This window comes from Macaca fascicularis, chromosome 18 (assembly GCF_037993035.2).
Source record: "Macaca fascicularis isolate 582-1 chromosome 18, T2T-MFA8v1.1".
NCBI lineage: Eukaryota > Metazoa > Chordata > Mammalia > Primates > Cercopithecidae > Macaca > Macaca fascicularis.
The window spans coordinates 23,171,676-23,748,391 of NC_088392.1; the positions used below are offsets into that span (position 1 = coordinate 23,171,676).

A 576,716-nucleotide genomic window follows, 5' to 3' on the forward strand; every position below is an offset into this window, starting at 1 on the left:
ACAGGCACATGCCACCATGCCCAACTCTACAAAATTTTTTTGTAGAGACAGGGTCTCGCTATGTTGCCCAGTCTGCTCTTGAACTCCTGACCTCAAGCGATCCTCCTGCCTGAGCCTCCAAAAGTGCTGGGACTATAGGCATTAGCCACTGTGCCCAGTCACAGGTTGTCTTTTATTTTTGTTCCACAGAGGACTAGGGCTCCTTGGAGAGGGCTGAAGAGGAGAGGAAGGAGGGGTGAAGCTCTGGGTCCTATCAAATGTGAACCCAGGTTTCATGGAGGCTGAAGTTTATACAATTGAGGAAGAGGAAAGTTCTTTAAGAAAAAAAAAAAATTACAAAATTTGGCCAGGTGTGGTGATTCATGCCTGTAATCCCAGCACTTTGGGAGGCCAAGTTGGGTGGATCACCTGAGGTCAGGAGTTCGAGACCAGCCTGGCCAACATGGCAAAACCCCGTCTCTACTAAAATAAATTAGCCAGGCATGGCGGCATGCACCTGTAGTCCCAGATGCTTGGGAGACTGGGGCAGGAGAATCGCTTCAACCCAGGAGGCAGAGGTTGCAGTGAGCCGAGATCATGCTACTGCACTCCACCCTAGGCAACAGAGTGAGACTCTGTCTCAAAAAAAAAAAAAAAATTATGAAATTAATAATGTAAAATTAGGCATAAGGTTTTGGAGAGTCTCTGAAGTTTAAGTGTCACTAGGTTTATGGTAAACCTGACACAGGGGCCATCCATTGTGCCAATCATGTCAGCTGATCCAGTCTCTCCTGCTTTACACATGATTCTCCTGTTTTGAGGTGTTAGAGTTAAAGAAAACAACAACCGAAAGCTGAATATAAAAATGTTTACAAACTATCATTATGCATATCACTGTCACTCAGCACAGCTGAGGACCAGATAGGTTAGCCCACACAATCACCTGCCAGCGTTTGATTGCCTACATCTTTGAGAAATTAAGTATTTTAGGTGAGTCACAGGAAAGATGCTTGTGTAGGCCTTCAGTGCTGGGACTCAGAGAAGCACAGCAATCCTGTGCTTTGACTCACAAGATGGAATGTGAGCAATTCTTGATCAGGTGCCCCACAGATGTCATGGATTGTTTAGATTTGAATACAAGTGGATTTTTAAACTGCTATCCAATGAAGCATACCTTAAAAAGCCAAGATTTTCTTCTGCATTGTTTCAGAACTGTTAGGAACTGGATTAGGAAATATGATTTGAAGGAGAGAAAATATGAATCACTTAATCATCAAAATTCCCACCTTTTACTCATTCATTTGTGATAAAAATATTGAAGATTGTGATTAAATGCCTATATGTTTTGTGTAAGGAGAGCTCATCATCATATTTTGTGAATTAATTTATCAGATTAGCTACCTTGGCTCTAAAAGGTAAGCAATGCTCTTAGTCAGTTCTAAATGTAAAGAAAATGTGAAGAGGATAGGTTGGGCAAGGCATCAAGTGGTGGGAAGAGAAGTCTAGGGATCCAGAGAACAAGAAAGACTCCAAATGGAATAGCCTGGAAAAGATGTTTCATTGTTGCCAAGCTTACCCCAGGCCAATTGCAGTTGGATAAAAGTAAGTGTAACTGAGAAAGATAATCCAAATTCAAATCTTTTTGTTGCTGTTTTTTAAAAAATGCATCCTAAAAAACTGCATTACTTTTTTCTTTGAAAAAGTAGGCTAGGCATGGTGGCTCATGCCTATAATCCCAGCACTTTGGGAGGCCAAGGCGAGCAGATCATCTGAGATCAGGAGCTGAAGACCAGCCTGGCCAGTATGGTGAAATCCCATCTCTACTAAAAATACAAAAAATAGCCGGGCATGGTGGTGTGCGCCTGCAGTCCCAGCTCCTCAGGAGGCTGAGGCAGGAGAACCACTTGAACCTGGGAGGTGGAGGTTGCAGTGAGCTAAGATTGCACCACTGCACTCCAGCCTGAGCAACAAGAGTGAAACTCCATCTCAAAAAAAAAAAAAAAAAAAAAAGAAAGAAAGAAAAGAAAAGAAAAAGAAAAAGTAATGCATGCCTACACTAAGGTACACTACAGTAATATTTTAGAATCAGAGGAAAAGCTTCCAGAAAGTGGAAAGCTGGTTACATACAAAGGATTGGGAATCAGAATAATATCAAGCATCTGACAGCAACACTGGAAATCTAGAATATATTGAAAGAAAGCCTTCAAAATTCTAAGAAAAAAAAATGCATTCCAACCTAGAATGCTATACCCAGCCAAACTATGAATGCAGACAAAACACATTTTTAAATACACATGATTTGCAGGCCCCGTGGGTTGCTTCTCCAACAGCTATTCCCCCAATCCCTTCTTTCCTATTGTCTGAGACCTGTTCTCACAATAGAAGATGTGAATGATATATATTCATTTTCTGAGACTTCCGTGTAAGTAGGATATGACCCAGTTTCTGACAAATGAAATTAGCCAGCTGCTGTAGCCACCTGTGACCTAAAGAGGACACATCATCATTGCTGTGATGAAGGCACAGCAAGGGTATGAAAAGTGCCTGGGTCCTGATGACATCATTGAGCTGCTAACCATTCAGAGAGTTAGAGATGAGATAATAATAGTAATAAAAATTCTATTTGTATTCCAGAATACTATTATTTATAGTTGAAGGCATCCTAGCTGATACCGTAGGCCTCAAAAAAGTTCTCTCTCGTGTTCTCTTTTTCAGATGTGCTCCACCAGAACTAACAAGTACAACAAAAAACGAATTCTCAGGATCATGACAGTGATCATTCCATCCTAGAGAAAGAGGACACAGTCCACAGCCAGAAATGTCTCATGGGGAAAAAAATGCAAACAGCTGAATTTTGTGTCTGGCCATACTGAGAGGCACTTTATGGTTATGTGAGAAATTTTGGAACTGAATTAGTGATAGGCACATGGAAGACAAAGTACATGAGGGGAAAAGGCAATTACTAACTCAACACAAATCCAAGAAACTTTATGAGAAAGGAAGTGCAATGATACTATACCACATGGCTTAACTGCAAACATTATTTCCATAGTCATAATAAGGTGTCCACTGAAAATTGATTTAGCTATAAGTTGCAATCTAATTATGATTTGAAATTGGAGTAGGAGCAAGAGTTTGTATGGGAGGGTGTCAGGAGTGGGATTCGTAAGCCAGTTAAATCTGCCTCACTGAGAGGAATTCAATAGATAATGTCTAAAATGGGAAAACATCAAGACATGGCCAAAAGAGCTTGTTATTAGTAATATGAAAGTGAATGAGCCTGGACAACATGGTGAAACCCCGCCTCTACTAAAAAATATAAAAATTAGCCGGGCGTGGTGGTGGTGGCCTGTAATCCCATCTACTTGGGACGCTGAGGCAGGAGAATTGCTTGAACCTGGGAGGCGGAAGTTGCAGTGGGCAGAGATCGTGCCACTACGCTCCTGCTTGGGCAACACACACGGAGACTCCACCTGTGGAGGGCGGGGAAAGAAAATAAATGTGCCAGGCGCCGTGGCTTACGCCAGTAATCTCAGCACTTTGGGAGGCCGAGGCAGATGGATCACAGGTCAGGAGTATGATACCAGCCTGGCTAAGATGGTAAAACCCCGTCTCTACTAAAAATACAAAAATTAGCCGGGCGCGGTGGCGGGTGCCTGTAGTCCCAGTTACTCCGGAGGCTGAGGCAGGAGAATCGCTTGAACCTGGGAGGTGGAGGTTGCAGTGAGACGAGATCACGCCACTGCACTGCAGCCTGGGCGAAAGAGCGAGACTTCGTATCAAAAAAAAAAAAAAAAAAAAAAAGAAAAAGAAAAAGAAAAAAGAAAAGAAAAGAAAAGAAAGTGAACGTGAGAACCAACTAAAAGTTTAAAACGAGTGTCTCTGGAGAGTATCATTTGAGCCTGAGAAAAGAGGGCAATGACAGGACTGTTGTCTTCCCTTAGAAACTCTGAAGTACTATTTGAGTTTAAAATATATATATGTGTGTGTGTATGCGTATTTTTTGCCAAAAAAATTAAATTAAGAAAACATCCAGAAATATGGTAAAAAACAAAGGTTCTACAGTTTAAAAAAGCAGGGAAAAATACAATAAAATAAAATAGTTTCAACTATACAAACATATATGTGAAAATTAGTCTCCCATCATAAAGATGAGGACCATTATTAACTCCTTGTGTATCTTTTCAGTCTATATATACACATATGTGTGTGTAACATATGACATATATTAACATATGTTACACATACATAGAATATATAACACATACATATTACATTATATGCATATAATATACATTATATTATATGCATACAATATACATTATATTGTATGTATAATATACATTATAATATATACATACATTAAACATTATATTATTTATTACATTATATTATGTATGTTACACAAATGGAAACCTATAAACATTGTACACATGAATTTTATTTATGTATACAGAAATAAACTAGAGTTCCTTAATTTTTTAAAAAATGGCAGATTAGTATTTTATTGTATGGAAGTAACCTCTGTGAATGGACACTGAGGCCACTGTTGGTCTTTTGCAGAAAAGGCATGCAGGCATGAATATATGTGTACATTTACCTTTGTATAAATGTTCAAGTATATCTCTAAGATAAATTCCTAGACATAAATTCTTGGGACACATGGCCTGTATCTTAAAATTTTGATATAGTTCTGAATTTCCTTTCAAAGAAGTTGCATAATTTGTACCCCTACCTACAGTATGTGAGTGCCTGTTTCCTCCTAAACATTGCCAGTGTTTGCAACACCAGACTTAAAAAAAAAAAAAAAAAAAAAACTTTGCCAATGTGATAAGCAAAAATTTGTTTCTCGTTGTTTTACTTTGCATTTAATTTGCTTTTCTTTAACTGGGAGGGACAGTCACTCATGCTCACTGGAAATTTAGGAAAACACAGAAGGCTATGTTCATACGCACGGTACACTCCTGTGATTTTATGGAAGAATTTGAATACCCTTCTTTTTATCACTCCAGTGATAGCAACAAAGGCTTACTCATATCCTAGTTCTAACAAGACAAAAATTGTTTGTATGCTGAGGCACACTGTTTCTAGAATGAAATACAGACGAACAAATTACAGCCTGCAAAATAACAGGAACCAGATAGAAATATGACCTTCAGAAGCCCTTAACATAGTGGTGGGTTGTGATAAATGAGATATTTCTGGAAACCGATTTGGTAAATGCATAAACATCCAAGAATAACAAGTGATTAAAGAAATCATCAGCAGGAGAAAACACTATACAACTATTGAGAATTATGACTATGCCAACCATTCATTCATTCTATAAGAATTGATAAGCACCTGGAATGCTCTATTTAATGCTCTATGCCAAAAGAGATCAAAAAGAATAAGACTCAGGCTGGGTGCGGTGGCTCACACCTGTAATCCCAGCACTTTGGGAGGCCGAGACTGAGGCGGGCAGATCATGAGGTCAGGAGATCCAAACCAGCCTGGCTAACATGGTGAAACACCCTCTCTACTAAATATACACAGAAGATTAGCTGGGCGTGGTGGCGGGCGCCTGTAGTCCCAGCTACTCAGGAGGCTGAGGCAGAGAATGGTGTGAACCCGGGAGGCGGAGCTTGCAGTGAGCCGAGATGGCACCACTGCACTCCAGCCTGGGCGACACAGCGAGACTCCGTCTCAAAAGAAGAAGACTCAGTTTTATGTCTAATGGGCTCACGGTGCAGTGAGGAACGAGATAGGTAAACAGTGAAAATACAATGGGAAGCTTTCCCTAGAAGTCAGGGGCAAAATGCTGTGGAAACAGCAAGAGCCAACTAAATGTTGGAAATTTTCGTTAGTTCGGGGGAGACTAGGGCAAAGCTTTCCCAGAGGAAGCCACTTGGGAACTGAGATGTGAAGGATGACAGGATCAGGCAGATGAGGTAGGGCATTTCAAACAGAAGGCGTAGCAAGTGCTCTTCAGAATCTAGTAAATTTCAGCTAGAAGCAGCGGCTCAGGCCTGTAATCCCAACACTTTGGGAGGCCGCGGAGGTCAGATCACTTCAGGTCAGGAGTTCAAGACCAGACTGGCCAACATGGTGAAACCCCATCTCTACAAAAAAATACAAAAACTAGCTGGGCGTGGTGGTGCGTGCCTGTAATCCCAGCTACTACTTGGGAGGCTGAGGCAGGAGAATCACTTGAGCCTGGGAGGTGGAGGTTGCAGTGAGCTGAGATCGTGCCACTGCACTCCAGCCTGGGCGACAGAGTGAGATTGTCTCAAGAAAAAAAAAAAAAAAAATCTGTTTAAACTTCTATTCACAGCAGCCTGGAGTTAGCCACATTTAGGGTACAGGTCAGGAAGGATGAGGAATAAAGTCCAAAAGGTAAATGTGTTTTCATGACACAATGGAAAATGATGAGAATAGAGCCTAAGATAATACATACAAACTTCCTACAGTTACATGAACACATGGCTACATATACAAACAACAATCGCAAGTTATTTTGGAAAATTATTCATGAACTGTCTGTATTAATTATACTCATTAAGTTTAACTGATTTACATTATCAACATCAAGTCAATGTAATGTTTATTACATTTCCATAAAGAAAGACAGTAAGTAGTTTATTAAAATCTCTTCCTTGTAGAAAAGAACGGTAGACAATCCTACACATTTGCATGCTTATGAATACGAAAGAAAGGGAAGTGAATTTTAATAACATGATAAGTCCTCCTCTAACATTTTATGCATGTTAAGTCTGGGTGATTGCCAAAATAATTGAGACACATTTAGTTACTTGATGTTTAATATTTCTTTTGCAATCTAATTTCTTATTTTAAAATGTTAGTCAGAAAAAAAGAAGTCACTAAGTAGTAAAGGAAATGGAAAGCCCAGTCACTCAGAAGGAATGTTGGAAAACTCATTGTGCCAGAGAAAATAGAATATATCATCTGTATCTGTTGTTTTAAAAGCCATTTCGAAGGATATGGGGCAGATATTTGAAAATTCTAATGTCACTTATTGCTAGGACAGATTCACATAAGAGGTATCTTAACAGATTTAAAATTCTGGAGCTGGTCTGGATAATGACTGTGAAGAACTTTTAACTGAGTTAATCTTGACTGCCAAGCATGGGTTACAATAGCACCTAGTGCAGCATGAATCTTTCCATTGGCATTAAATGCTTAAGCTTAAATGACCACTGGGCTTAGCAAAGACTGAATACAAGCAGTAACACCTCCCTTTAAACGTATCTTTTTATCACTTATCTTGTAAAAAAAAAAAAAATTCCAGGAAATAAATTTTCAGTAAAACTGAGCTAGCTCTCTTGGCAACCTCCCTGGCTTTCCTATCCACATCATGCAAATGTACATAAGACTGCTGCCAAGAAAAGGAGGGAAAAAAGAAACAGGAAATTATGAACTATGAAAGTTGAAAATCATTGTTACCCTCTTTTAGAAATGGCTATTTCTAGGCGCCATGGCTGCAGTGAGCAATGGTCACCACTGCACTCTGGCCTGGGTGCCAGAGGGAGACCCTGTCTCAAAAAAAAAAAAAATAAAAAATAAAAAATAAAAAGAAATGGCTGTTTCTGTTACATTTCATGATTTCCCCCAGCAGCTTGTTGGTTACTAAATGAGAGTGACTTCTAAATAAAACCAGCGTGTTTATTCAATCCCATCTGAGAACGCTGAGAAAGGGTTGCTGAAGCTGGTGGAATCAGGGCTCTGCCAGGACAAAGAAGTCACCTCTCAGTGACTCATGTAAGATGCATTTTAAAATTGTTGCATGTGAGACACTTCCAATGATTGCCCTGACAAGGCACCCCAAAATTTGGCATGGTTCTTTCAGAAGGGATCAGGTCGGTTTCCGGGTGAGCTAATTCCTTCATCAGCAACACCAGCTGATGCGCTCTGAGAACCTCCTTCATAAGACACCGAAGACTTACATAGGGGAAATGTTCTAGGATAAGGTTGTGGAGTTGTGTGGGTGTTTTGTTTTGTTTTGTTTTGTTTTTTTGACACAGTGTCTTGCCCTGTCACCCAGGCTTGAGTGCAGTGGTACAATCACAGCTCACTGCAGCCTTGACTTCCTGGGCTCAAAGGATCCTCCCACCCCAGCCTCCTGAGTAGCTGGGACTACAGGTGCGGGCCATCACCTAATTTTATTGCTAATTTTATTTTGTATTTTTCGTAGAGAAGGGATTTCACCATGTTTTCCAAGCTGGTTTCGAACTCCTAGGCTCAAGCAATCCACTGGTCTTAGCCTCGCAAAGTGCTGGGATTATAGGCCTGAGGCACTGCGCCTAGGATAAGATTTTAACATGCCTCCATCTAGTAGGTTCCATGCAAGATGGATTTTCAAAGGATTTGTCTCATCAAAGATGAAACTCTACTTTCTTGCAAGTCTTTTTTCAAATGCAACTTTTCGAGAAGCCTACCCTGACCATATTATTTAAAACTGTGACTCATCCTCCCACTCCTAATCTCTTAATCCTGCTCTATTATTATTATTATTATTCGCTCTGTCGCCCAGGCTGGAGTGCAGTGGGGCAATGTTGGTTCACTGCAACCTCCGCCTCCAGGGTTCAAGCAATTATCTGCCTCAGCCTCCTGAGTAGCTGGGATTACAGGCGCCCACGACCATGCCTGGCTAATGTTTTGTATTTTGAGTAGAGACGGGGTTTCACCATCTTGGCCAGGCTGATCTTGAACTCCTGACCTCGTGATCCACCTGCCTTGGCCTCCCAAAGTGCTGGGATTACAGGCGTGAGCCACCGTGCCTGGTCTATTATTTTTTAATGTATAAATCTTAAACATACAGGTCAATGAATTCTTGCATATGTGTCTACTCATATAATTACCATTCAGATCAAGAAATACAACTTTTTACAGCATTCCAAAAGGCAGCTCCTTCAGGGACCTTCTCCCAGTCCAGCCTGTTCTATTTTTTCAAAGCATTTGCCACCTTTTAAGATGGTGGCACAGTGGCTCACGCCTGTAATCCCAGCACTTTGGGAGTCTGAGGTGGGTGAATCACAAGGTCACGAGTTCACAACCAGCCTGACCAACATGGTGAAACCCCCGTCTCTACTAAAAAATACAAAAATTAGTCTGGTCTGGTGGCCATGCCTGTAACCCCAGCTACTCGGGAGGTTGAGGCAGGAGAATTGCTTGAACCCAGGAGGCAGAGGTTGCAGTGAGCTGAGATCACACCACTGCACTCCAGCCTGGGCAACAGAGCGATACTCCATCTAAAAAAAAAAGATACTTGACTGGCTCGTTGATGTACCCAAGCAACTAGAAAAGTGCCTGACACATAGTAAGCACTCAATAAATATTTGTTGAATGAAAGAATATAATTTTATTTCGAGACAGAGACTCACTCTGTTGCCCAGGCTGGAGTGCAGTGGCACAAGCTTAGCTCACTGCCTGCCACTTCAGTCTCCCAGGTTCAATCGATTCTCCTGCTTCAGCCTCCTGAGTAGCTGAGACCACAGGCGCCCGCCATCAAGCTTGGTTAATTTTTGTATTTTTAGTCCAGGCGGTGGCTCATGCCTGTAATCCCAGCACCTTGGGAGACCAAGGCAGGTGGGCCACTTGAATTGGGGAGTTTGAGACCAGCCTGGGCAACATAGTGAAACCCTGTCTCTATAAATAAATAAACAAGTAAATAAATGGAGACATCAGAATGATACCGATCAGACCTAGGTACAGGTGTGGATTGGATGCGTCCTTGTGTAGTCTCTTCTATGTAACATTTTCTTGGACAGGTTGAGCACTTGGTAGTGGATCTGCAAGGAGGGGGTGTCCCCTTTAATCTGGAATCGCTTCTTGATTCCTTAGGTTTGCTGGCATGTATCCAGATAGGGGCAGAGTCTTCCTAAAGGGCTTCCCTCCTTTGGAGTCTGCTGTTCCTTGCATGCCATAACCCAGTCTTGAGAACCTGACCTACCTTCCATTGCTCCCCTCTCCCAGTCAGTTGCAGGTTGTGGCCACTTTGTGCCGTATCTCTCCTCTGTGGTGTCCCTTGAATTTCCCCCTTTTCAGTTCCCCGGGCAACCCCTCCGTATGTGGTTGTCCCAGCCTCCCAAGTGATTCTCCCATCTTTAGTCTTATCCTCTCTAGACTGTCTCCCTATTATTTTTGCTAAAACACAGCCTTGATCATGTTCATGGTCTGGTCCTAAACTGTCAGTGGTTTGCAGGTGCTACCAAAAAACACGTCTAAATGTCTTAGATCAACCAGTGTCACCAACAGGCCCCATGTTCTCTTGCATCGGCACCTTTGTTCTGTTGTTAGCTTCAGAAAAGAAGTGCTGGAAGAGACTATCTGGTCCAATCTCATTTTACAAATGAGGAAACTGAGGCCTGGAGAGATTGAGTGATTGACCAGCAACTAGTCAGAGAACAAGTTTGGCTCATGAAAAGGAAGCCCAGAGCAGCCTCGGGGTTGGTATCAGACAAGATCCAGCCAGTCGGCTACCCGTTGAATACCCTCTCCACACAACTCTGATCCCTAAAATTGTGGATCTTTGAGTTCCATCAAGCACGGCCTGCTGTAGGAAGCCTCTGTGATGATCCAGTTGGGAGTCTGGACTCTCGGGCACAGATGTGAGCCTCTAGGTGACTGGGAATCTGTCTAGGAGTCCTGGTTCCTCTACTGCATTTTAAGCAAACTCTGATCTTTGACTTTCCTCAATTCTTATCTCAACGACTCCGTCCATAGTCGGGGAGCCGTAAAAGTCTACTCAAGAAGGAGGGTAATGTCTATACTGCCGGGGAGGCGCGATTCACCCGCTCAGACACCAGTCAGCGACGAGACACTGAGTCCAAAATTTCCACCTACGTTGCGTGGTTCACGTGCCGCACCTTAACTCCTTTTGACTCCAACCCCAAAACACTTGAGAGCGTTTGGACTCGGCAGAAAGCCTGCTGGCTGCAATCACAGGATACGTTTCTGGAAGTCTTGAGGTGCGGCCTCTTTCTTCACCCTCCACGCGGCGAACCTTGACGCGCACTCGATGACCGGTCCCCAAACGTGACTTGGCATCAAGAGGACACAGCTCTCCTTACCGAGGGAGCTCAGGTCCCGGGCGCGCTGCGGCCCCGCCAGCTTTCCAGGCTGGCTCAGTCCTCGACCCAGGGTGACGGCCAAGTCAGCCAAGGGCGGCGGGAAAGTGACGCTGGGCTGGAGAGGCGGGGTGGCGAGTGCGGCCCCCGGGGAGCCGAGAGCGGCTGCAGCAGCCAGGTCTCAAGCTGGGCCAGGCAAGGGGGTCGCGGGCTGGACTCGGAAGACTGACGCGGGTGCCCACCTGACTCCAGGACTCACGGAGGGCGTGGGGCAGGAGCTGGACCTGGGCCGCCTCGGGCCGCCTCGGGCCGCCCCGGGGCTTGCAGTCCAGCCCCTCTCCGCCCTGGGGAGGGAAACAGGGAGGGGAGAAGGCCGAGCCCGCCTCCAGCCCCAGCCCCAGCCCCAGCCGGGCTCGGCGGCTGCGGCTGCTGGAGGGTGACGAGAGGCACCTCCCCGAGCGGAGAAACCAGTTTGGCCGGTCCCGCGGAGCGGAGAGAAAAGGGCGGCTGCAGAGGAAGGGTGCACGGACGCGGGGCGGGGAAAGGCGGAGGAGCCACTGGTGAGCCACGAGAGCCGGAGGTGCCGCCGCCAACTGGACACGCTTCCCGGGGCCCCCGGCCAGCCCCCGTGCGCCATGCAGCGCTAGCGCGGCGGCCAGGGCTGGGGCCGAGCGGGCGGTGTCTGCAGCCAGGTGCGCAGCGAGCGCTCGGAGCGGCGGGCACCCGGCGGATGCCCCAGCCGGGGCCCAGCGAGCGCCAGGTAAGGAGGGGAGCGGCGCCGGGGGCCCCCGGACCTCCTCAAGCCCACTGGCCCGGCGGTGTCCTGCAGGTCCCCTGGCCGTTCCCGCCGCACTTTGGAGATAAGGGATGCGGCGGCAGCAGCTGTCCGCGCCCTAGTACTCCCGAGCCCGCACAGGTGGGTGGAGGTTCTGGGAGCCCCCGTGGCCTCGGGGACTGCGAGACACGGCCAGCTGGGCGGGCAGCGCTGCGGAGAGTTCCGTGGGGTTTCACTTGCCTAGAGGAGGGAACTCTCGGGGTGTTTGGGTTCTTCGATCGGTAGCTACACACACGTCCGGGGGTTCAGCCAGGTAGGGCTTGCGGCTCCTTGGGGGATGCCGCTGGCTTCTGTGCGGTGGCTACCGCCCCTCTGGGAGTCCCCAGTGACCAGGTTCTGCTGGGGCGCTCTGTGGGAGCAGATGCCAATGAGTCCGAAAAGGACTTGCGGACCAAACGTACCTGACCGCAGCCCACCTGCCGGAGGGATGGAGGGGTGAGATCGCTCTCCTCCTCAGCTCCTGCGGCAGGGCAGGGTACGCGCAGACAGCTTCCGTGCGCTTTATTGTGGGATGGGGAGGGGAGGTGATGGGGAAAACCGACACTGTTTTTCCGGTGACTCTCGGGTCGCGTCCGCCAGCCCAGCTGAGATGGCTGCAGGCATCTCCTTCCCTCAGCAGTTTGGTGCCCGGCGCTGTCACCTCGCTGTGTGCACGCAGAGGGACTACTTGTTGGAGGGGCGCGGGGAGATGTTGCAGAGAATGGCCCAGTGCTTTCACACCCCCCGCCCCCACTTCTCCAACTTCTTCCTTCTCCCCAAAGTGAAAGAAAAGTCCTGAAGTGTCCGCCCAACTTTTCCAAGGGAGGCGTGTGCCTGTGTTCCCTGCCGGGGTTGGGCGGGGTGGGGGGAGGCTCGGAGCGCAGATCCGTGACAGCCCTACGGGTGAGACTGAGGTGCAGTAAGGATGCAAAATGGGAGAGAGGGATTGACACGCAAAAGTAAGGGAGACTTGGGCCGCCTTTCTGCCGGGTGAGTCCCCGCTCAACCCTACCCGACCCCCTTGGCCTGCACACGCTGCCCCTGGGGGGCTGCAAGCCCTTCCTGGGTAGCTCCCCACACCGCCGAGTCCCTCTGCCGGAAACTGGCCTCCCTGTTGGCGTGGGAAAATATTCGCTCTCATCTTCCTGGTTCTATTGCCTTCAAAATTTTTCCCCTACCCATGGGAAATTAAAAAGAAAACACTAGTGGGATGTTTGGAGATCACCCAGCACACGATAGGTTATCGATGAAGGTTAACTGCTTTCAGGAAAAAAACTAAAAATACGACGCGTGATAAAGCCTCTAGGGATAGTGAATATGAGCCCGTAAAAATGGGGGACACAACAGCGGATGTGAAGGAGAAACGCTAATTTTCATCGGCTAAGGAATACTTTTGTGTTAGACCTAAGAAGCCATTCATTAATTCTGGGCCTATTGTTGAAGGCTTTATTAAACCCTATTATAAATGCATAGACTGTGCACAAGATGACTAATGCTTGTTAGCTGATTACTTTCTGGGGGAGAATTCCCGCCTGCCTGCAGTTAACTCCTCTGAATCCTCTTAATGATTTCCATTATGTAGTGGAGCTTTCCTTGCTATAATTTTGGGAAAGAACATTAACCGCCTTGTGCATTTGTCATTTTCCAGTGGCTGTATTTTAGTAACTTTTAGTGATTCTTTGTGTGGGTTATAAAGGGCCGAGCAAGACTCGTGTGGTTATTACTGTCCAACACAGATGCCACCTGTGTGAGGTCAGCTCTGGCTCCTTTCAAGGTTTCCTTATGGATTTTAAGGAACATACACAGCTGTGTGCACTTGTTAGTACATCCTAGTGATAGAACTGGGAGAGGTTTCGTTTTTTTTTTGTTTAATAGAGGTTTTAAAATAATAATGTGGTAAAGCAAATGGCTTAGCAAAAAGAAGTCTTCGGTAGTAAGGCAAGTTCAGGACTGATTTTATGTTTAATCTGATTTTCAGTCTAGGGGATCTTAGTGCTAATGGAGTCACTACCAGATCTGGCTATAGAATGTTCCTTTCCTTTACTTCTGTCCACTCCTCTTTCCTCTTTCTTTTCCTTCCTTTTGAAGCAAGGAGAAGTGGAAAACATACGAATTTAGATGCCCACAGATTTCAGTTCTTTTAATTGCTAATTGTATAACCTTAAATGAATTCTTAAGTTTTCTGAACCTCTGTTGAGGGCAGAAGATACTATCAATCTCTTTGGATTGTTGAAGGAATTAAATCAGAGAACATATGAATATTCTTTATACATAGTGTTTGAATGTTGGTTTCTTACTTTCTTTATTAGACTGATATCTAAAAATACTATTATTGCCAGTATCTGGTATATTTTTAATATTTTATTGCTTTACGAATTAAAATTCCAATTTAGTTTTTATTAAGCAACATTCTCAGAATGCAGGTAATTCTTATAACTCTAGAGAGATTTTTACGAGTTACCTTTGCTCTTCGGCGTCGGTCACTGAAAAAGAAACCGATGCACTCATGAATGCAGAGGAACTTGCTTTTTAGGTACCAGAACAAGTTGTTTTTTAAAATTTTTTTATAAATCAAGTAAATAGAGACAGAGCCTTGTTATGTTGCCCAGGCTGAACTAAAACTCCTGGCCTCAAGTAATCCTCCTGCCTTGGCCTCCGAAAGTGCTGGGAAGTGCTGGGATTAGAGGCATGAGCCACTGTGCTTGGCCCTAGAACAATTTATGTCCCAAATCTCTCTAAAAAAGAGATGCCTTTTAAATTGCTTAAGCACTTAATTTTAGAGTTTGTTTCTATACTTGCTTCTAGTTTAGTCTCCCGGAAAGTTTTTCTTTGTGGTGTCTTCAGGTATCTTGTGAGTTTTCAGGTCTGTTGACATTTCGTTAGATTAACTGTATTCATGCCTGTAGGCTTTTTCTTACTTTTAAGTAAAAATTAATTTGCTATCAGAAGTTAACATAAAAAGAAGATAGGTTGTCTTTTCATTTCGTTAACCAAGTTACTCCTGAATCCCCATTCCTGTGCTCAGCTAAAAGTAATACCTAGTCTAAGATCTTTTGAGGTCCTCTGTCACTGAAGACCTGGTATTGTGGAGGAAGATTCTGAAAGCATATATATGTGCATGTATGTATATAGATATGTGCATGTATATATACGTGTGTATGTGTACATATCAGTCTTGTTTCTCATTTTCTTTTCTTTTCTTTCTTTTTTTTTTTTTTGAGACAGAATCTTGCTCTGTCACCCAGACTGGAGTGCAGTGGCGTGATCTCACTGCAACTTCCTCTTCGCTGGTTCAAGCAATTCTCGTGTCTCAGCCTCCCGAGTAACTGGGATCACAGGCGTGTGCCACCATGCCCAGCTAATTTTTGTATTTTTAGTAGAGACGGGTTTCACCATGTTGGCCAGGCTGGTCTCAAACTCCTGGCCTCAAGCAATTCACCAAAGTGGCCTCCCAAAGTGCTGGGATTATAGGCATGAGCCACTGCACCATGCCTCATTTTCTTAAAAAACAGATAACTTTTATCATCTGAATCTTAAGGCCATATTAGTACTTTCCCTGATACTTATAAATGCATTGCACTTTTAAATAAATTGCTGCCCAACCCTTCCACAATGAGAAATACGTTTCATAACTGGTCCCTGCAAGCAGTCCAGAGGCAGCAGTGAAACAGAGGTTGCCAGGCTTGGAGGCCTTTGACCTGGATTGAAACGCAGGCCTCATAGCTTCCTAGGTGCATAACCTAGGGCAAGTTACTTTGCCTCTCTAGGCTTCAGTTTCCTAATCTGTAAATGGGATAATAATAGTACCGCCTCACAAGGCTGTGATGAGTTCCAAATGAGATAGCTGAGGTAGAGGACTTAGCACACAGCTCAGTAAAAGGTAGTCATTAATACATTGTTGTGTTGTTGCTATGACTTTGTAAATATCACTCACCCAGTCATTGCCTTTCTCCTGGGCTATGTAGGAAACAGGAATCATTCTACAAGTTAGTATTTACTTTGCAAACATCAGTGCCCATTTGCACCAGGCACTGGAAAGACAGAGTTCCCCAGAGCAGGGGCAAGGTTCTAATCTCCGATCTACACTATTGTTCTTAAGCCCAGGTGGCTCAGAGGACCAGAGTGCTCGTTTGCCTCTTAACCTTGCAGGAGAACTTGTGAGGGGGCCTGGTTGCTGTCTCACCTGGGTGCTACCTCCTCCGGCACGGTAGAAGCCCGAGGAATGCTCCTGAGCCCCCTTTACCCCTCACTTCAGTTGTCTCTTCTCTCCCTCATCCTCCACGCTCCTGTTTTCCTATTTTTAATTTTTGTTTATTTATTTACTTTAGACAGGGTCTTGCTCTGTCATCCAGGCTGGAGGGGAGAGGCACGAACATGGCTTACTGCAGCCTTGACCTCTTGGGTTCAGGTGATTCTCCCACTTCAGCCTCTCAAGTGGCTGGGACCGCAGGTGTGTGCCACAGTGTGCAGCTATTTTTTTTTTTTTTTTTTTTTTTTTTTGTAGAGACAGGGTCTCACCATGTTGCCCAGGCTTCTCTTGAACTCTTAGGCTCAAGCAGTTCTCCCGCCTGGGCCTCCCAATATGCTGGGATTACAGGTGTGAACCACCATGCCTGACCCACACTCCTGTTTTTTTTTGTTTTGTTTTTTAATTACTATTCTGTTTAAAACTTGACAGTTTCTGAACCCTGTGGCTTCTTGAAAGGTTCATTGCTCTCTGTGGTTTTCTTAGTTGTGGATCCTGGGTAGGCATTGCTAATGACAGAGAACCTTGGTATACCTCTCTGCTTCATGAAAGTCTATGGGGTTCACAGAGGGCCTGAGTTGGGTTTCTTCTTTGGTGAGAAAGCAGATCAGAGGCCTGGCGCAGTGGCTCACCCCTGTAATCCCAACACTTTGGGAGGCTGAGGTGGGCGGATCATGAGGTCAGGAGTTCGAGACCAGCCTGGCCAACATAGTGAAACCTCGTCTCTATTAAAAATACAAAAATTAGCTGGGTGTGGTGGCATGTGCCTGTAGTCCCAGCTACTCGGGAGGCTGAGGCAGGAGAATTACTTGAGCCTAGGAGGCAGAGGTTGTAGTGAACTGAGACCTTGCCATTGTATTCCAGCCTGGGCGACAGAGCGAGACTCCATCTCAAAAAAAAAAGAAGGAAGGAAGGAAGGCAAGCAAACAAGCAAGCAGATCGGGTGTTTGCTCTCTTTCTGCTAGGGACCTTGTCCCTCTTTGCATGGAGGGATGGTTTCCTTAGGTCCCCGGGGGACAGCCCAGACCACTTCTGCTGGGAAGATCTGTGTTCCTTTTTTTTTTTTTTTTTTTTTTTTTTTTTTTTTTGAGACGGAGTCTCGTTCTGTAGCCCAGGCTGGAGTGCAGTGGCCGGATCTCAGCTCACTGCAAGCTCCGCCTCCCGGGTTCACGCCATTCTCCGGCCTCAGCCTCCCGAGTAGCTGGGACTACAGGCGCTGCCACCTCGCCCGGCTATTTTTTGTATTTCTTAGTAGAGACGGGGTTTCACCGTGTTAGCCAGGATGGTCTCGATCTCCTGACCTCGTGATCCGCCCATCTCGGCCTCCCAAAGTGCTGGGATTACAGGCTTGAGCCACCATGCCCGGCCGATCTGTGTTCTTTATCAGTCTTTCAATCTAGTATATTTGCATTTAATAGGTGACAAATGGGCCTGGAAGCTGTGGTGGGGATGGAGTGGGAAACCAGCTGTCAGTCTGACATTGACTCCTGGAGAGGAGGGTCACCTGTGTTCCCGGGCAGCCTTTCAGTGGCGAAGGCCACCATCCCCCCAGCGTGACTGGGAAGCCTGGCACTTCTGCATTGAGTACTGTGGAGCCTGACCTTTGGCTAGTAGCTTGGTCTTTATCGACAGGGCTGTCGTTTATGGCTTTGTTACTTTGCTGCCGAGTGTCTTTCGTTCCACCGGAGTTGCGGTTTGTTTGATTTAGTGCAAGTAGTGTTTGAAAACAGTTTTCTAACCTTTGTTAAAATTGAGTTGCACTAGAAAATCCTCTTTGGAAACCCTCAGGCACCAAATACTGTCCTTCACTTAGTATCAGAATGTCTCTTCTTGCTGTTTAGGGAAGCTTCCATGGATTGGATGCACTATTTATTTTATAGAGTGTGGTGTGATTTGTGTACAAATCCTTATTTTCTCTTCCTGGAACTTAGTGAATTACTGACATGATCCTCTGAGATTTCTGTGCATGATCTGTAAATCCAGGAGGAACACTTAACATTTTCTATAAGAACATGGCTCACACCGGTAATCCCAGCACTTTGAGAGGACAAAGCGGGCAGATCATGAGGTCAAGAGATCGAGACCATCCTGGCCAACATGGTGAAACCCCGTCTCTACTAAAAATACAAAAATTAGCTGGGCGTGGTGACGCACGCTTGTAGTCCCAGCTACTCCAGAGGCTGAGGCAGGAGAACCGCTTGAATCCGGGAGGCAGAGGTTGCAGTGAGCTGAGATTGCACCACTGCATTCCACCCTGGCGACTGAGTGAGACTCTGTCTCAAACACAAACAAACAAACAACAACAACAACAACAACATAGGTAACCCTTTGACTTGGGTGGTTTAAATATTCACTCACCGGGGAGATGGGTAGGTTTTGTATATTTCATGCTGGGAAATAATGCTCCTATCTTTATATTGAAAAATTAAAGTGTGAGTCCTCTAAGTCAGGCACTAGTAGCTGCTGTATCAACTTCCAGATGCTATAACAACTTCCAGTTTTTTTGTTTGTTTGTTTTTAATTTAGAGGCAGGGTCTCAAGATATTACCCAGGCTGGTCTCCAACTCCTAAGCTCAAGTGATTCTCTCACCTTAGTCTCCCGAGTAGTTGGGAATACAGGCATGTGCCACTGCACCCAGCAACCTCCAGAACTTTTGTTACAATAAGGACTCTTAGGTGTGTGAAGTTCATCAGACTACAAAGATTGTAAGAATTAAAAGAAAATCTGTGCCCTGATTTGTACCAGTACAACTTTGAGAGGAGGAGAGGTTCCTCGTGATCTTGTCTTCTTAGTGTAGAAGTATATTTCATGGGAATTTTTTTTTTTTTTTTTGAGATGGGGTCTCACTCTGTCCTCCAGGCTGGAATGCAGTGGTGCGATCTCGGCTCTCTGCAACCTCTGCCTCCTGGGTTCAAGTGATTCTCCTGCCTCAGCCTCCCGAGTAGCTGGGATTACAGGCATGGCCACCAGACTGGGCTAATTTTTGTATTTTTAGCAGAGATAGGGTTTCACCTTGTTGGCCAGGCTGATCTTGAACTCCTGACCTCAAGTGATCTGCCCACCTTGGCCTCCCAAAGTGTTGGGATTACAGGTGTGAGCTACTGTGCCTGATCTTTTTTTTTTTAATGTAAAATATGCATAACATAACATTTACCATTTTGATCCTTTTTAAGTGCACAATTCGGTGGCATTGGGTACATTCACACTGTTGTACAACCATCACCACCATCCACCTTCAGAACTTTTCATCATCTCAAATAGAAACACTGTCCACGAAAGAGTAACTACCCCTTTCTTCCTATTTCCTGGTCCCTATAACCTCTATTCTGCTTGCTCCATGAATTTGACTATTCTACAGTACCTCAGGTTAAGTAGAATCACACAATATTTGCCCTTTTATGACTAGCTTATTTCACTAGTGGAATGTCCTTAAGGTTCATCTATGTTGTAGCATGAGTCAGAATTTCCTTCCTTTTTAGGGCTGAATAATATTCCATTGTATGCACATACCACATTTTGTTTACTCATTCATCTGTGATGGATATTTGGGTAGTTTTCACTATTGTAATTTTTTCAATTAAAAAATTTTTTTTAGGACAAGGTCTCACTCTGTTGCCCAGGCTGGAGTGCAGTGCTGTGATCATAGCTTACTGCAGCTTTGAACTCCTGGGCTCAAGCCATCCTCCCGCCTCAGCCTCTCAAATGTCTGGGACTACAGGCACTCACCACCACAGCCAGCTAATTTAAAAAAAAAAAAAAAGTGTGTGTGTGTGTGTGTGTGTGTGTGTGTGTGTGTAGAGATGGGGGTCTTGATATGTTGCCCCAGGCTGAACTCCAGGGCTCAAGCTATCCTCCTGCCTTTGCCTCCTAGTATTGATATGACAGGTGTGAGTCACCACACCTGGCCCACCTCTGGCTATTGTGACTAATGCTGCCATGGACCTGGGCATACATGTATCTATTTGTTCATGTCAGTTTTTGAGCCCCCTTTACTCAGTTTGGTAAAATGTATCCTTCGTAAATGAGATGGGCAGGGCCACATATTATAGTATTTATTACCATGCTTTCCTCCAGAGTAGCATGGAAATAAGAATGCAGGGAATGTGGGAGCGGGGTGGTGTTGAAGACACCTGAAGGCAGCACATGCCTCTCCTTTTCACCTGCAGCTGCTCTCACTGAGCTGGCAGTCATATGCCATTCTTTCTTTCTTTTCTTTTTTTTTTTTTGAGACGGAGTTTCGCTCTGTCGCACAGGCGGAGTGCAATGGCGCAATCTCAGCTCACTGCAACCTCTACCTCCCAGGTTCAAGTGATTCTTCTGCCTCAGCCCCCCAAGTAGCTGGGATTACAGGCACGCACCACATGCCTGTCATATGCCATTCTATCATCCAACTGGCCTGTGCTATGGGTGACTCTTTCCTCTGTGTCAGGGTGGGTGTAAAAGCCCCGGGGTTGTAGCCCCACCATCTGGCCATCTCTGCTAACCACAGCCACCTTCCAGAGATGACATTCCATAGAATTGACTTTTTTTTTTTTAATTTTAATAATGTCAAGTTGTTTTTCCCCTTAGGGTAGAATCCATGGCAAGGCAAAAGGTCAGTTACAGACTATAGCATGGCAGAGTTATCCAATGTTCCACCTCTATAACAATGTGCTTCTAGGTGTCCTGGTATAAAAGCCAGACGCCTTTATGTAATAATTAGATGTCAATCTGTTAAAGACACCTTAATCTGTAGTTTCTAGAGAACAATAGACTCTCATATGAGTTTATACTCATACTGTGCCCTGAAAATTAGTCAAATAAAGATTTGCATGTTTAAAAAGCAGGTTTTTAAAGTAAAACAAAACACACAAAAACTCATCAAAGCTTGAAGCCAACCAAAAATACTATCCCTAGGTGTCCACCCACTTTCCTGTTTAATGCCAACTCGCTGCAGAGGCCCTAGGGTAAGAGTGCTTGGCTTATCTAGCTGTTCCTCCAATGAGTGAGTGGGGAAGGGAAGGAGAAGAAGGAGGTAAGGGCAGAGAGGAAGGGGAGCCAGGTCTTGCAGAGCTTGCCAGGCTGTGTAAGGACTTTGGCTTTGATTTCTTGGAAGATGGCGGCTCAGTGCAGGGCATTGCTCCTTGGAGTGGCGTGATCTGTGTGAAGACCCGCCCGGGCAGAAGGCTCCCAATCCAGGAGTTCAAGCAGGAGACAAAGCCAGGCAAGTGAGGGTGGAAGCTTTTGCCAGGGGGGTAGTGTCCACCAGGATGGTGGCTGTGGAGCTGAAATGTCAGATTCTTGAGAAAGACAGAGAAGAAAGGACACAGAGAGAAGGGGATCGGACACAGGCATATGTGCAACTTTTATTTTGATAGATCGAAGTGCCAACAGGACTTCCGGAGAGATTGGATGTGGGGTGTGAGAGAGAGAGGAGCCAAAGATAACCTTCTCGGCAGAACCTGGGTCGCAAAAGGAAATCTGAGTTTCAAATGCTGGAAATTCGCTGGGCTGTGTTCAGATCACTTGCAACTAGGTTATAAAGAGGCTCCTCAGAAACATACATATAAGGCTTTGGTTCAGAGAACTTTGTGTTTACCATCAGCCTGTCTTCCTAGTTTGGAGGAAAGGGCATTGTTAGAAAAGAGAGTCGGTTTTCAGGAAGCAGAGGACTTGACTTCATTGACAGGAGAGTGGCCTGTAACCCACAGGCTGTCCTGCCAGGGCGGCTGTCGCAGATATTGCCACTCACAAGCCCCTAGTCCCCTTCCCTATCCTGTTCGTCTTTTGCCTAATTGGGAGGTTAAGCTCTTTCCAGCCACTCCCCATCTCCATACACATGGATTTTTTGTTTTAAACAACTATATTGAGATCTAATTCATGTACCATACAATTCAGCCTTTTAAAATATACAATTCAGTGGTTCTTAGTATATTTACAGAGCTGTGCACCCATTGCCACAATCTGTGTTAGAACCTTTTCATCACCCCCTAAGAGAAATCATGTACCTTTGAGCTGTGCCTCGTTTATCTCCTTGTCCCTGCAGCCCTGGCAGCCTCTCATCTACCTTCTGCTTCTACGGGTTTGCCAATTCTGGACATTTTGTGTAAATGGAATCGTATGATATGTGGTCTTTTGTGATCATCTTTTTACACTTAGCATAATGTTTTTAGTGTATATTATGGTCGGGTACGGTGGCTCACACCTGTAATCCCAGCACTTTGGGAGGCTGAGGTGGGCAGATCGCACAAGCTCAGGAGTTCGAGACCAGCCTGGGCAACATAGTGAGACCCTGTCGCAATTTTTTTAAATTGTAAAAAAAAAAAAAAATTAATAAAAAATTTCATCCATATTGTATTGTTTGTCAATACTTAATTTCTTTATATTGTCAAACACACTAGCTACTTTTGCACATGATACATTCTTGAAAAAATGCACAGGCAATGGAAATGTGTGCTAGTTGCAAACAGACTGACATGTTATAAAAGGAACGTTTTGTGCCCAGAGAGCTACAAATATGTGTGTGTGGATGTAAGTGTGCATTTGCTCACCTTCACAACTGATTACAGAGTGCACAGTGACTCTAAACACAAGGGGCCTTCTGGTGGCCTAGTGATTTTCTTTCATTCAGTGATTCAACATTTGCTTATTAAATACCCACTACATTGCCAGGTACTGCCAGTAAATACAGTCAGGAACAAAGCAGACGTGCCCTTCCCCTCAGGGAGCTTACAGGGTTGTTGAGAGTTCGATGAGAGATAGAGACTAAACAAAATACTGAACAAAAGAGACATGAAACAATTTGATATTAGAATTATAATCTGTGATAAGGGCCTTAAAGAAAAATAAGATATTTCTAAGAGAATAATGAGGACCTACTTTAAAATGGCCTAGGAGGAACCCAGGCATCCACTGACAAATGAATGAATAAACAGAATTGATGTATCCATGTGATTAGGATATCTCTCAGCCTTAAAAATGAAGGAAATTTTTGCTGAGCACAGAAGCTTATGCCTGTAATCTCAGCGTTTTGGGAGGCCAAGTCTGGGGGACAACTTGAGACCAGAAGTTCGAGACCTAGCTTAGCCAACATGGTGAACCCCTGTCTCTACTAAAAATACAAAAATTAGCCAGGCGTAGTGGTGGACACCTGTAATCCCAGCTACTCGGGAGGCTATGACACAAGAATCACTTGAACCCAGGAGCGGAGGTTACGGTGAGCCAAAATCGTACCACCGCACTCCACCAGGGACAGCAGAGTGAAACTCGGCCTCAAAAAAAAAAAAAAAAAAAAAGAAAAGAAAAAGAAAAAAGGAAGGAAATTTTAATACATGCTACATGGATGAACTCTGAAGACATTATGCTAAATGAAATAAGTGAGACACAAAAGGACAAACAAATATTTTGCGATTCCACTTATACGAAGTGCCCAGAATTGTCAAGTTCATAGAGACAGAAAATTGAGCAGCGGTTGCCAGCGGCTGGGGCCAGGGGATAATGGGGAGTTAGTGTTTAATGGACCCTGAGTTTCACTTTGGGAAGATGAAAAATTTCTAGGGATGGGTGGTGGTGGTAATTGCAGAATCATGTGGATGCACTTAATATCACTTAGAAGGCGTTAAAGGCCGGGTGTGGTGGCTCATGCCTGTAATCCCAGCACTTTGGGAGGCTGAGGTGGACAAATTGCCTAAGGTCAGGAGTTCAACACCAGCCTGGCCAACATGGTGAAACCCCGTTTCTACTAAAAAATACAAAAATTAGCCAGGTGTGGTGGTGCATGCCTGTAATCCCAGCTACTTGGGAGACTGAGGCAGGAGAATTGCTTGAACCCAGGAGGCGGAAGTTGCACTTCAGCCTACGCAACAGAGCAAGACTCTGTCTCAAAAAAATAAAATAAATAAAATAAAAGTAGTTAAAATGGTAAATTTTATGCTTTGTCTATTCTAGCATAATTTTAAAAATGGCCCAGGGAGTGGGGCCTCTTGAAGGAGGTTATACTTAAGTTGAGACCTAGAGGATAAGAAGGGACCAGTCAGGGGAAGAGTGGTCCAGTCAATGGGAACAGCATGTACAAAGGCCCTGGGGTGGGTGAGAGCTTAGTACTGTGCTCTAGGAATTGTGAGAGGCCAGAATACCGGGGGTGACAGCTCGGGCTGCCATTGTATGAGGGAGGCAGGCACCAAACTGCAGAGAACCTGATAGGAAGTCACTAACATATTTTTAAGCAGTGGAGTGATGTGATTTGATTCCTGGTTTTGGCTGATAATCCAGAGACTATAATATGGGGAATGGGTTGTTTGTGGGGGTGGGAGGGGGGGAGTAGGGCAGGATATGAGGCCAGAAGCAAGGAGAGGAAATTTGGGAGGCTGCTGCAGTGTCCATGAGAGAGGGGGTGGGGGCTTGGGCCCGATAATGGGAGTGGGGATGAGAAGTGGAAGGTAGGAGCTGCACTTCACAAGGGGAATCCTGGTCTTCGTGATGGGCTGGATTTGAAGACGTAGAAGAGAACTGTCGATAATTCTCAGATTTCTAACATAAGTGACAAAAGGTGATGGTGTCACTGAGGGAAGGAGTAGTTTTAGAAGATGAACGTAGCTTCGATCATGTTTAGTTTGAGTTGCTGGGACACCTGGGTGTGGTCGGAGGTCAAGCATTGGTGATTCAGAAGTCTGGGCTGGAGACACAATTTTGGGAATTGCAGCATAGGATTGAGTTTAAGGAGCTGCTTGTGGATGCTGGAAGCGCTTCAGAAGCCAGTGCTTCCTATCGTTGGTATCAGCCTTTTAGTTTGGACTAATTTTTGTAAAGTAATCAACTATGTTTTGGCCTCAAAGTATGTACATGTGAGCAAAAAAAAAAAAAAAAAAAAAAAAAAAAAAAAAAAAAAGCATTTGTGCAAAGTCACAAGCCCTGCTTTATGGACAAAGATGACAGGGTGGAGGGCTGATGCAGGGCTGCCTAGTGGACGAGACCACCATACATGGCTCAAAACGTTCTCATATGTGGGAAAGGGGCTCTTTGTATGGTACAGGAACTTGCTAAAGCCAGGGAATTTCTTGTAGAAAACTGGCTTTTAAAATTGGCTGGTGTGGCCTGACTTAAAAACCAAATCACTCTTTTCACGTGTGTAGGGTGGTATAACAAAGTAGTGCTGCTTTTGTGCTTAATGTACTGTATTTCCACATGTTGTATCGACCCACTTAGGCCCATGGTGTATTAATTTCCTGGTCTCTTTTTGCAAACAAAGGAATTATAACTTGCCTGAAGTCTCAGAACTAGTAATTGACAAAACCAGAAATTGCAGTCGTGTTTCCAGACTCACAAGGCGAAGGTTCTCTCCAAGAACTCACAGGGGAAGGTTGGAAAATCGATCCAAATGACTCAGAGATAGAGTTGCCAAATTTAACAAATAAAAATACAGGACACAGTTCAGTTTGAATCTCAGACAAACGGTCAGTAATTTTTTTTAGTATAACTATGTCCTATGCAATGTTTGAGGCTGACTTATACTGAAAATGATGCGTTCTTTATGTTAATGTCCAACATAACTCTGTGTCCTATATTTCATCTGGTAACCCACCCAGAAATGAACTCTTGGAACACAAAATCATTTGTAATTTGTGGACTTCCTGTATATTCAAGCTCCTTATAGAAACTCCTGGATCTGCCAAGCATTTTGTTGCATTTGGGGGTGGGAGTGGGAGGAGGACTGATTTTCCTATTCTCCTTAAAGGGCTGTGTTGTGATATTTTTTCCATCTTCAATAACTATGATTTGCAATAAACAGCAGCCCGGTTTTGGGAAACAAGCCCAGGAGATGTCAGCTCTGGTGAGTCACTGAATGGTTGGCTGACCTCAGCTAATAATAGCAATTCTTTACATTTTTAAAGCACTTCATAGTTTTAAAATCTCCTCATTTGGGAGTTGGCAGGACAGGAATTATCCCCATGGAACAGATGAGAAACACAAGGGAAGCAGGGTTTGGGGGAGTGGGTGGTGCCAGGAACTGGGTTAGGTACTCTTTTCCTAACTTCTAGTTCAGTGATGAGCAGTTAATTTTCTTTTCTTTTTTCTCCTTCCTTCCTTCCTTCCTTCCTTCCTTCCTTCCTTCCTTCCTTCCTTCCTTCCTTCCTTTCTTCTTTTCTCTGTCTCTGTCTCTGTCTCTGTCTCTGTCTCTCTCTCTCTCTCTCCCTTTTTCTTTCTTTTTAAGATAGCGTCTCACTCTGTCACCCAGGTTGGAGTGCAGTGGAGCAATCTTGGCTCACTACGACCTCTGCCTCCCGGGTTCAAGCGATTCTCATGCCCCAGCCTCCCAAGTAGCTGGGATTACAGATGTGCAACACCACATCTGGCTAATTGTTTGTATTTTTAGTAGAGATGGGGTTTCACCTATTGGCCAAGCTGATCTCGAACTCCTGGCCTCATGTGATCCTCCCGTCTTGGCCTCCCAAAATGTTGAGAGCCACCACGCACGGCCGGTTAATTTTCTAAGATCCAATTTTTTTGTGCTTCAAATGATGGACCTGATGTTTTATAGGATACCCTCTCATTGTAATTCATGCCTCTCTGTGACCTCATTTGTCATAAGCTTCCAATTTTAAGATTTACAGGTTGTAAATAATTTCAAGCATTGTAGGTCCAGATGACAATAAAATATATGTGTTTCTGGTAGCAGGGATATATAATAGGTTTTATTTTGTTCATTCCCTACTCACTTTGTCTTGTTTTAGAGATGGATCTCACTCTGTCGCCCAGGCTGGAGTGCAGTGTCTAATTATGGCTCACTGCAGCCTCAGACGCCTAGGCTCCAGGGATCCTCCCGCTTCTGCCTCCCAAGTATCTGGGACTAATATTCACTTTTATCCAGTACTGTTATGTCTACACAATGGATACTATATAGGTCCCTTTAGAAGATCTGCAAAATTTCAAATGAGGCTTATTTATTTCAAAGATATTTTTTCTCCATTTTGATAGATGTTAAACCTCCAGAAAAAATACTGACATTCAAAAAGGTACCTAACCCCTAAGGTTTGACAAACTTTAGAGCAATTTTAAAGGAATAGACTTTTTAAAAATTAAAAATCAGTAAATATCAGCAATCAATGGACTCTAAAAGCCGGCTTTGAAAAAGAAGCTCATGGCAAAGAAGCTAAAATTGCAAGAGGAAATGGTATAGCGGGGCCAACGCTCCCCACCCGCAGTGTTCTACATGGAGCTCCACCCGCAGTGTTCTACATGGAGCTCCACCCGCAGTGTTCTACATGGAGCGCCACCCGCAGTGTTCTAGATGGAGCTTCACCCACAGTGTTCTAGATGGAGCTCCACTGCAGTGTTCTAGATGGAGCTCCACCCACAGTGTTCTAGATGGAGGTCCACCCACAGTGTTCTAGATGGAGCTCCACCCACAGTGTTCTAGATGGAGCTCCACTGCAGTGTTCTAGATGGAGCTCCACCCACAGTGTTCTAGATGGAGGTCCACCCACAGTGTTCTAGATGGAGCTCCACCCACAGTGTTCTAGATGGAGCTCCACCCACAGTGTTCTAGATGGAGCTCCACCCACAGTGTTCTAGATGGAGCTCCACTGCAGTGTTCTAGATGGAGCTCCACCCACAGTGTTCTAGATGGAGCTCCACTGCAGTGTTCTAGATGGAGCTCCACCCACAGTGTTCTAGATGGAGCTCCACCCACAGTGTTATAGATGGAGCTCCACCCACAGTGTTCTAGATGGAGGTCCACTGCAGTGTTCTAGATGGAGCTCCACTGCAGTGTTCTAGATGGAGCTCCACCCACAGTGTTCTAGATGGAGCTCCACTGCAGTGTTCTAGATGGAGCTCCACCCACAGTGTTCTAGATGGAGCTCCACTGCAGTGTTCTAGATGGAGCTGCACCCACAGTGTTCTAGATGGAGCTCCACCCACAGTGTTATAGATGGAGCTCCACCCACAGTGTTCTAGATGGAGCTCCACTGCAGTGTTCTAGATGGAGCTCCACTGCAGTGTTCTAGATGGAGCTCCACCCACAGTGTTCTAGATGGAGCTGCACCCGCAGTGTTCTAGATGGAGGTCCACCCACAGTGTTCTAGATGGCGCTCCACCCACAGTGTTCTAGATGGAGCTCCACTGCAGTGTTCTAGATGGAGCTCCACTGCAGTGTTCTAGATGGAGCTCCACCCACAGTGTTCTAGATGGAGCTCCACTGCAGTGTTCTAGATGGAGCTCCACCCACAGTGTTCTAGATGGAGCTCCACTGCAGTGTTCTAGATGGAGCTGCACCCACAGTGTTCTAGATGGAGCTCCACCCACAGTGTTATAGATGGAGCTCCACCCACAGTGTTCTAGATGGAGCTCCACTGCAGTGTTCTAGATGGAGCTCCACCCACAGTGTTCTAGATGGAGCTCCACCCACAGTGTTCTAGATGGAGCTGCACCCGCAGTGTTCTAGATGGAGGTCCACCCACAGTGTTCTAGATGGCGCTCCACCCACAGTGTTCTAGATGGAGCTCCACTGCAGTGTTCTAGATGGAGCTCCACTGCAGTGTTCTAGATGGAACTCTTAGGCCCACTTTTTATCAGATGAAGTTGTCGTCTTTTAGATTTTTTTGTGTGAGTCATAAGGAAATCAGTAAGCATAAAACGGCTTTAATTGCACTTGGCAGAGGACTAAGGGTATATAAAGATTGGTGACCATTGTGAGAACTAAAGTACATTTTATTTGCTTGTAAAATTTTGTTTACCATGATATCTTAGGCATTATACAATGATTTCCGGTCCAGAATACCCTTAGAATTTAATATGAATATTACAAAGTTTCTTGTCTTCAAAATTTTATATTTGAATACTTATTTTAATATCGCTTAAATATATTTCTAACATAACATCCTGTCTGGCAGTCTTTGTAAACTCTCAAATTTGTCCAAGTTCTAAGTTGTTAGGGGTCATTTTTCTGTTCCAAGTTGATACTGTTCTCCATATCTGCTATATTTCAATACCCCTTACTAGGCATTTAAAAAGATAATAATATCTCTTTCAAGCAAATCTTAATTTTTAAAAACACCCTTTAACATTTTTTTGCGTTTCTAGTTTCCATGAACCAGTAGAGGAACACATTGTGTTATTGAAATAAAGGGGCTTCGCTGGGCATAGTGGCTCACACCTGTAATCCCAGCACTTTGGGAGGCCGAGGTGGGTGGATCACTTGAGGTCAGGAGTTTGAGACCAGCCTGGCCAACATGGTGAAACCCTGTCTCCAATAAAAATACAAAAATTAGCCAGGTGTGGTGGCACGTGCCTATAATTCCAGCTACTCAGGAGGCTGAGGCAGGAGAATCTCTTGAACCCGGGATTCAAGAGGTTGCAGTGAGCCGAGATTGCACCGCTGCATTCCAGCCTGGGCAACAGAGCAAGACTCCATCTCAAAAAAAAAGAAAAAAAGAAATAAAAAGGCTTAGATTAGAAGATACCCAGCAACATTCTCAGCTTGAATGTCCTGTTTATGTTAAATTTAGTGGATTCTCCCCTCCTCTGCCCTGGACCAATTGGTCTCCACTTAAAAGGTGATCCTGGGATTTTTGTTTAATTTCTTTGCTTGTTTCTCTGACTGTTACAGGCACATTTTTAGACTAGCTCTGAGCATCGTATAGTTGCAAATATTCCAGGAGGTGCTACCTCCTCCTGGAAGATTTTCTGATTCCTTCGCTTTCCCACACCAAGGTGAGGGACCTCTCCTTTGTTCTGGTGGTTCCCTGTCCATTCTCATCCTAGCATGGGTGGTACCATCTCAGAGGTGGTAGCTGGCTTTTATCTCAGATGTGGCTTGATCAGTGGTGGTTGCCTAGACACTGGTTCTCAAAATATGGTCCTGGACCAGCCATATCAGCACAACTGGGGGTTACACTCTAGACTCGCTGACTCAGAAGCTCTAGGGTTAAGACCCAGCAGTCAGTGTCCTAACAAAACTTCCCGGTGATTCTCGTGCCTACTCCAGATTGAGAATCCCTGGCTAAGAGGTGTTTGATGAGCAGGATTCTGAGGTCATGTCCAGCCACAGCAGGAAAAGGTGTGTTAGGATTCCTTAGTCCTGTCACCTTGAGCAGGTGAGAAGCAGGACAGATGTGGGCCCAGGGGTGTAGCATCCCTGAGTTATATTGTCATTGCTGGTCTACTTGTCTGTGTTTACATTAGTGGCCACCTCGGTGAGACTAGCACCTTGGCAAGACTCATGTTGTAGCTCAGCCCCCAGCGCAGTTCTTAAATTGTAGCAGCTGTTCTATAATTACATATTAAATAGTGAACTCAGAAACATGCCTTTCCACACTGAGAGGCACTAGCATTAGCTGCCATTATTAGAGGCACGTTTTATGAGAGAGAAGGCCATTGAACAACATCGAACCAATAATTGTTGGCTATTTTTATAGTGACTCTACAATAAAAAGAATCCACCGTAGCCTAATTAAGTGAATTTTATGACTTTTACTCCTTCCTAAGTTGCCAGAGGAGAATAATCAAGTTCTTTCTTAGACTTCATAACTTAGTAAAATAGTCACAAACACAAATAGATACTTACAGCCGGGCACAGTGGTTCACGCCTGTAATCCCAACACTTTGGGAGGCTGAGGCCAGTGGATCACTTGAGGTCAGGAGTTTGAGACCAGACGGGCCAACATGGTGAAACACCATCTCTACTAAAAATACAAAAATTAGCTAGGCGTGGTGGCATGTGCCTGAAATCCCAGCTACTCAGGAGGCTGAGGCAGGAGAATCAGTTGAACCCAGGAGGTGGAGCTTGCAGTGAGCTGAGATCGCACCACTGCACTCCAGCCTGGGCAACAGAGCAAGACTCCATCTCAAGAAACAAAACAAACAACAACAAAAATAGATATTTAAAGATTTTTGCACTAACTTTTGGTACTTATTGCCATATTTTGGAAACGTAACAAAAATACCAGGAATTTTTTTAAGCATCTACTTGGGAAAAAATGGACTCTTGTGGCATTTTAGTTTGGGTTAGAGATATTTTTACAAATGGTACTTGGAAATAAACGCCATCCCGTAACTCTGAGCTATGAAATATTTACATACAGGGGAAAAACCAGCTAACAGCTGTATCCACTCATTGTTCTATTTTGGGTTTATGTTGTTGTCAAAAGACAAAGGATAGAGTTTTCAAGATCTTGTGTATTTTGGGGTTAGTATAACTCCAATTGTTTCCCAATTCGATGAGGCAGCATCCACCTTAATACTAGGTCTGGTTTTTTTAAGTCAATTTTAGGTGCTTGTCAACAAAGCCGGAACATGAGAAAGTTGAAATGATTTGTGAAGCTCTTATCCTGGCCTGCCTGTGAACTTTTTGAGACAGAAGACAGGCAGCAGTTTATTAAAGACTTTGTAAAAGTATGCTTAACTTAGTCAACCAGATGTGACTTTTGCTCCCTGGGGAACATTTTAAGTTGCCACAATTCAGGATGCTACAACTGTCTAGTGGTCAAGGCAAGGGATACTTCTAAATATCCTACAATATGCAGGTCAGCCTCCACAACAAAGAAGTATCTTACCCAAAATGTCACTAGGGTTGAGGTTGAGGAATTCTACCCTAAACCATGGGTAGGAGTCCTCTTAAAACACTATGGTCCCACAGGACTTAGTCATAGGCACGTTTCATACTCTCCTGCATGCCCCTAAACACAGCACCTTGAGCACTGAACTCTGACATCAGTTGAGAAGATGATACCCCTCTAGCTGGTGCTTAAGCCTTCTGGCTTAAGCCTGGACTCGATCTCTGACCCCTTTCTCTTCCAGACTGCATCCCGCCTTCATTTCCAATCCATCTCCAAGGCCTGTTGCTTCTACCTCTGGAAGACCTTGACTCCACCCAATAACCTCTATCTTGGCTGCCATCCACGAGGTTCAAGCTGTCATCCTCCCTCTCCTGGACCATTCCAGTAGCCTTCTCACATGAGGGCTACGTTTCTACCCCGCCCCTTCCAAACCAGAGTACCCACTCAGATCCTGCCAACCCTTTCAGTAGCTCATGCTGTGGTTTTAACAACAGCCACCTTCTCTCCACAGCTCACCATGCCCAGCCTGCCCCGACCCTGGCTTCCCCCTGCAAATTCCATTCTTTTTCTACTTCAGTTTCTGAAGCATGATGAGTCCCTTCCTGTCCCAGGAACTTCAGATTTGCTGCTTTCTCGCTTGAAAAGCTCTTCCTCTGAACGGCTCCTTATCTTTTGCCTTTTGGCTAAAGTGTCATTTCTTCAGCGTAGTCTCTGCCCACCCCAGTTAAAGTTAAAGTAGGAGTCCCTCCTGAGTTATGCCCTCTGCTCCTCTTTCTTTCTTGAGTAGCAAGGATGTAGAGAACAGGGGAAGCCCAGAAATACTGTTGAAATGACAACAGTTCTGTCACCATGTGCCCTTCAATGTATGGTAGAGGAGACAGCTTTTGTGTTTTCTTCAATGCTTAATTTCCTTTTTTAGTTTTACTTTTATTATTTGTTTTAAGACGGGGTCTTGCTCTGCCACCCAGGCTGGAGTTCAGTGGCGCGATCTCAGCTCACTGCAACCTCCGCCTCCCAGTTCAAGCAATTTTCCTGCCTCAGCCACCTGAGTAGCTGGGATTACAGGCGCACGCCACCACGCCTGGCTAATTTTTGTATTTTTAGTAGAGATGGTGTTTCACCATGTTGGCCAGGCTGATCTTGAACTCCTGACCTCAAGTGATCCACCTGCTTTGGCCTCCAAAATTGTTGGGATTGCAGGCATAAGCCACCATGCCTGGCCCTCAGTTTCCTTTTATATTGTCTCTTCTTGTGAATATCAGGAGTCTTGCTTCACTTAAGGCAGCATCTACCAGGCATATTTGATATTTTTAAAGTTCTTATTCCCCCGCAGTCTTTCTGTATTATTAAAGGAAATAAATACATAAAAAAGACTTGTTTGTTAAACCATATGTGTCCACCCTGTTGTGTGCCTGTCATCAGTTTCAGAGGACCACAGTAAGCACGTTAGCACTTTTGTTAAACATAAAGATACGTAAATATTATCTTATCCATGCCTGCGTTCCATCAGATGCCCTCTTTCCCCTGTAATCTTTACAGTTTCTATTTTGTAGTCTCTCTATAGAGCGTTCTTAACCTGGACAGTGTGTTCTCTGTCACCTATCATACTTCTAGGAATGTCCCTGCCTCCCATCAGCCAGTGCATCTTTAGAAAAGACAAACTAGGCTGGGCACGGTGGCTCACGCCTGTAATCCCAGCACTTTGGGAGGCTAAGCTGGCAGGTCACCTGAGCTCAGGAGTTTGAGACCAGCCAGGCCAACATGGTGAAACCCCGTCTCTACTAAATATAAAAAAATTAGCTGGGCATGGTGGTGGGTGCCTCTAATCCCAGCTACTTGGGAGGTTGAGCCACGAGAATTGCTTGAACCCAGGAGGCGAGTTTGCAGTGAGCCAAGATTGTGCCATTGCACTTTAGCCTGGGCAACAAGAGTGAGACTCTGTCTCAAAAAAAAAAAAAAAAAAGACAAACTAGAATTAATCTGAGCCAGGTATCATTTAGACAGTAAATCTGTTTTCCTAAAAGAATCATATTATAGTCAAGGCTCAAACAAATAGATTTCACATTATCTGGAGCCTTTCTAAAAATGTATAAACCAGAGGTGACTGAAGAATTTTCTGTCTGTGTGTATGTGCGCCATTCATTCTTGACTTTTTGATAAATGAGATTCTCAAGTTCACCTGGGAAGCATCAAAAACATTGATGCCTGAGTTCTCCTTGCCAGAGAGTCTTATTAGCCAATCTGGGATAAACCTGGCTGATTCTCTCATGCATAGTCAAGACAGAGAACAGCTTGGAAAGTAGACACCCTATAAAGAGTAGACTCTTAATAGGATGCCTACACGCATAAAAAATTTACTTGGGTTTATGGAAATGTCTAGATATAAACCTGTGGGGAAAATGATGGAAATAAATGAATAGTGTAACTTAAGGATGCTGGATTGGCGTCTGCAATGCAGCAGCTGTGGGTGGCCTTGATTAGTTTTACTTAATTTCATAGCTCATATATGTGTAGTTATTTGCTACTGGCAAACCATTGCTTCATCTTATTTTCGCAAATTCTATAGACAGCAGGTTATCTTTGCATCTTCTGCCTTTCTGCTCCATTCTCCAATTAAATGGATTTCACTGCAGCAGCTTTCTGGCCTATGGCAGAGGCCTCCCATGTGCTTCCCAGGCTGGGTTAGGTATGGTTTTGCTAAGCCTCCACTGCAACCTGAGCATATTGTCTTCTCCTGGCATTTACTGTATTTTAAATATTATTATTACTGTTTTTTAGAGATGGGTTCTCGCTCTGTTGCCCAGGTTGGAGTGCAGTGGCTTGATTATACACAGCTCACTGCAGCTTTAAATTTCTGGGCTCAGGCCATCCTCCAGCTTCAGCCTCCTGAGTGGCTAGGACTACAGATGTGTGCCACCATGCTTGGCTAATTAAAAAAGAAAAAATATTGTACAGACAGGGGGTCTCCTTATGTTGTTCAGGCTGGTCTCAAACTCCTGGCATCAACATCAAGTTATCCTCCCATCTTGGCCTCCTAAAGTGCTGGAGTTACTGGTGCGAGCCACTGCACCTGCCTATGTTTCCCATATTGAACTGTAACAGTTTGTGTTAGGATTTAAGTTATGGTGAGAGATCACCATATCTTCTTCATCCCTAGAGTCCACAACCTAGTAGGCATTCAATAACTGATTAATTAATGAATATATTAATTTCCACTTTACAGATGGAGACACTGAGGCACAGGGAGACTAAATACAAGTTCAGCACTCTCACCTCCCCTAATCTTTCTGAGCTCTGGATTCCTCTTGTAAAAATAAAGAATTTTGGAGATTTTTTTCTAATAACCTATATAGCTCAAAAACAGGTGGTTCTGTTTTATAATTTTAACAACTCTGCAGTGTTGCCAAAACTCAACAAAGCGCTCTCCAGATGGAGTGAAATAGTCTCAAGAATAAAGATAATGATCAAAGTAACTCACCTACTGGCAAGAATGGAATTCACATTACACTTCAACCTAGATCAGGAACTCAGTCCCATCTTCTGAGGATTAAAAATCACCTCAGGAGACTTTAAAAAAGTAGAAGTTCCTGTGTTTTATCCCTTCCCTTTCTGGAGTTTCCCAAGTGATTTTGAAGAAGGCCAATCAGCATTTAAGCTTCCTTTTTTGGTGTTCTTGGAGATTACTCATATCTGACCAGCAGTGGTTATGTGAACGGTCTTCATGTCTGATTTTAACATTTTAAACAGTGGACTGACCCAAACACAACTCTGTTTGAGCAGCCGGCCACTGACCAGGCCACATATATCATACATACCTTGCTGAGACAAGGAAATTGTCTTCTGTAGAAATTCTGACAGAACCAGAGACGTGGCTGTCGAGGCTGGACTCTTGACCAGTTAGAAATCATTTTCCTAATCAGTTATGTCAGGAGGAGGGGTGGGCACATGCTGGAAAAACAAAAGAGAGAAAGGTGAAACCACAGTTTGCTTCTACTGGGGTGAAACTGTCCACAGAAAAAATAAAGGTTTTTTACATATCGTGTACAATATCACCTCCATCAGGCAACCTCTTGGTTGAAGCCAATTAAGAGATTTTGAAGGTTGCAAAATGTAAGGATTGAACAAGTGTATTTCTTAGAGTTTAAATGAAATCCCTCCAGCGTTTAGAAGTGGCAAACTATATGGACTCCTGATTGCTAAGTAATTATGACTTCCTTTCCCTCCATCTTTCGAGAAGCTTGTTTTCATTTCCGGTTCGCCCACTCTCCACACCCCCACACCTGCCTGCCTGAATTGGAAGCCAGCCCACCATAGTTTTAATTGTGAAATTCCCGGAGCTGTTAATATATGTAAACATACAACAGGATGTTTCCCACAGCTGTGCATAGTGACTTGGGAGACAGGCCAGAAGACCTCTGTTTTCAAACTGGGTGAATTCTATAAAGTCTTCAGTTAGGTTTAGAGGTAATTATACATTTATGCATTTTTATTTTAAAAGGACTTTAAACAAATTTCACAAGTTGGATATTTTTGAATCCTTTCAAGGGTTTACTCAAGTAAGCAAAAGATTAAAAACGAATGTTTACCTTTTTCTAGCTTCAGATTTTAAACATTTCTCTACATTTATTGACATCTTCCAAAACAATTTTACATAGATAGACAAATTTGTGAAATTTGAGATTCATAATAAATCTGTTATGAGAATTAGAAACATGGGCTTCAAGGCCAGTTGGTTTATTCACCATCTAAGCTCTAGCATTTATTTATATGCTGTGGTGATTTATGACAGGTTTAGCCAAAAGAGACTGTTTAATATTATAAGTGTTAATTTACCTATGTTATTTTTTTTCATTTTTTGTTTTTTTTTGAGATGGAGTTTTGCTCTTATTGCCCAGGCTGGAGTGCAGTGGGCAATCTCGGCTCACTGCTACCTCTGCCTTTGGGTTTTCAAGCACTTCTCCTGCCTCAGCCTCCCAAGTCCCTGCGATTACAGGCGTCCGCCACCACACCCAGCTAATTTTTTTGTATTTTTGGTAGAGACGGGGTTTCACCGTGTTGGTCAGGCTGATCTCGAACTGCTGACCTCAGGATCCACCCCCTCGGCCTCCCAAAGTGCTGGGATTACAGGTGTGAGCCTCTGCGCCCTGCCCTGTATTTTCTTTCATTACAAAAGTTAAGAATGGATAATTATACCAAAAATAAAGTAGAAATACCATGTTCGGTGTTGCTAACATTAAAAAGTGAACATTAGGCTATACCTGACACCAACTTTGGATTTCAAAGGTTAATTTTACATTTTCTTTTTGCCCCTTCTGGGAGGCTTTCAGCTCTGTCTGTGAGTGCTCCTAATTATCTGCCTCTCTCGATGCTGGTTTGAGTGAAGTCATTTCTCTCTGCTGCTGGACTTCTTTTTTTTTTTTTTTTTTTTTTTGTCCGAGAGAGGGTGTCACTCTGTCACCCAGCTGGAGTGCAGTGGTGCAGCAACGGTTCACTGTAACCTCGACCTCCCAGGCTCAAGCGATCCTCTCACTTCTGCCTCCAGAGCAGCTGGGACCACAAGCACATGCCTAGCTAATTTTTGTATTTTTTGTAGAGATGGGGTTTTGCTATGTTGCCTGGGCTGGTCTCAAACTCCTGGGCTCAAACAATCTGCCCACCTCGGCCTCCCAAAGTTCTGGAATTACGGGCGTGAGCCATTACACCCAGCCCTGCTAGACTTCTTATGCTTGGTCCATAAGAGCCTTCTCAAGTTACTTTTGGCCAAATTTGGAACCTTTCTAAAATATCTCAGGATTCTTGTTAAGTGTAATTTGTGATTTCTTCTGTTTCTGGGAAATCCCCTCCCTTGAGCAGGGGTTAGACCTAGTGATGCCCTTCTAGTGAATAAAATATGGCCACGGTTATGGGATGTCACTTCTGAGGCTGGGGCACAGAAACACCCCACTTTCCTCTTGCTGCTGCTCTCTCACCCTCTCACTTGCTGTAAGAGAAGCCAGCTGCCCCATGGAGAGACATCCATGGCAAGGAACTGAAGCTAGCCTCTGGCCAACAGCCCATGAGTACAGAATCCTGCCAGTAACCCTGTGAGTGAGCTTGGAGGTGGATCTCCCCAGGCAGACCTTTAGATGACTGCAGCCCTGGCACACACCTTGACTGCAGCCTTGCAAGGAGATCCTGAGCCATACCCAGGTTCTTGATCCATTGAAACCGAGATGATAAATACTTGTGGTTCAAACTGCTAAATTTCAGGGTATTTTGTTAGGCAGCAACAGATAACTAAGGTAAGGGCAAAGATTTACAGTACAATTAAAGTTGCCGCTTGCATGTGGGGAGCTCACTACCTGGTAAATGCTTCTGTTGTCAACCGTCACTGAAAAGTCAAGATGTGATACCATCATGTTTGTTATTTCCTGATAAAGGGCTCCCACAGTTTCCAAGCTTCGGTTTTGTTCCACCTATTATTTTGTTTTTTCATTTAATTTTTGGAATAAGTAATACATGCAAATGGTGCAACCTTCAAAAGGTACAAAAGGGTATTAAGTGTCAGTCTTGGCCAGGTGACGTGGCTTACGCCCGTAATCCCAGAACTTTGGGAGGCTAAGGTAGGAGGATCGCTTGAGCCCAGGAGTTCATACCAGCTTGGCCAACATGGCAAAACCCCATCTCTACAAAAACTACAAAAAATTAGCTAGGCATGGTGGCACAGGCCTGTAATCCCAGCTACTTGAGAAGCCGAGGTGGGAGGATTGCTTGAGCCTGGGAGGCGGAGGTTGCAGTGAGCCGAGATCCCAGTGCACTCCAGCTTGGGCAACAGAGTGAGACCCTGTCTCAAAAAAAAAAAAAAAAAAAAAGTGTCAGTCTTCCTGCCTCCTTTTATCCCAGTTACCTAGTTCTCCTACCCAAAGGCACTGGCCATCACCAGTTTATTGGTTATCTTTTTAGAAATCATCTTTGTGTTTACAAATATATACATTCATATATCTTTTTTCTCCTGAAACAAATGACAGTGGAATTTGACTTTCAATGGCCTGTCTCAGGAAGATGGTAGACATGTGACAGATTGAAATCTTACATAGTTTCTGCATTGGATTCCAGCATTTGGATTCCAACTCTCAATAGATTAGAACTTAGTCTGGCTGGGCACTGTGGCTCACACCTGTAATTCCAGCACTTTGGGATGCTGAGATGGGCAGATTGCTTGAACCCAAAAGTTCAAGACTAGCCTGGGAAACATAGCGAAATCCCATCTCTACAAAAAATGTAAAACTCAGCTGGGTGTGGTGGCACATGCCTATAATCCCAGCTACATGGGAGGCTGAGGTGGGAGGAATCACTTGAGCCCAGGAGGTCGAGGCTCCAGTGAGCTGTGATCACACCACTGCACTCCAGCCTGGGCAACAGTGAGACCCTATTAAAAAAAAAAAAATTGCCTGAGAAAACAGATGGAAAGGAAGATAACAGATTGCATGACGATCGGCCTGGAGTAGGACTTAGAGAAGCCATCTGGAGTATTGAAGACATCCACATGAACAGCTTTTGAGGAAGCTTCCACAATGGAGTATCTTGTTGACCTTTGAGGGAAGAGGGGGTGAAAATAACATATTAGAAAACGTCCCAGACAATTGTTCCAGCCTTTTCTCCCATGTTTTCTAGCCAACTTCTCCCAAAGAAGGCTTCATATTTTGAAAAACAATTGCTTTTTTTTTTTTTTTTTGGTGACTTGGTTCCAGTCACTTACAAGGATCTAAGGTGACTCTGAGTTAGACAGGAAATGAGTCCTGAGAACAGATGTGAGGGGGAAAGAAAGGGCTTGCTGTTTTCAGTCCCCTCCTTTCTCTCACCAGAGCAGGCAGATCTGGGGGACTGTGGCTGGTTGTGTGGGTGGACTCCCAGGCTCCAGAACAAGTCACTCTCTCCCTGCCTGGCCCTGAGACCTCGTCACTTATCTTAACCTCTTCATGTCTCTGTTTCCTTCCTGCAAGGTGAAGGTCATTAAACGAGATAATTAAAATGACTTTCAAGAGTGGTGGAAGCCTGACTCAGGTGAATCACATGAATACGAGGTGGTACTATAACAGTCATTGCCTTTAAAATTGTAGCGGCATGCCCAGCACGACACAGTGGAGGCAAAGGCTCATTGGACAGAACTCGGCTGAACACCAATGTTAGTTTTGTTTCTTTAATGTGTAGTATCGGTTCCAAATGGAATTGAATCATCAAGTACGCTTACCTGGTTTGTTATGCCAAGTAACAAGATTGGCCAATCCTTCTTATTTATTGTTCAGAAACTATGGAAGAAAGCAGCCAACAAATGATGATGGTTTTTCAGTGACTCATGCCTCCTTTGATTAGAATCCAATGTAGCCTACTCCTTATCCTGGCATCATTACTAGACATTGCCTTTTATTTTGACTAAAGGAGCACACGAATGGATAGATTTTAAAGAAATGCCTAGGCTGGGCGCAGTGGCTCACGCCTGTAATCCCAGCACTTTGGCAGGCCAAGGAGGGCGATCACCTGAGGTCGGGAGTTCGAGACCAGCCTGACAGACATGGAGAAACCCGATCTCTACGAAAAATACAAAATTACCAGGGCATGGTGGCGCATGTCTGTAATCCCAGCTACTCAGGAGGCTGAAGCAGGAGAATCACTTGAACTCAGGAGGCAGAGGTTGCAGTGAGCCGAGACTGCCCACTGCACTCCAGCCTGGGCAACAAGAGCAAAACTCCATCTCAAAAAAAAAATTTTTTTTAAGCCTAGTTGTTTCACTGCTCCCTGACAGAATCTCTTGCTCTAGGTAGAACAACCAATTTCTTATTTTAGGCTACTCATCTGTGACCTTGATAATATGGAGTTAGAATTCCTTCCTCCTTTCTATTTCTTTCCCCCTCCCTGTCTCCTTCTTTCTTTCCTCCCTTCTCCTTTCCTCCCTCTCTTCCTGCTTCTCTCCTTCCTTCTCCCCTTCCCTCCATTTCCCCTCTCTCCTTCCTCCTTCCCTCCTCCTTTCTTTTTCTTTCTTTCCTCTCTCTCCCCTTCCTTCCTTCTCTTTCTCTTTTCTTTTTTTGAGACAGGGTCTCCCTCTGTCACCCAGGCTGGAGTGCAGTGGCATGATCATTGCTCACTGCAGCCTTGACCCCTGGGCTCAAGCAATCCTCCCTATTCAGCTTTCCAAGTAGCTGGGACTACAGGCACATGCCACCACACCCAATTAATTTTTGTACTTTTTGTAGAGACGGGGTTTCACCGTGTTGCCCAAGCTGGTCTCAAACTCTCCAGGCTCAAGCAGTCCACCCCTCGTGGCCTCCCAAATTGTTGGGATTACAGGCATGAGCCATCACACTTGACCTCTCTGTCTCTCCTTCCTTCTCTTTCTCGTCTCCTCTGTGCCAGGTACTGCCCTGGGTGTTCATCATACAGCAAAGAGAAAAGAGACAAGATCCCTGCCCCTGTGGAGGTGGCATTCTTGTGTGGAGAAGAGAATAAACACACTAATATGTGGTATTAACATTTATCACATGTTGATGATATGTGCAAGGAAAAATAAATAAGCGTGAAGGGCAAAAGAGGTGAGGGCTTACTATTTTGTCCAGGTGACTCAGGGAGCCTCATTAATAAGATGACCTTCCACTTAGTCAACAAACATCTATAAGATAGTTACTGTGTATTGTACTCTATTCTAGGTGCTGGGGATGTAGCTAAACAAAATAAGCTAAAATCCCTTCTCTCTGGGAGTATACATTCTGGTCAGAAGAGATTATTAATAAATAAATTTTATTTTATTTATTATTGAGATGGAGTCTTAGTCTGTCGCCCAGGCTGGAGTGCAGTGGCACAATCTCAGCTCACTGCAACCTCCGCCTCCCAGGTTCAAGCAATTCTCCCGCCCCAGCCTCTCAAGTAGCTGGGACTACAGGCACGCACCATCATTCCCAGCTAATTTTTGTATTTTTGTACAGATGGAGCTTTGCCATGTTGGCCAGGCTGGTCTCAAACTCCTGACCTCAGGTGATGCACCTGCCTTGGCCTCCCAAAGTGCTGGAATTATAGGCATGAGCCACTGCGCCCAGCCTAATAAATTTTAAAGTCTGATAGCAGATGAGAAGTGTTATGGACAACAGTGTAAAGAAGGGGGACCGGAAAGGCTGGGGTTTTAATATGGTGGTGATTGATTGGGCTCCTAAAAAGGTGACATTAGAGCTAGGACAGTAAGGTGAGGAGCTATTGGGGAAGAGTGTTCCAGGTACAGGAGCAGGTACTGTGTGGCCCCAAGCTCCAGGACCAGGGAGACACCAGGGTGGCTGTAGGTGAGAGGAAAAGAGGGCAGATAGATTTTGGGTTTTACTCTGAGAGAAGTGAGAACCCATTGCAGGGTTTCGAGCCAAGGAGTAACTCCATCTGATTACCTTTGGAAAGAATCAGCCTGCCCCCCGTGTTGCAGTTAGACCGAAGGGCGTGCTTTCTGGGGCTACCTCTAATCCAGGTGAGGGAGAGCAGAGCTTCAGCCAAGCAGGTTGCAGGGAGGTAGGGAGAGGTTTTAGGTTCTGAAAACATTTGGAAGGCAGAGCCTAGGGCTTGCAGATGGATAGGGAGCAGGGTAGGAGGGAAGATGAGACTCCAGCATGACTCTAGGTGTTTGGCATGAGCACCTGCGAGATGGGGTTGCCTTTTACTTACTGCTGGGAGGAAGCCTGGGGGATAATGGAGTTATGAGGGAAATTGAGGGGTTCAGTCTTAGGTTTGAGTAGACACTTGAAGTTTGAAATTTAGCTTCCTTTGGCAATATGGAAACATTTGGGGGCACCACCCTCTTCTTGAACAAAATGCCAATAAGTGCGTATAGAATGTCGGGGCCAAATAAGAACCTTTGCAGAGTTCAGCTGCCTGCAGCAGTTACTAAGGCTAGAAATTGGCACTTTGAAAAAAGTGTTTTTCCTCCCAGACCCCCTGCCCGGATGAAGTGAGTTGTGAAATGCTGCCTCTGCCTCCGAAAGTTCTGCCATAAATCCCATCCTTTCTGCCTGCACCACCTTATTAGCCTCTGCCTTTAGCCCCTGTCGCCAGAGGACAGTAGGGACTTTCTGCGATCTTGTCTTGGCACAGATTAACACCATCTCTTCCTGGAGTCCTTGGTCAGGGTTATCATTTCTTTTTTTTTTTTTTTTTTTTTTTTTAGACAGAGTCTCGCTCTGTCACCCAGGCTGGAGTGCAATGGTGTGATCTTGGCTCACTGCATCCTCTGCCTCCTGGGTTCAAGAGATTTTCCTGCTTCAGCCTCCTCCTGAGTAGCTGGAATTACAGGTGTGCACCACCACACCCAGCTAATTTTGGTATTTTTAGTAGAGATTTGTTAGTAGAGCCTTGGCCTCCCATAGTGCTGGAATTCCAGGCGTGAGCCACCGCGCCAAGCCTAGGGTTATCATTTCTAAAATGCAAATCTGATTAGAACAGTTTCTGCTGTAGAGGCCCCAGGCTCTTTGCACAGACAGTTCCTGCACTTCTGCTCCCCACCTCCTTACCTCTGCAGATGCTTCAACTTCAGGGACCAACTCACTTGTTCCAGAATAGCTTCCTAGGCCCCCTTCCCTGCTCTATGTCCTCATTGTCCCTGTTTCTTCTCCATCACAGTGGACATGCTACTGTGGTCTGAATTCTTAGGGTTTACCTTACTCCAGACTTTAAGCTTCACAGGGACAGGAGCCACGTTCCTCACCAGCAGCTAACTGAATACCTGTCACAGCGTCAGGAGGTGGTGTTTACTCAATGCACGGGGGAACTCGAATGGCCTCTCCCTGCTTAGCACACAAATTCCAAACACCTCTAGCACCCAAGGCCTTCCCAGCCTTGCCTCAGTCTGCTTTCCAGTCTCCTCTTTCAACTCTCTTCCTCCTCCTCCCCTGTCTACCGGCGCTTTAGTAACTCTAAACTAATCCTGCGTGCCTTCAGTGCTGCAGAATATTTGCCCCCAGGGATTTCTTTCCAGAAATGCCTTTCTTCTCTCACTTTCTATTTCCCAACCAGATAGTGGCCCGGCTTGGGATTTGACCTTCAAGGCCAACTCAACAACCTTCCTCTCTCTCTCCATCCCTGACCATCAAGTATAATGACTGCTTTCTCTTCCACTTCTCCCGCTAGCAATACTCATGGTGAATGTCATGGTAAGGTGTTTATTTGCCACTATTCATGCATAGACTACACACTTATGAGGATGTGGTGTATATTTTATGTGTTACTTTAGATACTTTGTAACTTTATATACATATATACTTGAAGTACTGTATATACTTTGTATATATAATGCATAATTTGTTTATTGGATTGATGGGTGGGTAATAGAGGAACAATGGAATTTTACATTTTAGAAGGCTTGTTCCTTTAATTATCTTAGCTCTTTTATAAAGCACTGATATGTAACAAAATTACAGGTTTGAACTCAGAAAGCTTGCAAAGTTTTTGCTTTTGTTTTGTTTTTAGGATAACTTTAGGGAGATTTCTAAGTATTGTGTAGGTTCAGTTAACCAATATAATATGTTTTTTAGGAGTATAAACATTATAGAGATGTCTGCCAAATAGTCAGTATGTTGATTGTAGCTTTAATTGTGAAAACTGAGGTGGGAACAGCTAAAGGCAGAGCTAACTGGTTTCCTCCCAGGTATTTATCATGAGTTGTGTGCCTTAGGCTGTGTTCCCTGTTGAATGTGGTTTTTCAGGTTGTTCCAACAGCACTGCTAAGTGTGCCCTTTGACATCACTAGAGAACTAATTTATATTGATGGTGCCACTCATATCTTTGGAAACTGGATGTGTTCTGATCAGCTCATTGATTTCTAACCTGTAGGACTACAGTAAAATTTAGACCTGAGTCACCACGCAGAGCCTCCTGCTGCTGTGTGTGACCTGAGTGAATCAAAATATGCCTGGACAGCTCATTATTTAACAGAGAGAAAACTCTGCCTTTGGCTTTTGAAGAGCAGATGCCCAAACGTAACTTGTCAGCCTGATTTTTTGGAAGCTTGAGCAAGGGAAACCTGGTAATCTCAGACCATTTAAAAAGTGAATTGAAGGATCAGGAAGTAAGGGAATTGCCTAACAATAGGAGATGCCCCACACCCAGTGCTGAGAGAGGTAGACTATATACGCTTCATAAAACTGTCTGAATGCATGATGGACTACTCCCATATCCTCTAAAGGAGGTAGTCTGACTCCTACAGAAACAGCTCCATTTTGATTTTAGGAGGTGGTTGTGATATAAGACTTACCATCTTAATTCTGCCATCAGTTGCAATCAGCATTAATTGCAGATCTCTTCCTGACAAAAATTCAAGTCCAGGCATGGCGCAGTGGCTTGCATCTGTAATTCCAGCACTCTGGGAGGCCGAGGTGAGCAGATCACTTGAACGGGAGTTCGAGACCAGCCTGGCCAACATGGTGAAACCCCGTCTCTACTAAAAATACAAAAATTAGCTAGGTGTGGTGGCATGTGCCTGTAATCCCAGCTATCAGGAGGCTGAAGCAGGAGAATCGCTTGAACCTGGGAGGCAGAGGTTGCAGTGAGCCGAGATCATGCCACTGCACTCCAGCCTGGGCGACAGAGCAAGACTCCATTACAGAACAAAACAAACAAAATTCACATCCATGTTCCTAGCAGAATGGTGACTTTAACTCGTATCTGACTGTCCCTTTGCTGTTCTGTCCTTAACACTGGGGCATGTTGACACGTTTTCACCTACAGGTATGTTGCCATGAACTTGCGATCTGCCTCAGGAGGCGAGCCCCAGTGTACCTGACCCTACGTGTGGTTTGCCCCCCAGGGGTAGCCTCCCCACTGGCTGGCTTGCTGTGCATCTCAAGGTCCCTGTCTCAGACTCTCCTTCTCTTCTATCCCATTTCTACCCATCTGGAGCTCCTGCCTCAACAATTTGGCTCCAGGGGTATTCTGTTCTGAGGGTGGGCTGGCTGGAGGCAGGAGAAAGAAGCCTTGTGTCTCACAGAGTGAGGACAATCCCAAACTGGGTGGAGGCATCACACATAGTGACTAAATTCTGTGGTGCCATTGCATATAGAACACAGGCCTGTCAAGGCAAGTGGCATTTTGTGGACTGCTCTGGACAGATCTAAACAAATTTTGAGACATCTAACTGAAATGTGAAATCTTGGACTACAGTTCCCATTGGCAGCTCGGGTGGGTGGGCACCTAGGGAGGCTTGCTAGGCTGAGGCACTTCTGCCTGAGTGCAAGAAAAAGCAGTTCTCATTAGCCGGGCATGGTGGCACGCACTTGTAGTCCCAGCTAGTCAGGAGGCCGAGGCGGGAGAATTGCTTGAACCTGGGAGGCAGAGGTTGCAGTGAGCTGAGATCGCACCACTGCACTCCAGCCTGAATGACAAAATGAGACCCTGTCTCAAAAAAGAAAAAAAAAAACAAAAGCAGTTCAGCAGTTCTCAGCATGAGCGTTTTATGAGCAGGGTGCTGGGCTAGCTGGGTTTTAATCTGGGCTCGACTTCACACTTGTGAGACCACGGACAAGTTTCTTGACCTCAGTGTCTTCATTTACACAAGGGGAATAACAAGACCTATGTTATTGGATCCTTGTACATTTAAATGCATTTGTGTGTGTTAAACGCTTGCTATGGTACTTGACACATAGCATTGGCTCAATAAATGCTAGCTGGTGCTATCATTAATACATTATGAAATCAGAATTACAAATAAAGGTTCTTCGATCAGATCTACTATTTGCTGTGCATTTGGGATGCCCTGGGCTCAGTGCTCCTGAATGAGCTTACTTTCCCCACACCCATCTCAATTATCTACTCTGGAGTGATCTTTGGCTGTTTCTTGCCATTTGAGATAGTCCGATGGCATTTATGACATTTTAAAAATCAACTTAGAGGAAAGTGTGTGTGTTTTCATGAATTAAGGCTGAAACCAGTTGCCTGCTGGCTTAATGAAGTACTAGCAGTTTCTTGCTTTACCCCAGCACCTCCAAGGAGCCTTGCACTGAATTTCTTGCTGGTGGGTCTTGGTTTTAACTAAACGAGGAATTGGTGAATGAATGATCTTCCATTCATAGTGGGTTTGGAGTGGGAAGGTCCATGGGCATACCTAGAAAGGCTCTAGAGGAACTAGCTTTATTTGAACCCAAGGAAGGGGTTTAAGAGCAGAGCAGGGAGAAGGGAGCCAGTCAGATCTGGCAGGGCAGGCCCAGGAGGAGATACGGCTCTGAGGATGGAGGAGATGTGAGGCAGGCAGAATGCATGGCTCTGGGGAATGGCGGCCAAGCCTTCCTGGCCATCAGAGGTTTTGAGCAATGCATACACTTGGTTCTGCTTTCTTTCTGAGCTGCTCCTCCCCTTAATATGCCTGGGTCAGACTACGGTTGAGCAAGGAAGCTGTCTTGTCTGAGTGTGCTTCCCAAAGCCACCTGTCCCTCACCATCAAGATCGGGATACTCAGCCACCCACCTTACTCAATGGGAAGCTGCCCACCTGATCCTTCACGGGAAGTGGGAGGTGGGCTTTTTTTATCCAGGCTGGTCAAGTCCTTGCAGAGCAGCTGGGAAAACAAGAACATCTCTGAATTTTTATTTGTAAAAATTATCATCTACCTCTGGCTTCTTGGGCTTTTTAACTGGTTACAGTGTTTGCTGCTATGGTCAGCCCAAGGGTTAAGCCTTTCTCTTGGGTGTGTGTTTCATTTTACGGCATAAGTCATTTCCTCCTTGCATCAATTTCCACTTCTATCCTTGGCATAGGGATTTGTTACCAGCTTGGCTTGCAACTATCTCTTGCGTTTTATTTTTAGAACTTAGAGTAAGGATTAGCTATGTAATATTTTGAATCCTTCATACTGACTTTAGTAAAATACACAATAGAGAAAGGTTTAAAAGCTTTGTTTTTTTGTTTTTGTTTTTTTGTTTTGCACATAAACAGTAAAAATGGCCTTTTAGAATTCTAATCTGGACTATATTTTCCTCTCTCAATTCCCTTGACTGGTTATTTTTAGGATTTATGGATAGCTTTGGAGAATAGGTATGATTCTAGGATTCTTCCTAGCGGCTTAAGAAAATTCTTTTTTCTTTTTTTTTCTTTTCTTTTTTTTTTTTTTTGAGACAGGGTCTCACTCTGTTGCCCAGACTGGAGTGCAGTGGCATGATCTTTGCTCACTGCAACCTCCGCCTCCTGGACTCAAGCGATTTCCCCGCCTCAGCATCCCCAGTAGCTGGGACTACAGGCACATACCACCACACCTGGCTAATTTTTGTATTTTTTAGTAGAGACGGGGTTTCACTATATTGGCAAGGCTGGTCTTGAACTCCTCACTGCAGGTGATCCGCTTGCCTCAGCCTCCCAAAATGCCAGGATTACAGGCATGAGCCACTGCTCCCAGCCAGAATTCCTTATATCTCATTACAAAAGTGACATCTAGGATATTTGTAGATTGTACATAATGTATAATCGTTAACTGTCTAGCTTTATACCCTATAGATTTTTTAAAAATCAATTTAGAGCTCTGTGTGTATATATTTGTATGTGTGTGTGTTTTCATGAATGAAGACCCAAACCAGTTGGTTGCTGGCTTCAGGCAGTAGAACCGAAATGCCTGGCAAGTCTTAGATCTAATCCCGCTTATACTTCATTTCCTGGACCAGTGCTGGCTTAGGGAACTTTCCGGGATGATGAAAGTGTTCTGCCTTTTTTTTTTTTTTTTTTTTTTTTTTTAGATGGAGTTTCGCTGTCGTTGCCCAGGCTGGAGTGCAATGGCACGATCTTGGTTCACTGCAACCTCTGCCTCCTGGGTTCAAGCGATTCTCCTGCCTCAGACTCCTGAGTAGCTGAGATTACAGGCGCACACCACCACGCCTAGTTAACGTTTTGTATTTTTAGTAGAAACAGGGTTTCACCATGTTAGCCAGACTGGTCTCAAACTCTTGACCTCAGGTGTTCCACCCGCCTCGCCCTCCCAAAGTGCTGGCATTACAGGCGTGAGCCACCGAGCCCAGCCCGAAAGTGTTCTGTCTCTAGCCACTAGTCACGGGTGGCTTGTTGAACACTTGAAATAAGGCTAGTGCGACTGCTGATCTGGCTTCTAATTTTAGCTAATAGCCACACATGGCTCGTGGCCACTGTACTGGATGGCACAGTGGCCTTGGGTTGTTCTTACCTGAGCAGCAGAAGGCTTTCTGAGGAACTGGAGCTTGGATTGTGTGAGATGGTCCGAGAATTAGAGGGGCCTGTACCACTGCCCCCTTCCCCACATGCTTAGACTGCGACTCTACTGTACCTATGCCTTCTCCCGGAGGCGATGAGCTCACCTTAGTTCTTAGAGCTTCAATTCTTGAATGCTGCAAGCCTGCCTGAGGTTGGCTTCCTGTTACCCTGTGGATAAACTCTAGGCTCCTAATGCCCTTTTTGATAGATCTCACCTCTCTCTTCCTTACTCATTACTTTCCCCATCACTCTCTGACTGCCCATGACATGGAAAGATTTGCAATTTCAAGAACAGGCTGTTCTTACCTCTAGACCTATGCAAATCGGACACTCTCCACCGGAAATGCTCTATCCCTTTCGTGCACCTGTCTGACTCCTACATGTCCTCTAGGTCTCAGGTTATATCTCAATTTCTGCACCACCTCCTCTGGGAAAGGTTTCCTTGACCTCTCCTAGGACAGATGGGTGCCTTTACCTACTATGTGTACTGAGTGGATTCCCATCACAGCACACTTGATTGAAACTGCTTATTTACCTACGAGTCCCTCTTCCTGCCCTAGAGCTTCTTAAAGGGTGGTCCCTCTACTGGCAGCACTGGCATCACCTGGGAACTTGATGGAAGTGAAGAGTCTTAGACCCCAGCCCAGTCCTCCTGAATCAGAAGTCCTGAGCATAGGGACTAGCAATTTGTCCTCAACAAGCCCACCAGAGGATTTTTCATATGTGCTAAAGTTTGAAAGCCATTGGGCTGAACTCTTAGCCCCATGAAGGTAGGATCCGTGATTTTTGGTTTGCCACTGTCCCTAGCTTTTAGCACACTGCCTGGCTAGATACTTGAGAAACACAGCCAGAGAAGAAATCCCAGTTATTCTTTTGGCAACTTGTCTGATCAGGAATTTTTTTAGTTGAAATCAGTTTAAATCTCTTCTCCTTTCTCCAAAGGAGATAAAGAACAACGGAGCACTTTAAAAAAAATTATTGTCATCCAGGTTCGGTGGCTCCCACCTGTGGATCACCTGAGGTCAGGAGTTCAAGACCAGCCTGGCCAATATGGTGAAACCACGTCTTTACTAAAAATGCAAAAGATGAGCCAGGTGTGGTGGCAGGCACCTGTAATCCCGGCTACTGGAGAGGCTGAGGCAAGAGAATCACTTGAACCCGGGAGGCAGAGGTTGCAGTGAGCCGAGGTAGCACCATTGCACTCCAGCCTGGGCAACAAGAGCAAAACTCTGTCTCAAAAAAAAAAAAAGAAAAAAGAAAAAAAAAAAGGAAGAAAGAAAGAAAAGAAAAAAATATATTGTGGTAAAATATACACAACATAGAATCTACCATCTTAACTTTTCTTTTTCCTTTTTTCTTTTTTCTTTTTTTTGAGATAGAGTCTTCCTTTGTCGCCCGAGCTGGAGTGCAATGGCGTGATCTCAGCTCACTGCAACCTCCACCTCTGAGGTTCGAGCCATTCTCCTGCCTCAGCGTCTTGCGTAGTACCTGCCACCACGCCCGGCTAATTTTTGTATTTTTAGTAGAGACGGGGTTTCACCATGTTGGCCAGGCTGGTCTCAAACTCCTGCCCTCAGATGATTCAGTCAGCTTCCCAAAGTGCTGGGATTACAAGTGTGAGCCACTGTGCTCGGTCTTAACCCTTTTTTTTTTTTTTTTTTTTGAGATGGAATCTTGCTCTGTCACCCAGGCTAGAGTGCAGTGGCGCGATCTTGGCTCACTGCAACCTCCACCTCCCAGGTTCAAGCGATTTTCCTGCCTTAGCCTCCTAAGTAGCTGGGACTACAGGTGCCCACCATTACGCCTGGCTAATTTTTTGTATTTTCAGTAGAGATGGGGTTTCACCATATTGACCAGGCTGGTCTCGAACTCCTGACCTTGTTATCTGCCTGCCTTGGCCTTCCAAAGTGCTGGGATTACAAGCACGAGCCACTGCACCTGACCCAACCATTTTTAATTGTACACTTCAGTGTCTTTCAGGGCATTCACATGGTTGTGCAACCATCACCACTATCCACCTCCAGAACTTCTTCATCTTCTCCAACTGAAGCTCTGCACTCATAAAACAACTCCCAACCCTTGGCAACCATCATCCTACTTTATGTCTCTGAATTTGCCTACTCTGCATTCCTCACATAAGTGGAATCATACAGTATGTGTCCTTCTGTGACTGGTTTATTTTACTTAGCATAATGTCTTTAAGGTTTATCCATGTCATAGGATGCATGTGCCAGGATTCCCTTTTTAAGGCCAAATGATAGTTCCTTGTCTCTATGCCACATTTTGTGTATCCAGTTATCAGATAGCATTTGGATTGTTTCTACGTCTTTGCTTTTGTGAATATCGCTGTTGTGAACATGGGTCTACTGTATAAATATCTGCTCAGATTCCTGCCTTCAATTCTTTTGGGTATATACCCAGAATGGGATTGCTAGATCCAATGGTAATTCTATATTTATTTTTTGAGGAACCGTTATGCTATTTTCCATAGTGGCTGCACCATTTTATATTGCCACTGGCAGTGCAAAAGTGTTTCAACTCCTCCACAGCCTCACCAACACTTATTTTCTGTTTTTTGACAACTGAAAGTGAAAAGTTAATCCAAGAATAGTGTCAGGCCAGGCATGGTGGCTCACACCTGTAGTCCTAGCACTTTGGGAGGCCAAGGCAGGTAGATCACTTGAAGCCAGGAGTTTGAGACCAGACTGCCTAACATAGTGAAACCCCATCTCTACTAAAAATATAAAAATTAGCCAGGTGTGGTGGCGGGAGCCTGTAATCCCAGCTACTGGGAAGGCTGAGGCAGGAGAATCACTTGAACCCAGGAGGGGGAGGTTGCAGTGAGCTGAAATTGCACCACCGCACTGCAGCCTGGGCTGCAGAACAAGACAAGGAAGGAAGGAAGGAAGGAAGGAAGGAAGGAAGGAAGGAAGGAAGGAAGGAAGGAGGGAGGGAGGGAGGGAGGGAGGGAGGGAGGGAGGGAGGGAGGGAGGGAAGGAAGGAAGGAAGGAAGGAAGGAAGGAAGGAAGGAAGGAAGGAAGGAAGGAAGGAAGGAAGGAAGGAAGGAAGGAAGGACTCCCTGGATCAGGTGGCTGCACAGTCATGGCGGAGGTGACCAAAGCCACATGTCTCTAGTTCGTCGGGAAAGGTGATTGGGACAAAAATGCAAAAGACTGCTAAAGCAAGAGTGACCACGCCTGTTCTGGATCCCTATTTATTAAAGTATTATAATAAGTGGAAAGCCTCCTTTGTTCATGATGGCCTTTGGCAGTGCACAGCTGGGGATATCATGCTTCTCAGAGCTTTACCCGTCCCATGAATGAAGCATGTGAAACATGAACTGGCCAAGAATGTTTTCAAAGTTGGAAAAGTCATAGATCCAGTGACAGGAAAGCCCTGTGCAGGAACTACCTACCTGGAGAGTCTGTTGAGTTCGGAAACTACGCAGCTAAGCAAAAATCTGGAAGAACTCAGTATCTCTTTAGCACAGTGAAGGAGGAGTGGAAGGAGGAGTTAAAGGGAGAGACTGATGTGTTTGTATTATGGAAAAAGAAATTTTTCAAAGCTTCATCACAAACAACAACAACTACAACAAGAGAAGAATTGTGTCAGAGGAAGAGAAAGTTTTCCAAACTTTCTTAAATTTATTTACTTGGTCATTAAAACCCATACATTGAGCACTTATTGTGTGATAATGAGAGGTGACAACATGCTAGCAGCCCTCGCTCTCAGCACCTCCTCCAAGCAGTGGGACATTTACTATCGCCGAGTGGTGGGCACCAACGGACCCCTTTCGCTTGCTGTTCTGTCCTATTTTTCCTTAGAATTTCGGGGGCTAAATACCAGGCACCTGTCGGCCAGTTAAAAGTGACTAGCGCAGCCGCTGGGCTAAAGACACCGGTATCAGGCTTTCTGGGAAAGGGCTCTCAAACAACCCCTGACTCTTTGGAGTTGGGAGCATTGATTTGCCTAGAACCAGCTTCCGCTTTTCCTGTACTTCTGGGCTGAGCCGAGGGTTGACAGAGAGGAAAGCCATGCAGCTCCGGGGTCCTGACAACAAGTTGGTTGACCCCGCGGCCATGAGCAGAACTGTCAAAGGCATGTCACCCAAGTGAGACTCGCCCATCTCTCCTACCTATCCTGACCCTTGCACCCCTGGGTCCTAATGCCTGCCAGACAAACTTCCTCTCCTCTCTCTTCTCTGAGGCTAGTCCTGCTTCTAAAAATCACTCCCTGTCTCTGGTGCTTTTCTATTTTCTCCTATAAGAACAACTTCTAGTATAAACTCCAGGACTCTGTTACCTTCTTGAGGCACCTGGGCTCACCAATCAGAAAGACATAATTTTTGCCCAAAGCCCCGTTGTAGGGGGGACTACCTGGAATTTTAGGATCCCTTCTCAGACAAGCAGGCCTAACAAAAGCTATTCCTGAAGCTAGGATATGGGGAGCCTCAGAAATTATATCCTTCCTATTCATATAAGTGAGGACAAAAGGTGCCACTCTTCCAACCCTGGAGATCCCTTCCCTCCCTCAGGTTATGGCCTCCACTTGATTTTGGGGGCACAACATCTTCATAGGACAGGGGTAAAGTCCCAGTACTAACAGGAGAATGCTTAGGACTCTAACAGGTTTTTGAGAATGCGTCGGCAAAGGCCACTAAATCTGATTTTTCTCAGTCCTCTTTGTGGTCTAGGAGGACAGGCAAGGTGCAGGTTTTCGAGAATGTGTCAGTAAGAGCCACTAAATCCGATCTTCCTCGGTCCTCCATGTGGTCTGCTGCTGCGTCCGTGAGCACAACTCTTCCTATCAGCAGGGTCCAGGGACCGTTGTGGGTTCTTGGGCAGGAGTTGTTTCTGCTGCTGTGTCAGTGAGCGCAACTATTCTGATCAGCAGGGTCCAGGGATCCTTGCGGGTTCTTGGGCAGGGGGAGAAACAAAACAAACCAAAACCACGGGCGGTTTTGTCTTTCAGATGGGAAACACTCAGGCGTCAACAGGCTCACCCTTGAAATGCATCCTAAGCCATTGGGACCAATTTGACCTGTAAACCCTGAAAAAGAGGTGGCTCATTTTTTTTCTACACTGTGGCTTGGCCCCAATATTCTCTCTGATGGGGAAAAATGGCCACCTGAGGGAAGTACAAATTACAATACTATCCTGCAGCTTGACCTTTTCTGTAAGAGGGAAGGCAAATGGAGTGAAATACCTTATGTCCAAACTTTCTTTTTATTGAGGGAGAATACACAACCTTGCAAAGCTTACAATTTACATCCCACAGGAGGACCTCTCAGCTTACCCCCATATCCTAGCCTCCCTATAGCTCCCCTTCCTATAAATGATAATCTTCCTCTAATCTCCCCTGCCCAGAAGGAAATAAGCAAAGAAATATCCAAAGGACCACAAAACCCCCAGGGCTATTGGTTACGTCCCCTTCAAGCTGTAGAGGGAGGGGAATTTGGCCCAGCCCGGGTACATGTCCCCTTCTCCCTCTCTGATTTAAAGCAGATCAAGGCAGACCTTGGGAAGTTTTCAGATGATCCCCTGATAGGTACATAGATGTCCTACAGGTCTAGGGCCAACCTTCGACCTCGCTTGGAGAGGTGTCATGCTACTGTTAGATCAAACCCTGGCCTTTAATGAAAAGAATGCGGTTTTAGCTGCAGCCTGAGAGTTTGGAGATACCTGTTATCTTAGTCAAGTAAATGATAGAATGACAGCTGAAGAAAGGGATAAATTTCCTACCGGTCAGCAAGCCATCCCCAGTATGGATCCCCACTGGGACCTCAACTCAGATCATGGGAACTGGAGTCGTAAACATCTGCTGACCTGTGTTCTAGAAGGACTAAGAAGAATTAGGAAAAAAGCCATGAATTATTCAATGATGTCCACCATAACTCAGGGAAAGGAAGAAAATCCTTCTGCCTTCCTCGAGCCGCTATGGGAGGCCTTAAGAAAATATACTCCCCTGTCACCTGAATCACTTGAGGGTCACTTGATTCTAAAAGATAAATTTATTACCCAATCAGCTGCAGATATCAGGGGAAAGCTCCGAAAGCAAGCCCTGGGCCCTGAACAAAATTTGGAGGCATTATTAAACCTGGCAACATTGGTGTTCCATAATAGGGACCAAGAGGAACAGGCCCAAAAGGAAAAGCAAGATCAGAGAAAGGCCACAGCCTTAGTCATGGCCCTCAGACAAACAAACCTTGGTGGTTCAGAGAGGACAGAAAATGGAGCAGGCCAATCACCCGGTAGGCTTTGTTATCAGCATGGTTTACTAGGACACTTTAAAAAAGATTGTCCAATGAGAAACAAGCTGCCCCCTCGTCCCTGTCCACTATGCCGAGGCAATCACTGGAAGGTGCACTGCCCCAGAGGATAAGGGTTCTCTGGGTCAGAAGCCCCCAACCAGATGCTCCAACAACAGGACTAAGGGTGCCCGGGGCAAGCGCCAGCTCATGTCACCACCCTCACTGAGCCCCGGGTATGTTTAACCATTGAGGGCCAGGAAATTGACTTCCTCCTGGACACTGGCATGGCCTTCTCAGTATTAATCTCCTGTCCTGGATGACTGTCCTCAAGGTCCATTACTATCCGAGGAATCCTGGGACAGCTTCTAACCAGGTGTTTCTCCCACCTACTCAGCTGTAATTGGGAGACTTTGCTCTTTCACATGCCTTTCTTGTTATACCTGAAAACCCCACACCCTTGTTAGGAAGGGATATATTAGCCAAGGCTGAAGCTATTATCTACATGAATATAGGGAACAAGTTACCCATTTGTTGTCCCCTGCTTGAGGAGGGAATCAACCCTAAAGTCTGGGCATTGGAAGGACAATTTGAAAGGGCACCCAGTCCAAATCAGGTTAAAAGATCCCAACACTTTTCCTTATCAAAGGCAATATCCCTTAAGGCCTGAAGCTCATAAAGGATTACAGGATATTGTTAAACATTTAAAAGCTCAAGGCTTAGTAAGGAAATGCAGCAATCCCTGCAACACCCCAATTTTAGGAGTACAAAAACCAAATGGTCAGTGGAGACTAGTGCAAGATCTTAGACGCATCAGTGAGGCAGTAATTCCTCTATATCCAGTTGTACCCAACCCCTATACCTTGCTTTCTCAAATACCAGAGGAAGCAGAACGGTTCACTGTTCTGGACCTCAAGGATGCCTTTTTCTGTATTCCCCTGAACTCTGACTCCCAGTTTCTCTTTGCCTTTGAGGATCCCACAGACCACACGTCCCAACTTAGGTGGACAGTCTTGCTCCAAGGGTTTCGGGATAGCCCTCATCTGTTTGGTCAGGCACTGGCCCAAGATCTAGGCCACTCTCAAGTCCAAGCGCTCTGGTTCTTCAGTATGTGGATGATTTACTTTTGGCTACCAGTTCAGAAGCCTCATGCCAGCAGGCTACTCTAGATCTCTTGACCTTTCTAGCTAATCAAGGGTACAAGGTGTCTAGGTCAAAGGCCCAGCTTTGCCTACGGCAGGTCAAATATCTAGGCCTAATCTTAGCCGGAGGGACCAGGGCCCTCAGCAAGGAATGAATACAGCCTATACTGGCTTATCCTTGCCCTAAGACATTAAAACAGTTGCAGGGGTTCCTTGGAATTTTGCCGACTATGGATCCCTGGCGAGATAGCTTGGCCCCTCTATACTCTAATCAAGGAAACCCAGAGGGCAAATATTCATCTGGTAGAATGGGGACCAGAGGCAGAAACAGCCTTCAAAACCTTAAAGCAGGCCCTAGTACAAGCTCCAGCTTTAAACCTTCCCACAGGACAAAACTTCTTTTTATGTGTCACAGAGAGAGCAGGGATAGCTCTTGGAGTCCCTACTCAGACTCGTGGGAGAACCCCACAACTAGTGGCATACCTAAGTAAGGAAACTGATGTAGTAGCAAAAGGCTGGCCTCACTGTTTAAGGGTAGTTGCAGCACTAGCTGTCTTAGTGTCAGAGGCTATCAAGATAACACAAGGAAAGGATCTCACTGTCTGGACTACTCATGATGTAAATGGCATACTAGGTGCCAAAGGAAGTTTATGGCTATTAGATAACCAGGCGCTACTCCTTGAGGGACCGGTGCTTCAAATACACACGTGCGTGGCCCTCAACCCTGCCACTTTTCTCCCAGAGGATGGGGAACCAATCAAGCATGACTGCCAACAAATTATAGTCCAGACTTATGCTGCCCGAGATCGTCTCTTAGAAGTCCCCTTAGCTAATCCTGACCTTAACCTATATACCAATGGAAGCTCATTTGTGGAGAATGGGATACGAAGGGCAGGTTATGCCATAGTTAGTGATGTAACCGTATTTGAAAGTAAGCCTTTTCCCCCAGGACCAGTGCCCAGTTAGCAGAACTAGTGGCACTTACCTGAGCCTTAAAACTGGGAAAGGGAAAAAGAATAAATGTGTATACAGATAGCAAGTATGCTTATCTTTTTTTTTTTTTTTTTTTTTGAGACGGAGTCTCGCTCTGTCACCTAGGCTGGAGTGCAGTGGCCGGATCTCAGCTCACTGCAAGCTCCGCCTCCCGGGTTCACGCCATTCTCCTGCCTCAGCCTCCCGAGTAGCTGGGACTACAGGCGCCTGCCACCTCGCCCGGCTAAGTTTTTGTATTTTTAGTAGAGACGGGGTTTCACTGTGTTAGCCAGGATGGTCTCAATCTCCTGACCTCGTGATCCGCCCGTCTCGGCCTCCCAAAGTGCTGGGATTACAGGCTTGAGCCACCGTGCCCGGCCGCAAGTATGCTTATCTAATCCTACATGCCCATGCTGCAGTGTGGAAAGAAAGGGAGTTCCTAACCTCGAGGAACCCCCATTAAATACCACAAGGAAATCATGGAGTTACTGCATGCAGTGCAAAAACCGAAGAAGATGTCAGTCTTACACTGCCAGAGCCATCAAAAAGGGGAAGGAGAAGGGAGAACAGCAGCATACGCAGCTGGCAGTGGCAGCAGAAAGGAAAGAGAGAAAGAGAAAGGTTGGGGGGGGGAAGAGACAGAGAGAAAAAGAGGGTGTCAGAGAGAAAGAGAGAAAGAGACAATGAAGAAGTCAAAAAAGAGAGATAGAAATAGTAAAGAAAAAATGGTGTGCCCTATTCCTTTAAAAGCCCCCAGAGTAAATTTCTAAATGTCTACCCAGCCAAGGCATATTCTTCTTATGAGGAACATCAACCTATATCTGCCTGCCTCCCCACTAACTGGACGGGCACCTGCACCTTCTTCTGTCGAAGTCCCAACATTAACATTGTCCCAGGAAATCAGACCTTATCAATACCCCTCAAAGCTCAAGTCTGTCAATGCAGAGCCATACAACGAATACCCCTACTTACAGGGTTAGTAATGGCTACTGCTATAGGAATCAGAATAGCCGGTTTATCTACTTCATATTCCTACTACCACACACTCTCAAAGGATTTCTCAGACAGTTTGCACTCCATCCAAGGCTTCATTTTATTTTATTTTATTGTTTTTTGAGACAGAGTCTCACTCTGTCGCTCAGGCTGGAGGGCGGTGGTGCAATCTCGGCTCACTGCAACCTCTGCCTCCTGGGTTCAAGCGATTCTCCTGCCTCAGCCTCCTGGAGTAGCTGGGACTACAGGCGCGCACCACCATGCCTGGCTAATTTTTGTATTTTTAGTAGAGACGGGGTTTCACCATGTTGGTCAGGCTGCTCTCCAGCCCCTGACCTCATGATCCACCTACCTCGGCTTCCCAAGGTGTTGGAATTATAGGCGTGAGCCACCGCACCCAACCAACTCCATCTTAAATAAAAAAATAAAAAGTATCTTCCTTATTACCTTGGTGAACAAAGAGGAGGATATAGTATAGCCACATTTCCTTGTCAGAAGCTTCATGAAGATGAGAAGAGGTTGCAGGAGGTTCGGGTTAAGTGCCAGAAGGTGCATTACTCTTAGACTGGATCTTGTGGAAGCCACTAACTGCTCTTTCCCTTAAAAGAAACCATGTTCAGTTTGGTGAAGGTGGAAGAGCAAGGCGAAGGTGGAGATGGGCTGGCCACAGAGGGGGTTCCTCAGGCATCTCTGGGGCTGCAGACTCTGTTCCCAGCTGGCAGGGCCTTAGGGTCAGGCCCTTTCCCTCTGCTGGATCTAGGACAGGTAGAAGCAGAAGCTATTCAAGTATCTCATCCACCCAGGCATTATTCTAGAGTGATTGTGTTTATGCAATGTTAATCCTGAGACTTTGTTAATCATGATATTACTGTACTGAATTCATCTTTGGCTTTCTACCGGGAATTAAAATCACTATGTGGGAGGATAATTTTTAGTCATTTCCCCCCCCCGATCTTTGTATATTGGAGAGATTTGGAGAGATTGGCCAACTTGGAATATCCAGGTACTGCAATACCAACCTCCTTCTTGCTGGTGTGTAGAGGGTTTGGAGTGATAGCTTCTTTCTAGTGCCTTTGAACTTGGGTGCTAGTGACAAAGTGAGTGGACCTCCTAGCAGCTCTCCTACATGATGGGAATGGTAGGAGAGTGGTAGCAACTGCCAGTCAGAGACAATTAAGCTGCAGTTGGCAGTTGGCTTGCACGGGGCAGGACTAGGAGTTTCCTGACAGTGATGGTGGCCTGTTCTGAGTCATCCAAATAACTTTTTTTTTTTTTTTTTTTTAAGACTGAGTCTCACTCTGTTGCCCAGGCTGGAGTGCAGTGGTGCAATCTTTGCTCACCGCAAGCTCCGCTTCCCGGGTTCACACCATTCTCCTGCCTCAGCCTCCCGAGTAGAGTAGCTGGGACTACAGGCTCCCGCCACCATGCCCGGCTAATTTTTTTTTGTATTTTTAGTAGAGATGGGGTTTCATTGTGTTAGTCAGGATGGTCTCCATCTCCTGACCTCATGATCCGCCTGCCTCGGCCTCCCAAAGTGCTGGGATTACAGCCGTGAGCCACCACGCCCAGCCCTTCCTGGTTTCTTTGATAACCACTTACCATGAGTTACCAGATTATCTGTCAGGGGTTAAAGGTTCACAAGGTGATTTTTGAAAAATTTTCAGTGAATATTTACTTAGTTGCTACTATTGGAGCTACCACCTTAGATTGAAATTTTTCCTAGGGAAGGTCCCTGGAGTCATAAATATCTTGCCTAGAGGTTGATAAATTTACTGCAGTAATTTACCCCAGTTAAGGAAAGCTAGACTTTAAGGACCTAGGGTGGTAGATGAAGACGTCTGTCTTGGAAAACAGAGAAAGAAAGGGAAGTAAGCCATGGTGGGATCTATGGATTTCTTTTTTTTTTTTTTTTTTTTTTTTTTTGAGATGGAGTCTCACTCTGTCACACAGGCTGGAGTGCAGTGGCGCCATCTCAGCTCACTGCAACCTCCACCTCCCAGGTTCAAGTGATTCTCCTGCCTCAGTCTCCCGAGTAGCTGGGACTACAGGGGCACGCCACCACGCCTGGCTAATTTTTGTATTTTTAGTAGAGATGGGGTTTCACCATGTTGGCCAGGATGGTCTTAATCTCTTGACCTCATGATTCTCCCGCCTTAGCCTCCCAAAGTGCTGGGATTACAGGCGTGAGCCACCATGACCAGCCTATGGATTTCTTTAAAAAGTTTTCCAGGAAAATGATTTATACACAGACATAAGACATAAATATTTCTCTACTTGCAAACAGTTGCCTGAGAAGTGACTTCTAGTGATTATAGGAGATATTGCTAAGTGGAAAAAGCAAAGTGCAAAAGAACATATATATTCTACTTTTGTAAAAGAAAAAAGGAAACATATGGAAAAATATAACTATCTTCTTTTTTTTTTTTTTTTTTTTTTGAGATGGAGTTTTGCTCTTGTTGCCCAGGCTGGAGTGCAATGGCACAATCTTGGCTCACCACAGCCTCTGCCTCCTGAGTTCAAGCGATTCTCCTGCCTCAACCTCCCAAGTAGCTGGGATTACAGGCATGCGCCACCATACCCAGCTAATTTTTTTTTTTTTTTTTATAGTAGAGACAGGGTTTCTCCATGTTGGTCAGGCTGGTCTTGAACTCCTGACCTCAGGTGATCCACCCACCTCAGCCTCCCAAAGTGCTGGGATTACAGGAGTGAGTGAGCCACCGCGCCTGGCCTATCTTTTTATCTTTATAAAACACACAGAAAGGATAAACGGAAAACAGTAAAGTCGATCACCAACAAAGGGTGGCTGGGAACAAGGAGAAGGGATTATGTGAGGAAGGTTACTTTTCTAAGACACCCTTTTGCATAGTTTTGGCTTTGGGGAGCCTATGTCCTACATATTCAAACATAAATTTAAATCAAGGATGGGGCCAGACTCGCTGGCTCATGCCTATAATCTCAGCTCTTCGGGAGACTGAGGTGGGAGGATCGTTTGAGCTGAGGACCAAATGCTCCTCCCACTCAAGACCAGCCTGAGCTACATAGTGAGACCCCCATCCCTATTCTTTTAAGTTATATTTAAATATTAGTATATATATATATAATAGGGATAGGAGAAACTCTAAAACTGAGAGCAACATGAAATGAAGAAACCCAACTGTTTTTCAAATGAATTCCATAACCACAGTGAAGAGGGGAAAAACAGAAATAATCCAGGGAGCTATGAGCACAGTATTCTATGATATATGCTCCATCTTGTCACAGTATTCTATGATATATGCTCCATCTTGTCTAAAGTTGGCTGATGAGGGACACTTGCAAAGAAATGTTAAACTCTTACGGTATACTTTATGTAGTGATACTGGCAAAGCAACTCTGAAACAGCTTTAGGTGTATTTTAGCACTGAGCAAATGAGTTATTGTTTTGGAGAGCCAGGGTTCTCACTGAGAAAGAAGGAACATATAGATACGAAATGGGAGATGGGGGAAAAGAACATTGTGGGAATCAATTGGAATTGGAGGAATAGGTATGAACTGATTTCTGAAATGCATGCATGTATAAGCATTCCCATGTAGCATGCGTGTGTGCATAAGTGTATATGTATGTGTGTGTGTGTATATATTTTTTTACTTAGCTTGTCCTCCAAAGGACCAAGAAGCAAAGCCACCCCACTAGTAACAAGCACATCAAGTGCCAAGATCTTGGTCTCTATTATCATTTCCCATTCAAAGGAACCAGGGCTACCGGAAGAAATGGCTGATTACAGGCTGGGGCAGGAGAGGTACAACTTGAGCCTGGAACATCTTGTTATTGTCACACGGTATGGACATGCTGAAAGAATGACGGGAGCCTGTCACAAGGACACAGGTGCTAGCTTGAAAGTGCTTTTATTGGCCAAACCAGGGACCATGTGGACACCAAAATAATTATGGACAGTAAGGAATTATATGCCACTGGAAAAAAAATAGGAATTTACACATCCATATTAATTACTAACTGATAAGCGGAAAGTAGGGAGGCTATGCTTACAGCGGCATGCCCAGGCTGACTAATGTGCGTGGAGGGAATGGGTGCTGTGAAATCGTCCTTTCATGGCCATTGTAGTAGAGACTGGATCAGGGGAGTACCGTCCATGAATGTCACGTTTAGGAGGAAATTGTGATAAGGAGCAGGACATTTGCGATGTCTTAAAAGTGTCTCCCCACAAATTACAAGTTCAAAAAATATATACAGTGGAGAAATCAAACAACACGTTGACCACATGACCAAAGTATAAAATCAAAATGCAATCACTGACAAGGGGCGGAGACCTCATGTGCCTCCAGATGTCACATCTGAAAGGACACAGCATCACCTATGTGATGTTCCAGCAAGAACAGAGACCTTGAATTCAATCCCAAAGAAATGATCGAGAAAGCCCAAAGGTGGGAGGTTCTGTTTAAAAAGAGAGAGAGAGAGAGAGAGAGAAGGAATACCATAATCTTTTAATGTCAGTGTTGTAAATGACAAATACAAGTTGTGGAGGCTGGGCGCAGTGGCTCACGCCTGTAATCTCAGTATTTTGGGAGGCCTGTGGGGAAAAGAAAGAGAGATCAGACTGTTACTGTGTCTACATAGAAAGAAGTAGACATAAGAGACTCCATTTTGTTCTGTATTTGAGGTGCTGTTAATCTGTGACCCTACCCCCAACCCCAAGGTGGGATGTGCTAGCGGCAATGCTGCTCTTTATGCATTAAAAAGGTTTATGGAGATGTTTACATATGGATATCAAGGCACAGCACTTTTCCTTAAACTTATGTCACAGAGATCTTTATTCATACGTCTTTCTGCCGACCTTCTCCCTACTATGATCCTATTATCCTGCCACTTCCCTTTTCTAAGATGGTAAAGATAATGATCAATAAATACTGAGGGAACTCGAAGACTGGTGCCAGCGCATGTCCTCTGTGTGCTGAGCGCCAGTCCCCTGGGCCCACGTTTTCTTTCTCTATACTTTGTCTCTGTGTCTCATTTCTTTTCTCAAGTCTCTAGTTCCACCTAACGAGAAACGCCCACAGGTCTGGAGGGGCAGGCCACCCCTTCAGAGGCCAAGGTGGTCAGATTGCCTGCGGTCAGGAGTTAGAGACCAGCCTGGCCAACATGGTAAAACCCTGTCTCTACTAAAAATACAAAAATTAGTTGGGCATGGTGGCAGCCACCTGTAATCCCAGCTACTTGGGAGGCTGAGGCACAAGAATAGCTTGAACCCGGGAGGTGGAGGTTGCAGTGAGCCAAGATCGTGCCACTGCACTCCAGCCTGGGAGATAGAGCTAAACTCAGTCTCAAATATATATATATATATATATATATATATATATATATATGTTGTGGAAATGTTTCAGATTAAAGGGCATGGCTACTTAAAGTAACACCTGATTCTAGACTGCATCCTGTGCTGGAGGAAAAATAATATTATAACTGACATCATTGGGTCAATGACAAAATCAGACTATTAGATAACTGTGAATGTTATTGTTCATGTTAAATTGTCTAAAGTTGATAATTCTACAGTGGTTATGTAAGAGAATGTGAGAGACTATCCCTGAAGTATTTAGGGGTAAAGGGGGATAATGAACTACGTAACTTAAGCTCAAATGGTTCAGCAGGGAGCCTGGTGTCTGGGCGCACGCAAGCCCTCCTCATCTGTCTGTCCCTGGCAGAGCTGCGCTGTTAATTATGTTATGGCTGGGGACTGAATGGAATTGGAATCGCACTGTTGTGACTGTGTAGAGAACAGGAGAGAATATGGGATTCTCTGTTTTCAAGACCTGGAAACAATTAGAATATTGATCACCTCTAACTGTTTTTTAAACAGTTAAAAGTTAAAAGCTCCCTTTGGGAGTTTGCCTATGTAAACTTCGGTGAGGCCAGGCAGCTGACCAGAAAGGGAGACCAGCCTGGGATTCACCAATAATGACTACATCAGTCAGTCAACACACATAATCCAGAATTAACTTAATTAAGCAGTCAGTGTGAAACTGTCAAAACCGCAGGACATTTTATCAAGGGTTTTAATTTTTTTTTTTATTTTTACAAATGGAATGCTTCATGAATTCTTTTGTCATCCTTGCACAAAGGCCATGCTAATCTTGTCTACGTTATTTCAATGTTAGTATATGTGCTGCCGAAGCAAGCACATATCAAGGATTTTTTTTTATCTTGGTAGAGAAAAAATTAAAAGATTCAGCGTCTGTTATAATCTTTCCCTTCCCAAATGTTGATGTTGTTATATAATGCATGAATTTTACCATTTATGTACGATGCTAGCATTAGAACCATTTAATAAGGCAGTTCTGATGGGAGTGTAACATGAATATATGAATACGTTCAGCTCTGGGTTCTCCAATGCACAATTACACATTGTTGGTAAACAACCTGAGACTGTTTTAGGCTGGCTGGTGTAATGTGTCTCTTACTGGCAAGATATACACTGGATATTGTGGCAGAGGTGTCAGATATAAAGACAATTTCTATTTCTCAAAAAAACAAACACCATAAACAAAAACACTTTATCACTCTGAAAAATCCCACATTTACTCACTATGCAAAGATACCAACTCTAAGATGCTTTGTTCATATTATATTCGAAATTCCAGAGTTTGGGGTTTGTGACATGTTTCAGGAGATCTGAAAGAGGCAGTAATGGATACACCCCAGGCTGCTTTGCTCTGAGCAGCTGGTAGAGTAAAATATTTAATGTCTCTCTCACTACTAGGGTGACATTTTCCTGTGGCCTGAGCACAGTAGGTTACGAGTTAGGTATTTCCCTTGCTATTAATGATTCAACACACGAAAGTAAATTTGAGCCCCGGCGTGGGCTGTAGTAACTTCTCAGCTGTCCCTGAAGTGTCAATTTGGTGATGTGTTTCTTCTCCTAGTATTTAGTTCTCTCACATAAGAATAACAACAGCTAATAGTTACTAAGACTTCCTTTGGATCAAGCCCTATTCCAGACCTTTCCATATATTGAATCATTTTATCCTCACAGCAGCTGTAAAAGGCAGCTGCTATTGTTTTTATTCATTTTACAGATGATAAACTGAAGAACAGCAATATTACTTCATAACCTTTTTTTTTTTTTTTTTTTTTTGAGACAGAGTCTCACTCTGTCACCCAGGCTGGAGTGCAGTGGTGCGATCTTGGCATACTGCAACCTCCCCCTCCAGGGTTCAAGCAATTCTCCTGCCTCAGCCTCCTGAGTAGCTGGGATTACAGGCATGTGCCACCATGCCTGGCTAAGTTTTGCATTTTTAGTGGAGACAGGGTTTTACCATGTTGGCCAGGCTGGTCTCAAACTCTTGACTTCAAGTGATCCACCTGCCTCAGGTTCCCGAAGTGCTAGGATTACAGGCGTGAGCCACTGTGCCAGGCCGAAACTGATTCTTAAAAGAAAAAAAATTGTAATGCACAAAAAAAACAAGTAAATGCTAAATATTCCTGTTTAACCAAAGAGCAAATATGCCTCCTCAAGTCCAGTGCAAATGCAGTGGCCCCAACTCATAAAACATGGTTTTCTATAACATTTTCATTTGATTAAATATTCAGGAGTATTTCTTTTTTTTTTTTTTTTTTTGAGACAGAGTCTTGTTCTGTCTGTAGCCCAGGGTGATGTGTAGTGGTGTGATCTTGGCTCACTGAAACCTCCGCCTCCCAGGTTCAAGCAATTCTCCTACCTCAGCCTCCCGAGTGTAGCTGGGACTATAGGAGTGCGCCACTACAACCAGCTAATTTTTGTATTTTTAGTAGAGATGGGGTTTCACCATGTTGACCAAGCTGGTCATGAACTCCTGACCTTAGGTGATCCATCTGCTTCAGCCTCCCACAGCACTGGGATTACAGGCATGAGCCACTGTGCCCGGCCTATATTTCATTTTTTAAAATAATCTCCTTCTAGGCCGGGTGCGGTGGCTCAAGCCTGTAATCCCAGCACTTTGGGAGGCCGAGGCGGGCGGATCACAAGGTCAGGAGATCGAGACCACAGTGAAACCCCGTCTCTACTAAAAATACAAAAAATTAGCCGGGCGCGGTGGCGGGCGCCTGTAGTCCCAGCTACTCGGGAGGCTGAGGCAGGAGAATGGCGTGAACCCAGGAGGCGGAGCTTGCAGTGAGCCGAGATCGCGCCACTGCACTCCAGCCTGGGCAACAGCGTGAGACTCCGTCTCAAAAAAAATAAATAAATAAATAAAAATAAATAAAATAATCTCCTTCTAACTGTCTATGAAAAAATTATTTAATATCTGAGTTTTCAAGATGGAGCCAATGGCTGCACAAAGCATGTGTTCCCTTCAGAGCCTGTGTTAGTGATTAGTACACATGTGCCTTACACAATGGTGACCTAATGTTAATACACTGGTTTATTTGAAGGAGAGTTTTTGTTGTTGTTGTTATTGGTGTTGTTTTGATTTAGAAAGATTTCAAATGTATGTAGAAATAGGAAAATGAACCCCCTTGTTCATGGCAAAGGCCAATGTTGTTTTTATCTATAGATCTGTCCACTTCCTCTCTCTTCATATTATTTCCAAGCAAGTTCAACCGATGCATCTTTCCATTCAACCTGGTTTTGAAATTTGGTTTGTTTCACTTGTTCATACAGGTGAAAAATCAAGGTGGTTTGCTGAGTATACTTTGAGGAAAGCAAAAATGTGTATCAAAGTAGTTATATTACTGGCTATCTCTTCCCTTTTGACACAAGAGTGATCTTTTTTTGTTGTCGTTTAATCGGGGTTTTTTAAGCACTCCACTTATCTTGAAGTTATTGTCATCTAGAAAATATAGAATGTCTTAAATAATTACAGTTCTGTGAAACCTTACCCTGGGGGCAGGAGACAGTGTGATTGAGGGGAAAGGATGCAGGATTTGGATTCAGATGCTAAGATCTGGTTCTGGTTCCTCTACATCTTATCATTTCTGAGAATCTGGATACAGCCTTGAACTCCAAGCTCGATTCTACATTTGATAGTTCTTTATGAAAGGTCTACTGTGTGTTACATGCTGTTTTGGACAATGGAGCTATTGCAGAGAATAAAATGAAAATAATCTACTTTTCAACGATGTTTTATAGATAATATGTTATTTGCAAGCTGTGAAGTGCAATTATAAAGGTTTTTATTGTTTTCCTACTCTGTTTTTCACTTGAAAACTTAAGTTCCCTGATGTTTCAGGTTTACAATAGTTAATAATAAACTAAGTTTTATTGAAGGAGGAAATATTATGAATTATATCTATGTGTCTTACTGAATTTCTGATGAAACGCATCACTGGAATGCCTCACTAAGTGGATATCTGGGGCCACATACTGTGCCCACTGCTAAGGGCTTTACATGGGATCACGATTAAGCTTCACGAGGACCCTGTAAGGTAACCATTATCTTCATGTTATAAATGGAGAAGTGGGAGCTTAGTAAGAATATTTTTCCCAAGCTTCTGCAGGTGGTAGGCCTTAGAGCTGGGATTTCATCCCCTGTCTGTCTATCCTCAGACAGGAGCCTTTAACCATCTCTTGATTCTGCCCCACTTGAGAAATAAGAGGAATAGGCAATGGTCTTGCACCTTTAGATTTTCATTATTATTATTATTATTTGAGACAGGGTCTCACTCTGTTGCCCAGGGTGGAGTGTAATGGTGCAATCATGGCTCACTGCAACCTCTGCCTCCTGGGGTCAAACAATCCTCCCACCTCAGCCTCCCAAGTAGCTGGGACCACAGGTGTGCGCCATAACTCTGAGCTAATTTTTGTATTTTTTTGTAGAGATGGGGTTTCACCATGTTGCCCAGGCTGTTCTTGAACTCCTGAGTTCAAGCAATCTGCCCACCTCGGCCCTCCAAAGTGCTGGGATTATTGGCATGAGCCACCATGCCTTGCCTGCACCTTTGGATTTTTACTATGTTAGAAAGAAAAACAACCACAGTACAAGCCATAATGCAAAGAATGGTTCAGGCAATAAGTTGTTAAAGCACAAATGATAAAGCCATTACATTGGGATTTGAGGACCTGGAAAAGGAATGAAGGTGCCTAGCTGCCCTTGTGAGTGTACTTGTGAGGTGGGCAGAAGGTGGCTGGAGCTAGGGTGGGGCCTGCAACGGGCAGGGCCAGAGCAGATAGAGCCTCTCCAAGTTCTAACGCGTGTATGAAAATCTAGTAATTTCCATAATGAAGCACAACAGAAATGTCTATCAAATAGATTTTGAAGATAATTTGAAAGCCTTGCAGATCCCCATTTGACTTATGGAAGCCGTTTCTTGAGAGTCCTTGATTCTGATTTCAGAATATGGTGAGTGTAATTGTATTTTGTGTTTGGTCCAGACAGCAAACTAAATTCCCTTTTTTATTTATTTTTTTTATTTTTTTGAGACAGTATCTTGGCTCACTGAAACCTCTGCCTCCTTGGATCAAGTGATACTCCTCCCTCAGCCACCCAAGTAATTGGGACTACAGCTACACCACCGTGCCCTGCTAGTTTTTACATTTTTTTGTAGAGCTGTGGTTTCACCATACTGCCCAGCCTGGTCTTCTAAGCTCATGTGATCCTCCTGCTTTGGCCTCCCAAAGTGCTGGGTTACAGGTGTGAGCCACAGGCACAACCCAAAATTCCTTATTGATAGCCTAAATTACTAATGTTTAAACCATAACGTGCATTGATAATATTTATTTTCTTATTCTATTTTATTTTTTGAGATAGTTTTGCTCTCACACCCAGGCTGAAGTGCGGTGGCACAATCTCTCCTCACTGCAACCTCTACCTCCTGGGCTCAAGCGATTCTTGTGCCTCGGACTCCCAAGTAGCTGGGATTACAGCAGGTGTGCGCCACCACGCCCGGCTAAACTTTTTGTATTTTTAGTAGAGACAGGGTTTCACCATGTTGGCCAGCCTGGTCTCGAAGTCCAGTCTCAAGTGTTCCACCCACCTTGGCCTCCCAAAGTGCTCGGATTACAGGCGTGAGCCACCGTGCCCAAGCCAAACATTGATAATATTTAAATACTCATGTGACACATGCACAAAGTTAGTTGTCGTGGTTAGTGCAACATTGTTTCTGTGCGTGAGGTTTGAGCTTTGGAAAACTAAGACACAAATTCACTGTAGACAGATCTCTTAAGATGAAGGAGGAAAAGAGTAGGTTGGACTTTGAGGATGGATGGGGCCATAGCCAGAACGAGCCTAGGAACAGACATGCGAGGCAGGCCTAGCTGAGGAGCACTTGGAGGTGACCTGTTTTGTGGCCCAAACACCAGCTTTTGATCTTGAGTGTAGCCCAGGTTTTCATTGATGAATACTGCAAAAGAACCTATGTCACAACACTGAAATATTTGAAAGGATGGCATCATATAAATCCAGAGCACAGTCTATTCACAGTGCTTTTAAAACATCTTTGAAAATATGTTAATTAGCCCCAGATATCTAATAGTAAAGTTCAAATCCATGTGACATTTAAAGGCTTTTCAGTAATTTTCTTTGAGTTGTGCAGTGTGCAGGTACTCCTGATTTATTTCTGACTGCCAATTTAGGGACTATTTAAACCCCTAGTTTATTCTGTCTTTCTTTCTTTCTTTTCTTTTTTTTCTGTTTTTCTTTTTTTTTTTTTTTTTTTTTTTTTTTTTGAGATGGAGTCTCATTTGTGCTGCCCAGGCTGGAGTGCAGTGGCATGATCTTGGCTCACCATAACCTTCACCTCCCAGGTTCAAGGGATTTTCGTACTTCAGCCTCCCAAGTAGCTGGGATTACAGGCTCACGCCACCACGCCCGGCAAATTTTTGTATTTTTAGTAGAGATGGGGATTCACTGTGTTGGCCAGGCTGGTCTCAAACTCCTGACCTCAAGTGATCCTCCCAACTTGGCCTCCCAAAGTGCTAAGATTACAGGTGTGAGCCACTGCCCCTGGCCCTAAACCCCTAGTTTATCCTTAATGTTCTTCTCTCTATTCTTACACTAATTCCATTTTCTTTCCTTTCTTTTTAAAAAGAGCTCTGGGAAGTCAGGAGGATCAATGTGTTAAAATATCGAGTTCAGACCAGTTAGATTTGCTATTGTTGGGAATTTATCCCTGGCATTGATTTATTGATGGACAGCCGAGGGTTTGCTCACAAGAGTAGAGGTGGGGTAGGAAGGAGATGAGTTTGCTGGAAGGGAGAGAATCCCCTAGACAATTCAGCCAGAGCTTGCTTTGTCCCCAGACCTACAGGGGACAATGACAGTGAGCTCTGTTTCCTAAATAATGGATCAATCTTCCTGACTCAACTCAGAGTTCTATAGGGAGTCTTCACCCAAATCAGGTTAATTTGGGGGTAAGTTTTCAGGTTAATAACATGTTGAATATATAAGAGCTTATAATAGCATTAATTGAGTAAGATAAAAGTCGTAAATAGTAGTTTGATAACAATAAAGTTAAAGAGGATTGTTTTCTTTATCACTGGAGTCCAGTTGCATTCAAGAAAGTCATTTTCTCTTTATAGGAGATGCAGGTTGATTGACGTCTAGGTCTATGGAGAAGGGGGAATGTGGAAAAGCAAAAAATACGCAAACATTTTGGTTGGCTTTACATTGTATTTTATGTCAGAATCATGTATATATATTCTCTGTACTACTTGCCTCTGTGGGGCAGGGACTGGAGATGGGGTGAGCATTACTCAATCAAACCCAAGCCCTCATCACCATGTGCTACCGCACCCATGAAAGTACACAGAGATTTTAAAGGGGAAGCAAACATTGGTTGGGAGGAGAAAATATCACAGCAGAAAAACGTTCTAGAATACATTAGCATTTTTCCTGGGGTCATGCGTTTTTTAAGAGGTGGAACAGAAAACTCCAAAACATTTCAAAGATATTTTAATACATGTTGGATACTTTTACAGGTGTACCTTTTCTCTTAAATGCAAATCAAAATAGATGTTTGCACAAGGCCTGCATGAGTCATCCCTAGTTCAGTAGCCTGGCCTTATTTGCATTAAACACCAGTTGCAGTTCCTTCTGGTTATTCTCTGCAAATAACTCTTAAACCTGGGTAAGCTGCAAAATTAAATCAAATTAAATTAAACTTTAAAACAGCATGCTTAACCTTTGGGTAATTAGAAGAGAGAAAAGAAAACATGGTCATTTAGGTCTTATTTATATAACTTGTTATGAAAGGTAACCACAGTTTTTCCTTTTGTGCACCTAGTCGTTGGCAAAGGTGGATTCAGAATTTAAAGACATCAAGTAACAAATTTGCAGTACCTGACTGTGAAGCCTCTGTTTGTTGGAATTAAGGAATTTGAAAAGCCCTCTGCAATGTTAAAGCTACACATTAAAGCCATATATTAGTTAGCTGGGGCTGCTGTAACAAGGTACCACACACAGAGCAGCTTAAAGAACAGAAGTTTATCGTATCACAAATCTCGAAGCCAGAAGTTCAAGATGAAGGTTTTGAAGGGCCATCTTCCCTGTGAGGGTGCTGGGGAAGGATCTGTTTCAGGATTCTCTCCTAGTTTCTGGACATTCCTTGGCTTGTGGCAGCATGTCTCCAAGGGATTTTATTCCTGTTACCCCTCGTATGTCCTTGGGCAAAGAACTTAACCTCTCAGTTAGGTTTCTTTTTCTTTTTTTTTTTTTTTTTTTGGATTTCTAAAAATCTTTATTGAGGATTAATATTAGAAACTTGCAATACAGTCTAACTGATTTTTGACTTTGTTTCTGGGCTATTAATGATTTTATATAAGACACTATTTGTAATTTCAGAACAAATAATATGGTCACATTTCTTGTTCCTAATAAATTGGTACTACTTGGGATCAATGGATGATTGAAAAGCAACGGCAACAAAAGCCAAAATAGACAAATGGGATCTAATTAAACTAAAGAGCTTCTGCACAGCAAAAGAAACTACCATCAGAGTGAACAGGCAACCTACAGAATGGGAGAAAATTTTTGCAATCTACTCAGTTAGGTTTCTTTATCTGTAGAATGGGGATAATAATTCGATCCTCAACAAACAAACTAAGCTAATGCGAATACATAGTGCAGAGCCTGATGCATAGAACACATAGTTAGCTCTCTGTAAACGCACGCACCGTCATCCTAGGAAAACTTCCTGGGAAGTTTCAGAAGCCTTACATCAGAAGTCTTACCATGGGTCCTTAAACTGATAGATTTGTAGGAGAAGCTTGGACACACTCCTTTTATTTGACCTGTTCAAACTCCGAAAGCCAGAACAGATAGAATTGCTGACTGTTGGTAGGAAGCTCTGTAGGTATTTCAAGCCAAATGCAAATATTTCCAAGGGACCTATAAAATATTAACCATATGTTTGTAGTAGAATCTTGGTCAAAAACTTAGGATGTGAACTCTGCTGCCTTGGAAGAATTTGTAATCTAAGTTGAGAACTCTAACCTCACTTGAAATACAGCACAAGAGACAGTGATTAAATATCTCAGACCCAGAATTTGTAAAGGTGTTAACCTTCAGATGGAATGAGAGGTAAGACTCTGTTGACCAGTCTTAGATGTTCAGGAAACCATGGTAGTATCTAGAAAAGATACCAAGTAAGTGCCCTAATCATACTTAATATGCCAGTCACCTTAGTGTCTGTTTAAGCTTTGGAACGTGTTTACATATAAATATTTGGAAATTTCAGACATTTACATATGAAAAGGTGCCATGTGGGAATTTTAAGAGCATCTGTTAGCATTTTCAGCTAAGCCACAGCTTTGGATGCAGATCACTAGGGACAGCCACTGACTTTTCTTTCTTTTTTTTTGAGACGGAGTTTTGCTCTTGTCACCCAGACTGGAGTGCAGTGGTGCGATCTCAGCTCACTGCAACCTCCGCCTTCCAGGTTCAAGCAATTCTCCTGCCTCAGCCTCCCATGTAGCTAGGATTACAGGTGCCTGTCACCATGCCCAGCTAATTTTTGTATTTTTAGTAGAGATAGGGTTTCACCATGTTTGGCCAGGCTGGTCTTGAACTCCTGACCTGAGGTGATCCACCCATCTCGGCCTCCCAAAGTGCTGGGATTACAGGTGTAAGCCACTGCACCCGGCCAGGGCCACTGACTGTCTTTGTCAGTGTCTTTGTCACTGGCCCCTCTCCAGCTGTCTTTGTCACTGGCCCCTCTCCAGGGCACTCAAGGTCCATTGTCCTTAGTGCTAAGCAATGGTTGGGGATCTTTGCTGAGGATCAGAAAGGGCTCTTGGAGGAAAAGGTGGACCCAGACTACATGTCGTGCAGCTCACCATCCTTAGGAGGGAGATGGAATCTTCGGTTTACTAACGTACCGGAAAGATATAATACAAGGGACAAAATGTGGCAAGTTTCATCTCTTCTGCCTTGACATGTAAACCATCCCTTCTGAGCTCATTTCCGTGCACCATGGACACTGGGTTCCATGAACCCACTTCCATGCTACCATTTTTGTTTTAGTAATCATTGACAAAGAGACAGAATGATATTAAGACAGTATCGGTGGCCGGGCATGGTAGTGCCTCACACCTATAATCCCAGCACTTTGGGAGGTCAAGGCAGGTGCAACACTTGAGGTCAGGAGTTTGAGACCAGGCTAGACAATACAGTTAAACCCTGTCTCTACTAAAAATACAAAAATTAACTGAGCGTGGTGACGTGCACCTGTAATCCCAGCTACTCAGGAGGCTGAGGCAGGAGAGAATTGCCTGAACCAGGGAGGCGGAGGTTGCAGTGAGCAGAGATCGCACCACTGCACTCCAGCCTGGGTGACAGAGTGAGACTCTGTCTCAAAAAAAAAAAAAAAGTAAGCATCAGTGGGCATAATCCTAATCGCCTGATCCAACTTTTCACCCCCTTTGAACAGCACTGGGACAAATCATAAGAGAGCTGGGGACAAACAGACCTGGTAGAAACCTCAATATGTGACCCTAGAGAAGTAAGTCACCTAACCTCTCTAAGCCCACAAAATGAGGATAAGCCCTTCCTTTTGTGTGTGCTGTAAAAATTGCACAAAATGTACCCAGTATATGAGCAATTGCTCAGCAGTGTTTGGATATAGGGGGTGGATAGCTATTATTAATTGCTGATTATTTTGGAAGGAAAAACACACAGAGAATTATGTATCTTTCAGTGCAGATGTTAGCTCTAAAAACAAACGTATTATTTACAAAGCTGCAGTTATAATAGAACACAATTCTGATTTCTGCCTCACCCCCACGGTTAATACTGTAAAACATTTCCTATGTTTGATCTCATAGTGTTATTACAAATAGCTGTTATTTTTAAGAGCTACACTAAAACATAAAAATTTGTAGGTCAGGTGTCATGGCTCATGCATATAATCCCAACACCTTGGGAGGCTGAGGTGGGAGGATTGCTTGAGGCCAGGAATTTGGGATCAGCCCGGGCAATGCAGTGAAACCTCGTCTTTACAAAAATTTTCCCAAAATATTAGCCAGTTGTGGTGTCATGTGCCTGTGGTCCCAGCTACTTGGGGAGACTGAGGTGGGAGGATCGCTGACGCCCAGGAGGTTGAGGCTGCAGTGAGCCATGATCACGCCACTGAGCTCCAGCCTGGGTGACAGTGCAAGGCCCTGCGTCAGAAAAAAAAAAAAAAATTGTAAAACCATGAGATCTTGTTGGACACTCATGTGGTTTCCATTTCTGCTTTTTATAACCAATGATGCCAATCAAAAAATTTGTGGCCAGGTGCGGTGGCTCAGCCCTGTAATCCCAGCATTTTGGGAGGCTGAGGCGGGCAGATCACCTGAGGTCAGGAGTTTAAGACCAGCCTTGTCAACATGGAGAAACACTGTCTCTACTATAAATACAAAAACTAGTCAAGCATGGTGGTGCATGCCTGTAATCCCAACTACTTGGGAGGCTGAGGCAGGAGAATTGCTTGAGCCTGGGAGGCAGAGGTTGCAGTGAGCCGAGATCTCCCCACTGCACTACAGCCTGGGTGACAGAGCAAGACTCTGTCTCAAAAAAAAAAAAAGTTTGAGTAAGAGTCCTTTTATTGAAGTGTTCCTGTTGGAATGAGGTGATTGCTTCAAATATATCTTTAGTGTTTTGGGTACATAAAGCGTTGCCATCAGTAATGTATATATTAATTTCAAGGTCAGTAGCAAGGTGGGTGAGGATTCATTCATCTCCACTGCTGACACTGAAAATATTGAATAGTAGCTGGGCATGGTGGCTCATGCCTGTAATCCCAGCACTTTGGGAGGCTGAGGCGGGCAGATCACAAGGTCAGGAGATCGAGACCATCCTGGCTAACATGGTGAAACCCCATCTCTACTAAAAATACAAAAAATTAGCCGGGTGTGGTGGCGGGTGCCTGTAGTCCCAGCTACTTGGGAGGCTGAGGCAGGAGAATGGCGTGAACCTGGGAGGCGGAGCTTGCAGTGAGCCAAGATCGTGCCACTGCACTCCAGCCTGGGCGACAGAGCAAGACTCTTTCTCAAAAAAAAAAAAAAAAGAAAAGAAAAAGAAAATATTGAATAGCGTCAACTGAATAGGCATAAAATGGTGTCTATGTTTTCATCAACTTGCCATTCTTTGATTACTAGTAAGAGTAATCTTTTATTGTATCATTTTATGTGTTTATTATTTCTATTTACTTATCTGCCTCTTCTACTGCCTTTTCATTCAAACAAGCCATTCCTAGTGAGTCTGGATGGGTAATATAAGTTGTCTCGCTGTAGATCAAAAGTTTCAAAGTTTATATTTTGTTCCAGAAAGCTATGATGATTCGTATGTCTTTCGGGAGTGCAATCCTTGTATTAATAGCTTGGTGACTCTTCTAACATTAAAATGAATTCAGCTTGACAGACTTATTTTACCCTGGAGGGTTTGCTTCCAAGTAGCTGTCAATTATAAAGCTCCTATGACTTTGTTTTATTCAAATGTGAATATAACTTTAAAGCCTAATTATAGAGTCAATAGTAATGGGGTAAAAATGAGACCATTGTCCCTAACAAGTAAGGATGACGCTTGAATATAAAAATAACAAGGCTTTTATCCTGGTAACTTTCATTATTTACTATAAAAAGTACATTGTGGATTGAGGCGGAGTCTCCAAAATAAACATCTGGGGAACTACAGCATTCTTATCCTATGGGAACCAGCCCAGTCTTTTATTTACTTTTTTTCCCTTCATTTTCTAGACAAAAGAATGGCAGCCCCACCCTGCCTTCATTTTAAGCACATTTTTCTAGCTGCCACCACCCCAATTCAGGCCGGTATTTCTTTTTTCTATTTTTTATATATTTATTTATTTATTTATTTTGGTACAGAGTCTCACTCTGTCGCCCAGGCTGGAGTGCAGTGGCGTGATCTTGGCTCACTGCAACCTCCGCCTCCCGGGTTCAAGCGATTCTCCTGCCTCAGCCTCCCAAGTAGCTGGGACTACAGGTGCACACCACCATGCCCAGCTAATTTTTGTATTTTAAGTACAGATGGGGTTTCACCATGTTGGCTAGGCTGGTGTCAAACTCCTGACCTCAGGCAATCAGCCCGCCTTGGCCTCTCAAAGTGTTAGGATTGCAGGCGTGAGCCACCACGTTTGGCCCAGACCTGTGTTTCTTCTTGCTGTGGTTAGATTCACGCACTGAGTGTTGCTGCTGAGTGTGATGGTGGAGGTAATAAGGTGGAACCACTTGGTGTTCCCGGTGAAGAAACTGTGACAAGGAGATGCTGTTTCGAGGGTGACTTTTGAACAGTCTCCCTCCTAGGATCTTACCTTCCCTGCTACTCACACTCTTCCTCCTGTCAGATGAGCGCTGTGCAGATCAGATTTCTTTCTTTTGCCTTCCACGGGCCCTCTCACTCCCTAGAATAAAGCCTTGTCAAGGCTGCATGGGCCACCTTACTTTTGAAGGTGACTCCAAAACGACCTTTCCCCAGCTCTGCTCTTTCCCCCACATCTCCCAGCTGTACTGGTGCTGGGCCTTTCCATTGCATTTTCCTGCCTCTGAGTTTTTTCTTTTGGTTCCTTAGTATCTCTCTCCCACCCACCCCAAGTTCTTGCTCACGTCTGTGACTCCCAGGTTGCCCAGCTCAAAAACCGCCTAGGAAATAATGATTGATCTCACTTCACTCTTCGGTGGCATACACTGGGAAGCATTTTACATTTTAGAATTCATTAGCGTGGGATAGATCTGCCTGTGGGCCTCAAAGGTTGATTGATTTTGCTTGTCAAATTCTTCCTTTGCTTAGGGTTTTCTTGTGATTAATGATGTTGTTAGCAGGCGTGGGGAAGGGAGGGAAGCAGGTGATGTTGGGAGTGGGAGCAGACTCTGATGCTTCCTGGGCAGAGCCTGTATTCCAGTCTGAATCCACGATTTGCGTTCACTGTACCACAGAGAGCGCAGAGCTGGGATGTGTGTGGAGAGCGCCTGAATAGCTAGGAGTTAAATCACCTTGGGCAAGCTTTGAAACCACCCCAGTTTTTTCATTAGTAAGAAGGTAATGACATTGCCTGGCGACTCGCCTCAGCATAATTCCATGACAATTGCATGAGACAATGTGTATGAAAAATCCTTTGTCCTGGAAGGGGCTACCTTATATGGATTAGAAGAAATACAATATTACTAGGAAATGCTGGGAGCCCATGGCAATGTTGGACTAAGAAATCCTTTGAACCTTAGCCAGGGGAATGAAAAATCTGCTCATCTCTGAAAGGCCAAGGTGTTGAAATTTCCCCTGTATCTTTTCTAATGACCGCCATTGAAATTGTGCAGAATGAAACAAGAGCCAGGCTTTTTTTTTTTTTTTTTTTTTTAAATAGAGACGGGGTCTTGTTCTGTCACCTGCCCTGAAGTTCGGTGGCATGATCCTAACTCACTGCAGCCTTGAGCTCCTGGGCTCAAGCGATCTTTCTGCCTCAGCCTCCCAAATAGCTGGGACTAGAGGTGCCCAGCTAGTTCTTTAAATTATTATTTGTAGAGATGGGGTCTTGCCATATTGCCCAGACTCCTCTTGAACTCCTGGCCTCAAATTATCCTCCTGCCTCAGCTTCCCAAAGTGCTGGGATTGCAGGTGTGAGCCGCCGCACCCAGGCAGCCAATCTTCCTTTGTGAGAAAGGGCTCTGGGGTGGACTTTCTGAGGAATAGGGGGTGAAGCTGTGGACCCAGGGCAGTCTTTTCTATCATGTGTAAAGATCCTGGCTGAATTGTCCCCACTACATTGATACTGTTGATCCCTTAGTTTTATGTTATTTATCCCAGGCTTCTAGATTTTTTTTCGGTCCTGCCTTGGGAGGAAAAAAAATGTAATCCTGTTCCTGCTGGGAACTGTAATTATGCTGTTTCTATAATAGTATAAAGTTTAAATTTAATGTAGATCTTAGATACATTTTATTACTATTGCTTCATGAGATTCTTTATCTAATTACAACTGTCATCAAGTTTGTCATTTTACTTTCAAGAATACTGAGCATTGGCCGGGTGCAGTGGCTCATGCCTGTAATCCCAGCACTTTGGGAGGCCAAGGTGGGTAGATCACTTGAGGTCAGGAGTTCGAGACCCGCCTGGCCAACAAGGTAAAACCCGTTTCTACTAAAAATACAAAAATCAGCCAGGTGTGGTGGCATGCACTTGTAGTCCCAGCTACTGGAAAGTCTGAAGCAAGAGAATCATTTGAACTCGGGAGGCAGAGGTTGCAGTGAGCTGAGATCACAACACTGGACTCCAGCCTGGGCCACAGAGTGAGACTTTGTCTCAAAGAAGTAAATAAAAGAATACTGGGCAGATTCCAAACAGGGTCTGGACTAACTAGGATAATAGAGAAGATTTCTGCTGCCTTTTAGATGGGAGCTCTATGGAATACCTTGGGAATAATAGTGGCCACATTGAGTGCCTGACCCTAGAATTATTACTTGTGACTAATGGTATGTGTATTGGTTATCGATTGCTGTGTAACAAGCTACTCCAAAACTTAGCAACTTAAACCAACATGCATTTATTATCTCATGGTTTCCATGAATCAAGTGTCTGAGCACAGCTTAACTGGGTTCTCCATATCAGGATTTCTCACAAGGCTACAATTAAGGTGTCAGCCCGGCCAGATGTCTCATCTGAAGGCAGGACTGAGGAAGGATCTGCTTCCAAGTTCATATAGTGATTGCAAAATTCACTGCATTCCTTAAGGGACTGAGGACTCCAGTCCCTGCTGGCTGTTGGTCAGTGCTCACTTCGTGTCTTGCCGTGTGAGCCTCTCCATAGGGCAGCTGCTTCACCAAAGCCAGGAAGGGGAAAGAGTTGACTGGCAAGAAGGGAGTCATGGTTTTTTATAACATAATCATGGAAGTGACATCCCATTACCTGCACCATATTCTATTGGTTAGAAGCAAGGTTCAAGGCTGGGGGCAGTGGATCATGCCTGTAATCCCAGCACTTTGGGAGGCCAAGGTGGGTAGATCACAAGGTCAGGAGTTAAAGACCAGCCTGACCCACATGGTGAAACCCTGTCTCTACTAAAAATACAAAAAATTAGCCCAGCATGGTGGCGCACTCCTGTAATCCCAGCTACTCGGGAGGCTGAGGCAGGAGAATTGCTTGAACCCAGGAGACGGAGGTTGCAGTGAGCCGAGATCACACCACTGCACTCCAGCCTGGGCAACAGAGCGAGACTCCATCTCAAAAACAAAAAAGAAGCAAGGTTCAGGAACTCAGGCTTATTTAAAAAAAAAAAAGAAGAAGAAGAAGAAGAAAGAAGGAAAAGGGGCTGGATACGGTAGCTCATGCCTGTAATCCCAGTACTTCGTGAGGCCAAGGAGGGAGGATTGCTTGACCTCAGGAGTTCAAGACCATCCTGAGCAAACTAGCAAGACCTCATCTCTACTAAAAACCAAAAAAATTAGCTGGGTGTGATGGTGCACACCTATAGTCTCAGCTACTTAGGAGGCTGGGATGGGAGGATCACTTGAGCCCAGGAGATTGAGGCTGCAGTGAGCTTGATCACACCAGTGTACTCCAGCCTGGGTGACAGAGCAAGAGCTTGTATCAATGACAACACCAACACCAAAAAAAAAAAAAAAAAAAAGGAAGAAAAAAGAAGCAAAGCACCTCATGTGTATGCCACAGTCACAAGGAATTAAAGATGTGAACACCAGAAGGTGGGATCACCAGGGGCCATCTTAGAGTAGTAATTTATATTTAGTATGGAACATATAGTAAGAAACACATATAGCATAGAACATATAGAAATATAATTCATACTTATAAATTATGATATGTTAAATATTTTACAGCATTGTCTTTAATAATAATAATAAACAAAATGAGGAAAAACACATTTCAGAAATAGTCTTTCTTCTTGTGAACTTTAAAAGCCATTAAAAAAAAAATGATGAAGGACCAGGCATGGTGGCTAACACCTGTAATCCTAGCATTTTAGGAGGCTGAGACAGGATAATTGCTCGAACACAGGAGGCGAAGCTAAGATCGCACCATTGAACTCCAGCCTGGGCAACAAGAGCAAAACTCTGTCTCAAAAAAAAAAAAAAAAAAAAAAAGAAGAAACCTATCATAGCCAGTAGTATGTCAGTAATGAGTAAGGGTGTATTCTAATAAAACTTTATTTAAAAAACAGTTAGTGGGCCGAATTTGGCCCATAGGCTATAATTTGCCAATTCTTATCTAGACTATAGTCTGGTCTAGTCAAGCCTCCTAAGGACAGAAGCAAACGAGCCTCCTATATGACAGACTCTGGTAGGGGCTAGTGATGAACAAGAAAGATCGGTCCTCACCTGTGATATCTTTAGTACCCTACCAGAAGGCTGGTTTAGTTTTCTGTACATGGTAAAATCTTGGGCAATGGTTTTTGGATGGCCTCAAATGACTCAGACTCCTAAAAAGTTCCATCTTGTATGACTTCTGAACTTAGCTGTTGCTGTTCTCTCCCATCATTGCCCTCCATCTTTCATCCTTAGTCCAGTGACTTTGTGAATCTGTTACCATGTGGTAGGTGTGACCTGTGTAAAGACGGTAAAGAACTTCGGTGTCAGACAACTCTCTGAGCCCTTGAGGACTTTATTAAAAGTTGATTTGCTCTTTCCCCAGATCTTTCAGTGTCAACTGTGTAGGCACTGAGTATTCACAGACCAGTCTGTTCTTGTAGAGCTTATGGTCTGGTGGGAGAGGCAGATAAATAAAAGCAAATACATATTTACAAATCATGGCAAGTGCTAGGAAGGAAACAGAAATGTAAGTGCTCAAGGGGGCCAGTGGTAGCAGGAAGAGGAGGGCAGAATCCTGTTCAATACCATGAGTGGAAGAGGACACTGAAGTGGAGACCTAACGAATGAGAAATCGGCCGGGCGTGGTGGCCCATGCCTGTAATCTCAGCACTTTGGGAGGCCAAGGTGAGCAGATCACCTGAGGTCAGAAGTTTGAGACCAGCCTGACCAACAAGGAGAAACCCTGTCTCTACTAAAAATACAAAATTAACCAGGCATGTTATCCCAGCCTGTTATCCCAGCTACTTGGGAGGCTGAGGCAGGAGAATCGCTTGAACCTGGGAGGCGGAGGTTGTGCTGAGCCTAGACTACACCATTGCACTCCAGCCTGGGCAAAAAGAGAGAAACTCTGTCTCAAATAAAATAAAATAAAAAGTAAAATAAGAGTGAGAAATAGCAGTCATACAAAGAACTGGGAGAAGAGCATTCCAGGTACTAGGAAGAGCATATGCAGAGGCTCTGGGGCAGGAAATGCTTTGTTTGCTTGAGGAGCTGAAAGCAGGGCCGTGGGGCTCAGCAATCGTGAGCAAGAAGGAGGGTATAGAAGTGTGGAGAGCCCTTAGAGTCGTGAAAAGAGTTTGGACTTAATTTAAAGTGATGGGAATCCATAGTGGATTAGTGTTAATCCACTTGGGCTGCCATAACAAAATGCCATGTACTGGTTGACTTAAACAACAGTCGTTTATTTTCTCACAGTTCTGCAGACTGGAAGTCCAAGATGGAGGTGCCAGCAGGGTTGGTTTCTGGTGAGGCCTCTCTTTGGCTTGTAGTTGGCTGCCATCCTGCTGTGTTCTCACATGGCCCTTCCTCTGTGTGCATGGAGAAGGAGAGATCATGTGTCTATTTCTCCTCTTCTAAAGACACCAGTCCATGGCCGGGTGCAGCACTTTGGGAGGCTGAGGCAGGCAGATCACTTGAGGTCAGGAGTTCAAGACCAGCCTGGCCAACATGGTGAAACCCCGTCTCTACTAAAAATACAAAAATTGCCGTGGTGGTAGGCACCTGTAATCCCAGCTACTCGAGAGACTGAGGCAGGAGAATCACTTGAACCCGGAAGGTGGAGGTTGCAGTGAGCCGAGATCGCGCCACTGCACTCCAGCCTGGGCAACAGAGTGAAACTCCACCTCCAATAAACAAATAAAATAAAATAAAATAAAGCTATAAAACAGCAAAGCCAGTCATTTTTGCCTCAAATACTCCTCCAATTCATCCCCTCCTCTCCATCTCCATGGCCACCATCACCTCTCCCTGGAAATGCTACCAGATCCCTCTAACTAGATTTTGTTGCCCAGGCTGGAGTGCAGTGGCGTAATCTTGGCTCACTGTAACCTCCACCCTCCCGGGTTCAAGCAATTCTCCTGCCTCAGCCTCCCAAGTAGCTGGACTTACAGGCATGTGCCACCACGCCTGGCTAATTTTTTTGTATTATTAGTAGAGATGGGGTTTCACCATGTTGGCAGGCTGGTCTCGAACTCTTGACCTCAGGTGATCCACCTGCCTCAGCCTTCCAAAGTGCTGGGATTACAGGCGTGAGCCACTGCACCCTGCCTGTTTTCCTAGCTTTAATAGTTGACTTATCTGTATTCCTCAAAACTCGCAGTCAGTCAGTGGCTCTGTTCCCTGTGCCTAGCGTAGTACTCTGCATCTTGCAGGTGTTTCCTGGGTGCTGAGTAGATGCACACCTGTCTGCAGTGTCCTGGAGTGGCAGTGAGAGACATTATCAAGTTTCCAAATCCATACCGGACACAGCACCTGACCTTAGGAATCATTATTTAGACCTGGGAAAAAATTCTTTATGTCATTTAGGGCTTCAAACAAGTGATTTCTCCCTGTTTTTCTCTTTGGTACACTAAAATGACAGCCAAATTCCTCCCATGTGTGTGTGTTTCACACACATGCACACTGTAGAGAAATCAAGTTGAGGACATTTCTTCACTCTCAGTGTAGAGCTCCCTGCCCCTGCTTTCTCACTGAGCCTGTGCAGATTGTGTGGGTGGCGAGTTGGTTGTGCAAGGCCTTGCTTGCTTTGAGTCACGGACATGTGGGTTGTCAAATCCATTCCTTTGTGCTTGCTTCCTCTCTCAACCTCACAGGGCTGGAGACAGTGTTAATATCCAGATGCCTGGCAGTTTGGAAGCAATGATGAAAAGGATAACTTACAAAATGTTTGTATAAAATGCACTTAATGCCACAGAACCCTACACTTGAAAATGGCTAAAAGGAAGCTGAGATGGGAGGATCGCTTGGGGCCAAGAGTTTGAGACCAGCCTGAGGAACACAGGGAGAGCGTATCTCTTTAAAAAAAAAAAAAGCCAGGCATGGTGGCTCGTGCTTCTAGTCTTAGTTACTCAGGAGGCTGGGGAGCAGGGTAGGAGGATTGCTGGAGCCCACAGATTTGAGAGTGTAGTGAACTAGGATCATGCCACTGCACTGCAGCCTGGGTGGCAGAGTGAAACCGTGTCTGAGAAAACAAACAATGGTTTGTGTCATCTGAGATGCAAAAAAATAAGAGAGAGAGAGAGAGAAAGAAAATCGACCAACCAACAAAAAGTTTAAACTCTCCAATAGTACACCTTTAAGAAATTTGAAAAAAAAAAAACATAGGGTGAAACAAGGCCTGGCATGGTGGCTCATGCTCGTAATCCCAGCACTTTGGGAGGCTTAGGCAGGTAGATTACTTGAGCCCAGAAGTTTGAGACCAGCCTAGGCAACATGGCAAAACCCTGCCTCTTCTAAAAATACAAAAATCAGCTGGATGTTGCAGCTTGTACCTGTAGTCCCAACTACTCAGGAGGCTGGGGGGCAGAATTGCTTGAGCCCAGGAGGCTGCAATGAGAAAAACAAAACAAAATGGCAAAAATGGTAAATTTTGTTACGTATAATTTGCAACAATAAAAAATGTTTCCATATGATACTTTCAGAGTCACATTGTTATATACATATAACTATATATATCAATATATTGTTATATATATAACAATATATATATAGATATATATATCAATGTATATATATACACATTGTTTTATATATATATCTCAAGGCTGTAGTAACCAAAACATAATATGGGCAAAAAAACAGACACATAAACCAATGGAACAGACTAGAGAACCCAGAAATAAATCTCCACATGCAGAAGAATGAAACTGGGCTCCTGTCTCTCACCATACACAAAAGTCAACTCAAGATGGATTAAAGACTTAAAGGGGCCGGGCGCAGTGGCTCAAGCCTGTAATCCCAGCACTTTGGGAGGCCGAGGCGGGTGGATCACGAGGTCAGGAGATCGAGACTATCCTGGCTAACATGGTGAAACCCCGTCTCTACTAAAAATACAAAAAACTAGCTGGGCATGGTGGTGGGCGCCTGTAGTCTCAGCTACTTGGGAGGCTGAGGCGGGAGAATGGCGTGAACCCGGGAGGCGGAGCTTGCAGTGAGCCGAGATCACGCCACTGCACTCCAGCCTGGGAGACACAGCGAGACTCCATCTCAAAAAAAAAAAAAAAAAAAAAAAAAAAAATAATAATAATAATAATAATAAAAGACTTAAAGGGGACCAGGTGTGGTGGCTCACACCTATAATCCTAGCCCTTTGGGAGCCCAAGCCTGGAGGATCATTTGACCCAGGAATTCAAGATCAGTCTGGACAATGCAGTGAGACCCCATCTCTACCAAAAAAAAAAAAAAAAAATGGCATGATGGCATGTGCTTGTAGTCCCAGCTACTTGGGATGCAGAGGTAGGAAGATTCCTTGAGCCCAAGAGTTCAATGTTGCAATGAGCTATGATCGTCCTACTACACTGTAGCCTGGGTGACAGAGTGAAAACCTATCTCTCTCTTAAAAAAAAAAAAAACTAATAAAACTTTATACTAGAAGGAAACATAGGGAAAATGTTTAGGACATTGGTCTAGGCAAAGATTTTATGGCTAAGGCCTCAAAAGCACAGGCAACAACAACAACAAAAATAGACAAATAGGACTATATTAAACTAAAAAGCTTCTACTCAGCAAGAGAAGCAATCAACAGAGTGCAATGTTTCCTGTTGAATAGGAGAAAATATTTGCAAACTATTCATCCAACTAAGGGCTAGTATCCAGAATATACAAGGAACTCAAACAACTCAAAAACAAATAATCCCTGCAGCCATAAAAAAGAATGAGATCGTGGTCTTTTCATGGACATGGATGAAGCTGGAAGCCATCTTTCTCAGCAAACTAACACGGGAACAGAAAACCAAACACTGCATGTTCTCACTCATAAGCAGGAGTTGAACAATGAGAACACATGAACACAGGGAGGGGAACATCACCCACTGGGGCTTGTCGGGGGCAGGGGGATGGGGCAAGGAGTGGGAGCGCTTTAGGACAAATACCTAATGCATGCAGGGCTTAAAACCTAGCTGACGAGTTGATGGGTGCAGCAAATCACCATGGCACATGTATACCTATGTAACAAACCTGCGTGTTCTGCACATGTATCCTAGAACTTAAAGTAAAAGAAAAGAAAAGAAAAGAAAGACTTAGTAGGGAAATTTAGATTTAACATGGCGATGCCGATTTAGTGGAAAAGATGACTTTTTAAAAATTTAGCTCCATTTAATAAAAAATAATTTTAAAATAGTATAAACCATGAAAGTATATGTACTGCCAGGAAAGTATACATATAACCAGGAAAGCATAAGCATAACCAATGAAATTGTAAGTACTGCCAGGAAAGCTTGTGCTTGCTACTGAAAAGCTAAGGCCAGAGGTAAAGACTATGGATTTGGGGAGTAAATATTCTTTGAAGGCGGAAGAGAATGGCCTGAGGTGCTGAGGACCGGGAGTGCTAGGAACTCTGCCTCTGTGACTATAGGGCTCTTTAGAACTGTGCCACCGTACAGCATCATGCAATAGAATCTAAGTTATTCTTTGTAATGAATGCCAACAATATTTTAAAATAATAATAATACCATTAAAAAGTGAGCAAAGGACATGAATAGACATTTTTCAAAAGGAAACATACAAATCACCAAGAAGTATATGAAAAATTAATGGTTAATGTTTATTGAGTACTTATTGTAGGCTATGCACTGAGTTGAGCATTTTGCATGCATCATCTCACTTAAAATCATGTATGTCCCAGCCTGGCCAACACGGTGAAACCCTGTCTCTACTAAAAATACAAAAATTAGCCAGGCGTGGTGGTACACACCTGTAATCCCAGCTACTCAGGAGGCTGAGGCAGGAGAATTGCTTGAACCTGGGAGGCAGAGGTTGCAGTGAGCCAAGATTGCACCACTGCACTCTAGCCTGGGCGACAGAGCAATACTCTGTCTCAAAAGATAATAATAATAAAATAATGTATGTCAATTGTTGAGATTTTGGAAAATGAACAAGTGTGTGTGTGAATAACTGGGTGTATGCTATACATATGGCTTAATAACTTACCTATTAAGGTCATTAATGCAATGTCATCAAATACTCTTCTGATCATCTAAATTGTTGCACATTATCCTAGAATATCAGATGCCACAATTTATTTATATAGTCGACAATTGTAACCCAGCTTGCTTTTGGCTTTTACTGTTTTACATAATACTTGGCAAAAATCCTCATATAAATATTTGAAAATTTCGTAAGTGTGCATTTGTGAATGTAAAAATTATTTTAGAGGTCTAAGATTTGGTGCAAAACGTGCAATCAGCTACATAGTTCTACTTGAGGCAATTTTCGTTCAAAATATATCATAAACCATAATACAAAAATAGAGCGTAGACCTCTCCTTGTGAAGCAGTTGTTTTTGCCTTTTTTTTTTTTTTTGAGATGGAGTCCTGCTCTTTTGCCCAGGCTGGAGTGCAGTGGTGCTAGCTCGGCTCACTGCAAGCTCCGCCTCCCGGATTCACGCCATTCTCCTGCCTCAGCCTCCCGAGCAGCTGGGACTACAGGAGACCGCTGCCACACCCGGCTAATTTTTTGTATTTTTCATAGATATGGGGTTTCACTGTGTTAGCCAGGATGGTCTCGATCTCCTGACCTACCCACCTCGGCCTCCCAAAGTGCTGGGATTACAGGCGTGAGCCACAGTGCGTGGCTGCCTTAAATTTTTAATAATTATTGTGCAAGTTATTTAGCATTCCAGTGTTTTGATTTTTCTCCTCTGCTGGGTAGGAATAACAATAAGACTGTTATTCACCATGGTGGTGTGGGAAGTTTCAATGAGCCCATGTCTATAAAGTGCTTAGTACAAGGCTTGGCATGCAGTTAACACAAAATAAATGTGAGCTGCTGTCATTAACACTACTGACTACACGGCACCGTGATGCTTATGTAAATGTCAGGCTGTGTGTCTGTAACCTGAGGTATTTGTGTAAATATTTTCCTAAAATAAATATAACTAAGGTTGTTCTTCGCACTTGTTTGGAGTCATCTTATGCGGTAGATGCTCAAGCACAAATTGCAGATACAGAGTGGGCAGCGGTAGTTGGGAAGATAGAAAAGCTAGGGAGTGTTCCTGGGAAGTCAGTAAACTTGGAAGATCTAAGGTTATATTAAAAATGTTGTGTCAGAACAAAGGCTCGGAATGTTAGTGTTAGCAGAAACCAGATATCTTAGAGCAGTGGTTTGTCAACTTTGCCAGCAATCCACAGGAAGAAATTCAACTCCATTAACACCCACAATGCAAATAAACGTGTGAATGTGTACAACTGTGTTATCAAGCAGTACTTATTCTTATTATATGTGCTATAATCAGATATTTTATAGTCTGTTTCATTTTAGTTTAATGTTGATTGTTACCCACTAAATTTATTTCATTGGGTAGAGACCCCCTAATTTTAAATATTGCCTTACTATATATATATATATATATATATATATATATATATATATATATACCCTTGTTTAAAAATAAAAGGTTTGCAGTTACATATTTTTTTAAAATCTTACCCAAGCATTTAATCAGTACTGAATGGTTTTGTTCTTATTTGCATGTTAAGTTGAATTTGGGGGTACTATTCCAGAATATTTACATGTCAGTAAGACAATGTTCTGTAAAAGGGGCATTGTAACGGGATACAGGCAGGATTCAACCAAAAACTGGGCAAGAGTCATAATCCACTCTGATTTCTCTTTCCTTTTAAGCAGGTAGTTCCAATTTGCCGGCAGAATGAGTACAGAAAGAGACTCAGAAACGACATTTGATGAGGATTCTCAGCCTAATGACGAAGTGGTTCCCTATAGTGATGATGAAACAGAAGATGAACTTGATGACCAGGGGTCTACTGTTGAACCAGAACAAAACCGAGTCAACAGGGAAGCGGAGGAGAACCAGGAGCCATTCAGAAAAGGTAACCACATGAAGTCCCGGTGACTAGGTTGCTTATAAATCCTCATGTGGGTCGTGGCCACACGTGCCAAAGATGATCGGTCCATTTTGTGTGGTCTAGGAGGGAATCTTCTCTGATGTCTTCTTAGGATGCGACTGACAGAATGGTGGATGGGCTTGGACAAGTACCCATTGTGCTTAATATGAAGGGCTGGGAGAGCATATCTGACAAGTTCTGCAGAGAAAATACATTAAGGTCTTTGTTAGTGTGTATATTTGTTTGTTTGTTTGTTTGTTTGTTTTGTGTGTGTGTGTTTGTTTTTTGAGACAGGGTCTCACTGTGTCTCCCCAGCTGGAGTCCAGTGGTATGAACTTGGCTCACTGCAGCCTCGACCTCCTGGACTCAAGCGATCCTCCTACCTCAGCCTCCTGAGTAGCTGGACTACAGGCATGCACCACTATGTCCAGCTAATTTTTGTATTTGTGCGTGTGTTTGTGTGTGTAGATGGTATTTCACTATGTTGCCCAGGCTGGTCTCAAACTCCTGAGCTCAAGGGATCCGCCCACCTCAATCTCTCAAACTCCTGGAATTACAGGCATGAGAGCTAGGATGCCTAGCCAGTGTATATATTCTTAAAACGGAGTTATGTGTACAAGAATCTGCATGTTACTGCACCCAGAAATTTTTAAAGGATACATATCAATCAATCTTTAGATGTTTACTATTGGTATTGTTAAACTGGCGGTATGAGTTATATAAATAACCACCCTTGTGTGTGTGTGTGTGTATGTATGTATGGTCTGCCCCGGGTCAGGCCAGCATCAGAAGCAGGGTCTAGACCAAGGCCAGCAAACTTTTTCTGTAAAGGGCCAGCAAGTAAACATTTTAGGCTTTGTGGACCACGTGGTCTCTGCCAATGTTGTGCGTAAGTAGCCATAGACAGTACGTCACTGAGGGCAGTAGAACTTGGCTTGCTTTTACCATAACACCTTTTCCTTTGTGGCTTTTCTATTTCATCTGCTACTGGTTCTCCCACCCTGGCAAACAGATGTGTGTTTCTCTTGTAGCTCTTCTCCATGAGCAAGCTGAGACTTTTCTCTCTGGACCCCAGGTTTGATATCAGGCTGAAAATATTTCTTCCACGGTGTTCCCTAAAATTCTAACTGAACAACCTTAGCATCACATTCACAGAAATCATTATCATAGTGTTCCGGTTTCAGCCCTCCAGACACGCCTCCCTGCAGCCTTAGTCAGAGAAGCCTCAGATTTTAGCTGGTTTTCCCGAGGTCTCTGTTCCTGCCATTCTGCCCTTGCACGTTTTCTAGAAGCCTGTTTTTCCCCCATGCCAACCCCCACCCCAGTTTCTCTTTCTTGAGTTCTGCTACCTGGATGAGCTATTTTTTTCTAATAATTTTCACCTGTAGAAAATGTGACATGCCATGAAATCCCATTTCTGCATTGATTCTTCCTGTTTCTGTTCTCCCTGTGGGGAGATTCTCAGTGTGGGGAGTGCATGTACCCTTGGGAGCCCCATCTCACCTAAATTTGGGGAGGCCATTGACTCCTGTATGTCGTTTGTCCCCTACCTCTCCATAGTAAACATTTAGATGCATTACCTCTTACAGTGGGTTTCTGGATTTAATTTCAAGCTGTTGAGGATTGAGCTTAAGTGCCTTCTGCCCTGAAGCAGAAGGTACTAAAATCATGATATTTGACCAGAATTAAAATGGAATTCCGCCGGGCACAGTGGCTCACGCCTGCCATCCCAGCACTTTGGTAGGCTAAGGTGGGTGGATCACCTGAGATTAGGAGTTCGAGACCAGCCAGACCAACATGGGGAAACCCCATCTCTACTAAAAATACAAAAATTAGCCAGGTGTGGTGGCATGTACCTGTAGTCCCAGCTACTTGGGACTACAGGAGAATCACTAGAACCCAGGAGGCGGAGGTTGCAGTGAGCCGAGATGGCACCATTGCACTCCAGCCTGGGCAACAAGAGTGAAACTCCATCTCAAAAAAAAAAAAAGAAAGAAAGAAAGAAAATGGAATTCCCACCCACCTGAACAGGAAGGTGGCCTCTGTCATAACAGGTCCAGACTGGATATTGGTGAACTAGCTAAAGCTGAAGCAGCCGGACAAGTTACAAGGAAGTTCTAGTTGATTGCCCAAACAGTGAATAAAATATGCTTCTTCCTCATTCCTTTCCCCCACAACTGCACTGCTTAGTCTCCTATCACAATTTTGGAATCTCTACCAAATGTAGATATCTGATGGGGTGGCAGGAGAATTGGCTCCATGGGGTCAAGGGTCAACTTCGCTCTTGGTGCTTGGTGGCACGCCATCAGACGTGTAGTCTGGGACACAGCAAAGGGACCGGGATTGGGTGCCTGCAGAAATGTCAGAGAAGCATGTAGTGGGTGGAAACTCTCATCCCCTGTTTTTTACCAACTCTGCCTGCCCATTCTGGTGGTTAGGGTCCTTTCCTGATGGTTCAGTTTGCAGGTCATATGTTTTGTAGATTTCTACTCTCGGCATATGGGCATTAAAAGAGCTCAGTCTTGGCCGGGCACAGTGACTCATGCCTGTAATCCCAGCACTTTGGGAGGCCGAGGCAGTTGGGTCACTTGAGGTCAGGAGTTCGAGACCAGCCTGGCCAACATAGTGAAACCCTATCTCTACTAAAAATACAAAAATTAGCCCAGCATGGTGGCGCACACCTATAATCCCAGCTACTCGGGAGGCTGAGGCAGGAGAATCGCTTAAACCTGGAAAGTGGAGGTTGCAGTGAACTGAGATCTCACCACTACACTCTATCCTGGGTGACAAAGCGAGACTCCATCTCAAAAAAAAAAAAAAAAAAAAAAATTCTCAGTTTTGAATCTTAGTCGTGTTTTCCAAGGATGGTTTATATTCCTAGGGGATGTGGGTGGTTCTCACTTCTCAAAACCCATATCAAATGACTTTGCCTGTGACTTTTTACAAAAATTCTTATTCTAGTACCTCTCTGTGCCCTTCCCAAGCACACAGATGATGTTCAGTAAATGCCAGACCTCTTTCCTCCCATTTCCCGTCTGCCCTGCCTCCCTCACAGCCAGTCTGCTCTCCCTCTTTCCTCCCTTCCTCTCTTTGCCCTCTTCATCCCTCTTTCCTCCTCTTTCCTTTCCTGCCATATTCTCATTTGGACAATTTCCCAATTAAGTTCAGTGTAACCCTGACTTCTCTTTCTTTTTTTAATCATCATCTGTCTTTCTTGACATTTCACATCCTGAATAATTTCCTGCAGAGGATCAGTTCTTTAAGACATCAGAATATGAGTCACCCGGCGAGGTACCACCAGGCTGAGTATCACCAGGGACCAGCACCCGTTCCAGCAAAGCACTGCCTAAGCGGCCTGAACCGCGCTCGTTTCTTTAATGAGGATTGTAGCACAGAAAGTTGCTTTCTTTTTTCTTAAAGAAAGGAAATCCCCTAGCCCAACTAAGCTTTCCTGTTAAACAAGTGTTTTGAGAGACCCATTCGGAGTACTTTTCAGTAAAAGGACCTTTATTGTGTTTTGTGAGAAAGAAGGACAGGCACAAACATGCTGTTAGAATGTGCCATGGAGAAAGATAAGCCCACAGGTTCGAGTGGAGTAACTTTACCCTTTGTCTAAAGATGGAGCAAAGATTCTCAGAAATGAGCAGCAATGTTTTCAGTGCTATGGGATGAGCTCCTTCGTTTCCTGATGAACACACTTCTCAGCATGTGTTCTAGGAAACACTAGTTTTTGTATTTTTGGAGTTTTGTTGTTTGTTTGTTTTTGTTTTTGTTTTGAGACGGAGTCTCTCTCTGTCACCCAGACTGGAGTGCAGTGGCGCTATCTCGGCTCACTGCAACCTCTCCCTCCCGGGTTTAAACGATTCTCCTGCCTCAGCCTCTAGGGTAGCTGGGATTACAGGCGTGTGCCACCATGCCTGGCTAATTTTTTGTATTTTTGGTAGAGACAGGGTTTCACCATTTTGGCCAGGATGGTCTCGATCTCCTGACCTTGTGATCCGCCAGCCTCAGCCTCCCAAAGTGCTGGGATTACAGGCGTGAGTCACCGCACCCAGCCTTAAAGTGATATCTTCATAAAATAATCTGAAATTAAGAATGTGGGGTCTTTAGAGCATCTATGAATTAATATTTAGTTGGAACCAACACACAGATAAAGACGGCTCATTGAAACATATCAATCATAGGATATCCTAGGGAATCTGTGAAAAGTGCTGAGGGAGCTGTTCCACTTAATAAGATGCATTTTCCATTTTTGGCACATACCACATTTGGTAGTCTACTCTGGCTACTTAATTTCCTTCTTTCTCTGATTGGTTGTAAATTGCCATCCACCTCCATAGCCTAAGGACACGAGTAATTGAAGCTTGTAAAGCCGCGGGGTGAGGGGTGTTCCTGCACTGAGTGATTACTGATGGGGAAGGGTGGTGATACTGTGCCATCTCATTTTATTCTATTTATTTATTTATTTATTTATTTATATGATAGAGTCTCGCTCTTGTTGCCCAGGCTGGAGTGAAGTGGTGCAATCTCAGCTCACTGCAAACTCCGTCTCCCGGGTTCAAGCGATTCTCCTGCCTCAGCCTCCCAAGTAGCTGGGATTACCAGCGCCCACCATCATGCCCAGCTAATTTTTGTATTTTTAGTAGGGACGGAGTTTTGCCATGTTGGCCAGGCTGGTCTTGAACTCCTGACCTAAGGTGATCCGCCCACCTTGGCCTCCCAAAGTGCTGGGATTACAGGCGTGAACCACTGTGCCCAGTCTATTCTATTTATTTTTAAGATCTTGGGCAACATGCTCATTTTAGAGAATTTGCTTTCGAGTCATGTAATTTATGATTGAACCTTGGGTACGAATCTCTTGCTCATGGAAACCTAACTCAGCTGTTGGTTTTCTTCCTGCTACTTTGCAGCCCAAGTTCAGAAGTAGATTTTTAATGACAGAAGTCACCATAGGAAGACACTCTCCCTTGCACTAACTGGAGGTTCTCAGTCCTGCCTGTACATCAGAACCTCTTGTGGAATTTTTACAAACTCTCTAGGTGCCTGCACCCAGTCCCTGCAGATATAGAGTGGTTCTGGGATGAGACAAGGGGAAGAATCTATCACTGAAAATGAATTCAGTGGCCTGAATATTTCCTCCCTTTCTGTTGTCTCTTTACTTTGTTGATTGTTTCCTTTGCTTTACAGAAGGTTTTTAACTTGTGATCTCATTAGTCCGTTTTTGCCTTTGTTGCCTTGCTTGTGAAGTATTACTCAACAAATCTTTGCCCTGTTTAGTGTCCTGGAGAGCTTCCCCAGTGTGTGTGTGTGTTTTTTGTTTTTTGGGGTTTTTTTTGAGACCAAGTCTTGCTCGGTCACCAGGCTGGAGTGCAGTGGCACGATCTTGGCTCACTGCAACCTCTAATTCCTGGGTTCCAGCGATTCCCTTGCCTCAGCCTCCCAAGTAGCTGGGACTACAGGCATGCGCCACCATGCCCGGCTAACTTTTTGTATTTAGTAGAGACAGGGCTTTACCATGTTGGCCAGGATGGTCTTAATCTCTTGACCTCGTGATCCACCCACCCTGGCTTCCCAAAGTGCTGGAATTACAGGCATGAGCCACCACGCCTGGCCTTCCCCAGGGTTTTCTTGTAGTCGTTTCATAGTTTGGTCTTAGATTTAATTCTTTAATCCATCCATTTTGATTCAATTTTTGCATATGGCAAGATATGGGGTCTACTTTCATTCATCTACATATAAATATGCAGTTTTTCCCTGCATCTTTTACTGAAGAGACTGCCTTTCCCCAGTGTATGTTCTTGGCACCTTTGCTGAAAATAAGTTCACTGAGGATGATGAATTTATCTCTGAGTTCTCTATTCTGTTCCATTGATCTATGTGTCTGTTTTTATGCCAATACCATGTTGTTTTGGTTATTATAGCTCTGTTGTATAATTTGAAGTCAGGTAATGTGATTCCTCCAGTTCTGTTCTTTTGGCTTAGATTAGCTGTGGCTATTCTGGGTCTTTTGTGGTTCCCATACAAATTTTAGGATTGTTTTTTCTATTTCTGTGAAGACTGCCATGGGTATTTTCATAAAGATTGCATTGAATCTGTAGATTGCTTTGGGTAGTATGAACATTTTAACAATATTCCAATCCATGAGCATGGACTATCACTCCATTTTTCTGGTGTCCTCTTTAGTTTCTAGCATCATTGCAATCAATTTATAGTTTTCATTGCAGAGATCTTTTACTTCTTTGGTAAACTTAATTCTTAGGTATTTTATTCATAGCTATTGTAAATTGGATTAATTTCTTGATTTCTTTTTCAGATTGTTTTTCATTGGCAAATAGAAAGGCTACTGATTTCTGTATGTTGATTTTGTATTTTGCAACATTACAGAATTTGTTTATCAGTTCTAATAGTTTTTTGGTGGAGTCTTTAGGCTTTTCCAAATATGAGCTCATATCACCTACAAACAAGGATAATTTGACTTATTCCTTTCCAATTTGGATGCCCTTTATTTCTTTCTCTTGTCTGATGGCTCTAGCTAGCACTTCTGTTGAAAGTGGGCATCCTTCACATGTTCCAGATCTAGGAGGAAAGGCCTTTAGTTTTTCCCCATTCAGTTTGATACTTGCTATGGGTCTGTCATATATGGCTTTTATTATATTGAGGTATGTTCCTTCTATACCCAGTTTTTTGAGGATGTTTATCATGAAGGGATGTTGAATTGTATCAATTATTTTTCAGCATCTATTGAAATGATCATATGGTTTTTGCCCTTCATTCTGTTGACATGACATACCACATTAATTCATTTGTGTATGTTGAACCATCTTTGCATTTCTGGGATAAATCCCACTTCGTCATGATGAATGATCTTTTTAATGTGTTGTTGAATTTGATTTTCTAGTATTTTGTTGAGGATTTTTGCATCAATATTCATCAATGATATTGGCCTGTAGGTTTTTTTGGTTTTGTTTGTTTGTTTGTTTTTGTTTTTTGATGTGTCTTTGTCTGGTTTTGGCATCAGGGTAATACTGGCCTTGTAGAATGAGTTTGGAAGTATTTCCTCCTCCTGTATCTTTTACAATAGATCGAGTGGGATTGGTATTAGTTCTTCTTTAAATGATTGGTAGTATTCAGTAGTGAAGCCATTGGGTCCTGGGCTTTTCTTTGCTGAGAGACTTTTTATTACAGCTTTGATCTTGTTACTTGTTATTTGTCTGTTTGGGTTTTGGATTTCTTCATGATTCAATCTTGGTAGGTTTTATCTATCTAGGAATTAATCCCTTTTGTTCTACATTTTCCAATTTATTGGCAAATAGTTGCTCATAGTAGCCACTATGGATCTTTGAATTTCCGTGGTAACAGTTGTAATGTGTCCTTTTTCAGCTCTGATTTCATTTATTTGGGTCTCTCTTTTTTTGCTTTTTTTTTATTTTATTTTTATTTTTGGTAGTCCAGCTAAAGGTTTGTCAATTTTGCTTATCTTTTCAAGAAACTAACTTCTTGATCAGGCACAGTGGCTCACACCTGTAATCCCAGCACTTTGGGAGGCTGAGGTAGGTGGATCACTTGAGGGCAGGAGTTTGAGACCAGCCTGGCCAACAGGGTGGAACCCTGACTCTACTAAAACTACAAAAATTAGCCAGGCGTGGTAGCACTTGCCTATAGTCCTGGCTGCTCCTAGCTACTCAGGAAGCTGAGGCACAAGAATCGCTTGAACCTGGGAGGCGGATGTTGCAGTGAGCCGAGATCACGCCACTGCACTCCAACCTGGGCAACAGTGAGACTGTCTCCAAAAAAAAAAACAAACCAAAACAAACAAAACAATTTTTGTTTCATTGATCTTTTGTATTGTTTTCTTTGCTTCAATGTCATTTGTCTCTGCTTTGATTTTTATTGTTTCTTTTCTTCTAGTAACTTTGGGTTTGGTTTGCTCTTGCTTTTCTAGTTCTTTTTTTTTTTTTTTTTTTGAGACAGAGTCTCGCTCTGTTGCCCAGGTTGGAGTGCAGTGGTGCGATCTCGGCTCACTGCAAGCTCTGCCTCCTGGGTCACACCATTCTCCCGCCTCAGCCTCCCAAGTAGCTGGGACTACAGGTGCCCGCCACCATGCCCAGCTAATTTTTTTTTATTTTTTAGTTGAGACGGTGTTTCACTGTGTTAGCCAGGATGGTCTCAATCTCCTGACCTCGTGATCCGCCCGCCTTGGCCTCCCAAATTGCTGGGATTACAGGCATGAGCCACTGCACCCAGCTCTAGTTCTTTCAGATGCATCATTAGGTTGTTTGAAGTTTTTTTTATTTTTTGATGTAGGCACTTATAGCTATAAACTTCCCTCATAGTTCTGCTTTCATTGTGTCCCACAGGTTTTGGTGTATCATGTTTCCATTATCATTTGTTTGAAGAAATTTTTCAGTTTCCTGTTTAATTTCTTCATTGACCCACTGGTCATTTAGGAACATGTTTAATTTCCATGTTTTTGTATAGTTTCCAAAATTCCTCTTATTATTGATTTCCAGTTTTATTCCATTGTGGTCAGTCAGAGATGTTTGATATTATTTCAATTTATTTGAATGTTTTAAGACTTGTTAAGTCTTATATATGACTTGTTAAGTCATATATGTGACTTTATATATGTTCTGTCTTTGAGAATGATCCATGTGCTGAGGAAAAGAATGTGTATTCTACAGCTGTTGTATGAAATATTTTATAAATATCTATTTGGTCTATAGTGCAGATTAAGTCTGATGTTTCTTTGTTGATTTTCTGTCTGGAAGATCTGTCCAATGCTGAAAGTGTAGTGTTGATGTCTCTGGCTGTTATTTTACTGGGGTCTAAAACTCTCTTTAGCTCTAGTAATATTTGCTTTACATATCTGGGTGCTCCAGTGTAAGGTGGATAAATATTTACAATTATTATATCCTCTTGCTGAATTGACCTCTCTATCAATATATAGTGACTTTCTTTGACTCTTCTTACAGTTTTGTCTATATATTTTGTCTGATGTAAATATAGGTATCCTGTTCTTTTTTGCTTTCCATTGGCATGGAATATCTTCTTCCATCCCTTCATTTTCAGTCTAGGTGGAGTATCTGTTGTAGGCAACAGATAATTGGGTCTTTTAAAAAAAAAAAAATTCTATTCAGCCACTCTATGTCTTTTGATTGAGAGTTTAGTCCATTTACATTCAATGTTATATTGATAAGTAAGGACTTACTCTTGCCATTTTGCTATGTTTTCTGGTGGCTTTGTGGTCTTCTCTTCCTTCTTTCCTCCCTTCCTTTCTGCCTTTTAGTGAAGGTGGTTTTCTCTTGTGGTATGCTTTAATTTCCTGCTTTTTATTTTGTATGTATCCATTGTATGTTTTTTGAGTTGAGGTTACCATGAGGTTTGTAAAAACTGTCTAATAACTCATTATTTTAAGCTAAAAGAAAACTAATAAAAACTCTACACTTTAACTTCCTCCCTCTGCTTTTTAACTTTTTATTATTTCTCTTTATATCTTATTGTGCTATGTCTTGAAAAGTTGTTCTAGTTACTATTTTTTATCAGTTCATCTTTTAGTCTTTCTACTGAAGAGTATTTTACATATCACAGTCACAGTGTTACACTATTCTGGGTTTTTCTGTATACTTAACTGTTACCAGTGAGTTTTGTGCCTTCAGGTGATTTCTTATTGCTCACTAACATCCTTTTTCTTTCTGATTAATGTACTCTCTTTAGCATTTCTTGTAGGACAGATCTAGTGTTGATGAAATCCCTCAGCTTTTATTTGTCTGGAAAGGTCTTCATTTCTCCTTTATGCTTGAAATATATTTTCTAGGGTAAGAGTTTTTTCCTTCAGCACTTTAAATATGTCATGCCACTGTCTCCTGGCCTATAAAGTTTCCACTGAAAAGTCTGCTGCCAGACGTATTGGAGTGCCAGTGTATTTTATTTGTTTCTTTTCTTTTGCTGCTTTTAGGATCCTTCCTTTTATCCTTGACTTTTAGAAATTTGATTACTAAATGCCTGAGGTAGTCTTCTTTGGGTTAATCTGCTTGGTGTTCTACAACCTTCTAGTTTTTGGATATTGATATCTTCCTCTAGGTTTGGGAAGTTTTCTGTTATTACCCCCTTGAATAAACTTTCTACCCCTTTCTCTTTCTCCACCTCCACTTTAAGGCCAATAACTCTTAGATTTGCTTTTTAAAGTCTATTTTCTAGATCTTGTAGGTGTACTTCATTCTTTTTTTCTTTTGTCTCCTCTGACCATATTTTCCAATAGCTTGTCTTCCATCTCACTAACTCTTTGTTCCACTTAATCAATCCTGCTATTAAAAGACTCTGATGCATTCTTCAGTATGTCAGTTGCATTTTTCAGCTCCAGAATTTCAGCTTGACTCTTTTTAATTATTTCAATCTCTGTTACATTTATCTGATAGAATTCTAATTTTTTTGGTGTTGTCTTGAATATCTTTGAGTTTCCTCTTTGTTGAGTTTATCTGATAGAATTCTGAATGTCTTCTCTGTACTATCTTGAATTTCTTTGAGTTTCCTCAAAATGGCAATTTTGAATTTTCTGTCTGGAGGGTCATGAAGTTTTGTTTCTGCAGGCTTGACCCCTAGTGCCTTATTTAGTTTGTTTGGTAAAGTCATGTTTTCGATGCTTGTGGATGTTCATCAGTCTGGGCATTGAAGAGTTAGATATTTACTGTAGCCTTCACAGTCTGGGTTTGTTTATACACATTCTTCTTGGGAAAGATTTCCGGGTATTCAAAAGAACTTGGATATTATGATCAAACCCATATCTGCCTTAGGGGGCATCTCAAGCTCAGTAACACTGCATTTCTTGCAGACTATCTGGAAGAATTATCTGGATCATCAAGCCCAGACTCTTGTTCTTGTTGCTTACTTTCTCCCAAACAGAATCAATCTCAATCTCTCTCTCTCTTTTTCACTATCTCTCTCTCCCCCTTCCCCCTCTCTCCCCTCTTCCCTCTCCCCCTCTCCCTCTCTCTGTCCCTCTGTGCTGGGCCACCCAGAGCTAGGGGTGTGGTGATACAAGCACCACTGTGGCCATCACCACTGAAAATGTACTGAGTCAGACCTCAAGCCGGCACCGCATTGGGTCTCACCATGGCCCACTCTAACCGTGATCTGGCTACTGCCTATGTTCACTCAATGCCCTGGGGCTCTGCAATAAGCAGGTCTTGAAACCAGTCAGGCTAGCTTTAAGCCAGTGTGTTCCCCCAGGCTGTAGCCAGATCCAGAGATGCCATCTGGGAGCCATGGATTGGAGTCCAAAATCTTAGAAATCTACCTGGTGTCCTATCTATTCTACTGTGGCTGAGCTGGCCTCAAACCATTAGCCAGTCCTTCCCACTCTTCCTTCTCCTTTCCATAGGCTCAGGGGCCTCTCCCCATTTCACCACCAACACAGGCCCATGAGGAGGGCTGCCAGGTTACTGCTGATGTTCAATAAAGGCCTACAGCCTCTTCAGTCAGCTTGTGGTAAATGCTTTCAGTCACCCTTCAGGGCAGTGAGCTCCCTTCTGGCAAAAAGCAAGTCCAGAGGTGTCATCCAAGAACCTAAGGCCTAGACTCAGGGACCCCAAGAGCCTGTTTGTTGCTTTACCTCACTGTGACCAAGGTGGTACCTAAAGTGCAACACAGGCTGGGCGCAGTGACTCATGCCTGTAATCCCAGCATTTGGGGAGGCCAAGGCAGGCAGACCACTTGAGGCCAGGAGCTCAAGACCAGCCTGGCCGATATGGTGAAACCCTGTCTGTACTAAAAATAAAAAAAATTAAAAAAAAAAATAGGCTGGGTGTGGTGGCTCACACCTGTAATCCCAACACTTTGGGAGGCCAAGGTGGTTGGATCACGAGGTCAGGAGTTTGAGACTAGCCTGATCAACATGGTGAAACCCCATCTCTACAAAAAATACAAAAACTAGCCGGACACAGCTGGGCACGGTGGTGCATGTAATCCCGGGACTTTGGGAGGCCGAGATGGGTGGATCACTTGAGGTCAGGAGTTTGAGACCGGCCTAACCAACATGGTGAAACCCTGTCTCTACTAAAAATACAAAATTAGCCAAGCATGGTAGCGCATGCCTGTAATCCCAGCTACTCGGGAGGCTGAGGCAGGAGAATCACTTGAACCCGGGAGGCAGAGGTTGCAGTAAGCCAAGATCGCACCACTGTACTCCAGCCTAGGCAACAAGAGTGTAACTCCGTCTCAAAAAAAACAAAAATTAGCCAGGGATGGTGGCATGCACCTGTAATCCCAGCTACTCAGGAGGCTGAGGCAGGAGAATTGCTTGAACCTGGGAGGCAGAGGTTGCAGTGAGCTGAGATTGCACCACTGCACTCCAGCCTGGGTAAAAGAGCAAGATTCTGTCTCAAAAATTAAATTAAATTAAATTAAATTTTTTAAAAATTAGCTGGGCATGGTAGTGCACACCTGTAATCCCAGCTACTCAGGAGGCTGAGGCATGAGAATTGTTTGAGCCCGGGAGGTAGAGGTTGCAGTGAGCTGAGATCACACCATTGCACTCCAGCCTGGGCAACATAGCGGGACTCCATCTCTGAAAATAAATAAATAAATAAAGTAAGTGCAAGACAAAGTACCCTTTACTTTTCCCTCTGCTTTTCTCGAGCAGAAGGAATCTCTCACCATGGCCACCACAGCTGGGAATGTACTGGGTCACACCTAAAGCCAGGACGTCTCAGCCTCAATTAAGGCCCGCAGCCTCGGATATTAACTGGGTATTGCTACTGATTATTCAGGGCTCAGAGGCTCTTTCATCAGCAGGTGATGGACTGCCAGAGCCGGGTCCTTGCCCTGCAAGGCAGCAGGCTCCCTTCTGACCCAGGATGTGTCTAGAAATGTTGTCTGGGAGCTAGGGCCTGAAATAGCCTCATGACTCTGCCTGGTGCCCTATCCTACTGTGACTGAGCTGGTATCCAACATGTAAGACAAGGTTCTCTTTACTCTTCCCTCTCATCAACTCAAGCAGAAGGAAGGAGTCTCTTTTGGAGCAGTGAGGTTGGCAGGGAGCGGCCGCCTAAGCGTTCCGCCGGCTGCTCTGGCTGGTGTCTCAGTAGGTCATGTGCCTGCTAAGTCAACTGCTCCAAGTCCAGCTCAGCGCTAGGACTTGCCTAAGAGTTGTCGTTCATGTTGGCCTACACTGCCTTTCGAGTTTATTTAGAGCCCCAGAGAACTTTGGCCCTCGGTGACGAGGCTTGCGAGAATTCAAGTTCTGACCAAGGTACGGGAGATTTCCCTCTGGCTAGGGCTGGTCTAAATGCTCCCTCTATGGTCTGGCAACAGCTGAGTTCAGCCTGGTTTTGCTTTCTACTGTCTGTAATAGGGCAGCACGGAGTTTAATGCAAAGCCTGGTGCTGGGGTTGGGGGAGGGATGGCATTGGCAATTCAAGACTATCTTTCCTACCCTCTTCAGTCCTTTTTCAACAATATAAAGTTAAAACCAGGTGCTGTGAGTGCCTGATGTTTTGGTTCTTTTAAAGGTGCTTTTTTATTTGTAGAGAGTTGTTAAATTTGAACTTCCTATGGGAGTTACAATTCGTGCAAGCTTCTATTTGGCCATCTTGCTCCTCTCCATATTCGCTATATATATAAGCCAATAGAGGGAAGGAGTGGAATCACAAACATTGCTTTAAAACAGTAATACATGTAAATGAATCCAATTAGAAAAGGGTCCAGAATGGGCCGGGCACGGTGGCTCAAGCCTGTAATCCCAGCACTTTGGGAGGCCGAGACGGGCGGATCACAAGGTCAGGAGATCGAGACTATCCTGGCTAATATGGTGAAACCCCGTCTCTACTAAAAAATACAAAAAAACTAGCCGGGCGAGGTGGCGGGCGCCTGTAGTCCCAGCTACTCGGGAGGCTGAGGCAGGAGAATGGCGTGAACCCGGGAGGCGGAGCTTGCAGTGAGCTGAGATCCAGCCACTGCACCCCAGCCTGGGTGACAGAGCGAGACTCCATCTCAAAAAAAAAAAAAAAAAAAAGAAAGAAAAGGGTCCAGAATGAAAATGAAGTTTTCCTTCCTGCCTCTTCTGTCCTTCAGTCATGCAGTTTCCTTTCCAAAAAAATACTGCTGGACTGGGCACGGTGGCTCACACCTGTAATCCTGGCACTCTGGGAGGACAAGTCAGGAGGATAGCTTGAGGGCAGCAGTTCAAGTTCAGCCTGGTCTGCAAAGCAAGACCTCATATTTACAAAAATTTTTAAAAATTAGGTGCACTTTTGTCTCAGCTACTCCAGAAGTTGAGGTGGGAGGATCGCTTGAGCCCAGGAGTTCAGAGGCTGCAGTGAGCTGTGAGCATGCCACTTGCCACTGCACTCCAGCCCAGGTGCCACAATGAGACTTTGTCTTTTAAAAAAATAACAAAAAGAAACTACGGCTACCAGTTTCTCAAAATATATCCTTCCAGAGAGATACACATGCTTGCATGCACAAAGAATGCTTACAAACTTGTTTCCTTATGTGCCCATACACATATGCAGAAACATACTTGTGCGTATGTGTGTACACATATGCATTCATATTGTGTATGAATTCTGTGCATCACATAGCTGAAAGCACAAGATGGCAGATACCCTTATGCTTTTGCCTCTTAACAGTGTAATTTGGAGGTCATTCCTATCATATTTATGGGGTCACCTCATCGTTTTTTTGCGCACCGCATAGGCTTTTATTGTAATCATGTTTAACTGGCTACTCCTAGTAAGCATTTATGTTGTTTCTAGTCTTTCTCATAAATAGGGCTGCATTGAAAAGCCCTGCAGTAGGTACGTGGGGGATATTTCCTAGAAATGCGATTGTTCGCTCAGTGCATATGTGCGTGTTAAATTTTCAGATCTGGCCAAATTGCTCTCCATAAAGGTTACCTCGGAGCGTCTGTGTCTCTGCTCTCTTTTCAACCTAGAATGTCATCCCAATCATTACCATGTGCCAATATTTTGCTATTACAGGGTAAAAACTACTATCTCTGTGAAGAATTGCATTTCTCTTTTAGGAACTTGAATATCTTCTCACAGGTTTAAGAGTCATTTGAGGCCAGGTGCAGTGGCTCATGTCCTTTATCCCAGCACTTTGGGAGGCCGAGGTGGGCAGATCACCTGAGGTTAGGAGTTCAAGAGCAGTCTGGCCAACATGATGAAACCCGGTCGCTACTAAAAATGCAGAAATTAGCCAGGCGTGATGGCGGGCACCTGTAATCCCAGCTACTCGGGAGACTGAGGCAGGAGAATCTCTTCAACCCGGGAGTCAGAGGTTGCAGTGAGCTGAGGTTGCATCATTGCACTCCAGCCTCAGCGAGAGCAGCATTTGAATTTCCCTTTGTATGAACTGTCTTTTCATGTCCTTTACCCATTCTCTCTTCAATTATTTCTATTGTTTTTTTTCTTCTTCCTTTGATGTTAGACTTTTTATCTTCTTGTTTTCCTTGTTTGCTGCAGTGTGTACCAACCAGCACAGCTTCTTGGTTGTTGGTAGGTCTGTAAGCAAGCATTTGGTGCCAGCACAGAGAGGATGAGGGGAGGGCTGCACTCATCTGCTCTTCCAGATGGAAGTGATCAAAGGACGTGGTGATCATGGGAACACTGTGGAGAGCACGTAGCCACATTTAAATATATTGACAACACATCCATTTAGTAGACTCGGGCTGACTTTGAGCCACATGTCACGTGGCAGCTGTTAAAATCATCTCTACATGTACATGGATGGTTTTGATGACACACCCTTGTTAGCTTTGTAGCTTTTAGCTAAAGGGCCATATGGTGAAGGTGCATTTTTTGCTGGTACATTTCTTATTTCTTCTCTTTTCTTTGTCAATATATCCATTCTAGAAAATGAGATGAGCCAGGCACAGTGTGGTGCATGCCTGTAATCCCAGCTGCTCTGAAGGCTGAGGCAGGAGGATCACTTGAGCCCAGGAATTTGAGACCAGCATAGGCACTGGGCAACATAGTGAGACTCCATCTCTTAAACAAAAAAAAAAAAGGAGAAGAAGAAAAGAACAGAAAAAGAAAAAGTGGCCAGGCATGGTGGCTCAAGCCTGTAATCTCAGCACTTTGGAAGGCCGAGGCAGGTGGACCACCTGAGGTCAGGAGTTTGAGACCAGCCTGATCAATATGGTGAAACCCCAGCTCTACTAAAAATACAAAAATTAGCCAGGCATGGTGGTGTGCGCCTGTTGTCCCAGCTACTGGGAAGGCTGAGATAGGAGAATTGCTTGAACCTGGGAGACAGAGGCTGCAGTGAGCTGAGATCGCGCCACTGCACTCCACCCTGGACGACAGAGCAAGACTCCTTCTCAAAAAAAAAAAAGAAAAGAACAAAGAAAAAGAAAGGACAAAAAAGAAAATGGGGCAAGATGCCTATTTTTTCTGTAAATTATCTTTGTAGTCCAAGTGTCCAGTAAAGTTATCTGTTCCAAGCAGACACTTAAAATAAATGTTTGCTCAAAAAGGTCAATTCCTCTGCGTGCTGTTTTGTTGCCCTTCCAAAAGGCATGTGCGTCAGTGCAGCACTTCTTGACTCATGTTAACAGGTGTTCTGTGATTTTTTTAAAAGTGCCTGGGATTATATTAATTTTAGAAAAGCTATTTTAAATATTAAAGCATTTTGAAACATTTAACTTATAAAATACAATCAGTTTATTTGCTACAGGGCTTTCTCACAGCCTTTAATGTACCAGCAAATCCATTGAACTTCCAAGAGAGGGTTGCAAGGTGCTGTCTTCTGCAAGTGTGTTTGTCCACAGAACTCTGTTTTCATACTTTCATGGTATCTCATTGAAATACAGCTCAAGCAATTAGCCTAAACTCATAGATGAACCGAGTAGACATCAATTTCTTTGTCCCCTGATTTGTCTGAATTAGGCCAAACAGGGATCTTTAACTGGAAATAGGGTTATTGATTGCTTGACTGCAGTCAGATTTCTAAAATTGAGTAAAAGCGTGTTTGTGGTTCGATTGCAGACGAAGACATACTGGTTACTTTCTCCAGGCTCCCCACGGTATTGGCAGAAGCGTAAAATTAAGAGATCAAGGTCATTTCTGGTAACCCCTCACTGCTCCTACTCGAGGTCAGATGCCAGCCTCTCTGTCTGAATCATCCCAACCAAAATTGGCCAGGGATGAGGGTATAGTGCTGGGACCAGTCAGAGCCACCACCAGCTGATGGCTTAATTATGAAGCCAATTTACAGAGCCACAAGGGGGATGGACCAGAAGCAGGGTGGGAAAGCTGTTTCTGTCCAGCTCCTTGACAGGGCAGTTTCTTCACAGTGTTCTAGAACCCTGGTGGCTGGGATGTGTCACAAGTCATCTGTGAGCTAAAGTAAACCGTGAAAAGTGCATGCATTTGCAAATTACCACCAAATAGAATGGATTCAAGAGTACCTTATATAAGATCTTGTCTACCTACTTTGAGATCTCCTTTTTGAGTGGAAGGCGCTGTTCTGATTGCATACATGATTACAGTGCTTATGAGTGGCTTTATATTTCCATTTTTATTTTCCCTTTTGATAAGATTGCACTTGAGCTACAAAGATACCAGGAACATTTTCATTTGTAATAACACAACTGTTATGATTACCCGATGAAAGGCAGCCAAAATGATGCGAGAAAAATGTTCAATAGTGATATTGTGGCTTTAAAAAAGCAATCAGGTTAACTATTTGCATTCCTCAATAGTCTACACTTGTTACTTTCTTTTTTTTTTTTTTTTTTTTTTGAGACAGAGTCTCGCTCTGTCACCCAGGCTGGAGTGCAGCGGCACTATCTCGGCTCACTGCAACCTCTGCCTCCCAGGTTCAAGAGATTCTCCTGCCTCAGCCTTCCAAGTAGCTGGGATTATAGGCATACACCACCACACCCCACTAATTTTTTGTGTTTTTAGTAGAGGTGGGGTTTCACTGTGTTGGCCAGGCTGGTTTTGAATGCCTGACCCCAAGTGATCCACCCTCCTCGGCCTCCCAAAGTGCTAGGATTACAGGCGTGAGCCACCGTGCTTGGCCTACACTTGTTACTCTTGCCATATAGTCTGTATTTCCTTTGGAGTAAGAGTCTAGAAAATACATCATTTTGCTGGGCACAGTGGCTCACGCCTGTAATCCCTGGCTCATGCCTGTAATCCCAGCACTTTGGGAGGCCAAGGCGGGCGGATCACCAGGTTAGAAGTTCGAGACCAGACTGGCCAATATGGTGAAACCCCGTCTCCACTAAAAATACAAAAATTAGCCAGGTGTGGTGGCAGGCACCTGTAATCCCAGCTACTCAGGAGGCTGAGGCAGAAGAATCGCTTGAACCCGGGAGGCAGAGGTTGCGGTGAGCCGAGATCACACACTGCACTCCAGTCTGGGTGACAGAGTGAGACTGTCTCAAAGGAAAAAAAAAAAAAAAGGATAATACATTATTTTAAAAGTGAAATATAATATTTTCAAACGTATATATTTTTATTATTATAGTTGTTAAGACTGATATTTTTGTAATTTTTTACTTTCAAGTGTCTTTGAATATATTCCTATCTCCACAAATAGTTGTGCCACATCCATCATTCATTTCTCCTCTCTGCCAATTTGGTGGGGATTCGTCAAAACCTAGTTCACTCCATTATGTGCGTCACTCAAGGGAGCTTCATCCAGCATGCATGTTCATGAAGAACTTGATGCCAAAGAGGTGCTTCCTCGTTTTCTTTCTTTTCTTTTTTTTTTTGAAATGGAGTCTTGCTCTGTTGCCCAGGCTAGAGTGCAGTGGTGCAATCTGAGCTCACTGCAACCTCCACCTCTCAGGTTCAAACAATTCTCCTGTCTCAGCCTCCTGAGGAGATGGGATTACAGGTGCCCACCACTGCACCCGGCTAATTTTTGTATTTTTAGTAGAGACAGGGTTTCATCATCTTGGCCAGGCTGGTCTTGAACTCCTGACCTCGTGATCCACCCGCCTTGGCCTCCCAAAGTGCTGGGATTACAGGCGTGAGCCACTGTGCCCGGCCTGCTTCCTCATTTTCTTCCTGATTTATAGTATGCTTGCCTCAGCTTTCATAGCAGCGGCATGCTTATTCCTTCCTCTAGGCATCAAGGTATCAGCAGGATTGATTTCTTCTGAGAGCTACAAGGGAGAGGTCTGTTCTAGCCCTCTCTCCTTGTCTTGCAGATGGCCATTTTCTCCCTGTGACTTCACATTGTCTTCCGTCTATCTCTGTGTCCAAATTTCCCTTTTTGTAAAGGTATCAGTCATGTTGAATTAGGGTCCTCTCTAATGACTTCACTTTCATTTGATTACATCTGCAGTGAGCAGTTTCCTCAAATAAGGTCACATTCTGAGGGATGGAGATTTAGGACTTCAACATTTGAATCTGGGGAAGACACAATTCAACTCATAACAACATGTTAATTTGGTACTTATGAACTTCTCTCCCTTTTTTATAAAGAATGTACATGGCAAGTCAAAGCAAATGATCGCAAGTACCATGGACAACCTCACTTTATGAACACAAAGTTCTTTTGTATTAAGAAGAGTAAATATGCGGTGAGTTGTTAACTTTCTGAATTGTTTTTATTAAAATGCAGTTTCTTCCAGTAGCTGGCATGCTTACTACCTTCTTGCTACACCTGCCTTCTATGTAACCACCTGCCTGGGCCTATTGATAATCATTATTATTTCTATAGAATGTCATTTTTATTGATGTTTATCTTTGGGGTGCGTAGAGGGTGACTTGAAACAAAACAGAATTATGTAGATTGAAATTGTCTCTCTTTTTTAAATTTTAAGCTCTCTAAAAATGTTTTATGAAAGAATATACAATGACAGCACAGAAGCCTCCTGTTCAAAAGTAATGGGTTTCAAAGGAATCTCTTAAGAACTTATCTTCCCCTTCTCTGCCTGGAATGGATTTAGAGATTTTAAACATATTTTCGACTCAGAAATACTTATTACCTTTGGAATGTGATAAAGAATGCTTAAAGATTAAACGTGAATTGCAAAAATTAGCCTGGCGCGGTGGCATGTGCCCATGGTCTCAGCTACTCGGGAGGCTGAGGCAGGAGAATCGCTTGAGCCCAGGAAGCAGAGATTTCAGTGAACTGAGATTGTGCCATTGCATTCCTGCCTAGGTGACAGGAGTGAGACCCTGTCTCAATAATAATAATAATAAATATTAACTGTGGGCTTAAATGTTGTAAGATGTGTGTTTTAGTTCCAAGGGCTTCCATAACAGAGTACCACAACTGGATGGCTTAAAACAACAGAAGTTCACTCTCTCCCGATGCAGGGATCAGAAGTCTGAAATCTCGGTGTTGGTAGGGTTGGCTCCTTCTGGAGCCTCTGCAGGAGAATCTGTTCCCTGCCTCTCCCCTGGCTTCTGGTGGCCACTGGCAATCCTTGGAGTTCCTTGGCTTTCAGATGAAGTCAATGCAATCTCTGCTTCCATCTTCAAGGGGCACTCTTCCTGTGTGTGTCTGTGTGGCAGCTTTCCTCTTATGGGGACCCCAGTCCGAATAAGCACCTCATTAAATTAGAGCCTGTCGGCCGGGCGTGGTGGCTCAAGCCTGTAATCCCAGCACTTTGGGAGGCCGAGGCGGGTGGATCACGAGGTCAGGAGATCGAGACTATCCTGGCTAACATGGTGAAACCCCGTCTCTACTAAAAATACAAAAAACTAGCTGGGCGTGGTGGCGGGCGCCTGTAGTCTCAGCTACTTGGGAGGCTGAGGCGGGAGAATGGCGTGAACCGGGGAGGCGGAGCTTGCAGTGAGCCGAGATCACGCCACTGCACTCCAGCCTGGGAGACACAGCGAGACTCCGTCTCAAAAAAAAAAAAAAAAAAAAATTAGAGCCTGTCCTAATCACGTCTGACTTCATCTTGATTATCTCTGCGAAGATCTTATTTCCAAATAAGATCCCACTCGTAGGTATTAGCGTTAAGACCTGAACGTATCTTTTGCAGGACACAATGCAACCCACTACAGTACCTTTTGCTCTTTCTTACGTAGTAGGTCTTCTGTCTCCTCACTTAAATAAAAGCGTCACTTTTCCTGGCTTTTGCCATGTCGTTGTCTACCTTTACCCTGTTTTCTAACAGTCTCCAATGGGTCAAGGAATCTGACAGCGTGATTTATTTGGTCACAGTCTGATGTATGTTTCTTCTTACTGCCTCTGTCATAAGACTCCAAGTAGTCATTTTGAGGCTTGGCTGCTTGGCTAGAATTAAAAGCTTAAACGAAATCTCAGCATCTTTCTTTTCTTTTCTTTTCTTTTTTTCTTTTCTTTTTTTATAAGGCAGAGTTTCACTCTGTCGCACAGGCTGGAGTGCAGTGGGACGATCTGCAACCTCTGCCTCTCGGGTTCAAGTGATTCTCCTGCCTCAGCCTCCCAAGTATCTGGGACTACAGGTGTGCACCACCACGCCTGGCTAATTTTTGTATTTTTAGTACAGATGGGGTTTCACCATGTTGGCCAGGTTGGTATCAAACTCCTAGGCTCAAGTGATCCACCCACCTCGGTCTCCCAAAGTGCTGGGATTATAGGCATGAGCCACCGCACCCAGCCAAAATCCTCAATATCTTTCTGATAGATTATGTTCCTTTGTCACTGTAAGCTGTGGGACTTAGTGATTTTTGCAGATGTGTATACATTGTGATAAATACAGCATCATTTAGAATGACTCTTATTTTTTCCAACAGAATAATGCAATTAAAACATACAAGTACAACGCACTTACCTTTATACCAATGAATCTGTTTGAGCAATTTAAGAGATCAGCCAATATATATTTCCTGGTTCTTCTTATCTTACAGGTAATGCCTTTTGCTATCTTAAATCTGTTTGAATTATAGTGACTCAATAACATTTAAGCTGTAGACACATATAATGCGAATAATCTTGAAAGTGTTTTATATTAGCATCAGGGTTCTGTATATAAAGGAACAGTGCCTCATACACAGAACCAGCTCAATCAGTGCCATATGAACAGGGAAAGGGAGCAAATGGAAATATTATTCTAATTCTGTATTATTAAAAATTTCATGTTATACTGATATTGGTGTTAAAACTGCTATCCCTGAAGTGAATAAAACTAAAATCCAGCCAGGCGCAGTGGCCTACGCCTGTAATCCCCGCACTTTGGGAGGCCGAGGCGAGCAGATCACCTCAGGTGAGGAGTTTGAGGCCAGCCTGGCCAACATGGTGAAACCCCATGTCTACAAAAATACAAAAATTAGCAGGACATGATGGCAGATGCCTGTAATCCCAGCTACTTGGAAGGCTGAGGTGGGAGAATCACTTGAAACTGGGAGGCGGTGGTTGCAGTGAGCCGAGATCATGCCATTGCATTCCAGCCTGGGCCACAGAGCAAGACTCTGTCTCAAAAAAAAAAGAAAAAACAAAAGGCTGGGCGTGGTGGCTCACTCCTGCAATCTCAACACTTTGGGAGGCTGAAGAGGGTGGATCACCTGAAGTCAGTAGCTCGAGACCAGCCTGGCTAACATGGTGAAACCCTGTTTCTACTAAAAATACAAAAAATTAGCCAGGCATGATGGTGCGCGCCTGTAATCCCAGCTACTCAGGAGGCTGAGGCAAGAGAAGCGCTTGAACCCAGGAGGCAGAGGTTGCAGTGAGCTGAGATCCCACCATCGCACTCCAGCTTGGACAGCAAGAGCTAAACTCCATCTCAAAAAATAAAATAAAATAAAATCCTTACTTTGTAAAATTATTTGCACCTTAACGTTAAACCTATTTTTGTGCTTGTCTTTTATTATTGTATTTACATGCTGAATTTCCCCCAAAAAAGATCGTTGATTTTTTATTAAAATTTTGGTCATAAATTTCAGTAAGTTATTTTTGTGAACTGTTTTTACATTTTAAAAGGCCTACTTAAATTTTTTTTTTCCTAATTGTGGCAAAGGATCCAGTTATCCGGAGAGCATGAGTTTAACTGTAATCGAGGGAACTCCACACACACTAGTTAGTGCCAGAATCAACCTTTAGTATCTGCTGTGCAGATTACAAAGCTCAAGCCCAGAATATACACCTGGTTTCACCAGATTCTTTTTTTTTTTTTTTTTTTTTTTCACTCTTGTTGCCGAGGCTGGAGTGCGGTGGCACCATCTTGGCTCACTGCAACCTCCTCCTCCTTCTCCTGGGTTCAAGCGATTCTCCTGCCTCAGCCCCCCGAGTAGCTGGGATCACAGTTGCCCGCCGCCATGTCCAGCTAATTTTTGTATTTTTAGTAGAGACAGGGTTTCACTATGTTAACCAGGCTAGTCTCAGACTCCTGACTTCAGTTAATCCACCCGCCTCAGCCTCCCCAAGTGCTGGGATTACAGGCATGAGCCACTGTGCCTGGTACTTTACCAGATTCTTTACAGCAAGCGTTGGATTTGGAAAACTTACACCTGCTGGGATTGACCCTCTAAGGTTTTATGAAAATGGGGTAGAATGTGTGTCTAGGTGGGGATGGAGGATGCGTGGAGAGGAGGGAAAAAGAAGAGGCGATACTAAGGAGAAATGGATACGCAATGATTTAGGAAACTGAAAGACCTGCAAGTCAGATAGTAAAGGATGGCCCTGTTATCAAAGGAGATGCTTAGACAGCTGTGTGTAGAGGTTAGCACTGCAAACTCTAAGGTGCAGCTCTATAGGAAGTAGGCCATTTTTCCTTACTTCCTTCTAGCAGGGGAGAGGAGTTTCACATATTCACCATGATATGGGAAGAAGGATCTTTCTGTCTTCCAACTGTACCCCAGTTATCTTCTCTTTTTTTTTTGAAATGGACTTTCGCTTTTGTTGTCAAGCCTGGAGTGCAATGGTGTGATCTCAGCTCACCACAACCACCGCCTCCCAGGTTCAAGCTATTCTTCTGTCTCAGCTTCCTGAGTAGCTGGGATTACCGGCATGTGCCACCACACCTGGCTAATTTTGTATTTTTAGTAGAGACGGGGTTTCTCTATGTTGGTCAGGCTGGTCTCAAACTTCCAAGCTCAGGTGATCTGCCCACCTCGGCCTCCCAAAATGTTGGAATTACAGGCGTGAACCACCACATCTGGCCCAGTTATCTTCTCTTAAGGTCAGCAATCCAAATTAGGGTAACAGTAATAGCCGTAGGTAGCTTCTTAACTTGTGTTGTCACTACACTTAATTCTTCTAGTCTAGAAGGTCAGGCCTGGCGTGACCTCCATTTTGCAGAGAAGAGCTGAGGCCTAGTAAGCTAAAGTAACTTGCTCAAAGTCCCATAAGCCATAAATGGTAGCGCTGACTAAGCCTTGGATCTAGGAGTTGACTTCAAAGCCTGTCATTTTAACCACTACCTTATATAGCCCACTGATCAGGAGGACGGTTAGGAAATAACTTTATTAAACTTGTGTCCCAATCTTTATCCAAACTTAGAGGCTATCTTGATGGAGGTAGGGCTTCTTGCAAGGCCATCTCACTTTCTTGGATAGGCCAATAGTGGTGATCATGAAGGAAGCACTTTCTTCTAATGCCCTCAGAGATACTCTCCCTAATCCCTCACTTTCAGAGGCAGCTAGTACCTCCTGCCATCTTTGCCTCTAACATGGGATCCTCAGAAACCACTGGCTGAGAAACCTGCAGTGGAGAACCTGCTATGCATGCATTCCTTACAAGTTAAGATGGCTTTGGCCAGGCACGGTGGCTCACACCTGTAATGCCAGCACTTTGGGAGACTGAGGCAGGAAGATTGCCTGAGGTCAGGAGTTCGAGACCAACCTGGCCAACATGGTGAAAACCCATCTCTACTAAAAATACAAAAAAATTAGCCAGGTGTGGTGGCACACACCTGTAATCCCAGCTGCTCAGGAGGCTGAGGCAGGAGAATCACTTGAACCCGGGAGGTGGAGGTTTCAGTGAGCCAAAATTGTGCCACTACACTCCAGCCTGGGTGACAGAGGGAGACTCCATCTCAAAAAAAAAAGTTAAGACGAGACTTTTCCTTTGCCACTCCTACCCCCTCACCCCCAGTTAAATATGATTTTCACAAAAAATTTAGAGCAACTCTCTTTTAGGTATCATGATACAAAACTTCCTTGGTGTCCAGTTAAGGTCGCAATGAGATGATTTCAGGAGCCACTGCCCTCTAGGCTCTGTTCCAGGTGTCCAGAAGCTAGAGAGAACCACTAGAAGGAGGTTGTCCAGATGCTTAAAGAGCCTTTCCTACACACTCTGCAGGATGTAGACTTATGTGATGACAGAGATGAGACTTGGAATTAGCAAGCTTAGAATTAGCAATAAGTTACCTGTAAGCTTGATATGCCTTCATGGACACACACATAAGCCCTTTTATTCTTTTAGGCAATTCCTCAAATCTCTACCCTGGCTTGGTACACCACACTAGTGCCCCTGCTTCTGGTGCTGGGCGTCACCGCAATCAAAGACCTGGTGGACGATGTGGTGAGGATTTCTCATACAACCTTCTACTCGTTGCTTTGAATTGACTTTAAGTTCTCATGCCTTCCTTCTGTATTGAGATGTTTAAAACAGCATTTCCCCATCTTCCTTCTCAAGGCTCGCCATAAAATGGATAAGGAAATCAACAATAGGACGTGTGAAGTCATTAAGGATGGCAGGTACTGTGTCTTCTTTAATTAGTAACTGAGTTTCAAGGATGTAATGCACAATTCTGCCTAGAAACATATTCAGAGATAATTATTACAATGTAGAAGGCTATTAGTACATTAACTTTTTTTTTTTTTCGAGACAGAGTCTCGCTCTGTCGCTCAGGCTGGAGTGCAGCAGCGCGATCTTGGTTCACTGCAAACTCCACCTTCCAGGTTCAAGCAATTTTCCTGCCTCAGCCTCCCGAGTAGATGGAATTACAGGCGTGCACCACCACACTCAGCTAATTTTTGTACTTTTAGTAGAGACGGGGTTTCACCACGTTGGCCAGGCTGGTCTCAAACTCCTGACCTCAAGTTATCTGCCCTCCTCGATCTCCCAAAGTGTTGGGATTACAGGCATGAGCCACCACACCTGGCCTTAAATTATCTTTTTAATGAGTATGTACCCCTGTTATAATATATCTAATAAGGATAGTGATAAAAATAGATAAAAAGATGACTACTTTGGGTACTAAATTCCATAGGAAATATTCATTAACATTTTTAACATATCAACACTTTTAAAAGTTTTAAACTATAATATTGTTTTAAAGATTTTCACATATACAAACGATATACCCAGTGGACATAATGAACCTACTATAATAATAAAATTAATTTATTTGGAGGCAGACATCTAATCACTATATGTTTATCTGCCATTCATTTATGGCCAAAAATGACCTGGAGATTTAAAACACATTTTTAATATATGTTTATGCCCCAGTTCCCCTAATGTCACAAGAATTTGGTATACAATTCTTAACTCCAGGATTAAAAAAAAAATTTGGCTTATCTTTCAATAAACGAAATTGTAGATGTTTTACATTTCAATATTTCTGAAATTTTAAAATAGAAGTAAGTCTATTTATGTAAGTCTGAAATGACAAATGGATAGGCCTGCACCTTCTTGGCAGGGCTATTAGAAGGCAATTCTGAATACTGAAATATTGGAGGCAATTCTGTTAGAATTGTGACCCCACTGCAAGGGCTGCTCAAGCCATGGCCCTTCCAGACATGCACCCTAGACTTCCAATTCAAGGCAACCCAGAGCTCGTCTTTACCAGTGTAGTAGCTATGGTACAGGCTAAACATATGGGCTGGCCAGGCACGGTGGCTCACACCTGTAATCTCAGTACTTTGGGAGGCCAAGGCAGGAGGATCACTTGAGGCCAGGACTTCGAGGCCAGCCTGGCCAACTTAGTGAGACTCCTGTCTTAACAACAACAACAACCTCTTCTGCTAGGCTCATTGGGACACTTATTCTGTTTTACTGAATGAAGTGTTTCCTAATCCTAGAATTGTAAACAAAGCCAATTAAGATCTTTAAATTGTTGATTTTGTCTTTTGACACTTGAAAGGTAACTTTGGAACATAATTTTTTTATTTGCAAGGGAAAAAAAGCCACCTAAACATATTTATAGCTTGGTATAGTCTATATTTGAATTATACAGGGTGGAAGTACGGCTGTAAGTCAGGTTATTTTCCTCAGTGTTGACACATTAAAAAGTCTTGGAATTAGGCCTTAGTTACTATTTTTAGCACTTGAATTTGCAGTTCTGCCTGGAGGCTCTTGCTCAAAAAACAACTCATTACTGATCGCTGAGTTGGTGCTTTCGTTACAGTTGACTACATTAAATTAACAAACACTTATGGAGCACTTTCTGCATGTTGGAGGCAGGACAGTATCCTTGAGAAACTTACAGGTCAAGACAGAAGATGAGACACCTACACACATCATTCTAATAAAATCCATATCAGAATAAAAAACGATAAAAACAAAATGCTCTGACAGTTCAGGGAAGGCAAAAGTCACTTTAGCAAGGGAATGTGGGGAAAGATGTCAAGACTGAGCAAAGCCCTGAAGATGATGTGCTAGGGAGGCTGAAGGAGTTGTGTAAACACAAGTTGTGCTGACAATACAAAGCTCCATTAGACAACTGACCGTAATCCAATTTGTGTATAGCCTCGGGGCCTTAAAGGGAATGCAGTGTCTTTGCCAGTTAAGCCTTTACAATTAAGAAGTTAACAGGCCAGGTGAGGTGGCTCATGCCTCTAATCCCAGCACTTTGGGAGGCCCAGCTGTGTTGATCACCTGAGGTCAGGAGTTCGAGACCAGCCTGGCCAACATGGTAAAAACCCATCTCTGCTAAAAATACAAAAATTAGTCGGGCGTGGTGGCACGTGCCTGTAGTCGCAGCGACTCGGGAGCCTGAGGCAGGAGAATCTCTTGAACCCCAGAAGGCAGAAGCTGCAGTGAGCTGAGATCGTGCCACTGGTTGCAGTGAGCTGAGATCGTGCCACTGCACTCCAGCCTGGGCAACAGAGCGAGACTCTGTTTCAATAAAAAATAATAATGATAATTAATAAATAAATAATAAAGATAATTTAAACAGTAGAGAGTAGGCAAGCTCTGAAGCCCCCACGAAGACTCTGGCAGGCCCACGTGGGTGCCATAACGTAGGTGCTCCTGTCCCGGGACCAGCACGGAGCAAGTGATGGGTCACTGAGAAGGAACACAGCAGGGAGGCGAGTTGGACATAAGCAAAAACAAAAGGCGGTGGCAAGTATTTCCCTGCCACACACATAAGTGGCCCCCATAAACTCTTCCTTACATGACGTAGAGGGAAAGAGCATATCAAAGTCATCATCATTGCTTCCTTCAGAGGTCAATACGATTTTCATGCCCACTTAATATGTTTACGTCATGAAAAAGCAAAATTTTATCATTTTCTCTGTGACTTACACATTTTCCAGAATCTGTAACATCCAGAAAGAATAGTAATTCCCTTGCCTGTAACTTAAAATTTCAATAAGTCCTCATTATTTTTAATCCTTAGGTTCAAAGTTGCCAAATGGAAAGACATTCAAGTTGGAGACGTCATTCGTCTGAAAAAAAATGATTTTGTTCCAGTAAGTGACCAACTTCTGCTTCTCTCGTTCCTTGTTCTCCCCCAGCCCCTGCGCTCGGCTTCTCCCTCAGGGTCTCGGTGTTATCGGTGTGTTTTCTTTTGGACAGGCTGACATTCTCCTGCTGTCTAGCTCTGAGCCTAACAGCCTCTGCTATGTGGAAACAGCAGAACTGGATGGGTAAGTGTGTCTCAATGGGCCTCATTTAAAGCTGGCCTTTGAAGGCACATTCATTCCATTGAAATCGGAGCATTCTGGACCAGAGGGATTGGTATCTGGCGTTGCCTCTGCCACCTGCTGCCTGTCCCTACCGATCTCACCTTTGCCCCTCTGTGAAGCAGAGCTCTACCCACCTGCCTGTCACCACCTCTCAGGGAAGGTAAAAGGATCAGACAGGCGCATATCTGTCTGAGCCCTTTATCAACTGCTGAGCAGTGTCCAGACAGATATGAATAATACTGAGGTTATTATCTGTGTCAGAGAATGGAACAGATTTTTAAAGTCTTTACCAATAGGCAATTTATTTACTTATTTTTGAGACAGAGTCTCCCTCTGTTGCGCAGGTTGGAGTGTAGTGGAGCTATCTCAGCTCACTGCAACCTCCACACCCGCTGGGTTCAAACAATTCTCCTGCCTCAGCCTCTTGAGTAACTGAGATTACAGGCGCCAGCCCCCACACCCAGCTAATTTTTGTATTTTTAGTAGAGATGGGGTTTCACCATGTTAGCCAGGCTGGTCTAGAACTCCTGATCTCAAGTGATCTGCCTGTCTCAGCCTGCCAAAGTGCTGGGATTACAGGCGTGAGCCACTGCACCTGGCCTCAATAGGCAATTCTGAATTCTTCTTGTGTTGGTTTTGGTTACTATGCTATCATTTAAAAGAGAATAAAGTTCTGTTTTTGACCAGTTTTCTGACCAGTTTTCAAGGCATTTATTGAGTGCTCACGAGGTTGCAGGCACTTTACATATTAGCTCATTTAATCCTCTAAATGACCATGTGAGATGAATATTACTGGTCTGTATTACCCATGAGGAATCAGAGGCCCAGGGAGGTGCAGCAGCCTGTCCAAGGTCACACAGTGAGTGGTAGAGTCAGGACATTGCTCCCTCTGCTCCTCGTGCCTCATGCTCCAGATATGCATACACTGCTTTACAGAGAGCCGAAATCATGAGACTGAAAACTAGGGCTGGCCAGGTGCGGTGGCTCACGCCTGTAATCCCAGCACTTTGGGAGGCTGAGGCGGGCAGATCACGAGGTCAGGAGATCGAGACCATCCTGGCTAACACACTGAAACCCCGTCTCTACTAAAAATACAAAAAATTAGCCAGGCATGGTGGCGGGCGCCTGTACTCCCAGCTACTCTGGAGGCTGAGGCAGGAGAATGGCGTGAACCCGGGAGGCGGAGCTTGCAGTGAGCCGAGATCGCGCCACTGCACTCCAGCCCGGGCGACAGAGAGAGACTCCGTCTCAATTAAAAAAACAAAAAACAAAAAACTAGGGCTGTCTTTGCTTCATAGATCAGTCAATTGACTGTTGGAAATCTATCACCCCTTTTTTTTTTTTTTTGAGAAAAACTTAAAACCAATTAACCACTTCTTAATTGTAAAGGCTAATTGGTTAAAAACCAATTAACCACTTCTTAATTGTAAAGACTTAACTGACAAAGACACTGCATTCCCTTTAAGGCCTTGAGGCTATACCCAAATTGGAGTCTGGGCAGTTGCCTGATGGAGTTTTGTGTTGTCAGGTCGGTCTCAAACTCCTGACCTCAAGTGGTCTTCCTGCCTCTGCCTCCCAAAGTGCTGGGATTACAGGCATGAGCCACCGCGCCCAACTGACTGTTTATTCTGAACTATAAAACTGCTATTATTTCCGTGAGAGATTCTAAAGCTTTACAAAGACATAAGATCCTAATATGCCCTGTCAGAACAGAATGGTGAGGTTGAGAATGAACTTACCTAGTCCATGGAAATTCCTGAGTGTTCCTGAATCCTATATAAAGCCATCAGTCATGAGAAGGCAGCCTCACCCTGTCCCCAGCCTGCCCTTGTGCTCACCCACGACCTTACCTTGCACTATGGTGGGGCAATTGGGAGTAAAGCTACCACCTCCTTTTCCAAATGAAATTGTCTTTCAAAAACATGTGATCCAGTTATTCACTCTGGAAAAGAATTTGACAGAGGCGAAACAGAATTTCTGTAACAAATACGTGTTATAGAATCATCTTAATATGATTAAATATTAGACGCTACCTTTTCAAATAGCCCTTTGGTAGTCCCCGCTGGTGGTAAAGGTCAAGTCAGTGAGAAGGATGTTTGTGGGCACCTCTGTGCTAACCTTCACAACAACAGTGAAGGGAACCAACATTTCCCAAGGTCGGAAATGTTCTCTAGTTCAGGGCATAACTTTATCCAAGCCTGAAATTCCAAGGTGAACAGAGTTTGAAAATAGAAACAGCTAATTATTTAGCCTTCATATCCAGATACAGCTAATGTAACTTTGGATAATTAACATCCATTTCGAACTCGAAAATTTGTTCATTTAATTCTTTCATTTTTCCCCCTTCCTTTAGAGAAACCAATTTAAAATTTAAGATGTCACTTGAAATCACAGACCAGTACCTCCAAAGAGAAGATACATTGGCAACATTTGATGGTTTGTACAAAACATGTCTTACTTTGCTTTAAATTTTAGTTGCTTGGTTCAATTCCTATTGATTAACACCAGAAAGAGTTTTGTATGTGATTAATTATGTGAATCTTGTATTTTTAAAAGGTCTTGTTGAATGCGAAGAACCCAATAACCGACTAGATAAGTTTACGGGAACACTATTTTGGAGAAACACAAGTTTTCCTTTGGATGCTGATAAAATTTTGTTACGTGGCTGTGTAATTAGGAACACCGATTTCTGCCATGGCTTAGTCATTTTTGCAGGTACTTTCAGAGTTTCTTGGGAAATTAATCAGCTATGATCTTTAAAGACTTAAAGGAGGGGATTGCTTTTCTGTCCTTTCTCCATCAAGCTATTCCTTTTTTTTTTTTTTTTTTTTGGAGACAGAGTCTGACTCTGTAGCCCAGGCTGGAGTGCAGTAGTGCGATCTCAGCTCACTGCAACCTCTGCCTCCTGGGTTCAAGTGATTCTCCTGTCTCAGCCTCCAGAGTAGCTGGGATTATAGGCATGTGCTACCATGCCCGGCTAATTTTTGTATTTTTAGTAGAGACAGGGTTTGCCATGTTGGCCAGGCTGGCCTCGAACCCCTGACCTCAGGTGATCTGTCCACCTCAGCCTCTAAAAGTGCTGGGATTACAGGCGTAAACCACCATGCCTGGCCAAGACGAGTAATTTAATTGGTGAGCCAGTGAATTGATTTTTTTTCCCAATTGATAATTACATTGAATTTTCTATTTTCAGGTGCTGACACTAAAATAATGAAGAATAGTGGGAAAACCAGATTTAAAAGAACTAAAATTGATTACTTGATGAACTACATGGTTTACACGGTATTTATTTTTCATCTCAGTAGATCTCTCATCTAGATTGCTGTCTTTTGCGCTAATATTATTATATGTTTTTCTAATACAAAGAAATCTTACCTCTTTAGGTGGAACAGAAAAATTCTTGGGCACTCCAAGCTTCAAATGCAGGAAGAAGGGATTTTTCTCAAAAACACCTCACTTTTTCTCAGAAATGCCACACTTTTAACAGGAGAATCCCCTTGGGAAGGGAAATTTCAGTTGTAGGGTGCCCTGAGTGCTTTGATGACGGGAACTGGAAAACCCGGAAGCCCTAGATAAATTAGTGAAGCTGGGCTCCTGAAATCAATGTAGGGTTGGTTTCATTGCTGTTACTTTCCCATAGAGGCAGTTCTCTTAGAAGCAAACCTCCCCTGGCCCCCCCACCCCGCAACATCTACTGTATAACTCCAAATACAAGGCAAGGCTTAAAATAAAGTATGTCGAGGACCCCCAAGATCACTCCCAGGTTTGATGATTCACTGGAAGGACTCATAGGCCCCAACACATCATTGTATTCACAGCTGTGACTCATTACAACAAAAGGACACAGAGCAAGATCAGCCAGAGGCTCATGGAGCAAAGTGCAAAGGAAACCAGGCGCAAGCTTCCAAAAGTCTGCCATCCCGCCCGCACTCCCCACCAAGCCACACACACAATAGGCACTTAATTCTCCCAGCAGCAATTAATGACACCACAAGTGAAATGTTGTCTATACCAAGGAAGCCCATGAGAGACTCGGTGTCAAGGGTTTTTAACAAAAAAACTCTAGACTCCCCAAAAGAATACAGATGGTCAGCATAAACCATGCTGTTTGCACAGTTAGGCATCATGAGTTATTCCTTTTTTTTTTTTTTTTTTTTTTTTGAGATGGAGTTTCGCCCATCTGCCCAGGCTAGAGTGCAATGGCATGATCTTGGTTCACTACACTCTCCGCCTCCCAGGTTCAAGGGACTCTCCTGCCTCAGCCTCCCAAGTAGCTGGGATTACAGGCAGCCGCCACCCCACCTGGCTAATTTTTGTATTTTTGGTAGAGATGGGGTTTCACCATGTTGGCCAGGCTGGTCTCGAACCCCTGACCTCAAGTGATCTGCCCACCTCGGCCTCCCAAAGTGCTGGGATTACGAGCATGAGCCACTGCACCCAGCCCATGAGCTATTCTCATCAGAGAATAAAAAATAACCGGGAAATCCTCCAAACATCTAAGTTACCAGATACCAGCCCAGGGCAAACCCTGCAAGCAGGCTTCGGAGGAAGCAGTCTCAGACCTGCTATGTTCGCTCTTTTCTGCCCATGTGGTGACCCCAAATATTAAGCACTCCTTCTATTTCCCAACGAAAATTTTTTCAAGTATTTAGTTCAATTTGAATGCATACTTCTAATACTTACTCTTTGATTGCATATACATATTTAAAATCAGATAAAAATAATAATTTAAGAAACCTTTTCCCCTGCTTTCTCGTTTCATGAGAATTGTATTTGAACTTTTCACAGTCATCGCTGGTGTCATGGTTGTGGTTATGAGTGCGGCACTCTCAAAAGCCTGTTGGCACTCTGCTATTTCCATGACAAAGTTGTGAGATACAGCACTTTTGGAGTCTTTGTTCAGAAATTTAAATTTGTCTCTGGAATTTTATTCCCACTTGCGAATCTCTGAGTACCACTAGCAGAGTTGACTTTTTATTCCTTCCATAAATATATGCTCATAACTTCTACAACATAATACTTATCATATTGCTTCTTAAGTGATCTTATTTTACAATGTTATGCAATACTTGTGACATTACACCTTAAGGAATAATGGCCCAAATATAGGTGAAATTTTGTTACCCTGAAAAAAAAATTCTGGTTGGGCAAGGGCCACCTGTAATCCCAGCAATTTGGGAGACTGAGGCAGGCAAATCACTTGAGGCCAGGAGTTCCAGACCAGCCTGACCAACATGGTGAAACTCATCTCTACTAAAAAGACAAAAATTAGCCAGGCATGGTGGCGCATGCCTGTAATCCCAGCCACTCAGGAGGCTGAGGCATGAGAATTGTTTGAACCAGGGAGGCGGAGGTTGTAGTGAGCCACAGTGGCACCACTGCACTCCAGCCTGGGCGATACAGTGAGACTGTCTTTAAAAAAATCTGTTGAATATTTTCTATAAGCATTCCAGTTTTCCAATTCAGCCTTGTTGGAAGTTGTTTCATGCTAAGTAAGATATCTTCCCCAAACAGTATGTTATTGTTCAAAGTAAACATAATTGAGAGAATGCCCTATAATATAAGACTCTTCAAGGATTTGAATATAAGACACCACCTTCTCTTTTGAAAGATAATTTTGGGAACAAAACCTCACCTTCTGTGGGAGATGTAGGATACATCAGTCAATCGTAGCAATTAAATAGACTTTCAAAGCGTTATGTTGGCGCTGTTTTTATTTGACATACATTATTTTTACAGACTACTAAATTCTCAAACGTATGAAGTATTGAGTAAAGTTAATTAGCATCTAGGAAATGCAAGAGGTTGGAAATCCATCTTCAGAATGCATTTAAATGTTTTCTGTCTTCTAGATCTTTGTTGTTCTTAGTCTGCTTTCTGCTGGTCTTGCCATCGGCCATGCTTATTGGGAAGCACAGGTGGGCAATTACTCTTGGTACCTCTATGATGGAGAAGACTTTACACCCTCCTACCGTGGATTCCTCAATTTCTGGGGCTATATCATTGTTCTCAATACCATGGTACCCATCTCTCTGTATGTCAGGTAAGGCTGTCCTCTCTGGCATTTTGCTTTAATGGAAGAATGTTGTACCTTCTCCCAACGTAGTGCCTTCATTTCTAACAATCATTGTTTCAAAGGTCACAAAGAACAGGTAAGAAAATCTCATTCATTTCAGAACTGAGGGTAAGAGAGGAAAAGGAAATTAACATTTGAGTATCCACTCTGTGCCAGGCACCTTTTATCTCATCCTGTTTGCAGATGAGGCTAGGGAATTTCGAAGATCGATTGATACTCCTGTAGTCATTGTCTTATTAGTGAGGTTCCCTTCACACCGGGTACCAAAGCCCAGACTTCAGAAAGAACCTGGGAGGAGGCGAAGATTTAGCATGTGATGGAAAAACTTAGTTTTCCCTTTCGAAAGTGGTCCTCACCTCTTATCTGAGCCTTCCTTATTATCATCTGCCACACCTAAGGTGGAGAACTTGTGCTTTCTGGCCACTACCTCCTGGTAGGAAAGAAATTTCCTGTCCTTCATCAACCTCTCAAAATGTTCTCTTTTCATCTCAAATCTCAATCACAACAACAAAGTCAGGGGCATATATCTCTGATAAGTGGTAAGCAGCTGATTTGGTGATATTTCTTAATTTTTCACTTTTACTTTTTTTTTTTGAGATGGAGTTTCACTCTTGTTGCCCAGGCAGGAGTGCAATGGCATGATCTTGGCTCACTGCAACTTCCGCCTCCCGGGTTCAAGCGATTCTCCTGCCTCAGCCTCCTGAGTAGCTGGGATCACAGGTGCCCGCCACCACGCCTGGCTACTTTTTTGTATTTTTAGTAGAGATGGGTTTCACCAAGTTGGCCAGGCTGGTCTTGAACTCCTGACCTCAGGTGACCTGCCCACCTCGCCTCCCAAAGTGCTGGGATTACAGGCGTGAGTCACCACGCCCGGGATTTTTCTCTTTTTAATAGGAAAGTTCACTGCCCTTGGCCAAACTGACTTTGAGAGCTTTTTGGGAGGGTTAGTGCTTTGGAATAAACCCAGCAGCAAGAGTTCATTCTTAGTTCTGATAAAGAATAGCCCAGAGACATAGGGATCACATACACACCTATAATTAGAGGCATTTATTTTATTTTAGTGTCATTATATGTGCATTTGCTTTACTTTTAATTTGATTACATGTAGTTACTGTTGTTCTTCTAACATGAAGGAAAGCCCTGGGGCAGCCATCCGTTCCACGGCTACTTTGAGAAAAACTGAGATGAGTGTTACCTTTGTCAAGGGAACTGTTACACAGATAATTTTGCCTAAAACTATCAATGTGTATTATAAAAGAAACTGTATACATAATTTTGTATAAAGGTATGTCACATGACAAATATGATTTATTTTCTTGGAGATAAAGGTCCTTTGAAAACATGCTGGAGCAAGTTCTTCCAGATAGTATCTCTGCTTTGACTTCAACCCTCATTCAGAATAAACCCACCCCACAAGGCCCCAAGTGTGATCTGGTGCTCAGCCTTCCACTCTGCCCGTACCTTTTGCATCTCAGCCCACCTCCCTGTGCTTCTGCCACTCTGGCCCCTTGATACTCTTCCTGCCACAGGGCCTTTGTACCTGCTCTTTTCTCTGCCAGGAGCATCCTTATGTAGGTATCTATCTGCTCCCCCTTTCACTAAAAAGGCTTCTACTCAGACAACACCTTATTACCATGGCCTTTCCTGATTCATTCTGTTTCTGACCACTTCTCCTTCATGGAGATCTTCATATCTCCTTACCTTGCTTTGCTTTGATTTTTGTTTGTTTGTTGTTTGTTTTGTTTTGAGACAGAGTCTTGCTCTGTTTCCCAGGCTGGAATGCAGTAGCACGATCTCAGCTCACTGCAACCTCCGCCTGCCGGGTTCAAGTGATTCCGCTACCTCAGCCTCCCTAGTAGGTGGGATTACAAGCACATGCTACCATGCCTGGCTACTTTTTGTGTTTTTAGTAGAGATGGGGTTTCACCATGTTGGTCAGGCTGGTCTTGAACTCCTGACCTCATGATCTGCCCCCCTCAACCTCCCAAAGTGTTGGGATTACAGGCATGAGCCACCATACCTGGCCTCTGCTTTGATTTTCCGCAGAGAACTTCTGTCTCTGATACAGCCTCTCTTTATTAGTTTATATATTTGTCTGTCTCTACTAGAAAGTAACCTCCTTAAGAGAACGGACTTTGTTTTGTTTACAGACACGTCCCCTGCACCTAGAATGGTATCTGGTACATAGTAGGCACTTAAGAAATATTTATGGAAGGGAAAGAAGTGGGGAGAGCATTATTTTTCCATCTGTTTAACTTGTTATGGACTTCCTTTGCCCACCTAACAATTGCGGGCTATGTAAACAGCTTCCTTATAACTGAGATAGGTAATGTCCCTTACAGTTTTAAAATTCACATGATCCTTTTATAATATCTTATTTTGGATATTCTATAACCTTATCATAATTTAGGGATCACGATTTGGGGTATTTGCCAAAAGCCTTTTGCCCTATTTGAGAGCGCAGAGGAGTCTGTACCCTAGGATATTCTCACTCCCTCTGCCCTACCACTGAGGGCAAAGGTGAACGCGACCATTCCAGTGCCCCTGGGTGCTATGGGGAATGGGGGAGAAGAGTCAGTCTTGCTGTGTCCACTGCTCTGTCTGCAGTGTTGCTGTGTCATCCATTCTGCTGGGCTGTGGATTCTGAACATGGGTGCCTTGGCTAAATGTGCCCAGGAGTGAGTGGCAAATCTCACTGAGCAATTTTGAATGGAAATTACTTGTCTAAAATCAGCTTGACCCTGACGCCTGAGAATGATGCATGTGGTTAGGAGAAACCACAGGCTGAGTGCATGGCTTGTCTCCTTGGAGAGGGCTTAGTTTGGGCTGATGTAACAAAAGATCTTTGAAATTTATTGCTCACAGTTCTGGAGGCTGGGAAGTCTCAAATCAAAGCATCGGCAGATTCAGGGTCTGGCAATGGCTCACTTTCTGCTTTATAGGCACAGCCGGTGCCTTCCAGCTACATCCTCACATGGCAGAAGGGGCAAGCAAGCTCCTTTGAGCCCCTTATTAAGGGCACTATTCCCATTCGTAAGGGTGGAGCCCTCGTGACCTAATGACCTTCGAAAGGCCCCACCTCAATACTGTTGAATTGGGGACTGGGTTTCAACATATGAATTTGGAGGGGGATTCTAACATTCAGACCATAGCAGTAAATAAGCAGCTTGCTCTTGTCTGTACAATGAGAATAAAATCTCTACTACTTGCCACTCATATCTGAGCTCCCTACGGAAAATACTCTTCTGTCTTCCTAGCGTGGAAGTGATTCGTCTTGGACAGAGTCACTTCATCAACTGGGACCTGCAAATGTACTATGCTGAGAAGGACACACCTGCAAAAGCTAGAACCACCACACTCAATGAACAGCTCGGGCAGATCCATTATATCTTCTCTGATAAGACGGGGACACTCACACAAAATATCATGACCTTTAAAAAGTGCTGTATCAACGGGCAGATATACGGTGAGTGGAAGCCGTAACTCATTTTCTGGGGGAGTGGGGCTGCCTGCCGTGTGCAGGGCACTACCTGGACCAGAGCCTGTCTCCTGGCATTGCTGGTGCCCTCCCAATGCGGAGTCCTGCTGCTGGGACCATTCTCCAGCTGAGCACCAGAGGAGCACCATGGACAGCACTGGGGACACATGCGTGGGAGAGGACAGCGGCCAGAAGTGGGATCACGGCCAGGGCAGTGGCTCATGCTTGTAATCCCAGCACTTTGGGAGGGTGAAGCAGACAGATCCCATGAGGTCAGGGATTCAAGACTAGCCTTGCCAACGTGGCAAAACCCCATCTCTACTAATAATACAAAAATTAACCAGGTATGGTGGTGGCGCACACCTATAATCCCAGCTACTTAGGAGGCTGAGGCAGGAGAATTGCTTGAACCCGGGAGGCAGAGGTTGCAGTGAGCTGAGATCGCACCGCTGCACTCCAGCCTGGCGACAGAGCGAGACTCTGTCTAAAAAAAAAGAAAAAAATTAGAAGTCTCATTACTATATGATCCAGCAATTCCACTTCAGGTTATATACTCAAAAATACTGAAACAGGGGCTCAAAGAGGTATTTGTACACCTGTGTTCATAACAGCATTATTCACAATAGCCAAAAGATAGAAGCAACCCAAACGTTGATCAGTGGATGAATGGATAAACAAAATGTGGATACACACAATGGAATATTATTCAGTCTAAGAAAGGAAGGAAAATTTGACACATGCTACAACACAGATGAACCTGAACTCATTTATGCCAGAGGTTAAATTTTTTTGAATTTTTGCAATCAGAACTTGGTGATGACCTTGAGCAGTAGGATATAAATAACTCCCACATGCTTAGTGTTCCAATAATGGAACACTAGGCATAAATGAGTTAAGGACATTATGCTAAGTGAAGTAAGCCAGTCACAAAAGGACAAATATTGTATAATTCTACTTATATGAAGTACTTAGTATAATCAAATTTATACAGACAAAGTAGAATGATGGTTACCAGGGGCCGGGGTCAGGGGAATTGGGAGTTACTGTTTAATGGGTACAGAGTTTCAATCTGGCAAGATGAAATAGCTGCACGACATTGTGAATATACTTGATGCCACTGAACCGTATGCTTAAAAGTGGTTAAAATGGGCTGGGTGCAGTGTCTCATGCCTATAATGATAAGACTTCGAGGCCTAGAATTCTAGACCAGCTTGGGTAACAAAGCAAAAATTTTTAAAAAATTAGCAGAGTTTGGTACACATGCCTATAGTTCCAGTCACCTGGGAGGCTGAGGCAGGAAGATCCCTTAAGCCTGCGAGTTGAAGGCTACAGTGAGTACACCACTGCACTCCAGCCTGGGTGACAGAGCGAAATTCCGTCTCAAAAACAAACAAACAAACAAAGAAAAACACACGCCTCTACAAAAAACAATAATAAAATGATAATAATGCAAAAATTAGCCAGGCATGGTGGTATGTGCTTGTAGTTCCAGTTACTTGAGAGGCTGAGGTAGGATCACCTGAGCCCGGGGACATCAAGGTTATTGTGAGCTGGGTTTACACCACTGCACTCCAGCCTGGGTGACAGAGTGAAACCCTGACTCAAAAAATCAAACCAAAAATTGGTTAAGATGGTAAATTTTATTATGTGTATTTCACTACAGTTGTTTTGTTTTCTTTGTTGTTTTTGTTTTTAAGACAGTGTCTCACTGTCACCCAGGCTGGAGTGCAGTGGCGCGATCTCAGCTCACTGCAACCCCTCCACCTCCCAGGTTCACATGATTCTCCTCCCTCAGCTTCCTGGGTAGCTGGGATTACAGGCGCACACCACCGCCCCTGGCTAATTTTTTTTTTTTTTTTTTTTTTTTCAGTAGAGATGGGGTTTCACCATGTTGACCAGGCTGGTATCGAACCCCTGACCTCAAGTGAACCACCTGCCTAAGCCTCCCAAAGTGCTGGAGTTACAGGCATGAGCCACCACACCTGGCCTACAATTGTTTTTTTTGTTTGTTTTTGTTTTTGGTTTTTTGAGACAGAGTCTCGCTTTGTCACCCAGGCCGGAGTGCAGTGGCGCAATCTTGGCTCACTGAAACCTCTGCCTTCCGGGTTCAAGTGATTATCCTGCCTCAGCCTCCTGAGTAGCTGGGACTACAGGTGTGTACTACCATTTCCAGCTAATTTTTGTGTTTTTAATAGAGATGGAGTTTCACCATGCTAGCCAGGCTGATCTTGAACTCCTGACCCCAGGTGATCCACCCATCTTAGCCTCCCAAAGTGCTGGGATTACAGGCGTGAGCCACCACACCCAGCCAATAGTTTTAAAAGTTGATTTCGGTTCTAATTTTCTGAAACATTTAGAAATTTAATTTTCTGTAAATTTACAAATAATATTAAGGTTAATACTAGATTCAAATAGAGTGTTCTCTATTTTAAATAGACTTAAAAACACAATTGTTTAAAATGATATAGGGATATGTATATATACTTCCTACTTGTAGGAAACTGTACACCGTGAGTGCCTTTTCTCATAAGGAGTATCAGTGAAGATGGTGGGGCACTGCGGGGCTGAGGACGTGGCTCACATGTGTGGATCCTTCTGACTTAGGGGAGGTAAAGCATTTTAAAGGATATGACCCAGGCCCCTAGGAGAAAGTAGTAGGGAGGGACAGGCACCAGTATTTGAATAACTAGACCAGGGGTCACCTAATGTTTTCTGTAAAGAGCCAGATAATAAAAATGTTAGCCCGTCCAGGCCATATATGGTCTTACCTCCACCACTACATAAGCAAAGCCATGTAAGGAGGGGCCTCTGGACACAGGCGGGGAATCAATTTGTTTTGTCCTGTTTGTTTCTCAGGGGACCATCGGGATGCCTCTCAACACAACCATAACAAAATAGAGGTAAGGCCTTTAAGCTGAAGAATTGTTTGGGATGCTAGGGATGTCAGGGTCCCAGCAGGGCCATGCTTCCTTTGAAGGTCTAGGGAAGACTCTTTTCGTTGCCTCTTCCCTGCTCCTGGTGGTTGTCCACAGTCCTTGGTGTTCCTTGGCTTGGAGACTTGGAAACACAACTCTGTATCTCTGCTTTTGTTGTCACATGGTGTCCCCTTGTGTGTCTGTGTGTCTCTGTGTCCACACTTCCCCTTCTAATAAGGATACCAATCATTGGATTAGGACCCACCCTAATTGAGTGTCACCTCATTTTATCTTGATTACATCTGTAAAGACCCTGTTTCTAAATAAGGTCACATTCATAGGTACCAGAGGTTAGAACTTCAGCATATCTTTTGGGGGAACAGAGTCTAGTCCACCACAAAGTACCTTTTTGACTGGTCCTGGTGGCTCATGCCTGTAATCCCAGTACTTCGGGAGGCTGAGATGGGCAGATCAATTGAGTCAAGGAGTGTGAAACCAGAGAAACCCCATCTCTACAAAAAAAAATACAAAAATTAGCCAGGTATGGTGGTGCACGCCCATAGGCCCATCTACTCAGAAGGATTGCTTGAGCCCAGGAGGCGGAGGTTGCAGAGAACTGAGATCAAGCCACTGCAGTCCAGCCTGGGTGACAGAGTGAGACCCATATATGGTCATATATGTTTCCAAAAAAAAAAAAAAGGTATCTTTTTATTGAAGACAGTTGTGAGCCTCTTGACATTTAAGAATGTGCTAAAATCCTAAGGTGGTTTTTGCATAATTGAAACCTTGCCTTTCAAGGAAAGTTCATGTCATGTGTTAAGTGAAAAATATTTTATAAAATTATATTTTGTTTTTCTCCATTTCTTTCAGCAAGTTGATTTTAGCTGGAATACATATGCTGATGGGAAGCTTGCATTTTATGACCACTATCTTATTGAGCAAATCCAGTCAGGGAAAGAGCCAGAAGTACGACAGTTCTTCTTCTTGCTCGCAGTTTGCCACACGGTCATGGTGGATAGGATTGACGGTGAGTGTTTCTCTGGCATCTCAGGCATTAGAGACCAGGTTTTTTGTTTCCGGGTAACTCCTGCTTATGACTCAAATGCATGTCAAGTAGTACAAATCTGTCGCATATTCGAATGCAGTGAATGTTTTTCAGCACTTACCACTAGAGGGTTTATGGAAGAGCAAAGTAGGAAACAAGCTTCTTGTCCCTGAAAATTTACATCTTATTCATAGTTATGGCTCCAGGTGTATTTTTTTCACTTTCCAAATGAAATCTTATTGAAATGATTGATACTTGAATTATGATAGAAGAATCTAACTTTTCTTAGCACATTTATTACTGAGCATTTACTGAGTGTGAAAAGTCAAGCCTTATCTATATCAGAAATGGACTCTGAACTTGACTAATCTTTTCTACCAAATAATTTTAGATATATGCTCTTATTTACTAGATTCTGTTATAGTTTGGGTTTGAAATAATATCAGCCTCAGCCTGGATCTCTTCTGGGTGCCTTTTCCATTTAAAGGAGCATAATTAATGTGAATTTCATGGGAACAAGCAGAATGACTTGTAAGTTCCTTTGCAGAATCCTTCAATGCAGTTTGTGCCAGCTTTGTCACAGCAAGTTTGTCCTATATCAAGGAAAGCTAGTCATTTTATCACAAATAGACATAATGATAAGTTATATAGACACACGTGCACTTTATAGAAAGAGCAAAAGGAGTTCCTTTGGTGTTTCTGTAATGAAGCATAGTCTGCCTTCACTTCATTCATTCACTTCATCCACTTCACTACATCTTCCACTTTTTACTTCAGTCAGTGCAGCATACATAAGTCTCTCTTCTCAACCTTGATGTTTCATATGTAGCAGGTATGAAATTTCTAGAGAAGGAATATGCATAAAAACTAAATGTGTAGGCCAACGCATGGTGGCTCACACCTGTAATCCCAGCATTTGAAAGGTCGAGGTGAGTGGATTGCTTGAGCTCAGGAGTTCAAGACCAGCCCGAGCAACATGGCAAAACCCCATCTCACCAAAAAATACCAAAAATTAGCCAGGCGTGATAGCACATGTCTGTAGTGCCAGCTGCTCAGGTGGGGATCGCTTGAACCCAGGAGGTCAAGGCTGCAGTGAGCCATAGTCTCACCATTACACTCCAGCCTGGGTGATGGAGTGAGACCCTATCTCAAAAAAACAAAAAGCAAAACAAAACAAAAAACACCTAAATGTATAGAAGCTGTATGTGATACTTTTCAGCAAGTTGCAAAGAAACCCATTTTCCAAAGATGAATCTAATATTGCAATGAAGCAAGGTAACAGAGTTCAGATTAGGGTGGATACATGGAAGCGTTTATCAGCAGACAATGTGGGGAAAGATAGAAAGGGATGATACCAGGTCATGAATCATGGAAGCAGAGGTCAAAGTCTATTTGACTCGCCAAGCCAATTTTACTCAGTCTGTAAGCATAAAGTATGACGTTACAAAGTCACCTGGTTCTCTTTGGTTTTGACTCATTAGTACAATTGTTGTACTCTTCTCTGAGTACATGATAGTATTTTAAGGGCTAACTGGTCAACTTAGGCCAATGTAAATTCATCCTGTAGTCCCTATTCTATTTTTCCCCAGTGGGATATTATGGGAAGAGCCCTGGACTACGTGCTAGAGATGAGTGAGTCCAGTTTGGGTCCCTGTCTGAGAACCACCTTCCTTGGTGTTGTAGTAAGAAGGTTGGATGTACAAAGTTCCTTCCAGCAGGGCTGGGTGTGGTGGCTCACACCTGTAATCCCAGCACTTTCGGAGACCGAGGCGGGCAGATCACGAGGTCAGGAGTTGGAGACCAGCATGGCCAACATGGTGAAAACCCGTTTCTACTAAAAATACAAAAAATTAGCCAAGCATGGTGGCATGTGCCTGTAATCCCAGCTACTTAGGAGCCTGAATAGGAGAATTGCTTGAACTTGGCAGGCGGAGGTTGCAGTGAGCCGAGATCATGCCACTACACTCCAGCCTGGGCAACAGTGCAAGACTCGGTCTCAAAAAAAAACAAGAACACAAAGTCCCTCCAGCCTAACCTATTGCACCTCTTTGTCCACTGTCAGGTGAGGTCAAGGGTTGTACAGAATAGAGACATGTTACGTTTCTAGTGCAGGAGCTTAGAGAAATTGATTTTGGCTTTTAACCATAAAGTACCAGGAAAGGATCCCTTGAAAGGACCTTGAGGACTACGCCTCCAATTTTTTTTTTTCTTTGAGACAGTCTTGCTCTTGTCACCCAGGCTGGAGTTCAATGGCACGATCTCAGCTCACTGCAACCTCCACCTCCCGGGTTCATGCATAATTCTCATGCCTCAGCCACCTGAGTAGCTGGGACTAGAGGTGCCCACAACCACACCCAGCTGATTTTTGTATTTTTAGTAGAGATGGGGTTTCCCATGTTGGCCAGGCTGGTCTCCAATTCCTGACTTCAAGTGATCTGCCCACCTTGACCTCCCAAAGTGCTGGGATTACAGGCGTGAGCCACCGTGCCCGGCCACATGCATTAGTTTTCTGCTACTCTGTAGTGAATTAGTGTAACTCAGCTACTGAAAACACCCGTTCATTAGCTTACGGTTCTGTAGGGCAGAATTCTTAGCACGGCATGACTGGGTTCTCCGCTCAGCATCTGACTAAAATCAAGTTTGGGCCATGTTCTCATCTGGAGCTCAGTGTCTTCCACATTCAGTGTGGTTGCAGCAGGATTCAGTTCGCTATGCTTGTAGAATTGAAGTCCCCATTTCTTTATTGGCTGTCAGCTGGCTTGCTTTCCCCTCCTAGAGACTGTCCTCATTCCCTGCCAGCTGGTCCACTCCATCTGCAAAGCCAGCAGTGGAGAATCTCCCTTAAATTGAGCCTTTTTCAAACTGCTCCAAGTCTCCCCACAAGAAGAGGTCTGTGCTAAGCTCATCTAATTAAGTCAGGAACACCTGGATAATCTATTTTTAAGGTCAGCTGATTAGGATCGTACATCTGCAAATTCCCTTCACAGCAGTACCTAGATTAGTGCTTGATTGTCTGACTGGGAGAAAGTGAATGTACATCCCTAGGATGGGAACCTTAAGGCCATTGCAGACTCCCGCCTGCACAGAGGTCATGTGTGAGCAGAGTGTGGAAGACTTGGAAGCCTTCACTTCACCTGGAGGTTTTGAATCAATGATCAGAGAGCTTGTCTCAGGAGTTTTGCGCATCACATTGGGTGCGAGAGTCTGAAGCAGGCAGGCACTGGAGATTGGCACAGAGGCTGAAGGTTTGTATTAGCATGGGGTCTTTGGGAAGGATGACAAAGCCATGAATGTGGGAGACACTTGGCAAATCATTTAAAGGGGGTGAGAGGATTGAGGACAAAAAGACATCTGAGAGGTAGGGTTTTATTGTTTATTTGTTTTTGTTTTTGTTTTGAGACCAAATTTCACTCTTATTGCCCAGGCTGGAGTGCAATGGCATGATCTTGGCTCACTGCAACCTCCGCCTCCTGGGTTCAGTCGATTCTCCTGCCTCAGTCTCCGACTAGCTGGGATTACAGGCACGCTCCACCACGCCCAGCTAATTTTGCATGTTTAATAGAGACGGGGTTTCTCCATATTGGTTAGGCTGGTCTTGAATTCCCGACCTCAAGTAATCCTCCAGCCTTGGCCTCCCAAAAGTGCTGGGATTACGGGGTGTGAGCCACTGTGCCCGGATTTTTTTTTTTAAGACTGAATTTCACTCTTGTTGCCCAGGCTGGAGTGCAGTGCCACAATCTCAGCTCACTGCAACCTCCGCCTCCCAGGTTCAAGCGATTCTTCTGCCTCAGTCTCCTGAGTAGCTGGGATTACAGGTGCCCACCACCAAACCCCGGCTAACTTTTTGTATTTTCAGTAGAGATGGAATTTCCCCATGTTGCCCAGGCTGGTCTATCCACCTGCTTTGGCCTCCCAAAACACTGGGATTACAGGTGTGTGCCACCATGCCCGGCCAGGTAGTTTGTTGTCACTTAATTAGAGTGAGCCGGGTGCGGTGGCTCACACCGGTAATCCCAGCACTTTGGGAGGCTGAGGCAGGCGGATCACCTGAGGTCAGGAGTGCAAGACCAGCCTGGCCAATATGGTGAAACTCCATCTCTACTAAACATACAAAAATTAGCTGGGCATGGTGGCGGGCACTTGTAGTCCCAGGTACTCGGGAGGCTGAGACAGGAGACTTGCTTTAACCTGGGAGTCGGAGGTTGCAGTGAGCCAAGATCGTGCCACAGCACTCCAGCCTGGGTGACAAAGCAAGACTCCGTCTCAAAAAAATAGTAGAGGGAATCAGCTGAGGCAGTCATGAAGGAGGGAAGAAAGGTGCATTTAGCTTTCTCCTGCCACCATTACCCTGAGGCTAGGGAATCAGGATAATGAGAACTGAGAGGTAGGATTTGTGGTTGGAGCATCTTTCTTTGATTACATCAATTTCACGAGTCACAAATTGTGTGTGAAACACAAAGAAGGTCTTTCTAGTTGCCTCTAAATGTGCCATAAATAAAGAGTTTGCCATAAAGAGTTTTCTTAGGAAGGTGGCTTTGTTTTGTTTTAGTTTGTTTTTACACCTTCAACTTTTATTTTAGGTTCAGGATATACATGTGCATGTTTGTTACATGGGTATATTGCATGATCCTGAAGTTTGGAGTACAATTGATCCCATCATCCAGGTAGTGAACACAGAACTTAATAGTTTTTTTCTTTTCTTTTTTCTTTTTTTTTTGAGATGGAGTCTCGAACTATCGCCCGGGCTGGAGTGCAATGGTGCAATCTCGGTTCACTGCAACCTCTGCCTCCTGAGTTCACACTATTCTCCTGCCTCAACCTCCTGAGTAGCTGGGATTACAGGTGCACACCACCACACCTGGCTAAGTTTTCATATTTTTAGTAGAGACGGGGTTTCATTATGTTGGCCAGGCTGGTCTCAAACTCCTGACCTCATGATCCACCGGCCTCGGCCTCCCAAAGTGCTGGGATTACAGGCGTGAGCCACCGCGCCTGGCCCTGATAATAAGTTTTTCAACCCTTGTTGCCCTCCCTCGCTCCTCTCTCTTGAAGTCCCCACTATCTATTTTTGCAATCTTTATGTCCATGAGTACCCAATGTTAAGTGAGAACATGTGTTAGGTATGTGGTCTTCTGTTCCTGAGTTAATTTGCTTAGGATAATGGCCTAATCTCTATTGTGACAAAGGACATGATTTTGTTCTTTTTTATGGCTGCATAGTTTTTTAGTCCAAGTGTCTTCCAGCAGTCACAAGGTTGGAATTTGGACCAAGTCTCTGACATTCTTCCCATCCCTGTTAGTCTACAATTCTGTGACTCCATTATCGGAAGGTAATGGAAAACATTTCTTTTTTCTTTAATGATAAAAAGATTAAGGTGTTTGCTCTAGATATGATTGTCTTACTTGTGGGAACCTTACCACCTTTTATTATTTTGTTTCTTTTTTCTACTGGAAATGCATTTGCTGTCACTTATGCCATATATCGCTGTGCCAGCTTAAATTGCTGAAGGGAAAGGCTTTGTTCTCACCACTGCTGATTTGTCTCTGGTTGAATACTTTGCCCTCTGGCACTTGTATGTGTTTGCTACGTGGCCGGATTTAGGAAGTGCATTTATAGCTTCTAGTGAATGACTTTCTGGGTGAACTAATATAGAGACATCCTAAAGTGTCATCTTTAATTATTAATTAGGAAGTGATTAATACTGACTTAAAGAGTGAATCTTCTGAGCCAATTGTGAAGGAAGGAGGTGTGTTTAGCTCTCTCTGCCACCATTACCCCAGAGCACTGACGATTCCAAGTGAGACTAGGGGATAAACAGCTGCTCATGCATCTGTGGCCTTCATCCTGGTCAAAGTATTCTGGAAAACTAAATGCTCTTTCTGTCCAAAGTCATCTGGCCATGGAAATGCTTTTCCTTCTATTTTGAGACAAAATAACTAGAGTAGAAAAATAGAAGATCTTGGGTAGGCAGAGTATTTTTTAAACTTTTTACTGAAGTACAACATGCGTATACAGAGATACGTACATATCGTAAGTATATAACTCAATGAATTTTCACAAACTAATACTCTTGTAATGAGCACTCAGATTTAAAAAAAAAAAAAAAACCTTGTCAATCCCCCTAGAATTCCCTTTACATTCCTTTCCAGTTATTAACTCTCCAAGAAAAGTACTTTCCTGACTACGAATAACACAGATTAGCTTTGTCAGTTTTTGGCTTATATAAGTGGAATCATGTAGCATATGTACTCTTTTGTGTATCTGACTGTGAGATTTATTCCTATTCTTTTTTTTTTTTTTTTTTTTTTTTGAGACAGAGTCTTGCTCTGTCGCCCAGGCTGGAGCGCAGTGGCCGGATCTCAGCTCACTGCAAGCTCCGCCTCCCGGGTTTACGCCATTCTCCTGCCTCAGCCTCCCGAGTAGCTGGGACTACAGGCGCCCGCCACCTCGCCCGGCTAGTTTTTTTTTTTGTATTTTTTAGTAGAGATGGGGTTTCACTGTGTTAGCCAGGATGGTCTCGATCTCCTGACCTCGTGATCCGCCCGTCTCGGCCTCCCAAAGTGCTGGGATTACAGGCTTGAGCCACCGCGCCCGGCCGATTTATTCCTATTCTTATTGGTTTTTTCCTTTTTCCTAAAAGAGACTGCATCTAGCTCTGTCTGCCAGGCTGGAGTGCAGTGGAATGATCAAAGATCACTATAACCTCACACTCCTGGGCTCAAGTGATCCTCCTGCCTCAGCCTCCTGAATAGTTGGGATTACAGGCATGTGCCACTGAACCTAGCTTATTCTTATTGTTGAAATGTAGTTGTGAATAGAAGACAATTTCCCATTATTTAACTTTTAAACATTAAGATATCGGATAGTGATCAAACTAAGGTTGGTTGGTTGGTTGGTCGGTTGGTTGGTTGGTTGGTTGGTTGGTTTCAACTTTTCTTTTCTTTTCTTTCTTTTTTTTTTTTTTTCTGAGATGGAGTCTTGCTCTGTCACCAGGTTGGAGCGCAGTGGTGCGATCTCGACTCACTGCAACCTCCGCCTCCTGGGTTCAAGTGATTCTCCTGCCTCAGCCTCCCGAGTAGCTGGGACTATAGGCACGCGTCACCATGCCTGGCTAACTTTCTGTATTTTTAGTACAGACAGGGTTTCACCATGTGAGCCAGGATGGTCTCGATCTCCTGACCTCAGCCTCCCAAAGTGCTGGGATTACAGGTGTGAGCCAACACACCTAGCCTGTGTTTTTTTGTTTTGTGTTTTGTTTTGTTTTGTTTTGTTTTTTTATAAGGAGAATATGGCTATGGTAAAGAAAAAAATAGCCTGGGCAACGTGGTGAGATCCCATCTCTACAAAAAAATACCAACATTAGCTGGGCGTGGTGATATGCGCCAATAGTCCCAGCTACTTGGGAAGCTGAGGTAGGAGGATCACTTGCGCCAGGGGTGGTCGAGGCTTCAGTGAGCTGAGATTGTGCCACTGCACTACAGCCTTGGTGCCAGAGTAAGACCCTGTCTCAAAAAAACAAAAGAAAGAAAGAAAACATACTCTTTCAGAGGGAGGATAAACTGGTACAACCTTCTTGGAAAACAAATTAATAATGTATACCAATGAGTTTTAAAATTGTCGGTGTTCTGTGGCTCAGTATTTTCCTAATAGGAATCTGCTCTTAGAAAATAAGCCAGGGGCCGGGGCAGTGGCTCACGCCTGTAATCCCAACACTTCAGGGACCGAGGCAGGCGAATCACTTGAGTCCAGGAGTTTGAGAAAAGCCTGAGCAACATGGTGAAACCCTGTCTTTATAAAAAAATACAAAAAATTATCTAGGTGTGGTGGCATGTACCTGTAATCCCAGCTACTTGGGAGGATGAGGTAGGAGGATCACTGAGCCTGGGGAGATTGAGGCTGCAGTGAGCCATGATCGTGCCACTGCACTGCAGCCTGGGCAACAGGGTGAGACCCTGTTTCAGAAAAACAAGAAAGAAAGAGAATAAGAGAAAGACATGCGCCTGTAGTCCTAGCTACTCATTAGGCTGAGGCAGAAGGATCACTTGGGCCCCGGAGATCGGGACCAGCCTGGACAACATAGGGAGACCTCTGTCTCTAAAAGGAAAAAAGAAACAGAAAAGTCTTTGCACACATACAAAAGGGTTATTAAAATGTTATTTTTTGAGAGTAAAAACTTTGGAAATAAACTAAGTGTCTGTAATGGGAAAATGATAACATGTTTACATCTGTTCAAATGTTTATAAATAATTTTAAAAGGGATGGCAATATACTCAGATACAGCATTAAAATAATCAAGATGTAAATGTATATTCAGCTTGATAGAAACAATTTCAGATACAGACATTTTAAAAGGCGCTGGAAGGAATGATAAAGTGTCGACACCTGTTGTTTTTCCTGTGGGTAGTGGGATTATGGGAATTTTCCCCCATTCTTCGCCAATGTTTCACTTTTAGTTTGTATTACTGATTATAAGTCAAGATAAAACAAAGAAGTTTCCATCTTGGCATAACCCTTCAGAGTCAATGACTTGTTTTCCTGGGGATGCTTTGGGCTTTGCAGCCCAACTGACCCCCACAGGAGCCTCAGCGGAGGCCTCAACAACGAGCTCTGCATTTGGTTTTACAGCTTTTCTGGGATTTCTCTCGCTTCCTTGTTAGGTCAGCTCAACTACCAGGCAGCCTCTCCAGATGAAGGTGCCCTGGTAAACGCTGCCAGGAACTTCGGCTTTGCCTTCCTCGCCAGGACCCAGAACACCATCACCATCAGTGAGCTGGGCACTGAAAGGACTTATAATGTTCTTGCCATTTTGGACTTCAACAGTGACCGGAAGCGAATGTCTATCATTGGTAAGTCCCCCTCAGAGTCTGTCTATGAATCGCTCATTTAGATATTGCTTGTGCCCATTGTATTGAATGGCACCAGGATAAAGCAGCCAGCAAACAAGCTACTTGGCTCCTGGGAGATTTCTGCAGATTTTTTGAAACTAGTATTGTTTTCTTCATTCTTCACTGTGTTCCCTACTCAAAGGGACAGCCGCAGTATCTCTGAATCTTGCAAATGCTGCTGATATTCTTTTTTAATCTCTCTCTTTTTTTTTTTTTTTTTTTGAGATGGAGTCTTGCTCTGTCACCCAGGAGTGCAGTGGTGTGATCTCAGGTCACTGAAACCTCCGCCTCCCGGGTTCAAGCGATTCTCCTGCCTCAGCCTCCTGAGTAGCTGGGATTACAGCTGCTGACATTCTTTAACCATGTGGGCTGCCAGATGCTGAATCTGGGGTGGCAGGTGGAACGCTTCTGAAGTAGCAGATGGACATTTGTAGCAGTCTTTTATTTTAAACAACACAAGCTCTTTTATTTTTTGAGCACCTCTGAGTGCTGTCTTCTGTACTTGATGGCAGGGAAGGGAGGGCTCAGCAGGAAAAGATTTCTGAGAAAATCAAGGCTATGCTTATGAATCAAAATCATGCCTGCAATGCAGGCACATAGCAGACCACCAAGTGAAGATGAAAATCACTTCCTACCACTGAACTGCTTTAAATTTGAAGTTTGAAATAATCTCAAACTTACAGAAAAGTTGCAAGAATGGTTTAAAGAACTCTCATACTCTTCCGTATCCAGCAATTGTTAACATTTGCCATATATATATAATTTCATTATATATATATCTATATATACACATACATATATATGTACACACACATACATACAGATTATTGTTTTCTGAGCCATTTGAGAATAAATTGCACTAGAAGGAGCAAGATTACATAATAAAAAAAGAAAATAAAAATATAAAAAAGAGACTAAATTGCAGGCCTAATGTCCTTTCCCCTAAATACTATATTGTATACCATAGTAGGTATTTCCTAAGAATAGGAACACTCACTTATATATACAGTCCAATGATCAGAACCAGAAAATTTAACACAATACAATATTATCTAATCAATAGACTTTTTCAGATTTTACTAGGGAAGTTCATTCTTTGTTTTTCTCATCCAGGATCCAATCCAAGATCACAGGTTACGTTAGGTGATCATGACTCTGAGTCAAGGATGGTTCAATCTGTTTTTGATCTTTCATCCATTGACATTTTTAAAAACCACACACTGGTTATTTTATAGGCTATTCCCCAACTTGGGTTTGTCTGATATTCCCTCATGATTAAAGCTAGGTTACACATTGTTGGCAGGAAGAGTCCGTAAGTGATGCTGTGCTCTTCTTTAAGTGTCACATCAGAAGGTGTATATATATATACACACACACACACATATATATTTATGTGTATATATGTGTGTATATATACATATATGTATATATGTGTGTATATATACATATATGTGTATATGTGTGTATATACACATGTGTGTATATGTGTGTATATACATATATGTGTATATATGTATATATGTGTGTATATATGTGTGTATATATATTATATATATATATATATATATATATATATATTTTTTTTTTTTTTTTTTTTTTGAGACTGAGTTTCACTCTTGTTGCCCAGGCTGGAGTGCAATGGTATGATCTCAGCTCACCACAACCTCCACCTCCCAGGTTCAAGCAATTCTCCTGCCTCAGCCTCCTGAGTAGCTGGGATTACAGGCATGCACCACTTCCGGCTAATTTTGTATTTTTTAGTAGAAACAAGGTTTCTCCATGGTGGTCAGGCTAGTCTCCAACTCCTGACCTCAGGTGATCGGCCCACCTTGGCCTCCCAGAGTGCTGGGATTACAGGCATGAGCCACCCTGCCTGGCCAGAAGGTATATATTATTGGTTTGTCTCATTATTGGAGATGTTAACTTTGATCACTTGGTTAAGGTGGTGTCTACAAGCCTTCTCCACTATGACTGAATTTTTAACCAATAAAAATATATAGGTTTAACTGTCTATTACACTCTCCTTAGGCACACTTACTGAATGCTTTCTGTGTCCCTCACACAGATCTAGACTGATTATCATGCTTGCCATCTACCTTGACTTAAAATCTAGTTAGCAATGAGGGATGTATTACAATTATTGCATTAATCAAAAAAACAAAAAAATAAAAAGATCACAAGGAGGGGTGTTGTGGTCCAAGTATTAAAGGCAGTAAGTGTTGTGAGTTCATAGGTAAGAAACTTCCTGTTGGTTGGATGGAGAAAAATTCTATGAAAGAAAGTAACTAGCACATGGCATAGCATATGGTAGGGAATCAGTAAATATTTGTTGGAAGAATAACTAAGGTTATGAAAAACAGAGCTGACTGTGAAGGAATATTTTTATATTTATTTCACTATTATATTCAATGTAGATAATGACTTACCAGTTTTGTTGAAGGCAACACTTTTCTAGAGGAACTGATGGTTTTAAGCTAATAGTGAATTATGAGATAGTAACACTTCAAATTAACTTTGTAAATGTAGTTTTATATTAAGAAATCAAACTTAGCTGGGTGCTGTAGCTCACATCTGTAATCCCAGCACTGTGGGAGGCTGAGGCAGGAGGATTACTTGAGCCCAAGAGTTCAAGACCAGCCTGGATAACATAGTGAGGCCTCCATATCTATAAAAATAAAAATTAGCCAGGCATGGTGGCATGCACCTGTAGTCCCAGCTACTCGGGAGGCTGAGATGGGAGGATTGCAAACCTGGGAGGTCAAGGCTACAGTGAGCCAATATTACACTGCTGCACTCCTCCCTGGGCGACAGAGCAAGACCCTGTCTCAAAAAATATATATTAAAAAAATCAAACTTTGTTGTGTTTATTTCCTTCTTTTACTGCCAGTAAGAACCCCAGAAGGCAATATCAGGCTTTACTGTAAAGGTGCTGACACAGTTATTTATGAACGGTTACATCGAATGAATCCTACTAAGCAAGAAACACAGGATGCCCTGGATGTAAGTTCCACTTTTATTCTTTCTGCAAGGGATTCTGATCTTACTCTCTGACGCTGTCTGTTAAGTTTGCATGAAAGCTGTATGTTAACTATTGACCCTCCCTTTGCTTTGGAATAGTTGGGGTGGAAAGAGCAGCAAAGTAGAAATATAGCCATCTGGGTTCCAGTTCTGCCCCTACCGCTGACTTTCTGGGATATCACCGTGGTGCCTTCTCCCAGCATGTGGGTCTTCAGGGTCTATAGGACTGAGGCAGGAGAATGACTTAGCTCTCTTCCAGTGACCTTGAGCAAGCTACACAACCATACTAGGTTGTAGTCTTACTATGTATGTGGCCCCCAAGAACTCCACTAACTTCAAGGTGTAGTGTGAAGGAAGGAAAGCATTCATATGTGGCAGGATGACAGAGCAATGTGTTGGATCATTGACTTTTGATAGCTTTGTTGGTAAAATCACTTTGATCTTAATTACTTCCAAGTCCTTAGGAAGCTGTCTATATGTTTAGTCCCGTGATGTTGCCACTACTCAGAATATCTCTGGATCTTGCACTGTTGTTTGGTACAACAATGGCAGGGAGGCATGGAGGAGATCAGGCAGACCTGGTGTCCCTGCCTCTTTACTAGCTTGTGTCTTTGGAAAAAATGGTAGATATATCATATGAATCATTAATTCCCCCTGTGAAAGAGGGAAGGGATAATTCCTATCTTGGAGGACCATTGCAAGAGAAAGCATCTTCCATACTGGCTAGCACCTAGGAGGTACTTAATAAAGGTTGGAGATTTTTCCCCTTTGCTTTAAGGATCGATTGAGTTTTAGAACCACCCAAACATCCTTCAGAGAAGAGCCTGATTAATATATTGTCTCCTAGATAGAGTCACATTTTAAGATTATATACTGATGTTGATGCACTTAAAACTGATGAGATCTTATGAGGATATGAACGATGACAATCTAATCAAATAAATGCAGAACCTTCCAAAGAATCTTGAAAGCAAATACTCAACCAGTTGAACCACTTCTGCCATCTTGGCTAGACAAGATGTGACTATAGGCCAGGCGTGGTGTCTCACGCCTATAATCCCAGCACTTTGGGAGGCCAAGGTGGGTGTATCAACTGAGGGTAGGAGTTCAAGACCAGCCTGACCAAACATGGTGAAACCCCGTCTCCACTAAATACAAAAAATTAGCCAGGTGTGGTGGCGGGCACCTGTAATCCCAGCTACTTGGGAGGCTGAGGCAGGAGAATCGCTTGAACCTGGGAGGCAGAGGGTACAGTGAGCCGAGATCGTACCATTGCACTCCAGCCTGGGTGACAAGAGCAAAGCTTGGTCTCAAAAAATAAAAAATTTAATTTAATTAAAAAAAAAAGATGTGACTATAAAGTAATGAGATATTTACTGGTTCTTGTTGAAACTGCTTAAAATGTTTAAATCGGGCTGGGCACAGTAGCTTGCACCTGCAATCCCAGCACTTTGGGAGGGTGAGGCGGGCGGATCACAAGGTCAACAAATCGAGACCATCCTGGCCAACATGGTGAAACCTCATCTCTACTAAAAATACAAAAATTAGCTGGGCGCAGTGGCGCGTGCCTGTAGTCCCAGCTACTCAGGAAGCTGAGGCAGGAGTATGGCGTGAATCCAGGAGCCAGAGGTTGCAGTGAGCCGAGATTGCACCACTGCACTCAAGCCTGGGCAACAGAGCAAGACTCCATCTCAAAAAAAAGAAAAGAAAAAAAAAAAAAAGAAAATGTTCAAATCGTTCACCATTGAAAAATTGCCAGATACTCTTTACCATTAAAAGGTTTGACCTCAGCTTTAATAATGGCTTCTGTATTTTAGAATTGGTTTGAGGGAATCATGCTTGGTGGAGAGTTCATAGGTGATTGGACTCGTATCACAGTTTGTTGGAACAAGTTATAAAGTTGTCAGGTTCATGCTTACGTCATTACACTACAAGGCAGCTCCCTTAGCCTGATATTTTCCTAGTCATTAAGAGAAAAAGAGAAAATCTTTAAGAGAAAAATCATTAAGAGAAAAAGAGAAAGGTAATAGAAGACTTAGAAGAAAGACAAACTTTTCCCTTTGGAAACTAGAAGTACAGTCCTGGACCCTACAGAAGTTTAGAAAAGCAAAGTCTATTATAAAGTGACGTTTAGGCCGGGCGCAGTGGCTCATGCCTATAATCCCAGCATGCTGGAAGGCTGAGTTGGGCAAATCACATAAGCTCATGAGTTCAAGACCAGCATGATGAAACCCTGTCTTTACAAAAAAAGTACAAAAGTTACCAGGCGTTGTGGTGCACACCTGTAGTCCCAGCTACTTGGGAGGCTGAGGTGAGAGGATGACTTCAGCCTGCAAGGCAGAGGTTGCAGTGAGCCAGGATTGCATCACTGCATCCCAGCCTGGATGATAAACCCAAACCTTGTCTCAAAAAAAAAAAAAGAAGTGACATTTAATCCCCTCTCTAAAATGTATTTGTACAGAATCCGTCATCTTTAATGGTCTCTTTTTAAATTCTGTTAGTATATTACTTCAAAGTAAAATTTCATACTTGATCCTGAATTACATAAAATTAACTATTCTTTGCATTGGTGGATTTATTTTTTTAAATAAAACAGATCTTTGCAAACGAAACTCTTAGAACCCTATGCCTTTGCTACAAGGAAATTGAAGAAAAAGAATTTGCACAATGGAATAAAAAGTTTATGGCTGCCAGTGTGGCCTCCACCAACCGGGACGAAGCTCTGGATAAAGTATATGAGGAGATTGAAAAAGACTTAATTGTGAGTTTTAGCCTTAATAACTTTTTCTTTGATATTCTAAGCAGAATTGAAATTTTTATTAAGTTTTATTGAATATTTGATCTCATGCTTAAGAGATAATTGCAACTTCAACATTTGACACTGGCACAATGGAAGAAGGTAATTTCTTTTGTTCACCAAAATAGGAGCAGAACAGAAGTTGCCATTATGAGAAACCAAAAGACAAAATACATTAGGAGAGATTCTAATTCAATTCTATAATTTGTATATCACTTATTAAAATTCATTATAATTTTTAAACAATAACGAATCTGCATCTAATACTTATTATATTGGGGGAATTACTGAAACAATTCATATTCTGCAAAATCTTGAAATAAGAAAAATATATTGTTTCTAAAAGTTTTCCAAATTTAATACATAGTTTTCATAGAGTTTAGATCAGTGGAAAATATTCAACAAATAGCTAGTGTTGCAACTGGTTAATGTCAGTGTAAAGGCTGAGGCGGGTGGATCACGAGGTCAGGAGTTTGAGGGCCTGACCAATATGATGAAACCCCTCTCTACTAAAAATACAAAGATTAGCCGGGCGTGGTGGCGGGTGCCCACAAATATACAAGGAAAGTATTTTTAACATCCTTGATTTTGTACTTGCATTTTTATCTTGCTAAATTAAATAGTTCATCCTTTAGGGAAAATGTTTTTAGCTGTGTTGGTTTGCAGTAATTGAGAAACATGGCAGCCTTCCCTGTCAACACTGGCCATTGGCACCAGGAGAGCAGCAACCAGGAAGTATAATTTGCCCTTCTTTTTACAGGTTGGCAACCTGTAATTACAGAAAACTTTTGGTTTATTTGCTAATCCCCCCCCCCCTTTTTTTTAAATATACATTCTAGCTCCTGGGAGCTACAGCTATTGAAGACAAGCTACAGGATGGAGTTCCAGAAACCATTTCAAAACTTGCAAAAGCTGACATTAAGATCTGGGTGCTTACTGGAGACAAAAAGGGTAATTCATTGTGCAGGGAAGCATATCTGTTAATTCACAAATATTTATAGCTGCCGTTTCCTTTGCCCAAGATGACCTCCTCAGACTTTTCATCCTGTACAAACACTGTTTCTTTGGGCGGAAGATGCTTTTTCTGAGAAACTCTCCTCTGTTTTTCCAGCACACCCTTCTGCATCCTTTCCTGGTCCCCCTCAGCAGCAGTTTCTTCCTCATAATTTAGCTCCTGGCCATGTCTTGATGATTATAATTGGTCTTATCTCTCCAGCCAGACATGGGCTCCCGTCCTGAAAGGGCCATCCCTCTTATCCCTCTATCCTTCCAGTGCTTTGACATTTGGTGGGTACAGAGTAGAACAATACAAAGTGGTGAACAATAACTTCGGTTTTCTTGCCAATTTTATTGCTTGGCAATAAAATTGTATACCTAAGGAAAGAACGATTTTAATTTTTTAACTTTAGAACTCAACAAGCACTTGTTTGGTATTGACACTTTACTTTGCAAGCCTTCCACAAGAAATCAAATAACGTCTCTTGCTCTGAAATCGTCAATGGGTTATACACTCTGCAAAATTACAGGAGGCACAGCCCTGACCTTAAATAAATGCCAAATTGGGTGGTAATTTAAAAGGAAGAAAAAAATCTTCACGTAAGGGTTGGTGGAAATTATTATGCTTCCCTCTGCCCCCCTCCCCCTGCCAATAACAGAGTAATTAAACCATGAACTGAAAGTGTTTAGTAATTTAGTGAACATTGGTTTATTAAATAACCAGTTTATATGTTTGATAATATAGCACATTTTATTTATTGAAAACATTTCAAATTAGACTTTGACTTTCACTTGTTTTCTTATAGAGAACAGCATTTTTTTTCTGCATGTGATTCCTATAGATCGCTATAGAAAAACAGCATATTTGTGTGAATCTGGTTATGTTCATGAACTAAAAATTATCATTACTAGGTAAAATCAATTATTCAGTTCAACAGTAAGAATGAGCCTGGCAAACATGACGAAATCCTGTCTCTAGAAAAAATACAAAAGTATTTTCTATTGGTAGCTTGGTAGCGAGTTGTGTAGTCCCAGCTACTTGGGGGCTGGGGACAGTGCTGAGATGGGAAGATCACTTGAGCCCTAGAGGTTGAGGCTGCAGTGAGCAGATACCATGTCACTGCACTCCAGTCTAGGCAATGGGAGTGAGATGCTGTCTCAAAAACACAAAATAAACACAGCAGGAATGACATTGACTTAATTTTATTCTATTGTAGAAACTGCTGAAAATATAGGATTTGCTTGTGAACTTCTGACTGAAGACACCACCATCTGCTATGGGGAAGATATTAAGTGAGTAAAAGCCTGCAGTATGAAATTACATAAGAGCTCATCTTTTCAAATGCAAGGCTGTCTGTAGAAGATAGCAGATATGGAGAACTAGGGGCTACGATATGTCACTTGGGGCAGTTTCCTCAAGTTTAAATGAAGCAAGACAACAACAGGCAGTTCCAAGTAATCAAGGTTCAGCCTAAATTTGAGCAGATTTTACTTTTAGGGAAACTTGGGGCCCTTCAGAGGCCACTTTTCTCCATTCCTTCTTAGCTCAGGCCAGGTGCAGTGGCTCATGCCTGTAATCCCAGCCCTTTGGGAGGCTGAGGTGGGTGGATCACCTGAGGTCAGGAGTTCTAGACCAGCCTGGCCAACATGGTGAAACCCCACCTCTACTAAAACTACAAAAATCAGCTGGGTATGGTGGCTGGCAAGTGTAATCTCAGCTACTCGGGAGGCTGAGGCAGGAGGATCACTTGAACCCAGGCAGCAGAGGTTGCAGTGAGCCAAGATCACGCCACTGCACTCCAGCCTGGGTGACAACAGCGAAACTCTCTCATTAAAAAAAAAAGTCTTCTCTGTTCACCTACTGGAAAAGGAAGTGAGCCTGTCATATCCCTAGCGAATTAATATGAATTATAGTCCTGTTTTGCTTTTTCTAGGAACTTTTACTTTTGAAAGGGAAATAGAAGAAAGGAAAAAAAAGCTTTTGCCCGGAAGGAAATGTGTGGGTGGGTTACATCATGTAGGTCCTCTGTAATCTAGTCTAGGTGGGGCAGGCCTGATAATTCAAATGTCAGCATATGCTGAAACATTTGTTAGCTTTAAATCAGAGTCGCAGCAGACCTGGAAATGTATGATGAAAAAGCCATGTCTTGTTCTGAAGCTATAATACGCTGCACACAGTTACTGCGTTTACTGATGGCCTGACAGTTCCTCAGCTTTTTCCCTACAACACCTCTCTCAGGCCAGCATGAGGTCAGATTAAGCTGTTAACATACACACTTGCGAGGTGTGATAAAGTGATGAGGGAATTGATGGTCAATATTCGTCTGATTTCTCATGACGGTGATAAAGTGCTTTCTAGTTGTTCTAGTATATTAGGTGTTCCGTTAAATTAGACAAAATCAGTAGCCTTATGATCTAACTCAGTTCCATTTAGAACTGATTTAGTTTGTGTGCCTGAGTAGAGGCACATTAACCATGCCCCTTAGTGTTTTTAGGTTTTAAAAAAGTAGCAACAGGCTAGGCACGGTGGCTCATGCCTGTAATCCCAGCACACTGGGAGGCTGAGGCGGGTGGATCACGAGGTCAGGAGTTTGAGGGCCTGACCAATATGATGAAACCCCTCTCTACTAAAAATACAAAGATTAGCCGGGCGTGGTGGCGGGTGCCTGTCATCCCAGCTACTCGGGAGACTGAGGCAGGAGAATCGCTTGAACCCGGGAGGCACAGGTTGCAGTGAGCCAAGATCGTGCCACTGCACTCCAGCCCTCCTGGGTGACAGAGCGAGACTCTATCTCAAAAAAAAAAAAAAAAGGTAGCAACAGACAAATAAATGCTTAATGAGTTTACTTTTAGTTCTGGGTTTCAAGTAATTCGGTTAATTACTATATGCAATGATTCTCAATGGGGAGTGACTCTGCCTTCCAGGGACTCTTTTTGACACTGTCCAGAGACACTTGTTTGTTTCAACTGCGGAGGAGAAGTACTCCTGGCTTCTAATGGGTAGAGGCCAGGGATGCTGCTGAACATCCTCCAGTGCAAGGGATGGCCACATAAAATAAAGGATTATTAGGCCCAGGACATCAAGAGTGCCAAGGCTGAGAAACCTTCTTTGGAAGGAGAAGAACAATGGCTTTTTGCGTGTAATAGTAAGAGTCCTGAGCCAGGAGTTACAAGATAACTGAGTCCTCATTCCATTCTTCCTATCAACTCGCAGCAGGCAAATCACATCACCTTCCTCTGGCTTGATTTCCTTATTTGTAACATGAAGAGATTGGACAAGATATTTAAGGTCCCTTCCACTCCAAAGTTTCATGACTCATTTTTCTATCATATGAAAGTGTTATATGTGGCCTTGTCACATATATCATTTTAACATAAACATTCAATTTGTTGATATAAAGCACTGAGAATTTCTCACAGATATAATTTTGTTTATATGAAAATAAGTTTCTTCCTAACAAACAATAGCCAGTATTCTAATTCAGATCAAGATTGCCTTTCCTTTTTTTTTTTTTTTTAATGAAAAAGACTCTTTCTGCCACCCAGGTTGGGGTGCAGTGGTGCAATCTTGTCTCTTTGCAAACTCCACCTCCTGGGTTCAAGTGATCCTCATGCCTCAGCCTCCCAAGTAGCTGGGATTACAGGCACCACCACCATGCCTGGCTAATTTTTGTATTTTTAGTAGAGACAGAGTTTCACTATGTTGGCCAGCCTGGCTTGGAACTCCTGACCTCAGATGATCTGCCCGCCTCAGCCTCCCAAAGTGCTGGGATTACAGGTGTAAGCCACAGTGCCTGGCCTAAGATTGCCTTTCTTCTGTTGCTGTGTATACATTTTCAACTGTATCTTCCTTTAGCTGTCTTTGAAAAATGGTGAATTACCAACAACATGGTGCCCCCCCATGGTGGACGAATCAAGACTTAGTAAAATTACATGTCACTCAGTTAAAAAAAAAAAAAAAGGCTGGCTGGACACGGTGGCTCATGCCTGTAATCCCAGCACTGTGGGGGGCTGAGGCGGGCGGATTGTGAGGTCAAGAGATTGAGACCATCCTGGCCAATATGGTGAAACCCTGTCTCTACTAAAAATGCAAAAATTAGCCAGGCGTGGTGGCACACACCTGTAGTCCCAGCTACTTGGGTGGCTGAGGCAGGAGAATTGCTTGAACCTGGGAAGCGGATGTTGCAGTGAGCTGAGATCACACCACTGCACTCCAGCCTGGTGACAGAGCGAGACTCTGTCTAAAAAAAAAAAATAATGGGTAAAGCACTTTGAGTAGACATTTTTCCAAAAAGGACATACAAATGGCTGATAAACATGTGAAAGGATGCTCATCATCACTATTAGGGGAAGAGAAATCAAAACCAAAGCAAGATAATACCTCACACCGTTTAGGATGGATACTATCAAAAACAAAACACAATAGAAAATAAGCATTGTTGAAGGAACCTTTGTGTGTTGTTGATGAAATATATAAAATGGTGCAGCCACTATGCAAAACAGTATGGTGATGCTTCAAAAAATTTTAAAAAGGATTACCATATAATTCAACAATCCCACTTCTGGGTATATCCACAAAATAATTGAAAGCAGGATCTCAAAGAGATACATGCACACCCATGTTCATAGCAACACTGTTCACAGTAGCCAAGAGGTGGACACAACCCAGGTGCCCATCATTGTGTGAATGAATAAACAGAATGTGGTGCCTCCACATAATGGAATATATTCAACTTTAAAAAAGAAGGAAATTATGACATGTTATATAGATGAACCTTGAAGACATTATGCTAAGTGAAATAAACCAGTCACAAAAAGACAAATACTGTTTGATTTCGCATATATGAGGTATCTAGAGTGCTCAAATTCATTCAAACAGAAAGTAAACTGGAAGTTACCAGGGACTGGAGGGTGAGTGAGATGAGGTGTTATTGTGTAATAGGTATAGAGTTTCAGTTTTTTAAGATGAAAAAGTTCTAGAGATTGGTTGGATAACAATGTGACTATAGTTAATACTACTAAGCTGTACACTTAAAAATGGCCAAAGCCTGGGATATGGCGAAACCCTATTGCTACAAAAAATACAAAAATTAGCCAGGCATGATAGCGTGTGCCTATAGTCCCAGCAATTCAGAAGGCTGAGGCAGGAGAATCACTTGAGCCTGGGAGGTCAAGGCTGCAGTGACCCATGATCATGCCACTGCCCTCCAGCCTGGGTGACAGAGTGAGACCCTCTCTCAAAAAAATTATAATGAAAATAAAATAAACAAAAATAGTTAAGATGGTAAACTTTGGTTTTTTGTCACTTTTTTTTTAAGTCAAAATTATCTCAGAATCAAGGGCCTATTAAAACACTTAAATTTGCTTTCCCCTAGTTCTCTTCTCCATGCAAGGATGGAAAACCAGAGGAATAGAGGTGGAGTCTATGCAAAGTTTGCACCTCCTGTGCAGGAACGTTTTTTTCCACCCGGTGGAAACCGTGCGTTAATCATCACTGGTTCTTGGTTGGTATGTATCATTAGTGTATCTGTGCCTTTAACTCAGAAGAAAGAAGTTCTTTTGGGGCCACTTTTAGATGCTTTCACATGTTAACTGCCAACCTAAAAGTCTCTTAGCCTATACATGAAAGTGCGATTTTTCCAAGTTTAAGACTTAATAGTATATGATATATGAAAGGATGTATACCAAAGAGGTCAAAGTGGTTATCTTGGTTTATTAATTAATGGGTATTTTTCATTTTCTTCTTCTTTTTTTTTTTTTTTTTTTGTTGAGACGGAGTCTCGCTCTGTCACCCGGGCTGGAGTGCAGTGGCCGGATCTCAGCTCACTGCAAGCTCCGCCTCCCGGGTTTACACCATTCTCCTGCCTCAGCCTCCCGTGTAGCTGGGACTACAGGCGCCCGCCACCTCGCCCGGCTAATTTTTTGTATTTTTAGTAGAGACGGGGTTTCACCGTGTTAGCCAGGATGGTCTCGATCTCCTGACCTCGTGATCCGCCCGTCTCGGCCTCCCAAAGTGCTAGGATTACAGGCTTGAGCCACCGCGCCCGGCCTCATTTTCTTCTTTATAGATTGTTGGATTTTCTAAATTTTTGTTGCATATATATTTTATAAGCTGGATGTGGTAGCATGCGCCTGTAGTCCTAGCTACTCTGGAGGCTGAAACAGGAGGGTGGTTTGAGCTTAGGTGTTCAAGGCTGCAGCATGCAATGATCACACTTGTGAATGAATAGCCACTGCACTTCAACCCAGGCTACACAGCAAGACACCATCTCCATTAAAAAAAAATATATATATAGCCAAGCACGGTGGCTCACGCCTGTACTCCCAGCACTTTGGGAGGCCAAGGTGGGCAGATCACAAGGTCAGGAGATGGAGACCATCCTGGCCAACATGGTGAAGCCCTGTCTCTACTAAAATACAAAAAAAAAAAAAAAAAAAAAAATTAGCCAGGCGTGGTGGCGCACACCTGTAGTCCCAGCTACTCGGGAGGCTGAGGCAGGGAAATCGCTTGAACCTGGGAGGTGGAGGTTACAGTGAGCCAAGATCGTGCCACTGCATTCCAGCCTGGCAACAGAGACTCTGTCTCAAAAAAATACATATATATATATATGTGTGTGTGTGTGTGTGTGTATATATGTATACACATACATATACATATTTTGATTATAAAATCAAATTTGTTTGTCAAATACAATCAGTGATATAACCCAAAAATTATCCTTCACATAATTTAAATCTTGGGAATGGTACTCCTGGGGTAAAACTAAAATGAATGTAACCTTTTCCCTCTCTGATTTCACAGAATGAAATTCTTCTCGAGAAAAAGACCAAGAGAAGTAAGATTCTGAAGCTGAAGTTCCCAAGAACGGAAGAAGAAAGACGGATGCGGACCCAAAGTAAAAGGAGGCTAGAAGCTAAGAAAGAGCAGCAGCAGAAAAACTTTGTGGACCTGGCCTGCGAGTGCAGCGCAGTCATCTGCTGCCGCGTCACCCCCAAGCAGAAGGCCATGGTGGTGGACCTGGTGAAGAGGTACAAGAAAGCCATTACGCTGGCCATCGGAGATGGGGCCAATGATGTGAACATGATCAAAAGTGAGTCATGCACCGACAGCCAGTGGGGCCCAACGTGCTGGAGAGGAAAAATGGCTGGAATGTGTAGGGGGTGGTTTTTTTTTGGTAGATTTTACAGCTTTAGTTTTCATAGAACAGATGTTTCATAAAGCAACTTAACCATGACAACGCCTGTGACCCTACCCCCAGAAAGCCCATAGCCCATCAGGAGGAAAGAGTATCGCTAACAGGGCTCCTGAAGGATGCTAAGAGGAAGATAAGGTCTATGGAGGGGGGAATTTATCCTTATATTTTTCTTCTTTTACATAGATGTGGTGTATTTTTTCCCCTCTATCCCATATTTCGGGTTTATTAAAAGCCCTGATATTGGCTGGGCACAGTGGCTCACGCCTATAATCCCAGCACTTTGGGAGGCCAAAGTGGGCGGATCACAAGGTCAGGAGTTCGAGACCAGCCTGACAAGATGGTGAAACCCCATCTCTACTAAAAATACAAAAATTAGCCAGGTGTGGTGGTGCACACTTGTAATCCCAGCTACTCGGGAGGCTGAGGCAGGAGAATCACTCAAACCCAGGAGGCGGAGGTTACAGTGAGCTGAGATTGCGCCACTGCACTCCAGCCTGGGCGACAGAGACTCCATTTCAAAAAAACAAAACAAAACAAAACCCTGATATTTAATAAGTTTTGTAAGACATAAATTGTTGAGCTCTGGTGCTTGCTTTGACAATGTCATTCTCCTTCACCTAAGCATTTCTTTCTGGGACTTTCTTCCTACCTTTGGTAAATCTGTGGGAACTTCATCATTGGGTCACCTGGAGTGAGTTTAGAGTTTTAGCATTGAAGAAAAGCTTCCGTGTTTTCTCACCATCCTCCTGACCTCCCTAGAAGGCTGCCTTTTGCTGGATGCTAGAAGTTAAGTTCACACAAGTAAAAGATTGAGTCCTGCCTTGCAGAAATACAGTTGTGCTGGTATTAAAGCCTGCAGAACCACACCCGCGGCCCTCATCTCTATGTCTGAATCCTGTTCCTTTTTCCTCCCTCTGTTACTATAAGGGAGTATCTTGTAATAAAAATACTTAAACTAATGACCTGGATATTCATCCTCATCCTATTGCCAAAATCTGGTGTCACCTCGGGCTTATGCTCAGGTTTCAGTTTTCTCATCGGAAAAGAAAATAATCCCCAATGTCACCTCCAGCTCTGTCGTATTATCACTGAGCTGAAGTATTACCTGACTATACATAGGTAATTGCATGCTCCTGTGGTGCTTAAATGCATTATATATAACTAGACTTTTCAGTCTATTTTGTGGCTCATGAGTCTGTCTCTTTCTTTTCTTAGTCTCCTCCTCCTCCTCGATGTATACTAAGAATATTCCAACTTTATCTTCCTCAACAGGAGTCAGCTGTATGATGTATGTCATCTTGCCTTCTTTACCAGTGCGTATGTCTGTCGTCACTAGCAGTTTAATTCATCCACACGGGGTTTTTTTTTTTTTTTTTTTTTGCATGTGCTTGCCCTACCATGCAAATGGTATTGCTTGCTTGGAATTAGATCTATCTCTTTCCTCCATAGCCAGCCAGCTCTAGTTTATTTTCCATTACGTACCTTTAACATAACTAGCTGTGCCAAAAGGACAAGTCAAACATGATTTTTATTCAGTTATAAAGTAGTCTTCTAGATAATGGAAGGGGACGGGTTTGCTTTGGAGATTTATCAACTGATTATGTGACTTAGGCTTGAAACATTTTGTTCCTCTGAGTTCAGCAATGAGAGGGATTGCACAAAGTCAACATAGATAATCTTAGAGGGGCTTGTTTTCCTCAAGTTGTTTTAAAATTTTTATTAAGCACTGTTATATGCCAGGTGCATTTAGAAAAAAAAGAAAAAATTAAAAAGGTCTCCCTCTGTGACCCAGGCTGGAGTACAGTGGCACAACCTTGGCTCACTGCAACCTCTACCTCCTGGCCTCAAGCAATCCTCCCATCTCAGCCTCCCAAGTAGCTGGGACTACAGGCATGAGCCACCAGGCCTAGCTAATTTTTATGTTTTTTGTAGAGTGGGGAATTTGCCATGTTGCTCAGGCTGGTCTCGAACTCCTGGGCTCAATCTGCCTGCCTCAGTCTCCCAAAGTGCTGGGATTACAGGCATGAGCCTCCGCACCTTGTCCCAGGTACTTTTATATGTAAGTTGTAGAGCATCCCTTTGGGATAATAATATAGGAAACTTTGGGGGTCTCCTTAGACTAACTAATACAAGTAGTATTAGTGCCTTTATGTACTTTGTAAAAGCTGTCATTTCTTCCAACTGCATCAAGAACAATATACAGAAAGATTAGCCAAGTATGGTGGCATGCACAGGTAGTCCCAGCTACTTGGGAGGCTGAGACAGGAGGATCACTTGAGCCTGGGAGGTTGAGACTACAGCGAGCCATGTTTGCGCCACTGCACTCCAGCCTGGGTGACACAGCAAGACCCTTTCCCCAACAACAACAAAAAAGCACACACACACAAAAGCACACACACACACACACACACACACACACACAGAGAAATTGTTGGTCATAAAGTAGTCGAGTGAAATTCAAGTGTCAAAAAATAATCTGAGCATTTGCTAACATTCATGTTTAGCAGTATAGTCTGGAAGAAGTGAAGGAATCATGACCCACCATGTTTTTGCCCCTAGCAAGGATCCAAGGACTATCACAGACTGCCTTCTCCCTCTATCCTACCTGAAGATATCTCATACCAGCTGGGTGGATGTTGTCTTTTCTTGGTCTTAGACCCTGAGAATATACATGAAGCAGGAGAGAGATAAAGGCAAGGTGGGACATGGTGGCTCACGCCTGTAATCCCAGCACTTTGGGAGGCCAAGGCAGGCAGATCACTTTAGGTTGGGAGTTCGAGACCAGCCTGGCCAACATGACGAAACCCCGTCTCCACTAAAAATACAAAAATTAGCCAGGCATGGTGGCGGGCACCTGTAATCCCAGCTACTTGGGAGTCTGAGGCAGGAGAATCACTGGAACCTGGGAGGCAGAGGTTGCACTGAGCCAAGATCGCGCCACTGCACTCCAGCCTGGGCGACAGAGCAAGACTCCATCTCACAAAAAAAAAAAACAAAAAACAAACAAACAAACAAAAAACACACACAAAAAACGGCAAGAGGGATTATTGCTGCAGTGAGGAAATAATCCTTTTGTTAAGGAATGATAAAGGAGTGCCTACCAGTGAATCACCTAACACCCCATTTGAGATTTCAGGAAACTCTAAGTGCCTATACTTAAATATTACAAAAAAGACCAATGTCACCTTGTAGTGTATCTGTTCAGTGCTTTTGGTTGCCCTGGGAACTATGACAGTGTTCATTTCACATTTGTCCTTCGTCTCCTCAGTGGGAAAGTTGAGGACTGGGGCAGGACCAGGGCCTGGGACAGGGGTTCCTCTTCCTCAGCCGCATCAGCCAAGAGAATCTCAGCATTTTCCTCGGTGGCTTGTTCGGGAAAGAAAAGGCCATGGTTTGGCAGGAAAGCACAGTTTGGCAACCATGCTGGTCATAGGAAATATTTGTGTGTTTTCAAAGAGATCGTAAATATTATATGAGATGCAATTTGTTCTGTTTTTTTAGAACTGCAAAGTGTTACTGAAAACGTAGGTTTGGAAACATCATCACAGTTGTGTTTTGAATTGCCAGACCTTGTGTTCTATAACTAGGGCAGGATTTGTGAAGCTTCTTTTTAGTTAGAAACGCCTCAGCTTTGCAGCCACTGTTCAGGGTCTGAGTAACAATAGGTTGTGTTCTCCAACATATCTTTTCTAAATGATCTTGTCTATCTTCACATACTTTTAAGACCCAGACAAAACTAATCATTCTCTAATTTGAAAGTGTTATTTATGACTATTGGAAGGATTTTATACATTCTGCAAACCTTCCCCCTGTAAAGAAAAAAAAAAATGTCTTAAGGTCCTGGAGGGCCATGAATAAGATTTTGAAAGTTTAATAGTTTCTTAGTTAAAACTCTTTTGATTACAAGTATTGGAGAACAACCAAAGCTAGCTTAAGAAAAAAGTAAATTTGGGGGGGTGGGAGGCGAGGGGAGGGAACCTAGAGGATGGGTCAATAGGTATAGCAAACCACCATGGAACACGTATACCCAAGTAACAAACCTGCACATTCTGCACAGGTATCCTGGAACTTAAAAGAAAAAAAAGAAAAAAGTAAATTTATTTAAAAAGATACAAAGACACCTCCTGTTGTCCAAGAAGCAGCTAGGCCTCAGGAAGATACTGGAACAAGGACATAGATTTGCACCAGGAACCCGGTGTCTATCTCTCTCTCTCCCCCTCTGTCTCCCTTTCCTTCTTCTTCCCCTCCTTCCCTCTCTCCCCTCCCTCCCTTCTCCCCACCCTTCTCTCCCCTCATTCTCTCTCCCCATTTTCTCCCTCCATTCTCTCCCTTCTCCCCACAACTCTCCCCTCCTAGTTTTTTTCTCTGCCCCTTAGAAATCTTCAGGAAGAAATATATCTATTTTGGCCAGGCACAGTGGTTCATGCATGTAATACCCCAGCATTTGGGGAGGCCAAGGTGGGTGGATCACCTGAGTTCAGGAGTTCAAGACCTGCCTGGACAACATGATGAAACCCTGTCTCTACAAAAATTAGCTGGGTGTGGTGGCACACACCTGTAATCCTAGCTACTCGGGAGGCTGAGGCACGAGTATTGCTTGAACCCAGGAGGCAGAGGTTGCAGCGAGGCGAGACTGCACCATTGCACTGCAGCCTGGATGACAGAGCAAGATTTCATCTAAAAAAAAAAAAAAGAGAGAGAGAGAGAGAAAGAAATATAACTATTTTTTTTTTTTTTTTTTTTGAGACGGAGTCTCGCTCTGTCGCCCGGGCTGGAGTGCAGTGGCCGGATCTCAGCTCACTGCAAGCTCCGCCTCCCGGGTTTACGCCATTCTCCTGCCTCAGCCTCCCGAATAGCTGGGACTACAGGCGCCCGCCACCTCGCCCGGCTAATTTTTTGTATTTTTAGTAGAGACGGGGTTTCACCGTGTTAGCCAGGATGGTCTCGATCTCCTGACCTCGTGATCCACCCGCCTCGGCCTCCCAGAGTGCTGGGATTACAGGCTTGAGCCACCGCGCCCGGCCATAAATATAACTATTTTTTACCTCAAGAATTTAGACCTTAAAATTCTAGACACAAAATAACTGACTTCTAATTCCAGAATATCAAGAGAGAGACTGGCTCAACTTGGGTTATCTGTCAGTCAGGGTTTAGCATGGGAAACAGACCTCAGTTGGTATTTAAGCAAGAAATGATTAAGACAGGGGACTAGGTACTTTCAAAAGCTCTGGATGGTCTACAGAAGCAGGTTCTAGGCTGGGTCACTGACCAGAAGAGCTTCTACCCTTCTGGTAAGTGGTAAGAGGTTCCTCTAAAGAGCTTCTAATTAAGAAGCCTGTCAACATTCAGGTAGCTGGAAAGTAGATATGAGCTCTGCTGCAGAAATGCCAAAAGAGGAAGGGATGCTGGGCTCCGATTCACTTCTGCTTCCAAGTCATAAGTGGATCTAAACAGTGGAACCTAATTCACAAAGAGCCTAGCTGCAAGGGAGTCTGGGAAATGTAGGGTTTTTATTTCCTTTCCCATCTCTCTAATTAGAGAGATGGTGGAATCAAGTTGGGGGAGCCGATTTGTAGTACCTACCACAAATTATGTATCTGCCCATGACTGATACAGCTGCTGCCAGAGAGGCAAGGACACAGTGTACACATGGGTGCCTGGGGCTCACCCTGTGGGTGGAAGGGATGGCTGTGATCTGGGCAGATAATCCAAATGGAATTCACCACCCACATGAGATCCTTTCCCAAATATTTATGGAGGCCCTACTATGTGCTCTGTTTAGCAACTTGTAACTGACTTTGAGTTGAGTTCAAGAGCTGGGGGCGAGGGATGGTGAGCAAGAGCTTCTGTATTATTGTTCCATCAATGTCTGTCTTTGTTTTTTGTTTGCTATGAAACCTTTTTATCATCTGATGTTTTGCCTCACAATCGGCTTATGATTCACAGTGTTTTCTCCCTCTGCCCTATAGCTGCCCACATTGGCGTTGGAATAAGTGGACAAGAAGGAATGCAAGCTGTCATGTCGAGTGACTATTCCTTTGCTCAGTTCCGCTATCTGCAGAGGCTACTGCTGGTGCATGGCCGGTGGTCTTACATAAGGATGTGCAAGTTCCTACGATACTTCTTTTACAAAAACTTTGCCTTTACTTTGGTTCATTTCTGGTACTCCTTCTTCAATGGCTACTCTGCACAGGTAATGTAATGTTGTTGTTATTATTGTCATTTACTAAGTAGAGCTCTTAAATGAATAAAATTCTCGTTCTGAAAAACCAAATTGTTTCTTCTATATTTGTAGTTTTGGGGCTGTGTCTCCTTACAGTTGGGGCATAATTAAGAATGATCATGACTTCTCTAAATGTTTCTGGTGCTGTAAAAACATTTTGCCTTAGAAAGGAAGGGGTTTGGCCGGGCACAGTGGCTCATGCCTATAATCCCAGCACTTTGGGAGGCTGTGGCAGGTAGATATCCTGAGGTCAGGAGTTCGAGATCAGTCTGGCCAACACGGTGAAACCCGGTCTCTACTAAAAATACAAAAATTAGCCGGGTGTGATGGCAGGCACCTGTAATCCCAGCTACTCGGGAGGCTAAGGCAGGAGAATCACTTGAGCCCGGGAGGCAGAGGTTGCGGGTGAGCCAAGATTGTGCCATTGCACTCCAGCCTGGGCAAGACTTTGTCTTTTTTTAAAAAAAAAAAAAAAAAAGAAAGGAGGGGATTTGCTTGTATGCTTTTGTCTTTATCTTTGGTTATTTTTTCATGTTACCTTGCCATTAATAGTAGTGATAACAGGGCTGGGTGCAGTGGCTCATGCTTATAATCCCAGCACTTTGGAAGGCCGAGGTGGGCGGATCACCTGAGGTCAAGAGTTGGAGACCAACCTGGCCAACATGGTAAAACCCCGTCTCAACAAAATATATAAAAATTAGCCAGACATGGTGGCGTGTGTTTGTAATCCCACCTACTTGGGAGGCTGAGGCAGAAGAATTGCTTGAACCTGGGAAGCAGAGGTTACAGTGGGCCAAGATTGTGCCACTGTACTCCAGCCTGGGCGGCAGAGTGAGACCTGTGTCAGGAAAAAAAAAAAAAAAAAAAAGAATAGTGATAACAGGCCAGGCGCATAGACTTTTGCCTATAATCCCAACACTTTGGGAGGCTGAGAAGGGGAAATCGCTTAAGGCCGGGAGTTCGAGGCCAGCCTAGGCAACATAGCAAGACCCCATCTCTATTAAAACAAACAAACAAAATGTTAAATAAAGGAAGTAGAGGAGTATGTGCTAACTAGGCTGGCATGTGTCTTTGTTGGTGACGTGGAGCCTCTGTCCTCCCCTCACAGACTGCATACGAGGACTGGTTCATCACTCTCTACAACGTGCTATACTCCAGCCTGCCCGTGCTCCTCATGGGACTGCTCGACCAGGTAGGAGCCTCGCACGAGCAGGGACACTTCAGGACAGATGAGCACGCGTTAGAGAAGTCCCAAGCAAATGTTTCAATGCATTCTTCTGGTTTACTTCTTTCTGATCAAACCCTATTATAATTCTGTTGTCAGGCATCAAGGGTCAAGGCTATGCTTCTTGTTTTGTAGTAAGGAAAGAGGATTTCTCTGTAGTCCCTGCTACTCAGTAGGCTGATGCAGGAGTATGATTTGAGCCCAGGTGTTCAAGTCTAGCCTGGGCAACAAAGTGAGACCCCATCTCTAAGGCAAAAAAAAAAAAAAAAAAAAAAAGACAGAAAGAGAGAAAAGAGGATTTCTGTGACTGGGGTTGAATTCATTGGCACATATATTTGTTATGTTCCTTTTAGACAGTAAGACCTTACTATGAAGATACCTGAAGGCATGGTGGATCATACCTGTAATCCCAGCAGTTTAGGAGGCTGAGGCAGGCAAATTGCTTGAGGTTAGGAGTTTGAGACCAGTCCTGGCAACATAGGGAGACCCCATCTCTACAGAAAAACTTAAAAATTAGTAGGCATGGTAGTGCATACCTGTGAAGTCCCAGCTACTTGGGAAGATGAGGTGGGAGGATCACTTGAGCCTGGAAGGTTGAAGCTGCAGTGAGTTATGTTTGTGCCACTGCGCTCCAGGCTGGGCAACAAACTGTCTCAAAAAAAAAAAAAGAAAGAAAGAAAGAAAGAAAGGAAGAAAGGAAGAAAGGAAGGAAGAAAGGAAGAAAGAAAAGCAAAAAAGAAAAGAAAAAAAAGCACCTAAGAGTCCAATATGTCTCTACAATAATAATTTACTCATTTTAAAGTAAGTTTAAATCCTTTCCAAAATTTATGTAGCCAGTGTATATTTTTATCTAATACCAATTCTTAAAAAGAAGTACTATAAAGACTAAAAAATAATAATTTATAATTAACTCATCAACTTGCATGAGAAAATTTTTCCCCAAAGGATTTGCAACAATATATATTCACTCAGGAGGTAAAAATAGCCTCAGGAGGTAAAAATTCACTCAGGAAAAAAAATATTTTTTGACATTACTAATTTGTTTTCTTTTCATAAGTAGCAAAGTAATAAACTTATACCTAGCCCATTTCTAAATTAAATATTAAGTAATGGTGGTCTAAACAATGAGGTGGAGCTCTGCACACCACAAATATTGCAGGATTGATCGATTATCTTGTTTAGTTTGTGCCTTCCTAAAATTTAACAGCAGGCTGCAACTTTTTGTGAGATATTCATTATAATGTATCTCTGACTGCTTTGACCTGATGAATCAAATATCATCATTTTGTTTTCTCCTTAAGGATGTGAGTGACAAACTGAGCCTCCGATTCCCTGGGTTATACATAGTGGGACAAAGAGACTTACTATTCAACTATAAGAGATTCTTCGTAAGCTTGTTGCATGGGGTCCTAACATCGATGATCCTCTTCTTCATACCTCTTGGAGCTTATCTGCAAACCGTAGGGCAGGATGGAGAGGCACCTTCTGACTACCAGTCTTTTGCTGTCACCATTGCCTCTGCTCTTGTAATAACAGTCAATTTCCAGGTACGTGGCTTGCATTGGCCGTATTCAGTGTCTATTGGTACCTATCTATATTTCTGTATATAGGGTGGCGTGCACATCCAACTGACTCCCACTGCACCTGTGCCACTTACAAAATATAAATGCTATTTTCATCTCTTATACCAAGCACATTTTCTATTTCTTGCCTGAGTCAAGGATGGTTTAGTTTCTGGTCCAGTATTCAAGTCACATCATGCCTAACGTGCTGAATTCTGTTTTCAGGATTGTTAGATCCTTTATTTCTTGCTAACTCCCCAAAATGAATGCTGTTTTTCTCTGGTTTCTCAACAGATTGGCTTGGATACTTCTTATTGGACTTTTGTGAATGCTTTTTCAATTTTTGGAAGCATTGCACTTTATTTTGGCATCATGTTTGACTTTCATAGTGCTGGAATACATGTTCTCTTTCCATCTATATTTCAATTTACAGGTTGGTATTTTCAAAATTCCAAAAATAAATGTACAGACAAATGTCAGTAGTTTAGATTTTGACATAACTTCTGGTAAGTAATAAAATATACAAGGTGGAATGGCCAGGCGCAGTGGCTCACACCTATAATTCCAGCACTTTGGGAGGCCGAGTCAGGTGGATTGCTTGAGCCCAGCAGTTCAAGACCAGCCTGGACAACATGGCAAAACCCTATCTCTACAAAAAATACAAAAAAAATTAGCCATGCATGGTGGCACATGCCTGTAGTTCTAGCTTCTGGAGAGGCTGAAATGGGAGGATTGCTTGACCTGGACGTTGCAGCTACAGTGAGTGGTGATCGCACTGCTGTACTCCAGCCCAGCTGACAGAGCGGGACCCAGTCTCAAAAAGAAAAAAACAAAGCAAAACAAAACAAATATATACAAAGTATTAAGTATTGCTAGTGAAAAATTAATGTTCTGTCTGGAAATTAAGTGGTGATGGTGTGTTAAAAGTGCGTAACATGATGGGAGGAAAACAAATTAAAATAGCTTTACAATAGCGCTGTACATGGTTGAATTAGATAACTTAAGATTTAAAAGGCTAAATAAAAGCCTGTTCTTTCTTTCTCATAAAACCTAATATTGGGGCGACATGTGGTGGCTCATGCCTATAATCCCAGCACTTTGGGAGGCCAACACAGCAGGATCTCTTGAATCCAGGAGTTCAAGACAAGCCTAAGCAACATAAGGAGAACTCGTTTCTACCCCCCCCCAAAAAAAAAATTGAAAAAAAATTAATGGGCATGGTGGTACACACTACACACTGGTGATTCCAGCTCCTCAGGAGGCTGAGGTGGGAAGGATTGCTTGAGCCTGGGAGATCGAGGCTACAGTGAGCCATGATTATGCCACCCCAGCCTGGGTGACAGAGTGAGACCCTTTCTTAAAAAAAAAAATCCCCAAAACCTAGTATTGGTAGGTTTTTGGAAAAGTGAGTATACAAGTATTGCTGGTAACACTGAAATATATTTTAAGTTTTCCAAACATCTGAAAATGCATAAGGGATTATAAAACTTTTTACACATTTTGGCCAGGTATTTCTACTTGGGGAAAGTATCCTAAGATAATAAAACACACGAAGTTTTGGCAAAGCTAATTTGTACAGATGGCTCCACCATAACATTTCTAATTGTAAACAAGAGGAAAAAATGGAAATAACCCAAGACCTAAGAATATTATTAAATTAGCTAATCATACCATGAAATACCAGTATGATGAAATTCTAGAATTCAAAAGTGGTCAACATTATTAGAAATATGTGCGCAGGCCAGGCACAGTGGCTCACCCCTATAGTCCCAGCAGTTTGGGAGGCTGAGACAGGAAGATCACTTGAGCCTAGGTGTTCAAGACCAGCCTGGCAACATAGCGAGACCCTGTCTCTTAAAAAAAATAATAATAAAGTAATAAAAAAGAGACAAATAAGAAATATGTGTGCAGAGCAATAAGTAAATTGATAGAAAACAAAATAGTTACGTGACCAATGATTACAATTGCATAAAATATACAACAAAATGACAAATGCTAGAATGAATTTGAAGTGATAAAAATATCATAAATATTATAAATATAAAATATTAATAAAAATTATGAACTGGAATTCATGAGCTTCTTATTTTGAATAGAGAGCTTGGACTCACAATGAAAAACAATCCCCATAAACTAGTTTCCCTGGCCGGGCGTGGTGGCTCATGCCTGTAAACCCAGCACTTTGGGAGGCTAAAGTGGGCAGATCACGAAGTCAGGAGATCGAGACCATCCTGGCTAATATGGTGAAACCCCATCTCTACTAATAAATAGAAAAAATTAGCCAGGTGTGTTGGTGGGCACCTATAGTCCCAGCTACTCGAGAGGCTGAGGCAGGAGAATGGCGTGAACCCAGGAGGTGGAGCTTGCAGTGAGCCGAGACCGTGCCACTGCACTCCAGCCTGAGCGACAGAGTGAGACTCAGTCTCAAAAAAAAAAAAAAAACTAGTTTCCCTGTACAAGATTTAGATTTTTATGACCAGTTGTTGGGTTGTAAAAGTCCGTTGCTGTGGTAACCCTTTCCTTCTTGGGATTCAGCTCAGCTTTTTGTGATTTCCTTTACTAACTCTGTGTTTTAAAATACTAGTAACCCAGTTACTTAGCATATTCCCATAGGGAGTTTTTTAATCCCATACACACTTAGCAGGGTAAAAACCACATTTAAAATAAATAAAGACCATTGTTTTTTTTTTGTTTTTTTTTTTTTTTTTCTGGAGACGGAGTCTCGCTCTGTCGCCCAGGCTGGAGTGCAGTGGCCGGATCTCAGCTCACTGCAAGCTCCGCCTCCCGGGTCTACGCCATTCTCCTGCCTCAGCCTCCCGAGTAGCTGGGACTACAGGCGCCCGCCACCTCGCCCGGCTAGTTTTTTGTATTTTTTAGTAGAGACGGGGTTTCACTGTGTTAGCCAGGATGGTCTCGATCTCCTGACCTCGTGATCCGCCCGTCTCGGCCTCCCAAAGTGCTGGGATTACAGGCTTGAGCCACCGCGCCCGGCCAAGACCATTGTTTTTACAAACTGAGAGTGTAAGTACAGAAAACATGATGAGAAACATGGCTCTAAAAGATGGTCATTTGATTTTGAAAATTGGGTCATGTCTGTGATTATGTGATTGTATTATTGAATTGAATTATTACTTCATCTGACATAAAAATTCAGAAAACAAACTGCAGTGGAAAAGCACGGCTCCAGTCAGGCAGAAGGAGGTTTTAATTCAGGCATTGCCATGGTTGGTTTTGTTAGCTTGGGCAAACTTTTTAACTTCTCCATAACACAATTTACTTATGTGACACAGGGATAATACCCATCTCTCAGAACTGATTCAATGACATGATCTGTATAAAACACCAGGTACTGGCAGTACTAGCATTTTTTTTTTTTTTTTTTGAGATGGAGTCTCGCTTTGTCACCCAGGCTGGAGTACAGTGGCACAATCTTGGCTCACTACAACCTCCACCTCCCGGTTTCAAGCCTCCAGAGTAGATGGGACTACAGGCACCTGCCTTCATCCTGGCTAATTTTTGTATTTTTGTAGAGACAGGGTTTCACCATGTTGACCAGGCTGGTCTTGAACTCCTGACCTCAGGTGATCTGCCCACCTCGGCCTCCCAAAGTGCTGGGATTACAGGCGTGAGTTACCACGCCCAGCCTGGTAGTGCTATAGCTTTTATTATTTGGAGTTTCAAACCAGAACTAAAATTGAAAAGCGCTTTTTTTTTTTTTGAGATGGAGCCCAGGCTGGAGTGCATTGGCACGATCTTGGCTCACTGCAATCTCCACCTCCCAGGTTCAAGTGATTCTCATGCCTCAGCCTCCCAAATAGCTGGGATTACAGGCATGCATCACCACGCCCGGCTAATTTTGTATTTTTAGTAGAGACGGTTTCACCATGGTAGCCAGGCTGGTCTCGAACTTCCCACCTCAGGTGATCCACCCACCTCGGCCTCCCAAAGTACTGGGATTACAGGTGTGAGCCACCACGCCCGGCTGAAAAGTGCTTTTTTAAATCCTTAAATTCAGAAGGCCAGGTGTCGTGGCTTATGCCTGTAATCCCAGCACTTTGGGAGGCCAATGTGGGCGAATCACTTGAGTTCAGGAGTTTGAGACCAGCCTGGGCAACATGGTGAAACCCCATCTCCACAAAAAATACAATAGTTAGCCAAGTGTGGTGGTGCACACCTATAGTCCCAGCTATTTAGGACACTGAGGTAGGAGGTCACTTGAGCCCAGCAAGTTGAGGCTGCAGTGAGCCATGATAACACCACTGTACTCCAGCCTGGGTAACAGAGTGAGACCCTATCTCAGAAAAAAAGTCAGAAGTCTTGATCACCTAACTTTGCATTTTTAATCAATGCAATGTCAACAAATGTGCTTTTTTTCCTTATTTGCTCACTTATGTACATTTGCCTTGTTTCAAATAATTTACCTTCCCAATTTTGCTTTGCTTAGTCTGATTTTAAAATGTCTTTTCTTTGAGTCATAATGGATATTTTGGGGAGTCCAATCTGGTGGTAAAACTTTACCATAAATGATCTATTTATAGATTATGAAATATTAACTATTTTTTTTTTTTTTTTTTGAGACAGAGTTTTGCTTTTGCTTTGTCACCCAGGCTGGAGTGCAGTGGCATGATCTCGGCTCACTGCAACCTCCGCCTTCCAGGTTCAAGCAATTCTCCTGCCTCCTGAGTAGCTGGGACTACAGGTGAATGCCACCACACCCAGCTGATTTTTTGTATTTTAGTAGAGACGGGGTTTCACCATGTTGCCCAGGCTGGTCTCGAACTCCTGAGCTCTGGCAATCCACCCACCTTGGCCTCCCAAAGTGCTAGGATTACAGGCATGAGCCACCGCACCTCGTGAAATATTAACTATGTTCTTAGGAAAAAGGGACCACAGTGATTCATTTGCCATGTTCTTTACAGGCACAGCTTCAAACGCTCTGAGACAGCCATACATTTGGTTAACTATAATCCTGACCGTTGCCGTGTGCTTACTGCCCGTCGTTGCCATCAGATTCCTGTCAATGACCATTTGGCCATCAGAAAGTGATAAGGTATATCGAATATAGTCCTCTCCCAAATCTGTCCCTCACAGAAACCAAAGCGTTTCCCAACAGCACCTTTCCTGCAAAATTCTAAGCTCATGGGAAGTTTTGTAAGAATGATTTTTCATGATTGTTTCTCTTTCTTTAACTCTATCTCACAAATAAGTCTTTTGGAATTGGGAATTTAGTGTACTTTCTTTTTAATACAAAGATTACCAAACATAAACAAAAAAGGGAGACTAGAATAATGAGCCCCGTATATCTATCCCCTCAGTTTAACAATTACTGTGTTAACATTTTGTCATACAAATCAGATTGGGTTTTTTTCTTTATTTAAATAAAAATGTACCTTCTGTAGCAGGACCCTTTGAGCTACAAGGAACCGAAATCTGTGACTCAAAATATCTCTACAGTAGTGCGTCATCATTAATCATTAGCAGACTTCAGGCCCAGCGGATTGAGCAACTTAATGTCAAAAAAGGATTGGGCAGGTTCTTGCCATCTCTCCTCCCAGAAACCTTCATTATTAGCTTCATATGGATGCTGGAAGATGGCCAGAGCAGTTCTGGGCATCACATCCTGACATATCAGTGTCGGGGAGAGATAAGATACTATTCTGTAGCTCCTTAGGGGCCATGGAACTTCTCACCCAAGGGCCCCAGTACAGTGCCTTCAGGTCTTATGTGCCAAAATTAGGTCACTTGCCCATTCTGGACTAGTTTAGCAAGGGAAATCAACCTGCCCACCGCCCATGAGAAATGTGGCTGTCGGGGGTTGGGGGGGGTGATCTGAATACAATCAATTTCCACTAGAAAGAAGGAGAGAGCAGAGGCTAGTGAGGCAACCTTCAGTATCCCTCCGGTCTCCCTTTTGCAGTTCCAACAGTACACAGTAACAACCCGGAAAGGCCCTACTGAGTTTTCTCTTTGGCTGTACCCATCTGGTCTGAACTAGAAAAGGGTACTAGCTTCCGGGGAGTGGGAATCTCGGCTTTGCATTTTCTAGCTGTGTGACCTTGGCAAAGTTAGATAACCTTCCCTCAGCTTCTATATATATCTCCAGGTAGGTAGGTAGGTAGAACGATCGATCAATGTATGTATAACTATAGAGAGATGGATATAGATCTATATCATCATATCTATATGTCAATATATCTCTCCATAGATAAACAGATATAGCCAAGCATTGTGACTCACACCTGTAATCCCAGAACTTTTGGAGGCAGAGGCAGGTAGATCACTTGAGGTCAGGAGTTCAGGAGGACAGGACCAGCCTGGCCAACATGGTGAAAATACATACTAAATATACAACATAATAAAAATACAAAAATTAGGTGTGGCAGCGCGTGTAACCTCAGCTACTCAGGAGGCTGAGGCAGGAGGATCGCTTGAACCTGGGAGGCAGAGGTTGCAGTGAGCCAAGATCGCACCATTGCACTGCAGCCTGGGTGACAGAGCGAGACTCCATCTCAAAAAAAAAAAAAAAAAAAAGATATAGACACACACATACACACACACACTATAAAGTGGGGACAGAGCTGCCTGCATCAAAATGGGGCAGGCGTCTGGCCAGGCCTCCTCCCTGGAGTGGACCTTATCTTCATCCCTCCCCATCTCTCCCTCTTGCAGATCCAGAAGCATCGCAAGCGGTTGAAGGCGGAGGAGCAGTGGCAGCGGCGGCAGCAGGTGTTCCGCCGGGGCGTGTCATCGCGGCGCTCGGCCTACGCCTTCTCGCACCAGCGGGGCTACGCGGACCTCATCTCCTCCGGGCGCAGCATCCGCAAGAAGCGCTCGCCACTTGATGCCATCGTGGCCGATGGCACCGCGGAGTACAGGCGCACCGGGGACAGCTGATCCCTCACCCCCAGGCCGGGACGCGGCCACAGAGCACGTCTATTTTTTTATGAAAGATTCTCAGGACTTCGTGTGTGTGTGTGTGTGTGTGTGTGTGAATTGCATTCGTCACAAAGATATTGAAGACAATAAATAACCTTGGCCGGGCGCGGTGGCTCACGCCTGTAATCCCAGCACTTTGGGAGGCCGAGACGGGCGGATCACGAGGTCAGGAGATCGAGACCATCCTGGCTAACACGGTGAAACCCCGTCTCTACTAAAAAATACAAAAAACTAGCCGGGCGAGGTGGCGGGCGCCTATAGTCCCAGCTACTCGGGAGGCTGAGGCAGGAGAATGGCGTGAACCCGGGAGGCGGAGCTTGCAGTGAGCTGAGATCCGGCCACTGCACTCCAGCCTGGGCGACAGAGCGAGACTCCGTCTCAAAAAAAAAAAAAATAAATAAAATAAAAATAAAATAAAGACAATAAATAACCTTTATAACAAACTCCTTGGGTTGAACTATTAAATAGCAGAGCCAAGAAATAGGACTTTTAAAAGTTCTATTATTGGGCTGGGCGTGGTGGCTCATGTCTGTAATCCCAGCACTTTGGGAGGCTGAGGAGGGGAGATTACCTGAGGCCCGGAGTTCGAGACCAGTCCAGCCAACATGGTGAAACCCTGTCCCTACCATAAATTAAAAATGAGCCGGGCTTGGTGGTGGGCACCTGTAATCCCACCTGTTTGAGAGGCTGAAGCAGGAGAATCGCTTGAACCTGGGAGATGGAGGTTACAGTGAGCCAAGACTGTGCCACTGCACTCTAGCCTGGGTAACAGAGCAAAACTATGTCTTAAGAAAAATTTAAAAATAGGCCGGGCACGGTGGCTCATGCCTGTCATCCTAGCACTTTGGGAGGCCAAGGCGGGTGGATTACTTGAGGTCAGGAGTTCCAGACCAGCCTGGCCAACACAGTGAAACCCCGTCTCTACTAAAAATATAAAAATTAGCTGGAAATTGCTTGAACCTGGGAGGTGGAGCTTCCAGTGAGCCAAGATCGTGGCACTGCACTCCAGCCTGGGCAACAGAGTGAGACTCCATCTCCAAAAAAATTTTTTTTAATAATAATAAAAGTCCTATTATTCAACTGGTTATGTACACTATGGTTGAAAGGGAACGTTCTAATCCGGTCTCAATCCAGGGCAATAGAATTATAAAGCATGTTGTATTTCAGTTCAAATGGTATTGTATTATAAAATTAGTTACATTTTCCTTTGTGATCTTCAGCATAATTTCCCGGAGGCTCCTTTTTACCCTCCCTAGGCCACCTTAACATATTTTTAAATTTATAGTAGTAACGACAAATGACATCAGTGTTCATCATCTGAAAGCTAAGTGGTTCAATCACTTTTTCAAAGTTGATAGTAGATTGCATGGTTTCATGTTCTCCTCATATTGGTTTAATAATTCTATTTAATCAAGGAAAATAACTTCAGATTCCATAAAGTTTCAGTTTATTTTTGGTTTACTACTGGGTGAGACAGCACATTACATACTTTTACTATCAAATATTATTTTAGCAGCTTCCCATAGTACCAAATGATTTAATTCCCTACTCTCATTTTTTAAAGCATCTAAATATTTCTGGGCTTAAAAAAAAAAGGGTTTTTAAAAACCGAGGATATCAGTAATAAATTGCAGAATATTTTGTAAAGCTTTCTTTTGGAAAGCAAACTTTTGTGCCTGCCTATATGTAAAATATTTTATAAGGGACTTGAACAGAGACCTCACTCTTTTTCACTTGTCTTACGTCTTGAGAGAAAAGGCTATTGGCAGCCACATTCCTAAGACTGGGGAATGGTGTGTCCTTTTAAATTTGAAGATAACTTTAGGTAATTACGGAAACTCCTCAAAGAGGTAAAAGTAATTTTTTTCCAGACATTTTTCTCATTCTGTGTCTTTCACACACTAGTTTCCATAGTTCAATAATTCTGTTTTTTACCATCGGGCTGTGAATGTTCACAATATCAGTCCCGTTGAATTCCTATGAGGTAATCACAATGTGTATATAGTTCATTTTCTAGGTTTGATAAAAGAATGTATGGCTTTTTATTCTGTGGAAGTAAAATGCTGAACGTTTACAACTTTTCCTTGTAAATAAAAAATTGTTAAGTTTTTTTTTTTTTTTTACAGAAAAGTTAGCTTGTGTAATTCTGTTAGTTTCAGATTTCTCTCCTGTTTTCGCAAATTGTGAGAAAGATTGACAATGCAAATGTGTCAAAGACATACTGTTGGGTGCAATACTAACAATTTTAAAATGCAAATTTCTTTGGATAAATTATTTCTATATTCTGTAAATCTGAGATTTAATGTATATTTTGTTAAAAAAATGATTTAGTAAAATCTTTGAAAAGTATAATCTTCTAAAGTATTTAAATTGGCTTTTGTTGTTGTTGTTATTTTTAAGAATAGGGTATGTGACAGAAGAATCTAGTCCCACAAGGTTTCTAGAGGAATGCAGGGGTCCTTTAGTGGTGAGAAAGTCAGGGACAGGGAAACTAAGTGTTAGGGAAGAAGTGATGGAGAAAAGGTGATCAGGACTAGGCACTGTGGCTCACGCCTGTAATCTCAGTACTTTGGAAGGCTGAGGCAGGAGAATCACTTGAGGCCAGGAGTTTGAGACCAGCCTGGGCAACATAGCAAGACTCCGTCTTTTTAAAAAAAAAAAAAAAAAAACTGGGTGTAGTGGCATGTGCCTGTAGTCCCTGTTGCTTGGGCGGCTGAGGTGGGAGGATAACTTGAGCCCAGGAGTTTGAGGCTGCAGTGAGCTTTGCTCATGCCACTGTACTGAAGCCTGGGTGACAGAGCAAGACTCTGTCTCTAAAAGAATTAAAAAGTTGGTCAGACTTTAGAGACAGAGGGGTAAAGATTTAGGGTTAGGGAGGTCAGCCGGGCATGGTGGCTCATGCCTGTAATCCCAGCACTTTAGGAGGCTGAAGTGGGTGGGTCACTTGAGGCCAGGAGTTCGAGACCAGTCTGGCCAACATGGCAAAACTCTGGCTCTACTAAAAATACAAAAACTTAGCCGGGTGAGGTGGTGCACATCTGTAGTCCCAGCTACTCTGGGGGCTGAGGCAGGAGAATTGCTGGAACCCAGGAAGCGGAGGTTGCAGTGAGCCATGATTATGCCACTGTTCTCCAGCCTGGGCAATGGAGTGAGACTCTCTCAAAAAAAAAAAAAAAAAAAAAAGGATTAACTCTGGGTTTTTCCAACTGACTTCAACTCTTTAGCCAGAATGAAAGGAAAGGTAACCCTCAACCAAAAGTAAGGGCTGGGGCTGGGCATGGTGGCTCACGCATGTAATCCCAGCACTTTGGAAGGCCAAGGTGGGTAGGTCACCTGAGGTTAGGAATTCGAGACCAGCACGGCCAACATGGCGAAACCCCATCTCTTCTAAGAATAAAAAAATCAGCCAGGCATGGTGGTGCATGCCTGTAATCCCAGCTACTTGGGAAGCTGAGGCAGAAGAATCACTTGAACCTGGGAGATGAAGGTTGCAGTGGGCTGAGATTGTGACACTGCACTCTAGCCTGGGTGACAAAGCAAGACTCTATCTCAAAAAACAAAACAAAAAAAGTAAGGGCTGGGAAGTGAGCAGAGAGTCCTAGAAATACATGATGCATCGTTGGCAGAAAAATGAGCAAAGAGGAGTGAGTAAGGAAGTGGATGGGAGACCTGGGGTTTGAGGCTGCGGGAGTCTGACCAGGCTGTGGGACAGACAGCTCTTGGATGCAAGGGAAGCCATGACCCCACTAAGAAGGTTCTCTCTGCGTCAGAGATGGGAGACTCTTTGGGAGGCATAATTAGCAGCAGGTGATAGAAAAATATCAGTCTTGGGGTGCTTGGGGTTGGAGGAGATGGGCAAATTACTAGCCTCTGCAATATAAATGGCAGGAAAATCAAGTAAACCTGGGAGATCATCCCTAAAAAAATAAAAGTCACTTTTTCCTGCAATATACTTCTGTATTTAAGTTGTTTGAGGGATAAATGTTTTCAATCAAAGAGCACCACCTAAAGGTTCTTACTCATGTTCAGCACCAGAAACTGCTCAGTAACAACATCTGATGGGAATAAAATGATTCTTGAGAGACTTCAAAGTGATAGCAAAATGTACCCTAATGGAATCGAAATATATTTTAACAATTGCTGCCTTCATGTGATGTGAATGAAACTTAGGAAAACCGTCAGCTCCTAAGAGTCCTGCTAGAAAGTTAGGGCTGCACTATAACTTCTGGGGCATTTATAAAAATGAAAAGGCCTGTCAAAACACTGAAAACAATACAACGTAGATCTCAGGACAAAGTGGAGGTTGGGGCCCTTAAAAATAACCACTGTACTTTAGCCGGGCGAGGTGGCGGGCGCCTGTAGTCCCAGCTACTCGGGAGGCTGAGGCAGGAGAATGGCGTGAACCCGGGGGAGTGGAGCTTGCAGTGAGCCGAGATCGCGCCACTGCACTCCAGCCTGGGGCACAGAGCAAGACTCCGCGTCAAAAAAAAAAAAAAAAAAAAAAAAAAAAAAAAAACCACTGTAATGCAATCATTTTCTTTCTGCTAAAAAATACAGTAAAGGCCGGGCGCGGTGGTTCACGCCTGTAATCCCAGCACTTTGGGAGGCCCGGGCGGGCGGATCACCTGAGGCCAGGAGTTCGAGACCAGCCTGACCAACATGGAGAAACCCATCTCTACTAAAAATAAAAATTAGCAGGGCATGGTGGTGCATGCCTGTAATCCCAGCTACTTGGGAGGCTGAGGCACGAGCATCACTTGAACCCAGGAGGCAGAGTTTGAAGTGAGCCGAGATCACGCCATTGTACTCCAGGCTGGGCAACAAGAGTGACACTCCATCTCAGAGAAAAAAACAAACAAAAAGAAACAGCAAAAATGATTTTCTTGATTAGATATTTCTCCAAAGAAGAGATATAGCCGGGCACAGTGGGTAGCTCACGCCTGTAATCCCAACACTTTGGGAGGCCAAGGCAGATCACCTGAGGTCCAGGGTTTGAGACCAGCCTGACCAATATGATGTAACACTGTCTCTACTAAAAATACAAAAATTAGCTGGGAATGGTGGCATGTGCCTGTAATCCCAGCTACTCGGGAGGCTGAGACAGGAGAATTGCTTGAACCTGGAAAGTGGAGGCTGCAGTGAGCCGAGATCAAGCCACTGCACTCCAGCCTAGAAAACAAGAGAGAAACTCCACCTCAAAAAAAAAAAAAAAAAAAAAAAAGAGATATAAATGGTCAATAAGCATATGAAAATATGCTCAACATCATTAGTCATCAGGGAAAGTCATCAAAATTGAGGCTGGGTGCGGTGGCTTATGCCTGTAATCCCAGCACTATGGGAGGCTGAGGTAGGCGGATCACCTGAGGCCAGGAGTTGGAGACCAGCCTGGCCAACATGGTGAAATCCCATCTCTAGTAAAAATACAAAAATGAGCCAGGGGTGGTGGCATGTACCTGTAATCCCAGCTACCTGGGAGGCTGAGGCAGGAGAATCGTTTGAACCCAGGAGGCAGAGGTTGTGGTGAGCCGAGATTGCATCACCGCACTCCAGCCTGGGTGACAAAGTAAGACTCTGTGTCAAAGAAAAAAAAACAAAAAGAAAAAAAAAACACATCATACTAGAAAGGGTTGATTCTCCCTACAATAATTTAAAAATGGCATATATTCCTCATAAAAATGCCAACAGTTTCCTGTAATAGGCTGATTCAAAAGTTCATATGGAAAAATTAATGTCAGAAAACTGTAAGCAATGAGGTGAGACTACTCCTACCAGATATTACGCCATATTGTAATTTGAAAAACAGTTTCAGTGGTATGGTTCTGATGCATGATGACACAGACATTCCACGGAACAGAATAGAAAATCCAGAAATAGACACAAACACGTGAACATTTACTATATAAAGTGGCATCAAAGGTGGGTGGGGGAAAGATGGGCTTTTAAATAGATGGTGTTGAGACAAGAGGGAAACAAATTAGATATCATGCACTGTAGTAGAATAGACTCCAAATAATAAAGAGATTTAAATGTAAAACAAAAAAAAACTCATAAAAGTACTTGAAGAAAGGCCGGGCGCGGTGGCTCAAGCCTGTAATCCCAGCACTTTGGGAGGCCGAGGCGGGCGGATCACAAGGTCAGGAGATCGAGACCACAGTGAAACCCCGTCTCTACTAAAAATACAAAAAATTAGCCGGGTGCGGTGGCGGGCGCCTGTAGTCCCAGCTACTCAGGAGGCTGAGGCAGGAGAATGGCGGGAACCCGGGAGGCGGAGCTTGCAGTGAGCGGAGATCGCGCCACTGCACTCCAGCCTGGGCAACAGCGTGAGACTCCGCCTCAAAAAAAAAAAAAAAAAAAAAAAAAAAAAGTACTTGAAGAAAATCACGAGGAAATTCAAATACCGGAGTGGGGAAAGACTTTCTAATTAAGACTAAAAATCTAAAGCCTCAAAGGAAAGGCTAATAATTTCAAATACGTCAATATTTTTAAAACCCCCATTATGGCAAAAAAAAAGAAAAAGAAAAAAGGTATAAGCAAAGACAAATGGCAAAATGGAGAAAAAGTGTGCAAGTCTTAGTTCAGGCTGCTGTGACAAAATACCACAAACTATATGGTTTATATAAGCAACAGAAATTTTTTCTCACAGTTCTGGCAGAAGCTAGAAGTCTTAGGTCAAGGGATTGACAGATTTGGTGCCTGCTGAGAAAATGCTTTCTGGTTCGCAAATAGTGCCTTCTGACTCTGTCTCTACATGGTGGAAGGGGCCAACAAGCTCCTTCAGGACTATTTTATAAAGACATAATCCCTCCTGGTTTAATCACCTCTGAACGTCTCCACCTCCTAATATCACCTTGGAGATTAGCATTTCAGCATATGAATTTTAAGGGGGCACAAACCTTCAGACCTTCAGATAGCAGTCAAGGTTGTGGGGGAAAAAAAAAAGTCCGAGAAAAAGAAATACAAATGGGGCGGGGTACGGTGGCTCATCCCTGTAATCCCAGCACTTTGGGAGGTCCAGGTGGGCGTATTACTTGAGGCCAGGAGTTCCAGACCAGCCAGGCTAACATGGTGAAAACCCGTCTCCATTAAAAATACAAAAATTAACTGGGTGTGCAACTGTAGTCCCAGCTACTAGGGAGGCTGAGGCAGGAGAATAACTTGAACCTGGGAGGTGGAGGTTGCAGTGAATTGAGATTGCACCACTGCACTCCAGCTTGGGCAATAGAGCTAGACTCTGTCTCAAAAAAAAAGAAATACAAATGGCTCTTAAACACATGAAACGATCTTTAAACTTACCCGAAATAAAGCAGTGCAAATCAAAATGATTTTGACAAGCCATCTTCACCTATTAATTTGGCAAAAACAAGAAAGTTTGGTAATGCACTGTTAAGGCTGTGGCAAAACAAGCCTTCTAATTTATTACTGAAAAGTATATAAATTGAAACTCTAGGAAAGGCAATTTAGCCATAACCATTAATTTTTTTTTTTTTTTTTTTTTTTTTGAGACAGAGTTTAGCTCTGTCACCTAGGCTGGAGTGCAGTGGTGCAATCTCAGCTCACTGCAACCTCCGCCTCCCAGGTTCAAGCTATTCTCCTGCCTCAGCCTCCCGAGTAGCTGGGACTACAGGCACGTGCCACCACTCCCAGCTAATTTTTTGTATTTTTTTTTTAGTAGAGATGGGGTTTCACCATGTTAGCCAGGATGGTCTCGATCTCCTGACCTTGTGATCCGCCCGCCTCAGATTGCCAAAGTGTTGGGATTACAGGTGTGAGCCACCACGCTCAGTCCTTGCCATTAAAATTTTAAGTGTATATTCCCTTTGACTTGGCAATCACACTTCTCAAATTCATCTTGCAGATATATTTGCCCACAACGGAAATGACATGTACAGTGATTGTATAATCAAAATATTGGCAGGCAGTAAGCTAGCAATCCATCAGTTTAACTACAGTTAAATGAAATAAGTTCCATCCCAATAACAGGATACAATGAAACTATAATGGGAGCTAAGGGAGAAGAATAAAAGATCTCCATTCATTGTGGAGTGTGAAGAGTCAGGTACAGAACTGTGTATGTGGCGACAACCTTTCATATAAAAAAGAAAAAAGAGGAGGCGATTAAATTGATGTGTAGAGTCAATGCAATTCCAGTTGAAATCCCATGAGATTTTTTTTTGGTAAAAATTGATAATTTGATTCTAAAATTCATCTGGAAATGCAAAGGACCTAAAATAGCCAAAATAACTCTGCAGAAGAAAAACAAGTTGGAGGAAGAACACGACTTGATTTTGAAAGTTGTTACTGGCATGGGCTGAAGAACCACTTGTTAAGTACTATGCTGACTGCCTGGGGGACAGGATCGTTGGGACCTCAAGCCTCAGAGTCATCCGATTTACCCATGCCACAAAGCTGCACATATACCCTTTAATCTATAATACAAGTCAAAATTTTAAAAATAAAATAAATGTGAAATTAGGGCCAAAAAAGAGGAAACTGTTATAAAGCTACAGCAATCAAAACAGCATAGTATTGGCTTAAAGAGAGCAGGTAGATCAATGGAACCTAATAGAGTCCATAAATAAATCCATACATCAGTGGACAACTGATACTGAACAAGGTTACAAAAGCGATGAGGTGGAGAAAGGATGGCCTTCTCAATAAATGGTGCCGGGACATTTGATATTCACATGCGAAGAAATGAACTCGGATTCCTACCTGGAACCGTACTTTGTCCTCACAAAAGATCTGAACAGACACTTCAACACAGAAGATATAGGTAAGGCAAAAAAGCACATGAGAAGATGCTCAACATCATTAGTCACTAGGGAAATACATTAGAAAACTTTTTGGGGTGATGGATTTGTTCCCTATCCCCAATTGTGGTGATGGTTTCACAGGTATACATATAAGTTAAAACATATCAAATTGCACATTTTAAATGTGTGCACTTTGTCATATATTTTTTTTTCCTTTTGAGATAGGGTCTCACTCTGTTGCCCAGGCTGGAGTGCAGGGGCACCATCTTGGCTCACTGCAACCTCCAACTCCTGGGTTCAAGAGATTCTCCTGCTTCAGCCTCCTGAGTAGCTGGGATTACAGGCATGCATCACCATGCCCAGCTAATTTTTGTATTTTCAGTAGAGACGGGGTTTTACCGTGTTGGCCAGGCTGGTCTTGAACTCCTGATCTCAGGTGATCCGCCTGCCTCAGTCTCCCAAAGTGCTGGTATTACAGGCATGAGCCACAGTGCTCAGGCTGTTGTATATTATTTATGCCTAAAACAAAACAAAACCAAAAAAAAGCTGTTTTAAGGAAAGGAAGGAAGGAATAAAGGAGGTAGATTGAGAGGAATATAGTCATATTTTCAACAAGAATCTCTAGATATAAAAGAGACTAGTAGGGCGTGCATGGCGGCTCATGCCTGTAATCCCAGCACTTTGGGAGGCTGAGGCGGGTGGATCACGAGGTCAGGAGTTCGAGACCAGTCTGGCCAACATGGTGAAACCCTGTCTCTACCAAAAATACAAAAATTAGCTGGGTGTGGTAGTGGATGCCTGCAATCCCAGCTACTCGGGAGGCTGAGGCAGAGAATCGCTTGAACCCAGGAGGCGGAGGTTTGCAGTGAGCTCAGATCATACCCCTGCACTCCAGCCTGGGTGACAGAGTGAGACTCCGTCTCAAAAAAAAAAAGACTAGTGAAAGTTGTTATGAGGAGTGAGACCTTTAAATATTGAATTATCTTTTCATAGTTTTAAAATTAAAAATACTGAACCATATGGACACATTTTCTATTTCAAAAATTAAACAATAAAAAATAGAAATGATTTTTAGGCCAGAAGGAGTAATTTGAGTTAATATTTTTCCTGCTTAAGTCACAAAGCCTCCCAAACTGAGACTCACCCAAGCCCACAAGCTTCTCCCTAGAGCAGCAACCACAGCTCTTCACATTGTCCTCTTGGGGGACTGCCAGTGCCCAGAGATGGGGACTTCCTGTTGCTACAGACAGAGTGGTGTGTTTTGTTAGGCCATTTATATGCACACACATATTCTTTGCCCTCAGAAGAGTCTGGGTAACAACTTAAAGTCGTGTCAAAATAGTGGAAAGGACCAGTGGAATTTGAAAGACTGTTTTCAGAGTCAAAGACCAGTATGGATTTACCACCATATTGTCCAATTAATTATCAGCTAAGATGACCTTAGCAATAAGATGCATAGAAAGAAATAACTCTCACAATTTTAAAATTATCAGGAATTTTGCTTCAAAACGTGAATCAAATAGAATGTATTTGTATTAACAAATAATTTGTATTAATCAAATAGTAATGTGTTAATAAATATGAGGAAGGAAAATTTTAATATGGAGAGAAATTTAAACTTCCTGATCTAGGATGGTGGTTAAAAATCCAAGGTGCTGGCCTAGCACGGTGGCTCATGCCTGTAATCCCAGCATTTTGGGAGGCTGAGATGGGTGGATCATTTGAGGTCAGGAGTTGGAGACCAGCCTGATCAACATGGTGAAACCCCATCTCTACTAAAAGTACAAAAATATTAGCCAGGCATGGTGGCGCATGCCTGTAGTCCCAGCTACAGGGAAGGCTGAGGCAGGAGAATCGCTTGAACCCAGGAGGCGGAGGTTGCAGTGAGCCAAGGTCACATCACTGCACTCCAGCCTGGGCGACAAAGCAAGACTCCGTTTAAAAAAAAAAAAATTCCAAAATCCAAGGTGCTCTGGCCAAGTTTAAAATATAGATTGTCTCACTCCAGATAACCTGTTTATGACTTCCAGTTGGAAAGATGTCAATATTCCTTTGGCCCCTGATGCCGAGACTGTTGCAATTATTCTGGAAGGCTGTTGTAAGCCCTGAAATGTCTCCTTGTTTCTTTTCCATGAGAGGATTAAAGATATTGGATCTGGCTTGTAGAGTGAACGTGCGAGGGTTTTTTGTCTAGCATTTCTCATCAGGAATCAATTCTCCCAGTTGATAAGAATCAACCTTTAGAATAGAGGTTGATTTGCCCACTGGGAGTCATCTTGCAGTTTCATTATAAAATGGTTCTGCTGAGCCAAGCTGCATAATGAATAAACCAATCTATGGAAATGCTATCGGAGGTTTTCTGTTACCATCCATTTGGGGGTTCCCACCTACCTTCGGCTTCCTTATTTAAATTTTGTGTGAAAAACATAAAAACTTTGTGCTCATCGAAGAGTTTAATAAAAATAACACAAAGGACTGTTTCTAAAGGAGCTTTGAAAGTTCTAGAAAATTTACATCAAGATTTTATCACTGCAAACATCTTGAGTAAATAGAAACTCAAAAGGGCTCTTTTATATTTACTGAATTTGTCCAAGAATGAGCTATTTTATAGGATTTTGTGGCTTGGGGTGAAAATATTTTTATGACCTAACAGCAAAAAACAAAACAAAACAAAACAAAAACCCAAACCTGATTAACTAAAATATCATCAGCTGAGCTTCTGAGACCCCCAGAGACCCCTTAAGACTCTCAATTCCAGCTGGGCACGGTGGCTAACGCCTGTAATCCCAGCACTTTGGGGGGCCAAGGCAAGTGGATCACTTGAGGTCAGGAGTTCGAGACCAGCCTGGCCAACATGGAAAAACCCCGTCTCTACTAAAAATACAAAAATTAGCCGAGCATGGTGGCAGACACCTGTAATCCCAGCTACTCGGGAGGCTGAGGCAGGAGAATTGCTTGAACCTGGGAGGTGGAGGTTGCAGTGAGCCGAGATCATGCCATTGCACTCCAGCCTGGGGGACAGAGTGAGACTTCGTTTCAAAAAAAAAAAAAAAAAAAGTCTGAATTTCTATAAACTGATACAAGATCGTTCTTCAAGCTAACCAAGAGGACTTCATTGCTTTTAGAGGACACAATTAATTCTGCTTTGAAAGTTTCCCCACCTCTATAGAGAAAATGTTCTTCTCTATTTGACTCTGTCTTCACCTTTCTTAACAGCTATCCCAAATCCCACATCATACCCAGATCAATTCCGTGAAGCAGCTAGCCTGGGCTAAAGTTAATTGTACCTTTAAAAAGCAATAGGGCTGGGCGCAGTGGCTCACGCCTGTAATCCCAAGACTTTGGGAGGTTAAGGTGCGCGCATCCCTTGAGCCCAGGAGTTCGAGACCAACCTGGGCAACAGGGCAAAACTCCCCAAACCCTGTCTCTACAAAAAAAAAAAAAAAAAAAAAAAAGAAAGAAAGAAAAAATCAGCCAGGTGTGATGGTGTGTGCGTGTAGTCCCAGCTACTTTTGAGGCTGAGGTGGGAGGATCACCCCTGTCTCAAAAGAATTAAAAAAAAAAAATAGCTGGGCCTGGTGGCTCACACTTGTAATCCCAGCACTTTGGGAGGCCGAGGTGGGTGGATCAGCTGAGGTCAAGTGTTTGAGACCAGCCTGACCAACATGGAGAAACCCCGTCTCCACTAAAAATACAAAATTAGCCAGCATGGTGGTGCATGCCTGTAATCCCAGCTACTCCGGAGGCTGAGGTAGGAGAATCACTTGAACCTGGGAGGCAGAGGTTGCGGTGAGCCGAGATTGCTCCATTGCACTCCAGCCTGGGCAACAAGAGCAAAATTCTGTCTCAAAAAAAAAAAAAAAAGAAGAAGAAAAATAAAAATAAGAAGCAGTGGCAAGCCAGAGCATACACAGCCTGGTAAGCCTGTAAGAATGTTGAGGTGAACCCTGAGAGCAAAAGTAAGTCCATGGAAAAGGTTGCTAGATAGAGAATGAAATGACTGTTCATTTCATTCAATAAGTGTTCGCCCTGGCTGGAGTGTGGAGATTAGATTGGAGAGGTGTGGGGGATCCAGAAGATAGGTGGAGAGGCTAGCCAGAGGGAGGATGCGACTTGCATTGCACTAGAGGGAAAGGATGGATGCCAAAGCACAAGAGTGTAGGTGTCAAGGGAGGGCTGTCAGACAGCACCCATTTAATAGCTTGAAACAAAAGACTGGTAATTTGCTGAGATCTGGGGCTGTGGGAAGGCCCTACGGTTTATTATCACTTTACAATTGAAACATCTGTGGCTTAGAAAGGTTAAGAAACTTGACCAGGCTCACCAAGCCAGAAAATGAGTTCTGTGATCTATGGAATGCATCTCTCTGGCTTCATTCAGAGCTCTAACTGTACAGGAGTTACCATTGTTCACCCTCCTTAAAGAGTGAGCATCCAGGGGGACTTTAAAATAATTGTAATTTTTTTAGTGAGAGACAAAGTGCTTACAAGGAAGCAGCTTGCAATAACGAAGCAGCCTGGGAATCACTGAAGCAAATCTCAGTGCTTAAACTTAACTACAGGAAAAGGAAAGTTAAGTTTTCGGTTCCTCAAATTAATAGTTTCATCGTAATGATAATTCCCACTTTTAGTTTGCCATTTACAAGCCAATTTTATTTTTTATTGCATCTATCATCTATCTATAATTTATTTATTAATTAGAGACAGGGTTTCTCTCTGTAGTCCCAGGCTGGAGTGCAGTGGTGTGATCACAGTTCACTGCAGCCTCGACATCCCTGGCTCAAGCGATCCTCCCACCTCAGCCTCCTAAGTAGTTAGGACCACAATCCCATGCCAATCAGCCCAGCTAATTTTTGTAATTTTTGTAGAGGGGTGGGGCGAGGGGAAGCTCACCATGTTGCCCAGGCTGGTCTCGAACTCCTGGCCTCAAGCGACCCTCCACCTCCGCCTCGGCCTCCCAAAGTGCTGGGACTACAGGCGTGAGTCACCGCCCTCGATCTCATGTAAAATATTACTGAGATTTTCCAACTGTTTCATTGATTTGTTAATTAAGTGCACTCGGCTTGGACCCCCTCCCCGATTCCCGGTCTTGGGACAGGGAACGGAGCCCTAGGGGCGCTCGCAGAGATGTTTGCCTGTTCTCTTTCCGAAGCCTGTTTTGAGGAGCAAAAAACAGAATGTCCAGGAAGGCTCTTTGAAGATGTCTGTGAGTTTGCCTGAGGACAGCTCCTGGAAGGCAGTGTCCCCGCGACTAGGGCGAGCCTCGGACTCCCCACCATCCCAGACTCCCCAACACCCAAAGGCGCGGCGCCGCGAGCAGGACCAAGTAAGAAATACAGCACAACGCGCCTGAAACGCGGAAGTGGCCCGGAGACAACATGGCGGCGCAGGCGTCAAGTACCCTAACCTCGAGCCGGCGGCCAGGTACGGTGGCCTGTGGGGGACGCCACATTAAAAGAACAGAGACGCTCATCCTGCGCCTGGAAGAGCGAAGTGGGGGCCGGTGAAGCGACCTTGAGCGCAAATATGAGTGGGCGCGGAGACCTAACAGCAAGGACCGCAGCGGGAGGCCGCCCCTTGCTGGCCAGAATCGGAATGAAGAGACACGAACAATGCTGTTCATTCTGGCCGTCCCGAGTAGCTGGGACTATAGGCGTGCGCCCACCATGCCAGGCTAATTTAAAAAAAAAATTTGTGGAGACGGGGGTCGCACTATGTTGCCCAGGCTGCTCTTGAACTCCTGGCCTCATGTGATCCTCCCACCGTGGCCTCCCAAAGGCCTAAGCCACCGCACCTGGCCATTCAACTATTATTTTAGGCCACACACTTCTGGATAATAGAGCATGTATTAGTCTACTATTGCCACAATAAAGAGGTGTAACAAAATGCCTCCCAAACTCAGAGGCCTAACCCAACAATCGTTTATTCTCTCTCATGCATCTGCAGGTCACTGATGTGGGCTGAGTTCAGCTGGACGTGTCCTCAAGCTGAAGACTGGTCCCTGTCTTCTCCATGTCTCTCACCTTCCTTGGACCATCAGGGCGTGTTCTTCTCATGGTGATTGTTCACAGAAAAAGCGGTCTTGATCCAGACCCCAAGAGAGGGCTCCTGAATTATACGGGCAGGAAGGAATTCAAGACAAGTTGCAGGGTGCAGTGAGAGTTTATTGAAAGCTCCTCCATTAGAGTAGGGTATCCTCAGGAAGCAAGCAAAGGAATGCCCCATCTTTGTTTTAACTTTTTCTTTCCTTCTTTTTTTTTTTTTTTTTTTTGAGAGGGACTCTTGCTCTTTTGCCCAGGCTGGAGTGCAGTGGTGCAATCTCGGTTTGCAACCTCTGCCTCCTGGGTTCAAATGATTCTCCTGCCTCAGCCTCCTGAGTAGCTGGGATTACAGGCGCCTGCCACCATGCCCGGCGAATTTTTGTAGTTTTAGTAGAGACAGGGCTTCGCCATGTTGGCCAGGCTGGTCTCAAACTCCTGACCCCAGGTGATCCACCCGCCTCGGCCTCCCAAACTGCTGGGCCACTGCGCCCCACCTGTTTTAACTTTTTCTTATATAGGGGTTTTGTCTATGTAAAGGCTGTACCTATGTGCATGTGGGCTGACAGCATGACAAAATTTATTATTTTGTTGATGTAAAGAAAACTGTCTTTGACATTTTAGTGTGTAAGTAAGCATAACTATAATTATCTTGAAAGCATATATTGCGAGTATTGGGACATCTGGTCGTTCTGTTGTTACAGGATTGTGTCCTTGCAGGTATCTTTAGGCTGTTTTCTCGACTGTAAACATCTTATGACCATGGGTCATGACTGGCAAGGAATGTGCCTTAGTCTCAAGATGGAGCTGAACTGAAAATGGTGTCACTCTGGCCTTCCCAGGCCCCAGCTTCCCTAATAATGGCAGAAGCAAAAACACAAGTTCAACTGCACAAACACATTGTAAACCTTTGCTTGCATCAGACCTGCCAATATCCTATGGCCAAAGTAAATGCACATGGCTAAGCCCAGCAGAAATGAAGCAGGGAAGTATATTCCTTCTGTATGGGAGAGGGGAGTGTGAAAAGAAAATATTTTGGACCCCGAAAATATTTTCCTTTTTATGAAGGAAAACTCAAGCTGGAAACTGCTTAAGGCAAACCTGCCTCTCATTCTATTCGAAGTTATCCCTCTGCTCACTGAGATATATGCACATCTTACTTGCCTGCTTTGGAAACGGTAATCAGAAACTCAAAAGAATGCAACCGTTTGTGTCTCACTTATCTGTGACCTGGAATACCCCTCCGTGCTTCGAGTCTTCCTGCCTTTGCTTCAAATTGTCCTGCCTTTCCAGACCTAACCAATGTAATTCTTCTATTGATTGATGTCTCATGTCTCCCTAAAATGTATAAAAGCAAGCTGTGCCCCACCACCTTGGGCACATGTCATCAGGACTTCCTGAGGCTGTGTCATGGATGCACCCTTAACCTTGGCAAAATAAACTTTCTAAATTAACTGAGACCTGTCTCTGATTTTCTGGGTTCACAGGAGCATGTCTGATTACTTTATATAATAATCTAACACAAAGCACATGGTTAGACCACTGAATTAATTCCATAGGTATGAGCTCACTGTCACACTTCCTTTACTAAAAATGTGTCCCAGGGTGAGAGATGCTGTATACCGTAAAGACACATGCAGCATTCTGTAAGTCCATAGATGTGGGTGCTGCAGGCAGAGAAGGCACGTCCCTATGTGGACAGAGTCTATACCTGGGAGGCATATTGCTGCCTCCTCCAAGAGTCTGATGTAATTTACTTGCCGTCAAGTGGCCAGCTGGTCCCCCTAAAGAATCGTGTCCTGGCTGGATGCGGTGGCTCACGCCTATAATCCCAGCACTTTGGGAGGCCGAGGCGGGAGGATCACAAGGTCAGGAGTTAGAGACCAGCCTGGCCAATATGGTGAAACCCCGTCTCTACTAAAAGTATAAAAATTAGCCAGGTGTGGTGGCGGCCGCCTGTAGTCCCAGCTACTCGGGAGGCTGAGACAGGAGAATTGATTGAACCAGGGAGGCAGAGGTTGCAGTGAGCCAAGATTGCACCACTGCACTCCAGCCTGGGCAACAGAGTGAGACTCTGTCTCAAAAAAAGAAAAAAGAAAAAAAAAAGAATCGTGGCCTATCAGGTTCTCAAACTTGGCTTCTGCTGTTGGCAGGCTGGGCACCTAACAGTGACAGTGGCCAGCCAGATCAGCCAGGATGAAGGGCAGTTCATGAGGCTGAACACATGCATACCCTCTATCCTGTTACTATAGCCACTTCGCATATGGGCTCTTTGAGCAAGAACTGAGATGTTTTGGGAGGAAAAGTCCAACATCCACAGATGACAGAGACTTCCTCCACACCGAATGCCTTCTGATGGATGTTTGCAGAGGACAAGAAATCTTCACATTCAGTGCCCATTCAAAAAGGTCTATCCACATCCCCACCAGACCTCCTGTACCTAATTTTTAATCTTGTTCTTTCTTAGTCCCTGATCAACTGGCCAACCCTCGAGCCAGTGTCCAACTGGCCAACCCTCGAGCCAGTGTCCATCAGTCCTTTTTTTTTTTTTTGAGATGGAGTTTTGCTCTTGCTGTGTAGGCTGGAGTGCAATGGTGCAATCTTGGCTCACTGCAACCTCCACCTTCCAGGTTCAAGCGATTCTTGTGCCTCAGCCTCCTGAGTAGCTGGGATTACAGGTATGTCCCACTGTGCCTAGCTAATTTTTGTATTATTAGTAGAGGCGGGGTTTCTCCTTGTTGGTCAGGCTGGTCTCGAACTTCCAACCTCAGGTGATCCACTCGCCTAGGCCTCCCAAAGTGCTGGGATTACAGGCGTGAGCCACCATTCCCGGCCTGGTCCTTCAGGCCATCCCTACTTAGCTGAGAAGTGGAAAACCAGGCACAGTGCTCAGAGTTCCACCATCTGAGATGACTTCCCTTCACCACTGTCTGTTTTTTTTTGAGATGGAGTCTCCCTCTTGTCGCCCAGGCTGGAGTGCAGTGGTGTGATCTTGGCTCACTACAACCTCTGCCTCCCATGTTCAAGTGATTCTCCTGCCTCAGCCTCCTGAGTAGCTGGGATTACAGGCACCTGCCACCATGCCCAACTAATTTTTGTACTTTTAGTAGAGATGGGGTTTCACCATGTTGGCCAGGCTGGTCTCGAACTCCTGACCTCAGGTGATCCGCCCGCCTCAGCCTCCCAAAATGCTGGGGTTACAGGTGTGAGCCACCTCGCCCAGCTTCACCACTGTCTTTTTAGGGCTTCTTCCAAGTGAGGCTAGAGTAGACTGGTTGTTCATGTCTGGCACGTGCCAGAATATTATGCAGATGTCAACACTAGGCCCATTTTTCCATCCTGCACTAACTGGACGTAGAGAAATCCTATGAGTTTATAGGTGTGGGCTGAGGCAGAGGTGGGAATTTAAATGACCCTCTTGTACAGCCTGCTTGTACAGTTCTACATACACTTTTTATTTCACAACGGAATGTTGCTGTGTAAATTCAATTTTTATTTTTTTGTTTTTTAGACAGAATTTCACTTTGTCACCAAGGCTGGAATACAGTGGCCTGGTCTTGGCTTACTGGAACTTCCACCTCCCGGGTTCAAGCAACTCTCCTGCCTCAGCTTCCTGAGTAGCTAGATTATAGGAGCATGCCACCACACCCAGCTAATTTTTGTATTTTTAATAGAGACGGGATGTTGCCATGTTGCCCAGGCTGGTCTTGAACTCCTGGCCTCAAGTGATCTGCCTGCCTCAGCCACCCAAAGTGCTGGGACTACAGATGTGAGCCACCATGCCCGGCCAGTAAATTCAGTTTTAATGTTCAGATGAAACTAAATTCATGAAGGGCAGTTCAGATGAATCTCTTGGTGCCACCTGGCAGGAGCGGCAGCCCTCAAGTGAGGATGCAGCCAGCCTGCAATGAGGAGCTAGGGGAATAAGGACCCCAACCTCACATCCCACTTCTGTTCTTCCACAAGTGTTCCCCATTGGCTGCAGCTGATCAGGAGTCAGAGAACGAGGGAGCCCATCAATGTGGTTCACATGAGTCAGCCTCTGGGGCAGAGCAGGATGAAGTGGAGAAATTCATCTGGACAGGCTACGGTGGGCAGCCTCTAAGATAGTACCCAGTGAGCTGCACCCCTGGTATTCACCTCCAGGGCTGGTCTGTGTAACCAGTAGAATATGGCAGAGACAATGACATTTCACCTAACAAGCCAGGTTAGAAAAGGCACTGAAACCTCAGTTTTGGTCACTGCAGTGGGGAGCTTTTCATGGCCCATGACTCCCACCTGCTGGCATCCATGCCCATGTGTAATACCCTTCCTTCGAGTGTATGCTGGACCAAGTGACTTGATCCTAATTAATCAAATATGGCAAAAGTATTGGGATATATCCCTTGTGAGATCAGGCAACTAAAGGTTCTAAATTCCATCTTGGTTGCTGGCTTTAGCCAAGCAAGAGGCCTGTGTGGAAAGAATTGAGGGAGACCTTTGGCCAACACCCACCTGAGTGCGTGTGGAAGGGGATCCACCCCAGGTGAGACTTAAGAATCTCAAGTTAAGCTGACTGTAGCCTTTGGAGAGACTCAGCTCCGAGTCCTCAGCTAAACCGTGCCCAGATTCCTAGTCCACAGAAATGTGAGATAACAAATGCCATTTGATGCTTTGGGGTAATTTATTATAAAACAAAGGTAACTAATATTCTCTCTCTCTCTGATCACCTGCTTTAGGTGAAGTCAGCGGCTGTGTCATTAGCAGCTCTACGGGGAGCCCACCTGGCAAGGAACTGAGGTTTTCTGACCACAGCTTGTGACTGAGCCTGGAGGCAGATCCCACCCACCCAAGCCTTCAGATGACTGCAGACCCTGCCCTCAGCATGATTCATGAGAGACCTGAGCCAGGATCTCCAGCTAACCCACTACCTTATTCCTGACCATCAGACACTGTGCAAGGTAGGGCCTGGCGTGGTGGCTCAGGCCTGTAATCCGAGCATTTTGGGAGGCCGAGGTGGACAGATCACTTGAGGTCTGGAGTTCGAGACCAGCCCTGCCAACATGGTGAAACCTCGTGTCTACTCAAAATACAAAAATTAGCCAGGTGTAGTGGTACACACCTGTAATCCCAGCTTCTCGGGAGGCTGAGACAGGAGAATCTCTTGAATCTGGTAGGTGGAGGTTGCAGTGAGCTGAGATTGCACCACTGTACACTCCAGCCTGGGTGACAGAACTGAGACTGTCTCAAAAGAAACTGCTAAGGTAATAAATGTTTGGGGTTTTAAGCTGCTAAGGTGTGGGATAATTTGCTTTGCAGCAATTGATACTAATTCATGAGCCAACAGAAAACATTCAGCAAAGAGGAAAAGAGAGAAGTTCATAAAATTAGGTGAAATATTCCTTAGGAATAGTATTTGGTACTTTTTTTTTTTTTCTGAGACGGAGTCTCACTCTGTTACCCAGACTGGAGTGCAGTGGCACGATCTCGGCTCACTGCAACCTCTGCCTCCCGAGTTCAAGTGATTGTCTTGTCTCAGCCTCCTGAGTAACTGGGATTACTGGCGCGTGCCACCACGCCTGGCTAATTTTTGTATTTTCAGTAGACACGGGGTTTCACCACGTTGGCCAGACTGGTCTGAAACTCCTGACCTCAAGTGATCCACCCACCTTGGCCTCCCAAAGTGCTGGGGTTGATTACAGGTGTGAGCCACTGCGCCTGGACCTGGTTCATATTCTTGATAGGCCCTGAACCTATATATGGAGTTATTTTTTTGAGGACCTTTCATAAAAAAAGGGTTTTCTTTTGCTTCAGGGACAAACTCTGGTAGTCCACTAAATAGAGAATGAAGGGCCGGGCACTTTGGGATGCTGAGGCAGGAGGATCACTTGATCCTAGAAGTTGGAAACCAGCCTGGGCAACACAGAGAGACCCCTCCCCTCCTCCATCTCCACAAAAATAAAAAATAAAAATAAAAATAAACGAGCCAGGCATGGTGGCGTGCACCTATAGTCCCAGCTACTTGGGAGGCTGAAGTGGGAGGCTCGCTCGAGCCCAGGAGTTCGAGGCTGCAGTGAGCTATGACAGCACCACTGCACTCCAGCCTGAGCAACAGAGAAGACCCAGTCTCCAAAAAAAAAAAAAAAAAAAAAAAAACCACCAAAAAAAAAAAAGTTGAAAATGATGACAGATCCTTTATTAGCACCTCTTACATGCCCGGGCAGTGAACTTACATCATCTTTCACAAACAGAGAAACTGAACCTCATTCAGATTAGGTAATTTATCTGAAGACACAGATAAACCCCTCCCAGCGCCTGAGTCTCCGCGCAATCGGGATGCTTCGCAGCGGGGCAGGGGCAGGGCCCGGAGCCACCGCCATGGCAGCCTGGGGGAACGACGGATTCGGGGAAGCTCAGCCTGGCCCTTCAAGTCCCGGGCCCAGCAAGGGCCAGGACCCTCCCTCCCTCCCTGCAATCGGTCCCCAAACTCGCTGAATGAAGCTCATTCAGATTAGATAATTTATCTGAAGACACACGGTTAGTAAAAGGCAGAACCCAGGTTTGTATTCCGAAGCCCTTTTGTTCTTTTCCACCACATTATTATGGACTCCCTAACAGTAATCCTTGTAATTTTTAAATGAACATACACCATAGTTCCTGTCCTGAACACCGAGAGACGTTGGTTCACGGAGGTGAGAAAGTTAACGCATCCCGCTGCGTCCCCTCCACCGCCGCGCACCCAGTCTCGCAGCTGGCATGGTGTTTGCTGGTGACATGAACTCAACCAGCCTCCAGCATCTGGGGATCGGGGTGACATCCTTTGGTCTGGTTTGCAAGAGGACCCGCACGCCTCCAGCTGGGACAGAATTGAAAGGTTCAGAAAGGAAAGCTGGGGAGGTGGGGAAGGAAGAGTGCAAAAGTGACGCTGTGCCACGGTCTCCAGGGCCAAGCAGCCCCGGGCCAGGCTGTGCACTCCGACCTGCGCAAACGCGTGGGGCGGTGCGTCTCCGGATCCGGAAGTTGCCTCTGCCCTCACCAAATATGGCGGCCCCGGCGCCGCTCGCCCGCCTCTCGTAACCAATGGAACCGCGGCGGTCGGTTGATTCACGCAGGCGGTCTCTGCTCTGCGCTCTCTGATGCAACGCCGGAGTCGCGGAAGCCGTTGGTGCACGTCGGCGTGGCAAGACGTTGGCGGTATTGCAGTCTATGTCCTTGGAGGTGACCAGGGCCACTGCAGGCATGGTGCTAGGTGGGTGAGACTCGTGTGGCGCGGTGTTCCCTGCCTGGGGCAGGAACTCTGCTCCATCCGGGTTCCGGCGCTTTCCTTAGTGCGTACTAGAGTGGGCGCCCCGCGAATGTTTGGGGACCGATTACAGGGAGGAAGGGAGGGTCCTGGCCCTCGCTGGGCCCGGGACTTGAAGGGCCAGGCCGGGCTTCACCGAGTCCGTCGTTCTCCCGGGCTGCAATGGCGATGGCTCCGGGCCCTGCCCCTGCGCCGCTGAGAAACATCCCGATTACGCTGAGACTCAGGCGCTGGGAGGGGTTCAGACACAGGGTAGCCCCTACTCCCGCAGATCTTCAAAGTGATCGTCAGGAAGAGGCTTTAGGATTCCAGTTGTTTTCTCCCAGCCTCATTTTTTTATTGAGGTTTCCGGGGAGACCATACTGTGCAGTAGAAAAAAAAAGAGAGAGACCTGTATGGATGTCACTGTTCAGACCTACTAGTTGTGAGGCCTGAAATTTTCCAACCTCAGAGCTTCTGTTTCCTTTGAAGATCAGAGGGAGCTGGTGTTTATTTGCCATCTCTACAAAAACTGGCACTGGGATATCTGATTTGTATGTGTTATTTTATTTCATCTTCAGTACAGCCTTTCAAGATGGGGATTGTTTTTCTTATTTTATAGATAAAGAAATAAGCTCAGAAAGGCTAAGTAAATTCTCCAGAATCACCCTTCCTTTTAAGGTACAAAATCGAAGATTCCAGCATATGTCTGACCAACTTCAAAGCCCTTGTTTTATTTTTGGGTGCCCAGTTGGATAGAATAAATATCACAAAGTGAAATGATCAGAGTTCATTTTGAAAACCTGGATTGTTAACTAATGTTTTTAATGAGATGGATGTTATTGAAATGGAGTGGGGAAATAATTAGGATATTAATTTCTTATGGACCTCAGTAATTTTTACTAATCGATGCTTGTTCTGTTTACAAAGGTAAGGAATGAATAAAGTAGTAAGGTGACTAATAGTTAATGGTCAGACCACAACTTACCCTCATTTTGTCAAACAACAGAGCTGTACGTCTCTGACCGAGAGGGAAGCGATGCCACGGGAGATGGAACCAAGGAGAAACCATTTAAAACTGGTCTAAAGGTAGAGTCTCTTCTCATTAGGAAAATGAGACTGCATTTATTAATGACTTATGTCAATTATCATGTGACTTGTCAAGAATTTAATTTCAAACCCTGAGTTCCAAAGAGAATTTTCAGAAAAGGGAAAGTAAGGAATGCGGACAGATATGTGACTTTAAGATTGTTAGATGATGGAAGTCTAAACTTACTTTAACATTTTAAAAAAAAGGTATCTTCTTTTTTACCACATGGCATTGCTTCTTGGAATCTTTCTCTGCAATGAGTCAGATTGCTGGATTTTCAATTCTTGTAAAGATAAAAGTTCTTTCCTCAATCACAGTGAGCTCATGACCAGGGGGCTCCTGAGAGGACTTTTGGTGAATTTACCACAATTCAGAGTATGATCCTGAGATTTGACTCCAAGACCTGGTTTATACCAGCACACCAAGAATGGATTCTTGGAGCTGACTCATGACTTGGAGCTTGAAGCTAGAATGCCAATTTATTAACGTGCAATTATTTCTCAGGATCTAGAATCCTTGAATGAGTTTAGCTCATTCTCAAAGAGGTTTGTCAAGAACTTGGACTCAGGCCAGGTGCAGTGGCTCACGCCTATAATCTCAACAGTTTGGGAGGCTGGGGTAGATGGATCGCTTCAGCCCAAGAGTTTGAGACCAGCTTGGGCAACTTGGTGAAATCCTGTCTCTAAAAGAAACATAAAAATTAGCGTGGCATGGTGGTGCGTGCCTGTGGTCCCAGCTACTCCAGAGACTGAGGTGGGAGGATTGCTTTAGCCTGGAAGGTGGAGGTTGCAGTGAGCCATGATTGTGCCACTGCACTCTAGCCTGAGACCCTGTCTCAAAAGTAAAAAAAAAAAAAAAAAGGGGGGGGGGCTTGGACTCACAACGTGGGTGTTAGGTAGTTGATTGTATCAGGGTAAAGTGTGGCCTAAGACAACCTTCTTAAAATAGACCATGGACTTAGCTGTGAACTCATATGCTAGAATCCATTGGCTACAACTGCCACATAAGGAAGATGGTTAAAAGTTTCTTGGGTCTGGGCTTTGGTGCCTCAGGTCTGTAATCCCAGCACTTTGGGAGGCTGAGACTGGAGGATTGCTTGAGCCCAGAAGTTTGAGAACAGCCTGAGCAACGTGATAAGACCCTCATCTCTACAAAAAATTTAACTTCTTAAAACTTTTTAAATAAATTTAATTTAAAAAATAAAGATAGGATATTAACGCTCCCAAAGTGCTGGGATTATAGGAGTGAGCCATCACACCCTGCCAACTACAAAAATTTAAAAAAAAAAAGATTAGCCAGGCATGGTGGTATGCACCTGTGGCCCCAGCTACTCGGGAGACTGAGATGAGGGTACTATTTCAGCCCAGGAGGTTGAGGCTGCAGTGAGCTGTGATTGTGTCACTGCTTTGCACCCTGGACAGCAACAACAAAAAAGTTCCTTCCTTGAAGTATGTTAGGAAAAGCGGTGCCTTGACCCTCCTTTTTCTGTGCCTCCCTTTTGTTAACTGTGTTACAACATTTATAGTTACTGTCAAGTCCTCCTAACCTGGGAGCATTCTCCTCTCTCCTCTTGTAGATCATACCATATGGTTATATCTTTGGTGTGTCATACATGGGTACTTGTTTTTAATTTTTTTTTTTTTTTTTCTGAGACAGGATCTTACTTTGTTGCCCAGGCTGGATTGCAGTAGCACCATCATGGCTCACTGCAGCTTCAACCCTGGGCTTAAGGGATCCTCCCACCTCAGCCTTCCAAGTAGCCCAGACCACAGGGGCATGTTACCACACCCAGTTAATTTGTTTCTTATTTGTAGATATGAGGTCTACAAATGTTGCCCAGGCTGGTCTTAAACTCCTGGGCTTAAGCAGTCCTGCTGCCTTGGCCTCCCAAAGTGCTGGGGCTACAGGTGTGAGCCACCACTTCTGGCTGGGTTTTACTTTTTAACCACTCTTAAGGGGAAATCTTTAATTTCTGGATTGTTGGTTGCCTCATTTTGCAGCTCCCAAAAACTAGCAACACTGTTTAGATGAACGTTTGCAGAATGTCACTCTTAACAAAAGCGTAGCATTCTGATTTGGGAACTGATAGTTTGGCTCTTTCTTTCAGTGATACAAAAGGAGGGATCAGTACAGACTGTCGGGTAGTAAGTGAATTCTGAAGGACTTAGATGTATTCATGGGACCTTCTCTCCTGGTTTTGCATTTTAATCAATGGCTTTTTTTTTTTTGAGACAGACTTTCGTTCTTCTTGCCCAGGCTGGAGTGCAGTGGCATGATCTCGGCTCACTGCAACCTCTGCCTTCTGGATTCAAGCAGTTCTCCCTGCCTCAGCCTCCTGAGTAGCTGGGATTACAGGCACCCGCCACCATGCCTGGCTAATTTTTTTTTAATATTATTATTATTTGTAGTAGAGATGGTGTTTCACCATGTTGGCCAGGCTGGTCTTGAACTCTTGACCTCAGGTGATCCACTCACCTTGCCTCCTAAAGGCTGGGATTACAGGCGTGTGCCACTGCGCCCAGCCCCTACATGTATTCTTTTTTTTTTTTTTTTTTTTTTTTTTTTTTGAGACGGAGTCTCGCTCTGCCGCCCAGGCTGGAGTGCAGTGGCCGGATCTCAGCTCACTGCAAGCTCCGCCTCCCGGGTTTACGCCATTCTCCTGCCTCAGCCTCCCGAGTAGCTGGGACTACAGGCGCCCGCCACCTCGCCCGGCTAGTTTTTTGTATTTTTAAGTAGAGACGGGGTTTCACCATGTTAGCCAGGATGGTCTCGATCTCCCGACCTCGTGATCCGCCCGTCTCGGCCTCCCAAAGTGCTGGGATTACAGGCTTGAGCCACCGCGCCCGGCCTACATGTATTCTTACAATGTCTAGTTGTTAAAAGGATGGACTATTGAATGTTTTCTTTTTTTTTCTTTTTTTTTTTTCTTTTTTTGAGAAAGAGTCTCGCACTGTCACCCAGGCTGGAGTGCAGTGGTGCAATCTCAGTCCACTGCAACCTCTGCCTCCCAGGTTCAAGAGATTCTTTTGCCTCAGCCACCCGAGTGACTGGGACCACAGGCGTGTGCCATCACGCCTGGCCAGTTTTTGTATTTTTAGTAGAGACGGAGTTTCATCATATTGGCCAGGCTGGTCTCGAACTCCTGACCTCATGATCCGCCCACCTCAACCTCCCAAAGTGCTAGGATTACAGGCGTGAGCCACCACACCCAGCCCTTGAATGTTTTCAAAAGATCCAGATTCCCTCTTTCTCTGCAGCAGTCATAGAACTGAGAAAAAGTCCGTTTTTACAGGCTGCAGATCTTGCAACAAGAGAGTAATTCATTGCATTTCTTGTTTGGTTTAATAACTTGGAAGAGATTTCGAAAGATTATTTGAGGCTTTAAAGTATTCATCTTTTATATACTTTCAACTGTGTTTTAAAAACCACAAACGATAAACTATCAAATGATATGTAACACAGCAATGCCTGATATGTTCCATTGTTGCAAAGAGGTATTCTACAGTGTGGGAATTTTTCAGATTAAATGAGTTTAGCTTTTTGGGGTTTTTTTTTTTTTTTTTTTTCTTTGAGACGGAGTCTCACTCTGTCGCCCAGGCTGGAGTGCAGTGGTGCGATCTCGGCTCACTGCAAGCTTCACCTCACGCCATTCTCCTGCCTCAGCCTCCCAAGTAGCTGGGACTACAGGCGCCCGCCACCACGCCTGGCTAATTTTTTGTATTTTTAGTAGAGACGGGGTTTCACTGTGTTGGCCAGGATGGTCTCAATCTCCTGATCTTGTGATCCTCCTGCCTCGGCCTCCCAAAGTGCTGGGACTACAGGCGCCTGCCACCACGCCTGGCTAATTTTTTGTATTTTTAGTAGAGACGGGGTTTCACTGTGCTAGCCAGGATGGTCTCGATCTCCTGATCTTGTGATCCTCCTGCCTCGGCCTCCCAAAGTGCTGGGATTACAGGCGTGAGCCACCGCACCCAGCCCCTTTTTGTGTTCTTAACCATTGTTTTGTTGAAAGTTTCAAAAATGTCTGACACTTCTCTGATTTCTCACAGAGGACTACGTTTTAGATGTCACCTGCAGTTGGCTTTTGCTGTCAGGTGTCTCTTCTGTTGTCTGTATATCTGTGCTGGTTGCTACAGCCACTTAAGATCTGTTGCTTGTAGTCTGCTTGTCCTGGAGAACTGTATAGTGTATGCCCGAACTTGCTGGAATTGTTTGTGAGAGGACCTCAGAGCTTGAGCTTTAGCCAGTGTGCTGCTTTTGTTTTTTCTTTTCTTGAGATGGAGTCTTGCTTTGTTGCCCAGGCTGGAGCGCAGTGGCGCGATCTCGGCTCACTGCAAGCTCTGCCTCCTGGGTTCACACCATTCTCCTGCCTCAGCCTCCTGAGTAGCTGAGACTACAGGTGCCTACCACCACACCCAGCTAATTTTGTATATTTTTTTTAGTAGAGACGGGGTTTCACCATGTTAGCCAGGATGGGGTCAATCTCCTGACCTCACCCACCTCGGCCTCCCAAAGTGCTGGGATTACAGGCGTGAGCCACCATGCCCAGCCAACCAGTGTGCTGCTTAAATGTTCAACCAGTCACTCCGCCGACATCAGCTTTTGGTTGTTGGGGTCTTTATGCTTAGATTGTTCAAGTTGCCTTATACTTGAGGTGTTATTTTGATTTTAAGTGTTGTACGATGTTCAAGAACTGTCTTTTTTCCTCCTCCCTACCCAAGGCTTTGATGACAGTAGGAAAAGAACCATTTCCTACCATTTACGTAGATTCACAAAAAGAAAATGAGAGGTGGAATGTTATTTCTAAATCACAGTTGAAGAACATTAAAAAGATGTGGCATAGGGAACAAATGAAGAGTGAATCCCGGGAAAAGAAAGAGGTGAGTCCTGAACTTGCCACAGTGAACGTTGTTAAAGTTAGAACTCTGGAAACAATGTTAACCAACTGCTTCATCTTTAAAATTAGGCAGAAGATAGTTTACGAAGAGAAAAGAACCTGGAAGAAGCAAAGAAGATTACCATTAAAAACGATCCAGCTCTCCCAGAGCCAAAATGTGTAAGTTTGTTTATCTTTTCAAATACCGTGGACTTGGCTACATCAGATCATTATTTCTGTGTGTGAGGGGCATGCCATGTGGTTTGTTCCTTTACATTTTGTTTTTACTTTCCTTTTATTTTTTATTTCTTAATTTTAAATTTTAATTTATTTATTTTGAGACAGAATCTCGGTCTGTTGCTCAGGCTGGAGTACAGTGGTGCAGTTTCTGCTTACTACAACCTCTGCCTCCTGGGCTCAAGCGAGCCTCCCAAGTAGCGGGGACCACAGGCATGCACCACCACACCTGGCTAACTTTTATTTATTTTTAATTTTTGTAGAAACAGGCTCCCATATTGCCCAGGCTGGTTTCAAACTCCTGGGCTCAAGGGATCCTCTCACCTCAGCCTCCCAAAGTGCTGGGAATTCAGGCATGAGCCACCATGCCTGGCCTACTTTCCTTTCAGAAGGGACATAGAAAAATAATGTTTTAGAGTTATGAGGCTAGTTCTTTAGGGATTCATTTTATTACACAGTCAAGTAAATGCATGTTGAATGAATTCTGTCCCAATTGAATGCCAGCAGATGGGGGACCCACGCCTGACTGCGCTTCATGATGTTGGTCAAGTGATTTAACCCTCTCTAGTGTCGGTTTGCTTATAAAACGAAGAGGTTGAAATCCATGAGTTTCATGTTTATTTAAATAGAGTAAAAGTTTGTGAATTGTGAAATTAGATTCACTCTTCTTCCTTCTGTTCTTTCTGGAACCCAAATAGATTGCTGGACTATGAATGAAAATGGTTTGATTTCCAGTAGTTCTTACTTTATTTTATTATTTATTTATTTATTTATGAGACAGAGTTTCGCTGTTGTCACCCGGGCTAGAGTGCAGTGGGGAGATGTCAGCTCACTGCAACCTCCACCTCCCAGATTCAAGTGATCGTCCTGTCTCAGACTCCTAGGTAGCTGGGATTACAGGTGCCCGCCACCATGCCTGACTAATTTTTATATTTTTAGTAGAGATGGGGTTTCACCATGTTGGCCAGACTGGTCTCAAACTGCTGACCTCAGGTGATCTGCCCACCTCAGCCTCCCAAAGTGCTGGGATTACAGGCTTGAGCCACCACGCCCAGCCAGATTTCCAGTAGTTCTTACTGCTGATGAATTTTTCTATTATTTTCTTATTGATGGAGCTGGGGTTTTTTGGCTACATTCACCAGCCCCTTCCTCTACTCATCTCCTTTCTCCTTCATCCCCCAAACAAAAGTTAGCCTTTTTAGATACCAGGTTCTGGAAGGTATCGAAGAACTGTGGGGTCACGAAAAGGCTCCGTGTGGACTGGGATTGTTGCTATTGTGGGACGCAAGTGCTCCACTTATGACAAATGAATTCATTTATTAATTAATTTCATCTAGCAATACCTGAAATTCTTCTGGGTGTTTCTCATTACCAGTTTTACCCTAAGAAAGAAGACTTGAAGTGTTTTTTTGTTTTAAACCACTCCAGTACAGTGAAATGTGTTTGGTTCTGACCTGCAGTAGAGGGGCTGTCTCCAGTTTTGAACCATTTGTGATTTTTAACACTTTACTACCGTCTGTCTAATATTAGTGAAAAAGTTGGTGTGTATAAATGACATTATTGAACAAATGTTATTTATTTCAATTTGACAGGTGAAGATTAGTGCATTAGAAGGATATAGAGGCCAAAGAGTAAAGGTGTTTGGCTGGGTCCACAGGCTGCGTAGGCAAGGTAAATGGCAAAGCTTTTCCTTCTTTCTAATTTTTAAATATCTCTGGTCTTAGATGAAGAAAAACACAGATTTGCAGGGTTTTTTTTCTGCCTTTTTTTTTTTGAGACACAGTCTCACTTTGTTGCACAGGCTGGAGTGCAGTTGTGCTATCTTGGCTCACTGCAACGTCCGCCTCTCAGGTTCAAACAATTCTCCTGCCTCAGCCTCCTGAGTAGCTGAGATTACAGGTTACCTGCCACCACACCTGGCTGATTTTTGTAATTTTAGTAGAGACAGTGTTTCACCATGTTGGCCAGTCTTGTCTGGAACTCCTGGCCTCATGTGATCCATCGTCTTGGCCTCCCAAAGTGCTGAAATTACAGGTATGAGCGCTTATGCCCGGCCCTCTTTTTTTTTTTTTTTTGGTATGCTGGCTAGAACTCCCCCCAGCCATCCTGCTGCCTCAGCCTGAGCAGCTGCGCTTACAGGCACATAGCACCTCACCTGGCTTTAAAGGATAGAGTGATTTATATCTTAAATTTGTTCTTGTTTAAAATGACTATTGAAAGTATAAAAATTTTTAAATGCTATTTTAACAGTTAGCAATTACAGTGATGAAGACATGTCCAGTAAATATTTGTCAAGTATTTGTCAAACTGGGAGGATCGCTTGAGCCCAGGAGGCAGAGGTTGCAGTGAGCAGAAACTGCACCGCTGCACTCCAGCCTGAGCAACAGAGCGAGAAAGGAGATGAGTAGAGGAAGGGGCTGGTGAATGTAACCAAAAAACCCCAGCTCCATCACTAAGGAAATAATAGAAAAATTCATCAGCAATAAGAACTACTGGAAATCTGGCTGGGCGTGGTGGCTCAAGCCTGTAATCCCAGCACTTTGGGAGGCTGAGGTGGGCAGATCACCTGAGGTCAGGAGTTTGAGACCAGTTTTAATTATTTAGCAAAAACCAAGGGGTGTTACCATAGGAAGTTTACATCTGAGTCTGAAACTTGGCCATAGTTTTGACTCTTATTAACAGTGTATTTGCATTCTCGCTTGGCTCTGACATTTTGTTTCCTCTTTCCCTTTTTATTATTATAATATATAAACATTATTACTTTTACTATTTATTATGAGGGATTAGCAAATCTTTCATTAAAAAGTGGGATGGGGCCGGGCATGGTGGCTCAAGCCTGTAATCCCAGCACTTTGGGAGGCCGAGATGGGCGGATCACGAGGTCAGGAGATCGAGACCATCCTGGCTAACACGGTGAAACCCCGTCTCTACTAAAAATACAAAAAAAACTAGCTGGGCGAGGTGGCGGGCGCCTGTAGTCCCAGCTACTCGGGAGGCTGAGGCAGGAGAATGGCGTAAACCTGGGAGGCAGAGCTTGAAGTGAGCTGAGATCCGGCCACTGCACTCCAGCCTGGGCGACAGAGCGAGACTCCGTCTCAAAAAAAAAAAAAAAAAAAAAAAAAAAGGTGGGATGGGCCAGGTGCGGTGACTCACGCCTATAATCCCACTACTTTGGGAGGCCAAGGTGGGTGGATTGCCTGAGGTCAGGAGCTCAAAACCAGCCTGGCCAACATGGTGAAACCTTGTCTCTACTAAAAATACAAAAATTAGCCGGGTGTGGTTGTGGGCACCTGTAATCCCAGCTACTCGAGAGGCTGAGGCAGGAGAAGCAGTTGAACCTGGGAGGCGGAGGTTGCAGTGAGCTGAGATCATGCCATTGTACTCCAGCCTGGGCAACAAAAGCGAAACTCCCTCTGAAAAAAAAAGTGGTCAGGAGGGGACAAAAAATACAAATGAAATGTTTTAAGTAGATTTCAGTAATGGACCTTTGAGACATAAATAAGAAAAAGTGATTTTGTTCAAGAACATTTATGCATCACCCACTGAGTGCACAGTACTACACCAGACATTGCAGGGGATTCAAGGGTGGATAAGGCGTAATGCCTTAACTCATGTTGCCTTCTGTCTTGCTTTCCCCTGGTTGTATGGATCTTGGGGATCATGTAGGATTTGAAAGTCTAAAACACTGAAAATAAAATATTTTACAAACACTGAGTAGTAGTATTACCAGTGGTTACTTCACGGGTAGGGAGCCATGTGGGAGGTCTGAACTTCAGTGTTTAACCTTGGAGTTTCCTTTAGATAAGATTAAGTCATGGCTGGGTGCAATGGCTCATACCTGTAATCTCAGCACTTTGGGAGCCTGAGGTAGGAGGACTGCTTGAGCCCAGGAGTTTGAGACCAGTCTGGGCAACACAGTGAGACCTCTGTCACTACAAAATAATTAGCCAGGTGTGGTGGCATGTGCCTGTAGTCGCCAGCTATCTGGGAGGATAAGGTGAGAGGTTTGCTGGAGCCCAGGAGGCTGCTGTGAGCTGTGATTGTGCCGCTGCACTCTAGCCTGAGTGACAAAGTGAGACCCTATCTTTAAAATTATTTTTATATATATATATATAATTTGGTGCTTTGAGAACAGTCTGCCTAAATTATTATTTCTCATTTTTAGGAAAGAATTTAATGTTTCTGGTGTTGCGAGATGGTACAGGTTATCTTCAGTGTGTCTTGGCGGATGAGTTGGTAAATATTTTCTCTTACTTATGCCTGAAAATTAGATGTTTTCAGTAGATTCCTCTATTGTTCTGGGAATTCTAGAATCTATACATTTATTTAAAATTTTTATTTTGTTGACAATGAATGTCAATAAATCAAAACATCACATTGTATACTATAAACATGCAATTTTTATTTGTTTATTATACCTTAATAAGGCTAGGGGAAGAAAACTTTTATGGAAAATTTCCAGCACATTAAAAAATAGAACCATATAAAAAAATCCTCAAATGCTCATCACCCAGCTTCTGTAACTACCAGTATATGGCTAATCCTGGTAAGATATTGCCTCTCAGACATCATATCATTTAAATACACATGCTTATGCATCTCTAAGAAAAATAATGTGGCTGGACATGGTGGCTCACACCTGTAATCTCAACACTTCGGGAGGCTGAAGTGGGCAGATTGCTTGAACCCAGGAATTTGAGACCAGCCTGGCAGCATGGTGAAATCCTGTCTCTACAAAAGATACAAAAATTAGTCAGGTGTGGTGGTGCATATCTGTAGTCTCAGCTACTCAGGAGGCTGAGGTGGGAGGATGGCTTGAGCCAGGGAGGCAGAGGTTGCAGTGAGCCAAGACGATGCCACCACCCTCCAGCCTAGGCAATAGAGTGAAACCTTGTCTCAAAAAAAAAAAAAAAAAGAAAGAAGGACAGATAATATAGTCACCTACTATTATCACACCCTCCACCAAATTAATACAACTACTAAATATGATCTAATATCCAGATTCTTACCAGTTCATACTGCCTTTTTATAGTTGGTTGATTGGAATGAGCATTCTAACAAGATTAACATGCTGCATTTAGTAATATGACTTTGACATTTTCTTTATAACTCTGCTGCTCCCTTTGCATGCTCTTTTCTGCTCTCACCCACCCACTGATACAGATTTGTTGGGAAAACCCTGGTGGATTGTCCTGTGGAACTTCTCACATTCTGGATTTGGTTGTTTGCATCCTTGTGGTGTTCTTTAGCATGTTCTTCTAGTCTCTGTATTTTTTATAAATTGGAAGTTGCAGGTTAAGTCTGATTAGGTTCAGTTTTTTGGCACAACTACTTGGGCAAAGCTACGTTCTTTTAGTTGCATCACGTCAAGAGGCACGTAAGGTGTGGTTATGTTTTTTTTTTTTTTTTTCTTTTTTGAGACAGATTCTTGCTCTGTCACCTATGCTGGAGTGCAGTGGCGTGATCTCAGCTTGGTGCAACCTCTGCCTCACAGATTCAAGTGATTCTCTTGCCTCAGCTTCCCGAGTAGCTGGGACTACAGGCATATGCCACTACACCCAGCTATTTTTTTTGTTTTTAGTAGAGACAGGTTTTTGCCATATTGGCCAGGCTGGTCTTGAACTCCTGACCTCAGGTGATCTACCCGCCTCAGCCTCCCAAAGTGCTGTGATTACAGGTGTGAGCCACCATGCCTGGCTGGTTGTCTTTTTTATGACTAGTGGGTTCAGGTGTTGGCAGCCTGACTTCTTCCTTTCAGAGTCCCCTATCAATTTTTTCCTAATGACTTTAGTAAGAAGTGATTATAGTGTAGGTGGGCTCTGTATGGTTTTTGTTTGTTTGTTTGTTGTTTTGAGACACAGGGTTTCTCAAAAAGAGTGCAGTGGCATCATCATGGCTCATTGCAGCCTCGACTTCCCAGGACCAAGCAATTCTCCCATCTCAGCCTCCCAAGTAGTTAGGACTATAGGCAAGAACCACCACACCCAGCTAATTTTTATTTCTCTCTCCCTTTGTTGTCCAGGCTGGTTTTGAACTCCTGGGCTCCAGTGAGCCTCCCACCTCAGCCTCCCAAAGTGTTGGGATTACAGGCATGAGCCACTGTGCCCAACCTGTATGTTACTTTAATAGTCTAGATTTTTATAAATAAATAAACTGTCCAGATATTTTTAAGTGATGTGGGTCAGTGTTGTTTATTCATATGTATGTAAAGTGTGTATTTACATGTATATGTTTATATTTACATGTATTTGTGTATGTATAGATAAACCTCTGTCTTCCACAAAAATAGCTATATTTTAATATTAATAATATGTGGCCATCTCACTCTTTATTTTACTAGTATTTGATCAGATAACTTGTTTGTAAATAATCCCTTTGATTTTCTATATGGTAGAATTTTTAAATCAATGTGAATAACTAAAGTTGAGCTTTGACCTTTTTATAGTGTCAGTGCTACAATGGAGTATTGTTGTCCACAGAGAGCAGTGTTGCAGTGTATGGAATGCTAAATCTTACCCCAAAGGGCAAGCAGGTGAGTGGATTGAGTTTTGCACTGGGTGAACGAATAGTTTATTTATTGGTTTGTTTTCCAGTGTCTTGGTTTGTACATTTGGCATATGTATTAGGGTTCTTCAGAGGGACAGAGCTGGTGGGATAGATGTATATATGAAAGGGAGTTTTTAAGGAGAATTCACTCAGAAGATCACAAGATGAAGTCCCACGATAGACCATCTGCAAGCTATGGAGCAAGGAAGCCAGTAGTGGCTGAGTCCAAGTTCAAAAGCCTCAAAAGTAGGGAAGTGGACAGGGCAGCCTTCAGTCTGTGGCCGAAGGCCCAAGAGCCCCTGGCAAAGTACTAGTGTAAGTCCAAGAGTCCACAAGCTGGAGAACTTGGAGTCTGATGTTCGATGACAGGAAGCATCCAGCATGGGAGAAAGATGAAGGCCGGAAGACCTGGCAGGTCTGCACTTCCACCTTCTTCCTCCTGCTCTTTCTAGCGAGGCTGGTAGCCGTTTGGGTGATGCCCATCCACACTGTGGGTGGATCTGCTCAGGAGGCTGAGGCAGGAGAATCACTTGAACCCAGGAGGCAGAGGTTGCTGTGAGCCAAGATTGTGCCACTGCACTGCAACCTGGGCGACAGAGCGAGACTCCATCTCAAAAAAGATATTTGTGTGTATGTGAGTGTGTATCCAGAAAGAATATTCATAAAAATATCAATATAAAACTAAAGTAAGAGAATTATGAGGTTCTTAAAAATCTCAGCTTACCAAAACTTTGACATAAATTAAAATCCTCAATACTGTTAATTTTTTATTTCCTTTTCCTTCTTTCTCTGGACCCCACTTTTTAAAAATGCAGGCTCCAGGTGGCCATGAGCTGAGTTGTGACTTCTGGGAGCTAATTGGGTTGGCCCCTGCTGGAGGAGCTGACAACCTGATCAATGAGGAGTCCGACGTTGACGTCCAGCTCAACAACAGACACATGATGATCCGAGGAGAAAACATGTCCAAAATCCTAAAAGCGCGATCCATGATCACCAGGTGCTTTAGAGATCACTTCTTTGATAGGGGGTACCATGAAGTAAGTATGTGTTCGTCAGCTTTTGCAAACAATACATTTTTTGCCATTTTGAAACTTGAATAGTGGTGCTCACGATAGACATTGATTTACTCCTTCTTTGCATTTGAACAGATTACTCCTCCATCATTAGTTCAAACACAAGTAGAAGGTGGTGCCACACTCTTCAAGCTTAACTATTTTGGAGAAGAGGCATTTTTGACTCAATCCTCTCAGTTGTACTTGGAGACCTGCCTCCCAGCCCTGGGAGATGTTTTTTGTATTGCGCAGTCATACCGGGCAGAGCAGTCCAGAACACGAAGGCACCTGGCTGAGTATGAAATTGCCTTTTTGTTTTTATTTCTTTTTAGTTAATATCTTTAGAGAAGAAATCTTAGTGTAGGTAAATTATGTCTGTTTAAAAAAAAAACAAAAAACTGATACATTAAGTGGTTAAGGGAAGAACATGTAACAAAGTTTTGCCACCTTAGATCATAGCTAAGGTCTCTTTTTTCACTTTGACTTGATCTTTTATATATGAAGGAACAAACAGGAAATTGCTACTCAGTGGAGAAGAGGGGAGTCCACAGCTAATTTGCAAAGCTGGGAATTGGTAGCATTGTTGGAATTTTATGGACAGCTTCCCGATGTTAAAATTTAAGCCTTGCTGGAGGAAAAAACAGTGCAGGAGAAAAGCAGTTCTGAACTAGTGTCTTGTTCTTCAGGTACACTCACGTGGAAGCTGAGTGTCCTTTCCTGACCTTTGATGACCTCCTGAACCGGTTGGAGGACTTGGTTTGTGATGTGGTAGATCGAATATTGAAGTCTCCTGCAGGGAGCATAGTGTATGAGCTCAACCCGGTAGGTGCAGTGTTTATGGAAAGAAAAAGTCACAGTCCTTTTTTGGAAGACAATGAAGTCGTCATCCTCAGTTTTTGTAGATTTGATGGCTTGGTGAGCTGAAATAAGTGACTAATTATTTTGAAGACTAGAATTTGATGTTAGTCATTGTCGATAATTTTATAATGTTTTCAGTTATGTAAGAAGAGACTCATGTTTTCCATTTTAGGAATGTCTACATAGTTTTCTAGTCTGACGTTTTCTATATATATATGTGTGTGTGTGTGTGTGTGTGTATATATGTATTTTTTTTTTGAGACGGAGTCTCACTCTGTCACCCAGGCTGGAGTACAGTGGCGCGATCTCTGCTCACTGCAACCTCTGTCTCCCAGGTTCAAGCGATTCTCCTGCCTCAGCCTCCTGAGTAGGTGGGATTACAGGAGCCTACCACTACCCCCAGCTAATTTTTGTATTTTTAGTAGAGATGGGGTTTTACTGTGTTGGCCAGGCTAGTCCCAAACTCCTGACCTCAAGTGATCTGCCCACCGCAGCTTCCCAAAATGCTGGGATTACAGGCATAAGCCACCACCCCTAACTGAAGTAATATTTTATAATAATAATATTTTATAATAATAGTTTTTAATGGAAATTTTAGTGTTAATGTTTACATTTACGTATATACACATTATATTTTTCCTTTCTTCTATAGAACTTTCAGCCCCCCAAACGGCCTTTCAAACGGATGAACTATTCAGATGCTATCATTTGGCTAAAAGAACATGATATAAAGAAAGAAGATGGAACTTTCTATGAATTTGGAGAAGTATGTATTCCTTTCTCTCATTGTTTCCAAGGTGGGATTGGGCTCCAGTTCTCTTCTTCTGGTTAATGAACTAGTAATGTGGGTGGCATCTGCCTGTCCTCAAATAAATGGTAACAGCAGAACCTGCTTCATGGGGTTGCCTGCAGATTCACTGAGTTAACAGAGTCAGCCTTAGGACAGTGCCAGTTCTGTAGCGTCCAGTAAGTGTGAGTGAGTTTCTTTTTTTGTTTTTTGTTTGTTTGTTTGTTTTGAGACAGAGTCTCACTCTGTTGCCCAGGCTAGAATGCAGTGGCATGATCTCGGCTCACTGCAGCCTCTGCCTCCTGGATTCAAGCAATTCTCCTGCCTCAGCCTCCCGAGTAGCTGGGACTACAGGCGCATACCACCACGCCCAGCTAATTTTATTATTTTTAGTAGAGACAGGGTTTCACCATGTTGGCCGAGATGGTCTCGATCTCTTGACCTCATGATCCGCCCGCCTCAGCCTCCCAAAGTGCTGGGATTATAAGTGTGAGCCACCGCTCCTGGCCAAGTGTGAGTTTCTAAGCTGCCTTCACGTCTCCTGCTTTGCCTCTTCCCTCTTCCTTCATTGTTCTTCCTTGGCCACAGCTTATAAACTCTCCTTATTCTCTAGGCTGGCAGGAGTGCTTTAGAAGGTTGTGAAGCCTTTGAAATCACATGCAAAATGATGGTATATAGATATATATGTATATTTTTTTTCTGGAGAATGTATCTTTTGCTTTTAAAAAGAGGTTCATCACCTCCCCCAAAACAGTGATTTAAAGCTCCTTAATGTGGAAGATGAGAAAGAAGATAGCCATTGGTTAAAAATGCAAAACCAAGAGAGAAGGTGTTGGAAAAGGTAGCCTAGTGCCCCAGATAAACTTAGCATTTCGGTTTTGCCTGAGAACCACTCTCCCAGCATGCACTTGGATTGCAAGTTTTCTTTCTTTGGGACAGCGTCTCCATCTGTCGTCCAGGCTGGAATGCATGGGTGCGATCATAGCTGGCTACAACCTTGAACTCCAAAGTTCAAGTGATCCTCCTACATCAGCCTCCAAAAGTGCTGGGATTACAGATGTGAGCCACCACGCCCAGCTAATTTTTTATTATTTGTAGAGATGGCATCTCCCTATGTTGGCCCAGGCTGGTCTCAAACTCCTTGGCTCAAGCAATCCTCCTACCCCGGCCTCCCAAAGTGTTGGGATCACGGGCGTGGGCCACCGCGTCCGGTTCAAGTTTTCAACACTATGCTAGGCCCTCTTTCCTATGCATTTAACCATTACTTACATAATATTTGCACATCTAATTGTTTTACAGTTGAAATGTGTGTAGCTGCTACTACTTTTGGGTTTTAGAAGGAATTAATAGAAACAATATACTAGGTCTATGTAAAGCACTCTTATTGTTTCTGTGAATTCAGTTTTTTTTCTTTTTTAAAGAGATGGAGGTATTGCTTTGTTGACTGGGCTGGTCTCAAACTCCTGGCCTCAAGCAATCCTCTCACCTCAGCCTCCTGAGTGTTGAGATTATAGTGTTGAGATTATAGGCATGAGCCACACTGTATAGTGTTGATATTGTAGATGTGAGCCACACTGTGCCCAGCCTGTGAATTCAGTTTATGATGTATAATGACAAAATTTTGTATTGAGAACTTGAATACTTTTAGTGTACTTAATACTTAGTAAAATAGTGTAGTTGAGTGGAAGGAACACAAGCTGTGGAGTCAGAAGCCCCCCAGGTGGGCTTAGCTCCCACCTCTTTTGTGCTGTGTAACTGAAGACCAGTGACCCCCTCTCAGGTTCCTTATCTTTACGTTGGAAGTAACATCCATTTTGTAAGATTGTGGGGACTACAGGAGCAAAATGCCTAGCCAGGACAATGGCAGGGGAGCCTGTCAGCATTTACTATACATTGCTATTCCACACACATGAGGACACTAGAGTAGATACATGGCCTTCAGGCTTTTGAGGGGTATGAAATAAGACCTGTTTTCCCCTAACTAAATCTTATGCAGAACCCTGCTGTGTAATGCAGATGCAAGCTGAGAGACTAGAGCTCTCCTGCTCATCTCCTGTTGCCTCTCGGCGTCTCCAAGGACGCAAGGGCTCCAGGGCCCGGAGCTTGAAAACAGGTGTGCTGGGTGATTGCTACCTCCATTTCACTTCTTCATTAAACAAATCTATGAGTCTTCTCCAGTTCTCTCAATCCGTTTTTACTGGGACAAGACTTTTCAGTTTTAACTTATGTGTTAACTTTATGTGTGGTACGGAAGGATGTTTTGAGAGAGAAACTAATGAGCTTGAGTCATCATCTAACATTGTTTGGCTAACTATTCCAGGTGTGCTTACCCTTACCAGTTTGACATTGGTTATTTGTCTCATGATTGTGCCTTTCTGTCATTGAAGGCATAACTGATTAATTACAACAGGAAAGAAGGGCAGATAACAGAGAGTTTAAAGATTAGTGTCATTAGTAATATACTCTGTGTGTAGATCAATGATGTTCTAGAGCATTCATGATTACCGTATGCCTTATGGGACTAAGTGGACCTCATTTGCTTCAGAGCTAGACAAAACAGGCCACTGAGAAAAATACTGAGCTGTGTCTAGTTACAGCTTGAGGCTGGCTTTTGTTTTTGTTTTTTTGATTTTCCTTCGTCAAGCAGCATAGTGCTTGAGATATGCTGTCAAGGGAGACAGATCTTTTACACTTCATTAAATAACTGAGTTTTAAGAATATGTTTATTTCTTTTTGAAAGAAATTATTCTTTACACAAATGTGTATGGGTTAAGGGTAGGTGTGTCTCTACTCTGTTGAATTGATAGGAGGAAGGACTGGTACAGGGTGAAGGAGCTGCTTCTGTCTTGTTGCAATCTAAGTTGTAAATGTTAATGAAGTCTTGTTTAACCTCAGGATATCCCAGAAGCTCCTGAGAGACTGATGACAGACACCATTAATGAACCAATCTTGCTGTGTCGATTTCCCGTGGAGATCAAGTCCTTCTACATGCAGCGATGTCCTGAGGATTCCTGTCTTACTGAATCTGTCAGTTTCTGTTTCAAAGAGTATTCATAATTTTGCTTTCTTTTTTTTTTTTTTTTTAGACGGAGTCTCGCTCTGTCGCCCAGGCTGGAGTGCAGTGGCCGGATCTCAGCTCACTGCAAGCTCCGCCTCCCGGGTTCACGCCATTCTCCTGCCTCAGCCTCCCGAGTAGCTGGGACTGCAGGCGCCCGCCACCTCGCCCGGCTAGTTTTTTGTATTTTTTAGTAGAGACGGGGTTTCACCGTGTTAGCCAGGATACATAATTTTGCTTTCTAAGGGGATGGGGACTGTCATCTGGAATCAGATACAGCTCATGGCAAATATATCATTCTCTATCTAGAATGACAATAGTTAAAGACGTTGGGTTTTTCCCCCTCCCCTGATTGAGGTTAACATGCTTGGTTAAATTAGAGAAATGTAAATATTTGAATATTACGTAATCATAGTGCCTCCTTTAGCCCTTGGAGCTTAATCGTAATTTTCATTTGAACTCTAGAGCAATCCTGTGTCTGATCGCTTGAGAGTAATTGTGTATCTTCTTTCACTTACATTTAAAGGTCGACGTGTTGATGCCCAATGTTGGTGAGATTGTGGGAGGCTCAATGCGTACCAGCGATGCTGAAGAAATACTGGCAGGTTATAAAAGGGAAGGGATTGACCCTGCTCCCTATTACTGGTATACAGATCAGGTAAAACCAATTTTTTAAGCACTCAAAATTTTTTTCATTGTAATAATTCTGTATATATTGAAATTTTTTAAAGGGGAGAATTCAGGGTAGTACTTTGGTATTTGAATGAGCTGTATGTGTTCAGCTTCCAGGTTATAATAATGTGGTGTGTGAATATTGCCAGCTTTGTCTTGGCCAAGTTATATGTTGATTTCATTGGAAAACCTGTTTAACGCCTGGCTTGTTGATTGCAACTGAGTTTTAAAAAATTGATCCTACCAGTATCTAGTACCCTTCTTCATTTTCCTCTCATAAAGAGACATTGACTTATTTTAAAAATTTTTAAGAATTTCTTTTTTCCAGGGTGGTACTTATTCCCTGGTTGATTTTTCATACCAAATTATTTCGTTACACATGGTTCATGAAGGCACAGAGATTAAGTGCTGAGATTACAGGCACAAACCACTGAATCTGGCCGTAGATGAATTCTTAACCACAGTGAGCTAACTCCTTTCATGGTGGAAAATCTTAACTACCTCAGATGAAATTTTTAACTAAGTATTTACTCCTCTTTCTTTCTTTCTTTCTTTTTTTTTAAACAGAGAAAATATGGCACGTGTCCACATGGAGGATATGGCTTGGGCTTGGAACGATTCTTAACATGGATTCTGAATAGGTATCACATCCGAGACGTGTGCTTATACCCTCGATTTGTCCAGCGCTGCACGCCATAACCAATTTCTCCAGAAGTGTGGAGGAAAGGTTGTGAAAGGAACAGGCTTTTTAAAAAAGAAAACAAAAAGCCAGAATCTTCGTTTTTCTGTTTCATTGGGGTTTTCTCTGTCTGTGTTTCTTTCTACTACCATAAAAAGTACCTCAGATCACCTGAACATCGAGTTAAGGTTATCATCGTAAGAAAAAATATCCATTATGAAGTTTGGGGGAAATACCTGGCATGAAACTGTAGTTAGGGATACATTCCAGCATTTTATTCACTTTATTCAAGTTATTCATTTTATTCAAGTTATATGTATATATAATTCAACAATTTTAGATTATGGTGTAAGATATTCCGGTAACTTAATCTATCTGTGCTTTTAAGTGTACCTGGAATTCTTTGATTTATTTTATTGCATTAATGAGTTAAAGCAAAAATCTTGGGGGAAGAAATTGGCAATATGGTATAAAAATCTGCTCATATTAGAACACAGTATAATTCAGCAGCAGACACTAGAATCAAATGATAGTCTTTTGTATCAGTTATTAATCTTTTCTAAGTCTGCATAGCTGCTTATAATTCTGAGGCATACAAATTGATATGGAAGAATTTGTAAAAACAGAATTGCCTTAAAGGATTTTAAGTAAGAGCATAATTTTGGGGAGAGTTCTTTAGTGATTCACAATATCCCTCTTAGCATTAGTTTAAGGTAAAGAGGCAGACTGATGTTCCCTCTTTCCTGGTAATTCCTGAGTAATTAAGAGTAAGTTCCAAAAGAATTTGTAGCTGGAATCTTAATAACAATTGTTGGTAGCTGTTTGAGTTGCCCCCACCATGTCCTTAGATCTAATCTGTGCTACCTTATTAACTCACAGCAGGCTTACTGAATGGCTTCATTTCAGATTTAGTTGATTTCTCCACCAAATGCATGTCATGTATTCTCAATAGGCTGTATTCCCAGCAGTCAATAAATGAACATCCGTAAAAACTCTTTGCTGGCATAATTTTCTTGAAGCTAAACATCTCTGTCACATTAGTTCATGCTTTTGCAATTATTTTATCTTTTTTTGATGTATATATGTGAAATTAAGTACTACTAAATTTAGGTATTGCTAATGTTACATGGTGATGAGAAGGAATGATTTTTTTAAATTAGATATGTGGGTCATGGTTACATCTTTTTTGTAATCATTTTTGTGTTACTTTTGGAGACATTAGATTTTATCCTGTTTTGCAATTAAGTGAAATGACAGGTCAAAATGAGGCATTTAGGCTGGGCGTGGTGGCTCACACCTGTAATCCCACCACTTTGGGAGACCAAGGCGGGTGGATCACCTGAGGTCAGGAGTTCAAGACCAGCCTGGGCAACATGGTAAAACCCTATCTCTACAAAAATACAAAAATTAGCCAGGCATGATGGTGGGTGCCTGTAATCCCAGTTACCCAGGAGACTGAGGTGGGTGAATTGCTTGAACTCAGGAGGCAGAGCTTGCAGAGAGCCAAGATCGCACCGTTGCACTCCAGCCTGGGCGACAGAGCAAGACTCTGTCTCAAAAAAAAAAAAAAAAGAAAAGAAAAGGAAGAAATGAGGCATTTATAATCTATTCGGCCTGCATCTTTAAATAAAAAATGCTTGGAAGAATGTGAATGAGCTATAGATTGAACTAGGCAATTCATTTTATCAGAATTTAAGTGAAGAGGTTAGGCTCAGCCTAAATTTTAATGGTGTAAACAGGTCGAGAGTTTTAAAATATTAAAGGAGAGCCAGGATAAGGTATGGATAAGGGAGTTAAGGTCGTGACCTCAGGCCGAGAGACTGAGCACGGTGAGCAGCAAACCTCACAGGTGTGGACTTCACTCCTTCGTTGTGTAGTTACTACCCTAATCCAGGTGTCACAGATGCCATCCCGCTTCCTTGGACAGCTCACAGACAACCCTACCCTCTCAGGACTCCCCATCTCATGACTTTCTCCCTGAAACTCCCTGTTTTTTATACCAAAAGCCCCCTTCACCTTTGGCACTTGTGTGACCTGCTCAGTTTTGGAGACAAATCAGGAGGCTAATTCAATTGCTTAAGTATCAGCTTGCCCTCTTAAATGTCCTTCAGCCATTTCAAGTGACCCAGTTTCCCACCTTGCTGTTCAGTCCCTGCCATCTTGCTGCCTCGTAACAGTTCCTAAAAATGTCCTTAATACGTAGAGTAGTTCAACTCTGTGAAGAAGCAATCTCGGCAGAACATTGGGGTCATTTGGGGACCTCAAAAATAATGGTGTTTGGGCCTTACCCCAGACCAGTTGAATGTGAATTTCAGAAATGGGACCAGGGTATTTTTTAAAAGCTCCCCAGGGGAGGTTGTTGCACAGTGAGGTGGACAGTCGCCAGGTAACTTCCTCCTACTCCTAAACTCAACCTTAAGCCTCTCTTATTATTGCTGTAGGTTCTCTCTTGATTTCATATTAATCTCTGTAGTTGAAATGGGAACACTGAAGCAGGGCTGAGAAACTTTAAAGCTTGAATTTTGAACTGCCATAGAATCAGTATATTTCATCCAGCCCTTCTGGGAAAAAAGAAGGGATGTCATGATATACAAATACTGCAATTTCTAGTATTTGGAAATTGCTGGTTAATGATTCAGTTTCCTTCTACCTTATGGATCGTAACCAACGTGATGATCAGGTGAGGAACATCTTTGAAGAGATTGATAAACTTGGTATGTGGGACAAAGACTAGTTTCTAGAGTCAAAGTCAAGTTTGATTGGATATAACTTGTCTTAGTACCCCAACTTACAGAAATGGTGTTCAAAAGTTTTAGCTTTTTTTCAGTATTTACCTCCATATTGCTAAATAACAGACTTATATTACTTCATTGATTTTTCAGTTTTAGGCGTTATTTATTGCCCTTCTCTGGCATACGACTATTTCATTTCTTCCTTTTCCTATCCCCACCATTCGTGTTCACCCTTTTCATCTCCCCAACTGTATTAGGCTGTTTTGGGGTTGCTATAAAGAAATAACCTGCAGCTGGGTAATTTACAAAGAAAAGTGGTTTATTTTGGCTTGCCGTTCTGCAGACTGTACAGGAAGCATGGTGTTGCCATCTGCTTCTGGTGAGGCCTCAGGAAACTTCCAATCATGGCAGAAGGCCAAGGGGGAGCCAGCATGTCACATGATGAGAGGGAGCAAGAGATAGGGGAGGTGCCACACTCTTAAGCAACCAGATCTGCTGTGAACTCAGTGCAAGAACTTACATATCACTTCATGAGGAGCACCAAGCCATTTATGAGGGATCCGTCCCCATGACCACCACCTCCCACCAGGCGCCCCCTCCAACACTGGAGATTGCATTTCAACATGAGATGTGGAGGGGACAAACATTCAAACCATGTCGTCATATTTCCAACTTAGTTCAATTATAATTTTGGTTGGGTGCGTAGTTCACAATAATTGCTTTTCTCTTTCTGCCCAACTTTTTATTTTCCCTATAATAAATTTGTCTTATTTTTTTCCTTTAATAATTCAATCACAAAAGATGTTCGCATATATTGGGTTGTCTATCAGTTACTTCTTCCCGTCTTCTGGAGCCTTTGCCTGCTTTAATTTGAACGAGTTGCCCTCTAGGAACGCAGCTGTCATCTTGAGATCTCTCATTACCATCCTGGGTGTTCCCTTCACCTTTTTTTTTGTACTGGACATCTTGTTTCCTGTGTTTTTCAGTTTACATCCTCATTGTGGTTGGGCACATCCTCTGGTAATTTTTTTTTTTTTTTTTTTTTTTGAGACGAGGTCTGGCTCTGTTGCCCAGGCTGGAGTGCAGTGGCACGATTTTGGCTCACTGCAGCCTCCACCAACTGGGTTCAAACAATTCTTCTGCCTCAGCCTCCCAAGCAGCTGGGATTACAGGCGTCTGCCACCACGCCCAGCTTATTTGTGTGTTTTTAGTAGAGACGGGGTTTTACCACATTGGCCAGGCTGGTCTCAAACTCCTGAACTCAGGTGATCTGCCCGCCTCGGCCTCCCAAAGTGTTGGGATTACAGGCCCGGGCCACTGCTCCCGACTGTCCGGTAATTTTTGAGAAAGGGTTCATGGAAGGTAAATTCACTGAGACCTTCTTTGTCTAAAAATGTTTTAAATCTATCTTCACATACTCTCCGTAAAGAATTGTGGGTTAGAAAACATTTTCCAGTGGGGTGCAATAACTCATGCCTGTAATTCCAGCACTTTGGGAGGCCAAGGTGGGAGGATTGCTTGAGGCCAGGTGTTTGAGACCTGGTCTCTTTTGTCTCACTCTGTCACTCAGGCTGGAGTGCAGTGGCGTGATCTTGGCTCACTGCAACCTCCGCCTCCCGGGTTCAAGTGATTCTCATGTCTCAGCCTTCCAAGTAGCTGGAACTACAGTCACGAGTCACCATCCCTGGCTAATATTTTGTATTTTTAGTAGAGACGGGGTTTTGCCATGTTGGCCAGACTGGTGCGAGATCCAGTCTCTACAAAAAAATTAAAATGTTAGCTAGGTGTGATGGTGCACCCACTTTTAATCCTAGTTACTTGGGAGGCTGAGGCAGGAGGATCTTTTGCCCTGAGGAGTTTGAGGCTATAGGGAGCCATGATTGTGTCACTGTACTCCAGCCTGGGTGACAGAGTGAGACCCTTGTCTCTAAAAATAATAATAAAAAAATTTTTCCTTCAGAATTTTGAAGTTTGGCTTTCTGGTGGTGTTATTGAGAATTCCTAAGCATTCTGATACATGAGCTTAGTTCAGTGTCTGGTAGTTCATGGTAATATGTATTGAGACTATCCATTCTAATTGGCCCTTTCAATACAGAAAGTCATGCCCTTCAATTGTGAAAAAGTTTCTTAAATTATTTCATTAAAGATCTCCCCTCTGTTTTTTTTTTGTTTTCTTTCTACAACTGCTACATACTAGACCTCCTCCTTTCAATTTTCTTCTTTCTCCTTTCTTTCCTTCCTTCCTTCCTTCCTTCCTTTCTCTTTTTCTTTCTTTCTTTCCTTTCTTTCTTTCTTTCTTTCTTTCTTTCTTTCTTTCTTTCTTTCTTTCTTTCTTTCTTTCTTTCTTTCTTTCTTTCTCTCTCTCTCTCTCTCTCTCTCTCTCTCTCTCTCTGTCTCTCTCTCTTTCTTTTTTTGAGACAAATTATCACTCTGTCGCTGAAGCTGGAGTGTAGTGGCATCATCATAGCTCACTGCAGCCTCGACCTCGCGGGCTCAAGTGATCCTGCCTCAGCCTCCTGGGTAGCTGGGACTATAGGTGCATGCAGCACACTCAGCTAATTTTTAAAATTATCTGTAGAGATGGGGTCTCCCTATGTTGCCCAGGCTGGTCTTGAATTCCTGGCTTGAAGCAATCTTCACCTTGGCCTCCCAAAGCGCTGGTATTACAGTGGGAGCCACCACACCTGGCCCTTATCTTTATTTTATTTTGACACAGAGTTTTGCTCTTGTTGCCTAGGCTGGAGTGCAGTGCAATGGCATGATCTCAGCTCACTGCAACCTCTGCCTCCTGGGTTGAAGCAATTCTCCTGCCTCAGCCTCCCAGGTAGCTGGGATTACAGGCATATGGCACCATGCCCAGCTAATTTTCGTTTTTTTTTTTGTAGAGATGGGGTTTCACTGTGTCCGTCAGGCTGGTCTCAAAATCCTGACCTCAAGTGATCCACCTGCCTCAGCCTCCCAAAGTGCTGGGAATACAGGCGTGAGCCACCGGGCCTGGCCATCTTCTTTATTGAGCTGCTAATGTGGGGAGTTTTCCTCAACTCTTCCCCAGTCCTTTGATTGAGTATTTTATTTCTGTTAACCATAGTAAAAATATATTTTTAAAAATCCTTATTCTGGTTTCAGAAAGTTCTATCTTTAGTTTTTTTATCTAAGTTTTCTAGTTTTCTTCCTGTATCATTCCCGTTTCCTCCATGTTGGATTGCCTTTTTTCTTTTTCTTTTTTTTTTTTTTTTTCTGCTTTGTTTGGTCTCTGGTTTTCCTGTTAGAGGCTTTCTTCAGATGGCAGGTGCTGCTTGGTTATCTGCTGATAATTCAGAGATAATTCAGGATAGGAGATTAAAATGTCCATTGGATGCTCCAAGCATGTGAATAGATGTGAGCCTTACTGTAAGCTATCTGCCCTAGGCGGGCTAGCAGGGGAGGCCCATGCCATTGTCTGTTAGGTCTTTCTTCTTAGGCTGATTGGGTTTCCTGTGGAGGGAAAAAGAAGAGGGCTGGGTCTCTGCACCTTCAGTTAGTACAGTTCACTAAGCTGTTTTCTGTGGTCGCCCTGCTCTCAGCTGTGCTTGGGATCTGCAGTCCATAGCCCTCGGTTACCTCTCCAGGAACCAAACATCTAGTTGGCTTTGGGGGTTCTGGGGGAACAGTCACCCCACTGCAGGGTGGGAATCTAGGCAATCTGCTGCTTTAACAGACTATTTTATTTTATTTATTTTATTTTATTTTTTTGAGACAGGGTCTCCCTGTGTTTCCCAGGCTGGTCTCAAACTCCTGGGCTCAAGGGATTCTCCTGTCTTAGCCTCCCAAAGTGCTAGGATTACAGGAGTGAGCCACCATGCCCAGCCTGCTTTAACAGACTTTCGGTATATTTCATTCTAGCATCTCCTTTCATCCCTACTTCCAGTGGTAACTGCTATTGCCAGTCCCGAGCGCCCTAGTGTAATCTGGATGGTTCTTAGTCTAAGGATGGCCAGCTTAGGATTCAATTTTCTTGGGTCTGCTAAAACATTAAGTATTTATTCATCTGCTGCCGCTTTAAAAATTCTATTGTGGTTCACTTTTTCTTTTTTCCCATCCTTTTAGGTTTGTGCTTAAAAACAAACAAAAAATATGAACCATCATGAACAAAACCCCTACCGTCATTTTAGTGGGGTTTTGGGGAGCGAGTGAAACTATACCCCTGTGTTCAAGCCCCATCTTTACCCAGAGGTCATTACTCTGTATTTGAAGACCAATCAAAAGGGAGTGGGCATAAACAAAAGGGAAGAAATGTTCAGTTATTAGCTATTAGGAAGGAAAAAATAGCAAGGAGAATGATGAATTCTCTGTAAATGGGGAAAAAAGCAGTATATAACTCTGAAAGGTTATAAGTGAAATTTAACTGGGTTATGGGAATGGGTAGATACTTATTATTCTTTGACTATGTCTGTTAAAAAAGAATTTCCTTAGTGCATTCAGGTTCACTGACAAATTTGAATTCATAATTGTCTCATAGCTTCCTACAGTGCCTCTAACAAATCCAAGACATCGGTGACAGGAACACCTGGGTGAGTGGTGAGAACTCCATAGGAGCTCTCTGACCCCTGCTTTCTTTCTTTTTTTTGTTTGAGACAGTCTTGCTCTGTTGCCCAGGCTGGAGTGCAGTGGTGTGATCTTGGCTCACTACAACCTCTGCCTCCTGGGTTCAAGTGATTCTCCTGCCTCAGCCTCCCTAGTAGCTGGGATTACAGGCGTACACCACCATGCCAGGCTAATTTTTGTGTTTTTAGTAGACATGCAGTTTTTCCATGTTGACCAGGCTAGTCTTGGACTCCTGACTTTAAGTGATCCACCTGCCTCAGCCTCTCAAAGTGTGGGATAACAGGTGTGAGCCACCACGCCTGACCTGACCCTTGTTTTCTGTCATCTTTTCTCTTGTGAGATGCACGCTGAAGGTATGGAGCCAGCCCCGGCTTGGGAGCCAAACATACCTGGGTCCAAATACTGGCTCTGCCCCTTGCTAGCTGGATTCAGGCAAGTCAGGGGACCTGTGTGACTCTGTTATCCTCATCTGTAAAATAGGGTGGTGCCTTCTCTTTATAAGCCGGTTGCAGTGATTCAATGTCTGGCACTTAACACGGTGAAACCCCGCCTCTACTAAAAAATACAAAAAACTAGCCGGGCAAGGTGGCGGGCACCTGTAGTCCCAGCTACTCGGGAGGCTGAGGCAGGAGAATGGCGTAAACCCGGGGGGCGGAGCTTGCAGTGAGCTGAGATCCGGCCACTGCACTCCAGCCTGGGCGACAGAGTGAGACTCCGTCTCAAAAAATAAATAAATAAATAAATAAATAAATAAATAAATGGAAGCCGTTACAGTTATTGTGACTCCTTTTCCAACGGGCTAAATGTGTGTGTGACCCAGAAGCCTGTCTTGACTTTCCTTGTTGCAGCTACTTTAGTTTGTGGCACACAGGACCCAGCCCAGACCTTGACCCTGGCTCACCAGGCTCCCTGTGAGCTGCCCCCTGCCCGCCTCCAGGACTCAGTGCTCGCCTCGCTAAATCCTTCAGATAGTCCCCCTCCCGCTGACCAACCAGCAGCTGCAGAACATATCTTGCTGTCACAGTGCTTGCTGTTCTCCTGACTTGCAAGGCTTGTCCCCTAGCAGCTGCCCCCTCTTGCTGGAAATGATGCGGGGCACCAGCAGCCTCTCCCTCGGGGCTGTCCTGACAGCCCCGCCCCTCGCCTCCTGCCGCTGTATGGAACCGAGAACAGACCTCTGTACCTTTTTATTTCTCTTTGTTTAGATAGCTGCTTCTATGCTGGTGTATAAGCTGCTTATGGGCAGTGGTGGGCTATGCAAGGCACATAGCAGGCTCTGAAAAAATGATGAATGAATGGCTGGCTTCAATCATTATTGCTACATCGATGACCACTAAAAGTTTTTTTAAAAATTTGGCTGGGCACAGTGGTTCAGGTTTGTAATCCCAGCACTTTGGGAGGCCGAGGAGGGTGAATCACTTGAGGTCAGGAGTTTGAGACCAGCCTGACCAATGTGGTGAAACACTGTCTCTACTAAAAATACAAAAAATAAGCTGGGTGTGATGGGAGGTGCCTGTAATCCCAGCTACTCAGGAGGCTGAGGCAGGAGAATTGCTTGAACCTGTGAGGCGGAGGTTGCAGTGAGCCGAGATTGTGCCACTGCACTCCAGCCTGGGCAACAAGAGCGAAACTCTGTCTCAAAAAAAAAAAACAAAACAAAACTGTACCTCTTTTTCTTTTGTTTCCTGCAGCATAAAATATATGCAGTTAGAAACAAAACAAAATGAGAACAGCAGTGACAAAGAGCCCTCAGCTTTGTCTCAAACTAGCTCCGCTGCTAATATGTTTCTCTTTTTCGGCCTCCTTAAGGCCAGAAACCTTGGAGTTATTTGATTCCAGCCTGTTTCTTATCTTAATATGTCATAACCTGTGCCCATCCTCTCAACTTCTCCATATTTTTTAAATTAAATTTTAAAAATTATTTTTAATTAGAAATTTTAAATGTATTTTTTGAGACAGGGCCCTACTCTGCTGCTCAGACTGGAGTGCAAGTGGCATGATCACTGCTCATTGCATCCTTGGCCTCCCCGGCTCAAGCAATCCTCCTGCCTCAGCCTTCTGAGTAGCTGGGACTACAGGTGCACACCACCATGCCCAGCTAATCTTTGTAATTTTTGTAGAGATGGGGTTTTGCCATGTTGCCCAAGCTGGTCTTAAATTCCTGGGCTCAAGTGATCCTCCCGCCTCAGCCTACAAAGTGCTAGGATTACAGGCATGAGCCACTGGGCCTGGCCTTCTCCATACCTTTTGCTCCTCTGCCATCTTTACTTCCATTGCCACTCTGCTCAATACCTCGATCCTCACCTGTGGCCACTCTGTCCTGCTCGGTCTCCCTGCCTGGCCCCTATTACGTCCTGTGACCCACACCCTGCTTGCTCAGTATTCTCTGCCACAGCCCTGAGCAGCTGCTCACCTCCCTGTCACGGCTCTTGATGCCTCTGCTGGCCTATGAAGGGCCAAGCCCTCAGTGCATTCAGGCTGGTCCTTTTGCCTTTTCTCCTAGTCCTCGCCATACCCCGTGCTGTGGCCCCAAGTGAAGGTCTTGCTCCTGGTTCTCATGTGCTCTTCCACCTTCGTGCTGTCTCTGCACGTTCAGCCTATCTCAGTCCTCTTATTGTAAGTTCTGATACCTCCTCGATGGAAAGCCTTCCTTCATCTTCTCAGCCTGAAACCCTCTTTCACTTTTATCAGGGAAACTTCTGCTCACCTCTTGTTACCGCATTATAAACAGATTTACTAGATACATCTATTTGCCCTCAAAATCCTAGGTGAGAAAGGAACATCTCTGGGCATCAGAATTGGAGGAGAGGGGTTAGAGAGAATCTCAAAGTCAGAGCTGTTAGGTTAGGAATCGGGGCTCCTGGGAGAATTGAGCCCAGCCGGATTAAAAAAAAAAAAGTTTCATTAAAGTATAGCATTTATACAGAAAAAGGCATACATCATAAGCATGCAACTCCCTGAGTGTTCACAGTGAACACATCATGTGCCCAGCTCTTAGAATGCCCATGCAGCCATAGGAAGGTGGAGCTAGAACCAGACCCCTCCATGAAGCAGGGCCGCAGAGGCCCGGCACTTCTGTGAAAAGTAATGCAGAAAATTGGCCCTCTAGCCCAGAGAAGCACAAGGAAGCCTGCTGTCTTCCCAGGGCTCTGGGGAATGCCTCTCCCTGGCTGTGAATTTATACACCTGCAGGGAAGAGGACAACCAAGTTGACATATTCACACAAACTCGGTCTAAGACTGGTGGGACCGCTGGGTCCTGGAAGAAGCAAATCAGAAAGGCCTCTTAGGGACCCTTCCACCACCCAGGAAGCAGAGAACTCTGGAAAAAACACTCAGTATGAATAAGCTAAAAACCAAGCAAACAAAAAACAATGGACACTTTTTTTTTTTTTTAAGACAGAGTTTTGCTTTTGTTGCCCAGGCTGGAGTGCAATGGCGCAATCTTGGCTCACTGCAACCTCTGCCTCCCAGATTCAAGCGATTCTCCTGCCTCAGCCTCCCAAGTAGCTGGGATTACAGGCACCGGCCACCACGCCCGGCTAATTTTGTATTTTTAGTAGAGACAGGTTTCTCTATGTTGCTCAGGCTGGTCTCAAACTCCCGACCTCAGGTGATCCGCCCGCCTCAGCCTCCCAAAGTGCTGGGATTACAGGTATGAGCCACCGCCCCCGGCCACGATGGGCACATTTAGTCACGCAGTGTAAGTGAAGACTGGCTCAGAAACTTCAGTTTATTCCCTATACTGAAGACAAAGTGAACCTTCTAAAACATAAGCACGTATCACTCTGCTAAATGGAGGTCACTCAGAAGACACAATTTTTCATTACCTACAAAGTTCTACATCACTCCGCCCTGGTTCCCCTACTTCCCGCCCCCCTACTCAAGCCATGTGGCCTCCCTGCTGTTCCTTGATAGCCTTGTTATGGGGCTGAGTTGTGTTCCGCCAACAGACATGGTGACATCCTAGCCCCCAGGAACCTGTAAACATGAACTCTCTTATTTGGAAACAGGGTCTTTGCAGACGCAGTCAAGTTAAGACGAGGTTATTAGGGTAGGCCTTTAATCCAAAATGACTGGCGTCCTTCCAAGCGGAGAAGACAGCTTGTGACTGCAGAGGCAGAGGTTGGAGTGCTGCATCTACGAGCTGAGGAACGTCAAGGATTTTTGCCACCACCACGAGCTAAAAAAGGCAAAGAAGGATTCTCCCTTACAGGTTTCAGAGGGAGCACAGCCCTGCTGACACCCTGATTTTGCATTTCTAGCCTTCAAAACTGGAAGACAACACATTTGTGGTATTTTGTTCCAGCAGCCGTAGGAAATGAATACAAGCCTCAAATGTGTTCCAGCGCTTGCTGGTCTCTCTTGCTTGCAAACCCTTCCCCAGACAACGCCCTCATTCCCTGCAGGTCCCTGCTGAAATGCCACCTTTGCAGACAGGCTGGTCCTGACTACACTACTGACCTGAGCAGTTGCAGCCTCTCTCGCTTCCTCCCCCTCCTTTAGCTTTCTCCACAGACCCTAGCCATACCTGACAATATGTTGTATGCCTTTCATCTTTGTTGTAAAACAATCATCTGCCTTGCCTTCTAGAAGGTACGTTCCATGAGAGTAGAGACCGTCCAGTTCATTGCTGCACGCCCATTGCCTGCTACGTGCCTGACATAGAATGGAGTCTCCCATACGTTTGTTTCATAAGCGAATGAGCTGTTTGAGAATGTTGTTTGTTTTCCTTTTCACTCTTTTATCCTCCACATGACCTAATGTTTTGCTCATGGTAAGACAGTCAGGAAATATGGGCAGATGGATTAATAAACCTGTCACCACCACTGGGCTGAAGGCTTGCGTGGTGAAGAGGGGCAAGTCAAAACGTGTGGCATGTTGGCCTGGATTTTGTGGCCTCTTTGTTGTAAAATGATTCTAGGGACAATCGATCAGATTTCTCTGAGTAATCATTATAGCTTACCATTTGTCACATGCAGCCACTGTTTCTCTTGACCTGAATCCCTCCTGATTCCTCCCTTCCCCAGTTCTTTTTCTGATTAAGGAATCAGAGTTGAATTATCAAAATTTAGTTTGTGTAGCTCAGAGGTGCCAATCATGGCAAATAATGAATGAAGAGATTTCCCACCCTTTTCCCTGAAGCACTGAGCTGAAACCAACAAATTCATTTTATTTAGGATCACAGGCTGCACTCAAAGTGGTGTCTGTGACAGGTGAGTGCTTTATTCACTAATGAAGTCACCAGGCCTCAGACAAACCCTCTCCCTCCTGGTTGGGGTGCTCCTTATCTCTGTTAGCCCAGACACTGTGCCTTTTTAGCCTTCTGTTTGCTAATGGAATTGGTGTGTAATTTTGTTAAAAATACGTTGTTAGAAAAAAATTCATATTATGTATGTCATATGGTTCTGCAAATTTCTTTAGCCTTTCAAGGGCTTTTCTGGTAAGCCTGTATTTAGAGTTCACAATTTCTGGGTTAAGGACTGTTTTCTACCAGTTTTGAAAAGGACCAACATAAAGCACATTTTATCTGCTTTCACTGTATAAGAACATAAAAATTTACTTATTGGAGAGCTGTTATATTCAATGTTTGTGAGAAATAAGCCATAGATTAGGAATAACAATTGTTATGGTACTCTCTGTTGGGGAAAAAGAAGGAAGTTCTGTTTTCAGTTATAACCTATGAGTTCTTCATATGTGCCACCAGGAGGTTTTATACATGAGGAATCTTGAATGAGTTTTTAAAAGTCATAAAGGCACCTGTAATCCCAGCTACTCAGGGGGGCTGAGGCAGGAGAATCACTTGAACCCAGTAGGCAGAGGTTGCAGTGAGCCGAGATCACGCCATTGCACTCCAGCCTGAGCAACAGGGTGAGACTCCCTCTCAAAAAAAAATAATAATAATAATAATTAATGAAAAAATAAAAAATGGAAGTCAGTAAAAATGAAAGTACAAGATGTGAATAAAAGAAATGAAATGATGCTGATTCATTAAAATATTTAATAAAGTATGTTCTGCTAGTTCCTTAATCATTTCTGGACAGAAACAAATTTAACCTGCGCCAGCCATTGATTTTGTACTGGTGAGACTTGGCATCTTTATGCCTTGTCACTAATCATCAGCGTTTGCCTGGGAGGGACCAGAAGCCCCCTTATCTGCACCCAGCAGGAGGGGCCCAGCACCCTGGATGGAGGGGATGACTTCTCCAGGGCCTCCCAGAGGGGACAAGAAGAGCCTTCATAGCTCAGAGGTCTAACACCCCTGGCCATTTTATTCTCTGGCCTTGTCTACACTTCTGGCACACAGTATTGCAATATGAGAAGCCTTTTAATTTAGTTTCTTTAGAAGAAATGGGTTCAGGCCGCGCACGGCGACTCACGCCTGTAATCCCAGCACTTTGGGAGGCCGAGGTGGGTGGATCACCTGAGGTCAGCAGTTCAAGACCAGCCTGACCAACATGGTAAAACTCTGTTACTACTAGAAATACAAAACAAACAACAACAACAACAAAAATGGGTTCAGATTGTAGGTAGAGAAGTATGTTATCCATGAAGATTACCTCTTTAAAGGGCAACTTAAGAAGACTGTAATTTTTGTTATGAGGGTAGAGAATTAGCCACACGTATAAGGAAGGTGAGTTGATACCTGGATCAGGTTTTACTGTGCTTTTCTCAGGACATCCGCTTGAATATGAAGATCATGTAGGTAATATGAAAGGCTATCCATTTAATTTGACAGTTTGCATTGGCCTAATAACCATCAGGAGGACCAACTTTAATAAGAAATAAACTAATTCCATCAGTAGCACATATTTAAGCTACAGAAAACTGGGTTTCAGCTGAATCTAGACTCCATCTTCCCTGAATGTTCCATATGGCTTGCCACCTTCGCTCAAATGTGTATAAGGCCTTTGCTCGAATGTGTGTGAACTCTGACCCACCTGCTTCAAATTGCATTAGTCCCTTCCCCCACGCTACCCCATCTCTTTTACCTTGCTTCATTCTTCATTTGTCCTGAGAAGGAAAAAGAAGAGGGGAGGCCGTGGAAGGGCTCCATCATTCAAAATGTTACATATTGTGATTATTTTCTGTGTCTCCCCTAACCCCATGTAAACCCCCGTCTGCTCTATTCACTACTGTTTTCCCAATGCACATAGTAGGTGCTCAACATTTGTTCAATGAATACCGATGCCTGAGACCTTTCTGTACCAAGGGCTGGTTTCCTACTCCACAATGCATTGAACATATATGGGCAGGGTGGGCTGGCGGAGGTGTAGGAATGAAATGTGCACCTGTTCCTCCCTGTGGTCTCAGTGTGCGACCTTGGGGGCGGGGCAGGTGGTTAAACTGGGAAGGTGCGCGGATATGATACAGACAAACCTCATCATACCGTCCCTCCAAGAAATGCACTTGCCAGGCTGGCCTTCAGTTTTCCTAATGCTCTTCTGTGAGTCTCACCTGTCAAATTCTGCTACACAGAGAGGGTGCAGATAAACGGAATAATCCCTTTTTCTGTTTTGAAAATAAAGCAAAACAAAACAGGATCTGCACACTTGTGCTGTGACTAGGCAGGCAAACTGGAGAACTGAGGCAAAAGCATCCTTATATCTAAATAATAGTAAAGGAAACGTCAAAAAAAGTTATTTGCTGAGTCATGGCTGAGGATCCTCAGTTGTCCAGCTTGGCAGATGCAACCAGGGCAAATACGAGTCCAGCAGGTTTTGCAGTGACCTGCGATGGTGGTGGGGAGTGGGCTTCTAGCTCAGCCTCCAGGCCCATTTTCACGCAGGGAGCAGCGCCCAGCTGGGGCGGGCTCTCCGCGAGAGGCGTGTCCCCGCCTGGCCTCGCCCCCGAGGCCCCGCCCCGGCCCGGCAGCGAATGAACGGGCGCGCCGGGAGGGCGCGAGGTCAGGGGGCCGGGGACGCGCGTGGGGAGCGCTGCCCCACTCGGCCGCTGCTGGGCGGACACCTGGGCGCGCCAACGCGGGAGGAGCCCCGACTCGGGCCGAGGCTGCCCGGGCAATGCCTTCACTCGGCGCAAACATGGCTGCGGCCCTGCGCGCCGCGGGCGTCCTGCTCCGCGATCCGCGTAAGTGGGTCTGTCGCGGCGGCCGCCAGGGCCAGGGTCCCTGAGACGGCGTGGGCAGAGCGGGCAGCTGGAGCCGGGGCCCTCGCGTCCCGGGGATTTCGGGATCGGCCGTGGGGGCACTGCGAGCAAACGGGCGAGGGGCTTCGCGGAGAAGGGAGGGGTGAGGGCAGCACTCAGGGCTCGGGGGGCCGCGGGGAGGGCGCCTGGATCCAGGAGGCGCAGGTTCAAGTCCCATCGGTCGGCTGGGTGGCTTGCAGCCGTGGCTGGAATTTCCTAGAGCCTTGGTTATTGTCACCTGTAATAACCAGACTGTTGAGAAGGTTACACCAGGGAAGGTATGTTATGGGCCTGCCGTAGAGGACAGTAAGGAAGGCATCGTCATCATCACCACCATGGACATCTGCCCTGCATTTCCTTCCCTGCTGAGGAAAGCCCATGGCCCTTGGTCCCTCTATGCCCACTTCTCCTTGGCAGCAGGACCCACCGTGGGGCAGCCTGGGCTGCTGTTTTCTAGAGATATTTGGAGAACATGTGAGACCTAGGAACAGCTTCCCATGTTTCTGATGCAAACCGTGAATAGGTTGTGACCGCAGGATGAGCTGATGGGACTGTGGGTCTCACCCACCTGGCTGGGACAGCATTTCCAACTGTGACACCTTGAACAAGGCACCTAACTTCGCCAGAGCTTTGGTAAATGTACATTGAAATCCTAATTTTTTTAAGGCTTGCCTTGAACATGAGCACCTTGCCTGGCACACAGTAGGTACACAGGCATCTTCAAAATGTCTAGCCATTCATGTAGAAGGCTGCCACAAATAAGATGCTTATTTAATGCATCTGAACGGTGACTGGACACAGACCGGACATATTTTTCTAGGAAGTTCATCAGTCTGACACCGACTTGGAGTGGAGAGAATCCCCTCTGAACCTCCATATCTCATTAGAGGTGGCTTTGTTAGGAAAATAATAAGGACCCAGTGTACAATGAGGCTAGCTCACTAAAGGCACTGGGGGACAAAGGACATTGTTTTTAAAGAAGAGGCAGCACAGTGCCAGTCGTGGGGCCGAAAGAAGTATTGAACTAATCTTTTCTTTCATTGACCTTTCCTGTGGCAAATGAAGTCTGACAGGCCTTAGATTTGAGGTCATGGAACAATACGTGAACTTTAAATTATTTGTAGTCTAGATTAAAAGTGGAAGGATTCAGTAACTCTAGCAGAAATACTTTTGGAGTCTATTTGTGTTACAGACTTTGATTTGAAGGTGTAGTTATAATCATCATTTTGGTTGATAGGAAAAAATCAACTTCTGTGTGAGAAAACATTGAGGAGTATTTCTGAAAATGAGTTCTGAAAGTAAAAGTGGAAAAGCAAAGTTTTATACTTTATGTATCTAGCATATTACAGAATTAATAAGCTTCCTGGGGTGGGCCATATATTATCTGTCTGTCTGTTTAGCTATCTATATGAATTATTTTTTTTCTTGGTGCCTTTTTCTTTCCAAACTTTAAACGTGTTTTGTTTTGTTTTGTTTTTTAAGAGATGGAGTGTTGCTCTGTCGCCCAGGCTGGTATACAGTGGTGCCATCATAGTTCACTGCAGCCTTGAAATCCTGGGATCAAGTGATCCTCCCGCCTCAGCCTCCCTGGTAGCTGGGATTACAGGCATGATCTGGTGTGCCTGGCCTTCCAAACTTTTTTTTTTTTTTGGCTGAGCATATATTGTCTTATGTAATTAGAAAAAAAAATTCTAGGATAATAAAAGAGTTTTAGGGTTTACATAAAAGACATTAGAACATTTTGGCTCCATATCAGCAACTAACCAATATTTTGAAGCACCCACTATGTTTATTGATAGTTACAATATAGAACCTTATTTCTGTTGTTAATTTTTAAAATGGTGCATATTTTATAAGTACTTTTGAAGTAATCTTCATCTCCTGTGTGATAGAAAAGGGCCATCATAGATTTCAGTACTTGTGTACCTCGCCTTTTACTCTCTTCTGCCTCACCTGCAAGGATCCAAAATGTTAATTTGGTTTTGAAGAACCAGTTGATACTTATTAACTTACGAACTTCTTAAGTCATGGGTATACTTTTGAATGATCACCTATTGGATTTGTCCAGGAATTATGAAGTTTGTTTTTTGAGAGAAGTTTTTTTTTTTTTTTTTTGAGACCGGGTCTCACCGTTGCCTAGGCTGCTGGTCTTGAACTCCTGAGCTCAAGTGAGCCTCCTGCCTCAACCTTCCAAGTAGCTGTGACTACAGGTATTCACCACTGCAGGAGTTATGAAGTTTTTTTGTTTTGTTTTGTTTTGTTTGTTTTTGTTTTCGTTTTTTTTTTTTTTTTTGAGATGGAGTCTGGCTCTGTTGACAGGCTGGAGTACAGTGGCGTGATCTCGGCTCACTGCAGCCTCTGCCTCCCAGGTTCAAGGGATTCTCCTGCCTCAGTCTCCCAAGTAGTTGGGACTACAGGCATGTGCCACCACACCCAGCTAATTTTTTTGTATTTTTAGTAGAGATGGATTTCACTGTGTTAGCCAGGATGGTCTCAGTCTCCTGACCTGTGATCTGCCCGCCTCGGCCTCCCAGAGTGCTGGGATTACAGGTGTGAGCCACCGCGCCCGGCGGAGTTTTGTTTTCTTTTGTCATCTTCTGTTTTGCTGCTTATCTCTTGGTTTGATCATTTTTATTGTTTGTAGGCTTTCTTTTTTTTTTTTTTTTTAATAAAAAATAATAGAGATAGGGTCTCTTCACGTGGCCCAGGCTAGTCTCAAACTCCTGGGCCCAAGCAGTCCTCCCGCCTCAGCCTCCCAAAGTGCTGGGATTACAGGTGTGAGCCCCCATGCCCGGCCTGTTTGTAGGCCTTCTAAAGGTAGACCAGTTATCCATGTAAGGAGGAGGGGCAGAATTACTTGGTCTTAGTTCATAAATGGGCAAGTCTGTACTATCGGATATTCTTCACCCCTTTGCTTAACCACATGCAGTGTGGCAAGGCATTGCTGTTGGGGCTGGACATATTTTTCCCCTCTTATCTTCACAGCAGCCCTGCAGAAGTAGCCTTATCACTATTTTGCAGATGAGAAAAGTGAGACTCGCAGCATCTCAGTGAGTTGCCCAGGCCCAGCCAAACAGCCTCTTGGTCCCGTGTGGGATTTCTGCTCAGATCTCTCTGGTTTCCGAACACGTACTCTCTACGCCACTCAATGCTGCCTGTGCCATCAGATTCTCTTCAACTGTGAGCTGAGTCTTTTCCAGAGTCTCAGTTGGCCCTTTGAATGTTTGCTTTAAACTCCTTTAGCCTGGACAAATGCTAATTGTTTGGTAGGAGACACTCTTCATTTCTCTAGAATCTTCAGATCATTAGGGGAGAGGAGTATTTTAGATGAGTCCTTGAAGGGTGAGTGTATTAACTCACCTGAGTGGAAAGGGTCCCTTGGTAGCAATATCATTCTCCTCTCTGAGAATCTGGTGAACCATGGAGAACATAATTTTGTAAGTAGGACATGGTAATAGTTAAGCTGCTTGAAAAGCTACTAGCTCCCAGATTTTACTAGGAAATCCTCATCTACTAGTTGGAAAATCTAATCCCTCCCCACCGCTTCCTTCTTTTTTTTTTTTTTTTTGAGACGGAGTCCTGCTCTGTCGCCCAGGCTGGAGTGCAGTGGTGCGATCTCGGCTCACTGCAAGCTCTGCCTCCCGGGTTCACGCCATTCTCCTGCCTCAGCCTCTTGAGTAGCTGGGACCACAGGCACCCACCACCATGCCAAGCTAATTTTTTTTTTTTTTTTTTTTTTTTTGTATTTTTAGTAGAGACGGGGTTTCACAGTGTTAGCCAGGATGGTCTCGATCTCCTGACCTCATGATCCACCCACCTCGGCCTCCCAAAATGCTGGGATTACAGGTGTGAGCCACTGTGCCCGGCCTTTCTTTCTTTTTTTTTTTTTAACTCCTTAAATTTTTTGTAGAAACGAGGGTCTTTCTATGTTGTACAAGCTGCCCCAAAATGGCTGGGTTCAAGCGATCCTCCCACCTCAGCCTCCCAAAGTGCTGGGATTACAGGTGTGAGCCACCACACCTGGAACTCCTTCCTTTTTTTAGGTTTGAAGGAGGAAATGTCATTTTATTACAGATGGAGTGCCCCTTATCCTGAATGCGTGGGACCACAGGTGTTTTGGATTTCAGATTTTTTTAGGTTTTGGAATATACTTACCGATTGAGCAGTCCAAATCTGAAAATCTAAAATTCAAAATGCTCCAATGAGCATTTTCTTTGAGTGTCATGTCAGCGCTCAAAAAGTTTCAGGTTTTGGAGCAATTTGGATTTTGGATTTTCACATTTGGGATGCTAAACTTATACCAGCAGTCAAATTGTGGAATGCCAAGGTTTTATTCTCATATCCCATGGAATCGGATACAGTCTCACTCATATAAGGAATTAGGGACATTGCAGCATGATTAGGAACCTGGTTAAATCCCATGATTAAGTTCAGAGTTAAACTTATGTAAAAAAGGAGATGTGAGTTGGTTTGAGCCTTGGAATTGAATTTCTTTTTTTTTTTTTTTAAACACCAACTCAAACCAGATGGAATTGAACTTCTTTATGGAATCTTTGCACTTCCACTTTGAGTTAGTAAAGATTATTTAGCATAAGCTCACATAATTGGCTCTGCTGGGAATGTGCACAATCTGGATGGTTGGAAATCTAATGACCTGGAGATATCATTCTCTTCTATTTCACAGACATGCTAGGTGATAACATCAGAGCAGGTATAGTTCCCATCCTCTAGAAACTGTCAATTGAAACTAACGCCAGCACTAATCACATGGTGGATGCTGCAGAGCGCTTCACTCCTCTGCTCTCCTCCTCACAAGAATCCCTGTAGCAAGGTGTCATTTTACAGATCGGGAAACTCAGGCTCAGGAAGACCTGGCCCCAGGTCACATTGCTAGTAAGTGGCAGAGCTGAATTCAGAGTCAGAGCTGCTTGACCCACAGCCTAAATTCCTCCTCAGGGCACCTTTGCCTGTTAGGAGGAGGAGGGCAGAAGGAGACTGATGGCAAGCTGGTTTCTAACCGACCGGTTTGAGAATGGGGAAGAGGTCATGTGCATAGCACCAGGCGCCATAGTAACCGCCCTCTCACATGGCCATCTTCAGTACATCCTCTATGGCTTCAGTTTCATTTCACTGGATGTTTAAGGACTAGTACTCTTCATATGACAGCTGAGTATGGCACACGGACTCCTCAATTCAGGTGGGTTCTTCAGGCCCACTGCCACCTCCTGTGGGGCCCAGGACAAGGGTATACTTGAAGGCACATATATGGTATGTGGGATGTCGCAAGCTACCAAACTGGGAAATATGTTCTGTCCTCCTATGTTGACAAATAGACCTTGATCACGACCTGGAAGGGTGAGCTCTTGAACTCTGAGCTCCTGCAGAAATGCAGAGGCCTTTGGAGAGTTGCCTCTGATTCATACACTTTCCTGCTTCTCTTCCTGCCGCCAGCTCTTTCTGGCCTTGTGAGGAGTCTCACCCACAGCCTGGATGGATTCTCTGGTCTGCATGCCTAGTTCCACTCTTGCTCCTGCAAACGGCTATCCCTTGGCCACCATTCAGGTCAAGACTTGCTACACTGATGGCACAACCTCCCTCAGGAGGATGGATCCAGAAAAGATGCCTGCACCCACCCTGGGAGTGGGTGTGGAGCTTGGGGGACAGGGAATCCTGGGGCACTGGGAGCCTGGTCTGGTACGTGGGATGTGGACTCCTGGCGGGGCATGTCTCCTTGGTGGTAGAGACTGCATACCCCGCGGGGTGGGGTGCAGTGGGAGGAGGGCTAAAACAGGCCCTGGGAAACAGAGGCCCCTTGTCAAGGTTCAAGGGCAGTACTGGGTTCTCAGCACCAGTGCTTTCTGAAGAAGGCTTGGAGGCAGAAGGGAGAACTGCAGCTATGTGAAAACTGGCCCAGTTGCCACTCCTGAAATTGGTGGCTTTTCACCTTTTCTGCAGCCCCTTCTCTTTCCACAGGAGCAGCACGCTACTGTCAGTCATGTTGGTCTCGTACAGGGCTTCTTGTGAGGGATTGTATCAACATCTGCAGCCGAGGTGGGGAGAGGAGGTGTGTGTAGTTTCTAAAATGCTTCCCTGCAGGCTCTCATCGGCCATCCTAGGGGAGCGATCCTCCACCCCATCCCCTTGGACAGGCCTTAAGTGCCTTTACCTGCCTGCAGAGAAATGCTAGGAAAATCATTTCTGCCATCGCATCTCTTTAAATTTTAAATCCAGGAATTATGCTCTGAGGACTTCTTCAGAAGAAATTACTTTCCGGCTAGATTTCATGCGAGCATTTTAATTTTGTCACAGTGGCATCCAGCAGCTGGAGGGTCTGTCAGCCATGGAGGTGGAAGTCAGGTGCAGCTGCAGCAGCCGCCGCCACAGAAACAGCCCAGCATGCCCAGCATGCAAAACCTCAAGTTCAACCGCAGAAGAGGTATGAGTCTAACATCAGGTACAAATAAGGATTTCTCTTTATTGATGCAGACACCAGTAGACCCAAGCTGCCCAGGAGGAAAGGTGCTGGGAAAAGCCAGTGTGGAAGGAGCGGTGTGCTATTTTCTTGGCTTCCTTTCAACAGCTGTTAAACCACAGATTTTACACCCTCCTTCCCCACTGGATCTTTCCTCGCAACAGGGCTATTGTTAAAAGACACAGCTGAGTACAGTCTGCAAATTGTGTTAAGAATTTGGTTCTGGAATATGTCATATAACAGAAATTATATATGCTGGAAATGTATTTATGAACCTAACATAATTATGCCTATGAAATGTATGTTCTGTACAGGATAACGAATAACTGATCTACCAAGAATTTCTATAGGAAACTAGAGTATTGTTTTTCATCCCTTAACACAGTGAACATAATTATAAAGGAAGTAATATGATTTATCGTCAATTAAAGAAGTGAAGTACATGTTTCATACCTCACCTCTTCTGTTGCTGGTGGCTGGCAGCAGGCATGGCATTGTTGCAAGGGTCCTCTTTAGTAACAGAAGTCACAACTGCTCCCAAGTCTTCCTCTGTACAGAGGCAACAGAAGACTCTATAAAGGGAAGTTACCGAGATGAGTACATAGAAACAGCACCCTTTAATATCAGGCAGAGCGAGATACAGTAGCTAGGACCTATTTAACTCCATGACCTTTCTCCTAGATCACACATTGTGTGATGAAAATTATACAGGTATGAGTGTGTGTGTATAATATATATAATATATATATATATTATATATATATAATTTTTGATTTTTTTGAGAGAGTCTCACTCTGTCACCTAGGCTGGAGTGCGGTGGCACAATCTTGGCTCACTGCAACCTCCACCTCCCGGGTTCAAGCAATTCTCATGTCTCAGCCTCCCAAGTAGCTGGGATTACAGGCACACACCACCATGCCTGGCTAATTTTTGTATTTTTTGTAGAGATGGGAATTCACTATGTTGGCCAGGCTGGTCTCGAACTTCTGACTTCAAGTGATCCGCCTGCCTCGGCCTTCCAAAGTGCTGGGATTATAGGCATGAGCCACCACACCCAGTCTTATATATATATATATATATATATATATATATATATATATATATATTTTTTTTTTAGAAGGAGTCTTGCTCTTTCACCCAGGCTGGAGCGCAGTGTCTTGATCTTTTCTCACTGCAACCTACACCTCCCAGGTTCAAGCGATTCTCCTGCCTCAGCCTCCCAAGTAACTGGGATTACAGGTGTATGCCACCACACCCAGTTAATTTTGTATTTTTAGCAGAGATGGGGTTTTACCATGTTGGCCATGCGGCTGTCGAACTCCTAACTTCAAGTGATCCACCTGCCTTGGCCTCCCAAAGTGCTGGGATTACAGGCATGAGCCACCGTTTTTATTTTGAGAAGTGTTGCACTGTCACCCAGGCTGTACTACAGTGGTGTGATCATGGCTCACTGCATCCTTGAACTCCTGGGCTTAAGCGATCCTCCTGTCTCAGCCTCCTGAGTGGCTAGGACTACAGGTGCACACCACCACACCCAGCTAATTAAAATTTTTTTTTTCTTGTAAAGATGGGGTCTTACTTTGCTGCCTAGGTGGGTTTTGAACTCTTGGCTTCCAGCAGTTCTCCTGCTGTGGCCTCCCAAAGTGCTGGTATTACAGGCATGAGCCACGAGCCACCGTGCCTGGCCAAAACCAAAATTTTCTTATTGTGTGTTTATTATTTTCTGCTGTATGATCATAAGTATGATGATTTAGTGATGTGTAACCTGAGGTTACTTGGGGATGGGCATTGGATACCTTCTTCATCTGGCAGCCTGCCAAGAAGGACCCATTCCATTTCTCCTTACCTTTCCCAGCCCCTCTCCCCACTTAAGCCATAAGTACTGAGGGTTGGGATTTGATAGAAACTGAAGAACCGATTCAATGTGGAATCCTGGAAGAAAAATTATTTCATTTGTGTGTTATTCTAGTGGCAACTCATTAATATAAGTAGCCTTAATATTATTAAAATTAAATGAAAATCTTTAAGTTCTACTAAGTAACTTTAGATCATATTTATATAAAATACATGGGATCATTTTAGAGAATACAGATAGGGAAAAAAATACTTTAAACATTATGAAAGGTCTTACCACCCAATATTTTGTTTCTCTCTTCTTAAAAAAAAAAAATAGAGACAAGGTCTTACTGTATTTCTCAGGCTTGTCTTGAACTGCTGGGGTCAAGCAGTCCTCCTGCCTCAACCTTCCAGAGTGCTGAGATTACAGGTGTGAACGACCAGCCAGGCCAATTTTGTCTGTATGACTATTAAGATTCACTCTATGTATTTAGCAAGATGTGACCGTACTATACATCATATATTTATAATGCCCTCTTTTTATTTATCATCATATAAATATTTGTCTATATTATTTTGGTAACTGAAGAGTGTTTTATTAAGTCATAAACTACCCGGTCCAACATTATGGGACGTGTAGGTGATTTATAGTTTTTTAATACTAGAAATGGTGAAGCAATGAGTGTGTTTGTGGATTATTCTGATGGCAGACATTATGAAGGCATTGTGCTGCTTAATGCTTGGGCTGGACTAGATTGCAGTACTAGGGTAGACACTACACTAGGCTGGGGTTGACAGATTCGTTCTGTAAAGGGTTAGGCAGTAAATTTTTCAGGCTTTGTAGGCCAAACTCTCTCTTTTGCTGCTATTCAACTCTGCTGTTGTAATGTGAGAGCAGCCACAGATATTACATAAACAATGAGGGGAGCTGTGTTCCAGTAAAACTTTCTTTACAAAAGCAGGCAGTAGGGGTGTATGTGTGTACACAGATTTAGTGCCTGGGCTGTAGTTCGCCAAATTCTGTTCTAGAGGCATTGTAGACCCACAGGCCAATCATGTCTTAGAGGTTCAATGAAGAGCTGGGATCTTATTACTTTTTCTTGAGGCTGACCATATAGAGTAGAATAGAATTATTGTTTATGAATTGACAAGCTTAAGTTTCTGTTACGTACATTTAATATTTCAAGGAAAAACCTTGTATTTTGAGAGTCCGGGATATAAAAATGGCAAAATGTTGAAACCTTTCCAAGTGAGACATTTTAAATATATTTTGCTGTATACACTTTTATGTTTAAACAAACGGAACATGAACGTTCAGACCTTGGTCTCAGGTGTGTTCTGTCTGGAAGGAGAGGCGATGGAGGCCCTTGACTAAAGCTTTCACTTCACATTCTAGAATAGAGGGGTGTCAGACTAGGACTTACTAATGCGCTATTCATCATGCACAACACAGTTTTGAATTAAGTGCATGTGTATTTAGGTATTTTCAAGTCGTGTGCATCTCTTTAATGTGTAAGATCAACATGGGTTTGCAAAACCGTGAGCAGGGCAGAGTAGCATCCCCTTTAAAGCCACTCTTGTTCTGAGCTCAGGTGTTATAGATGAAAAACAGCTCTAAATCCCGTTTGCACACTGATACTGTCTGTGGCTTGGGTAAATCTTTTAGCCTGAGGTTTTTCAACCAGTAATCTGTTAACTGGCAGCGATCCATGGGAAATGCACTTAATTTATTGTGAGTCACAGATTTTGAGGGCGAAAGACAGGATCCCAGGAGAAGACTGGTGGTCTAAGTAGAAAGATTAAAGGAATATCACAAAATAATGCATCTGGAATTTTCAAATATCAAGGAAAGAAAACTCAACACACCCCTGTTAATGCAGTCGTAGGACTCGAGCATGGAAGAGTTATATAACAACCACATCTTCACTGCAGTTGCTTGGTTTTTTAAAAGGGGATGAAGCCCTCTTCCTCTAAGACAGTGATTCTCAGTAGGGGGAAGGGGGCATTTTTGCCTCCTGGGACAAATTTGGCAATGTCTGGAGACATTTTTGGTTGTCACACTGGGGTGGGGTGTGTGCTGTTGTCATCTATAGGTAGAGGCCAGGTATGCTGTTAAGCCTCCCGCATTGCACAGTACAGTCCTCTACAACAAAGGACTCTCCAGCCCCACACGTCAGTAGTGCTGAGGCTGAGAAACCCTGGTCGAAGACAATGATGTGAAAAGGGACCTTAGTTAATCTTTATAATGGGGTCTAAATGAGAAAATCCCTGACCTCATTGTAATGCCATATTTCTCCTTCCCCAGGAATTGATTCGTATTCTGAAAAATTAGGTTGAGAAATCAGATTTTTACCTCATTCACTTCCAATAGGTTTGATCAAGAAAAGTTTCCACCCGTTTACATTTGACATACGCTGCTGCCTTACATTATTGCCAAATGTTGTTAATAATTGTTTAAAAATTACCCATTAAGATGTCATCATAAGCCCAGGACAATGGCTCACACCTGTAATCTCAGCACTTTGGGAGCCTGAGCCAGGAGTTGGAGACCAGTCTGGGCAACATGGCAAGACTCCGTCTCTCTAAAAAAATTTAAAAAGTAATCAGGCATGGAGGCAGGTGCCTGTGGTCCCAGCTCCTCAGAAGGCTGAAGCGGGAGGATCGCTTGAGCTCGGGAGGTCGAGGATGCAGTGAGCCTTGTTTGTGCAACTGCACCCCAGCCTGGGTGACAGAGTGAGACCCTGTCTCAAAAAAAAAAAAAAAAAAAAGAAAGAACAAAAGGTGTCATCATAGTATCATTAGTTGTCAAGCACATAAAGAATGTTTTTCTATACAGGCTCTGTCTCAGCAGCGTCGGCTTAGTCGCTGCTGTAGTCAGACGTGGTCTGGTACAGGAGATTCAGGAAGTGGACCCCTCAGCACTCGTAATAACGGTGTTTAGATAAACTTCAGGCTGGTTATTTTTCAGCTGCTATATTGAAAGTGAATAGAGGGTACAACCATATAATGAAATATTATTTAGCAATAAAGAGGAGTGAAGTGTACTGATTCATGCTATGACATGAATAGGCAAATCTATAGACCCAGAAATGTCCTGAATAGGCAAATCTATAGGCCCAGAAAGTAGATTAGTGGTTGCCAGGGGTGAGAAGGGAGGGAATGGGGAGTGGCTTTAATGGATTCGAAGATTCTTTGTGGGGTAAAGATGTCCTGGAGTTAGATAGTTGTGGTGGTTTCCTGCCCTTCCTTATGATTAGAAACCTCTGAATTGTTCAGATTATGGTGAATTTTATGGTATGTGAGTTATATCTCTATTTTTAAAAATGAAAAAAGATGAATGAATGGAAGAAATGCTCCTTGTTCTTTAGTTCCCCAGTTATTGCCATCCCATGGCTACCTGTTCATGGGGACACACAAGGTCTTCTGATGGCTCCTGCCAGCATGCCAGAGGCACCTGGTCCTGCTCCGGCTTCGCCTTGCTCTCTGGAGGGGCTTAGGAGTGGAGAGCTGGCCTGGCTCGCTTTGGGCTGTGTTGACTCCGGAGCTTGATCTGGATTTTAGGTTTACATTTTTGCCTAGTACTTTGTTTTTTTAAGTTTCCAGAAACTGCTTGACCTAAAACTTGTTATGGAGCTCTGCTTTCTTTTTGCTTCTTCCTGCTTATTCAGTGGTTGATTCTCTACCCTGGGACTAATTTGAATGTTAGCACCGGTTCTTGCAGGAATTATCTAGCAGTGAATTTACATGCAGGATGGAGAGGAGAAGTTTATCATAACAGGAGCCACAGGTGAAGGAATAGAGGGAGGTCCTAGAGAAGGAAGCAGAGGAACAAGCAATAACTTCAGTCAGTCCTGGTACGGTGGCCCATGCCTGTAATCCCAGCACTTTGGGAGGCTGAGGCCGGTTCCTGAGGTCAGGATTTTGAGACCAGCCTGGCCAACATGGCAAAATGCCATCTCTAGTAAAAATACAAAAATTAGCCCGGGTGCCTGTAATCCCAGTTACTTAGGAGGCTGAGGCAGGAGAATTGTTTAAATCTGGGAGGCGGAGGTTGTAGTGAGCTGAGATCGTACCACTGCACTCCAGCCTGGGTGACAGAGTGAGACTCCATTTCAAAAATACAATAAAATGTAAAACATAATTTCAGTCAGTACTCATTGAATTTAATCATTGACTAAAGAGACAAGAGTAGATGCAAGAGTGGGGATGGGCTGGTATTAGACTGTGGAGGTTTAAAATTAGGGGGTAACCCTGCTCTGTGTAGAGTAGAACTTACCATGTGCCTGCACGTGCTAAGTGACTGAAGCTGTTACCACTGAATTCTCAAAACAGCATTTTGAGTAGGTGGTGGGTGCTGTGTTTTCCAGATGAGGAAACCTGAAGTTGGGAAAGGTCGGGTAACCTCTGTATTCGCATGACATTCACATGTACAAATGCTTTAGCCTCAGGACAATTTTAGACTTCTACCTTGACTCCCAGTCCCTAAAGATTCGATCTCTGTTCAGGCTGAGACTTTAAAAGGGAAACATTTCCAGCTGAGTGAAGACTGATATCATGGATTAAGCCAAAAGACAAAGGTCCGCGTCTGAGCTGGGACCATGAGGAACTGGAGGCCACAGATGTCCCTGAATAGGTATCCGTGTGATGGCAGTGAAAAGAGCCGTAGTATTTACCTTTGTACGGAACAGGTTAGATAAGGGTTGCTGGCTGAACCAAGATTCCACCCTGGAAGAAAATCAGAAGTGTGACAAATCAACCATTGTATTTTATTTTATGTAGGAAGCCCAAAACTGGAATATTAATGCTAAACATGGGAGGCCCCGAAACCCTCGGAGATGTTCACGACTTCCTTCTGAGACTCTTCTTGGACCGAGACCTCATGACGCTTCCTATTCAGAAGTGAGATCCATATAAACACCTCGACTTGATTATAACCTTGGCACTGCATTGACGTGCGTCTCTCAATTCTGTAGTTTCAAACCAGCAAATTGTTTTAATGCGTATCTGGTAATGGTTAAAGCAGCAGCATTGTTTTCTATTGGATATCAGAAGGATATGATATCAGAAAATTTCAGGGGGAGAGAGCAAATAAGTTAGTGAGGATTCTCCTTGAGCCCTTTGCTCCCCAGAGCCCTGGAAATTGCAGTTTACTTGACATAGCCTAAGCACCTTTAAAGATTTTTAAAAATGTATTTGTCCTTGGCACTTAACGGCTGATTAACAGTCAGGGAAGCAATGATTATTATTCATTTGTACTATAAATATGGATTGTTGCTGCCCTTCTTTTCCGTTCATCCTTCTTTCCCTTCTTCCTTCTCTCCTTTTTCTTTCAAAATAGATTTTTGTAATGAAAAATTAATACATGCATGTGATAACTACAAATAGTATAAAAGTAATTACAGTAAAAGGCAAATGTCCCTTTCCCCTTGCACCCCCAGTTACCCACCTGGAGGTCAACTCTGTTACATCCATAAATAGTCTGTGCATATCCAAGTATAGACATACATACGCACACACACACACACCCTCCCCCACTTTGTTACACAAATGTGAAGGTACTTATGTACTATATTTGAAACTTTCCTTTTTTTTTTTTAAACTTAACACTGTATCTTGTTTCATAACATTATATCGATATATAGGTCTGGCTCATTTTTTGATTACTCTTTAGAATTGCATGATATGGCTGTAACTTCATTTGTTTAATCCGTGCTTCATGTTGGACAATTAGGTTGTTTACAGTATTGCAGTGAATATAGTGAATAGTCTTGTGTATAAATCTTTGCTCCTATATGCAAGTGTATCTATAAGATTAATGGACTTTATTTTTTAAATTAAGAGAAATGTATACTGCCTTTGTCTTATATCCTAGTTCTCATTAGGTGTGGGATCAAAATGTGTTACTCTAGTAGCTAGCACACATCCAGGGTTCTCCGCGTGGGTGTTGTGCGTCCTGAATCTTCAGGGTGTGCTACTGGAACAACTTGTGGAGCACAACTGGGTATTCCTCAGAGCGGGTCTAGCTTTAGCTCCATAATCTACAACAAGACAGCTGGCTATTGTCAGTGACCTCAAGCTTCTATTTTAAAGGCTTAATCTTGTTAGGCTCTCTAAAATTTTGCTTATTTTTTTTTTTTTTTTTATTGAGTAGAAAACATTTCTCAGGTTGCTAAGGTGGAATAAAATCCACTTACCTGTGTGTTAAATGATTTAGTAAGCTGGCACCATTCATCGCCAAACGTCGAACCCCCAAGATTCAAGAGCAGTACCGCAGGATTGGAGGCGGGTCCCCCATCAAGATATGGACTTCCAAGCAGGGAGAGGGCATGGTGAAGCTGCTGGATGAATTGTCCCCCAACACAGGTATGGTGTTTCTTCATTAACATGTAACTAGATTAGTTCTTTCAAAGTAGTTATGAAATTCAAAACAGTAGTAGAAGCTAAATGCTTCATATGTACTGTCAACTCGATTTGTGGTGTTTCTATGTAATACATGGTCATTTAATTTAGGTCTCCAGGCATCCCTTGACCTTTAGCCTTTGCTATGACTTCTTACATTACAAGTGAAAAAAACCTAAGGATTTGGGACATGAGTTTCAAAAGGAAGTTCGAGATGTTTGTTAAGTTGAAGTAGAGTATAAGGCATAAGCAACATACCATAAATAAAAGATGCATATATCATTATGCTGGAAAGAAATCTTTGAGAAATAAATTGAGTCTGCTGCTATTGCCTTTTCTTTCTGGTTGGACAGCTAATTAGAATATTTAGAGCAGTATTAGCTAGCTATCGTGGAAGCCACAAGACACTAAGCAACTTGCAGTGATGCTGTCAGCTCTCAGGATACCACCATAATAAGGTATTGAAGGTCCTCGATGGATGTGGCACCAAAAAGAGGATTGTGCACATCTGAGAACCTCTATCCAGAATAATAGTGTGCAGAGTGAACCACTAAATGCATGGATGAAGTAAAAATGCCGTATTAAACACATTGAAGACACAATTGATTGCAGGACAGCCTGCTTTTGTATAATACTAAGACACAAAAGCACTACCAGTTAATTTTAAGACACCATCTATTGTAAACTGGACTGATATGAGAAATGTTAAAACCAAAAACATGTACATCTTAGGACACATGAATTACATTCATTGCAAGTATATCTTAGAGCTTTGGGATCAGGATAGGTGTGTGACAGTGGGAACCCTCAAGGAGAACAGCTCCACTAGGCAGGACCAAAAGGGGCATTTCACTCTTTCCTGACATCACTGAGCAAGCGTCCACTCCAGCGGCTCTCAGAATCCACTGGTTCCCATGGCACAAAATAACAAAGGGTCCTGGCCCCTTCTCAGATCACCTCACATGGAAAATCGTTCAACTGTGCTTCTGCATATTTGGCTTGCTTCCTGCTTTCAGCTGTGGCTCAAGGGCATTTCTTATGCAGTTCCTCCGTGCATGCCGCAGTGCACCTTTAAAATGTCAGCCCTCCATTCACACCTACTTGATAGAGAACAAACTCCAGTCATTAACAGTTTATCCCGATCAAAGATTTCTTGTGGGCCTGGCGTGGTGGCTCATGCCTGTAATCCCAGCACTTTGGGAGGCCAAGGCGGGTGGATCACTTGAGCCCAGGAGTTCAAGACCAGCCTGAGCAACATGGTGAAACTCTGTCTACACACACACACACACACAACAACAACAAATCAGTCAGGCACGCCTGGAGGCCCAGCTATTTGTGAGGCTAAGGTGGAAGGATCGCTTGAGCCAGGGAGGTTGAAGCTACAGTGAGCCACGATCACGCCATTGCACTCCAGCCTGGGCAACAGAGTGAGACCCTGTCTCAAAAAAAAAAAAAAGGTCTATTATGAACCAGATTTGCAATTGCTATGGTGTCTTCAGTGGGAAGAGGAGGCAGAAAGGTTCTCATTTTTCCTGTTTTTATGTTACTGTAGTACCCATCATTATAAAGAGCGCTAGTAAGCATGGGGGTGGGGTACACCCCAGCTGTGTGGGAGGCTGAGGCAGAAGGATTGCGTGAGCCCAGGAGTTGAAGTCCTGGTAGAGTTGTCAGACTTGAAAAAGGAATAGACAGAAGGGCATCCTTCCCGCCACCTCCTGTCTCTGTGGCGAGGCTGTTGGGGGTACCTCTCCATCTCCTTCTCATTTCTCCTCCCTTCTGATCCTTTCTTTCCTATACAGTTGTAAAGTTTACTTTTGAACTATGTCTATTCATTTATTTCTATTAAGAAAAATTCTCTTTAGGCCAGAAAATGTGATAATTGCAAACAGATAAACACGTTTCATGCTGTCATTTTTTAGGGAAGTGGTTGTTGCTTGGTAGCCAGTGTGGACATTTTGAGACTTGCGCTGGTTTCATAGAATTGACCAGTTAACTAAGACAGTGAGTTATATCAGGAAGTGGTTTCATGTAGTTGCATTGCAGAAATGTAGAGAATAGATACGGAAATAGATGAGAAGTGTAATCATGTGATGGAAAGTCTAAATCTCAAATATGCTATACAAATTGTAGTTTAACTGTTTGGCTTGTAACTGCTTTTAGTGACTCATGAAATAATTCTGTTCTTTACCGGATGCAGTGTGGCTGGAGTATAGGTTCTTTTCTCTGATGGTGCTGGCTTCCCTGCTCTGGTTCAGGCAGTTTACTTACTTCACTAAGCCTCAGCTAGAAAATGGGGTTGGTAATAGAACCCAACTCCTAGATCCTTGTGAAAATTAAATGAGATAATCCTGAAAGGCATTAACATGACAAAAATTCAATATACGTGAGCTTTTTAATTCATGATTAGCACAGGGTTCAGATCTGATACAAATTAAGAAGCATTTGCTACGTATTTCAAACTTTTCTTTCAAAAAATCATGTACAAATCGGACATTTGAACTATTGTATATGCTAAATTAATGAAGTTTTGCCGTTTAAAAATCTAGTTTCTCTATCTTTTAGTAGTTCTTGCTGAAGACTGTTTACATTAGACGGCTGCTGTGAGGGTACCTAGGCTAGGCCAGTGAGTGATGTGTTTTGGGCTCACTCTGGCCAGATGTGCCCATGAGATGTGGCGCTGGTTAACATCAGAGATGCTCCTTCCCGTCCCTGCGTCCTTCCAGGGACAGCCAGCCTCTGTGTGAAACCCATCCTGGTGGACAAGGGGCCTCCGTGAACACTGTTTGTTAGTTCTTCAGGATATGCGCAGTTGGAGAGTACATTGCCGCTTTTTCTACAATATGTGTTTACAGGTTGTCTTTAGAAAGCATTTAGAAAACATTATCAGTTCTTTCTAGGGTATTTTCCTCTGTCTCACTTTAAAATGTGGCCACCTGCTGTGTCTTTATCTGCAAGGGCAGCCCCTCTACCTCTTAGTGTGCACGATTTGAGGCACTCCCAGACTCCAGGCATTTAGACTGTAATCTTCAGATACTGGACAGGTGAAAAGAAAATGTGAGAAGCTAGTTGACCTGCAGCACTGGGGATGTCATTCTGATCATTGTATTGTTTCAAAGTAGATTCGAAAACAGTTTCCACTTGCTTGCTAAACCTCAGCTCACATCACCAAGAGTTGCTTCAAGGGTTTTGATGGTATTGTAATAGTTGGCAGTTTTTAGCACAAAGCACATAATCTTTGAACAATTAAGTCATTTGGAGTTTGCTTATGGGATCATGTCCTCTGATATATATATATATATATATATATTTTTTTTTTTTTTTTTTTTTTTTTGAGACGGAGTCTCGCTCTGCCGCCCAGGCTGGAGTGCAGTGGCCGGATCTCAGCTCACTGCAAGCTCCGCCTCCCGGGTTCACGCCATTCTCCTGCCTCAGCCTCCCGAGTAGTTGGGACTACAGGCGCCCGCCACCGCGCCCGGCTAGTTTTTTGTATTTTTTAGTAGAGACGGGGTTTCACCGTGTTAGCCAGGATGGTCTCGATCTCCTGACCTCGTGATCCGCCCGTCTCGGCCTCCCAAAGTGCTGGGATTACAGGCTTGAGCCACCGCGCCCGGCCACCCTCCTCTGATATATTTTAATTGCTAGTGATCATTTTATGCAAGGCAGCATGAAATTCGTGGCCTGAAAATGGACAGAGCACTAAAAATGATTCAGTTTTACTTCCTTCCTCTCTTTTGCAGTCCCCAGTCCAACCAGTCTTTCTGTGCGCACATGTGCTTCTCTCGCCTAACGGCATTCTGCTTCTCCCTTGGGAATGTGTTCCATTGGCTCATAGTTCTCTGGGTCAAGTTAGGAGGAATGTCATCCTTGTATATATCTATGTTTAAATGAGATAAACTCCCGTCCTTTCCTTCACTTTAACCTAAATGTTTCTTGTGGCAATTTATGTCACATTCATAGTTGCAGCCCCTTGCTAATGCTTTGGACAGTAACATTATCATGGTCTTATTATTACCTGACATTCATGTAGTGATTCTCACTGTCATCCCTGAGTGTAAGTTATATGTAATCCTATGAAAAGACAAGGAAACAAGACTAAGTAAGTTTAGGAAACTTGTAGTTTTATGACTTTATACATGCTTAAGCAATTATGTGGTGTGGATGTTTTTGAACCATAGGAAAGGAAGATGCGGGAAGATAAAGAAGATAGAGGAGAGTATTAGTGAAAGGACAGGGAAGGGACAGGGAAAGAACACGAGGATATGCATCAGGCATGGGCCATTTAGGTACCAAGAACGATGACTTTCAATCCCATGTGGCACCTCCAAATTAAGCACTGTTTTATATGTGTAATGAGGAGAATCATTTTAATCATTTATTATCAATGAATTTTTTTACATATCCAAGAACTCTTTCTTTTTTTATGTATAAACGAGTTGGCCTGGGGTTTCAGGGAACTGGGTAATAGGAGTCGGGTGAGGGGGCTTCTGGGAGGAGTGAGAAGCATGGGTCGGGAGACCCAGGCTCTAATTCCAGCTCGACCACCTGCAAGGTATGACTTTGGGTAGTTCAGTTAACCTTCAGAGTCTCTGTTTCCTTATCTGAAAAATCAGGTTTAAATGATTGAAAAAAATATGGCCGGGCGCGGTGGGTCACGCCTGTAATCTCAACACTTTGGGAGGCCAAGGCGGGCGGATCACAAGGTCAGGAGATCGAGACCATCCTACCTAACATGGTGAAACCCCATCTCTACTAAAAATACAAAAAAATTAGCCAGGCATGGTGGTGGGCGCCTGTAGTCCCAGCTACTCAAGAGGCTGAGGCAGGAGAATGGCGTGAACCCGGGAGGCAGAGCTTGCAGTGAGCCAAGATCGAGCCACTGCACTCCAGCTTGGGCGGCAGAGCGAGACTCCGTCTCAAAAAAAAAAAAAAAAAAAAAAATGCCCAGTGTCTACCATAGTATCTGGTATGCAAGAGGAAGTTATATTTTAGAATCAGTGTTGTTTTTTCCTCCTTTCTCTTGAGACTTTCTTAGGCCAGCCAAGAACAGAGAATTAGGAAGAGAAGTTTGAGTTTTAAAACCCACTGTGCAGTAAAGATGTGTGGGTGGGGTGCTGATCCCAGAAAATTGTGATTAAAAGTCCACATACCAGCTGAAGAGTGGATACGATCCAAGGAATATGCTAAACTCGCCTCCACCGTCAGTGCCATAGGAAATTACATGAACTGTTCTTTGTTCTGGGCATTGCATTATGTTCGGTGACTCTGAGGAATCTATATAAAGATTAACACTTTCTCCTTTCCACGTGTGCTTCCTAATAGCCCCTCACAAATACTATATTGGATTTCGGTACGTCCATCCTTTAACAGAAGAAGCAATTGAGGAGATGGAGAGAGATGGCCTAGAAAGGGCTATTGCTTTCACACAGTATCCACAGTACAGCTGCTCCACCACAGGTAAGGGCATCTCTCTGCCAGTAGAAAGGTAGATACGGTGCTGGCAAAAATAACCAAGGAGTGTAAGTACTACTGGAGGGAAGGATGAATCATTTGCAATTTGAATGGCAAATTCAACCTGTCTTCTTTAAACACGAGAGTTCAGGTCAGTCCATTTGAAATCTCATGGTCCATCTGTCCCTTGAATTATTGGCCACTTGGCTGGGAATTACAAATGGGGGGTGGTAGGCAGTAGCTGTAAGTGTTCAGTGCTTTAATGCCATTGCGTAATGGATCCGTAATGAACCTTAAGGCTCTTTTTAGGTTTGTGTGATAAACCTTTTTATGGCTACCCAGATTTTCTTACTGATGTAGCAAATATTGTAACTGCATTTTAAAAGCAAAGATGCCCATACAACATGGGAAATACTGGTATTTTATTGCTGTTGTTGTGCTTCAGTTATGAGTTGGTTGCTGGTAAAACTAAAGCCCAGTTTGGGGTTCCCTTTGCAAAATTTTCTGTGTTCTTGATTTTGGAAAATGTTACTGCTTCTTGTTTTCTGTATATTTAACTGGAGCTGGGGAATAATCGGTGTTTGGCAATCTCTGTATCATTCATTGTAGGCAAAGCTGCTGCTGTCACCCACAGATACATTTGTTTGCATTCCTTTGCAAGGACTGAGGTCAGCACAGTCTTAGTCCCAAATAGCTTTCGGATATTAATGTTTATAATTTCTATAACCATAAGGAGAATCAAAAAGCTATTGAAAAAAGTCAAAGCTTGTTATGTGCCTCAAATATTTGTTCAGAGAACCCATTAAAATGCCTGAGTTCTCAGATACCCTCCAGAGTTGGAATTATCATTTCTTTTCTTTCTTTTTTTTCTGAGACAGAGTCTCGCTCTGTCATTGCAACCTCCATCTCCAGGGTTCAAGCGATTCTCCTGCCTCAGTCTCCCGAGTAGCTGGGATTACAGGCACGCACCATCACACTCAGCTGATTTGTGTATTTTTGGTAGAGATGGGTTTCACCATGTTGGCCAGGCTGTTCTCAAACTCCTGGCCGCAAGTGATGCACCCGCCTCAGCCTCTAAAGCGCTGGGATTACAGGCGTGAGCCACCGCACTCGGCCTGAATTATTATTTTTCTTTTTGAAATGCACCACTACAACTTCAAAATGTCTGGTCATATGTTACTGGAGAAGGAGTCAGATTTTATGAATTTTTAAGCTCTACTTTTGCCTTGTTTTAAGAAATACACCTCAATATGTAAATGGCTGCTCTCACAATTAGATAAATTAAGAAGTTTGTTATTTACATGACAGGAGATTGACTATGATTTGTATTTCAGGGCTGGCTCTAACAAGTGACAGTGTATGCAAACCTTCAGCATGTGCTTAGTTTTCCTTGAGTGTATCTCATAGAAGGACCGGTACATCCATCTATGCAAGTTGTGGAAGGCTTAGGGAAGTACATGAATTCTTCGAGGCCACTCAGGTGCTGTTTATCTGTTGGATCTTTTAGACATGCACTATTGTGGCAGAGCCAGCGTATGTCTTCATCACAAACGAATTTCTCAGTCACATTTTTCTCTTTCTTAATGACTTCTTTGGATTGTTTGTTGAATATTTCCACACAACCTGAAAGAGCTAATGCCAGATGCTCCCTTACACGTATGTCCAGATGCCCTCTTGCACATATGAAAATGATATCCACCTGTGAAGTGTGGTCTGTAATGTGAATATGGTGGTGACAACTTTTTGATTTCTGGAGAGCTTGTTTTTGAACCTTGAATGGAGTCCATTTGAATTCTTCTGTACTCTACTCACCAAAATTGAACCTGTTTCTTGTTTTGGAAGTTGAGTCTTAGTCTGAGAGTATATTTGATTTAAAATATGCTCTCTCCTAACATTTTAAATTGGAACGCTAACTAATAGTTCTTATAGTTAGAGAGCCCAGTGGGTTGGTGATGGAAAGCATAGAAATGTTTCGGGACTTGCCCTTTGTTAAGATTGAGGAAGAGGCTGTGTGTTAGACTTGGTTTCATAGGATTCGGGTGTGACCCCAATGCTAACTCCCCTAGACAGGAAAAGGTTGCATTGGGTTGACACCATCTACCTTCGTGTTGGCTTTGAATTTTCATGATTTCCATCTCTCTCTTATAGAATAAGTTTATTAGATTACTTGTAACGATTTGGTGTCCATTTACTTTATTCTAGGGAATGAGAGCTCACAGGAACCTCAATAATTTTCTCTCCTTATCATGAGGCCATTAATAACAATAGTTATGCTGGGTGCGGTGGCTTACCCCTGTAATCCCAGCACTTTGGGAGACCCAGGTGGGCCAATTACCTGAGGTTGGGAGTTCGAGACCAGCCTGACCAACATGGAGAAACCCTGTCTCTACTAAAAATACAAAATTAGCCGGGCATGGTGGAACATACCTGTAATCCCAGCTACTCAGGAGGCTGAGGCAGGAGAGTCACTTGAATCTGAGAGGTAGAGGTTGCAGTGAGTCGAGATCGTGCCATTGCACTCCAGCCTGGGCAACAAGAGCAAAACTCCGCCTCACAAACAAACAAACAATAGTTACAAAGCTTTTATCGTAACATGGAAAATATTTATCTCTTAATATTAAGTAAAGATGCTCAAAATACTCAGCATGCAGAATTGCATATGTATTAAAAATTACAACTTTGTAAAACAAAACATCTATAAAGAAAAAAACCATATTAGAGTAAAACAATGACTGTAATTAGCATGCTGGGATAATGGTCAGTTTCTTTTTTCCTTTCTTCCCCATCCCATACGTTTCCTATAATGGGATTGATAACCTTTGTAACTGAAAAAAAAAATAACATACTTTTTTTTTTTTTTTTTTTTTTTTTGTGACGGAGTTTCGCTCTTGTTGCCCAGGCTGGAGTGCAATGGCGTGATCTTGGCTCACCGCAACCTCCGCCTCCTGGGTTCAAGCGATTCTCCTACCTCAGCCTCCCGAGTAGCTGGGATTACAAGTGTACTATCAGACTTGGCTAATTTTGTATTTTTTAGTAGAGACAGGCTCTCTCCATGTTAGTCAGGCAGGTGTCAAACTCCCGACCTCAGGTGATCCACCAGCCTCGGCCTCCCAAAGTACTGGGATTACAGGCGTGAGCCGCTGTGCCTGGCCAACATACTTTCAATTGTAAGACTTGGTCCCTGCAAATATGACTGCTTATATTTCATAACTCTACAGTCATCTTGTTTTTCACTAGAACTGACATCAATAATCTTTGAAAGTCCATTGAAATTGATTGCTTTTTAGTGATCTTCATTTGCAGGGTAGTTAAATCTATATGCATTTTAGAGTATTGAAATGATTGTAATTAGACTGATTCAGTATAGAAGCAGTTACCTGCTTTGAACTTATATATACTACCTTTACGAGTCTGTTTTTTATTTTCACCATAATCAAAATGCATCTACTAAGTGGCCTCTGTATATTTCAGGCAGCAGCTTAAATGCCATTTACAGGTACTATAATCAAGTGGGACGGAAGCCCACGATGAAGTGGAGCACTATTGACAGGTGGCCCACACATCACCTCCTCATCCAGGTAAGCCAGTAATTGCCAGCTGCCTGTCACCCCAGCATCTAGTGTGTATCAGCTTCTTGTCCCTTCTGGGTTTGTGGATGTCCTTCTGAGCCTTACTGTTCCTTTGCTTAAATTGTGTGTTAGGGATTAAATAAAAGTATTATATTCTTGATTTATTATGAAAAGAGAAAATACATTTAAAGATTAAAATGATTAGAGTCTTCTTTCTTCAGATTAATGCTATTAGTCCCAAACCATAACAGAACAATATTTTGAGTTTTGTGTTTCCTATGACCCGAAGAGCATTAAAGATTGTGCATGGTGTTTCAGTTAACTCGCATTTGTAGGCTGAATGACTGACCAACGAATTAAATTTTCTATTTTCTAAATCCTTTAAAATGTCAAAAGATTTTTAAAATGTAAAAGTAATATATCTACATTTTCTGAGACATGAAAATAAATTGAATGTTCCAATAAAGTTTTACATATTAAATTTCATATTTCTTCTGTACAATTTATATATATATAATATTTTTATTAACAGATGCTTGATTTTAGGAGAATAAATTAAAATTACAGTTCTAAAGTTAATAGCTTTGAACTGATGTTACTATATTCTTTTCTGCCTGTCAAAAATGAGAGGGCAATTGGTAAAATATTGCCCTAAATTAGGCAAATACAATTTTGTTCTGCTAGTAGAAGTTTCTGCTTTTGAGTTATTTTAGGTAGGGGAAATATTAAGTCATTTAGATTTTATCCATTTTATTTTTCACTCCCTGAACCTTTTCTGACTCTTGGCAAAAAACCCTACTAACAGCTTTAGAAGCCTGGTATCACTTAAATCTGTGACCACTAGATGGTGCTAGACATCATTGAAATCAGGCCAGCTCTCCCCAGAGCAGTGTTCCTTAGGCATATAAAGAGTTAACACTTGGGTTGAAATCCAATTTTAAGTAAAAAGTGAAGGAGCTTACCCTTAGGGGTGGGTGTAGTTGTGGTCTCTGTGTGCACCATTGACGGCTGTGTTGCTGGGTCCAGCCAGTTACTGCCTGAAGCACCAGCGGCCTGGGTTTTGCTCTGGGAGGCCTGCGATTGGAAAGGAGGGGGGTTTCAGGTCAGCATTGACATGTGGTAGCAGGGAATGGAGGGATCTGCACAGCATCTGCCTGCCCTGATCAAGTGAGTAATTAGATTTGCATTAAAATTCAGCCCTTTGAAAAGGGGGGAAGCAGAACGATGGAAAGGTCTCTTAACTGAGGAAGTCTCTGTTCATAAAATGAAAGGGAATTTTAGAGGCATTTATCCGCCCTCCTAGATGGTGTGATTGAAGGCTCTGAGAGGCTCGGTGCCTCTTTCATTCTGCAGAGAGGTTGCGCCTGGAAAATACCGCAGATGGGTTTTAGGTGATTTAAATAGCACTTCTCCTTACCCATGGCGCCTCAGTTTTGAAGACGGCTTAGAGGCTGTTGCAGGCCGTATGATTTGTGTTTTTACTTGCAGCTTTGCAAGCCAAGAAAAGAAAAGCACTAAGCTTTGGATATGATATGACATTTTTGGAAACCAGAAAACAAAACCCTAAACTAAAACAAAAAATATAGTTTAAAACTACAAATTCTGTTTCGAATCCACATTTCTACTTGGCATAGGTAGTGATTGCTCCAAATAGCCATTTTATTACTGTTTTCTCTAATATTGGTATTTATCTAGCTGTTGGATTAATTGGGGCAAATTTATGTTCTAGACTCCTGTATAAACCTTGCAGTGGGCCTCCTTATCTAGGCTGAGGCCCAAAAATAATCCTTTCTGAGCATCCTTAGTTTCCAAACACTGCAAAGACCAGAAAATATTGGTTTTGTTTGTATCTAATCCTATCACATTTACTGAGAATTTGCATTATAAATTCTGAAAAGGGAACTGAACTTTAGGTACCATTTTATGCCTTAGGATATTTATTTGCCAAATTTCAAGAGTTCTGGAAAGATTAATAATATCTCAATATTTATTAGGGAATAGTTTGCTTATCCCATAGTTTTCACTGACCACTGATATATCAAAATACCAACAAGTGCAGATTTACATGTTTCTGATCAATTGTCCTTTATAGTTTTAAAAAGTTACAAAGGACAATTGGGAAATAATTTGAGATATGCAGAAAAGTTACAAGATTAAGAACAGTATAAGGAACTCTCATCTACTCTTTTACCTATGTTACTGTGTTATTAGTATTTCGAGACAGGGTTTCACTCTGTTGCCCAGGCTGGAGTTGAGTGGAAGGATCATAGCTCACTGCAGCCTTAACCTCCGGGGCTCAAGTGATCCTCCTGCCTCAGCCTCCTGAGTAGCTGACCACAGGCATGTGCCATTATGCCCTGCTAATTTTTAAAAATGTTGTGGAGATTAGGTCTTTCCATGTTGCCCAGGCTGGTCTTGAACTTCTGGGCTCCAGCAATCCTCTCGCCTTGGCTTCCTAAAGTGCTGGGATTACTGGCGTGAGCCACTGCGTCTGGCCTATTGATGTGTTATTAACATGTATCTCCTACTTGCTTTATCATTCACATGCCCTGTGTGTGTATGTATGTGTGTGTCTCTGTGTTTGTATATACATGATTTTTTTCTGACCCTTTTGAGAATAAGTTATGCATATATCATCATCCTCTAAACCCAAACACTTAAATGTGTGTTTTCTAAAATCAGGAATATTCTCTTACATAACCACAGTACAACATTCAACTTCAGTAAATTTAACATCAATATTTAAACTTTTACTTAATCTACATTCATATTCTGATTTTGTCAGTTGACCCATTTGTGTGTTTTGTAGCATTTTTTATAAGCTAAATGACAGAATGATTAAAGTATAAGATGAAAGAAAGCCCCTTCAGTTCTGGTATTTCAGCACCTATCGACGTGAATCAAAGTGCCGGCTAAACGAAGGGAGCTCCCTGGTCTGGTAGACAGAGGTTTGGAGGGAGAGGCAGGAACCGTGTTCTTTCCCAAGTTCCACAGATGTGACTGAATGAGCCCCTAAGTTTACCACATCTTTCCTCACTCTGTGAATTTAATGGGTGGGTATCACCTATCATCTGTTGTTGTGAAGGTTTTTATAAAACTTAACTTGATGGGGATACGAGGCTCAGAAGAAAATGTTATAAAAATAGAACAGTATTTTCTTATTTCCCTCCTATTCCTGACTAATGTATTTAATGTGGTATGTCTGAAAGCCAAACTAAGGAGGCTTTAGAAAGACGCTGTAAGCTGTTTTCCTGCTAACAGAGCAAATGAGAAGTCTTAAAACAACTTCTCCTTCCCATCTGTGTTTCCTTTCCATCTGGAAGCGTGCCCTGTCCTTCCCGAGGGGAAGCAGATCCACAGCCCGCATTTGCAGTGAGCCATTAGCGAGCTTTAGAAGTTTCCCAGCAAATTCCCTAGGCCCCCTGAAACCGTTATGATCCATTTTGATGAGAAACCAATGCTGAGAGGCTGGACTGTTTGCAATTTTTTTAAAAAGAGAGTTCGGATTTTTTGAGGGTTGCTCTGAGATTTTTGGTGTAGGCTTCATTTTAAAAAATATTTTCTTTTTCCTTCCATTTCTTTCTCCCCTTCCTCTTTATCCTCCTTTCTTATTACTCCCTCAGTGCTTTGCAGATCATATTCTAAAGGAACTGGACCATTTTCCACTTGAGAAGAGAAGCGAGGTGGTCATTCTGTTTTCTGCCCACTCACTGCCGATGTCTGTAAGTACGAACATTTTCTTGGATGACCTAGTGACAGAGGATTGGGTGATTTCATTTGCTAAATGTGTGAAATGGGTCCAGCTTCCATTATGTCCTAAGCCCAGTGCAAGAATGAATTCTCAAATCTCAGACTTGGTGCCAACGTAACTAGCCTCACTTCTTAAAACCTCATAACAATGAATCCAAATTATAATAATGTAAGTAGATCTTTTCCTCTTTTCTTTTATTTTTTGAAACAGAGTCTTGCTGTGTTGCCCAGGCTGGAGGGCAGTGGCGCAATCTCGGCTCACTGCAACCTCCGCCTCCTGGGCTCAAGCAATTATCTTGCCTCAGCCTCCCAAGTAGCTAGGATTACAGGCACCCACAACCATGCCTGGCTAATTTTTTATATTTTTAGTAGAGACTGGGTTTCACCATGTTGGCCAGGCTGGTCTCAAACTCCTGACCTTAGGTGATCCACCCACCCAGGCCTCCCAAAGTGCGGGGATTACAGGTGTGAGCCCCACCACACCTTGCTCCTCTTTTCTTTAAAACGATAACTTGAAGATATATTCATGTATAAGACTTTCTAATAAGTGGGACAGTTAAGAGAAGGCTGCTTTTGCCTGCCCTGTCGGCAGAGCTCAGCTTGATGTTTCTGTGTGTTGAGTGGAAGGGTCTCCATTCAGACAAAGCGCTCTCAGTCCCATGCTTTTGGATGGACTTATTAGGGGCTGTTTGAATTCCAGGCAGCCATTGCAGTTTGCTAAGACTCAGGACCACATTTTTGCAAGTGAATATAGAGGATCAAGTTGGGGTCTGGCTGCTCCTTAGTTCATCATATTACTCTAGGCTATTCATCCAGATGCTACAATCTGTGCCATAGCTGTTATATTGTTGGAAACAAGAATGATCAAGCTAGTGTACTGTATGATATATAGAAGTGCTTGGAATAAGTAACCAGTTTCATCTGCTCAGAACTGGCATTGTATCCTAAAACCAGTGCTTTCCAAGCCAGAGAGGTGGATAATTACATCTTCATAGATGTGATTGAAGTTTTAACAACGTCGGGAATGGAGCCAGCCTCAGTGTCTGGGCCACGCTTGTAACTGGGCCTTACCGCCCCCTGGTGGCCACTAGGGCCAAGCCCTTGCAGATCCTCTACTCATTTTCTCTGCTGTGGGTGGGCGGTAGGAGGCCCTGGAGATAAATTCCTTTCTTCTGGAAGCCGGCCTATTTTAATGGGTTTGCTTTTCCTTTTCTGGTGTCATACAGTCCTTTTCACATGTCCATCCTCCTGCCGCCTCATCCTATGTAAGGTGAGACCTCGCCTGAGATGCCAGAAGGGAAGCTCTTGAACCAGCCCAGAGCAAACACATTTGTTTGTTTGTTTGTTTGTTTGAGACGGGGTCTCGCTCTATTGCCCAGGCTGGAGTGCAGTGGTGCGATCACAGCTCACTGTAGCCTCCACCTCCTGGGTTCAAGCGATTCTCCTGCCACAGCCTCTTGAGTACCTGGGACCACAGGCACACACCACCACGGCTGGCTAAATTTTGTATTTTTAGTAGAGACAGGGTTTCACCATGTTGCCCAGGTTGGTCTCAATCTCAAGTGATCCACTCACCTTGGCCTCCCAAAGTGCTGGGATCACAAGCATGAGCCACTGTGCCCAGCTGAAACCCATTTTTGTATGTGGTGACTCCAGGTGCTGCCTTGCCTCCTGTCACCCTGGCCTCGCTTCCTTATTCTTTCACCTGGGGGCAGAGCACGCTGCCTCCAGGTTATTTTGCTGGTCGAGCCTTGTTGTGGGACCGGGAAATGCTGTGATGTCATAAGGATAAGTCAGGTATGGGGAGGACAGTTGGAGAGGTGAGAAAGAACAATGATCTAGCACACTCTTCTCTTCCCCTACGTTCACTTCTGACAACTTTTTAAACTTTTTATTTTGAAGAAATTTTTAGACTTACAGAAAACTGGTGAGGAGAGTGCAGAGTTACCCTCTACTCAGCCTCTCCCGGTGTTGACATCTTACATAGCCATTGTACAGCTACCGACACTGAGACCAGTGTTAACATCTTACACAGCCATTGCACCGCTACCAGCACTGAGACCAGTGTTAACATCTTACACAGCCATTGTACCGCTACCAACACTGATACTTGGCTTCTCTTTCATCACCTTGATTTTATTTGTTTATTTATTTATTTTTGGTACAGGATCTCACTCTGTCACTCAGGCTGGAGTGCTGTGGTGCAGTCACGACTCACTACAGCCTCAACCTACCAGACTTGGGTGAGCCTCTCACCTCAGCCTCCTGAGTGGCTCGGACTACAGGTGCACACCACCACACCTGGCTAATATTAGTATTTTTTGAAGAGACAGGGTTTCGCCATGTTGCCCAGACTTGTCTCGACCTCCTGGACCCAGGTGATCCACCCACCTCAGCCTCCCGAAGCACTGAGATTATAGGTGTGAGGCACCACGCCCCGCCACACGTTGATATTTTTGAGGAGTCATTTTTAGGATGTCAGTTGTTTTGTGGTACGTCCCTCCATCTGGGTTTGTCTGAAGTTTTCTCATGATTAGATTGCAGTTATGCATCATTGGCAAGAACCCACAGGGGTGTGGGGCCTTCCTCTGTGCATCACACCCGGGGGTCTGTGATGTCAATGTGCTTTTCTACTGGTGATGTGTGATCCCTGGTCACTTGTTTAAGGGTGTGTCTGCTGTGTTGATCCATCCTAAAATTACTATTTTTCTCTTTGTAATTAAAAATATCATGGAGGAGATACTTTGAGACAATATAGAGATTCAGTTATTCCTTATACTTTGCCCCTAATCTTAGCATCCATGGCTAGATCATGTTTGTAGCAATTACTGCATTGCTGTCCTATTGGCAACTTTGTGTTTCCTTCATTCCTTCTACATTTATGCCTCCCATGGCTTTTAAACCGACCAGTAGTAATAATCATAAAATAGTTTGTCAGTGTATATATGTAATTGTTTTTTTTTGAAATGGAGTCTTGCTCTATCGCCCAGGCTGGAGTGCAATGGGGCAATCTTGGCTCACTGCAACCTTTGCCTCCTGGGTTCAAGCAATTCTTCTGCCTCAGCCTCCCGAGTAGCTGGAATTACAGGTGTGTGCCACCCCACCCGGCTAATTTTTGTATTTTTAGTACAGACAGGGTTTCACCATGTGGGTCAGGCTGGTCTCGAACTCCTGACCTCAGGCAATCAGCCCGCCTCGGCCTCCCAAAGTGCTGGGATTACAGGCATGAGCGACTGTGCCCGACCTGTCAGTATACTTCATTTCACCAGTATTCTTTGAGCACCTGCTATATTCCAGTCACTGTTTCCAGCCATATCATAGGGTATGGGAATGAAGAAAACAGAAAAATCTTTGTCTGCAGAGAGTAGGGAGAAAAGGTAATAAACATAATACATACGAAAATGGTATGGTGGATTAGCATATAATAGATGTTATAGAAGAAAATAAAGCCAGGTGAGGGCTAGGGAGTCAGTACACAGTGAATGTTTAAAGCATTAAAATTTGCATTGAAAATTTTCAAAGGTATTAACAAGGGATCGTGTATGAAACATTTGCTGTGCACAGAGTGTCTGCCTGTTGTCCATTGTTGCAGGAAGGGTGGGGAGAGAGGAAGTGGAAGGTGTGGGTCATACTCTTGGAGGTGCCCGTAACCTGCACTGATGTGCTGCTGCTTTCCTCCTCTAATTCCACCAGGGTTTACTGTAAATCCAGCCGTTCTGTACATTGTCCATGCAGCACTGTTTCAGTTCCTGTTGTGAAATCAGCTACTCACATGACCACCACGTAGAAGTTCCCATCCTGCCCAGCTTCTCTGTGTCCTCTTCGTATTTCAGATGAGGGAGAGAGAACCATCCTCCTTAGTTAGATCTTGTGAGTCTCCCATGAATAACATGGAACATAGAATTCTCCACCCTCTTAGGGACGTTAGAGATGACTGAGTGCGGTGTTTTTCTTTGGCTGATGATGAAGTGGAACTAAGGAAGTTTGGTGATTGAACTCAGACCATGTCATCATTGGTGCAGGAGACAGAAAGGGAAGACTGTGTTCCAGCGCTCACACCATGCCAGCACATAGTCAGAGGCTCTCGGGGCCTTCCCAGTGTTAATGACTGAACACCCATTGTGTCTCCACTGCAGGTGGTCAACAGAGGCGACCCATATCCTCAGGAGGTAAGCGCCACTGTCCAAAATGTCATGGAAAGGCTGGGGTACTGCAACCCCTACCGACTGGTGTGGCAATCCAAGGTAGGTGGCTTCCACACTGGCGGGCAGCCAGCTCTTTTGGTAAAATTTATTTTATGAGTTGTGAAATGGTTAGATTTGGCTCTTACACATAGACAGGCTCTTCCATAACCTGAAGGCTCACCGTGGGCAGAAAGAATCTGCAAGTGAGTAAGATAGAAGGGGAAATCAAGTGACTTGTGGAGTTCCGTTGGTTTAATATTTTACTTTTAGCTGCAATGACAGAAACTGTTATTTATTTATATTGAGGCAACTACTAGGATTCAAGTTTCCATGTGAAAATATCAAAATCCATTCAAGCAGGTGTAAAGAGTGGCTCTTGCCCCCAGTGGGCAGTGCGTGTGCCCAGGGGGGCAAACGGGTACTACAGACCATCAGGAGGCATGGCCCACTTACACATTCGTCTACCTTTTGCATAGGTTGGTCCAATGCCCTGGCTGGGTCCTCAAACAGACGAATCTATCAAAGGGCTTTGTGAGAGGGGGAGGAAGAATATCCTCTTGGTTCCGATAGCGTTTACCAGTGACCATATTGAAACGCTGTATGAGCTGGACATCGAGTACTCTCAAGTTTTAGCCAAGGAGGTAAATGCACCCATCTGCCTTTATCCCATCATGACTTGTTTTAAAAGGAAATTTTCTCTGCAACTAACTAATGTGTCATTCAAAATATTGTTTACTGTATTTGTTTGCATGTACGGTGTCCTCATTCTCCTGAATAATAATTCATCTGAGTAATAATTTCAACACATTGAGTAAATTCCATGCAGTAGAAGGGGAAACCTGTGCTTTCCTTAAACCAGGTGCCCCAGGGATCACTGTGGCTGACATCATTTTGTTTGAGTTACTGGGCTACTCGAAAGTAATAACAACTACACTTCTTTAAGAAAAAAGAAATGTACTTCTCACTAATTCCAAAGGAAAACATTTTATTGTTTTATAATTTCTTTTCTTTGCCTAATAGTGACCTTTACTCAGGGCTATTACATGGCTTCTTGTTGGGTGTCAAGGCATATAGGAGTCATTGTCATTTAAGAGAAGAGCGTGAAATGAACGTGGAAGCAATGTGTGGTGTGATTTCCTTGGCCTCTTTTATGCACTCACTTAATTAGCTGTTTGCTGCCGTGTTGTGATCAATCTGATTACTGAAATAACAAATACCATCTTCGGTGTCTTGTAATATGAGATGGATGTGAATTGTCATGCAGGATGGAGAAAAACTATTGTTCATCTATGTCCTGCCTTTTGAGAGCCGGCCTAAAACCTATGTCGAATTTATAGCTTTATTTTTATGGGAAGTGTGGAAGCATTGGGACCCAAGACACCCTTTTCTCCCTTTCTGCCAGAGTTTCTGGCCCTGGTCACCCCATGTGTGATAGATGGAGGCCCAGCCTGCAGGAGACTTCACCCTCTCTGGGACTGGGCAGCAGGTGGAGGGCAGGGGGGAGAGTGGGTAGGGGCAGAACTTGAGCCAACACCCGACCCCCATGGAATTTGAATTTCCATGCTGGACATCAATCAGACGTGGGTGAAGTTAGGGAGCACCTAAGTTTCTTGTCAGTGGTTCTGACACGGGATTTGCAGGCAAGTTGTAATTGGCTAAGAAGTGGTTGCAGCATTGTCTATGGATTTTGTTGAAAGATGCCTTCCGTATTTCTCCATGAGCTGGCTAATTGTGAACTTGCTAAAACTTCAGTGAAAATAGAGTTTATACCAATATATTTGGAAAACAATTTTTTATTTTAAATTTGTTATGATTTTATACATTTGCTTAGAGATGAAATCTGGCTCTCTCAACCAGGCTGCAGTGCAGTGGCACAGTCATAGCTCCCTGCAGCCTCAAAATCCCGGGCTCAGGTGATCCTCTCCTCAGCTTCCTAAGTGGCTGGGACTACAGGTACACACGGAATTTCAGTGTGGATATATATTTTTCTAGTTAGTGTATCGCTGACGACTCTCCCATCAACATTGTTGGAGAATGCCCTTCACCAACACTGGTTATTCTGTTGTAACTGACTTTTATATGAAGTTTGAGAATATAGCCTCTTCAGTTGAGATCCATGTGTTTGCTGAATCTCAATGTTTTTCCCATGCCAGTCTCCTGATGTTAATGCTAATCTAAAAGATCAAGTAACTGAGGCCAGGTGTGGTGGTTCACACCTGTAATCCGAGCACTTTGGGAAGCTGAAGCAGGTGGATCACCTGAGGTCAGGAGTTTGAGACAAGCCTGACCAACATGGCGAAACCCCATCTGTACTAAAATACAAAACTTAGCCAAGCGTGATGGTACGTGCCTGTAATCCCAGCTACTCGGGAGGCTGAGGCAGGAAAATCACTTGAATCCGGAAGGTGGAGGTTGCAATGAGCTGAGATTGCACTACTGCACTCCAGCCTGGGCAACAGACCGAAACTCCCTCTCAATAAATAAATAAATAAATAAATAGATAAATAAAAAATATCAAGTAACTGAAAAGCTATCAGAAGAAAAGGGAGAGAGAAGAATCCTAACTACCTGAGTAAATCATGATTAGATTGTTTTCAGTTATTAGGCAGTGGCTATTTTTGGAGCCAGGAGTAGGGATGGTACTGAAACAATCCTCCCATTGTTTTCCTTTAGATTTTTCTCCATAAGAATATATTTCAGGCCAGACTTGGTAGCTCACACGTGTAATCCCAGCCCTTTGGGAGGCTGAGGCGGGTGGATCATTTGAGGTCAGGAGTTCAAGACCAGCCTGGCCAACATGGTGAAACGCTGCCTCTACCAAAAATACAAAAATTAGCCAGGCATGGTAGTGGGTGCCTGTAATCTCAGCTACTCAAGAGGCTGAGAAAGGACTCCGTTGAACCCGGGAGTCAGAGGTTGCAGTGAGCCAAGATCGCGCCACTGCACTCCAGCCTGGGTGACAGAGCAAGACTCCATCTCAAAAAATATATATATGTGTGTGTGTGTGTGTGTGTATGTGTGTATATATATATGTGTGTGTGTGTGTATATATGTGTGTGTGTGTGTGTGTGTGTATATATATATATATTTAAACCCAACTCTGAATTGGATCCAGTGTAGGTCCAATATACATTTTATAGTCAATAAGTTAATTTACTTCATTTTGGCACTTGGGATCAAAACAAGTATGAAACTATATTTAAAGCAACATTCTACTTAGAGTCTGTAAAATTATGCACTAGTAAAAGAGAATAAAAAAAGAATGGCAAACAGATTAAAATTGCTTGAGAATTTCATCAAGTGTAACCACAAAAAGGATTTGCAAACAAACCACCTGTAGGAAGGTAACGGGAAGGGGAAGGACATAAGAATTGAGGAATAATTTATGATAACAGAATCAACATACAGCCCCACCCCGTGACTGTTTTTCATTAATGAGCAGTCTGTGAACAGTTGAAGTCAGACTTTGAATTGTGTGTGTGTGTCTGTGTGTATTTATTTTTTTGTAGCAGTTTCTTTGAAAAAAAAAAAGAAAAATAAAGTATGTCTGTGTTTTTCCTCCCTTTTCTCATTTGATTCAGTGTGGAGTTGAAAACATCAGAAGAGCTGAGTCTCTTAATGGAAATCCATTGTTCTCTAAGGTATCTACAGTGTTACAACCGTTTTAGTAGAACATACCAGAGAGTAATCCTCTGAGAAACTCTTGCAGAATATTGGTTTTTCTCACATATTAGAACATTTGGAGTTCCAATTAATTACAAAAATAAAATCGAATTCCTTATCTGCTCAGTCTTTTTTCCTTCAGATAGCCCCAATTTTCTGATTTCTACCCACCTATAACTATGTCTGATTTAAAACCTGCTTTCCAGAGAAAAGGCCTAGTGGGTGGGGTAAGAGGTTTTCATTTCCTGAAATCTCTGTTTTAACTTTCTCTAAGCTGAGGATTCTCAGGAAAGGAAGATGCTGTAGAATTTGGTTCAAAGGGCTCACCACTCGGATGAAAAGAAACCCCAAGCCAGAGTGCTGACCTGGGCAGCTGGAGGAGGGGGCATGGCAGACGAGCAGACCCTGTGCTTCTCATGCCTCTTTGCCTCTTGTCTGTCTTCCAGGCCCTGGCCGACTTGGTGCATTCGCACATCCAGTCAAACGAGCTGTGTTCCAAGCAGCTGACCCTGAGCTGTCCGCTCTGTGTCAATCCTGTCTGCAGGGAGACTAAATCCTTCTTCACCAGCCAGCAGCTGTGACCCCACTGGTGGACCCTGTGGCATTAGGCAAATGCCCAACCTCCAGATACCTCCGATGTGGAGAGGATGTTATTAGAGATCAAGGAAGGAAGTCATCATTCCTTGATATATATACAGCCTTTGGGTACAAATTGTGTGATTTCTTGAGGATTGGACTCTATTGATGGATTTCTATTTTTGTATAACTATACAGTAAGCATTTGTATTTTCTCTCTCTAGGTATGTTACTAGTTTGGAATGTCCACTAGGACCTTTAATAAATGAGTTAAAAATGTATCTTATTAGACACACCTATTTTAAATAGAGATTTTGGCTTTCTTGCCCAAAAGCCTCCTGAAAGGGTACAGAGAGTCCCCTCTGTGGGCTGGCAGTGTGAATGAGATCTGTTTAGTCTTGTGCATATAGTTGCTGTTTTTTAAATGAACATAGTTGAGTATTTGAAGTGAATTTGAAAAAGAAATGTTACTTAATCTTTCCCTAAGCCCATGGGTTACAGAGTGCTATGGAGGCAATTTGGTTACCTGCAATGGCTGCTGTTGCCAGCGAGGCTACCATTCATTGGTCATCTTGGTATTTGTGTATTAATCTCACTTTCCTCAGTGTAAAAAGGAATCAAGTACAGATTTCAGAAGTGCTCTGAGATTCCCCATACACCCAAGGCTAATAAACGTGTGCCAGTACAGTGTTCATGATACGTGCCTTGGTGGGAGTCTGTGGTGCCACAGGGAAGGGGCTCCCACTGCTTCTGGTCTCCAAGGACAGTGCTGCTGGAAAGGCTAACGATGAGCTTCACCCTGGAGCTCCTCCCGGGACCTTGCAAGCCTTTCCATCCAGCATCTTCTCTTAGTTGAATGCCTTCTTTCTATACATTTGTTTTCAGAATTATTTTATAAGGTCAACAGTACTTCACTTGAATTCTTTCTTAATTTACAATTTTTTATTATAAAAATTTATAGCCATACAATGGGACACGTGAAGAGTACAGAAAAGTAACCACTTTAATGAAATAACTATTATCATAATATTGTATTTCATGCTAGTCCTTTCCTGTAGATATTTTTAATGCCATTGTCACCTTGGATTTGTGAGTGAAAAGTGTTTCTAAAAGTATAGAAATAATATCAGATCAGAATCTGATCTATATTTGTATTTAAATGGATTAAAAGATCCCTGGTGGTTCCATGAAGAATTTGTAAAGATCACTTTCTCTTTCCTCCAAACCCTGAAACTTTGTTCTTCAAAAGAGCATTTTTATTTTTTTTTATTTTTTATTTTATTTTTTTTTTTTGAGACGGAGTCTCGCTCTGTCGCCCAGGCTGGAGTGCAGTGGCGCGATCTCGGCTCACTGCAAGCTCCGCCTCCCGGGTTCACGCCATTCTCCTGCCTCAGCCTCCCGAGTAGCTGGGACTACAGGCGCCCACAACCGCGCCCGGCTAATTTTTTGTATTTTTAGTAGAGACGGGGTTTCACCGTGGTCTCGATCTCCTGACCTTGTGATCCGCCCGCCTCGGCCTCCCAAAGTGCTGGGATTACAGGCGTGAGCCACCGCGCCCGGCCAAAAGAGCATTTTTTTAAAGCCAGTTTATAAACTGGAAGTATTAGGAGATTCATAAATCTTCTATATTGAGAATTGGCTGTGTTAATAAATATTACAACATCATTAAGGTTTTAACTAAGTTTGATTCATGCTGTCTGTTAAATCAAAACTGATCTAAATCAAAATTATTCAATGTGAGGAGCTTTTTTAATGCAGGAAAAGAAGCATGCCATCCACTTGAGTTAATAGTTTTCCCACATTGATGACAGCCCTCTTGAGTAGCGTCTACGTTTTTAAAATTTCAAATTGGCTTTTCTATTAGTAGACTGTGTTTCTAGAGAAAGATACAAGGCATAGGTAATTGTTTAGGATTTTCCTCTAGCCTTTTTGGGGATTAGGTTCACAGTAGACTTTGAGTGACCATCCCACCATGAGGTGAATTCTCTGGGTTAGTGGTGTGGTGCTGGAAGGAAGGTTATTTTTGGAGCCACTCTCTCTCCTTAAGGAAACTTCCCAAGGGTCTGCTTCAATTCTTCAATGAAAAAATAGACGTGAAAAAATATTTTTATGGAGATGATGCAGAAAACTCCAATTCAGGAGCCCTTGCGAGTATATCTGAAGCAATTATTTGCTAAGGAAACCTGAATTGATAGTGCTGTGCTGTCTGAACTAATGTCTTTGATGCTGAGTTGGGACCAGACCAGCTTTTATAGCGACAGGCAAAGAGGGATTTATTGAGATCGCTGCTCATGGCATTTGTTATTGTAAGAAGTGTTGCCTTTGATTGTTACTAACCATGGATGGGTAATGGTCATACACTAGGCTAGCGTTTGGTAGGACAAAATCTTTTTAGAGCTTTGAGAATTGTCATCCTGTTGGTCAACTTTGAAATACAAATGTTTGCCCTGGTAATTAGCAGGGAACTACTGGCAGTTTCTTCAAGCTGTATATGTACAGATCGGGCTTTTAATTGATGAATCAACTTCTACAGAAACTTTTGCAAGGACAGTGTTGATAAGGCAGTTTAGCTTGCCAGGGTGATGACAAAGCCCAGGTCCCTGCATGTACAGTGCTTTTCTAAAGAATATGCATTCTTGAACTACTTTTTTAAAAATCAAAATAAATTTTTGCACTCAAAATTTGCTTCATATCAGGAGAAATGAACTCATTGTGTGTCTGTGTGGTTTTTTTGTTTGTTTGTTTGTTTTAAGATGGAGTCTTGGTATGTCACCCATGCTGGAGTGCAGTGGTGCAATCTCATCTCACTGCCACCTCCACCTCCTGGGTTCAAGTGATCCTCCCACCTCAGCCTCCCAAGTAGCTGGGACTATAGGAGTGCACCACCACGCCGGGCTACGTTTTTATATTGTTTGTAGAGATGGGGTTTTGCCATGTTGTCCAGGCTGGTCTTGAACTCCTGGGCTCAAGGGATTCTCCTGCCTCAGTCTCCCAAAGTGCTGGGATTACAAGGATGAGCCTCTGCACCTGGCCCTGAACTCATTATTAAAAGCCCTTTAAATGTGAGGCTGGGTGCAGTGCCTTACATGTGTAATCCCAATACTTTGGGAGGCTGAGGTTGGAGGATTGCTTGATCCCAAGAGTTCAAGACCAGACCCTGACTCTACAAAAAATAAAGTAAAAATTAACTGGGTGTAGTGGCACATGCCCGTAGTTCCAGCTACTTGGGAGGCTGAGTTGGTAGGATTGCTTGAGCCCAGCAGTTTGAGGTTGCAGTGAGGTGTGATTGCACCACTGCACTCCAGCCTGGGTGACAGAGGAAGACCCTGTCCCAAAATTAAAAAAAAAAAAAAAAAAAAAAGAAATACTGGAGACTGGGTCATTTATAAAGGAAAGAGGTTTAATCGACTCAGTTCGGCATGTCTGAGGAAGCCTCAGGAAATTTACAGTCATGGCAGAAGGGGAAGCAGATGTCTTACATGGCAGCAGGTGAGAGCTTAAGCAAGCGGGGAAGAGCCCCTTATAAAACTATCAGATCTTGTGAGAACTCACATGAACAGCATGGGGGGAACTGTCTCCATGTTTCCATCTCCTTCCACCAGGTCCCTCCCTCAACACGTGGGGATTATGGGGATTACAATTTGAGATGAGATTTGGGTGGGGACACAGAGCCAAACCATATCATTCCACCCTGGCCACTCCCAAATCTTATATCCTTTTTACATTTCAAAACCAATCATGCCGGCCGGGCGCGGTGGCTCAAGCCTGTAATCCCAGCACTTTGGGAGGCCGAGGCGGGCGGATCACAAGGTCAGGAGATCGAGACCACAGTGAAACCCCGTCTCTACTAAAAAAAAATACAAAAATTAGCCGGGCGCGGTGGCGGGCGCCTGTAGTCCCAGCTACTCAGGAGGCTGAGGCAGGAGAATGGCGGGAACCCGGGAGGCGGAGCTTGCAGTGAGCCGAGATCGCGCCACTGCACTCCAGCCTGGGCAACAGCGGGAGACTCCGTCTCAAAAAAAAAAAAAAAAAAAAAACAGTGGAAAACCAATCATGCCTTCCCAAGAGTGCCCTAGAGTCTTAACTCATTCCAGCATTAACCCAAAAGTCCAAGTTCAAAGTCCCATCTGAGACAAGTCAAGTCCCTTCTGCCTGTGAGCCTGTAAAATTAAAAGTAAGTTAGTTACTTCCAAGATACAATGGGAGTCCAGACATTGGTAAATGTTCCCATTCCCAATGGGTGAAATTGGCCAAAATACAGGGGCTACAGGCCCCATGCACTACTGCACTCCCCTGTGCAAGTCTCAAACCTGGCAGGGCACTCCTTAAATTTTTTTTTTTTTTTTTTTTAAGATGAGTCTTGCTCTGTTGCCCAGGCTGGAGTGCAGTGTGATCTCGGGTCACTGTAAGCCCCACCTCCCGGGTTCAAAGGATCATTCTGCCTCAGCCTCCTGAGTAGCTGGGATTACAGGCGCCCGCCACCACACCCGGCTAATTTTTGTATTTTTAGTAGAGATGGGGTTTCACCATCTTGGTCAGGTTGGTCTCTAGCTCCTGACCTCGTGATCCGCCCGCCTTGGCCTCCCAAAGTGTTGGGATTACAGGTGTGAGCCACCGCCCCCGGCCTACTCATTAAAGTTACAGAATAATCTTTGACTCCATGTCTCACCTCCAGCTCACGCTGATGCAAGAGGTGGGCTAATCTTTCTCATAACTTGGGTATTTAATTCAAGAAACCCTAACTTAAGGCATGTAAAAGAGATCCTTTGCTCAATCTGATGCCATTGTGTTTATCCAAAGTGTATTATCATTACCCACAAAGGGTGAGAGAGTAGGCTGCAACCATACCCCAAGTGGAGTGAGCAGCAAGACCTGCCCCTGCTCAGAGTGTAGGTGATCGAGGGCACCTGCTTTCCTAGGGGCTCTGCCGTATGAGCTCCTCTCGATGCGGCAAAGGACCACCTTGCACAACCACAGCGGGAAGGCAGAATTTAAAGCTGGCAGCTGTAAGAAAGCGAAGGTCTGTGTGTGCACACGGGGGCGCGTGAAGGCGCAGGTGCATCAGCCAGGAACCTCCAGTTCGCCTCGTAACCTTCTCACCTCACCTGAAACCCCTTCTGCCAGAATCCTGAAGGTGGTCCAGGAACGTGGCTCCCAACGTTAGGTGGAAATGGGAAATTCATTGAGATGTCACAAGCTGGAATAAGAAAATTCCGAGCTCACTCGGAAATGAATGCCCTAAATTAAGATTATTCAGCTTCTCAGTTGTTAATAGCAAAATGGAGACCTGAGCGTGGATAACTTTTGGTATCTGTGGGGAATCCTGGAACCAATCCCCACCGATATAGAAGGACAACCGTCCACAGTACTTGAACGTATTATTAACTGTATTCATTATGTATGTTAGATGCCCAGAACATATTTATCCTGCATATCTAAACGTTTGATCATTTTACAAACCTTCTATTTTTTTTTTTTTGCCAATTTTATCCAGCTAGACACTTGTGCAATATGACTGTTATCTGATCTTTGCCTTAAATGTTGTGCTTCTTTTCCATATGCACGTATTTTGCAAAATATAAAGTGTGTAGAGCTATATAGCATTGAGCCAAGTGGTGGGTACCTGCGGGTGCTTCAAAGAAGTAAACTGATGCTGCTAACATTTGTTGAATGGCGCGAACATGATGAGCAATAGCAGGTGGTGCCCTTCAGCCAGACCATTGCTCCATGCGTGTGATGCCTCTTGCCAAACAGTAGTTCTGGGAGGTAGTTGCCTCTAGAGAACACATTCCTAATATCCTGGGGTCCCATGAGAGAAAGAAATGCTTTTGCTTTTGATGTGGGACTCGTATTAAGCCTTTCTTCAGGAAAAAGGCAGTGAAAAATGCACCCTGTGATAATCAGTTTCTTACAACATGCTGTGATAGTACCGGCTTCATTGTTTTTAGCTGGAATCATTAGCTTCCATTTTTAGAGTAACAGCTATTGGCTAAATTAGGCTACAGTAGGCCATTAAGATGGATGTTGGAATTAAAAACATTTTTGGAAAAAAGCCTGCTTTGAGCCTTTGTTAGAAGCCCTTGGGCAGAGATCTGGGTCCTGTTTCTGATTTCTTGTGAGCCTTCACTCTGACAGTTTTGTTTCCAGAAACACACTCTTAGCCTGCTCCTGAAATGGGAACAGACAGGCCAACTTCCCCTCTCCAGTCTCCCCTGCGGGTCAAAGCTTTACTTTCCTGTCATGTTAAGAAAAAATAGATTTAACCTCGAGAATCCATGGAGTATTCTGTATTCTGTATTCTTACCTTTTCCTTATTTTAAAAAAGTGTACATATGGCATGGAATTGATTGCACAGGCACATGACATGTTGACTTGTGAACCCATTGTTAAAATTTCAAGTTAACAATCATTAAAATAATAACTTTCAAATTAAGTTATGTTAAAAACAAAGGTAACATTCAAAATTCATTGCTTTCTAATTATTTCACCCTATTTTTTGTTGTTGATTATTTAGACTTAGGAAAGTGATGGGAAAAACGTTAATAACGCAATACATAATTGTTTCTGCAACCATTACATTGTGATATTCACAAACACTTGAACACTTGAATAGTCTTCCATTATCTGAAAACTATTATTCAATTTATCCAAGTGAAGTATTGGCATACAAAGAAGTTGTTTCATATTTGCATTGCTCATTAATGTAAACAAAACGTCAATATGTGTGAACTATGCTTGTTGATCAATTGCAACCACAGGTTGGTTGCAGATACAAGAGCTTGGTAAAAATCAACAAAAGCATTCTCTGAGGATGAATTGGCTATATGGAAGTTATAGGAAGGCGTATTGTGTATTTTATTATTATTTGTAAATTGGGTGTTCCACATCTTTTAGATAAGTAAAATTTATAGTAAACGTACTCTCACACATACATATATGCATAGATTGTTTTTCAGATTGCTGGTTAGTCACCATTTACCAGCACACTGCTGCCTAAAAGGGAACTTTTCTGGGATGATGGAAATGATATCTATGGATTGCATACTTGTATTGTTCTCCACATTCATGATATAGAGAGGGAGCTCTTTCTATAATCACTGCCTATTTGGAACAAAAGTTACTTATGCCACAGTGACTAGGGGCATAAGTCTTTTTAGTAAGATTCCATTTGTCTTCACCAAAAACCCATGGGCCTGTAGTACTAACAGAATCCATGGAAAGTGATTCCCAATCCAAGTTCCAGCCAGAGGGCTAAAAGGGACAAAATCTTTCCGATGACATAGGTCTGTCTGAAAAGTCCACTTTTTACTTGTCATCTCATCCAGCCCTGGAAACTTGTCACGGGGGAAGACCAACGCAGCAGTGGGGAAGCACCCACTTCAGGGGAGCATGAATTGCTCATTCTCAAGATTTGGCAGTGGGGAACCAAGTGGTCTCTGGGAAGGCTACACCTTACAGCATCCATGACTACACTGGAGAGAATGAGATGGAACACTGTGTGCAGAGCCGTAGAGCTCCAGCTGGCCCCTGAAGGCAGCCCACCTTTTCACTAACACTGGTGAGACCCTCTCACCAACGTGTCCCCATCATACTCTAGAGCCTTGGGTTGCACGGTCCTGTTTTTTCCTGAAGCAAAGCAATCTTTTCCCCAAGCTACACTCCGCAGACAAGCAGCTTCTTTTATTTGTATCTTTCTCCTGTCAATTGCATGACAGAAAAGAAAAACTGTGTCAAATAGTGAATTCTCACCCCTTCCTATGCCTCACAGCTTGATGCAAATAAAGACAGCTACTCTAAGCAGCCACTTCACCTTTTTGTGTCCCCCAAGCCTCTCCCTGGGCCTCTTCTGAACTCCTGGTTCACTCTGTTTCTGCGATGCTTTCTCCTGTTTCCAGTTGCGGTGTTATCCTTTGCTGCAATCCCTTGATCCTCAGGACCTAGGAATATCTTCCAGGTTTTATGCCCGATCCCTTCTGAATCCCCCAAAGGCCAAGTACCGAGCCGAGCCATGGTGGCATCCAGCAGCAAAGGGTAGCCTGGCTTTACCTTCCTAAGAGCCGAATGTCTCTCCAGGAGCATGATCAGACATCTCATTGCAGCTGTAAAACATGAGGTAGCATTTTGAGGGTATGTGGCTGCTTGGTTACATTCCCTTCTCAAAAAAACTTAAATGGGTTTCCCTAGACTGAGGATATGCACAGCCAAATGCTCCTGCCTGCATTAGAGCCATCTGGGCCAAATTATCTCCTGATCATGTTTCACTCCCAGCTGAGTCGTCCTCAAGTACAGCGTAGAGACTGTTCATGAAGCACCAGTGAAGGCGGCCCAACGACTGAGAAACCAGAGGACAGGGGGCAAACATGTTATCAAGGCTTTCAGCTCAGGGAAGTCTGACTTCGGGGCAAGACTGGGTTGTCTGACACAGACGTAGGTACCGCCGTGGTGAGCAGGACATTCTTCTGTCCATGCTCAGAGCTTGGCTGTCTGTTTCAACCACTGTTTGGGTCCATCAAGTTTAGAAACAAAAGAAGTGTACTAGGTGGGCTTTCTTTGACTCTGGGGGAAACACAGCAAAAGGAAACAAACTTAAGTGACCTCAAGGAGGGATGGAGAGTGGGTAGATTGGCAAGGTTTGTAAATACATAAACAGTTTTCTGAATAATATGTTATTTTAAAACAACATTAACGGCCTGCTTAGTCTGTGCAGCTGTAGTCCTGCTTAATTAAAGCAGGGGTTTGGAGGGATTGACCTTCATTTGAATGTATGAATTTTTCTTTCTGAGACTGCATCCAGTGGTGTGCTGATCAATGTTTAATCACAGGCTCTCTGGGAGAAAACAGAACCCTGATTCGTAGCATTTGCTGATTTCCATGGTGTAAATACTACCATTGCTGCTGGCTCCAGGCTACCAACATGATATTACTGATCATAGAGTTGGGAAGAGTTGTTAAAGATTGGCTTTCCTGAGCCAGCACGAGCCAGTGGCTGCACATTGCTGACTCTATTCCTTGTCAGAGATCTCACTCACTATGTACTCTGGATTGTTCCCCCACCTTGCTCCCTTCCTGTCCTAAACAGAGCGGAATCCTACAGAACCTAATAAGTAATGGGAGCATGGGGAGTCCAAGGAGTGATAAGGCAGATTATTTTCACGGCAGTTGGAGCACCGCGACAATGGACATTGGGAGCCTGGAGTAGACACCCTGTGGACCACAGCCAAGGGCAGCCTCTCTTCAGAGAGGCCTGAATGTGCCTGCCTGTGGGTCCCAGGATGGAGTGCAGTGGTGCCATGATAATTCACTGCAGCCTCGAACTCTTGGGCTCCCCCTGCTTGTTTCCTGAGTTGCTGGAACTACAGGTCCATGCCACCACACCAGGGTAATTTTTATTTTATTTTATTTTTTATAGAGATGGGGTCTCTCTCTATTACCCAGGCTGGTCTTGAACTCCTGGCTGTCTCCCAAAGTGCTGGATTACAGGTATGAGTCACTGCACCCAGCCTTTTAATTATGTTTTGTATGTTTAAAAATCTTTAGCATTATAAGACATCCGCTCTGCCCACCCGAAAAGATGGTGTGAGAATAATCTGAAACAACGTGTAAAACCAGAGTGTAGACTAGAAAGGGCTTTGTATCTGTAATGGACTATTATTCATTAACATCAATGACTATTTGGACATGGTACCTAGGTCATAATTTTAAAATATATTTTTCTTACTAAAAGGTATTTTAAAATGTAGAAAGTAAGATACATAAAAAGGGGAAATTACCTATTATGACACTTCGATGAAACTAACCCCACATATTTTATGCATACTTTCAAATTATAAAAATACTCATATGTTTCTTCTATACTCCGTATTGCTCACTTAACATCTCATGGATATGTCTTATTTGTCATGACATATTACTAAACAATGGTTTTGACAAATATCCTTATAGACAAAATCTTCAGGCATATCCTTGATCATATCCATAGGAAAAGTTATTGGAAGTGGGTTGTCTGAATCAAAGGATATTCTTGCAGATTTTTTTTAAAGGATGAAATGAGAGCACATATGTAATGTGTTTAGTACAGTGCAGTGCCTGAGATATGTGTGTGTGCATGAGTGTATGTATGTGTGTTAAAGGCCCAATAAATGGTGGTGATTATGAACTTGTATTAATTTGGTTAGCATACTTTTGCTGTATTGTTCTTAGTGGTGTTACAGTTTTTTTCTGGGGGTATTATGAAGAGAGTGTGACGGCAGGAATCTAGGGGATCAGTTCTCTTGTCCTGTTTTGTTTCTGTTTTTTGAGACAGGGTCTTGCTCTGTCACTCAGGCTGGAATGCAGTGGCATAATCCTGGCTCTCTGCAGCCTTGACCTCCTGGGCTCAAGTGATCCTTCTGCCTCAGCTTCCCAAGTAGCTGGGTGTATAAGTCTGTTCTCACACTGCTATAAAGAACTACCTGAGACTGGGTAATTTATGAAGAAAAGAGGTTTAATTGACTTGCAGTTTCTGCAGGCTTAACAGGAAGCATGACTGGGAGACCTCAGAAAACTTACAGTCATGGCAGAAGGCCAAGGAGAAGCAGAGACCTTCTTCACATGGCGGCAGGAGAGAGAGAGAACGAGGGGGGAAGTGCCACATGCTTTTAAAGCATCAGATCTTGTGAGGACTCACTACCATGAGAACACCAAGGTTAAATCTGCCCCCATTAACCAATTACCTTCCACAAGGCCTCTCCTCCAATTCTACACGAGATTTGGGTAGGGACATAAATCCAAACCATAGCTGGGACTATAGGTGCACCACCATGGCCAGCTAATTCTGTGTGTGTGTGTCTGTAGAGATAGTGTCTCCCTGTGTTGCCCAGGCTGGACTCAAACTCCTGGGCTCAAGAGATCCTCCCACCTCAGCTTCCCAAAGTGCTCGGATTACAAGTGTAAGCCACCACACCCGGCCTGTCCTGCTCTTTCTGTTCCTTGTTACCATTTACTTTTGGTCACTTGCTTTGATAGGGTTATAGGAAGAATGTATTGATGGGCATAGGAAGAAGAGACAGATGACAAAGCCATTTGTTCTTACTTATCAATAACTTTGCGAAGAGTCTGAGTGTTAAAAAAGTTGAGTTTCAGGTTGGAAGAACTTGGGGGATTATGTGTGAATTTTACTTACCCTTTGCGGGTCTACAGGTACCTCAGCATTGCCTGAGTGTGTCCTGAGTGCCCTCCTGTCCAAACAGCTCTCAGCAGGCTCCCAGAGGGCAGAGCCATCCATCAAAGCTGGGCAGGCCTCCAGCTCAGGTAACCACCGCACTTACACAATTGTCCCTTACGAAAAGGCAGCGGGGAATGTGTTCTTCCTGTTTCTACCCTCCTGAAGGTTTTCATGTCCATGCTAACCCACTGTGGGCCTGGGCCAAGGCCAAGTTGCCCATCAATATTTTAAAGTAGTGGTGTTATAAAATTTATGGAAGACGCACAAAGAACAATCCCCTGAAGTGACAAGCCCGCTGAGAAGGGATATTGGCTAAAAGGAGATCTCCCACTTTGAAACAGTGTGAGATGAAGTGCCCGAGCTGGTGAGGCCCTTTGTAGGCATAGGGCCTGGAGCTTGGGGGAAAAATCTGACCTGGTTTCAAATCCCACCTACAACTGTTAATTTATTTGGTTATCTATTAACAGTCTCCTGGCAGCTTACTTTTATGTTTAAAATTAAGTGCTCGATTGATTATTTTCTAGAACAGTGATGGGATGTTGTTCTATACTTAAGCCAATCCATTAGTGGGCTCTCTCATTCCTGATCTCTTTTCCTTCCTTTCTTGGTTCATTTTGTGTGTGTTTGTGTGTGTGTGTGTGTGTGTGTGTGTGTGTATGTATGTCTGCGCACGCGTGTATGAGCATGCGTGCATGTGTGTGCACCCGAAGTTTGTGGGAGTCAGAGGATGGAGGAAGAAAGAGTTTTATTCTGAAATCAGAGGAGAGTAGGGCTTTTATATTTCTTCCAAACTAGATATTCACAAGGAGTTTTCAGCATCCGAGCAGAGGTAGTTATTTCTTAGCATGATTCATAGATGGAAGCAGTGTCTGACTCTCTTCCTTGTCAGAGGTCTAACTCACTATGGATTGGGGAATTTTATATTATGCGGATTTCATTTTATCAAAAATCTTAGCATAAGCTGCTATTTTTTGAACACCTCTACTTTCCTTTTATCTGCTGTGGAGGCATCTTCAAATATTTCCATATTTCCAGGATTTGCTTCTGAGGATTGAGACTCAATTACTTTTTTTAAAAAATTGGGTTTATTAAATATATTGACTAGATAGAAAAAATATGACGTATGTGAGGCAGAGCTCCTGACTCTCGTGCTTGGGGAGGTTCCTCGGTGTGCTTGGAACTTACCAGTTTCTTCAGCCTGGAGTGAAGCCAGGTGTGGCCTGAGGTGGCCTGACCCAAGCAGGTCATCTCTGGCCACCAGAACAGTGCTGTCTGGGCCCCTGAGCGCAGCATGAGCAAAGGAGGATCTGACCTCTGTTTTACCGGGAAAATGTTTGAAAACACTGGAATCAAGTGTCAAGGATGACAATTAAAACATTCATGTCCCCAGTTCACAGCCTGAGAAGTAGTCTGTGCCATTCCTTTTTAAATCTGCCGCTTAGTTAGGGCTGATGCTCATTCCAGTATACAGATGAGAAAAGTAGGTATACATGGCTAGTTAGGAACAGTCAAGACTGAAGCAGATGTTCCTCCGTTCCCAGCCTGTAATAATGGCTACTTCCTTGCATGATCATGCCAGTGCAGAGTGCTGGCTTTTTACACATCATCTCTATTCATCTTTACAACAAAGCTGTGGGTAGATGTTGCTATTCACATCCTCAAACTGGGCTTCTAGGATACAATGATCCAGGGAAGAAGCATTCAGGCCATCAGTGCTGAAGTGATGAAGCATCCTCATCTCCTTTCTGCCTGCTGGAATGTTCTGTCTCAGAGCCAGCAAGTCTCAATAAGGAAGCCCAGCCACCTCTGCCTTTGTAGTCTTATAAGCCAAGGACCCATTGGGAACAAGCAGGCGGTCTGTACTATGGAACTTGCTTTACATAGAAATGTGTTTCCGAAAATGTCCATGGAAATGGAATGCATTAGTCTGTTTTCATACTGCTATAAAGAACTGCTTGAGACTGGGTAATTTATAAAGGAAAGAGGTTTAATTGACTCACAGTTCAGCATGCCTGGGGAGACCTCAGGAAACTTACAATCATGGCAGAAGGTGAAGGGGAAGCAAGGCACCTTCTTCAAAAGATGGCAGGAAGGAGAAGTGCTAAGTGAAGGGGAAAGAGCTCCTGACTCTCGTGCTTGGGCAGGTTCCTCGGTGTGCTTAGAACTTAGTTTCTGTAGCCTGGAGTGTAGCCAGGTGTTGCCTGAGGTGGCCTGATTTCCCAAGCAGGTCATCTCCAGCCATTCACGTGATAGTAAATGAGAGCTCATTCACTATCACGAGAACAGCATGGGGGAAACTGCCCCCATGATTCAATTACCTTCACCTGGTCTCTCCCTTGACACATGGGGACTGTGGGGATTATGGGGATTACAATTCGAGATGAGATTTGGGTGGGGACCAAAGCCTAACCATATCATGGAAGTTTTAAAAATCTAATTGCATTGAACATATATTTGGGAGGGTTAGGGATCTATAAGAAACCTTCACCGAAGTAAAGAATCTTCCCCCAACACACACCTGACTTCGCCAATTTATCAATCTAGATATTTGACTCAGGCTAGAATATGTCTTGGCTCAATTGCCAAATCTTACTAAGAGTAAGGAACTGAGTTCCTCTGGGCAAAAGGCCTCCTGTTCTTAGAAGCTGGGTAATGGTAAAGAGCACAGCTGGGGCTGGGGCTGACTTACCAGGGGGTCATTCAACGCCCATTGTTACCAAAGTGTGGAGATTTCAGTTCTGCAGAACCTAATGCCTTGGCCTCAGAAGCCTCAGTACCCAACGACTCTCGTGCTACAGGGGCCTACAAAGCTTGAACAAGAGATATTTATTCTTTCACAATGCTGGAGCCCAGGAAGCCTATAGTCAAGGCAACAGCAGGGCCAGGAAAGAACCTTCCTTGGGTCTTCCAGCTTCTTGTGGCTTCAGGCATACTTTGGCTTGTGACTGCATGGCTCCATCTCTGCCTCCATCTTCACATGGCCTTCTCTCCTGTGTCTGTGTCTTCTCCTCTTCTGATTTTTTTATTTTTATTATTATTTTTTTTTATCATAGCTGACTGCAGCCTTGCACTCCTGGGCTCAAGCAGTCTTCCCACCTTGGCCTCCCAAGTAACTGGGATTACACGTGTGAGCCACTCTGCCCAGCTCCTCTTCTGTTTCTTGTAAGGATGCTTGTCATTTGGGTTAGTACTCACCTAGATAATCCAGATAATCTTTTCAAGATATACTTAAACTAATTGCATCTGCAAAGTTGTCTTCTCCAAAACAGGTCCCATTCAGAGGTTGTGGGGGTTAGGATGTGTTAGGATCTCTTAGGGGGGCACCATTAAACTCACTGCATGCCCCCTTCTTCCCTTCCCCTGAGACTGTTCCTGCTTAGGTTCTGTGGGCTCATCATTTTCTGCCTGTGAGGCTCCCTGCTGTGGCATACAGATGGGGTCTCAGGGCTGAGGTGGGTGCTTACAAGTACAGGCCTGGAATCAGACAAAGCCTGAGCCCAGTCACGGCTCCCATGTATCAGCTATGAGATTTTTTTTTTTTTTTTTTTTTGAGACGGAGTCTCGCTGTGTCACCCAGGCTGGAGTGCAGTGGCCAGATCTCAGCTCACTGCAAGCTCCGCCTCCCAGGTTCACGCCATTCTCCTGCCTCAGCCTCCCGAGTAGCTGGGACTACAGGCGCCCGCCACCTCGCCCGGCTAGTTTTTTGTATTTTTTAGTAGAGACGGGGTTTCACCGTGTTAGCCAGGATGGTCTCGATCTCCTGACCTCGTGATCCGCCCACCTCGGCCTCCCAAAGTACTGGGATTACAGGCTTGAGCCACCGCGCCCGGCCTCAGCTATGAGATTTAAGCAAGTAACTGAACCTCCCAGGACTCTAGCGCCTCATCTCTGACATGCGATAGTAACACCTACCCACAGTTTTGTTGTAGAGATGAACCAAGATGACGGGTAAGAAGCCAGTACCATGGCCCAGTGTGCACTGGGGTAGCCGTTAGTGTGCACTGGCACTGGAGGAACTTGAGCTTTGGTCCTGACTATGCCTAATTAGCCCTGTGACCTCTGGTGAGTGTCCCCTAGCCCCTGTCCAGAGCACGTGTGGAATGTGTAGAGGTCGAGATTAGGCAGGATAATTTCTTTGCTTTTCCAGCCACAATAGTCTTGGGCCAGAAAGACTCTGAGACCCTGGTTAATCTTATTTTTGAGCAGCTTAAGCAGCAGTCATATATATTCCTTAGACTGGGCTTCCAAAATTGCACGGAGAATTTTGCAGAACATTTCAACATCATATTTGCGGCTTAGGAATCATTTGGAAAATGGGGCTTCATCCACTGGGTTGCATTTTGCCTCTCCTGAGTAGGAAACAGGTTGTGAAATCCCCGAGTTAAAGAACGGGGTAGAGGAGGAGCTGTTTAGTTCATTCTTTTGTGTCTAAGTAAGATGCCTCAGAAACAGAGACGTCATACAGTGTTAAATCTGACAGGATAGAGGTTATCCTGGCACCTGGGCAGGGCCTGTGCAGAGTATGCCCTCAGAAAGCACCAGGACCATTCAACTTTCAGAAATGGGAGCTCAAAGAGGTGAAGTGACTTGACCAAGGTCACACAGAGTTGGTCTTCCAATTCTAAGGCCAGGATTTTTTCTTTCTAGGGTTCTTTCTAGGATTCTTATTTCATCTGAAATTGCTTTGGGGTGCCACTGTTGAGGACACATTTTTATTAGACACAGTTGTGCTACTGTTCAGATAGACTTAAAAATATATTCATAGCTCCCAGAGACATTATAACCTGGTGCAAAGTTAAAAAGAAAGGAGGAACCTGGATGAGATAGAGCAGAGATTCTTCCAGATGCAACATCCATGATGAAGATCTAGATGCACCTACACAATTTTTCAGTTTCACTGTAGAAGACACAAAGGCCGGGCACGGTGGCTCATGCCTGTAATCCCAGCACTTTGGGAGACTGAGGCAAGAGGGTCATTTCAAACCAGGAGTTCGAGACTAGCCTGGGCAACAAAGTAAGACCTTATTTCTACAAAATTTAAAAAGAACAGCTGAAAGTGGTGGCATGCACCTGTGGTCCCAGCTACTTGGGAGGCTGAGGCAGGAGGACTATGTGAGCCCAGGAAGTCAGGGCTGCAGTGAGCCGTGATTGTGCCACTACACTCCAGCCTAAGTGGCACCGTGAGATCTTGTCTAAAAAACAAACAAAAAGGCTGGGCCCAGTGACTCACGCCTGTAATCCCAGCACTTTGGGAGGCCAAGGCGGGCGGATCATGAGGTCTGGAGGTCGAGACCATTCTGGCTAACAAGGTGAAACCCCGTCTGTACTAAAACATACAAAAAATTTGCCGGACTTGGTGGCAGGTGCCTGTAGTCCCAGCTACCCAGGAGGCTGAGGCAGGAGAATGGTGTGAACCTGGGCGGCGGAGCTTGCAGTGAGCCGAGATTGCACCACTGCACTTCCAGCCTGGGCAACAGAGCGAGACTCCGTCTCAAAAACAAACAAACAAACAACAACAACAAACAAAAAAAAAAAAAAGAAAAGAAGACACATTTTAATGGTAAACTCAATCTTCATTTAAAAGGGGATCTATTTTTCACTCTCCACGGAACATTTTCTACTACAGACGTACTTGGCAGACTTCTCAAGATCTATTACCCAACGTCAGTGTGTTATCTAGACATCTAGAAACACACTTCAATATTTCTTCTTTAAAAAACCAAAACTTCAATAGTCATGAAAAACAGGAGCACCTCCTGCTCCGCTCTCTAACTATTTGAACAGTATTTCTCATCAATTCAGAAATTAGTCTGGCCTTTGCCCTGGGGACATGTGCCAGGTATTAAGGACCGTTGAGGGACAATCTGTGTCATAGGGAAGGTGACATCTGTTCTACAGGGTGTAGCCTTCTTTGTGGGGCCAGTCTTTTACCTATATGACAAGTCCTCATCTTCCATGTCTGGCTTTCTGCCCTATGGACTTTCTGCCTGTCTCTGAGGATGGTTCTGGTGGCCAAGGAGGAAGCTCTTGGCCTTCAGTTGCTCTCCCATGTCTGTCCATGGTAGACTTAGCACAGAGCAAACCTTTGGAATGGAAAATGCTGGATTTCCCTATGGTGCTGTGGTATTGACCAGCGTGTGTGTGAGTGTGTGTTTGTGTATAGACAGGGGGTGAGAGGAAGGGAGGAAACAAATGTATAAATCACATCTTGCAAATCCTTCCATTCTTAGCCAGCTGTAAACTCATGTCTTTGCTTTTCTCAAGCTTTGATTTATGTGTTGGGATCATGGGGTTTGTGTCCCTTCTTCTGGCTGTAAGTTTGGATTTAGCAGGGTGCTCCATAAAAATGTTATGTGATTTGCATGCTCCGGGCTGATTGAGTTGCATTCTTTATAGGATCGTTTTTTAGATGGATGGTCTCTGTGGGCCTCCATTCTTTTGTTTTCTGGGGTTCAAAGGTCACATCAAAAACCTCCCGGCCTGCTGCCTGATGTGACCTTTGAACTCTAAAGGGCAAAAGATCATCAGGCCATAAAATAAGGCACAAACACTAAAGGTGTCATTCTGATTGTCCTCAAAGGACAGGAGTTTAAGGCTTGGCCACATGATTCAGGGTAGAGGAAATACTGAGAGAGCAAAATTCAGGGAGCATCAAACAACGAAATCTCAAACCATAGCCAGGAAGGATATAAAAACGCCTCTGGGGCTGGACACTGGGATAATTGCTAACAGTGTCAGCCATATGTTTCTACAGTGATTTCTGGTAAGACAGCCCCAGAAAGCTCAACCATGCAGACTGCTGGGCTATTTTTTTCATTGCATCACCACCAGTGGGTCCCTGTTACTGTACACTGCCTGCCCTGGCCCACGTAAGGCCAGCAGGAGGGCATTGGGAGGGCCTACATGCTGGCACAGCAGAGTTCACACTCACAGGAAGGACATCAGGGCAAGGCTGAAATCCGAGAGCTGCGACCTGGTGGTTTGGAAGGAAGAGCTCTATCTTTGCTGTTGGTTTTTTAAAAGGGGAAGAAGCACTGGCTTGGAATCAAACCTCCGAAGAGTATGTCATTGGGAAGGGGAAGATCTCTTTGGATAATGATAAAGGTTATCACAACAAGGTTGTGATCACAACTCCACAACAAGGAGTTGTGGCCGGCTCAAATTTCAGGGCCAGTCAAAACAAACATGCAAGGGAAATGCAGCGGAGCCCTACAGGGCCCAGCTTGGAAATTGCAGATAAATAAATCCGAACCAGATAAATTAGCCAGAATATTCTAAAACCATAAATGAACTTCTACTGATTTATGCAGAGGTTTCCAAGGTGTTTCGAAAATGCGTGTGAGCAGGATTTACACTCCCTAGTGGCATGGAAAATCTTTCACAGCAGCAGGAAGCAGCAAAGCAAGTGTGGCGGAAAGCCCACAGCTGCAAATAACCTGCCGTCCTGGAAAAAGCTCATACTCAGGATGGGGTGTGTGCGGGGGGTCATCCTTAGAGAGACAGCAGGGTTCACTCCCCATTGCACAGAGGGGGAAACCAAGCCCCAAGTCGGGATGATTCAGACACATCTGTCCCCGGATGTTATTCTCATGCCCAAACCAAGTGAAGGGAAGGGATATTTTAAAAGAAGTGGATGTGTAGAAATTTGAGCTTCCACAAAGGGCAGGAGAAAGGGACACTCCTGACCTGAAACTCAGACCTGAGGCTGTGGGTTTGAAGGCTTAGCAGTGCCAGATGGATGCTCAGGAATTGCAGGCCGAATAATTGCAGCTGAGGAATAAGGGGTCCAGATAGGGAGATAAAGAGAGGGAGAATGGGAGGGTGAAGGGATCAGCTGAGGGAAAGAAGAAGAGACTCAGAGGGAAGACAGCTCACGGGGTGGCTAGCTCCTCTAGAGCTGGGGAGGGATTTGTGATTATGGAAATAGAGGAAAGACATTTTCTTTGGAATGACTGGGTTTTATTTTATTTTACTTTTAGAGACAGGGTCTAGCTCTGTTGCCCAGGCTGAAGTGCAGCAGAGCTACCATGACTCGCTACAACCTTGACCTCCTGGGCTGAAGCAATCCTCCCACCTCAGCCTCCCAAATAGGTGAGACTCAAGTTGTGCACTACCACACTCAGCTAAGTTTTGCATTTTTATTTTTTGTAGAGACAGGGTTTCACTATGTTGCCCAGGCTGGTCTCGAACTCCTGGCCTCAAGCGGTCCCCCCATCTTGATCTCCCAAAGTGCTATGATTACAGGTGTGAGCCACCACGCCCAGCCATGACTGGGTTTTATTCTTAGTCTAGGCCCTCAGTATTTAGGCTTAGCTCGTGGGAAGAGTGAGCAGTGAGGGCAGAGCTCTTCTCCATCTCCGTCTCCCTAGAGCAGCTATTTTAAAGAAGGGTTACAGTTTGACTGTGAGTGGATCTGGGTTCCAGTGTTTGAGGCACCATGTCTTTGAAAGGTGGTATCTGTGCAGGGGTGAGTCCAGGTCTCCTGTCTCCCCTAGTTACCCAATCACCCCCTTTGTCTCCTGACACCTGCTTTCTGAGCGGTTAGAGGACCTCACCTGGGTCCTTATCTATGCTTGGACTTGGGCCACCATTATTAGTTCAAGCCTCTGAGTTTCTCTGGTTTGCTTGAGTGATTAAAAAATTCACTCTGTGGGGAAAGAGGGGGACGGAGCCCGAGGCTGAGGCTGAGAACACCTTCTGATGGGACCTGTTCTGCACACCAAGTGTGGAGGATGGCTGTCCTTCAAGCACCTACAGAGCTGGTTACCCTGGGCCATGGATCTGTTTGAAACTCACCTTTCCTCACAAGACCAGGTTAAATACCCCGACCTTTAGGAAATCTTCCTGGACTAGCCCAGCCCAGGGAATCTTTCCTTTCTGATCACACGGAGTGCCATTCTTCCAGTGTGTATCATGCTTGGTTTAGTAATGTTAATCAAGTAGACTGTACATGTGCATACATATTTTTATGTGTACATATCTACATCAACATCGAAAGCCCTCTCCAGCTGGACTAAAGGCTCCTCCAGGCCAGGAACCTTGTCTTTCCTCTTATTCATCTCTCTTTCTAAAAATATTTCTTGGTTAATTGATGTATTGACTTCTTGGGTGCACTGCACATGTTCTTTTGATGGACGTTCATTTTATCAGAAGTTGAGCAGGAGACCATTGATTTAACGTGCTCCCCTTGGACCAGGCACAGTGGCTCACACTTGTAATCCTAGCACTTCGGGAAGCTGATATGGTTTGACTGTGTCCCCACCAAATCTCAGCTTGAATTGTATCTCCCAGAATTCCCACATGTTGTGGGAGGGACCTAGGGGGAGGTAATTGAATCATGGGGCTGGTCTTTCCCGTACTATTCTCATGATAGTGAATACGTCTCATGAGATCTAATGGGTTTATCAGGGGTTTTCACTTTTGCTTCCTCCTCATTTTCTCTTGCCACCACCATGTAAGAAGTGTCTTTTGCCTCCCGCCATGATTCTGAGGCCTCCCCAGCCATGTGGAACTGTAAGTCCAATTAAACCTCTTTTTCTTCCCAGTCTTGGGTATGTCTTTATCAGCAGTGCGAAAATGGAAAAATACAGAGGCTGAGGCTGGAGGATGGCTTTCAGGCCAGGAGTTTGAGACCAGCCTGGGCAACATATTGAGACCATGTCTCTAAAAAAAGATTTTTTAAAAAAGTCAGCCAGATATGGTGGCTTGAACCTGTAGTCCTAGCTACTCAGGAGGCTGAGGCAGGAGCACTGCTTAGCCCCAGGAGTTGGAGGCTGCAATGAGCTAAGGAGGTGCCACTGCACTCCAGCCTGGGTGACAGAGTGAGGCCCCCGTCTTAAAAAAGGAAAATGCTCCCTCTGGTAAGAAGTAGAATTATAGTTATCAGAGGCTGGGAAGGGTTTGTGTGTATGTAGGGGAGGAGGGGATGAAGAGAGAGTGGTTAATGGGTACAAATGTGCTGTTAGATAGAAGGAATAATTTCTTTTTTTTGAGACGGAGTCTCGGAGTCTGGCTCTGTCACCCAGGCTGGAGTGCAGTGGTGCGATCTCCGCTCACTGCAAACTCCGCCTCCCAGGTTCATGCCATTCTTCTGCCTTAGCCTCCCGAGTAGCTGGGACTACAGGCACCTGCCACCACGCCCAGCTAATTTTTTGTATTTTTAGTAGAGACGGAGTTTCACTGTGTTAGCCAGGATGGTCTCGATCTCCTAACCTCATGATCCGCCCACCTCGGCCACCCAAAGTGCTGGGATTATAGGCATGAGCCACCGCGCCAGCTAGAAGGAATAATTTCTAATGTGCAATAGCAGAGTAGGGTGACTGTAATTAATAACAATGAATTGTATATTTCAAAATAGCTAAAGGAGCAGACTTGAAATGTTCCCAACACATAGAAACCATAAGTGCTTAAGGTGATGGAGAGTCTAAATATCCCGACTTGATCATTACACATTCTACACATGCAACAAAGATCATATGCACCCCGTGCACATGCACGAATGTCATGTGTCAATTTAAAGCATGCCCCCTCCCTGTTGCTGTGCTCCATGAGTCTCTGTGTGTGTGGGACATCCACACCCATCACAGCATAGTCCTGTGTCACTTCTACATAACAAGAAGGGCCAGGGCCAGAGGTGGTACTCCTGGAGGGGGGACGCAGGCCCAGAACAGTTCACTTTTGTGGGTGTGAGGAGTGAGTCAGGCTTGGGACAGGAACTCGGACACCTGGGCCCCACCCTCAGAGATTCCAATTGAAGTGGTCTGAATTGGGACTCTGGCCTCAGTATTTCTTAAAACTCCCAATGACTCCAATGTGCACCCAGGGTTGGAGATTGCAGATATATATACGGTGAAGTCAGACTGTCTCCTGGCTCCTGTGTTTACCTGCTGCTGTACCCGTCAGCACAGGTCTACTGGTCTCTGAATCACAATCCCAAATTAGTGGGAGAGGAAATCTGATTGGCTGAGCTTGGGACCACGTGTCCATCTTGATCCAATTAGCCATGCCAGGGGGATGGGCGATGAACTCTACAGCTGCTCTGCCACTGAGGAACCCACCGTTACATCTGGGGTGTATTTCCCACAAATGGGAAGGTCGTGGCTGGGCAGACATCCCCAAAGGTGACTGGCACAGCTGGTGCCATATGCTATGAAACTCTTGTTTGTTTTGAAGTCTGTGAAGTCTTTAAGGGCAGACATCATTTTCTGAAACGCTATGTATTAATCACGATTTCGTTTTCTGTATTTTAGGATGCTTTGACATCTTGGGGCCCTGTGGACCCAGGAAGGGACTGCCCTTCCCAGGGTTGGCTATTTCCTACAGGCAGCAAACAACTTGCCTGCAAGATGCCTTCGATATGCAAACCAACTCATCCCAAGTCCGTTCCCCAAACTGGCTCCTTTCATCAGGCTTAGGAAACCCTAGACATCATCCTCCTGCCCAAAGTCACCCCAGGGCCAGATACCATTCAACTAGGGACCACCCTGATAGCGCAGAGCCTGCTGAAGTTATTCAGCCTATCCAATCTTAAACTTGCTCAGTGGCTTGCCCTGCCTCGCCCGTTCCTTCCCTTGAGAACCACAAATGAAGAAAAAACTTGGCCCATGCTTTTCCCTCACTCCTGCCTCCTGACCCGACCTGGTGCCTCCCTGTGTGGCTCTGAATGGTGGGACATGGTATGTCCCCTTCTTTTGGGAACCGTAAGTAACAAACGATCTTTTCAGTGGTGGTCGTCTCCTAATCTGCTGGCCTTACCATATGATGTTGTTTGAATATTTGTCCCCTTCAAATCTCCTGTTGAAATGTAATCCCCAGGGTTGGAGGTGGAGCCTGGTGGAGGTGTTTGCTTATGAGGGTGGACCCTTCATGAACGGCTTAGTGCCATCCCCTTGGTGACTAGTGAGTTCTAGCTCTGAATTTATGTGAGATCTGGTTGTTTAAAACAGTGTGGTACCTCCCCACTCGCTCTCTTGCTGCTGCTCTCACCCTGTGAGATGCCTGCTCTCTCTTTACCTTCTGCCATGAGTGGAAGCTTCCTGAGGCCATCGCCAGAAGCAGGCACTATGCACCATGATTCCTGTACTGTCTGCAGAACCGTGAGCCAATGAAACCTCTTTTCTTTATAATTTACCCAGCACAGGTTTTTTTTTTTTTTTTTTTTTTTTTTTTTTTTTTTTTTTTTAATAGTAATACAAGAACAGCCTAACACATCATCCCTGAATAAGAACAACCTCTTGGGTATGTTTTTAAAAATCCCAGCATCTGGCACAGTACCTGTTACATAGAAGGCAAGTGATAAATACTCGCTGAATTAAATATATGAATAAATGGATGGATGGTTGGATGGATGGATGGATAGACAGATGGACAGATGGATGGACAGATGGGTGGGTAGATGGATGGATGGATGAGAAGGCCCTTGAGAGTTTAGAGGGGGCATGGTATGAAGTTATATGCCTGATCCAGCCCTGGGTGATGGATGCCTAGACCTGTCCGCCCATGTTTCTTCCTCTGTCTTAGGAACCACAGGCAATTACAGCGGGATAACCAAATGGAGAGGACAGGTGACTCCCTGAAAAACAGCAATCAGACCAAGACCTGCAGAAGAAAGGGTGTGGATTCAGTGTCCCAGCTCTTGAGGGCACTGTGTTTATAGGTGGAAATGATGAACGGATGTGCACTGACATTTATGTCACTGTGCTGGGACTTGCTCTCTCTTCTGCTCACAGTCTCTCTATATAGGATAAAAGATTCTGAGCACCAAAGAATTGTCCCATCTAGTCAAACTGGGGGAAACTGACAAACTCCATCTTGGTTCATTAGACCCATGGATGAATTATGGGATGTAGAGGGAAACCGTGCCTGGTGCACACTTAATGAACCCAGGGGCTCCAGTGATGGATGGATGGATGGAAGTGAACATTCATCTACTCTCACTTGCTCCGATGATGTCATTTTTAACCAACAGTGAACTTCACCCAGAAACCAACCCGGACACAGAGCAGAGATAAGGCGGGTGAGAGTGCCTCAGGAGGAATGTTAACCAGATTCCAGAAGCCTGCCAGTCAGTCCTGCTGTGAGTTCATTTAAATGCTCAGTTTAGCTCTTGAATTAAAACAAGACAGGGCTAAAACTTTAATCAATCCGGTTCAGCTGCCACACTCAGGCACGAGCAGAGAATAAAATGAAGGTCACAGGAGAAGTCCAGGAGAGAGAATCTGACAGTCTGTGCAGATGAATGAGGTTATGGCAAATGGCCTTTGAGATGAAAGGGAGGCCCAGGCCGGCAGTTCATTTAGAATAGGAGTGGCCATCTGTCGATAGCTGGGGCCGGATTCCAGATCCTTGCTCTTCTGGAGCATGCAGGGGTGTGTTGGTGTGCATGCGTGTGTGTGTGTGTGTGTGTGTGTGTGTGTGCGCGCGCATGCTCACCTACCAGAGTGGAGAAATAGGTAAGAAGCTGCTAAAAGGAAAAACTCCTCTTCCATGTTCACCTAGTGAGAGATTTATCTTGCTTTAGCAACTAACTTCCGTGGAGGGTTCTTTTCTTGTCTTTTCTTCTTCTTTTGTCTTGTTTTGTCTTCTTTTCTTGTCTTGTCTTTTCTCTTTTCTTTTCCCTCCCTCCCTCCCTCTGTCCTTCCCTCCCTTCCTTCCTCCCTTCTTTCCTTCTTCCTTCCTTCTTTCCTTTCTTTTCTTTTCTTTTTTTCTTTTTTTTTTTTAGAGTCAGGATCTTACTCTGTTGCCCAGGCTGGAGTGCAGTGGTGCAGTCACGGCTCACCGCAGCTTCAACCTTCTGGACTCGAGTGATTCTCCCACCTCAGCCTCCCCAGACGTGGAGACCACAGGTATGTGCTGCCACACCTGGCTATTTTTTCTTTTTATGGTGGAGAAGGGGTCTTGCTATATTGCCCAGGCTAGTCTCATACTCCTGGCCTCAAGTGATCCTCCTGCCTCGACCTCCCAAAGTGTTGGGATTACAAGCATTAGCCACCATGCCTGGCCTTAATTCATATTTCAATGTACATGTTACTTCTTCACAGAATCAGTTGACTTCAGCCTGAATTCCTGAGCTCAAGGAAGGTGTGGGGATTTTGAAACTGGTGCACATACATGATGGTGGGCCAAGCCAGCAGTAGTGTGGCCTTAAGTAGGAGCAAGGATGCTAGAACCCTAATTATTAGGGTTCTCTTGAGGGACAGAACTAATAGGATATATGCATATATGAAAGGGAGTTTATTAAGGAGAATTGACTCACAGGATCACATGGTAAAGTCCCACGATAGACCATCTGCAAGTTGAGGAGCCAGGAAGCCAGTGATGGATCAGTCTGAGTCCCCAAACCTCAAAAGTAGGGAAGCTAATGGTGCAGCCTTCAGTCTGTGACCAAAGACCCGAGAGCCCCTGGCAAACTACTGGTGTAAGTCCAATAATCCAAAAGCTGAAGAACTTGGAGTCTGATGTCTGGGGACAAAAAGCATCCAGTACAGGAGAAACATGAAGGCTGGAAGACTCAGAAAATCTACTCTTCCATCTTCTTCTGCCTGCTTTAATCTAGCCTTGCTGGCAGCTGATTAGATGGTGTGCACTCAGACTGAGGGTGGGTCTGCCTTTCCCAGCCCACTGACTCAAATGTTAATCTCCTTTGGCAACGCCCTCACAGACATACCCAGGAACAGTAGTTTGCATCTCTCAATCCAATCAAGTTGACAATATTAACCATCACAGATGCAAAGCAGGGGAAAAAGGGACGCCAGGGTCCCAAGACCAGCTTCTCCTCTGAACTGTGCTCAGCACCCTGCAAGCAAAGGTATGGGGAAAGCCAACAGTCTGCTGTGGCTTAGAAAAGGCCCAGAGGTAGGCAGTGGAAAGTGGACATAGAGGCTAGTGGTGTAGAACCAGGAGGATGCAGTGGAGGCCTCGAGGACCATCAACCACATCCAAACACTGTCCCCCAAGGCACACTACTCTCATTGCCTTGACCCCTCAGTGCCCTCTAGGACTTAGACACCATGCTAGGAAAGGAGACAAGCCCTGTGTTAACCAAGGCTGCCTCTGTCCTGTCTGTCCAGACAGCCCATCCACCGTGCCTTGGCCTACCTGCTTTCTCTCTGACTTTCTCCCTCCCACCATCTCTTTCCCTCTCTCTCACGTGCTCCAGCCACACTGGTCTTCTTAGAGGTCTGGCAATGCCAACACACACTTCTGTCTCGGCCTTTGCACTCGCTGTTCTTGGAATGCTCTATGCCCAAATATGCTCAGGGCTCCCTTCCCACTTCAACTGCTCATATATCATGTTTTCAGAAAGGCCTTCTCTGATCACCTTATTTAAAATAATTCCACCATCCATCACTCTCTGTCCTGTTTTATTTGTCTTCGGAGAACTTATCACCACTGACATCATATACATATATGCATACACACACACGTATCACACACAGGTGCACACACACACACACACATATATATATGTATATGTCTGTGTATATATATGCATGTCTCAGAGATATTGTGGGTTTAGTTCTAGACCTCCACAATAAAGCAAATATTATGATAAAGTGAGTCGCATACATTGCCCAGATCTCTCAGAGGAATCACTATGGCAGCTATATAGCCTTATAAAATGTATTTCTTAAATAATACAACTTGAAGGTCAAAATTACTCCTTGATCCATAAGCCCCAGAATAGATTTTGTGTTAGTAGGCTGAAAACGACATTAATCTTCTTATATATCTCCATCAGAGCTCTTGGGTGCTTAGGTGCATGGTCAAATATTTTGAAAGGGTTTTTTTGTTTGTTTGTTTGTTTCTGAGCAGTAGGTTTCAACAGTGGAATTAAAATGTTCAGTAAACTGTGCTATAAGCAGATGTGCTATTAGCCAGGCTTTGTTGTTTCATTTCCAGAGCACAGGGAGAGTAGATTTAGCATCATTCTTAAGGGGCCTAGGATTTTCAGAACGGAAAATGAGCATTGGCTTCAACTTAAAGTCACCAGCTGCATTAGAACCTAACAAGAGAGTCAGTCTGTCCTTTGAAGCTTTGAAGCCAGGCATTGACTTATCCTCTCCAGCTATAAAAGTCTTAGATGGCATCTTCTTCCAATATAAGGGTGTTTCATCTACATTGAAAATCTGTTAGTGTGGCTGCCTTCATCAATAATCTTAGTTAGATCTTCTGGATAACTTGCCGCAGCTTCTCCATCAGCACTTGCTGCTTTACCTGAAGTGCTGATGTTTGTGGAAATGGCTCCTTTCGTTATACCTCCTGAACCAAACTTTGCTAGCTTCCAACTCCTCTTCTCTTCCTCTTCTTCCCTCCTCCTTCTTTTTCCTCTCCTCCTCCTTCTTCTTCCTCACCTCCTCCTCCTCCTCCGCCTCCTTCTCCCCTCCCCTCCCATCCTGTCCCCTCCTCTCCTCTCCTCTCCTCTCCTCTCCTCTCTTGTCCTCTCCTCTCCTTTCCTCTCTTGTCCTCTCCTCTCAGTGTTTATAGAATTGGAGAGATTTACGGCCTTGTTCTGGATTAGGCTTTGGCTTAAGGGAATGCTGTGGCTGGTTGGATCTTCTATCCAGACCAACTACAACTTTCTCTACATCGGTAATAAGGCTGTTTCGCTTTCTTATCATCTGTATGTTCACTGGAGTGGCACATTTAATTTCCTTCAAGAACTTTTTCTTTGCATTTTCAACTTGACTAACTGGCACAAGAGGCTTAGCTTTTAGCCTGTCTTGGCTTTCAGTGTGTCTTCCTCACTGTTTAATTACAGCTTTTGATTTAAAGTGAGAGTTGTGTGACTTTTACTTTCACTTGAACACTCAGAGCCCCTTGTAGGGCTATTCATTGGCCTAATTTCAATATTTGTGTGTCTCAGGGTATAGGGAGGCCGAACAGTCAGAACACATAATATTCATCTGTTAAGTTCGCTGTCTTGTATGGGTGCGGTTAGTGGTACCCAAAAACAATGATAATAGTAACAGCAAAGATCACTGATCACAGACCACTGTAACAGATACAATAATGATGAAAAAGCTCAAAGTATTACGAAAATTACCAAAAGGTGACGCAGAATCATGAAGTGAGCATATGCTGTCGGAAAGATGGCCAGGACAGACTTGCTCCATGCATGGTTGCCGCAAACCTTCAATTTGTAAAACGCACAATGTCTGTGAGGCGCGCTGTAGTGAGGCATGCCTGCATATTTGTTTATTTGTTGACATCTATTTTCCCCCATTAGAACGTTATTCCACAGAAGCAAGGACTTGGTCTTCTTCATTCACTGCTGCATCCACAGTGCTCAGGACAGCGCCTGTGCAGGAACCCCTCCTGAATGACTGGCATTTGCACACAGCCTTCTCCACTGCACCACGTGGACACAAGCAGTGTAGGGGATGCAGCGTCCATCTGCCCCCTGCTGCTCCTGTCGCAGCCTTCTGCCTTCAGGACCCACCATTTAAGCCTCTTCTTCCTTCTCTACCTCTCCACTGCCTCAATCCAGAGAAACTTTATCCAGCCTGGGGCAGGGCTGTCTGGCTCTGACTGATCACATATTCTCCTAAATCTATTATTTATGCCTAAACCGTATGCCCTGAGTCTTTCAGGCCTGAGGCTTCTTATGCTCAAAAGCCGGGCTTTGAAATACAGAAAGCTTCTTCCCCCCTTAAAACTATGGTCTCTGCTGTGAGTTTCCAGAAGCCTATTTTGTAACACAGAAGTGAAAGCTTGATTCCTTTTACTGTATTTTGCAATGTCATCACTTCACTAATGCAAGGCATGTGAATGTCCCTGCGGCTGCCTATACCAGAGGGCAGGCCAAGGGGTTAGTAAGTAGGGTGAGGTTCGTGGATCAAAATATTATCTGTCACATACTCTGTAGTACAGGAACTCTCACTAAGTATTGCAAGTGTAAATGACCTTGGAAGCACTTTCTAGTTGGAGCCACAGCATTGGCAAACAAAGCTAAAAATAATAAACCCAGTGTTGCTGGGGACGTGGGAAACACCATGCATTAGGGATGCTGCACTCCTTTGCTCCGATATTTCTGGAAAGCAGTCTGGTAATAGTGTATCAAGAACTATCAACATTATCCCCTGATGATGCATTGGTAATACCACTTTGGGAGATCTACTCCATAAGCATAAGCCAAAAGAAGCAAAAGAAAAACCATAATCTTGTTCAAAGATGATCATGGCATTATTTAGAAACAATGAAAATATCCCAGACAGGAAAGTGGTTAAGCACTATGATCTGTCAAGACAATGGGATAGTAGCTAAATCTTTGGGCTTAGGGTAGGATAACTACTTTAACAAATAACCACAAACCTTGGTGGCTTAGCACAATAAAGTTTATTTCTTACACACATTGCAACTCAATGTAGGTCAGTTGGGGAGACAGGTTTCCGTATGCCATCACTCAGGGACCTAGGCTTCTGTGTTTATTGGCTCCACCATTTCCTCCCTGTGTCTGATAGATCCATGAGGGAAGAGAGTGAGAACAGAGGATTGCAAGGGAGGTTTCACGAGCCAGATTCAGAGGTCTGGAGGCAACATTACTTCTACCCACATTCTAGGAGTCAGAACGCAGTCACATGGCCACATCTAACTACAAGGGAGGCTGGGAAATGTAGTCTTGCTATAAGCCCGGGGTGAAAGGGGAATTGTCTGATGAACACATAGCAGTGATTGCCACACTGTCAACAAGTTACACATGTTGACTATGCTGACACATGAGCACTTAAATATTAAATCATATTAAATAGACAAAGCAAAACACAGAAACACTAATTAGGACTGATTACTAATAACTATATACTTGCAATTATGTATACTGACCAACTCAGAAGTGATTTTAAAGTATTGTGGGCTTTGTAGTTGTATGTTTTGTCCTTACTGTAAAAAGAAAAATTCACAGGGCAGATAAAACTGTGGTTATGGATTCATGTTACCAGATGTGGAATTGCATTATGGTGTTTACCTTTTTGAAACTTTTTCATTGAAAACATAGAAGCTTGTTTGCAGCAACATGGATGAACCCGGAGGTCATTGTGCTAAGTGAAATAAGCTAGATATGGAAGGACAAATACTGTATGATCTCACGCATATGTGGAATCTAAAAAAGTTGAACTCATTGAGGTGGAGAGTAGAACAGCAGTTGCCAGGGGGTGGGGGCTGGAGAAAACAGGGAGACGTGCTCAAAGGGTTCAATGTTAATTATAAGATGACCAAGTGCTGAAAATCTAATGGACAGATGGTAATGGATGTATTAATTAATTTGATCGTGGTTATCATTATACAATGTCTACATATATCAAATCATCACATTGTAGACCTTGAGTATATTCAATCTCTGTTAGTTTAATATTTTAAAATAAAAAATTTAAAAACATAAATGGAGTATCAGTATGAAAAAATAAAAAGAGTTTTCTCAGTTCTATTTTTCTGATTATAAAATAAATACCTGTTATTGTAGAAAATTAGAACAGTGTTTTTTAAAGTATGTACTATTCTTCAGCTCACTGGTAAACACTGATGATACCACTTTACAGTTCTTTCTCCTAGGCATATATTTATATATTTAAGATGCTGTAGACTATTTTGCAGGCAGCATTTGTCATTTAACACTATTGCATAGGTATTTTTCCTTGTCACTAAAATTATTTTTCAATTTTAATGTCTTTACAATATTTCATTATATAGATGCACTAAAATTTAAGCCACTCTCTGGGTGAGGGACATTGTTCCCATATTTTGCTGGTATAACTCACTCTCTAAGGATTATCTTTTACAAACAGCTTAGCCCACATTTTTAATTACTTTATAGGATGAAGTCCTTAAAAAGGAATTACCAGGTCAGAAAACATGAGTGTTTTCAAGGTTCTTGATACACATTGCCCAAACTGCCTTCCAGAAAGGTCATATAATTTATATTCCTCTCTCAGTTCACTTTTATAGTATCCAGTACTATTAATATTTCTATTTTTTGCTGGTTTGATAAACAGGAAGCTATCTCTGGTGACTTTATTTTTAATTTTTTGGATTCCTTTTGTAGCTGAGTAGCTTTCTTATGTGTATTAGCCAAACATTTGTATTTTCTCTTTTGTAAATTATCTATTCATAACCTTTACCCATTTTCTATTTCTTTTTTCTTATTGATTTGTATGAATGCCTTGTATAGTAAGAATATTAACCTTTTGCCTGTCATGTATGTGGCTAATATTTTTTCAGTTTATTGTTTGCTTGTAATTTTTTGACATCTAGATGTTTACAATCTTTGTGGGATCTAATATGTTAGTCCTTTCCCTTGTGATTTCCTTCATTATTTTATACTTAGAAACTTCTTTCAATGCAAGGATTAAATAAATACTTATCTACATTTTCTTATGGTTTTCCAAGTTTTTCAGGTATTATAATTTTAATATGTCAGTTTATTTTATTTTATGATGTGAGATAAGGATTTAGATGTTTACACCACCAAGATAGTAAATTTTTTCCAAATCACATTCAAATAATTCATTCATTTCTCACTGACTTGTAATACCTCCTTTATTAGCTATGAGGCTCTTATTAAAATGCAGATTTTAGAATCTATAAAGTGAAAAATAACAATCCATCACTGGCCACCCAGAGTTGTCATGAAAATATGCAATTTATTTTTAGATAAATCTATAAATCACATGTATAAATCTATGTGAATAGAATAAGATAAATAGGTTGGGCGTGGTGGCGCACTCCTGTAATCCTAGCATTTTGGGAGGCTGACAGGGGTGGATAGCTTGAGCTCAGAAGTTAGAGACCAGCCTGGGCAACATGGCAAAAGCCTGTCTCAACCAAAAACACAAAGAATCAGCCGGGCATGAGGGTGCACGCCTATAGTCCCAGCTACTCGGGAGGCTGAGGTTGGAAGATTGCTTGAATCTGGAAGGTGGAGGTTGCAGTGAGCCGAGATGGTGCCACTGAACTCTAGCCTGGGTGACACAGTAAGACTCCCTCTCAAAACAAAAATGAAAACAAACAAACAAAAAACCCCAAACAACAACAAAAAACAATAAATGGATGCCACTTTTGGGGGTGGGGATCAGTTTTAAAAAGCAGATGAAAAAATGACAGCAGTAGGTAAGTTCAAATTAAAAACGAGGAGGATGACCTGAATTCAGGTTTAGGTCTGTTTTCCTGGGTAGCTGACCTGACCTGAACGAAGTTCTCCCAAGAAACCTTTGGCCTGGGGACAAAGGCAGCAGTGAGCCGGGCACTGAGGCTGACATGGAGAACGTGAGTCATGGGCAGATTTGTTACTTAATTCCTAGAAAGCTCTTTCCCATGAGCCAAAACGTAGGGTTGGAAAATGGGCTTGGGTTGAGAAGGTAGGGAAGGAAATGGGGAGGAGACATGGAAAAGTGGCTGCACATTTTTGTGGCATTTTCTTTCAGCATACAGACTATTAAATGACAGCCGGGCCACTTTGGGATGCTAAGTAACAGGTAGATTGCTTGAGTTCAGGAGTTCAAGACCAGTCTGGACAACATGGCGAGACTCCATCTCTACAAAAAATACAAAAAACAGCCGGTTGCGATGTTCTTCGCCTGTAGTCCCAGCTTCTTGGGAGGCTGAGGTGGGAGGATCGCTTGAGCCCAGTAGGCAGAGGTTGCAGTGAGCTGAGATTCTGCCACTGCACTCCAGGTGGGCAACAGAGTGAGACCCTGTCTGAAAAAATAAATAAAATAAATAAATAAATAAATAAATGAATAAATAAATAAATGAAAGTGTTTTTCAAAAGTTGACATGTTCCAAATGTTTGATCAGATCTGGGCTGGTATACTCTTGTCTAACGCCATCTGAGGTTTTTCTGGAATTTTGGTCTGACTTCGGTTTGGACAGTGACTCATGAGTGGAAGATCCCTTACACTCCACTTTCCTATGGATTTGACCACACCTATAGGCTGTAAAATAAACCCCAGAGTTCCGCTGCTCACAGCCTTCCGTTTTCTTAGCTTTCCTTTTTCCATTTCAAAATAAAACTAAGTCATATTGCTTAGTATTCAAATGCTATGAGTCTAGACGGGAGATTATTAAGTGTTTTTTTTTGTTTTTTGTTTTTTTCATGGAGGACAATGGTAAAAGATCTAATATCCATGCCACATAGCCCTGGGTAATTTTTTTTTCTGTCATCTTTAAGAATGATGCACAATGTGTGAATATGGCCCACAGTTGGGGCCTAATTATGATTCTCCAGCGAGTGCACTGCATTTTGGAGGAAGTCTTAAACGAGCACTTAAGCAGTAATGCCTCTGAGCACACCACTGTGGATCTGGAAGAGGGCTTTGATTCCTGCACCCGGAGCCACCGACGCCCACGCTGCTCCCACAAGCACTTTTATCACCAAGTTATTAGACCATTATGGTCTACGATTGTCTTTTACCGCCTTTGATTTTTTTCTGTTGTCAGACGTGAGGAAAGTGATGTGTAATACGATCCAAAATGCTCTTGTTTGTTTTAATCTGCTGTTTTAATATATTATGGCTTCCTGCCATTACCCTTCTCTAGCAGGGCCCTAGGGTCCCTTGGAGACAGTGGGAGCCTAGAATGTGCTGGGCACTTTGGGGATTTGGTGCAAAGCGGTGTCATGTGTGCTCCTGCCAGGGGGGACCTCAGAGCTGGGAGTAGAGCTGGCAGCTGGGTCCAGAGGCTTTGGAGATCACTGTAAAAAAGAGTGGCCTGGGGACTGGGCAAGTGGAACTTGCTCTCCAAGAGATGTCTTCCAACTGTGAGTTCCAGCAGGTGTTTGTATGGATTTGGGGTCCAAAGCCTTCTTGGGCTTGAGGTGGGTTTAGGGCAGCTTCCCCAAACCCAGCTTGGCAATGGTGAGAAGAGATACCCGCTCCAAGAAGTGCTTCAAAATGGAGCTTTAGGGTGAGGTGTGGTCTTGGGTGATGGCATCTGTGATGATTACACACAAGTACAAAACACTCTAGTCTTGGCTCTGTCACTTAACTGAGCACATCCTTTCCCTCTCAGAGCCACTTGGTCCCCTGTGTCTGAATGAAGAGTATGAGATTAGGCCCTTCATAATCCCCAGCCTCCCATCAGCTCCCTGGCCTTTATGGTATATTAACATAGGAAGCTGTTCCTGTTTCTCTTCCATCTTATGAGAAACCATTGGCTTCTCAAGGTCAGTGGCCAGCAAGCTGGGGAAGGCCATGAACAGGGCTATCTTTGCTCTAAATAAAGTTTTAATTGACATATAATAATTATACATATTTATGGGGTACATAGTGATGATGTCATACATATAATGTACAGTGATCAGATCAGGGTGATTAGTGTATCTTTGCTTTTGCAGTGATCACCAAAATCATCCTGGAAAGACCTCTGGGAGAGATGGCAGAGCTTGGTCCACTCTGCATGCCAAGCTGGCTGCTGGCAAGGAGGTTGATCATCTCTGATGGCCTTCAGCCACAGAGCAGCCACACCCTTAATAAGATATCCCTGCCTTGAAACCTTCGTTTAATCAATGAACGAATACTCAGTGAGTACTGAGTGTGTGTCAGCACACCAGCTCTTTTCCTTTTCATATCCGCCCTGTGAGACATGCAGGAAGGGTGTTTATGTCCTCTTTACAGGTGAGGCTGCTGAAGCACAGTGTTGGGGGCCATCGCCAGAACTGAGAGTGACTATGCAGATACTGGAATCCACTTCCCTTCACCATTAGACCAGTGCTTTCCCACTCTATTGTAGATGGCACATTACAGAAAAACCCTCACTTCTCAATTCCACCAAACACTGATCATTAAGGGAGAAGACAAGAGTCATATCTCTACACATCTCATTAAAAAAGTTTCAATTTAAGAACTCTGGGCTGGGCATGGTGGTTCATGCCTGTAATCCCAGCACTTTGAGAGGCCAAGGTGGGTGAATCACTTGAGGTCAGGAGTTCGAGACCAGCCTGGCCAACATGGTGAAACCCCGTCTCTACTGAAAATACAAAAATTAGCCAGGCGTGGTGGTGAGCACCTGTAATTCCAGCTACTCAGGAGGCTGAGGCAGGAGAATTGCTTGAACCCGGAAGGTGGAGGTTGCAGTGAGTCGAGATTGTACCACTGCACTCCAGCCTGGGTGACAAAGCGAGACTCCAACTCACAAAACAAAACAAAAACCTCCGGAGAGGAAAATTAGAACATACCCATGTGTGTTTAAATTTCTGTTGTGATAGATCACTGTTCGTCAGTGTAAAACACTGTGTTTGGCCACAAGTAGCAATAGAAAATAAAATTCAAAAGTCAAAACCTTGTTCATTATCTTGTGGGTAACAATGGCTTTAGGGGAGGAGGAATAGTTCCCTTAAAGGTAATTGATCCTTTAGTGCAAGATGGCAGATGAATGCAAAATTCCAGTGAAAGGACAGTAAAGATATCTATATCTAAAGATGAAAAATCCATAATGGCACTAAGAATGAAAGTGGGGACAGCATCAACAGCCCAGAGATTCTAGTTTCTGTAAGAGATGCAATTAATAAGTCACAACAGAGCTGTATCTGAGAATGAACTGAGCTGCCTAGAGAAGGCTAGAGCTCCCTGTGTGGATGCTGGTGCCCTACTGACATGGTTTGGCTCTGTGTCCCCATCCAAATCTCATCTTGAATTGTAATCCCCGTAATCCCCATGTGTCGATGAGGGGACGTGGTGGGAGGTGACTGGATCATGGGGGCAGTCTCCTACATGCTGTTCTCATGGAAGTGAGTGAGTTCTTATGAGATCTAATGTTTTTATAAGTGTTTGACAGTTCCTCCTTCACATTATGTCTCTCCTGCCGCCTTGTGAAGAAGGCGCTTGCTTCCTCTTTGCCTTCTACCATGATTGTAAGTTTCGGGAGGCCTGCCCAGCCATGTGGAACTGTGAGTCAATTAAACCTTTTTCCTTTATAGATTACCCAGTCATGGGTATTTCTTTATAGCGGTGTGAAAACTTACTAATACACCTATAAAGCCTTTTTAAATTTGTGGCCCTGGGTTGGAGAAAAGGGTGTAAGGAGGTGCCAGGTCTCAAGAGCTGAGTTGACTGTCAGCCACCACAACCATCCCAAATCAGGTAAGAGGTGAGGTCATGTGTGGAAATGTACACCTTCTTGGAGGAAGCCCACCATGCTTCCCATATTAGTCAACTCAGTGTTTCATTCATGCAGATGAATGCGTAGTAGCCAATGTTGCCAATCCAAGGTCAACAGACAATGAAGGATACAAGTTGCACACAAGAGAAGACTAACATTAACATGAACAACAAAACCCAATGGAAAAATGTATTTCAAGAATGGAGAGAACTTTAAAAATCTTCCTAGACTCCTCAGAGAGATCCAGGATCTAGATTTGTAAAACAAGAACAGGCTACTATGATATCGAATATTCCCAACACAAAGATGATAAGTGTTTTAGATGATGGATATGCTAATTATTCTAATTTGATCACTGTATTGCAACATCACTATGTACCCCATAAATACGTACAATTATTATGTGTAAATTAAAAAATTTTTTTGGCCAGGTGCAGTGACTTATACATGTAATCCCAGCACTTTGGGAGACTGAGGCAGGAGAATCACTTGAATCCAGGAGTTTGAGACCAGCCTGGGCGAAACAGTGAGACCCTATCTCTAAAAAAAAAAAAAATTAACTGGGCATGCCTGTAGTTCCAGCTACAAGGGAGGCTGAAATTGAAAGATTACTTGAGCCTAGGAGGTCAAAACTGCAGTGAGCTGTGATCATGCCACTGCACTCCAGCCTGGGTGACACAGGGAGATCCTGTCTCAAAAAAAATTTTGTTTAAGAAGAAACAAGAAGTAGAAGAAAAAAAGGAGCAGGCTACTATGAAAAATAATCTCCAGAAGACAAACAAGAGTAATTGGAAATTAAAGATAAAATTGCCAAAATTGAAAATGTAATAAAATGACTGAAGATGAATTTGCTAACATCTCTTAGAGCACAGAGCAAAATAGTGAAAATATGAAAAGTATGAGATTAAAATTAAGAGACAAAATATTATTCCAAGAGATCCAGCATTAAAGTGATGAGAGAAAGAACAGGAGGAAAGAGGAAATGAACGCATAAATTGAAGTAGTGTGAGCTTAACAGTTAAAGAAAAACAGAAGCTTACAAATTCAAAAAGTGCACTGATTTCTGAGCAGGAAAATGAAAACAGACCCATATCTCTAGGTGAAGCAATGCACCACAGAGATAGGGAGACGATTCTAGACTGGGCCTGTCCAACAGAGTAGCCAGGTGTCATGTTTGGATACTGAGTGCTTGAATGCAGCTGGTCCACATTGAGATGTGATGTGAGAGTAAAACACCCACGGATCTCAGAGCCTTAGGATGAGAAAAATAATGTGAAATATCTAAATAATAACTTTTAAAATAGTGATTACAAGTTGAAATACTATTTTGGATATACAGAAATGGGTTAAATAAAAATACACTATAAAATTAATTTCCCCTATTTCTTTTTACTTTTTTAATGTGACTACTAGAAAATTTTAAATTACTTATGTTGCTCACATTGTATTTCCATTATACATTGCCATTCTAGCAGCATCCAGAGAGAGAGAGAGACAGAGAGACAGGAAAAGAGAGAGAGAGATTATCCACAAAAAAAGAATGAGGGTATGATTGATTTCAGATTTCCATAAAAAAGCAGGAGGACAGAAAATTATAGTATTTATTTATTTATTAAATTTTTCTTTTTTTATTGTAGAGTGATATTGTTTGGCTCTATGTCCCCACCCAAATCTCATCTGGTAGTTCCTATAATTTCCACAGGTTGTGTGAGGGACCCGCTGGGTCTTCCCTGTGCTCTTCTTGTGATAGTGTGTGGGTCTCACAAGATCTGATGGTTTTAAAATTGGGAATTTCTCTGCACCAACCCTCTCTTTTCCTGCTGCCATCCAGGTAAGATGTGACTGGCTCCTTCTTGTCTTCCACCATGATTGTATGGCCTTCCCAGCCATGTGGAACCGTAAGTCCAATAAACCTCTTTCTTTGGTAAATTGCCCAGTCTCAGGTATGTCTTTATCTGCAGCATGAAAACCAGCGAATACATAGAGACCCAGGCTATGTTGCCCAGGCTGTTCTGGAACTCCTGGCCTCAAGCAATCCTCCTTCCTCAGCCTTCCAAAGCACTGGGATTACAGGCATGAGCCATAGCGCCTGGTCAAAATATTATAGTCTAAATTTATTGGAGGAAGAAAAGATCTTAAATCAAAATTTAATATTCAGCCAACCTATTAATCAAATATGAAGGCGAAATAAGCACTTTTCCAGCCATGCTGGATTCAGAGTGAATTCAGGATCTTTATCTACCAATCATCCAGAGTCTAGGAGAGAAAGCCGCAGCCATGGTCCAAGAAACAGTGCCACGCTTCTAGGTGTGAAACAGAGAGGAATCTCGGGGGACACTTCCACAACAGGTCTAGAAACATGGCTCAAATCAGAATATGAAGTCAGAAGACTCTGAATAAAACTTCTAGCATAGAATGGGGGTCAGTTAACAGGCAGGACAATGAAAAAGGTAGAAAATCCCAGCCCAGTGGGAAAGAAACAGGTGTATTTTTTCCCCCTCTGTTTAGGAAAGAAGAAGCACAATTTGAAATGCCAAGAAAAAAACCCTGAAAAACCAGAGAAGAAAGGTTTGGTTCAAATGTGAAATCAGCAAAAATGTGGCCTGGTTTTGAGCAATTGATGGAATGTAAGAAAAGAGAATCCATTTGACCTTCTCCTGGGAACATTCTTCGAGAGAGAGTCAGCTAGCAACATATGATCATATTTCCTTTTCAGTGGATCTGATTATACTCTTTCTATAGTGATCAATAATTATATAATCACATTTACATAGTTATAACTAAATGTTTGCTAGTTTCAATTTTTATAATCAAAACGGAAGGCAATTATAGACTAGAATGTGCGTCTAACAATTGACACTGTGTACGTGATGCTCAAGCTAGGGGAATTCAAGTTGTGAGCAAGAAGGGGAAGGGCAAGTGTAGGTGCAAACTTCTTCATTTGACTTTGGGATGAGACAAGAGATATTGTGTAAAGGAGATGGGACAAAAATAAAGGATTATGTATATTATTTAAAAATAAAAAGACAACTAATTGAAGAACCAAATACAATAATAAAATGAAACTCAAAATCGAGAGAGATGATTGAAAATATTGCAAGTGAACTAAATTCCTCCTCTATTAAATAGTGCAAGTGGCTTGATATTATCTAATCATGGCAAGCCCAAAAACTGAAATCTATGCATATTGTTTAGAATTATGGTGGTAACTTACCAGAAGAATTAAAAAAAAAAAGCTTAAGAGAGTTTCTTCCAAAGTATAGGACTTGCGTGGGAGACAGCAGATAGGTGTTTGCTTTTTATTTCATACCAGTGTGTACAGTTTAATTTTTTTAACCTTATATATATAATGTTATATTATTTTTGAAAATACACTTATAAAAATTGGTGTTAACAATAGGTATAAAGAAAGCTCTAATTAAGGACTTGTTTGTCTCTGCTGATGACATTTGCTAGCTTGGGTCTTTAGCTAATGACGTATCTCCTTGTCTTTGTGGGTCCCTGGTCTGTGGCTGAGCTCCTGTTCTGTGCACTGACACACTCCATCATTCTAAATCAACATGTGCACTTAACAGTGCTATTTAAGCCTTAATAAATATTGTATCATCCTTCATGGGGGGTGGTGTGGAGAGAGACGGCAGCTCACATACAAGAGAGGGACTTTTCTTGTCAGGGCCATTGTGTATATACATGTCAAAGAGATGGACACAGAGAGGAAGCAAATTTTCACTGAGGCTTTTGAAAATGGAATAAGGAAATTTATAGCATCCTCACTCATTTCTTCGGGGAAGGGAGGAAATTCAAGGGCTCTCTGGGCTGTCCAGGGCTCATGCTTCTGGTCCCAAGCTAATCTGCCTTAATGTGTTGGTTCGTCGGCCCTGCATATTCTCAGCAGCATGAGCACTCAGAGGCCACAGTGTCTGGGCACGTCTCCAAGCTCTCCCATGAGAGGGGGCATCCTTGCCCCTCCAACCTAACTCATCATCAGGCCTTGCCTTGGCCAGGGAATGGTGGGCCCCAGCAAAGCTAGGTCTCCAAGACTCAAAACAGAGACTCAGGTCCCCACTTTCCAAGAGTCCTTGGACAATGAGCTGACTGCTGGCACTTGGCTAGTTCCGGACCTCGCTGCTCTTTGTGGGATGGTCCCTGGATCCCCTCTCCCTAGGATTGATCCTTCCCATTCTCATGTTTCCACCTGCCTCTAAACCTCATGCTCCTTCTAATTTGGGGGCCTTTTCCATAGAAACTCTTGCCCTTTCACTTAGTTCTTGCCAAGTGGTTGGAATAAGTATTTGGTTTTCCAAGGTAGCTACTATGAAAGAATCAATACACATTTGAATGCATGAATTCTAAACTGTTTGTTAAAAAATCAGTTACTGAGTTTTTATGTTCCTTACAGTCAGATCTATCGGTGTTCCAGTGTCTTCTGATCATCTATACCTTGTTGCCGATCCCAATACAAGTTAGTGCAAAAGCCTTCATATGTAGAATTTCTCATAGAAGTCTCTTGTATTTGTTAGGACTCTTTTTGATTCCAAGCCACAGAAACACAAATCAAATTAGCTTAAGAAACAAAGGGAGTTTATCGGCTCTTAGCCAAGGAAGTCAAGGTGGATATATATTCAGTCATAGCTGAATCCAGAGGCTCAAACAGGGTTTCCAGGGATCTGTCTCTCTCACCAACTTGGTTCTGCTTTGCTTTGTGCACTGCCCCACTTTCACGTGACTTTCCCCATGTGCGATGGAAGATGGTTTCTGGAATCACCATTTATACTTGTATAGTGTGTGATACAAAAGGAAATCTAATTATCTCTTATTTTCTTTGTATATTAAATCTTTTTATTTTTTTGAGATGGAGTTTTGCTCTTGTTGCCCACGCTGGAGTGCAATGGCACGATCTCAGCTCACTGCAATCTCCACCTCCCAGGTTCAACTGATTCTCCTGCCTCAGCCTCCCAAGTAGCTGGGATTACACGCGTGAGCTACCATGCCCAGCTAATTTTATGTTTTTAGCAGAGATGGAGTTTCACCATGTTGGTCAGGCTGGTCTCGAACTCCTGACCTCAGGTGATCCGCCTGCCTCGGCCTCCCAAAATGCTGGAATTACAGGTGTGAGTCACCATGCCTGGCCTGTATATTAATTCTTTTCTTTTCTTTCTTTTTTTTTTTTTTTGAGACAGAATCTCACTCCTGTTGCCCAGGCTGGAGTGCAGTGGCGCGATCTCAGCTCACTGCAATCTCTGCTTCTCGGGTTCAAGTGATTCTCCTGCCTCAGTCTCCCAAGTAGGTGGGATTACAAGCATGCGCCACCATGCCCGGCTAATTTTGTATTTAGTAGAGACGGGGCTTCTCCATGTTGGTCAGGCTGGTCTCGAACTCCCGACCTCAGGTGATCCGCCAGCCTCAGCCTCCCAAAGTGCTGGGATTACAGGGGTGAGCCACAGTGCCCAACCTAATTGTTATGGAAGACTAGCACCACTTCTTTGTACTAATACTCTATATGGGAAATAAGTAACGTGATAGCCTCCTTGAGCCAGGTGCCCCTCTCTGCAGGCAGGAACAATCACCGACAGCTCCAGCAGCATCACACCTCAGTATTATTTTAGTTAGTTCATTTCCACTAAATTTACTTCAGAATGTATTTGTTGAATGTGTATTGTGAGCCAAGCCCTGTTCTATGCATTGAAGATACAAAGATGAATAGGCAGAACACCTCCTTTCAAGGTGTGCAAAATACAACTAAACACTTGAACAATTACAGCACAATGGGATAAATGGTATGGTAGAAATCTAAATAAAGTATGAAGAGAGCACTGGATTGGGGGGAGGAGATAAGGGATTGTTAGGGAAAAAGAGGATATCTGAGCTGCACCTTGAATGATGAATAGCTCTTCAATTTGTGCCCCCTGCTCTGTGTTCCCTTTTTTTAAAAATTTTTTTCATTTCTTGCCTTCTTTTGGGTTTATTATTAATACTACTGTTCCATTTTTTTCTCCTTATTAGTTAAAAAGTATTCCATTCTTCTTTTCTGTTCATGAGAAGCTACTCTAGAAGTACAATATGTACCCTTGAGTTATCAGAGTCTAATGTTAGTTTCTGGTTTTGCCCCACTCCTGGAGAAGCTTGGTTATTTTGACTGTGTGCTGGGCATTGTGTTTGAAAGACTGTTTATAGAAATCTTTATGACCTCATATGATGTTATCTTCCCCCAGAGAGATGTTTGTTTGTTTGTTTCTGCCACAATCCTTGGGGATGCTAGTAGCTTTGGGCAGCAAACTTGATGCACACTCAAGGTTTGACACTTTCTTGGCTGAACAGATGACCACATGTGGACTGATTTACTTCCAGGTATCTAAATGCCTGCAGTGCAGTCCTTAAGCATCCTAGCCATTGGTAGGCCCCAGTCTATCTTTTGTCCCCTTAACTTTTGAGATGCTGCCGAAAGCACAGCCCAGCATCTCACCTCTTCCGCATCAGCACAGGCTCCCAGGTGAAAGCTTCCCCAAGCGATGTTTATCTCTGCAGGTGCCTGGCCACTCCCACACTTTGGTTAGCAGTTTTTCACCATCTTATTAGGGGTTGTTGATGCTTTTAATACAATATTTCTGTATTTCACCCAGATTTCCTCATTATTTCCTGAGGAAGGATTTGTCTGAACTACCTAGTCTTCCTTTACTGATAGTGAGTGCCTCAATAGGCAAATGGGATAGAGAAGGATATTCTCAGGCAGTGGGAAAATACAGGGAGTTGAGAAAGTGCATAGGAGTTTTTGGGGAGAAGTAAGCGGTGACACATGGCTGAAGCAAGAAGGAGAGAAGTGGGACAGGAGGCTGGGAAGCAGGAAAGATGCCAACTTACAGTGTTTACACTATTCTGTAGCCAACTGAAGAGACTTCAGGTTTTCAGAGCAAGAGAACGCCATAATCAGACCCGTGCTTTGTCATTTTAACTTTAGCTGTGGTATGGATAATGTCTTAGGGGAAGGGAGGGAAGATGAGAAAGGAACAAGACCAGCTAGAAGATGAACGTCCGAAAGTTTGATGAGGAGGGAGGGGAAATGAGGTCAGAAGGCAGTAGACAGAGTCAGGAAAAATCTTGGGGGCAGAAGCTGTGAGACTTGTTGACGTTCATAAAATTCCTTGTTGAGCTTTATATGTTGACATGCAGTCACTGTTGAGTCCCGTCACAGACATAGAGCAAGAGGATGAATTTATCAACTTACCTGTAACTAAAATGTCCTGGCATTGTGAATGGTCAGAAAATCAGTTCTCTGGAGCTCTAAGATCTGCAGAAAATCAAATAACCATAGAGGAGTGAGAAGGTAGGGGGCATACATATACTCATCCTTTGTCTCATTTTGATCTTCTCTGGCAAATGTGGAAAGTCCCCTACTGTGACAAAGCCTTTTTTTCCAACCCCTTATGCTGAGGAAGCCTGAGCAAAGTAAGTTTAAGGTTCTGTGATGGAGCAATCATCCAGCTCATATAGGAAAAGGCAAGAATCAGTTGGAAAATTGGCTGTTGTGAACTGGGGCTTAGTCACCTTGACTCTAGAAAGAATCATCTTTACCCTACTCCCACCTTTCCTTGCTGCTTTTATTCTTCTCAGAGATCTTTGGAAGCATCATTCAGCACAGGTAATTTTAGATGATAACTTCAGTGTTCTTGAGAGGCTGTCTGTACCTGATGGCAAGAGCTGCAAATAGCATGACATCATCAGTAACCAATAATGCAGTCATTGGTGCAGTCTCTTACCAGGGAGGGAAGGCGGTCCTGGGAATTTTTCTCTTGGAATTGCCTTTTGAAAGCTTGCAGCCCACTGTGACTTGGGGCAGGCTACTTAAACTCTTTGTGAGTCATCTATGAAATGGAGGATAACAACAGTTCCTCTCTCAGAGTTTCTTGTAATAATTAAAATGAGACACGGCTGGGCACAGTGGCTCACACCTGTAATCCCAGCACTTTGGGAGGCCGAGGAGGGCAGATCACTTGAGGTCAGGAGTTCGAGACCAGCCTGGACAACATGGTGAATCTCTGTCTCTACTAAAAACACAAAAATTAGCCAGGTGTGGTGGTACATGCCTGCAATTCCAGCTACTCAGGAGGCTGAGGCAGGAGAATCGCTTGAACCTGTGGGATAGAGGTTGCAGTGAGCTGTGATCACACCATTGCACTTCAGCCTGGGTGGCAGAGCAAGACTCCATCTCAAAAAAAAAAAAAAAAAAAAAAAAAAGAGATACTACATGTAAAGTACCTGGGACAGTGCCTAGTGCATAGTGAGTTCTCTATAAGTATTAGCTATTATTTTCCTTTTGAATGTCCTCATGGCATCAAATCTTTTACTTATGCAGCAAACGCTTTTGAGTACAGCTATGTGGAACACATCATGCTAGATTCTGGGGATATGAAAAGGAGTAAAATTCAGCACTTACTTCCAAGCAACTCACAGTGCAATGAGGACGATAGCAAGTCAAGGGGTAGACCTCCAACCGGAAGGATCATGGAAGGGCATAGGAGAGACCTTCAATCCAAATATAGGCCTTGAAAGGTGACTAGGAGTTCATCAGTCAATGAAAGGTATTCCAGAAAGAAGGAAGAGGGTATATAAAGGGCTAGGGGCAAACAAGTGGTTGTGGCCTGTAGGTACCAGTCAGTGGCTCTAGAGTGGGAGACTGGATGGTAATAGGTGGGGCTGATGGACAGATTTCAGATCAAGAAAAGCCATGAGAGACACACTAAGACTTTGGAATTTATCCTAAAATGTTTATTGGAGAATTATTGGAATTGTTTTAGGAAGTGACAAAATCAGATTAATGATTTAGAAAAAGTGATCTGGCTGCAATGTAGACACTGAGCTAGAGAGAAACCATCCTGTAGGCAAAAAGATCAGTCAAGACACTTTTTAAAGATCCAACATTGAAATGATGGATGAGGGTCCTTGAGCCAGGGCAGTGGCAGAGGGACAGAAAAAGAGGCAGATCTGAGAGATATTGAGCAAGTGAAATGTCGCCAACCAGGTAAAGGATGAGGGACAGAGAGAAGCCGAAGAGAACTCCCAGTTTCTGAGGACCTGGTGTAAAGCCAAGGAGGCAGAAAGTGGGATGAATCCCAGACAAGGGTGTTTCCATGTGCGTGGAATGGAAGCCCACAGAAGCAAAGGAGTTAAGAGCTTGGGCAGAGTGTCACTAGAGATTCAGTTCCATGCTCTAGACTGGATAGAAATCAAGATGGCAGGAGGCTGGTGGATTGAGAATGAAACAGGTTGAAAAATACTCCTTTGAGAATGGATATTATTTTGACTATAGTTTAAAGTCATTTCTAGTCAAAGCTTAAGAAAGTGGGTGATCAAACAGGAAGCTATAATATTAAAAGCAACCACAAAACCAAGCTCTAACATTGAAATAGACAAGCTGGTTTTCTTTTGTGATTGTTAAACAAGCACTGCAGTTAGCCCTATGAAAGATCCATTGATCGGATCTTTCATTAATTGTAATTGGATGGTTCATTAATTGTAGCCAATGTACACATTTTGAGCCATGGCAGTACTGTTGGAATGAGGGCTTTGTCCCATAAGTTGACTACTGTAGATGTGTAAGTCCTAGAGTACTTATTTCAGACACATTCACATGACTTTAGAATGTTATTTAACCATATTATGTGTGTACCTTGACTCCCAATTGGATTATGAGCTTCTGAAGGAAAGTGGATTAACTTTTTGTGTGTTTTTGGCTGTTAACACAGATGTTGGGTCCAAATGAGAGTGCTCATAATTATCTGTGAAAAGAATAAGAAGACAGAGTACTTATCTTGAGAATAAATAGACAGTAAATGCTGTGCTGTCTGGACTTTTCTCAACAGGAAAGCTTTGGAAGCGGGCATTTTTGATAGTCTCTATTGCAAATCATTGAATGCAGTCATTGAAATTCAACTGCAGTGCCAGCACATTTGAAAGAGGCCTGATAAAAATGCAAAGTCTATGCTGTCTCCAGTGACTTCAGCCAAGTAAAATAAGCCTGGAGGGGAAAATAAACCTTTTTCTAAAACTTCACACAGGGAAAAAGTTTCCTAAGTTTTTGAGAAATGACTAGTATTTCCAAAATGGATTTGGAGTGGGAATGTGAGAAGCCAAAGGTAACCACTATGAAAAATAACGGGGCAATTGGGAAGCCCAGGTTACCTTAATCAGGCTTGGAGAGGATGTGATAGAAATGTAAATCTAAAGCTGCCTCTAGATCCCCTGGCTAAATAGAAACTCCTAGAGGCAGAATCAATTTTTCACTGTTCGATGATGACTGCGTTTTCTATAGGTTGAAAGCACAGAGGTAGGAAAGTTTCAAAGTTCTCAAGAAATAATAGGTGAATGAATTAAAAATCATTGCTTTTGCCAAACCACCCTGCCTGGCCTCTTTCTTCCCCTGGCGAGAGTTTGGTGTCTCCATACCGCTCTGCCCGTCCTGGACACAGTGTACAATCCCAGCCACTAATTAGCTTGTTATTGTTTCCCAGTTTAGGAAGGAGGAGAGGCAAAGAGATCCAGGGCTACTGGAGAACAGGCCAGGATGGGGGCTTTCATGGGGCATCTCTAGGGAGAGCCTGAAAAGGCAAGAGAGAGGACATCAAAGATGATTCCTTCTGCTTCAGAATTTTGTGGAGGGTCTGCTCTACATCACACGTGTGTGTGTGTGTGTTTGTGTGTGCATGTGTGCATGCACATTAATGATCTGATGAATTTTTTTTTCTTCCTGAGCTGAGGATTGGAGCATATTTAGGGAATGCTGGACAAAACTGCTGAGATTGGAACTTCTGTAGGAACTCTGACACCATTGTCTCCATCGCAATGGGAGATATATAGAAACAGGTAGCTTTTCACAAAGGTGGGGCTGCTTCTGCTGAGTCCAAGCTTGGCAAAGCCAAAGGGAGGAAGGGAAGCAGCTTGTGGCTCTGTTCACTGCAAATGAACTCTTCGCCCCTGTCTAGGATTGAGCTGAGCTGAAGATTTTGAAAAGATGGGAAACGCAGGACAGAAGGTGGAAAAGAAGAAAGATAGCCCACTCTTTAAGTGTGGGCTGCACATGGGGACTTCCCTCCAAAGAGGACAGTAAGGAAGGGGAATGGGGAAAGAGTAACTTCACAGTGGAGGAAACTGACAAGCACTACCTCAGCCAGGTGACTAGGTCAACATCAACAATGGTAAGTCATGTCAATAATGTATGCCGCTGATATGATGTGATAAGAACGGGATTTTACTTCTGTGGGAGCCCCCAAACCCATAGCCTTAGTCTAATCATGAGAAAAACAGCAGATAAATTCCAATAGGAGGACAGTCTATGAAATACCTGACTGGTACTCCTCAAAACTGCCCAGAGTGTCACAAATAAGGCAAGTCTGAAAAATTGTCTCAGCCTAGAGGGGCCTAAGGAGATAAGATGCCTAAATATAACATGGAATGAACAGGAAAGAACATTAAGTAAAAACAAAAGAAATCTGTCTGAAAAAAATATGGACTTGAATTAATAATCATCTGTCATTATTGGTTCATGAATTGTAACAAATGTACTGTCCTAATGTGAGATGTTAATTATAGTGGAAAATGGTTATGGTGTATGTGTGAACTCTCAGTACTATCTTTGCAATTTTTGTGTTTTTGTTTTTTGTTATTGTTGTTAAAATAAACTTTTTTGTTTTGTTATTGTTGGTTGGTTGTTTGTTTTTTGACAGAATCTCGCTCTGTTGCCCAGGCTGGAGTGCAATGGCAGGATCTCGGCTCACTGCAACCTCTGCCTCGGAGGTTCAAGCAATTCTCCTGCCTCAGCCTCCTGAGTAGCTGGGATTAAAGGTGCATGCCACCATGCCCAACTACTTTTATTGTACTTTTAGTAGAAACGAGGTTTCACCATGTTGCCCAGGCTGGTCTCGAACTCCTGACCTCAAGTGATCCACCCACTTTGGCTTCCCAAAGTGATGGGATTACAGGCATGAGCCACTGTACCCGGTCAAACCTAAAACTGTTCTAAAACATAAAGTTTATTTTAAAAATCAATGTCCACATGAAAATATGCTCAACATTGTCAGCCACTAGGAAACTGCAAATGAAAATGAGAATGAGATAAGGCTTCACACCCATTTAGGATGGCTATAATCAGAGAGACAGACAATATCAAATGTTGACAAAGATGTGGAGAAATTGGAATCTTTCAGCGTTACTGGTGGGAATGTAGAATAGTGCAGCTACCAAGACAATGCATGGGGAAAGAACAGTCTTTTCAACAAACGGTGCTGGGAAAATATGCAACAGCTAGACCTCTACCTCATATACAAAAACTAAAGTGGATCAAAGATGTACATGTGAGGGCTAAACCTATAAAATTCGAAAACAGGTGTAACTCTTCATGATCTTGGATTAGGGGATCTTAGATATGGCAGCAAAAGCACAAGCAATCAAAGAATGTGAACTGGGGGGAAGAAGAATGACTGGGAACGCCGCGGAAGAGCTGGAATCCACATCTGCCCCTCCCTGCCTCCTGACAGCCAACTTGCATGATGCTGGTGCTACAGAAAAAGCTGGCACCCTTCATGGAGCTGCTGTCACCAGACCAGGATTTGGAGCAGCTAAAGGAGGAGCAAGGGCAGGAGCTGCAGGGTGGACTGCTGCCCTGCACCAGCAAGGGGGTTGGGGACAGCGCGTGTAATCTGTGACAGCACCAGTCACCAGTGCCCTGCACTGTGCTTCCTAGGATTAAAAAAAAAAAAAAAAAAAGCCTGCTGATTTACTTTTGATTTCCAGTTCTTGTGCAAAATGTCTCTTATGTTCATATGAACCCCCAAATAAGCAGGGAAGAAAACTCTGGGAAATCAAGATCTAAGCAGACACAACCCAAAGCTACCACCACAGGCCATAGCATTTCCTCATTTCTTCTTCTTTTATTTATTTTTATTTTCAAGACAAGGTCTCACTCTGTCACCCAGGCTGGAGTGCAGTGGTGTGATCACAGCTCACTGAAGGCTTAACCTACTGGAATCAAGCAATCCTCCAACCTCACCCTCCCAAGTAGCTTGGACTACAGGCATGTGCCATCATGCCCAGCTAATTTCTGTATTATTTATAGAGATGGGGTCTCACTATGCTGCCTAGGCTGGTCTGGAGCTCCTGGGCTTAAGTGATCTCCTTGCCTTGGCCTCCCAAAGTGTTGAGATTACAGGTGTAAGCCACGGGACCCAGTTTTCCCCTTCCCTCCCCCTCTCCTCCCCTCCTCTCCTTTACCATTTCCTTTTCTTTACTTCTTTTCTTTTCTTTATTCTTTTCTTTGCTTTGCTTACAGGATCTCACTCTGTAACCTTGAAGTCCTGGGTTCAAGCGATCCTCCTGCCTTGGCCTCCTAAAGTGCTGGGATTACAGGCATGAGCCACTGTGCCCATCAGCATTTCCTCTTTTTTGCAGCTTAATCCCATTTACAATTCCATGCAGTATCCGAATTCTCTCTTCTAGGCCTTTGTTTCTTCCACTGCACTTATAACTTTCATTTATTATTCTACATGCTTATTTTTTTAATGGTTTCTTATATGTCTCTGCACTAGTTATCTACAAACTCCCTGAAAGAAAGGACTTTGTCTTACGGACATTTGAATCCTCAGAATCTAGGATTGAATAATCATGATGACAATTATGATGATCAACAATAAGAATAGCAATCACTTGGAGAGCCCACACCGTGTGTGAGGCCCAGTTGTAGTAGTTTATATATATTACCTTTTGCCTGATTGAACATCAAGTCCAATACCTGGCAGAGAGCAGGCGTTCTGCTTTTGGTCATAAACCCCCAGGGGGTTGGAGCTCATTGGGAACCTTAGGGCTCAGCTCAGTTGCCTAATGACCCATGGGAGTGGACAAAAAGGGATTTCCTAGTGGCTACTCCTTGTTCTGAGGTGAAAAACATATTAGAGGCCGGGCGCAATGGCTCACACCTGTAATCCCAGCACTTTGGGAGGCTGAAGCAGGTGGATCACTTGAGGTCAGTAGTTTGAGACCATCCTGGCCAACATGGTGAAACCCTGTCTCTACTAAAAATACAAAAATTAGCCAGCGTCATGGTGCATGTCTATAGTCCAAGTTACTTGGAAGGCTGAGGCAGGGGAATCACTTGAATCCAGAAGGTGGAGGTTGCAGTGAGCCGAGATCGTGCCACTGCACTGCAGCCTGGGCGACAGAGTAACACTCTGTCTCAAAAAAAAAAAAAAAAAAAAAAAAAAAAAAAAAAATTAGAACGTAATGGGGTTTTGCAAAATCCCTTCTCTTACCTCAAGGAGCTATGTATTCTAGAGAAGATTTTGTCCTGACCCACCTCTGAGGACATTTGGCCCTCAAAAGCACTGCCATTGAGAGCATAAGACCCACCCGGGGGCTCTGTGTTGTCAGTCCAACCTCTCTGACATCCCCAAATGGTCTTCCCAGCAGTCCAGGCCCATCTGTCTGACAGTTAGGCTTATTGTCCATCATTTGCTAACTCGGTAGGAATGAACTTGAGCTTCAGGACATTGGAGTTGGCCACCTTTGGAATCGAATGCTATTGAATCTTCTTTAGAAGTTGCTTTTAAACACTCTTTGCTAATATATTGCTGATAGGCCTGTGTTATTTGTGGTTCTATCGCTTTATTGATCCTTGTGTCCCACGGGTGAGCTGAATGACTGAGGAAGCAGGAGCAGTGCCATGATGAGCATGTACGCCTCTCAGAAGAGTCTGAACCCTGCGTGCTTCTATTTCTATAGGTTTTTTCACCTTGATTTAGGCTGAGACTGCTTATGGAAAAAGAAAACACCCTTCAAGTTGAAGTTATAAAAGTTAAAAAAAGTTTAATAATGGAAGACATCAAACAATCCATTAAAATGAATGGCAGCAAATTCAGGAGCGAGGAAAATTCTCCCAGAGGGCAGGAGAGGGTCTGTCTTTGGGTCCTCCCACTTTTCTTTCTACTTACATCCCCTACTTGAAGCCTTTCTAGCCTAGACACCCAGGCCACCGAAGCTACTTCCTGTGAGGAAGATGGTCTGATAGATTCATATGGAAGGTAATGGTGATTTAATATGCTAATCTTAGCATAGGTTATGTGCATTTTCAAGAAGAGTACCTTTTAAATGAGGGATCTAGGAAGCATCATGGCCTGCTGGTTTGAGTGCGGACTGGGAAAGTCTTTCTGGAAAGCTGTCTGTCAATATCTGGTCAAGTTTACAATACACCTACCTGATATCCAGCAGTTCCACTCCTGGTGTTTACCCCACAGATGTTCTCACTCAGGGCCATATAGAAGCATGCACAAGGATGTTCTCTGTAGCAAAGTTTATGATGGTAGAGAGTAGGAGGCAGCCTGGGGATCCCTTGCTGGAGATGATGGTTGGGAACAATGTGGCGATGCATTCTGTGGATTTCTATGTAGAACCCAGAAGCAATGCATCACAGTGCACGTGGTAATATAAATGGACCTCAAAAACAGGGTGATGAGTAGAAACCATAAGGTAGAGTGAGATGATCTAACATAATACTAGTCACATAAATTAAAAATACATGCACCCTACAATGCAGATTCTATGTGAACACATACAAACAAAATGATAACATTGCTATGAGAGAAGGAAATGTGTATGGAGCAGAGTGTTTCATTCTTGGACTACTGACACTCGGGGTTGGAGAATCTTTGTAGTGCGTGGTCATCCTGCGCATTATAGGATGTTTAGCAGCATCCCTGGCCTCTACCCTCTAGATGCCAGCAACACTTCTTCAGCTGTGACAACAAAAATTGTCTCTGGGAGAAATCCAAATGTCCCACTGGGAGAAAATCACCCCTGGTTGAGAACTACCTATGTAAAAAACGAGGCTAAAAAGGGAAATATATATATATATATATATTTGCATATATATATGCAAGAGATGTACTTTAAAAGAAAGATAAACAAAAGTGAATACCCAAAAAGGACAATATTTAATGCCCCCTCCCCCCAATACACTGTGATTGGTAGGGTTTTAGACACCGTATTAGAGCAGGTATCACTTTTATGTCATATTCCATAAAGGCTACTGTCCATTCTGTGTGTGTATAAGGTTTTCCACTTTGCATGCAGGAGATACAAACTCATTCTTTGTTCTTAGACTTGTGGTTTTTGAAAGCTGTCCCTGAAAGAAATGTCTGAGCATAGCTTGATCCTGAGTAGATAGATGGCCAGATTGGGTTTGGAAGATGCAACTGCTTATCTGATGGGATAATAGTTGCCTCATTGGTACAGTGGACCATGAACGTCCTTCTTCAGCCCATCAAGGACAAGGACCTGGGGCCTCCTGTCTTCTGTCCTGCTCTTCCCTGTGGGTAGAGGAGAGACTGGGGGGCTGCTCTAACCCTGCTGAGTAGAAACATTACACGGTCCACTCTCGACTGCTGTTCCTTCTCTGCTGGACCTGCTGTAGAATGCTGAGCAAGAAGAGGCCCAGCCAGAGGGAGGCAGCTGAGGAGCAGCGGGCAGTCATTAAGCATGGGAAGGAGGATGGTTTTGGAGGCTGTCCATGGTTCTGATTTGACCTTCTCCCGGCAGATCTTAGAGAATGTTGATATTTTATATTGCACATTTTTCCTTAGGAAATGAATGTCTCTAGTTGTAGGATAGGCCAGTTCTGGGAAGAGGTGGAGTAAGGGGAGGCATGTAAATGGGTGCCTTGGGTTAGGTTCCCTGGGAAGCAGACTCTGAGAGGCCAAAATTTACATGTGGAGGTTTATTGGAAGTGCTCTTTGGAGTAACTCCTCCCCGCCTCCCCATGATGGGTGAAGAAAGAGTTGGCCTGCAGATTTTGGGGGGAAGCTCAACTTGCGGGGAATCAGCTTTACCAATAAAGCTGATTTTTAAAAAGGCTCTCATTTTTGTGTCTTATTTCTATTCGATCTAAACTCAGAAAGAGAAAGCAGGAGTGTTATTTACTGGTCTCCTAAAAATTCAGCCAGGGTGGTGAAGGTGGAGATGATGATGACAACAATGGCAATGATTTTTGAGACCATTTAAAGTTCAAATGAGGTTACCCAAAGTGCCCCCGTTTGGAGATGTATTTGTAGCCAACAGTTTATGCCAATACCAGGCTCTTTCTATCTGGTTTCAATGTGACAGCTCTTGCAATCCTGTGAATATGCACAGCCAACAGTGATATCTTACCTGCACTTCTGTATGCTTCCGTGTGGTTTGGGACATCCCAAATCATTGGTTGTAAGCTCCATGGAGTTCCACACACATGTCCTGAATGGAGTTCTCCAACGGTGAAATAAAGACTTGGAAATGTGAGCAAGTTCTGAGCAGCCATAAACCACAGCATCACAGCTGTGAATGCATTTGTACTGGAGATGCTGGAAGGGTGTTAGCACTAGTTACCTTCAGTTCTACCCACATCAGCTGCTTAGCAATCAGAATGTTGAAAGAACACATGAGTCAGAGTCCTAAGCAGTGAGTACTAGGATAAGCTCTGCCATTGGCTGAAGGAAAACTCAACACGAATAATAGCTTAGCCTTGGAGTCAGCCTGTCTAGTGTGTGACCTGAAGCAAGTTACTTTATTTCTCTAAAGAGCAGTTCCTTCATGTGTATTGTGGGGATAATTACAGTACATGCCTCACAAGATAGAACAAGATGAGATAAATCATGAAAAGTTCAGCACAATAATTAGCAATAGTAAATATCTACACATGTAAGCTGTTATTATTAGGTGAGGCAGTGGAAGATGATTTAAACTTCTAGCATTTAATTATTCAATGGGAATAATAATAATGCCTGCACTATAGGCTGCAGGAAAAATGAGATGAATAAATGCACACATAAAGTGTCATAATATTGAAATTAACATATTGTCTTCAATCTTTTCTAACACAGGGACTATGTTTTTTCTTTGTTGCAATGACTGTGACTTATTTTAATAAACTTTGGCACAGACCGCTTGGTGTTACTCATGTGTCTGTTTGTTCAAGTTGTAATCTGGGGGCAGTAAATCATCCTAACCAAGAACAGGGAGTTGGTGAACATTACCTCAGAGTGTTCTCACTGCAGGATGGTCACTAACAGTGCTTCAGCCATCCACATCTCAGTCCACTTCGACAGTCACCTATCACTGTATCATGGAAAATGTTATAAATGGATTCTGGTGACTGGAAAAATCAAAGGTATTTGAGATAGGTGGGTTGGGGAAGCCCTAACTCTACTCTCTTGCATGCACAGAGTATAAGACTTCAGTGAAACCCTTAGCCTGCTTTAGGGGATACAGGAGAGGTTTGATCCCTAAAAGTTCCTGTGTTCAGTCCTCAGTCTAGAATATTACCTGTTGTCTGCTGCTGCCCAAGGACTAATGAAAGCCTGCCTCCAAAATGTTCCTAGGTCTATCTGGAATATGGTTAGGACTCCCAATAATACAGAGACCTCACACTTCACAAAACTCCCACAGTGAGTGGTATGTGTGGTTCTGTGACTGATTTGCTAAATTAAGCATGTTAAGTAAATACCTGTATGTGGCAACATTTAGTCTCAGACCCACTTTCTTTAAAATCTGGCAAGAAGTTTGTGGGGAAGTAGTTGACTCTTGCCCATCTCAAAACCTTTGGGTGGCTACCATTAGCTACCACAAGAACCTAAATGTTGTGCATAACCAAATTGGCTTAGTCGGTGCATGACAATTTTTATGAACAGTCAATTCAGGGCAAAACCGGCAAGTTTATAAATTCTTCTACTAGTTGCACTTCCATTGTCAAAGCTAATTGTTAAGAAATGGCTTAGGTCTTGTGGCATGCATCGCCACAGTGCCACGATGCAGCTTTCTCATGTCACTAGGGGAATTCATGTTTAGTTGACACTTTCAGGTGGGCTTTGAAGCTGATGATCCTGGCTCAAATCCTAGCTCCACTACTGTATTACCTAGACCAATTATCCTAACCTCTCTGAGCCTCAGATTTCTCTTTTATAAAATGTTGGTTGTCTTTAATAGCGATATATTCATATATACACACAACTTTGTGAACCAGGCAGAACAGTAGTACAGTTGATATTCTTATCCCCAATTTATAGATGGGAATTTAAATGACCTTCCCAGAGCCACATATCAGTAAGACGTAGGCCTAAGACATGACTGACTCAAACCGCTGGTTTCTCTCTCAAATCAGAGCTAGAAGTACTCCTGGAGGCATGATTCAGACACTTACATATTGATAATCTGAGAAAAATACTACCTGGGGTAGTTAGGTTAGTTACCTGGGAGCAACTACCTGGGGGCAGAAATGTAATCTACTCCTACAAACCTAGATAACTTGGTCATGCATTGAGTTATGCTCAGATTTAGTAATAAAACTGTAGTACTTGGAAATCTTAATGAAATGAGAGAGCTCTTTTTTGACTAGCCCTGTTTAGCATTATCCCCATTTCTTCTGAACTCTCAGCATTTTTTTGTTGTTTGTGTGACTTATTTGGAATATAGCTGATATGGCTCCATAGCAGGAATGGCTTGGTAATGCATGTTCTATCACTGCAACCCGAGGAAGCATGCCTTACTAACTTCCAGGTCTCCATGGTGCAGCACCGAGTGACCAGTTGCACGGGGTCAACTCTGACATCTGAGTTTGAATGCTAATTCTGCCTCTTGGTCCTGACGTTGCTGCACCCTGCCCTAGCCTATGTCCCCCGCATGATTGTTGTGCAGATCAAGGAAGGAGGATTCTGGAGGTGACAGCATAGTGGCTGCCTCTACGGTTGGCAACCACCATCATTAATTCTAGAAATAATTGTGCTCAGTGAACCATCGTGGACTGACCAATGCTTCCTCATGCTTCATGGGTCCACACGGATTTATTCCTTTTAATTTTCTTCTTGCAAATGATTTCCCCCCTCCTAGCATCACTTAAGGAGGGAAGAGTTCAGGGAGAAGAAAAAAGTGACAGAATGGATTTGCAAGGGCAGTTACCAATAACTTAAAGCATTTTGACTAAAGGAATCTCTTTTCACTCCTACCCCAGTGAGGCTGGACCTATGGTGTCCTTCAGTCAGTAGGATGCAGCAGAAGTGATCATACCTGTTCCATGCCTTGGTCTTAAGGGGTCTTGTGTGATTCACTTGATCTCCTGGAACCCTACCCAGGCCAGCCTGCTGGATGATAAAGGACAGCAGAGCTCAGTTGATTAAACTAAGGCCATCCTAGACTGGCCAGCCCCCAGCGAACTGGGGAGCTGACTACAGATGCATGAGTGAGCCCAGCCCAATCAGAAGAACTACCCAGTTGAGACCAACCCAAATTGACAACCAACAGAATTATGAGTTATAAATACAGTTGTTTTTTAAGCCACTATGTTTTAGAGTGGTTTGTTCCCACTAACTCACTCTAGCAAAAGCTAACAGATACACCAATGTTTGAGGCCCACCCTTGTGGAATTGGATGAATTGATCTGGGATGGACCTTAGGTAGAGTATATTGTAAAAGCTCTCTGGGTGATTCTCATGTGCACCCAGGGTTGAAAACCACCAGTCTAGATGAAGACACTCAGTGCTTCACGGGCTGGGTTATAGGTGAGTTAGACCAAGGGTTAACCCAGTGGGACTCCTTTGAATCTTGTGGATATCTAAATTTTTTTCCCATAAGTTATTGGGGTACAGGTGGTATTTGGTTACATGAGTAAGTTCTTTAGTGGTGATCTGTGAGATTTTGGTGCACCCATCACCTGGGGAGTATACACTGCACCATATTCATAGTCTTTTATCCCTTGCCCCCCACCCACTCTTCCCCCCAAGTCCCCAAAGTCCATTGTATCATTCTCATGCCTTTGCATCCTCATAGCTTAGCTCCCACATCAGTGAGAACACACGATATTTGGTTTTCCATTCCTGAGGTACATCACTTAGAATAATAGTCTCCAATCTCAGATATCTAAATTTAAAATGAATAGATGGGCTGGGTGAGGTGGCTCACACCTGTAATCCCAGCACTTTCGGAGGCCGAGGTGGGCAGATCACTTGAGGTCAGGAATCCAAGACCAGCCTGGCCAACATGGTGAAACTCCGTCTGTACTAAAATACAAAACAAACAAACAAAAAAATTAAGCTGGGTGCACGCCTGTAATTCTAGTTACTTGGAGACTGAGATGGTGGGATGATCACTTGAACCCAGGAGGTAGAGGTTGTAGTGAGCCATTGTGCCACTGCACTCTAGCCTGGGTGACAGAGCGAGCCTCCATCTCAGAAGATAAAATAAAATAAAAAAACAAACTCATTAACTTAGAGAATATAATAAGCCAAGATAAAATCTGTACAAATATGTTAATATTTTTAAAAATCTGGGGCAAATGCAAAATGGAAGGGGCTTTTGATAAAACCAGGTTTAACCTTGACCTTGTACAGGTGGAGAAACTGAAGCCCAGAGGGTCTAAATGACTTGCTCAAAGCCATACAACTAATTTGTGGCAGGGTTTAGATTCCGTATGAGGCCTTATTTTCCGTCTATTTTTCTTGATTCTTCCATAAGGTGACAATAACATGATCCTTCTTTTGACTCACCATATGTGACCTCATACAAAATCTGTGCAAAGATAAGTGTAGGACAGGCTATCTCTAAAGTGTTAACAGGTTAAGAAAAAAGATAGTTTTTATGGAGCATCTCTCATCTTTCGTGATTTATAACAAGGATAACAGGTTTGTTGATTATAAGATGTGTCTTGCATACTATCAGAGATAGAAATTATAGTCTCACTAAGAACAACTTTACTTTTTTTTTAATGAAACCACAATGGGATGCAGTAGGGGGAAAAGTGCTTAATTCCTTCCATGAAAAGAGAAAGAAGGCATCTGAGCCATCGTCAATGAATTAAAGCAGTTTATTTAACATTAATTGCAGAATTTACAGCACTACCATTTAATGATAGGAATAAAAATAGAAAGAATCCAGTGTAAGCGATGTTGCAGACAAAACATTGGGGTGGGAAATGAGCAAAATTGAAAATGCAATTAACATTCGAAGAAATCTTCCAAAAGGACTGGGAGCTTATCAGGGGGTTGGCATCCCCTTGATGATGAAGTGTGATCCTCATCCCCACCAGGATTTCAGGGCAGCCACTGAACATATACCCTGTTGACTGTCCCTGGAAAGTCTTTCAGCACAGTCTGACTTAACACGTTTGAGATGGGGCAAAATCTGGATCATAATATGCTTTGGAAATATAGCTCAGGGTGAAAGATAATAGTGTGGATTTGTGTGTGGGTTTTCGTTCTCAAAACAGAAGAGAGTGCAAATTTTAGGGGTGTGTATTCCTGATTTTAAACATGAGAGGTGATGTCAAAGGGATCAACTGAAAAGAACAGTTTAAAGTTTTTCCCTACGATTTTCTTGGAGATAACACCTGTGAAAGCAAGAAAATAAAACAAGAGGTGTATATGTGACTCTCTGATCTCCTGTCCTTTTGGAATCCGGAAAGAGACCTATAAAAAGTAGTTGGGTTTCTACTAAAGGGCTGAGTTTCTAGAATAGCTACCTAGAAGGCAGGTGGCAGAGTACGGTCTTTGAGCATATGGTCAAAGGAGGCTCACACTCTATAGCCATTTTCCCATAATTTAATGGGTCCCTTTTTAAAATTTTAAAACTTTAAACAGATCTGGGACAAATTCTTCTCTCTTCACCTCCTCCTTTCTTCCTTCATTATAGTCACCTTTCAATAACATCAAGCAGTCAACAGTATAGAACAAAGGATGCAAGTCCTGCAGGCCAGCATGTGAAATTTAAAGGTATTTTTAAATAGCAAAAATAAACACATCTGAGGCCAGGACCTAAAGTGAGAAAAGAGCCAGGACTGACTTGGATTCTGAGAACAAAACTGGATGGAAGAAAAGATACTGGAATTTGTTTTCACTCACTTTGGTGGAAGGATAGATCCTCTTGTAATAATTCACTGACCAAGGAAGGATCTACAGTACCTGTGTTAATAAAGTATTATCTGGGTGGAAATATTTGAATAGAAAGAATGAAAAAAATAATGGACCAGCTCTTTCTCTCTGGTCCAGGAGAATACTTTTGAGAAATGCAAAGGAAGAAGAAGAAAACTAATTGAAATGCTGGTCAATCCTTAATTATCTTTTCCTATGAAGTTCTTTGGCATCCCAGACCTGGGAAGAAAAGACTGAACTGCTCTTGGATTGAGGGAAGGTTAGGTGATTGAAGATATGAATTAAAAGAGAAACCAACACCAAGATTTTCCTGTATCATCTCAGTCCCTGCATCTAAACTTCAGTGGTTATTTATCAAGTTATCAATGTGAAGCTTGTGGTTTTGTTTCAGAAATTTCAGTATGCCAGGTGTTTTACAACATTTCATGTTAAGAAGTTTGCTGGCACCACTTGGACTTTTGTAACACAAAATGGTAAAGAAAGGAAATAATATTCTACCTTCAAGGAAGTATCTGTTAATGGTATGATTACCTATCCAATTGCTAGATAGTCTTTGGACTCTTTTCTTCCCAGGTGGCAGGTTCCTTGTCATAATCTGAAAAAACTTTCCTAGAGATAAAGCTGACTCTTAAGCTAAAGGCCAAATTGGACCAAAGCAAAAGATATGGGGGGGAAAAACCTCAAACTCTACAACTTTTTGAATAGGACTTTCAAGCAGAGATAAAGTAGGCATTGATGGGCCGTGTTTTTGGCTGGGGCAATAGCTGTGATTCAGCCTGTCCCCTAAGACAGATCAACAGCATAGGCAATGTGCACTGCCCCTGCCCCTGAGATGGGAGCAAAGCACAGGGAGACAGTGGGGTCTCCTTTTCCCTCTTGTATTTTTCCAGATCAAAGAATTGAGAATAGCTAAAATACAACCTAGAAAACAATAGGAAATCCATTCCATACCTTTCTTTGTTTTCTAAATAATCATCTCCAAAAGGTATAGATGGGATAGCTAAACAGGATGCAGAGGATGGTGGGAAGGGGACTTCTGATGTGGAAGAGCCCCACTGGATGGAGGGGACCTGGATCCTCTGCAAACCCAGCTGGAAGAAGAAGCCTTTGGTAATGTCCCAGGTAAACCACCAGATGGGCTGCAACAGCCTTGACTGGGTAGAGTGCAAGGTGGGGAAAGGTGAGTGCCTGGTGGCCCACAGAAGATACAAGGTTACTATTTTCTTTTTCTTGCCTTTCATGTATGAATTGGAGTCTGCCTTCATGCTGGCACATGCTCAAGACCAAGGGATTGCAGGGAAGTGTTGGAGTCCAGAGAGAGTGAGGTTAGAGATTTTTGGCCCAGTTCTCTTTAAAGCTGACAGATAGAGATCTCTTCCTAGGATCAAAACCTACCTTCCAGCCCATGACCTGCCTTTTCCCAGGCCAGGCCCATGTTTCCCCAAGATGGGAGGAGAGAAAATCAGGCCAAGCTGAGGTAATTTCGTAGTTCTGTGTCTCCAAGGAAAAGGACATCCATTGGCACAAAGCATTGAGTAAAAACCCTTTAATAACAAAATAACATTCACGATGTAGCTACTTCAGTTGTCTGGAAAACTCAGCTTACACTTGATTCAACATACCACTTTCCACAATGTTTAAAAAAAAAAAAAGACATAAAATGGCATAACAAAATATACCTTGGGTTTCATAAGACTTCTTGGCAAAGTGTAACGAGCAGACCCATGCATTGCCTGTGATAAAAAAGGGCTGGGTATACTCGTGTCTCAAATACCCCTCTGTTTTCTTTGGATCAAAAATGGATTTGAACTTTGTAGATTCTACAATATCTGCATTAAGAGGAATAGTTTGTGGGTTTGTGAGTGTCAGGAAAACTTTGCTGAAACAAATATCAATTTTATTGTGGAAGAACATATAAAGCTTTCTGTAAGATTAAACACTATTACAATCATCAACTGTCTTAGAAAAGCCAATTTGAAAAATTCTTATATCTGTTCCCATCTTTGGCAGATAAGGGAAAAATAAAAAGACTATATATCAAAGTTTACATTACCACAATCTACTTTATAAGACCAAATAAAAATGTGTTTCTTTGTATTATTCATGAGAGCATGTTCCCAATACACTCTCACAGATAATATGAATGCTATACTGTCAGTGATTTCCAATATTTTGCATAGCAGACTGCTGCTTTTCAACCAAGGTTTCCTAGGCTGCATGCTCCTATGCAAAATAAAGTGTGCTTGGCAGTTGATTTGGCTTTATGTCAAGCATGTTGGTTTGGGAAATATGAAACTCGAGAATGGGTCTTTGAACCCAAGTATAAGAAAGAACAAGTTTGCCCAATCCCCTGCAACTGAAAAACACTTTTGACATACAGAGACCTCAGATAATTGAAGGATTTAAAGAAGATGGTTTTTCTAAAGTGGGTTTGAAAACTTCTTATACTCCCTTTTAGAAGGTAGATGGAACATTGTCAGGCAGGTAAAAATTAAGTGAGAGTCACCTCCAAGTCTAGGGAGGGAGAGCCATGATAGCTGCACATGTGAAGTTTTGGGAAATGGCTGCGTATTTTTGCCCAAATCACTGGAACAGTTGGTGGGAATGTCCAGTAGAGTGGACGAAAGAGAATTGGGCAGAGAAGAATTAGAAATATTGATGCCATTTGAGTTTCTACTGTGAGCTGACCTGATCACAAAATACTAGAAGAAACCACACACAGTCAAAAATAGCCATTCCCAAGCACAGATCAAAGAGGGCCACAGGTGGATGAATTTGCACCTCCATATACATGACCAGTTAGGTCTAAGTTCATGAGCATAAAGCCAAAATAACTCCTTTTGGTGGAAATTAAATACGCAAAGGTGAGTTTTTCAATATTTGCTTTCAAACCCCTCTCAGATATGGTGATATATCTGGGTTATGAGGATCCCAATTTGTGGAATGCAAATTGGCTAACTCAAAAATTTGGAATAATTTTTCTCATTATAAAGTTGGAACCCAATTCAATGTGATTCATTTTCAGATCCCAACAGATGTAAAGGGTATTTTTGAGGTGAGATATCTCCCAATAAAACCAATATTACCACCGTCTGAGGCTGAACTGTGTACATTTTCACAGTTTAATGTATACACAACTGTTCCACAACTGCTAACAAACAATAGGCGCCCATGCATAAATAAAGTCCATTGAACCAAAGGGGGAGATCTAGTTCAAAACGAAAAATGCTGCTATTAAGACCACAATGCATCACACTGCTAAATTTTTAGCCTCATGCATAAAATTATAGCACTGATTGGCAGTTGCTAATTATAATACTACACTGTTAACACAGAACAATTAATTGTTCGGACCAAGTAGCACAAATGTAGAAAATAATTATTCTTTTCAACAGAGCAAATGAACACAGATTGTTTCTTCAGCAAAATATGAAACTGTAAACTTTGGGCTCATTCTGCAACTTTCCCCAATCCAGCATAAATAAAATCCAAAGGGGAAAAGAAAACATACATTTTCTTTTTAAGCGCACCTTTTTCGTCTATTACAAAAGCACAACCTAAAACGTATAAAGCTTTTTTTTCTTTTTTCGTTTTTTAAATCACAGTTACCAAAAGAAACAGTGAATAATTTATTACATACGCTATAATAACATTACTCTAAACACTATTGTCTATGAGGTATATCTGAGAAAATTCGGTAAGGAATTGCGCGGTCTGCATTGCCAACATGCCCGGGTTCATAGTAAAGCTTTGGAACCGTGAAGAACTAGAAAAAAGGGAAGAACAAGGGAGGCAGAGGAGGAGACATAGAGAAAGAACCTTTGGTATTAGTACAAATCTTGTTCTTTGCAGGGTTGCATTGCAAAGCACCACAGTACAATAAGCCCACCAACTGACTGTATGGAGGCCCAGTTGAAGCTGAGGTATTCACAGGAAGAATTAAAAAAAGCACAGAGAGGTCCAGACTGGCTAAATCGTTGCTTTGGTTCAAGCAAGGCACTCGTCCCGTGGTTATGTCACACTTTGCAAGTGAAGCATGAGGCTGGGGGGATTGCTGAGGAGGGGTCTGCCAAGTGGGGATGTTTTCTGTGTTCAGGCTGCCATCGCTCTTTCTAGATCCTCTCTCGTATGGGTGTGGCAGTAGGAAAGTTGGGGAAGGTGATGTTCGCTTATACAGAGCTCTGCTGCTCAATGAATTAAGTCATCTTTGCTTTGTCTCCCAGGGATTCTGAGAGTTCTACTTCCAATAGGAATTTAGGAAGAAAACCAAAGCAATGTGCTCTTTGGAAGGAAGGCCTTATGGGTCTGCCTTGTGTAGGGAGAAGATGGGGCTTTGAGCTTGTTTGGACAGGAGGGAACTTTCACATAGGATGGCGCTTGAAAACTTCAGAAAGAGAGTAACAGTGTTTCCTACAGTTTGTCAATCTGTCATCTATATTCCTCTACTAGCTATGCTTTGTTGATGCATGGAACTGATGAGTTGATTGGTCTCTTCCTCTCTTTGCTTCTTTGTCTAAATGGTCTCTTTAAAAGCTCAAAGATAATTACATTATGTGAAATGCAAAATACTAGCACTCAAAAAGAGCTATATGGACTAGAGGCAGATCTTTGCATGTGTCTAAAACCCATTTGGTCAAAAGCTGAGACAGATTCATTGGCTAACACACAAATGACACTGACAAACAGCTCTTAATAGTGATTTAACCATTTAATGGAATCTAAAAAAACTTGAAGAAGACCAATTAATTTCATGAGTAAGAAGGAAAGAGAGAAGCAACTTTAACCGTTTCTTAAACTGGCATATTCCTCTGCAATTTTGGGCTCATTTTTCATTTACCACGAATAACCCTTTAGTATCAAATGATGTAAACCTTAAACTTCTCTCATAGATACAGAGTTGGCTTAGAAATGAAATGTAAACACCTACAACTAGAAAGGAAAAGGCTGAAGAACTTAAAATGTCACAAGTGCCAATGGTGGTCAAGTTCCCTTTCTTGATAAATATTGACTTTAAAGTACCCATAATAATGAAAGCCAACAAGCCAAGAATGAACTTTCTCCTCCCACTGAATTAAAAAGTTATTTATACAACGCTTTGTAATGGAGAGGTTCAAAAGTGATCACACTGTTGGGATCAACATGTTTTTCCTAGGGCAAAAACCCCTGTATGAGCCCTGGTATTTCAAGGCAGACCACCTCCACGAAGCAACTGATCATATGTGACTATGCTGAGATACTAACGGGACGCTGAAAATGCTTGTGACTAATTTTACGGCTGAAAATGTTAAGAGAGAAACCCCAGGCTCCCTGGTCATTGCTAAAGGATTGCCACGGTCCTATTTGTCAATGTGGGACCACTCTCATGCAGAGGTAGCACTGCACAATAGGTGGAGTACTGGGGCAGGAACCAGGAGGTGTGTGTGGGCTTTCACTCTCAAGAGTTATTTGATTTGGATAACTATCTCATTCCTCTGGGCCACCGGGGCTTAGGCTAAATGATTCCTAAGGTCTCTTCCAGGTCAGCTACTCAATGGTCAGAGCTTCCGTGGTTCAGTAATTGGCAATCTTTACGGTGATAGGTCCCAGCAGGGATAGAGGCCATGGCTAGGACTGAAGGCCATTTCCAACCAGTTTCCTTCCCCAGTTTGGAATCAGAATTTAAGGAATCCAATTATAGCAGCATCCGAACTCACATCCTGAACATGTGGAGCGGACAGCAAACAAATAAGATAAACACAGAAAACATCCCTTTCCAAATTAGCAGCCGCCGTCGCATAGATAATTATTTCTTTGGGGTATCTGAGCTGTGGCTGTACATACCATATGTCAGAGAAAATCGTTCAAATCATAAAAGAGCACAAGCAAAATGCAGACCGCACAGATAAAGAAATCTTTGGTATCTTTGGTGTCATCAACACGATTAAAATTACAAATGGAAAAAGTCAGTGAGGTAGCCTTCTTTGGTTCTCACTAGAAATAGAAAGTTTTTCCTTTTTTTTTTTTTCTTTTTTCTGCTTTTTGTTTTTCTCCTTTTTTGTTTTGTTGCTTTACATACACACAGAGTTCATTCTTGGAAGCAGCTAGTGTAAGGGTTTCTCTTTTTGTTTATGATTTTTTTTTAAATTTATTTTTCCAGTTTCTGTATAGAAGCCCCGAAATCCAGGCTGGTGAAGCAGGGTCTCGGCTTATGTGTTCTGAATGCACAGGTTCAGGCTGAATAGTCATTGCTTGTCCACAAAATTTGCTCTGTTGTTCTGACAGCAAACAAACTGCAGTGCTCTCTGTCGTTTTAAATAAAAAATATAAACTATACAGTGCACCTTTCACAGATGCTGAATAAGTTAAATAAATAAGTTACAATATGAAGGCTCCAAGGGCCACAATAATTAGAGGTGGAGTTCGCCTGGTACCAGGTGGGGCTACAAACTTAAGTTAAATAATTTAATAAGTGTTACTTAGACTATTTTAAAAGTTAATTTAAGAGGGAAGAATATCCCACATTCTCTTTTTGTAACCTGTATTTCTTCCCTGTCTGTAACAGAATTTCACTGCTTTATAAAGCAAACTAAACTTCAAGAGTATTCCAAGTAGAATTTTGCATCTCTGATGCACCATTGGTCTAGGTTTTGATAAATAAGTACAAAGAGTAAAATCAAACTAAGGAAGGATGATTAAATACCCAAATCTTATACATTTATGTACTAGAAACTAATTTAAATAAGTTAATTACATTAATGGTACTTAGCTTGTAGGGTCATAACCCAAAGAGACAAGATAAAAAACATTCTGTGGGGCGGGGCAGAGGGTGTCTTCATTTTTTGAATGACAACATGTGTAACTTCTTTTGATGGTCTAAATAAAAACAAAGCAGGACATTATAACCTCTAAAACTTTCTCATGTTAAAGACCATTTAGATGTGACAAGCATGAAAAAAATCACCACTCCCCACTAGCTAACGCAGTCTCCCCAAGACCGCAGTAGCACTGTCTCAACCCTGGAAACCAGAGCCCACTGTCTCCCCATTGGTTTGCGCTTAACTTTACTATTTTTTCTTGTTTTTCTTTGTTTTTTTCTTTTTTTCTTTTTGTCCTTTTTCAGGTCTTTGGATTTAGCTTTAGTTATGAAAGATCCAGAATAAAGCTATTCAACCGAAGTCATCAAGCATAGGTGTCATCCTAACACAGATAATTAAATAATATAGAAGGTTTCTTGAAAGTTGAGTTTATCTTGGATATGCCCAAATGAAATTAATTCCAAATGTACAGGATGAAGATGCTGGGACACTTTTGTTTTCCCTGCATTTTGGTTTTCAATGTTACAATAAATAACAAAAACAATGTACACTGTAAAAGTACCACATACATGTTAAATGATGATTTAAAATTTATTTATTGTAACAGATTACAGTATAAAGGTATGAAGCATGTCTGTACACACTTGTATGTACACAGTCTAGACACCTATAGGTAACGTGTGTTGTTGTAAAGTCATCTATGAGAATACATGTTAAAATATGTATCTAAATTTGTATACATCCAAGCGGACAGACTGTATAAGCTTTAGGCACACTTATCTGCCAAGGTTTATGCTACCTGAAATGCCTGCTGCTAAAAATGGAGCAGAGTGGAAGACTTCTATGCGATGAACAAGCTGGTAGCAATGTGTTTTTCTCCACTAGAAAAGGTATTAGCTGGTTACTTCCAATCAACCTAACTCCAAAACTTCTAAGGAAAGCTTGGGCTCTAGCAATAACTGCTTCAGGCTGTCAGAATCATTTTGGTGTCTGAGAATAATGAGCCTCATTTAAGGTCCTGTGTGATTCACATAACAGCCCATCAGCCTCAATGGTAAGTTATGTGTCTACCTATGTGAGGTCCTATATATTTTAATAACTACTTTTGTATAAGTATTCTGAGACTTTCTAAAACAGATAAACCCTCCCCTCTGTCCCTCCCTGACCTTGGAAACAAAGAAATCATTGATAGAAAATAGGCATCGAGACATCCATATTTAAAGCCAACTTCATTATCTTATGAGACTTATACAACCAACTGGGGTGCCATTCTTCATTCAGTAAGGATTTTTGTGGCCTTATTTTAAAACTAGAATCTCCTGTTGTTTCAGGGGTGACTTAGTCTTAGCTAAAGATACAAAATTACTAATCTATCAAGTTTGGCAGACAAATATCAGAAAGTTATAGATACACCAGCTCTATTCCTTCTTCATCTAACATTTCCACTTACTCTTCCTGGTTAGGCTAAGAAGTCTGAATCACACAGCATCAACAAAAACAAAAAGTCACCTCTAACCTGTTACAAATCTAGAAGGTTATCGCCAAGGTAGTTGTGTCTGGGCCTTGTGGTCAACCTTGACCACATGTATCATCTTTTTCTCCACTTTATAATAGAGTCCATTATTCTTCAACATTGGAAACAGGCCTTTTCTTCTTAGACTTTAAAATATCCAACTATTCAAACTCCTGAAAATCCGAGTTCACTACAAAGGCATACTGTCATCACACTTTGGTAATGATAATCAAACAGACATTCCTACAATTCTACAAACATTTTCAAAAGTGGGGAAGTTTCCCTCTATACCCAGATAACGATGATTTAAAAAATCTGTTCAACTTGAATTTACTGGCACTAGTAGGTGGGTGCCCAGTATAGACAAAGAAAATAACTGATTATCCAAAAGGTATGTATTTTTGGTTTTGAAATAGGTTGTTTGACTTAGAAAAGTGTGTGTGTGTGTGTGTGTGTGTGTGTGTATCAGATTTACATTCCAAATGTTGATTTTATTTTAGCTTGAATTGAAAATTATTTTTGATTTCCTAAAGCCTACAATTGCCGAGAGCCTGCAGGGGGAAAGGGAGCTTAGAAGCTACTCTTTCTGGATTTCTCCAGAGGAACTGCCATGCTTCCTGGCTCAACTAGCCTGCACCTTTATGCATGGTGCGAGCTAAACACTTCTTTTACATTTTGGAAAAGCTTTTAAATATTGGTGTTGAGTTTTTATTGTTGTTGCTGTTTCCTTTAAAAAAAGAAATGCATTGGCTCTGTTTTGTTTTTGTATTATTTCCTGGAATTCAATCATTACATCCCTAGTACCAAAATCACATTGAAACAAAAACAATGCAAGCCTATCTGTGTAAAGGAATAAAGGAAATTGTTTTTCCACTCAATGGCTGTGAGTATTTTGATTTCTGCTGCCTCAAGAATGTGAAATTTGGCTGAGAACTGTTCCTTCACACTGTCCCTTTTGCTGACGGCTGAGGAATGCCTGAAATTTTCCTTGGATTGAGGTAACGGATCATAAACTATAACCAAATCCAAATGGTTATTTTCTCTGAAATTATTAACTTAAATTTAAAAATCTTTGAGTAAACTCACTGGGTTAAATTGTATTACCCAATATAGAATTTTTTTTCTGTTAGATTTCTAACAAATTGAAATTCTACAGGGCTTAAAATTTTGACATGTAACTATATAGATACACATATACATGTGTGTAAATAATTTTCTAAAAGCAAGCACTTCTCTCTGGTATGACATTATCTGGTATGAGACATTTATCAAAGCTCCTTGGGGGGAAATTCTTGCCTTTCTTCTTCTTCTTTTTTTTTTTTTGTAACAATTATGACATGTTCTTCTGATCATCAGAGGACTGGTTTGACCAATGTTGAAATGTCAGGTCACAAAGGCAGCCTCTACTGGTCTAGACATCTTCAGAGGATGCTGGAGACCCAAATGCTGAGATTACTATGTCAAAGAATCACTAACCAAATCAAGCAGGCTCCATTCCTCAATCCAGTCTGGAAAAGAGCAATCATTTCCATTGGACACATGTCACAAGGACTCATTTAGAAATAGTCTAGTTGAAATCAACCCACATGGGAACATTCCTCTGCTGAAATATGCTCTTTTCTTAGTCCTTTGACAAAGGAAACATGGAGTATGAGCAAAGGACAAAGGGACACAAGGGAAAAGCCAAGGAACAATCTCCTAGGCAGGATGAATTATAAAAATTGTGGAGGTCACATTCTCTCACAGCTCCTGCATAGGGAGACCCACACAGCGGGAATGAGGAGGTGGCACAAAGAACAACAATGGGGCTCTCCAGGGGCAGGACTCCAGGAGTCTCCCCAAAACCTGCTTTATATTTTCTCTCCAGGATTGAGACACTCTCCCCCACCCCACCCAACACCACCGCCCACCCCAGTGCCAGCTGTGGTTGCACATAGGCTTGTCAAAATACAAATTGGTAATTACCACCCTGAGGAAATCTATCAACCCATTGCAACAGGAGTTGGACTTCCCCTACGAGAAGTCCCTTTGGTGTATCTGCTCACTGAGGGGGTCTGGCACACCCAGATGGGACAGGGCAGCTCCTGGAGAATAGATTTCTGAGCTGGTCTCATATTCTTTAACTGGTGAAAATGGACCACTGAGCCTTCCCAACAGTTACAGAAGATGAGCACCCCACTGTCAGGGCCCAGTGCTGGGCCGAGCCTGTTGGATGTACTTCACTCACCACCTTAATTGAGGCTGAGGGATAGAATAGAGATGACTCCGAATACAAATAAAACTCATTTACACCATGGATCCATTTATCAACAGGTTAAGTGCTAAAAAGCTTGATCTTGACTTTATACCTTTCCCAGAAACTTCCATAGAGATCTGAATAATTCAAATCATCCACAGTGGCAAATTAACTCTGGAATGGCATGAGAAATGAGAAAAATTCTGAACCGAATACTTAACAAATGAAGCACTGGACGAAAACAAGACATGAATTTGGACAGCAATAATTTTGGTTATCACCAATGTCAAGTTGATCTATATATGTATTTTATATATTATATATATCTTTCTTTAGAAATGCAACTTTACAGCTGATTTTTAAAAAGCTAATAGAAAAGTAGAAACTGGCAATCATTTTTACATGTTTCCCCCCACCCCCAAATGAAGCCCTGTTAGGATGTAGCAATCACGTGAAAACGAGGCTGTAAATTCCTCTATAAACTCTTTGGTTCTGTGGCTCGGGAGAGGATGCATCACCAAGAACCCTATCCCTGACCCTCACTCCCTTTCCCTCCCCTGATGATGAGACTCTGAACATAGAAGGAACCAAGTCTAAGGGTTAAGCAAAGAACATTCAAGTGATAATGTTATTCCCTATTCTCTGCTGAGCAGAGAACTGTTCAATATCCCAACATCTGAAACTTGGAGTCCATGGAAACTTTTGAGAGATTCCATGTTGGGGTAAAAAACCATAAAACAAAATTAAAGGGAAACAATAAAATCAAATAAATGGCCCTTTCCTTTTGTTGCTCAGAGAAACATAATTGATTACCTTTATACAGATCAATGGCGCTATTAGTATTTTAGCCAGGCAAGAGGAGATAATGAACTGAAACAAAAGGTGTGAGAAATCCTCATCTTTGGTATTGTAGCTGTTGAGGTTTCTGTTGCTCTGTTCCGTGTTCTTTTGAAAAACTGCATAGGCACAAATTAAAGACAATCTTCAACTTTAAGATTACCGCGTGAGTTGTCAAATGAAGCAGCAGCCACTGAGGCTCTTCCTTATTTCTATCTTTGTCTCAACCCTTTCTTTAAAATCTGCTTCCAGAAAATGTCCCAAGAGGTCTGTTTGAACACAGTGTGTCTCGCTGTTTTTTTTTTTTTTGGTTTTTGTTTATTTTCTGGCGTGCTTCCTTCTTATCGGTGGTGATTTCCAATGATTTACAGATTTATTTATTCATTTTAATGGGACAGTTTTGTTTGTTGCAGAAGTAGGTGCAGAAAAAGTTTCTTTGGTTTCGATTAAGTAATTCATAAAAAAGTCAGTCTCAAGTGTCTGTAAAGAATCATTGCAGCGTTTGGCTTGCTTTGAACACCCCCATGTGGCCCCACCCAGGGCCATTCACTGGTAAATATGCACATTGTGACCTCCGCAATCTCTCAGAGTTCTGTGGGCGCTCTTCCACTTGCTATGGGAAGGTGACAACGGGTGTGGCAAAGCCACTCCCCTGGGTGGCTTGGCTAACGTCCCTGGCGTAGCTGGTCCATTCAGCCCGATGATGCGCCAAATGCCATTCAGAGTTGCAGAGGTTTTCTGATTTCTAAAAGTAATCACAGTATTTTTAGGCTAGAAAATGACAAGTCATAAATGTCTTTGGTTTGCAGTATTCTGCTTCTTTGGTGTGCTGTGTTTTCTCCAGATTTATTCAGCTGTTTTGCAAGGATGATTCAACAACAGAAGAGATTTAGGATTAGATGACAGTCATGAGTAACATGTATGCAGGTTTGATTGATTGATTTCTTTTTCTTGCTAGAAAACATGGAAAACATCCCTACTAAATGGGATGGATGAGGAAAAACCCCAAATCAGAAAGAGTGGAAATGGATTACGTGGTGGTCATAACGCACAGTAGGAGGGACCAGATGACTGATCAACCAAGAAAGACACATTAATGATCTTAAAAAAACCTAGATCTTTTAAAATGCTGCATTTGCTCCATGTACTGTTAACAGTTAAATTGGCCTCCTGAGTGTGCGTCTGCATTATGTACAACAGAATTTGTAGCAAACTGCAAAATGTGCTTGAAGCCATATTCTCATCAATTCCCTAATGACTTCACAATCCAGATGTGGTAAAAATGCAGATGTGGTGAACCCAGAACCTTCCTTACTTCTGTTTATCTTTGTTGTGCTTGATACTTTGAGCTCAAGTGAACTGACTGGTGTTTTGACGGATCCAAGACCACATAAGATTTCCAGGAGGTAAAGAAAAAAAAAAATTGTAAGCTGGATCAACTTAAAGCTTTCTAAATCATTTAATGAAAAGATGCCTGGGTTGGAAAAACAGGTCCTTGGATTTTTTTTAACGTCCATATTTAAAACTTGTGCTCAGTAATTACCATTCTGATGTTTTTTTATGTTATGGCTGTGAACTTGGACATACCGTGGTATAATGAGGCTAAGCATGTGGAAAACAAATGAGGTCATTCCTGTTGCTAGATTCTTCTCTTATTGTTGTATCTTGGAAGCCTAAACTCAGAGTCCTTACATAGGCCAAATTCCTATTGTTAGTCATAGGAACTCTGCAAGAAGCTGACAGGACCTGAAGTGGGACGGATGACATTTTAAGCAATCCTGAGCCTGGCTGACACCATACTGGAATTAACTTGCTCCAGGAAGGCCCCATTTGGGTTTCTGGGGTGCTTAGCATGCTGAGAACAGTGTCTGGTTCTAAGAGATTAATTTTTCAGCTTGCACTTGGACTCCATAGCTATTAAAAACAAAAAAAGAACACCTGGCCTATGATTACAGCTAGAATAGAAGTTTCTTTGCAAGATAATTGTGCTTTCAAATCACCAGTGAAGGGCCCCAGCTAGGAATCCGGTGTCTTTTTCCTTTGTTTTCTTTTGGTATCTGTTGTCCTCATTTGGAGGTGACTTGTGCCCAAGTGAGAGTCTTTCCATCATGCTTTGGTACACGTGCTGGAGGTGGACGAGGAGCCCCCTGTGCTCAGATCATCTTGCCACTTCTCCAGGCTGCGGCGCCGGGCGTTCATGAAGAAGTTGCTGACGGTTGTGAGCTCCAGGCCCAGCTGCTGGGAAATGGTGATCTGCATCTCCTTCGACGGGCGTTTGTTCTCCTTGAAGATGGCGAAGAGTGTTCGGCGTTGGAGGTCAGTGAACACCAGGCGGGATTTCTTCTGGGAATTGTTCCTGTCTTTGTTTGGTTCTTGCTCTTTGCGTTTGCACGCTTGAAGGGAAAGAGAAGAAGGAGAGGAGTCAGTGGGCTCACCCGAGAACGTGATCCATGGAAAACATTGACAAAGTTGTACAGAGAGATGTAAACCGTTAAACTTTATTGTGCAAATTGCCCAGCTGTCAATAACCAGCCTTTCCCGTAATCTCCGGGTGATGGAGGGCATCAGTGAGTGAGTGGGGGATGGGAGAAAGGAGAAAGCAGCAGGGCTGTTTCACAGTCTGGTTTTGAACTAACTGCAGTTGTCTTTCCCTTTTACCTCCTCTCTCCTCCAGCATACCATTTATCCAGAGATAAATGAAATTATTTATTTCCGAAATCAGGTGCCACGAAGGCAGGGAGGACTCCAGACCCCGGGGTGGGGGAAGCCTGATGAGGCAGTTCCTCTTTCATATTCACCCTCTCGAATTGTTTACAGCTGAGTTGAAATTACCTTCTGGAGTCAAAACTTAAAAGTGCGTAGTTTTTCAAAATCAAAGCTTCTACCCAGGTGACTATAAAAATTGTTAACAGAATGAAATTAGAAGTGACAGAGTGATGGTATTATCCCAACCCAAATTCCTTTCGTCCAGACTTTTGAAAAATTAGAACAAAACAAAACAGAAGACCAAGGGAGAGAAAGACTAGAAAAATTGGTTTAGCCAGTTCTCATTTGGCTAGTTTGAAATTGGAAGCCAGTACAAGAAGGCAGGGGAAGAGGGTAGGGGAAGAAGCCCAACACTACAATAGGACTTCAGGCTTGTAGATATGTTAGTATATGTGGAGTCTCTTTGATTTAGCAGAAATGAGTATCCATGCCTGGGTTGACATATGCAGTCAAGGACATTATGTGTCACAACCTCTCCCTTAGCCTACAAGTTCCTAGAAGGCAGCAACCGGGCCTCTGTAGTATTCCTGACTGATTCTTTTTGGAGCCATGGATACAATGAATGTTTTGGAAAATGAGGACAAATGACTTCTTGACTCTTTCAGGGAATCTGTACACTTCACAGATGGGTTCGGTGGCTCAGAAAAGTGACCCATAAAGATTAAATACAGTATTATAAATCACAATGTTAAAACATGAGAACATGTGTTACAATCACCTGAAATGGCCAGGTGTGGTGGCTCACACCTGTAATCCCAGCACTTTGGGAGGCCAAGGCAGGCAGATCATGAGGTCAGGAGTTTGCGACCAGCCTGGCCAACATAGTGAAACCCCATCTCTACTAAAGATACAAAAAATTAGCTGGGCGTGGTGGCACACACCTGTAATCCCAGCTACTTGGGATGCTGAGGCAGGAGAATCGCTTGAACCCAGGAGGTGGAGGTTGCAGTGAGCCAAGATCACGCTATTGCATTCCAGCCTGGGTGACAGGGCGAGACTCCATCTCAAAAAAAAAAAAAAAAAAAAAAAAAAATCACTTGAAATAAGTCCCAGCTCCCCTAGGGGTGTGGTGAGAATGTGGCCTCAAGAGAAAGAACTGGGGAAAGGCCAGGAAGGAGCAGAGGCCCAGATAGGGCAGTCATCCTCAGAATCCATCCCACTGGATATTCTGGCCAGAGGTTGAGAATCCCTTTGCACTGGACTGACATTCCCCCAAGCCTGGCACCCAGGGTGCTACTCAGATGCTTTCCTATGCTTCTCAAAGCCCTGGCTTGTATATTTTGTTTCCTGGCTTTTGGGCACAGCATTTCCTAATTGTGTTCTGCAGGCAGCATCTTATGTGGAGGGTCTGCTACGGTGTCTGAATGTTTATGTCCCCCCCAAAAATTCATATGTTGCAATCCTAACATCCAAGGTCATGGTATTAAGAGGTGGGGCCTTTGGGAGGTGACTGGGCCGGAAGTTAGAGCCCTCATGAATAGGGTTAGTGCCCTTATAAAATAAGCCTGAGGGAGACCTCTTGCCCCTTCCACCATGGGAGGACACAGTGAGAAAGACTTCTCTATGAACCAGGACCCAGACTATTGCCCGACACTGAATCCGCTGGCACCTTAATCTTGGACGTCCTAGCCTCCAGAAGTGTGAGAAACAAACTTCTGTTGTTTATAAGCGGTAAGTCATGGTATTTTATTGTTGTGATTGTTACTGGAGCCTTAACAGACTAAGACAGGATTTAACCTGAGGACAAACACTTATGGGAGAGATACTTGGAAGCTGAATTTCCTTCTACCTAACTGGCCGCCCTCCCTGCTGGATACCGTGTGCTATAAAGTAATATAAAGAAGTCACTCCCGAAATAATCAAAATGCACTGATACTCTCAAAAGGCAGGAAGAGGTGAGCTCCTGAATGGTAAAGCTGCTAGGCTGTATCAGCTTGGCTAAACTCTTTCTTCCCGATTTTTCCTCCTCTCATTTCTAAAAGTATTCATATTGTCTTCAAAAATTAAACACACACAACACATCCACATAAAAACAATTTGTTTTCATCTTAAAACTCATTCTCTTGGGGCATTTTGACTTTCTCGAATGAGGAGCACTTCCCCTGCAATGGGAGCTCAGACAGGAAGGGCTAAGACTGCTCACTGCCATCCTTCTTCCAACAACTTACTGGTAATGATTCCTTCTTTGCTCATTCCTGTGAGGACTTCATATTTTTGTTGGATTCTGATGATTCCTGTGTGGTGGTAACAAACAAAAATAACCTTTGCAGGGGAACCTTATTTTGAGGTCTACTCTCTGTTGCTCAATCTGAAGTCCTCTACAGCAGTGCTGCTAAACTTTAAGATGCATAGGAATCATCTGGAGCGCTCATCAAAATGCAGATTCTCATGTAGTCAGCCTGGACAGGGCCTGGGATTCTGCATTTCTCATTAGCATCCAGGTGATGCTGATGCTGCTGGTCCACATGCCTCAATTTGAGCTGCAAGGGTCTGCCTGATTTCTAGTCTCAGAGGAGCATGTTATGCAATGGAAAGCTCTGGATTCAAACCTGGGCTTCCCCACCTCTAAGACCTGGGGCCTTGCAAATTACTTAGCCTCTTGGTGCCTGTGTTCCTCATCTGAATAAGGAAATAATTGCTCAACTCTAGAGAGGCTTAAGTGAGATAACAGGTACATCTTCACTTCACACCTTCCTTCCCCTTGTATTACCCCAGTAACTCTGAGCTAGGCAAATCAGGCAAAATGATTTTCATTTAAAAAGGAAATACATGGAGACCTTGGAGTATAAGTGAAGGCACTGACACCACATCCCAGGTTTGCTGCAGACCCGGGGAAAGAAAGAACAAACATTTCTCTCGGAGGGAACGGCACCCATACCCGACTGCACATCAGAGGGGACCTCTTTGCAGGGCAGCCTCTGGGTCTCCATCCCCAGAAATTCGGATTTTCACCATGTGGGGCGAGGTTCTGGAATCTGTGCTTCTATAAACCTCTGCAGCCCCTTTTAAGATGTAGAAGTCACTCTGCTTGCCCCTACTGCCACTTCAGGTCCCTGGACAACCGTCCCTGACCCTACCCCGGGGACAACTGGTGCCAAGCCTTCATCTGGAGGATTCTGAATAAATAGTGAAGCATGATAATCTCCTGATAACAAAATCCAGGCAAATATCTCCTGCAAACATTGGCTGAGATCCTCTGTCAATTCACGCTCCTTTGGATTAACCACATAGCTCTCAATTTTCATACCAATATTGATTATTCTTCAGATAATGCTGTATTTGTGCTTTTAATAGGGTGATTAGACAGTATGGGTACAGGTTTACATTGGCTTGTCAGATTCTATTTTGTGTGAGATATATATATTTAAAATTAAATATATATGTATACACACATATTTAATGTAAGAAAAAATTTTAAAGACTTAACGTGAAGCAAACTGCACAGAGAGTGCAGATCAATACACCCTGCCTATGCCTTCCCAACAGCCTTCGGAAGCCACCAGATGCCACAGCAGCAAATGCAAAGCTGTAGCTTGCAGTCTAGAAGTGTATGGCAAGTCCAAATACTCCAAATAATGAGGCAGTATGTCCATATGTTGCCCAGGGTTTTATAGCTAGCAATTGCCAGCCATTGATTTTGACAAAAGCAGTTGGTCAGGAGCTAAAGGAAAATAAGAACAGGAGGGAGAACACCTGCCTTGAAAGTCTAAGAAAAACTAGACAGATCTGATGACATCTGGGAGCTGGCGTGAGGCTTTGACCTCAGCATCCTCAGACCCGGGCTGTGGAGCCAGGTGTGCTTGCAGGCACAAGCAGAGCACAAATGACTTTGGTGCTGTTCAGTTACTACACTCTATAGTTGACATGTGCCCATTTTTGAACAGCTAGGAAAGTGTAAATAGCTCCCTCCAACCCAAGGATGCAACAGAAACCCAACGAAACAGCAGGTGTTCCAGTGGCACTGATGGATTCAGTCTTGACACAGTCACAGGCTGGTCAGGGTCTCCTGGACTCCAGCTGCTGAAAGCCAGTTCTGCCATGGAAGGTGCGAGGTTAGCCCAGCCCTGTCTAGACCATTTGGATATGTTTCTTCTCCTCTCTCTTTTAGGAGGAAAGCAGGGAGGGCATGTCAGGAGCTGATGTGCCACTGCCTGATGGGGAGGTGGGTGTAGACCCCAAAAGCCCTCAGCCATTCTTGACCTCCCTCCCTCTCACAGGGAAGCAGGTCCTATGTAGGACCACGTGGAACGCCAAGCACTCGCTTCCATTTCAAAGACGAAGAGGAGTCATTTGTTTACCTACAATAAGGCTACCTATGCAGGTTATAGTGCCTTTCCCCATTTTTTGAAATAAATAATATTGACTCAGATTGGTCATGCTGGTTTTGTCCTGTGGCCCAGGACCTCGTACTGGCAGGCATGTACACGTCTGTGTATAATCTGTGATTGACAAGGATGGCAGACAGCTACTGCCTAAAAATATAGGTTCCTTGGTAGATAAATTTTTCAAACCACTGGGTTCCCAGGGTAAGATAAGGGAAGCCCTGGCCTCGGACACAAACCCTCTCTGAGATCTTGAGACACCAACTTGCTTTCTCCTTGGCGGCCACTGGACTTTTGTCCCTCAGGAGGTCAGAAACAGGACAAAGAAAGTGCACTTCTAACTAGCCGGGCGAGGTGGCGGGCGCCTGTAGTCCCAGCTACTCGGGAGGCTGAGGCAGGAGAATGGCGGGAACCCGGGAGGCGGAGCTTGCAGTGAGCTGAGATCCGGCCACTGCACTCCAGCCTGGGCAACAGAGCGAGACTCCGTCTCAAAAAAAAAAAAAAAAAAAAAAAAAAGAAAGTGCACTTCTAAGAATGTGCTGCTCCCCATAGCTGATCTTCCCCAGCTCTAACCTGGAGAGAGACAATGTCTCTTCACAACTGACCCTTTCTCCGTGCCTTCCCCATCCCAAACCAATCCTGCGGCCAGGTCTACTTCGCCTCCAGAGTGGCTGCTCCTGGGTGTTCTAGGAGCTCAGCTGCCCTCTGACACCCGGACTAGCTGGCCCTGGCCCTGTCCATCGCCTACCCACGGGGAGCACAAAGGTGTGTGATCAGAGTAGTGCCGCAATGCTCATCAAGCCGGGGATGATTCCCCTCCAGAGAGGATGCAAAGGGAGGCAGGACAGGGTGAGGGATTGTGTGAGACCACAGAACATCACAGGGGACAGGAAAGGCCCCGTGGGGTCCTGTGCTCTCCCTTCTCTCTCAGCTTGGGGAGGGGCCTTGCCGCCAACTGCGTGGTCAGTAACCGAGTAGCTTCTCTGGCCAGAAAGGCTGCTTTTCACCCATCGTGCATTTTCCTTCTAGTAACCAAGGTCTTTGGATATTTGGATGCTGAGCAATAATGGGGTGTTGGAAGCCAGGGCCTCTGTGCTCGTGGGGAGGGGAAGCAAGGAGAGAGATGAGGGAGGGCCCATTCCCGGAGACAGGGTAGAGTGACTTCGGTTGCGTGTGTGTGGTGTGGAGGGTAAGGTAAGGGGGACGGTATCTGGTTGGTTCAGGGAGGCAGATACAGGTTGGGGAATTACCCTGGAATCATATGTCACCTTGACACCTGGTTCCACAGGTGCAGTGGTGCTAGCTCTTCAAGGCACCTGAACATCGTTTGTCTCTCTTAGCTTGGTCCTCCTCACGGAGCCATAGAACCTCAGTGTTTTGTCCAGTCCAGGGTTGTCAGTTTCACATAGTGAATTGAAGGCACAGTGAGGTGAGTCCCAGCTGAAGCCAAAGTCTGGATCCCCCACTGGGAATTTCTTTCCACAACATCTTTGACAGGAAGGTGGGGCAGAGGTATGGATTCCCATTTTATTCTTGGTGAAGGAAACGGGTTTCTTTAGGGTGACCCAATTAGCACCGGATCCTGGATTTGATCTTGGAAAACCCCTTCCCAGCCTCCACAGTTTCTGGGAAGCCTGTGAAGTAAGAGCAGCTCAACAATGGGTCAGAATCCTCCAGTCCTCGCTGCCCTGGAACTGAAACTCCCCACTCAACTTGGATGGGCTGTCCTGGCCCAGGCCATCCTTGACGGGCCAGCCCCAGCTGACCCAGCAGTTGAACAAAGATGCACACTTGAGTCCAGCTGAGATTAGCCAAGCACAGCCTGTATCAGCAGACACACCCAGCCAACAAACAGGCTTCTGGGCAAAAATAGATTTTTATTGTTTTATACCACCCATGTTGTGGTTCTATGTTTTGCAGCATTATTGTGGTGACAGATAACTGATACAGAAGCCAAGAACGACCTTTGCCTTCCTGCCCAGGGGTGAGTCAAATGGACTGTAAGAAGCCCAGATGGAAGCCAAGACCCTGTTTCCTACTGCCTGTCAGCCACTTATCAGCTGCAGGACTGTGAGCCTTAGTTTCCTGATCCTATAGAGTGGGGGTGCCCAGCACTCCAGGACATCAAGAGGTTTGCTGTAACACTTCGCACACAATAGACACTCAGGAAATGTGCACATTCTTCCTTCCTTCCTTAGAGAAAGCAGAAAGAAGGTGTGTAAGGAGAGGTTAAGAATTCATGATTCCAAGTCTTACTTAATAGTAGACAAACTGCCCAGAGGGCTAATGGCAAACAAAAGGTTAAAGATGTTTGTTTTCTTTGTGAGGCTGTCTCATAGCCAGTTCCCAGCCTCGAGGCTGTCTCATAGCCAGTTCCCAGCCTCATATAAGAGGTTAGACTACGGCGTGTTTTTACATATGTGTCAGAGATGCTAATAGGTTTTGGGCCACTGGAGTTTCCTCACATCACTAATTTATGTCCAAATACATTCTACATATGATGGGCATTGTTAGCCCCTCATAAATAATGCAGACGTGCTCTATTCTCCCTGCATTCGGTAAATACTTTCCCTCAATAGTTCAATGTGATCTTGCCAGGGCAAGGGTGGGGGCAGGGAGAGAGACCATCTAGGGTGTGCATTTGTCAGCAAACACTCAGCCTCCAAGGATACAGGTTTGAAAAGTATGCCTGAGAAGAGGTCTTTTCACCTTTCAGCTGAAGAGCTCGCAGCTCCCCTCCTAGGAAGGCTTGTGCAAAGTGGAGAGCATGACCCTTTCCGCTAAGGAGGGCACTCTCCCGGGAGGACATAGGGGCTGCAGTTCTGTTGGAAAGATTAACTAAGGCAGTCAATTGGGGTTATGTTGGAAAAATCAATTACAAAAGTAGGTTCACATTTGTACCTCTGGGCTTGTTCCCTAAGAAACCTATAGGTGTTTGAGGTAAGAAGAATGGAAATAACCCCCCTTTACTTCCCTGCTGTGAACTGGTGGCCCTTCAGTACTGATAGAATGACAAGACTATGGAGAGGTGATGGTGTCCAGGAGAGCACCCTTCCTTTGGAATGAATCTGCATGATCAAGAGCCTTTAAAATAAAAACCATAAGATTCCTTGAATTCAAACAAGGAAGAAAGAAAATAGAAGAACTGTACCCTCTGCTAATAAATATTTGATGTTCAGTAAGTCATAAATGCTGGTAAATCTCAGCAATGCATGCTTCTCAGGGTCCGCAAATAATTAGGTGCCAGCACATTGCCACAGGGACCTTGGGAGCGGGGGCCTAACACACAAAACTTGGGGCTCAGGTTCTAAGCAGCTCCACTGACCACTCAGGGCCAGCTGGTGCCAGAAGCACTGATCACCCACTTGGGAGGAGCCAGGCCTTGATGCGGGGGGAGGGGCTGTCTTAAAATCTTTATTGGATTATTTTGTGCTCCCTAAATTTTGGAAACTATACATAGTTCCCAGTTAGATGCCTTGCAGGTTTCCTTGCTTCATTGTGATTTCTGATGCATCACCAAAGGTCACTTAGGTTCAGATGACCATGGAGCCAGTACCATGAACCTGCCCTCTGCCTCCAACCACCCCTAGAACTAAACTCTAACTTGGCCCTCATTTCTCCAAACGTGCCTGACCTGAGTGAGACGAGAAACCTAATGCCTTTGTTTCAAGGTTGAGAGCTGGCTTTCCTCAGAAACTTGGTCTTCATGTACCAGATGCCAATACACACAGGCAGTGGAGCCAGTGATGCCCAGACCAACATCCATTTGGGAGGCCAAGGGCAGAGACGGGGTGGATGCTGTGCAAATGGATGTGGAGCCATTCTTGGTTGTTAGGCTCCCCTCCTCCTTTCACTCCCTTCTAATTGTGGGTGTATGCACAGCCCTGGCAAGACAGACCTCTAACCCATTTGGCAAATTATCCTGCACAAGGTACTCCAGTGTGAACCGCCTATGGGCTAGTTGGAGCACTGCCGCTTGGCTTATTAGAGCAGATACTGTGGGCGGGAGAATGGCGGAGCAAGACGAAAAAGGAGAGAGGAGAGAGAAGGAACAAGAAGGCAAAAGGGGCCATGCGCGATGCACACATATACACTCCCCTCATTCTGGAGATGCTGGAGGGTGAGGGTAAAGTCCCCAAGTTCTGAGCTGCCTGGAGCCTGGGAGGCTTGGCACTGCCCTGGAATGTTGGTGTGAGCTGTGTCTTGGGCTTCACCTCTGACACAGGACAAATCTCTGACCCTGGGGGGATTTCCTGTAGTACACTCTTACACTCGTCTAGAAAATGTGGATGATAGGCCAGGCGAGGTGGCTCACGCTTGTAATCCCACCACTTTGGGAGGCTGAGGCGGGCAGATCACGAGGTCAGGAGATCGAGACCATCATGACCAACATGGTGAAACCCCATCTCTACTAAAAATCAAAAAAATTAGCCGGGTGTGGTAGCATGTGCCTGTAATCCCAGGTACTCGAGAGGCCAAGGCAGGAGAATCACTTGAACCCGGGAGGCGGAGATTGCAGTGAGCCAAGATCACGCCACTCTGCACTCCCACCTGGGTGGCAGAGCAAGACTCTGTCTTTAAAAAAAAAAAAAAAGGGCTGAGTATGGTGGCTCATGAGGCCTGTAATCCCAGCACTTTAGGAGACTGAGGTGGGTGGATCACGAGGTCAGGAGATCGAGGCCATCCTGGCTAACACGGTGAAACCCCGTCTCTACTAAAAATACAAAAATTAGCTGGGCGTGGTGGCGGGCGCCTATAGTCCCAGCTACACAGGAGGCTGAGGCAGGAGAATGGCACGAACCCAGGAGACCGAGCTTGCAGTGAGCCAAGATTGCCCACTGCACTCCAGTCCGGGGCGACAGAGAGAGACTCCGTCTGGGAAAAAAAAAAAAAAAAAAAAGGAAACGTGGATGATAAACGGCAAATCTCTGCTCTTTCTCCACACCGCCGCCTCTGCTTTCACTTGGGTGTTGAGCAAGCTGGTCTTGACAAGCGTTAGAGCAACTCCCCAGGGTCCACTTACTGTCGGATGGAGGCAGACTGCACAGTGACCATTCTGCGTTCCCAAACTTCAAAGACATTCTCTGAAAAAAACAAGTTTTATTTCCTGTCTCTATTTTTACTTTCAATACAAAGTCACTGAAGGGGACTCAGGAAATGAGGGCTCTTGGATGTCTCACAGCTTTGTTATATGGAGGCGGGGCCTGACAAAGGCCCAGAGTGCCCCCGGCGGGCAAATCTCCCAGGGGAAGGTTCAGGCCCCCGTAGCTGCCCACAGGTGCTGCCTGTAGGAAGCACACTGGAGCCTGCACACCAAGTGGAGATGAACCTCTTACCTCCCTCCAGCAGAGGCGCTAACAACCTCTTACCTTCCTCTTACCTTCCTCCAGCAGAGGCGCTAACAAACATGAGAAGCCTCAAAGAACAGGCTTCTAATAGCAGATGGTCCAGGCCAGCTGGTAAAACCACAGACTTCTAGAAAGGCAGGATTTTAAAGAGCACTTGGTCTAACTTTGTTTTTAGAAATAAGAGATCAGAACCCCAGCTAGGTCACCTATGCAGTGACACAGCCCTGAGAACCCATATTCCCTCCTGTCTAGTCCAGTGGGGTTTTTATGTCCCACCTTCCTATCAGAATAAATCATTTGGGGCACTCAGCCTTTGAAATCACAGTTCCTGGTCATCTCTTCTGCCTATGCAGAAGCCTGGCAAAGAGGGATCTTTAGCTCTGCTGCCAAGCTGCATTCTTGCAAGCCATCCAGGAAGTGGTGAATTGCTAAAAACAAATATTTAATTCCAGATATTACATCTTGCTTAAAATGGCTAGGAGAGCATGGGGCAGCTTCTTCAACTTCCTACTAAAATCGTCTCGAAGTCCTATAACGAAACATAAAACTTAGCACACCAAAATCTAGGACTGCAGTCAGTCTGTTTTGGGAGGTCTGGAGAATTTTTACCTAAACACAAGGCCAATGGAAATAGGTTGAAAAGGGACATCAGGATTGAAAAAATAACACCTGTGTCCTCTAACTGTTAAGAAATTTAAATTCAGCAGCCATCCATCTACTTGGTAGGTGCTGCCTTTTGAAAGAGCCAGAGTGCTCCCCACTCCCTTCCGCCTGCCAGTTAAGAACTGCAACTCTCAGAAAACAACTAGGAAAAAAAAATTGCAGGGTAGAGGAGGGACACCAAGGCTGGTACATCACTTCCTCAGAGAAGTAGTTTCCAGAGCACTCAGTGTGAGCACAGGGACAAGAGGAACCCTCGACGTGCAGTATACTGGGGGTTGTCATGTGTATTCCATTTGATCAGCTTTTCAGTATCCCAGGATCGGATGCAGAAGATGAGTGCACATCAGTTCAGCAGGGCCACACAACAAGGAAGCTGGTTAGATGGAGGCTTGGTTAGGTGTATCAACTGGCTAAGATTTAGTATAGGGCTTAGAGAATGAGTGCACTAACGTCCAGAAAGGAGGTCATGAGCAAAACATACACCCTTTCTATTGACCATGGCAAGCCAGAATGAGTCTCTTCTCATTTGAGAATGAATAAACAGGACGAAAGAGACAATTGAAATAGTAGAAGACAAAAAGGGATCCTCATCCGAAAACCAGAGAAAATTTAACCGATAATATCTTCTAGAAACTTAAAGAACATTTTAGAGAATCATTTGATATAACGATATGATGCAAAAGAGGTGGCTTTTATGAAACAGAAACAGAAAATTATTAAGAAGAAAACAGACAGCCATTTGTAAGTAACCATATGTCATGAAAAAGTAGTAAGATAAAAGATGGGCTAGAGGATGTGGCTCACGCCTGTAATCCCAGCACTTTGGGAGGCCAAGGCAGGTGGATTGCTTGAGCTCAGGAATTTGTGACCAGCCTGGGCAACATGGTGAAACCCTGTATCTACAGAAAGTACAAAAATTAGCCAGGCGTGGGTAGTGTACACCTGTGGTCCCAGCTACTCAGGAGACTGAAGCAGGGAGAAGGATTGAGCCCAGGGGGTTGAGGCTGTGGTGAGCCGCAATCATGCCACTGCACTCCAGCCTGGGTGACAGAACGAGACCCTGTCTCAAAACAAACAAACAACCCTCTCCCCACTCCCCCCCCAAAAAAGAGGAGTAAGATTTTTAAACTTTGCAAGAAAATGAGAAATACAGTAGTGGCACTGGAGGAAATTAAGAGCAAAACTGACACTGTGGAGGTAATGCTAGAATTTTATGCAGTTCAGGTGGTCTTTCCTGTAGAAAGGCTTTCTTAGTTATTTAATGACTCAAAAATTCTAGCTATAGGCTTTCTATGAAAAGAAAACTAACTTGAAGACATACTCTAGCTTACTAAGAATTTAATCAAACTTAAAAGCTCAAGAATGTGATATTGTCTTAAAAAAGAATTGGCCAACAGCCCTATGTGGCTACAAATATCCCTGAGCTCATTCCAAACATCCTAAAACGTTTTATTACATGAATGAAGAGCACCTCTTCGTTAAGACTACACTAATGAATCTGCAGGAAGGAGAAAGGATCGGTGTCTCCATTCACAACCAAATCGCGATGTTTAAAAACAAATTGTTTCATCATTACTTTTCATCTTTATGTGAATAATACAGTTTGAACAAAAGACATTCCTTTGGAAAAGTATCTCTGTCTTGCATAGTTTACCACCAGATTCGGAAGTCCAGTCAAAGACAATTTCAGATACATCAAACATGAAAAGCAAAACAAAACAACATGCCTATTAAAAAAACCAAAACCCAAAAAATAACAACAACAAAAAAAACTAGAAAGAAATGTTTCAAAGTGTTAAAATTTCAGATGAGGTGTATAAGCACCACTATGATTCAGTGTTATATCGGAAAAGGAGCCAATACAATAAAATAAGAAAAAATAAATAAGAAGTGAAAATTTAGAAAGAAAATTTATAAAGGAATTTAGGAAACTGATGAAATGGCAAAAGCTTATATAAGTTGAGTGCTTACTATTTGACAGGCACAATTCTAAGTGTATAAACTCATTTAATTTTTACAACCACCCTATGAGGCAGCTTATAATTAATGATACCAACATACAGAGGATTAAGAAAATTACTTAAAATTACATAGTAAATAATGGGCTGGGATTCAAATTCAGGTAGTGTGACTCCATACTTCTTTTACTTAACAGTGTCTTCAGCCAGAAACAGAATCCTCGTAATTATAAGTTAATATGAGGGCTTTTTTTTTTTTTTTTTTGGTTTTGTAACCTAGAAAACTCAAGATTTTGAAAGGCAAATTACTAGAACTAATAAGAAAGTTCAGTAAGGTGGCCAGTTTCAAGATGAATATAGAAAATCAATATTGATTGTGTGTACTTAAAAATCCAAGAGAATACAAGATGAACTGTTAGAATTAGTATGAGAATTTAGTAAGATTCTAAGACTCAAGTCAGTAGACAAAATTGATTGTATTTCTCTATATAGTAAGATTCTAAGACTCAAGTCAGTAGACAAAATTGATTGTATTTCTCTATAACACATCAAACAGTAAATGAAAATGATATCATTTACAATAGGATCAAAACATCAAGAATGTACATAGAATACATCTAGCAATAGGTATATAAGACTTTGACAGGGAAAACTACAAAACTTTGTTAGAGAAATTAAAGAACACCTAAGTAAATTGACTGGAAAACTCAATATTGTAAAGAGTTTTAATTCTTTTTTTTTTTTTTTTTTTGAGACGGAGTCTGGCTCTGTCGCCCGGGCTAGAGTGCAGTGGCCGGATCTCAGCTCACTGCAAGCTCCGCCCCCCGGGTTTACGCCATTCTCCTGCCTCAGCCTCCCGAGTAGCTAGGACTACAGGCGCCCGCCGCCTCGCCCGGCTAGTTTTTTGTATTTTTTAGTAGAGACGGGGTTTCACCGTGTTCGCCAGGATGGTCTCGATCTCCTGACCTCGTGATCCGCCCGTCTCGGCCTCCCAAAGTGCTGGGATTACAGGCTTGAGCCACCGCGCCCGGCCAAGAGTTTTAATTCTTTCCATATTGATCTACAGGTACAATAAAATCTCTAATCAGAATCCCAGCAGATTTCTCTCCCTCTCTTCCTTCCTTCTTTCTTTCCTTTCCTCTTGAAAGGAAAGCTTGAGTTTAACAAGCTGACTCTGAAATTTAACTGGGAATGCAGAAAAATCAAAGAATAGTTAAGCTATTCTAGATGAAAAAGAACAATGTAGGACAACTTTCTGTTTCAACTACCAAGATCTTTAATGAGGCTACAATGGATGGTATAATACTGCAACAAGGACATACAACGCCAGACCAGTGGAAAAGAGCAGAAACCCAGAAACAGCTCCATACACATATGGACACTGGATTCAATGACAAGATTGGATATGCAGAACATGAGGAACATGTGTTCTCTCCTGTAACGGAGCTGGAATAACTGGATAGGCATCGTGGCACGATGTAATTCTTGATCCCTACCTCATGTCATACACAAAAAATAAGCTCTACATGGATTACAGATCTTAGTATGGATGGCAAAACAATAAAGTTTTTAGAAAATAACATAGGGTAGGCCGAGTACGGTGGCTCATGCCTGTAATCCCAGTACTTCGGGAGGCTGAGGCGGGCAGATCACTTGAGGTCAGGAGTTCAAGATCAGCCTGGCCAACACAGTGAAACTCCATGTCAACTAAAAATACAAAAATTAGCCAGGTGCAGTGGCAGATGCCTGTAGTCCCAGTTACTCAGGAGGCTGAGGCAGGACAATCCCTTGAACCCAGGAGGCGGAGGTTCCAGTGAGCCAAGATTGAACCATTGCTCTCTAGCCTGGGCAACAAGAGCAAAACTCTGTCTCAAAAAAAAAAAAAAAAAAAAAAAAAGAAAAAGAAAATAACATAGGGTAATTCTTCATAATCACAGGAAAGGTTTCTTAGTACTCAAAAAGTACTACCCTAAAGGAAAAATATTTATATATTCATGAAAATTAAGAACTTCTCCTGGGCAACATAGTGAGACCCTGTCTCCACAAAAACTAATTTTAAGAAGTTAGCCGGCAGTGGTGGTGTATACCTATAGTAGTCCCAGCTACTTGGAAGGTTGAGGCAGGAGGACTGCTTGAGCCCAGAAGGTGAAAGCTGCAGCGAGCTATGATCATGCCACTATACTCCAGCCTAGGTGACAGAGTGAGACCCTGTCTCTTAAAAAAATTTAAGAACTTCTGTTTTTCAAAAGACACGAATGATAGTAAAAAGGAGAGCCACAGATATTTTCAACACATATGACTGCCACAGGGCCTGAATCCAGAATATATAAAATCTTCTGGAAATCAATAAGGAAATGCCAAACATTCCAATAGAAAAACAGGCCAGAGACTTGAATAGGCACTTCACAGAAGAAATCCAAATTTTCAAAAATTACATGAAAAGATGCTCAAAATTATCAGTAATCCAGGAACTGCAAATTAGACAACATTACACACCTACCAAAATGGCTTAAATGTAAAAGTCAATACCAAGAGCCAGCAAGGACACAACCCCATGGGAGTTCTCCTAGGCTGCTGGTGAAAGCGCAAAATGGGACAACAGATTGGAAGACTGTTTGGCAGTATCCGCAATGGTTGAATATATATGTGCCCTATGATCCAGAAATTCTGCGCATGGAAAGACTCTCTTATAGCAAACTCTGTCATGTGCTGCCACACTCTCTTGGCCTTCACCACTGTGGGGCACGCCAGCCCAACTTCTAACTGCCAGTACCTTCAGCTCTTCACCTGAGGGCTTTCTCTGGCTGCCAGAGCAGGCTCACATGCAGTGCAGGCCCACATGCAGTGCAGGCCAGAAGGGCTGGGGAAGGGTCCAGGAGATTCCCTCAATTAGTGAATGATTGGAGCTGCCAGTTAAATACCCCAGCACCCTTGTTCTTCAGCTGGAACAACTCTAAGGCATGTTTTCTATGGAGTTTCACAGAGTTACTCAGCAGGATTAAGCTCCAGTTGCCCACTCTAGTAATGTGTTTCATGCAAGTGACTCTTACTGGGCTTCTTCCCTTCTCTGTCTTGCTTCTCCAATCTTTTACTAGTGTTTTCTGGAATCACCTTTCAAATAAACTACCCTTACTTGAATTCTTGTTTCAGGATCTGCTTCTGAAGAAACTCAAATTAAGAAAACTCCATAGAAATGTATGGTTAAGTACATTAGGATGCATGTACATGTACAAGAATGTTCAGAGCAGCTCTGTAATAAAACTGGAAACAATCCAAATGCCCATTGACAGGAGAATTAATTGTGGCATATGAGTTTAGTGGAATATTATAGAGTTATGAAAAAGAAGGAATGACCGCTACTACATGCAGCAACACATAACAGCATGAAGACAATGTTGGAAAAAAGAAATCAGATACAAAGAAATACACATATAGTGAGTCTGTTTATATGAAGTTAAAAAAAAAACAGCAATGCTAAACTATAGTGGTTAGGATACTCGAGTAGAAAGAACTATGAAACCAAAGCACAACAGAAAAAAACCTTCACAACAGTAACAAATAACTAGAAATAACTCTAACCAAAAAATAAAAAGGCCAAAACTAAAACTTACTTTTACTTGCTGAGGACATAAATAAAGATTTGGGATCCAGGTATGGTGGCTCACGCCGTAATACCAGGGAAGCTGAGGTGGGAGGATCACTTGAACTCAGGCATTTGAGACCAGACTGGGCAAGAATGTGAGACCCTGTCTCTACAAAAAATACATAAAATTAGCCAGGTGTGGTGGGTGTGCCTGTAGTCCCAGTTATTCAGGAGGCTGAAGCAGGAGGATCACCTGAGTCAGGGAGGTCAAGGCTGCAGTGAGCTGTGATGGTGCCACTGTACTCAGGCCTAAGCAACAGAGTGAAATCCCATCTCAAAAAAAAAAAAAAAAAAAAGGATTTGAATAAATAGAACTCTGTGCCCTCTGTATAATTGAGAAGATCAAAATAATATACAAACTCAAGCTGATTCTATAATTCCTATGGAAAAGTGAAAATACAAGGAAGGCTAAGAAGATGTAGAAACAGAAGATGAGGAGAGAAAATGTATTCTATCAGAGTTCAAGATATATTATAAAGCAAAAATAATTTAAATAGTATGATGTTGACACAGAAATTAGTAGATCCATAAAACAGAATGGAGTGCAGAAACTGATAGTAGTACATTTCAAATAGGGAGAAGAGATGAATTGTTCAGAAACTGTTGGATTGGTTGGCTATCCATTTGAGATTTAAAAGAAATAGATTCCAATTTCCTATAATTTATAAAAAGTAACTTCAGACAAATTAAAGAATAAAGATTCAAATGTTTAAAAATGACCCAAGGCCAGGCATGGTGGCTCATGCCTATAATCCCAGCACACAGGCTGAGGCGGGGCGATTGCTTGAGCTCAGGAGTTTGAGACTAGCCTGGGTAACACAGCGAGACTCCATCTATATAAAAAAAATTAATAAAATTAGTTAGATGTTGTGGCAGGCACCTATAGTCCTCGCTGCTTGGGAAGCTTTTGTAGGAGGATCGCTTGAGCCCAAGAGTTTGAGGTTGCAGTGAGCTATGACTGGGCCTCTGCATCTCAGCCTAGGCAACAGAGTGAGATCCTGCCTCTAAAAAAATAAATAAATAAAATAAATAAAAATGACCCAAGAAGCTAAACACATAAAGTAAAACAACAGCAACAAAAATATTAATTTGGGCCGGGCGCGGTGGCTCACGCCTGTAATCCCAGCATTTTGGGAGGCTGACGCGGGTGGATCACCTGAGGTCAGGAGTTCGAGGCCAGCCTGGAGAAACCCCATCTCTACTAAAAATACAAAAATTAGCCAGGCATGGTGGCGAGCACCTGTAATCCCAGCTACTCAGGAGGTTGAGGCAGGAGAATTGCTTGAACCCTGGAGGCAGAGGTGGCAGTGAGTCGAGATTGTGCCGCCATTGCACTCCAGCCTGGGCAACAAGAGTGAAACTCTGTCTCATAAAAAATAAATAATAAAAAAAGATTAATTTGACACATCAAAGTTAAAAGAATCCTTATTAAGTTTCAAAATAATACCATGGAATAAAATGTTTTCAATATATTATAGTCTATCCCCTCTTTAGATCTATTAATGTTTGCTTTATATACCTGGGAGCTCTAGTGTTGGGTGCATAGGTATTTATAATTGTTATATCCCCTTGCTGTATTGACCCTTTTCTCATTATATAGTGACCCTCCTTGTCTTTGTTCACAGTCTTTGATTTGTAGTCTATTTTATCTGATATAAGTATAGTTACTCCCACTCTTCTTTGGTTTCCAATTGCATGAAATATTTTTTCTACTCCTTCACTTTCAGTAGATGTGTGCCTTTATGGGTGAAGCGGGTTTCTTGAAGACAACATATAGATGGGTCTTGTTTCTTTATCCATTCAATCACTTTATGCCTTTTAACTGGAGAACTGAGACCATATTTGTAATGTGTAAAGCAAAAATTTGCATCCAGAATATATAAAAAACAATGCCCAAACAAGGATATGAACAGGACATGCTCAGAAAAGGAAATATATATGACCAGCAAGTATATGACTACTCAAGACTCACTAGAAATCATAAAAATATAACAAAATTAAGCAACCACAAAATGTTATTTTTAAATCCAGCAACTACGTGAAAAAAAGTACACTGGCTAATATATTAACTTTTGGCAAGTGTGGGGGAAATAGGAGCTCTTTCTTCCATTGCTGATGGGGAGCCAATTTCAAAGACAGTGTGGTAGTGTCTATCAAAATTACAGTCTGTGCATCTCCATGACCTCTCACTTTGCTTCTCAGTGTCCACCCTCAGAAACATTCCCATGGGCACACAGGGAGGTATGTACAAGGATGTTCACTCATCACTGCTTAGCAAATAATGCAAACAACCAAAAATGGTAAACAGCCTAATTGCCCATCAATACAGAAATGGCTAAATAAATGAAAATAGCCATGCCATGGGACACTATGCAATAAATGTGGGTTGGGAGAACCTCAATTATATGTACAAGCTAGGTAGGCATACTATCGAAGGAAAGAAGGGAGCTTTGGAATGATGCATGCAGTGTGATGCCACTTATGTGAAAACAATGCGCTAATCTATGGTATCTACCTATCTGTCTTTCTACCTACCTATTTATACAATTTATATGAGTGCATATGTAGGTAAATAAATGCACTGGATGTGCCTGGATTGGCAGACCTGCTCTTTGTAGCCAGAAGAGTGATTGCTGCTGGGAAGTAATGAAGAAGATTGGTATTAAAGGAGACGGGCAAAGAGGACTTTATTCTGATCGTTAATGTTTGGATTTTTATAAGTAGAGTGTTTTAATGCATTGCTTAAATAATTAAAAATAATTTTAATAAAAGCAAAATATTAATGTTGTTCTCTTTGAGTGGCAGAACTTTTTTTATTATTATACTTTAAGTTCTTTAAGTTCTAGGGTACATGTGCACAATGTGCAGGTTTGTTGCATAGGTATACATGTGCCATGTTGGTTTGCTGCACCCATCAACTCGTCATTTACATTGGGTATTTCTCCTAATGCTATCCCTCCCCCAGCCCCCTACCCCACAACAGGCCCCAGTGTATGATGTTCCCCACCCTGTGTCCATGTGTTCTCATTGTTCAACTCCCACCTATGAGTGAGAACATGCAGTGTTTGGTTTTCTGTCCTTGTGATAGTTTGCTGAGAATGATGGTTTTCAGCTTCCTCCATGTCACTGCAAAGGACATGAACTCATCCTTTTTTATGGCTGCATAGTATTCCATGGTGTATATGTGCCACATTTTCTTAATCCAGTCTATCATTGATGGACATTTGGGTTGGTTCCAAGTCTTTGCTATTGTGAATAGTGGAGTGGCAGAACTTTTGATAAAAAATGTTTTTAAGAAATGCAGTTTTAAGCTGCTGGAGTACAGTGGCTATTCACAGGCAGTATCCCACTACTGAGCAAACACAACTGCCCTTTGGATGCAGAGAGAAAGAGAAGCCTGCAGTGAGGACTGGTCCTCCGGAGGGGTCTAGGGAAGCAGAAGGGAGGGACGCCTTAGAGAAAAGGAAGTAGGAGCAGGGGAGGGAGTTCAGGGATTTGAACATCACTTTAACATCTTCCAGAACCTGGGGTAAGGACAGGATAGAGTAAAATCTGCCCTGATAATTTGCACATAGAGTAAGGAAGGTGGTTTCTCTTCAGTTTCAGCAGACATGTGGCCAGGCACTGAGCTGGAGTTTGGAAACCTGGTTCCCTCTCAGAGCTCTGACATCCAGTTCTTCCAATTGAAAGTTTATTTGACCTCATCCCCATTAGGATGGCTGCTGTCAAAACAAAATGAAAACAAAAAATAACAAATGTTGGTGAGGATGTGGAGAAATTGGAACCTTGTGTGTTATTGGTGGGACTGTAAGATGGTGTAGCCACTACAGAAATGGTATGGCAGTTCCTCGGAAATTTAAAGTGTGAATTATCACATGACCCAGAAATACCACTTCTGAGTATATACTCCAAAAGAAGTGAAAGCAACATGGCAGTAGTTGTTTTTTCCCTCAGCAACCTGGTGATACCCCACTCCCAGGAAGTCACCATATTGATGCTGAACTTAGTGTGGACATTGATGGGCTTGATGCACTACAGTCGAGAACTCAGGCTCAAGCAATCCTACCACCTCAGCTTCCCCAGTAGCTGGGACTGCAGGTACATGCCACTGCACCTGGCTTTTTGTTTTTCTATTTTGTTTTTATTTTTAATTTTTTTAAAAATTGAGCAAGCAATATAATATAAATAACAATCTTTCTTTGAAATTGTGGTAAAATATACATAACAAAATTTACCATTTTAACTACTTTTAAGGTTATAGCTCTATAGTGTTAAGTATATTCACATTCTTGTACAATTTCCAGAACTTTTATATCTTGCAGAACTAAAACTCTACACCCATTAAACAACTTTCCATTTCCCTCTCTCAGGCACCTGGCAAGCACCATTGTACTTTCCATTTCTGTGAGTTTGACTATTCCAGATACTTCATGTAAGTGAAATCATACAGTATTTGTCTTTTGGTGATTGGCTTATTTCACTTAGCTTAGTATCCTCAAGACTCATTCATATTGTAGTATATGTCAGATTTTCCTTCCTTTTTAAGGCTAAATAATATTCCACTGTATGAAAACTCCATATTTTGTTTATCCATTCACCTGTTATGAACTGTTGAATTGCTTCCACCACCTTTTGGCTGTTGTGAATAACACTGCAGTGAACATGGGTGTACAAATATCTCTTTGAGACCCTGCTTTCGGTTCTTTTGGAGTATATGCTCAGAAGTGGTATTTCTGGGTCATGTGATAATTCACACTTTAAATTTCCGAGGAACTGCCATACTATTTCCGTAGTGGCTACACCATCTTACAGTCCTACCAACAGCACACGAGGTTCCAATTTCTCCACATCCTTGCCAACATTAGTTATTTTTTGTTTTCATTTTGTTTTACAGCAGCCATCCTAATGGGGATGAGGTCAAATAAACTTTCAATTGGAAGAACTGGATGTCAGAGCTCTGAGAGGGAACCAGGTTTCCAAACTCCAGCTCAGTGCCTGGCCACATGTCTGCTGAAACTGAAGAGAAACCACCTTTCTTACTCTTTGTGCAAATTATCAGGGCAGATTTTACTCTATCCTGTCCTTACCCCAGGTTCTGGAAGATGTTCAAGTGATGTTCAAATCCCTGAACTCCCTCCCCTGCTCCTACTTCCTTTTCTCTAAGACGTCCCTCCCTTCTGCTTCCCTAGACCCCTCCGGAGGACCAGTCCTCACTGCAGGCTTCCCTTTCTCCCTGAATCCAAAGGGCTGGACGAGGGTGCAGCTATAATCAGACCCCATCAGAGCTGCCCGAGATGCTCCTGTGGATCAGAACTAATGGCATTAGGCAATCACTCAGGGAATAGAGCTGCAATTACCCTTGGATGCTTTCTCCAGGATGACCACATGCAGATCACCAAGAAGGAGAGAGTAATGAATCACCAAGTGAATTAACTGGAAGCCACTCTAATTAGTGTTATAATTTTTCATGAAAACACTAATGAATATGAAATACTGTGGCCATGAAACCACTAGGACAATTAATGCTTGAAAGTAATTTGGGGTCAGGAAGGGATACTAGAGACTGTTTAAATAAACTTGCATGCTGAGAATTCAGTGGCCCATGGCTTCAAAATATTATCAAATAAAGTTACTACTTCAGAAAAAGCAACATCTGGATGTCTATAGGTTTTCTTTCTTTTCTCTTTCCTTGTAAGGATCCTAATTTGGGAATAAAGATGATGGTATAAACCAAAACTGGAGCTCTCCGGGGAGCCAAGTCAGAACCTAAGTGAATGGATTTGGGGAACAAGATAAAAAAGCAGGGCCCAGACATATCAAAAACAGAAAAGAGGTTAAAGAGGAAGCCATTCTCCTTAGCATTTTTAATCTCATGACCACGTGGGCATCAATAAAAATAACTTTCTGATAAGACCTCTCAAACCTGTGATCATTATAGAGACAGATGATTTGAGCTTTGTTGGCTTAGTTGCCATTTTTATATGAGAACTTCCATCAAATATAGAATGTCTGCTCAATACATACCACACTTGCAAAGTGCACTGTATTCCAATCTAAGCCTGTAGGGATTCAGTCAGAATCTACTGTGTGCACAGTCAACTTCTGGGTTCTAAGCATGAGCTTAGCAAAATGCCCATAATTGTTAAGGGAGTCTTAAAAGGACACTGGGGGTGGGGAGTAAATAGTCCGGCTGCATAGTTGGCCAGTTTGCAAAGAGAATGCCCAGTGATGAGTGTAGAGTCTGGCAATCTCACTCATCCTAAATCTCACCTGAGAAAATGACAAAGAAATTATGTTGAAGTGCAGATGTGCCCATGTGTGATAGGATGTTAACTGCAGAACTGAGGAGGTAGGAGGCAATGTACCAGGTGCCATACACCCTATGGCATCTCATTTAATCTGTACACCGACTAGATAATGTCAGGACCTACCTTGTCCTCCTCCTACAGAGGAGGGAACTGAGGCTCTTCAAGAGTAGTCCCCTGCCTGACATCACAGAGCTAGTAAATGATGGCTCAGATACGAACTGGATCTGTTTGGCTCATGCTGTCATTGACAATGCCAGGCAATATTCTTAATGTATAAAAACTATGGGAACGTTGGTGACTCAGGCCAAATTTCCTGCTGATATATGGAGAAGTTACAGAAAATTAATCAATCAATAATAATGGCAGCTATTTTAGCAAGTATTTACTATTTACCAGTTGTTCTAAGCATCTATATGCATTAACTTACTTAAGGCTCACAATAGCGTTACAATGTACCTACAGTTATTTAGAGGCAAAACCATAAACAAGAAACCATAAAGACCTTGGCAGACCTTGAAGGTTATAATGAATTCAAAAATGTTCAAAGGCTAATTAACAATGCAACAAAAAGCAGTTCTTTGGAACATTTTTTTTTTAAATTAAAGCAGCGTTTATGGAATACCAATTCTTCAATTACAGCTTGAACACCATAGATTCCCTTGCCATAGAATTTAATGGAATGGCTGTCTCAAGGAGAGGCAGGTTAAAAGATGAGGAGGGCTTGTTCTTCTGTCCTCAGCAGGGTGGGTAGAGTTGAAAAATAAGGGTTCGTTCCTATGTCTTGTTTCCAAAGATGCATACAGGAATACATCTTCTGACAATTTACCCTATTTGCTTTCAAACCCAAGTTGGAATTCTACCCCTTTGGCCATGCAAATAAGACTCTGGTATGACCCAAAGAAAGCTAGCCACTATGAGCTGGACTGTGAGTCTGTAAAATAAGAGTCCTATGACTCCAGCTAATGCATGAAAAGAAGTTATGAATTTAGTTCACAATGCTCAGCATCTGAATAAATCAGTCTGCCAAACCACAGGCATAAAAACACAAGGACTTTCTGGAATTACAGGGTAAACACATTCAATAACTAGGGACAGCTTGCTATGAATTACAGGAGACTACAACTGCCTACTAAGGGTGCCAGTTCTTCACATTCAGGGGAACTGTGAGCACTGGGTATTGATTCATAGGATGCCATTTCATAAGTATGCAGAACGAATCTAGCTAAACAAAGTTATCTGCCCGATGGAACTCAAAAATATTTCTCAATTTAATTTTAAACAGACTTTGACGTGAAGGAAATTTAATTATGTGAGTAATATAGAACACAATGAAATGTCCATCAAAATTGCTTCCAAAGGCTTAAAATGTTTTCCTTTTCAGACAACATAGAGCAGCTAAGATATCTACGTGAGTACAGTGTCTTAAAAACTGGGGCTTGGAAATCAATGTGATCACCTCTCTGAATTAAGTATGCACAAATGACAGCAACTGAGATCCATATAAGTCAGCTCAAGTAGCCCTCTGTGCACCAGATCATTAGGGGCAGGCAGGGAAGAAGGAGGATGCAATAAACACATGATCTGGCGTGTACTCACTAATGGACGGCATCCCTTAACACTCACATTAAGAATCAAGACAAAACTGCCAAGTATTTTTTAACACTGCTTATGATTTTTAAAAAAGTATTCTCCAGATGTAGAACCTAAGGTTAAAAAAACTGAGACATTGTTCAAGTCATAAATGAGTGAACCTTTTGATCTTTTTGATATCACTTCCAACTTGTTTCTATATTCATTGGTAAACCCTAAGCAGTGTTCGCCTTGTTTAGATTTTCTTGACACAGAATAATTGAGATCTGAATTGGATGCCTTAACTTCTGTAGGCAACAGGCTTGGACCTTGCTCCCCTGGAATTTGGTAATTATTGTAGTAGAACAAAATTTAAAAGTTTAAACTGAAACCCTATTTTACAATACAGGTTGAGGCCAGGCATGGTGGCATACACCTGTAATCCCAGCACTTTGGGAAGCCAAAGTGAGTGGATCACCTGAGGTCAGGAGTTCAAGATCAGCCTGGCCAACATGGCAAAACCCCATCTCTACTAAGAATATGAAAATTATCTGGGCATAATGGTGGGTACCTGTAATCCCAGCTACTTGGGAGGCTGAGGTAGGAGAATAGCTTGAACCCAGTAGGCGGAGGTTGCAGTGAGCCGAGATTGCACTGCTGCACTCCAGCCTGGGTGACAGAGCAAGACTCTGTCTATAAAATAAAATAAAATAAAATAAAATAAAATAAAATAAAATACAGGTTGAGCTACAAGCAATCACCTGGTGGGGCTTGAGGGGATCTCCCATTGGGACACTAGAGCAGTGAGATGCTGGGGATCATTTAGCTTTGCATATTTACTAAGTGCAAACTATATGTTAGGCATTGTGGTGGGGCTAAAGGGAAGATGCAAGAGAACAAAGCTCAGGGTCCCTGCTTGCTATGATCTAGTCGAGAAGATCAAGCATGTCACAAACAGTCACAGTACAAAGAGGCATGGTTCCTGTCAAAGTGGGCATAGGTTTGTTACTTATGAATGTGAAATACCCCTACGCTTATCTTCTGTCTGTTGCCAAAATTAGCCCTATACTATTGGACATCCTTGATGTTCATGTATCACTATAGCAGGGGCATCTTCCAATAATAAATGAGCTAAAATACGTAGCATGAGGTAGAATGCAAACAAAACAAAATGAAACAAACAAACAAACAAAAAAAACCAAAACCCCCTCCAATTCCTCATGCTTGCCTTTTCTGTGCCCATGCTTCCTGCCATGTAACTTTGTAGAGCCTTTCCACCCTGTCTCTGGACTCAGGCAGGTGACTTGCTTTCACCAATGGAACCAACTTGCTTTCACCTCTTGCTTTCCAGGGGTGGAATACTTGGATTCTTGAGTTGGTGTAGCTTATCCACTTAGAAAAGCCCACCTGTCTCTGCTGTGAATTGTCCTCCCTTTCCCCTCCAATTCATTACCTATTTACTCTGCACCCTGCTCTTTCAATGGACTTTCCAGAATCTGCCTGTGCAAACCTGAATCTAAGGCTCTGGATGGAGAACTGGTTAGGGAGGAGCAGTGCTAGCAATATGGACTCTTTCTGGTCCCAGTTGCTTCCTTTAGGAAGAGGGCAGAAAAGGAGGCTAAAGAAGGAAGTCTATAGCCTTTGGTGCCAGCCATGTCTAGGCTATGGTGCCGTAGCCAGAGAACAGGGTGGCCTCTGACTCCCACACTGGGAGTCTAAGGCCCTTCAGGGAGGCCTCAGAGCTGCTTCCTGCCCAGCTCAACCCTGCCTGTCTCTGCCTTAGTGTCAAAGGAAACTTGGTTTGGTTATGCAAGGCACAAAAATGACAGTCACACAGGTCAATTGTTTACCCAGTTATCATGCAGCACAGCAATGCATTCAATTCAAGGCAACAGAAAATAAAAATCTGGAATGCTTTAACACTAAATTCTGTCCATAAATGCTTAGTCTTCATAATTGGTTACTCATGTAATATGAATGTCAAAACATAACTGTAAAAAAAGATGAAATATCACAAGGCAATATATAATTTCTGCATGAGATGTATAGCAAATAAATGATCTTAGTTTCAGTTTCTAACTAAAGTTGAGATAATAATAAACTCTGTTCTCACTCAATTCCATATGGATTTTGTAAAAGTAAGTGAGGATATATCCACTCAAATCTTAAATGTACAGTAAAATCAAAGAGGCACAAGGGCTAGTTCATGTATTTTCACTCCTAACTACTTAGTTCAGTACAGTGTAGGCAGCAATGGATTCATCAAAGGAAAAGAATAAAATATAAAATAAAAATAAAAACATAAAAATATTAACCTCTGGCTTTTTCCTTCACAGGTAACTTTAAGTTATTAATAACCTAAGCACTTGTAGTATCTCAAGTAACGGTTGTTTAAATGCAAGTTTAGTTTACTGATAATTAAAATGACTTAAAATAGAAAGGTAGTCTCTCTGATTTGCTGATATGATTGCTGGCACCTGAGGTGGGTAAAATTTTGCACTTTGTATGAAGCAGAACAACCTTTGCTATTAACCAAGACATCACGAGCCCTGTATTCTCTATATTAAGCTTATGTCTCATTTCAGATTAACACAGAAATCCATTTTAAATTATGTAAGCCAACATTTCCATCAATGACCAAAACATTTACAGAAAAGAATACCCCTTTTTTAGGTTGGGCGCAGTGGCTCACGCCTGTAATCCCAACACTTTAGGAGGCCAAGGCAGGAGGATCACTTGAGGTCAGGAGTTTGAGACCAGCCTAGCCAGCATGGTGAAACCCTGTCTCTACTAAAAATACAAAAATTAGCCAGGCGTAGTGACAGGTGCCTGTAATCCCAGCTACTCAGGAGGCTGAGGCAGGATAATCAATTGAACCCTGGAGATGGACATTGCAGTGAGCCGAGATTGCGCCACTGCACTCCAGCCTGGGTGACAAAGTGAGGTTCCGGCTCAAAAAGCAAAATAAGAGAAGAATACCCCCTTTCAAGAGAAGAAGCTAGAAAAGAATGATAGATGTAAGTAAACACACCCAACCTATTCTCCCATTGAGTGACTGAAATTAGGGGCTTCCGTAAAGATAGATAGGAGGCCATCAAATGACTTACTCAAAAAAGAATGCCTGGTGTGGGTTCAACCACGGACCAGCAGCTATGGGGAACTCAAAGATATGCTATCTCCCCTCCAGAGCCATGGGGAAGAAAGGGAGACACAGAAAAGACCTAGAGAGCAGTGTAAGACCAGAGTCAACAAGGCTGTTCTGTCATTTGCAATGACTGCAGGTCGAGTTCAGAAATAAAGAGAAAGGAATGAGCCAAAGTTAGCTGGGAAGATTTCAGAGAAGGAGGATTGGAGGTGGCTAGGAATGATAAGACCTGGAGAGGGATTGATGAGATAAGGAATTCCAGGCAGAAGGAACAGAATGTGCAAAGACATGGACGGGACAGTGAGGATAATGTCTGAGCAGGAAAACGAGGAGAACTGACTGACTGGGGAGGGTTACTTTGGGGGAACTAGAGCCAACTGGCAAAATGGGTCCCTAGTCTAGTGTCTAGTGATGATCATTTCACATATCTTGCTCCATTGGCAATAATCTGAAGATTTGGATAAGACTCAACCCTACTTTGAGATTCCCTTTAGAATTAATACATGGTTATAATATCGTAATTTGGGAGGAAAGTCACATTGATGAGAACTTGCCATTGTGAAATGCTTCTCCTAAATGATGTGCTGGGGCTGATGATTCCTTTTCAGATGCCATCTACAATAATACGGGGGAAATACAATGGGTAGAAACAGTGTCATATAAAAGAAAATTATTTATTGACTTATTAACAGATATTTATTGGCTGCCTCCTGTATGCTGTATCTAACCTCCTCTTCTGGATCTTAATCTAATGGGCAACACTGACAAGACAGCAGGCGATACCTATCTATGTTATAAATGCAAAGGGAGGGATGGTCCAAGGAGATCCCAATTTAGGAGGACAGAGAAAACTTCACAAAGGCAGGGACATCTACATACAGGAAGCATGGAGTACTGAGAAGGCAGGAGAGGATTTGGTCTTCAACAGGAAGTGCACCTCTTCCTCTTCAGAAGAATGAAAGAAAGGATGAGAAGGGTTAGTCATTGAAAGTGAATACAGAATTCACTCTTGTCCCTTGAATATGAACTGAAATGAACTCTGGTATACTTAAATGAACTTAGGAGGCAATTGCATCCAAGAAGAATTTTTCCCCTACATCTTTTAGGCTTGGGGATCTATGGCACTAATTCAGAAAAGCATAAAATTATCGTACCCCACATATTTTTCAGTATTTGGAGTCAAAACAGATAATATAAAAGGTCTTGTTTATGCGGCAGTTCTGTCAAAATATCTTTTCAAAAGCATATTGAGTTCATTACAAAGGAAATGCATTCAGTACAAGTCCTTGCAGAGCGTAATGCCTCATTTTAGTAAGATGCAGTGATGCATATAAAGTGGGCCAAAAAGGCTACACTTATTGTTGCCAAATCCATGTTTTACTGGAAAAGGTTTTGACAGTGGAACCCAACAACTCCTGAGACAGGCACATCCACAGATTCAAAGATTACACAGCTGGAAGAAACTTCTTTAGCCAAAGCTTACAAAATATATATAACACCCATTTTTATATCTGATTCAGATATGTTCCTGCTCATTTTTAGAACGAAATTTTGGGCATTTAGACACACAGAAACAATTTTTTTTCAACATCAAATTTGAATGCTCTACCAGGTTTGTTTTGTTTTGGGCTGGACTTTCCCTCCTTTTACACAAGAGCTACCTGGAACTTGAAGATAAATTGTCACAGGGGAAAAAAATTCTCATTTATCACACCTTTAACTTTTAAATGAGACACACTTTTCTGTTCCAATGCTCCACTTCCCTGAGAACCACCTTAGCAATAAATTAGGTCTGAACTAAAGTTACTTGAAATAAGGCAAAAGTTTTACATTTTAATTAGCTTTAGGAAGTCAAGGGCCATTTTACTCAAAACCCAAAGAGATGTGAGTTATGCTCATAGACCAAAAGGACCCTCCTATCTCTTTTCTCTGGAATAAAAACAGAAATAAAGCAGAGCAACTGATTGAAAAAGGCCAGAGTCAGGGGTCAGTGCCTACTGTCAGCTCTCATCCTGGCCAGTGCCATATGACTCCACTGTGTGGCTTGGAGGAAGTCACTCAACATCTCTGGTCCTTTGGAGGGGGTCAGGGGCAGAAGCAGTGTCAAGGCTTTTCTTAAAAAGACCCTCATCACTAGGCTCTCAAGAAATCAAATCCAGTTTCTAATCGAAGGTGGTGATGCTCCACAGTTGGCTCCCCCTGTGACATTACTGCTGCTATAATGTGAGAATATTGTTAAATGTAATGAAAGTCATGCTTTCAAAAATCAAGTGCAGGCAACTGGGGAAACAAAAACATCCCTTTGTGTATACCTGGGGGGTGGGGCATGGGGGCAGGCAGACAGTAACACTCGAAGGGAAAGCCTAAATCTAAAATATCCCGTTGAGGGTGGCAATCATGCCTGCAGAAGGCAGCAACATGGAGAAAAACAGTTCAATCCCCCGCCCCCCAGCGGTGGAAATGCTCTTCCTCTTCAGAAGGAAAGAGTCGTTCAGCATCTTTTGTCTTCTCACCTAGACGCCGCCTCCTCTTCCCCTTATTATTGCTGATCTCACACAGAGAACCGAAAAGCCACAGGGCTCCAGAGGAAAATATGAGGCCCTGCATTGGGGCGCTGAGACCTACAGAGCTGGAGTTACTGGTCAAGCTCTTGCCTGGATTTAACCCCAGTAGCAGGTTCATCTCCCTTGTGTAGGCTGAGGTGGAAACTCACTCAGACAGCATTCCTCCATGGCGCTGTTCGTGGTCCTGAAGCCTGCGCCGGGGTGTGGAGGCAGCAACCCAGCCACAGGCGCTCTGCTACCAGGGGCTCCAGGCAGGGGTCTATGTGAAGCAAGTGTGGAAATAGCTGCCACCCACAGAGCTACAGCCAGCTCCACATTCTGGCTCGAAGTCTAGTTCACTGGCTCACTTCTTTGCAATTGCAAAACGGCTGGTTCACTTTTTCTCTTTCCAGGGGATTTCACAAAGCCCAACTCTAGTTTGCTGACTTGGCATATCTCTTTCTCGATGTCCTCCCTGTAGACGCTAATTCTCTCCCATTCTCTCTCCTTTGTACAATATTTTATCTTTGCAGAACACCTTACAGTTGGCACAGCCCTCACTGGCACAATCAACGGAGCCATTTTTCTTCCACACATAATCATTTGTTTTCCCTCCCACGGCTATTCTTTGCTTTCTTTGCTTCTCCTCCCCCAAGCACAGCCCAACTAAGCAGGAGACCATTACCTCAATGTGCAGGATGGGCAAATCACCTCATCTAAGACAGCAGAACTGTTGATTTCTCCTTGGCAATGAATTAGAAGAGGCAGAGGTTAGAGTTTCAAAGGACCAGGAAAAAGCCCTTTAAGCTACTTCTGGGAAGATAATGTTTGCATGGGTCGTGATCTGGAGGGTGGGGAATGGGGACAAGGATATTAGGAACAAAGTGAAGGAAGGGGATTGGACCTTGTGGACGGTGCAGGGCTTAGTGCAGTTAGAAGACTCCCGGCAGGTGGCACTCTAGTTCACCTGCCGGCGGTGGAAGCCCTGACTGTGCTCCCCGGCTCCACTTGAAACCTTTCTTCCATCAAACAGCCCCCCAGCCATGTTTGGAGGTCTGTCTTCCCCTTGATTCAAGCACTTATCCGAACTGTATTCCTGCTAAAAGCACCGTTTGCACAATTCTGTTTACTGTAATGCACAGTAATGAAGGGAGCATAAATAGAAAATAGAGGGGCAGTGGGGGGATTTTGTGTATGTGTGTGATTGATGGTGCTGAGATCAAAACTATTTAATCATCAAAACATGATTCAGCAGTTGAGAAATGTAAACTAGTTATGCAACTGCTTGCTTTAGTCAAAACTCTGGAAAGGGCCCAGAGGGCTGGCCCAAGCCCCTGGGAGGGCAGTGCCAGCAGGATGCGCCCCCAACCTTCCTACCAGGGCAGAGCTGTTGAGCCTACAGACTGACTGGTGTGACCTTTGGCTTTTGCAGCACACAAGCAGTTGGGCCAGGGTTAATGGCACTTTGCAGGGAGCTCCAGTTGAGTAAACAAAAAATGCCTTGCCCTGTTCTAATGGAGCACATTATTCTGAGGCCTAAGCCTTCTTCCAGGCTCCTGCAGCTGCTCTGCAGGTCAGTGCTACCAATAAAGCAATTAGCCAATGAGAAAACTCTTCTTCCCCGAGGGGGACTCCAGGGTTTTGCTGCAGTTACTGTGCTTTGCTTTGGTTTTTTAAACAAGTGATCCAAGTTGATCTGAGCCTCTTACATCAGACCTTAGGATGAAGACAGTGAAATTGTGTTTGCTGAGTGTGATATTTTAAGGGACTGATCCCTTGTTCAACACAGCCTGGAGAGCTCACTGCTTCCTGTTCAATTAACCTGAACCATAGCTGAACTCTGCCCTTTGAACTCACTCAGCAGATAAATACATTAGCTCACCTACAAAATCATTAATATTTTCCAATCACATAAAACAAACATGAATGTACAAAAACAACCCAAGAGATAGTCAATTAGGAATAGCTCATGTACTGTGTTGAAAAAAATCACAAATGCATGTTATTTAGAGAGGAAAAAAAAGTCAGGGAAGAAATGAAATGGATTGTGCCGGTGGTTCTGGAGGCAAATGAGACTTTCATTTTTATATCTGCAAGCAAGAGGGATACTGAGCAATATCTGGCAATTCCTATTCCATCTACTCTGCTCTACAACAGAAGTTCTACACCCTGCTTCCCACTTTCAGCAGAACATAAAAACTCCAAATCCTCTCTTTTCAAGTGACTTCGGTGCTTATGCTCATATACAGAGTCCAAAATATTGCATTTCTGGGGACAATCCTTTTTCTGATTTGCTACAAAGGAGCCAAAATAATTGTGGCAACATCACTGCTTTTAAGTGAACCAGCTTAAATAAAGCAAACTGGTGGTTTAGTTGAAATAATTTTACAGTAGAAAATGATGTTCCTGAGACATTTTTACTCTAGTCATATAAACAGATTTCCTTTTCTCAAAAAAAAAAAAAAAAAAAGTGCCAAAATGCACCTATTTTGTCTTTATCCCTGCATGTCATTTTAGAAGAATGAGGAAAACATCCCCAACTGGGTCATTACACATTTCAGTTTGATTTAATTTCACTTCCCACAATTCTGCCTCCTGACCCCCTCTCTTTCCACCCCCTTTTCATTTTTGTTTGGTTTGGAGTGTGGGCTTAATGCCCAGCTATCCTAGATGAGAACACTTAAAGGAATATCACAAGCACGAAGGGTAAATCTATTGAACGAGGGTCTTTAACTATGTGGTTTCCTTAAAGGGAAAGGTTGGATCGATAGGATCAATATGAAAGGTTTCCCTGGCCCTGCATAAAAGGGTAAGGGCTTCTCTTTTCACTGGTTTAACTTTACTCTCTGACAAATGCAAATCAATGGGTCTGTGTTTACAACAGATTCCCTAACAGACTCAACTTGGGCAAAGCCCAGAACCTCACCCTGGGGGGTGGGCACTCCAAGCTTGCTCCAGGGGGACACACTAGCACAGAGCTTCATGCTCAAGGGCACTGGGGTGGAGTGGGAAGCAAGCTGACAATGGCTGCCAATCACCCTTTAAAGAAAAGGCTTGCTACCCACCCAGATCCTGCTGGAACTCAAGGAGCTGCTGCTGCCTGTGGCCTCTCCAAATAGGGCAGAAAAATGAGCTGTCAAACAGGTTCCTTCAAGGATGTCAATGCAACATAAGTAATAAAGCCCACATTCTAGAATTTGGTGAGCCAGTCAACCTAGTTTCCTATCCTTAACCATCTCTGAGGCTGACTGCACAGAGAAAACTGTAAATGAAATATCTACAATTGGAGCAGCACTAGGAATGTGCTCTAGGAATGCTTCTTCTGCCCTTTCTTAAGAGATAACTGGCTCTTCTTAGTAATGACAAAGCAAACCACTAACACTGTGGGTTCTTTTCTCCTTAATTTACCTTTCCCTTTAAAAATGTGATGCTTTCCAGAGATTACATGACTTCAAGTCAATACCAGTTACAGAGAAATTATTTTTCTTCCTGCAGGAGAAAGTATATGTATATTTGATTACAAGAGCCAAAGTCCAATGCTGATTAAATTACACTGGAGGTGTGCTTCCAACCCAAACAAAGTCTGCTTTCTACAGAAGCGTAAGGGATCCTCAAATGGTGAAAGAGGCGCCGAGGTGGAATGCAGAGCCTCCCTGCCCTCTGGGACAATTTGTGTGGGACAGTTTTTCATAATAAACATCCACAGCTTCTAGGAATCCTGCTCCCAATGTGAGGCCATCTCTATCTGCACAGCCCACAGCCAGACTCCAAGTCTTGCCCATCTGCACCATGTCAGGCATTAGATGGGCTGGGTCACCCAATCTACTTCCCTACCTCTTCCCCACCTGCCCATAGAAAAACCTATGTACATTTTTCAGCCATTGCCTTGAATGAGACTGGGAAATCAAAAAGCCTTTCCCCCGAAGGCACTGAGGTCTTTTAGGGAAAAAGCCTGGGTGATAAGAGGGGATGACAGGGCCCCACAGGGTGAGTTAACCTGAGGAAGCTCTGTACCTGACAGCATAAATCACCCCAGAGGGCTTCCTCATCATGGACTCTCCCCTCTAAGTAAAGAGTTGTCTCCCCGGAAGAAGGAACTTTTCCCAAGTCAGGAAAAACAAAGGTCCCTAAAAGGGTCGGAAGTCAGCATAGCCCAGGGAGTCTAGATGAAGTTTAAGGCCTAGGGTGCCTCCATCTTCACCCTCCTCCCCAGGGCCCTTTATCCAGGCAATTATTTCTATTTATTCCCTCATAATTTCCCTTCATTTGGCAAGAACCCAGAAACTAAATCTCTCTGCTTCTCCCTTGAGGTCTTCCTTGCTCCAGGGATCCCCCTTCATGATACCACTTTTCATGAAGATACTTTCTGCCAAATTCAGCCAGTAGCCATAGAGTGTGAAGCCCAGGACTTTCTTCCTGAGAGTTCTTCAGTCCTGTTCCTCTGGTCTCTTCTTTGAAGAGAAGAAGTGTCTAAAGGCCAGAAAACCTGGTGGGGAGGCTCTCTCCCACATCAGGGGGTGACTGTAAAATGAAGCCTCAGTTTGAAGACAGCAGGAGAGGCTGGCTCTCCTTCCCTCAGGGCTGAAGTCTGGCGCTTGGGATGGTAAAACTGGCCTAGGGTGCTATTGCTCAGGGCAGACCTGGCTCTAGAGGAGAGTGAAGCAGTTGCTGGTGCCTTGTAGGGACACAGAATCTGGGGTAATCAGTTTATTCTTTGCCCGGCCCTCACCGTTCAACAGGAATCCTGCCCAATCTTGAAATTCTAAGATGGGAGTGGAAGACAGTCTATGATTCTATCCTCTAAAGGTCCACTTGCTCCTCCCAGAGCCTAGGAGTCTTTCAAGTGGGGGCTGTGGGGAGGGAGCCAGTTGTCTGCCAGACCAAAGGGAAATCACCTACCCTCCTCCTTAGTTACATATCTGATTACCCCGCTATCTTTAACTACATATCTGTAGTTTAAAACGGTCAGGTAGGGCACATTCTGACTAGGAACCAAGGTGGTGTACCAAAGCTCCCTTCTTTAAGGAAGAACACTCACTGGTGGGAAGATGAGGAAGAAACACCAGCCTACCCTCTGCCTCAACTCAAAGCAGAACAATGCACGATTTGCTTTCCCATCTCTCCTTTCCTTCCTCTTACTAATTACTGTTCTTGGAGAAGGCTGGAAAACACTGCTTTCCCTCCTGATCGAGATCCGCTCTGGGAAAAGCTCAGCCTTCTCCAACAGGAGGGATTCAGAATTTCAAAAAAACCAGAACGATTAGTTCTCATTCTATCCCTACTTTGGTCCCTGCTCTTTTATTTTTTTTTTTTTTTCATAAAATTCACCTTAGTGCTCCTTCTGGAAAAACAAGCCACCATTTGGCCAGGGGAGTGGTTGGCAGGGTGTGGTGGTGTCCCTCACAAGCAGGAAGGAAGACCTTTAAAGTTGTTTCTTTTCCAGTCAATGCAGGTGTCCCACAGGACGCCTCCTCACCCGCGATGGGCCAGTGACCCAGGCCTCGGCCCAGGAGGTCCAGGGGTTGGGAAGGGGTGGGGCAGGGGTTCCCCAGTTTGCTTCTCTTACTTCCTGTACCAGCCAAGGTCGGACACAAGATTTTCCCAGTTAGACCCGACCAGCCCAGCGCACAGCCTGCTATTCGGGGGGGATGAAGTTCAGGCTTTTGTTACTAGGGCCACGTTTAATTGTCCAACGAATGCACCTGCGTAAAAAGTCTGCGCGTGAGCCTTTTTTAGTACGAGAACCGATGAGGATGGGAGGGGATCTGCGGCTGACTAAGGTCCGCCGTTAGCAGGCAGCTTTAGCCACGTCATTTTCAAACCTGGGCTTGGGAACAAGGGCCCAGTGGCAACGGCCAAGCACAGGATAGTTAGGAAGCCTCGGGCACCGTTCCACGCATTGGCTTCGCGGAACCAGCCGCCCAGGGGGACCGCCGGAAGCGCTAGTAGCTGCGAGTGCGCACAGGGGCGGGGTGGGGGTGGGGGGCGTGGAGAGGGACTGGAGCCCCGCGAGAGGAGGAGAAAACCTCGGGGAAGTAGAGATGGGCTGGGGCCTCGCGTGGGAGGAGCTGCGGTCACACGGGAGAACCCGCGGAGAGCTGGCGAAGCGGCTCCGCTGGAAAGCCGCGGGGCCGTGGCGCTGGCGAGCGCTCTGCTGGGAAGAGCGCGCCGTCGGGCTTACTGGAAACGCGCCGGATCAAGTTCCAGATCAATGAAATCTGGGTCCACACGTTTACGTTATTGTTGCCAGCATTAATGCTCTTTTAATCATCTAAACATTATCAGCATCGATCTCCCTCCATATACACATTTGTTTGAGAAAGTGACATAACCACACAGTGGAAAGCCTAGAATAAAAATAAATGCCCAGCCTCTCGCGTCGAGGGCGCCTGGTTGCCTCAGCTGCTTCTCCTGCTCGGGTTCACTCTCCTCCCTCGGGTCCCGCCTCCTCTGCCCGCTCCCGCCCACCCTGATGCGTGTTGGGAAGGTGTTCTCCCGGCACCCGGGACTTGACGAAGCAGAGACTGCAGCGAACTTTTCAATTATTCATCCAAGCAGCTAGCAGGCAAACACATCGTCTGTTCCGTACTGGCGCGGGTTGAGTTCAGCCTCTCCAGCTCGGATCCCTAACTAAACCGCCAGGAGAGGTGGGCTGAGTCGGGAGCCCGAGCAGCCACAGACGAGGTGGGAGGTTAGAGGGTGGGCGCGAAACTCTGCGAAGGGGGTCCGCTTTCCTCGGCTTGGGAGGTGCCCAGCGGCCCGTGTCACCCAAGGACGTCCCCGGCGCAGCGGAAGACAAGCACGCACGCGGTGCCCCTAGCAGGAGCCACTGAGCACTGCCCGGGCCGTGTCCCACCGCTGCGGGCGTCAGGTGGCCCAGGCGACATGATGGTGGGTTGGCTAAGGGCCCTCGGCCGCCTGAACAGAATTGGCTTCAGACTGGCCGCTGGGAGCTTGCTGCCAGGAGAAGGCCGTGCGTCGGACTATGGCGGGGACTGGAGACCAGCCTCCGGCAGGCCGCTGGGGGATCCGGGCTCACTGGAGGCGGAAACCTCTGCAGGAAATGTAGTCGGGCGCTCCGCTCGATTTTCGGGCGTCAGAAGAAACCATGCCTGCCACCGAGGCCTCGCTTTTCCTCAGTGGGACGCCCGTTCAAGTTCTCGCCTGGGTTCTCTCACTCCCTTCTTGTTTGTGCTTGGTTTAGAGGTCTCTGGGGCCCAACGCCTGACAGTGTGTGCTCGAACCCGCGGAAATTTGTCCTGGCCGCCTCTTGTCAGGTTGCTGAAAACCGCCCTGCAAGGGCTAGTCTTGGGGAACCTCTGCGAAGGCCCGACCTGGCGGGGTTGCAACCACTTGCCACCTAGCCGCCCTTTCCGAACGAATCCGGGCATTTGGAGTCAATTTCTCTGAAATCTAATGTTGGGGCAATCTGAGTTTCTCCGAAGTTTTCTCCCCTTTCAAGTGCCACCCTTGGCTGTGACTACACCGGCAGGTTGGGGAGGAAGGACCTCCCTCTGTTGTGACCGGCAGTACCTCGCCTAAGGGTGCGCTGGTCAAATCAGACCTCTTCATTCTGAGCCGCCTAAACCCCAGCCTGCTTGGCCGTTTGGCAGGACCCGGGGACGGGGCCAAAATGAGAGAGAAAGGGAACCTATAACCTATGAGAGAGAAACAGAAGAGGCAGGTTTGGCGGTAGCGGGGCAGGGACTGTGCCTTCCAGGCACGGGAGTCCGGCCAAGCCGCCTGCGGAGCCGCTGGGCTTGTTAAACCCCCGAGGCCCAACGGCTAGGGCCCTCTGCGGCGTCCCGGCGGGATTCCGATCGATACTCCCGGCGGATAAAGGCTCCGCTTTTCTTCTCCATTTGCTCCTGTCCCCTAGCACTCCGAGCACATAATACCTACTTACCAGTCCCAGCTTCTGCCTCAGTGTCTGAAGAGACTGATCTACTGACCCCAAACTGAAAAGCCTCCTATGTAATAATAACCACTCAACACACTTGTAGTTGCTGATAAAATGGCCAGATAAAAAGGCTAAAGCTCTTGTCCCTTTTCAACCCAGGGTAATAAAACAGACACACATTTGAATGCTCGAGCAAAGCGGGGTCCTCAGCAGGCCTTTTTCACTCGCTGGAGGAGGCATTCTGTCTCCCACGAAGGCGGTTTCAGCGCTTCTCTGTGGAAAATCTAGCGGCGTGGGCAGTGCTCTCCCGGACCTGCCCCTGGAGACTTGCACCACGGGCGCGGGTGGGGCTGAAGACCCCCGGGATGCCACGCTTTCTCGTCTCGGCAATGCTTGGGGTCATTTTAAAAGCTGAAACTCGCTAACAGGCGAAGCATTACTTTCCACATCACTTTCAGACCTATATGGGCAGAAGGCACGTGTTTTTTAAAAGCTGTGTTCTTTGCGCGACAGGCATGAGGGGGCGGCAGCGCTCTGAGATGAGCAGGAGTAGAATAGCTGTCATCCTGCCTTTAACTGTACCCGTCTAAGACCATCCTTCTGGTTCCCAGTGCCAAGAAGCCGGCGGGTGCTAAAACCCACTGGAAAGGGCCTGGGACATTTGGGGGGATCTATGACAAAGGGGTACTACAATGTTAAGAACTAACAGTAAGCCTCCTGTTTATTTCCCGCCGCTATTATTATTACTCTCTACTGGCTGCTTTATCTTGCCCCGAATCAACAGCAAATCAGAGAAAACTGGAGGAGAGAATGAAAAATAAACTAAAGGAGAAAGATTACATACATTTCTAAATCCACTCAAAGTATCCGGAGTCCGCCAATTTGGGGGAGGCTCTTTACAGGGAAACCAGGTTTTCTTTACCTTCTTAGATCTACACTGCGGGGCGATTACCGACTGGGAATCGGAATCCACCAGCAGCCGGCAAAGGAAAATGCTGTCAAAGCGGAAACGCCTCTTCCCCAAGCCGGGGTGAACCTGCTGCCTGTCACATTCCCCAGCCCTGTCGGGCATCGGTCGAGTGCACCCCACAAGCTGGGCTCAGCGGTGCGAGGAAAGCCCTGGGGATCCGGGGTAGAAACCTGAGCTCGCAGCTCCGGAAGGGAGCTGTGCGAGGTCGGCTCGAAACCGCGCGCATCCCAAGATCGGCGCTATGCAAATCATCGCCACCACGAATTGTTCCCCTAGACTGCCCGCCAATCCTAAAAGATACTCCCCTCCACCCGGTCCATGAGAAGCCGCCCACCCTGGCCTGTAATAGGGTATAGTGTGTCCTCCCCAGTGAGGGGCGTCTGGACATTTTGTCCCTCTGGGCCAGTGGCTGGCTCCTAGAGGTAGCGCAGTCGCCACGCACACCGCGCGGGGTCCGTGCGCACAAAAGCGCGCAACTGCGTGCCAGTCGCAGTAACTACCGCATCTTTCCCTCCAGCTCGCGCACCCGCCGCCCACACAGGAGGTTTCTGTGCTCCTAGAACAATAGAGGGCTGTACCTCGCAGCTTGGCCGCTAGAGGAGGCACAAAGAACCGAGCCGGCTCCAGAACAATGTAACCCGCGCCTCTACCCGTCCTCTCCCGCGGGCTGCCAGCCCTCCCCGCGGTCGCCTGGCGCGCACAATCAGCACCCGCTTAATGCAAAGGCGGAGCCTGGAGCCCGTGGTCGGGATGCATGAACTAATCTGAATTTTTAATTTCTCGGCACCTCTTCCCGCGAGCGCCCAGTGCCTCCCGTAGCCCCGGCAAATCCCAGCAAACGCTGGGACCGGGGCAAGGGCGGCCGGTGAGCAAGGCAAAGCGCTTTCCACCTCAGTCTCTTCTCCCATGTCCTCCCAAAGCGGTGAATGTGACCGTCTCAACCTTACACCCTGCCCTCGCTGTAGGTAGTGACATTGGAGCTGGCCCGAGCCCCTCAAGCCCGGTCAGAGTGTCCCTGCCCCAACGCCAAGGCCAGAGATGGTCTCCAGGAGCGCTGTTGTATCCTGGCCGCCGGTTCCCCGCGCGGGCAAGGCTGTGCCTTTGGCCAATGACCAAATAAGTTTGCCTATATGGTGGGTGGGAGAGTAGAGAGCTCTCTTGCCTCTGCAGAGCAAAGCCTCTCAACTGCCTCTGCACAGGGAGACTAGCCAGCCCGGAAAATTGAAATGCGTTGTCTGAAAAAGACTTGAAGTGCACAGGGTTTTGAATAAGGGCAGGTTCCGGTTTTTGTGAGTCTTGGAAAGACAGGCCTCCTAGAGGAAAACGCACACGCCCATCCCGCCTTCCAGTACCTGGGAAGATCGGACAGAGGGCAAAGGTTGGCACATTGAGAGGAGGGCGAATATAACGGGGGCGGGCTCGGTCAATGAAAGCTCAGGGACAAGGAGAGAGTAAGAAAGAAAAAGAAAAGGGAGAAGAGAAAGTAGGGGAAGAGCAGAAGAGAAAGAGAAAATGGAAGAAGAAATTAAAAACGAGAAGAAAGAGGAAGTGTATAGGAAAGAGAAGGAAAGAATCAAGATAAGTGATTCGGGGCGCAGACCTGGGCCACAAGCACCGGACCAGGAGCCCTCTTCCTAGCAGCCTGGCCCCTGGTTAGCCCCGGCCTTACCTGCCAGGCGTAAGGCGGACATGCGCTGGAACTCGGGTTCCTGAAGCCACTTCCACATCCTGCGGAAGGTCTCCCTGCCAGATTTGAGTTTACTCCACGGTTTTGGATTCCGGAGCAGGTCGGAGAGAGTCCCCTGAGACCGGCACAGCACCCTCTGCGCGAAGATCGCCTGGGGGATACTGTAGCGCTTCAGCTCCGCGGTGATGCGCTGGGCCACCTCTTTGGTGTTGATCTCCTCCAGCTGGCCCGACGTGGCCACCTGCGAGCCCGATGAGGACGAGGGTGGCCGCTCGCGACTGGGGGCCAGCACCGGCCCGTGAGACTGAGTGTGGCCCGGGTGGTGCAGGCCGTTGAGGTGCGACATCATGGCCGCAGGAGGGGTGCCCAGGCCGCGGGACAGGTGTTGCTCACCGCGGGTCAGCATGGCAGTGTGGTGCGCGTCGAAGTTGGGGCTGAGCATTTTGTCGTGGCCCGGCGGACCGTAGTTGGGCAGACTCTGCTGCGCATTGTGGAGGCCGCCTAGCCCGTTGCCCAGCGGCGTGGCGGCCAGCGGGGACAGGCTCTGGCTCATGCCGGGCATCTCCTTGTAGGGGCTGTAGAGGTTGTTCATGGCCGGGAGCCCGCGCTCGTCGCGCATGAGGGTGAAGCTGCCGCTGACGTTGCCGGACAGGCGCTGGTGGTGGTGGTGGTGGTGGTGGTGCGGATGGTGGTGCGGGTGCGGGTGGTGGAACTTGTCAGACACGGTGGAGATGGGTGGCAGCGGCTGAAGCGGCGTCAGCGTGGTGTAGGTGTTGCTCATGCCCATGCCAGGCGGAGACGAGTCGCAGGACATGCTCATGGCGTGGTGCAGCGGAATGGAGAGCTCGGGCCGGTAGTCGCCGCCGTCCAGGATCGAGGCCATGCTGGTGACCATGGCCGAGCGCGACGCCGCCGCTGCCGCCGCTGCCGCCGTGCCCAGCTCCTGGTGCGCGGTCGGAGGCGGCTGAGGGCCCCGCAGCGAGCCAGCGGCGCCGCGGCCCGCGTGGTGGGGGCTGGGGCTGGCCAGCAGCTCCTGCTCATGGCCCGGGCCCCCGCCGCCGCCCCCGCCGCCCCCGCCGCCGCCCCCGCCACTGCCGCCGCCGGCCGGCCCGTGCAAAGTGCCCAGACTTTCCATTGTCAGCTCCGGGTTCATGGCGCAGCCTTCTAGGTCTTTGGTGAGGCATCGATAAGCGGTGTAGGCAGCCTTCATTCAGTCCATCGGGGCCCTGGGGCTGCAGGGGCGGCGGGGGCGGCCGGCGGGCGGGCAAGGCGCGCGTGGCGGGGCTCGGCCGCGGGAGTCCGGGCGGGGGGCGCGGGAGTGCGGGAGTGAGTGGAGTGGAGCGCGCGTGCGGGTGTGCGCCCCGGGGCTGCGGGCGGGCTCGCCCGGGGTGGGGGCGGGGTGGGGGCGGACGGGGCGTGTGTGCGGGAGAGGGGAGGGGACGGGGAGGGAGGGAGGGATCACCGGGCCCCGCTGCTTGGGCCGGTGCGCAGCCTCGCCATGTCCGAGCCCGCTCCGGCGCCGACGTCTTCTGTTTGGGTGAGCGGGAGCTGTCCAGAAGGGCTCTGCCGCTCGCCGGGGCAGCCAACCTACCCTCCCGGACCTGGGGCGGGGCCACGCCCGACGGGCGCCACGCGCAGCCACTCCAAGGCCGCATCTACCCCCGGAGGCGGGCCTTCTACGGGAAGCTACCAATGGCTGTGAAGGGGGCGGGGCGGCGCTTTTCAGGTTTGGCTGACGGCTCGGTGCCTTTTTTCCTCCTTTGCTACTGGAATCAAACGTCAAGGAGAGGGAGGGAGGGGAAGGGGGGGTCGCTGGAGAGAGGGAGGCTGGAGTGCGAGCGAGAGAGATTCGGTGAAAGATGCCGCGCTGTGTTCCCCCTGGGCAGCTGCGATCTGGGGGAAGGGGCATTGCTTCAGTCGCCTTCGCCTCACCCCAAAGCTTCCCTGGAGGCGAGGAAGCCGGGAGCAAAAGACTCCGCTATGTGCCAGTGTAGACGAACACTCGTCGCTAACAAGCCACTTCCCGAGAGTCCCTAGCTGGGAGCCACTAGTTTAGCCTTTTAAAATGCAGGCCCTAATGTATTCTAATGCACGGTAAATTCCCGAGGCCGGGGAGTGCATAATCTATGCGGCCAGAGGAACTGTAGCGCCCTCGCCGCCAGCGAGCTGCGACCGGCCGGCGGCCCACGGGCGGCGCGGGCAGCCGTAACGCATGCAAAGGTAACACAATAACATCATTTAATTACCCGGTGAGCCCATAAATCTCAGTTATGAGGCTTCCGAAGAGCCCTGCTAGATTGCAAAACAAAACTAGAATTCCGGGAGCTGCCGTTTCAAGGTGACCAAGTGCTTTCTGCATCAGCGACTTGGAAAGAAGTGGGGAGAGTGTAGAACTAGGGGGGTGGAGGTGAGGAGAGTCGCTGGTGTCCGTAGTGAGCAAACTTCTCCCGGGGGCAGAGAGTAAGCAAACCAGCTGGGACGGCACCCGCGGACCTTTCTCCTAATACACACTACACACACACACATACACACACACACCCGCTTCTCTCGAATCCCGAGAGAGGAACGGCGGTGGGCAGCCGAAAAGGAGTCCTGGCTGACATCTGCATATTCAAACCTTGTTTCTGGAAAGGCCAGCAACCGGCCAGCCCGAGCACACTCGCAAGCCAAGGCTTTAAAAAGTGCACCAACGTCTTCCTAGAATTTCCGTTGTTTAGCTACCCCAGGTCTGGAGGTGGGAGTGGAACTGGGGGACAGAGGAGTTGGAGATTTCTGCAGCCCGAGTGGGGGTGGAGGGGTGGTTGAAGACAGAGAGGCCAATCCCCCGGCATAAAGCCTTAAAAGTAACAGATTCTTCCAAAGCAGGTTGCGCTCTGTTTGCCTCCGAAGATTCAAGCTAGCTGAGGTTGCGCAGATGTTGCCTTTGTTTAAAGAGACAGTAATTAAGGACAGGGTGGACATAAGTTTGAGAAGCGTGACCTATTTTCTTTTGATCAGCTGTCAAAAGAAGAGCAGGGGGTCTCCTTAAGACAGCCCCCTTGAACCACTTCCAGCTGTTAGAGAAAACTTGATAAGAAAACAAGGGCACAGATCGGAATACTGTATGTCCCTTCTTGGTGCTAGAGAAAGATTTCATTCATTTGGAAAACAGTTCTTAGCCTCAGTGACCTTTTCTGCCACCCTCCTCTTTCTTCCAGCTTCAGAGCAACACCCCCACCCCCACCCTGTCACATGAATTTACAGTGACGTTATTCATAGATCAACTTTATTGAGCTCTGGCCAATACGCTGCCAATTATTCTTTCAAATAGCGTCTTCTCTGTGTTATCAAAGCCTGAGTAAGAAAGCGGCAGATCCCCTGGTTTGCCAGACATACTTTTCTGGTTGCTCACATCTCTAGTGTCACAACAGGAGACAGGTAAAATAACTCAGGTTTTGGTTTGTCTGTTTTTCCTCTCCTCCTCAACCCCTCCTACTGTCTCTCTTCGCACTCCCTACCTTATTATATATGGCAGCTGGACACTTGGGATGATTTGAATTAGTTAATGTTTGAAATATAATACTGAGTCGAACAAAAGTTCACGAGAGTGCAACCTGCTCTTGGTCCACGAGTGCACAGGGAGAGAAGCAGGAGAGAAGCAGAACTGGGAAGTAGTGGGTCTGATATGCCCCAGCGCTAAGGTAGCCTCTGCTGTTACGCTGGCTTCAGGCTCAAGGAGTGGCCAGTTACCCTAAGCTGATGCTTCCTCCATACAGAAACCTACATATATAAATTGCCATTTAAATAAATTTTCAAAATGTTAAACTTATTTGCCAGGACACCAAGATAAACCTGCTCTTGGGAATTATATTTCGGTGTGCCTGGGAGCAGAAAGGTGAGTTGCATTTTCTCTCTGCCTCGCTTCCTTCCTTCCTCCCTCCCTCCTCCCTCACTCCCACTATCCCTCCGCCTTCCCTCGATCAATATTGGCGATCTCAGGGAAATCATGAAATCGTATTGGCTTCTTTGTGTATAATTTCATTGGGCTAGAATTAAGGCAGATTTTTCACGTTGTTTTTCTAATGGTGGTTTGAGGTTTTATGTTTCAACCCAAAATCCATTTAAAAGGAAAATGGATGTGCTTGTTTAGTGAGCACCCTAATTTTTACTGAATTAGGTTTGGATGCCCTTTTCTCTTTCTTTCTAAAAAAGAACAATATTTATTTTCTACTTCAAGACAATTTTTGGAGTATCAATACTAATACAATTGTAAGTATTTTTTGAAATATTTTTGATGTTTCTTTCTCTATAGTTCTTTAAGAAAATATAAGGGAAAGTTGCTTTCTAACTGCCCCTTGTTTAGCATCCATACTTTAACCTTCAGAAGTTCTGCAACTTGGAATTTTGTCTTTTAATTTGAAGTCACACTCCTCTTCTCCCCCCTCCCCACCAGCATTTGATTTCCAAACACACTGTATAGAAATGTGGTATGATAAGTGCTAGTTCATGGCTATTAGAATCTGGACAAACAGTTATACCAAGCATTATATCAGGACCTGGATTTTACTTAGCATGCCACATTCACAGGTCCAATTTTCTTGAAGATCAGAAACTTAAATGGGTCAAAAGAAGCATGAAAATAAAATGCAGCTTCGACAACAAGGCTATTGTAGGCTATTGCACTGTAAAAGAAAAAAAAATATTCTGAACTTGAGTTAGCAATTGCAGGAAAATAAAAATATTTACTATCGGAGTTTTTCATATGTGTTTTCCATATTAAAATTGTTTTTAGGTACAGAGAGACACACACAGAGAGGTGAACATTCAATTAAAAGAGAGACTTTATAAATTATTCACGGAAAAAGATAAACAGACTACAAGTAAACCCAATCTGCATAAGGGGCCCAATAGCTTTGTTTTTAGTATAAAACAGTAACCACGACCCAAATCTATGGTAGAGGAGGGCTGCTAATTTCTACCCCAATGCTTGAAATCTTGTCAGGTTTTGTGTCAGGGTAGAACACATTTATGCTACAACTAGGTTTATCAGAGCCATACACACACACAAAAACATAATGGTGGGTTGATTTGGACTATTTTATTTTTGCCCCTCCCCAAACCATCTGGCGTGTGAGTGTAGGGGTATTGATCAGGGATCTGTGAGCTGCAGACCCCATGCCAATCCATAGCGTTTCTGGCAATCAGCGTCGCCCATGAATTGCAGCTGTCTGTGCAGCTCCTCAACAGAAATCTTCAAAAAAAAAAAAAAAAAAAAAAGGTCCCCCCCCCCTTATCAAACACATCATCCGTTCGGGGGTAAGTCAATATCATTTCTTTGTCATTCTGAGGGCGAGGATTATGCAGGAGAAAGTTTTTGTTGTCTGTTGTAGCTGCTTCTGCGCCTGCCTTTTTTTTTTTTTTTTTTTTTTTTTTTTTTTTTTTAAAGGAAGGAGAGCAATTTTCTAGCCATTGAATGGTAATGGTTTTCCAGAAAGGCCTCAAGCATTTGTAAGAATGGGACAACAAATGCTGTTTCAATATTGTAGGGGAATTTGAAGAGGACAAGGAAACTCTTAGGTCGCTATACACAAATAATAGTACTGATAACTCAAGGTACCTTTTCACGACAGAGAATTTTCTCCCCTTTCCTGGGATCCCCTGGTGATGAAGACACGGCAAGTGTCTGTGATTACACGTGCAGATGGGACAGTGGGTGCTTGTGGCGGAAAAGGGGCCCTCGGAATTGTGGCTGTGTTTGAGATCTTCATTAGCTTCAGTTTTCTTCTGTCTGAAAGCTCGGGCTGGTTGAGCCTAGGGAGAATAAAACTAAAAGCGAAGCCCGGCCCCACTAACTCTCTTTGGCCTCTCAGCTCAGAAATTCACCGTCACTTTTCAAATTTGCAGTTGGATCTTGGGAAGTTTTTTGTTTGTTTTTCTAGGTAGTGAGGCCAAACGCGTCCTTTTTTGTCTCCTGCTTCTCCGTTAATCTTGTTAAAATTCAAAACGCCAGGTTAGCAGAGCTGGCAGGGGACTACCCTTAACTTTTTGGTTGACAAAAGATACTTTGCGTGGGGGCAGGGACAGATGTGGGGTTGTCAGTCTTGTTCTCACCCTCATCCGGCCTCTTAGGGAAAGGAAAAAGAAGCTACAGGAACCCTGCCTGCTGTGGGAAGGTTCTCTCGGAGCCCCAAGCCCAGCACCTGGATAAGGTGGAGAGTAGGGCCGCGGGAAGCAAACCACAATTTCCCTCCGTAGTCCAGACACCGGGAGTGGGCAGGCTTGAGGGAGGGGAAAGGGGAGGAGACCCCACCCCAAAGAGCTTTGGCACCTGCTCCAGGGAGTGTCAGTCTGCAGGGGAAACTGGAATCCCAGCTCTGCCTAGCTAAGCTGCTAGCGCGTCCACCTGTCTAGTTTTAAAGAACACCAGGGCGGCCGACCTTGATCGCCCTCCTCTACCCATATAGATAGGGGACTGTTGAAGTTTTGTGTCTTCGAGAACCGCTTACTTCCCCGACACACACACACATACACACGCGCGCGCGCGCGCGCACACACACATACATTTCTTTGCTTCTTCGGCTCCCTGCCCTTTCTGGGTTTCCACAGCCCCCTCCCGTGAGCAGTTTGGGTGGAAGTGGGTGGCAGGGCCTCTGATCTGGACCGGTCCCCAGGACCGGGGGCTGGAACTGCAGTCCCTTCCAGGGACTTTCCTTCCTCCGAATTCGGGGCCAACTGCAGACCCTTTCTGCAACGCCCCACCCACCCGATTTTTCGGCTGCTAACGCTGCAGAAGCTGGTGGGAGAAATAATTCTACTCTTTTGGGAAGATGAAATTCAAAGGAGGGAAGGTTGAGGATTCGAACCTGCAAATACCCAAGGGCTTCTTTTTGCGGGGGGGGGGGGGAGCACAGCTCTTAGGGGAACGGGGATTTTGCTCTAGAAGAAAGTTGCATTTTAAATAGGCAACATAGTTTGAGAACGAAGACAAAATTTCTCCTCACCGACTTTCAGTTTTGTTCCCGCTATTTGTCCCTTCTGCCCCAAAGCCCCATAGCTTCGATTTTTAAGTTGTGAGATCTGCCATCACATTTTCTTTTTAAAGGAGCGTTCCAAAAGTATGACTCAAGTATGGTTAAAATAAACTTTTCCTTTCCTCCAGTTGTCATCCCACAAAAGAAAAACTGGCATGATGTCCCTTTGTTCCGGTCAAGTTGTGCGTGAAATCTTTTTGTTGTCCTTTCCAAAGGAAGGCAAAAGTTGCAGTTGATTGTAAAAAGGACAAATTTAACTCCCTGAAAGTGGAGCCGTTTTCAAGTTGCCCTGAGACAAAAAGCACGGGTGTTGCTTTTATTTATTGCCCTCTTAAAACTATCATTTATTTGCTCTGGGAATAATTTTTGATTGAAGATTCAGTATTGTTTAGGCATTAGTACAAAAACTATTACTTCCCCTTCCAATGAAAACCCAAGAGTTAAAAAATCTTTGTGTATAATTTCAATTGTCTAGCTACCACGGAAAAAATTTCATACGGAGTATTAAAAAAAAGACTTGACTAGATTTTAAACCTGAGAAATATCTCCGATTTCAAAAGGTGATATTTCTATTTGGAAACTAACAAAGCCAACCGAGAGGTTGAAATAGGTATGCGAATCAGATCGTTTTAAAAAATCGTATATTTTTTCAGATTCCTCGAGTATCATCTCCCAAAGAAATTAAAGAACCAAGTGAATCTGAGCTGACCTTTTGGGATAACACGATCAAAAGTAACAGAGTACATTCAGATTATTTTAGGATCATTTTAGTTTGGAAAAGTGCCTCGATGTCATTATTACGAATGTTTTGCTTGCAAACGTGGAACGGAAAGCGACTCTGGCGGACTCAAGGGTCGGAGGTGGCCGTTTCGCAGCCGCCGGGGCCGTGGTCGTTGGAGAAGCGGGACCCGCTCCCCGCGGCTCACACGAACCAGCGCCCCGGCCGGGCTCAGTGGGCTCGGCGGCCTCGAGAGAGCACCAGCTCAGAGGGCGTCCTGCCGACCGGGTTGGGAGAGCGACGCGGACGGCGCTGCAGACTCGGAGGACTGTGAGTAACCTGTTGGCCTCGAGGAATCGTTGTTGGCGTGGCGGCGGCGGCGTCGAGGCTGCGGGCGCGGGGTGGCGGCGCGGGCCGCTACCTTCGCCGGCTCGGCGGAGCCCGGCGGCCCCTAGGCCCGCTTCTGGGGACCGGGCGGCGCGGCCCCGCAGCTCAGGAGGCGGAGGGAGCCGGCCAGGATTGATGTCTAAATCAATGCGGTTTCTAGGCGCTTCTCCCGATTCGTCTCCATCTTCCTCAAAGGCAAAGCGCCTCGCGAGGGTGGAATTCCGCGCCCTTCGCGAAGTCTGCGCGAGGAGGGTGTCTGCGGGCCCCACGGCCGCAGCTCCACGCCGGGCACCCGGACCACGCACCGGTCAGGAGAGCCCGGCTGACCAGGGAGTCCAGCCTCGGCGGGGCCCCCGCCTGTGCCCTCGTACTCCCTTTTGCTCCCCACACTTGGGGGCTTACTTCCCCCTACACTCGGAATGGTGCCGGGCCCAGGCGACTCTCGCAGCCTCCGCGCAGGGCGAGGCCTGTCCGCCCTCCGCGCTGCCCACTGGCTCCCCAATTTGAGAGGATCTGAGAGGAGCGACCCCTCGTCTCCAACTCCAGGCAGGCCCGGCGGCCTCTGATTTAATTATTCGCTGATGAATTAGACAGCTGCAATTGTCGTGAAAAGTCAGCGGCCACTATTGATTCCAGGGCCGAGGGGAGGGGCGGGAAAGGGCGGGGAGGCAGCCTGGGCCCTCGAGTGTCCTCGGCCGTGCGACCTCTCCCGGCCCCGGCCGCCAAGCCCCAGGGCCTCTCTCCGCGCTAGGCCCGGCGGGCCAGACGTGGCTGGTGCTCGAGGGGCCGCAGGCCTGGCTCCCGGCTCGGGTCTGTTCTCCTACCCACGCGGCGGCGGAAGCACTTGGGGAACTGAAGACGAGGTGGGGGCAGGAGGGACGCCCCCTCCGGGCTTGCGGGGAAGAGGGCGGCCCCCGGCGCACTCCCAGGGCATCCCCAGCCCGCTCCCGGCCTGGCGCCCGCGGCCTGGAGGCGGAAGGGAGGGCGGCAGGCGCTTCCGGTCCTCGCTGAACCGGCGCCCGGTCTAGAGAGGCCTAGGGAGGCCGCGGCCGGGCTCCAGGCCGGGCCGGGCCGGGCGAAGGTCAGCTGCTGGTGAGGCCGCGCTGGCCGGAGCTCTCCGCTGCGGCACGGACTACTCGGCCCGGGGCCCAGCTCCCAGCACACACCGCCCTCCTTGTAGGCAGGATGTGCCGAGCCGGTGGATCCGCGCGAGTTCCCGCCGGAGCAACAAGTACTGGTGCGCGGAGAACCAGAGGGCAGTGGGGGGTCAACGCCCCTCTCCCTGTTCTAGGACCCAGTCCGGAATGTCTGTTTTGAGAAGGAGAATCTGCGTGTCCTCAGAGCGATTTGGCACAGTTGCGCGGAGAATACCTGCTAGAGAAGCCACTATAGTTAGAGTCTCACAGTAGACACAGAAATGAGGAAGTATTTGATGTATTCAGACAGCCTGACAAAAGCCTTTTTAAATTATTATGATCTATATCAGAAAAGCACTGGAAGCCGCATCGTAGTCTTTTAGTATATGCATTTGATATCCTCTTCCTGGGTGGTTTTAAAGCCAAATGACTTTTCATTACAATTTGAAATTATTTTTAATACTATAGTTTAAAGAAATCATAAATTATGCAGGAAACATATAGACTGTGTTGTCCAAAAACGTGAAAGATTTAAACGCTTCATCCTCAGTGTTTCATATTTTTCTCTCCCTGAAACGAGTCAAGTATTTACTATCTTTTTTGTTGGTGAAATGTGTTCTTCAGACTTTATCCTGGAAAGAGTTGAGCACTGACTCCTTGGAGATCAGATACAAAGAGTAAAAAGGGAGCCTCGCCACTACATCTCCTGCTTCATAATCCATGGGGCTTAGGATAGGTCACTGCACGCAAAATGGCCTTTCCTGTCTCTCTTACTGAGATGGACTAATGGATTTTGTAACGGTTTTCCAACTATCAGACTGGGGAAACCTGGTGTGGGGACTTCGTGTTGACAGAGACCAAATAGGATGCACTGTGTCAAATTCTTTACTTTATCAACATAATTTGATAACAAGGTAGTGGAATTATTAATGGAATTCTGAAACATCAAGTTTTGAAATACCATTTGTAATTATAAAATTTCCCATTTAATTCTTGGAGAAGGGTGTGGGTTATGGTTGACTTCAATTTCTAGTGAAGTGAGGTGGAGTGAGTGGAGACATTTTTAAGAATTCACAACCCTCCCCACCTTGGTTAGAGCTATATGATTAAAGCAAAAATTCTTTGTGTTTTGAAAGGACATAGTTTTTGCCTTTGTAGATGTTGTTGCTCCTTCAGTGTCTGAACCGCTTCTGCCTCCACTGTACCTGGTGAATGCCAGCTGCTATCTAAAGTTTCAGTGCTCATTTCTAGACCTCCACACCGAACCATTTCTACACCCACTGCACCTGATGAGTGGTGGGTGAACCTCCTATCTGAAGTTTCAGTGCTCTTTTCTAGAGCTCTTTGACGCTATTGCATCTGGCGAATGCCAGCTCATATTTGAAGTTTCAGTTACCATTTCTAGATCTCTTCTGTGCAACTATTTGCATATCAAATTTCCTTCAAAAAGCTTTTTTTTTTTTTTTTTTTTTTTTTGAGACAGAGTCTCACTCTGTTGCCCAGGCTGGAGTGCAGTGGTGCAATCTTGGCTCACTGCAACTTCTGCCTCCCGTACCTTAGCCTCCTGAGTAGCTGAGATTACAGGCACGCACCACCATGCCTGGCTAACTTTTTGTATTTTTAGTAGAGATGGGAGTTTCAGCATCTTGGCCAGGCTGGTCTCGAACTCCTGACCTCAGGTGATCCACCCACCTTGGCCTCCCAAAGTGCTGGGATTACAGGCATGAGCTACCGCACCCAGCCTCCTTCAAAAAGTTTTAAATTTTATTTCATGCCCTATACTTTCCAGTTCTTACTCCCCAGCTTGTATTCTAAATTTCATTTTTTAGGCTTCCTTTTTACTTAAATGATACCATTCATAGTGGTACCTAATACCATGAGATTGCATAGCATACTTTGGAAAAATCATGTCTAAGCCTGGTTTAGATTTTTAAAATTTTCTTTAACTTGACTCTTGCATCAAGAAGGATTTGCCCTTGTTAAATATTAATAACTTAACTGGAAGACAAATGAGACAGTAACCAGGTGCAGTAATTAGGATATGAGAGAGTGCTTGGAAATTGTGAAGTGTTCTACAAAAATTATGATAATGATTCATTAATTTTATGTTCATTTAAGACTTATTTGAGTGCTTACTATGTGCCTATTCGAATTTTTGGTTGCAAGCAACAGAAGCTGCCTTAGACAAACGAGTAGGAAAGAACGTCTGAGAAAGAAACCAAATAATTCACAGAAGTGATAGGAAGGCAGGAGAGTCAAGCAGGAACCAATTCCTAGTTCCAAGGGAGACTAGGAATAGGAACAAAGCAAAGATCATGCCCTGCAGGAGACTGGTTAGGGAGCCTCTGCTGACCCACTTGTCTCTGCTGCTGCTGCCGCAGCTAAGAGTAACTTCCACACTGTCCTATGTTTTTGTGTCACTTCTATAAGAGCCAATTAGGGTGTGACCTCTCCTAGAGCATATACAAGAGTCCTAGCCGCCAGGGACTGAGAAGGGGGCACTGCATTTCACCTGTATTGCACACTTTAGGGAGTCACCTCAAAATAGAGTGTTTGAATAGTGGGCAGTAAAAACAAAAACAAATAAATAAAAAGCACCCAAAAATATGTCACCACATAAGTGCTCACAAGAGAACCATGAGTAAGTTAGATATGGTCCCTGTTCTCATGAACCTTACATTTTAGTGAGGTGGTGATGATAACTCCATTTTCTATATAAAGAGAAAAAATATTCAGATCCCATCTCAAAGTAATGGACTAAGTTTCCACCTGTTTTTTGTTTTGTTTTGTTTTTTTGTTTTTTCTTGTTCTCTTTGACATGGTTGGATGTTGGTCAGAGGAAGTTATAAATGACGGTTTAGGAGGAATTAGGTCTATTCCATCACCCTCTCAAGGTCAAGGATGCAGTGGAAACAAGTCCTGGATCAAGAGGCGGGGCCTGCATTCTGGTCCCAATCTTATTATTGTCTAGCTGTGTGACCGAGAGCCTGCATTTGCTTCTGTAGATGCTCTTCAAGGTCCCTTCCACATGTAAAGTCTGATTTGATATGGTTCCCCTTTTATTAAAATGGGATTTTTATGATGATTGGGTTAATTTCCTATGGGCTCTTTAGATATTTTAATTCTTAATCCAGATAGTTTTGGGGGTTATAGCCTTAAAAAGCTATTTCTGATGGGATAAAGGTATAATGATTGACTTCATATTCCAAAAATGGATTCCAAACAAGGATTCTCTTTTTAAAAAATGAATTTTATTTCCAAATGACCTATTATACTTCAGTGAATGGGTTTGTTGCTTTTAGTTTCAAATTATGTACTGAGTTTTTGGTTCCTCTCTGTATTTTCGGACCAAGAAAGGCAAAAGAAACTGAGGACAGAGAGAGGAACAGAAACAGTCATAATTTAAAGTGATCACTGAGCCAGAATTGCTTCAGAGTTATGTGACTTTTTAAAATTTACTATAGATTTTTGAGTGGGTATTTCTTCTGAAGAGATTTTATGTTATTCCCATCCAAGAAGTTAGGAAAAAGTATTTGATGGGGTAAAATCCTTGTTTAGACCTTGTTTCTTCCAAGTGGAACTATAGTGAAATTTACTATGGGCTCATATTACTTATCATAGTATCTGACTGAAGGATGCCAGGACAGTTTCGAGGGTCATGTTTAACATTAGTTTTGTTACACAATATAAGCAAACAGCAGAAACCCTGAATATTTTGTATTTGTATTCTTGGTGTTTTTTTTTAAAAACTGGGTGTCCATCAAATGAACGCATATTAAACCATAGTTACTTGCTTTGTAACTGAGCCCTCATATGACCAATTTTAAAAGTGAGAAATACCTTGGAATACCAAACAATCATTTAAAAATATATATACTTAAAATATTGATTTCTGCATATTGGGGTGGCTTACAGTGGTGGGTAGTTGGGGTGGGGTGAGTACAGTGGTCAGTGAGGGAGTTACATTTTATAGGAATTTATTCATCCTTAATGGGGTAAGATTTTTCCTTGGCTTCTCCTCTCCTCTGTGCTACTTCAAATCCCACTCATACTTTAATACTGTGTTTGTAAACTTTCTGGGTGAGACCCATAGTAGGAAATTCATTTGGTGTTGTGATCCTTGTGTGTGTGTGTGTATATAGATGTTATGTTATATATCTTGTATATACATGTTATACATGTAATATATATATACACAGTATATGTATGTGTGTATATACACACATTTCAGGAAGGAAATAATTTTTTCTCATATTTTTAACTGACAAAAATTTTATACGTTTGTGGTTTACAACATGATGTTTTGAAATTTGTCTATATTGTGGAATGGCTAAATTGAGCTAATTATCATTTGTACCACCTTACATATTTTTTTTTTTATGTCAAGAATATTAAAAAAATCTCTCTTAGTGATTTTCAAGTATACAATATGTACATTGTTATTAACTGGAGTTACCATGTTGTATAGTAGATCACTATAACTTGTTCCTCCTGTCTAACTAAAATTTTGTATCCTTTGACCAATGTCTCCCTTCCCCCACTCCCACTTCCCAGCCCCTGGTAACCATCATTCTACTCTCTGCTTCTGTGAGTTTGACTTTTTTAGATTTCACATGTAAGTGAGATCAGGCGGCATTTGTCTTTCTATGCTTATTTCACTTAATATAATATTCTGAAGGTTCATCCATGTTGTTGCAAATGAAAGGATTTCCTCTTTTTTAAAGGCTGAATAGTATTCCACTGTGTGTATATATATACACACACAACACATTTTCTTTATCCATTTATCTGTTGATGGACACTTAGGTTGATTTCTTGTGTAGCTATTGTGAATAATGCTGCAATGAACATGGGAATACAGATATCTCTTCAACATACTGATTTCATTTCTTTTGGATATATACCCAGTAGTGGGATTGCTGTATCATATGGCTGTTTTGTTTTTAATTCTTTGAGAAAGGGAAGACATCTTTTTAAATACCCTATTGTAGCCAGAGTTGTGTTTGAAATTAATTACTAAAGTATGGAAGCTTTTCTGATGGTGGTGGGATTTTTTTTTCTTTTTTTTTTTATGTCTATGGTTTGTTTTTGCTTCTTCATTTGGTACATGTATCTAAAGCTTGGTACTGCTATTGATCTATGTGGATTATTGGCTCTTTAGGTAGTAAGCACTTGAGGATACCATCCTGGGGGGAAGTCTCTAGTCGAATGCTGTGACGCTCTTGATCCCTATCTTGTCCAATATTTTTAGCAAAGTCTTTACTGAAGGTTAGACGGATGCTCATCAGATTTTTAGATGACAGAGAGAATATTTTAACCATAGCTAACATATTGAAAGACAAAATCAAGATTCAAAATGGAATATGCATGTTAGAATTACAACCAACATCATGTAATTTAACAAGGACCAATATAAAGCCCTTTATTTAAGCTAAAAAACAGAAATCAAGGGAGGTTCCTGGATTGTGACAAGAATGCATGTGAGAAAGATGGAAGCATTTATCTACTATAAATGCAAATGACTCAACAGTATTATGCAGCATGAAAAAAAAGATAATGCATTTTTAGGCTGCATTACTAGAAATATGGTATACAACTTGCTAGAAAGGTAGCAAATTCCCTGTCTTCTGGGCTGGAGATGAATCTAACTCTAGGTACCTAATTTTAATATAGATATCAATAAACTAACGCTTACATGGGTCGTTAGGATGTGAGGGAAGAGGAAACCATGCTTTACGTGGAAGAGTTAGAGCAAATGTTTAGCCTAGAGAAGAGGCCAATAATGTGGTGCATGGCTGCCACTTCAAATATTTGCATAGCTGTCACGTGGCAGAGGGGGTAGTTTTTCCTGTTCTAAGTGAGAGTTAGGACCAAAGGGTAAAAGTGACAGAGGGGCTGATTTTGATTCCAATGATTAAAGTTGTTTTAGAGGACAGCAGCTTGCCCCATGAAGGAGTGAATTCTTCACTCATATGACTGTTTAGCAAAGGCTAACTGACTACCTGGCTAGGATGCTATTAGTAGGAATCAGCTGAATTAGGCGGCAGGTTGAAATAGATGATCTCTTTGGTTGAATCCCAGGATTTGCTGAATTGAACATTAAAAAGAATAATTAAAACATTAAAAAGAATAATACTTATGAGTTCAACTTTTTTAGTTTCCACAGATGAAGGAGATTATATAGTATTTGTCCCTCTGTGCCTGGCTTATTTCATTTAATATATTATCCTCTAGGTTCACCAATGTTGTCTCAAGTGACAGGATTTCCTATTTTTTTGAAATAGGGGAATAGTATTGCATTTCATATGTATAATGCATTTTAAAATTCATTCATCCATTGATGAACACTTATGTTGTTTACATATCTTAGCTATCTGTGAATAGTGCTGCAGTGAGCATGGGAGTGCAGACATCTCTATAGCATACTGATTTCAATTCCTTTGGGCGTATACCCAGTAGTGAGATTGCTGGACCACATGGTAATTCTATATTTAGTTTTTTGAGGAATCTCCATACTGTTGTTTCAAAATGGTTATACTACTTTACTACTTTACAACTTTACAATACTACCAACAGTGTATAAGGGTTCCCTTTCCCCCACATCCTTAGCAACACTTGTTCTCTTCCATGTTTTTGCTGATAGCCGACCTAACAGGCATGAAGTGATATATCATTGTGGTTTTAATTTGCATTTTTCTGATGTTTAGAGAGCTTTGGCTTGCTTTGAACATTTTTTCATGTATCTGTTGGCCATTTGTATGTGTTCTTTGGAGAAATGTCTATTCAAGTTTTTTGCCCATTTTAAAATAGGATTATTTATTTTCTTGTTATTGCGTAGTTTGAGTTCCTTATATATTTTGGATATTAGCTCTTTATCAGATATCTGATTTGCAAATACTTTCTTCCATTCTGCTAGTTGTCTCTTCACTCTATTGATTGTTTTCTTTGCTGTGCAGAACCTTTTTAGTATGATGTAATCCCACTTGTCTGTTTTTACTTTTGTTAATTGTGCTTTGAGGTCTTATCCAAAAAGCCCTTGCCCAGACCTATGTCATGGAGATTTTCCCCTGTGTTCTCTTCCAGAAGCTTCATAGGTTCAGGTCTGAAATTTAAGTCTTTAATTCACTCTGAGTTGATTTTTGTATGTGGTAAAAGAATAGAGTCTAATTTCATTAATCTGCATGTGAATATCAGTTTTATGTGCTCTTGGTGCCTTTGTTGAAAATCAGTTGGCTGTAGATACATGGATTTATTTCTAGGCTCTCAATTATATTCCACTGGTCTGTGTGTCTGTTTTTATGTTAGTACTATACTGTTTTGGTTACTATAGCTTTGCTGTATATTTTAAAGTCAGTTAGTAGGATACCTTCAAGTTTCTTCTTTTTGCTTAAGATGGATTTGCCTATCTGGGGTCTTTTGTGGTTCTGTACAAATTTTAGGATTGTTTTTTCCACTTCTGTGAAGAATGTCATTGGTGTTTTTCTAGGGATTGCAACCAATGTGTAGATCATTTTGGGTAGTATATTAGTTATTAGTCCATTTTCATACTTCTATAAAGAACTACCTGGGCTGGGTGTGGTGGCTCATGCCTGTAATCCCAGCACTTTGGGAGGTCGAGGTGGGTGGATCACCTAAGATCGGGAGTTCAAGACCAGCCTGACTGACATGGAGAAACCTTGTCTCTACTGAAAATACAAAAATTAGCTGGGCGTAGTGGTGTATGCCTGTAATCCCAGCTCCTCAGGAGGCTGAGGCAGGAGAATCGCTTGAACCTGGAAGGCAGAGGTTGCAGTGAGCTGAGATTGTGCCACTGCACTCCAGCCTGGGCAACAGAGTGAGACTTTGTCTCAGAAAAAAACAAAACAAAACAAACAAACAAAACTACCTCAGACTGTATAATTTATTAAGAAAAGAGGTTTAATTGACTCACAGTTCCACAGGCTATACAGGAAGCGTGGCTGGGAGGTCTAGGCAACTTACAATCAAGGCAGAAGGTGAAGGGGAGACAAGCATATCTTACCATGGTGGAGTAAGAAGAGAGAGAAGGGAGGAGTGCCACACACATTTAAACCATCAGATCTCATGGTAACTCACTATCACGAGAACAGCAAGGGGGAAATCCACCCCCATGATCCAGTCACCTCCCACCAGGCCCCTCCTCCAATTTGACATGAGATTTGAGCCGGGACACAAATCCAAACCATATCAGGTAGCAAGGCCATTTTAAAAAAAATTATATCTTAAAGATGATTTAATTGATTTATTGCCTTATTCAAACTTATAATAAAATTTAATTTTTTAATTTTTTAATTTATTATTATGATACTTTAAGTTCTGGGGTACATGTGCAGAATGTGCAGGTTTGTTACATAGGTATACATGTACCATGGTGGTTTGCTACACCCATCAACCTGTCATCTACATTAGTATTTCCCCTAATGCTATCCCTCCCCTAGCCTCCCACCCCACTGACAGGGCCTAGTGTGTGATATTCTTCTCCCTGTGTCCATGTGTTCTCATTGTTCAACTCCCACTTATGAGTGAGAACATGCAGTGTTTGGTTTTCAGCATGGCCATTTTAACGATATTAGTTCTTCCAATCCATAAGCACGGAATATCTTTCCATTTATGTCTTCTTCAATTTCTTTCATCAATGTTTTATAGTTTTCAGTGTAAAGATCTTTTACCTCCTTGATTACATTTATTTCTAAGTATTTTATTTTTTGTAGCTGTTATAAATAGGATTTTTAAATTTCTTTTTCAGATCTTTTGCTGTTAGTGTATGAAAATGCTACTGAACTTTGTATGTTGACTTTGTATCCTGAAACTTTAGTGAATTTGCTTATTAGTTCTAATAGTTTTTTAGTGGAGTCTTTAGGGTTTTTTTTTTTATATATATGTAAGATCATGTTTTCTGCAAACAGGAACAATTTAACTTCTTCCTTTCCAACTTGGATACTTTTAATTTCTTTCTTTTGCCTAACTACTCTGGCTAAGACTTCCAGGCTTCCAGTGCTATGTGGAATAGAAGAGGAGAAAGTGAGTATCCTTGTCTTGTTCCTGATTTTAGAGGAAAATCTTTCAGCTTTTCTCCATTCAGTGTAATACTAGTTGTGGGTCTGTCATGTAAGACCTTATTGTGACCAGAGGCTGGGGGAGAGGAGTGGAAGAGGAAAGGGGAGACATTGGTCAATAAACCCAAAATTACAGTTAGATACGAGGAATAAAATCTGGTGTTCTATTGCACAGTAGAGCGACTATAGCTAATAACAATGTATTATAGATTTTGAAATAGTAAAGAGGTTTTTGTGTATTCTCATCACAAAGAAATGATAAATATTTGAGTTGCCAAATATGCTACTCTAATTTGATCATTACAAAATGTAAACATGTATCGAAACCTCATGTTATACTCCCTAAATATGTACAGTTATTTTTCAATTAAAAATAAAACTTAAAATGATATTGTGAAAGTAATTTCATGTAGATAATTTTAAGGGTTAGAGTAATATTAATATTCAAGCTTATAAAGACTTTAAAAGTACATAGTGGAGCATTTTCTATCTCAAAACGCTATAAAACTATCTTTATGAAAAGTAAAATAATTATTTCTTGTCTGCATTTCTAAAATTCCAAAAAGCTCTAAAAACCAAAACGTTTTTTTGAATTTCATATGTTGAAGTAACCATAACTGAACTGATATGAAGCTATTTATAGTCTTTTTTTTTTTTTAAATAGAGCCTCCTCAGTCGCCCTTTCACTCACTGCAATCTCTGCCTCCCTCCTGAACCATTTGCATGTCTCAGCCACTGGAGTGGCCCTGATTACAGGTGCATGCCACCACGCCCAGCTATTTTGTGTGTGTGTGTGTGTGTGCTTTTAGTAGAGACAGGGTTTCACCATGTTGGCCAGGCTGGTCTTGAACTCCTGACCTCAAGTGATCTGCCCACCTTGTCCTCCCAAAGTGCTGGGAATACAGGCATAAGCCATTGCACTCAGCCTTTTTATAGTCTTTATTCCACTTAGAATTAGTATTCACACATACCTGTGCAGAAATATTGTTGTATTTGATGAGAAAGTGCTGCCCCAGACTTTGCTGGGGGTTATGTAATGTATAATTTTTACCACTAAATTCTTTCAAATATCTGAAAAATTCTCAATTCTAAAGCATCTATCTCTAAAGGATTTGGTTAAGAGATTGTGCACTTGTATTCTTAGTTATCCTATAGTTTGATAGTTCTTGTTTTCTCAGGATAACTTGAAGCCATTGGCCAGAGATCTAGCCAATAAGCTGTATAACTTCCCCATGATACAAGAATTCCCAAGAACTATTAATGAGTCCCTAAAATTTGTCACAGAAGGAATTTGCTCTTTGAGCCAAATTTGTACTATATAACGAAGCAATAAGTTGCTTTGCTATTTCTATACTTATTTTATAAAGAGGCCAGTGGCAAAAATGATCAGTATCAGGGCCTCCTCCCAAAGCATACTTGATATTACTTAAAACTGGTCCTGGGCCAGGTATGATGGCTCATGCCTGTAATTCTAGCACTTTGGGAGGCTGAGGCGGGCAGATCACCTTAGGTCAGGAGTTCAAGACCAGCCTGGCCAACAAGGTGAAACCCCGTCTCTACTAAAAAATATAAAAACTAGCTGGGTATGGTGGCACACACCTGTAATCCCAGCTACTTGGGAGGCTGAGGCAGGTGAATTGCTTGAACCTGGGAGGTGGAGGTTGCAGTGAGCCAAGATCGCGCCACTGCCCTCTGGCTTGGGTGACAGAGCAAGACTCTGTCATAAACAAACAAACAAACAAAATGACTGGCCCTGGATGGCAAGATCATACTTTTCTGGCCTATATAGATGATTTATTTGCATAAATTAATTAATGGCTTTCATTTTAGAAATCCTTTCTGTAGTTATTGCTAATTCGGGACCTTGAGGGAACATTTATGGAACACCTACTCCAGACTGGCCTTAAGCTCGGCAACCATGTTACAAAGATGAATGAGAACTAAGAGTTCCTCAAAGTATTCACACACTCATTTGATCCTCAAAACAGCACGTAAGATAAGTGGGAGTGATATTATTGTTCCCATTTTGAAGATGAAAAAACTTAATCTCTGGGAACTCAAGGAATTGGTTAAGGGTCACACATTTAGTAAGTGGTAGAACAGGACTTGAATCCAAGGCTTTAATTCACGATATAGTTATATTTCCAACACATTAACATATATTGGGAGCCTGTTTGTGATAGAAAATGTTTCATTTTCTCCTCACCCAACCCTTAGACATTCACTTTTACTTGGCTGCTCAGAATTTGTACCCACTTATTGTGTTTAGAGAATGCACTGTGAAATGTAAAATGAGTTTTTATGGAAGATAGGATCCTATTTCTTACTATGAAATCCAAAAAGCCCAAACTCTCTTTTTCCCCATCCCCTGGTAGCTGTGACTCAGAAATGTCATTTAGAACCAACCAAAAAGATACCTCCTTGGATGTCAGATCTCCATGGTGTGGAGACAGCCTACAACTTGCACTAGTGTGGTGGTGCGTTCTGTGTCCAACAGAGGCAACTCATCAACCCAGCTGGTTCTCTGGCTGTGCTTCTTACACCTGTCCCCCACTCATTTCAGATCATTTTCTGAACTTGGTTCTTATCCCTTTCAGCCTATTCTGTGAGTAATCTGGGTTCCTTTTATCTAATATTTTTCTGTGAAAATTAGCTTGAGTCAGTTTCTGTTGTTTCCCACCAAGAATCTCTGCCTAGGAGAGATTCACTTTGTAGATGAGATATTGGTCAGAATTGGTCAGATTGGTGATAACTGGTCAGACTTAGGGCACATTTGAAGAGACAGCTGACAGGATTTACTAATGGTTTGGATATGGAGTGTGAGAAAAGGAAAGGTGTCAAGGATGACTTTAGAGTTTTGGTCTGAAAAATTGAAACAATAAAGCTACCATCAGTTCCATCGGTTCCAGTTCTCTATCACTACAAAATGCCCCAAAGTAGTGAACTTAAACAACAGTCATTTTTGCTATCTCCATTTGCTTGGGCTTCTCACAGCATGATGACTGGGCTTTAAGAAGGAGTATTCCATTAGGAAGTGTCCGTAGAATTAGCATTCTAAGACAGCCGGGAAAAAGCTGTATGGTTTTTTATGACCTAGCCTCAGAAGTCACATAATGCCACTTCCACCATACTCTATGTTTAGAATTTATCACAGGCCTATTCCATATTTAAGGAGGAGGGGACATTGGAACATCAAAGAATTTGGGACCATGTTTTAAAACTATCACATCATTTATTAGGGAGCTCCATGAAAGCTGGGGAAGACAGAGAGGAACAAGTTGGGAATGGGGAAAAATCAAGTGTTTGTACATGTTAACTATAAGTGTCTAATATTCATTCAAGAGGAGATATTGGGCAGGCAATTGGATATAAGTCAGGAATCAAAGTGAGAAGTTGGGGCTAGAGACAGAAATTTTAAGAGTTGTCTGTGTATAGGTGACATGTGAAAGCCATAGGACTGGTTGAGATAATCTAGAGAGTGGATCTAAATAGGGAAAATGTAAGGATCTGGAACTCTTTGGAAATGTAAGGAGAATACCAAAAGAGGCTGAGAAGAACAAACCAGTGAGGCATGTACTTAGGATGTTTGCACACAGTGTGAGCAGGGACAGAATGGTAGGAGATAATGAATGTAGAAGAATAGCAGAGGACAGCAGAGGTTGAGTCCAAGAGATGAACATGAAGGAGAGTAAGTGTAAGCCCCGCCTTAAAAAAAATGGAATGTTTTTGTTAGGAAGTAGTGTCAGTTGAGGTGATGAAACTGGGGCCAAAAAGAGAGCCTATGATTTTCCTCTGTCTCCTATGTCCGGAAAAAAAAATGAGAAAAACAAAAAGACTAAATATTGCACAGAAGGTTTTGCATTAGATCATGCAAATCAGAGACTAGGCAATTTCATTGTTATAAGTCTGGTCCCATTATCTTGTATTTTCTCACCTACAGTTTGTGTATGACACCTTTGCATTCTTGAAACACTTTTTTTTTTTTTTGGACAAGGTCTTGCTGGAGTTCAGTGGCATGATCATAGCTCACTGCAGCCTCGACCTCCTGGGTTCAAGCAATCCTTCCGCCTCAGCTTCTAGAGTATTTGGGACTACAGGTGTGCCACCATGCCTGGCTATTTTATTATTATTACTTTTATTATTTGTAGAGATGAGGTCTTGCTATGTTGCCTAGGCTGGTCTTAAACTCCTGGGCTCAAGCATTCCGCCCGCCTCTGTCCCCCAAAGTGCTGGGATTACAGGTGTGAATCATTGCGCCTGGCCCAAAACACCCTTCGACTGTTATTTTGTGACAACATGCTTTTCTGCTTGCATCTCTGGTCGGTCTTTCCAGACTTGCTAGTTCTATCTCCTTTATTTGACTTCTAAATGATGGAATTTTTTAAGGCTTGATCTTAGATTCTCTCTTGTTTTGATTCTATATTCTTTTCCTCCTTATGTAAGGAGATCTTCCATAGCATTAAGTAACATTGATTTGCCAATGATATTCATGTTTACATATAGAGTCCAGAACTATTTTCTGAACTCCAGTCAAATATATCCAACCGCTCACTTGATATTTGGGTCTCTAATAATGACCTAAAACTCAACTTGTCTAAGCACTCTTGATTTCTACTTCCCAAAGTTGCTCTCACAGTCTTCCCATCAAAGTGATTGGTAACTCTATACTTCCCAATTTTTTAAACTAAACTTTTAATTTTGAGATTACTGTAGATTCACATGTAGTTGTAAGAGATAATACAGAGATCCCTTTTACACTTTATCCAGTTTTCCTTAATGAAAACATCTTGCAAAACTAAGTACAATATCACAATCAGAATATTAACATCAATACAATCAGGATACAGAAAATGTCCATCATCACAAGGATCCCCCGCATTGGCTTTTTATAGCCATGCTCACTTCCCTCACATATCCATTCCCTCATTATCCATAGGAAACCAGTAACTAATCTATTTTCCATTTCTATAATTTGTTGTCTCAAGAATATTACACAAGTGCAACCATATAGCATGTAGCCCCTTGAGACTGGCTTTTTATTCAGCTTAATTCTCTGGAGAGCCATCTAGTTTGTTGTGTATATGAGTAATATGCTCCTTTTTATGGCTAATATTCCATGGCACAAATGTACCACAGTTTGTTTAACTATTCAGCATTTGAATATTGTTTCCAGTTTTTGGCTCTTATGAATAAAGCTGCTATGAACATTTATGTACAGGTTTTTGTGTGAACATAAATCTTCATTTCTCTAGGATAAATGCCCAGTATTGCAGTTGCTAGGTCATTTGGTAGTTGCATATTTCACGTTTTAAAGAAATTACACTTTTTTCCAGAGTGACTGTACCATTTTACTTTCCCACCAGCAATATGTGATTCAATTTCTCTATATCTTTGCCAGCTTAGGTATTGATACTTTCATTTTAGTCATTCTGGTAAGTATATAATGTCTTATTTTAGTTTTAATTTACATTTCTCTAGTGACTAATGATGTTGGACAGCTTTTCGTGTGCTTTTTTGTCATCTGTGTATGTGTTTCAGTAAATGTTCATACCTTTGCTCATTTTCTAACTGGATTTTTTTTACCTGTTTTTGTTTTTTACTGTTGAATTTTGAGAATTCTTTTTATGTTCTAGATAGTAGTCCTTTGTCAGATGTGTGATTTGCAAATATTTCCTCCTAGTGTGCAGCTTGTTTACTCACCCTGTTAACAGGACCTTTCACAGAGCAAACATTGTTAATTTTGATAAAGTCCAATTTATTAATTTTTTCTCTATGGACCATACTTTCTGTTTTAAGGCTAAGAGTACTTTGCCTGGTCCTAGAGCCTGATGTTCTCACATTTTTTTCTTTAGTTTTATAGTTTTTTAGTTTTACATATTACATTTAAGTCTGTGATCCATTTTGAGTTGATTTTGTATAAGGTGTGAAGTTTAGGTCTGTTCTTAATTTTATTTTTTGCCTGTGGATGACCAATTGTTTCAGCTCCATTCATTGAAAAGGCTATCTTACCCTCCATTGAATTGTGTCTGCACCTTTGTGAAAAATCAATTGGGTATAAATATGTGGGTATGTTTCTGAGTTCCATATTTTGTTCCATTGATCTATGTGTCTATCTTTTCACCAATGTCACACTGTCTTGATTACTGTAGCTAGACAGTATCTTGAAATCAGGCAGAATAATTCCTCCCGCTTTATTCTTTCCTTAAAAAATGATTTTATCTGTTTTATTCTTTTACCTTTCCATATAAATTTTAGGATAATCATGTCTGTATCTACAAAAATCTTGCTGGGATTTTGGTTGGAATTATGCTAAACCTATACATCAGTTTTGGAAGAATTGGTATCTTTTAGTATGTTGAGTTTTCCAATCTGTGTACACATATCTCTTCATTTATTTATATCTTCTTTCATCAGTGTTGCATAGTTTTCAGCATACAAGTCCTATATATATTTTGTTACATTTTCTCCAATAATTTTATTTGTTTTGGGTGACAAAAATTATAAATAGTATTATATTTAAAATTTTGATACTCATATATTCATTGCTATTTATAGAAATACAATGGATTTGTGTGTTTACCTTGTCTCCTGCAACTTTGCTGAACTCACTTGTTCTAATTTAAAAAAATAGATTCATTGTGATTTTCTATACAAACATTTAGACACATGCAAATAAGGATCAAAGTATTTCTTCCTTTCTGATCTGTATAACTGTTTTTTTTTTTTTTTTTTTTTTTTGCCTTGTCGTACTGGCTAGTACTTCTAGTACTGTATTGAATACGAGTGGTGAGAGTGGCTATCCTTCCCTTGTCCCCAATATTAGGGTTAAACACATTGTCTTTCACCATTTATTATAATGTTAGCTGTTGGGTTTTGCAGATTCCCTTTATCAAGTTGAGGAAGTTCTCTTATATTCCTATTTTTGTAAGAGCTTTACCATGAATGGAGGTTGAATTTTGTCAAATACTTTTTATACATTGATTGATACAATAATGTAATCTTTCTTCTTTAGCCTGTTAATATGGTTGGTCACATTGATTTATTTTGTTTTTCTAGTATTGTACTGGCCTTGTATCCCTGGAATAAACCCCACTTGGTCATGGTGTCTATTTTTATATACTGCTGAATTCCATTTGCTAATATTTTGATGCTAGGACTTTTGCATCTAAATTCATGAGGATATTGGTCTGTAGTTTTCCTTTTTTATATTGTCTTTGTATTTGATATCAGAATAATACTAGCTTCATACAATGAATTGAGAGTTGTTCTTTCATTCTTGAAGAGACTTCACAGAATTGGTGTTTAATTCACCACCTCACACTTATTAGGATGGCTATTATCAAAAAGACAAGGATAAAATTTGACAAGGATGTGAAGAAACGGGAATACTTTTATACTGTTGGTGGAAAGGTAAATTAGTGCAGCCATTATTTAAAAAATGGCTATTCCTTCCAAAATTAAAAACAGAATGACTATATAGTCTAGCAATTGCATTTCTGAATATATATTCAAAGGAAATGAAGTTAATATGTCGGGATATCTGCAATCTCATGTTTATTGTAGCATTATTCACAGTAGCCAAGATACAGAATCTACCTAAGGATCCATTGACTGATGAATGGATAAAGAAAATGTGGCACAGTAGTCCCCCCTTATCTGTAGGGCATGCATTCTAAGACCTCCAGTGGATGGATGCCTGAAACTTTTGATACTATCAAACCCTATAAATACTATGTTTTTCCTATATATACATATCTATGATAGTGTTTACAAATTTGGCACAGCAACAGATTAACAACAATAATAATAAAATAGAGCAATTACAACAGTATACTTAAATAAATGTTATGTAAATGTGATCTTTCTCTACTTCTCTCTAAATATCTTATTGTATATAATATTTTTGGACTGTGGTTAACTGTGGGTAACTGAAACCACAGAAAGCAAAGTTGTGGATAACGAGCAGACATATACGTGTGTGTATATATACACACACCCCCACACACTTATACACACCATATATATATTTATCCTAAAAAAGGGGATAAATATATATAATGGAATGCTCTTCAGCCTTAAAAAAGAGAGAAATCCTGTCATTTGTGACATAGATAAATCTGGAAGACATTATGCTAAGGTAATAAACCAGACATAGAAATATAAATACTGCATGATCTGGAAGACATGCTAAGTGAAATAAACTAGACATAGAAAGATAAAAACTGCATGATTTCACTTAAATATGGAATCTACACAAATTATCTTATAGAAGTAGAAAACAGAATGGCATTTATCAAGGGCTTGTGGAAGGTGGGCTGGAGACGTGTTGGTCAAAGGATATAAAATTTCAGGAAGAATAAGTTCTGGAGATCTATTGCACAACATGGTGACTGTACTTAATAACAGTGCGTTGTATACTTGAGAATTACTAAATGAGTAGATTTTAAAATATTCTCACCACAAAAAAAGATAAGTATGTGAGGTAATAGATATGTTAATTAGCTTGGTTTACGCATTCTGTAATGTATACATATATCAAAACATTTTGGCCGGGTGCGGTGACTCACAAAAATTATCTTATCACGGGCGGATCACGAGGTCAGGAGACTGAGACCATTCTGGCTAACATGTTGAAACCCCGTCTCTGCTAAAAACACAAAAAATTAGCCGGGCGTGGTGGCGGCCACCTGTAGTCTCAACTACTCAGGAGGCTGAGGCAGGAGAATGTCGGGCACCCGGGAGGCGGAGCTTGCAGTGAGCCGAGACCGCCCCACTGCACTCCAGCCTGAGTGACAGAGCGAGACTCCATCTCAACAACAACAGCAACAACAACAAAACACTATGTTGTGCCCCATAAATATATGCAATTTTGTCAATTAAAAAATCAAAAAAAAACTTAAAAAAGGAATTGATGTTAATTCTTTGAACATTTAGTAGAATTCTCTGATGAAATCACCTAGACGTGCATATTTCTTTTTTGAGAATTTTAAACTTGCAATTTCAATCTTCTTAATAGTTAAAGCACTATTCAATCTATTTCATACTGGATGTTAATTTGCGCTTTTTGAGGCATTGGTAAATTTCATCTAAGTTTAAAATTTATATGCGTAGAATTATTCGTATGATTTTCTTACTATTGATTTCTGCAGGGTCTGAAGGGATATCCACTATTTCATTCCTAATATTGGTAATTTGTGCCTTCTGTCTCTTTTTCTTTGTTAGTTAAAGGTTTGTCAGTTTTATTGATCTGTTTTCAAAGAACTAGCTGTTTGTTTTATTGATTTTCTCTGTTGCTTTTCTGTTTTCAATTTCATTGACTTCTGCTCTTTATTTCCTCCCTTCTGCTTGCTTTGGGTTTATTTTGCTCTTCTTTTCCCAACTTCTTGGGATGGGAGTTTAGATTATTGATTTGAAACTTCTCCTCTTTTCTAATGTAAGCATTTAGTGCTATAAATTTCCCTGTAAGCACTGCTTTATCTGCATCGTACATCTTTTGATATATTGAATTTTCATTTTCATTTAGTTCTGTGTATCTTTACGTTTTCTTTGGACTCCTTAATGAATTGTGTATCATTTAGTTTCCAAGTGTTTGAAGATTTCCTGTTACTTTTGTTATTGATTTCTAGTTTACTTCCTTTGTGAACAAAGAACACACTCTATCATTGCAATTTTTTTTAATTTTTTTTTTTTTTTTTGAGATGGATTTTTGCTCTTGTTGCCCAGCTGGAGTGCAATGGTGTGATTTCGGCGCGATTACCTCCACCTCCCGGGTTCAAGCGATTCTCCTGCCTCAGCCTCCTGAGTAGCTGGGATTACAGGCGCCCACCACAACGCTGGCTAATTTTTGTATTTTTAGTAGAGATGGGGTTTCACCATGTTGGCCAGGCTGGTCTCGAACTCCTGACCTCTGGTGATCCGCCCGCCTCAGCCTCCCAAACTGCTGGGATTACAGGCGTGAGCCACATCACCTGGCCAATTGTTTTAAATTTTTTGAGGTTTGCTTTATGGCTCATGATATATTGTATGTTGGCTTATGTTCCATAAATGCTTGAAAATAATGTGTATACTTCTGTTTTTGAGTGGTGTGTTCTATAAGTGCTGATTAGTTCCTAATGGTGGATGATATTACTGAGTTTTGTATCCTAGCTGATTTTAAAAAGATGTTCTATCAGTTATTGAGAGAGAGAGAGGTGTTGACATTTCCAAATACAATTGTGGACTTACCTATTTGTCTTTCGGTCCTATCAGTTTTTGCTTAACATATTTTGCAGCTCTGAGTCTGGTGAAAACTTTTTAGGATTGCTATGTCTTCCTGTTAAATTGACCTTATCATGATGTAATGTTCCTCCTGTTGGTAATTTTCTTTGCTTTGAAATTTACTATATCTGATATTAATATAGCCATGTCTGCTTTCTTTGATTAATATGTACACGATATATCCTTTTCTATCATTTTACTTGCAGTGTATTTCATTATATTACTATTTGAATTGCGTTTCTTGTAGATAGCAGCATACAGTTAGGTCATGGTTTTTTTTGTTTTTTGACAGAGTCTCGCTGTGTTGCCCAGGCTGGAGTGCAGTGGCACAATCTTGGCTCACTGCAACTTCGGCCTCCTGAGTTCAAGCAATTCTCCTGCCTCAGCCTCCTGAGTAGCTGGTATTACAGGCACACACCACCATGCCCAGCTAATTTTTGCATTTTTAGTAGAGACGGGGTTTCACCGTGTTGGTCAGGCTGGTCTCGAATTCCTGTAGTCATGGTTTTTAAGCCACTTATCCAATCTTTGTCTTTTAATTGATATATTTAGATTATTTACACTTAATGTAACTATTGATATTGTGCTTAATTTTTTGCTTTCTGTTGTCTGTTTTTCTATTTGTTCCTGATATCTTGTGTGTTACTTGAAAATTTATTAAAATTCTATTTTGATTTATCTACTACATTTTAAAATTTGTATCTTTATATAGTTTTGGCAGTTGCCCTAGGTATTATATTACATATATATAACTTATCACAGCCTGCTATTGTTGACATTTTACCAGTTCAAGTGAAGTGTAGAAAGTTCACTTTCTTTTACATACCTTACCTTCCCCCATTTATATTTGTTTTGAATATTTCATTTACATTTACTTAATACTACTTCAGAATGTGTTATAATTTTTGCTTCAACTGTCAACCATAATTTTGAGAAGAGTAGAAGAAAAATTTAATATGTTTATTCATATTTTTGCTTTTTTGTATATTTCTTTCTGATAATCCAATATTTTTTCTTTTCTAATAGTATTTCTACTTAGAGGATTTTTAAAAGCCATTCCTGCTGGCAAAAAAATTAGTTTATGTTCATCTGAGATTGCCTTGATTTATCTTTCATTTCTAAAGGATATTTTATGCAGATATGGAATTCTGGGTTGACAGTCTTTTCTTTCAGCACTTGAAAAATATTGTGCCATGTTTTTTTCTGGTTCCCATCATTTTTGATGAGAAATTCACTGCCAGTTGAATGATATTTTCTCTATAGGCAAGATACATTTCTCTCTCTGTGCTTTCAAGATTTTTTTCTTTATTTTTAGTTTACAGAAGTTTGACTATGATTTGTCTTAGTGTGGATTTCTTTGGGTTTATATTGTTGGGGTTTACTATGTTTCTTGAATCTTTAGTGCATGTCTTTTGTGAAATTTGGAAGTTTTTGCTGTATTTCTTCAAGTACTTTTTCAACACTGCCCTTTTATCTCCTGGGACTCTAATTGTATGAATTTTAGCTCTTTCGTTTTAGTCCCATGTGTCCCTAGGGCTCTATTTATTTTTTTCCAGTCTATTTTTTTCTGTTGTTCAGATTGGATAATTTCTATTGCTTTATCTTCTGTTCTACTGGTTCTTTCCTGTACCCACTCTACTTTGTTGTCTAACTCATCCACTGAGGTTAAAAAAATCCATTTGATTGTCTTGTGTTTCTTTCTTGAGGTGATTTGTTCTTTTGTTTCAAGCATGTTTATAATTGCTCAGTGAAGAATAGTTACAATGGATTCTTTAAAATCTTTGTTATACAGTTCTAACATCTCTGTCATCTTAGTGTTGGTGACTATTGCTCTTATTTTAAAATTAATGTTGATATTTTCTTTGTTATTTGTGTGAGTTTTCACTGAAACATGGATGTTTTGAGTATTGTGCTATGAGACTTTGGATCTTATTTAAACATTTGTTTTAGCTAGTTTGTTCTGACATTTCCCAGGGAAGAGTAGGAAGACTGCCTCATTATTGGCAGGTGGTGGTAGACATCCAAGTCACTCTCTTGGGGAGCCGAAAGACTGGTTAGTAGAAAACATTTAGGCTAAAGCATGAAAGGGAAAAAGGATGTAAATATAGAAAAACATGTATACAAAATTTACTCAACTCAATGAAAACGCCTAATACATGTATTATTGGATTTCCAGAATATAATGAGGGAAAAATTGGGATAGAAGCAATATTTGAAGACATAATTCCCCAAATCCTCCAAAACAGATGAAATGCATCAAGTAACAGTTTTAAAAGCTCTATGATCTTTGAAAAGGATAAATACAGAGAAAACTCTCATCTAACAAATTTTTTGGAAAGTCCATGAAAAAAGACAATGCATAAAAATAATTCAAAAATATAATTGGCAGAATAATAATATGAATGCTAGAGGCAATGGAATGGCATCTTTAAGGTGCTGGGGGAAGCAGCTGATCTATAATTTTATACCCAGTGAAAAAATATCCTTCAAATGTGAAGGCAAAAGAAATACAATTCTAGAGATTTTGTTGCCCTCAGACCTCTGAAGCTCTTCAGGCAGAAGGAAAATGATGACATCTGGAAACAAATGCAGGAAGGAGTGAAGAGCATTGGAAATAACAAATATGTGGGTAAATAAGTGAACATTGATTACACAAAACAATAATGTGTTGTGAGGTGTAACATATATTTACATTAAGTATTTACCAACTCCAGGGCATAAAGTCACGTATCCTCACTTCATCTATAGAATAAGAGGATTATACTCCCTTCTAGCTTTCTGCATTAGGAGGCAAGCTGTACTTATCCCCATTTCACTAATGAGGTATATAACATCCAGAGAGGATAAGTCACTTGCATGCGACAGGACTAGAAATAGTTCTCCTGCTTCCTAGTCAATTCTCTCTCTCTTCTGGATTTATTTATTCATTTGATCAAGATGTAAACATTTTTAAATTACTCTGCTGATCATTGGAATACAAAACTGAATGAGACAAGACAGATTTTACTGTGAAAATTCCAGGTGGTGACAGTTTTAAAGTGCTTTGCAATAGGAAGGAGACTCTACAAATGTGAACTATTGTTATTGAATGTAATTTACAAGTCATATAACATTAATTCTGAAGCAAATACCCTCTAATTGAGGAAACTTTTCCCTTATCTGGTGAGACAGAGATAGATAGATAGATAGATAAGTAGTTAGTATGTAGATAGAGAAATAGATAGATAGAGAGAGAAGAAATGGATCTCTAGGTTTGAATAGCGTCCTGCCAGCTATGGCTGTGGTAAGAACCTATTGCTGGAGATTTAATAATAATAATTTTTTATATCACTTTACAGTTTCAAAGTATTATGGCATACTTTATCTCATTTATGTATCACTACAATCCACTGTGGTAGAATACAGGGCAAACATTATTATTCATGGTTTATCTGTGAAGAAACTGAAGCCAGGAAAGGTCAATGGGCTAATGAAGCTCACAGCTAGTAAGTGGCAAAGCAAGGACTACTATTACGTATTCTATTCCAGTTCTTGGTCTTGGCTCAGGGATCCCCCTGCCTCACACCCTCAGCCATCTCGAAGACTAAAGTCAGACAAGACAAGACTGATGATAATTTTGCAACTGACATATTTTGGTGGTGGCTAGATTTCTGAGTGGCCAAATGTTGGCTATAACAATGCAGTGATTCAACCCATACTGTGAAGATCTTGTGAAAAAACAGGCACTATCCTGAAAAGGAACATAGACTCAACCATCAAGACTTCAGCACTAATGCTTCTCTCATGTTGTTCTGGCATACAGCAGTAACTCAGGGAATGGAACTCTTCAAGGATATGTTTTCAGGTGCTATGCAAAACTCAGCTTGAGATATGGCTGCTGTGATTCATGGGTATCAGTGCCTCAAATTAATCAAGTATGAGTGAATTTTATAGGTCTTCCAGGGTAATATCGATGTAGATCATTAATGTGAAGAAACAACATTTTATAATAGGAATGAGTGAAAAAAATTCTGTAGTATATTTCTTCTGTGAAATAGAGACCTGTCATTCAAACACCAAATGCTACAGAGTATCTTAGGTAGTTATTCTATAATGATTACAACTTTTTCCATGATAACAGGTGGCAGCTCATGCTTTGGTCTCAGTCCTGTGGGGGAGAAATCAAGCTGAACAAAGCTCCTGGCATTTGCAGTGATTATTTATATGGGGGACATTCCAAGTTTTGCAAGTGAAATGAGTTCTGGAAATTAATGTGTATTAGAAAGGCAGTAGAAAGTAAGATTTGAGATAACTCTGGAAAAGAAAGCTGTTTGGTTGATGCAGAGACTGGGACACTAATAATAGATAAAGAGAGAGAGATGAAGGATAAGGGAAAAAGTTAGCCTCACTCATGAGAAGGGAATACTTAGCTTAGGGCTGTCTAAATCATCCTTTTCTAGAGACATATTGGCATTTATTTGAGGGTTTCTTGAATTTCTATCAATGTGTTTCCTCATAATATATATGCCAACATTGAAGTGAATCAGTGACACAGAGATCCAAATTCATGGAATCACTTTAAGGAGACAGATAGACATGTTTCTAAACCACCCAGCTATTTGGCTAAATTCAGGTCCCACTTAAAAATATTACCCAGATTTAAGATAATCTTAGAGGATTTTGATTCCATTAAAAAGTTTGAGCATAGGATAGCTACAATCCTTGATTTCTCATTTAATAAAATGCAAAGGAAAATGGGTGCACATATACCAGCACCCTGAAATATCAGGTGGTTAGAAGTAACTCTTGAATAGAATACTTTCAGACAAATAGAAGTACATTTGAAATCATTGTGTGATGTCTCAGGTGGTTTGGGGAAATGTAGCTCTTCTCCCCTTTTCAAGTCTAATGCAAAAAATAAAAAATCTCTCTTCCACAGAACATTACAGAAGCACTTCCTAGCAGTGACAGGTTACCAAGGCATGGTATTACTCACTGATTCCTGCCTTGCAAGTCAGGCAAAAGGTTTTAAGCAATTATCAAGTGGCATACACTGCACTAGTTGCTTTGTAGTTAAAAGAAACGGAAAAAAAGAACCGTATTCATATTAGAGACACAATGCCAACCCTCTGAAAAAAGGTAAAACATTACATATTAAATATGTTGCATTGTTATAATAATTACTGTCATTTTTGTAGCATGTTTGAGTTTTCAAAGTCATTTGCAGGCATTTTATCATTGGATTTTAGCCATATGTGGTGTGTTTACCATGTGCCACATATTGTAACATATGATTTTAACTAGTCTTTCTAAGAAGCCCATGAGGTAGGTATTGTTATCTTTACCAAGAAGAGTCTCATGAAAATTTTGAGGGTAGTCAGAACAAGCCTCTAAAATAGATTAGAAAACAGGGTCATGGAGGTTAAATGACCTTCACAGCGTCATTTGACTTTAATGAACTAGTCTTCTTATCCCTTTCTCATGAACCAGTCTGTGATGACACCAACATGTGAACTTTCTGACATTTGTCCTTACCTTACTGTCTTACTGGCCCATTTTGTTAGAAGGAGCAGAGTGTTTTGTAAAGTGTTTATTTAATAATCTCTGTACCCTCATAGATTCAAAATGAGGCATGGAGGAAGGATTACCCACCTAGGTTTTGAGAGGGTAGGTAGGTTTGAATAACGGAGAACTTAAAGGAGACGGGGCCAAGATAATAAACTCTCCTGCTCTCCGTTCCAGTGCTGTTCTGCTTGCGCCATGTGGTAATGGGTGTGAGTGAGGCTGCCTGAGACTGGGTACTGGGAAACAGACTTGGAAACAGAGTTGAAATAGACTTGACACAGGAAGTTATTGCAAGTGTTTTCAGGATATACATCTGTAAGGTGATGAAGCAACTGACCTGTATTCTTGTGGCAAAAAAAGTCTTGGGTGTCTCTACACAGAGGTTTGGAGCTGGGACAGCCTCTTAGAGCTAATCCTATTTGAAGCATGGGGCCAGACCTCCGTATCCCTTCATAAGCCAGTCATTGGCCATAGGCTGTTCCCTAGGAGGGGCCGTCATCCTGGATGAGGCAGTTCCCTGCAGCAGAGGTAATTGCTGGTGGGTAACTCAGCTGTGAGTCCCCAGCACTCACTATTCTTAGCAGCAAAGGGTTGAGTGTGTCTGTACTGAAGAGGGGATCTGGGTGGAGATCTCCTTAGTGTGCACCCAATCCAGCCCTCATGTCGCTGAAACCCACTTACTTCTTATAATAACTGCGCTATGTTTGGGAACATCTTCTATTGGATTTTGATTGGTCTGGTTTCCTGGGAGCTTACAAGTGAAAGTTTAGTGAGAAATACTACAGCGTTTGCTGCTGCAGTTTGGTCTCAAGGTTTATTACTGCCCTCCTCCTTTTTTTAAAAACATACTCATTCCCCTCAACTCTGGCTACTCCCTGTGCTGGTCTAGGTAACTTACCTGCTGGAAGTAATGAAACCCTCATCCCAGAGGGCCCTGAGCCTCAAGTTACTGTGCACTTCTCAGTCTATGGTTGCTATTCTTATGCATTACCGTTACATGGTGAGCATGGAAACATCAAGACACCTCTTAGTGGACCACCTGACTGCCAAGCATATTCTTCCCTACTTCTATTGTGTGGCAGAAGCAAAGCCCCTCCTGCTGGGCAGGGTCGATTACCCTTGCTAGGTGGTTGGTTGATTTCTTTACTTTATTGCTAGTTTCTTGGTATGAGGATCCCAAAGTAACTGAGTGGCAGCTGTAGCTTAAAGTTCAAAGGGACTCTTTACTATGTCCCTAGGTACAAGTGTTCCTCTTTAGGGAGTTAGAATATTTAGATTGACAGAGGTTAACCCTGAGTGAATAGAAAACAAATATCCCAGGAGGGTTACTGGATGCACTGTTGGTAAATCATTCCATTTCTTGGTTCCTGGACCTGTTTATTCTACCTGCTGGGGACACAGAATCATATAGGTCATTTAAGGTATATGATGAGTCCTAGATGATAGTGCACCATCCTTCCATGGTATAATATCCAAAATGGCCCCTTTGCTGTATCATTAAGAGGGCATGCCACTGGTCTTTCAGGCCAGTGTCTTCTCAGTAGTGCAGTATGTGATAGAACCAGTGGATTCCATGGTCATGTATCCCTTTGTAATATCACCTCTGCTGTAAAATGGGTCACTGGGTCTTGAGGTAGTGTTTTGTGAAATCCCATCTTGGTGCATTAAACACCTTGCAAATCATTGGATAGCAGTACTGTCCAGGCCTAATGGCAGGAAAGGAAAACAAATAGCTGCAATAGGTGTCTATCTCAGCCAAGATAAATTGCTGCCCTTTTCAGGGTAGAAGAGGTCCAATGTAGTTGACTTGACACGAAATGCCTGGTTGATCTCTTTGAGGGATGGTACCACCACTGGGGGCTCAGCACTGGTCTCTATTGCTGGCAGGCTGGACATTTGGTGATGACAGTGGCAAGTAGCAGCTGCAAGTAGCTTTGGTAAGCTGGGGCCATGCATAGGCTTCATTCGTGCAATTATTGCTACTAAGTGTGATCAAGCACCGTCCCAGCACTGGGGTGGCTGATGAAAAAAAATAGGCTGAAGTCAGTTGGCCAATTCATTCTGTCAAGTTGGTTGTTTGGTGTCTTCCACCAGAGATGCTATGTAATGAGAATCAACAAATAATATAAAGATTTTCATCATTCATATTCTTTTCCTATAGGTTATTCACATGCCTCTTCCTAGACCTTCTTGTCCTCAGTCTTCCAAATGATCTGCCAAACCTCTGAATAACCAGCTAGGCTATTGTCCATAAGTTATTGTATAGCCTAGCCTTGGATCACTTATTTTCCCATGTAAGGTGGGTGATGGGGCAACACCTGAAGCTCTGACTGCTGGGAAGATTTGCCTTCATTGCAGGCTTCTGGGTCACCCAAGAGTGTGTTGAAGTGCAGCAGTAACTCAGCCTTTTTTCTCCTACAACAGCTGGTCCTGAAGGACTCCCTCACAGTGAATGAATGATGCTGGGGCAGCAGGGGTGGAGGACATGTGGGCCTGGACCACCTGTTCATGAAGCTTACATGTGTCCTCTGAACTTGTTCATGCCTCATCCCTGTTGTTCCACTTCCATCTTTTAACCAATTATTTTTTGTGTGTCTCAGAAAGATATGATACTGATAGTACTATGCCACCTGCAAAGGCTCAAGGACCTGCAGAAATACATTCCATATTTCCTGTGTGGAGGACTTAGTAATAGCTTGTGAAACAAATGTTGGTACAAGTTGTCCATAGTTGAGCTACATCTGGGAAATTTGACGAGGAAAAAAGAGAATTTCAGAAGTAGCCAAAATACCTCTAGTCTTCAAGCAGGTAGGACTGGCTGATGGCTAGATGATGAAGGAGGCAAAGTTTGATTTTGCTTTCTATATAATTTTGTATTTGAATATTTTCATAGTAACAATTAGAGAGTGCTTGGGCTTTGGTGTTCAAAAGACAGAGATTAAAATCCTAGCTCCACTGTCTTCCAGCTGTGTGACCCCAGGCAACTTATTGAACCTGCCTGAGATTCAGTTTGCTAGCTAAGATTGTAATGACTAGTGCCTATCTCATATGGTTACTGTGAGGCCTACAAGACATATTCTTTATAAAGTGCTTAGCTTCGTGCCTGACACACAGGAGGCATGAAGTGCTGAATGAATGAGTGGATAACTGGTATTATTTTGAGCTGGTATGTGTAAGGTACCCAGTGCAGCATCTGTTATGAAGAAAAAGTGAAGGGGATGAGAAAAAAGGATCAAGATGAGTTTAAGTACCTCAAATGTTAGCACCTCTGCAAACTGGAAGGTGATAGGTACTGAGTGATGGCCAAAGGGTAGCCTGGTGATGTTTATGTGTCTTACAACTCCTCTTCCCCCAACTCTCTGTGTTTGAGGTGTCACCATCCCCAGTCTTGATGCCCCACCCCTCCTCAACTACTCCCTAGTTTCCCTCAGTCCTCCCCGCCCCATTCTTCCTCTTTTCTGCACTGATTTGGTTTGTTTCTCCTGATGGGTCGCCCTCCCGCCTTTTCTGCTTATCAAAATCCTACTCATCCGACCTCCTCTATTCAGCCTCCTGGGGTAAATCAGCCCATGTAAATCTTTGTCTTTGCTACTTTGTATCAAATGGTCAGGCCTGCAGTTAGTACAGAAGGCTCTCTGCTTACTTCACTTGTGTATTTCTCCTTTTCCTCTGAAGAAGTTAGAGTGGGCATCACAGTGCTCGAAAAAAAAAAAAGTATGGGCTCAATACATGTTTGTTGAATAATTATCATTTTGTCTGTTTAAGCCTTCTCTCAAATAAACAGGGAAGTCCCTGTGTAATTTTCAGAGTGACTTTGGAGACATCATGCTACTTGCCTGAGTCTCAATTTCATTATATTAAAAAATATGGAGTATTGAGGTTGATCACTGAGGTCCCTTTCAGTAAGAAAAGTACATGATTCTATGAAACCTGAGGCAAGAACTCATAGCTGTCACCCAGATGTTTGCATGGCTGGCTGCTTGTCATTCACGTCATCTAGTCACTCTAACATATGACCCCAGCTTTTAATTTTAGGTAGTGATGCATTTTGCCTCCCTCCCTTTGTTCTTTCTTTTTGTCTTTGTTTATTGTCTGTCTCCTTGCTAAGATATGAACTCCAAGAGATCAGAGCTTATGTTTGATTCACAGTTGTATCCCCAGCACCTACACCAGTGCCTGGCACATAGTAGGTGCTCTATAAATATTTGTTCATGGAATGAATGAGGTCCATTCAACTGGATAAAGACAATTATACTTGAACTGTTAGTAGTCCAGACTCCTTACCACTGGGGAAGTTATTCTAGTTCATCCCATTTTCATCTAGAACTGGACATAAGTTGTCGTTCTGATTTACGTTTCTCTGATGGTCAATGACATTGAGTGCCTTTTCAAATGCCTGTTTGTCATTTGTATGTCTTCTTTTGAGAAGTGTCTATTCAAGTCCTTTGCCTAAGTTTAAATTGGATTATTAGATTTTGTTCCTATAGAGTGATTGACATCCTTATATATTCTTGTTATTAATCTCTTGTCAGATGAGTAGTTTGCAAATATTTTCTCCCACTCTGTGGGCTGTCCCTTTACTTTGTTGACAGTTTCCTTTGCTGTGCAGAAGCTTTTTAACTTGATGTGATCCCACTTGTCCATTTTTACTTTGGTTGCCTGTGTTTGTAGGGGTATTACTCAAGAAATTTTTTCCTAGAGCAATGTCCTGGAGAGTTTCTTCCATGTTTTCTTGTAGTAGTTTCATAGTTTGAGGTCATAGATTTAAGTCTTTAATCCATTTTGCTTTGATTTTTGTATATGGCAAGAGATAAGAGTCTAGTTTTATTCTACCGCATATGGATATCTAGTTTTCTCAGCCCCAGAGTATGTTCTTGGCATCTTTGCCATAAATTAGTTCATTGTAGGTGTGTGGATTTGTTTCTGGGTTCTGTTTTGTTCTGTTGGTTTATGTGTCTATTTTTATGCCAGTACCATGCTATTTTGTTACTGTCATTCTGAAGTATAAATTGAAGCTGGGTAATGTGATTCCTCCAGTCTTATTCTTTTTGTTCAGGAGAGTTTGGGCTATCCTGTTTTTTTGTGGTTCCATATAAATTTTAGGATTGTTTTTTCAATGTCTGTAAATAATGTCATTGGTATTTTGATAGGGATTACATTGAATCTGTAGATTACTTTGGGTAGTATGGACATTTTAACAATATTGATCCAATCCATGAACATGGAATGTCTTTCTATTTTTTGGCATTTTTCAGTTTATTTCATCGATGTTTTATAGTTTTCATTATAAATATCTTTCATTTCTTTGGTTAATTCCTAGGTATTTAATTTTATTTGTGGCTGTTGTAAATGGGATTACTTAAATTTTTTTTTCAGATTGTTCACTGTTGGCATATAGAAATGCTACTGATATTTGTGTATTGATTTTGTATTCTGCAACTTTATTGAATTTGTTTATCAATTCTCTTAGTTTTTTGGTGGAGTCTTCAGGTTTTTCCAAATAGAAGATCATATCATCTTCAATCAAGGATAATTTTGCTTCTTCCTTTCCAGTTTGGGTGCCTTTTATTTCTTTCTCTTGTCTGATTGCTCTAGCAAGGAATTCCAGTACTATGTTGAATAACAGTGGTGAAAGTGGACATCTTTGTCATGTTCCAGATCTTAGAGAAAAGGTTTACAGTTTTTCCCATTCAGTATGATACTAGCTGTGGGTCTGTTGTATATGGCTCTTATTATGTTGAGGTATCTTCCTTCCATACTCAGTTTTGAGGATTTTTATCATGAAAGGATGTTGAATTTTATCAAATGCTTTTTTAGCATCAGTTAAAATGATCATGTGGTTTTTGTCCTTCATTCTGTTGATATAATGTATCACACTAATTGATTTGCGTATGTTGAACCATCCTTGTATCTCAGGGATAAATCCCACTGGTAGTTATGATGGATGATCCTTTTAAATATATTGTTGAATTTGATTTGCTTTTATTTGGTTGAGGATTTTTGTATCAATATTCATCAGAGATATTGGCCTGTAATTCTTTCTTTCTTTCTTTCCTTTTCTTTTTTCTTTCCTTTCTTTCTTTTCTCTTTCTTTCTTCTTTTCTTTCTTTCTTCCTTTCTTTTCTCCTTCCTTCCTTTCTTTCTTTTTCTTTTCTCTTTTTTTCTTTCCTTTCCTTTCTCTCTCTCTTTTCTCTTTCTTTCCTTCTTTCTTTTCTCCTTCCCTCCCTCCCTCCTTCCTTCCTTCCTTCCTTCCTTCCTTCCTTCCTTCCTTCCTTCCTTCCTTCCTTCCTTCCTTCCTTCCTTCCTTTCTTTCTTTCTTTCTTTCTTTCTTTCTTTCTTTCTTTCTTTCTTTCTTTCTTTCTTTCTTTCTTTCTTTCTTTTTCTCTTTCTTTCTTTCTTTCTTTCTTTCTCCTTCCTTTCTTCCTTTCCTTCTTTCCTCCCTTCCCTTCCCCTTTCCCTTCCCTTCCGTTTCCCCTTCCCCTTCTCCTTCCTTCCTTCCTTCCTTCCTTCCTTCCTTCCTTCCTTCCTTCCTTCCTTCCTTCCTTCCTTCCTTCCTTCCTTCTTTCCTTCTTCCTTTGTGTCTTTGTCTGATTTGGTATCACAGTAATACTGGCTTTGTAGAATACATTTGGAAGTATTCCCTCGTCCTGTATTTTTCAGAATAGTTTGAGTATCACTTGACTTTGCAGAATAAATTTGGAACTATTCCCTCTTCCTCAATTTTTCAGAATAGTTTGAGTAAGATTGGTATAAATTCTTCTTTAAATGTTTGGTAGAATTCAACAGTAAAGCCATTGGGTCCCAGGCTTTTCTTACTGGGAGACAGTTTATTATGGCTTTAATCTCGTTACTTGTTATTTGTCTGTTCAGGTTTTGGATATGTTTATGGTTCAATCTTGGTAAGTTGCATGTGTCTAGGAATTTATCCATTTTTTCTTCAATCTTGGTAGGTTGCATGTGTCTAGGAATTTATCCATTGCCATAGAGTTGCTCGTAGTAGCCACTAATGATCCTTTAAATTTCTGCAGTATCAGTTGTAATGTCTCCTTTTTCGTCTCTGATTTTATTTATTTGGATCTTCTCTCTCTTTATTTTTAGGCCTGGATAAAGGTTTCTCAATTTTAGCTTTTCAAAAAAACAACTTTGCATTTTGTTGATCTTTTGTGTTGTTTTCTTCATTTCAATTTCATTAATTCCTCCTCTGATCTGTATTATCTCTTTTCATCTACTAATTTTTGGTTTGGTTTGCTCCTGCTTTTCTACTTCTTTAAGATGCATTGTTAGGTTGTTTGTTTAATATTTTTCTTCTTTTTTGATGTAAACACTTTTATAGCTATAAAGCTATTAATTCAGTTTTTGAAGTTTTAAGCCTTCTTTTGTGACCTGACATATGTTCTATCTTTTAGAATGATCCATGTGCCGAGGAAAAGAATGTGTATCCTGCAGTTGTTGGATAAAATATTCTGTAAATATCCACTTGGTCTACAGTACAGATTCAGTTCAGTGTTTCTTTGTTGATTTTCTGTCTGGAAGATCTGTCCAGTGCTGAAAGTGGAGTATTGATGTCTCCAGATATTATTGTATTGGGGTCTATCTCTCTCTTTAACTCTAATAATATTTGTTTCATATATCTGGGTGCTCCAATGTTGGGTTCATACATATTTATAATTGTTATATCCTCTTGCTGAATTATATTGTGACTTTCTTTGTCTCTTCTAATAGTTTTTGTCTTGGAATACATTTAGTCTGATATAAGTATAGCTCTTTTTTTTTTTTTTGTTTCCATTGGCATGGAGTATCTTTTTCCATCCCTTTATTTTCAGTCTATGTGTGTCTTTATAGTTAAAGTGTATTTCTTCCAGGTAGCAGATCAATGGGTCTTTTAAAAAAATTATTCATTCAGCCACTCTATGTCTTTTGATTAGAGAATTTAGTCCATTACATTCAATGTCATTATTAATAAGTGAAGACTTACTCCTACCATTTTGTTATTTGTTTTCTGGTTGTTTTGTGGCCTTCTCTTCCTTCTTTCTTTCCTTCCTATCTTCCTTTTAGTGAAGGTGATTTGAAGGTGATTTTCTCTGGTGATATGATTTTTTTTTTTTTTTTTTTTCTAGACAGAGTCTCACTCGGTTACCCAGGCTGGAGTGCAGTGGCTTGATCTCGGCTCACTGCAACCTCTGCCTCACAGGTTCAAGCAATTCTTGTGCCTCAGCCTCCCAAGTAGCTGGGATTACAGGTACATGCCACCATGCCTGGATAATTTTTTATTTTTTAGCAGATATGGGGTTTTGTTGTGTTGCCCAGGCTGGTCTTGAACTCCTGAGCTCGGGCAGTCTGCCTGCCTTGGCCTCCCAAAATGCTAGGATTACAGGCATCTGGCCAATATGATTTAGGTTTCCTGCTTTTTACTTTTTGTGTGTCCATCACATATTTTTTAGTTTGAGGTTATTGTGAGGCTTCCAAATACTATCTTATAACCCATTATTTTAAATTGATAACAACTTAACACTGTTTGTATAAACAAAGAAGCAGAAAGAAAACTAATAAAGACACTACACCTTAACTTTGTTCCCCTGCTTTTTAACATTTTATTTCGATTTATGTCTTATTGACTGTTTTTTTCTTGAAAAGATGTCACAGTTATTTTTTTGATTGATTCATTGTCTATTTAAGAGAAGAGTGGTTTACACACCACAGTTAAAGTGTTATAACATTTTGTATTCTTCTGTGTACTTACTATTATCAGTGAGCTTTGTACTTTCAGATTATTCTTATTGCCCATTAATATCCTTTTCTTTCTAATTAAAGTACTGCCTTCAGTATTTTTTGTAGGACAAGTCTGGTGTTGATGAAATCCTTTAGCTTTCATCTGTCTGGGAAAACCTTTATGTTTGAAGGATATTTTCACTGGATATACTAGCCTAGGGTAAAAGGTTTTTTCCCTTCATCACTTGAACTACATCGTGCCACTCTCTCCTAGCTGGTAAGATTTCCACTGAAAAGTGTGCTGCCAGACATACTGAAGCTCCATTGTATGTTATTTGTTTCTTTTCTCTTGTGCTTTTAGGATCCTTTCTCTCTGTTGACCTTTGGGAGTTTGATTATTAAATGCCTGAGGTAGCCTTCTTTGGTGTTCTACAACCTTCTTGTACTTAGGTACTGATACCTTTCTCTAGGTTTGGGAAGTTCTCTGTTATTATTACTTTTAATAAACTTTCTACTCCATCTCTTTTTCTACCCCTTCATTAAGGCCATAATGCTTAGATTTGCCCTTTTGAGGCTATTTTCTAGATCCCGTAGGTGTGCTTCACTGTTTTTCATTCTTTTGTTTCCTCTGTGTATTTTAAAATAGCTTGTCTTCAAGCTCACTAATTCTTCTACTTGATCATTTCTGCTATTAAAAGACTCTGATGTATTATTTCGTAATCCAATTACATTTTTCAGCTCTAGAATTTCTGATTGATTTTTTAAAAATTATTTCAATCTCTTTGTTAAACCGATCTGGTAGAATTCTGAATTCCTTCTCTGTGTTACCTTGAATTTCTTTGAGTTTCTGCAAAACAGCTATTTTGAATTATCTTTCTGAAAGGTCATATATTTCTGTTTCTCCAGGATTGGTCCCTGGTGCTTTCTTTTTTCCTAGATGGTCTTGATATTTGTAGTTGTCTGCCTGTATCTGGGCATTGAAGGGCTAGGTATTTATTGTAGTCTTTGCAGTCTGGGCTAGTTTGTACCCGTCCTTCTTGGGAAGGCTTTCCAGATATTTGAAAGAACTTGGGTATTGTGATCTAAGCTGGGATACCCCAAGCCCAGTAAGGCTGTGGTTTTTGCAGGCTCACAGAGGTACTGCCTCGATGGTCTTGGACAAGATCCGGAAGAATTCCCTGGATTACCAGGCAGAGACTCTTGTTCTGTTCCCTTACCTTCTCCCAAACAAATGAAGTCTGTTTTTCTGTTCTAAGTCATCTGGAACTGGGGATGGAGTGACATAAGCACCCCTGTGTCTATCACCCCTAGGACTGTACTGGGTCAGACCTGAAGCCAGCCTAGCACTGGATCTCATCCAAGGCCTGCAGTAATTTCTCCTTGGCTACTGCCTATGTTTGCTCAAGGTCCTGGGACTCTACAATCAGCAGATGGTCAAGCCAGCTAGGCCTGTGTCCTTCTCTTCAGGGCAGCAAGTTCTCCCAGGCCCAAGGTAGGTCCAGTGGTGCCATCCTAGAGCCAGGGACTACAGTCAAAAACCTTAGAAGTCTACCTGGTGTTCTATTGTACTATGACTAAGCTGGCACTCAAACCACAAGATGCAGTCTTTCCCACTCTTCTCTCCTTTTTCCAAAGGCAGAAGAGCCCCACCCCATGGCCATCACCACCGCAGGCCCATGGGGAGTACTGCCAGACTACTGCGGATGTTCCCTTAAGGCCCAAGGGCTCTTCAGTCAGCTTGTAAATGCTGCCTGTCCTGGATCTCACCCTCTCACCCTTTAGGGCAGTGGGCTCCCCTCTGGCCCAGGGCAGGTCCAGAAATGCCATCCAAGAGCCAAGTTCTGGAATTGGGGATCATAAGAGCCTACTTGGTGCTCTACCCTCCTGTGGCCAACCTGGTACGTAGGTGAAAAACAAAGTTCCTTTTCCTTTTCCTTCTGCTATTCTCAAGCAGAAAGAGTCTCACCCTGTAGCCATCACAGCTGGGAATGTGCTGACTGTCACCTGAAGCCAGTGAGTCTCAGAGTCTTACCCAAGGCCTTCTATATAGTGCCTGGGTATTGCTGCTGGTTATTCAGAGCCCAAGGACTCTTCAGTTAGCTGGTGATTAATCCTGCCAGGACTGGTTTTTTTTTTTCCCTTCAAGGCAGCAGATTTCCTTCTGGCCCAGGGTGTGTCTAGCAATATCATCTGGGAACTAGGACTTGGAAAGGGAGCCTCAAGACTGTGACTTGAGCCCTATCCTGCTGTTCCTGAGCTGGTATCCAAGATGCAAGACAAGGTCCTTCTCACCCTCCACTCTCCTCTTTACAAGTGGAAGAAAAGAAGGGTCTTCTTTGGAGCTGTGATCTGTGCAGTTTGGGGGTTAGAGGAGGGGTGATTCCAGCACTTCCTTAACTGTCCCAGCTAATATCTCACAGTAAGTCATGTTCCCTGTCAGTCCACTGGCTCTGGGCCCAGTTCAGCACTAGCACTTTCCCAGGAGTTGCAGTCCTTGTGGCCTAGACTGCCTTTCAAGTTTATTTAGGTACCCATAGCACTTTAGCCTGTGGCGGTGAGGCTAGTAGGAGCTCAAGTTCTGACTACTGGGATCGGTGATTCTCCTCTGGCTAGGGCTGGTTTAAATGCCCTGTCTGTGTGTGGGTATCAACTGAGTTTGGTCTGATTTCTCTTTCTGCACCGGTGATTTCAATGCTTCACAATTGCTGTACCCTCCCTCTCCTCAGCAAGCAAAACTACTCTCCACACAACACCACTGCTGCATGGAGAAGGGTGAGGGGTGGCAAGCGACTATTTAAGATGGTTTTTCCTACCTTTTCATGCCTCTTTCATCAACGTGAAGTTAAACCAGGTACAGTGCCTGCTCATCTGGTTTTTTATTCTTATGAAGGTGCTTTTTTGTGGGTGTAGATAGTTGTTAAATTGTTAAATGTTAAGTTGTTAAATGTTGTCCTTGCAGGGGGGACAATAGGTGGAACCTTCTATTCTGCTATCTTGCTCAGCCCCTTGTCGTTATTTTCAAAGAAAAATAGTATTTACCATTGAGCATGGCTGCAGGACCGCTCTGCTGAGATTTTGGAGATGGATGCTTGCTTGAGGCCCAGGGCTAGTAGAATTTTGCACCTTCCTGAAATTGAGTGTGCTTTGGGGAGGGTGGTTGTCTGGAACAGCTGGAACCTGTAGCAAAAATACAAGAGTCAATTTTGTCAAATTGTAGAACTAGGGTAAAGGGAGGGTGAGAAAAATGACATGTATGTGCCAAGGACTATGTTGTGCACAATTATCTCATTTAACCCCCTGGCAAAACAAAGGAGAAAACCAGAGCCGATGGACTTAAATACCTGACCATGAGTAAGCTGAGTTAGTGAGCGAGCACAGACCTGGCTGACATCAAAGGCCATGACCTTTTTCAGTACACTGTGCAGTACTCAGAGCAAAGTAGCCACTCAGGAAGTGTTTTCACTCTACTCCAGAACTGTTGGCTACTCAGCTCCCCTCCCTTACTTTGATGCTTCTCATGGCTTTGCCATTCTCTTAACTCTATGATCCATTTTTCACCTTGCATACTGGCTTCCTCCCCAACCCTGCCCTCATTTAGATCTTCTGGTCTTGTTACCAGTCTTTTCAGAGCTAGACTTTGGATGCAAGGGAATTTGCATTCCTTTAAAATCATACCAGGCTGTCTGCTGCTCATTCTACTTATGCTTCATAGGGTGGAATTGAGAGGGAAACCTAGGGACAAAGGGAGTGTGTGTTTGGAAGATCGAACAGGGAGTTTAAGGATATTCCAGCTGTAAGGAAGGAACCATTAAGTGACAAGTCAAGGCTTTTAAGATTCTTGTGCTGAAAAATAAAACAAAATATTTTCTCCAAACCTCTTCCTCCCTTGGTGAAAGGATTTAATGAATAGAATGATGTGACTCTGTGTATAACAATCTACTCTCTCATATGAACCTAGACATAATTAACAGGGAAGCGCAGTAGCTTCTTAATGGCTCCAAAACTACTGCTTCAAAGGTGCTCACTTTACCTCTGCCTCCTGGCCTTTCAGTGGTGCCTGCTTACTGAATCTGAGAAGGTTGAAGAACCCTAAAGGCTGGCCACTTCTGTTTTCTCCCAATGCAAGAGTCTCTCCAACAGTTCCTGTCATTATCATCCTGAAAATTTTGTTATCTCCCAAGGCAGCCTATTCTATTGCTTTCAGGCTAGTAGGGTTAGAAAATCGTCTTAGCACTGGTAACTTCCTCCTTTTGGTCTCTATTTGGCCCTCAGGAGAACAGCCTCAGTCTTCCACTTCTACTGGACAGCTTCAGTTACTCAGCCTGCAGAGGGTTAATTATACATGCAGCACTGGTCTGCAGAAGAAAAGCACAAAAGGCCCCATGGAATTAAAGTCACAGAAACAGTTCTTTCTAGCTGATGGCCCTCTGCCTGTCATTCCCAAATACACAAAAGATACAGACATGGGTCGGGATTTTTGGTTGACTGTGTGGCAAAAGTCCGGTAGTCTCTGCCCCTGCATATTCCTTTGAAGTTTCTGGCTCCCCATGTAGTGAGTCAGCACCATTGACTCAATCTTGGCTCTATGTATGTGTGCATGTGTGTGCGTGCATGTGCATTTGTGCCTGTCATGGGGACTAGGTGCAGTAGGGTGTTAGGAGAGAAGAAAACTGGAGATCTAGACTTTTATATAATTGGCAAAGAAGGAAGACAGACCTGTCTGAAAATTTTGCAGAGTCCTTGAGTAAAGCCTCTGCACACAGCGTAGCCGTAATCACTAAATTTGATAAATCACTGAAGATGGAGCCCAACTTTTAAATGTTCTCCTGGTGGATGTAGCATCATTCATACATTTATTTAGTGTTTACTGACTGTCCACTGAATGAATTATCCTATTGCTGAGTCTACATAGAATGCATTATCTAAACCGCCTGTGACTTTGAGATTGACTAAAAGAGAAAAGTCAGCAATATTAATAAAATAATAATAATTATAACTACCTTTGAGTGCCCACTTGCTGGATAGATATTGTAGAATTTGCATAATTTCTCCTCCACCAATCCTTGCCCCTGTGTCATTCTTGCAAAGTGGCTATTATCAGAAGTTCTGGGACTATTTGTGCCAGAGCTGAGACTGGAATCCAGGCTTTTCTGACAGCATAGTTTTGGTTCTCTCTGTGAAGCCACACTCCTCCCCACAGGGACGGGGGCAGAAATTAGTCACAAGGCAGGAACAGCAGCTGTGTGCTGAAATACTGTGAGTGGAGTCCAGTCCACACAGCCTCATTGAGCATGCAACGATCTCATGGGGGTAAATGTAATCTAGGCAGACATCCTGGAGGAGATGTCTCCTTGGCTAAATGTTACAAGGAATGGATAATTTGAATTCATAGGAAAATCAAGTTGGCCTTGACTTAGATTTGGTTTGCACAGAGATGGAACAAAACTGACTTGGAAAAGTGACCCTCCTACCTCTTCCCTCCCTTTGTCATTCAGTCATGTGAGTGTCTAACTTAAAGGAAGTGGGAGAGGTCCTCTGTCTCAGGTCTCTCTTTAAGCGTGTGCTGAGGTAGCAAAACTAGTCTCCCTATGCATCTTCTTCCTCCCTCTCCCCTCAGACTCAGACTGGAGTTCTCATCCTGCACTTTGTGGTTTTCATTTAACGAATGTTAATGAGATGGCATTGTAATCACCGGATTTTATAAATATCTCATCCACAAATTGGACCACAAAACCCAAATGAGCCAGCTGAGCATCTATATTCCATGAGCCTGTGTTTTCCCCACAGTCTTAACCAAAGGATGTAAAACGTGTTCTTGCTTTGAAGCCATTCAGGCCCATGGGTGTTAGATGCTGGAGACAACTGCTGTTCACTGGGCCCTAACTCAAGTGGCTTGCTGGGTCTGAGCCTTTCACACAGTCCTGGGTGATATAAGGGATTTAGGCTTGATCAATTATACCCTTTTCAAGTTAACGCTAGAAAAATGAGAAATTGATTTTTTTGACGAAACAATATTTTAGAAATTCAGGATATAAAAATGGGATTTGACCTCTCTTATCAAGTCAGCTATCATCATGATGATTACAGTCTACAATTATGCCATATTTTGTATGTCATGGCCTAATGTGATCAGCTTGTCAGATTTGTTCAGGGAGAGGGTAGAGCAATGATAAAGCATCCAGCTGTGTCTGCTTTGTGGGGTGAGGGGGGAAAGACTGCAGGATCCATCTTGTTCAGCAGATCTGCTAGAGTGAACATCCTCAGACACAGGTATCAGATGCTAACAATCTTGCTTAATCTCTGCACAGATCTAATAAGCAAAAGCTATATTGAATACTTTTTCTGGAATTTTAGATTTTTGCCTAGTATTTCATATTTTTACCCAATGAGCTCTTATTATTATAACCAATGTGATCTAACAATGAGCAAATTGGTGATGATATCGCAGACAGTCTATTGACATAATTGATGGGTTAAACAGCAATTTGAAGGGAGGACTGAGCCTTATCATTTTTGTATCCTCAGGACTTAGCACACTGATGGACCCATAGAATGAGTTTAATTTGTGTTTGTTGAATATTTGCAAATAATATGTCAGTCTTGAAAATATCTAAAGAATATTCCCTCGCCTTCCCATTGCAGCTTGTACTATGAAAGAAATCCCAATTTGTAAAAATTTGCCAGTAAAAAACGTTGCTTTCTTTGGGTGACTATTTACAAGGTGATTCGTTATCTAAATGTTTGAGTGATCTGGTAAAAATTTCCTGGTGAATGAAACAAAAAAAAAAAAAATACAATGGGACAGATTATATTAATGGAAACATGGGAGATTGTGTTAAAAGCAACAGTACAATGAGAATGGCAACAACAACCTCTCTTTAGATATGGAAACCTGAATGACCGTAACATTCTTATTATTCATTCCCAGGTGCTTAGCCAATTTTTCTCAATACCGTTTGTTTAATCACTGATTTAAAATGTCATTATAATCAGGTACTGAATTCTTGGATCTACTTTCATAATTTCTGTTCAAGAACAGAACATATTGATTTTTCTGTCTACTCCTTCACTAACAATACACTTTTAATTATAGTAACTTTTTAATATGTTTTAATATCTGCCAAGGCTAGTCATTCATTACTAATTGTTTTTCAATAATTTTTGGATTTTTTTTTCATGGTTATTCTTCGGGCTGAGCTTAATAGTCACTTTGTCAAGTTAAGTTGGCCTTTGCCTTGATCTCTGCCTTCCATTACCATTATCTGGTTGAAATTTCTATTGGAATTTTGTTAAATTTACGTATTAGTTTATTTAAAAATGGACTAATTGGTGAAATCATGTCTCAATTTGATGTTACATCTCCCACTAATGCTATGGAGACAACACAATGTTGCAGGAGAGCAACTAGACTTAAGAATTGAAGCATGTAAATTCTAGCTTCTACCCAGCTGTGACCGCATACCTATTTGTGCTGCAGGTATCTCATCACAGACACTGAAAAACATAAACTTTTTTAGAAATTGGAGGCTTTATTACTTACGGCTTTTTTTATGATTTGTTATTGTTCTTTATTTGATAGGCCATGGATATCTTTTCAATTCTAGGATTTTGTGCCAGATTAAAAAATGAGATTATGACTCAATATATAGAGGACTTCTAATTCTTGTTAGGGAATAGAAGGTTGCAAAATACCACTGTTTCCACCTTAAAAAGAAGAATAGTCCAGATAAGCTACAAAACCATAACTTAAAAAACTCATCAGACATAATAGACAAAAAGTAGAGCCACCCAAGTGTTCATCAATGGATGAATAGATAAACAGCATGTGGTTTGCATACAGTGGAATATTGTTCAGCCATAAAAAGGAAGGGAATTCTGACTCATGCTACAACGTGGATGAACCTTGAGGACATTATGCTAAGTGAAATAAGCCAGCCAAAAAAGGACAAATATTATATGAGTCAATTTATATGAGTTACCTAGAGTAGTCAAATTAATGGAGACAGAAAGTAGAATGATGGTTGCCCAGGGTTGGGGAAAGAGGGAGATGGGAATTGTTTAACAGAGACAGAGTTCTGCTCAGGAAGATGACAAAGTTCTGGAGATGAATGGTGGTGATGGTTGCAAAACAATGTAAATGTGCTTAGTTCGACTGAACTGTACACCTAAACATTGTTAAAATTATAAATCGTATGTTACATAAACTTTACTATAAAAGATCAGAGAGCCAAGGATGGAAAGAAACCTAAAGGAAATATAACCTAGAAAGTGATGAGCTTTTCCTAGGAAAGAAGAATAGGGCAGTGGCAGGGGGAGAACACACCAAAGGCAGGGATAAGAAACCAACTGGACTCCAAATAACTTAAAAAATATATTAGAGTTTCATTGAGCTATAATTGACGTAACAATACATTGCAAATATTATAGTATAAAATTTGATAAGTTTGACATCAGTATTCACCCATGACACCTTCACCACAAAGTAGTGAATGTATCTACCATTTCCAAAAGTTTCTTTCTGTCCACTTGTAATCCTCCCTCTCAACCCTCCTCACCTACCCTTCCATTCCCAGGCAGCCAATGGTCTGCTCTCTGTCACTATAGATTAGTTTGTATTTTCAAAAATTTTATGTGAATATGGTCATGCAGTATGCACTCTTTTAGGTTTGGCTTGTTTCACTTGACATAATTACACTGAGACTCATCTAGGTTGGTGGTCCTATCACTAGCTCCTCTCTTTTTATTGCTAAATAGTATTCAGTTGTAGAGCTGTACCACTGTGTTTTTATCCATTCATCTGCTGATGGGCATTTTGGTTATTTACAGTTTCTGGCTGCTACAAATGAAGATGCTGTGAACATTTGTGCACAAACTTTTGTATAGACCTGTGCTTTATTTTCTTGGGTAAATACAAAGGAATAGGATGGCAAGATCATAGAGTAGATATATGTTTAACTTTTTAAGAAACTACCAAACTGTTTTTTGAAGTGATTGTATCATGTGACATTTGCACCAGCAGTGTTTGAGAGAACCAATTTCTCTGTGTTTTCACCAATATTTGGGTAGTGAGCTTTTTTGATGCTAGCCACTTAAATGAGTATGTAGTGGCATTTCATTGTGTTTTAATTTGCATTTCCCTAGTGGCTAATGATGTTGAGCATCTTTTCATGTGCTTATTTGACATCTGCATGTCTTCTTTGATGAAGCATCTGTCCAAATATATTGTTTCCAATAAACTTTACATTAAATGTAAATTATCTGAATATCCTACATAAAAGACCTTTGTTGTTAGATTAAATAAACACACACACATGCAATCAATGAATTTTTGCATGAAACACACTTTATGAAGATATAAACAGATCAAAAGTAGAAGGTTGGAAAACCTATACCACCCATATTCTAAGCATAAGAAAGTTTGTGTAGCTAATTAATATATTACTTATTAATATATTAAAAAGTGACTTCAAGTCAAGAGTATTACCAGAGGTAAAGAGGGATATATTATAATGATAAAAGGACCAATTCATGAAAAAAATGTAATATTCCTAAATGTACTTATGCCTAATGAGATAACTTAAATATTACAGCATAAAATTGACCTTTTAAGGGGAGAAACAGACAAAGACACAGTCATAATTGGTCATTTTATACCCCCTCAACAATTGACAGAAAAATCAGTGATAAAGTAGCAGAACTGAACAATATCGTGTTCTCTGAGTTTCCTAGATATGTGGTTTGGTGTCATTAATTTTGGAAAGTTCTCAACAATTGTTACTTCAAATATTTCTCCTGTTTCATTACATTTTTATTCTCCTGGTATTGCAATTATGCATGTGGTGCACGATTTGATATTGTCCTAGAGTTCTTGAATGTTCTGTTATTGTTACTATTGTTTTCACTCTTTCTTTTCTTTGTATTTCTGTTTGGGAAGTTTCTATTGACCTATCTTCAAGCTCACTGATTCTTTCCTTGGCTATGTTCAGTCTACTGATGAACCCATCAAAAGCATTCTGCATTTCTATTACAGCATTTTTGATTTCTAGCATTTCCTTTTAAAAATAATTAATTATTTTTAGTGGACAAATAAAAGTTGCGTATGTTTATTATGTGCAACATGTTGTTTTGAAACATATATACCTTGTGGAATGGCTAAATTGAGCTAATTACCATATGTATTACCTCATACTTATCATTTTTTATGATGAGAAAACTTAAAATCTCTTAGTGATTTTCAAGAATACAATACATGGTATTAACTATAATCACTATGTTGTGAAATAGATTTCTTGAATTTATTTTTCCTATTTAACCAAAATTTTATATCCTTTTACCAGCATCTCCTAAACCCCATTTCCCAGCCCCTGGTAACCACCATTCTACTTTCTAGTATTTCCTTTTGATTCTTTCTTAGCGTTTCCATTTCTACCATTACCCATTTGTTCTTTGAGGTTGTTTTTTATTTCCATTAGAGTCCTTATCATAATAATCATAGTTATTTAAAATTCCCTGTTACTCAAACATCTGTATTATTTCTGACTCTTGACCTAATGATTGTCTCTTTGGATTCTGTTTTTTCTTCATTTTGTTTTGCTTTGTAGTTTTTTTCTTGAAAGCCAAGCATGCTGCTTTGGGTAATAGAAACTGACCTAAATAGGCCTATAGTGTGAGAATTTATGTTAATTTGACTAAGACTTGGATTGTGTCTAATATGTGCTGTAGTTACACGTGCCAGAGGCTTCAGCTTCTTGTATTATCCTTGTTTTTGTGTCCTCTTGACTGTGGGCTTTCCTAAGTCCTCCTTCTCAGACAGTGCCTATGTTTTTGCGGCTCTTTCGGCTGTACGCCCCTGTTTTAATACTAGTATTCTTCTGGTGTAGTAGTAAGGTATATGTAGGAAAGAACATTCTCTAATCTAAATCTCAGTCTTTTAGTGGGCCTGTGTCTCAGAGAGGCAAACTTCACAAGTGTTTCTTCAGTCATATTCTTTTTCCCTCCAGTTTCCTTTCCTTTCCCTGACTGCACCACTCCTAATCTATTTTCTTGAAGTTCTGAGCTCTGTGGATTGCAATTTTTTTCTCTCTCAGGTGAGACAGAAAGGCTACAGCAGGCTAGAGTGGGAGAAATTCTCTTCCCCCAGCTGGTATAAGGCCCTGGCAAAATATTTTCCTCTGGAGAGTGGGCCTTTATTACAGAAAAGGCTCTAACTGGGTATATTTTGTAATGATTACATTCCCTCCACCACCCCTTCCAGACCTATAAGCTGTATGATTCCTTTTATATGAAGTCAAAGAACAGGTGAAATAATCTGTGGGGCCAGAGATCAGAATATGTTTTCCTTTAGGATGGGAGAATTGACTGAAAGGGGCCCAGTGGAAATTTTCAGGATTGACAGAAATGTTTTGTATGTTGTTTTGGGAGTTAAAATTCATGAAACTGAACGTTTAAAATCTGTATTTTAAATATGTAAATTATACTTCAATAGGAAAAAAAGAAAATCCAGCCTATAGATATGGAAAAACAAGCAATGTTAGCAGAGTGTCTGTAGTCATCAAGTCATGGAGATGCCAGTACAGCCTGGCTGGCTGGTGCTTAGGGGTGGTCAGTTGGTGCCATCACCTCCCTTTGGGAGCTGATATCTGTCATTCATTTCCCTGGGGTTTAGTTTGCCCTTGTATGAAAAGAAGTGGCCAGAGTAGATGGTCAGTAAACAGGATGACCATTTTATTATATATTGCCCAAATCATGACATTAGAATGAATCAAATAAAGCTCTATTGATAATTATGCCAGTACAAGAATTGGGAACTGCTCCTGTCCTGGGAAAAGAGGGATGAATTGCTGCCCTATAACTAAGCATTTCTAAAATGTCTCAGGCTATATGAGGTGACAGTCTGCATCCAGGAGTTGGGTCGTATGAGTGATCTCAGGGGTTCCGTTTGATCTGATGCCACATCAGGATCTATCAGCATGGCCGATATTGCACAGCAGTGAGAGGGATTTTAGAAAGGCCTCCAGTCCTTCCAGTCTATGGGCTGCTGCCTTCCATGCCTGTGAAATAATACAGACTTCCTAAGAAGAAGACATTGACATTTCTAGGTTCAAAAACTATTGTTAAAATGAAGTTAATTTCTCAATAGGATGAAAAATGGATCCTGCTTTCCCCTGCTCTGATAATATGAAAATAATGAATCTTCTTTACAACAGTCACCTTTTAAAAAAAATCTTGAAAGGCAATGGATTAATCTGTATTTATAAGAGCCATAGAGAATAAAAACTATTAGTGTCACTTCTGGCTGCCAAAGATTTGAAGGGACTGAAGAAAAGGTCCTAAGTGACTAGGTTCTAGCCATTCTGAAATATTAGAACATCAAGTTGATGGGATTCAATTTACTAAAGGAGACATATTAGAATTCAGTCCTAGAAGGCATCTAATAAGTAATATACATGTGTATATAAGTGCTATAGGGAGTAGAAAATATTTAGGAGGCAACTGGATAATGTTCCAAAAGTTAGTGACCCTCCTTAGGATCATGGGAGAGAAGTGGAATTTAGAAGGGGAAACAGACATCCTGCTCAGAGTTAGGAGGACAGAGACTCTTATAAATAAGTTTATTTATAAATAAATCGAGCCTGTTAGATAAAACAGGAAGCAGTCTTCCAATTTCTGGGATGCTATATAGGATCTCTTTGTACCCAAACATGACCCAGCGGATCTATCCTGGGCTAAGGAACCAGGAGGGGGCAATTCTGGTCCCAGGAAGATGAGGCAGACTTGGTTCTGATATCCCTGTGCTCTTTCTAGTGTGATGTCATGCCTTTACACGACAAGGGACTTAGAGTCCAATCTTGCATCTCTGTGACTTCATGACCACAGACACTGCTAACATTGCTGTGTTTTTCCACATCTATAGGCTGGATTTTCTTTCTTTCCTATTGAAGCATAATTTACTTGAGGTCTCAAGGGACTTAGAGTCCAGTCTTGCCTCTGTCATTTACAAGCTGTGTGACTTAAGAAACATCGTTTTGCTTCTCTGAGCCTCTGAAATGTCTGAATTCCATTCTAAATTCCAATGTAATATTCTAAATATTCTCTGGTTCTCAATCTAAGAAACCCACACTTTTGGTGCCTGTTCACCTGGAAAGTATCATCTCTTGCTGTCCTGTTTCTAAGTAGTGGAAAGAAGCAGGCTGGGGTTGTGTTGACCAGTTCATTTCCTTCCTGCTCCCTGATTTGAGTCCTGGTTCATGGAGCTGCTGGTGCCCACTTTGGGTCTCCCCACCAGGAAGACACTGAATCTTAATGGGGGCACCACTGGCATCCAGCCCAAGTTGGTGATTTGGGAGAACTTTCTGTGGAGACTGAGACTCCTGTGTGTAGCCATACAAGTGTAGGGGCCTATTGACTTCTCTTGCTTAGCTTCTGTTGTTTGGCTGAACATTTTTGTCAATGGATGAAGATGCCCATCACAGTACTTACCCAGTCAGGGTGGTCACTTACTGCTAGGACTGAGCCATAGGTGAGGACTTGATATCCCCTGAGGGAATTTTAGCATGTCTTTAACTGTATTCTGAATGAAATCATCAGGTTTTATGGGGAGTGGGGGAGAGAAGGCATGGGGGTAGAGGGAGAAGGCAAAAGATAAATGTTCATAAATCATAAAATCAGATCATAAAAATAAATGTTCACTGGAGAAAATTTACAAAATACAGAAAGGCACAAAAATCTCAACGTGCAGAGATAGCCATTGTTTTGTTGTTTGTTTGTTTTTTGCGACAGGGTCTCACTCTGTCACCCATGCTGAAGTGCAGTGGTGTGATCATAGCTCACTGCAGCCTTGACCTCCCAGGCTCAAGGAATCCTTCCACCTTGGCCTCCTGAGACTACAGGTGTGGGCCACCATGCCCAGATAATTTTTGTATTTTTTTGTAGAAATGAGGTCTCGTCATATTGGCTAAGCTGGGTCTTGCCATTTTGCCCAGGCTGGTCTCAAACTCCAAGGCTCAGCAATCCACCCACCTCAGCCTCCCAAAGTGCTGAGATGACAGGTGTGGGCCACTATACCCAGCCAGCCATTGTTAATTAACATGCTAATTAAAGGGATAAGAGGGAAGTGTCATGATCGAACATTGGAAGGTGAAGGGATTTCTGGATCTGTAGACTCATGAAAACTATCTCTAGTATTCTATTAGCATCATACTCTGTGCTGACTTCTCAGAGCAATTTACTTTTGAAGAAAAGCAATAATGACCACAACAGAACTTTCTGGCTGGGCTTGAGACAGGCCAATCACTGAGGAGTAAATTATCCTACAATCTGCTGTTTAGTACAAAGACCACAAACCGAGCTACACTATCCTCCTGTTTCTGAAACTGTATGAGACACTTTCTGTTTATAGAACTGATACTGCCAAGGAGACAGGATGAGCTGCTACAGGGACTTCACAGACATGATTGTAAGAAGAGTAACAGGTACATCTCAGCAATTGTGTAGTTAGCAAACACTGTGTGCCTGCTGTGAATGCATCAGAGTAAAGGACATGAAGAGGTTGGGGAGGTGGTCCTGGCCCCCAGAGAACTTACATTAGTTGGGTTACAAGGTACACAGCAGAAATCCAAAGCAAGATGAGCTAAAGTCCAAAGAAGCAACAAATACAAGGAATGACATCCATGGTGGGGACTTTAGGGCAGAGTCGGAGAATAATTCCACATCAAGAGGAGGGAATAGGAGTGGGGAATGAAAGCCTACTGAGGGGAGGTCAGGTCTATAGCTGGATACCAATAGGTTAAATTAGGGCAGTTTCTATGTGCAAACCATCCTTTGGTCATATTTGTTTTTGAAAGGTTAAAGTCTAAGGTATTGTATTAATCTGGATAAGCTAGGTTATGCTTTGAGAATAAATTAAGCCCCAAATCTCAGTGGTCTAATAGCAGAAATTCATGTGGCTGACTTAAACACTGCTAGAAATGCAAAATCATGAATATGCTTTTGAAGATGCATTTTTGTCTATGATGTTATCAGGAATCTGCTCACTCCAGCTTCTTGACTCTCTTTCTACAGATACTTTCTCCCTACCTAGAGAGACTCAGTTAATTTCTCTTTTAATTTTTCTTTCTTCATCACCATGCTACTTCCTATTTTATCCCTTGGGCTTCTTTATGTCCCTAAACTGGCAGCAGAGGAGGCTAGATTTCTAGTTCCCAGCTCCTGGGATTATTCTGATAATTGTCTGATTGCTCTTCCGAAATGGGCTTGGTTATTGGGGTGCTGTGGGCTTGGTCAGTCATTCCCATGGCCTGGCTTAGGTTTGGGGGGCACCGTATTAAGACTGAGATTGTGGCTTGTGCGTCTCAAGAGTGATCTTGGTTACAAAACAAGGTGAAATCTGGAGTTGGAGTTACATCCATACAGGGGCAGCGGAGAAGGGGGCACCAAGCCGGGAGCTAAGTGAGAGGGAACTACAGGGTCTATGTGTGAGGAAGGTTAGTGTAGGCAGAAAGAAATAAATAGAGGAGGATTTCCCTGAAGCAGCATCCTGGGACCATGTCTTAGTCCATTTGAGTGGTCATAACAAATACAGTAGACTGGTTGGCTTATAAACAATAGAAATGTATTTCTCACTCTTCTGGAGGCTGGGAAGTTCAAGATCAAGGTGCTGGCAGAGTTGGTGTCTGGTGAGGGCCCACTTCTTGATACACAGACAACACCTTCTCTCTGTGCTCTCCCATGGTGGAAGGGGCAAGGTACTGTCTGGGATCCCTTTTATAACGGTACTAGTCCCATCCATGAGGTCTTTACCTTCATGATCTAATCACCTCCCAAAGGTCCCACCTCCTAATACTCTCACCTTGGGGCTTAGGATTTCAACATATGAAATAGGGTGGGGAGCACCAACATTCAGACCATAACAAACCACTTTTTTTTTTTGAGATGGAATCTTGCTCTGTCACCCAGGGTAGAGTGCAATGGTATGATCTTGGCTCACTGCAACCTCCACCTCCCAGGTTCAAGCAATTCTGCCTCAGCCTCCCAAGTAGCTAGGATTACAGGTGCCCGCCACTGCACCTGGCTAATTTTTGTGTTTTTAGTAGAGACAGGATTTCACCATGTTGGTCAGGCTCGTCTCGAACTCCTGACCTCGTGATCTGCCTGCCTTGGCCTCCCAAAGTGCTGGGATTATAGGCGTGAGCCACCGTGCCCGGCCCATAACAGACTATTTAAAGGGGCTGTCAGAGAGGAAACTCTACCTGCAACATGGAAACAGTCTAGGTATTCATCAATAAGGAACACAGGGAATTACAAAGAGCTAAGAGAATAATCCTTTGTCCTTGGTTTGTAGTTCATGATTCTCTTCTTTAGATAACATCCAGATCAACCCCACCCTTCTCCTTTTGTACCAAAGATTTACTGAACTTACCTCTTCCATCCTCCCTTCTCCCTCCCCTAGTGTTTGCTGGATCCATCACATGGAAATACCTTCTCCTAGGGCTGGATCAAAGAATGAGAACAAATAAGCCATGTAGTGGTCCCTGGCACAAGACGATACTTCCCTGGTCTAGATACCCAGGCTGGGGGTATGTGATGTGGTGTGCCTCCAATCTGGATACTCTAGGCTATCTCCAGGAAAGATCAGTTAGGCCATGTCCTCTTAGAGTTCTTCACATTACACATACTTTTGTCTCCTAAGGATGAAGGATCCAAGCAGCCATTCTGGTATTGACATACTTGAAGGCAGAAAATTTTCTTGTTCATGTTTCATTTTGAAGAACACAGTACTTCCAATAGGAGGAAACAAGTATTGTGGACATTTTAGTTTCTGATTTCCTATTGAATTCTGACTTTTCTCTCCTTTAAGTCATTTAATCAGCTACTGTTTCTATTTTCTACACATTGTTAAAGATAGTTTCAATGTGTTCCATTTCTGAGAAAATTATTTCCGACTAAATTTCCACCTTAGTTCCCAATAGGTTTTGTTTGCTGATTTGGTCACAAAGGTTTCTGGAAGCTAAATCAGACATATTAGTGTTTGTGACTAAAGTTGTTTAAATCTATATCTATATATCTGTGATACCTGCTTCAAAGATGAGAATGAGTTTTAAATTGATCTTTAAGATGTTGAACAACTGTGTCCACTGAAACATTTTAGACATTTTTCTGAACTTATCACTTCATGTCATAGGTTGATCAACTTTCATATTTTCTCTATCCATGTTTTCTTTTTTCAACTTGGTGCATGCAGCCCAGCTGGAAAACTCATATGAGATCAATATCCTTGGCTCTGAGCATGTCTTTGGTGTGGGACACAAATTCTTGTATATTAGGAACATCTTTGGAATTTGTTGATCTTGGAGGTGGTGTTTGCTTTGTTTCTGAATCTGTTGTTGGAAGCACACATATTTACTGTCTAATACAGTGGAAAGTTTTATAAAATATAATTTGAGGACATAACTTCCATCACCCAATAATGCTGTTTGACTTTTGCAAGGTAGATTTGTTACCTCTGAAGGGGACCAGTCACATCTAGAGTACATCCGAGTCTGTGTGTCACTGAATTGTGCTCCCTGAGCTCTACTCTGTGAGTCCTTGAATTATTTGGTGGAGGGGTCCTGTTGTAAATGGATGTAGTGAGTTGAATTGTGACTCCAAAAAGATTATGTCCACCTGGACATTCAGAATGTCTTCCAGAGGGAAGGGTCTCTGCAGATGTAATTAAAGTAAGAATCTTGAAATGAGATCATCTTGGATTTGCATGGGCACTAAATTCTTAGAAGAGAAGGGGAGCAGACGCAGACACACAGAAAACCCATGTGAAGATGGAGGCAGAGACTGGAGTTATGCTTCTAAAAACCGAGGAATGACAAGGGTTTGGCAGCTGCCAGAAGCAAGGGAAAAGAATGAAATGCATTCTTTCTCAGTGCTTCCAAAGGGAATCAACTTTGCTGACACGCTGATTTCAAACTTCTGGCCTCCAGAACCTCAAGGGAGTAAATTTCTATTGTTTTAAGACACCAAGTCAGGCCTGGTGCAGTGGCTCCCGCCTGTAATTCTATACTTTGGGAGGCCAAGATGGGAGGATTGCTTGAGCCCAGGAGTTTGAGACCAGTCTGGGCAACATGGTGAGACCCTATCTCTACAAAATATAAAAGAATCAGCCAGCCCTGGTGGTGCAAGCCTGTGGTCCCCGCTACTCGGGAGACTGAGGTGGGTAGATCGCTTGACCCTGGGAAGTTGAGGCTGTAGTGAGCTGTGATCATGTCACTGCACTCCAGCCCATGCGACACAGCAAGACCCTGTTTAAAAAAAAAAAAAAAGGACACCCAGCCTGCAGTGATTAATTATGGCCACCCTGGGAGACTGATACGCTGAAGGTCAAATGAAATATTTTACATACAGTAAGGAGCTTGTTTCTTAAAGCAGGGGTTGGCAAACTGTGGTCCCATGGGCTAGATCTGGCTGCTGCCTGTTTTTGTAAATAAAGTTTTATTGGAACACAGCCATGCTCATCCATTTATATATCATCTATGGCTGCTTTTGTGCTGCACAGTGGAACTGAGGAGTTACAACAGAAGCCATAAGGCCCACGAAGATAAATATATTTACGATTTTTTTTTTTTTTCCTGAAACAGAGTCTTGCTCTGTCCCCCAGGCTGGAGTGCCGTGGCGAGATCTCAGCTCACTGCAAGCTCCGCCTCCCGGGTTCACGCCATTCTCCTGCCTCAGCCTGTAGCTGGGACTACAGGGGCCCGCCACCTCGCCCGGCTAATTTTCTGTATTTTTAGTAGAGACGGGGTTTCACCGTGTTAGCCAGGATGGTCTTGATCTCCAGACCTCGTGATCCGCCCGTCTCTGCCTCCCAAAGTGCTGGGACTACAGGTGTGAGCCACCGCACCCGGCCATATTTACAATTTTTTAGTTGGGCAGAAATACAGATTTACTTAAGAGAGCGACAGTGGTAGATAGGGAATCCTGTGGTGACTGCTTTGGCTACCCTTAATAGTATCTGCTTTGAAAAATCTGTATGTTTGTAGTTTGAATTTGCTTAAAACAAATTCACATCTCTCCTATAGAAGTGGAAATATTGATTAAAAGAGGTTCAACAAAAACAACTGATGTACAGGATTTGTGTAGCCTCCACGTAGGTTGTTTAATTCAGCCTCCTCATTTTGACTTCTTGGGCTTAATGTGAATTGGAAGCATTATTAGGTTGGTAGGATTGAGTAAGCAATAAACATACTCTCAGAATAAGGAAAAGAGCTGTCTATCATTGTATTGAAGGTCCGTCTCTTCCAGATGGTCCTGGATGCTTCTTATTTGATTAATAATGATAATGCAACTGGATAGGCTTTCTGTCTTGAGTGTGTGAAGTTCTCCCAGATTCTAAACAAGAGATGTGGTAACTGAATTGAAGAAGCACACAACAATAGCTTATTTATTTTGCTTATTTAGTACACAAAAATGCATAATCCTTCTGTTAAGGAAGTCTTCCTTAATGGTGACGCATGTTTTTCTTCTAACATGTTGGTAAGTTTTCTAGGAAAATAAAGATTTAGAAATTTGGTCATTGAGCTCTTTCTCAAATATTCCTGAAAAAGACTCTTGTTACAAAATTTGTTCATACCTCTTGAAAATCCACTTCAAGGGATTTATCTAAGGAAATAACCAAACATTTAATTCCAGAGATGTTCATCAGAGCACTGTTTATAGCAATGTAAAGTTGCAAGGAACCTACATTTAAAACAGTAATTAGGAAGAGGTTAAATAAGTTATAGTGCTTTCATGTTTTGAGTTTATCATAGAATATTTAATGACATGGAACGATGTCATTGATATAATTTTAAGTGAGAAAAAACTAGAAAACACAATAGTATGTATTGTACAGAACAAACACACACTCAGAAAAAAACAGATGAAAGGTTTAGGTCTTTTAAAAATATTCTTTTGCTTATCTTTATTTTCTAATTTTTTTGATGATTTAGTAATAATAAAAATAAGTTAATTTAAATGAAATGAGCAGACTGTCATTTTGAATACTTTTGAGTTGAGAATTTGTAGTTGATATAAAAAAGAACTTTCTTTGTCTTTTTATAAAAACTGATAAGGTACTTAAACTATTGCTCACTAGGAGAGCATATCTAAATAAGTCACTTTCTCTTCCCAAGCCTCAGTTTCTTCATCTGGAAATGAGAGCATTGAATTGACTGAATCTCTAAGTTCCTGATCAGCGCTGCCATTCTGAGCAGTATGAGTTAATGTTCAGAGCATCATATTCCTTGAGCCAACCTCACTTACCAAGAATTGCACACTCAAAACGGGGAATGATTCTGGAGCTAAAGCTGATACCAGCCAGCCCTGGATCCTCAACCTGCATGTGAACCTAGTCCGAGGGGGAACTCACACTCTTGCTTAGATGGAATCAGAAGGCCAGCATCTTTACTGGCCTGGGGGCCTTGGGCTAGGTTGGATTTTCTATGAAGGGGGGTTCTCTCTCTTTGTATCTCTTCTAAAAAAATTCTTTCTTGTCTTGATCAAGCTATGGTAATGTATTTTCTTAGAAAAAAACATTTCTACTTTAAAAATGTAATTTGTACTAATCAGCTCCAGGCAGAGAGCCTGCAATATACTTGGTGTCAATTTCATGTTTTGCTGAAGTTTGTGAAGTGTTTTGTTTCAGAACTTACCATTTGTGTATGTGTGTGCATGCGTGTGTGTGTGTGTGTGTGTGTGTGTGTATTTGCCAGGGATCATCAGCCAGGCAAATAGTTTTCAGAAGATATAAGCCCTGAGCATTACATTTGACCTCTAAAATTTTTGTTGTCTTCACTCAAATTTATGGGGTTATCTTTTTCTTTCTGTCTCTCTCTTTCTCTTTATAAGATACACTTACTCCTGTAGTATGTTGCACCATTTCTCCAAGAAGATTTTTTAAGTTCCTTAGGATAATCACTGTGATTTTGCTAATTTTGTATCCTGTTCATATCTTGCCCAGTATTATGTGCAGCGAACAGTAAGGATTTTATGTTTGAATTAAAGACCCACAGGACCTCTCAGATGCAACCATTGTCTACTGAAGGTGGAATGCTTTCAATCATGACATATTTTTTTACCCTACTTGAGTTTCTGGAAATTGAAATCAACCAGGAACAAGAACAGGATGTGTTTCTGTGCATTGATATGCTGAGACATTTTTGACATTGGAGCACAGATGTTGAGAAAAATAATTCCTAGGACTGTTCGTTCATTCCTTGAGTCCATAAATGCTTACTGAGTTTTGTTCACAATGCTATCTGAGGCAGCACAGTCAGAGAAAAGTTAAGACTTTTGGTGTCTGTGGTGTGGGTACAAAGATGGGGAGGAGGATGAGAAAGAGTTGAAGTGTTACACAGACGCCATGGTGTACCTTTCCATCCATTTATCCATCTGTCCATCTCTCCTTCCCCCATCTGTCCATTCATTCTTCCATCTATCCATCCTATAAATATCAATTGAGAGTCTACTTAGCTCATAGCACTGTTCTAGGCATTGGGGGTGTAGTGGGAATAGACAGGCAATGTTTCCTGCTTTGTTGAAGGTAGAGCTTATAATATATTGGATGACACAGATCAACATTGAGTAAACAAGTTAATAGTATAATTTAAAAAGTGGCATGAAGAAAACCAGCACAGGGAAAGGGATAGAGGCTAACAGTAGCAGTTGGGGAAGTTTCTGTGAGGAGGTGATCTAGAGAGAGCCTGGGATGGGGTGAAAGGTACAGAGGAAGGAGCACTGGACTGGGAGTCAGGCTGAGTTCTCATTTTGACTTGTCACTAACTGCACAGCAGGGACAACTCCCTCAGCATCTCTCCCTCACCTGATTATTCATTAAATAAAATGATGTATGTAATAGTAACATTCAAGAGTAATGTATTATTATCAATAATGTTAAGGCCTGTCACATGATTAGCATTTAAAGGACCAATGGAAAAGTTATGTGTGGGGACTTTGAGTATTTCCTGCTTGTTCGTGGCTGTAGACAGCCAAGCTCAACCTTTCTGGGGTCCTACAAATTTCCAAGGAAAGGACCTCAAAACGCTGAAAATATAAAACAGAAGGAAGCATTCAATCTCTTCACTGGATGAAATGTGAGTACGTGTTAGCACATGTATGTGTGTGTGTGTGGCGGGGGGAGGTCTTCTGAATGTGACAAACAACCACCAGTGTTTCCCAAAGCACAACAAAACAGTTTATTTAAAAACAACGCATTCAGTACTGTGTTTGGAACACAAGGCAATGAGGCAGGCACATTCACACTTAACAAGTACATCTGAGGAGCTGTCAAAGCAAACCGTTGCATTTTCTTCACAAACTACAGTCACAATATACACACAATTGCCTCTGTCCTTGTTCACCAAGAAGGCAGAAGATATTTACAAGTTCCTCAGTCTAGCAGTGCTGGCTTCTCTTGGGTCTCTGTGGCCCTCACAGTCTGGCAGCTTGTTTCCAAGGGCAGGCGAGGCTGCCTGTCACAAGAGAGGTCAGTCTGATTCGTAAGGCCCTTGGCTTCTTCCAAAGAGAAAGAGAACTTCTGATAGAGTTGGGAAAGAGGGAAGTCTTCAATACCAGTATCTCAAAATGGCATTTTCTAAGACAAATGCATCAAGTGTGTGAGTGAGGGGGTGAGCGGGCAGGGAATCATGGTATTAACAATATAAGAAGCATTTATTTTCCCTGACACATACTTCTTGCTCATTTATTTAATAACTTACATTTGCTATTCTTCTACTTTTTTACCTTTTGGTTTCATCATTACTCTTAAAGAGCTTTGTTCTTCATTCTATACTGACACACTATACTTTAAAATGCTAAAATGAAATGGTGAAACCAAAGTATGTTAAGTAAGAGAAGATATCACAAACATTTCTTTTGTCTTGACTTCTAATTAATGCTTTCACAATGAATTGTCAATGTCCATGTAACCAATGGAAGCAGCACAGTGTGGAGTAGCAGAATCAGTGGTTGGGAGACCTAGAGTCTAATTCCAGTTAGCTAGCTGGGCAAATAAGTCACTCTAACTTTCTGAACCTCAATTGTCTCATCTCCACATGGAGGATGTTGATCTGGAATCCTGACTTGAGATAGCATCTAGATCTGTAAAGTTTTGCTATGGACTTAGGTGGTTGTCCCATGTGAGTAAATGAGAGTGTATTATGATGTTTCAATACATTTGTTTGGTGTCCTGGGAGAACTTCATTGCTAACTAATGATGCTTGGTGACTGGATCTCAGCCTGTCAATCAACTCCTCCCAGGGCTCTTGGCTGTAAGGGCTCTTGTGCTTTTCTGTACAATATGGGTTCAGATCTGGATCTTGAAATATGGCTAAAGAGCATTTCTAACATGGGGTACAGTTATTCTCTTAAAAAATGGTCTAGATTCCATATTTCAGAGGGAAATCTCCTTCTTCTTTTTGCAAGTACTTCAATGACTTTATTCCACTTATGCACGTTGACCAAACCTCTCTCCCACTGTCTGCCAATTTTTCTTCCCTAACAATTTTCTTCCCTAAGACTGAAAATGTTATGAGAGTGGCTGGTTCCTCAAGTAATGGTTTTCTTGTGAATTTGTTCATAATAAAACACAAGTCCCTTGTGCTTGTAGCTGCGGACTTCTCTCTTTGGTGTCAGGAAAAGAGCCAGAGGGTGAAGGCATACTTGTGCTCAGGCTGCATGCAATTTCGTGGGAATAAAGACAAACATTTGAACGTGTGCCTGACTCATTTAAAATAAAATGTAGCTTGCTCAATGTAGAGAAACAAGCTCATTTCAATGACCATTAGGAAGAAAGAAAACAGAAGTATAACCTGGCATTTTACACATAGTATAGAAAATGTCCAACTTGCGTTTCAAGCATTTACAGTTTAGAAATGCCTTACAGAACCTGCAGGGTATTTTATTACAGTAAGGAAAGTAGAGTTGGTCCTTCATTATCTAATTTTAATTTACTACATGCAGATAGCAATTTATGACCACTCACTGTGTACTAGGAATCAGGCATATTTTTTCCGAACATTACCTTCCAAAAGATTTAATGAAGCCCACATAAGAATGACTTCTACCAGAAAAACTTCCAATTTGTAAACAAAACTTGTTCTGTGGATTACCAGGGTATCTGATTTCTTTTTCTTTTTTTTTTTTTTTTTTTTTTTGAGGCGGTGTCTTGCTCTGTCGCCCAGGCTGGAGTGCAATGGCGCTATCACAGCTCACTGCAAGCTCTGCCTCCCGGGTTCATGCCATTCCCCTGCCTCAGCCTCCTGAGGAGCTGAGACTATAGGCGCCTGCCACCACACCTGGCTAATTTTTTGTATTTTTAGTAGAGACAGGGTTTTACCGTGTTAGCCAGGATGGTCTTGATCTCCTGACCTTGTGATCCACCCGTCTCGGCCTCCCAAAGTGCTGGGATTACAGGTGTAAGCCACCACACCCAATCTCTGATTTCTAAATACTCAGTTGGAAGTACACTCACAACTAGTGGTGAGAAAGCACAGTTGCTCTATTGCTCAATGCCAGGGGACTGCAGTGGCCAAATGCGTGTTAGTTGATTTTTGTTTTTCATGGTCCAGCCTAACATTAGCTTAGCTAACTGCAAAGCATCACATGACACCTTATCCTACAAAGTTTGCCCAGTCAGCAATGAAGTTGCTCAGAGATATTCCTACCCAGTGGTATTTCTTGACCATTGGAAACTTTTCTGAGGGCAAATCAACTCCAGCTGAGTGCAACTTAAACTCTCCGCATGATGTTTACTGGGTGTCCCCTGGTGGGGTAGAGACCTTGGAACCTCAGAGCCTTTCCAGATATGTGGGGCTAAGTGAGCTTACTGGGTGCCTTGTTCTTCACCTGCTCCTTTGCAGGCACTGTTTTGTGGGTACCTGTAATTTTTTTTTTACTATGTCAGAAGGATGAGGGGCAAGTGGATAGGGAAAATGACAAAGTTGGGGAAACAAGTGATGGACTATAGGTATAGATTTTTAAAAAAGATCAGACAAACATGATTTTAACTGGTAGTTAAATTAAAGAATGTTTTCCTGGAGGGTCACCCTTAGAAATTAGAAAAGCCACAGTTGGTAATCTCCTAAGGTACCAGGGAGTCTGTTGAGAGGTTCCTAAGAGTCACGTGGAATATCTGAACACCTTAGGACCCAATAATACGCTGTTTCACTAAAAATCAGTGAAACGAACCAACATGGAAATGCTCCCCTTGGTGGAGCGGACATTTGAAAGTCCCTCCAAAGCCTCTGCTAGCCTCTCCTATTTGGTACTCACTGACTTAAAAATTGTTCAGGCAGTGCTGTGCTGGAGCCAGCTCAAGCTGTATTGGAGCCAACTTATACTGGCTCTTGAAAACATATTGTTGTGTTTTCAGCTGGTTGACATTAAGTTAGTAGCTTGAAATTGGCTGGGATGAGAGTATTTACACCATGGAAATTGGTAGGTGCTAAAAATCTGGGTTCCACTGTTTTCCAGAGCCAGTTGTTAAACATTTGGCAGCACACCAAAGAGCTAAAACTGTCTGAGAATCACACAGAAGGAAAATCAAAGGAACTCTTTGGTATCACTGTTGTGTAAAGCCTTTCTATGTGCACAGCTATAGAAAGAAGTCTGGCCAAAGCTTCATTAGGATGGTGGCACATTATCCAACAGAGGTGGTACAAGGCTGCAAGTGATAACTGATCACCCTTGTTATACTGGGTTGGTCTTAGAACTGGAGCCTCTTGAATTTCCTTTTTTGATTGGTTTCATTTTAGCCTGAATACCTTCGTGTTCTGGATACTACTTGAGGTTGATAAATCAGACCCCTTAGATAAATATTTTAGGCTCTGGGAATGACTTCCAAATTGAATCTGAATGTATCATTTAAGTTCCCTGTTTCTCATTCTCACCAGTTCTAAAGATGAGTGACCTGAGATCTGTCTCTTAGTTTGAAATATAAAGAGGGAAATATGAAGAGCTGGCCTTGAGATAAACTGTATATTAAAGCTATGCTTTCCACCTTGTCTTTGGGCTTGCATCCATTCTGACTAAATTGATCAGTTACTATTTGCTTATAAATTAGCAACTGGTCAATTCAGCTGAAACAGCTGAATTGTTGAGTCACTAAGACTGTGTCTATATTGCCATTTACCATGATAACCTCAAGGAATATGTGAAACCAATCACACAAGGACAGATAAGCTTTAGCTACTTGGTTCAAAATGGTATATATGACTCCCAATGTATATATTATTGGTTTCCAAATGCTGGCCACATGAATCACCTGGGAATCTTTGTAAGTTGGACTTATCCCAGGACATTATGAATCAAAGGTCCAGAGTGAGTGGCAAGAATTGTATTTTGAAGAGTTGCTTATTTCATACAGCTGTGTTTGCTGGGGAATCAGCTGCATAATCCGGGTCCTAACCCCAGAACCCCAGGGTAACCTTAAACTGAAGTCAGTTACTCAGCAACAGCTCTTCACTCTGATGCCACTGTCATCAACAACAAGAGAATAGGCTTCACTGAGGAACATCTATTCATACACGTCTTCAATCATAAGTCATCACAATAAAAATAAATTTTCAGAAATACTGCATAACACGACAATATATAATACAATAATGACATTCTAAAATGTTTCCCATTTCAAATGTATCTATGTGGCAAAGCGATCGGAGAGGGGCATAATGAGTCATTTTGATGCTTAGTACCAACTGATCTGTGGCCTTGATTAATTGGGCCACAGAGTCCAGACAGGTCAATCAGCTGGCCAAGGTGCTCTCAATCCCCAACACCCAGGGTGCTCCATCTGGGCTGCCAGCCACAAACACATAGCCCCTTTGCAAGCAAAATGACAGTTCTACACATTCCGGGGGAAGTAGAGGCTTAAGCAGAAACTTGTGCCTAGTGCATTCAAACAATTATGGGAAAAAAGGTTTTAAGAATCCAGAATTATACAGAAAATTGCTCAGTTTGTCATTCTGCACATGAAGACTCACAAAATTATTATTATTTGTCTATCTTCTTAGCATATTGAACCAAACACAATATTTCAAAGTCTGCTGTTGAGATTACCTATAAAATAGAAGGCATTTCTTAACTCAAGGGACCCCGATGAAAGTTATATATATATGGAGAAGTACACAACAATTTTCAGCCTTCAACTTCTAAATTATGCATATACATTACTAAACAAGGTTTTATTAAGATGAATAGCTTATTGGGTAAGATTCCAGCTGTCAAGCATGAACCACCAGTAACTGAATTGTTATTTATCAAATCATGATTTACCAAGGGTGTTTTCTTTCATCTCAGGGAGAAGGTAGGTAATAACTGGTGGACAGTTGCATACCCACATAAGCATTTCCTTTATTGTTCTGTGTTGGGAAGTAATTTTTGGGAGGGAGGGGAGAACCTTTTTTCCTCTTTTATAGCCATTCTAACTTATTTTATGTGCCCTGCAGATCCCAGACCAAAACTCACTTTCCCTGTGAGCCCAGCTTCATTTGATGCTGGTAAGGCCAAGAAGTACTAGAGGAGGAATCATAATTTCTCCACTAACTGACTATGTCATCTGGGGCAAATCACCTAGCCTCTCTGTTTCTCAATTTTCTCATTTGTAAAGTCAAGAATCAAGACTGGCAAAGCTGAAGGCCTCTTAATTTCCAGTGTCCTAGCATTCTACAGTGTTGTCCCTGCTTCCTTTGACCTCAGGTCAATACCGCTTTGCTGTCTGAGAGTGTCTAATAATTAGTGCCTTGACTCAAATCAGAAGAAATGTTCTCCCATTCCTTGGCTTCCCAACCAAATTAGGTTTCTCTTGGCATTCACATTCATGGATAAATAGTGGCTTGGGCATAAGGAGGCTGAGGGCAGGGGCAGCGGTTCTTCCTTTGCACATCCTTGCTGGTAGCCCCATGGCCAGGTTCCTGACATCAAGGTCACAGACAAGATGGCACAGCAGTCATAGTCAGCACTGCCAGGCACACACTACTAACCATACAGCACTTTTACAATAGTCACAGACACTTAAGACACAGACACAAGGTGGAAGAATGATAGACAGTTTAATAATCAAATATTGGAAAGATTTTTTGGGGTGTGGGAGGAATTCTCTACACCACCATTTAACCCTGTCTCCCTTGGATCTGCGTCTGCACATGACACTCAGAATAACTGATGAAAACAGAGGGTCTAGCATTAAGCAGGTTGCCAAAAGTTTGTGATTATTTCCGCCCTCTGCAACTTAATTGGTTTTCTGTGTCGGTGTTATGGGTAGAAAGACTTGGGGGCTTTATCGTAAAATGTATTCCAATAGCTGAAGGTGGACTCTGTTGTGAGTAGCCTAAAAAAGGGAAAGGCTCTGACAAAAGGATATAATTAGTCTAGAACCAACAAAGCAAGGTCAATGCAAAAGCCAGGGCATGTGTCTGTAGCTGAATGAGGAGGAAACAGCCAATGGTCCTGAGCTGATTACTGCCCAGTTCACTGCACTTGACTACACAAGCCTGGGAGCTGCAGGAAAGCCAGCTGCCTTTCTAATTAGGACACTTGGGACACACCAACTTTTTTGGTCATAAAAGTGGTTGTATAGATTTAATCTTTGAAACAGTCTTTAAAAACAGAGATTTTGCATGATCAGCTAGAAGCTGCTGTTCTTCAAAAGAGAAGGGTGATCTACTGGGATCATCTCCAGGAAGTCCTCCTTATAAGCAGAGATGAGCCTGATCTCTAAACCCCGCAGGTTCTGAAGAGAAGTTCATTTCCTCACTATTTTGAGTTTTCATTAAAATGATAGATAACACGGTGGTGGGGGACGGGAAAGTCCTCCCACTCTAAGGTTAAGATGGAGCCAAGAGTGCAATGAGATTTTAAAAATCTCCCTGAACTTAAATAAAAATCCTGGGAATTATGATGAGATAAAATTTAAATTGTCTACTACAGAACAATAAACTGTTTTTTAGAGATTCTGGTCTTTTCCTCTTTTAACCTTCTTGGTTTATAGTGTCTACGCATTTATATTTAGTGAAAACTAACGGGCACATTGGGATTAAAACTCCAGAGTCAGAATCTGGCCCATGTAATATTGGCATTAATATCACTTAGCTATAACCAAATGAACTAAGTGCTCAGGAACAGCCAACTAAACACTTCTGTCAGTTGTCAATCTCTCAGTGATCCCAACAGAGCACAGTGTGAGGACGTTAGTACAGTCCTCTTCAAAGGGACAGGGAACAAACAGTGTGGTTGTGATACCCATCAAATTATACCACTGAATTAAAAAATGTTTTTAATGTCTCCTCTAATAAATATATTGTAACGTGTGTCACAATTGGTAACACATTTGAACTTGGTGTTCCTTTCATTAGTTAGTATCTGGATCTATGCAAGCTGCTTTAATTAGATTGCTTTCTGAAAAGAATAATAAGGCAGGTTTAGGACCAGGCAGAACATGAGCATAAGGATAGTGTCTTTCCTTACCATATTTGGTTTAATTTTAGGCATGATCATACCTTCCTAAAGAGGGGCAATGAGCTGATCACTGAACTACAGCACATTTTTTAGAGTTATTTGTCGTATTGCAAGCAATCTGGATGAGATTTCAGGAAAAGAATGAGCTACCTCGCTCAAATGCATAACAAATATGCTTGACTGGCATTTGGAAAGAAGATAAAAACTCTTATTAAAATTTAACATCAACTTGGCCAGACTTTGGGCTGAACTGGAAGAATAAAGTGATGCTCAGTAAAAAGCCAGGGATGGGAATGATTTGATTTCTACTCATAAGGCTGAAATAAAGAAAATGACAATGGCCAGCTACTTCCTTCATCGCAGGTCTACATAATCTTGGATTCCAACTCTTGCCACTGCACAATGGCTTTTTCTTTTGAAGTGCTTAATTTGTAGTTGTATAGATCTGACTTCAGTGGAAAGAGGGAATATCCAGTGCTACAGTGTTCTCAAAGAGAACAAATGGTTCTGCATTGGTGGTGGTGCACAGAATGATATGGAAAATGATCACACCTCAGCACTAGTCACCTGGGAGCCTGGTCTGGCCAAGCTCCTCCTCCACTTTAACCCAGCTGGAATGGGTAACACGGTTACCACACTTTGGGATACACAGAATTCCATAACAACTTCTAAATATTCTTCTTCCTTTTCCTTTATGTGTCCCAGGGTCTTAAGCTAATTCATTGCCTCTATATTCTGAGAGCACACCCAGCCCAGTGCATGGGTTGGGATTATGGGAGGCACTAAACTTAGGCTGGAATGGCCTTACAGATGTGGCCACAGTGCTATTATTTGCCATAACAATGCCTATGTCAAGAGACACAATGCTACCCACAACATAGGCTTTCTGTGTGATCATGAAAGATGCACTGCCTTATATCCCACTCACCACAGAGGGACCAACCATCCTGCTGTAGAATGACTGAATGGACTGGTGAGGACTGCATCGGAGACATTTTTTTTTTTTTAAAAAAGGAATCACAAGGGGGTCCATCGTGATTGCTCATTTTGACATGAAGCATCAAAGTTACCCAGAACCTTAAACACATCAAGTACAAATGCAACACATACAAGCAAAGCGAATTCAATAGGATTCCTAGCAAACTATTAAACTGCAAGGTGGTAGGGCAGGGATTAGTTGCAGAGAAAGGGAGTGAGATGGTGACAGAGACAGAGATAAGGAAATAGATAGAAGATGAGATATGCAAACCAGTTTTTTACATTTCCATTTTTCAGAGTCTGATCCCACCAGCAAAACAGATCCTGCCCCAGTTGGCCTGAGGCCTCTGATTATGAGGACTATCTGAGCAGAGCTGCAGAAACTATAGCTCTAGTCCTCATGAAAATGAGAGGCAGTTTATTATTAAAATCCAAACATGAAAATACTTCAAACCATTTCGTTAGCAGCATAGTTCCAAATGCAGCATTCCCTTTATCAATCAAGTCTAAACCATGTGGCTTCAGTGCATCTGTCCTGCTAAATCTGCTAAAACTCTTAAAAGAGCAGTGCAAAAGAGAAAAGACATCTTTCCTTTTAAATGGCAGACAATCCTTATAAGACATTCTCTAGGGTTCTATTCTGAAGACTATTCAATTTGATTTGGGGCACTTTTTAAACAGCCATTTGGCACTTTCCGTTCGGAGTTCTTAGGCACAGTGTGACAGAGTCAGCTTGGTGAGCCCTTCCCCATGCATTCGGTACAGCAGCTGAAACTCAGCAGGCAGCTGGTGGGACTCCTGCCACTTGGTGGTAAATTTGGTTCCTTTTTTGTCATAGTAATGGTATGGAAGATCTTCCCTTGTGTTGGGGTCAAATCCAAAAGGCCAAAATCCATACAAGTGGATCTCTTCACATATTGCTGATGCAAGGGTATACATAAGAATACCTGTGCTCAGCCGTTTAGGTGACAAATGTTTGTTTTTCCAGTACCTGTGGAACAATAAGTACATGTGGATTCAAAGGTCGGCGATGAAGGTTTCAATCAGCAAGGTCAATCTGACTGGGCTGGGTAGTGGATTTGTTAATGTAACTTAAATAGTGCTTGCTTTGAAATGATCTTTTGGGCAACCAAAAACAACCTCTGGGAACAACTGGCTACATAATTTGTGAGATCCAGCAAGAAATAAAAATTTGGACTCTTGGTTCAAAAAGTATTGAAAATTTCAAGTGCAAGAGCAAAATATTAAGCTAAGTGTTGGGCCTTTCTGAGCGTGGGATTTCCTGGGATCATACTGTTTGCACACCTTTGAAGCTGGCCTTTGAAGCTGCCCCTGGGTTTTTCTAAAGAGTGGTGTGGCTCTGACTCAGCGGTGACACAACAGAAGGCCACCAAAAAGAATGACTGTGCTTTTTTTACATAAAGGGCTCTTGGTTAGGGTAAAGGAGGTCGTTTAATCTAAGGGAAACTCCTCTGTCCCTTCCTTTCTCAAACCTAGAAATAAACCCTTCATTCGGGGTTTAGAAAGACTGTGGAGGCTTATTTTTCTTCTCTCTTGTAAAAAATTGTATTCCTTGCTTCTTTGTCTTCTAACTAGGGATTCCCAAGCCCACCTTCAGCATGCCACAATCTGGCATGCTACATTTTTTAAATTCAGAAAGTGTGTAAGATACATTAAATGTAAATAATAAGTTATAGTTATTAGTCCTTCCACATTTAAATAATATTAATACTCAGAAACCTTCCTGCTGACACCACCAAATATTTGAGGCTTCTCTGTGGTGTGTGTATCATTGGAGATGCAGGCAGAATGAAACTGTTCATTAGTCAGATTTCTGCGGACTGTATTTCCTTCCAGTTTTCATTGAACCTATGTATTTTTTTGAGGCCTGAGTGGCTGTGAAACATTATGATTAACTCCACTTTTGTGGCAGGCAGCCACACAGGATAGTTTCTGGAAGTTTCTAAGCACATGTAGTTTCTTATTCACTATTTGAAGATTTCAAAGGTGAACCTTTCCCCTTTCAGATGAAATTTAAAAGTTCAATCTTGGTTTTCATATTCCTGTCTAAGGAGCTAGAATGACTCTGACAACCCTTTCGGTGTAGTCAAACTTAAACTGAACAAAAGGGGAGCAAAATGAGGAGATCAAAAGACCATGGGACAGGTCGGCAGGAGACCTGACTTCTAACTCTAGGCTTGCTCATTTAGGGCAGTGACTTTGGATAAATAACTTCTGCTCCTTGCACCTTAATTGATTCATCTTTAAACTTAGGAGTTGGGCTACATTACCACTTAAAAAGGTGACCATATATCCTGGGGAACTAGGACAGTCCTAGTTTTTCAGTTATCTGTGTTGCAATTATTAATAGCACCCTCTTTCTCTCAAAGAAAAAGTTCCAGTTTGGACCATAAATTATGGCATCACTCTACCACTGAGATACAAACCAGTTTATTAGGCTGTAATTCCTCCTCCTATGAGAGGTCAACTAAACAGATCTTACATCTTAGGAGGCTACAAGATGGGGAAAATCTATTGTGGAACAAAGATCTTCAGAATTCTCTGTTTACCAGGTGTCCCAGAACCCACCCCAACTTATAGTAATATCTAGGGCTATGTTAGGACACTGAGGCTACTTACATAGGGGAAACTGAAGTTGAGATAATTTTCTCCAGATGAGTTAAAAGAAAAAAAACTCTACAATTAATCTTGTTTTATAAAATGCCCTGGACTAGTGGTTCTCAATTCTGACTGCATATTGGAATCATCAGGGGAGTTGTTAAAAAATACCAAGTACCTGGTCTCCACCTCCCTGCCCACCAGATAAATTACATTAGGATCTCTTGAGGCAGAGCCTAGACAATAGTATTTTTAAAGCTCTCAAGTGATTATATATACAACCAGAATTGAAAATCACCAGACTAGATGAAAATATTGCATTTCTGACTGATCTGTCTATCAAATTCCAAGAGGTAACAATATGCTTATAGAATACTTTTATCATGTTTTTGTCCTAAAATATCAGATTATAAAGGCAGACTGTGCAATTTATGATTTATCTAGGTGTTTTGCTAACCTTGGACATCTACAAAACACACAAATTTAAATCAACTTCATTGTTTCTAAAAAAAAAAAAAAAACACTTGATTTGTCTCTAATTTAGCCATTGGCATTCTTGGAATATAGTTATCTATTTAGAGAAAATTCTTGATTTGTGGTGATTTCCATGACTGCTCCATAGCCCTACTAAGGGAGAAGACAGAGAAGAGACAGGAAACTGATGAAGCACCAATCCTTCCATCTGACACTTGGTTACCAGCTGTGGGTAGATGGAACTTCTTAGCTAGAATGATTAATTCATTCACTCATTACAAAAGGTATCAGTTTCTTCTAACTACTACTAAACTCACCACAACAACTAATGAATTGGATGGCTCCCACCCCCAAGAGATTACAACATTGATTTGCCATCTGGTGGAATATGAGTAAAATGCAATAAAATATACACACCTGTTGACATGTTGCATTATATTTCCCGGCCAAGCCAGTTGGACTTTTAATTGACCTCTGTGTTCAACAAAAAAGTCAACTAATGTCCTGGTCACAGTTGCTGAAGTGTGGAAGAAAAATGCAGGGATCCAAAGAATGGCCCCATCAAGCTTTTTTAAACTGAGGAAAAAGTTGTTACGGTCCTGAATAGTCAAGAGATTGTTGTAATATTTTTCCAGGATGCTGGGGTTGAAGGTGGTAAGGTTGGTTTTTCTTCCAACATCTCTTTGGAAAGCCTCCGTAGGGGCGAAATTGCAACGGAAAACAAAATCTGATTTATCTATTTCTTGTCCACACTGGCTCCCTGTCAGGATCCCACTATTTCCAACCACAGCACAAATATTATAATGCTTGTTCATAATGGGTGACACATCTGGAAGCAGTGACCGGAAGTTATTGCTAATAGAGAAAACATATTTATGGCTGGAATAATCATAGTGCATCAGTTGTCCAATCCGAACACTATTCTTGGTCAAAGAAAAATTTTTTATTACATCGACATGCTGAAGAATTTCTTGCCTAAAATAAAAAAAAAATTCATGAAAAGCATTCCATTCAGAAGAATTGATTTTTCATCTTACGTCTTATGCTGACATTTCATTCAGAGGGAATATTAGGCTCATTGAATCCAAAAAAGATTATACATACATAATTGTGGTCCTTGAAGGGAGGACTGCTTCACAATCTATGCATATTCTAATCTTTCAGTCAGTTTCTGGGTGTATTCTTTGAGGCTTGTAAATGTAACTTACAGTTTTAGCTGCCATACCTTGGTTTTCTGCTCTACATGAAGAGTGTATCTTATTTGATCAGCAGGGAGGTATAGGGCAAATTATGTCAGAAAATACAGGGAGACAATTTACACAGGCCTGAAATAGCTCACATTAATGCACAAACATTAGTAACACAGAGTTTGTAAGTAGGGTCTACTTGTTTGCTACTGGACTGCAGTGCTCAAAGAGTATCAAATATCACTGGTGTCCAAATAAGAGCCAAATAGATATGAGTCAGGACAGCACTATATATTATTGAAAAAGAAGATGGTAATAGCAGTGGGTGTAGCTGAATATTTAATACAAATGAGATGATACTCATTAAGGTCCTCTGAATAATGAAACGGGGGGTTTTTTCTACTTGATTATATAGAAACACAATTTAGTTGAAGAAATCTAATCCTTAGAAGACAAGGCTATTATAAATCCTGAAAATACGTCCATATTCTAACAATTCACTACATAAACAAGGCAAGATTGATACTTAGAACTAATTTCAGGTTGCTTTCATATTGAGCTTTAAGTAAAATTAAGTATCTCTTCTTAAAGTTTTAGCTATTTAAAATATTCAAGAGAGACCAGTAACATGCTACTTGCTGCTAGATTCTCCAATGTTAAGTAATCCCATTGAATTTCTTATAACTTTTGCCTAAAATGTAGCAGGAATGAAATGAAATGCTTTGCATATCATCACATTGCTTGGAATTTTATTTTAAAAATGACTTTATTCTTCAAAACAGAGGCAACAGCAACTGAAATCTTTGAAATTTCCCAAGTTACCAGTACCATTCTTACAAGTTGTTAAAAAAGTAAGGCAGATTTTAAATGCTACTGGAAAAAATTTAATTAAAGATTATCTAATTAATTAAAATGAGGGAAGTTTTGAGAAAGAAATATTCTTCTGACTGGTCATTTGGGTCACATGGCCTAGTGTGGGAAGAATATTTTTTATTGAGTTAGAAACATGTTCTGGGGAAAGCTAGAATGTGTTCTACCCATAAAAATTTTCCGAGTTGTCCATAAAATTAACATTGAATTAAAACCCTCCCAATTATTAAAAAAAAAACCACTTCCAGAGTTTTAGAATTGATCAATTTTCATGAACTAATTTGTAATTAAACATAAGTATTTTTAAAATGTTAATCTTAATCATATGACTGTATGTTGACTTTTCATCTAAACAGTATTTTCATGAGACCATGAATATCCACTGAATTTGTTTTAATTCTGCCCGTAGATTAAACTTGTAAAAGAGAGAAAACAAGCAATACTAGAAATGCTACGACCAAAACACAACTCCCTAAATAGCGTGGTTCGTAAAATAAGTATTCACACTTCTAATGAATACACTAGATGGCTCACATCCCATTTAGCAGTATAATAATCCCACCGTGAAGGAAGGAGTAATGAGTTATTGTGGTTTGCTAAGAGTAGACCAGAATCACTGAGTAGAATAAATACATTTTAACAAATCTCATCCTTCTTCCTTCCACCTAAAAAAACAAAACCCCAAAACCATCTTACGTGTATAAAATGAAACTGCTACAATTAGTATGAATTAAGTTAGTTAGCTTTACAATAAGTAAAGCTGTAAAGAAAACAGGCAAAACCAAAACAAAACCATAGTTAAATACCTACATACATTTGGGCCAGCATTTTCACAAGTAATGTGATGGAGACAGATTATGGCATTTTCTGTGTGTTTCAATGAAACAATACCATTTTATTCTATTTTTCAAGTTTTTTTCAGGGACGGAATGAAAATGCATTGGGTGGTCTTTTTGCAACTAACCTTTTGTCTGTTTTTGAAAAATAGATGGCTTTGGCAGTACTTGCCAGACTTGTTACCTGTAAATCATGGTGCTCAATCAAGCCAAAGTGAAATACCCTTTTTTTTTTTCTATTCAAATTGGTCCTGATGTGTCCTTTTTGTGACAGGACACTACATACTCAGGAGAAGGTTCCTGATCATTGTTTTGGGCAGTCATGCCAAGAAAACAATGCAGATACACCTGGTGGTGAGGGTGGGGGGTATAGATGTTTGTTGTTTTAGATGTTTTTGTTTGCTTGTTTTTGTTTTGTTTTGTTTCGAGCTCTAGAATTCTTAAAAGCACCTTTTGGATCTTTTCCTCCTATCCTACCTTTGAAGTAAAAACGCTGTCCGATTAAATGTCCACTTAGAAGGTTTCTCTTGGAGTTCCTGGGTGAGAGAATTCGTAATGGGCACAAATGACGGGTCTAGAAACTTCAGCGCAAATTGTGACCTGGAGAGGAGCATGAGCACAGACAAACGTGCTGGCCTCAGCTCAGGGAAGCCAAGGTAGCCATTAAAGTCCAGCGGCCGGGGCGGCGGCGGCTGGCACGCGCGCGGGCTCCGTTCCGCCCCGGAGCCCCTCTCATTTGGTCCGCCCTCTGCTCCCACACACACCCGAGAGAAAGAAAGAAAACTAGGGAACCCCATCTGCATTGTCCATCCCTCCGGGTGCCGGAGAGACCATAAAATGGCCGTCATGCGGAGAGCAGGGCGCACGCCGGGCGCAGGGCTGGAGCCCGCGGCGCTGCGAGGACCACGGAATCAGCACCGCGGACAGCGGCCGCCCCGCCAGCCTGACCCGCTACGCCCTTGCAGCCCCAGAGAATTGATTTTTGGAGAAAGGGCAGAGGAAACCGGACACCCAAGGAAAGGCTGGGGGTGGTTCCTGCCTTAACCTCTTCCTTCCCGAGCCCACGTCCGATTTCACTTCCTATAACTTGGCTGGGGGTCCCGGGGGGCCGCCGGCCAACTCCGCTCCTCGGTCCAAGCGGGGCTTCTCTGGGTTCCTCGCCTCGGTCCCAGCTTCGACCACAGGTGGCACTTTGTAGTTGTCACCTGCCCGTCAGGATGCCCCGCTGGGGGAGTTCCCGGGGTCACAGGTAGGGGCGGGGGCTCTCGCAGAGCTGCGTCAAGCTGCGCCTGGCGCCTTCTCAGTTCGGCCCAGCGCCTGGCGGTGACTCCGACCTGGCGAGGGTGGGCGGCCCTTCCGAGGCTGGCTTCCCGCAGGGGGCGGGGGATGCAGGAATCCCGGAAAGGGGGTGGGGGCGGTGGCAGCGAGGGAAAGGGTCGAGGGAGAACGCCCCAGGGGCTTCCTGAGAATAAACCCGCGTGTCCTTTGATAGGGCTGGGGGAGGAGAGGAGGAGGGCGCGAGGGGAGTCCGGCGCCTGCGCCATTAAACCGCCCGCACCGCCCCGGGCCCGGCCCGCGGAGTCTGAGGACAGGGCGCGGGGAGGGCGCTCCCCTCACGCCAGTCCATCTCCGCTCGCCACCCCCTCCCGAACACACACATCGTCTTTCCCTCCACCCTCACCCTCCTGAAAGCCTCCCCCAGCCCCCATTTCTGAAATGAGGGAAGGGATGCTGAGAAAGAATACGAGAAATGCAATCACATCGATTTGGACAACGGCTTCTAGGGGCTTTGGGGTAAAAAAAAAAAAAAAAAAAAACCAGGGAGGGGGAAGGGAGAATTAGAGAGAGGAGTGGAAAGACCGCGCAGTTATCTGGCCCAAAGAGTCTCGGAGAAACCAAAACACCCCTCCCCCACGTCTCCCCTTCCCCAAACACCCCAGCAACCAAATTCCCGAGGGCGCTAACACAGAGGCCCGCACTCACCGGAATCCCGCGTGGAACATGTACATTCGGGGCGCCCCCGGGCTGGCGTACTTGGGAGTGGTGAAGATGTTCTCCTTTTTCAGGGACACGTAGCTGATGAGCGATAAAATCAGCAGGGCGACGCTGAGCATGACCAGCCCCAGCACACTGGCGACCCGGGCCATTTTGCAATTTCTCATCCCGGGCTGGGCTGGGTTCAGGGAAACCGGGGAAATCGGTCCATTGAGCGGCCAGCAGCTCGCTGGCGCGCGCGCGCGTGTGTGTGTGTGTGTGCGCGCGCGCGCGTGGCGGAGGAGGGGGACCCGGCGGGGGGCGGGGTGGCGACAGGGGCCGGGGGTTGGAGCCGGCAGGAGCCCCAGAGAGCAGCGGGACCCCCTAGGCAGGGGCGCGCGGGGCCGGGCGCCGAGCAGGAAGATGGAGGGGCTGCGCGGCGGCGTGGCGAAGGAGCGCGCAGCGCCGTGCGTCCCCGGCAGCCGGCTCAGGCTCCCCCGCGCGTTTCCAGCGAGGCTGCCATCTCTGCCGCCGCCTGCAAGATAAATGTGATTGGAATAATGTTACAGTTCGATCTAAGCACAGGATTTAATTAATGAACTCTAATCTCCCAAATAACCGGGGGGAGGGGGTGCAGGAGAGGGAGGGAGTAGGGGGAGGTGGTGGAGGGAGGGGGAATGAGGCTGACAGGCTGCAGCCCGCGCCTACGGCCTCCCCGGCTGAGGGTGCCGGCGAGGTGGCTATAGGGAGACGAGATCCCAAACTTAGTTTAATGGACCATTCATTACTTTATAATATCACGGAATAGGGAGACAAATAACCGGATTTGCTGTCCTAGAGTATAAACAACAGCTGGGTGCTTCTCAGAGAAGCAGGGAGAATGGTTTTTGGAAGGCAGCTGTTTAAAAGCATGTCCCCTCATGCGGGGGCCCTGGCCCTCTGCCCCCCGACCCTCCACCCCAAAGGAAGTTCCAAACAGCAACTGGGCCTGCCTGCCTCGGGAGCCCTTAAAACCTTCTTGGAATTTGCCAGAATGACTCCCCTGTCCGCCTTTTATGCCCACGACATACTTCACTTATCCCTAAAGGTTGGGTAGTGCCTAGCAAAGTTGCCAGGTGACCTGTGAGTAGGGAGGGCCTGCCTTCCTCTCCCCTTTCCGTCTTCCAGTGGAAGGACAATGTGCTTGCCCCTGACTTGACGGCCTGGTGAAGTCAGCCCTGGTTTAACTTTCCATTGCCCACTCTTCAGACCCATCCCTCGGGCCTGGCCTCCTGATGGACTAAGTGGCCTGAGCCTTCCAGAAGCTGAAGCCATTAAAAAACGCAGATCTTTTTATGAAGGAGCCCAAGAACCAAATAAGAGAGGCTGCCTCTGAGAGTGGAAGGAAAACGCACTAACACTTTGCGTTGCTTGACCTTAAATTTGTTTTAGTATATTCACATGTTTCTTGTTTTAATATCCATTAGAAATACAAATTAATCCATTTTCAGTCATGCAATTAGGTGCTCAGGGGAAACTCGCATGTTTCTTTTAACTCTGTCCTTTGCAATTAGCTTATGGCCTCTGCCACCCTAGCTTTACTCTTGGCTTAGTACTCCCTAATACTGGTCAATAAGCGCTAATGAAGAGAGCTAGGGGTGAGAAATTGGCCTTTGAGTTCTGATAAAACAAGTTGAGATTTTTCCAAGGTGGTTATGACTTCTTTCTCTCCTGAACTTCTTGCCCTGTGGGCTTTCATGGACCTAATGTTATTATCTGTCTGGGGTCTGTAAATTCCTTGAAGGGGTGAGCTCCTGGATTGTAAGCTTCTGCAGAGCAAGGCTTGTCTTCCTTCTCCAATACTGTCTCTCACACACGTTATGCTTGCTAAATGTTTGAAGACCTGATGAGCTCCCTTGGGAAACATATCTGTGTGGTTGTGGACAGTAGCACACAGAATGCTCCTATTTGTTTCTAATGACAAAGGGGGTCACTTTGCACCCACTAGACTTTTTGACCAAAATCTAAAAGTGTGTGTCAGAAGGACACAAATAGTCTCCTTCCCTCCGTGGGACTTTTTTATTATTTAAAAAAATTTAGAAAAGGCTTGCACGCCTGGATATGATGAACACTTGAATTGTATTTTTTTGAATTGCTATTTTTTTTTAAATGATTGTATAAGTAAGGTGTAAAATGCCAAAAGGGAGTAAGATCTTAAGAGAGCCATCTAGGAATGACACCTATTAGAAAAAATCTTCTTGAACAAGAAATCAGGGAACATGCTATGGAGAGGCAACCCGGGGTAGTGTTACACCTTCAGACTCTGGAGTCAGAAAGACCTGACTTCAAAAGCATACTCTGGGTATTATCAAAAACACAAAAAATAACATATGTTGGCAAGGATGCAGAGAAAAGGGAACTCTTATACACTGTTGGTGGGAATGCATACTAGTATAGCCACTATGGAGAACAGTACAGACGTACCTGAGAAAACTACAAATTGAACTATCATAAGATCCAGTAGTCCCATTACTGGGCATTTATGCAAAGGAACAGAAATCAGTATTTCAAAGAGTTATCTACCACCGTGTTTATTGCCACACTGTTCACAATAGCCAAGATATGGATCAACCCAAGTATTCAACAGCAGATGAATGGATACAGAAAATGTGGTATATATACATAATGGAATCCCATTCAGCCATAAGTAAGAATGAAATTCTGTCATTCTCGGCAACGTGAATGAGCCTGGAGGACATTATGTTAAGTAAAATAAGCCAGGAACAGAAAGTTAAACACCGCATGTTCTCACTCATACACAGAAGCTAAAAACGCTGATCTCAAAGAAGTAAAAAGTAGAACAGAGAATACTAGAGGCTGGGAAGTGTAGGGGGAAGAGAGGATAAAAGATTTGTTAAAGGATACAAAATTACAGCTGGATAGAAGGAATAAGTTCTAGTGTTCTATGGCACTATAGGATGACTATAGTTACAATAATGTATTATATATTTTCATATACCTAGAAGAGAAGATATTGAATGCCCCAAAACAAAGAAATGATACAAGTTTGAGATGACAAATATGCGAATTACCCTGATGGGATCACTATACATTGTATGTATCAAAATATCACTATGTACCTATATATGTATGATTATTATGTATCAATTAAAATAAATGTTTACTCTGGCATACATAGCCAGGTGACCTTGGGTAAGTTACAACTTCTCTGTATTTCAGTCTCCTCATCTGCATAACTGGGATAAAAGTCTCCCAGGGTTTGGGGGAAGATTAAACAAAGCATATAAAGGCCTTGCACCCTGGCCTATATTAAGCAGTTAATAAATATGAGCTAACAGCTTGGGTACGTTTTTAGTGTCTTTTTCTCTGACGCTGTATATGTCCTGCTACAGAGTGCATAGGAAAGGACATACTTGGGTGAGATATTTTCTTGGAGAGAATAGCAAAGATCAAGAAACTCTTCAGTTCCCTTTTTAAAACAGCATAACAATCATGAAAATGGTCCTACTGCCTAAGGTAATTTATAGATTCAATGCCATCCCCATTAAGCTACCAATGACTTTCTTCACAGAATTGGAAAAAACTACTTTAAAGTTCATATGGAACCATAAAAGAGCCCGCATTGCCAAGACAATCCTAAGTCAAAAGAACAAAGCTGGAGGCATCACGCTACCTGACTTCAAACTATACTACAAGGCTATAGTAAACAAAACAGCATGGTACTGGTACCAAAACAGAGATATAGACCAATGGAACAGAACAGAGCCCTCAGAAATAATACCACACATCTACAACCATCTGATCTTTGATAAACCTGGCAAAAACAAGAAATGGGGAAAGGATTCTGTATTTAATAAATGCTGCTGGGAAAACTGACTAGCCATAAGTAGAAAGCTGAAACTGGATCCCTTACTTACTCCTTATACAAAAATTAATTCAAGATGGATTAGAGACTTAAATGTTAGACCTAAAACCATAAAAACCCTAGAAGAAAACCTAGGCAATACCATTCAGGACATAGGCATGGGCAAGGACTTCATGTCTAAAACACCAAAAGCAACGGCAACAAAAGCCAAAATTAACAAATGGGATCTAGTTAAACTAAAGAACTTCTGCACAGCAAAAGAAACTACCATCAGAGTGAACAGGCAACCTACAGAATGGGAGAAAATTTTTGCAATCTAGTCATCTGACAAAGGGCTAATATCCAGAACCTACAAAGAACTCAAACAAATTTACAAGAAAAAAACGAACAACCCCATCAAAAAGTGGGCAAAGGATATGAACAGACACTTCTCAAAAGAAGACATTTAATTTATGCAGCCAACAGACACATGAAAAAATGCTCATCATCGCTGGTCATCAGAGAAGTGCAAATCAAAACCACAATGAGATACCATCTCACACCAGTTAGAGTGGCAATCATTAAAAAGTCAGGAAACAACAGGTGCTGGAGAGGATGTGGAGAAATAAGAACACTTTTACACTGTTGGTGGGACTGTAAACTAGTTCAACCGTTGTGGAAGACAGTGTGGCGATTCCTCAAGGATCTAGAACTAGAAATACCATTTGACCCAGCCATCCCATTACTGGGTATATACCCAAAAGATTATAAATCATGCTGCTATAAAGATACATGCACATGTATGTTTATTGTGGCTCTATTCACAATAGCAAAGACTTGAAACCAACCCAAATGTCCATCAATGACAGACTGAATCAAGAAAATGTGGCACGTATACACCATGGAATACTATGCAGCCATAAAAAAAGATGAGTTCATGTTCTTTGTAGGGACATGGATGCAGCTGGAAACCATCATTCTGAGCAAACTATCGCAAGGACAGAAAACCAAACACCGCATGTTCTCACTCATAGGTGGTAATTGAACAATGAGATCACTTGGACACAGGAAGGGGAACATCACACACTGAGGCCTATTGTGGGGTTGGGGGAGGGGGGAGGGATAGCATTAGGAGATATATCTAATGTAACTGATGAGTTAATGGGTGCAGCACACCAACATGGCACATGTATACATATGTAACAAATCTGCATGTTGTGCACATGTACCCCAGAACATAAAGTATAACTAAAAAAAAAGAAAAAAAAAAAAAGAAAAACAGCATTACAGGCTTTCCTGAGACATCTGATATGGGTTTGCTTTGCCTGGATTTAAAAACTGATGTCTTACTTATGCTTAGCACATCTCTGTGAACCTTCTAAAGAAAGTCCTAGGAGGATGATTTTCATATTGCATACAGGCCACTGAAGGTCATATGATGTAAAGGGACCAAATTAGCCAGAAAATAAACAGGCAGGCAGTCATCCTTATTACATGTGCCAGGCTTATGGGTGAAAACAGATTGCTCAATAATTACCAGGGAAATAATTTTGGTGGTGGTGCTTCAAAAAACAGCTGTAGCTACTGGATAAGGGATTTTTCAGGCCTGAGATTGTAGCTATCTAATAATTTTTAAAAATCAGGACATTTTTACAAAATATCACTTATCAAATTTCACTGGAAATCAGCCCTGTGCAAGAGTATAGGAGAGTGAAAATAAGCATCACAGAAATGAAAAATGCCCCAGATTTAGTGTTTTCTAGGAGAGTGTTATTGTAGACATAGGAACTTACTTCCCTTCTTCCACTCTCATGAGTGCCCACCTTTTGCAAACATGACTCAGCTCCCTGGCTAGCCCCTCACCAACCCATATTGGCCAAGATCAATTTCCAGGAACCATTTAGGTGGGAAGGCCAGGAAAGCTGGTGTCTTTTGTTAGAAACAACATTGTTCCTTTGGGAAGCAGAGGTGGGCAGATCACTTGAGGTCAGGAGTTTGAGACCAGCCTGGCCAACATGATGAAAGCCTGTCTCTACTAAAAATACAAAAATTAGCCGAGTGTGGTGGCGGGCCCCTGTAATCCCAGCTACTCAGGAGGCTGAAGAAGGAGAATCATTTGAACCCAGGAGGCAGAGGTTGCAGTGAGCTGAGATCACACCACTGTACTCCAGCCTGGGTGATAGAATGAGGCTGTCTCAAACAAAACAAAACAAAAACAGCATTGTTTATTCATTCATTTATTTCTGTTTTCTTTAATCATTCATGAAATGTCGGTTATCAGACACCATGCTTGGCAGACTCAGGGGTTATAAAATCATCCTTGACCCCACGATACACGATGCTTATGGTCTTTTTGGGGAGAAGGATGTAAACATAACAGAGGTACTACGCGAAAAGCTTCACGCCAGAGGACTGCTGAGAAAACTGGACAACACACTCTGTCTGGGAGGTTAGCAAAGTTCTTCATAGGGGGCAACGTTTGAGCTGGATTTTAAAGCACGAGTAGGATTCATTATGTACAGAAGTTTAGAAAGGCCATTCCAAGTAAAGGGAAGACTAGAAGCAGGAAAGATTATGGTGGGCTTGGGGAAGAGCAAGAGGTAGGAGGTGACTGCCGTAAGAGAAGAGCCCAGAAAGCTAGTTAGAGTCAGATCAGGATGGGCCTGTGGGACATGATAAGGACTTGTTCAGGATCCTCTCGCAGCACTGCTCAGAACCATCTAAAGTTCACAGAGAGGAATGACTCAATGTGATTTGCACTGAATGGATGTCGAAGCAGCTGAAGCCAGGCCCGTGGGGAGGTGAGACACCAGCTGCTCCTGTGGATGTCAGCCGATGCGCCTCGTGGCCCTCCAGCCTGTCCATGTGCTAGAGGCCCCAGTGTGCCTTAATTTATCAATGAACCAATTGGCCATTTTATGTTATGAGACACCCCTGAATAAGGCATTAGGGAGTTGACTTTCGGGAGGGCAAGTGACCCTTCCCAGACAGCACGGAGATAATCGTGTGGGGAACTCAGAGGGAGTCCACTGAGGAGCTGCTCTTTGGCTGCATGTGACCGGAGTCCTTTCTGATGGCTGTTGCCAAGCACCTTGGTTTCTAATAAGTCTAACAGAGGACTCAGAGGAAGGGCCTTGGGGTCTTCTGGATTTGCACCTCCTCTTTCCCTATAGAAGATAAGCAGTCTATGAATTCAATGGTGGGAAAAGTCACTGTGGTCACATAAAGTGTCATAAAATCTCAGATGAAACAGAAGCATGAAAGTTTCCAGATATGGAGATGGAAAGAGAGGATGGGGCAGGCAGGGCAAGAGAACTGAACAAAGATGTGGAGGCTGAAGAGGGCAAGGCGTGACAGGAGCCAGTAAATAGATCAGCCCCTTGGAGTAAAGTCAAAACAGCCAAGGTATGTAGGGTACTTAGGTGCTAGGGCATTGTAGATATTATCTATAATCTTTGCTCCACTCCTATGAGTGGGCACTTTATAGTTAAAGAAATTGACATTAAAATAAGTTAAGGACTTGCTCAAGGTAAAGTGCCTCTGGCTGGAAAGCCCACCCTTTCCACTAATCCACACTGCATGTAAGTGAGTCCCAGGACAGAGAGCTGGAGATGTGTACGGGCCTGCGAGGCTGAAACAATCATGTTTTGGCGGCGAGAACTACCATTGCTTCTACTGCCAATGATGACGATGATATCATCCAATACTTGCTGCTCACATGCTATGTGTTGAGTATAACGCTGGGCATTTTACATAACTGATCTCACTCAATCTCTATTCCATTCCCCTGAGGATATAAAGACCACCACCATTTCAAGAGTTCAGAATCAGGCTCAGTGAGCTTGACTTTATCAAGGTCATATTGCTAGTGTGTTCCAGAAGAGGATGTGGCCCCAATGTATTTCTCTGGTACTCCAGAGCCCAGAGGAAGAGGGAATTTCACCTTCTCCCTTTTTCATTGTGTCTCAGAGTTCCTGAGGAAGGAAGTACACGTTGGCAAGGGTGGAGGGGTGGGGGCAACAAGGAAAGGACCAGAGTGGTACATAAGATATGCAGAGGCCTCTTCTGGTCTCTGGAGAAAGCCGAGTAGGGCAGGAGCCTGGGAAGGGAGGGCTAGCCATCCTGTGCAGACTGCCCTGAGACAGCCTCTTATTTTCATTGTATCCTTTTAGTGCCAGCACAGCACCCACCTAGTCCTCAGAGTGAAAAGAAGTCAGGGAAGTTTGCTGTATGGCATCCTTGAGGTCCAGGCCAGGGAGAAGGTCAGCATCCAGTACTGATGGTGGAGAAAGATCTGCCCCACTGGGATGGATGAGCTGACTCGCTTATTGAAGAGGCCATGTTTAATTAAATTAAGTAGTTAGATTAAGTTAGATTAATATTAATACATACACACAGTACAAAATATAAAGCCGAGGAAGGATGCACTGTGAACAAACGCCCTCCCACTGTTATCTCTCAGGGCCTCAGTTACCCTCCCAAGAAGCAGCTGCCGTTGCTGTCCGGAGATGATCTATGCATCAGATACTAAGCATATGAGTATGTATTCATTTTTAAACATAAATGCTGAGACCAGTTTAAAATGATATTTACTTCAGGTTTTTTTTCCCTATATTTCTACAAAAGACATTTTGCACAACATTTTAACATTTCAGATGTTTGCACTGATTGCATTTTCTAGAAGCTGGGGAATTACTCATTTTGCGCCTACAGACAAATGCATCTCTTAAAGCTCAGTGAAGTGTCTGTATGTGAAAGGAATATGGAAACTTCAAATAGTCTTTTTCTTCATCGAATAAATAAAATATATTTGGAAAGCCATCTTAAAGCTTAAGGCTTTTTGCAGCCTAGTCCCTAGGAAATGGTTTGAAAGGAGCTATTATGCTCAATTGTGTTAATCTCCCAGACCCTTGCATAGAATTCTGACTTTTCAAATGTTAGCAACGATTACTTTTTCTAGAAGCTAAGGTATTATACTTGGAGAAGCTACTTGAAAAATAATCTTGCAGTTTAGTTTTAAGCTATTGTGTCTCTTCATTGCACCAACTGTGTGTATAGGCAATCACCCATGGTTACAACAGCCACAATAACATTACTAGGTACTGTCAGGGGAGGTCTTTGAAAAAAATCTAATTTTAGCCTTCATCTTGAGTTTTGGGGCAGTTTTTGTGCCTTGTGCTTCTGAAACTATAATTGTTAACAACGTATGTTTGAGAGCAGGGGAAGAATATGCTTTTGTTTGTATATCATTATAACAGTATAAAATGGTAACATTTCCATGCAATTTTGAAAAATGTCCTGTCACTTGCTGATTTATTGATGAGTACTGCTTCCACAGAGGAAATGATAGGAATTGTTGAAGAATAAACTGCTAAGCACCTCCTTCCCCGGGCTCTGGGCCCCCTGCTCCAATTAAAAGCACATACCCCAGGCTGCGATTTCTTGTCTTGTGTTCACAGGGAATTCACATAGTAAGGAGGTCACTGGACTTTCTAATATTGAAAAACTCAGTCTCAGTAGAAGAAGAAAAAAGATTGAGTTACACCATGTTTGATATTATGGCCCTGCATGTTCTATCTCAAATCATGTTCACAATAATGCTGTATGATAATATTTTTATTCTTTTCCATTAATATAGGAGAAAGATAGGGAGGTTAAATAACTTGGCCAAGATCACAGCAGCTTTTTAAATGATGAGATTTTAATATAGGACTGAATGACTACAATATTATTCCTCATTTCTTCCCAAGTCAGAGGTTTAGGCTCCTGTACCCTGGGGCATGAAGGATCCTTCTTCAAAGTAGTTATTTGTCATTAAGAAAGGAGCCATGGATTTGGTATTTCCATTGGCTTCTGTACCACTTTCTCCTCCTGGTAAGATTTTTACAAGGATGTTTGAGCACAGGGAAAGTGACTTTTCACTGGATAAGAAGATCCATGTACCCTTGTGAAGCAGCCTTATATCTTCATTTCAAAATCCCATTTTGCACTGTGGTTTTACAGTTTTACATGAAAAAAGCTCTGAGTCCTGTTGGAGGTGGTGTAAGATGAGGGGGTGGCTGGCTTGGGTGTCTGTACTTCAGTTTGGAAAAGGGCAACTTTGAAGTGAGCCTTTCTGCTGGTGGAAGAAGTTGGGTGAAGAACAGCAGAGGAGTTGCAGGTGGAGAATGTAATTAGCACCTTTGTCCTAATTGCAACCAGAGTAGAAGGAGCCAGGGCAGGCTCAGAGGAGAGATGAAGGTAACTGATCTTCCCCGGGATACCTCTGATGCTTTCTCCAGTTATCTGACACCTGGCTTCACTCCTAGTTAGCAGTTTGTCCTTCGTTTTCTTTTTGCTCTGAATTCAAGCTGCTAATTGGAAAAAAGAAGCTCAACTATTAAGTATGCTATTACCTTGGCAAAGAATTGTATTTATTTATTTATTTTTTTTTTTGGTATTTTCCCCTAAGGAAAATGTCAGCCTGAAAGTGAGTAGAAAGCACTTTGTAATCCTACTCTTCATATCTAAGATAATCTATGATTAAAGAAAGCCTCTCTCCTGGACCTTAGTCACCACAAAGAAGTTCCACTGCTCACCTGGGTACAGGTGTTACCCCAAGGGCAGTCAGAGTTTGCAGAAGATTGAGAGAAGTATTGCTTCATTTCTTGGAGACCCAGCATGGCATCTATTATGTAGGTGGGTGTATCCAAGTACTCAAGTAGACCTCAAGGTGGTCACTGAAAAAAACTGCTGGGTTTGGCTCAGATCTTTGCCAACCCTTCACCATCTGCCTGAGAAAGCAGGCTCTTCAGATCCTGCAGCATTGCTTGCTCTTACAGATGTCTCTCAATCTGTTCTGCTTTCCCTTTTCTCTATAACCACAGGGTTGACAATCTAATGGGGACCTTATCACGGTAAACTTCCTTTTTAACCTTTACAGCAGCATTCTTCAACTTTAGTGTTATGCCAGAAGGCTGTGTTGTTCAGCGATTTTAGGCAGAATTTGCAAGACTATGGACACTGCATCTATTATAGATCCAGTGCAAAGCTAGCTGTGAAAAAGCGAGAGTTGCAAACAGCATTAGACCTTTAGATAGTAGCTGTGAGCATTTATCAAAGGGTGCTGACTTTGTGAGCTCAGTGTGGAAAGGGATGCTCGTTCCACTTAGGTCTTTACAGTTGATAATCACTATCTTCAGGACCATCTTTGGGGAAAAAAAATCTGACAACCATATAAATCTTACATTTTTTATAGCACTTCAATCTTTTTTCAAAGTACTCTCACATCTATTATCCCATCTTGACCTCCCAAGGAAACTGTGAGTTGGGCACAGCAAGTATTTCTATCCTGATTTCACAGATAAGACACAAAGAGGTTAAATCACACAGTAAGGCAGGAGACTGAGGCTAAACATCCATGTCTGATGTTAAGACTGCTAGTCTCTCTATGAAAAAAATACACCCTTTTAAAAAATCTCTGCAATTTAGCTTCTACTGCTATCACTCTACAAGAATCACTTTCTTATTTTCCTTGTCAGAGTTCCCCTAATTAATTATTTAAATTGACAAATCACACCTGTATATATTTATGGTGTACAACTTGATGTTTTGAAATATGTACATGTTGTGGAAAGGCTAAATGGAGCCAATGAACATTTGCTGGAATCCCTTTCTTTAAAGCAGTGTTTTCTTGACTCTACCTGCCTCTCAGCGTCATCAGAGTCACTGAAACATAATACTGATGCCCAGGTCCCACTTCAGACCAATTGAGTCTGGATCTTGAAATTAGCTCCCAGGCATCTGTGTGTTTCAAAGCTCCTCAGGTGATTCTGATGCACAGTGAGAATCAAAAACCATTGCTAGAAGCTTACCAATGGCAACCCTCATGTCAAATTCAATGACTTTTTTCTTTGCTGCTAGCCTGGGGCCATTTGATACTAATTTCTTCTTTAAACTCACTCCTCTTTTGGCTTCCATAAAATGACACTTTCTCGGTTCTCTGTTCTCCGATGGCACTTTCCCTGTTTCAGTTTTTGTTTGTTCACCATCTTTGTTGTGTTTTTCCAACTCAGCCTCACCCTTTTCTTCACGTGGTCACACAGGATACAGAAAATAGTATGGAGAGTTGTGCAGAGGATCATTTCTTTTCAAGGGCTTGGATATTCGATTGCATGCTGCGCAAGGGCAGAGGCTTTGTTTTAATCATGGCTGCAGCTCTAGAACCTAGGACACTGCCAGATACATGCTCAATAACGGAATGAATGGTCACATCAATGTGACTGAATCTCATCTCTGTGTATATAGTCCTGCCGTGCATTCTAGTTCTGCCCCTCTAATGCCATCTCTTGGATGTACCATCGTCTTCTCAAAACCAACTATTCAAAGCTGAGCACCTTCCTTCCTCCTACAAACTGTTCTTTTAAATGTTCTCCATCCACTTTGCTGCCTCCAGTAACCTCATCATCCCAGTTCTTTGGGTCAGCTTTGACTCTCCCTTCTTTGTTATCCTGCCTTGTGTTAGGATCTATTTAGCTGATTCTGCCCTGCCCATGGCCCTTGGTGAGAAGCAGTGCTGGGCTGTGCACCCATGACTGTGGTCCGCCCACCCATTGCTCAATAGCCCATGTGGTGACCAAGGAAGAAGGCTCCTAGTTCCCTCTGGAACATGGAGGCAGAGAATGGAAAACATTGACTGGCAGATATGGAGGAACTACAAGTATGGCCTGTGAGCCAACTCTCTTGGACACTGAGTGGCTTTCTAGATTCATTTCCAAATCCCAAGAATCCTTTATAGAAACTCAGTTTTTCTTAAGGCTGATGACATGAAACTCTGTTCTGGCAACACTCATCCATCATTAATTATATTAATGTTAATACTAATACTTCCTCTTTTGAAAATTATATATATATACACACATATATATACACACACGTATGTATATACACACACACACATACATACATATATATATATAAATTTTTTTTTTTTCAATTTGCTTCTTCCTTTATTTTTGGACCAACTAACAGAGGTCCTAACTGCCTCCTGCCTAAACCTGCTAATACCTTTCTAGGGGGTGTATTTGATCCTTCTTATCTCCTGATTTGTTGCCCCTTCTGCCTGAACTTCCTAACTTCCTTTCTCCAGCTTCACTATCTGGGGAACTCATATTTGTCTTCTTAGAAAGTTTTGTTTTATGAGGTTAGGAAGGAGGAATGGCCAGGGATTAAGTAACAGAATAGGGCTGAAGTCAACCAGAATCAAGTTAGTTCAAGGACCAGTGGACCAAGTTAATGACCTAGGAAAAGTTACTTAACCTCTCTGTGGGTTAGTTTTCTCACCACCAAATGGGAACTTGCAGTAACTATGACGGGACAAATGAAGGGGTTCAGTGAGTTAATGCATGTGACGCACTTAGCATTGTGTTGGGCATATACTAAATGCTGAAGATGTGTTCACTTTATTATTGACATCTCCCCTAAGCAAGCATCCCCAGTTTCCTGCCCTCATTCTCCACTCTCCAATAAAGATTTAGAATTAGGCTATTCTCTTGTCTGCTCTCATTAATGATACATTTTCCCCTTAATTTACAATTTAGGATTAAGCAATCTTTTGCATACTGTGCTTCACAATTGGATCATTGCATTGAAACTCGACTCATCCACAAGCTCTGCATCTTCTATTACCTCAGAACATGCTGAGCCTCCTGATTGGTACCTGTAACAGGCACTGTCGGTGGATGCTCTAACACCCATCTTCTTCTTAAGATCAATTTCTGGGACCAGCTGCGGTGGCTCACACCTGCAATCCCAGCACTTTGGGAGGCCAAGGCTGGTGGATCACTTGAGGTCAGGAGTTCAAGACCAGCCTGGCCATCATGGTGAAACCCTGTCTCTACTAAAAGTACAAAAATTACCTGGGCGTGGTGGTGCATGCCTGTAATCCCAGCTACTTGGGAAGCTGTAGCAGGAGAATCGCTTGAACCCAGAAGGTGGAGGTTGCAGTGAGCTGAGATCATACCATGGCACTCTAGCCTGGGCAACAGAAACTCCATCTCAAAAAAAAAAAAAAAAAAAAGAAGAAAAAAAAGATTAATTTATGATGAGTCTAATCCCACTATCCTAATTCCATATTGTTTCCACATACTCTCAGGGGAGCGCAAGCCCCTTCTGGCCAACAAGATGTGAAGGGAGTTATCTGGGAGGATTTCTGAGAAAGATTACCTCAGTTTTAAAATAAGACCCAAGGAAGAGCAGTCCCTCTTCTTCCCCTGAACATTGTGTTTGTTGGGAGATCTGGAACAATGGCAGCCATTTTGTGACCATGAAGGGAGACAGCTGAGGACAAAGCTAACATCGAGGATAATACAGCGGAAAGGCAGAAGGAGCTGGGCCCTTGAGGATGTCATGAGCCATGGAACTAACTGATCCTGTAGCTTCCATTCACCAGAACCTCTAGCTATGTGAAGGAAAATCAAATATTCCATATTGTTCACACCAGTTAAGCTGGGGTTTAATTTGGCCAGAGATATTCTGACACAGTGCCCATGATATGTTGTTTAAGGTCTGATGTTTATTTTTTAAAAATATGGTTCCCAGTCCATGTCAGCTGGGACGTCTTGCAGAGAGATGCTTCTAATGGTAATGGATGAGAGCAGTAGGACATCGCCTCATCACCCTGCACTTCTTCTCTGCCCCGGCTTCCACCTTCTTCAAGCTCAATAGGCTGAAGATCTGCAGTCCAAATGGGAGAGGGAGAGAAGGAGGGAAATGAGAGTCCATGCCCCGGAAGCAGGAGCAGCAGGCGGCAGGGAGGGAAAGAAGGGTGGCAAGAGAGCCACGAGCAATGACTGCCATTCCCTGGGGCCCCTGGAGATCAGAACTGCATCACGTGCACTGCAGATATCACCGCACTGAATTCTCACACATCTTCCCAACTGCCTGCAGGTAATGACCACATCCCCATGTCATCAGTGCAGAAACTGAAGGTCGGAGAGACTAAGTAACTTGCCTAATGTCACAAAGCATGGAAGTTGGGTTTCTTCTGAGATTCAGGTGTTTGAGAACCATGAACCCCTGAAATCATAAGCTCAGTTGTGTTTGTGTGTGTTTGTGTGTATGTGTGTGTGTGAGCACTTTTCTGAGGGAGGAGCATCTGTGATTCCTTGAAAAGTTTAAGGCTCACTGCAGCAAATGGGGGAGCTGGGCTTCAACCCACTTCCATCTTCCTCCTGAAGCCCAGCTTCTCACTTGTACTCATGTGTTTCCTGCTGGGCTTAAGGCTCAGGCCTCCTTCCCAGCACAGCCTTTTCTTTTTTTTTTTGAGACGGAGTCTTGCTCTGTTGCCCAAGCTGGGGTGCAGTGGCCGGATCTCAGCTCACTGCAAGCTCCGCCTCCCGGGTTTACGCCATTCTCCTGCCTCAGCCTCCCGAGTAGCTGGGACTACAGGCACTGCCACCTCGCCTGGCTAGTTTTTTGTATTTTTTAGTAGAGACGGGGTTTCACTGTGTTAACCAGGTTGGTCTCGATCTCCTGACCTCGCGATCCGCCCGTCTCGGCCTCCCAAAGTGCTGGGATTACAGGCTTGAGCCACCGCGCCTGGCCAGCACAGCCTTTTCTTTGACTCCCCCTATGGTGCTCCACTCTGCTTAATCTGTGAGCACCTCCCAGGTGTTGCCTGCAGTTCAATGGGCACAAACTTTTAGGACAGTGTTGTAGGTTGAATTGTGTCCCCACCCAAAATATATGACGTTGTAACCCCCAATATCTGTGAATGTGGCCTAATTTGGAAATAAGACCAGATGTAGTACTTTCTCAGTGGAGTCATCAGATGAAAGCAATAATGAGGAAGGTGGTACACATGCAGCTTTGGGAGAGAGGAGGAGTGACACAGTCATCCAGATGAGTGGGGCAGTGGAGTAACTGGATTGTGAGGGTAATAGCTGCATGTCCCTCCAAAAGCTATTCCAATAATTCAGCCAGAAAACACACACAAAGTGCTTAGAACAGTGCCTGACATAACAAACACACAACAAATATTAGCTCACATTTTTTATTACTCTTCCTAAATTATCTTAATCTTCAAGAATAACATCACAGGGTGGACTGAAGCCCCAGGTGGTCTCCACTTTCATGTTTCCTGGGATCAACCCCCGGAAAACAGCCCCTTCATCTCAAAATCAGTGGAGCCTTTGCCTGCCCAGGGCATTTCCTTGCACATGTCTAGAAAGGAGCCAATCTGGACGGCAGCCTTTGCTGGCAGCAGGCACAGGCATGGCAACAGCACACAGTGTCCTGCTGAAAGGAGACACCACTTAGATGAGGCAGCTCTTTGTTGGTAATGACAGTTCCCACTCACCTTGGGATTTCATCAGGACCTAGTGTGGCCCTTGTGTTCCCAGTTTCCAGGGACTTTAGAATGGTGGTACAAATAAAGAACAGGCCTGGCGTGGTGGTTCACGCCTGTAATCCCAGCACTTCGGGAGGCCGAGGCGGGTGGATCACAAAGTCAGGAGATCGAGACCATCCTGGCTAACACGGTGAAACCCCGTCTCTAAAAATAAAAATAAAATAAAATAAAAAAAATTAGCCAGGCACGGTGGCGGGCGCCTGTAGTCCCAGCTACTCAGGAGGCTGAGTGGGGAGAATGGCGTGAACCCGGGAGATAGAGCTTGCAGTGAGCTGAGATCGCGCCACTGCACTCCAGCCTGGGCGACAAAGCGAGACTCTGTCTCAAAAAAAAAAAAAAAAGAAAGAAAAAGAAAGAACAAACAGCTACAGAGTGTGCAGACTTGGGGGATTTCTGTGCAGGGGTCCTTATTTTAAACTTCCAGCCACAAGAATGGGTTAACTGATGAATAAATGTAAATCATCCATGTGGTCACAGGAGCAGGGTGACTGGGGAGATGTCGGGGAAGATGGTACAATGTACTGAACCAGGAGTCCAAAGCCTTGGGATGTTATCCTGGCTCTGCCACAATGCAACAAGGCACCTTGAATGATTAAGATTCCTTTTGGGTAAACAAGAATGATGATGAAGATGAAGAAGATGAAGATGGTGATGATAGCTTGACTCTGGCTCTAATGAAACACAGTCCCTACAATTCTGAAGTCTGTGCTCCAAAAGGACGAGGATTGAAGGAGGCGAGGTTCCTGTGACAGCTGTCTCCTGGGTGCTCTCCTATAGCCCCTCTCCATTCTGGACTGCCTCTGTGGGCTCCCTTGCCCTCTGACTCTAGATTGGATTCAGTCATGCAAGACTCCAGCTAGAGATCAGAAGCCAGGAGTAGCATGAGGTCAGATATTTAGATCCTAAATCTAATGGCCCATCTTCAGTACTGAATTTACTAGGCTGTGAGCATCACTGGACACTTGCGATCACTCCGTCTTGGAAATAGGTTTGTCTCTGGATTTAGGGACTTGCTGCTCCTACGGGCTTTCCTGCTCCCTCACTGACTTTTCAGAATTATTTTTTGAATTGTCCTCATTTCTCCAGCCTCTCAGCCAGAGGTCTGAGGACCCCAGAGTTCAGAACTCAGTCTATTTTCTATTTATACTAATTCCCTAGATGAACGTAACCCATGGCTCATTCAAAGCTCAGGACTTTAAACATTTATTCATGCTGAAAGTTTCCAAACTCATATTTCCAGCCTGCACCTCCTCATATACTCCTGACTTACTGTTTCATCTTACCACTGTTTGCCTGGGGTACTTTATAGGCGGTGCTGTGTCAGAAGTTCCAAGGTGTCTGGTTGTCTCCCTTTTGGTGTGAGCCGCCATTGATGATCATGACCCAGATTTTTAATTCATTAGAGGGTTGCAAGATGATGATAATCTATTTTTTTTTTCACTTATGTGGAATAGTCCTATACCGTGAAACATCCTATCACCAACTATGGAGTTACTTTGAGGCATAGCTCATGCAGGGACAGCTGGTTTTCAGAATAATACATTTAGCATCTTCAAAATGTGACCACTGAAAAAAAACAGGAAAGACAAAATGGAGTAGCCTCCAGGCTGAGGACCGGAAACAGTGCTGAGGTTGAGGACAGCCAGGCTATTGAGAGCAAGCACAGAGGGTGGGAGGCAGAGGAAACTCCTGCTTCTCTAACCCAGCTACTTGCACTTTCCACTGGTGGGGGGTGTTGTGTGTGCTGGGGTTATTTTAAGCCACGCAATGAATGTGGCGCATCTTCTTGGGGGTATCAATTTTACTTGAAGAGTGGGGAAAACGTTTTCTACACTAAAATAAATACAGAAACTTTATGAAATAAGATAGAAAAAGCACATGCATTTTAAAGTGAAAAACAGATTTTTCTCTTTTGCTGTAGGTCTTTTTTATGCATTATTTTCAGACCTCAGGGATTTGTCTTCTTATCTTCTGCTTGTGGGAAGCGCTGCACCAGAACATTGCTCGTGCGTCTGTCCAACCTGAAGGGCCAGAGGCCGAGGAGATAGGCCAACTCTAGCCCCAGTGAGCATGTGAGAGAAGCCGACTTGGCCTCCAGCACAGCACCCTGGGCCAGGAGCACATTCTGGGTGTCGAGGTCAGTCTTTACTGGGGAAATCTGATCCCACAGGGGTGTGGTTTCAGCTTCACCTCTCTCTGCAAGCAGATCTTGCTTCATGGTGTCACTTGCCCTGGGAGCTGGGACTAGGGAGAATGTTTCCACTGTTGTAGAGCCAGACCCTTTTCTGGGGAAAGGGGGCCTCTTTTTGGACATGATCAGGCCTTATTATTGGCGGTTTGAGCAGAAGGATATCTGCCTGGGTGGTGTAGAAGGTTATAGCAGGAAGGGACCTGCCAAATGCTCTACCTAAATTCGTTGTTACATATGAGGATCCTGGAGCTCAGAGAAGCAATTGATTGGCCTGGTCAGCGCCAAGGATAGATAAAAAATCCCATCTTGGCTTCTCAATACAGGGTTGTTTATGCTGCCCAGACGCCTTTCATTTGAGAGGAACTGAATGCTCCATCTGCTCCAACAAGGCCAGGTCTTGCTACAATAGACAGAATTTATAGAACTGCCTTTGCTAGGGATCTATCCTAACAAAATAGCCAGTGACTCATACAAAAATGTATGCACAAAGATTTTTTTATAGCAACATTATGGAAAATAGTAAATACAGGGACAAATCAAAAGGCAGATTGTTTATATCCATTGTGGAATAATCATCTAATGCAATAATGTATGTCATTAAATGTCTTCTTGAAAAGAACATGCACTGGTACAGGTTCTCAGTTTTGGGTACATGACTAGTGGAAACAGCAATGTGATCCCTGAGTGCTGGACTTTGGGTGGTTTTTATGCTTTCTTTATAATTTTCTATATTTTTCAAATTTTCTACAATGAACACTCATTACTTTTATATTAATTACCTTTTAAAATATTAAAAGTGTCTTTGACTGACTGTAGTTACTAGCTAGTGGCAGTTGCCAATATGTTCTGCTATTTCTGAGTTCTCTGATTAGCCCCACACCTTGCTTCTAATTTGGCTTTTTTTTTTTGGTTGGAAAATGTCCGTTAGTAGTTTATTCAGGGAGCATGTGAGTGGTTAAAAAAACCAAAACTATTAGTTTTTTATATTTAACAAGTATTTATTTTGCCCTGACTCTGAAAGGTATATGGTACTTAGCAAGGTATATGGCTTTTATTACATTTTCCTTCAACACTTTGAAGATATTATTCACTTGTATTCTGGCATCCATGCTGCTGATGAAAAGATTGAGGTCAGTTTAATGAGCATGTCTTTGTAGAAAATCTTTTCTTTCTCCCTGTCTCTCATAGCTGTTATGATGTTATCTTTAATGTTTTGCAGTTTCACAATGCTATGTCTAAGTGGGGATTTATCTTTGTTTATTGTGCTTGGCACTTGGTGTACACTTTCAGTCTGAGGAGTCAATATCTCTCATCAATTCTTAGCCATTTCCTCTTTGAGTGTTGTCTTGCCATCAGTTCTTCAGTTCTTCTAGAAGTCTGATTACACGTGTTTTCAAATTTTTCAGTCTATCCTCTATGTTTCCCCACTATTCTTTTACCTTTTAAATTGAGGTAAAATTTGTACACACTGAAATGCATAGATTTTAAGTATACTATTTGATTAGTGTATGCACCTGTGAAACCACAATCCCAATCAAAATTAAGAACATTTCCATCTTCAAGAACATTTTCTTATGCCTCCTTTTAGTCAATTCTCATTTCTTACAGACAACTGTTCTGTTTTTTTTTAATCATAGGGTAGTTTTTTCCTGTTCTCAAACTTTGCATAAATGGAATCATGCAGCATATATCTTTGTGTTTGGTCTATTTCACTTAAAGTGTTTTTGAGATTCAACCATGTTGTTGCATGTATTAGTAGTCCATTTTTTTCCTTTTGCTAAGCAGAATTTTATTGTAGAAAAATATCAAAATTTGTATAATCGAAATGCCTGAATCATTGGGGCTGGGGGTTGGAGGGAGAGTCTGTTCTACTGACTTTTTTTTTTTTTTTTTTTTTGACTATTAGTCACATTTGCTATGTCTTCACATGCTTAGTGATTTTTTATTGCATGTTAGACATTGTGATGATATGTTGTGGTGACTGAATTCTGTTACCCTCCTCTGAAGAATTCTAACATGGAGTTAAATCACTGACTGATCACTTTGAACCTGTGGAGGCATGGTTTTGCCTTTAGTAAGAAGGAGTGTCTGTATAAAGTTCAAGGTGTTTAGCAAGCCTTCCCAACTTGATAGGTCTCACTCTCTTGGGGTGGGCATCTGATATCTCTGCTTAGTTATTTTACCATTTCAACTTGATTTCTGCTTGTCTTTTTAGAATCCTTATTGTGAATATGCATTTTAGGGGTAAACCAATAACTTAAGGGGAGTTTGTATGCAGATTTTTGGCACCACATACCATGACTCCCTCCTTTCCAGGATTTCCTTCTCTAATTTCCAGCTGCCCTGGAACTCTATTCTCTGACACCTGAAGTTATTAAGACTGCAGCTTTCTGCTTGAGATCTAGTGACTCTTCACTGTATGGACTGCAGTCTGCTCTCAACTGAAAATGGCTATATGTCATCCAACATGGCCTCTGCTTCTCAAGGGACATATCTCTTCCAGATTTTGCCTGCTTTTTGGTGTTATTCAGTGTCTTCAAGTGTTTAATATTTTTTACAGAGTTTATAATTGTTGTGTGTGACAGAGTTAGTCTGAAACAAGATATAATAATACTATTACCACAACTGAAGCTCTCCCTCTAAACATTTTTAAGTGTCTTCATCCTTTTATTTCTCTGTTGTATACTATGAGCAAATTATTTTGTCCTATATTTAACTTTTCTAATTATATTTTTTACTATATCAAGTTTAGAGCTATCTCATCCATTGTGGTTTATTTTTTAAGACTCCTGCAGTTACCTTTTATAGTCACCTGTTCTGATTAATTCTGCTTTCTAATTTGATAATCTCTTATTATTTTTAATATATACTATTTCTTTCATTATTTCAGGATATTATCACAGAAGTATTTAATAAAAAATCATTTTCTTATTGCTCAGTTATTTAAATTTTTTTGTGAAGTGATTTCATCTCTCAATTGTTGATTTTTCTGGTTACTTTTTTTAGCATTATTTTACATTTCGGGTTTTGGAATATTAGTTTGCAGACTCATTTTGAGTGAGGCGGAAGTTTTCCCTCCCATCCCCTATTCTCTATCTAATACTTTAGTAGGTATCTCTACTTGCCTCCTGGGGTATCTCAATCAGAACTAAGTGTTGGAGTGTTGGCTTGGGAATCCCAGCCCACAGTAATATTTCTGGTATCTCAAAACTTCTCAGCAAGTTATTAGGCAAAAAATACGTCCCATCTTACATGCTTGTGTTAGAATCTGATGAAAGGTCCTCACAAGTGATGGGGTCTGTGTCCGCTCCCGTTGATCCTAAACCAACTTTTGTGACTGCCTCAATCAATAGATTATGATGAGGTGACACTGTGACTTCTGAGTCAAGACCATAGAAATGCCATGAACTGGCTGGGCGGTGGCACACGCCTGTAATCCCAACACTTTGGGAGGCCGAGGCCAATGGATCACTTGAGGTCAGAAGTTCAAGACCAGCCTGACCAACATGGTGAAACCCCATCTCTACTAAAAATACAAAATTTAGCCGGGCATGGTGGCAGGTGCCTATAATGCAAGCTACTCAGGAGGCTGAGGCAGGAGAATCACTTGAAACCCAGACGTGCAGTGAGCCGAGATTGTGCTGCTGCACTCTAGCCTGGGCAACAAAGTGAGACTCCGCCTCAAAAAAAAAAAAAAAAAAAAAAAAAAAAAAAAAAAAAGAAATGCCATGCACTTCCACATTGCTCTCTTGGGATGCTCACTCTCACTTTTGGAACACAGCAACCATGCTATCAGGAAGGCCAAAATAGCCCTCACAGAGAGAACACATGTAGAGGGCAACCAACAGCTCAGCTAACGTCCCAAACTACAGCCAGCATGAACCTCCAGATATGTGAACAAAGGTGCCTCCAGGTGGTGCCTGCAGCCATTGAGCCACCTCCAACAGAGGCTCTAGACATCTTTGCTGTGCCCTGTCTGCATTCCTAAGCTACATAATCCATTAATAAAGTAAAATGACTTGTTTTACCCTACAGAATTGTTGGGTGATTTGCTATGCAACAGTAATAACCAGAATGATTGTTCTGTCTAGCAGTTTGGCCCTTTGGAACACCCTATCAGAACTAAATAATTGTTGGCTTGAGAATCCCAGCCCATAGTAATATTGCCAATATCTCAAAAATGTTCACCGAGACAGTGGGTGGCTTGGCCCAGGTCCTGGTTAGGAAGCTGTGCCTGCTTCTCTCTGCCTCCCTAGGTGTGCACAGCTTCAACTCAGCATCAGCACCTGGCAGGAGTGTCTGGAAAACTTTTTGTTATCCCTTTCACAAGCAGGGAACATCCAGCCCATCTCTGGTTTCAGTGTCAGCCTCACCTTGTGGAACTTTGGGCCCCTTTAACTCCACAGAGACTACCCTCTCAGTTGACTGAGTATGTAGCCACACCAGACCGATTTAGTTAAACGTTTATGTGACTAAGTTGTGAATTGTTTTGCAGTTGCCATGGACCTCCAGGTTGAAGCTCATGTAATTGGAACATGAGCAGATGAACCAAGTATGCAACCATGGGCAGAATCTAAGTACTAAGATGGAGGCGCAAGAACTGAATTAAGGAGACCCTGAATGACAGGATTCAGGATCCAATCAGATGGAGCCCTGGCATCATCTTATTATAAGACCCAATCAGGTCACACCTCATTGTGCTATGCTTGTAATACCCGACCCAGCTCCCAGCTCAGGGAGACAGATTTGACCATTTCCTCCTGTTCACTGCCAGTTGACTTGCAATAAAGCTTTTCTTTGCTGAAAAGCTGATGCCAAGGTATTGGCTTCACATCAGGCAGCCGTCAGCCCATTGGTTGCTCGGTAACAAGTACATCCTTTTGAACTCGAGGCCCATCAAGCCTGGTGCTTCAACCATGTTTCTGTTTTTTTGTTGTTGTTGTTGTTCCTGGTCTGTGGGGATGTTTTGCGTCTTTTAAATTTTTTAAATCAGATTTCGCTTTTTCTGTCATCATTGTGTTTGAGTAGAGGTGAGGTGGGGAGAACGCACACCATAAATTTATAGCACCATTTTAGCTGACAATCCTTCTACACGACTCATAAAGTCAAGAAAAAAATCAATGAAATCAATGCTATTCCACCTCTACCTCTCAACTCTGTGCTCTTTGCCCCCTTTTTTAGTGCACACCATTCATTCCCCTGTTAGCCCGCTCCTGGGTCTCTCCACTGATCTCTATCACCAACTGGGAAGAAATTGGGTGACCTTATTTGCTTATACTAAAAAGGTGGGGAGTGTAGCAGACAGAATAATGCCTTCCCCAAATGTCCATGTCTTAACTCCTAGAACTTGTGAACAGACTACCTTACAGGCAGAAAGGATTTTGTGGGTATGACTAATTGAAGGATTTTGAGATGGGGAAATTATCCTGGATTATCTGGATGGGCCTGATGTAATCACATGGTCCTCATAAGAAGGTAAAGATAGAGAAGGTAGTGACAAAGGAAACAGAGCCAGAAAAGGTGATGTGATAACAGAGAAAGAGAGAGCAAGAGAGAGAGAGCACTATGTGGGAAGATGCTATGTGCTGGCCTTCAAAATGGAGAGGGAAGTTCATGAGTCAAGGAATGCAGGCAGCCTCTAGCAGCTAGAAAAAGCAGGGAAATGAATCCTTTCCTAGAGCCTCCAGAAAGAATGCAGTCCTGCTGACCCATTTTGGACTTCTGAAATCTAGAACTGTAAGAGAAAATAAGTGTGTTGTTTTAAGCTGTAAGTCTGTGATAATTTGTGACAGCAGCAATAAGAAACTAATACAAGGACTGAAGGCTTAACCTCTCTAGAAATGTTCTAAACCTAAAATGGGACCAAAAGAGAAGGGCATTACTTAACTCAAATGAATGGCGCTGTCATAGTGGAAATCCAGTTGTGCAGATGGCTCCATATCTCACTTCCAGGGCCTGCTTCAGTGATGTTCTGTGTCTTAATGCCTGGGCTTCCTTCATCAATGCCATTGCTTTGGAATAGGTTTTATTTCTCTAGAAGATGCCTTCTACAATGCTATTGAGGTAGGAGGGTACTAGTACTGCAGCAGGAATTTGTTTTAGAGTCCAGATAGACACAGTAGAGGAAACAGGGTTTGAAAATTCATGAGGCTCTTAGCCTACAGGCTGGAGGCCTTACTGGGCCCTGGGTGCCTCAGTGGGAGATGGCAGGTTGATGGAGGGAGGCACCAAAGCCCATGGCAAGCCCAGCAAGGTCTTACCCTTCAGTCCTGCAATCCGAGGGAGGTCATGTGGTAGCTCCTCTAACGAACTGCACGGAGGAACAAGTTGCAGTAGGAAACAAAGGTGATTTTGCTTCAGATTCTTCAGAGATAGCAATATGTCAGCAGCCCCCAGAGAGGCTGAAAGTAAATGAATCAGTGCTAGAAAGTGAAGGATACCATCCGCACTGAATGGTGAAAAGGACTCCTGAACAGTATCTTCATTGATTTTTTTCTGTAATTGACACAGCATCCTGGTTTGCCTTCAGGCTTCAGAAGGAGAAAACGGGGAGCCCATGTACACAGAGCTTCCTTGTGTTGGAATTTAATAAAAAAATATTCCCTGGAATGAACTCCTTTTTCTTTCCCTTCATCATTCCTCTTTCTCTCTCTGCTGTCTGCCTCTTCTTTCTACTTCCTTTCTCCCTCCTTGCCTCTCCTTCCCCAGGTCAATCTCTCTCTCTCTCTCTCTCTCTCTCTCTCTCTCTCTCTCTCTCTCTCTCACACACACACACACACACACACACACACACACACACAAAATTTCCTTTTGTTCAAAATAAGAGCTTCGACAATAATTGCCATGATATGGGCAACCTGCTTTTGCTGGATGTGACATCGAGGACCTTAGGAAAGAAAAAAATAGCACATTCCATCTTTCATGTTGGCTTAAATCTCATTTGAACAGCAGCTCAGTATTTTTCCAGGAAAATATATCACTCACAGTTGCTATATCTGAGAACTGCCCTTTGGAGTAGAATGCAGAGAGAAAGCCTAGACTCCCTTTGTGGGCTCCACCACACGGGAGATGGAAGAATCATCCCCTCACCTGCAGAGCCACCCCCGTGGGCCTTGGTGGGCAGAGGCTGGTTCCTGCTTTGTTGCTAGTTATGGATTTCACAGATGAGGAAAGCACAGGTCCGTCAGATAACTTTAAGGAGAATCTCCTAAAAAGGACCCCCATGTAGGATCAGCCTGATAGCTGAGTGGGAACATTGTTCCTAGCTTGAAGCTGCCTCGATAAGGGCCGGGAGAAAAAGATCATTGAGAAGGACTGTGTGTGGATACAGCAGCTGCTGGGATGTGCCCAAGGAGAACAGGACTTGGTGCTGGGGAAAGCAGATTGCCTGATAATCTCTCTTTGTACCAGACATGTTTGCCTAAGTGTGCTCAGAAGCATCAGACAGCATTTCAGACACTTTAACATAAAAATATTCCATTAGGCCAAAAGCTAGTCTTGGCACAAAAGAGGTTCAAAAATTAAAATGAACCTAAGACTGTTTTTTCTGCCTTTTGTTTGTTTGTTTATATTTGGCCTCAAATTTGTCTTTGGTATCCATATTCACGTATTCAACAAATATTTATACATTTCTTGCTATGTGGCAGGCACTGTGTGCTATGTGGTGAATATGATCGTTAGCAAATCTAGTGGAATGTTTTCTTTAGTGAGGGAGATGCACTTTGATCCAAGACTTTTACAAATGTAAACTACCAGCAGGGTAGGGGTTATGGAGGAGAGGTGGTGGGGTCATAAGAGGGTTAACAGAGGGAACTGGCTTGTCAAGGAGGTCAGAAAACAGTTCCCTAAAAATGTAATGACTGGAAGCTGAAGCTGGAAGCTGAAATCTGCAGGAAGCGTAGGAGTTAATTGGGGGAAGAAAATGGGAGAGTGTCTAAGATTTAGGTAAGAATGTGCAAAGGCCCTGTGGCATGGTGGTTTCAAGGAGCTAAAATAAGCCACAACTGATTGGCTAGCACCAGGGGTGAGGAGAATGCTGAGAAATAAAGTTGGAGAGTCAGGCCAGGGGCCAGGCTGTGTTAAAAATTTTGGTCTTTATCCGAAAAGCATTTGGATGGCTTTTAAGCAGCGTGTGTGTGTGTGTGTGTGTGTGTGTGTGTGTGTGTGTGTGTGTGTGTGTGTGTGAGAGAGAGAGAGAGAGAGAGAGAGAGAGAGAGAGACAGAGAGAGTAGGTGATGTAGAGAAGTGGATGGAATCCATAGATACTTGGATTTCTGGCCTGAGCAAACTCATGAATGAAGGGTGGTAGCATTTGCTGATGCAGAGAACCATGGAGAAGGAGTGAGTGTGGGATGAACATGAATTTGATATGAGTCATGTTGGGTTTGAGGCATCTTTGAAAAACCTACATGAAGATGCTGGGTTAACCACCCTGTGCTCACAGCCCTTGTTGTCTTGGGTTGTTCTAAGTGTCCCTGGCTGGCGGGAGACCTGCCCTCCATAGGGGCCAGCCTGCTAAGCCCTGCACTCTTGCTCTAAGCAAGACTTCCTAGAGGGGTGTGCCCTCCACTTAGTTCTGTGTCCTGTAGGAAAGGGGTCTGAGAAATTAGCTGAACGAAGGTGGCAATGACTCTGAATGCCACGTTGAATCTCCTCATAGGTACTTGTCGTTTAAGAATGACACCTGAGCCTCTCAAAGTTACAAAGCCCTTTCTCAACCACAGGGCTATTGACAGTTTGGAAAGGATAACTCCTTGCTGTGGGAGGCTGTCCTCTGCAACACAGGATGTTTATTTAGCAGCATCCCTTCCTTCTCCACACTAGTTGTGACAATCAAAAGTGTCTCCAGATATTGCCGAATGTACCTCGGGTCGGGTGGAGGCAGAATTGCTACTGATTGGGAACTACTGCCATATACAATTTCATTTGGCCCTCATCATATCTAGGTGGGCAGAGCAAGTTTTATCATCCTTATCTTTAGATGAGAAAACTGAGACTCAGAAAGTTTAAGTTGTTTGCCCAAGATCACACAGCTACACATTTGTGGAACTGGAATCAGAACCTAATTTTTTGACTCCGAGTGTGGGTCCCCTTCCTTTTTTTTTTTTTTTTTTTTATTAACCATACTGCTTTCTAGTTAAGGCATAGCAATAATGATGAATTTCCTGGCACTGTGGCAAAATGCTAGGAGAAGATATTTTCTGCTTCTACCTAGGTAGCCCATTAGTCAACTTCATCAAATGAGGTTGATACCACAGAACATCCCAAATGCTAATGACAGAAACTGATGGTGCTAAAATGCTTTTGTGTGTGGTGATGGTTGGAGGATCAAATATCGCATTCAATATTCAAAATTCTAGTAAGGGAAGTGGACTAATATTTGTCATTGACTCATTTTCTTCACGACCACTCTGTGGCATTGTGGAGGCAGGTATCATGAGTCCCATTTTATGGACAAGTAAACTGAGGGACCTTAACATAAGTTACATGCCCAAGGTGGCTCAGCTAGCAAGTGGCCAAGCTGGGACTGAAACTCAGGTTGGGGTAAAGGTAAATTCATGTCTCCTGAATGCAGCCCTGCTGATTCCTCATGGGGTGCATGGGCTGATGAACCAGATGGCCTTGAAGGGTCCTTTTAATGCTCCCATTTGATGATTTCAATTACAAAAACACTGTTGGGGGGGAAAAAGCACCAAATGTAATCCTAATGTGAATGGTCTGTTGCTATGTGCTGTTTTTCCTTGAATACCAGGGTTACCTCTGTGGATGTATGGAACATTGATATGGATGTGTGGATCCATATCTGTGGATGTGTGGAATATTGATATGGGTTAGCTGTGTCCCTGCCCAAATCTTATCTTGAATTGTAGCTCCCATGATTCTCATGTTGTGGGAGGGACCCAGTGGAGGGTAATTGAATAATGGGGGTGGGCCTTTTCCATGCTATTCTCATGATAGTGACTAAGTCTCACAAGATCTGATGGTTTTATAAAGGGGAATTTCCCTGCACAAGTTCTCTTCTGTTGTCTGCTGCCATGTGAGATGTGCCTTTCACCTTCCACAATGATTGGGAGGCCTTCCCATCCATGTGGAACTGTGAGTCCATTAAACCTCTTTCTTTTGTACATTGGCCCATCTTGAGTATGTTTTTATCAGCAGCATGAAAATGGATTAATACGAATACTAATGCCCATTTTTGCCCGGTCTTATTAAAAAATCAGACTCCAAATAAAGCAGTAAAACAATGCTTGTGGAACTTTCTTAACAAAGAGACATTAGTCTACTCCACTCCTTTTTCCTTTATAGCAGTCTGCTTTGAGTTGGGGAAGGAGACGGGGTTTGCTGGGAAATAATTAGAAGTGAAAAGATTTAGAAGTGGCCTAAGGACCCAAAAGCAGGACAGACACTGGGCAAACTCTTTGGATGGGAGGAAGCTTTCCTAGTCTCCCATGACCTCCTTTCACTCTGGGCTCCTTTGTTCCATACTTCCTCCCTCCCCCTGGAAGTGCACAGTGCCCTAAATCAGAGGGTTGCTACTCCAATTACACATTAGAATTGCCCAGGAGACTTTAAAAATATATACTGGGTCCCCCTGCCAAGATCAATTAATTCAGAACTTTGGGACTGGGGCACGTGATTTCTAATGTCTCACCAGGGCTGAGAACCATTGCCATCTTTATCAAACTCATCTGTCCTGGCTTCCATTCTTTTTGGGGACTTGATGAGAGTAAGCTGTTAATGTGAGAAACTGAATTAGACTAAGATGTTAGAAGCTACAGTCATTTAATGGGTCAGTCTTTGAGATGATGTATTTGTAGCTTTATAGGAACCTTGGTCTATTCCTGCCTGTTCCTTCCCTGACAAACTGCAGGTAATAAAGGACATTCACTATTAGAGTCCCAGCCAGACTCCCCTGGCAACATATGGGGAGCTCCTCACCACCAGTGAGGTGGGGGTATCTGGGGAAGGTCTGATGCTCACATAATTGGCTCCCCAAATTGCTGCTATTAGCCATTTCTTCCATCGCACTTCTGTGCAAGAGCCATTGCTGTCCATGTGCTCAGCCCTGATCCAGACAACAGATAACCCTGACTGAGGCAGACCTGGCACATCAGCCCAGGGGACCAGAATTAGGTTAGCTGCCAAGGATAGAACAGATCTCACAAAATAAACAGTTTTGCCCCCTTCTTTCCCATATTAACCTACCCCAAACCCCTGGACTCTGCCTTAGTTCCCCTGCCTGAATCTCCTGTTCCATATTGAGCCTATAACCTTGTACTCAATCTCATTTAATCTCCTTGTGGTTTCAGCTCTGTCAACAGCCTCCACTGACCAGATTGAGCCTTCTCAGACCTGCAAGAAGACGACTTGGTCATGCTTCTTGCCTCCTGGCCATTGGCTGACCCACTTATATCCTGGAGGCAGATCCTCAACCAGGTCTGTTTCCACAGTCCTTGCCATGCCTACCCCTGATTGCTGACAACATCCCCCCCGGCCCATCTTCATAGCCTACCAGCCCTGGATATGACAGAGGGGCAATCATGGATCATAACATTCAGAACTAGGGCTTCCATTTCCCCTTCAATATTAGTATGTCATCAAAGGAAGTGGGAGAACCATAGTAGAGCCACATATTACTATGGAGAACAGAATTTGGGAAAAGTCAGTGGTAATCAACATGATGAAATGAATGAGAGGCACCGGTAAATCCCAGACCCAACGCCAAGTTGAACCATGTGTCTAAAGTCAAACTAAATTAAAAACAACAAAGCTTCAATTAAGTGTTAGTCTGTTGAGTAATCTTCTGCAGAGTTGAAGGTCCGCTAAGAGTTTAATACAGTTATGCACCATATAATGACATTTTGGTCAACAATGGACTGCATATATAGTGGTCCCATAAGACTAAAACAAAGCTGAAAAATTCCTATCACCTATGCCATCTTCATCATCCTGACCCTGTGTAGACCTAGGCTGATGTGTGTGTTTGTGTCTTCGTTTTTAACAAAAAAAGTTTAAAAAGTTAAAAATAAAGGATTTAAACATAGAAAAAAATCTTCTAGAATAAAGATGTAAAGAAAGTATTTTTGTACAGCTCTACAATATATTGTGTTTTAAACTAAGTGTTACCACAAAAGAATAAAAAAGCTAAAAATTCAAAAGTTTATAAAGTAAAACAGCTGAAGTATGCTAAGAGTAATTTGGAATTGAGGAAAGATAAATATTTTTAAATAAGTTTAATGTAGTCTGAGTGTATGGTGTTTATAAAGTCTACAGTAGTGAACAGTAATGTTCAGGGTCTCGTGTTCACTCACCAGTCACTCATGGACTCACGCAGAGCAACTTCCAGTCCTGCAAGCTCCATCCCTGGCAAGTGCTCTATACAGGTGTACCATTTATTATCTTTTACACCATATTTTTATTGAACCTTTTCTATGTTTAGATATATTTAGATATACCAATACTTAACACTGTGTTACAATTGGCTATAGCATTCAGTAAAGTCACATACTGTACAGGTTTGCAGCCTTAAAGCAATACATAATACTGTATAGCTTAGGCGTGTAAGAGGCTATATTTTCTAGGTTTGTGTAAGTACACTCTATGATGTCCACACAATGATGAAATCACTTAGTGATGCATTTCTTTGAGCATACTCCAGTTGTGAAGTGACACATGACTATATTTGGCTAGAGGAAAAAACTTTATGCTTTGCCTTGAGGCCATCACACTGGGGCTGAGCCAGTAGGCTTCTATTTGGATTTATCTCCCACACTGCTTAGTACAGTGATCCAGCAAAATAGCTGTTTGAGTCATGTGGTCCTTGGAGACAGCTGGATTTCTCACTTTCCCAGGAGCTGTGTGGTGTTGCCCTACAGGGTCCAGGCCTCCCCTGGGACAAGGTTGGAGAGCAAAATCCAAGCACAATGGGGCATGGAATGACCGATATGTGTGAATCCCTTGGTAAACATCACTTTTTAGGAGAAAGATAGAATTCCCTTGTCAAAAGCATGGGTGGGGGTATACCAGAATCCCATCAGGTGCTACAAGGGGCCAGCCACTTGTTCTAATTGCTCTGATGCAGAGGGGCCTTCTCTCCTGATTCTCTTTGAACTTGTTTGTCGTTCCCAGTTGCATCTCAACATAGCCCTGTGGGGAAAAACAGAGTCATTGAGTCAAGCCTCCTTTCTTCCCTGTCCTAATACCATTTACCCCAGGAGCCTTCCCCTCTTGTTCTGTTTTGGGACTCTTAGCACTGAGTAGAGGTGGATTGAAAAGTGTGTTGAGACAGGAGTGAACTGTTCCACCTGTGCTAGTGATCAATCTTCATTTTAACATCGTTGCTCTATTTAAATACTCCAATGGCATTTTATTTCCTTCACTCCCCTACCTTATCTCAAAACTGAGAAAACTAGTATCAGAAGAGAGGAATGGAAAGTGTGAGTTAAGGGCAGCTTCAGCCATGTCCTGATTTTCTGCCCCATCCCTCTGAGTAGCTCCACAGCAGCAAAGACCAAGGCTACGTATAGTCATCATTGTATCCTCAATGCTTATGATAGCACTCAATACACAGAAGACTTCCAATAAGTGAAAAGCAGCCTATACATGTAAAATATAAAGAAATGTAATGATCTCTATATCTCTCTCTATTTCTGTAATTCTGAATAGTTTTTATGATTGCAGAGATGGTGGCTTGTGCCCATTGTTCATCACCTGTTATGATGTATGGATGGATGCATGAGTGAATGAAAAAAGATTGATAGATAGAGGTTGGATAGATTTCTTCTTCTTCTTTGATTTGAAAATGTGGAGATGGTTGCATCAGAGCCTCCAAAATTCATGATTTTGGAGCTATTGGATCTCTTTAAGGTCATCTGGAGATAGTATCATGAAGAAGCTAGTGTTTGTGGCCTTTTTCTTCAATAAGGTATTTTGTCTACTCCAGGGACCCAGTATTCTCACTGTCTTTTATGGGTATTTGCATTTGATGCTAAAAGGAACAAAATCCTACTGGAGGCATTTGAGATAGCTGTCAGTATATAGGTAGGTATGATTTTGAGCCTCCTGAGTCTCCTCATGTATAAAGAATGAAACAGAAAGAGGGACTAAATCCAAGATACACTTTTACTGGAGACCCATGATGGCATGATGGCCACCTGGATATGAAGAGTTGATTGGAAGATGGTTTCCTACTTGGGTGGCTGGTTGTGTGCTGGCAATATTAACCAAGGTAGGAGTATAGGAGGAAGGTCAGGTTTGAAGCCTGGTGAGTGCAGTGCTGAAGCGTGTTGGGAGGTGTAATTAATTTAATCAACTTTGGTAAACTTGCAGGATATCTAGAGGGAGAAGACTAGCAGTAGATGATTGGAAATGTAGGTCCCCAGACTGAACAAACTGTGTAGTATATGGGAGAGTCCTTTGCTCCCTCCCCCCTCTCCCTCTTTAGTGGCCCGCTGCCCCTCCACTCTGCCCACCTTCCCCTCCAGTCCCTGGTGGTGTCCCTCCTAAAGCCCTCCTCTCAGGAAAACATCTGATATTTATTCATGCTAAGATACAAATTTAGAAGACCTCAGGGTAGGTTATGAGGAATGGCAAGAACTAAACCATTTAATAAAAGTTAAGAAAACTTTTATAAGAAACAAAATCGAGATGCATGGAGGAAAATAAGTTTCTCAAGCTTGCATCATAGGGAAGTGGTGGTAGGGATTTGAAACAAAGTTTATCTGAAGCCAAATTGTATTCCCCAGTTTCATGCCCCTGTCCACTGGAGCGTGATGGTCCTTATGAAGGAAATGGGTCAGAGGTAGAGCTAGAAAAGCATCCCTTCTCCAGGCTATCTGAGTGGCCCTGGGGAACCTACACAAAGCCATGGCCACCCAGTTAATCTGGAGAAGGGATGCTTCCCTAGCGCTGCCTCTGACCCTTTTCCTTCATGAGGATGAGCCTTGAGACAACTGTGGTCAGTTACCTGTAAGACGTTGAGAATAATCAAGAGCTCTGCTTGCCTTTAAATTTTCCTTCTATCCAGAAGGATCTCCCAGAAGACTCATGAAAGCGTCCACAAAAGAAACAGTAAAATGGATGATGATCGTAACTGACTCATGAAGACAGGTGCTATAGTTTGGTGTGTTTGACTCCTCCAAATCTCATGTTGAAATTTGACCACCACCCAGTGTTGGAGAGGGTACATAATGGGAGGTATTTTGGTCCTGGGAGTGTATCCCTTGTGAATGACTTGGTACTTTCCTGGTGGTAACGAGTGAAGGGCAGCTGACTTAGGTACCCTGGAGGAGAGGAAGTATACAGAAAACGAACAAAGAAAACCAAAACTAAGAGTAGAAGCAAGTTCTCAGGCCAGGCAGCCATAAAAGTTCCCATTCTAGCACACATTCATGATCATTCTGATTAGAATTCCAAAAGAGACCAAAAGGCTTTTCTTAATATTATTTGTGTTCCCTATTGAAGCTTTGAGGCCAGAAGCCATGCCTTATTCGTCTAGCATGATGCTCAGAGTACAGTGGGTGCCCAGGAAACCTGCAAAGAATGAAGAAATTATTCAAATCTGTGTCCTTATCAGGAAGTTAGAGAAAGTGGGTGCTTTTGGTGCTCATTTTCAAAGGGTGTGGTGGGATGCAGAGGTATTGTCTCTGTGAAGCTGGTTTTGGGGAGGAGTGGTTACGGATCTGAAAGTATTTTGAAAAGCCTATTTAGCCAGAGCCTGTTTGTGTGCTGGGGTGTGAAACTCTATGAATGTATTATCAGCAGGGCCTTAGATGGGTTTGTATGATTTGCTTTGGCCATGGACAGGCTCCTTCTTTACACATTCCCTGGGGGCAGAGAAACCAGCAGGCCCACCTGCTACTCTAATGATCTACCCTCACACCCACAATTAATGCAGGAGATGTTATGATATTTAAAGGAGTAGTGTCAGTTTTCTCTAAAGGTATAATGTCCAAAATGGTAGCCACTAAACAAATGTGGCTATGAGCACTGAAATGTGGCTAGTGCAAATTGAGATGTGCTGTCGGGGTATAAAATAACCACCAGATATTGAGGACTTACACAAACAAAATAATGTAAAATACCTCATTAGTAATTTTGATATTGATTACATGTTAACATGATAATTTTTGGAAATGTGAGGTTAAATAAAATTTTTAAGTAATAATTATTATTCTTTTTAATGTGGCTACCATAAAATTTAAAATTACATATGTGGCTCACATTATATTTGTACTGGACAATGCTGCTCTAAAAGATACGCTGTCTGGATGTCCATTTCTTGAATGCTTGCGTGTCACTTAGGTCTTGAAGAAATTAAAAGAGCTGAAAAGATAGGAGAATGGAATTCTACATGGGAAAAATGCACATACTTGGAATCACAAAGTGTATTTACCAAAAGAGGGTAGACCAATTGGCCTCAAACCCACCCCTAGGTCTCCTTGCATTTGATCTTATTCTTGGAAGACTCAGGTGTCAGTTTCACTATTATTTCAACATACTAGTAAAGAAAGTGTAATGATGGCTACTAACATTTACTGAGAACTTGCTGTGTTAATTGCTATCTATACATAATTGCATGAATGAAGTAGGCACCTGACTATCTTCATTCTATAAATGAGCAGAGCAGATAGATCGCACACAGAAGGATAAATGGGAGTCACAGGAAGTGGAGGATGAGGAACATGGAGCAGTCATGTATGTTGCCATAGTTCCTGGGTTGGCAATGGGTGAATACTGGGCCTACAACCTGGTTGGGGATGGCAAGAGGTACTCGTTTACCTGATGTCCTTGTAGCAGATGCCTGGCAGAATGCTTATGTGTTGCATGTGCTCATTAAATATTGCTAATTCTTAATCTGAGCCTTCTCTCTTTCCCCTTCCTTTAATTCTGCCCCCTTCCTTGTTCCCATCACTCTTTCCCAGGAAAACTTCTCCATATTATTGCTGTGCAGTGGATAAAGAATGGTCATTAGCATCAGGTGCACAGCCACATCCCACCACTTAATGGCTGGGTAACTAATACACACCTCGCAGGGTTGTGATGAAATTTAAGGACATGTTGATGTAATGAAACTCCAAGCATACAGAAGGTGCTTAACAAATAATAGCTTGCATCATTATTTATTCTCTTCTTGTGCTGCACCTCTGTGGCTCTTTAGTTTCCAGATCTCAGTTGCGGGGGACACTGATGGTCTGGAGGCCTAGAAATTCGATGCGAGTGATTTCCATGCTGAGTTCCACCCTGAGCCCCACCGCAGGTCAATTCACTCTTTACTCTGTCTGTAAGCTCCTTGGGATCTGAAAAGAGCCGGTCTCTTCTCATCTAGAAAAGATACTTTTCTTAAGCAATTTCTATAAATATTTTCAGGACCTTTTTGCCTTTTAAATTGCTATTTGTAATCAACAGCCCTCAGCAGCTGCCCTTTGGAAGCTGGTGATAACTTTGCATGTTCATGTAGCACACAAAAAGCAGAAGCCACGGCAACATCATAATTTTGAAATGTGACTTTCCTTTGGATCCCCATTGTCATGGCCCTCTGACCAGCCGCTTGCCACAGGCACAGGGAAGTCAACTGGGGTCATTTTCTTCAATGCGAGGTGACATGCAGCATGCTGCGTCAGGGCCTAGCCTAGTGCTGGTAGACCTGGGTTTCAGGTCTAGCTCAGGAACTCAATGCAGGTAGCTTCAGGCAACCTGAGTCAGTATCCTCACCTTTCTCTCTGGATCTCTATATCCTCACCTGCCTAACCAGGGAAAGGGATGTTATGGTCCCACTTCCCAAAATCTTCAATGAGAACTCCGGAAGACAGGGACTCTATCCTTCTTTTTGGTAGCTGGGTATTTGGTATCTAGCACAATATCTAGCATATAGTAAGTCCTCAATGAACTCTTGTTGAGTAAATGACTGCCCCTGAGCTGTTTCAGTTGTGACCACCTGCACAGTAGGTGTTGCTGATCCTAAAACATCTCTTGGGAGAGATGAATAATAACAGATGTACAGAGTTGCATTGGACAAGGTCAGACATTCTTGGCATTTTCCCATTTTTCTCATCTCTATGCCATGTACAGACTCTGCCTGAATCTACACATAGCACTAAGTCATCAAAAGAGGGATAACAGTAATATGATTTCATTCAGTCAGAAATTCCTGGATATTTTGAAAGCAATGAATAGAATGTACCTATTTAGTATCTTTTTTGGTTAGTATAAAAGGTAAACTACTTTATTTGAGCCCAAGTGAAGGATCCCAGCAAACTCTTACTTAATTGCATCAGTTTGTAGGTATGCAGCATCCACTGTAAAGGCTGAATGGTCACGGGCTGTGATTATTTGGCGGGCAGGCCTGAGAGCGATATTTCCTTCTCAGCAGCTCAAAGACCTCTCTCATGTGTCTGCTGCCCAGAAGTGGACAAGACCAGGCAAGGAGACCTCACAGACTTTATGGGTGAAATCCATTAACTTGAGTCTCTTAACCAAGCCAATGCCTGTAGACCGTTGCTGTAGGCAGTGAGCTGTAGACCGTTCAGTAGGCAGTGAGCTCAGAGTCTTCTGCCTTTAAGAGGCAGTGATGTACACTGGAGCACTGGTCCACGGAGATTCTCACTGTACTCAGAACCTTATAAGTAATCAATAGTAATCAATAACCTAGGAAGGAAGATATTTTTTATCTAGAGTGCAAAAAGGAGCATATTTTACCTGAACTTATGAGCCCTCTCATGTACAGTCAAGATGAAGAAAGGATAGCAAGTTGGGTGCTTATTTCAGACCTTTTAAACAGACAGGCAGACATAACTAAACCACTGGGAGCAGGTGAAACAAAACAATGCCTTGGCTGGAGAAAGAATGACAGAACGGAACCCTGAAGCTCAAAGGCTTCTCTCCAGCTCTCCGTTGCACTCCCCTTCTTGCTTTCACTCTTTGTCTCCCTCTCTCTCTCCACACACACAGACACACACACACACCCTACACATTCCTGTTGCACAAACCAGAGCAGTGAGATACATAGAGCATCACAAAGAAATCATAAAAACCGAAGGGATGTCATCCTAATAGGATGATTTTCATCCTAAACCCTATCTGATTTTACTTTTAATTTATGATCATTGTCACATTTAATCCTTTCTATTTTCTAAAATGCTTCCCCCGTAGATCCCAAGAGGGATTACTTTCCTCCTTCCTTCTTTCTCTCCCTTTCTGTGGGGTGAGCAGACCCAGCTCCCAGGGCGTGCTCTGGGCGGAGCTACGACAGAGACAGCTGCCCCAGCTGCAAGATGTCGGGATGTCAGTGGCTGCAAATGCCCAGTGCTCCTGGTGGATAGTGTCATTTTGCCTTAGGCAGCTCAAAGGCCGGAGTAGTGAGACTGTCAGAGAGACCACCCTCTGGGGACACAGCAGCCACTGCAGAGGACTTTATTCCACGTCGCTTTTGTTCTGAGTAAAACCGAGTTCCTGCATTGGACATTAGATAGACACTTTAAATGCGGCACGGGGGTGGGGAGGGGGGAGGAGCTAGCACTGTGTGATTTTATGTTTAGCTACAATTCTGTAACTAGTTTTGCAGAAAATGTCTAAATCTGCTAGAGAGAGGCAGGGTGGGTTTTGGGGGCTAACACTGGCTGGGAGTCTGGGGACCAGACTTCTAGCTCAGCTGGCTCTTGCATTAGCAACCTATGTGACCCTGAGCCAGGCCTGTCACCTCAGCTTCCTCACTGTTAAGTGAGAAGGATGACCCAGTTCATGCCACCACCCCCGAGAGATGCCACGTGAGAACTGGGCTCAAGGATCAATTTAGGCAACAGCACTGCCCACTCTAGTAATAGCCATCACTTAAATAGTACTTGGTTTTGATCTCAAAACATAATAACTATTTAACCCTTGCAGGCAACTATGAAGCACATGCTGTTGTTATTCTTATTTTACAGATGAGGTACAGAGAGGCTAGGCGATGTGCCTAAGGTCACACAGCCAGTAAGGGACGAAGCTGCTTTCCAGGCCATGCAATCTCACCTCAGATTCTGAGCTCCTAACCCCCATGTCACCCTGTGCACTCTGTGAGAATCAGGCAGGGCTCTGCGAACCTTTACAGCAAAGAGACCCATTTAACTTTTGGTTAAGCCGGCAATTCTCAAACTGATGTGACCAAAGACTTTCAGGAAGCAGCAGGGTGTAATGGCTGAAAGCACAGAGTCGAGTCAGACATGGTTGGGTTTATATCTTCCCCTTCTACTTAGAATTATTGTGGCCCTGGGCAGGGGCTAAACCTTTCTAGACATGAATTTCCTGAGCTGTAAAATAGGGATAGTGGTGACAACATGGTTGCTGCGAGGAATAAAAGAACCAATGCATGAAAAACTCTGCACAGTGCTTGGCATATTGGCATAAGAGTATGAACGTCAACTTTTACACCATATATATACTGTATACACACACATATGGTATGTATATATAGAAATACAGTAAAGATATGTATGTATATGTCATATAAAGATATATGTTTTATGTGTGTGTATATATATATATATATATATAGGTATAGATACAGACAAACCACATACTCACACATCCTAGTTTACAGAACTAATATTCCTAACACACATTTTGGGAAGTGCTAGGCTAATAACCTCTAAAGTTCTGACCCCCTCCCCACCCATTTTGATTTCTATGTTTTAATTCTAAAATTTCTAAGATCTTTTCAAGGCATATGTGGGCTTCCTGTGTGGAAAGAACTCACTTCCACAGAATGCCACAGCTGACAAGATCCTTAAAGATCATGGTGTCAAACTTACATGTTTTATAGAAATGTGAGGCCTGGGGAGGTCTGGTGACTTGTCTGAAGCCACTATCCACAGTGCCGTCACTGAAAAACAACATAAACATAGGAACTCATAGAGCTGTAGGATAACGCCTCATCACCACTCTTGCCTTGGGATACAGTGGGACTTAAATCTCAATGAGTTTTTAGAGCTAATATTCACAGGCAGGTCCCCCATAGCTTCAGGGATAGGGTGCTTTGAGCCTTCTTAAAAACCCACTCACCAGGTTGTCACAGGGTATCTAAGGAACCCCCAAGACCCTCTGTCCCAATTAGGCTTCTCATGGTGTCTCTTTGATTGGCATCAGGAAAGTGAACATTCTTTGATTGGCATCAGGAACGTGAACATTCTCTAAAACCTAAGTTATGTTGAAAGAAGAGGTTGCAAACTCCTTGGCATTCCTGGCCAACCCTGTAGTGCTGAGGGGTATTGGGCCCTGTTGGAGACACTGCAAGTGGCCATCATGACATATTAGGTATTAGCACAGGCCCTCCCTGAAGTCATTCAAGTCCCCAAACCCAACTGTGCTGGTCGTCAATGCAGGCCTCTGCCTGAGTTAAACTTTCCAGACTTATAATTTGTCTGGGATCAGAAGCCTGAGTAGGGTCTTGCTCTTAGAATTGCTGCTAGAGTCTGTTTCTTTCCTCCCGACCTCTCCTTGTCCATGTTTGACTTTGGTCTCCAACAGGGCATCTCCCTGCAGCTTCACACTTGGCCATGCTGGGTCCTGCCTCTGGCTTTTGTCTACTGTGGCTAGCCTTCCACCAAAGGTTTGCACCCCACTTTCATCCTGTTTTCACCTAGGCAGGACAATAAACTGACTTTAGGCCAATGTGATGTGGGAGAGGTGATGTGAGCCATATGCAGGCCCGGACTACATAAACCTCCCATGAGATTCCTGCCCACCTTTTCCTCCATTTGCTAGCTGGATGTTGAGGCTCCGGCTGGCCTCAATACGCAGGCATTGAAGATAGTGGAATTCTGGGCAGCCTGGGACCCTGAATGACTACATGGAGAAGAGTCCTGGCTCTCATCCCCACTGCCACAAGGCCTTTATGTGAGCTAGAAATAACCTTCTATTGTGTCAATGTACTGATATTTCAGAGTGTTTGTTAATGTAGCCAGCATTACGGTAATACATATTCATATTTCCTCTACCAGTCATATTCCTTTCTCCTGAATCCAGCTCCAAGTCTGACCTCTTTTGTCTGAAGTTCTCCTGGCCTCACTGATCTCAGTGTGCTCTGTCGCCCACATTTCTTTTGCTCACATCTTCACACTCAGGCAGTTTCTACTTTGCTACGCATGGGCTTGTGGTGCTAATTGAAGAGGACAGAGACCTTGTTCTATACTCATTCTGCATCTCCCAAAATGCCTAGCGTCAAGCCCAGCAAACAGTAGGCACTCAATCAATACTTGTTGATCGATCTGAGAGAGGCAGGAATGATCCATATCAAACTCCAAGCATCATCTGGGAGCTCGCTGATTAAACAGATGAATCTTGCAACCTTTCTTTAATGCCACCAAGGCAGCCTTTGCTCCTCAGCCTGGAGACTCAGACTTGGGAGCTCTCCTTGCCGGCCAGTTCCTGGATGGCTTCCCAGGATCCACGGTGCTCCGGGCCACTCTCTGATGGCCAGGGCATCCATCAGATGACCTGCTGACTGCAGGTTACTCTTTGTTCTCTCTGCTGCTTCTGCTTAAAAACGACAACAACAACAACAACAACAACAAAAACTCAGGCAAGCCCCTCTCTCTAGGGCCCCTATTCCCCTCTCTGCCTATATAGGGAAGAGTAGAATAGAAGCGTCTTCCAATTACTATAATTGTATTTAAAAATATATATTTATGTTATAAAGCCTCAAAGAAGCCTCATGACAAGGGGCCCTGGCAACCCAAGTACAGGACTAGGGGGCTTAAACGTCAGTTAGCAGCGTACTTTGAACCGGCCATGTCCATTTAGGCCACTGCTCCGAACGCTGCAGCGGCTGTTGGCATCTTGGTTATCAAAAGTTCCTTTGCGTCACTATGCTCCATTTTATTCATTTATTTTAGTTATTTTATTACTTCTTGTAGTATAAGTAATTTTTGTTTGATGAAAAACAATTTGAGAACATAGAAAAGAAAAATGAACATTATATGAATGGACATTACTTGAACGTTCATGAGATCACCCCACTGCACTCCAGCCTGGGAGACAGAGTGAGACCCTGTTTCAAAAAAAATTCTGCATGCTTGTGTGATTATTCTCTTGGGATAAATTCATAGAAGTAGTATTACTAGTTGAAGGAAATGTATATTTTAAAGTTGTATGATACCTATGGCCAGAAAGGTCACATCAATTTACCCACCCGTATTCCAGCTGGTTTGAAGTGTATTCAGTCAGACTGGTTTGTGTGTGTGGATACAAATGGATGAGAAGTGGAATGGGGAGAAAGAATTAAAATAGTTAATATATTTTTAAAGCTGTTTGCCTTAATTCAATCTGCTCTGGTTGAAATTCTGCTGCTCTTTAAAACAGACCTGTGGGTTTAGGTCCAGTTTTTATCTGATATGAAGTTGCAAAACATCTTATGTTGTACACTTGCATGAGTGCAAAGGAGATGGATTTGTTTTCAGCATAATTAAAATGGGCAAAAACAGAGTGTCCTGGATAGCTGCATGTTTGTGGTGTGCAGTGGGGTGTGTGTGTGTGTGTGTGTGTGTGTGTGTGTGTGTGTGTACTTATTCATCCTGTAGTTCATAGCCCTTTGAGCCAAGGCCTGGTTGTTTCAATAGGAGAAAAGAAGAAATCTGCTTTTGAGATGCTCAAGGGAGAGAAAAAGCAAGGTGAAGTGTGGGCCATTTATCTCACCAGGAAGAATGCCAGGAAGAGCCACATCAGGGAAACTGGCTTTTTGGTGTGTGCAGATGTATTAAAATTCTTCTACTTAATGTCAAAAATCTTTTTTCGTGGTAAAAAATAGAAACCATTAATCTCTCCCCCAACCCCAGCCCCCGCCGTGCTCCATTTTCTTGTCTGCCTTCCGACTCCCACGCTGCCTGTCTTGCTGGCGGACGGTGAGTGGGTCAGTCAGCCTCTGCCATGGGCATGGATGTCCCGCTGCAGGGAGCACCTCCGCCCTGTGGACCAGACCCTTCCTACAGCCTAAATTCATGTGTCCTGATTTGCTTGGCTCCTGAGGAAGGAAAGGAGCTGGTTTATTCATGAATCCCTGAGTAGGACTGCCTCTGGAAACAGGGCGCTAGCTGTCTGGTGGAGAGGAACAGAGGATGCAGCTTCTGGTCAAACTCTTCCCTGGCCCATCCCATCAGTCTTCCAGATTATGGGTTTGAGACAGTGTCATGCAGGGAAAAGAGAACCAGAGTTGAGTCAGGAGTTCTGACTCTGCCAATGGTCAGTGACTTTGCCCAAGTCATTTAACCTCTCCAAACCTCAGAGTCCTATTATGTCAAAAGGGTCGTTTGTGAAGATGGATTAGCTGATGCTTCCAGACTCACTGACTCTTCATGTATCTTGCATGAATTCTCAGGTAGAAGTTGCTCTCCCATCACTCCTCCTCAGTACCCTCCCAGCACGTTGTTTATACAGCTCTCACTAACCTAAGTGATGACAGTTTTCATAGTTTGTGCTCTCTGCTGGACTATTGCTCTAGTTAAGGTACTGCTAGTGGCCATGACAATTAAAACCCCCAAGTTTTAGAGGTTTACAATAGAAGTACATTTATCAACTGCTTGATTGATGGGTACCTCCATTTAGGAATCCAGAGACCCAAGCTCCTTCTATCTAGTGGCTCTGTCATTCCTTAGACCCCTGGAGTTGTATAAGTCCAGCCAGAAAATGGGATAAATGTGTGGAGGAGCACAGCTCTTTCTTAACCATCTTCGCTATGAGTGGCTCATGTTACTTCTGCACACATTTCACTGGTGAGGATAGTCACACAGTTCCACCTAGATGCAAAGGAGGCCGCAAGCAGCTGCTCCCCAGAGACAACTCTACAGGACAAAAGCAGAAGGACTATGAACCTTGGATGGACAGCTCACAGTCATCTAAGACCCCTGTGAGGGCAAGATATTGTTCTTCCTATGTCTCAGCACTCCACATGGCTCCTGACACAGATGTTCAGTATAATAGGCTTGCATCATCTGTGTATTTCATTTCTGTAAGTTTAGCTGCATAGAGAAATAGAGAAAGAAAACAATCTAAATAGTGCCTGCTACTCTGCTGCCAATCCCAGGCAATGGGTATATGTCAAGAAGAACAGGCTGCAAACTATAGGCTGTGGGCCAAACCCTGCCCACTGCCTGCTTTTGGAAATAAAGTTTTATTGGAACACAGCCATGCCCATTCATTTACTTATTGTCCATGACTAATTTTGTGCTGCAATGGCAGACTTGAGGACTTGTGACAGAGACCACAAAGCCTAAAATATTTGCTCTCTGGTTCTCTTCAGAAAAAGTGCGTGGACTCCTGCTCTGGTGAGAGAGGGTGAAACAGGAGACTCAATTCATGGTTTTCTTTTGTCTGTCTCTGTCCCCTTCTCTGCTTAGAGTGAGCACGTTGTGGTGCTGGATGTGATCATCAGCCCAGTGTTTGTACAGCACATGTTTGTACAGCATGGTGTCTAAACACGAGCCAATTCTGAATGCACAGACCGTGTATGCTGCACAATTACTTAAGGGATTTATAAGGGCAATGTTGACCTTATGCACTTTCTTCAGAACCTATTGCTTCTCATAAAATATGACTCTGTAGTAAAGGCACATTGAATGAGTGCATAAGTGGATATGCCAACCCTTTGCAAAGTTAAAGGGATACTACAAACCACAGAATTACTGTTACTTTTGTTTGTAACTTATATTTCAAAAAACAAATGCCCTCCATCTCAGTGGTCTTCAATTTTGTTGGTATCAGGGGCTAATTTCATGGAAGACAAATTTTCCACGGACTGGGTGGTGGGTGGAGGGAGAGATGGTTTTGGGATTATTCAAGCACATTACATTTGTTGTGCACTTTATTTCTACTATTATTACATTGCAATATATAGTGAAATAATTACATAATTCACCATGATGCAGAGTCAGTGGGAGCCCTGAACTTGTTTTCCTGCAACTAGGCAGTCCGATATGGGGCTGATGGGAGACAGCGACACCTGAAGTGTGTTGCTTATGTTTAGTCTATTCCATCATCTCATCTTGTTTGCTGTCACTGCAGAAAACCCTGCCTCACAAAGATAAGATGTTGGGAATGGAAGTAGGCTTTTCAGTGCTTCTGTGGCAATCTCAGGGTATTCTACTTTGACTTTAATCCAGATCATATGGAGATTTGAACTTGTCTCAAATATGCTTTTAGGGCCACCAGATGCAGCTGTACAACTGAAGTACATCAACTCACTTGCCACTATGAAGTCTGCCACCAGATGCAGCTTAATTGTCACTTGCCACTCATTGATAGTGTTTTAATATGAATCTGCAAGCAGTTGATTTATTATGGTCTCTGAGCAGTCAAACCTCCCTCCTACTGTTAATCTGTGTGTGCAGCCACTCCCCAGCACTAGCATCACAACCTCAGCTCCACCTCAGATCATCAGGTGTTAGATTCTCATAAGGAGCAGACAATCTGGAACTCTCACATGTGCAGTTCACAATAGGGTTTGTGCTCCTATGAGAATCTAATGCTGCTGCTGATCTGACAGGAAGTGGAGCTCAGGAGGTAATGCAAGCAATGAGGAGCAGCTGTAAATGCAGATGAAACTTTTCTTATCCACCATTCACCCTCTGCTATGCAGCCTGGCTCCTAACAGGCCACGGACTGGTACCAGTCCATGGCCTGGGGATTGGGGACCCCTGCTCTATCTGTAATCGAGGAGGATAACCTCTCAACCCCAAATGCTCTGTAGAAGCTCATGTCCTGCAAGCTTTGTGCCTCGTTGCCTTTCTCTCCTTTGGATAACTCATTTTCACAAACAGAAAATAATAACTTTTTTTTTTTTTTAAGGTGGAGGGGTACATTACATACATTCCAAATAGCAAATAGTAAAAAAGAATTTGACATCTAAATATGTGGTTTGAAGTCAGAGGACTTCAGGTACTCACCTGCCTTAGACTGAGAAGACAAGCCATTTGGCTAAAGGCTGTGTCTACACAGGTCTCAAGGGTCTAGTAGGAACTGAAAACTTCATTTGGATTTGGTAGGTCTGCCCTGTTAGGACCCCAAAATACACCAACTCTCACTGTGGTTTTAATAAGCCTGGTTGAACACACACCCCAGGGAGGCTCAAATAGGGAGGTTATGTAGTTATTCTAAGGATATTGCTTTTGATCAAAATATTTTTGAAAACTTTTTAGATTTGTATTTACAATCTGTGGCACATTCTTTTAAATATTTTCAATTTATTTGGATTTGGGAGTGGGCTTTTGTTTGTATTTTTCAACTATTTTTTTAAAGTTTTAATTAAAATATAGAACCCTGGGCCTCCCAAAGTGCTGGGATTATAGGCGTAAGCCACACCACGCCCGGTCTCAAATCAGTTTTCAACAGATGCCAAGGATTTCATTTTCTTTTAAAATTGCCGGGGGGGTGGAGCAAGATGGCCCAATAGGAACAGCTCTAGTCTCCAGCTCCCAGCGCCAGCAACACAGAAGACAGGTGATTTCTGCATTATCAACTGAGGTACTGGGTTCATCTCACTGGGGAGTGCCGGACAATCAGTGCTGGTCAGCTGTTACAACCCATCCAGCGAGAGCTGAAGCAGGGCGAGGCATCGCCTCACCTGGGAAGCGCAAGGGGGAAGGGAATCCCTTTTCCTAGCCAGGGGAACTGAGACACACAACACCTGGAAAATCGGGTAACTCCCACCCCAATACTGCACTTTAAGCAAACGGGCACACCAGAAAATTATATCCCACACCTGGCCAGGAGGGTCCCAGGCCCACGGAACCTTCCTCATTGCTAGCACAGCAGTCTGCAATCTCGTGGCAAGGCAGCAGCGAGGCTGGGGGAGGGGCACCCGCCATTGCTGAGGCTTAAGTAGGTAAACAAAGCCCTGGGAAGATCGAACTGGGTGGAGCTCACAGCAGCTCAAGGAGGCCTGCCAGTCTCTGTAGACTCCACCTCTGGGGACAGGGCACAGCTAAACAACAACAACAAAAAGCAGCAGAAACCTCTGCAGATGCAAGCGACTCTGTCTGACAGCTTTGAAGAGAGCGGTGGATCTCCCAACACGGAGGTTGAGATCTGAGAACGGACAGACTGCCTGCTCAAGTGGGTCCCTGACCCCTGAGTAGCCTAACTGGGAGACATCCTCCACTAGGGGCAGACCGACACCCCACACCTCACACGGTGGAGTACACCCCTGAGAGGAAGCTTCCAAAGCAAGAATCAGAAAGGTACACTCGCTGTTCAGCAGTATTCTATCTCCTGCAGCCTCTGCTGCTGACACCCAGGCAAACAGGGTCTGGAGTGGACCTCAAGCAATCTCCAACAGACCTACAGCTGAGGGTCCTGACTGTTAGAAGGAAAACTAACAAACAGGAAGGACACCCACACCAAAACCCCATCAGTACGTCACCATCATCAAAGACCAGAGGCAGATAAAACCACAAAGATGGGGAAAAAGCCGGGCAGAAAAGCTGGAAATTCAAAAAATAAGAGCGCATCTGCCCCTCCAAAGGAACGCAGCTCATCGCCAGCAATGGATCAAAGCTGGACGGAGAATGACTTTGACGAGATGAGAGAAGAAGGCTTCAGTCCATCAAACTTCTCAGAGCTAAAGGAGGAATTACGTACCCAGCGCAAAGAAACTAAAAATCTTGAAAAAAGAGTGGAAGAATTGATAACCAGAATAATTAATGCAGAGAAGGCCATAAACGAACGGACAGAGATGAAAACCATGACACGAGAAATACGTGACAAATGCACAAGCTTCAGTAACCGACTCGATCAACTGGAAGAAAGAGTATCAGCGATTGAGAATCAAATGAATGAAATGAAGCGAGAAGAGAAGTCTAAAGAAAAAAGAAGAAAAAGAAATGAACAAAGCCTGCAAGAATATGGGATTATGTAAAAAGACCAAATCTATGTCTGATTGGGGTGCCTGAAAGTGAGGGGGAAATGGAACCAAGTTGGAAAACACTCTGCAGGATATCATCCAGGAGAACTTCCCCAACCTAGTAGGGCAGGCCAACATTCAAATTCAGGAAATACAGAGAATGCCACAAAGATACTCCTCGAGAAGAGCAACTCCAAGACACATAATTGCCAGATTCACCAAAGTTGAAATGAAGGAAAAAATCTTAAGGGCAGCCAGAGAGAAAGGTCGGGTTACCCACAAAGGGAAGCCCATCAGACTAACAGCAGATCTCTCGGCAGAAGCTCTACAAGCCAGAAGAGAGTGGGGGCCAATATTCAACATTCTTTAAAGAAAAGAATTTTCAACCCAGAATTTCATATCCAGCCAAACTAAGTTTCATAAGTGAAGGAGAAATAAAATCCTTTACAGATAAGCAAATGCTTAGAGATTTTGTCACCACGAGGCCTGCCTTACAAGAGACCCTGAAGGAAGCCCTAAACATGGAAAGGAACAACTGGTACCAGCCATTGCAAAAACATGCCAAAATGTAAAGACCATCGAGGCTAAGAAGAAACTGCATCAACTAATGAGCAAAATAACCAGTTAATATCATAATGGCAGGATCAAGTTCATACATAACAATATTAACCTTAAATGTAAATGGACTAAATGCTCCAATTAAAAGACACAGACTGGAAAACTGGATAAAGAGTCAAGACCCATCAGTCTGCTGTATTCAGGAGAGCCATCTCACATGCAGAGACATACATAGGCTCAAAATAAAGGGATGGAGGAAGATCTACCAAGCAAATGGAGAACAGAAAAAAGCAGGGGTTGCAATACTAGTCTCTGATAAAACAGACTTTAAACCATCAAAGATCAAAAGAGACAAAGAAGGCCATTACATAATGGTAAAGGGATCAATTCAACAGGAAGAGCTAACTATCCTAAATATATATGCACCCAATACAGGAGCACCCAGATTCATAAAGCAAGTCCTTAGAGACTTACAAAGAGACTTAGACTCCCATATAATAATGGGAGACTTCAACACCCCACTGTCAACATTAGACAGATCAACAAGACAGAAAGATAACAAGGATATCCAGGAATTGAACTCATCTCTGCAGCAAGCAGACCTAATAGACATCTACAGAACTCTCCACCCCAGATAAACAGAATATACATTCTTCTCAGCACCACATCACACTTATTCCAAAATTGACCACATAATTGGAAGTAAAGCACTCCTCAGCAAATGTATAAGAACAGAAATTATAACAAACTGTCTCTCAGACCACAGTGCAATCAAACTAGAACTCAGGACTAAGAAACTCAATCAAAACCGCTCAACTACATGGAAACTGAATAACCTGCTCCTGAATGACTACTGGGTACACAACAAAATGAAGGCAGAAATAAAGATGTTCTTTGAAACCAATGAGAACAAAGATACAACATACCAGAATTTCTGGGACACATTTAAAGCAGTGTGTAGAGGGAAATTTATAGCACTAAATGCCCACAAGAGAAAGCTGAAAAGATCTAAAATTGACACTCTAACATCACAATTAAAAGAACTAGAGAAGCAAGAGCAAACACATTCAAAAGCTAGCAGAAGGCAAGAAATAGCTAAGATCATAGCAGAACTGAAGGAGATAGAGACACAAAAAACCCTCCAAAAAATCAATGAATCCAGGAACTGGTTTTTTGAAAAGACCAACAAAATTGATAGACTGCTAGCAAGACTAATAAAGAAGAAAAGAGAGAAGAATCAAATAGACGCAATAAAAAATGATAAAGGGGATATCACCACCGACCCCACAGAAATACAAACTACCATCAGAGAATACTATAAACACCTCTGTGCAAATAAATTAGAAAATCAAGAAGAAATGGATAATTTCCTGGACACTTACACTCTCCCAAGACTAAACCAGGAAGAAGCTGAATCCCTGAATAGACCAATAGCAGGCTCTGAAATTGAGGCAATAATTAATAGCCTACTAACCAAAAAAAGTCCAGGACCAGATGGATTCACAGCCGAATTCTACCAGAGGCACAAGGAGGAGCTGGTACCATTCCTTCTGAAACCATTCCAATCAATAGAAAAAGAGGGAATCCTCCCTAACTCATTTTATGAGGCCAACATCATCCTGATACCAAAGCCTGGCAGAGACACAACAAAAAAAGAGAATTTTAGACCAATATCCCTGATGAACATCGATGCAAAAATCCTCAATAAAATACTGGCAAACCGGATCCAGCAGCACATCAAAAAGCTTATCCACCATGATCAAGTGGGCTTCATCCCTGGGATGCAAGGCTGGTTCAACATACGCAAATCAATAAACGTAATCCAGCATATAAACAGAACCAAAGACAAAAACCACATGATTATTTCAATAGATGCAGAAAAGGCCTTTGACAAAATTCAACAGCCCTTCATGCTAAAAACTCTCAATAAATTAGGTATTGATGGAACGTATCTCAAAATCATAAGAGCTATTTATGACAGACCCACAGCCAATATCATACTGAATGGGCAAAAACTGGAAAAATTCCCTTTGAAAACTGGTGCAAGACAGGGATGCCCTCTCTCACCACTCCTATTCAACATAGTGTTGGAAGTTCTGGCTAAGGCAATCAGGCAAGAGAAAGAAATCAAGGGTATTCAGTTAGGAAATGAAGAAGTCAAACTGTCCCTGTTTGCAGATGACATGATTGTATATTTAGAAAACCCCATTGTCTCAGCCCAAAATCTCCTTAAGCTGATAAGAAACTTCAGCAAAGTCTCAGGATACAAAATTAATGTGCAAAAATCACAAGCATTCTTATACACCAGTAACAGACAAACAGAGAGCCAAATCATGAATGAACTTCCATTCACAATTGCTTCAAAGAGAATAAAATACCTAGGAATCCAACTGACAAGGGATGTAAAGGACCTCTTCAAGGAGAACTACAAACCACTGCTCAGTGAAATAAAAGAGGACATAAACAAATGGAAGAACATACCATGCTCATGGATAGGAAGAATCAATATTGTGAAAATGGCCATACTGTCCAGGGTAATTTATAGATTCAATGCCATCCCCATCAAGCTACCAATGACTTTCTTCACAGAACTGGAAAAAGCTACTTCAAAGTTCATATGGAACCAAAAAAGAGCCCGCATCTCCAAGACAATCCTAAGTCAAAAGAACAAAGCTGGAGGCATCACGCTACCTGACTTCAAACTATACTACAAGGCTACAGTAACCAAAACAGCATGGTACTGGTACCAAAACAGAGATATAGACCAATGGAACAGAACAGAGTCCTCAGAAATAATACCACACATCTACAGCCATCTGATCTTTGATAAACCTGAGAAAAACAAGAAATGGGGAAAGGATTCCCTATTTAATAAATGGTGCTGGGAAAATTGGCTAGCCATAAGTAGAAAGCTGAAACTGGATCCTTTCCTTACTCCTTATACGAAAATTAATTCAAGATGGATTAAAGACTTAAATGTTAGACCTAATACCATAAAAACCCTAGAAGAAAACCTAGGTAATACCATTCAGGACATAGGCATGGGCAAGGACTTCATGTCTAAAACACCAAAAGCAACGGCAACAAAAGCCAAAATTGACAAATGGTATCTAATTAAACTAAAGAGCTTCTGCACAGCAAAAGAAACTACCATCAGAGTGAACAGGCAACCTACAGAATGGGAGAAAATTTTTGCAATCTACTCATCAGACAAAGGGCTAATATCCAGAACCTACAAAGAACTCAAACAAATTTACAAGAAAAAAACAAACAACCCCATCAAAAAGTGGGCAAAGGATATGAACAGACATTTCTCAAAAGAAGACATTCATACAGCCAACAGACACATGAAAAAATGCTCATCATCACTGGTCTTCAGAGAAATGCACATCAAAACTACAATGAGATACCATCTCACACCAGTTAGAATGGCAATCATTAAAAAGTCAGGAAACAACAGGTGCTGGAGAGGATGTGGAGAAATAGGAACACTTTTACACTGTTGGTGGGATCGTAAACTCAATGGATGGTGTCTCATTGTGCAGCAAAAAGCTTTTAACCTGACTGTGAAGACACTTCCCATGGGGCCTTCTGGATGCAGTTTAAGCAACTGAGACTGTCTAGTTCTTTAAAGTGAAGTAAAACTCTCTTTGGGAAATAGAAGTTTTTATATCTTTGTTTATCAAGTGAGTCCAGTTTACTCCAAGGCACATCCCATGTCCCAAGGCTCTCTGATGAAGCTCAGAACTTACCTCTGTCCCCACAATAAGCTATGGCTTTGCTTCTATTGGGATGGGCCATCATGCTCAGATCCAACCTTGCCAAAAGCTGGTGAGAGAATTCAGCCACAGCCAGTTCTTCAGCAGAGGAAACAACAGTCCTGTGAAGTGAGGATGATAATAAAGAGACCTTTTGCTACCTGTTGCAATTTATTTTACCTCTCTATGCCTCAGTGTTCCAATATTAAAATGGGGACACCTACATTCTTGGTCTTGTAAGGAAGCTATCTTAGTCTGCTTGTGCTGCTCTAACAGAATCCCTGAGGTTGGCTAGTCTGTAAAAAACAGAAGTTCATTTCTCACAGTACTGGAGGCTGGGAAGCCCAAGATCAAGGCACTAGCATCTGGTGAGGACCTTCTTCCTGTATCTTCACATGGCAGGAGGGTGAGATAAACTGAAGGCTGACTGAAGCTTCTTCTATAAAGGCCTTAGAGTTATTCACCAGGGAGTCCTCATGACCTAATCATTGTGTATAGGCCCTTCCTCTTAATACTATCACAATGGCAACTTCTGAATTTTGGAGGGCACACGTTTAAATTATAGCAGAAGACCGGGTGCAGTGGCTCATGCCTGCAATCCCAGCACTTTGGGAGGCCGAGGCAGGTGGATCACCTGAAGTCTGGAGTTTGAGACCAGCCTGGCCAAGATGGTGAAATCCTGTCTTTAGTAAAAACACAAAAATTAGCTGGGCGTGGTGGTGCATTCCTGTAATCTCAGCTACTCAGGAGGTTGAGGTGGGAGAATCACTTAAACCTGAGGCGGAGGTTGTGGTGAGCCAAGATCGCGGCACTGCACTCCAGCCTAGGTTACAGAGCGAGATTCCCTCTCAAAACTGAAATGAAGTAAAATAAAATAAAATAAATTATAGCAGAAGCTATGAAAAAATGGATTAAGAGTGATGAGAGACTTCTGAGAGATTCCTAAAAGCAAAAAATATGTGAGTGCTATTTTTGCTGTTAGAAGTTCTGTGAAGATTAATTTTAAAAAAGGTTGCAAATACTCTTGAAGATCTCTGAGCATGGCGTATTAATTGCTAAATATGCTGGAACCTCCCCATATCATGACCTTCCATGATCACATGCACCATTCAATCACACAGATAACTCTGTGATTTTTTTTTTTAAGAAACAATAATTTTGGAACAGGGTAACACAAAAGGTAAGGGAGCAATTAGTAGCATGTATGTCACGAAGCACCCTGTAGATCACTTATATTAAATTCCAAGTCCTTTTATTAAAAAACACAAATCTTTTCATCTTTGTGAAGAGCTTCCTAAAGACTAGGATGGTTAAATAAAAGGTAATCTGGCATAGAAGGGAAGCATGAAAGAATTTCCAAAGTATGTTGCTCACCCCTCAATGTGGGCACAAGCTACCCTAGGCATGAGCATTGGGTTGACATTGGTTGGCTTCTGTAGCAGAAGCCCATAGCCCCTTGAGTCTCCTAAAGGCCAATGGCTTCCTCCTGCAAGCAAACATGATTCTGCTTGAGGGCTTTCTCTGCAACTGGAGTGAATTGCTCAAGAGCCCCCCTCAACCCAAGCCAAATGAAAGTTGGTGGTTAAGCTTCTTCACTCCTTGAGTAGAACAATTCTGAGGTGTGTTCTACTCACTGTCCCAGAGGCCCTCAAAGGCACTGAGTCTCAGTTTCCCACAGTGGCAACCTGGGCATTCATGAACTTTATTGGCCTCCTTTGCTTACTTTGCTCAATTTCCCACTAGCCTACTATGCTTTCTGAGAACACTTCTCACATAAACTGCATGTTCAAAAACTCTTGTCTGAGGGATTGCTTCTAAGGAAACCCAAACTAAAACACTTTTTCTTTTGAGTGATGTATTTTGGTGCCCAATCTAACCATTGAATATGGAGTCTTGTTCATAAGGAATAAGAAATGAAAAAGAAAAAGTTGGAAAATTTTCCAGTGTCAAGCTTTCCTATCCTTGAAGCTTACATGGGAAAAAATCAGAAAAGAAATGCCTGGGAAAAAAGATGACAGAATCAGAAATCTCCAAGTTTGGGTGTATCTGTGGAACACAGTTGTGTGGACAATAGAGTCTGGTGAATTAAAAAATGATTCCTGTGATGAGAAAATTAGACTTTCCCAATAATAAAAATAGTTATTCATCATGAATTTTAAAAATCATCACAGGTAATCCTGATGCAAACCCAGGACCAAGACCTACTGCTCTATTCGTCTAGGTTTATTACATTAAAATGTCATTATGGTAGCATTATTTATTGTCTGCTTCTGTGAGCCGGACATTGTGCTACGTCCTTTGCATATGCTATCTCATCTAATTGTGACAACAACTTTTGAGGCAGGAATTGTTTTTTTTGTTACCTGCGTTTTGCAGATGGTGGGTCTGTGTTGAGAAGTTAAGAAACTTGCCTGAGACTGCAGTTCCCTGCTTTGTAACTGAAATTCAGGCTGAAATTTAGCTTCCTGCTTTTCTCAGGCCCAACGTGTTTGTATACTTTCTTTCTTTCTTAGTGAAATTTGCTAAAGGTTGGTCTTGTCAAAGGACAAGTTTTGGTTTTGTTGATTAATTTATAATTTCTTTTAAAATTATTTTTATTTCCTTTCATCTACTTTCCTTGGATCATTTTGTTGTTGTTGTACTTCCTGATTTGAAAGTTGAGTTCCTTTAACTTCAATCTTTTGTGCTAGTAAACTTGTTTATTGGTATTCATTGGCTTCTAAGTACCACTTTGGCTGCATCCCATATGTTTTGTCATGTAGTGTTCTTGAGTTGTGAACAGTTTGTAATTTTCTTGTATTTCTTATCAAGCTTGGGAGTTATTTGAAAATCTGTTTTCAGATTTTTTTGTGTGGTTATCTATTTGTTGTAGATTTCTAACTGTATTACATTGTGGTCAGTAAATACTCAACGTAATAACAACTTTTTCTTTTTGGTCTATTAACAGAACAAGGGAGATTCCAGAATTGCCAATGGGTAGAAGGGAATGCTGCACCTGTATTGGCTCCACAGCTTTTACCTAAAATTGAAGAAACATCAGTTATTCATGTTAAAGAAAGAGAGGGATGGCTGAGGGGGATTATTAGAAAACCAGAATCCTTCTTCCTACCCTCAAGCCAGTCACTGGTGTAGATCATTAAAAAATAATTTTTGGCCAGATGTGGTGGCTCACGTCTGTGGTGGTGGTGGCAGTGCAAATCATGTTCATCTGCATGAAGGGAGAAGTGTAACAAGTAGAGTTTGACTGCAGCAATGAATTCATGCTTTAGAGTAATGGGAAATCAGGGTAATTGAGCAGGATAGGACCAGCATGTTCAGGCATTTTAAGTTTAGAGCAAGAACTTTAGTTTCATATGGGAAATAGGAATCACCATTGATGAGGCTTGACGCGTGTGTTAAGGGAGTTAATCTAGCAGAGATGGGCCACATGGATTAGAAAGGAGAGAACAGAGTGATAATGAAGATGATGGTATTAGTATAGGGGTGTTTTGAAGGAAGAATTGGCAGGACTTGGGGACTAATTAAATGTGAGGGTTGAGAATAGCAGGAGACAAAGATGACTCCTTGGTATCCGGTCTGGTGGGCTGGAAGACGGTAATGAAACTCAAGAGCCAGGATGGTAGATCTCAAAGAAAGACCATGAGTTTGGTTTTCGATATGTTAAGATGGATCTGTGAGGGGAAAGGTTTGAAAATCATTGGACTGGAAAGAGAGAGGTGGCAAGAAGGTTGCAGGGAAAGCTACAAAAACCAGGGAGAGAATTTTAAGGAAGTCTGTGTGCCTGTGTGTGCACCTGTGTGAATGCATGGGAGGGCAAGAGTTGGTGGGGGAGTTGTCAACTGTGTCAAATGCTATTCAGAAATGAGAACAGGGTGGTTAGACAAAGCACTTGAGATTTAACCTTAAAGAATACAGTTTCGGTTAATGTGATGGTGACAGACAATCAGGTTGATCAAGTTGCAAAGATTTAGGGAGAATGGGCAGCAAAGCAGGCGAGGCGATGGGCCTAAAGGGCATAAGTCACATTACTTTGTGTAACTAGCTTGCCCTTTAATTTTCTTGAAAGCTTTAGACAAAGATCTTAGAAGTGAAAGTGGCCGTGGAGAGTGAGGTGCTGGGAGAGGCTGGGAGTTCAGCCTGCAGAGCACCTGCCACAGAAACTGAGGAGGAGTTTCAGGATGTTCAGGTGGAACTCCCTGGGATCATGGCAGGGAACAGAGGGCTGTAGGCCATTGAGAAGTTGGGATAAAAGGAAAAATGTAAGCCACTGAAATCTTCTAGACTGCCAAAAACTGGGTCTTGGCAGTAGCGAAGACCACAAAGGAACCAAGTTGAGCTGAACATGAGGGGAGTAGACTTTAAGTGCTGAGTGGTTGATAAAAGCTGGTGGACTCAGCAGCATCCCATCTTTGGAGAAGATGGAGTAGGAGGGTGAGACAGCCCTACCCCTGTGGAAGCCAGGGATGTAGTGGTTTGGGGGTTTCCGTGGTGATCAGAAGTAACCACTGATGCCTCAACAGTCTCCATTTGTGGGAATTTCTTTCTTGAAAGGCCTTGTTGGCTCATTGAGATTGGGGCAAGAAAAAACTCCTCATTTTTATGGGCCTGAAAGTTTAAACTTCTTTTTTAGGTCAAACTCAGCACGAATGTGAAACTTCATTAGCTGTACCTCAGCTCTGAGAGGAAACCTCACAAGACTCAATATTTATAGCTCAGGAAGCTCAGGGCTCTTCCAGAGGGAGTACGTTGGATAATGTCATGTCTCTAGAGGGCTCTGAGGTTTTTAAGAAAGTGGGTCTTCACTCCTTTCCGCTGAGCCACTGGGATACACCAGGCCTGTCTGTTACTCATGCATGCCGGTGCTTGTTGCAGACAAAAATATGCAGGTCTGAGGGTGGGAGGTCTTGTTTTTTGCTTTTTGTTTTGTTTTTGTTTTTTTGATGGAGTCTCACCTTGTCACCCAGACTGGAGTGCAGTGGCACAGTCTTGGCTCACTGCTAACTCTGCCTCCTGGGTTCAAGTGATTCTCCTTCCTCAGCCTCCTGAGTAGGTGGGATTATAGGTGCATACCACCATGCCTGGCTAAGTTTTGTATTTTTAGTAGAGATGGGGTTTCAACATGTTGATCAGGCTGGTCTCGAACTTCTGACCTCATGATCTGCCCGCCTTGGCCTCTCAAAGTGCTGGGATTACAGGTGTGAGCTACCGTGCCCAGCCAGATCTTGGTTTTACTTCCAGCTCAGTGCACTTAGCCAAGTCATTGATCCTCTCTGCACCTCAGTTTTCCTCATTTGTAATTTAATGGGTGTGGCTATGGTATGGACAAGTAACCTATCAAAGCTTTTTGAGTTAATGTTTGCTGCGAGTCAAGAATGAAGCTGTCGTCACCAAAAGAGGGGAATGAAGCAGCCTGTCTGTTTTGCAGGAGGATCCTGGTGCTGCCTTGGGGTGTGTGGGGTCCAGGCCCAATTCTGCCATTGTTAGTGGCAAGTCACAATTCCCCCGGACCTGTCCGTCCGACTTAAAAATAGATGGTGCAAACTACTGCTTAAAAATACACAGGAAGTACCAGGGAGTCTTTGTATACGAGACAAAAAGCACAGAACTTTGGAGCCTGGTGGAATTAGCCCTTTGAGATTTCATGGGACAAGGACCGTGTGAGTCCTGGGAGTGCTTGCATCAGGGGATTGGGTCCATCATTCCCTGTGGAAGGAGGCCCTGTGCTTCTCCAGAGAGGCGTTTTAAGTGTCATTGTGTGACTGGCTCACCAACCACAATAGTTGGGCTAGATGGTGATGCTAAATCAGTAACTTTGGATTTTACTTTTTCATCCAGAGAATTTTTCTGCTAGAAAGACCAAGTACTGAAGTGCTTCATAGATGCAATAGGTAGATGCAGCCTTCAGCAAAAAATTGAAGTGAAGTCTGGAAAACAAAGGGAGAAGTGGTCTTTTATAGAGAAAGTTCCTACTTGGGTTCCCAATCTGATTTGCTTATGCAAATGAAGGATGTAGACTTGCTTAGTTCTGATTGGTTAATGCTGAGTTGTGATTGGTCATTGTAGGTCACTGATCTACAACCTACTGGTTAGTTCAGATGGTGTAAGCAGGAACAGGCAGCTATAAAAGTACCAAAGTTATGCAAATGTGGTTTTTCTAGGAACTCAGAGTACAGAATAGAGCTTGCCCTATTTTGAATTCAGGTGCAGTTAACCACTCAGAATCCATCTTTTTATTTTATTATTATTATTAATCTTTTATGCATCAACCAAAAAAAGTCCAGGACTGGAAGGATTCACAGCCAAATTCTACCAGAGGTACAAGGAGGAACTGGTACCATTCCTTCTGAAATTTTTCCAATAAATAGAAAAAGAGGAAATCCTCCCTAACTCATTTTATGAGGCCAGCATCATCCTGATACCAAAGGCTGGCAGAGACACAACAAAAAAAGAGAATTTTAGACCAATATCCCTGATGAACATCGATGCAAAAGTCCTCAATAAAATACTGGCAAACCGAATCCAGCAGCACATCAAAAAGCTTATCCACCATGATCAAGTGGGCTTCTCTTTTTCTATTGATTGGAATAGTTTCAGAAGGAATGGTACCCAGGTGGGAATACAGTAGTGCATAGTTCACAGCAGCTTTGAACTCCTGGGCTCAAGCAATCATACTGCCTCACCCTCCTGAACAGCTGGGACTACACACATGCACCACCGTGCCAAGCTAATTTTAAAATTTTTCATAGAGATGGAGTCTCACTATGTTGCCCAGGCTGGTCTTAAACTCCTGGTCTCAAGTGACCGATCCTCCAGCCTTGATCTCCGAAAGCACCAGGATTGCAGGCATGAGCCACCATGCCCGGCCGGGATCCATTTTGAAGGATTGGATCTTTCAGGGTTCACATGTGCATATGTGGAGGTGGGATGGGGGAGTGTACATATTTAAAGAAGATGCTCTTTATAATCATATCTGTAGAACCTTCCATTTATATGATGGGCTCATTCTAAACATGGGAGAGAAAACTTACTATATTCTAGTGCCATTCATTTACCACTCTTGTTCTTTCCTCCGCTTTGTAAGCAAACTTCTTTTTTTTTTTTTTGAGACAGGGATTGGCTCTGTTGCTCAGGCTGGAGTGCAGTGGTGTGATTATGGCTCACTGCAACCTCCACCTGCCAGACTCAAGCCACCCTCCCACCTAAGCCTCCCAAGTAGCTGAGACTACAGGCGTACACCACCATGCCTGGCTAAATTTTTCACTTTTTGTAGAGTTAGTGTTTTGCTTGTTGCCCAGGCTGGTCTCGAACTCCTGAACTTAAGTGATCCTCCCAGCTCAGCCTCCAAAAGTGCTGGCATTACAAGCATGAACCACCATGCCCAGCTGGTAGGCACATTTCTTTTTTTTAAATTTATTTTTATTTATTTTTTTGTTATACTTTAAGTACTAGAGTACAGGTGCACAACGTGCAGGTTTGTTACATATGTATACATGTGCCATGTTGGTATGCTGCACCCATTAACTCGTCATTTACATTAGGTTTATCTCCTAATGTTATCCCTTCCCCCTCCCCCCACATCATGACAGGCCCCGGTGTGTGGTGTTCCCCACCCTGTGTCCAAGTGTTCTCATTGTTCAATTCCAACCTATAAGTGAGAACATGCGGTGTTTGTTTTTCTGTCCTTGCGATAGTTTGCTCAGAATGATGGTTTCCAGCTGCATCCATGTCCCTACAAAGGACATGAACTCATCCTTTTTTATGGCTGCATAGTATTCCATGGTATATGTGTGCCATATTTTCTTAATCCAGTCTATCATTGATGGACATTTGGGTTGGTTCCAAGTCTTTGCTATTGTAAATAGTGTCACAATAAACATACATGTGCATATGTCTTTATAGCAGCATGATTTATAATCCTTTGGGTATATACCCAGTAATGGAATGGTTGGGTCAAATGGTATTTCTAGTTCTAGATCCTTGAGGAATCGCCACGCTGTCTTCCACAATGGTTGAACTAGTTTACAGTCCGACCAACAGTGTAAAAGTGTTCCTATTTCTCCACATCTTCTCTAGCACCTGTTGTTTCCTGACTTTTTAAGATCACCATTCTAACTGGTGTGAGATGGTATCTCATTGTGGTTTTGATTTGCGTTTCTCTGAAGACCAGCAATGATGAGCATTTTTTCATGTGTCTGTGGGCTGCATAAATGTCTTCTTTTGAGAAGTGTCTGTTCATATCCTTTGCTCACTTTTTGATGGGGCTGTTTGATTTTTTTCTTGTAAATTTGTTTAAGTTCTTTGTAGATTCTGGATATTAGCCCTTTGTCAGATGGATAGATAGCAAAAAATTTCTCCCATTCTGTAGGTTGCCTGTTCACTCTGATGGTAGTTTCTTTTGCTATGCAGAAGCTCTTTAGTTTAATTAGATCCCATTTCTCAATTTTGGCTTTTGTTGCCGTTGCTTTTTGTGTTTTAGACATGAAGTCCTTGCCCATGCCTATGTCCTGAATGGTATTCTTTTAGGGTTTTTATGGTTTTAGGTCTGACATTTAAGTCTTTAATCCATCTTGAATTAATTTTTGTATAAGGTGTAAGGAAAGGATCCAATTTCAGCTTTCTACATGGCTAGCCAGTTTTCCCAGCACCATTTATTAAACAGGGAATCCTTTCCCCATTTCTTGTTTTTGTCAGGTTTGTCAAAGATCAGACGGTTGTAGATGTGTGGTATTATTTCTGAGGGCTCTGTTCTGTTCCATTGGTTTATATCTCTGTTTTAGTACCAGTACCATGCTGTTTTGGTTACTGTAGCCTTGTAGTATAGTTTGAAGTCAGATAGCGTGATGCCTCCAGCTTTGTTCTTTTGGCTTAGGATTGTCTTGGCAATGCGGGCTCTTTTTTGGTTCTGTATGAACTTTGAAGTAGCTTTTTCCAGTTCTGTGAAGAAACTCATTGGTAGCTTGATGGGGATGGCATTGAATCTATAAATTACCTTGGGCAGTATGGCCATTTTCAAGATATTGATTCTTCCTATCCGTGAGCATGGAATGTTCTTCCATTTGTTTGTGTCCTCTTTTATTTCATTGAGCAGTGGTCTGTAATTCTTCTTAAAGAGGTCCTTCACATCGCTTGTAAGTTGGATTCCTAGGTATTTTATTCTCTTTGAAGCAATTGTGAATGAGAGGTCACTCATGATTTGGCTCTCTGTTTGTCTGTTATTGGTGTATAGGAATGCTTGTGATTTTTGCACATTAATTTTGTATCCTGAGACTTTGCTGAAGTTTCCTATCAGTTTAAGGAGATTTTGGGCTGAGATGATGGGGTTTTCTAAATATACAACCATGTCTTCTGCAAACAGGGACAACTTGACTCCCTCTTTTCCTAATTGAATACTCTTTATTTCTTTCTCTTGCCTGATTGCCCTGGCCAGAACTTCCAACACTATGTTGAATAGGAGTGGTGAGAGAGGGCATCCCTGTCTTGCACCAGTTTTCAAAGGGAATGTTTCCAGTTTTTGTCCATTCAGTATGATATTGCCTGTGGGTTTGTCATAAATAGCTCTTATTATTTTGAGATACATTCCATCAATACCTAATTTATTGAGAGTTTTTAGCATGAAGGGCTGTTGAATTTTGTCAAAGGCCTTTTCTGCATCTATTGAGATAATCATGTGGTTTTTGTCTTTGGTTCTGTTTATATGATGGGTTATGTTTATTGATTCGCCTATATTGAACCAGCCTTGCATCCCAGGGATGAAGCCCACTTGATCATGGTGGATAAGCTTTTTGATGTGCTGCTGGATCCGGTTTGCCAGTATTTTATTGAGGACTTTTGCATCGATGTTCATCATGGATATTGGTCTAAAATTCTCTTTTTTTGTTGTGTCTCTGCCAGCCTTTGGTATCAGGATGATGCTGGCCTCATAAAATGAGTTAGGGATGATTTCCTCTTTTTCTATTTATTGGAATAGTTTCAGAAGGGATGGTACCAGTTCCTCCTTGTACCTCTGGTAGAATTTGGCTGTGAATCCTTCTGGTCCTGGACTTTTTTTGGTTAGTAGGCTATTAATTATTGCCTTAGTTTCAGAGCCTGTTATTGGTCTATTGAGAGATTCAACTTCTTCCTGGTTTAGTCTTGGGAGGGTTATGTGTCCAGGAATTTATCCATTTCATCTAGATTTTCTAATTTATTTGCATAGAGGTGTTTATAGTATTCTCTGATAGTAGTTTGTATCTCCATGGGATCAGTGGTGAAATCCCCTTTATCATTTTTTATTGCGTCTATTTGATTCTTCTCTCTTTTCTTCTTTATTAGTCTTGCTAGTGGTCTATCAATTTTGTTGATCTTTTCCAAAACCCAGCTCCTGGATTCATTGATTTTTTGAAGGGTTTTTTGTGTCTCTATCTCCTTCAATTCTGCTCTGATCTTAGTTATTTCTTGCCTTCTGCTAGCTTTTGAATGTGTTTGCTCTTGCTTCTGTGGTTCTTTTAATTGTGATGTTAGAGTGTCCATTTTAGATCTTTCCTGCTTTCTCTTGTGGGCATTTAGTGCTATAAATTTCCCTCTACACACTGCTTTGAATGTGTTCCAGAAATTCTGGTGTGTTGTGTCTTTGTTCTCATTGGTTTCAAAGAACATCTTTATTTCTGCCTTCATTTCATTATGTACCCAGTAGTAATTCAGGAGAAGGTTGCTCAGTTTCCATGTAGTTGAGCAGTTTTGAGTGAGTTTCTTAATCCTGAGTTCTACTTTGATTGCACTGTGGTCTGAGAGACAGTTTGTTATAATTTCTGTTCTTTTACATTTGCTGAGGAGTGCTTTACTTCCAACTATGTGTTCAATTTTGGAGTAAGTGTAATGTGGTGCTGAGAAGAATGTATGTTCTGTCGATTTGGGGTGGAGAGTTCTGTAGATGTCTATTAGGTCTGCTTGGTGCAGAGCAGAGTTCAATTCCTGGACATCCTTGTTAACTTTCTGTCTCGTGAATCTGTCTAATGTTGACAGTGGAGTGTAAAAGTCTCCCATTATTATTGTGTGGGAGTCTAAATCTCTTTGTAGGTCTTTAAGGACTTGCTTTATGAACCTGGTTGCTCCTTTATTGGCTGTATTTAGGATAGTTATCTCTTCTTGTTGAATTGATCCCTTTACCATTATGTAATGGCCTTCTTTGTCTCTTTTGGTCTTTGTTGGTTTAAAGTCTGTTTTATCAGAGACTAGGATTGCAACCCCTGCTTTTTATTTTTTGTTTTTCATTTGCTTGGTAGATCTTCCTCCATCCATTTATTTTGAGTCTATGTGTGTCTCCGCACATGAGATGGGTCTCCTGAATAGAGCACACTGATGGGTCTTGACTCTTTATCCAGTTTGCCAGTCTGTGTCTTTTGATTGGAGAATTTAGCCCATTTACATTTAAGGTTAATATTGTTATGTGTGAATTTGATCTTCTCATTATGATGTTAGCTGGTTATGTTGCTCATTAGTTGATGCAGTTTCTTCCTAGCATTGATGGTCTTTACAATTTGGCATGTTTTTGCAGTGGCTCGTACTGGTTGTTCCTTTCCATGTTTAGTGCTTCCTTCAGGAGCTCTTGTAAGGCAGGCCTGGTGGTGACAAAATATCTCAGCATTTGCTTGTCTGTAAAGGATTTTATTTCTCCTTCACTTATGAAGCTTAGTTTGGCTGGATATGAAATTCTGGGTTGAAAATTCTTTTCTTTAAAGAATGTTGAATATTGGCCCCCACTCTCTTCTGGCTTGTAGGGTTTCTGCAGAGAGATCCACTGTTAGTCTGATGGGCTTCCCTTGGTGGGCAACCCAACCTTTCTCTCTGGCTGCCGTTAACATTTTTTCCTTCATTTCAACTTTGGTGAATCTGACAATTATGGGAGTTGCTCTTCTCGAAGAGTATCTTTGTGGCATTCTCTGTATTTCCTGAATTTGAATGTTGGCCTGCCTTGCTAGGTTGGGGAAGTTTTCCTGGATAATATCCTGAAGCGTGTTTTCCAACTTGGTTCCATTCTCCCCATCACTTTCAGGTACACCAATCAGACGTAGATTTGGTCTTTTCACATAGTCCCATATTTCTTGGAGGCTTTGTTCATTTCTTTTTACTCTTTTTTCTCTAAACTTCTCTTCTCACTTCATTTCATTCATTTGATCTTCAATCACTGATCCCCTTTCTTCCAGTTGATCAAATCGGCTACTGAAGCTTGTACATGCGTTATGTAGTTCTTGTGCCATGGTTTTCAGTTCCATCAAGTCATTTAAGGTCTTTTCTATGCTGTTTATTCTAGTTAGCATTTGTCCAGTCTTTTTTCAAGGTTTTTAGCTTCTTTGCAACAGGTTCCAACATCTTCCTTTAGCTCAGAGAAGTTTGTTATTACCGATCTTCTGAAGCCTTCTTCTCTCAACTCATCATGGTCACTCTCCGTCCAGCTTTGTTCTGTTGCTGGCGAGGAGCTGCATTCCTTGGAGGAGAAGAGGTGCTCTGATTTTTAGAATATTCAGCTTTTCTGCTCTGGTTTCTCCCCATCTTTGTGGTTTTATCTACCTTTGGTCTTTGATGATGGTGACGTACAGATAGGGTTTTGGTGTGGATGTCCTTTCTGTTTGTTAGTTTTCCTTCTAACAGTCAGGACCCTCAGCTTCAGGTTTGTTGGAGTTTGCTGGAGGTCCACTCTAGGCCCTGTTTTCCTGGGTATCACCAGCAGAGGCTGCAGAACTGCAAATATTGCAGAACGGCAAATGTTGCTCCCTGATTGTTCCTCTGGAAGCTTCATCTCATAGGGGCACACGGCCGTATGAGGTGTTAATCGGCCCCTACTGGGAGATGCCTTCCAGTTAGGCTACTCGGGGGTCAGGGACCCACTTGAGGAGGCAGTCTTTCTGTTCTCAGATCTCAAACTCCATGCTGGGAGAACCGCTACTCTCTTCAAAGCTGTCAGACAGGGACATTTAAGTCTGGAGAAGTTTCTGCTGCCTTTTGTTCAACTATTCCCTGCCCCCACAGGTGGAGTCTACAGAGGCAGGCAGGCCTCCTTGAGCTGCAGTGGGCTCCACCCAGCTTGAGTTTCTCAGCTGCTTTGTTTACCTACTTAAGCCTCAGCAATGGTGGGTGCCTCTCCCCAGCCTCACTGCCACCTTGCAGTTTGATCCCAAACTGCTGTGCTAGCAGTGAGCAAGGCTCTGTGGGCGTGGGACCCTCCAAGCCAGGCACGGGATATAATCTCCTGGTGTGCCATTTGCTAAGCTGTTAGAAAAGTACAATATTAGGGTGGGAGTGACCCGATTTTCCAGGTCCCGTCTGTCATGGCTTCCCTTGATTAGGAAAGGGAATTCCCCAACCCCTTGTGCTTCCTGGGTCAGGTGATGTCTCACCCTGCTTTGGCTCATGGTCCGTGGGCTGCACCCATTGTCCTGCACCCACTGTCCGACAAGCCCCAGTGAGATGAACCTGGTGCCTGAGTTGGAAATGCAGAAATCACCTGTCTTCAGCGTCGCTCACGGTGGGAGCTGTAGACTGGAGCTGTTCCTATTCGGCCATCTTGGAACCTCTGACACACTTCTTAAAAGCTTGGCTCTGCTCCCTTTGGCAGCACACATACTAAAATTGGAACGATACAGAGAAGATTAGCATGGTCCCTGTGCAAGGATGACATGCAAATTCATGAAGTGTTCCATATTTTTCCCTAGAAGAAAACCTAGGCAATACCATTCAGGACATAGGTATGGGCAAAGACTTTGTGATGAAAATACCAAAAGCAATGGTAACAGAAGCCAAAATTGACTAATGGAATTTAATTAAACTAAAGAGCTTCTGCACAGCAAAAGAAACTATCATCAGAGTGAACAGATAGCCTACAGAATTGGAGAAATTTTTTTGCAATTTACCCATCTGACAAAGGTCTAATATCCAGAATTTACAGGAATCTTTAACAAATTTACAAGAAAAAAACAACCCCATCGAAAAGTGAGCAAAGGATATAAACAGACACTCCTCAAAGACATTTATGCAGCCAACAAGCATATGAAAAAAAGCTCAACATCACTGATCATTAGAGAAATGCAAATCAAAACCATAATAAGATACAATCTCATGCGAGTCAGAATGGTGATTACTAAAAAGTCAAGAAACCATAAATGCTGCTGAGGCTGTGGAGAAATAGGAATACTTTTACACTGTTGGTGGGAATGTAAATTACTTCAACCATTGTGGAAGACAGTATAGCGGTTCCTCAAGGACCTAGAACCAGAAGTACCATTTGATCCAGCAATCCCATTACTAGGTATCAACCTGAAAGAATATAAATCATTCTACTATAAAGACACATGCACGCATATGTTTACTGCAGCACTATTTACAATTGCAAAGTCGTGGAACCAACCCAAATGCCCATCAATGATAGACTGGATAAAGAAAATGTGGTACATATATACCACCATGGAATACTATGTAGCCATAAAAATGAATGAGATCATATCCTTTGCAGGGACATGGATGCAGCTGGAAGTCATCACCCTCAGCAAACTAACGCAGGAACAGAAAACCAAACACTGCATCTTCTCACTCATAAGTGGGAGTTGAACAATAATACATGGACACAGGGAGGGGAACAACACACCAGGCCCTGTTGTGGGGTGGAGGACAAGGGGAGGGAACTTAGAGGATGGGTCAATAGGTGCAGCAAACCACCATGGCACACATATACCTATGTAACAAACCTGCACGTTCTGCACATGTATCCCAGAACTTGAAGTTAAAAAAAAAAAAAAAAAAAAAAAAGCTTGCCCATATTTGCTGTTTCTAGTTCTTTACCCTGCTTTCATATCTTACCTCTCCTGGCTTCTACCCCCATCACTCCACAGAAACGCTTCTTGCTGAAGTCTCCATGTAGCCACTGAATAGTATTGCTCAAAAACTACCCCAGGCTCTTGTTCCTGTTTCACCTTATACTCTCTCCCTGGGTAATTTCTCTTTTACCCTGGCTTTGCTGACCCTCTAACTGCAGATGACACGCAGACTTGAACCCCAGCATGCCCACCTCTTGGGGTCAGAATGGCTTTCTGTTTCCAGTGCTAGTCCCCCATGGAAGCCATGAAACATACATGATTCTCTGTGTGTGTGTGTGTGTGTGACAGAGAGAGAGAGAGAGAGAGAGACAGAGAGAGACAGAGAGAGACAGAGAGAGACAGAGAGAGAGAGAGAGAGGATCTCACATCTCACTCTGTGGCCCGGGCCAGAGTGCAGTGTTGCCATAATGGCTCAGTGCAGCCTCAACCTTCCGAGCTCAAGTGATCCTCCCGCCTTAGCTTCCTGAATTGCTGGGACTACACCTGGCTAATTGAAAAAAAAAAATTTTTTTTTGGTAGAGACTGGGTTCTACTAAGATGCCCAGGCTGGTATTGATCTCCTGCCTCACCCTTTCAAAGTTTTGGGATTACAGGCATGCACCATTGCACCTGGCCCGTGTACAAGATTCTTTTTAAAAAATTAAATGATCTCTCTTTTCTAGTCAAGCTAGCAAAATTGAGATGATACTTTTCATCAAGATAATCCAATCTGTTATGTTAGGAAAAAGCTTGGCCCCACTCTGAAATAGACTATGTTCTAGTTGGAAAGGCAAAATATATGGTATGTGAAAGAAGCCATACCATAAAGTTGTATACTATGTGGTATGTGGTATACAACCTGTGTGAGAATATACAGAAGAGGAGAGGCCATGAGCAATATATGACATTGTTACTTAACTGAATCTGATGAAATGAGGTGCTAGAGTCCTTCCCATTACACAAAGATATCTCTTAAAAAGAGGACCCAGCATTCTGTAGTATTCTATCAGAAATTAACACCATCGCCAGCTCTCATCAAAATAACACATGAACAGCACATCTGAAGGCTATTTAGCAGAACCACTCAATATTATATGTGAGATTTGAAGATGGCCACTTTGAAATTGCCCCTTTTAATCACAGACTGGAAGCAGCAAGATGTAGGAAAAATTATTCTTGCCTCAAATTAATTAGGATTCTCTCTGGTTGAAAGCTTTTTCAATGAATGAAAAGGAAAAATAATTAATGCTGCATAAAAGGTGGTGATGAAAGAGGGCAATGTATGGATGCAATGACTATTTAAACCACTCGAAGCTTGCGAAGCCTTGCAGGATTTCTTTGGGGATGCTGGTCATGGCAACCCACTCAGGAAGAGAATTCTTTTTACTCCTAGGCTAGTGGCTGTGGGGACCTGTTAGAAAGAGAAGAAGCGCTATGGTAGTCACAGATTTGAATTTGTTCAATGATAGATTCTGTAAAAGAAGACTGGCTCAGGGCAAACCTGAACCAATGGAAGCTTCCTTCTCAGTCTACTATGTCTGGTTTTCAGCTACCTTTCTGTTAACGCTGGGGTCCTGGTCTCACTGTGGAATCTTATTCAGACCTAGCTGAGCCCCTAATCCTTCCTGTAAACCTTTTTCCTTCATCACATGCATCTGTTGAATGTCCCATCTCCTCAAGGCCTTCCTCATTCCTGATTGTCTGTTATGTGCTTTCTCTGGGCAAACTGGTTTTTATTTGAATGACGACCTTCTGCAGGCAACAATGCAACCCAAAGGAGTAGCCTACAGGAAGTTTTAGACACCTGACAAGCATGGCCCCAGTAATCACAGATGTCCAGTGTTGGGAGAGGAGTGTTGGCCTTGGCTTCTTCATCTATAAAGGACAGATCATGACATCTACTTCTCAATGTTGAAAAGATAAGAGAGAATAGATGTCAGCCCAGTGCCTGAAACAAAGTAGAATCTTCCTAGATATGAATTGTTGTGATTGTATAGATCACATACTCTGCCTATGGGAATATCATTCTTTTAACAAAAAAGGCTTTAGATTTGGTTGAATAAGCAGTAGTGATGGGAAGATAACTAGTTCTACACCAGACAGTCATACACAGGCCTGCTCAGTGGTTGCACATCTGTGTTGGCACTGCCCAAAGACAGTCCCAGGAACATATCTGCATGTTCCAGCGGAAGGAGTAATTGCTGATTCAGGAGTTAGGATGGCTGGTTCTAGGTGATACCACCTAAATTGTCTGTCTGATCTAGGGTAAATTATGTTTCCTGTGAGAATTAAATAAGCAATTATATATGTGAAAACATATTATATAAGAAACTATATATGTGAGAATTAAACAAGCAACTATATATGTGAAAGCCTTTGAAGAGTATAAAGTGCGGTATGAGAGTTGGATATCACCACCGGTTGGCCTCACAGTATCTTGAGGGAGGCCAAACATGTTCCAATGTGCTCAAGTTCACAAAAGGCCTGGAAAGTACAAGGGAAGGGAGATCACATGGGTTGTCTGGGAAGATGTTGAGATCTTGTCTTTATGAGGTTTTGCAGAGACTATTTTTCAGACCCGAGTTATGTAAATAGAGTCCCTCTTCCTACAGACACTCCCATTTTCATAAGGAAGTTTCATGAAGCTGCCTCTCTTGCATCAGGGAGGGGAAGCACTTCGTTTTCCTTTCCCATCCTTAGAAAGGATGTGCTTCTCCTAACACTAACCCCTTCTTACAGTTCAATGATTTTTCAATGGTTATTGGAGGTGATAGGGATGTTTTTAAAATGATGCCTGTCAGCTCTGGAAGAAGGATCCCAACTGCCAGAGGTTTTCTCAGCTAAGAATGTTGAGGAAGAAGGAACTCAACTGCTAGTTTTCTGAGCTAAGAATGTTGACTATTTTAACACATTTTGTCTTCAGTGTTAGATCTTCACTGGAATTCTGAGGCAAAAGGAGAGACTCTGCCCCATCTTCAGTCACGTTGCTCTGCCACCAGGTTTTGGGACAGCATGTTTAGAAGTGGGAAGACTGATGACAATGTTCACATTTGTTTCACCAGAGGAGCTCAGGGATATATTATAACTATGTGTGCATCACACAGTGGCCTGGCTCAACATCAGCCAATGCCGAAGGGGAGGGTAGATTGATGGACAGGTATCACTGGAGTACTTTTTTTGCTTAGCTTTTGTTGTATCATTTAACTAGTATTTAGTGGGTGCCTGTTATATGCATAGCATTGAGCTGGGCTCTGGGGTGGGAATCAGGGGCTAAAGGTACATGATGACCTTCAAGAGATGGCAGTCCATTGGAGAAAGCAGTCATGCAAATAACCAGAATACCAGACAGGATGGAAGACGTGCACAACTTGCATAAGAACTCCAGTGCTGTGGAAGTGCAGAGGGAGGAACAATTAATCCAGATGGCAATCAGGGATGGCTCCAGGAAGAGGAGACATTTGAGCTGGCCTTGAAGGATGAATTAGGTGGGAAAGATAGAACAGATGGGAAGTATTTACTGCATACATGGACGAGAAAACCTGGTCCAGACTAACAGTGTAACTTGGAGCAGATGGGGTGGGGGTGAGGCCCCTATAGCTGCAATTGGTGACTGTTGGCCTGGAAAAGGAAATGGGGCTGGAGAGACAGACAGAAATCAGAGCTTAGGAGGAGTGTCTTGAGAAGTAGGCTCCCACCTAGAAGGACCTTATCTATTTGCTAATGGTTGTTTTCAAGACCTGGCCAGAGCCTGGCACAGAGTGGGTGTCCAATAAATGTTTATTAAATGTGGAAATGCCTATTGAGGTGAGGGGTTATGAAGTTTTATTCATGCTTTGGAATAGCAGCTCTGTTGGTACAAAGAGGTGAAAGAATAGCGGTGAGGTCTCCAGGGTGCTGAACATTTAGTGCTAATTGCTCCGAACACTCCTTCTCACCTGGCCACAGGACTCCTTCTTCTTGAGCAGAACCTGTTCCTTTTTGTCCAAACAGCCATGCCCCTGGCCCAGTGGTTAGTGCAGAGCTGGGAGTTTACCTCTGGGGAAGTCCTGGGGAAGGGGAGAACCTTTCCCAGGACTTTTCTGCCAGAGCTATGTCAATCCCTATTTCCACTGGGATTGTTCAGCTATGGGGTTGTGAATTTGGAGCTACCATCAATCATCTTGCATAGCATGAGATCAGGCAGCAATATGCAGAGCTGAGAAATGGAGAAATTGAGCCCTAATAATATCATTTGCCTTTCCTGATCCAGTTGTGCCTGAAACCTCCACATGTCTCCATTATGCAAGTTGGTAATTTCCTCTCTTTAGCTTGAGTCACTTGGAGATGGAGCTTTTTCCCATGTAACCATGGTAGTACAATCAATCAGCCAGGAGGCTATTTCAAAAGTCTCCATGACTGCCACAGCTTGAGAGCAAAATAACAAAAACTTTGAAATCTACTGCAGAGGCACCTCACTGGATACTTAACCAAGGAGCTCCATCTTAACCAAAAGTCTTAGTAAACTTAAACGTATTTTTGTTGACAGCGTATTTTCATTTTGCACAATAAATGCAGTGCCAGGGTCCTAGTGTACATGTGGTGTGATAAGATGGAAAGGGCTATCTTTTGCAGGTGGTCATTTTTATTCCTGCAATTCCTTTACTTACCCCTCACTCATTTCCATCCCTATCATTTTTAGATTTAATCATCTAAGAGCCCGGCTTCTGATATGAGCCACCTATTTCCCCACTGTTCACCCCAACAAGGAGGTGGAAACTTTAGGTTGGAGGAGGGAAGAAGAAATTGATGAGAAGGAAGACAGGGAGTTATGTTCAGGGCAAGGCACCCGACTCCTCCTTCTTCTTGAAACTCCTTTTAAAATTTGGAAATCTGAGAGTGGAGAGGACTTGCGTGACTCACTTCCAAAACAATACCTGGGGACCCAGCAAGGGTCATAGACAAGTCCCCCAAACCATCAGGGTGGGTATTGTTAGAGTGGACGTTTTATGGGAGGAGGTATGTGGAGAGGAGGACATCGGCTTAATCTCTGGGTTCTCTGTGGGAGAATGAGAGCTGGCCAGCCTGCAAGGGATCTTCTTGTGGCCAGAACCAGGGAGGATGAACCACCCATGATAGCTGCAAAGGCCGAGAGAGAGAGAAGCCACTCACTTCTACGGAGATCACAGCAACATTGCACAAGGCCTGCTCCCTCCTTTCCTGGAGTGTAGGATCAGCTCCAGGAAGGCACAAGAGAGGGTGGGAAATCCTCAATGGCACTGAGTTTTAAACCTGAAATGGTAGAGATATCACCAAATTCGACAGTGTTTTCCCTGAATTAATAAGACTGTGCTTCTGGCCATCTGGTAGAAATAGGGTATTGAGAGAGAAATCAAATCCTGTTAGAGGGGAAAAAAGTGATACCTTCTCACACTTGAATTTGTGACTTAGAAAATTTGTACCCGCTACATATACTTTTGGGTACTAATCTTTAGTGTCAAAGCACAATCTTTAGTTAAAGGGAAAGGCGAAAGGGCCAGCAACACAGTTTACCAGCAAGCTTTCCCCTTCTGTGTGTGTGGCCTGCAGCCAGGCCTCACATGTGTGACCATCTTTACTGTCAGGCTTCTGTCTAGTGGGAGGCCATCCTTCCCTGGCAAGAGGGGGCCAGTCTGCTTGCCAGTGCCTACGGTGTTAGTTCTAAGAGTCAGTCATTTCTGAGGGACCCTAAAGCCTTTGCCTGAAGAGACACCACCCCCCATCTCTGATTTTAAAATAAAGTTTGCCAGGATTGATTAATTTGTGCAAATAAAACCATGTAGGCATTCTTTCCGTCAGAAATGGTCAAATGTAGGCATGCATCAAAATCGCCTGATGAGAAGGAGAGCATGATGGGCGATGGTTGAGAAAATCTGATTCCCAGGTCTGACTCCTGAATATTGATTTTGATATAAGTGATCATTGGTACTCACTTTGAGAAACAGTGCTGAGGTTGTTATATGCCATTCGGATTTCCTTAAAAGGCTCCCAGGATGGACAAGTAACTCATTCAAATTCTCTCTTGCAGATCAGTCCTAGAGGCAAACCAAAGTTTTTAAAGAGGAAAAAATCACGTAAAAGCTACTTTCTCTAGAAAGTTGACAGCCACTAGAAGAATAAACGTGCCTGGAATAGACATGACATCTTAATCATTGGTACTGAAGAGCTGTAATGCCAGACTATAGAAAGCTTAAATAAAACTGTAGCTCTTTTTCTTTTATTAAAGAAAGAAAGCCCAGGAGTACAAAGCCAGAACAAGAACTAATTCTGGAAGCTTGCTGGTATGATATTGTCAGTCACACCAGTGATGTGGATGAAAGCTTTTAGCACATGAATAATTTCAGTGAAAGGGCTTTATCGCTTTTTATTTGCTGGGCATTTACAGGAGAATAAACATGCTGGTATATATTATATATGGAATGAAAGTCAGCTGCAAATGAAAGCAAAGACCCCCAGACCCAGTTACCAGAACAGACTAGGGTTGCTTAGCAACCGGGCAACTGGAGAATTCTCTCTCCCTTTCTTTCTTTTGTTTTTAGATTGCAGTAACCTTTGATCAATTTTGGCTCTATAACAAAAGCCTTGGATATTTTGAGAGAAGCGTACCTGCTTATTTGTAGTAACAAGGACATAGACCGTGACACCAATTTCTGTCTTGTGTTTCATGTTAAACAGCAGAACAGCCTCAAATTCCTTTTAAAAATCTTGTTGTTGGTGGGCTGGATCTCTGATGAATCAGAAGTTACATAATAATTGCTTCAAATTGCTCTAAAAGATGTTTACTGTCTGTCAGTTGCCCTTGGTTCCTCTGCTCATCGACCAACTTTGGAAGCCTAGGTCTTTGTTCCAAACCCACTTCCTGAGAAGCAGCATGTGAATCCCAAGTCTTAAATCCTCCAGTTGAAGGAGACTTTAAATGGGCATTCCTTTCAAAGGCATCATGGAATTAGGGAATACTGAACTGGAAAGGGTTGTTTAAATCATCTCTTCTGGTTCCTTCCCTCTTTACAGATTCTTTCAATTCAGTTCTTACAAGGCAACTTGACAATGTCCACATGCTCTGCTACCAACCAAGAAAACTCACAGATCCTTCTCCTTGGGGAGCTTTAAAGGTGTGAAGAGCAAGGAAGGGTAGAGACAATGATCCAATTTGATTCATATGCCCAACATAGAAGGAAAATATCTGACAGTTTGCATATAGTATGCCACTGGAGATTCCATGGGATAGAGCAGTTACTGGCTTCCAAGGATCGAGCTGCTAACAGTTTGGGTTCTAGAGGTCGAGCTTATTTCAATGAAATTAGCTTTCCTCAATCAATCAGTCAAGGACTCCTGATAGGTTAATAGTGCTATTTCCTTCATTTGAAAGAGATAAATGCATGGGATTGTGATGTGAAGAGGTAGAAGGGAGAAGTCAGGAAAGGTGGGGAGTGTGCCTTTCTGAACTCTGTGGTTCTTCTTCTGTAGGGTCTTCTATCAGCCTCAGACAAGTGGGGTTAATGTGAGCTTTTCAATTTATTTCCTCTTTAAAAAAGAAGGTGAAGAAGAATCTGTAGCCCCAGATGCCTCTTGGTCTTGGATCAGCTTTGGAGTACACATTGCCTGGGTGAGCAAGGCTAGTTTCATGGCTTCTCCATGGCTCGATTTAAATGAGAAGCGTAATTCCCAGAAGAATTTGAAAATATAGGTGTAAAAAGAATGCGTTATAGGTGTAAAAAGAATGGCCTTGGTGTTGTTCTCCCAACATTGTCTAAAACATCTGGGAATGGCAACATCCTTTCACATTTAAGGACATTAGGCACAGGGTAAAGGAAATCATTTTTCCAAATCAGCTTGTTGAGTATCGTTGGGATTTAGAAGGATTGGAGGAGGGAGGTCTGTCTGGCCCACATCTTAGTTTTTCTTCTCTGAAGTCCCACATCTAGGCGCATCTTCAGTGCACTTTACGTTGCAAGCACACAGCAGCTCTTTGCACTTTGCTGAAAAGAGGATGAGCAATGCTCTCCTGCCCTGCAGATCCTCAAAGTTCGAGCCTGTTCTTGTTAGGCTGGCGTCTAGCACCTGTCACTTTCCTCCCTGTCCTCAATTACTCCCACCTGAGCAACTGCCAGGGTGGGGAAGCACTTTGAACTTAAACTGTCTTTGTGTTTGCGCCTTCAGTTGAGCTTTAATTGCAGTTCTCCACCTGCTTCTGCACTCCAGGAAACCCCTGGGAACCCTCTCATGGCTCATTTAGAACCTGGAGAATCCTAGGGAGGCTGGTCAAAAACTCAGGGGCCTGGGAAAGAAGAATCTGCTGTTCATTTCTTTGTGGTTTGCCAGCAACTCCCTAGCGAGTTGATTCCTGCATCCATGAATAGGTTAACATAAGTAAAATTGCATTTAATTATTATCACTTTCCTCTTCAGAAGGATTTAGGATTATGAGGCTACTGTTGCTAAAACACTTTCTCTCTTCCCTTGCTGCAAAAGGAATTGAGAGCCAGAAATAAATAGGTCAGTGGAACAGTGGAGCTGTTGAAAAACTCACGGACACACAGGGTAGTCACACAGGGGCATGGTTATGAGTGGTTGGGGTAAACACTTTACAGCTGAGACTGTTCCATTCTAAGGCCTAAAAAGTTATAGTGAACCTAACCTAGTTACTGACAAGAACTAATCCTAATACACTCTTCATGCCCTGGTTGATGCTGGAGCTGTTCAATTTAGTGTGAAAACAATTTAATTTAGAATATAGTATCCACCAAATTGGTAATCCTGTGGTGTAGGGGCAAATCAGAGGCCTGGCTGACTCAATTCTTTGCCCCCAAGTTGAGTTAGAATCATGTAGGGGTCACTTGTAAGCCTTTGTATCTTTGTCCTCAGTTATTAACTGCATACTTAGAGAGGAAGAGGTCAGAGAATTGGCATAATGAGGAAAATGGACTACAGAGAAGATTACAATAGAGAGGTACATTGTCTGGGGTTCAGAGACCTAGGAATCTCTACTGAAAAGTCTTTGAATGGAGTGTATCACTCAAGATAAACATGTCCTGTAATTTTAGCTCCATCAGATGTTGGAAATAACATTTTCTTAAGGAATCCCCATGGAATTAACCATTTGGGTAGAGTATGCGCATCTTTAATATATTTATTGTCTTTTGGTTTTAACCATTTGTGTGGATGTACAATTTTGGAAATTGACATTTGACTAAAATGTCAATTCCAAAAGCTTAGGTTGATCATCACAATTCAAGGGGAGAAAAGTAACAGGGGATGATAACACAGGTGAGTTGCCATCTCTGAGTTTTTCTGCAGAGTCTTCCACAAAGTACCTGAATTGGTAGGTAGCATGTGGAGACCCAACAAAAGAAGGCCAGGTCGGGGCAGTCCTTCTGGGTAGCACTGGCTTCTGATTTCAGATCCACAGACAAGAAGGACATGGTTAGCACTGAGCATCACCAAAGCAACCTTGGTGGATTCTACAGAGCCTGAAACATTGGGAGTTGGTGCAAAACACACCATAGGAGGAAGAGGCATTTCAGGAGGACATTGGGCAGCCTGGGGACATCTCAAAGTGGATTTGTAAAAAGTGGATTTCCAGTCCCCAGTGAATATGAGCCAGAACATTGTTGTCATTTAATTTCCCTGTCAGTTCTTAAGAACTTTAGGAAAGCAAGACTGTTTCTGAGATGCGTTTTTCACATTTGTACCCTTCGACCTGCAGGGAAAAACATGAGAAGGAATTAAGACTTTTTCCAGTCCCCAAATTTTCTGACTTCAGCTACAACCAGTAGAGTGAGAGGACAACTTTTCTCAGACCTCAGAGGACATGTACAGAGAATGTACATGTACCCAGACCAGAGGTAGTCCAGGTACCTGTGTCTGCCACAAAATGTGATGCCATCTGGGCCCTTGGGACTCTGTGAAGACTTGGAGCAGGCATCATCACAGAGCCGCACTCTGCCCTCCAGCTTCCAGCAACTCCGTCTTCTCATCTTCCTTCGTTTCTCCCAGGAGGGGTTGGCCTCATGTTTGTGTAACTAGACATTCCAGCCTTATCAGAGAACTAGACAAATGTTTGTCTTTCAGGGACTTAATATGTACAGTGTACTTAATTGTCTTAGTCTGTTTGGGCTTCTCTAACAAAGTACCATAGCCTGGGTGATTTATAAATAACACACATTTATTTCTTACGGTTCTGGAGGCTGAAAGTCTGAGATCAGGGTGCCAGCATGGTCGGTTCCAGTGAGGGTCCTCTTCCAGGTTGGAGATTGCAATCTTCTTTTTGTGTCCTCGCATAGTGGAAAAGAGGGTGAGAGCTCTCTGGGGTCACTTTCATAAGGCCACAGATCCATTCACGAGGGATCCACCCTTGTGATCTAATTATCTCCCAAATGTCCCACCTTAAGGGGAGTTAGGATTTCAACATATGAATTTAGGGAGGACAGAAACATTCAGCGCATTGCACTTATGGTACAAGGTGACCAACCAAAACATGGGAGTCTCTCAATTAATCAAATTTATATTTATTCATTAAGAATCTAATTTCATCCTAGGCTCTGGTGTCAGCCTGCCAAGACTCAATCCTCCATCATCTACTATCTGTAGATGAGTTACTTAGCATTTCTGTGCCTCAGTTTCTCTATCTGTAAAGTAGAGTAATATAATCTACCTCATAGAGTTTTCATAAGAATCAAATGATATAATATTCATATAGGACTTAGAATAGATCCTGGAACATAAATGTGTTAATATTATATATTGCTACTACATATTATTGATGGACACGGTTAGTGTGTTTCAGTATTCATTGGGAAAGGAGTAGAGAACGACTTTACTTCCTTTAACATGGTAATTCCACCAGCCCTTTTCACAGCTCTAGTTATTCTCCTTGGTGGTAAAATAGTTACATTATCTCTTTCAGGGCATGGTGATATAGTAAAAGGCCGCTTGGTGGTCAGGCCTCTTCTTTTAAGGCTAGAAGTGAAGAAAACAGAACCCAATCTTAATCATTTGAGAGTCTATTAAAGAAATCTTTGAGATTTCCTTTCAGGCCAGCTTGGTATGAGTGACATTCAAATAATTCTGGGAACTGGAGTGGGAGTCTGGGCATTCTATGTTAACATCTAGCTGTATTCCAAATCTTCTAGTGCCTGGCTAGGAGTGTTTCTGCTAAGTCACTTTAGATGTGGGGGACATTTTGAGATGGGTAACTCCAGGGTGGGGGGGCCCATGTAGAGGGACTGTAGAGAACCAGCTAATTAATGGGGTAGACACATTAATTGAATTTCTGGGGCAACTGAAGTTTCATCATTCAGTTCACTTCAACACCTAATGTTTTCAAAACTTTCCCAAGCCTCTAGGTTTTCTTTGGGCTTTGAAAAGTCCAGCCTTGGAGTCAGAATTACACCTTTTTAAATAGAGGATGTGTTGAACTTAAGAAGCCCTGTTCTGAGGCCAGGGCTCACTCTCCATTCCTTTGGGCAAAGATGCAGCGACTTCTCTGAGCCCCAGACTTGTCATCTGCCAGATTGGGGTAATCGTAGCACCTGCCTCATATTTGCGGGTAATCATGCAGCTTAGAGGTAATGTGCTTAGTGGAGTGCCTGGAGCATGGTCGGTACCATGCAAATGTTTGCTATTTGAATTATTAAACACTTTTATTCAAGAGGGAACTATCCAGTTAAACAAAAATTCTAATTAGGTGGGTTCTGGTTAATTGAGAGTCCTCAGTAAATAGGCAAGTCTTTTAGAAAGTGCATTTATTTCTAACCCTGAGAGAAAGAGAAGGCATGACACAGTCAGGTTTGGAAGTGTTGGGCATTTAAAAGGTTTCTTCTGGGGGATATTCTTCTTCCCAGAAGAGGGTTGTATCTATACAGACACTTTCGAGGTACCAATTGATCATGAAGGCGAGGGCTTATCTTGTCTGCAGCCGTTATCTGATGCTCCCAGGTTTGGGTGTCAGGCAAGCTTGCACCATGACTTGAGAGTTTTCTCTCTCCCTTTGCTGGGTTCTGTAAAGAACAGCTCTTTTGCCCTAAGAACAGGTCCCCACAGATGGTTTAACTTGTAGCTCCTCCCAAATTGGATCAAGCGGTTTATCCCAGCAGAAGATTGTAACCTCAAGTACCTGCATTAAAGTTAGTCACTAGGGGCTAGCCCATAGCAGCTCAGGGAGCATGAATTCCTGGGTCCTGGGGGCCTCTATTCTGTACAGTGCCCAGAGTCAATATGGCTGCCTTCCAGGTTCATTAACTGCTATTAGGGGGACACAGAGAGGTGAGCAATCAATGCCTGCTTATTTATGATACCCTTGTTCTTGTCATTCTTATTACTATTTCGATGTGTAATTTGTTCTGGTCTGCTCATAATTATACAGAATGTCGTCCTTCATATATTTAATAGTTAAGAAATAAAATTTTAATTAAAATTGGAACTTTTTTAAAGGGAAGTAACATTGAGCAAATTCTCAAGGGAAATAAGGTTGATCAAGACAGTCATAGATTTTCAACTCTAGGGTGGATCACAATGAATTGAGTAATGGGGAGATTTAGAGAGTCTTGCTCTTCCTGTCAGTGTCCTCAGCTTTATGGCAAAGAAGGTCAAAGTATATTGGTGTCCTGATGGGAAGCACAGTTTTGTGATTGAATAGGCCATTGAATGCTGTATCTTCTGGTGTTGTGAAGCAAGGACGTTTTAAAACATGTGAACAACTGCCTATTCTTTGATGAACACACGTATTATTTATTGGTTAGTACTGTACAGCATTTTCATCGTTCCACTGCTTCATTTCTCATCAAAGGGGTAAAAAAGTCCATGTAGGAAACAGAATCTTGACTAATTAGCAAGGCATGGATTTCCGCCCCCATAAACTCATTTATCAGATATGCTTCTATTTTAATCAGTTACCTTAAAAAGCAAATACTCTTTATCAGACATGTCTTTATTTTAACCAATTACTTTATTGCATTTTTATTACAAGTGCAAAGGTTAAGCAAAGTCAATGCCTGCCGTCTATAGGGCCCTTAGTCACAGCAAACACTGCTGATCAAGGAAGTTTGGAACCAAGGCTTCTTATTGTTCAAACTGTCATTAGTGCCTAAGTAATTATTATAAATGTCTTTTATATGTCAACCATTATGTTGAAAGTCTTCTCAAGTTCAAGCACACGAGGAGGAAATCCCCTCCTCTTGGAGTCCTCTGATAATCTTGTAAAAGATTATTTTCTCAACCCTAAACGAATGTGTTTAAAATGGTCTTTTGTGCGCTAAAGCTTATGGTACTACCTTGCCATAAAAAGAAGTTGCTAGAAGCAAAAGTATTAATTGCACACATGTTGAAATTATTTGAATTTAATTCTTAAAATTTATGTGACTATTTGACTATCTGTCTTAGACCAGCCTTTTGCTCATTCCAGCAATCACACATACCACATAGTTGACTGATGCAAATCCTCTGCAATAGACAGGAGATGGGGACAGAAAAAAAAAATGGAGATATTTTAAGGGTTTAGAGCACTCCTAATGTTCATTCAGAGAATGCTTGCCCCAAACTCTAATCTCCCTCTGATTTTGTTCCATTTTGTAATGAAGACTTTGGGAAGTGGTGAGAGGTCCTGGGCAGTGGGGAAAACAGGCACAGCCCTGTGGACCACCGAATGGACTGTCTTGAGTTGATAGCATTACTTTTGGTCAGCATAACAGAGTTCTGATGGCTTTCACCACCAGCAGCTCTGTGGTCCTGGGTAAGTCATCATACCTTTTGCACCCTTAATTTGCTCATCTGTATTTCAAAGGGTCCTGCTGGATGAGTATTTCTCCAAGTCCTGCCCATCACCATCACCTAGTGCTTGTTAAAAAAATGTGGCCTTTGGCCCAAAAGCAATGGCAAAAAAAAAAAAAGCCAAGATAGACAAATGGGATCTAACTAAACTAAAGAGCTTCTGCACAGCAAAAGAAACTACCATCAGAGTAAACAGGCAACCTACAGAATGGAGATAATTTTTGCAATCTATCCATCTGACAAAGGGCTAATATCCAGAACCTACAAAGAACACAAACAAATTTACAAGAAAAAGACAAACAACCCCATCAAAAAGTGGGCAAAGGATATGAACAGACACTTCTCAAAAGAAGACATCTATGCAGCCAACAGACACATGAAAAAATGCTCATCATCACTGGTCATCAGAGAAATGCAAATCAAAACCACAATGAGATACCATCTCACACCAGTTAGAACGGCGATCATTAAAAAGTCAGGAAACAACAGGTGCTGGAGAGGATGTGGAGAAATAGGAGTGCTTTTACATTGTTGGTGGGAGTGTAAATTAGTTCAACCATTGTGGAAGACAGTGTGGCGATTCCTCAAGGATCTAGAACTAGAAATACCATTTGACTCAGCCATCCCATTACAGAGTATACACCTAAAGGATTATAAATCATGCTACTATAAAGACACATGCCCACATATGTTTATTGTGGTACTATTCACAATAGCAAAGACTTGGAACCAACCCAAATGTCCATCAATGATAGACTGGATTAAGAAAATGTGGCACATATATGCCATGGAATACTATGCAGCCATAAAAAGGATGAGTTCATATCCTTTGCAGGGACATGGATGAAGCTGGAAACCATCATTCTGAGCAAACTATCACAAGGACAGAAAACCAAACACCGTATGTTCTCACTCTTAGGTGGGAATTGAACAATGAAATCGGTTGGACACAGGGTGGGGAACATCACACACTGGGGCCTGTTGGGTGGTGGGGGCCTGGGGGAGGGATAGCACTAGGAGAAATACCTAATGTAAATGATGAGTTGATGGGTGCAGCAAACCAACATGGCATATGTATACCTATGTATAAAAACTGCACATTGTACACATGTACCCTAGAACTTAAAGTATTAAAAAAAAGTGGCCTCTGCCCTCCACTCCAGACTGGAGTATTTGTTTTTAAGGTAACTGATCATTGGCATGGGTCCTGAGAATCTGCTTGTTTAACTCACCTGCTGCTGCTACTCATGCACTCACAGTCTGAAGACCACCAGCTGGATTGTGCTCTTGGAAGCCTCCGTGTGCTCTTGAAACCCATGCTGCTGGTGGGAACAGAGTATGGGTGGCTGATACAGGTGTACATATTGGTGGGTGGGTCTGGGCTCAGCTGACAGCAGTAGCTTGATGTGATGTTATTTCGGGAGAAAAGGGGCACAGTCCTCTGGCCTCTGATTAAGGAGAAAAGGGGCTCAATGTCTGCCTTCATCTGTGTTCACTTCCCTGAGACACTCCACTTCTTCGGGATGAGTCTGGGTAAGAAGACTATACATCCAGGACGAATGCAGAAACCTCCGGGTGGTGGTGTCTGTTCAGCTGCTTGTAGACCAAATATTCTAACAATTGGCTTTACCCACATTATGTTTAGATGTTTGGGCTTTCTGTGGACATGGCCTTTTTCTCTGGAGTTCTGAGAAATTTGGACAAAGGTTATCCTTCCTTCCCTCCCTTTGTTCCTCCCTCCCTCCTTGCCGTCTTTCCTTCTGCCTTGTTGCTGTCTCCATACGGACATTCCCGAGCTCATTGATTGACTGTCTGGAATGGCAGCTGGCTTTGCCTCTCACCAGGCTGCTCAATGGGATTAGAAAACGAGAAGAGACCTTGCAGTCTCATGAATGTAATGCTTAATTTGCTGCCAAAAAAAAAAAAAAAAAAAAAAAAAAGGACAAGTCCAGTAGGTAAATAACATTCCTCTACACCAAGAGATGTGATTCATTAATTAAAGATTAGCCAACACAAAACTCGGAATGAGGAATGAGCCAGGTCATGCCACAATTTGGGGTCTGAATCATTTCAACAGGAGCCCTCCGTGCTACCCTATCCGTGCTCCCTTCTGTTTGCCCATTGCTTCCTGCTGGGGCTTCCGGGTGCATCAGCCCCGCTGTATTTGTAAGCATTTGCCTACCTCACTGTTTTTTGAATTCAGTTCTTTGGCTCAGAAGTGGGCACAGGGTCTTGCTCTTTCTTGCCTCTCCAATGCCTAGCAATGCACACAGCACATAGTAGCCTTGTGCATTCATCTACTGGGGCTGCCATAATAAGAACCACAGACTGGGTGGTAAACAGCAGCAACTTGTTTTCTCACAATTCTGAGAGCTAAAAGATGTGTGTCCAAATCTCTTCTTATAAGGACTCCAGTAAGATTGACTTAGGGCCCATCCTAATGACCTTATTTTCATTTCATTACTTCCTTAAAGACTCAGCCTCCATATGCAGTCACATTCTATGGTACTGTGGGCCAGAACTTGAATGTCTGAATTTTGGGGGACACAGTTCTAACACCCTTCAATAGATGTTTGTCAAGGATGAAATGAACATACTAGTGCAATAACAATCTGTGTCTATACCATATTTATCAACAGACCCTCTCCTTCTTTATCTCTTCACAACACATATAAATAGGCATGGAAAATACATATTTTATTGGACAATACACAAACAGGAGGATATATTTTTACGCAAAATTGCAGCTATTAATAATCAAACTTGGGATTCAGACCAGTGTCATTGTAAGGGCTGGTGGCTGCATAGACTGTACTTGGGTTTCTTATCTATGTTCTTAAGCTCCCTGAGTGGTTCATAGCAGCCCTTTCTGCAGGGGGAGGATTCAGGGAGAGACAAGTTTGCACCCTTTACCACTTTTCCATGTAATATTTCAAGTTCTCCTAAGGTGTGCTCAGTCAAATGTGCTTCTTTTGAGAGCCTGCACTACAGTGGAGTTGGGAATTTGAAATCCTGACACAATTCTCAAGCCCCAGGTTATCTTCTGTGAAGCTGGAGCACCTGGAACTGCCCATGGTTTATCTAAACGACCAATCTACGAAGTTTCTGAGAACTCTTCTCACTCTTACCTATGTCACTGTCACCATCACCTGTGTCAGACTCTGGTTTTGAGAGTGGGTTGCATTTTCCAACACTTGTTTATGTCTATAATTTGCTCGGGGCCTCCTGCCAACTCTAAGAGGTAAGAAAATAGAGGGTCATTATTCCTTTTTATAGGTAGAGAGATGAAAAAACAGGTTAATTGATATGCACAATTTCCCTGACTCATTTTCTTTCCCCATCTTGCCAATTCCAGAGCACTTTGTCCAAATGATCCTCTCCTGGGTCTTACATCTTCTTACCTTGTATTATCTGCTCCTCTGCAGAGCTCCTTGAAAGCAGGACCTATATGTCTAACCTTTATGTAGTTGTATGTGCTTGCACATAAGAGGTGCTCAATTATTGCTTTTGTTGGATGAACCAACGTGCAGTCATGGCCTGCATAACAGCATCTTGGTCAAAGGTGAACTGCATATACATATGACGGTGGTCCCATAAGATTATAATACTATATTTTTACTGCACCTTTTCTATATTTTGATATACAAATACCAATGTGTTGCCATTGCCTGCAATATTTAGTTCAGTAACATTCTGTATAAGTCTGTAGCCTAGGAGCAATAGGTTACATGATATAACTTGAATGTTTTGTAGGCTATGTCATCTAGGTGTATATAAGTGCACTCTATGACGTTTGTACAACAAAATCACCTAATGTTGCATTTCTTGGAATGTCTTCCCATTGTTAAATGATGGGTGACTGAATAACACATATAGTAGCATTTATTGAGCAACTACTTTGTGCTGACTACTGTGCTTTGCACCTCAGCATACTTCATCTCCTTTAATTCTGCATCTTCTGCAGTGGGTATACTTCTATCTTCATTTAACAGATGAGAAAGTTGAGGCTTACCAAGGTTAAGTGATTTATCTAAAGTCATAGAGCTGGTAAGTGATGAACCCAGAATTTGAATTTGGTAGGTGTGTCTGATCCAGCTCCTGACTGCTTCATTACCACCCTATATGAAATGGTAGTTGTACAAAGAATCAAGAATAGACCAAACTAGAAGCCAACTTTCCCAGCTCTAGGGTCAGTGCCCAGAGCCCAGTGAAGCTGATGAGCATCCTTGAAGAGAATCCACCGTGCAACATTTTCCACTTTCAAACAGCGACCTCCTACTCTCTGTTTGGCTCATTCTAGTTATTTTTTGATGCAAATTTGCTTCCATTAGGGCACACACATATATATATGCACTCACACTGTTCAGTTCTGGGAGCTCATTGCTCCCAGATGAAAAGGAATCTTGACATCTTCAAGTTTCAATCCTTTCCCAGATATTTGTCTTACTCCCTTTTGATCCCCTCCAACTCCAAGCAGCCAGCATGAGAATTTGGGACTTTTAAATTGTGTCCTTTTCCAAGGGCACAGGAAAATTCCCCAAGTCACTTTAAAAGGTTCAATCGGCAAAGCAGACAGTGAAAAAAATAAACTATCATTTTCCCCCTGGAATTCACAAAAAAAGGTCTTTTATTTCAGTAGGAAATTTATTGCCAACAGTATGATTATGGCAGAATGGATTATTAGTAATAAAATTCTCAAAGTATATTTCAGAAATTATAGTCATAAGAAATAGTGACTACATTCCCATTTTCCCCTTCCTCCAACAGCAAGCACTGCTGAGCCCTGGGAGCGGTGTTGCACCCATCCTTTGCTGGCCCAGCCAAACCCTGCCCGTGGGTGTGTTTACATAGCTCACACCTCTGGGAGCCAGGTGTGCGCTTCCGCAGGCCAAATTTGGCTGTAAATTATGTTTTGTTTTCTGTCAGCTGCCTGACAGCTAAAATCATATTTGCTGTCAGAGGTGACAGGGGCCACAATAGTGATGTATTAAAGTGCTGCAGAGTCTCAGGGGAGCAGGCTGGGCAGGCTTCTCTCACTCCTCTGCCGTCACCTTCCTCCTCCGGCATCTGGCCTGAGCTAGTGTGCCCAGGGTGCCCATAGACCAGACCAGGGCTAGATGGTGAAGGCATGTTTTGTGTGAGGGCACCACAAATGAGATGCAACCTCATCCAAGTCATTGAAAGCATGGCCAGATTCCATATGAATCTCTTAGTAGCCTTAAGATATTGGCTGGATCCTACCCCTTAATTGCACTGTGTGACAGAGTGCAAAAATCCATCACCGTGATTGCTTTCACTGGATTCCAGAGCATTTTGACTATATTCAAATGGATAAGTAAACCCACAGATAAGCTTCATTTTCCCCAAATGATGGATTATTTCTTGTCATTGTCCCTATTCCCATCCCCCAACCCCTAGCGGATGTCTATTTTTTCATTTTCAGAGACCAAAGTAAAGTGTGTCTTGACAAGTGATACCCACAGCTATTTTACTTTCCTGCTCACTAAACAGAAACATGGTATCCTTTGATCTTTCCAGCCCATTATAAGCTGGTCTCTGTGTAGTCTTTCCTCTGTGTCTGTCTAAATTTCTCTTCTCTCATTTTCCTGGATTCCTACCACATTCACAGGAGCATCTTGTAAGTGTGGATGCCAGCCTTTGCACCTGGCTCCTGAAGCATAGTTGTTGGAAACCTAGTGTGTTAGTCCATTTTGTGCTGCCATAAGGGAATACCTGAGGCTGGGGAATTTATAAATAGATTTGTTTGGTTCATAGTTCTGCAGGTTGTACAAGCATGGCACCAGCGTCTGCTCAGCTTCTGGTGAGGCCTCAGGAAGCTGTTACTCATGGTGGGAAGGCAAAGGTGGAGCAGGCGGGTCATATGGCAAAGAGAGGTAGCAAGAGAAAAGAGGGGAAGGATGTGCCAGACTGTTTAACAATCAGATCTTGTAGCAACAGATAGAGCAAGAACTCACTCATTACTGCAAGGATGATGTGAAGCCATTCATGGGGGATCTACCATCATGACCCAAACACCTCCCACTAGGACCCACTGCCAACACTGGGGATCAATATTTTACATGAGATTGGGAAGGGATAAATATCCAAACTATATCACCCAGCCCTCTATCAGTAACAGCTACCTCTTCGTGAGCCCTTACTGAGGGTCAGCCATCTTGGTATGCACTTCATCCCCATCTTCAGATCACCCGGGGTGGAAACAGGAGAATCAGAGTTTGAACTGAGGTCTGTCCCACCTCTAAAACCCATGCCTGCACCTCCCCACCTTTGTTTTGAACAATGGGTATGTTAGGACATTCAGCCATGCATCCCACAGGGCCCTGCACTCAGAAAGGACTCATGTTTGGGATCTGATGATCTGTGGTTGCCGAGTCTTGAAATTCTTAATTGTTTTGTTTCGGAATTTGTCCAGTGGAATAATGGAGCACATGCTGGGGACTTGGAACCTCAGTCCAGCACAAGGCCACCTCTCATGGCCTCCCTGTCTCTCCTGGACTGGTTCTCACTGCACATTCCCCAGTCCCCTAGCATCTCAGGCCCTGCCCAACCTCCTGCTCCCTTTCTCCCTCCCCTCCTCTCAACCACTGCCACCCTTCATCTAGGTGTTGCCTCTGGCAGGGCCGGAGTGTGGGTGCGGAGAGGGCAGAAGGCAGGTGGGTGCCCTGCAGCATCTGGGGTAACAGCCATCCTTATCCTGGCTGGAAGGGCCATCTGCATTTGGCAGATGGCTCGGCTGGAACGTCTCATTCAACTCCAGTTCAGATACTGAGCATGTCCAAGAGCAGAAATTGCAGTCCTTTGGAGACTGCCTATCTCCAGCTGGTGAAGAGCCAGACCTATGAGAAGGGGAGACTGAATTCCCTACCCCTGGCCAGGGCTCCACATTTTCATCCTGCCCTGGTCCCAGCTAATGATGAACCTGGCTCTGCTGATGTCCAAGGGTTTATGGTGACAAGTCATAGGAATTAGAACATGGCGATTCAGGGTAGGGAGTGAGGACGCTCTTAGGGGAAGGGACTCCAATCCTTCAACCTCACTTAGCTGAATACTTTTTAGAACACAGTAGAATTCATATTTTCTATTTGAAAAAAATATAAATCAGTAGAAAAAAGAACTTTCTCTACAGACATCACAAACCAGAGAAGTGAAACAATGGTAGTGAACGGATGGGAAAGGGAGAGGTATTAGGCATCAATTTTAAGACACTGAGTTTTGTCCTTTTGATGTTTTAGTTTCTGTAAAAGAAGCCCAAGGAAGTCACTGTATGTCAGCCTCTGGCCCAGCATAGAATGATCCTGAAATATTTACAGAGGTAGTGCCCTGGTGGCCCATTCAAGGTCAAGTTCAGATGTCGCATCCTGTCTGATGTCCTGTAGCTCCAAGTGTTGTGGATGTCCAGAGCATCGGGGCTGGAAGGAAAGGGACATCTCCAAACTTTGATTTTGCCCAGAAGAAAACTGAGGCCCAGAGAGCTGTCCCTTACCTACCCACTCACTGAGGACTGACACCAAAGGTCTCCTGGCTCTTTACCTGAATGAACGGGGTAAGAGTTCACAGAGTATTTAATAAGTCCTAGGTGTAAAACTAAGCACTTCATACACATTAGCTCATTTGACCTCACAAAAACTCTACAAGGAAGGTATTTCTGGTGAGTCTCATCAAAGGTACATTTGATTTGTACACATGCAAGTATGTATTACCTTCCTGGAGGTTGCCATACAAGATAACACAACCTGGATGGTTTAAACATGAGAAACTTATTGTCTCACAGTTCTGAGGCTGGAAGTCCAAAATCAAGGCAGGATTGGTTTTTTCTGAGGGCTGTGAGAGAGAATGTGTTCTATCTTCTTTCCTAGCTTTTGGTAGCCTCAGGTGCTCTTTAACTTGTAGATGGCCACTTCCCGTGTCCTCATCTCACCCTCCCGCTGTACATGTCTCTGTGTTTAAATTTTCTCTCTTTTTTTAAGACAAGTTCTCACCCTGTTACCAGACTGGAGTGCAGTGGCGTAATCAAAGCTCACTGCAGCCTCAAACTCCTGGGCTCAAGCAATGTCCCTGTTTCAGACTCCTGAGTAGCTGGGACAACAGGTGTGCACTGCCATGCTCAGCTAATTTTTCTGGTATTTTTTGTAGAGAAATGAATTTGCCGTGTTTCCCAGGCTGGTCTTGAACTCATGAACTCAAGCAATCAGCCTGCTTTGGCCTCCCAGAGTGCTGAGATGACAGGTGTGAGCCACCACACCCGGCCAATTTCAGAGGTTTTCAAGGGTAGCTCCCACCAACAGGGATTCTTTCCTTAGGCACTGACTTTAGAATCCAACCCTGATAAAATTGCAAATGTCACTGCCTTGTCCCCATCATGAAAAATGGCAACCCTGGAAATTCAGAGTGATTCAGGTCCTTCCTCAAAGTCACATAGTTACTGTATAGCAGGCATGGACTTTAGCCATTGAGGCCAGGCCTAGCTGACTCCACAATCTATGCCCCATTGTTCATAGTTTGCCACTGTGTCAAGGGGAGATAGGGTTCGCTCCCACCCCAAGCTCTAGGACTAAGCTCCTGGAGTCTGCAAGGAGGCTGGGGTGGGATTTGGAAGAATCTGTTTCCCTCTTAGAAGGGAGAGTATTTGTTCTTTATTCTAACTCACTTTGTTCTGAGAAAGAACTTGCCATATAGAGACCCAGCCTGGGACTGGCTCCTGTATTTTTTCTTCTCTCTTGGAGTTTAAAGTTACCTGAAAAGATAGGGAGAACCATCCTATTCCAAAGACAAAGAGATCTCCATTGAAAAGCACCTAGGGAGCAATATCTTTTTTCCATGGATCAGTTCTAGGAATTAGCTTCTGTGAAATCCAGCACTTTTAATCTTGGACTAATGTCTAAGCAGGTGCCCAGAAGAGAAAACCATGCAACCAAGAACTTAACTTAAAGTTGAGGCAGAGGAATAAGAGGCAGGGGAGAAAGGACTAAACTTAGAACAGACCTCAGAAAAATTAAGCCAAGAGATGGAAGGTTGGAAACTTTGGGATCTATCAGATAGGAAGGATATGGATGCTGATTTTAAGATCAAGCTCATTTTTTGGATCTTCACATAGGATTTTACTAGGGAATAAATCAAATCAAATGTTAATCCAGTCTCTGGTTTTCTCTTCTTTATTTCAATCTTTCAGGTTCACAAAAGGTGAGAGTTAGTAGGTATAAGCATCCAGGCAGTACCTTCAAATTTACATACGTGTAAAACGACCCCACATATCCAAAGACATCATTTGCTGAGCCTCTCACATACACAGACGCTGCCAGAGTCCAGAGAGCTCATCCTTCATTTGCGATTCCTTTTTGACATATGTGCTTGGAATTCAAAGGAAACACGATCCATGGGGGATTGATTTCTTACCGTTTGAAGACTGAAGAGAAGAGGCCCGGGAATGTCTGATTGAGGAAGCTGGGCAGGAATCATGTAGGCTAGGCCCAGGGAAACACTAGCCACAGAGACCTGTCCCTCCCTAAAGGACATCCCCAAGGCCATTCCACTTCTACAGGTTCCGAAATGGAGGAGCTGAGGGCTACCCCATAGTCACATGCACTTTCCTCCCGCTGGAGGACAGGCACCAGCAAGCAGCAGCGTGGAGGCAGCAGAGCAAAGCATTGACCTTAATGTCAGAGAGAACCAAGTTCAAATCCAGACTCCACCACTTCTTAGATGTTTGACCTCTGGCAAGTAATTTATCCTTGCTTGGACTCAGTTTCCCTAATCTGAGAAATGGGGAAAATAATAGTACTCCCCTCTTAAGGTGGTTATGAACATGAGATGAAATCATGCATGTGAAGTTTTTGGCATGTAGTAAGGGCTCAATGAAGGATGCCTATTGAAGCAAATATAATTATGACGGTCTCTGTAAAACAAAAGTAGGGGCTGGTGCTTGTACTTGGGTTTTGCATTGAAAATGGTCCTAGACAATAAGCTGATGGGAGTCCCCAGGGTAGATCAGGATGGACCCAGGAGGCTGAGATGCCTTCAGTACCAACCTGGTGGTCATGGATCCCTTCCATCCTCTTGGTTGGGAAGTGCTGGCCACTTGGAGCAGCATTTAGACTCTGAAAATGTATGAAAGATGCAGAAAATAGAGCCTGTGCTAGACTTGGTGCTCCTGAGAGTCATAGCCAAGGTCTCCTCTTGAAAGCTGTGCTGAAGTAACCAGGGCAACTTCTCTCTCAGGCTGAATAAAAATGCAGATCATGGAGTCATGGCTTCGGTGGAGTCATGGCTTCGGTGACAACAATGGCAGCCTGTCTTCACGCAGGGAGACTTGGGCTGCAGACACATCACCCCTGGCACTGTCTCCAGGGGGGATGGGAACCAGGTCCCTTGGAGATTCCTGGAACAGAATGCTGAGCGGTACTTTGCTGTGGCATCAGAACCAGCAACTAGGACCCACAGGTGAAGACAAGGGCTCTAAAAGGACTTTCAAGTAAGCGAGTGTCTAGGGGCCCCACTGGCTCACCAATAGATGGCTCAACAACTCTGTTGCCCCTATCCCCATCCCAGAGCTCTCTCCTCAAACTCCCTTCCCTCAGTCAACACGAGGAAACTACTGAGCAGGGAGAGGTAGAGGAGGGAGAGGAACTAGCTGGGATTTGGAGTTTATTGATCCAGAGGACTGCTGGGATTCCCTCCTCCACAGGAGAGATAGAGAGGGATGGGGCTTTTAGAGAATCCCTCATGGAGATTGGCAATGCCTACAGGAAGGGGAGGCCAACATCTCATTTTCTCATTGCTCATGCTGAAGCCATAGACTCACTGATCTTCCTGAGTATAGCTGAGGAGGGGAGAAAAGGCTTGGAGAGAGACAGCAGGTGGGCAGAGAGAGAAGGCAGCAGCGCGGTGCCCTGAATCCCCATGGTTTGGTGAGGCAAGGGGCATAAGTTGCATATGGGCCAAGAAGACTTGATGGGAGATAGCTGGGCTTGAGTTCTTTACCAGCTCAAAAGCAGCAGCTGGCAGGGTGGGTGCCCAGATCAGAGACCCAATTCCCCCACCCCAGAACTCCCTCCATGATTTCCACATGTGCCCAACAAGAGGCCTGTCACACAGGGGGTGTAATTAGGGAGTCAGTGTGAGTAAAGAGAAGATGCTGAGGTGGGAGGATTGCTTGAGGCCGGGAGTTCAAGACCAGCCTCGGTAACATAGGGAAACCCTGTCTCTACAAAATTAATTTTAAAAATTAGCTGAGTGTGGTGGTGTGTGCCTGTAGTCCTAGCTATTCAGGAGGCTGAGTTGGGAGGATCGCTTGAGTCCAGGAGTTGGAGGCTGCAGTGAGCTGTGATTGTGCCACTGTACTCCAACCTGGGTGACAGAGTGAGACCCTGTCTCTAAAAAGAAAACAAAGGAGAGACAGAGAGAAAAAGAGAGAGAGAGAGAAGGCCATGAACCATGACAACTCCAGGTAAGTGAGACACATTTTTTTCTGCCCTAACAGCTAAAGTAGCGGGAGGAAAAATAAGTAACTGTGTAATCTCCTCCCATCCAAGTCCAAAACACCCAGGGGAGGAGAGAGTATGAGCGTTAAGTTGGATATAACATTGACCTGGATTAGGATGGAGTAGGTAAGTCTTTTTCAGTGAAAGAAATCAGGGGGCTACCCTGGGTTAGCTGTAAGGGAGTGATGGAGGCCGGTGGGCAGGGCTGGGCAGAGGGAGGGCTTGGGCTGTGGTGCAGTTCCACTGATGAACTTGCAGGGTGAATGGTGTCCTCAAAAATTCATATGTTAAAGTCCTAGCCCCCAGTACCTCAGCATGTGACCTTATTTGGAAATAGAGTTGTTGCAGCTGTCATTATTAGGATCAGGTCATACCAGGGTAGGGTGGGCCCCTAATCTGACATGAGTGGCGTCCTTATAAAAGAGCACCATGTGAAGACTGGAGTTATGCTGCTACAAGTTGATGAACTACCAAAAGCTGGAAGCCAGGGCGGCTGGGAACCCATCCTTCCCTAGCACCTTCAATGGGTGTGAGGCCCTGTTGACACCTTAATTGCAGACTTCTGCCCCCCAGAACTGTGAGACAATACGTTTGTGTTGTTCTAAGTCACCCAGATGGTGGCACTTTCTTATGGCAGCCCAGGAAACCAATATGACCAGTCCCATGAGGAGCTCCGAGAGGGGCTGGACTGACCCTTTGAGGTGTCTCACTTGCGTCCAGGGGCCTGTGAACCTCCTCACTGGCCAGTCGTTGGATGGGGACTGCTCCTTACATTCGAGGGGCATAAGCTGGGAGGCAGCTCCCTCTGTTCAAGGCTTCTTTCTGGGGAGCTGCTCAACTGTGAACCATCAGCAGCCAACACTCCCTGCCAAGACTGAGCCTAGGCTGCAAGAAGTGAGGCATCACCCCAGGTGCAAAACTTCAGATGGTGCCACACCTAGCAATCAAGATTAATAATATTTTGATGCAAAATTACAAAAAATTAACACAACCATCCATGATGAATAAACATCTCTCAAAATTTTAAGTAAAACAGGAGTAGTAGTACTAATGTTTCCCTTTGCTGTGGGCTGTAATTCGGCTTGGCATGGCATCCCCTGAAGCTGGGAATAGGAGTGCCTTGAGCTTGAAGGGGACAGCCGAGTGGCACACCATAGTATTCACTACACACAGGAAGAAAGAAAGCCTGGTTTAGGACCTAGGCAGTAGGATCCCAGAGCCTGAATGCTTAACCACTGCCCTCTAGTACCTGGAAGCATCTACAGGAAGTGTTTTAAGGGAAAGAAATGATGGAAAGAACAGAGGCACACACTCAGGAAGAGTGGGAAAGCTTGTAAAAAGTGTTGTGGCACAAAATCGGATTTACTTGTTGCTCTGTGAAATGTCAATGCCTACTTGCTTGGGAGGCTAGCAGCTGGGAGCTGGGTCACAGCGTTCTGGGGTCTGTTCTATGGGCAGGCAGACCCTTCTGAACTCAGCTCAGGCGAGGCAGGTGTCTGCCTTGGCCACTGAGGAGGTTACGGTGCTGCCATTGGCACAATGAAATCAAGGTCATGATGTCAAGGACAAGAGTGTTGGGCTGTCCCCCTCTCGCCATCAATCCAGGCTTTTGAGTGATGTAGGGCTCCTGCCTGGACAGGTTCCCAGCTGCTTAAATGACAAATCTGGTAGGTTTTATGTCCGCAGTGCTGGGTTTTTGAACTTGAGTCCGATAGGCTCCAGACTGGGATGGATGGATGGACAATCTCCTCACATTGACCCCTACCCTTCATCCCAAAGGCGGCCTCCCCAAGGCCACCTGAGTAATTCACTCCTCTCCTTCCAGGCCTTGATTTCTGCTCCTCCCCCATCCACTGACAGAACCTAAAACAAGAGACAACCCTCCCTTGCTGAACTGTTATAAATTCCCAGCTTAGCAGATTTCAGGCTGATTGCCTGGGCTCAGTTGTCTCTGTAAATGAGGCTCCTCACTCATGATGGATGGCCCCGCTCTCTCTGAGCACACATTCTACCTGACTGGAAGCACCACGGCTAACTATTTAACAATATTGTTTCTCAGCCAACTCCTTTGGATGGCATTGTCCCTGGGTTGATAATTTCTAATCAATAAAAATTGTCAGCAGGAACTAGGAACCCGCCTCATGGTGAATGACAGGATGTGTCTTGGCTTTGAGCTCTGAGGGCCCCTTGCCTTCTGAATAAACATAGCACCAAAGGTTATTCTCTGTTCTCCTCGTCAAGCCTAAATTTAGCAAAATTAGGATATGGATTTTCCTTTATTCTCTGTGATCACAAATGTAATGTCGGAATTTTTTCCCGGAGAGCTTTTCACCCCACCTCTGCTCCATGTCAAGGTTGTCAGAACCATAATTTATTCATATTTTTGACCTTCGGGGAGGACAATGTCCAAAGGGTTAGGGAGTATTATTGGATGTCAGGATGGAAATTCACCGTGCCGGCTCCCTTTACAATGTTACATTTAATCAAGTCACACAAATGTGGCTGAGACATTGGCTGCTGTAATTACCCCTGAAGGGTTACCCCTCCTTATTAGGAATTACACAATTGTTACGCATTTCCCAACATCCTTAGTGTAGGAAACAGTCGGAGCCTGCTTGGTTTTCTCTGTAAGGAAGCGAGGTCTGTGATTTCTGCTCCTCTTCTTGGGTCACCACGGTGACCTCCCAGGTGCTGCTTTGAGGCAAGGACAGGGGCGAGGGGTCACGGAGCATCCTGCAGTGGGCTGGGCCATCTCCTTTGTGTGGCCCTTTGCCAGGCCACTCTGAGATCTGGCTTATCCTTGAAGGGCTCACAGTACAGCGCTTTTACCCAGAATGTCAAAGCCCAGGCAACTCCTGAAGTTTAATGATTTTCTGAGAACTGTGCAGAGAGACCTGGGGTTAGGGAGAGGAACAATTAATCAATGCTAAATAATAACAATAGTTATTCTCTGATTCATGAATGGAATAAATCCTTCATCCCTGGCCCATAACAGATACAGTCCAGGCATGCACGGCAAAGCCTGTGAGCTTGTTAGAATTCTTGCCGAGCTGCATCTTGCATGTCTTCCAAAGGGTCCTGTTTTCCCAGTCATTTTAAACCACTCGGAAAGAGCTTTCATAAACCCCATGGTATTTTGATTGGTTTGTCCTCATCCCCCTTGAGGCAGCCTGTAGATAAGGTACTGGATCAATTCAGGCAGTGAGTGAGAATCAGGCTAAGGGCATTGGAGCAAGCCAGACCTGTGTGTATACACTGGTCCCATCACTTTCTTTCTTTATAACTTTAATTGCATCACTTAACCTAACTGAGCCTCAATTTCCTACTCTGAAAAATGAGGACAGTCGTTGTGCCTACCCTTAAGACCGTTGAGATGATGTAATATACTGAATATGAATTGAGGTGGGGAACATTTTATTTTCTTCGAAGCTGGTACAAGAGAGAGCCTCTGATGTGAAAAGAATGCCTTGATTAGCTCACTTGGGGTTCAGCCCTCAGGGCCTGGATATCAACTGTATCCATGCTTCAGAGGCAGACAGAAGCTGCACACAAAGGGAGGGAAGAACTGGGAAGTGGGGTGGGAGTAGGGACTTTGTGGTGGGGGGATGGCGGAAGAAGGAAAGGGCAAACAATATGAGCAATGGTGTGCAAAGCACTCTTCGAAGTGACCTTTCCCCCAGTTTCATACTCTTCCAGAGTCTGAAACAATTCAAGAACTGCCTGGTGAAGTTGGGTTCTTCATAGACACTGAACCCTTGAATTCAAGTGGCCTAGGTCCCAGAGACAGACGACAGGGGCGGGGAAACCTGTAACTCTCACAGAAGGAAAGAGAAATCTGCAGGAAGAACTTGGGCTTCAAAAGGTAATAATGATCAAGAAACTGTTGATCATTGCAATGATCAATGCCAGGTAGATGTTTAGCATCGTGTGTGGCTTCTGGTAAAATACACAGTAAATGGTTGCTTTGACAAATGTTAGAACCATCCTCCTAGTGTAGATGAGCTAGCACAGGAGCTTGATTCTCGAGGAAAATCAGGACTTTGATTCTTGAGGAAAATCAGGACCGGAGAAACAGTCTCCCACCTTCTAAGGCCTATAGCCTTTTGAGAAAGAACTAGAAGATCTGAAGGCTATTAATCATACCAAAAAAGTGGGCCATTGAGAAATGGAAGAATTTTTATCGTGTCAAGAGTTTGCAGATCTTACATGTCTTACATATGTATCAGTATAGGTCATTTGCATTGTGAGTTTATTCTTAAATTCAAATGCACCTGCTAAAGTTTCTGGCAGCTGAGGAGAGAGAAGCCACTCTCCCTGTTGCTTTCCATCTAGGGAGCACAGCAACGGTCTCTCCCGCACTGCCCTCTGCTTGCAATGCCCTCCCCTCATCTTAGCGGGTCTGAACCCCGCCAACCCTTCCAGGTCCATCTCGGATGCTGTTTCTCCATAAAGATTTCCGTAATCCTACAGTCAGAGGGTGCCTCTCGGTTCGGCACACCCACTGTAGCTGGAGCTGCCCTCTACTGCGGCAAAGAGCACTCTGGCTGCACCGTGGACCTGTGACATTCACAAGGGATGTGCCCATGCCCAGGATCTTTGCTAGGGACTACGGCCACACTGACACCTCGATTTTGGACTTCTGGCCTGAAGAACTGTGAGAAACCTTAAGAACTGGTTTGAAGCCAGCCAGTTTGTGGTACTTTGTTACAGCAGCCACAGGAAATGAGGACAGCTGGTTTATGTTGAGATTGTGTGGTAACAGCGATACTTCCAGGGGCTCTACCTGCTGGCCGGGGAGGATTCTTTGGGCGACACTATGGCTATGAGGGTGTAGAGGAAGTGCAGGCCAAGATGGAATCATTGCAATGACCAATTACCCCTAAGAAAGCAATTTTCACAGTGCTTCCTTGCATCCTGCAGTCATACCGGGCGCAGGCTCAGAGCTGGGATATCAAACTTCTGTCCCCAGTTCTGCCACTCACCTTGGTCAAGTCATCTTCTCTCTGCTAAAAATAGGGACACACTTCCTTGGAATTTTTCCTTCACTTGTAAAGCTTGGCATAATCTCTCCAACTAGATGGACGTCTTTGAAGGGAAGAAATGTTATCTCCTCCCTCCTGCCCCATGTGCTCAGCATGTATCAGGTATTTATTACACAAAGCCAAATGCAGATATGGCCATGTCTGTTTCACTTACTCCTTTAGACCCACTGTCTGGCAGGTACTTGGAGCTCAATAAAGGTTCACTGAACAAAGGAGTGATATATTAATAAACAAAGGCCAGGTGCTGAGCTACTGAGCAAAAGGAATGAACCCCAGGTCTGCCCCGTACAGGCTGCTTGGTGCTCACTTTGGGGTAGGATGCATATTGTGCCATAGGAGTGTTTTCAATCCTGGTTGCGATTATCTTTTGCATCTCAGGTTGAGGAGATGGGAAGCAGCTCTGATGGACCAGGCTTACCTCTGCTATTGACCTCACAGCCCTGAGGCCTCCATTTTTCCATCTGCTGATAGCAGAATGGGTGCAGGTGGAGTGGGAGCCAGACGAGTCCAGGCTGGGTTCAGTGGGTGGTGGCACGGCAAAGTTGCCCCAAAGACAGGATGAAATTTGGTGGGATTTGGCTTCTCTGGATTGCTGCAGCCTGGAGAATGTCTGAGTATTCCCAATGAACTTTGAGTTGAAAATGATCAACCAAATGAAATTAAGTCAGCACCTAGACTAAGATCAGGAAAATATCAACAGAGATAAATAAATAGCAAGGCAGTCTCCTCTCTATAAGACCTCCTTCTTTCCAACCTCCCTTCCTTCTTCTTTTTTTTTTTTTTTTTAGAGCCAAACACACCGAGCATCTTCATGTTTCTATCCTGTGACCCTGCACTCACTTGGAAATACAATTTGATGAAATTTGAGCAGGTTTGCCTCATTAGTTTTTTCTGTTCATCCTTGTCAAGATTTCCCACTTGACCACTGTGGCATTATTTCCTTGGTTAGCCATCTCAGGGGAGAGGGGCAGTGGCCGAGAAAGGAAAGGTTTAACAAGGAGTTGCTCACCCTGCATTGCTGTCAGCCCCTGCAGTCCCATGGAAACAGCACATTCAATTTAACGAGGACATCAGATTGCAAGTCCTACTGACCCTGTCTCCCTGCCCCCACCTCCCTGATCCTGAGCCCAGCCTATTTGGGGAAGTAGGAGTGGGAGGCTGTCCTTTTTGGATTGAACCCAGACGGAAAACCAGCTCCTGTGAGCTCAGTTTCCTCTAAACAGGACTGTTGGCTCCCTGTTTCTCCAGAGGAAAATTTACAACTCCAATTTCTACAATTTACATTCCAGCCTTCTTTTCCCAAAGCTTCCAGCACTGCTCGTGTCAGAAGGGACTACTTATTTCCCAAACAATTTTGCATTATTAGTTTCATTTATTATTTTTATGTTTTCTATTGGGTCCATGTACATATTATTTCTCTGAGATCCCCAGAGCAACTGACAATGAGTTGGGAGCCATCATCTCTTAGCAATCGGAGGCTAAGATGCAGTCAGGTTCTCCAGGGAAAAGATTTCTAGCCTGTGCATTTAAAATTAGCCCCAATTAACCCCTCATCAACCAGCCCAAAAATGTCCATGCAGATGTTGCCAAACCTTCTACACCCCATTCTTGTCTGTTTGAGACAGGGAAGGCCTTAAGTGGACAAAATGTGAAGTTTAACTTTTCAGAGAGCTTAAATGCTCTTCTTTCACACTCGTTTATCGTTTGGAGATACTTACAGATACACCTGTGATCTGTGAAAACTGGAGTATAAAAATTCCATAATTGTTTTAAAGTAGAAAGGCAATCTGATTTTACTTTGCCTTTGAAAATCATGGCATTTTCATGAAATAAATGAAACATTAGCAGAACAGCTGTGTATCCTCTAAGACCCGCTAGGACTTTGCAAAGGAGCCTGTGCTTGGTGACAAGAATCATCACTAGAAGCCCCATGTCACTTTCAGAACCAGCAAAATCCATTGACTAAGAAACTTTTCTAGAATAGTGTTTAGCAGACACATTTTGAAGTATAGCGAGTGCAAAAAATTCTCATATCAATGATCATAAGCTAGGTGCAATGGCTCACACCTGTAACTCCAGCACTTTGGGAGGCCAAGGCAGGAGAATCACATGAGGCCAGGAGTCTGAGGCCAGCCTGGATACAATAGCAAGAACACCATCTGTACAAAAACTTAAAAAAAATATTAGCTAGGCATGGAGGCATGCACCTATAGGACCAGCTACTCGGGGAGGCTGACACTGGAGGATTGCTCAAGCCCGGGTGGTTGAGGCTGCAGTGAGCTATGATTGTGCCATTGCACTTCAGTCTGGGTAACAAAGTGAGACCCTGTCTCAAAATAAATAAATAAATACATCCTTACTTGGCTTCTAAGGAATAGTGGTGTCCCTTAAAAGGGTTTCTGTTGGTCTGTGTGCAAGAGAATTGCTGAGAGCACATGTTCTGGTGACTCAGTCTGGAAAATGGCTTCTTCGGGCCTTGGAGAGTCCCAGAAGAATCACAATGATTCTGTCAATAGCTGTTAGATGCGGGGGCTGGGCATGGTGGCTCATGCCTGTAATTCCAGCACTTTGGGTGGCTGAAGCGGTCAGATCACTTGAGGCCAGGAGTTCAAGACCAGCCTGACCAACACGATGAAACCCTGTCTCTACTAAAAATATAAAAATTGACCGGTTGTGGTGGCATGCACCTGTAGTCTCAGCTACTCGGGAGACTGAGGCATGAGAATCACTAGAACTCAGGAGGTGGAGGTTGCAGTGACCTGAGGTCACACCACTGCACTGCAGCCTGGGCGACAGAGTAAGACTATCTCAAAAAAAAAAAAAAAAAAAAAAAAAAAAAAAAACTTGTTAGGTAGTATGCTCTTCACTGGGAAGTCCTCTGTCTACTCACCTTTACATAGTTTGTGGCAATGCCTTATCCTGGGCCTTGTGTACGGGAGGAGATGCCTAATCTCCATCTGTCTTCGCTTGTTTAAAGGGTAACAGGGTCCAGCAAGGAGTGGTGCAGAAGCATGGTGGGCTTGAGAGGATCAGCCCCTCCTGAGTTGGGGACAGTTTTGTGACAGCCCTTATTTATTTAAGGCCAAGCCATTCATGTGTTCACTCATTCATGGGGGCAGCTGCACGTACCACATGACTCAAAAGGCTACAGATACCGAGGTGCCCCATGAGATTTTGAAAGTCTCAGTATGAACAAATGCAGTTACACAAAGATCAAGCTGAAGGGAGAAGTTCATATTTACATATTTACACCCTCAGGGCACTTCCTCATCCACTTCTCATTTTTTTTGTTTTGTTTTGTTTTGTTTTGTTTTGTTGAGACGGAGTCTGGCTCTGTCACCCAGGCCGGAGTGCAGTGGTGCAATCTCAGATCACTGCAACCTCCGCCTCCCAAGTGCAAATGATTCTCCTGCCTCAGCCTCCTGAGTAACTGGGACTACAGGTGCACACCACCACGCCTGGCTAATTTTTGTATTTTTAGTAAAGATGGGGTGTCACCATGTTGGCCAGGCTGGTCTCGAACCCCTGACCTCAGGTGATCCACATACCTTGGTCTCCCAAAGTGCTGGGATTATAGGCATGAGCCACCATCCCTGGCCCCACTCTCTCATTTTTATATCCTTATCTGGTTAAAAAAAAAAAAAAAAAAAAAGAAAGACATCTGCTTCACACTAGATTGTTTCATACAGCACTCTTTGAAATATTGTGAACATACTTTGAAGAATACTTTGAAAAATACTGTGTATTGCTTATTAACCTCCTTCGGAATGGACTCCTGTTCATGTTGAGGCATAGGGACTTGGTTTGACGTCTATTACTCTACCTGCAAATGAATAGTATATCTCCAGAACAGTACTTACAGTCTGTAATACTATCACCACTTGGTCTGCTGTGGGGCCCCTCAGTCATTTTTTCAATTAAAAAAGTCCTGATGCTCTATTAACCTTTTGTCTGCTGCACCATCCTTCATACTGCCATTGCCCTGAGATGATGAGCCATGTATTAAAAAAGGCATATATTACCGTAAGCCACATCCAAGTTCTCTGTCATTAGAAAGATGAAGTATCATTTTTTCATTAAAAATATGAGACAGTTTCTCACACTCACAACTTCTGGGCCTGTCTGCAATCTCTTTGTTATAGGGGTTGAGAGGTCCTTTCCACCGCTCACCATCCCACAGCCAGGAAGCTCCATCTGAGCCCCTCTCCATGGAAGATGGGACAGAAAAGGGTTTTGTTCTCAGAGGGCAAAGCTGTAGCCTATCGACATTTTTTTTCTCACACTGCTTTTAGGTGAAACAGTGGCCTCAGTTTGCCAGATGTCTAAGCGAGTAAATAAAATTGCACACTCCACACTATTTGCAGCTGCACAAAAAATCAAGTGACTTTCTGAGTCCTCTTCCTCCCTTCTCATGTGGGAAACAGAGAGCTTCTCAAGTAAGCAGAAAGCCTAGGCCATGCATGTGTCTGTACTCTGGATCTCTCTTGCTTTCAAGTTTTATAAGAAGCTGCCTAGAGTGGCCACACAAACTGGTCTTGTTACCCAGGTTCATGACAACTTAAGAGATAAGCAGGGCCAGGTGTCTGGAACCCAGCCATCACTGTTATCTTTGTAGCGCTAGGTGACAACTATTTAGGGTCAGTGTCCTGGCTTTAGGTTTGCAGAACACTCAGGAATTGCCTTTCTTTTTCCATTCCAAATTGGATAAGAGGAAAAGATACCAAGAAAGTCCGTTCTTTGGAAATGCATCTTGGTAATGTTGACTTGATTGTGGGGACAGGTTTGGCCATGACTATTGTTAAAATCTTTGTGAGGCTGTACTTGTTGGATCTCCATGTGACCCTCTGCTTGTCCTTCCAGCCAGCCAACTAGATAGGGCTCAATCTACTGGAAGAAGGTAAAAGATTTCAGCCCTGCCTCTCTGAGTTGCCACTGCCCTGCCCACCCCAGGATCCCACAGCCCTCCTAATCCCTCTGGCCACCTCAGTCAAAACTGACTCATGAGAAGGAGGCTTGCATCACACGCAATACAACAAATATTTCTAGAACGTGCTGATTGGCACCAGGACTACTTTATGATTTCTGATCTCACCTGTGAATACTGTGAAGCTCTAATTGAATACCTTTCCTGGGCCATTTGTTAGCTCCTCCAAACCCTGCTCTCCCTCCTCATAGGGGGGACACAATGGTCCTGCCTCTTGGCTCCGTGTGGCCACCATGTGGGATGCAGTTCTGTGCAGTGGCTAACATAGGTGCCAGCTCCTCCCGTTCAAATTCTGGCTCTACAAAGCGCTAGCTCTATGCACTTGGAAAAATTACTTGACCTCTCTGAGCTTATTTTATCACCGATTCTATTGAGATGCAATGGAATTTACCTCATGGCGTTACTATGACAATTAAATAAGATTATCATGAAAGTGCTTAGTCTGTGTCTGGCATATAACTAAGTACTAAACAAATGTAAACTGCTATTATTTTCAATAGTCACTATCATTTACCTTTCTCTTCAGCCCTTGGGACATCCTTTGAAGTAGGCATTTTGTCCACGTTTCATTGATGGGAAATGAAGGCTCAGTGAGTACACTGTGGAGCTGGACTCACACCCAGGTCTGTGGTTTTCCAAACGCGTCTTCTTTCTATGTGCTCCCTGCAGATGAGATTTGTTAAAAATGGATGCCCTGTCCCCAAAGCATGCACTCTGAATTTCACTGTATTATTGCTCCCACATCTTCCATCTCTCCCTCTCAATTGACTCAGTCTCTTTGGTGACATTTTCCCCCTATTAACAACAACAACAACAATAACAACAACAACAATAAAACAACAACAGTCTTTAATTTTCCACCCAGTCCTGTGCTGGAGCTAACTCCTACCATCTCAGGAGCACTGATTGTTACAATTTCAGGAATTTTGCAAGATAGTTGAAATCATGTTGGTAGCTTGAAATTGGCCATGGTAGGAGGATTTACAGTATAGACACCAGCCAATGCTTCCAATCAGGGCTTTATTTTTCATTTCTGGAAAGTTGGTTGTTAAAACTAACCTGCATACCTCTGCTTCCACCTCCACATTCCTGACTATCCACCTGTCTCTTCTTTCCTTTGAAACCATAGTTCTTGAGAGTGGTTTATACTTCTCTACCCCCTTCTCACAAATTGTATCTACTTATCTCCAGACACAATGAAGTTTTTGCCTCCACTCTTACCACCAAAGTCAGCAATGACCTCAGTCCCTTTGAACACATCACTTGGAGCTGTTGACCTTCTCTCTTTCTTGATAGTCATGTCTCCTTTGGCTGATGTGACACTTTTCTTGGTTTCCCTGCCTCTCTGACCTGCCTTTGTCATTTCATCTGGGTCTTGTGGTTCTATCCTTGTGACTTTTCTCTTCTTCCTAGACTCACCAATCTTATCCACTCCATGATGTCAAATATGACCCAATTCCTCTTGACGTCTGTAATGATGCTTTATGTGCAATGCACCACATCTCCTCAGTACATTGGATTTTAGTGGAACTATGCTGAGCAGCTCCATGCACCCAGAAAACTGTTCTGGGTGTCTCTTCACCTTCCTGTCTTGGGGCTTTTCTTAAAGCTGTAGAAGGCCAAGCTTGAGTGCAGGAATTATGGAGGGGTTAGCACTCTCTGCGTGCAAACCTCAGCCAATGGGGGATGCGAGTAAGTGGATAAATACTCCAGCTTTCATACTTTAGAGAGATAGTTCTGAAGTGCTGTCTACTTAGTTTCTCAGACTTCCGTAAGCCTGAGCACTGACATAAGCAGTGCAATAACTCACTCTTTATTGGCTTTTCTTCATTCCTCATTTCATTGTCCCCTCTTCTTCACTCTGCTTCTTGGCATCACCTCCCAACTAAACTAGCTGCCCTCATGTCTGTGTCTCAGATTCTCCTTTAGGGGAACCCAACCTAGAGTACTCCAATGCTGAGATTTCAGTGCCAGACTTACTTCTGATCTTCATACCTGTACCCTCTATACCATTTCAAGACCAACCCAATGTTAAACCCATTGTGCTGACTTCTGTCCCTCTGTATCTGTATGCGGGATCAACCTACAGTAGCAGAATCCATCCAGGTTCCCAAGCTAGAAATCCCCGAGCAGATTTCTCTCTTTCACTTCAGCCACCTCGCCAAATTATTCAAGTCTTCTAACATGGAAATGGCTTTTGAATCTGTCCCCTGGGATCAGTAGAAATGGATAGAAAGTCGTCAACTCACGAAAGTCCCTTTCTACTCCAGCAAAGAAATTTTACAAGCATTTCCCTTGCGCACGCGCGCGCGCACACACACACAGAGAGAGAGAGAGAGAGAAACGGAAGTTTTGCAGGCTCAAAATGCTCTCAAAATATCGGAGAAACGCTCTTTCTCTGCAAGTATGCAAGTATGTATACTGTGGTAGAGATGAGATGTTTTCTTTCCTCTTTATAAGAGGCTGCCATTTCAACCACTAAAATCACAGAAATTACAGCTTAGTTTTATAAGCTTTTTTTTTTTTTTTTTTTAATGCCAACCAGTTGAAGAAATAGTAGTTGTAATATGACAAAGTCTACAGCCCATTGGAAAAATTTTGCTTTCTTAAACTTCTAGGGGTCTGGACCCTTCTTACTAGCCCTGAGGTCCTGGAAGAAACTTAGGTAGAACAATAAATAGATGCACACATCTGATGCTCCAAACCCTAATAGCCAGGGCACTACTCTATTTTCAGGGCTGCTAGATAAGAAGTGTCTCTTGTTCAGATGTCACCATGTGTGGCACCCTTTCCCCAAAAGACTGCAGTTTTCTAGACCAAACACTGGCCCTGAAATCCTCCTGAGATGATGATATTCTCTCTCTCAGGAATTTGGGATTGGAAGTCTGAGAGGCTGACTCACTCAGTTGCCAACATTAGCTCTTATGTAAAACTGTTAGCAAATACAGATTCTCTTGGCTATTGAGGCACCACATTGAGGCAACAGGAGAATCCAGAGAGGCACAGAGTCTAGTTGTTTGACATTATAAACAATGCTTTAATGAGTATCCTAACACATATGCATTTTTCTATATCTCTGATTCTTTTCTTATGATGAATTTCTGCAGATGGAATTCCTGGGCCAAAGAACATTTACATTTTAAGGATTTTTATATTTTCATATACCCAATGGCCCCTGAAAATTTTTTTACATCAATTTTTACTACCATATACAGTCTGTGTGTGAGTTCTGGGATTTTTTTTTTTTTTTTTTTTTTTTTTGAGACAGAGTTTCACTTTTGTTGCCTAAGTTGGAGTACAATGGCATGATCTTAGTTCGCTGCAGCCTCCGCCTCTTGAGTTCAAGCAATTCTCCTGCCTCCACCTCCCAAGTAGCTGGGACTACAGGTGCCTGCCACCACGCCTGGCTAATTTTTGTATTTTTAGTAGAGACAGGGTTTCACCATTTTGGCCAGGCTGGTCTCGAACTCCTGACCTCATGATCTGCCCACCTTGGCCTCCCAAAGTGCTGGGATTACAGGCGTGAGCCACTGTGCCTAGCCCGAGTCCTTGTATTCTTATTTTCCCTAGATATTATTCTTTAAAGAAAAAAATGAGGACTATTTGAATAACCTAAGCATATGCTTCATAGGAAAGGAAAGAAAAATGGCTGTTTGATATATGGAAAGATGCCCAGATTCACTTGTAATTGAAGAAATGTAAATTGAAACTATCCTAAGTTGCCACTTTTCACTCATTGGTTTGGTAAATTCCAGAAGCTTGATAACACACTCTATTGGCAAGGCTGTGGAAAAGCAAGCACACTCATACATTTTGGTTAGATATGTAAATTGATGAAACCCTTGTAGAAGGCAATTTGGCAGTAGCTTTCAGAATTAAAAATGCATACAGCCTTGGTCCCAGTAATTTCACTTCCCAGAATTCTCTTTACAGATACCCTGGCATAATTGAGAAATGACGTATATTCAAGGTTATTCATTGCAGAATTGTTTATAAGAGTAAAAACATTGGAAACCATCTAAGTAAATTATCATACATCTATACAATGAAAAATTATTTGGTGATAAATAAGGAGAAAGCTCTTAAAACACCCATATGAAAAGTTCTCTAATATATATTGGTAGGAGGAAAAAGCAAGGTATGAAACTTTATGTATGCTATGCTATAGTTTATTTTAAAGAGATTAAAATAAAAATAATAATGCATATTGGTATTTGCTTGTATATATGAAAAGAACCTCTGGAAAGATACATGGGTCATTATTAACAACAGTGATATGGTTTGCCTGTGTCCCCACCCAAATCTCTCCTTGAACTGTAATTGCCATATGATCCCCGTGTGTTGTGGGAGGGACCCGGTGGGAGATAATTGAATCATGAGCATGGCTACCCCCATGCTGCTGTTCTCATGATAGTGAGTGCGTTCTCACAAGATCTGATGGTTTTATAAAGGGCTTTCCTCTCTTTGCTTGGCACTGCTGCTTCCTGCTGCCATGTGAAGAAGGATGTGTTTGCTGCTTCTTCCACCATGCCTGTAAGTTTCCTGAGGCCTTTCCAGCTATGCTGTTCTTACAGCAGCATGAGAATGGACTAATACAAGTGGTTACCTGTTTAAGGTGTGGTGAGTCTTATGCACATGGGGGACAGAATGGGAGAAAATTGTTCACTGAATTATTTGCTTTTTTTTTGGAACTAAGAAAATGTATTTACTATACAAAATATAAAATATAAAAAACACTCATTTCCAATTTAAAATTTTAACTTGACTTAAAAATATTTAGTAAGTTTGAGCATGTTTTATAGATATATTGGTCGTATTAATTTATTTTTTTAATAGACAAGGTCTCACTCTGTTTCCCAGGCTGGGGTACAGTGATATAATCATAGCTCACTGCAGCCTTGAACTCCTGGGCCCAAGCAATCCTCCTGCCTCAGCTTTCTGAGTAGCCAGGACCACAGGCACACACCACCATGCCTGGCTACTTTTTTTTTTTTTTTTTTTTGGTAGAGGTAGAGTCTCATTATGTTGACCAGGCTGATCTCGAACTCCTGGCTTCAAGGGATCTTCCTGCCCCATCTCCCAAAGCACTGGGATTATAGGCCTGAGCCTCCACCCTGGCCCCATTTGCATTTCTTGTGTGGGAGTAACCTCATTCACATCATTTGCAAATTTTTATTTAAAATTGAACCTTCTTTTCTTATTTACTGTAAGTACATCTATATATTTAGAATACTAACATCTATCTTCTATATATGTTTCAAATGGTTTCCCCAGTTTGTTGTTTACCATTTAAATGTTAATGATATTTGCTTTGATATGTTGGAATTTTAAATTTATATGGAGTTGAATTTATCTGTTCTTTTATTTGTAAACATTCCTTCGCAAATATGATTTTTAAATGATTAGCTTTTCTAATATTTACCTGTATTTTCTTTGCGTTTTTTAAAGAATTATTCTCATGTAGAGTCTTAATTCTTGTGGAATTTATTGTTATATACTGTATAAAGCTAGAATATAGCTTTGTTTTTGTTTGTTTTTGTTTTCTTTTTTTGCAAATAGCTAGCCAGTTGCCTTTAAACTATTACTAAGTTATCCTGTGCCCACTAACTTGAAATGCCACCTTTATTGTAAATTGTTTTTGCTCTTGGGCCTGTTTCTGAACTTTCTGTTTTGCTCCTCCATTAATCTCATCTGCCTAGACCTGCAGCAGACCAACCTGGTACTTGTTAAGGAACCACCGTGGGCCAGGTGTCATGGCTCACACCTGTAATCCCAGCACTTTGGGATGCAGTGGCAGGTGGATTGCTTGAGCCCAGGAGTTCCAGACCAGCCTAGACAATGGGGCAAAACTCCGCCTCTACGAAAAAGAAAATTAGCCAGGTGTGGGAGCACACACCTACGGTCCCAGCTACTTGAGAGGCTGAGGTGGAAGGATCAGGGGGATCACCTGAACTTGGGGAGGTCAAGGCTGCGGTGAGCCATGATCACGCCACTGCACTCCAGCCTGGGTGACAGAGTGAGACTCCATCTCAAAGCCTTTGTGAAGATCCTGTGCTGGAGCCAAGTCTCTTCCCGGAATCCCTATGACATGCCTCATCCTAGGTTCTGTGGTGGGTGGCTTTGCTTGCCTGCCCTCTGCTACCATTGTATCTGAAGGGCATGTTATCTCCACCAGTCTGTGAGCTCTTCCAGTAAAGGCCATGTCTTCTACTTTTGAAGCCGCTCCATGTGCCTACCATCCAGAAGCGCACATGGTTTTAACAATCAGCTGTTGAAAATGCTGGATTAAGTGGATTCTCAATGGAGAATGAAATCCTGAATTAAGCATTGAAAATGGAAATTCTCCATCGCGAATCTACTTAATTCTAGTTTGGCCACTTAATAGCATTTCTGTGTTATCTTCAAAAGTCATGTATTCACTTTGACCCTCAGGATCTTTGCTGTGAGATGAGGATAATAGTCCTTACCTCATAAAGTTAGTGTGAGAATTAAAATAAGTGATACTTCTAAACACTGTTGGCTAAAGTCTGACATATAGGAGGGCCTCAATATAGCTTCGTTTATCCATTCTTTCAAGGTTATTTTCATCAAATATATATGAATGTTTTGATTGATTAATTCTTTCCTCCATTATCACAAGCTTGGCTCTGCTGAATTAACTTCTCCCATAATGGCTTCTTAGACAAGAGTTGAGGCAAGCCTGCGGATGGCTTCCAGATGGCTTAAAGCCAGATAAGATCCCAAACTACCTCCAGTTGGGGTTTGGACCATTTTCGGTTGTGTATAGTGGGAAGGACAAGATAAAGATAAAGGATACTGAGCTTAGTGGGGAAGCATAAGCCTCTGATATGTGTTTGTGTACATATATGTCTGTGCGTTCATGTATGTGTCTATATGTGTGTGTGTGTGTAATTGCATTCAGTTTGTTTGTTCCAGAAATGGCCAGGTAGTGCATATTGCAGAGACCCAGATAAGGAAAGATTAGGTCTTAGGTGTACCCGGAAGGCAGTCTCTTTCACATTCTCTCTCCCCTTGCCACTCTCTTCCCTCCCACCTTTCTTTTCCTCATGCCCACACCTTCTGCTCTCCCCAGAAGACTTGGAGTTACTATCATATTTCTGTGGCAGCTCCTAGAGCTTCCAAGCTGAGGTGTCAATCAAATTTCCCTTCTCTTTGAAAGAGCGTGGTGGAATCTGTCAGGGGAATGGAAGAAGGCGGGGAGATGGGAAGAGGCAGCGGGTGTCAAATGTGAATGTGCATGAAAATGTGTGAGGATAGACAGCAGGCCCCCAAGGGCTATGGGGGAGCCTCCGCTGACATCCCCAGACACAGCGGTCTTCTCCCTCATCCAGTCTCCTGCAGAGATTGCACACTCTTTGATTCAGCTCTGTGGCTGTGCATCTGCTTGTTTTCTTACCAGGTAAAGAGCTCAAGTTTCAAGAGTTGTTTATCTGCCCCCCCACCCCAGGTCCTAGCACAGTGCCTGGAATATAGTAGACACTCAGCAAACAACTTGCTGTATGAATGAGTGCTTGCATGAATCCTGTGTGTGTTCTGTTGGTCAATAGTGAGTTTTCTACAATGCCACACAGTCATGCCACTCACCCCTTATGGTGTGGCATGGATAAGCATATGCTGCAACCCCTAAATAAATTGACTGGCTTGTTCCTGGGTATTGATGGGGTGGCTTAGAGGTCCCTCTCTTCTTTGGGATAAAGAAGTATCTATCATTGAAGTATCTATCCTGGCACCTGGAATCTATGTAGAAGTTGCAGGTCTGTGCAGTCTCGAGTGTCTTTATCCCCCCAAATGATGACCTTGTCTTGTTTACAGTAGTTTTAAAATGAAGGATTTTAGAATAAATCGAGAGGAGTCAAGCCATTATTCAACCAGCTGTGTGATTCTGATCAACGATGTCACTACTATTTTCAGTAGCTTTAAAATGAGGAATAGAACCCCTCTCAAAGGGGTGGCACATGGGAAGGGCTAAGGAAAGTGCTGAGTATATGGTAGGCACTCAATAAATGTTAGCAATTTTTAAGCTACATCCAGTTGTGAGTGAACAGCTATGTTGGAGTGGATGAAAAGGAGGAGGGTGGGGAGTGAGACTAGTTGCGGGAATTCACCTTTCTGATTCTGTAACACACGTTGCCTTAGTAATAAGGATGACTGAGAGTCCTTTTGGGCTTTGGGGGAGGTGGAGTAAATTGAAGAACAGTGTTCTTTTTCAGGCCTATAATTACAGCACGTGAGTGCTCTCAATCAGGTCAATGAGTGAGAATGTTTTGTGCTCTTTATGTTTTGGAGATCTTCACAAAGTTCTGGAGATCGAATAATTTTCATATTGATCTCTCAATGCACATTGATTGAACACCTACTGTCTGCCAGGGGATACGAAGATGAATTAGACAAGTTCCTGCCCCCTGAAGAGTTCCCAACCTACTTGCAGAAACAAGGTAAAAACTCAGGAAAATTTCAATTTTGATCCAAGAGTTGAACAACAGCTCAAAATATTCTAACATGGGGGCAGCTGATGTTTGCCTAGCGAGTGGTAATAAGTGATACACTTCAGGGGAATGAGAGATCCAGGTGGACGGGCTGGTGCGGGAAGATGCGTTAGGCAAAGAGGTTTGAGAGGGCATCTGAACCCAAGAAAGAGAGGCTCTTGGGAGAGCAGTGAGGCACAGGAAGCTGTGTCCTGGGGACAGTGAGTGGGGCTGTCTGAATGGAATGGAGAGTTCATGCAGTGGGAGAGTGACCTGGTTGGACAGGCCAGGGCTCTGCTGTGCAGGCCTTGGGTGCTAAACCAGAGAGCTTGCAATAGATCAGAAACCATGGGCAGCTTTTGAGCAGGGAAGTAACACAGTGAAAGTGACATTCCCAGAACTGCCATTTAAGTTCTTTCTGAGCGTGCACATCTTCAGTGTGGATATGAGACTCACACCTGGAAGAAGCTAGCTGTCCCTAACAGGTGGCTCTTCTTGCACCCCCAAGACCACTAGAGACTGGATACTGTCCACTCAACCCCCAGTTCTGCTTTCTCAGGGGCTATTTTCTAAAATCTGTGACTAAGAGATCATGGCTTCTTTTGGTCCTTCTAACAGCTCCCTGTAAAGCAAGGAGCAAGAATACCCTGCCTAGTTTACACATCAAGTTAGCAGTGGATCTGGGACATATCTGAGCTCACCAGACCAGGTCCCTGACCCTACATCCAGGGCACTGACCCCTGTGTCATAGCTACCCCCTGGAGGGCCTGGTCCTGAATGTGAAAGCAAAAGGCTGATGTGGCTGAAGTCTTTACCTTTAAGGGAATTTGACATAATCAGAACAGAAGTCATTTTACCAAGATTTGTCTTTAAAATAACTGACAGGCTTTAGAAAATGACTCAAATAAGAAATTATACTTCAAGATACCTAAGGAAAGGTTGTCCTCAACTTCTCCCCAACCTCAAAAGGCTGATGTTTGACCGTGAACATCAGTCTGGGACTGGTGGATGATGAGTGGCAGCCAAGCAGACCGTTGGCCGTGTGGACCGCTGATGGGCAGACCCCTGTCCAGTGGGGCCTGATGGCAGAGGGGTGGATGCATTGCCGGGAGCAAATGGTTGCCATGGACATGGCTAGCTTAGCCCTGGAGCCCCCTTGGATAAGGCCCAGGAAAAAGCTCATTTCTACCTCTTTGTGGCCCTTTTTGAGCCAGGTCTGGAGACCATCCAAGAAGCTAAATAAGCAGGAAAGCTGGGAGACAGCAACCCAATATGGCAATTAGCCCACATTGTCCAGGCAAGATGGATTTTCAACTTCAAGGAAATTGGCAAGAAGAGCAGAGGGAACCCTTACATTTTTCTTTCTCATTCTGGGTCTCTTTCCAGTCACTTGAAAAATCTATTTTGCAAAATATATGGGTCCAAAAAGAACCCAAACCCAAGGAGAGTTTTTTCCATTTGATGTATCATCCCCTTTATTTAAAATGATGAAAGAGAGAAAATATTTTTCAAAGTGACATCATTTATCTTATGATAATCAATGAAGCCCTCATAAACTAATATATTAAAGAAAACATTTAAGCTTAAACCAAGCAAACACACAAGAAGGGTCTTAGAAATAACCCCAAGGCTCCAGGGGGAGACCCAATGGCCTACTTGTTTTCCCTTTTCTGAATCAGTTGTGTTTGGTCGTTTTGATTTTCAGGACCCTCTTTTCTGCCTGCCAGGGTGGCGGAGGACTAGAAAACTGCAGGGGCTATGGTTCTTACTTAGCCTACTTGTACTGCCATAAATATAATGAGACACACTTGGCACCCTGCTCCCTGATACTGACCTTGATTATTGCCGAGTGAGTGAGGGTCACAAAGCCTCTGCCCACTCCTTTTCCTGGGAAGCCAGCCAAGCAGGTTTGATTTTCCTGGAAATCCCTGGGCCGTGGAATGTGGAGCCTCCGGTAAAAGTGGGTTCCTTCATTGCTCTCCCTTCATTGCTATTCAAAGCACATGTTGTTTATTCATGTTCTCCCCATTTTGCCTCACAGAGGGGAGGTGGTTGGAACAAACTCTCCCTCCCCTCTCCCACCTGCCCCCCACCAGCATGTGGGGGAGGCAGCCCAGGAGTCTGTCAGAGAATCACTTCTGCGTACTTTTCCGTTTTCAATAGTTTCTGACCCAATTTAGCATGCAAATCCCCCAAATGCAGTGAAAATGCTGCACCACATTGGGTTGCCTTCCCATTCAGGCAGTTACAGGATGGAGAGAGCTGTCTAACTTCCCTGATGGCTGAGGGAGGAATGTTGCCTTGTATTCTTTCTGGAATAAGAAGGCTTTAAGGCAGGTGCAGTATGAAGTGAAGGCAGAGGGAGTCGGCATCTTTCTGATTGTGACCTGAGGGGACTGCAGAGGCTTCCTTCCACCAATTATCTTACTTACCCAAATACCTCAGTGCCTGACGTTTCACTATTGGTGTTTTATGCATATGCTTCCATCCATCTGTTCATTCATCCATCTGTCCGTCCATCCATCCATCCACTCTTTCTTTTCTTTTTGAGGCAAGGTCTGACTCTGTCACCCAGGCTGAAGTGCAGTGGTGCAATCATGGCTCACTGAAGCCTCCACCTCCCAGGCTCAAGTGATCCTCCCACTTCAGCCTCCTGAGTAGTTGGGGCTACAGGCACATGCCAGCTAATTTTGGGGTCTTTTTGTAGACATGGGTGTTTGTTTGTTTGTTTGTTTGTTTGTTTGTTTTGCAACGTGGGGTTTCAGTATGTTGCCCAGGTTGGTCTCAAACTCCTGGGCCCAAGAGATCCTCCCATCTCAGCCCTGCAAAGTTCAGGGAATTCTTTCTTTCTTTAAAAATGTTGGTCTGTATTCTTTATCAACTCCTAGACAACTTGGAAGATGCAAACCCTCTTGAAGGTGACACATTCAGTCAGTAGAATCTGAGGGGGAATGACAGGACAGGATGCCTTCCCTTAGAGACTTTGGACAATAGGACTTTCCTCCTTGGTCCCTTCTCTGAACCCTAGGAAGTGTCTGAGGCTCCTAGGGCACAATGGAAACTCCTGCTAGCTTCGGTTTTAATTATAATCACGTTTCAAGCACCATGCTTAACGGTTTATATGCATTCACTCATTTATCCTCTAGACTATGCATTGCATGAAAACAGGAATCTGTGACAGTTTATTATTATTATTATTAGTAGTAGTAGTAGTATGCTTTAAGTTCTAGGGTACATGTGCACAATGTGCAGGTTTGATACATAGGTATACATGTGCCATGTTGGTTTGCTGCACCCCTCAACTCATCATTTACCTTAGGTATTTCTCCTAATGCTATCTCTCCCCCAGCCCTCCATCACCCAACAGGCCCCGGTGTGTCCAAGTGATCTCATTGTTCAGTTCCCACCTATGAGTGAGAACCTATGAGTGAGAACATGCAGTGTTTGGTTTTCTGTCCTTGTGATAGTTTGCTGAGAATGATGTTTTCAGCTTCATCCATGTCCCTGTAAAAGATACGAACTTATCCTTTTTTGTGGCTGCATAGTATTCCATGGTATATATGTACCACATTTTCTTAATCCAGTGTATCATTGATGGACATTTGGGTTGGTTCCAAGTCTTTGCTATTGTGAATAGTGCTGCAATAAACATACGGGTGCATGTGTCTTTATAGTAGCATGACTTAAAATCCTTTGGGTATATACTCAGTAATGGGATTGCTGGGTCACATGGTATTTCTAGTTCTAGATCCTTGAGGAATCGCCACACTGTCATCCACAATGGTTGAATTAATTTCACTCCCACCAACAGTGTAAAAGCGTTCCTGTTTCTCCACATCCTCTCCAGCATCTGTTGTTTCCTGACTCTTTAATGATTGCCATTCTAACTGGTGTGAGATGGTATCTCATTATGGTTTTGATTTGCATTTCTCTGATGACCAGTGATGATGAACATTTTTTCATGTGTGTGTTGGCTGCATAGATGTCTTCTTTTGAGAAGTGTCTGTTCATATCCTTTGCTCACTTTTTGATGGGGTTGTTTGTTTTTTTCTTGTAAATTTGTTTGAGTTCTTTGTAGGTTCTGGATATTAGCCCTTTGTCAGATGGGTAGATTGCAAAAATTTTCTCCCGTTCTGTAGATTGCCTGTTCACTCTGATGATAATTTCTTTTTCTGTGCAGAAGCTCTTTAGTTTACTTAGATCCTGTTTGTCTATTCTGGCTTTTGTTGCCATTGCTTTTGGTGTTTTAGTCATGAAGTCCTTGCCCATGCCTATATCCTGAATGGTATTGCCTAGGTTTTCTTATAGGGTTTTTATGGTTTTAGGTCTAACATTTAAGTCTATAATCCATCTTGAGTTAATTTTTGTATAAGGTGTAAGGAAGGGATCCAGTTTCAGCTTTCTACTTACGGCTAGCCAGTTTTCCCAGCACCATTTATTAAATAGGGAATCCTTTCCCCATTTCTTATTTTTGTCAGGTTTGTCAAAGATCAGATGGTTGTAGATGTGTGGTATTATTTCTGAGGCCTCTGTTCTGTGCCATTGGCTTATATATCTGTTTTGGTACCGGTACCATGCTGTTTTGGTTACTGTAGCCTTGTAGTATAGTTTGAAGTCAGGTAGCGTGATGCCTCCAGCTTTGTTCTTTTGGCTTAGGATTGTCTTGGCATTCTGGGCTCTTTTTTGGTTCCATATGAACTTTAAAGCAGTTTTTTCCAGTTCTGTGAAGAAAGTCATTGGTAGCTTGATGGGGATGGCATTGAATCTATAAATTACTTTGAGCAGTATGGGCATAATCATGATATTGATTCTTCCTATCCATGAGCATGGAATGTTCTTCCATTTGTTTGTGGCTTCTTTTATTTCGTTGAGTAGTGGTTTGTAGTTCTCCTTGAAGAGGTCCTTCACATCGCTTGTAAGTTGGATTCCTAGGTATTTTATTCTCTTTGTAGCAATTGTGAATGGAAGTTCACTCATGATTTGGCTCTCTGTTTGTCTGTTAAAGGTATAGGAATGCTTGTGATTTTTGCACATCAATTCTATATCCTGAGACTTTACTGAAGTTGCTTAGCAGCTTCAGGAGATTTTGGGCTGAAGACGATGGGGTTTTCTAAATATACAATCATGTCATCTGCAAACAGAAACAATTTGACTTCCTCATTTCCTAATTGAATACCCTTTATTTATTTCTCTTGCCTGATTGCCCTGGCCAGAACTTCCAACACTATGTTAAATAGGAGTGGTCAGAGAGGGCATCCTTGCCTTGTGCTGGTTTTCAAAGGGAATGCTTCCAGTTTTTGCCCATTCAGGATGATGTTGGCTGTGGGTTTGTCACAAATAGCTCTTATTATTTGGAGATACGTTCCATCAATACCTAGTTTATTGAGAGTTCTTAGCATGAAGGGCTGTTGAATTTTGTCAAAGGCTTTTTCTGCATCTATTGCTATAATCATGTGGTTTTTGTCATTGGTTCTGTTTATGTGATGGATTAAGTTTATTGATTTGTGTATGTTGAACCAGCCTTGCATCCCAGGGATGAAGCCGACTTGATCGTGGTGGATAAGGTTTTTGATGTGCTGCTGGATTCAGTTTGCTAGTATTTTATTGAGGATTTTTGCATTGATGTTCATCAGAGATATTTATCTAAAATTCTGGGTTTTTTGTTGTTGTTGTTGTTGTTGTTGTTGTGTCTCTGCCAGCCTTTGGTATCAGGATGATGTTGGCCTCATAAAATGAGTTAGGGAGGATTCCCTCTTTTCCTATTGATTGGAATAGTTTCAGAAGGAATGGTACCAACTCCTCTTTGTACCTCTGGTAGAATTCGGCTGTGAATCCATCTGGTCCTGGACTTTTTTTTTGTTTGATAGGCTACTAATTATTGCCTTAATTTCAGAGCCTGTTATTGGTCTATTCAGGGATTCAACTTCTTCCTGGTTTAGTCTTGGAAGGGTGTATGTGTCCAGGAATTTATCCATTTCTTCTGGATTTTCTAGTTTACTTGCGTAGAGGTGTTTACAGTATTCTCTGATGGTAGTTTGTATTTCTGTGGGATTGGTGGTGATATCCCCTTTATCATTTTTTATTGCATCTATTTGATTTTTCTCTCTTTTTTCTGTATTAGTCTTGCTAGAAGTCTATCAATTTTGTTGACCTTTTCAAAAAACCAGCTCCTGGATTCATTGATTTTTTGAAAGGGTTTTTTGTGTCTCTATCTCTTTCAGTTCTGCTCTGATCTTAGTTATTTCTTACCTTCTGCTAGCTTTTGAATTTGTTACTCTTGCTTCTCTAGTTCTTTTAATTGTGGTGTTAGGGTGTCCATTCTAGATCTTTCCTGCTTTCTCTTGTGGGCATTTAGTGATATAAATTTACCTCTACACCCTGCTTTGAATGTGTTCCAGAGATTCTTGTATGTTGTGTCCTTGTTCTCATTGTTTTCAAGGAACATCTTTATTTCTGCCGTCATTTCATTATTTGCCCAGTAGTCATTCAGGAGCAGATTGTTCAGTTTCCATGTAGTTGTGCAGTTTTGAGTGAGTTTCTTAATCCTGAGTTCTAATTTGATTGCTTTGTGGTCTGAGTGACAGTTTGTTGTGATTTCTGTTCTTTTACATTTGCTGAGGAGTGCTTTACTTCCAATTATGTGGTCAATTTTAGAATAAGTGAGATGTGGTGCTGAGAAGAATGCATATTCTGTTGATTTGCGGTGGAGAGTTCTGTAGATGTCTATTAGGTCTGCTTGTTGCAGAGCTGAGTTCAGGTCCTGGATATCTTTGTTAGCCTTCTGCCTCGTTGATCTGTCTAATATTGACAGTGGGATGTTAAAGCCTCCCATTATTATTGTGTGGGAGTCTAAGTCTCTTTGTAGGTCTCTAAGGACTTACTTTATGAATCTAGGTGCTCCTGTATTGGGTGCATATATATTTAGGATAGTTATCTCTTCTTGTTGAATTGATCCCTTTACCATTATGTAATGGTCTTCTTTGTCTCTTTTGAACTTTGTTGGTTTAAAGTCTGTTTTATCAGAGACTAGGGTTGCAACTGAATCTGTGACAGTTTTCCCAGTGCTAGAAAAACTACATCCCCTAGAATATGATAGGAGCTCAAAAATATCTGTTACATGAAAGAATGATTTTCTGAAGAATCTTGTGTTGTTAATCATCATTATCTTCATTTTAAAGAGAAGTCAGCTGTACTTTAGAAATATTAAGTAATGTCTCCAAGGTCTCCCAGTGTTTTTGTTGTAAAGCTGAGATTGAAACTCAGATCCACGTGACCCCACAGTAGTGCCCATAACTGCTATCTAGAGTGACTGAATAGCAGTCGATTCATGGGAAATAACAAGATAGGGATGGGGTGGATAAGACTAGGGAGGCAGCCATTTTTCCATCTCACCAAGTCCATGCCAAGAGGATCAGAACAGGTCTGATCCATATCATTCCTCTTGCACTAGATCCAAGATCACAAAGATAGCCATGGACTAAGCTAGCTGTGTCCATGGCAACCATTTGCTTCCACCAGTGAATCTGCCTCTCTGCTGGACAGGGGTCTGCCCATCAGCTGCCCACATGGCCAATGGTCTGCTTGGATGCAACTCATCATCCACCAGTCCCAAACTGATGTTCATGGCCAAACATCAGTCTTTTGAGACTGAGGAGAAGTTGAAGATAACCTTATCTTAGGTACCTTGAAGTGTAATTTCTTATTTGTGTCATTTCCTAAAGCCTGTCAGCTATTTTAAAGACAAATCTTGGTAAAATGACTTCTGTTCTGATTATGTCAAATTCCCTTAAAGGTAAAGACTTTGTCCATATCAGCCTTTTGCTTCCACATTCAGGACTAAGCCCTCCAGGAGGCAGCTGTAAAATAGGGGTCAGTGCCCTGGATGTGGGGTCAGGAATCTGGTCTGATGAGCCCAGGTGTGTCCCAGAACACAAGAATCTTTTGGGTCAGATGCAGATTTAATCTGATGATAGAGCCAAAGTTGAAGTTCCAGCCCCAAAATGCTTGTCATGTAGTGATCCACAGACTGATGTGCCTCAGCCATCTAACCCCAATGACAATGATTCAGCCACAAATGGAAATCAATGGAACTGTCGGGGAAATGTTGTCTTCTGTCTTCTTTAAGAGAAGAAACATGCTACATGTTTGGGGAACAAACATGGTTTCTTAGCCATAAAACAGCGTGCTGCCCTCTGTACTGAAAATATACATTTGAGAAAGTGGAAACAGGTACAGTACGGTAGGAAGAACTTCCCCAAAAGGCCCCACAGCAAAACCCTTCACAACAGATTGTTTCTGTTGTGTTCATTTATCTCTAGTTTGTCAGCAGGGACTGGCTCTTACATAAGTACTTCCTGACGGCTCCTATTATGGTGTTGCAGTCACAATGGGGGATTAATACACATGTATTAATGTAGTAACTAATTTAATTTTTAAAATATCCCGTGGGTTCAAAAACAAGAAGAAAAATAAACCCAAATGTTTCAACAAAATAAAAGCTCTTCGAAGACAAGATCAGTGCCTTATTTAACTTTGTCTCCTTAGGCCCCGTACAAGGACCAGTGCACAGCAGGTGCTCAGATAAAGTGTGCTGAATAAATGAATGAAAGAATTTTATGATTTAATGTTGATTCTGAACACTGTTGTTCTTACAGCGATGACTGTAGGGATGGTGGTAAGGGTAGCGTGTGCAGTGCAGGTGTTGTTCTTACAGCGATGA

General features: G+C 43.1%; 5 protein-coding genes, 5 long non-coding RNA genes and 2 other non-coding genes across 33 annotated transcripts; 5 read left to right on the forward strand and 7 right to left on the reverse strand.

Moving 5' to 3' along the window:
- The first annotated feature begins 11,514 nt into the window (after positions 1 to 11,514).
- ATP8B1 (ATPase phospholipid transporting 8B1) lies at positions 11,515 to 170,270 on the forward strand. Of its 9 annotated transcripts, none has more exons than XR_012427120.1 (29): positions 11,515 to 11,805; positions 88,528 to 88,733; positions 108,188 to 108,285; positions 110,438 to 110,551; positions 114,063 to 114,161; positions 114,276 to 114,337; positions 117,208 to 117,280; positions 117,387 to 117,457; positions 119,850 to 119,932; positions 120,053 to 120,211; positions 120,690 to 120,778; positions 123,349 to 123,539; positions 126,830 to 127,038; positions 129,907 to 129,950; positions 130,836 to 130,992; positions 139,668 to 139,856; positions 142,783 to 142,895; positions 145,510 to 145,674; positions 146,550 to 146,661; positions 147,924 to 147,999; positions 152,082 to 152,214; positions 153,509 to 153,797; positions 155,118 to 155,190; positions 159,872 to 160,095; positions 161,234 to 161,317; positions 162,652 to 162,897; positions 163,207 to 163,345; positions 167,832 to 167,962; positions 169,582 to 170,267. XR_012427120.1 is itself a non-coding variant. In XM_005586597.5 (28 exons), exons 2-28 carry the CDS (start codon positions 88,553 to 88,555, stop codon positions 169,804 to 169,806), a joined length of 3,756 nt encoding a protein of 1,251 aa, XP_005586654.3. In that variant the 5' UTR covers positions 11,515 to 11,805; positions 88,528 to 88,552; the 3' UTR covers positions 169,807 to 170,270. The 9 variants fall into 9 exon arrangements, 7 of the variants coding, with proteins under 7 accessions (XP_005586654.3, XP_015295229.3, XP_073878561.1 ...); XR_012427119.1 differs by having other exon boundaries at positions 88,531 to 88,733; XM_005586597.5 differs by lacking the exon at positions 155,118 to 155,190 and having other exon boundaries at positions 169,582 to 170,270.
- On the reverse strand, positions 58,274 to 58,743 carry LOC135968224 (uncharacterized). The gene is made up of 2 exons (XR_010582827.1): positions 58,646 to 58,743; positions 58,274 to 58,466 (listed from the first exon to the last, which is right to left on the reverse strand). It is a non-coding gene; the product is annotated as an uncharacterized lncRNA (long non-coding RNA).
- On the reverse strand, positions 64,266 to 64,372 carry LOC123570173 (U6 spliceosomal RNA). Its single transcript, XR_006694165.1, has one exon. It is a non-coding gene; the product is annotated as a U6 spliceosomal RNA (small nuclear RNA).
- LOC141409026 (uncharacterized) lies at positions 169,878 to 172,223 on the reverse strand. The gene is made up of 2 exons (XR_012427122.1): positions 170,280 to 172,223; positions 169,878 to 169,943 (listed from the first exon to the last, which is right to left on the reverse strand). It is a non-coding gene; the product is annotated as an uncharacterized lncRNA (long non-coding RNA).
- A 6,761-nt stretch (positions 172,224 to 178,984) lies between these two features.
- LOC107128075 (uncharacterized) lies at positions 178,985 to 183,625 on the reverse strand. Its single transcript, XR_010582828.2, has 3 exons — positions 183,494 to 183,625; positions 179,746 to 179,841; positions 178,985 to 179,120 (listed from the first exon to the last, which is right to left on the reverse strand). It is a non-coding gene; the product is annotated as an uncharacterized lncRNA (long non-coding RNA).
- Positions 183,626 to 183,737: 112 nt separating this feature from the next.
- Positions 183,738 to 186,096, forward strand: LOC141409025 (uncharacterized). Its single transcript, XR_012427121.1, has 2 exons — positions 183,738 to 184,024; positions 184,547 to 186,096. It is a non-coding gene; the product is annotated as an uncharacterized lncRNA (long non-coding RNA).
- Positions 186,097 to 191,745: 5,649 nt separating this feature from the next.
- On the forward strand, positions 191,746 to 212,743 carry NARS1 (asparaginyl-tRNA synthetase 1). Of its 2 annotated transcripts, XM_005586601.4 has the most exons (14): positions 191,746 to 191,866; positions 192,909 to 192,988; positions 197,711 to 197,869; positions 197,956 to 198,045; positions 199,695 to 199,773; positions 202,268 to 202,338; positions 204,548 to 204,634; positions 205,464 to 205,685; positions 205,797 to 205,996; positions 206,387 to 206,522; positions 207,211 to 207,324; positions 210,241 to 210,372; positions 210,927 to 211,058; positions 211,640 to 212,743. In XM_005586601.4, exons 1-14 carry the CDS (start codon positions 191,824 to 191,826, stop codon positions 211,769 to 211,771), a joined length of 1,677 nt encoding a protein of 558 aa, XP_005586658.1. In that variant the 5' UTR covers positions 191,746 to 191,823; the 3' UTR covers positions 211,772 to 212,743. The 2 variants fall into 2 exon arrangements, with proteins under 2 accessions (XP_005586658.1, XP_045234217.1); XM_045378282.3 differs by lacking the exon at positions 192,909 to 192,988.
- A 14,232-nt stretch (positions 212,744 to 226,975) lies between these two features.
- FECH (ferrochelatase) lies at positions 226,976 to 300,288 on the forward strand. Of its 13 annotated transcripts, XR_010582833.2 has the most exons (16): positions 226,976 to 227,154; positions 233,521 to 233,665; positions 240,299 to 240,418; positions 241,734 to 241,882; positions 247,238 to 247,372; positions 250,838 to 250,944; positions 254,559 to 254,657; positions 258,822 to 258,929; positions 259,346 to 259,510; positions 272,518 to 272,588; positions 282,291 to 282,402; positions 283,771 to 283,824; positions 285,561 to 286,922; positions 287,279 to 287,386; positions 288,032 to 288,155; positions 291,539 to 300,288. XR_010582833.2 is itself a non-coding variant. In XM_074022466.1 (11 exons), exons 4-11 carry the CDS (start codon positions 241,846 to 241,848, stop codon positions 263,111 to 263,113), a joined length of 846 nt encoding a protein of 281 aa, XP_073878567.1. In that variant the 5' UTR covers positions 226,976 to 227,154; positions 233,521 to 233,665; positions 240,299 to 240,418; positions 241,671 to 241,845; the 3' UTR covers positions 263,114 to 264,299. The 13 variants fall into 13 exon arrangements, 6 of the variants coding, with proteins under 6 accessions (XP_073878567.1, XP_005586660.3, XP_073878566.1 ...); XR_010582829.2 differs by having other exon boundaries at positions 285,561 to 287,386; XR_010582831.2 differs by having other exon boundaries at positions 285,561 to 287,386; positions 288,058 to 288,155.
- A 20,956-nt stretch (positions 300,289 to 321,244) lies between these two features.
- ONECUT2 (one cut homeobox 2) lies at positions 321,245 to 378,092 on the reverse strand. Its single transcript, XM_045377630.2, has 2 exons — positions 376,510 to 378,092; positions 321,245 to 336,098 (listed from the first exon to the last, which is right to left on the reverse strand). The coding sequence occupies exons 1-2, from the start codon at positions 377,735 to 377,737 to the stop codon at positions 335,812 to 335,814; spliced, it is 1,515 nt and encodes a 504-aa protein (XP_045233565.1). The 5' UTR covers positions 377,738 to 378,092; the 3' UTR covers positions 321,245 to 335,811.
- Positions 378,093 to 445,886: 67,794 nt separating this feature from the next.
- ST8SIA3 (ST8 alpha-N-acetyl-neuraminide alpha-2,8-sialyltransferase 3) lies at positions 445,887 to 458,203 on the reverse strand. Its single transcript, XM_045378329.3, has 4 exons — positions 457,788 to 458,203; positions 456,282 to 456,404; positions 453,329 to 453,886; positions 445,887 to 450,809 (listed from the first exon to the last, which is right to left on the reverse strand). The coding sequence occupies exons 1-4, from the start codon at positions 457,964 to 457,966 to the stop codon at positions 450,527 to 450,529; spliced, it is 1,143 nt and encodes a 380-aa protein (XP_045234264.1). The 5' UTR covers positions 457,967 to 458,203; the 3' UTR covers positions 445,887 to 450,526.
- Positions 458,204 to 522,956: 64,753 nt separating this feature from the next.
- LOC123570152 (U6 spliceosomal RNA) lies at positions 522,957 to 523,063 on the forward strand. The gene has a single exon (XR_006694144.1). It is a non-coding gene; the product is annotated as a U6 spliceosomal RNA (small nuclear RNA).
- A 28,774-nt stretch (positions 523,064 to 551,837) lies between these two features.
- LOC123570043 (uncharacterized) lies at positions 551,838 to 569,993 on the reverse strand. The gene is made up of 4 exons (XR_006694003.3): positions 569,832 to 569,993; positions 560,026 to 560,174; positions 554,946 to 555,203; positions 551,838 to 552,379 (listed from the first exon to the last, which is right to left on the reverse strand). It is a non-coding gene; the product is annotated as an uncharacterized lncRNA (long non-coding RNA).
- Between the last annotated feature and the right edge of the window lie 6,723 nt (positions 569,994 to 576,716).

Excerpts from the sequence above, each read along its gene's own strand:
- ATP8B1 (XM_005586597.5), top strand. The coding sequence starts at position 88,553 with ATGAGTACAGAAAGAGACTCAGAAACGACATTTGATGAGGATTCTCAG. Across the intron at positions 148,000-152,081 it reads TGCTATGGGGAAGATATTAA|TTCTCTTCTCCATGCAAGGA; the intron begins GTGAGTAAAAGC and ends GCTTTCCCCTAG. Across the intron at positions 161,318-162,651 it reads TCATGGGACTGCTCGACCAG|GATGTGAGTGACAAACTGAG; the intron begins GTAGGAGCCTCG and ends TTTCTCCTTAAG.
- NARS1 (XM_005586601.4), top strand. The coding sequence starts at position 191,824 with ATGTCCTTGGAGGTGACCAGGGCCACTGCAGGCATGGTGCTAG. Across the intron at positions 191,867-192,908 it reads CACTGCAGGCATGGTGCTAG|AGCTGTACGTCTCTGACCGA; the intron begins GTGGGTGAGACT and ends GTCAAACAACAG. Across the intron at positions 202,339-204,547 it reads GTGTCTTGGCGGATGAGTTG|TGTCAGTGCTACAATGGAGT; the intron begins GTAAATATTTTC and ends ACCTTTTTATAG.
- FECH (XM_005586603.5), top strand. The coding sequence starts at position 227,088 with ATGCCTTCACTCGGCGCAAACATGGCTGCGGCCCTGCGCGCCGCGGGC. Across the intron at positions 254,658-258,821 it reads CCCACTCACTGCCGATGTCT|GTGGTCAACAGAGGCGACCC; the intron begins GTAAGTACGAAC and ends TCTCCACTGCAG. Across the intron at positions 262,511-262,978 it reads GAAATCCATTGTTCTCTAAG|GCCCTGGCCGACTTGGTGCA; the intron begins GTATCTACAGTG and ends TCTGTCTTCCAG.
- ONECUT2 (XM_045377630.2), bottom strand. The coding sequence starts at position 377,737 with ATGAAGGCTGCCTACACCGCTTATCGATGCCTCACCAAAGACCTAGAA. Across the intron at positions 336,099-376,509 it reads GTCCGCCTTACGCCTGGCAG|CGTGCAAACGCAAAGAGCAA; the intron begins GTAAGGCCGGGG and ends TTTCCCTTCAAG.
- ST8SIA3 (XM_045378329.3), bottom strand. The coding sequence starts at position 457,966 with ATGAGAAATTGCAAAATGGCCCGGGTCGCCAGTGTGCTGGGGCTGGTC. Across the intron at positions 456,405-457,787 it reads ATGTTCCACGCGGGATTCCG|GTCACAATTTGCGCTGAAGT; the intron begins GTGAGTGCGGGC and ends GCTCCTCTCCAG. Across the intron at positions 450,810-453,328 it reads ATAATGCAACATGTCAACAG|GTACTGGAAAAACAAACATT; the intron begins GTGTGTATATTT and ends ATTGTTCCACAG.